The sequence below is a fragment of the Amblyomma americanum genome, chromosome 5, assembly GCF_052857255.1.
Source record: "Amblyomma americanum isolate KBUSLIRL-KWMA chromosome 5, ASM5285725v1, whole genome shotgun sequence".
Taxonomy (NCBI): domain Eukaryota; kingdom Metazoa; phylum Arthropoda; class Arachnida; order Ixodida; family Ixodidae; genus Amblyomma; species Amblyomma americanum.
In genome coordinates, this window is record NC_135501.1 from 17740199 (window position 1) to 18316914 (window position 576716).

A 576716-nucleotide genomic window follows, 5' to 3' on the forward strand; every position below is an offset into this window, starting at 1 on the left:
GACATGAGGCTGCGAAATCATGAAAGCTCCTTCGCCTACAGGTGAGACGAGGGTTGAAAAAACAAAAAAGCCAACACTAACACGGCTAAAACAGAGCTAAAAGCCTGAAGTTGAATTTAAACCAAAATGCCAACAGTGACACGACTAAAACAGGGCTAGAAACGTAAAACATGATGTGGGAGATAAAAAACAAAAAGCACAAACACGGTGCCGAACAGGACGGGCGTATAATTTGGCCGGTTCATGGGACAGGGCAAACATCATGGAGGAACGTTTTTTCTTTGGTTGAGAGTGCAATTGACGGGGTGCTTACGCAGTCCTTCCCTTTCTTGTGGATGGTTACAGCTTCGATGATTTCCCTGGCCAGCCTATCTTTTTTTCTTCCAAGGATTGAGATGTTGTCGAGGTTGGCCGTGCATGGGTGCTTAGGCTGGCGGCAATGAAGAGCCAGGAAACCTGATGTGGCAGTTGCTCTTAATGAATTTGCGTGTTCTCTAGCTCTTTCATTGATGCACCTGCCTGTCTGTCCAATATAACATTTACCGCATGCGACAGGGAAATGATAAATTACACCTTCGTCGCAATCTGCGTATCTTGTCTGGTGGTTTACTGCGCACCTCATCCTTCGCTCTTCGTTGTTAACTTGGCGGCACATCTTGTATGCTTTGTTGGGTGCAGAGCAAACCACCTTGACAGCTTGTTTTGCGGCGATCTTTTTGAGGTTGTGAGTAAAGCCGTGGACGTAGGGTACAACAACGATGTTCTTGCTGGTGCACGTTTCTTCCCCCATGGTTGCAGATTCCTTGCGAGGCAAGCGGTGAAGCAGCGCCTCGCTTACCGTGATCAGCATTTCTTGGGGGTACCCAGCTGCCCTTAATCTAGTGATCTGCTTCGAAAAGCTGGGGCCCATTTGGTGCGGGCATGATTTTTCAAGCGCTGACCTCAGTGCCCCTTTCGCAATTGCCCTCTTGACGGTCTGTTTTACGTTTCTAGCCCTGTTTTAGTCGTGTCACTGTTGGCATTTTGGTTTAAATTCAACTTCAGGCTTTTAGCTCTGTTTTAGCCGTGTTAGTGTTGGCTTTTTTGTTTTTCAACCCTCGTCTCACCTGTAGGCGAAGGAGCTTTCATGATTTCGCAGCCTCATGTCCATCCTCATGTTAAACTTCTAGCTTTGTTTTGGCGTGAATTCTTGCGGGTTTTTCATTCACATATTCTTTCAGTTGTTTCGTGTTTTGTTTTTATGACGCGGCTTTTGCTCTTTCACTGTCTTTGTTGTGGCCTATATCTTATCCTGTGACTACTCTGAGAACTGATTCTCGATCATGCTTTGGTTCTCATCACGTGCGCACAGTTTTGCAACGCGGCCTAAGATTGTGGGGGGCTCAGTGATTTCGCTTTCCCGGTAACGGCTGTTTCGTCTTTAGTTCTAAGGATTGTTGTTACATTTGCTTTTGGTCCGGCCTTCTTTCGCCATGCCCTTTGCCTTCTCTCCATCCTTCTCTCCACCTTTACCACTGTATATATTTCCGCGTGTTCCGCGCCTTTTCATTAAAGTTGTTAGTCAGCAGTGTGTTCCGTGTTCCATGTGTCTCTCTTCGTTTGTGTCCCAAAGTTCATGCTGGCCCAAATCATGGATTCATACCAACTGGCCCAGAAAAAATGCCATTTTGCAGTATCTTTCTTGTTCGCTGGGCGCCCCTCTTTTCTTTTCTCTTCTTAAAGCCCCACCTTCTACTTTGACGCTCTTGATTGCGGACATCACCTGCAGGGCAAGACTGCTATCGCGCAGCATAAAGAAGAAGCTGTGGACACAGGACGTCAGGCAGCTGTTCGGTCTCATCAACCCGTCTCTTGGCCATGGCAAAAGGGTCACGAAGATAGCAAGATCGGAAATGTGGCGGCAAGTACGCTTGCTGAATGATTTTCTGCGTGTCAAGTCCACATCCTTCAGCGCCTTTCAACACCTTTTAGCACTAGCCAAGCACTCAACGGAGCTTCTATGGACTAGAAGGTACATCCCTGTCCTAAAGCAGGGTAGACCGAAGAACACACCTCCCAACCAAGGCAAGATCCCCGTAGTAACCCTCGGGGAAGTTCAACTCACTTCCAAGTCAAGACAGGTATTGGAAAATGGCCCAAAATACGCAGTTCAGCCTCGGCTGGACAGAGTCGACAAGGTAGCAATTGTTCGGCGCATTGCGGGAAAAGCTCCGGCGGAAGATGCGCCACGGATCATCAGCGAAAGCCTGGACAGCATTTCCCGGGAAAAGGCCAACGTCATGCCTCAGGTGGGATTCCGTTCCACGGTACTAGAACTTCGCCGTAAGAACCTCAAGCTTTGTATCTCTGACAAAGAGGGAGGTTTCGTCGTTTCTGACCTCCGGACATACCAAGTGAAGACCAACGAAGCCATGGAAAAAAACTTTCGACCTGTCAACCTCAAGAAGGTCAAAGAAGCAAAAAGGAAAGCCCTCTCCATTCTAGACAGGGAAGGCCTCAGCAGTTTATGCGCGAAAATCAAAGGAACAAAGAATTCAGAGCTTGCGGTTTTTTTCACTGCAAAAACGCACAAGGACTGCGTTCCTTTTCGTGCCATAATTTCTGAGAGGGCCACATGGCAGATCAATCTATCTGATTTTCTGGCAAAGCAGCTGAAACGTCTGCGGCTCGATGATCCTTACAGGATCCCAAACTCGCTCGCCTTGACCGCCTCTCTTAAAGAAAAAAGCAGTCAGATATCGTACAGCTTTTCCATCGACATCCAAGAAATGTACTATGCCATTCCTCATCGGGAACTCATGTCGGTATTGCGATCCACCATCGAAGAAGACGGTGCTGTTTCCTTTCAAAATTCAGCCGGAATTTCAACGGACACCTTCCTTGAACTGTTGACGGTGTACCTTGATTCGACAGTTGTAGCCCACAATCAAAAACACTACGTACAGAAGAGCGGTATCTGCATTGGATCGAAAGTGGCACCATACCTTTCCGAACTCTACCTTGCATCTTGTGATAGGAAAATCGACAGCATCGTACGCGGCTATCCGGGGACCACAATCTTTCGGTACGTGGACGACTTTCTAATCTCTTGCTCAATAAGTGCTCATGAAGCCGCCGAGTGCAACTTTGTAGGACGAATGCTAACGTTATTTCAAGAAAGCATGCCCGAATTCACTTTCACCCATGAACTCCCCGAGGGGAACCAAATTAGGTTTTTGGATCTCCGGCTTCTGCTCGAAGAAGTACATGCGTGCTGGCGCTATGAACCTCGCAGCAACAAAGGTTTCCTCGCAGCAACAAAGGTTTCCTTCCCCATGAGTCAGCTCATTCTAAGACCGTCAAGAGGGCAATTGCGAAAGGGGCACTGAGGTCAGCGCTTGAAAAATCATGCCCGCACCAAATGGGCCCCAGCTTTTCGAAGCAGATCACTAGATTAAGGGCAGCTGGTTACCCCCAAGAAATGCTGATCACGGTAAGCGAGGCGCTGCTTCACCGCTTGCCTCGCAAGGAATCTGCAACCATGGGGGAAGAAACGTGCACCAGCAAGAACATCGTTGTTGTACCCTACGTCCACGGCTTTACTCACAACCTCAAAAAGATCGCCGCAAAACAAGCTGTCAAGGTGGTTTGCTCTGCACCCAACAAAGCATACAAGATGTGCCGCCAAGTTAACAACGAAGAGCGAAGGATGAGGTGCGCAGTAAACCACCAGACAAGATACGCAGATTGCGACGAAGGTGTAATTTATCATTTCCCTGTCGCATGCGGTAAATGTTATATTGGACAGACAGGCAGGTGCATCAATGAAAGAGCTAGAGAACACGCAAATTCATTAAGAGCAACTGCCACATCAGGTTTCCTGGCTCTTCATTGCCGCCAGCCTAAGCACCCATGCACGGCCAACCTCGACAACATCTCAATCCTTGGAAGAAAAAAAGATAGGCTGGCCAGGGAAATCATCGAAGCTGTAACCATCCACAAGAAAGGGAAGGACTGCGTAAGCACCCCGTCAATTGCACTCTCAACCAAAGAAAAAACGTTCCTCCATGATGTTTGCCCTGTCCCATGAACCGGCCAAATTATACGCCCGTCCTGTTCGGCACCGTGTTTGTGCTTTTTGTTTTTTATCTCCCACATCATGTTTTACGTTTCTAGCCCTGTTTTAGTCGTGTCACTGTTGGCATTTTGGTTTAAATTCAACTTCAGGCTTTTAGCTCTGTTTTAGCCGTGTTAGTGTTGGCTTTTTTGTTTTTTCAACCCTCGTCTCACCTGTAGGCGAAGGAGCTTTCATGATTTCGCAGCCTCATGTCCATCCTCATGTTAAACTTCTAGCTTTGTTTTGGCGTGAATTCTTGCGGGTTTTTCATTCATATATTCTTTCAGTTGTTTCGTGTTTTGTTTTTATGACGCGGCTTTTGCTCTTTCACTGTCTTTGTTGTGGCCTAGATCTTATCCTGTGACTACTCTGAGAACTGATTCTCGATCATGCTTTGGTTCCCATCACGTGCGCACAGTTTTGCAACGCGGCCTAAGATTGTGGGGGGCTCAGTGATTTCGCTTTCCCGGTAACGGCTGTTTCGTCTTTTGTTCTAAGGATTTGTTACATTTGCTTTTGGTGCAACCTTCTTTCGCCATGCCCTTTGCCTTCTCTCCATCCTTCTCTCCACCTTTACCACTGTATATATTTCCGCGTGTTCCGCGCCTTTTCATTAAAGTTGTTAGTCAGCAGTGTGTTCCGTGTTCCATGTGTCTCTCTTCGTTTGTGTCCCAAAGTTCATGCTGGCCCAAATCACAGAATCTCAGCAAATTACCATGAATGAAGGGGAAGCCTTCGTAACGATAACACTCATGGGAAGTGATCTGTTACGTTTACAGTAATATTCGAAGCACTGGAGGTTATATTTCTTTTCTCCTTTGCACCTTTGGGGAGGAAATCTAGCAAATGTAATAGGTCTATTTTCATGGTGTCGCTGTCAATAAACTTGCACTTGTCACACTATCTGATAGCTGGTGCGGAAGGGGTTATAACTTCCCCGCAAAAAGGCAAGGACAAGGGCTATAGTGCCAACATAAAATATTTTATTATACACTTTTTATACATTTGGAAACAAAATGTGTACAGTCAGAATCACATAGCGTCATTATCTTGTGTTCATGTTACATGTACAACCAGAACGATGTACTCCAAACGTAACGATTATGAATATAACTAAAAAAACTTCACAGCAACATGGCATACAAAAGAAGCAATACTTTGCGAAAACAATAAAGAACAAGGCAAACTTTTAATCGGTTGCCAAACAAAATGAGTCAGCAAAGAAGGACATACAAATGAACATAAATGATGGCATTGAATGTGCGTAGTACTGCTGTCGTCACTTTTCTCGGGCCAGTTTGTGCGCATTGTGCACTTGATGCCAGTATCATATGATCTACGACCGATACGCCCAATCAGTTTTCTTAAATTCGCTGCAAAATTTTTTCCTGCTGCCCCGCAGAACTTAAAGGCGTGTGTGCATGTTCATTTTCAAAGCACCCCCCCCCCCCCCCCCAAGTACTTTTTCTAGCTGTACTGATTGCGTTATAAATCGGTTATCCATGGTTCGTTTACATAAAAGAATTTTCTTACGCAAAAGACAAGCCAAAAGATCATTTTGAAAGTGACAACGGCAATACTTACAAAACGCACATATCACATTTATATTACACCAAAATATTGCTCAGAGCATATATGGCAGGTAAACAGTCACATAATAGAAATACATTATTTTTAGTACACACCGAACACTCCTTTAGGGTCAGGTTACATAAGGAATCAGGAACAGTACTCTTCATCTTCAAGCAGTGATGCACTTTCTAAACTAGAGGTACAACGCAGCACTATAAATATAGGAGGAAACACGCAAAACTAAAAGGCACATCTCACCACATAACTGTTATCTCCTCCTACGGCTACAATCATTGCTTTTCTCTTTCTTTCCTTACAAGGTTGCGAAGTTTTTCTATTGATTTGACTTTCGTCGGCATTCCCATAGCCCGAAGCTCCGTGCGCAATTCTCCTGCATCCATGTCGTCCACATTTTGTAGACAGTTTCCTTCGCTCACTGTTTCTTCTGCAGAGCGTAGCCTCTTCGCCCGTGTCTCTTGAATAAGCCCCTCAAACCAATACTCTTGGTACCGCTTTTTATATGCACGGCTTAGTCATATTCTCACTCACTTCAAGCCTTTCCGCCAGCTTGAGAGCGTCAGCGGCTGCATTCCACTTGATAGACTTCCCATGGTGTAGATGCTTTAGCACGTCGTTTTTTTTTTCTCTAACACTTGGCTTGAAAACCAACCAAGGCACTTGAACCTTTCGTGCTTTGCGGAAGCGTGGTGCGCGAGAATATGAATGTACGGCGTAACTCTATCGCCACCATAGCCTTTGCAACCTTGGGCTCCTATTTCTAAGAACGTGTGAAAGAATTCTGAGGTTTCCCTTTCTATGCTACGACCTTCAACATCATTTTCCAGGTGGTACAACATTTTCCGCATAAGCTTCCAAAGGAGCCAATATTTTTCCTCTGTTTGAGGGTGCAATTTCCCTGCCAGTTTTTCAGGCAAAGCCTTCAGCAGGCGCTCAGAATCGCCCCCGATACCGACGTGAATGTTTTTCCCTTGTTTCCTTCATTGGCTTCCCAGACGTGAAATTTATTCCCACAGTTATTTATGGCGTCAATGATGTCCTGAACGTGTATGGTCCTACAAATGTGAGTTGCGGACTTTTTCACGGTAATCTCTGTCTTCTGCTTCTGAAAGCAATCCATCTACCAGGCGGTTAACTATTCTTAACTTCATGTGCAATACATCAGGAATTATTAAATCAGAGTCAATGGCACGTTTTTCATCCCGTTCGCCTCTGCACAGCAATCAGCTTTCATGTTCTCAACAGTGCGGATCAAAGGAGGCTCATTAAAGCTCCTGTTACTTGTCAGAACTGAGCACCTTGTCTGTGGGTTTGCTCGACAAAATGGACAAGGATAGTGTGATGCAACAGACTGCAGACCCCGAACAACAAGCAAAAATTTCAAATCTGACCCTAGAAAGATGCGAATCGGAATCTCGTGGTCCCCTACAGATATGCTACCCCTTCGTGCGACAACATTAATTTCTTTTATCAAATCCCGAAAACCCTCCCTTATTTCAAAATAACCCTCCGAGATCTCCGCCACACCGAGAAGGCTATGAAGGTTATGGCTTTGTAGCTCCGCGTTTTGCAAATGATGACGAATGATAATGTTGTCCGGGTCGTGCGTCTACTCACAACGCAGCCATCACCCTCTATTTTTACAAGTAGTGCCTCGGTGGAGATCTCTGTCAAACTTATGCCTACATCTTTAGCTAGCACTTGCGCAGCTAACGCCAAGTCTTCCTCAAATGAAACCTGAGCGCCAGGTGAGGTACCTGGTGTCTTGAAGACAGTTATCCTGCTATCTAGGTGCTCTCTGTAAGAATTTATGATGCACCGAGTCGCAATGGAATGAGCCACATTTAAGAAATACGCGACTGTACTCACTTGATCCAACATTAATTCTTCGAGCGCCATCACAGCTTCGCCGTAGAGACGCCACGCTTTTATATCGACTTTGGTTGGGTGTTGCCTTTACTAAAGCCTATGCATTCCGCATAGGGATGACCGACACCCCAACCTGTGACCACTGCGGCCATGAGGAATCAATTGGCCATATAATGTGCTCCTACCCGCAGTACAGTCCACAGAGGGCATGCCTTAGCCACGAACTTGACCAACTGGACGACCAACCGCAATCCGAAAAAAGAATTCTACAACATCGAAAGGACCTACCGTCGCAGAAGAAGGCCGTGCAAGCGCTTTTGCGCTTCTTACAATCTACCGGCCTGTGTGAAAGACTAACTGGAACGCTCTTGTGTGTGTGTCTCCATGTGTGCACGTTCCTTTTTTTTGCGTTTTCCTCTGTCATCTTTCTAACCCCTATCCCCCATCCCCAGTGTAGGATAGCAAACCGAAGACTCACATCTGGTTAACCTCCCTGCGTTTCCTTTTCATTCTCTCTCTCTCTAGCCTTATGGTAGGCAGATTAAGGACGCTCGCGGAGAGGTGCTCCCAGAAATGGACGTCCAAGAGGACTGCAACTTCTCGCAAGCTTTGTTTGTTTGGAGAGGAAAGGGCATTATAGTTAACTTGACCATTGCTGCAGAAACCTCTTTTTACACCGCAATTACAAATAATTTCTCCATTTTCCTTGAATGTTTCTTTATGCAGCAGGCCTTTTAAGTCAGTTACGAGAAGCTGGCATACATCTAAGCCGTAGCTCTCCAGTACAGCGTCAAGTGCTTGCGCGATGGAATATCCAGCGGCATTAAGCTTCCTTCGGTCTGTTTGTTTTTTTGCACCCCTCACCGACCATTATTCCTTTGTTCAGTAGCATTGTATTTTTTTCGGATTTCATCTTTTCATTCTTTTGCTCTAGGTTAAGAAGCTTAGCCTTATAGGCAGAGACGGTGTCTCTGAGCTCATTTATGGCCTTTTCTGAAACTGTTCCTACTCTTTCGAGTTCTTTTTGCAGAGCAGGAATTTTGATGTTCTCTATGGGTTCTCCGGTATTCGTTTCAGGTGGGCTAGATTGAGACTGGAGGTGAATCTTTATGAACCATTTATTTTTTAAGAAAGACGCTTTCGCACGGCCTGTCAAATTCCTGTAGCGCCTATCCGCAATATTGCACAGTGACGTAAACCGGTCTTCAAAATATTTACCCACAATGGGAAGCCCTATATTCGGGGGCAAAAATGATTGCACAGTTTCAAAGTATGTCTTTCGAAGAAGGTCCTTCTCATGTCTTGTCTTTATAGCTGTCTCATTGGTCAGCGTGAATGTGACACTGCAACTGTCAAAGGTAGCAGAGAAGAGTATATGGTTATCTGGCGTGGCCATTTCATGGAGCTATAAACAACAAACTAAATAAAATCTAGAAAATTTGACGAACAAGAAATCATAGCAGTGGAATAGAGACAGTAACACTCAGTGAGCTAAACAGGTGACACTTTGTACAAAACAAGCCAAAATAACGCGAAAACAAAACAAATAGAACAAAAGTAGAACTCCATGGGAATAAACAATTATAACTGTATTACGATGCACCAGCAATGATCTTTGTCACGATAAAAACCTGCAAGGTCCCACGAGGAAATCCGCAAGGAAACCTCTTGCAGGACTTCTGAAGTGTTACCCCACCCTTAATTCTGATTGGAAACTCAATCGCCACCGTGTTCCCAAGTTTCGTTTCCCGTATCGACCATGCAGGCGAAAGTTGGAGCCTGGAGAGGTCTTGTTCCTCACAGAGTAGCCATTTTTTCTAATTGTTGGCCTTTCTCGTGAAAAGCCCATCGATAAATGTCCTGGTCAAGTTTCACCTTCAGGAGACCGCTTGATCGACGGCAGTTGGACAGCTTTTTTTGAATTTCGTACACGATCTCTTCAGAGGCAGACTGGAGACGTCGATTCGATGGTTTTCTTGGGGATGTGAACTCGCGCAGAGAGGCCTCGTTGAGATTCCTCTTAGGCTCCAGGGTACAATGCCATTTGGAGTACCCTTTCCATTGTATCAGGTATCCTTTGCGCTAAATGAAAGAGAAATGGAGACAATTTGTCAATACTTTAGGAAACGATTTCATTTATCTGAAGATAGCGGGAGAGGGGGGGGGGGGGGTGAAACCAAAAGTAGGGAAACTGAAACTGAGTCTCAGGATTTTAATTGTTGTGGTACTTATTAGGTTTATAAGATCCGCAAGCGCACGTGCACCTTATTAAGAGGAAAATTGGCATGTTATCTCTATGAAACAAAAAAAATGCTGCTGCTAATATGAAGGCGGCAGAGCGTCATCACGACAAACGCTAATAGAAATCGTCCTTGGCAATCGCGAGAAAGGCTAATACCTGTGCTACACGGGCACGTTCGAATGACGCCTGAGTCGAATGACATTCGCAACTTGGAATGGCATTCGGACTCGACGGACTTCCGCGGCGCTACACGACACTTTCCAAACGCATTTCAAATTTCATCAGCTTGTTTTCAGCGTACGATGACGACGGCGGCGGTGGTCATACTAGTGCGACAACGACACTATCAGGGTCAACAGCAGCATATATGACTGTATTGGGACAAGTTTTTGAGGCCCACGACACCGACGAATCCGACCGGCGGACTGTCAGCCTTCATGTCCTCGTGTGAGGGGAAAAGGCCCCCAGCAGGTTCGAGCGTCCTCCGAGGTGGGGCCCCGGAGGATCCAGAAAAGTCGTCCCAGACCGTGCACGTCCGTAGATGTAACAAAAATGGTTTACTTAATATAGGAGAGCAGTCACTGATGAGTATGGAGCTGTGCGGCCGAGGGTCGAGGAGTGGCTCCGGTGTGAGGTTCCGCGGCCCGTCGCCGGAAAGGCGCCGGGGCCAGGTACCTCCGCAGGGTTGTTCTTCCTGCGGCCGGAAGCCGGGCGCGGAGCACCAGCACCGGTGGCGCTGACGACGCACCAGAACGGTGACGGCCGCCCAGGTCTGGGCACCCGGGCACGGCCAGGAAGGCACCCTTTCACGGCAGGGGGTCCCAGCCACGGGACGGCAGGCACGATCCCACAGCAAGGCCGGCAGGATCTCCGGGCAGGCAGCACCGGCCTGTTCCCGGCACGGCGCCCGCACTCCGAGGCAGCGAGCGACAGGCAGGAGACACGAGACAGCAGGCTCCTGGTTAAGCAGAACTGGGTGAGGACGGCTTCCCCAGGCCTGGTCACCCGGGTTCAGGAAGCCGTTCAGCCGTGACCTCGCCTGCTCCGTTGCTCGAGCTCGTCTCCTCGTGCCGTTCGCGCGGCGCCCCGCGTCTCACTTCCTTTTCTTCACCTTGCTTCTCCCGCCTGAGCGAGCGTCAGGCCGCCGCTAGAGCTGAGGGCGCTGGTGGCGCATCACAAATATGCCCCCCCCTTTGAGAAGTTTTTTTTTTCCGAAAAAAAAAAACTTGCACCAAGCACTGGTCGCCGGACTGCACCACACCACACTGAACACTTTCCCACGCGCACCACCGTTCACTGGCTGTCATGTTGCACACACACAAAACACACAACAAAAATGTAACTACACAGGCACCACCAAAGGAAGTTCACACAAAAAGATTGGTTACCCGACCAGTCAATAGAACGTCACAGCGATAGAGTTCTCACAGGGTCATGACCGGCTTAAATAATCTGCACCAACGTTATCAGAGCCTTTAATATGTTCAACCCGGAAAGTATATTCCTGTAGCACCAGACTCCATCGTAGCACACGGCTATTTAAATGCTTCGCCTGCGTCAAGTATTGAAGGGGCTGATGGTCTGTCTGGATAGTAAAAGTGCGACCATACAAGAAAATATGAAATTTGCCGACCGCCCAGATTAGTGCTAAGCATTCTCGTTCGATGGCGGAATAGTGTGTTTCGCGCTGAAGCAGCTGCCTGCTGGCATACGCCACAGGATGAAGCGTACCGTTGTGTTCTTGCAAAAGAACTGCACCTAGACCCTTCCCAGAGGCGTCGGTACGGAGAATGAACTCCTTTGCGAGATCAGGCGCCCGCACAACTGGTCGGGAGGCAAGAGCTTGTTTCAAGGTTTCGAATGCCTTTTCGCGCTCGGGAGTTCAATGCACATGATTACTCTCTGCTTTCCGTGTAAGTTCAACCAAAGGCTGGGCCTTGGCAGCGTAGTGAGGTATTAAGCCCCGGTAGTACCCAGCCAAACCTAAAAAAGACCTAACCTGCTTCTTAGTTTCCGGCTTAGGTGCCTGTTCCAATTTGGTGACAATTGACTCTACTGGGCGAATCACTCCCTCACCCAACAAATGTCCTAAGAAGACCACGCGGCTCATACCAAGCTCGCATTTTTGAGGTTTTACTGTGAGGCCTGCCTGTCTGATATGCCTGAACAATTCTCGGAGAGTATTCAAGTGCTCCTCCCACGTCGAGGTAGCCACCAAGACGTCATCTATGTAATGGACCACATTGGGTAGACCTGCCAGAAGGCTTCTCATAAGGCGGGTAAAAATTGCGGACGCGGTCTTAATTCCAAAGGGCATGAAGGCGAACTGATAGTGGCCTGATTGGGTGGAAAATGCTGTAACTGGCCTGGACGCAGTACTGAGTGGCACTTGCCAATAACCTTTGGTGAGATCTAGTTTTGAAAAAAACGTCTTGGTGCCGACCTCGGCAAACATAACAGCAGTCCTTGGAATGGGCTCGCCAACGTCCACCAATATGCTATTAATCCGACGAAAGTCAATGCACGCACGATACGTTTTGTCAGGTTTCTTAACTAAGACAAGTGGAGAGTTGTAAGGGGAATGGGAGCGTTCTACAACCCCAAGCCTCAACATGTCTGCTACCTCCTTCTCGACAACCTCACGCAAAGCAAATGGTAATGGATACTGCGGGGTGTTGACAGGCGCACTCGTCGTTAATTCCAAGTGGCACTCAATTAAATTAGTATGGCCCGGAACCTCTGAAAAAAATGTCGCGGTGAGCCTCCAGCAATCTATCTAGTGCGGCTAACTGCGTCTCATTCAAAGTTTGAGCTCGCTTGATAGCTCCAATCCCAGGACCAGGATTCGCACTGAAGGTTGGCACTGGAGTTTCTGCATCCACTTCCTCAACGACCACGAACGATGACGCTTGGAGGGCATTCACTGGCTGGCGTTCTTCATAGCGTTTCAACATGTTTATGTGAAACAACTTTTTGCTGGGGCCCACGTCAAGCCAGTAATCGACTTCGTTCTTTTTGCCGGTGACCGCAAAAGGGCCTTTCCAATGCATGATGAGCTTGTTATGAGAAGCGGGTAGAAGGATTAGCGCTCGATCACCAACCTTCAGTTTCCTATTAGAGGCGCGCCTATCGTGGTACATCTTCTGTGACCTCTGCGCCCTCATTAAATTTTGGTGTGCGAGCTGCAGCGTGCCTTCTACACGCTCCCTCAGATCTAGCACATAACCATACGTTGTCCTGACAGTGTCAGACAGGTTTCCGGCTGTCCAGAGCTCTTTTAGAATGGTAACTGGCCCTCGGACTTGGCGACCGTAGATGAGCTCAAATGGGGAAAACCCCAGGCTAGCTTGCGGTGCTTCTCTGTAGGCGAAGAGCAGTGGAGCAAGATAACGGTCCCATGCCTTGGGGTGTTCTTGGCACAACTGCTGTAGCATGCTCTTCAAGGTCCCATTAAACCGCTCCACAAGCCCGTTGCACATAGGATGGTATGGTGTCGAACTTAAATGTTTTATAGCTAGCAAATCGTTCACTTCTCGCATAAGTGCAGATGTGAAACACGAAGCCCGATCACAAAGGACCTCCAGTGGGAACCCAATACGGGAGAACATCTCGAGAAGGCCTTCCGCCACAGTGGCTGAATCGATGGCAGGAAGGGCTACCGCATCGGGATACCTGGTGGCAAAATCCACCAACGTGAGGATGTATCGGTTCCCTCTAGATGAGGTTGGAGTCAAAGGTCCAATGATGTCCACCGCCACCCGCTCAAAAGGTGTGGAAATAATAGGCATACGTCCTAATGGAGCGTTGCCCAGCTTTCCTTTCGGCACAGTCCGCTGACAGGCGTCGCATGACTTCACAAACCTTTTGATGTCGGCTTGTACCCCTGGCCAGTAGAAGTCACCCAGTACTCTCGCCGTAGTTTTCTTTACACCCTGATGACCGGCAAGAGCACTCTCATGCGCCTGCACAAGGACCTGATGGCGCAAGCTCTTCGGAACCACCGCCTGTTCAATCGTTTTGCCAGGGCACACTTGATACGTCCGGAACAATACGCCGTCAACCAGATGGAAGGTGTGGGAGGACTCGGCTTTGCCGGGAAAGGTTGTCCCCAGTTTCTTCCGACACAGGTCTAAGCTAGTGTCCTCTTCTTGTTTCTTGCGGAACGCCAGGCGAGACACGTGGACCGCGCTCTGAGAGAGATCCAAGATAGTCTCCGAAGCTTTCGCCGCCACAGCTGTGCAAGGAGGGTTGGCCTGCGTAGCCGGTGCAGAATTGGTCCCCTGGTCCGCCGAGACTGATGAACAATTATTTGAGTTCTCCAAGAAAGGAACACGTGCACCCGGGACATTGCCAATTAACACGTCGTACAAAGGCGTCGGTAAGCACCTTGCAATAGCCTTGCCCGTAAAGTACGGTGATGTGACGATCACCTCCGCCTCAGGAGCTTCTATGGTGGAACCATCCGCCAAAAGCAATGTCGCTCTTTTCCAAGTATAAGCTGCCTCGGGCACGAGGGCCTGGCGTACGACGATGCTGTTACTTCCAGTGTCCCGTAGCACTGACACTCTTTGTCCAAACACTTCCCCGTGCACCACCGGCATGCTGGCAATCGATGGAGAGGGTCTGTGAACAGGATCTGCCGCTTGGACATCTAAACGCTCTCTTCCCGGCTGTGAATCAGGGCAAGAACCTTGGGGTGACATGAAACATGCGGATGTCTCCCGGTCACTTGAACTGCAGCGCCGGCATGATTGTAAGTCGTGTCCAGACTTGCGGCAGAATGTGCAATATGGGGCCTTCGGCTTCGAACGGCAATCGGAAGACCTGTGTCCGACCTTCTCGCAGATGAAACATCGAATTTGTGACTTGGGATTAGGAACCGTGATTGCAGGCTTCACTGAACTCTGCTCACTCCGGTCTTTGAAAGTTGCAAGGTTATTCTGTCTCTGAGCCTCCAGGAAATGGTCGGCGGCCTCAACAATCTTTTCAACCTTTTTACAATCCCTTTCTCGTAGAAACAATACTAAACGATTGTGGCAGTTGCTTATAAACTGCTCAGCAACAATCATATCGCGCACCACCTCAAAGGTGCAGCCTTCTCCCCGCATTTCTACCCAGCGGTCAAAGAAACTGAAAAGCCTCGTGGCGTACTGGGAGGCTGTCTCGTCATCGTGAGGCTTGCTCTGCCGAAATCTCTCCCTATAGCCTTCAGCGGTAAAACGAAATCTTCGTAGCAGGGCAAGTTTCGCTTTCTCATAATCCATGGAGTCCTCTGGAGATAGCCGACCAAAGACTCTAAGAGCTTCCCCGCCGAGACAGAGGCTCAAAGCCGTGGCCCACTTCTCCTTCGGCCACCCTTGCCCTGTGGCGACATGTTCAAAACGCTTCAAATACGCGTCCAAATCATCTCGTGCCTCATTAAACGTTGGTATCAGGCCATGTGGGCTAATGGGAAAAACGGTTGAAGCACTACGCTCCGCACTTTCAGCGTTTGGATTAGGAGGAGGATTTTCTCTTTCTGATAGTTTAACTCGAAGCTGTAAATTCTGCGCTTCTCGCTCTAAGTTCTGTGCTTCGAGCTCCAAACGCCGCTTTGTGGCTTCCCGATCCGCAGCTCCCTCCTCTCGTGCCTTGCTCAATTCCTCCTCTACCCACTCGCGCAACTCGCGTCCCTGCAAACCCAGGCGCTCTCCTACCGCGAGAAAACCTGCAGCACTCATTCTGTCTTATGAACTCTGTTAACTGGTAAACGCTGCTAGGCCTGGTCCTGTCGCGGACGCCAAATTTGTGAGGGGAAAAGGCCCCCAGCAGGTTCGAGCGTCCTCCGAGGTGGGGCCCCGGAGGATCCAGAAAAGTCGTCCCAGACCGTGCACGTCCGTAGATGTAACAAAAATGGTTTACTTAATATAGGAGAGCAGTCACTGATGAGTATGGAGCTGTGCGGCCGAGGGTCGAGGAGTGGCTCCGGTGTGAGGTTCCGCGGCCCGTCGCCGGAAAGGCGCCGGGGCCAGGTACCTCCGCAGGGTTGTTCTTCCTGCGGCCGGAAGCCGGGCGCGGAGCACCAGCACCGGTGGCGCTGACGACGCACCAGAAAGGTGACGGCCGCCCAGGTCTGGGCACCCGGGCACGGCCAGGAAGGCACCCTTTCACGGCAGGGGGTCCCAGCCACGGGACGGCAGGCACGATCCCACAGCAAGGCCGGCAGGATCTCCGGGCAGGCAGCACCTGCCTGTTCCCGGCACGGCGCCCGCACTCCGAGGCAGCGAGCGACAGGCAGGAGACACGAGACAGCAGGCTCCTGGTTGAGCAGAACTGGGTGAGGACGGCTTCCCCAGGCCTGGTCACCCGGGTTCAGGAAGCCGTTCAGCCGTAACCTCGCCTGCTCCGTTGCTCGAGCTCGTCCCCTCGTGCCGTTCGCGCCGCGCCCCGCGTCTCACTTCCTTTTCTTCACCTTGCTTCTCCCGCCTGAGCGAGCGTCAGGCCGCCGCTAGAGCTGAGGGCGCTGGTGGCGCATCACACCTCGGCAGGCCGGCGGCTGAGCGAAAACACGCTGATGAGGCGACAATGTGAATATATTCGCCCTTCTACCTTATCCATATTGTTAATAAGCGAAAGGAACGGGTATATTTCACATGTGCACACTCGAACACTCACCAGCTATAAGCGCTTGCCAAATTAATTTTAATCGACGGCGACTCCCTTCTCTTCCGCGACGACTAGGCCTAGCGAGTCCGCAGGGGTACGTCTTCGAATTCGGTGGTTGTGTAGAGCCAATTCACAAGTTTGAGCGAACGAATATTATCGACGAGTGTAGTTTTGACAACAGTGACCTCAAATCAACTATTGCTCACATCGCAGGGCGCGCATACGATGAACGGGAAGCGCCGGTGTGACCCAAACCGTCGAGCACTGCTTTACGACTAGCAGCAGTCGTCGCCGTTGCTATTTTCAATTACTGCGACCGGTCCCCAATCATACTTCTGAATAAAGCAGTCTAAATTAAACTACTGATCTCGTCGGACGAATTCGGGACAATTAGCGACAAGCGCCGATCGCACACGATGTCAGTAGCCCAGCTGTCAAGTGTTTCTCAGGCGAGTGAAGTATCGGCGCTTCCTCCCACAGATTGTCGCACTGCCTTAACAAGCCACGGGTACAACCAGTACAAAAAAGATGAGATTATTTAATAGAACTAAAGCGCAGAATGTGTTTTAAGTCATGCAAACGAGCGCTAGCTGTTCGTACGCAGCGATGTAAACAATAGTATATGCGCGCAGGCGTCATCATCCGCACACTGCTGGAGAAATTTCATGCTCACGCGGTAAACGTTCTTTGGTGCACTGTTATCTTCAAGCACTTACGTAGACAGAACACGAGCTATTTGCTAAGCAAAGAGCAAGAAAAAGCGAGCAGCAGGTATCAAAATGAGCAGCCACAGAGCCGAAAGCAATCGCGCGGCTTTGGGCGGGGCGAAGCGATGGCGACGGCCACGCCTATTGGTCAGTTCGGGCTGCGTTCGCGATTCGACGGCATTCCAAAATCTGGAATGTCTCCGCCGAGCTCCTTCGACTCGAATGTCATCCGAACCGAATGTCGTTGATTAACTTCATGTAGCAGCTTAAGTTCGGCAGTCGAGTCGATTGACATTAGGTTGGAAGGCATTCGAAGCGCCCTTGTAGCAGGGGTACAATACTAAATCCGGTATACTAAGGTCGATGTGACTTACTAATATCAAATACTAAATTGAACAACTATTTGCCGGCACGCAATACTACGCGAAAATGTTGTGACCCATATCAGAAGCGCCACAAACATTTTTATAACAACATTACAGAAAACGATATGTACATGAACTTGTACATTTTTGTGAATGATACGATGTTGTTTTTCTCGGGACTATTCCGGTGCAAAGTGGAGAAAGTGCATTTGAATATGGGAATGCAGTTTGCACCTCGTTCCTAAACCGGGTGAAAAGAGTCACAACTATTAGACTAAATGATGCGTGAGCGGAGTAAATATAAGTGACCCTCAATGTTGTTTTATTCCCTACCATATGCATACTGTCCTTAACAAGTCTGTGTCTTCGGTGATAGATGAATCATCCACACTTAAAGCAGATAATCTTATACAATGCGGAATTATTTTTTGTTCTTGCGTTGCCGTTATTTTAAATGGAGCGAGTTTTCCAGGGTACCTTTTTACCAATCTCTGAAAGACCATTACTTAGGTTTCAAACTTAGTGCTGCAGATGAAATAAATGCACTTTATTTTTCTGATGAAGTATATGGCTGCACATACCAAAATCAAACCACAGGTAATGACTAAATGTACCCAGCAGTGCGTTACAAATATAAAAAAGGTTTTATTGTTGCAATATTCAAACAAAAAAGTGAAAAACGTACCGTTTTTGCGATGACTCTATCGACGGAGTGGTACATCAGTTGCTTCTGGCAGAAAGGTGAGGCTGCAGTTGCTGGGTGTGGACGAATGGTGTTCAGCATCTCGATGGTACTGTATTTATAGTACGCCAGCGAACAACCTAGCATAAAAACAGCGTCAAGGATTCGGGATCACGTGCAAGTTTCACGTGCTTTCCCTTTTGTCCCAAGACGCCTCCCGGAAACTAAACATCGCGAAAGAATTCCTTTTTTTGGAATTTTGCTTTACCTTCCGACGAAACCGGATGTGTAAACCAAAGCATTGTCACTTTCTTTAGAGCGGGGAGAGACCTATCCCTGGGGTAAACAGCGTGACGTTCTAACGTAATAATTGTTTGCAGCCTGAGACTGCGAAGCAAATGTTACATTTGCGCAGGTAAGAAGCGTATTACGCTCCGCGTATTCTGTATAGCAACGTTGTGTTCATTTTCGGGAGGTTACGTTGCTGAACGTCCCAATTTTATCCACAGATTCCCTTCTGAAACTATGCTGCAAATGTACAAACTGCATGCAGTGGGAGACCGAGACAAGCAACCATAGAAGGATATAAAGTCTGAACCCGACGCATGGCGTTGCAGCGCGTCTAATATTGTCGCAACACTGAAGTCAGTGTTCTGAATAACTGTCCGGCCCGATTACGATGTACAAGAGCTGTACTACACAAAACATGGTGAGGACGGTTAGTTTTTTTCTTTTGCTTCGGGCTAGTCTGGTTTTATTTATTGGGTTTTAACGTCCCAAAGCGACTCAGGCTATGAGGGACGCCGTAGTGAAGGACTCCGGAAATTTCGACCACCTGGGGTTCTTGAACGTGCACTGACATCGCACAGTACACGGGCCTCTAGAATTTCGCCTCCATCGAAATTCGACCGCCGCGGCCGGGATCGCACCCGCGTCTTTCGGGCCAGCAGCCGAGCGCCATAACCACTTAGCCAGCGCCATTACCACTTAGCCAACGCAGCGACTCTTCGGGCTAGGATAATTTAACAAACAAGCGCAAACAATGGTACATGGATTTGTTTGATAACTACAAAACAGAACCAAGAAACAATTCTACTCATGCTCTGTGCAGCTTGTTGGGAGAGCAGTGGTGGTGGTTTCAATATACATGCGGGATTACCCTTACTGTGGTCTGTCGGCAATTGCTCCATCTGAGCCCCTTAATTTAAACAATGTGTTTCTACCACTGTCCCGCAAAGCCATTGTTGGCCGCTCAGTTCATGAACGCTGAGGGTACACGATGAGAGAGACGGTGTCCAAGAGAACGTTCAGTCTCCTCAGATTGCACAAGAGTGTTTCACTACGGTCACAAAAAAAAAACCTGGAGTGCACCGCTATTCATGGTTTCACCAGTTGATGTTAGATACGCTAAGTTCTGGACACGAAGTCCTGTATTTATTTATTTATTTGCTTATGTACCCAATACTGCAGATCTCTTGCTTGGGTGCAAGCAGGAAGGGCACAAAGATATAACATACAAGGGCAATAAGTCAGTAATAAAAGCATGCAGGACAAATAAAACTGAAGAATATCTCTATACAGTAACTAAAATACATCATCAAAGGCCTTCAGAAAGTCAACAGCGGATATCACTCTCTCAGGGAGAGCATTGCAGTCAGTAATCGTCCTCGGAAAAAAAAAGAAAGAAAATTTATAACCGTCACTTTTCGCGAAATATAGCGCTGAACTATAGTCGTGCTGATGAGAAGTTCGACGTGTTTCTGAAAACTGTACATGGCATTTCGCCGATGAAAGAGCTGCTTCACTGATCCGCCACAAAGATAGGCGACAGCAATTACACAACCAAGACGGTATCTTGCAACTAACTCCCCAAATGATTGTTGGGATTGGCCTTTTGGGCGCTTCCATTGCGTTCGCCCAAAAAATTCTTCTACAAGCATCTGACATCCCTGCATTCGGCGTCCTTGATTTTTATTATTTTTATACATATTAATTTGGCTTTTAATCACGAGCCTAAATCCAGGAGTTCACTAAGGTGGCACTTTGGGCTAGTTGTAATGCAGCGGAAAGATACGGAGCCGGTGAGACACTGTATCACTGCGTCCTGCTTCTGCTGGGATGTATCTCTTCTCTACCTTACAACTCGTCAAAAAGAACCACGCGTTTTCACTCCACACAGCGTCCCTATCGAACGGCCTCAACAAGCCCTTCAGCCATCTTGCCTTTTACGTCCCCTCTTTCTCTTCTAACTGGGTGCCTTTCTCAATATCCTGCTACTGAACATGCGTTCCTCAGGCGCAGCGAAGGCTTCACGCCGCATTGATAGTTTTTTTCGCCCACAAAGCCCTACTTGTTCCTTCCTCCTCCTAAAATGTGGAATCCGAACAATGGTTAACCGCTCAACCCAACCCCGCAGCTGTGCGCCCTCCCGTCTGCCTGCGTGCGGCTATGCGAGGCAGGAAAGGGGAAAAGAAAAGAGAAAGAAGGAGTTCAGGGTGAAGCGGCCCGTGGTGGCAGTTTGCCGAACTAAACGGCCATGTCCCTGAAAGCTGGGCTTGCCACCCAAGAAGCGAACATTGAGCGCCAGTCCACAAGCACATCAGATTTCAGATCAAGCTGTTGCTCAAGCACTGACTGTAGAAGACAGTGCAGCAGAATTTTTTGGTGACCAGTCTACTGATCGATAGTCTGCAGCAGCTCTAGAGTCCGAAGCACCTGAAATAGAGAGAGACACCGCCAGCTGTTCACCTGCTTCTGGTACAACCCCTTTATTAGGTAGTGGCGAGCCTATCAGTGAAGTGGAACGTCTCGAGGGTGTGGTTGCCACCCAGGCAAATGATATAGACCGACATAAATATGAATGTGAAGTCCTCCAGGAGCAGTTGCACCGGGCGAAGAAAGAGTTGCACTTTTCACTCCAAGAAAATCATCGCCTCACTGCACGTCTTGAAGAAAAAGAAATTAGAACAACCTTTGGCATTTACCGTTTTAAACAATAAGAGGACTTCCTTGCTTGCACAGGAATACCATCACACCAGCACTTCCTGGCATTGATGACTTCCATCAACCCCGGAAAAAATGGGAGTAATGTTTTGAGGAATGCTGGGATGAAAGCCAGTGGACGCCGACGGCGAAAGCTGACGGCAGAAAATGAACTGTTCCTCGTACTTGTAAGGCTTCGTCTCGGCCTCTTCGAGCATGACCTGGCACACAGATTTGGGATCACTCAGTCAACAGTGTCACGTATATGTGTGTCATGGATTAACTTCATGTACATAAGACTCTGCAAACTACCACTCTGGGCATCAAGAGCTGTAATAGACGCAACAATGCCTGCAGCATTCAGCACGTATCCAACAAAAAGGGTTATTTCGGATGCAACAGAGATAAAGTGTGAGGTGCCCTCCTCACTGTCTCTCCAGTTGAGCTCCTACTCTACTTACAAGACTTCAAATACCTTTAAAGGCATCATTGGTGTTTCACCAAACGGCTTAGTGAGCTTTGTGTCAGAGCTGTAGACAGGTTCAATCTCAGGGAGGCCGTACTGAAAACTGGATTTCTCAACCTCAAGTTTGACAAAAATGATTCTGTCATGGCAGACAAGGGGTTCTTGATTGAGGACCTTTTGGCAAGCAAAAATGTTAAGCTGGACATTCCACCATTTCTGCACAGGAATGCCCTCTCTGAAAAACAAGTCAGGGAAAGTAAGGAGATTGCTTCATTGAGGATTCATATAGAAAGGAGAAAAAGAAGGGTCAAATCACTTCATATATTTGATCGCCCGATCCCACTCACACTGGCTCCCATAATCAATCAATCAAATCTGAACTGTGGCTGCTTTTCTCACAAACTTTCAAAGCCCATTGAGCAAACCTTCACAACCAAGCAGGCAACAGCTGGCACCTCCAACAGAGCTAATGAATGAATAACTTAAAGGATGACCTCTATTCACTGCCTCAAACCATGCAGCAAGATAACACAGGAGCAGAAACTTCCCTCACCCCCACAATCGGAGGGCGCAAGGACTAGAGTATTACGACTGAGATTCTGTGCAATCCTGTACGAAAAACAAGTGTAATAAAGGGAAACTGGAGTGATGCACTAAACTGTGCTGTACTGATGGGTCACACTCATGAAAGCGACCATTAGGCACCTAGATGAATGTCCAAAATTTTGCTCCTTAAAAAGAGCTGGTGCCATCATGGCGGTAGGAATTTCGGTTCATTTTGTTTGGGAAGAGGCCACAAAAGGCAGGCTTGCAGACTATGCAGGCGTGCCTGTTTTAATACGTTTGCATTGTACCATAAATGTTACTGTATATATATATATATATATATATATATATATATATATATATATATATATATATATATATATATATATATATATATATATATATATTGTGGGGACCTGCTCTGCAGCTCCTTGAGTTTGCTTTCCCGCGAGCCACCGTGCAGTGGCGGTCTCACCTCGAGGCTGTTGTAGGTACGAATTGCGCACAAAAGACACGCACAGGAAAAAGCACGAGGGAGACTGAAAGAGCGCAAACTATCAACTGGTGTTTATTAGAATCAGTGCCGCTTTTATAGGCAGTGTGCACACGTGCCTACGAAGAGGGGAAGGAGAGGAAAAGAAGGCAAATCAACCCTGCGCGACAATCCATCAAAACCGCTCCAAAAAATTCTTTTCCGCGTTGTACAATGAAACGGAGGTGAAACGGCAGCTTCAGTGTTCCGCAGCGCGTAATAACAGTAAGCCTTCTAACGTCTGCAACTAAAAATGGCTATTAAAAATTTAAAGGAATGATACAACAGCGTGCCTTTGAAGAACTTTGTGCTTTGTTCCTCAGCTGAGTTTTGTCGTTAGTATTCATCGAAAAATTTTGCTGGGGTTCAACTCGGTTGAACCTGGTTCATCATCATTAGCCTGACTACGCCCACTGCCGGGCAAAGGTCTATCCCATGTCTCTAAAATTAACCCTGTCGTTTGCCAGATGCACCCACTGTATGCCCGCAAACTTATTATATTAACCTCACCCGGCCACCTAACCTTCTGCCGCTTCCTGCTACGCTTGCCTATATAAGGCCCTAGTTATGCTGAGCGAAAGCAGCGCAGTATGAGCGAGGGGACCGGCGAGTCACGTGCTTAGTCACGTGGCACAGCTGGCGAGGCAAGTGGTCGGCACGGCGGGGGCGAAGCGAGTGGCGCAGCTGTGGCGAATCACGTGGTGTGACGTCCGAGCCACTCCCCGGGAGAGCCCTCGGTTTAGATGCCAAACAGAGCTTTTGCTCTAAAAGCAGTCTTTTTCAAGTTTGTGTACTAATGGTCAAATTCTGGCTGATGTTCGACTGCGAAGTCTTTCAGTCATTTTTTTTTCTTTGGTAATGATGAATGACGACGGACGAAAGCCAAACATTGACATTCCTGTATGATGCCCGCACATTGGTAGTCCCAGTGACAGAACAAAGTGATTAACGCGGTAGGGTTAAAGGCGCCGTTACCCATGCAGTAACTCCGGCGTCGGCGTTGTGAGTGAAAAATCATCAGCATGACTCCGTCAGGTGGTGCCAAGAGAGCAACCTAATTAAGAAGGAGGTGGGCCACCAGGTCACGTGACCTTGCGCCGTCATCCTAACCTGCCCACCGGATATTGAGCAAGCTGCTCAGCGTGGCAGGTGGCAGTTAAAGTAATGATTGGTCGCTCGGGAAGATCAACCGGGGCTAAACAACACCGACCACTGAGAGCACCTCTCATCGTAGGGCAGTGGCGCATCGCTTCAGCGCTGCACTACTGCGCCAGGAGGGGTATGAGGAATCCCAGAGATATATGAATGTAAAGCATAGATTTATATTCTGCTTATAAGGAAATTAACCCATTACGCTCTCGCGTCATACATTTAACGCGGAGCTAAAGCACCCCCTCCAATTTTCTGTATGTCTTGTTACATTTAATTGCTGAAGAATAGTCCGGAAAAAAAACGGGATACTCTTATGATCGTACCTCTAGCAATGCGGGCCAGAGCAGGCGACATCCGGAAGCAATCAACGAAGCCAACATCCTCGTGACGGCTGCACGCCCGATCCCTCTTGTCTCGAGAAAAAAGGTTCACTCTCTATACCGCGCCTGCTGGCCGATTCGACGGGGCGCTGGAAGTAGCGCAAGGCTGAGTCAGCTGGAGAGCAGCGCGGTAATAAAGGCTCCAGGCCTCCCTGTACTGAGAACAGCTGTGGCAGAAAGAAGCAGCCGTCTTTCCCCACGCTATACCTGCGGTTAGAAGAGGATTACTTTATGGGATTTAAGGACTTTGCTGGAAACAGAGCTCGCGCCTCGTGTTCAGCGAATTCTACTCAAGCTGGTGGTGAATCACCGGCGCTGCAAGGCGATATGTAGGTAGGTAGTAACTTTGGCGTATTATGGGGAGGAGATGCGGGACAAGGGTTATGCTACTCTTAGTTGTTGGATCACTCTTGGCGTCCAGAGAGAGGGTAAGGGGGATGTGGGGGGTGGGAGAAGATGATGCAGTCGGCTGGTGTCTACGTCGTTGCTGCGGTCGTGGTACAGGTCAGCAGGCGCAGGTCCAGAGGCCTTGGGTAGTAGGGCCGTGGGTCCAAAGCCCGCGCGCCCAGGATCCGCAGACCTACAGGAGGGCGTCCAGGATGGCCTCCTCTAGGTAGGCTGGCAGGACAGGGTGGGCGAACAGGTGGTTTCGGGCCGGGAACAGCAGCTGGTCTTCCCTGATGGCTGGTAGTCCTAGGGCCAAGTAACCTGCAAAGCGGCGACGACGACGCATGTCAAAGGTTGAGCGCGCATAGAACTAGTGCCCCGATGTTCTCGCCGCACGATGGGCAGGTAGGAGAGGCTGCTAGGCCGACGACGAACTTCCACCTTTGCGTCCAGGAGCAGCCGATACGTAGTCGAAGCAGAAGAGCTCGTTCCCGGCAGGGGATCTTGTCAGAGATGAGGACGAAGTGCCGGTATCGAGTGATTCAGCTGTCGGAGTGGAGTGCCCTTACCACCTCTTTCGGCGGCGGACGGGCAAAACCATCGGGACTACTTTAGTATTCACTGGCGACCCGATAGTGTGGGCCACCTTCGCAAGGGCGTCGGCCTCCTAGTTGCCCTGGATGTCGGCATGGCTCGGCACCAAGTGTAGAGGCACCTGGTAGCCGGCATTCTCCAGGTCCTGAAGCTGGGCGCTAAGTACGCTGGTTAAAATCTGTCAGATGGAGGACTTGCTGAGCAGCTGCAGGACTGCTGCGGGAATCGCACAGGACAACAACGGGGCCAGGAATGACGATGGTCCCGATGAAGCGTGCTGCCAGGTGGAGACCCGCCTGTTCCACTGCTCTGGAGCTGCCTGTAGGTCAGGTTGTGTGGCCTGACAAAGTACGGCAGCAGAGGAGCAACTGTTCCGCGCTGGAGAAAGTCTGCGTTAGAGAAACTCCGCGTTGGTGGTCATTCCGTCAACGCCCAGGGTAACCTTCAGACGAGGTCGGGTTGGGAGGGGAGGCAGGCGTTGGGCTGACTGGCCGACTCCATCGATATGGGAAAGGAGGGCCTTGTAAGCAGGGATCCTGGTCAGCCGGAGATCGATGGGGAGGCTAAGGTACTTTACCTGGGGTTTCCAAGGAGGTTAGTTCCGTTGATTTCGAGAGTAGCAATTACATCCGTGGCTTGTGCACTCCTCGGAGTAGCAAAAAAGGCTTCAGACTTTGGCCAAGCGCGACAGGCCCTTAGTTGCCAGAAGCCGCTGCACCCCGTTGAAGGCACGCTGGAGGGCCTGCCTGAATGAGATTATTTCTCTCCTCGGAGCTCGGACCCAGAGCGCCAGGTCGTCCACATACACAGAGCAGAGAAGCTCGTTGCGGCGGCCCTCCTGGATGGAGCCGGGGAGGCCTGCCAAGACCAGGTTGAACAGGCGGGGGCTGAGTACCGATTCGTGAGGTACCCCGGAGGTGGTGCAGACACCAAGATAACGAAATAACCGGCAAAGCCTTAGCAGAACACTTTAACGAATACTTTGTTAACATAGTATCACAGGCCAGCACAACTCCGATTCTGCGCTCACAAATAAATAGCATCAGGGAAAGCCTATTTTTGGAGCCAACAAGTGAAACAGAAACTTATATGACCATTATGAACTTAAGTCTTAATAGCACTGTGTTAGACGTTAACAATATGCAAGTGGGGCCAGTAAAGTATGTTTTAGAATTTATTGTCTCGGTACTTGTCCACATCTATAATCTTGTGCTCGAAATCGGTGTGTATCCAGAAGGCATGAAGCAGTCTAGAGTGACAGTATTATATAAAAGTGGTGACAGGAACTTAACATCAAACTATAGGCCGATATCGATTATACCCATATTCTCCAAGGGACTAGAAAAGCTTATCTCCTGTCGCATCACGCGGTTTTTAGACAAACACAACATTTTGACTGAAGCCCAGTTTGTATTCAGGAAAAACAAATCCGGAACAGCATTATTAACAATAAAAGGGAGAGTTGTGGAAATCATTGAAAATAATAATTACACGTCAGCACTCTTTTTCACGAAGGCTTTTGATTCCTTAGATCACAAGATATTATTATCCCAACTATCGTCGTATGGTATACGCGGGAAGCCGTTAGAACTGATAAAATCATATTTAACTGGAAGAAGCCAATGTGTATGCATAGGCACTACGCGGTCATCCTTTCTGCCTGTTACATGCAGTGTCCCACAGGGCAGTGTTTTGGGACCTCATCTTTTTAATGCTTACATAAATAATATTCTTACAATTAATCAAACAGCGAAATTTGTCATTTATGCAGACGACTGCAGCATTCTAATATCTAGTTACATTGAAGATGAATTGATTAACAATACCAATGAAATACTTGAACAACTCCATATTTGGTCGCAGCCGAATAAACTAAAGGTTAACGCAAAAAAAACTAAAGCAGTTATTTTCAAGGCAAGAAACTAGCCACTCAAATCTAATCATATTGTTAAATATGCTGGACAAAAAATTGATAGTTTACATGAACATAAGATCCTAGGAGTTATTTTTCATCTCATCTTAGCTGGGATTCGCAAATCCATAGCCTCTGTTGAAAACTCTCTGCAACAACTGGAGCACTCTCTCGTTGCCGAACACTTCTCCCTACGAAAATAAAGCTGCAAATATATTACGCTCTATTGTCATCTCATTTAAATTGCTGTAGTCTTATTTGGCTTACCACAACAAAAACAAACATTCAAAAAATACTTGCACTACAAAAAAGGTCATTCGCTATATTGCCAATGTTTCGTTCCTACACACGACCCAAATGCTATTTTCCTCATAAAAAATCGTCAGAGCTAATAAAATATATGATTTTCGTATTTTGCGTTCATTTTTCTTTTCAACTACTGAGCAGAATTTTTTGGTACAAACTACAAGTCTTACACCCCAAAAAAAAAACAGTTATACCTTCTCGTAGTACTAAATTATGGCATACTCCACATTTCCGCACAATATACAAATTTCAGTCATTGCAGCACAACCTCCCACAAATAATCAACATCAATATGCCAAGATAATTTCATTTAAACAGTTTCAACAATCCTTTTCAAAACTATAAGTAGTCGCGTTTTTGCTTCACTGACCTATTATTTGTCGTACCTGTATGCTATCTTGATTTCAGTTATGATTGTACAAATCTACAGTTTTATTCAAATATGTATATATGATGTATTATTGGGTTATTTCTTATAACATTTGGAAACTAAGCTTGTTTGTGTTTTGAATACTACTCAAAGTTATTATTGTATAGTATCTGCTATACTAGATCTATCCATTGTTTCTCTTAAGTGTTGCTAATAACTATGTCGGCCCTGTCTTGTAGAGGTTTTCTGGGCTATATCAAGCTGATTCAAAGCTTTTAGCCTAGATATCCTTCCAAACTTCTGGTAAAATAAAATAAATGAATTGAGGAGTGCTCAGGGTGCCGCCTACCCGCACCTGCATTGAACGGTCAGAGAGAAGAGAGGTTATGAAGCGACGGAGGTTTCCCCGTTTCTTCCAGCTCGTCCAGTGCCAGATCGATGGTGCTGTGCAGCAGGCTCTCGAAAGCCGACTGGACTTCCAGGACAAGGAGGGCGACGTCTTCATGACCCTTCTCCTCCTCGAGGTAGGAGACCAAGTCCGCGATGGAGTCTGGTGCATTGGTGACTATAGAACCTTGTTTGGTTATCGGGGAGGAAGTTGGCCCTTGCGAAACAGATGAGTCGCTCGGCGGCCACCGACTCCATGGTCTTCCAGGCAGCCGAGGTCAGCAGAGTGGACGTAATATGGCCGAGCATGCATTCCGCTGACATCCGTTTAAACCAGCGCCGTGCGCCCGCCATCACGCAAACCAAGCCTGGACTCTCGAACATGCCGCGGCTTGCATCATGATTCATCCTGGCTCGCCCGGCTGAGTACCCTCCCCCCTCGATATCGCCGACTCGAGACTCAACCGCCGCTTCGCCGGCAGCCCTTCCCCGGCTGCAAACTTTGAATGGCCGAGCCCTCTCGTCCATTCGTCAAACTCAAACGGCGACGTGGCGTGGCCTGATTGGAGGGTACGAACGGCTGGATGCTGCAACGGTCACCGGAGGCTATAAAAACCGAGCCGAGCAAAACGGGAACAGCAGATGGGAAGCTGTCGGAGACATCGAGCGAGAGAGACGCTCTCCCGGGAGATTGCCGCACTCAGTTGTGCGAGCCCGTTGTGCTCTCGGCACCTGTGCCTGTAACGCCCTTTTTCATATTGTACACAGATATTTCGTTGACTCACCGTCGCCTTGACCATTTCGTCGCTCAGCTCTGCGCAACAGTGGTAGCAAGCTGATATGTCCCATACCCAACAGTGGTGACAGGGCTGAATGGCCAGTCCCACAGTGGTGGCAGCGGTGGGATGCCGAAACGTAATAGTCGGTAGGCCGACAGCTTCCTGGATGGCTTGCTGGGCTTGATGATGGGGACCACGATGGCTGTGGTCCTTCAAACCGCTAAGGTGCCGCTGGCACAGAAGTCGCTGAAGACGGCCAGGAGGCGAGCCTTCTCCTGAGCATTAAGGTTTCACAGCAACTGCAGCGTAAGCCCCTCTGCACCTAGACCGCTCTTTAACGCGATAGAGTTAAGGAGCTCGTGTAGCAGAAACGCCGGTGTCGGCGTTGGCGGCGTTGGCCGTGAGTGAAAAATCCTCCTCATCCTCCTCGCAATGCACGCCACTGCCCCAACAGATAGCGTGGTACCTTCGCTCACTCTAACCCCCTCTCCCCAGCGACGCGGCGCGCGGCGAGCACTTCCCCTCGTTTCCCCCCCCCCCAGCGCAGCGACCATCCCCTCAAACGAGATAGATAAATGCACTCGCTGCGTCCCCCTTTCACTCCCAACAAGTATCACAACTCGCGCGACGGCAGCGACTCCCGCTCGTCTCGTTATAGCGCAGTGGGGCCGTTTGGGCACACAAGAAAAACGCGGTGAGCGGCGAACAACGCAGCGCACATCCAAAGCGCGTTCACCACGAAGCCTGCGGCTTGCTGCCCGTTCGTTCGGCGCGGAAGCTATGCTGGCGTTCGTGACATCGGGTTTGTCGAGAACGGTGTGCCGACGAACCACGACTGCAACTTGAGTCCCGCGCGTTTCGGCAAGGGGCCTGGCAGCGCTTCTATATGGTTTGCCGCTCCGCGCGTCCGTTTCACCGTACGTAGCTGAGCGATTTGTCTAACGGGCAAGGCGTCGCGCCGGACGGGCGATGGCGTTCCGTGGACTCCCTCGTAGTGCTGCAACACGCTGTCGCGTTCCACTCTTGAAGGCGAAGCTTAAGCAATCTCCATTGTTGTTTTTTGGACCGGTTGAAAGCCCTGTGCAGCTCGTGCGAGGTGATCGGCTCGATGCACAGCTCTGTGGCCGCACCCACAGCGTCTGCGGACGCAGAAGGACAGTGTTATGGTGGCTAGGGTGGAGGAGGGTTGTAGTGGGAGGCTGGGGGCTGGATGAGCAGTCTTGGAGAGGTGCTCGGCCAGTGCCTAGTAAGACACTCCCCGGGCAATGGCAGCACCTAGGACCGGATGGTAGAGTCACTGGATAATTTTAGAGTACCCCGAAGGTCCCACCCTGTGCTTCCTAACTCTTTGAAGAGCGCGTCCAGCGCGGCTACATGCGAGCCGAATGTAGACGAAAATTTAAATGCAGCAAAGAAATTTGCATAAGCCACTGCCTTAAAGAGTTGAAATTCTACTCGCAAAACAGTCATAATTATCGTCATCGTCAGCAGCAGCAGCCTGACTATACCCACTCCAAGGCAAAGGCCTGTCCCACGCCTCTCCAATTAACCCTGTCCTTTGCCAGTTGCGCCCACCCTATTCCTGCAAACTTCTTAATCTCATCCGCCCACCTTACTTCTGCCGCCCCTCGCTATGCTTGCCTTTTCTTTGGATCAATTCCGTTCCCCTAAGGACCAGCGATTATCTTACCTTCGAATTACATGGCCTGCCCAAGCCCATTTCTTCCTCTTGATTTCGACTAGGATGTGATTAACCCGTATTTGTTCCCTCACCCACTCTGCCCGCTTCCGGTCTCTTAACGTTGCAGCTATCATTTTTTTTCATGGCTCGCTGCGTTGTTTTTAACTTAAGCTCAACCCTTTTCGTTAGTCTCCACGTTTCTGCCCCGTAGGGGAGTACCGGTAAGGTACAGCTGTTGTACACTTTTCTTAGGAGGGATATTGGTAACCTGCTATTCATGATCTGAGAGAACCTGACATATGCGCTCCACTCCAATCTTATCCTTCTAGTTATTTCCCTCTCATGATCCGGATCAGCTGTCACTACCTGCCCTAAGAGTTATAAGTATTCCTTTACCACTTCCAGCATCTCGCTGCCAATTGTGAACTGCTGTTCACAATTGGACTACCGTTGAACATTACTTTGGTTTTCTGCATATTATTTTTAGACCCACCCTTCTGCCCTGTCTAACTCATTGACTATGATTTCTAGTTAATCTTCTGAGTGACTCAGCAAGGCAACTTCATCAGCGAATCGCAAATTATTTAGGTATTCTCCATTAACCCTTATCCCCAACTGTTCCCAATTGAGGACTCGAAATACCTCCTGTAAACATGCGGTGAATTGTATTGACGAGATCGCGTCTCACTGCCTGACCTTTGTTATTGAAATTTTATTGCTCATTTTATGGAGGACTATGGTAGATGTGCAGTTCCTATATATATATATATATATATATATATATATATATATATATATATATATATATATATATATATATATATATATATATATATATATATATATATATATATATATATATATATATATATATATATATATATATATAGCAGACAAGATAAAGCAAATGAGGGGCTCGTTTGACAAACATACTAAGGAAGCCAACAGTCACCGAAACCAAGGTGCATAGGGGAATGTTTGTATTTTTTTTAATTTGTAGTGCCAATCAATCGGTTTAAAGAAAATTACTTATAAAGCAGCAGAAAAAACAACCATGCCGCCGGTGGGATCTGAACCCACCGAACTGAGCTACGGCGACGGCTGTCCAATCTGCTGCTTTCGTGGGTATTTATGTTTACTGGGTGTAAGCGAACCTTGACAGTGTTCACCAGCGCCACCCTCGTCCATAGCGGTGGACGTAGCACGTCCTGTAATACCGCGAGTGGGACGTAGAACGTCATCTCACGGTGAGGGCGGAAACTGTGCGAGAGCCCTCTTATGCTACCTATGGCATCAAGACTGCCAGAACCGAGACCCCCGTTAAGCTATTAGCAGACAAGGTAAAGGAAATGAGGGGCTCGTTTGACAAATTTATTAAGGAAGCCAACAGTTGGCTTCCTTAATATGTTTGTCAGTTTTCGTGAGGACATTTTTAGCCGTGCCAATGAGGTCTATAGATGAACCCTGCGCCCCAATATTACAACGCTATTTTAGCGGTGTTTAAGTCTCTCGGGCGTTCTTTCCTCCCTCAATTACCATAAGGACATGCATATTCAGTGATTCCCAATGGCAGCGTATCTGCTGACGAACTCGCCACACATGCCCGCGCACACACACACGCCGAAACAAACTCGCGTGCGCTTTCCTGTAACCTTCGATGAGCATATCTGCTTTCCGGTGTACCATGACGTTCAAATTGATTACAGGAAGCCAATCGTTTTGTTTTTGCTCCGTGACCTTTTTAACTTTCGAGCGAATGAGTTCCATGTTACATTACCATCGATGCAAAACTTCTAAGCTCTACCAAGGATAGTAAAGCATCCACTGTTCCCTCATTCACTGTTCTCTCATTAATTCGCTTCATTATTATGAATATTTTTATGGCAGGTTCAAGTCTAAAAAAGTGTGAAAAGGCTCAGAAAAGATCTTCGAGACAAATACTCTTCCGTGCGGGAGTGGAGACACAAGCATGCTTCAGAGTCTGGCTAAATAGTGTCCCACAATGCGAGCCTGCTTGGTGGATTAGACTTGAACTAGAAAACGAAAGCTGAAAGGTGTAATCTGATGGTCCCGCATGGCAGTTCCAGTAACGGGCAGCCATGATTAGGCTGGTTGTGAACTACACACTCAAGATTTATTTCTTGACATTCCAGCTGAAAATCCTTCATTTTGCGCGCTTAATTAAGAAACACCCCTGAAGAACATAGTATTATTGTAGCCAAACTGAGAAAAAGAGTTGTATGACGACACTGTATTCTTGCATTGTACAGAAACCGGAGACTATTTAACCATATTCGTTCCTTCACATACCAGAGCTTCAAGTTATAGTTAGGCATCGTGTGAAAAATGTTTAACCGCTGCAGCGCGCTCCGTTTGCTTCTTTCCGCACATGTAGCTGGTCTATCAGAGCCTAATTACGTGCGCTTTACGCTATGCGCAATACTTCTGCTATGAACCACTCGAACTTACCGCGCACAAGCGTGTGTTTCTTGTCGGCACGAACTCCCGGCTGATCCTGTGAAGCTAGCCAAGGAGCATTTTCTGCTGTTTTTTCCCCAATGAATGGAGAAAAAGGATGCCACCGTCTGGAAGACGTTGAAGTAACGAGCGTTAGCTTTATTGGCCATGCGTAAAACGAAAGTCTCTCCGCATCCAGCGGGGCCAGTGAAGAAAACCCTTAACGCTTCGGAAAAGTAACAGAACTTTTCCACCTATCACAGCGATCCACGCCTAGCGCCATCTATCAGAGAAATTACGATGCACGTCACCCCATTTTCGAGTTACACCCCTTAAAGACACGTCCCAAACGAATTTTGCTTCGTTTTGAAGGTGAAGGTGGGCCTAGCAATCAGCTTGCGTGAGATATGGTAACACTTCAATTAGTTATTGTATGTATACAATGTTTACCTATTTTTTATTTGTGGTTTATTTTCATACCACAGCCCAAAGGGTTTTATTTGCCTACCAAATTCGGTACACAACTTTCCCCGGATGGGTGTTCCTTGTTGTCGGAGTATATATAACGGAACGAGTGAATACACTGCTGATGGCGCTGTAGGTCTAAATAGAGAAAGTAAGTGTGAGGGACAAATCACATGGGAATCCCGTAACAGGCAAACGACCATTGACTACTGCTTAATGTCGAAGGAGATGTATAGCAAGCTAGCAATAATGGAAATAGACGAACATGGGAAGTACCGCCTCGGAAGTGATCGTAAGCGTATTAGAACACAGTTGGGAGCCCTGCTCAACAAAAAAGAAATGAAGGGAAGTCAAAAAGAGTACGCAAAATTAAATTACGACCAAATAGCGGAAATAGCTGCCGGCATAGAAAATGCATTAGAGAAACATCCCAGGGAAAAGTGCGATTGTAATCAGTTAGAACTACTCATGAGTACAAAAATAAAAGTAAAAGGAGTAAACCGCTGGAGAGTGTGAAAGAGGAAGCCACGAAGTTCGTGTAATAAGGAAATTAGAGTGGCCATCGAACAACAACGGTTGGCATCACGGGAACACAGAGAAGCAAAGAGGTCGCAGCTATCTGAAAACGAAACAGGTCAAAAACGGGAATCTTATCGACAAAAGAAATACTAAGTGCAGGTCCTCGTCCAGGCTAAAATAAAGCAGTCCTGTGATCGCTGGCTGCCTGAAGATCGCGATGCAACTAAAGGGGGACCAAGAAAATTCTGGAACCAAATAAGCTGGCTGGGCAAAGGGAATCACAGAAAGCAGGAACAGAGTCACGATGCCGAGGGAAAGTGTTAAGAGGGAGATGACGCTGTGAACTACATTTCATCAGTTATAGCTGAGTCATTTAAGAAAGACGATAGAGTAATCACCCCAAATGAGGGAGCAACACAGGATAGCACAATAGAAAACAGCTTGGAATTGACCAATCTTATCTGGAAGAAGGAGGAAGCAAATGTGCCAAATTGCACATCCGCAGGGATAGACGAAATTGCAATGAAGTTAATTATTGAACTTGGCCCAAGAGGCAAGGAAACGCTGATAAAAGCATTGGAGGAAGTCATAACATATAAGCAAATTCCGCAAAGCCGGAAGCAGAGTAAAATTAATTTGATTTATAAAGGAAAAGGCGATAACACGAACATAAAATCCTTCCGACCGATCACGATAACATCAGTTATCTACAGGCTGGCGATGCAGGCGGTGAAATTAAAAATGCAGTCATGGGTAGAAAGTAATAGAAAACTCGGAGAACTTCAGAACGGGTTCAGACGTGTTAGGCGCTTAGATGATAGCCTGTTCGTGTTTACCTAGTCCATAGAAATAGCTAAGGCAGAAAACAGACCTCTGTATTTAGCCTTCCTGGACATAAGCGGTGCATACGACAACGTGAACCGGGAACTTCTGTGGAACATATTAAAAGGATTAGATATCGGTCAAGAGGTATCTGATTTTTACAGGAAATATATCGAGAAAATAAAGTTGAAATAACATGGGAGAGAATTAGGAGTACGACAACTGCCGAGGTACACAAAAGATTAAGACAAGGTTGCCCCTATCACCGCGGCTGTTCATGCTTTACATGATAAGTATGGAAAGAAGGCTAAAAGGAAGCAATCTATAGGTTATAGCTGATAGCCAGGAAGATTTGAAAGCTTTGGTGAATTGCTGTGGAGACGAAGGAGACAGTCTAGGTTTCAGTTTTAGCGCAACTAAGTCAGGTGTGATGGTTTTCAACGGTAGAACTGATCAGGAGCTTACAATACAAGGCCATGAAATACCTCGAGTGTCCGAATACAAATATCTCGGGGTATGGGTAAACAAACGGCATATGTACACGGAAAAGCGCGAACAGTCTCTCATAGCAAAAGGGCGAAGAGATTCCGGGATAATGAAACATATGGCATTATGGGGGTACAACAGGTACGAAGGCCTAAGAGGTATTTGGAAAGGAATAATAGTGCCGGGGCTTACTTTCGGGAATGCGGTTCTATGCTTAAGGGTTCAGTCGTGATTAGAAGTAAATCAGGGAACTGTTGGAAGATTAGCACTAGGCACCCACGGGAAAACCACAAACAAGGCAGTACAGGGGGATATGGGCTGGGCAACGTTTGAAGCACGGGAAGCTCAGATTAAAGTACTATACGAAGAATGCCTGAGGAAATTGGGCAATAACTGGTGAGAAGCTAAGGTATTTAAATACCTGTACAGAAAGAGCGCTGACACACAGTGGCGGAAATGAACTAGAAAGCTGGCCAGTAAGTTTGCCAGAGACGAGGAAGGAGAAAGGAAGAGCATTAAACGACAGGTTAAAAACCTCGAAGGTAAAAATTGGACAGATGCAATGAAAAAGAAGCATAGTGTAGAACTATATCGATGCTGGAAAAGGCAGATCAGGAAGGAAACGTTTTATGATAACACAAGAGGCAGTGCCCTCCTCTTTGAAGCTAGGTCAGGGTGTCTTAGAACGCGCAGCTACAAAAATAAATTTAACGAAGAATATTACACATGTGCTGTGTGTGGTAAATCGTAGAAACAATAGAACACCTCATTCTAAAATGTGATGGTGTCCATCCCGATGTCGATGCAGGCACAGTCACTCTTCCTGAGGCCATAGGGTTTAGGATAACAATATTCATGTAAATAAATCTGCGGTGGAAATTAGCAATAACGATTGGAGGATTGGTGGCTCAAAAGCAGAGAGGTGACATAAGTTTTAAAGTGTAGGAAGGCGTATTTTAAAGAAAATGGCGAATTTTATTAACAACTTACAGTAGAGTTAAACCAAAATAAAGGGAAAAAACTGAGCATGGTGGCAACTACCACTGCCCCGTTTCAAATGGGACGCTCCTACCTTCCATCCATCCATCGGTAGCAAGCCCACGAACTCTCGTACGGCCGGGCTCGAGTAGCGGCGGCGGCGCGCGCTTTGTACGGCCTGCGCGCTGGCGGTGTTTCCGCTGCGCGATCGTGGCGCTGCGACCCTACCGCTCCTTATCCGGCGGACTGGCCGCTCACATTTGAAATGCTACGGAGCGTGTGCGCTTTCGCTCGCTGATCTCTAGATTTAACCTAGATTTAACCAAAGCATTTGATAACGTCAAACACAAAGCAATCCTAGATTCTCTTTCACCATCGAATGTAGGCGAAAGAACGCTTAACTACATCAAGGACTTTCTCTCTGATAGAATGGCTAAAATTCAAATTGGCACAATCAAATCCGACACCATCAGTTTAGGGGACAGAGGAACGCTCCAAGGATCTGTCCTGTCCCCCTTCTTATTCAATATAACCCTCACCAAAATGGCACACAAACTCGCCAAAATCCCAGACCTAGAACACTCTTTGTATGCGGACCACGAATGGGAACATCGGCACGATACAAGATACGCTACAACAAGCGCCAGATGTAGTAGTAGAGGAGGCACAAGCCGCGGGACTTACATGTTCCCTCCAAAATCTGTAGTCCTCATCCTACACCCAAAGCGTCAAAGAAAGAAGAAAACGCCTGAGATCAAAATCTACGCGGAAGGGGCAGCCATCCTAGAAGTGGAAACACTAAGAATATTGGAAATGCTGATAGAGTCAAACCATAGAAATGACAATCTAATTAAGAAACAGAAACACCGTCAACCAAATCTCCCTCTTCATCAGACGCATCGCGAATAGGCGAGGAGGAGTTAAAGAAGCCGAGACCAGGTAACTAACCGAAGCCTTAGTTCTTAGCAGAGTCATCTACTCTACACCATACGTCACCCTCACAGTCAGAGAAAAAAATGACCTGGATGCTCTAATTAGACAATCCTACAAATTGCACTCAACCTCCCCCTTCATACCCCAAATGAAAAATACTAATTTTAGGAATTCATAACACCTTAGCTGAAATGATGGAAGCACACCTCGCCGCACAATACGAAAGACTATCAGGCACTGAAACGGGACGTTTCATCCTAAATAAGGCAGGAATACAATATAAATGAATCCGTGCACACACCTTGCCAATTCCGAACACTTAATAGTCCATCCTGTGCCCAAAAACATGCATCCACACTACAATACGGACAGAAGAAAGGCTAGGGCAGAAAAACTTCACGAAAGATTTTCAGTTCAGAAAGACACGGCGCATGTGGACGTTGGCAGAACATGCGGACAGAGTCTCCTTTTCCCTGGTAGTTGTCGATCATCGAGGTTCTCCTCTCGCATCGGCGACAATCGATAAAACAAAATTTCAAGAGGAGGCCGAAGAAGCTGCCGTAGCTTTACCCGTTACCTCCACCACTGCCAGATACATCAGCGACTCAAAAACCGCAATTCCAAATTTTTCCAAGGAAAGGGCCCACTCGGCAGCCATTAAAATATTACAAAATATCTCCAACACCCGCCGGATCACATTGATATTGGTCCCCGCCCATTCGGGTCATCCTGGAAACGAGGCAGCGCACCAATTTGCTCGAGGATTCGTAGTTAACCGGAAGGTGCGCTGCCCCGAGCTCGGGTCGCCCATGGAGCGAATGACGACCTACAAAAATATTACTACCCACTTCAAGAAAGAAATACAAATCTTCCCAGAACCACATAGATATCTAAGTAAAACACAACAAGTCCGTTGGCGGCAGCTCCAAACAGACACTTCCTTTAATCCGTACATGTACTCTATATGGTTCCCAGAGCAATATAGCTCCATCTGTTCTCTCTGTGGACACCATAAGGCAGACACACCACACATCCTATACCCATGTAATCAAGACAAGCCGTTGAACAGTCGGCAGCACTCTACCCAATCGCAGTGGGAGGCCGCGCTGCTCAGCTCGGACTCGGAGAAACCCCGAGTCACGGAGCGGGCCGAAGAGGTCGCCGAACGACATCGTCGGTCGGCCACCTGGCGTCCGGCCTAGAAGAGGAGCCTACCGCGGGGAGTGGAGCCTCACCCCAACCCGCGCCTAAGACCTCTTCTTTAATAAAGTTTACCTCCTCCTCCTCATCGCTGATCGCGCTTTTGAAGCGCTGTAAACTATTTTGAATCTATTCAGGCTAGTATATACGCAATCCGCAGGCCTGCACATGCCTTGAGCATTGATGTATTCGAGCTGCGCATTGTTTATGGCTAAAGGTGATGTGAATTTGTACCGTATAGTAATATTCCGCCGCATATCTCCACTATGCTACTTTTTATGGTCGCAACAGGCCATGATCACCATTCACAAAGGCTATAGGTACACTGCCCATTCGAATACTAATTGAAGCTAGCTGGCAGAGTGAGATATGCAAACATGAACACGACTCAAGCAAGAAACAAGAGATCTGTTATGATACAGTTATTTTGGCTAACAGACTTCGAGATAAAACAAATGCGCCTTCCCAAGTGTTATAACATCGCCTGCATTTGAGCAACTTGAGTTTAAAACTAATCGTTTATTTCACTCTACTTAAACATAGCTCCTACGAATGCTCTCCTACTTAATTCCAACTTAAATTACTAATTAACGACTGCCATCTGGTTTTGGAAACATCAAAAAACCTCAATAAAATATTTGTGTTACAGAAAGCCAATAACGCACGTAGCTCGAATCAGTTTCGCAGCCAACACCCGCCCTTTCTTCCTTGATTATAAAATTATGTTAGTTGACATTACGCATGCATATGCAAGCCCGACGTTGTCGAACAAATATTTTGAATATTGAAAAAAGGTGAGGTACAAATTTATGAAAATATTGAAGGTAATGAAATATTGAAGGCGCTTTTTAACAAATTTCGAGAAAGTACGGAAATATAGACTGCTGTTGTATAGTCTCATCAGCATTTAGAAAAAAAATGTTAACAATCAGTATCGCGTTTAGGTAATCGCCGATTTAACCAAATAGGTTTAAAATGGACTGCAAACTGAACATACGAGGAGAAAGAAAATTCATGTTCGGTTAGAGCCTTTTTTATTTATTTATTTATTTTACCCTCAAGGCCTGGGGCATTACAGAGGAGAGTGGTTAAATGAGATAAATACAATACAGAAAAGATAACACGAAGCAGACAAATTAATGATCGACATATACAATGACGGCTAATGCGGTTCTAAAATGAGTAGTCTACAATGATGGCAATCAATCCGGGAAGGTGGTTCCAGTCTTTGGATGTTCGAGGAATGAAGGTGTTGCTGCATATTTTCGTCCTGAGTGGTGCAATTCCAACCTTTTGTGCGTGGTCCAGATGAGATGAGATGTGCGAAGGCGAAGGGATGAGTGCGCTACGAATATTGGGACAAATATGAAAACTTTTGGTGGTTTAGAGCTTACACTTACGTACATTTTACGTGCCAGTCTCACCTACGCCACATATGCAACTTGAACTCATTGCTTTCTACCGCATTCATTGTTAATATCTTCCGACGCCGCATACATTTTGAGAAAGTTCGTACATGTGATTCAGCTGGAGAGGAATATAGAACGTCGCCATGATGAGTGTCCACCCAACAATTATCGCGTGCATACATCAACTCCGCCATGAGCCACCATATGGAGTACCCTTTCATTGTGAATGCGCGACAAGTGATAACCCAGATGAAAATGATTTTCTTTTCCAGCTGGGTTATAAAACCTGGAAATGGATTTGCAGCTGGAAACAGAAATCGCATGCTTTCAAGCTAGAAAGCATCATTTTTAGCTGAAGGTTGATAGCTCCAAGCCAGTTTCAAGCAATGAAGCTGGAAATAACTGGTTTTCACCAACAGCTTTCATGCAGATAAAACGAGAGACACTGGCAGAAGGTTAAAAATGTATATTGCATGCTTCGACCAGGAACTTGACCGGCTTCTGCTTGATGAACGCACTCATATGTATAACACCTTTGTCAGCTTCCGCTTTGTGTCCTGGATTTTCTCACTGAGTGTCCGCATGACACTCTGTTTTACGGAAGTCACGTCAACATTATTTTCTTTGCCCCAGTGAGCCAAGCAACCTGAACGTAAAAACATCATGGTGCCGCAAATAATGCAAGTGGTTAATAATTCCATATTAAAGCAAGGGACTTTAAAACAAGCTTTCCATATACAGCATCCATCCTCTCTGGAGTCAGCTGCTTCGCTGGCTCTTTGGTGCTGCCCACCTTTATTGGCGCCTGACGTCCACTCGCACTCCTATTTGCGAGTGTGTCAAGTCCCCAAATGGCTTGCGCCACATCTCGCACCACAATGGTTGGCTTTTTGTTTTTGAAAACTTATTGCGCCTGCTCTTCAGTAATAAATCTGTTGTTTCAGAGATGGCACTACAAAGGAGAAGAAAAATGCAAGAATAGCTTTGGCAAACCACAGGTACTCGAAGCGAGATCTAAGTTTTTAAGCAAGCATTATTTGTGCAGCATTTGAACAATACATCTGACCTTTTTGCCTACAAAGGGTCTGCTAGGAAATAACAGTTCTCTTCATTCATGGTAATCATGTAGTCACACTTCCGTCAGGGCACAGCGAGAATTCTGTACTCCCACAATCATTGGTTGTGCTGGCGGCTGTAACATAAGAAACCATTAGTTACTAATATAGAGAAAATGAGGGCAATGTTGAATAGCTCCTAGACATGACATACACAGCTAATGCTCCGCGTTGCAGTGTGCCAAATTCAGCGTTGGATGTATTTAACGTACTGCACCATAAATGGCACACATAATATTCTTACATTCCCTGTTTTTCCGCAGTTCGTTCAGAACTTTCCGCCCCTATTGGTGTGCGCGACACTTCTGTGTCTGGCACATCCACATCACCACCTGCAAGCATAGCAGTTTAGACGTACTGTGTGGAGACACTGCTCACAAAGATAAAAAGACACAAACCGCTCTAATGTTTAATGAAGTGTCTGTACACAAAAACTTTAGATACAATGACAGTCCGCTGCGACCTCAATAAAAAGCTTGCATTCTTACAGCTCATGTCTGCCATTTCTTTTTGCATGCTGGGCTCATGACTCGGCATAGGCACTGCTTCCGTAGTAGTTGCTGCAGCGGTAGCCATTTGCACCACTCCTGCAAGAGTTTGAAACACACCAGCAGCAGCCTTAGCACCTGCTTAATTTTGCTCCACGTAACCGCAGGCTTTCCAGAAAGCAATAATACACTGGTAGTACAAATTCTAGGATCTGCTACAGGCTTACCTTGCTGTCCATCTGCTAACTTGTGTAGCGTATGCTGGACTGGAAAAATAGGTGTTTTTTGTATTTATATATACATACAGATTGGCACTACTCGGAGGATTGAAGGTGAATTGCTTACATGAATCCAGCTGTCTCAATTTTTTTTTTCAGGAAGTTTGAGTTGAGTTGAGTGGTTGTAAGCTACCGGTGGGATTAGCCTTGCAGTTGCTGCCGGCAATTGCTCAACCGTAGCGACACTTAAATAGAAATCACAGAAACACTGTCCGCAAAAACCCAAATAGACACTCCTGAGGTCACCATGTGGAGGCCAAATCCGTGTCCTGCAGGTAAAGTAGAAGAAGGCGAGAAGCATCCCTTCTACTCGACTGGCTCCCGCGCGGGAAAACAATGTCCTGAAGAGAACTGTGAGGAACTACTGCCTTCTTGAGGGATCCGAATAACACAGCCCGTTCCGCGTTGTACAGTGTACAGCACAAGAGGTAATGTTCTATGTCACCACACACACCACACGTTGAACACAATGGTGACAACGCTAGGCCAGTCTTATGCATCCACGCCGGCGTACGAGCAGAATCCGTGCGAACGCGGTGCAGCAAAGTGGCTTGGTACCTTTTGAGACTCTTGGTCACACATGGCTGATGAGGAGAGCTCCACAAAGAACTGAAGTGGCACAACACCACATCTCTGAACATTTGCTTGACTTCATGAGGGACTCTATTGTGATGACCGCCCATAATGTGCAGGTCCACACTGGACGGAGAGGCAAAGAGACACCGTATGGCTCAGTTTAAACAAACAGATATATTCAATAATTACACATGATTAAGATTATACATCAGAGGCTGGGGCGTCCGAGCTTACGTGCCGACGACTTCATGGGGACGATGGAGGGGCTCCGGAGTTGAGCTCGAACGGTTGCTGGCAGAAGCTGCACGCCGTCGGGCTTCGGCGCTGAAGGCCCCCTTGGCGAACGATGTCGTCCTGAGCGTCCCTCTTCGGTACTCCTTGTCGATTTTTATATCCTCTTATCCCCACACTCCCTAGGGTGAGGACGCCCACGCCAGGAGTGGGGGGGGCCTAGGGATTTCACTTGGGCGCACAAACACACCACCGCACTTATGGTCTCGCCCCCCTCACGTGTTGAGTCCGAGAAAAAGAAGGTTGTCGGCTATGGTAAGGCGCGCTCTGGCTGGTTGACGGTTCCCGCGGGTCACCGGCCTCCGTTCTCCATCAAATGACACTCGCCCCTCAAGGCCGGAACGCGAGGTCACTAAAAGGCCGGGAAAGTGGTCCCTTGTCCTGGGATGTGCTCGGGAGGGTTGATTGATGATGCCCGCCGTCTTGCCACGGGGCCAGGCCCGCCGAGACGAGGCCCCCCTGGAACGGCCACGGCAATTGGGGAAGATGACGCCCGTCTCCCCGCGGCGGCGGCGTTCGACTCGTGCCGACACTATGGAAAGAGGTCCGGTTTTGCTTAAACCCCTTCGTTCTTGTCGATCACTCTCAACGAGTATGGCTCGGTAATTGATGATGCCGCTGTCACCGGGGTCGTCTCCGTGCGGTCCACGGCGGCAGGCCCGAAAGCAATCTCACTCAAGTTGCTTGCAGCCATATACAGTAGAAGCATGAAAGGGGGTCCGGTTGTGCTTTCGCCGCCACTGGGGCTCCGTCTACGCCGCGCCGTCGAACGCGGACCCTCGTAGCACACACAAGGAACGTCACACTCGCTCACCCTCCAGAAGAATGTTCTCCGAACATTTGAGTCCATGCAGCTCCCCTTGTCTTTCTGAATCACCTCGCACAGTGCGTCCGACAAAACACTTTTCGGTGCACTCAACACCACTGCACAACACCATATGCCTCCGCTGTCATAACTGGCGTCTCCAGGGGCAGCACTGATCTTCTTTTACAGATAAACATGAAACTCAGCACCCAAGCCCCTCCTTTCTAGTCCAAACTGGACGAAATAAATTTACCAAAGTTACAAAGGAGCTCCCACTTCTAGCACGATCACGGCACAGACAAAAATGTAGATAACGAAAGGAAGTAGGGCAGGTTCTGCATGCGCTCCGCATGCTCTCCTGTGAAGGTGTTACTTAATGACAGAAAGGTTTAACTACCAACTCCGATAACTTAACACATAAGCACATAGCAATGTTATGAGCTGCGGCATTACACAATTCTAACCAGTTCACAACTCCGCTCTGTTTACGCCATTATTCCGACTTAGCTTTCCGATTTCGCAGCGGATATCGGCCTTCATGAGTCATACTAAGTAAGTCTGTGACCCTTTGTCTGCTTTGGGACTCGCGAGGGCTCGTGGCAGGAGCCTCTCCTGGCGTTATCTGCGCGGCAACCTCGCGCGCTTCTTCTTCTAGCAATGCATGAAGTAAATCCGGTGGCATTCCGGCCGTCACCTCTGGCGCCTGCCGAACAAATGCAGGAGAGGGCGTTTCTTGCGAACTATCTGCGCGCTCCGCTTCACTTCTGTCCCCATCAATATCCGCGCTTTCCCTTTCCTCATTTCGTGAATACTGAACCGGTGCCGACTTGAGGCAATTTGCGTGTATCCTTATCAAGCGCCGGTTTTACGTCTCGGACTCTGAAGTTTACCGGAGAAAGCTTTTCGACAACCTCGCACGGTCCTCTCCACTTCGTCTGGAACTTACGAGCTAGCCCAATCTGCCTTTGGCAGTTTTCAATGTACACGCTGTCCCCCACATCAAACGGCGCGTCTCTAGCACTGCGATCGTGCACCTCCTTCCTGCGCTTCGCCGCTTTCTTTAAGGCCTCCTTTGCGATGTCCCTCGCCACTTGCAAGCGCGATTCTAGCTCAACCTTATAGTCGTCCAGTGAAGCGTATGGGACACGACGGGGGCACTCTGGCACTTCACTAGGCTGGTCCGGGTCTCGGCCGTAGAGAAGAAAGAATGGCGATTCGCCCGTGCTCTCGTGTGCTGCGGAATTGTAGGCAAACATTGCATACGGGAGCCACAAGTCCCAGTCCCGCTGGTCGCGCGAAACAAAATGCGACAGGAACCCGGCCACGGTTTGGTTCAGTCGCTCCACCGCGCCGTTGCAAGCCAGATGGTACGGTGTTGTCTGCTTCTTAGCGATCTTAAGCACCTCGCAAACTCTCCTCATTAGCTGCGACACGAAGTTCGTTCCCCGATCTGTCAAGAGTTGCCTCGGGGGTCCATGTCGGAGCACGATCTGTTCTACAAATGCTCTTGCAACCGTGTCTGCCTTCTGATCTGGGAGTGCTACCGCTTCCGCGTATTTTGAAAGGTGATCGACTAATACTAAAATGTACTTGTTTCCGGAAGTGGTTGTGGGCAATGGGCCCATTATGTCCATACCTGTCCGCTCGAAGGGAGCCGAAACCTCACGGAACGGCTGAATTGGAGCTGGTCTTCGTCCCTTGGGTGTTTTTCTTTCGAGACAGGAATGACACTTCACACAGTAGTCTCTAACATCCTGTCGCATGCCACTCCAAAAGTACAAACGCTCCACACGCCTGCGTGTCTTCGCTACGCCAAAATGACCGGCGCATGGCGCATCGTGAAACGCGCGAAGAACCCTTTCTGTCCACGACCGAGGTATGACGACTCTCTCCCAAGCGGTTTTCTCTGGTCTCCCTTTCCTGGTTGGCCTCGTGCGCCGACACAGGGTGCCGTCTTTGCCAATGAAATAACCTAGCTGTTCGGGGTGAGACGGTGCGCCCTCTAAGCTTTCGATTATTCGCTTCAGGTCAGGATCTTTGCACTGCTCTGTGCGTAATTCGGCGGGGTCGACTACGGGGACAAACTCATCTATAGCTGCCACGGCAGCTGTGCGGCTGAGTGCATCAGCATTCAGATGTGTCTTTCCTGACTTGTGCTCAACTTCAAAGCAGTATTCCTGCAGGTGTAGATTCCATCTAGCGAGTCGCGAGCTAGGGTCCCTGACACTCATCACCCATTTCAGAGGATGGCAGTCTGTGACTAGCTTGAATTTGCGTCCGTAAAGGTAGCATCTGAAGTGCTTTACTGCCCAGACAACGGCGAGGCACTCCCTTTCCGTAGCTCCGTACTTTTGCTCTGTGGGGCTCAGCTGTCGGCTAGCAAAAGCAACGGGATGTTCCTTGCCCTCGATAACCTGAGATAGCACGGCACCAACTGCGAACTTTGACGCATCTGTGGCCATAACGAAGGGCAAATTAAAATCCGGGTGGCGCAACAGCGGTGCACTCATTAGCTTCCTTTTCAGGGCCCCAAAAGCATCCTCCGCGTTTTCGTCCCAGCGAAAGGCGACATTTTTGGCTGTTAAGGCGGTGAGCGGCTTAGCGAGCTTGGCGAACTCCTCTATGTGCCTTCGGTAGTAACCGATCAGGCCGAGAAACTGCCGGACCTGGCGGACGCTAGTCGGGTATGGAAAATCCGAGACACACCTTAGTTTCTCAGGGTCCGGTCGCACGCCGTCAGCTGAAACAACGTGCCCGAGGTATTTCACCTCGTTTTTGAGGAATTGGCACTTAGAGGGCTTCAGCTTGAGACCCGCTCCTCTTAGTCTCACCAAAACCTGCTCAATATCGCGCAAATGGTTCTCAAAACTGTCACTGTATATGATTATGTCATCCATATACACGAAGCACAGCCTCCCCAGAAGACCTGCCAGGATAACATCAGCGGTTCTCTGCCAGACAGCAGGGCTGTTGGCCAGACCCATCGGCATTCTTTTCCATTCATAGTGCCCTGAGGGCGTGTTGAATGCCGTTTTCTCGGCATCTGCCGGATCCATTGCTATCTGCCAGAATCCCGCCGCCATGTACACTACCGTGAAGTACCTGGCAGAGCCCAGCTGAGAAAGCGTCTCCTGTATATTGGGGATGGGGTATGGATCGATGCGAGTTGCGGCATTTAGTTTGCGGTAGTCCACTACCAATCAATACGAGCCATCATCTGGCTTTTCCACCAATAGTGCTGGTGCTCCCCAGAGTGACTTTGAGTGTTCGACAATGCCGCGATCAATCAGGTCCTGCACCTGCCGCTCCATCTCCTCACGTTGGGAGTAAGGAATCCTGTACGCACGCTGGTAAACGGGCGATGAAGTCCCGGTTTCTATCCTGTGCTTTATAACGTCACAGCAGCCCAAATCCAGGTTGGACACGGCGAATACCTCCGAGTAGTCGTTCAGCAAACCAGCCAGAGCCTCCCTCTTCCTGGATTTTACGTGAGAAAGATCGAACGACACCTTTGGAGCAGCCGAAGGACTAGCATGCTCTACAGTTGCGAGTACCATATCGGTGGGCTCACGTTTCTCTATCGCAGAGGTGAAGAAAGCCTATGTTTTGTTCTTGGGAAGGCTCAGTGGCTGCTGGCTACAGTTAACCACCCGTAGGGGCACTCTGTGGGCGTCATTAACTGTCACGAGGCACGCGGCTGCCTTCAGGCCATTGCTGAGAGAGTCTACCGGCTCAAGCACTCCCACGGCGCCGCTCTCTACATCTGAAGGCACAAACGCGTACAAAATGTGCTCCGACCAAAGAAGGACGACCGCCTCATAGACCAGCCTGACGGCAACCGGCGAATATACCTTCTGCAATGATCCCACTGTTTGACGGGTGTCAATATCGGTAATGCGAATCTCAGCCCCTCTCCTGTTCAAAAACGGAACTTTTGAGCCGCCCGCATTAACCTCTTCCTCAGAGAATGAGACTACTACCTTCCCTTTTCTCAAAAAATCCTGCCCTAATATACCTGACACTCCGTTTGGCAGAGACACCGTGTCCGGGCATACGTAGCAGGGGTGCTCCAATGCAATTCCGCCAAGAGAGAAGTGTAACCGGTAGAGTCCACTTATTCCAAGAGGATCCCCCGTTATGCCTACAAATTTGGTTGCCATACCACCAGACGCTTCCAACACCTCGCGGTCCCCCTTCCTTCGAAGCGTGTTAAAACTGCTCTCCTTAAGCAATGTCACCTTTGACCCCGTTTCTATCAACAATTCCATGCAACAACCATTTAACTTGCAACGCACAACAGGGCATGCCTCGTCGGCCACACAAACTACCACCACCTCATCATCCACTGCTCCCTGCCCACGCTCCTCAGGCTGGGAAGGACTATCTAGTTTTTTGTCTCGGTATCTGGAGCCCCGCTGTAGGCTTGCTTAGGGCGTGTCTCGCCTGCTTCTCTTTGCGGCTCCCCACTGCGCACGTTTTGGCAGAACCTGGCGATGTGTCCGCGACCCTGGCAAGCGAAGCATACGATTTCTTCAAAATCTCGCATACCGCATACCGCGCCTGTAGCTTTGTGGCGGTCTCCGGTTTCCCGCGAATGGGCGCTGTTGAGCGCGCGCTTCAACCTGGCATTCCACCTGCTGAGATAGCAGCGGTTCTAAGCGATCTAACCGCTCTGTCAAGAGAGCAACCTCAGGGTTGAGCGCAGCTCTCTCTATGACGCGTACTCTCGCTGCGGCTGTCGTTAACGCCTCATTTCGTTTCTCATCCAATGCGGCCGCCACGGCTTGGTCGAAATTGCACGGCTTGCGCGAGAGCACGAACCGGCGCAAGGGGTCTTGCAGACCAGCCACGAACAAAGCGGTCATTTCCTCTTTAAGTAGATCCTCCGCGTATTTCTTCCTTAGCTGATCCCCTTCCTCCTCCCTGCTTAACGTATCGCGTGCTAGGCGCTGAAGCCGCGACGCAGACGTTCGCACGTCCTCCCCTACCATCGGTCCGGCGTCACGGAACCTCTGTACCCGCACGTGACGTGGTTCAGTGTCGAAATGCTCAAACGCGAGCTTCTTAAATTCCGCAAATGATTTTGTGGTTTTTACTTTTTCGTCTCGCCATGCAAAATCATGAGCAGCTCCTGCCATCTTACACCTCGCCATTCCCAGCATTTGAGCATCGGACCATCCCCCCATTTTCCCAATCTCTTCTAGCATGGAAAAGAAATCGCAGATTGGAACCCCTGTCTTATCTCCCGTAAACGTCGGAATGACGCTTCCTAATGCCAGCATGCTTGCTCCGAGCGACGGCTGTGGAGTGGGAGCTCCCTCAGATGCAGACATTTTTTTTTCACTCAAGCCCTCCGATGCCTCAAGCCTCTCAAATGGGGGTAAAGTCCCACAATCAGTCCCGTGATTCCCTTTTGATTACAATTTTGAAGTCATGAATGTCGCAGCATTCAGAGGACATTTGCTTTTGAGACCCCACTTCTGACACCAGTGTGATGACCGCCCATAATGCGCAGGTCCACACGGGACGGAGAGGCAAAGAGACACCGTATGGCTCAGTTTAAACAAACAGATATATTCAATAATTACACATGATTAAGATTATACATCACAGGCTGGGGCGTCCGAGTTTACGTGCCGACGACTTCATGGGGACGATGGAGGGGCTCCGGAGTTGAGCTCGAACGGTTGCTGGCAGAAGCTGCACGCCGTCGGGCTTCGGCGCTGAAGGCCCCCTTGGCGAACGATGTCGTCCTGAGCGTCCCTCTTCGGTACTCCTTGTCGATTTTTATATCCTCTTATCCCCACACTCCCTAGGGTGAGGACGCCCACGCCAGGAGTGGGGGGGGGCCTAGGGCTTTCACTTGGGCGCACAAACACACCACCGCACTTATGGTCTCGCCCCCCTCACGTGTTGAGTCCGAGGGAAAGAAGGTTGTCGGCTGTGGTAAGGCGCGCTCTGGCTGGTTGACGGTTCCCGCGGGTCACCGGCCTCCGTTCTCCATCAAATGACACTCGCCCCTCAAGGCCGGAACGCGAGGTCACTAAAAGGCCGGGAAAGTGGTCCCTTGTCCTGGGATGTGCTCGGGAGGGTTGATTGATGATGCCCGCCGTCTTGCCACGGGGCCAGGCCCGCCGAGACGAGGCCCCCCTGGAACGGCCACGGCAATTGGGGAAGATAACGCCCGTCTCCCCGCGGCGGCGGCGGCGGCGTTCGACTCGTGCCGACACTATGGAAAGGGGGTGCGGTTGTGCTTAAACCCCTTCGTTCTGGTCGATCACTCTCAACGAGTATGGCTCGGTAATTGATGATGCCGCTGTCACCGGGGTCGTCTCCGTGCGGTCCACGGCGGCAGGCCCGAAAGCAATCTCACTCAAGTTGCTTGCAGCCATATACAGTAGAAACATGAAAGGGGGTCCGGTTGTGCTTTCGCCGCCACTGGGGGCTCCGTCTACGCCGCGCCGTCGAACGCGGACCCTCGTAGCACACACAAGAAACGTCACACTATGTACTGGAATCCCGTAGAGAGCTGTATGGGCGAGGTTGTCTGCTATCTCGTTGCCTAAGACACCTATGTGCGAGGGCACCCATTGAAAACGTATAGAGAAGCCTTTGCTATGGAGATTCTGCACCAAACGTAGGGATCTAAGACTCAAGGCATCAGTGGGGAACCCGTACTCTAACCTTTGAAGGGCAGATTTTGAATCCGTAATTATGACAGTAGGTTGAGGCGTACAACACCGTAGCTTCTTTAGAGCTGCCTCAATGGCAACGCTTTCGGCCATTGTGGAGGACACGACTTTAGTAAAACGAACAGATCAGGAAGGCTATGTGCCTGTTTGAGGAGTCAATGTGGTCGCGTTGGCTTTAACGTTTTGCCTTCCAAAACCTTGCTTCCTTTTTTCCGTCCTTCCGGACACTAGACTCCCATCGGAGTCTGAGGTGTCCACGTCCTCGTACGTCTTCTTTTTCTGCCAATAATGAAAACTTTTGTATACAGACCAAAACAAGCATTGACTCATAGCAGCTAGCTTGCATGGCTGTGGTATTTTTCACTCTAGCCTGCAAGCCATCATTTTTATTACAGTAATCAAATAGTATGCAGCAAAAACATGGAAGTGTGGGACATCTATGGCTCTTTTTCACTTCAGATGTAGTCATGCCATTTGTAAACCATTCTGGAAAGCCTTACTACGAAATACTAAAATCCTACTATAGCTATCTACCTCACATTAAAGGAGCTCTGAAACACGTTCGGACAATAGTACATAAGCTTGCTCAATCGCTGCATCCTCTCGTCATAAACACCTGAGCCGAATAATCACTTATACACATGGCCCAACAGTCGGCTAATGGTAGCAGTATTTCAAGCGTCACGCAGCTATCATGGCCGCAACCAGTGAGCAGTGCTGCTCCGGCGAGTGTGGAAGCTCTGCCCAGAGGGGAATTCCCTGCTTTTACACGACAAACCTTTACATTTACAGTACAAAACAGAGGTACGTGCACGGCACTAATGTATGCATATATATGGTAATGTGCCTCTTTTTTGTATCGGCTATAGCCAGCACAAAAAATTCAAACACCTAGGCCGTCAATTTAGAAACCATAGAAAAACAGACTAATGCTGAATTTGTCAGCATCAGCCGTTGCCTGCTGCTGCAAAATTTTACAAGATCCTCTGTATAGCCTCACCTTTGTGCCTGATTTCGAGGTACCAGCAGCAGCAGCATTATTTTTGAGTGAATGCATGGTATACTTCTGCAGTAAAGCTCTATATTGCTGCTGTTTCGTTGTGGCTTGAGCCTGCCGTTGCTTCTTTGCATCCTGCATGCAGCAAAGTGTTAACGAGTGGTTCACAGTAAAAGTTTATGCAAGGCCAAGTGCACAAAAAGGCTGCTATTCACTTTACTAAAGCAAAGGGAAGAGTTGTCATAAGAAGGAGATCACCTGTTTAGCCGTCCTCTTGAGAGCAGACAACTCATCATTTTCCTTTTCTAAGTCAGATTTATGGATGCGAGGAACATGAACTCTTTTCTGGGCGACCTCATCATCCATTTGTTTTCTTGGTTCTGCAAGGAGTTAAAAGTGTGCAAAGAGCTCGTACATCCCCAGGATTCTGGACCATGCGCCTCGAGAAACCGGTCGCGCCATCTCGCGACAGCCGGCGGCGCGGCGGCGCGTAACTCAAAGGCGACGAAAAATAAAAATTGATATTTCGTCGCGCATAACAGTTAGAAATTAGGTCTCTCGCCTAGATGTTAAATGCATCTTAAAGTTTCATTTAGTCGAGTTTCATCGATGTAGCTTACATATTGCGTTTGCCATGAGCAATGATCTATGACAGCATGGAGCCTATGGCGAGGTCCTGAAAAATACCCCACTTGACTTCAATTTATCGCTCACTACAGCCCTATTTTAAAATATATCGACAAGCTCTAGCAGGTTCACGTAGGGTAATGTCCTACCTTTAAGGAAGTATAAGGTATTTTACATTTCAATGGCGTAAAAGTCTTCCTGCGGTATTTCACTATTGTTCATGCATCATCAGCTTTTTCATGAAACGTGTGGCGCCCTCTCTCGGTGCGTTGGAAAGGCACACGTCCCTGCTCGCGGCCGGGCTCGAGTAGCGGAGGCGGCTCGATTCCGGCCTTGCCCTGCTACAGTGTCCCTGCTTTGGTAGGTTGCTTTGGGAGGTTGAGCCTGCCGTACGGATGCGCAGTTTTATCAAAAGTGCCCCCATCGGAGGGAGGCTATGGCCATGGTCTGCAACATAAAATGCTACAAGAAAGCGTGTGCCTTCTATGAGGTATATAGAGGAAATTATGAGAAAACTCTTTTGCTTGACAGGTACATTTTTCATTAAGCGCGTACAGGGACCACACCGGCATAGGTGATAGTGGAATTGCGTACGCAATAACAGTGCAAAGCAATGAAGCTTCTAGGTACTTTCGTTCAAGCAGTGAAATTTGTAATTCCCGGACGCTCATACTTAGAGCTCACTCACCGATACTTGTATATGGTTCTTGCACTGTGCATTCAAAATTGTAAAATCGTGTCTTAATGTCTACATTTCAACACTCATGTTATTAGCCTCAATAGCAGAAAGCTCTTCCAATCTTCTGTCGATATGGTGCAAGTGCAGCAAGGATGCGTTGAAGTGAATGTTGCATGTGTTGCACATAAGAGGCGGCAAACCTGATGCTGCGTTTTATGGCAGTAGGTTATTTGTCCAATGTAACAATTAGTAGTGTGGTAGTTCACATTTTTGTCTAGGTTGGTAAAGTGCTTCTCACGATTCGATCGTTCGCCGTCGAGAAGGGGTTTACCATTGCTGTAATCGATGCTAGTTTCGGCAATTCTGTCAAATATGTACGTGAAGGATGAGCCGCTAACGAAGACTTCATAGAGTGGCATGCTGGGAACTATTCTGAAGAGTGTGCCATCAGTTCGGCAAGCCAGTAACTACGCCGTTACCCAGAGCAGCAATCAAGAGTCAAACTCTAGTTAAATGTTCTTGATTATAATTTAAATCTGCTAAGAAATGAACAGAAGTTATTGTCGGATAACACCATGTTTAAAAGATTACTGGTTTTCTCCAGTACGGTGACTCGGCACTCCACCCAACCCGTCTGTGCAATGCGCCGCTAGCGCGATTCATTAGCGACAGGACGCTACATGCTCGCGGCCCTGAATATGCAGTGAATTTACCGTGTTGCGAATATGTGCAACAATACCCATAAGCACTTTCGCACGAGTGGCGCGAACATATTTTTTTTTTGCATAAGTTCCAACCTACCCTTGTTTTTTTTTTCTGCCGCTCTCCTATCTACTTTTCGCTATCCTCTCTCTTTGCTTTTAATTCCACCGGTTGCAGTTCCAGTGCTTGAGGGATTAGATAGCAATCGCTGGGCCGGCAACATTTTTAGCTTCCTTTTTGTATTCTCGTCAGTTGTTGTTGCCTCTGAAGTTGTTGGCAAACTACTACTTCTTGGATGTGTGACTCCCGGGGAGTTAGCGCGGCTTTTTAAGCGCACAAACCGCGGGAGTCAGAAGAGGGAGCCGTTTCCACGGAACGATCCAGCGACTTTTAAATGTGCCATGCATCTCCATGTTCCTGGTGCTGGCTCCCTTCCCCTGTCGAGCAGACGGAGAGAATTTCAAGCCGTGGAGAGAAGGGGTTGGGGGGAGATTAAAGAACAACTTAAACCACGAAGAAAAGTTCGGGGAACCTGAAATAGCTTCAAGCCATGAAGAAAAGAGCCACCGTGAGCCCGGCGATCCTTCCATTGTTATAAACCGGACCCCCCTTCCAACGCGTACACGAGAGCCCGCGCGCTGATGCCGACATCTAGCACGGACGCCTCACCTAGGCTTGCTGGCGTCTCCTGCAGTGCGCATGCGCAGACCGGTTTCGGCTTACGCTAAGAGCGCGGACGCTGAGCGCGTACGCCCAGGAAGGGCCATTCGAGTTGGCGCCTCTAGGCCTTTTTTGGGGTGGGATGACTGTCTTTGAAGTGGCACAGGAGGCCTCCGATAATGATGTCCGGCTTGTGTGTAGTTTGCATCCCTTCCTTTCTGAGAACACTGGCCAAGGTTTCGCAGACACCCTTTACGTACTAACTGCATACGCGTTTTTGCCACCAGCGTGTCCTTAGCATAAGCATACCGAGTTGTTTTCGTTGCACCCTTTTCAGTTTTAGATGATACATCGAGTGAAGAATCTTGGGTATCCATTGCCTAGAAATGTTTTCTTTTGCTGATGATGAGTTTTAATGGCGCACTGGCAACCTCGCACCAAGCGCAATGGGTTGAAGTGTTTTCTTCAACACGATGTTAGGTGGAAGACTATTTTCCGAGCACTTCAACTCAAAGAAACCAAGCGCCAGGCTTCGAGAAAACTTCTACCCATTGGAAATCAGTGGGTACACGGCGACACTGCGGAACGAATCACACACCGTCCTCGAGCCGCATGCTCAAAGCGATGTGTCATTGCTGTTGTCGCTGATTTTAAAACAAATATGCAAGAATTGGGAATCGTCTTAACCAAAACTTGCTTGAATTCCACCCTACCCTTAGGGCACAATTTTCAGCACTGTTCCTCCCAAAAAGGCTACGGGAACAAGACGCACAACAAGCAGCATCAAACGGATGAAGAACGTGGAGAGGCGGTAACGGAAAGGGCCAAGGATGATTTGAGCAGGTGCATAGGTACGGAGAAATTCTTTTTCAAGAGCTACACGGGCAGCCGGTAGCAGGGTGGTAAGAGGGAGGAAGAAAAGGACAGTGGGGAGGGGTCTCCTGCTGTGCCTTTGCCTGCCTTTCTTGTTTTTTCTCCTTTTACTTTTCCTCGAATCGTGGAGCGCAGTCCATGGTTGCTTTTTGGATGCGCTATGTTTCTGTTCCCTATGGTGCGAAGCACGAGCTGCACGACATAGTCGGCGCCTCTGCGAAAACGGCCCGGAAAGGTCATGGACGCACTCTTGCCTCCAGGCTGTCACAAAAAAAACTTACAACCGCTAATGTGTCAGTCCTGGCAAAGGGTTTCTCCACACGCAGACAAAAATTTCCCAAAAAAGACATCAGAATTTCTGCAGAAGATTCTTTACTGTCTTCCGTCAAACTAAGGAATTCCACCAGCCTTGTTAAAAGCACAGCGCATGGCACAGGTAGACAGTGCCACCAAAATCAATTTCGGACGAGTTAGCGTGGTTACGCCAGTTGCAACTAGGAGTGCTAGCACTTCGGTTTTCAGTGCTGTTTCAGTGTTCGGTTCCGTTGCGCATAGATGCAGCTGATGAAGACGGCGATATCCAAAGTACAGCGCAAGAGACTGGTATTTTATGACGCAGAATGTTCGGCTGCGGCGGTGTGGCAGTCGACGGCGGCAAAAAAGCGCTCCGCTGCCGCCGACGCCGGCGAATCGCCCGGAAAAACGCTCCATGCGGGCCACGCTTAACGCAGTAACCAGCAAAACGTATGCGTTCTCGCCGCCTCGGGTTCGAAACTCACTCGCGGCCGTAAAACATTTTCGATTATTTTATTTCAGGTCAAGTAAATTTCAGACATACAAAGAGGCCACGTCGAAATCCAAAATTGAAGCCTCAGTGCTGCAATGAAAAATGCGACCCCGTTAGCCCGATGTTCTACCAGCTTGTGGAGGCAACGGTTGGTACCAATGCGGCCACTCGATGGAACCGCATCACCGAGTGGCCGTGGCTCTCATCTGCTCACTCACTGAAAAAGGCAGCGCGTTGGAAATGTTTTCCTTAAGCCCCAACTCGATGGGCACATTTTTCCGGAGCCCTCCACTACGGCACCTCTTTCTTCCTTTCTTCTTTCACTTCCTCCTTTACCCCTTCCCTTAGGGCGCGGTTCAGGTGTCCGCCGATATGCGAGACAGATACTGCGCCATTTCCTTTCCCGAAACACCTCCCAACCAACTCCTTTTCAAAGACAGCTGGTTCACATGATCTTTACCTCGCATCACTGCACCCTAGGCCAACCAAACACAAAGAACTATTGACAGGGTACTCTTGACGTGCAGCATTCATTTTCTCAGAAGTGAATGGACAACTTGCAGAATTGCTGGCTTAAAGGAAGGTTTCTTCCAACAACCCACGTTAGCAAACCGCGTTTTCACTTGCTGCTCTGCTGACTAACGGGGTTAGAATGAGGAGAGATGAGTCAGTCGTCCTCCACTGTATTCTGTTTCGAAAAGGTGAGGGGTCTGCCTCCTATCCTGCGGGAACATGAAGCCCCGACGGTCGCCACCAGCTGTAAAAAAGAAGTTGTCGAAAGGTTACAATTATGTTTTCGATCGTTTCAGCGACGGTGGGGGCGCAAAGCGGGCTCTTCCTGAAGCGGCGAGCCGGTGATCACTCTGCGCGGCGCGTGCACTCGCAGTGGTTTGGAGCCTAAGATACGCGTCAAAAATGAGCATATTCTGTTATTCTACAATTTGCGAACAGTCCAAATAGCAAACATGTTGTTTCTGCCAACATGTAATGTGTTCAAAAAGCAGTGATTAAGTTCATTCTGCAGGTTGGTAACGAGTTTCAGCCTAATGACCCGTCTGTTAATCAGCAACATACTCGTTGCTGATTAACACCATGTCGTCAACACCACCACGACACCATGTCGTCAACGCATTCCTGTTCGGAATTTTGTTCATGCTGCCAACATAGCCTATTACAGCTGCATGAAAGCAGTGCAGTGCTTGAACACTTAGCTATAGTATGGTTTATATGGTAATATTTTAAGGTGGGCGTTAGCAGCAAACACATTTTTCATCGAGCTTCAGTCCATTCTGGTCTAGATTAAACACGGCTTTCTGGCCACGACGTGACTGCTAAAGAGCGACATGAATGGCAAGAACTTCACAATGTACATATATTTCTCGGATATAATGCGTAAAGTGGTTGTATAATTGTGAACGCTTCTTGGCAACCGTCGTCTGCTCACTCGATCACAGCGTTTTCCCCCGCCAGTCAAAAACACATTTTCAGCGCTAACTTCGACTGTACTATAAAGCTCGAATGACCCCCTGGCTGCCGCTTCAAACAACAGCTACGTTGCCTCTTGTTTTACCGCATATATGCGACCAACGTACGCTGCAGATGGACTATATATAGTCGGAAATTAGTCTGCAGTAAAGCTACGCGCACATTCAGGGCCACCGAACAGAATTCCTCCGCGAGAAAATGTAGACCACTTGTAAAACTTTTCTGTTTACCTAAACAAGCAGTAAATCAACGTCGAAATTGTAGGCTCAATGATTTTGATGTTTCTGGCTGTTTGATGCAGTCCAACATTAAAAAGTTGATTTTGACCACTGCTGTAATATTACGCTGCGGAATGGCCATTGTTACCAACTGCTGATTTTTTTTTTTTCAATGGTATCCTTATAAGGTCAGCACACAATAAATACACATACCGCATTTACGCGGGTAAGGGCCGCGCTCGTGTAGGCACGAAACATAGCGTTAGACTGTCTGGGTCATTAAAGTAGTTTATTTACGCTTTCGGATAAGTGCCGAAAGAAAAAGAAAGTGAACGCGCAAAATAATTACGCTTCAAAGTGTTCATCGCACTTCACCATGCTAAGTTCGCAAGTTTCAACGACGCGGTTTTTGCGCGCGCGGCACTTGCGAACTAGCGATTTCATGCGAATATCGATAAAGATTTATTTCCAGCCTGTAAAGCAGCGAAACTCAAGCATAGGATCGTATTAATGACCAAGAATCATTTACTGCTGCTTATCTAGAGTCTACGTTGTGACACCTTTGGTGTGATTTTTAAAGAAGCCGCTTTGCTTCCATAAAGACTCACGCTATGGCATCGGCGCCATCACCGCCTCGTCCGCAGTATACCGTACTACCGCCGCGCCACCTCTAAGAGCTAGAATGACCGAATTCTCTTGACGAGTACCTATCTCGACCCGCTCCTCACATCCTTTCAACGTCTACTCTCTCATACAGATAAAGGGACCTCTCCAAACTCATTTTTCGTACAAGAATGCGAGATTGCCGTCTGTAAACGAGGGTTTTTGGCTGGCAAACTGTAGAGGACGCTCGATATTCTGCAAGTGTGCTCCAAGGGCCGTTTTTGGGTGCAGGCGCCCAAAGTCGGCGCTCTTAACATACGACAGAACCGGTCTACGTATGCCCACTGCTGGAGACGCCGTCCAAATACATCGGCGCCAGCTCACGGGCGCTCGAGCACGTGTTGGAAGCAGGGTCCGGTTAACGGCAGTCGGAGTACAGCGGCGCTCTCGGGGGACTTTTCTTTATGGCTTGCAGCTCTTCCAGGTTCCCAGAACTTCTCTTCGCGGTTTAAGTTGTCCGTTCAGCGCCCCTCAACCTCTTTTCTTCACGCCTCGAAATTCTTTCCGTCCGCACAAAGAAGCACCAGAGTATAACACAGTTTTTTCTACCTCTTTCATTTCATTTCCCCATTCTGCCTGCTATCCTGCTATCCGCTGCCCCAGCTCAGGTGCTTCAGTATCGATGGCATATGCCGGGGCTAGCAAAAATATTTTCCTTCCTTTTCGTCATTATTTCAATAAAACCACCACTACATACCTCTGACGCCGTTCTGTTCTCCTCAGTACTCAATCCACATGGTCTTGGCCCGCCTTCGCGGCGTGTATTGGCTCCTGAGAAATGGCTGTTGGACAGACTAAGAGAGGAGGAAAAAAGCCAGTGACTTTTGTTCTTTCAGAGCGAGAACCTTATAGGGTGTGCGAGAATCGCATTTTTGCCTGCGAACTGAATAGTTTCGAATTATTATGAATATAGGCAAAGAAAAAATACATGTTGCTGGTAACGACTGAAATGCGCTAACAGACGGGACAGAAAAGAAGAACACATACACATGCGATGGTGTCTGTATTCACTTCCGTACCGTTGATGCTGTCCAGTCGTTTGCGTCAACATTTACCAACCAGCCCGACCTAGCCCTCTTCAGTGAACAAAATATCGACAGTCAAAAAAAGTTTTTCGCACAACAGAACAAGGAAATATGTATGAGACCATAACTTTATTTTGGTCGTTATTGTGGGGGGATTCACTCGTTTGGTTTTACGAGGTTTAACGTCCCAAAGTCCGGGAAATCAGCTTCGAAGGCGCAGCAATGGTGTCTGCATTGGTGGAAGGGGTGGGTGGACAATTTTAAATTCTCAGAAAATAAGAATGGTTTAGCCGGGGCGAACACATGTGCATGTGCATGGAAGAAACACACGCCAGAAGTGGAAACGTTTTGCATTCCATACGTGAAAGGCGTGAGCGAGACGCTGGCACGCATTCTCGGTAAAGAAGGGTGCTAACAACGCACAGTCTATTGAGTGGCTTTACGACTACCACCATCGGACGCCTTCTCCCCCCCCCCCCCCCCCAAACGGCCGTCACCCAAAAGAAAGGGCCCAAGAGGTTGTATACCAAATGTCCTGCTCGGTCTTCCCGGAATCGTACATAGGGGAAACGAAGAACTTCGCCGAAATAATGAGGCAACACAAAGCGGACGTCCGACAAATGAACCGTGACCGCAGCGCTGCGGCCGAACACTGCGAGGCATGCGACCACCGAATGGACGTTGACGGCACTAATGTACTGGAAACCGAAGCTAACCCGCACAGGAGGCTTCTACTTGAGTCGTGGCACATCCAACAGACAGGGAAGAATGTTAATCGCTCCCTGGGGACACTTCTCGCTTCTTACATCCATGGTTTGCAGCCACTGACCCGGATGTCTTCAACACGAGGGCTTAAAAAGCCGAGGTTCGAACCATCCGAGGGTTTGTCAACAGCCCGGCGCCGAGATGCGGCGATTTCCCTGTTAATCCCCGTCAGCAGGAAGCGTGCATGGCGAGGCAAGCGGGCGTAGACCGGCGAAGGCAAAGACCGAGCCAGAGGAAAGGAGCCAAGATGTTTTCCCGAAACCGCCCGCCCCCCTTCGCCCGTCTAAGGAAACCACCGCAGTGATAGCGTAGCATAGCGCTTGGTCAGCGCGGAAGCGGCAAGCAGACGCCGCGTCTAAGCCGCGACGGCGTCGAAGTCAGAGGATGGGGCATACCAACGGCTCCCGAGAAGCGGGCCTGCTTAACGAAACGCTGAAGCGTGTTCAGAGGCAGCAACGACAGGCTGGCGCCTCTTTCCAGATTTTGCGGGGACGCCTGTCAACAGTCGTCCCGAAGACGAGTAGTCTACTACTCGCAGCGGTAGCGATCGGTTGAATATCGGTAATTGGCGTAAAGCTGGGAGCCGCATGGGAATGTTTTGATGTATTTTCATATGTTTCTCTTTTTACTTTTTAAGGGAGAGAGTTTGAGTAATACTGTGGAAGAATGGGGCGTGGCACGTAAACCTGTTGGCCCAAGCATTTCGAGGGTTCATTCCCGGAATTACATTTTCTTATAGCAATTCAGATGTGCTGTGTATTTCAGGGAGAGGGTTTGAACCTTGCCGAAATTGGAGGGCGTGCCATGAAGTTTGTAAACCAATGATGGGTTAGTTTGCTGTTGATTGGGCGATGCAAGAGGTGGGCCGGGTTTCTAGGTCTTTAAAACCAGGGTCCGGAGCCATGGGAGATCGTTCTGAGCTAGATTTAGATCCCTTGCATCTTCGGCGGTGCCAATGAAGGAAGATTTTCCCTTAGCCAGTTCCATGTAACCGCCATCGCCCCCCATACACCTTGCCCTCGTCTCCCGCATAGCAGCTCATAAGGAGGAAAATCAGGCGTTGTCCTCCCCAGAGGTTTGGAAAAACCACGTGACCTAATCAGAAAAAGAAAAATTAAGCTTCGTAAATAAAATACTTTCCGAAGTGGGTTCCGCACCCACGAAGGGAACCCGCCGCATTGGCTCAGTGGATAGGGCGCGATGTCAGTGCACGCTAAACATCCCCAGGTGGTCTAAATTATTCCAGAACCCTCCACTATGGCACCTTTTTCTTCTTTTTTTTTTCACTCCCTCCATTTTCCCTTTACGGCGCGGTTCAGGTGTCAGCCTATATGAAAGACAGATACTGCGCCATTTCCTTTCTCAAAAAACCAATTTTCAATTTTTACTTTCAAGGTTAGTTTCTAAAATTGGTTTTGAGGAAAGGAAATGGCGCAGTAACTGTCTCACATATATCGGTGGACGCTCGAACCACGCCGTGAGAGGGCTGACCTCTGGCCCACTTGAAGGTCAAAACCGTAAGCACCGCGAAATCGTTACGTGGTAGCATAGTGAAGCTTTCGCATCAAAAGTGAAGGAAAATAATGTTGCCGGCCGTGGCAATTGCTATCTAATATCTTAACCACCCGAGCTGCAGCCAGCGGAGGAGAAAGGGAAATGATATCGAGGAGAAATATAAAGGGGAGCGATAGCAAGGAAGCACAGGATCGAGTATTCGGGTGTGGCTCAATCCCCGGTCCGCTTTCGAAGGGGGATGCCATTCACATACCTGGCTTAATATCTCATATGGGCCCTTGAGGCTTGGGTGTTACGCATATTTTTGAAAGTATGGCGGAGTGCTTGGCGTAACGCACTCTGGCGCAGGTCAGCCCGGTATTGCACTGCCTCCGGGATTGGCCCGTGGCCTACGGGCTATTGCGCGCGCTTTTCTTCTGTCTCTTTACTCCCATCTTTCATCTACTATCAGCACGCAGGCAGCTGGGCGTGGCTCCGCATTGAGCCAGTATGCAAACCCGTGCTTTTCCTTTCGTCCTTCTGTCGACAACTCAACTCAACTCGAAAAAAGGAAGCACAGGGGCTCGAGCTGGGTTTGGGTCTCGTCGCCTTCATCAACTTCCATTCGGGCGGCGTGAACTGATCAGCTTGGCTGGCCATTGCATTAGAGCAGCACGCCATCGCCGCAGCCGAACACCACGCTGCAAGCTTTCTTCTTCACAGCTCGTCAGTAGACTTAATTGTTGTCCGTAATTTTTTCCCCGTTGCGAAAAAACTTGACAATTATGGTGAGTCAGGTTATAACTGCAACCTCTTTCGAAAAAATAAAAACACTGACGTGTAAACAAATGCGCAACACAAGGTTCTTACTGATGCTTATACAGCCGCTAGTTCTGTTCTGTCACCAGTCATCAGATTTTTTGTACAGCAAAACACCATTTACCATGAAGACACAGACCGTCCCACGGGGAGAAGTTGGGTGCAGCGCTAAAAAAATTCTATTCCACGCATTATGCTCTGGACTCATTGAGTGATAGCTGGGCCTTGGCACAATTCTGGAACGTTTAGCCATATCTTGTGTGATGTGCATATATACCGCCAATAGTTTTTGACAAATGGCCCCTCAAAGTCGGACAAAGACGGGGCGTGTACACCGCTTCAACCCCAACCCGACTTCTTTCTTTTCTTGCACCGCAGTAAAGGAACAGACTAGGGGAGCCGCACAGTCAGCCCGTTTCGAACACGCTGGGTGGAAAAAAAAAAAACAGAAACACGAAGGGTGCCCCCTCCCGAGGAGCTTGGCTTGAGGGGAGGACACACAAAGCGGACAATGGGCGAAGCTTACTAGCGTCTCTCTCTCAAACCGGGAGGAAGAATGTAAGAGAAGGAGGAGGAGCTCAACTTCATGCGGCCCGTGGCGGCGGCGTTGTGAACTAGGAGCGGATGAACCAGAATCCTGGCCATGACAACTGCTTAAATGCACGGAATTGCTAGAAAACATGCCGCGCTCCTTTACCAATGAATTTAGCAATAAGACATGCCTAAGTATAGTACAGACATACATATTGCCCAAAATGGGCGAATACTAATTAACCCGCAGCGCATCCACATTTTAAAAAAACGAACGAAAGGAAACTGCGGTACCCAATAAGAGGCGAGAAAAGATGCGAAGGCCCTGTAGTTGTACGACAATGCAATTCCGCATAGCAGGCCTGCATGCAACAGCTGTCATTGAGTTCACAGCAGCCGAAGTGCAGACTTAGAAGGCTCAAACTGCTGCAGCCTTCGGCACCGCCTGGTTGCAAGCGAATTCTGCATGAATACATGCTGAAAGCTGCGGAAAAGATCCATGCGGCGCGGCTTGCTTAGTGCAATTAAGACAGCGTGTTTTCGCAGCGATCGCGGCAAGGACAGACGTGCTCACAATTAATTAATGCACACTTTACTGTTTGCTTACTTGCAAGTTTTAGAATCTGTACAACGTACTCCCCGCTGTACTCGTTGTCCTCGGGGTCATCCCAGTAAGCATTATATGCTTTTTTTGTTGTCGAAATCACATTCCTGTTCAGGTGTGAAGTCGATGATTGCGTCAGCTGTTATCACATGAAGACGGCTATCCGTGGTATCCTCCACAAAGCGCACCAACGCGTACATGTCGCAGATATAACTAAATAAATCTAGCTTGACCTAAATACCACAAGAACACACAAAACGACTGCAACAAGGCAGACACGGAAGAGCGGAAGCCTACTGCTTCCAATATGTGCGCTGTGGCTGCGGGCCTGCGGCTGCCACGGCAATTTCATCAAAATGAAAAGCAGAGTGCAAATTATTTTATTGATAAATTTTTAATAAATATTCGGATAAAAGTTAAAAAGAAAAAGCTACAAGGTGCTTGAGTTAATTTTAAAAAATGGTGTTCTGCGGACCTTTCATGTCATTGCGTGCGCGCATTGCAAATAGTCGCAGCAAGTACAACGCCGCTGTGAACTAGTGGGTGCGCAAATTTTCACAGATAATGGCTCCACGAAAGAGGCGCAAGATCTATCTCGATCCGGCCTCAAGCAGCAGAGTACCAACGGTAACTAAATGGCGCTTGAACAAGGGTGCTCTGCAAACATTTACTGAGCATACAAGAAAGGCTGCAGTGGCGTCGCCCTCGCAAGACCCGCCGCACGATGACGAGAGAAGCGCGCCTTCTTCATCCGAGTGTACCAGTGATGACACGTCCAGTGTGTGGAGGTCGCTTTTGCAAACCCCCGACGAGCCGTCGACTTCACAGGACCAGCTGGACAATCACCAGAGAAGTGGCCCTTCTTCGCCTGAGTTTACCAGTGATGATGACTTTCTTAGTGAGTGGTGTTCGCTTTTCCAAACACCTGACGAAGCGGGCACGTCGCCGATGCCGTCTCCAGCTCCACAGCACCAACGAGACTCACTAGTTGATCACTCAGTGCCCCCAAATGTCGGGCCGAGTCAACTTTTCGATGCCGAGGAGTTGAGCGCCCCGTTCTTTGATGGTGCAACCGTCACTCGAGGTGATGCATTCATGATGATGCTGGATGTTGCCATTAGGCATGGGCTATCGTGGACAGCTATTGAATCAGTTCAGAAATTGATAAAAAATCTCTTGGGAAAAAAAGTATTTCCTGAAAGTAAATATCTATTCAAAAAATTTTGTGGCATAGAAATGACCGACATTCTATGCCATTTTTACTGCACCTACTGCATGTCGCTGCTGGTCGAATCAGATGGTAGCGCGGAAGAACGCAGACGGCTCCAAGTTCAGTGCACCATGTGCCAGAAATCGTATATTGGGCATGACCTCATGCGCAATGGGAGTTTTTTTGTGAGCCTGCCTCTGCAGAAGCAGCTTTCTTCTGTATTATCAAGCAAGACAACAAGCCATGCTGTCATGACTACCTTAAGGCGAGCATCTGGTGACAGCAATACTATGAGTGACATTACCGATGGCCGCCAGTACCGCTCGGTGCGTAGCAAGGTTGGCATGAGCAAGTACGACCTAACATTGACTTTGAACTCTGACGGAAGTCCAGTGTTCAAATTATCGAAGTTCAGTATCTGGCCTGTGCAAGTGACATTGAATGAACTGCCGCCATTGCTTCGTTGAAGCAATGTAATGATGCCATTACTTTCGTATGGCAATGAGCACCCCAACATGACGTTGCTGATGGAGGCATACGTCTCCCATTTGGAGAAGTTCAACACCCAGGGGATCACATAGATCTATGATGGCAGGCCGGTGCTCTCAAAGGTATATAACTGTAATTATCAAATATGGGCAGCCCTTTTTGGAGTCCCATATGATTATCGTTTTGTGGTCTCCGAAGCTTTTATAAAGGGTGGCTGCTGACACCAACAACGGCATTGTCTGGTACTGGAATTGGAGGAAACACAAGTTGAGATTAAGGTCAAAGAAAAAAAATGATACTCACATTTTTGCATAATACCTCAAGCATGTTTGTTTTATGGTTAATTATTATCAGCTCAGTACCATCAATCTAAAACATTGCCATACGTACGTACGTACCCCAATATAATGAAGGGTACCTTCCATAAAGCAGCGGTTCTTGTTAACACACAAGCAGGCCTAGGTGCAACCATACTTGAGGATTACTGTGCGAGAAATCTTTTGTTAGCCTATTAAAACAATTACGGTATTTATTATTGCAGGTTTTCTGTATATGTTGCTGTGCTGATGCCCCAGCACGAGCAGCCATGCAGCATGTTATCCAGTTCAACAGATATTACGGCTGCAGCTGGTGCTACCACCCTGGGACCAATATAGATGGTGAGTATTTGCAAAGACTAAGAAGTACTTGCAACTGGGCTTGTGGTGCATATTCGTGAAAGACATAAGAGCGCAAACTGGCAACACGGACGAGGAAGGGAACAGGACGAGCGCTACACTTTCAACAGGGTTTATTCAGGGAAGAGCGTAAATATAGCCTCTGACCTTATCCATGCTCTTAATCTCAATTTGATAAACATCTACCTTTCACAGATATGCATCAAGGAACATCATTTCACTGTGCCGGATAATAACCGAGGTATCACTGATGCAATTGTCACCTCGTTTCTTGATTAAAAGGCTTCCACGAGCTCACGTTCGGTCTTATCTCGCCTTTTCAGTAGCCCTTTGCATTCAGGCAATCGGGGCTTGCAGACTATACGTTTCTCTTTCGAGCATGCTTGGCAGTGGTCTGGAAGATGGGCTCCTTTCTTATTCAATGACTTCTTGTGTTCAAGCAGGCGTTCATTAAGACACCGGCCGGTCTGTCCAACGTACACATTCCCGCATGTAAGCGGGAACTCGTACACCACTCCTTTCTCCAGAATATATTAACATTCCTTGCTTCAGCTAGAAAGAGAGTTAAGCTGGGTCGGTTACTTCCTTCTTGTGTCTGGAATTTGTTGTGTTCCAGCTGGAAAATGTCATTTCCAGCAGGAAAAGTTTCCAACTGGAATTTGATGTTTTCCAGCTGGAAAATTCTATTTACAGCTGGAATTTTTCCAGCTGGAACTTTTCCACCTGGAAAATTTTGTTTTCCAGGTGGAAAAGGCTATTTCCAGCTGGAAATGGAATTACATTTTCTTCTGGGCACCGCGTCCGAAAGAAATTTACCAAAGTGCGAATCGTGGGTTCAACCAATTTATCCCTGCAATATCTACACTGTACTCGTTTTCTTTTCTGAAACTTGACTGTGACACCACTGAATTGACATCATGAGCCTATGGAAGACGCCCGCTTTAAGAAATTATTTACGGGCCGATCTGCTGCACCATATACGTTATGTAGCAAAATTAATGTTTTCATGAGGCATGCGTCGGTAATATTTCAAGGTATCGACGCTAAAACTATTTTGGAAAGGTGATATACGTATATGATTCACTAAGAGGCCAAGATTTCTACTGATTTGATTGAACAACCATTTATATTCTTGCGTGCCTACTTCCAGAGCTTGTTTACTTTCGTTATGAAACCATGCTTTATGGTTACCCACTATTTAGTATGCGCGACAAGTGACTACCACGGGAAGAAAATTGATCACTGTATAAATCACGCATTGATCTCCGCAATACCGGCCCTAGAGTCATTTTGATTCCTGAAATGGGAGGGTGACTTGTCGCTATTTTTAACAGCCTGCGCTATTTCAACAGTCATCCACTGTAGTTCTATTTACATAACGTACATGCCTGTGTTGTTCCTCTGCTGGTGTTTTTTTTCCGAGGTGCCGATTGTCGTTAATCAGCGCTCGGAAGTGCGAAACCGGGCGCGCGCCACCAGCCGCCACAGAAGCGAGCGGCCCGGGATCGGTAGGGTCACTGCTCCCCTAGCGGCGGCGGAGAGCGCGACACGTATAGACGAGCACCCATTGTCCACGCGCTCAGTGCGGAGGCCGTACTAAAGAGCGCGCGCTCCTCTCGAGACCGGCCGTCTGGAATCGGGGGCACGACGCCGTATTGGCAATGGAGCACTTACCTTTCACACTGTTCCAGGCTGCCCTACTCCTTGGCTCATCGCTACCTTGTTTGGCATCGGACGTGGTCTTCACCTGCCCAGTTGAGAACGCGAATCAACCCGCGGATTGGACGCAACAGCCTTGCCTACAGATCCATCTGGAAGGAAACCTGTTCTTCGGCTGGCAACCGCGGTCGTTCATCACCAGCGATACCACTATCAGCGCCGGCCACACGGAATATAAGCTGCTGCCCGTGAACGCCCCTCTGGGGCACGACGCCGTATTGGCAATGGAGCACTTACCTTTCACACTGTTCCAGGCTGCCCTACTCCTTGGCTCATCGCTACCTTGTTTGGCATCGGACGTGGTCTTCACCTGCCCAGTTGAGAACGCGAATCAACCCGCGGATTGGACGCAACAGCCTTGCCTACAGATCCATCTGGAAGGAAACCTGTTCTTCGGCTGGCAACCGCGGTCGTTCATCACCAGCGATACCACTATCAGCGCCGGCCACACGGAATATAAGCTGCTGCCCGTGAACGCCCCTCTGGGGCACGACGCCGTATTGGCAATGGAGCACTTACCTTTCACACTGTTCCAGGTGAGTTACCTTGATCATTGCACTTGCCTAAGAAGCAAGAATCGCTGCTTGTTTTTGGTGTCGTGCCCCAGAGAGTGGTTATTTGCCCTTGAAGCATGCGAGGAAACTGTGCAACATTGCTTAAGTAGTTTATTTTTAATTCTTTCCGGGGATGTGGAAACAAACCCCGGACCTGATTCTAATGACATCCTGGCTACTGTGCTGAAGACTGTACAAAGGATCGAATCCGGCCAAGATGGAATTCGAAGTGATTTGAGAGAGTTGAAGCAGTGGCAAGCGTCAGTAGACATTGAACTGAAGCAGTTGTCTTCTAGACTTCGCAGTGTCGAAGTGGACGTTTCAGATCTAAAAAACAATCCCGCTGCGTCTTCGGCTGATTCTCCTGGTGCAGTTTCCAGCGTCATCTCTGACCAGCTCAGAATTATTGAATCGCGTTGTAATGACGCGGAAAACAGGATGAGACGCTGCAACTTGCTTTTTTTCGGCCTTTCCGACGACATATCTGAGACATGGTCAAGTGCTGAAACAAAAGTGATTGACCTGTGCAAGAATAAATTGGACATTACAGTAGATTCATCGCAAATAGAACGGGCACACCGCATTGGTAAATACGACCCGGAAAAGTGCAGGCCAGTGATGGTAAAATTCACATTGTTTAAGGACAAACAACAGATCATTGGGAACGGCATCAAGCTGAAAGGAACTAACTACGCTGTGCGCGAAGATTTCTCCCTTCAGACACGACTGGCTAGAAAGAAGTTGATCGAATTTGCCAAACCACAAAAAGTTCCGTACAAGCTAAATGTCGATAAGCTGAGAATAAACGATAGTGTTTACGTGTACGACGCCGCTACTGACACCGTAAAACTATCTTCCGCATAGGTAAGGTGTTGCTCGGCTACACGTGTCATCAGGAAAGAACAAACATCTTACCGCAATAACACCGCGCAATCGCAGCTCTCCTTACTTTTCACTAACATACGCAGCATTCTTCCTAAGCGCATCGAACTTTGTTCATACCTTGACAATTGTGAATGCGACATTTTAATACTAACCGAAACGTGGCTCCATAAAGATATTAGGAACGATGAAGTCTTGCCTGATATGGACAGTTTCACTATCTACAGAAACGATAGGAGCGACAGAAGGGGAGGAGGGGTGTTGATTGCTGCTAAAAAGCATATAACTTCTTTTCCCGTTGATATTCCTAGTAACTTAGAAATTTTGTGGGTTTGTATCACATCGCCATCTTCCAAGCATCTTCTTGGAGTTTGTTACAGACCACCAGATAGTCCGCAATCATTCGTCTCTGATCTACATGATAACCTAACTGAAGCAAAAGCTAAATTTCCAAAAGCAAGTATCTGTCTACTTGGTGACTTCAACTTTCCCGAAATTGACTGGCCGAGCTTAAGTTCGAGAACACGTGATGGCACTAATTTTGTTCAACTAACTCTCGATTTCTCTTTGGTTCAATTAGTCGAAAAACCTACCCGAGGAAACAATAAGCTTGACCTCGTCTTCTCGTCAGTCCCAGACAATATAAGCCCTATCTCTTATTCTGATGGCTTCAGTGATCACGAACTGCTTAATTTCACGATTTCCATGCCTTCATGCGCACGTGCACAAACACATAAACGTATTTTTGATTATAACCGCGCTGACTACAATGCCATTAATATAGGGTTACAATCCTTTTGTGACACATATCTTCCGACTTTTTCTCAGCGTTCGGCCAACGAGAACTGGGTTTTGTTCAAAAATAGTTTACTGGAATTAGTACACCGTCATATACCACTGCTCACCCTCCGCACGAACGCGTCTAAAGCATGGTTCAACAGGATGTTACATGCATTAAAAAACAAGAAAAAGCGACTATTCAAAGCTGCCAAACGCCTTGGCACACCGGCTTCATGGCAGAAACACAAAACCGCCGAAAAAACATATTGTAGTGCCATCCGCAAAGCAAAGCTTAAATATTATTCCCATGACCTTCAATCCCTTATGACACACAACCCTAAAAAATTTTGGAAAACGATATCACCTATTGACACTCCGGTTCTTGTTTCGTTGTTGGATAACACTGGTGCTCCAGTTATAGAAGAATGCCCACTTATATTTAATAATTATTTTTTCTTCAGTGTTCACACAGGAAGACCATTCCACTACTCCACCATTAGTAGATGCCGATTACCAGTACATGAGTCCCATAGAAATAAGTGTCTCCGGTATTGCAGCATTAATAAACAATCTTAAGATTTCGACTTCTGCTGGCATTGATGATATTAATACAAAAATTCTCAAAAGCACAGTGATCCATTCAAGCAATATTCTCTTCCATATATTTCGTCAGTCGCTATCAACTGGTGAAATTCCATGGGATTGGAAAATTGGTAAAATTATCCCCATCTTCAAATCAGGTGATAAAACGAACGCGCAAAATTATCGCCCCATATCATTGACATCTGTCCCATGTAAGATCCTCGAACACATCATCGTATCAGCAGTGGCGCAGCATCTAGATAGTAATAATTTCTTTTTTTCTAACCAGCACGGGTTCAGGAAAGGCTTCTCTTGTGAGACTCAACTACTGGAATTTACTAACGAGCTACTACACAACATGAACGAGAACTTCCAAACAGACTGCATATTCTTAGATTTCTCAAAAGCATTCGACCGCGTTGCGCACTCACGCTTAATAGGTAAAATTACTTCCCTCAACCTAGACTCACTAACAACCTCATGGCTAAGGAATTTCTTGTCTTTTCGTAAACAGTTCACGGTTGTTAACGGCCACTCATCTCCGTTTAGCGATGTTCTATCTGGTGTTCCTCAAGGAAGCGTCCTGGGCCCGTTGCTGTTCCTGATTTACATTAATGATCTGCCATCTAACATTACATCAACCATTCGCTTGTTCGCAGATGACTGCATAATTTACCGCAAAATCCGATCACCTGCAGACCTCATTGCACTTCAAAGGGACCTCGATCATGTAACCGCTTGGTGTTCATCATGGCAAATGTCACTTAACACTGAAAAATGCAAGTTAATGACATTCAGCCGCAAAAAATCTAACTCTTCGTTCAATTACATGCTCGATAACAGCTTAGTCTCTCAGGTGTCTTCTTACAAATACCTCGGTGTCCATTTTTCATGTAACTTGTCCTGGTCCACTCATATAGAGAAAATAACAGCTAAAGCATCCCGGACCTTAGGATACCTAAAACGGAATCTTCATGGAACTCCTGCTACTACCCGTAAGCTCGCCTATCAAACATTTGTTCGTCCGCAACTCGAGTATGCATCATCCATTTGGTCACCTCACCAGGCTTATTTAATTAACTCCCTTGAATCAGTCCAAAATCGTGCTGCGCGTTTCATCTCCAGAAACTATGACCGTCACTCAAGCGTCACAAACATTAAATTATCGCTCTCTCTTTGTACCTTGCAATCACGAAGATTAATTGCCCTAATCTGCTTATTTCACAAGATAGTCTATAGCACTAATCTTTCGACTCTCCCTCTTGCCCAACCTCACCGCACCTCGCGCCGTTTAAACAACCATCTCAGCTTCAAACGCCTTTCAGGTAAAACCGTTGCATTCAATTCATCCGCTTTGCCGCAGGCTATTGTTCACTGGAATGGTCTTCCGGAACACATCGTCAATATTCGTGATCCAGCTTCTTTTAGGACCGAAATAACAGCCATTTTTTCTAACTACTGACGCGTCAATAACTATTGTATAATGATGTTCTTACTGTTTAATGAGTACTAACAGTCAATCAGCATTATATAATCGTGTCATTCATGCTCCTGTTATTACCCCTATTTATGTAATCCCCCCCTCACACAATACTCCATGCTTGGAGCCTGTGAGGCAACGTGAATAAATAAATAAATAAATAAATAAATAAAGTAGTTGCTGCCACAGATGGCGCTGTCATCTGGTGGCTTGAGCCACCGCCCGATGTAAAGGGTTCAGCCGTATCCATTCATCCATCCATCCATCGGTAGCAGACCCTACGACATCTCGAAACGTGATGAGTAAGAGCGCGCGCTCTTAAAAGACTCCGTGTGGCTGCTGCACTCGAAAGCGCAGCAGCGTGGCACGAGGCCTCGAAACACATTTTCTTTCAAACCCGAGAGACAAGCGCGAAACGCAGGAATCTCCACACTGCCATTGTCGCGAGAGGCGTCCTCGCTGCGTCTATTTGGGAGTTTCGAGTGACTGCGGGCGGCGGCAAACCACGTGACCTACGTTGACCAATCGCTGGCGCAGCGGCACGGGGACAAGGTTCGCGGTGCTCTAAGAATATAAAGTCACTCTACCGGATGGTGGTTGGTGGCGACCTGGCGCTTTTGTGAGCGATGAGTGAATGGAAAAAATTTTACTGTCGTAGTTAGAATAAAACATGCATGCGCAAAAAAGTTTTCACAACTGTAACAGCTTTCTAGATAGAGGCCTTGATGTGAGCGGCTTCACTACGTCGTTCCTATCAGTCACTGATAACGCATAGTTCACAAAAACAGGCCGGAAACACTTTGTGCAGATGATTTTCAGAAGCTGGCCGTGGTGGTTGATCACTTCAAGCAAGCTCACATTTCAGTGCTCCATGCAAAAGGAGCGCAAGAGCATCAACTGTATTGTTGACTGCAGCTTGCAGGGGCTTTGCTAAAAATCTTCTGTTGCTGAGCAACACCTCGACGTAGTTCTTGAGGGCGTACAGAACGTACACAAACTGCATTGAAGGATAAAGGAGGCCTCTGTCCTGATGACGGATCAAACATTCCTGGGCGCAGATGAGGCTGGTCGAGTAAGAAGAGCAGTGCAGCTGCTGCAATCAATTTTTTTCTTGAACAACGCGAGCCCAATAACCTCCTAACATCGCAAGTGCGGCAGCGTCTGTCGCTGGCAGCAACGTTTTCTGTGTCCTGAGAAGGTCTTCGATGAGACTTTTTGCCTCCGGTGGAAAGTCGTCCGCGCGCTGGGTGACTGCAGGTTTGTGTGCATAATTGTTCCGGCGCCGAGCATGCTGGTTTCGTCGAAGTTGATTGTCTGTCTTGGGGAGATGTCCCATTGTGCTGTTGATGTTGTTCGGGGTTTTTTGAATGTGCCAGGATTCGAGGAAGCGCGTTTTCGCTAACTTGTTCGGGCACCGAGTATGCTGGTTTCGTCGAAGTTGTTTGTGTGTCTTAGGAATGTTCAGTTACAGGACTGCGCTTTCTTGCATAGTTGCGGACGTCTTTTTTGTGTTGCCGAACTCTTTCTTTTATATATTTTTGGTTTCGCCGATGTAGCTTGCGTCGCAGTCGGCGCAAGGAATTTTGTAGATAATGCCTTGGGCTCTTTTTCTCCGCAGCCGATTTTGTGGTAAGCAAGCGCCGCAGTGCTTGTAGACTTGGGGCAACCTGGAGACTACCCTTTTCTCAGGATTCGGGCGATGGTTTCGCTGGCACTTCGACATAAGACAGAGTGACGTATTTTTTGTGGTGGCGTTCACTGTTATGCGTTGATTTCCCGGCAGTGAGCACAATGCATGTTACCTCAGAGTCAGCCAGGGAGTGTTCTGCCATCGCGCTCCTTTCCCTGTCAATGAACAGGGCAGAACGCTGCGAGGCATATGAACAAGGTTGACTTCGAGAGAAGTATTGCAAAAATTTGAAAGAATTTAACACACAAGAAATAATTCGGTGTCGAGGCTCTCGGCGCTGCTGACTTACAATTAACTGGCGTTTATTTTCCAGATGATATAAAAGAGAGTTCCTTTTTGTTGTAGACATGAATTGATAATGGCTTAGGACGAGTTGGTCCTTTGCGAAGTAGGCGAAGCCCACGTTTATTCCGCGGCCGCCGAAGCCCCTGCAGCCAGCCGCAACTACGCGCACGCCTATCCATCCAGGGCTGGCAGCGCCGCCCCGCGGAGAAAAACGGCGGAGTCAGACGGCGCTTCAGCAGCCTTCGACCAGGCACGGAAAATATAGAGGAGGCTTTGATTCACCATATATGAACTGGCTTGTGAGTACAACACTCAACCTAAATCAGCACGGAAAGCATTGTTGCTTCATGTACTTGGCCCGCATGCTCGTCGCATCGCACGGACGTTCCCTGCAGACCCTGCCGCCGAAAACGAAGACGCAGACCCAGTGAAATACATACTTGACAAGTTTGACGACTTCTATCGCCCGTACAAGAACGTCATACAAGCAGCGGCAGTGTTCAACTCGATGGTACAAAAGCCAGGTCAGGCAACTGACGATTTTGTTATTGACCGTCGACGACTGGCGCAGAAATGCGACTTCGGGGACAAGTGCGACAGGCTCATCGGCGACCGCGTGGTGGTTGGAATTCGCAATGGAGCTCTCCGCGAACGGCTCTTTCTGGAGCGCGACCTACTTCTGGCAAAAATCATCTCTGCGTGCAAGGCAGCGGAAATATCAAAGAAACATGCGCAAGAGATCGTAACCAGTGATCAGCAGCCAGAAGTGAATGCCGTTCACACGTATAATCGGAAACCCACGAAGACCGCTAGGTCGTCCGCTAGGTATCAACAAGCCTCAGCAGCCTCATCGCTCGTCTCAGAGGTCTAATCGTAAATGTTCTCGCTGTGGAACCTCGCGCCCTCCACAACAGTGCCCATCTTTTGGCAAAAACTGTTACAACTGCGACAAACTTGGCCATTTCGCGCACCTGTGCAAGCAGCCACGTCGGCAGACAGTAGCGCATCGACCGCAAGTCGGACTACTTGTTGAGCAACTACAACAAGACTCGCAGGAGGAATTATACTTGGGCTGCTTGACTACATACAGTGTCAGTGCGGACGCAACAGACTGGAGCGAAACTGTCAGTGTTAATGGACACGAAGTAACATTCAAGTTACACACCGTTTCGGACGTCAACATAATTCCAGAACAAATGTTCAAGCAGTGGCCGTGAAGACCAGAAACCAAATCAACCACAGCTAAAGTGACTACGTACAGTGACCACCAGCTTCCAATAGACAGTGAATGTGAACTGTCCTGTGCTGTAAACAACACGGAGTGCAGCCTGAGATTTCTGCTGGTGAAGGAGCCACTCAAGCCGATACTAGAAGCCGCTGAATGCACAACCCTGGGCTTGTTTTCCCGTGTGAAGACCCTTCAAGCAAACTAAAACTTCAACTGACTCAGTGTTGCAAGTACAGTTTCAGGAGGTACTGAATGATTTCCCTGACATATTTGAAGGAATCAGCCAACTTCCGGGACATTATAGCATCCAGCTGCATGAAGGTGCAGTGCCCACAGTTTGTGCTCCTCGCAGAGTACCAAGTGCACTCGAGGATAAGGTCAAAGCAGATCTGAAGTGCACGGAGGAGAATGGTGTAATCATGCGAAAGTCAGAACATAGTGAATGGGTTCATCCTATAGTAATGATAACCAAAAAAGACAGAACTGTTCATTTCAGTCTTGATCCACGGAACCTCTATGCCGCACTAAAAAGGCAACACTACCGCATACCAGTACCAGAAGAAATCTTTGCAAGCCTCAATAGCTCAACAGTCTTCTCTGTCCTTGATGCCAAGAGTGCTTTCTGACAACTGACTTTGAATGAACCAAGTTCACGGCTTTGCACATTTGCAGCACCATGGGGCTGTTACCGTTTTCTTCGAGTGCCGTTTGGACTTGCGACAGCCCCCGAGCTGTTCCAGCCAGCCATTGACAAGGTAACTGAAGGGCAGGTCATTGTGCAGCCGTATTTTGATGACATACTGGTTGCCTCAAGAATTTCGGAAGAACACCAAGTGCATCTCAGAACTGTTCTGACCATAGCCAGATAAAACAACCTGAAGCTTAACAAATCAAAGCTGAAGTTAGGACTTTCAGCCATTAAATATCTGGGTCACCAGCTCTCCTCAGATGGGTTATCCCCAGACCCTGACAAGATCAGATCGATTGAGGCCATGTCACTTCCATCGAACAAGCCAGAACTGCAAAGAATCTTAGGAATGGTGGCATATCTCACGAAGTTCATCCCTAAATTTTCGGCAACTACCAGTCCTCTGCATGAGCTTCTCAAGGCAGATGTAGCGTGGCACTGGACAAGCCAGCACACAGAGACTTTCAAGCTCATCAAACAGAAGCTCACAACAGCACCTGTGTTGCGTTATTTTGACCCATCCAAGCCGATCACAACTTCAACAGATGCCTGCTCATACTGCCTGGGATTGGTTCTCTTGCAGGAAGGCAGACCAATCGCATATGCTTCAGCCCTTACGCCTCCCCAACAACGTTATGCACAAATAGAGAAAGAACTTTTAACGTTGGTGTTCGCCAGGGCCGGGTTAAGAAAAATGGGGGCCCTGGGCTAATGCGCATGCAGGCCCCTTTCCCTACACTGAACCCCCCCCCCCCCCTCTGTCGCCTGCTACGCTACTGGAAATATGCCATGTTTCATTTTAATCCCACCAAATTAAAAAAAAACAATGTGCTATGAGCGGGATTATTATTATTGTTAATATTATAAGGAAAACAACAAAACTTGCTTGAAACGCGCGCTGTTGTAAACACCAACACACATGTTCCCTTTGTGATTAATCTGCATTCTGTTCAGCAAAAGCTAGGCTTTAAGGAAACGTTTAGTGCACTCAAGACGAACAAGAACGTAGAAAAGACAACGCAGCTCAGATGCCGATCCTTGTGAAGCTAGGCTTTGTTTGCATGACTAAGTTTAATCCCATGAGGAGACGCATGGTTGTATTCAAAACATTCTTTATAAAATTCAAGCATCAGACTGCAGTAATCGTTATACACGTTACTCTATAAATATGCAATAGATATATACAATACTTAAGGCAATACAAACACCATAAAAACGCACTAGAATGCAGATGAAAATTACCGACTGAAATTACAGAACATTATTTGAAAATATTTTCGTTAAGGTAAGACAAGGAAGGACCACACAAAAATAAACGTGGCACTATCAAAAACAACAAAAATGCAGTTCTTTATAAGCACGCTAAATATCACAAGAAGAACAAACAAGAGATTAACAACGAAGACTTGTATACCTTGAATTACAGTGTTCAGCGTTTCATTGCCAACGGGGGGACTGGGAAGCTACACAACGAACTTATTGGAACTACTCATGTATAGCGCAAACTGTCCTCTTTTAAAATGGCATCTTTCGCGCATTCGCTTTATCGAAATAAAATATAGTCTGTTCGAAGGATAGATCGCGGAGGAGGTCACTTTCAATGGATGCATGATAGCAAGCCAGTTCACCTTGTCGTCAAGGAGGTTCGAACGAAAGCGATTTTATATCAGCGACAACTTGGAAAACGATCGTTCGGTCTCACAGTTTGCCACGGGTATGCTTAAGTACATTCGCAAAGCAATAGAATGGTTCGGAAACACATCAATAAGCTTTCTTTCGTGCAGCAACTTCATTATTCCCAGGGGACTCGTGTCCTGGCACACAGAGATGTGCATAAAGTTCGCAAACTGGACGATTTCAGCGGAAAATGCTGGCTCCATATCTTTTTTGTAGGTTTTCACCAACTTCTCAGCCTGCTTGTCCAGAGAGGCCTCGCTCCCAACTTCTGTCAGCAATTTTAAGAATCCGAACCTTTCGCAGAGTTCAGTGTAGGCAGCCTTTCGCACTCGCAAAGCAGAGCCTAGACTGTCAAGCACAACATTGTAGGTCTCTGCGATACACTTTTTTCTACCTTGTAGCGCACTATAGCTTTTTCCGTTCAGGTGCTTACTCAAAACGATGCGTTTGACCTCATCCTGACAACATTTATCGGTACTTGGCATGCGTGCTCTCTCTTCGAAGGTATCAAAGAGAGGTCGCAAAGAATTAACAAAGCCTTCCAGAGAGTTCAGCAGGTCTCCAGCAGTTGAAATGCCTAGGCCTGAATTCTGAAGTGCTAAGCTCGTCTAAACGCTCCAAGATTTCACTCCAGAACATCGCCATCAATGCAGTCTCTAGTTTTGTCATTTTCTTGAAGAGAGAGTGCGCTTCGTGTTTAGCATCACCTTTTTCTTCCTCGTTCTTTGATATAGCTTCATGGCAATACAAGACTGCGTTGAAATTTTTCACAATGGCCTTACATGGTTCAGCGCATCTTGTCCACCTGGTCTGAGAGAGACTGCTGGCCATTTCCGCCCCTGCTGTTCAAACGATACCTCTATCTCTTAGGTGAGGCAGCAAAGAACACATACAGTCTCTGAATTACAGGGAAAAATTTGATTGCCTCAAGGCAACTGTCAATGCTACACGCGCCAACTAAGTTCAGCGAATGACCAGCACACGGGACGTAGACTGCCAATTCGTTCAGGTGTTTGATATGAGTTTGCAGTCCTTTGTATTTTCCTGGCATATTACTCGCAGCATCATAAGCTTGGCCCCTACAATCATCAATTGAGATGCCATTGGTCGTCAAGAGGGACATCACGGTACCGAAAAGATACAAGCCGGTATGCGATTCGATTGGAACAAATCCAAGAAAGCGTTCGTACACTTTCTCATTTAAATAGTATCGTATAACAACTCACAGCTGATCAAAGTGAGTATGTCTGGAGTCGAATCAATGATTAAAGAGAAGTATTTTGCGCGTTTCACTTCGTCAACGAGACATTCCTTGACATTCTTTGCCATATTCTTGATAAATTCATCACAAATGGTTTTTGACAGATACGATGGGTGACCTTTTCGGTTGTTCCCGTAGCGTTTGATGTGCTCCTCTAGAAAGGGATCAAACTTGGCAATGGCCTCAAGCACTCCCATATAACTGACATTCCTCGCTGAACCAAAAATCTCCTCACTGCCCCTAAACGCTAAGTTGCGCTCAGCTAGAAGCTTAACTACACTACAACGACTACGCTCTTCAACACCTCTGTCCAGTAAGCGGTCTCAGTGACAAGATGCTTAACCAGCTCCTCAATTGTGCTGCTCGAGTTAGAGCGGACGAGCCATGCTGCCACGCAGTTCCGGTGCTCGACGCTATTTTCATGTGCGCAAACCTTTTCTTCTCCTTTCCTATCAGAAAAGCCGTGCGTGGTAAATGCACTGCGGTTGCTTGAAATCGAAAATAGTTTGCACATGAAACAGTAAACGAAACCTTTGGACTTAACCAGTGTCGCTCGTACGCCTCCCGCTTTACAGCCTTTCGCACGAAAAGATGAGGTGACATATAGCGTTTCTGACTTTGTATTGCCTTTCGAAAGACGGAAAATTTTCTGCCCGATTTTGAAAATACAATGGCCCTTTCTCAATGCGTATACTCCGAAAACTGTCAGTTATAACGTGCAGCCACTTAGCAGGGTCACTTCGGAGAATCTCGCAACGTACCACTTGTTGCGGGTGTGTCTGTACTCTGTTGCCGCAACGAGAAGCCGTCTCATTCGTCCTCTCGAGGCATACTTTGTGGTTGGGAACATGATTATTTGAAGCCAAACTAAAAGGAAACAAGTGAGTCGGTTCTTGGAGTGCTGTTTCTTGGCGCTCATCAGTAGAAGGAGGCTGATCGGAGAGATTTGGCACCTGTCGATCAGCAGTAGTAGAAATTGGGCGTGGCGGACAGGACACCTGGAGCTCTGTGGCAGGGGCCCGGCCGAGTAGCATGGACGTTGCTGAATCAGGAACAGGATAGGGCTCGGTTAGCGTCGGTTGCTCAGAAATATGGACGACCGAGGTTGGCACCGTTTTCACAGGATCCAGACAACCAAGATGAGTCAAACCTTGCTTCTTGCCAGGAAACCGTGGTGATGAAGTTGGCAAGCCCTCCACAGAAGCACAGTCGGTACTATTGGGAGTTTGACATGGACTCTGGGTAGAGCGATCATACTGCTCCGCGGAAGCTGCATTCAGTAGGTACTCTGTCATCTTTGGTAGCTTCTTTTCACGCTCTTCTCTTTCTAACTTCGCCCTTTGTTTAGACGCACCACTTTGATGCTTCCGACCGAGCATTTTCGCATTAATGGAGGCTAACTGCTCACCGCACCAGGCACTTCGTCAGTCCGATGCGACCGCAGGTGTACAACGGTGGCCGTCCCGATGACTCGCGCACGCTGCCTGGATGGTCCGTGGCTGGCCGAGAGTGGTGCGTCCCCTGGGAGCTCCTCAGCGGGCGGGTTTATGCAAGCTTAACCGGCGGCTCGAGGCTGAATCGCAGCCCGCGATCAACTTCCTTTCATAGACGCGCGCCGCGTCTGTTACTAGTACCAAAGCAGGCGTTCACATACGCATAGAGTTCCTTGTACAAATTCCCTCCTCCATACAAACTCACTCCTTCTCCCGCTCCGGTCTCGTCTTCCTATTGGCTAGGAGCAATCGTCTGTTCTGGGAGGTTCTCGATTTTTCTTTCGCCCCGTCGACACCGAGCGCGAGAATGAAGGAGAGAGGGCAACTCCTAGCGCGGTCAACGTTACGCGCCCTCCGTCGCCTCTGAGTCATCTTTTTCTACTTCTTTCTGGAAAGTTCGGCGGCCAGTCTGACCTACTTTTTCCGTCGAGCGCTCGCGAGGGTGTGCAGCCACTAGGAATGAATGGGCCCTGGAGACAGGCATTTGTGTCCAGCTCTCCAACTCCTCCTTCACCCTTCCACAACCCTAGCCCGAACAGTGAACATTCCATGCCCCACGGCACGCGGACAAAAGCATGTGTGATGTCTTCTTTCCTTTCCTGTCTAGACTCTTCTATCAGACTCATCATCATCTGCTATTAGACTCATCCTCCCCCGCCCAAATTACCATCACGGTAAAGAAAAGTCGAATGGGAGGCACTATTGGGTACAGCAGCACATCCTTTCTTTGGGGACTGCGGCGGAACTATTTGAGAGGTGGAGAGCGGCGTGTTGGTGACGAGGGGCAAGGGAGATTTAGGTCCTCATCCCACATTACATGTTTTAAGTGTTTTTCCCTTGCCCCTCCTCTCCAGACTGCTCTGGACAGACGGTCTGACAGGAAACCACGAAAACTGTTCCAAGCAAACGCACTTCGCGTCGTAAGAAGCAGGGCGCCGCCGGGGTGGCGGGGAATTCCTGTTTTTTGCAGCTCGACAAGCTCTCCCCAAATGACCAGGCTAAACGCATGCCGTTACATTAGGCCGGGCGCCCCGTCTGCTCGTTCTGGTTTCCTCGCTTCATACATGTCGCTCGAAGTTCCGTTGCCCATGGTTTCATATACTAAGCAGGTTAGAATATAGGCCCCCTTCTCCTATTGTCCGAGGTGAGGCCCTTGGCTGCAGCCCCCTTAGCCCCCCCCCCTTAATCCAACGCTGGTGTTCGCATACGAGCGGTTCCACTATTACACTTTTGGCCGCTCTGTAACAGTGTGAACAGACCGCAAACCTCTTGTTGGACTGCAGACAAAGGACCTAGCAAAAATGTAGCCAAGACTGCAAAGATTTCTGCTCCGGCTACAGTGCTACAGCACTAAACTTGTGTATGTACCGGGGAAACAGCGGACTGTGGCTGATGCATTGTCAAGATCCCCAAACCCCGAATCCAAGATGAAAACTGCAAACAGTGATCCAGGACTGCTGGTGTCAGTCTGGTTCAAGCATCGCCCACCAAACTCAAGCAGGTCCTAGAAGCAACAAGTCGGGACCCACTCTTGCATCAACTAACTATCCAAGTACATTCAACAAGGATGGCCTGATCGCCTTTGTTATGTTCATCCTATGGCTAGACCATACTTTCACATACAGAGTGAACTATATATCACAGACAGCTTCATTTGCTGTGGTCAACGGCTTGTCATTCCAGCAGTTCTCCAGGCTGATGTTCTTGAGAAACTCCATCAGGCACATCGTGGCATTGTGGCTTGTAAAGGACTAGCAAGCCGGAGTGTTTATTGGCCCACACTCAACAAGGGCATTCCCACCTTTGTCTCAAGCTGTGATACCTGCCAATACACCCAGAAGGCAAACCTTCAGCAACCATTCCTTGACAGAGATCTGCCAGTACGACCATGGCAAAAGTTGGCCGTCCGTTTCTTTCACTGTCAAGGCAATACATATATCCTTGGTTTTGACTACTTTTCAAAGTATGTTGAAGCGAAACTTATGGAAACCACTACGGAAACTTCAGTTATTTTTGTCCTGAAGGACATCTTTTCACGTTTTGGCCTCCCCAATGCGCTTATCTCTGATCAGGGACCACCGTTTGACACGCAGGCATTCAGAGCATTCCTGCAAGAATAGGATATTGTTCATGAACCATCATCACCCCACTACCCGAGGTCCAATGGGCAGGTCGAGAGAACAATACAGACTGTTAAGTCCGTGCTTATCAGGTCGCACACCGATGGCGAAGATCTGTCTTTTGTTCTCCTCAACTACCGTGCCACCCCAACCATTGGAGTATGTTCCCCAGAAGAGTTGTTATTGGGCAGGAAATTGAAAACGTTCATACCGACCTTGCCCAATAACCTGAAACCATACTACCCCACAGATGCACATCAGAAGCTCCTCAAATGCGGTGTGCACAGCATAGATATGGAGACAACCACACTCGCATACTTGCACCTCTGAAGAAATATCAACCTGTATGGGTGAGGCACAAGAATGACTGGAAAAAAGCAGTCGTCACACAGGTTGGTCCTCAACCAAGGCGCTATACAGTGCAATCCACAAGTGGAGCAATTTATGTGCGTAACCGTGTGCACCTGAGGCCACGCACTCAGGTGGTCCGTGAAGCCACTCGTACAGCAGAAAACTGTTCCCTGGATGAATCGGGGCCAACAAGTGCCAACGATGCTACGCTTCACAAGTATCCTGAAGAAGAAAGACATGCTTCGATATATGTGACACGGGCTGGAAGAGCCATACGTCCAGCGGGTAGGTTTCAGAACTGGACTTCACGAGTTGCTTTTTTGTGTTTATAGTTGTAATAAACTTCACTCAAAAAGCGGCGTGTTATGTATCATCACCTGCGCCTCCTACATATCCGACAGTTAAATAAAAGGCTAGGCCAGTAGTTAACTTCTTGCCCGTCTACTGATGGGATGGCCGGATTGGGCTAGTCGGTTGCTCCTCGCGAGCGGTGAATGGTGATGGCACGCTGGCCGGTGATCGAATATACGGCGGTCCGCTCGTCCGGCGACACGTTGCCGGTTGGGGCAGCAATTCCAATTTCTTATGACAAAACTTATTTATTAAAGACGGGACCGGAATACAAGGTAGTGATGACAAGGCAGTTTAAAGAAAAGGCAGTTTAAAAGCTGTTTAAAAAATGGCTGTTACAAAGGGCCAAGCTTGAGACTCGGCGCTCTCGTCCGAATTCATTGTTTCCAGCGGGTTTTAACCCCTTCGATAATTGGGCAGAGCTTTAGCAAACCAGCTCTCGCCCAATTTGAACCAATAGCAGAGCAACGGCATCGTATGTACAAGTGGGCGGAGCCCAGGACTCACCGGTCCGAGCCCAGTGGACCCCGCTCCTCCTGGAACGTGCAGGGCGCGTGACTCCGTGTACGCAGCTCGCTGCATGTGCACTGCATCGATTGCCACGCATCGGATTTGCCGTCTGCGCTGACAGCAAAGGAATGTTTTCAGCGGGACAAGGTCGTCGGCCCCACTGTCGGTCAGCAGGGGATGACTCGGCGCCAGAGCCGAAATGATTAGTGCCGGTAGCCGGCATCGAGGCACCCTACGCGTGGGCGTCACGCCTCTCAGTAAATTCCTCTATTTCCCTCGGGGATGGCCGCTCCCGGGAACAGATGCGGGGAGAGGGGGGACCGATCGGCGCCGTGGGCTTCTAACTTAACACCTCCCCACCAAGAATGTTGGGGGGACGCTTGCTCTACACACAACATACCGAAGCCCACAATAGCACAAAGGATGCGGCCTTCAACAAAATATGGAACGCTCAAGAGCACAAGGGTCCCGGCCCCCACTGGCCGCTGTACCAGCACAAAAAAAACAAGGGAGGGGCACTTCACATCCTACTTGTGACAATAGCGAAAAGAGTATGTTCACAAGGATATCTTGTTGCATGCATCTACACTCACGGATTTACATATTTTTCTCTTTGCGACCAAATAACTGTCGAAACACTCATCACATAAGGAGTCCACCATTAATGCACTTGAGATGGCAGTCCACAAGAAATCACACTCTCAGGTTGGGCCACCGTCCCGTACGTTCCTTGGCCCGCGATGTCTGATCCATCTACCTAGCACAGGCGGCTCCCCTTCTCTGCTCCCCTTTTTCCTCTTTTTATTTTATCTGTTTTTTTTGCGAAACGCTGGTACTCACTCGCCTTTGCATCGGTTCGTAGTTAGCACCTCTGTGGAACGTGTGGGGCAGAGTCGGAGTCGGTGTCCAACCTGGATAGCGCGTCGGCGCATTTATTGAGAGAGCCTTTTATATGAGCGAACTCAAGGTAGTACTTCTGGAGATACAGGCTCCAACGGGTCAACCGGGCGCTCGAGGAAGCTGATATTGTTAAGTAAGTCAATGGGTTATGGTGAGTGTTTACCTTAATCCTCGCGCCGAAGAGCCATGTATCCAGACGCCCCAATGCCCATATGACTGCGTAAGCTTCTCTTTCTATGGCGGACCACTTAGCCTGCTGCGGCGTCAGTTCCTTGCTCAAAAGGGCAATTGGTTTTTCTTGCCCGTTCACCTCTTGTGCTAGATATGCCCCGACCGCTCTTTCCGACGCGTCTGTTGTCGACACGAACTTTTTGTTGAGGTCAGGGACCATGAGCATAGGCAACTCAATCAAGGCGGCTTTGACGGCGTTAAACGCCCGTTCCGCTTCTTTTGTCCACGGGATTATATTCGGGACCCGCCGGTTGGTGAGATCCGTTAATAGGCGGACTATCTCCGAATACGAGGGGACGTAGTCGCGGTAATAGTTAAAAAGTCCAAGCGCGCTACGCAGCTCCTTCTTGGTAATCGGTGGTTTAAGGTGTCCCATTGCCTGAACTCGTTCCGGGTCCGGTGAATGAAGACCTGACCCGACCACGTGCCCCAAATACCGGACGCTTTGCTGTGCAAACCTGCATTTTGTAGGATTAACTGTGAGGCTAACGCTCCTGATAGTCGCCAGCACATATCCCAAATGGTCTAAGTGTTCCTGCCAAGTTTCGGAGTAGATGGCCACGTCATCGATGTATGCGCACGCGTAGCCAATGTGCTTTTGTAGGACGCCATTCATTATCTTTTGTAAGGTGGCTGCAGAATTACGCAATCCATAAGGCATCACGTGCCACGCAAACAGGCCTCTGGGCGTCGCAAATGCGGTGTATTGTTGTGAGATGTGTTCCACCGCTATTTGCCCGTAGCCCCGAGTCATGTTAAGGACAGAAATGAACTTCGCCTTAGCTACCTCGTAAATCAGCTCTGTGATGTTCTCGTTGGAAAACTATCTACTTCTGATATGGCGTTCAGTTGTCGGTAATCAATGCACAGCCTCACACTTCCGTCTTTCTTCGCAACACAGACTATGGAGTGTGCATATCTACTCTTCACGGGGTATATTAGACCCCCTTGAAGAAGTCTCCGATCTGGCGGTCTACCTCATGCCGAAGTGCGACCGGTACATGGTATGGGTAAGCTCTTGTTGGTTTTGCACCTGGTACCAGGTTTATCTTGCGTTTCCCAACCAAGCACTTCCCCGGCCGTTCGGAGAACACCGTTTCGTATCGGCCTATCACTTCACCGAGCTCCCTGATTTGTTCCTGGGTCAGATGCGTGGACTCAATTAGTGTGAATTAAAAGGTGTCAGTCCCACTATGCAATTCTGGAACACCTTTTATATCACCAAACTCTCCATCAGACTCAAAAATTACGCCTACGTTGTTAACTCTGGCGTAATACTTTCTTAGTCTATTGGCGTGAACCCACCGCTCAGAACCATCTCTGAACTTGACAACATAACTATCGGGTCGTCTATGCTCTTTAATCGTTGCTGGGCCCACCCATTTAGGTCGCATCTTGTTCTGCTGGTTCGTATCCAACACGAGGACTTCCTCACACTCACAGAACCCTTTGGCCTGTGTCGTTAGATTGTATTTCTCCGCATACGCTTTCTGCAGCTGCTTGATTTGGTGATCTACCCTCTCTGCTACTTCAGCCATTTGCTGCCGCAGCTTGATCCGATACTCTGACGTAGCCTTATTTAGGCCCGTAGGTGGTGTCTAGTTCCCTGTCCATGTCTTCTGAAGGATACTTAATGGGCCTTGCGGGACGCGCCCATACGGGGACGCTCCCGTGATCTCGTGTGGAACTTCTCGGTATGCCCACAGCATGCATGGAATAAACCGGTCCCATCCGCGCGCGTGGTCACCTATTATGTGTCTGAGCATCGCCTTGAACGTGCCGTTCCAGCGCTCAATGATGCCATTGCTTTGCGGATGATCTGGCGTTGAAAACCTCACGTTTATCCCCAAGCGCTGCATGACTTCCCGAGTCAGTGCTGAGGTGAAGTTTGTTCCCTGGTCGCAGCAAATCAGCTGAGGGACACCAAACCACGCGAAAATGTCGAGAAGCGCTTGACACGTGGCTTTAGCTGTTAGTGAGGGCAGCGGTATCACCTCTGGCCACCTGGAACATAGATCGATAACACATAAAGCGTATCGATGTCCCCGCGCTGATACGGGCTCGATAGGTCCACTGCAGTCCAAATAAATCACTTCGAAAGGTTCCCTTGGCCGATTAAGTGGTGTGATCGGTACCCTATCTGTCGTCTTTCTCCTCGAAAACGTTTGACAAGTATGGCAGGTTTGATAATGCCGTGTGACGACAGCAGCTATAGGCTAGGCCAGAAAAACACACTGCGGATACGCTGTTTAGTTTTTTTTTCAGAAAAGTGTCCTCCGCAGTGCATATCATGCACAAGAGTCAGCACTTCTTTCCGACGACTCTGCGGGAGTACGAGCTGTCGACACTGTCTGCCATCCAACACTTCCTGGTGAAAGAGTAGTCCTCCTTCTATTACCATTTTATGCGTTCCGGCCTGCGCCTAGCTGTGACCAAGAGTCTGCCAGGGAGGCATCTCCTCTTTGCTCACTGGCGAACGTAGGGTCCGTCATGCTCTCGTTTGTCTGCGGTGGTGCGAGCTGTGTACCTAATTCTGATGCCCCGTTCTCTGCGCTCTCGCTTGGTTCAAAATTCCAACTCCTGTGATCTGTTCTGATCATGTTGTGCGATCTCGGTTTCTGCTTGTATTATCCTCACCGCGAGATCAGCGGCTTCTCTTTTCTCTCTTTTGAGCGCCTCGAAAACGTCCGGGGTCAGTAGGGCATCGACCTCTCCAGTTGGCTCATCCTTAACCGCGCACAAAGTGACTAGTTGCGGGCCTGCGCCGCTATGTTCCGTGGGCAAGCCCAGTGGAACATAAAAGAGCTCGGCTGTTACGGTTTGTCGAAACGCACCCCGTAAGCGTACCGTCCCACTTCGCTGCTTCCGGACTTCCTCAGGCACCACTTTTCGTCTCAACACGGTGATGTCTGCGCCTGAATCGAGGCATGCTTTGAACAGTTGCTCCCCACATATGAGGTCCACCTATGTCAGCCGTGATACCGGTGCCAAACCTCTTGTTGCCACCTCAGCTCGCGTTACGGATTCGACCGCGGCTCTCGCTGTCATCTTTGCATCCTGCTGGTGACGACCTAGCTCATTACCAGGCACTACGTTGGGCCTATTATGTGGGCAGTTCCACTGCACGTGACCGAATTTACCACAATCATAGCATTTTGGCAGTTCCCTGTGCTGCTCTTTGGATCTATTTCCTTGGTTCCGTGGCTCGCGCGGCTTTGCCACATACTTTTGGGCCCCTCTGCAGCCCTTTGACGGCGCCCACGCCTACTGTCTTCATATTTTTCGGCAACTTGCGCAAGCTCCTTGGGTTTCAACCAGTTATCTGACTCCTGTTGGAGAACGTACTCGCGCATTTCGTCCGGCATAGTCTGCTTAGCGCGGTCTGCCACCATTAAGGCCCGAACGTCCTCTAATGTTCTCACTTTCCTACTTTGCAAGTAGTATCCAAGCGTTACGTCCAATTTGGTGACAAACTGACCCCAGTTTTCGGCATCCTTTCTACAAGTGTAGAACCTCCGCTTGTATTCTTCAGCAGTCAATCTGAGCTCCGCGAGTACTAGCACCCGAATTTCCTCGAAACTCCTTATCGTGTCGACCGACTGGTTAGCCACGAGTGCCCGAGTTTTGTCATTCAGGAAGGGCATTATAATTGGCCCCGCGATGTCATTCGGGATCTCGCAGGCCCTTATCATATTTTCGGCGCTGTTGAACCATGCAGGAATGAGGTCGTCCGACAGTGGAATTGGCGCGAGGACTGCCCTTAGATCATTTGCATGCTGACCCAATTTTTCTCTTCTGCTGCCATTCCCCGGGGTGCCCTGACCCCTCTGAATCAGCGTCTAGAGCTGAATTTTAGCCTAAGAGCTTCAATCTCGAGCTCCTGCACCCTCAAGCGCGTGCTACCCTGGCTGCTGTCACTCGCCGGGGTGTTAGCGCTCTGCCCATCCATAATCGTCACGTTCTCCGTGTCGTCTCCGTCAGAGTCCGTGTCACTGGCGTTTTGACTTCCCACGCGCAGCTTCGGTGCTCGGGTAGTGACTGACCTCGAGTTCCCGGAGAAAACGAGAAAGGGCCCACCTGTGTTCTGCAGACTTCTTGTTCGTCCTGCGCTGGGTCGGTGTCTGTCTTTCCACTGTCCACGTTCAGCTGGTGGCGGAAGGGGTGGGAGTCCCACCGGTGCTCACTGTGGTGCCCGTCACGTCCTCCAGGCCGATGAAGTCGCCAGCCACAGATGCCGCCGAAGTCGCCGCGCTTCGCTCCGTCGGTCGGCTTCTCTCGCTGTCAGCGCTGACGTGGAACCTTCACTCCGAGGCCTCGCACAAGGGTATCGCCTCACTTGGACTTTGGTCCCCGGGGCTTCTCACCAAGATGTTGCCCCGTCCATCTTCCGGAAGGTACTGCCTCCAACCGCTCTGCAGGAAGCCGCTCAGACGAGCCTGGGTTATTGCGGCACCAGTTAACTTCTTGCCCTCCTGATTGCGTGAGGGGCCCCGACGCGCCGTCTTCATGGCGGTATCCAGCGTTTCTTCCCCTGCTGCTGTCCTGAAGCAGCCCGCGGCGGTACGGCCAGGACCGCATCCCGAGATCCTGGACACGGCCGCCGGTCCTTGTGCGCCAGCCCGCTGACGCCCTGCTGTCATCACAGCCCCTGCGCGCCGCCGGCAACGGCGGTTCTCAGCGCACCCCGCCGCGCTGCCTCCCAGCAGTCTACCCGCGGTCTTCACCGGCCACCCATCGGTGGCTCTCTGCAGGCAGCCTCGGCTGCCTTGCAGCCTTCGCCTACCCCGGTCGGCTTTCCGGCTCCTCCGGGGTGACGGCTCCTTGCCTCCGGCAAGCCCCCGACGTGCGCGCGCCACTCCCAGCGCGCGCCGTTCATCTTCAGGCGGAACCGCATGGCGCGTTTTCCGCGAGCGAAAAACGCGACCGGCGGTGGACGCCCGCGTTGCCGTCAACGCGCGAGCACCCGCACGAAAAAAGGGGAGCGGCGCCTTCGCGGCGCGTTTTCCGGGTTGCCAGACAACGTAACTCCCAACGACATGAATTGTCCCTGCTACCGCATATGTAATATGCCCTTAAACTTACACAACACTGCAATAAAAATAATCTTAGTGTAATTACACGACATTTTTTTTTCGAAATATATTTATCAAGCTTAATTTCAAGCAGGAAGAGTGTGTGCGAAACTGCGACTATGTACTTTCTGCATGCCAAGAGGCCGCTGCTTGTTTACAACTCGACAGAAAATGGAGAGTCGGGCGCTTACTACAGAGCAGAAGAGGCGGTCGCGTATATCCCACAGGACGCGACGCCTCTCCATTTCGGTGATAAGGGCCTCGTTGAAGACAGCTTTCTCCATTTTCGATTAGCACGATGCGCGCACGAAACAGTAGCACGTGTTTTTCACGTGCGCGCCGATTCTGCAGAGCGAAAAAGAAATGCGCCGAAGAGGTTCCGTCGAGATAGATAGATAGATAGATAGATAGATAGATAGATAGATAGATAGATAGATAGATAGATAGATAGATAGATAGATAGATAGATAGATAGATAGATAGATAGATAGATAGATAGATAGATAGATAGATAGATAGATAGATAGATAGATAGATAGATAGATAGATAGATAGATAGATAGATAGATAGATAGATAGATAGATAGATAGATAGATAGATAGATAGATAGATAGATAGATAGATAGATAGATAGATAGATAGATAGATAGATAGATAGATAGATAGATAGATAGATAGATAGATAGATAGATAGATAGATAGATAGATAGATAGATAGATAGATAGATAGATAGATAGATAGATAGATAGATAGATAGATAGATAGATAGATAGATAGATAGATAGATAGATAGATAGATAGATAGATAGATAGATAGATAGATAGATAGATAGATAGATAGATAGATAGATAGATAGATAGATAGATAGATAGATAGATAGATAGATAGATAGATAGATAGATAGATAGATAGATAGATAGATAGATAGATAGATAGATAGATAGATAGATAGATAGATAGATAGATAGATAGATAGATAGATAGATAGATAGATAGATAGATAGATAGATAGATAGATAGATAGATAGATAGATAGATAGATAGATAGATAGATAGATAGATAGATAGATAGATAGATAGATAGATAGATAGATAGATAGATAGATAGATAGATAGATAGATAGATAGATAGATAGATAGATAGATAGATAGATAGATAGATAGATAGATAGATAGATAGATAGATAGATAGATAGATAGATAGATAGATAGATAGATAGATAGATAGATAGATAGATAGATAGATAGATAGATAGATAGATAGATAGATAGATAGATAGATAGATAGATAGATAGATAGATAGATAGATAGATAGATAGATAGATAGATAGATAGATAGATAGATAGATAGATAGATAGATAGATAGATAGATAGATAGATAGATAGATAGATAGATAGATAGATAGATAGATAGATAGATAGATAGATAGATAGATAGATAGATAGATAGATAGATAGATAGATACTTGAGGCCTTGCCCTTTGTAACGGGTGGGCACCACTAGGTTGGGCACCCGGCCAAAAAAAACAAAAAAAAACAAGATGTAACCACATTAGGAGAGAAAGAAAGATAAAACGCACAAAAAAATGGAAAAAGAAGAAAAAAATGAGAAACACGCAAAGGCTAAAGTCAGGAGGTGGGAGGGGGGGTTCGCTCATCGACCTCGTGCGGCTTCGTGCTTTTAAACACAGTGCTCCACCAGAGTTAGTCGACGCTTGGTTCGCAGCACCCCCTCGCTCTTGACCTTGGAGCTGTCTCCTTCGTCGTCCACTGCAGGACCGTGAAACCCGAGCGCCTGTGGGAATGTGGTGCCCTCTGTCGGCATTGGATGGAGTCTCTGGCACGACATCACCAGGTGCTCGATGGTTTCCTCCGCGTCGCCACACGCTCGGCATATTGCTGCCTGTGCTTCTGGTGTTGCGTCGAAGTGGTGGCGGTACACCAGTGTTCGCAGCGCTCCGGCACGGGCCTCAAACCGCAATGCGCTACCCAGGCCGTTGTCAAAAATCTTTTCAGGTCCGATGCTGTTCTTGCACTCGCGGTACACTGCCAGTGTCGGTTTTTCCGCGAGCGCCTGCAGCCATTGGCGATTCTCTTTTTCCTGGACCCGTCTCCTTGCCTCCTGTTTCCATGCCGTTGCCGATTCGGCACTTATGGGTGTCTGGAAAAGTCCATACTTGCCTTCTATCTTGTGGAGGCGCTTCACCCATGTAGTGCGTAGGCATGTCGCAGCGAGGTATTCAAAGACCCGCCTTGCCCATCGGTTGTGGCTCATGAACTGCAGTCGACCGCGGTACTCCAGCTTGCTGCATGCCTCCCTTGCCTCAAAACTAGACCATCCCAGGTCGCCTTGAATGGCTGCATTGGCCACCCGTCCATGACATCTGACTGCAGTGCGGCCGACCTCTGTTTGTCTGCGCTCTAACCAATTTCTGGTGGCTGATGGGAGGCAGACCACCGCGTTGGCGAATGTGAGTCCTGGCACGTGCGCGAGCTTCCAGAGGTCGCGGATCATGGTGTACTGGTGGCACCCCCACAGGCACCGACGTCGGAGGATGCATTGCGCTCGAAGTGCAGATTGACGGACCTTAGCCTCGTGCAGTCTGAACATGTCAGTCTCAGCACACAAATTTATGCCCAGGTATTTATACGATCTGTCGACTGTCAGGGTCTCTTCATTCAACGTCAGCGATAGCTGATCATTCGCCTCGCCTGCCAGCTGAACAACTCTGCATTTTCGCTGGTTGAACTTGAGGCCAAGGCTTCGCACCTCCGCGGCACAAATGTCTAGCATTTTTTGCACATCCTTTGTGTTTTCTCCCATGATTACCAAATCATCAGCAAAGGCAAGACCCGGCAGTCGACTGGAGTTGTCAATTCCTGTGGTGCTGTACTTAAGGCCGAATCCCAGGTTTGCCTGCAGGAGTGCCTTTTCCAGTCCGGCCACATACAGGAGGCCGAGGAGGGGAGACAATGGACATCCCTGCCGAAGCCCCCTGTGTACGTAGACCCGTTCCGAATGCACATTGCCAAAAACGGCTGTGACTACGTTTTCCCTGTACAACCTCTTTATCGTCTCGAGAAGTGGTGGTGCCATTCCCAGAGTACCAAGGCGATGGAAGAGAGTTTCGTGCGGGACGTTATCATAGGCCTTTTCGACGTCCAGAAAGCAGCAGATGAGTCTCCTGCCTTCCTTCCTGGCAATGTCTGTACAGCTGGTGAGTACGAAGAGGTTGTCTTCTAGCCGTCTGCCCGGACGAAACCCATTCTGCAGCTCCGTTAGGACGTGCGCTGATTCTGCCCATCCGCTGATCCACGCTTTCAAGACTTGCATGAAAACTCGGTACACCACGCTAGTGACCGTGAGTGCCCGGTAGTCACCGATGTGGGCCGCATTACCGCCGGGCTTCAGCAGGAGCACCACCCTGCCATTGCGCCAGTCCTCGGGTATGTCTCCGCCGTTAATAATGGTGGTAAACAACTCGGCCAGCTGTTCTCTCGAGTTTGGACAGAGTAGTTCTAGTAGGCGAGCTGGTATTCCATCGGGTCCCGTGGCTGTGCAAGCGCTGATGCGGCCCAGTGCCCGGTTCATGCCTGGCAGTGTGACCTCCCATGCGATATCTGGTTGGTCCTGGGATGGAGCTGAGGGCGATGACCCTTCAAGCTTGTCCTCAGGCATGCAGGCTGGTGGCCCATAGAGGCCTGACAAGTAGTCCGTGACGTGTTGTTGCAGGTCGGTGATGGGCTGTCCCGTGGCACTATCGACCATTTCTGTTGGCCCCACCCTTTCCCTGTCCAGGGAGCTGACATACCGCCAGAATTTCTGAGCCGCCGACTTGCCCTCTGCCCGCAGGGTTTGCATTTGCTTGAGATTTGCGGCAGCCAACTTTGCCTGCACCAGTGATTGCATTTCATGTTTGCGTTTCAGGTACATGTCCCACGCCACTGCTGCTGCGCCCTGGTCCTTATCTTTCACCGCCCTGCGATGGGCGCGGTTCGCGTCCCGGCGCGCTTGCCATGCCTCTGCCACCTGCCTGTCCCACCATGGCTTCTTGTAGGCTTGCCTATGCCCCTTGTGGACCATATGTGAGCGCATTATCGCACGCAAGGCTTCCATGTACTCGCCGTATGTAGCGGCTCCTAGCCGCTTCTGGCTCTCTTCGAATTCCTTGGCGACGACCTCCATCTGCCTTACCGGAAGGTAGAGAGCTTTCGACCATTGGGGTCTGTTTTTCCGACGATGTGTGTGGGTGAAGTCCAGACGCAGGCGATTATGGTCGCTGCCCATGCTAACCAACCCCTCTTCATCAATGTGGAGGTGCTGCATAAGGCTCAGAAGACGAGGCGATACCAGCGCATAGTCAATACATGTTGCACTGTTTCTGGCGCACCACGTATATTGACCGTTGCATCTCGAGTCTAGATTGGCGATGTTGAGCTGGAGCTGTTCCGCCAGCCAGAGGAGAAGGTCGCCGTTAGCGTCAGTGTATCCGTCAAGCTCAGAGAGGTGGCCGTTGAAGTCCCCAAGAATGATCACCTCCCTGTCCTTTGCAACCAGGTGAGCGTCTCTGCACACGCACTCCACTAAACCACGGTTAGTGTCCGGACGACTGCTGCGTACGGAAAGATATACCACGCATAGCGCTGTGGGAACCCCAAGAAGATCGCCTACCACCAATAAGTGGTCACTGGATGCCTCGTCATGACCCACACGATCACTGCACTCTTGCGCCTGCCACTCCAAATCACGGCGCCCCATCACTCCCACACCTCCACCTTTCCGACTTTCACCCAATCTTCTTTCCCGCCCAACACCAGCTCGGGTCGATGGGAGGCTCCTCGAGATCGCGGAGGTGGGTTTCGGCAACCGCGTATACGGATACTTCCTCTGTTCGAAGCGCGCTGTACAGTTCCGCCCACTTTTGTTCTCGTCGAGCGCCGTGCAGATTGAGAAAGCCAACTCTGAAGCTTCTTTGCTCCTTGCGCCGAGGTGCTGGGCGGCGACGCTGCGGCGCGCCCCTTACTGCGCTTGCCGCGGCCACTGCTGCCGTATGTGGTGTCGGACGAAGTCGCCTACCATCTGGAAAAGGTCGCCGGGCACTCCCCCCGGGTGAGCCAATTGCGAGAGGTGCGGCGTCGCCTGGAGAGGGGTTGGGCCACCGTGCGATGTCATCACATTGCTCCGCATCGTGCCCAGATGCCATGGGGCCGCCGACAGCGGCAGCTGCGTCCTGGGGGGCAGCTGTTCCCAATACATCGGTTGGTCCCAAGGTGAAGGCGCCTGTGTGAGGCCTGTCCTTGTTCCGGAGCTCGCCCGGACACCTTGGTCTGCTGGGGCTGGTCCCGCTGCCCCGACCGCATCGGCTGTGTTCGGTTTTTTCCCGGCCAGTTCCACTTGTCGACGGGGTGTGTGTTTTCCTAGGGCCGGCCGACCGCTCTTCAGGGCCGGCGCTTTCGGATGCAGTCGGTTGGGTCGTCCGCTCCGAGGCTCCCGCCTCCACTCTAAAAAAGAGCGAGCCGCGAGTGCCACTTCTTTTGCTGCTTGGCGAGCTGTGGCTGCCAGGTAGTGTACGCCATCCTGCGCCATCCGTTTGTCGCCCTCCAAGAGCTCGGAGAAGTCAACGAAAACTGTGTTCCCCGAGGCGCACATCTTCCTCAGCTGTGTGTTGAGGAGCATTGCCCTCGCCCGTGGCTCTTTTCCACGTGTTTTAACTTCGGGGACGGAACATATTGCCATCTTTGGGCATAGGGGCGAAAAGCTGTCTGATTGACTTGACGACCGCTTCCGGCTGGGCACCTTTAATAACATCCGCCACACCTGCGTGCAGGACTAGCAGCTGCAGGTTGTGCCTGGGCCCGCTGTGGTGTTGAGCGAGCCTCCGGTACACATCGGCCACAGTCGCATGGCGGTCATAGACGCATTCCACCCTCATACGCTTGCTCAGTTGCCGTCGTAGTGCCCTGGCTATTCTTGGTGCGTTGCCATCACCCACGACCCTCACTTCTCGTGAGGAGTCGGGTGGAGCCTGTCTCTCGTAAGGTGCCCGAACCGAGTCGGCGTCGTCTCTCAGTGGGGGGTGTCTCTCGCTGTTGCCCCGCTGGCCGGATTCCTGGCCGCTTTTATCCCTCTGCGCCGGTTTGCTTGCTCTCTCTGATCGATTTGAGGCGCACCCACTGCGCAGAGAGTAGGGCCATCTAGTGGCAAAACCAAAAACCAAAAATGCCACGTGACCAAATACCACGTGACTTACTTGAAATCTGATTGGCGGACGCGCCCCGGACGCGCCGCGCGAGGCGTTTTTTCTACTCCGAGCAGCAGCACGCGGCGGCGCGATTTCGTGCTGGGCACGCGTCCCAGTATCCGCGCGTCAATCGCGCCTGAATCGCGCCATGCGGTTCCGCCTTTCTCCCCTCCCCAGTTGTGGCTGCTGCTGCTGCTGCTGCGGGGACCTGCCTTCCTGGACACCACGGACAGCGCGCGTTGCAAGCGGACATCCCCCTCCCCACATCCCCTTTCCCCCATCCCCCGCTCCAAGCTGTGCCCCCGCGATATGGGTGGCAGAAATCGAGCACATTCCCCCCCACGTAGCCACAAGAAGAAGCCCTCCTGATGTGATGGCCGGATTGGGCTAGTCGGTTGCTTCTCGCGGCCGGTGATCGAATATACGGCGCTTAGCGGTACGAAGAGCACTTCGGGTCTTCGTCCGCTCGTCCGGCGACACGTTGCCAGTTGGGGCACCAATTCCAACTTCTTAAGACAAAACTTATTTATTAAAGACAGGGACCGGAATACAAGGTAGTGATGACAAGGCAGTTTAAAGAAAAGGCAGTTTAAAAGCTGTTTAAAAAATGGCTGTTAAAAAGGGCCAAGCTTGAGACTCGGCGCGCTCGTCCGAAGTCATTGTTTCCAGCGGGTTTTAACCCCTTCGATAATTGGGCGGAGCTTTAGTAAACCAGCTCTCGCCCAATAGCAAACCAATTTGAACCAATAGCAATTTGAAGCAAATTTGAACCAATAGCAAAGCAACGGCATCGTATGTACAAGTGGGCGGAGCCCAGGGCTCACCGGTCCGAGCCAAGTGGACCCCGCTCCTCCTGGAACGTGCAGGGCGCGTGACTCCGCGTACGCAGCTCACTGCATGTGCATTGCATCGATTGCCACGCATCGGATTTGCCGTCTGCGCTGACAGCAAAGGAATGTTTTCAGCGGGACAAGTTCGTCGGCCCCACTGTCGGTCAGCAGGGGATGACTCGGCGCCAGAGCCGAAAGGATTAGTGCCGGTAGCCGTCATCGAGGCACCCTACGCGTGGGCGTCACGCCTCTCAGTAAATTCCTCTATTTACCTCGGGGATGACCGCTCCCGGGAACAGGTGCGTGGGGGGGGGGGGGGGGTCGACCCATCGGCGCCGTGGGCGGAACCGCATGGCGCGATTCAGGCGCGATTGACGCGCGGATACTGGGACGCGCGCGTCGTTTTGACGCATGCCCAGCACGAAATCGCGCCGCCGCGTGCTGCTGCTCGGAGTAGAAAAAAACGCCTCGCGCGGCGCGTCCGGGGCGCGTCCGCCAATCAGATTTCAAGTATGTCACGTGGTATTTGGTCACGTGGCATTTTTGGTTTTTGGTTTTGCCACTAGATGGCCCTACTCTCTGCGCATCTCGACGGAACCTCTTCGGCGCATTTTTTTTCGCTCTGCAGAACCGGCGCGCACGTGAAAAACACGTGCTACTGTTTCGTGCGCGCATCGTGTTCATCGAAAATGGAGAAAGCAGTCTTCAACGAGGCCCTTATCACGGAAGTGGAGGGGCGTCGCGTCCTGTGGGATATACGCGACCGCCTCTTCTGCTCTGTAGTAAGCTAAACGGCTCAAAACACCCGCATCATGGGAAAAACATAAAAACGCTGATAAAGAATACTGCGCGGCCATACGGAAAGCTAGGCATAAGTTCATGGCTCACGATCTGCAATCCCTCCTTAAGCACAATCCAAAAAATTTTGGAAAACATTATCACCTTCCGAAACTTCTTCAGATTTTACGTTGATTGATGAGGCTGGAGACCCCATTGCTCAAGACGAACGCCCTCAGACTTTCAATAACTTTTTCGCCAATATGTTCACGAAGGAAGACTATTCCAATATTCCATCGCCATCAGAATATGACTATGACTACATGAGCCCAATAGACGTTACTGTTGATGGCGTTGCGACATTGATTAACAATCTGAAATTAAGTACTTCATGTGGTATTGACGGGATTAATTCGAAAATTTTGAAACATACCGTGGCTCATTCCAGCGTCATACTCACTCATATATTTCGGCAATCACTTTCAACAGGCGAGATACCATACGAGTGGAAAATTGGAAAAGTTATTCCAATTTTCAAATCCGGTGACCGAACTGACGTTGCTAACTATCGCCCAATATCTCTGACATGTATATCTTGCAAACTTCTCGAACACATCATTGCATCTAACACGGCATTACATTTAGAAGGCAACGGTTTCTTCTTTTCAAAACAACATGGGTTCAGAAAAGGGTTATCATGTGAAACACAACTACTCGAATTTACTAATGAGCTTTTTCACAGTGCCCCGCCGCGGTGGCTCAGTGGTTAGGGCGCTCGACTACTGATCCGGAGTTCCCGGGTTCGAACCCGACCGCGGCGGCTGCGTTTTTATGGAGGAAAAACGCTAAGGCGCCCGTGTGCTGTGCGATGTCAGTGCACGTTAAAGATCCCCACGTGGTCGAAATTATTCCGGAGCCCTCCACTACGGCACGTATTCTTCCTTTCTTCTTTCACTCCCTCCTATATCCCTTCCCTTACGGCGCGGTTCAGGTGTCCAAAGATATATGAGACAGATACTGCGCCATTTCCTTTCTCCAAAAAACCAATTATTATTATTATTATTATTTTTCACAGTATGGACGAAAATCTTCAAATCTACTGTATATTCTTAGACTATGCTAAAGCCTTTGACCGCGTTCCACACTGTCGTTTAATAGCGAAACTCTCATCATTGCGCCTCGATTCATTAACAATTTCTTGGATAAGAAACTTTTTATCATTTCGAAAACAATTCACTTCTATTGATAACCATTCATCCCATTTAATTGATGTAACATCAGGCGTACCGAGGTAGCGTAATAGGCCCGTTACTTTTTCTGATTTACATCAATGACCTCCCATTAGGCATTACCTCAACAATCAGAATGTTTGCAGACGATTGCGTTATTTATCGCAAAATCCGCTCCTTTAATGACCCCATCGCCCTTCAAGAAGATCTACATCGCATTAATAACTGGTGCTCTTCATGGCTAATGTCCCTTAACACTGATAAATGCCAGTTAATGACATTTAGCCGTAAACGGTCTAATTACCTTTTCACTTACTCGCTTAACAACAGTCCAGTCACTCTTGCGTCATCGTACAAGTACCTTGGCGTTCACTTTTTATCTAATCTCTCATGGAAAACCCACATAGAAAAAATTGCTGCCAAAGCTAGCCGTACATTAGGTTATTTAAAGCGTAACCTCAGAGGTGCGCCTTCTTCCACACGCCAGCTCGCATATCAGACATTCGTCCGCCCTCAAATTGAATACGCATCTTCCATTTGGTCACCTCACCAACAGTACCTAATTAATTCCCTAGAGCGCGTACAAAATCGTGCCGCTCGCTTCATTTCTCGCAACTATTGCCGACATTCCAGTATAACTAACATTAAGGCTTCGTTATCCCTTCCATCCTTAGAATCTCGCAGAACAATAGCACTTATCTGCCTCTTCCATAAAATTGTTTACAGCCATCATTCCTTCACACTACCCCTTACAAAACCGGCCCGCACATCTCACCGATTGCATAATCACCTCAGTTTTAAGCGCCTTTCGGGAAGGACCACTGCATTCAACTCATCAGCCCTGCCCCGTGCAATCATTTATTGGAATAGTCTTCCTGATAACATTGTTCACATCTCAGATCATGTTATTTTCAAAGAAAAAATAAGTAGCATTTTCTTCTGAAGTGTGTTCTGTAGTGCGTTTTTCAATTTAGTTTTTCAATTTAGTTCTATTTTCTGGTTGGTTGCTTGTTCTTTGTATAACGATGTTAAAAATAACCATGTTCTACTTGCTTCTTTTTCCCACCCCAGTTATGTAACCCCCCTCACATAATACTCCAGTCGGAGCCCGTGAGGTATTTGAATAAAAAAAAAGCGCCCGACACTCCATTTTCTACGTCGAGTTGTAAACAAGCAGCGGCCTCTTGGCATGCAGAAAGTACATAGTCGCAGTTTCGCACACACTCTTCCTGCTTGAAATTAAGCTTGATAAATATACTTCGGAAAAAAAATGTCGTTGTGTAATTACACTAAGATTATTTCAATTGCAGTGTTGTGTAAGTTTAAGGGCATATTACATATGCGGTAGCAGGGACAATTCATGTCGTTGGGAGTTACGTTGTCTGGCAACCCGGAAAACGCGCCGCGAAGGCGCCGCTCCCTTTTTTTCGTGCGGGTGCTCGCGCGTTGACGGCAACGCGGGCGTCCACCGCGCGTCGCGTTTTTCGCTCGCGGAAAACGCGCCATGCGGTTCCGCCTTAAATCATGGAGTCTGTCACTCGCGGCTTCGTGCCGCCGCATCTTTAACACAACGCAACAGACTCAAATGACATAACACTCGTTATCATGTTAACCTTTTTAGAAGACCACACTTGCTGGATTTATCACCTCAGGGATGAAAAAATGCCCTTACCTTTCAGTTCCACGCATTGAAAGCTCATAAAAAGAAACATAGCTCGTTTAGGGTTTGTCAACTGCATAGAAAAGTCATGCGAACATGCAATTGAAGACTTTTCCTGCAGTCCAACAAGTTGCAAGACGTGGGTTATCCGTTGCACATGTTTTAGTGGCGGAAGGACTTATCAAAAAGGAAAAAAGGGAAGCCAAGTCTCAGGATCGAAGAGCCAGAAATGACTAAAGCCAAATAGAAATTTGCTGTCATTCCTTATAAACATAAGCTTTCGCACAATCTTTAAAAAATTGGCAACAGGGTAAACGTTGACGTGTTTTTCTCCGCCCAAAATAAGCTGATTTGATCATCATGCCAAGCAAAGCACTTCAGAAAACCCGGGAAAAACTGGTTGCACAATCAGGCATCAAAAGCCGTTCGCGAGATGCACATAAGGTGTTGTGTACAAAGTGCCGTTAACCTGTTGTAAATACTATATAGGCCGAACGGGAAGATGCCTAAATGAGCGACTGGGTGAGCATGACTACGTTGTGAACAACAATAAAGGGGGGCACGTGAGCATTCATTGTCTCAAGTGCAAAAGCAAAAGAGAAAAGGGTTGTCGTCCTCTCTTTAAAAAGAGTTTCTGTCCTTACAAGAACAAATGCCAAATTACGCGAGATATTGTTGAGGCTTTGGAGATAGCGCGAGCTGGCAATGACTGCGTAAGTGCTCCGTCAATTCTGACGTCAAAAAAAAGAGATGGCATATCTTACATCGTTCAAGTGTGTCGCTCGATAACTGTTGTCTCTCACCACTCTGTGGTAATGCCTTCTAAGCATGGACAGGCAATATCGGGAGTATGAAATTCCGCTTCTGGCATCAAATAAAATCAGTTGGAAGTAAGCGCTCGTGTTGTCTTTTTCTGTGTCCTTGTCTTTTTGCGCTTTTACGTTCAGCACCCTAGACCTTTCCCGATGTGAGCGCCGGCCGTCCCATCTCCGTGGCCGTCCCTCTCTCCGCTGCGGCCACCTAGGGCACCGCGTTGTCCGCGGCTTGTGGGGTCAAGCTCAAACGTAGTTTGTTCGAGAGCGTTGCGCGCCGGATCCCCTGGGACGTGAGGCGGCAGTTTTTCTGTATGCCTCAGCGTACTTTATTCTTAATCTGGCAAATTATTTACGCTACTGCAATATATGCTTTATAAGCGACATGCGATCGGCATGTGTTGAATTTGAGATCAGAGCTGAAGCTGGAGAAAGAAGCAATGAAAAACAAAAGACAACCGACTGGTCTTGTAGGACCCATAGATTAGTGCATATCAGTCTGTCAGTCGCAGGGACGAATAGGTATTCGTATGTGTGTCAAATATGTGTCAGATATGTAGGGTGTACATGGATTCTGTGTTGGTCTAATACTTTTCATATACAGCCCATAGATAGACCGATACAGCCAATACCATAGCCTATAAGAAATATATGTATCATTCAATAAGGTGCATTGGTTTCTGTATTGGTTTAGTACAAATGCAGATACAACCCACAGAGAAACTATAGCACCAATACTAATTTTTATAAGACTAATAAATTTCCCTATGAGTTTTTTTCCCGATGAGCTTTATGACGCCCTAACGAAGCATGTCGTCCACGTGATGAGGGGACGGATTACGCAACTATCAATTAGGAAAATTGTCAAAAACTTGTCAAAAAGGTGTCAATAAGCCTCGCCCCTATTGGTCGGTCGTGGCCGGCGGCCGTTTTGCTTTTTTTGCGTCATGGGTGGCTGCAGATTATGTCACGGATGTGGAAGAAGTGGTGACGTTGCACACCTTGTTATGCAAGCGGAAATTGACACTTTTTTGTGACAGTCTCGAGGCGGTCAATTTTAATAATAATAATAATTGGTTTTAGGGAAAGGAAATGGTACAGTATCTGTCTCGCATATCGTTGGACACCTGAACCGCGCCGTAAGGGAGGGAATATAGGAGGGAATGAGAGAAGAAAGGAAGAGAGAGGTGCCGTAGTGGAGGGCTCCGGAACAATTTCGACTACCTGGGGATCTTTAACGTGCACTGACATCGCACAGCACACGGGCGCCTTAGCGTTTTGCCTCCATAAAAACGCAGCCGCCGCGGTCGGGTTCGAGCCCGGGAACTCCGGATCAGTAGCCGAGCGCGCTAACCACTGAGCCACCGCGGCGGGTGTATAGGACCCATACCGTTGCGTTTTTGACAGAAAGTGGCGCGGTGTACGCGGCCATACGACTGAGGCGGCTGCGCTGGCGTGAGCAACGGCGAAGGAGAGCGCACGAAGACACGTTTGACTATGTTTTACTTTCCGGACAAACTGTTTCGACGCCTTTTCCGACTGGAAAAGCAGATTGTGGAGTGGCTGTGCGACGAAGTCGCCGATGAACTGGGATGTTTGCGTGCGAGCGCGCTGTCGGTGCGGCGGCAGGTGCTGTGTGCATGCGGTTATTTGCTATACCGGCGGCTTTCAAGTTGCCGTTGGTAACGAGGCGCACGTCGGCATCGCACAACCGATGGTAAGCAAATGCGTGCGGCAGGTGTTGGAGGCAATCTGCAAAGTTAGCGCGCAGGAGGGGTGGGTTCCCGCGGTCACCTCTGAGCCACATAAATAAAACACGCTTATGCTGGCAAAGCACTCTATTTTTCCCAGCAAATCGCACCTCGTGGTCGTCTTCTGTTTCCCAAGGGAAAAGAAACAGACAGCCACGGATCAAAAGCTGCAACACCTCACCTTTTGGCATTTTTGTCATCGATCGAAAGAGCCGAAAAACACAGACTCCAACAAGTTGTCTTCGTCGATTTCGTACCATGCGCTTCTTGCAAGTTCGCTCGGTATTCACGTAGCCTTCACTGCATTCGTTGAAATTTTTCTGCGCAGTTAGGTCAACCGCACAGTAGCTTGATTTCAGACGTCGCGTAACAAACAATAACACGGCGTGGAATCTGCTGCTTTCGTGCAAAAGCGACTTGACGAATTACCGCCGTCAGCGCATCCCCGCGGCAGCAAAAGTGACCCATCAGCCAATTTATTAGCACAACTTCGAACGCTTTTTATTTTCCTTAATATTTTCCAACTTTAAAAACAATGTTTTGGTAACAAAAAATATTAGTTACTTTTATAGTTGAGTATCTCTTAACACTTCTTACAAAAATTTAGCAGACGGCCCCTCGTCCCGAAAAAAAATGCTCTCGGGGCACCGTCTTGCTGTAATTGGCTGATTCCTCGTTGCGTCAAGCGGTGACGTCTTTTCGTTTCGTCATTTTGGCGTCACTGTTAATAGCTTTTGACAGAATTTGTGAGAGTTAGTTAAAACGGCCCCAGGAATGATTCGGGGCTCAGAAGCCGACATACGACAGGGGCGCTGGCGCAGAAGGGCGTGTGTGTACCGGTGTCGATGGTGTGCGCAACGCCAGACGTGTGCCCCAAAGGTAGTCTGAGGAAGATCGAAGGAAGAACTGAAGCTCTGTAGGCGAACTAGGAACTGTACTGTAGGAACTGTAGGAAGAACTGAAGCTCTGTAGCCACAAGAGGCATGGCATGCGGGAGGGAGATACGCTAAAGCTGGTCAGAAGTCTAGTGGTCAGCAGAAAAGTGTATAGCCTCCCCTACTATAATTGCATCAAAAGTGAGCTGCAGCAAGCGGACACGATCCTAAGGAAAGCGTACAAAATAGCGCTCCACCTACCCCAAACAGCATCGACAGAAAAACTGCTCGCCCTGGGGCTACACAATTCATATACCCAGACGGCCAACAATGTCCGACGGACGTCCAATTAAGGTCCGTACGTCCGAAGCCGAATTCGGACATCCGAAGGAAGAACGAAGAATCGAAAGCAGACATCCGAATCCGAATGTCCGGTTGGCTTTCGTGGGGCTTCCTACTTAGGACCGATTTTTAAAACGAGCAGAACAGAAAAATCACTTCCCCACTCGGCAGTGAAACGGTATATTTCATGTCTGGTTGTTGCAGGAGGCGGGGAGGGCTTGAGAGCTGCCCACTAGGACTCTTATTAGAAGCTCGAATTAACTCGGCGACCTCTAGTCTTATTTCTTGTGCTTTGCAACAGTGGTGCTGCTTACAAACTTTTCCATATTGCAGGCTGTAAGAGCAGCACGTGGCATTGTGTCTGCACTCTTTAGCACAGCTGCTGAAACAGAGACGCCGCGCTAACTTCGTATTCGGCACGCCCGCGGTGGCCCGTACATGTAAGCGAGCAACCTTTCAACGGGAGAGTCGTCCTACAAAAGAATCTCTGCGGAGCTCTGCTTGTGCAATGAATCCATCGTGTGGACGTAATCTTCCTGGCGGTCTAACTCGCTGTGAGTACGTTGCACTGAGAATACGAGTGGGCGCAGTGCTGCTACATCACATGCATGTCCCTCCACTAACATGACCTTTCTGCCCCACCCAGCAAAGGACGCAGTGCTTAGCCATTTTTTGGCAGCTTGATCCGGACTTAGCACTACGCGCGACCGACTACGCAGACACAGCTACCACCCTAACAGCCAGCCCGCCAGCCAGATGAACACATGTGGACACATGCGCCTCACATCGAGCCTTAATTCTTGCCGAAAGCTTAATATGCGCAATGAAAAAAAAAAGCAAGCCTCGAACAGCGCAAACGGCTGATTTTGGTATAGTGCCCCAGTATTCTAGAGCACATTGATTTTGGTCCACTCCTAGAGGTCCGTGTACTGTGCGATGTCAGAGCACAGAACCCCACGTGGTCGAAATTTCCGGAGCCCTTCCCTACAGCGTTTCTCATAGCCTGAGTCGCTTTCGGACGTTAAAACCCATAAACCATTTTGGTCCATTGCGGTTGTTTATATTTATCGATTCTTGCTAGACTTGAATTGACTTGAATCTTGAATCCAGCATTGCTTTTAATCGAGAAGAAATGCCGCCTAGTGGTTTCGAACGTTAAACAACAATTCTAAACACTTTAAAAGCTACTTATACACTTATTTTTATCTTTATTCCTGATTGCAAAAGAAAAGTCCAGCTTAAAAGCCAAAACTCGCCAAAGCCGATCGCAAGCCGCGCTAAAGTAAACAACAAAAAGGCCGGCGTTGTTTGTTGCTGTGTGCTTTTGAGCTCGATTTGTCAAGCGCTGTTTGCGGACGGTGTGACTCTTGAGATCGACGAATAAGTATCTCGTGCATCTGTAGCTGGCATCTGTTTTCGGAAAACAACGTTCGACAGGAAGAGAAAGGAGCAATTTTCCATTAGGCGTCGTTGTATACTCTTAAGTTGGACAGTGGAATATTGCTCGTGAGTGGTTACTGAAGGGAAGCAAATGTGTGAAAATGCACCCTCGGGTGGTCAAGTAATACCGGTGATTTAAAAAAACTTCGAAGTTAGAAAAAGTTTCCCTGCGTCGCCTCGTCGTCTTACGCCCGTACAACCTAGTGTTGCATTTGGGTTGCAAGCCCCAAGGGTAGCGTTGGCCTGGCGGCCTGGGGCAAAGCTGGAAACATCCGAAGGTCCCGGCAAAGGATGAGTCGACTGGCAACAGAACAACTTGTTTATTCTGGCATCGCAAAAGAGCAGCCGGTCAGGGCGACCACGTTACTCGAAGGAAGAAATCGAAGTCTCTCTGGCGTCCGGCGCAGCTGCCCTTTTATACCCTCGGAGTCGAGGGCAAGAAGGAACGGCTTGGGATGAGTCGCACAAGACGGCGACGCACGGACATGTACAGACGTGACGGGCGCGTCCGCCGGGCCGGCGCCGGTCAGACCTCCTCGCCTCCCAGTTGGGGAGCTCCTCTCCCCGGCTGCCGCGCTTTGACAAGCGTGGGCACCAACATGTACACACACACACACACACACACACACACACACACACACACACACGACGACACGTGGCATTGAAACCTGCCTGGACGCGCTTGGCGGGAGGCGTTGCGGCAGCGATGAACGGGCCCAAAATGACCGCCACTTTGAACGAAGCCCCGGCGTCCGTTGCATCCGCGCCGGCTATACCGCGCGTTGTAGGCGAAACGTAACAGACCGCCCCGCCGGGAGAAGGAGATCCCGATGGTCAGGGGACTGCATCCGCTGTCCAGAGGGATGTCGCTCGATGATGCTCATAATCGAAACCGGTCGTCCCTCGACGTTGCTTGAGCGCAGCGCACAGAGAAGGCCTCGTTCTCAGGTTCAGGTTCACACAGGGCACTGCAAAGTGACTTCGGGAGAGTTGCCATTTTTGTGCTCGTTCCCAGCAAGCGTTAGAACTACGCCGAAACGCAACCGCTCAGTCAGCAAGCACGAGACAACCCTCACTAAGCTCTGCCAGGCTCTTTCCCCTTTTATACTACTGCCTAGTTCCTTACAGTAGTCAAGCAGCACTCAGAACGCGTCCACAAATTGGAAAATTGCACTAGAAAGCACATAATCACTTTGAAACACTAAACAAAAGCAATATGTTAAAAATCCTGCCTCAGGAAGAAAACATCAGAAACAAACAACTTTGAGGCGGATTCCCACGTTAGGGGCTTCGACTTAAGCCGTCGGCGTTACCGTTGAGACTCCTCTTTTTGTAACGCACCTCAAAGGAATATTGTTGCAAAGCGAGGCTCCAGCGCAGGAGGCGGCCATTTTTGGGAGAGATGGTCTGCAGCCATTGGAGAGGGCAGTGATCCGTCTCAATGATAAACCTCGAGCCGGCTAGGTAGCATGACAATTTCTGAACGGCCCACACGAGACACGCACACTCTTTCTCGGTGGCGCTGTACGCCTGCTCACGACAGGTCAGCTTACGACTAGCATACAGGACGGGGTGTTCCACTTCTCCATTGTCCCTTTGGCACAGTACAACGCCCATGCCTCGCTCACTAGCATCGCACTGAAGAACGAACCCTTTTGTGTAGTCTGGCGATCGTAGCACAGGCTGGCTTGTTAGGGCGCTCTTTAGGGCGCTAAAAGCTCTTTCCTTTGTCTCGCCTCAGACGACTGATTGGGGCTCTGTTTTTCTTAGAGCATCCGTCAGGGGAGCCGCGATATCGGAGTACCTGGGGATGTACCTCTGATAGTAGCCGGCGACACCTAAGAACGACCGAATATCGGTCTTCGTGCGCGGTTGCGGGAAGTCTCGCACAGCGGCCACCTTTATTTCAGAGGGGCGGCGACGACCCTGTCCAATCACGTGACCGAGGTAGACAACCTCGGCCTGTGCTAATTGGCACTTGGGAGCCTTGACTGTCAAGCCCGCTTCGCGCAGGCGGGTTAGCACTGCCCGCAAGTGTGCCATATGCTCAGACCAGGATGCGGAAAATATCACTACGTCGTCTAAATACGGTAAAGCGAATTCTTCCTGTCCCCGCAACACTTTGTCCATGAGGCTTGAAAAGCAGTATGGCGCGTTCTTCAAACCAAAACTCAAAACTTTAGGACGGAATGTTCCCATTGGTGAAATGAACGCCGCATACCTACTAGCCTCTTCTGTAAGTGGAACCTGCCAATAACCCCTGACAAGATCTAGGGTGGAAATAAACTGAGCGCTACTAACTTTCTCAAGGCGCTCCTCGATGTTAGGGATCGGGTAAATTTGATCCTTAGTGATGGAATTAAGCCTGCGGTAGTCGACGCAAGGACGAGGTTCCTTGCCCGGTACCTCAACTAAAATCAAAGGGGAGGTATAATCACTCTCACCCGCCTCAATAACACCGAGCTGTAGCATTTTCTTTACCTCAGCCTCCATAATATCGCGCTGGCGGGGTGACACCCGGTACGCCTTGGATCGTACTGGCTCTGGGGAGGTAAGTTCTATATCATGAGTAAGGACAGAAGTCCTACCAGGCCTCTCAGAGAACTGACCTTGAAACTCTTGTAAGAGTTGGTGTAGTTCGGTTTTCTGCTCAGGCGACAGCGGTGCTTTAATGATTAAGTCACTAATGACCTGATCAGTGTCTTCCCTGTTCGTCACTGAGCCTATTCCCGGAAGCTCGACCGGAAGCTCTTCTAACTTTCCCGTGTCGGGCATTTCCTCTCCAGTACCTTGTGCCTTCAACGCTACAGGCTCAATTTTATTCAGTTCGGACGTGCTCTGAATATCAGCTTGCTGCGCCTCCGACCCTTTCTCATTGTTCGACAACGTCGGCCCCGCAACTACCGCCTTTGCAGCGAGCTCCCGAACTCTCGATCTGGTTAAGGCCTGAACGCTAGCCTCACCAAACAAAAGACCCTTCTCGCGCAGGAGGTGATCGGACCGGTTCGAAAATAGGTACGGGTACTGGGGGGGGGGGGGGGGGGCAGCATAGATGACACTGCGGCCTCCGTCTCAATTGCTCCGAAAGGTCCTTCAATAACCACTTTTGCTACGGGCAGACACACGCTGTGAGCTTCCACGGCTTGCTTGATCCATGCGCACTCGCCCGTGAAAATATCGGGTTCTACGTAAGAGGGGTGAACTACATCCATTGTAGCTGCGGAATCACGAAGCACTCGGCACTCTTTCCCGTTCACGAGGAAGTCTCGCATGTAAGGCTCGAGAAGCTTCATGTTCTCGTCAGTGCTGCATAATGACAAAAACACGACTTTTTTTTTGTTTCTGGACACTGCGCCGAAAAGTGACCCGGCTTCTGGCACGTATAACACACGCGCGCTTGCCTCGCCTCGAACCGCTTTCTGCGTTCGGCTTCGGCTGCCGCCGTCTCCTTACGTGCGGTCGGACTGCTTTCACTCGCATCCGCACTACGCGTGTCCCCCCTTGCTCTCATGGGTGTGAACTTCGGCCTCTCAGACTTGGAGCCAAATTCACCCTTTTGACCGTCCTTAGCTCCGCGAGAACGACGCGTCACAAACTCCTCGGCTAGCTCGGCGGCTTTAGCCACTGTACTAACGTCTGGCCTATCCAAGACCCAGTACCGCACGTTCTCAGGTAACCGACTATAAAACTGTTCCAGCCCGAAACACTGCAGAATTTTCTCGTGGTCACCAAACGCTTTCTCTTCTTTGAGCCACTCCTGCATGTTTGACATAAGCCTGTAGGCAAACTCTGTATATGACTCATTTCTGCCTTTTTCATTTTCCCGAAACTTCCGACGGAACGCCTCCGCTGACAGCCTGTACTTTTTTAGCAGACTCGATTTCACTTGGTCGAAATCCTCTGCCTCCTCTCTCTTCAAGCGAGCGACTACGTCGGCCGCCTCGCCGGGTAACAAAGTGAGCAAGCGCTGTGGCCACGTTTCCCGAGAGAACCCCTGCTTCTCGCACGTTCGCTCAAAGTTAACCAGGAACAAACCAATGTCCTCTCCAAGCTTAAACGGCCGCATCAGGTCAGTCATTTTGAACGATACCCGTTCTCCTGCACCGTGTGCCTGACTTCCATTACGAGCGCGTTCCATCTCTACCTCGAGACGCTTCATTTCCAAAGCGTGTTGACGGTCGCGCTCTTCTTTCTCTTTTTGCTCTTTATGTTCGCGCTCCTCTTTCTCTTTTTCTTTTTGTTCTTTACGTTCGCGCTCGTCTTTCTCTTTTTGTTCCCTCTCCTCAATGGGCTCAAGGCATTCCGACAGCTCTTCATCCTCAGCCTCCAACTCAAGAATAGCCCTTAGCAGTTCTGGTTTTCTGAGTTTGTCTGAGACATCCAGACCCAACTCTCTTGCAAGCTCCAGCAATTACGGTTTGCGCAACGACTTCAAATCCATGGCTGCTCCGAATGCTGCTTTCTCTACTGCCTACTATTGTCTTGCCGCAAACTAACCCGGCAGCAAGGACAACACAATTACCAGCTCTGTTTCTGACACTAACAAAAGCCTGGCAAAACTCAGAAGAAGAAAGTCCCGCACTCACCAAACCTCGCAGCCACGAATTCAGCGCAGTCGTTCCGCTGCAGGCAACCAGTCATCACACAGGGCTCGTTGCACTGCTCCCGGATGGTCGTTGTGCTGCTCAGCATACAGTTGACCGCATATCTTCGCTGCTGGCCTCCGTTGTCGGGATCCCACCGCTGCCACCAGTTGTTGCATTTGGGTTGCAAGCCCCAAGGGTAGCGTTGGCCTGGCGGCCTGGGGCAAAGCTGGAAACATCCGAAGGTCCCGGCAAAGGATGAGTCGACTGGCAACAGAACAACTTGTTTATTCTGGCATCGCAAAAGAGCAGCCGGTCAGGGCGACCACGTTACTCGAAGGAAGAAATCGAAGTCTGGCGTAGTAGTAGTAGTAAGTGGATGAAAGGGGAAGAGGAAAGGAAAATGCACGGGCCTGTGACTGGTGTTAAAACACCACCACCACTGCCGGCGTGCAGATAGAGAGAAGGATAGGTAGGGTTTCAGAGGAAGAAGGAAGAACGCGCGCGCAGGGGTGCGCGGCGTTGCCCCGAAGTCTGGCGTCCGGCGTCCGGCGCAGCTGCCCTTTTATACCCTCGGAGTCGAGGGCAAGAAGGAACGGCTTGGGATGAGTCGCACAAGACGGCGACGCACGGACATGTACAGACGTGACGGGCGCGTCCGCCGGGCCGGCGCCGGTCAGACCTCCTCGCCTCCCAGTTGGGGAGCTCCTCTCCCCGGCTGCCGCGCTTTGACAAGCGTGGGCACCAACATGCACACACACACACACACACACACGACGACACGTGGCATTGAAACCTGCCTGGACGCGCTTGGCGGGAGGCGTTACGGCAGCGATGAACGGGCCCAAAATGACCGCCACTTTGAACGAAGCCCATTTTTCGGTGTGAATAGGCTCCTTATTCACCCTTTCTTGACCACCTTGATTTTGAGAGTCTACCAATGCCCCACCTGCACGTGCGGAAAGCTTTGATGGGATCGAGGTAGCGGGGTCGGGCAGGGTGGAGGTACGAGGATGATGGGACTCACGAAGACATTGGGGGACAACAATATATTTATTCCATTTACATGGTGAATCAAATGCACGGACTGTACAGAGATGATGAGGGAAGCGCTGCAGAGAAGAGCTCTAAAGACTCAATGAGGCAGACCGGCGCCCTGAAATAAGGCTTTGCCTCTACAAGCTTCCCTGTTCGCCGCACTGCAGTGCAACAGAGTTTTCTCTCTGATCAACCTGATGAAAACAAAGACTAGAAACAGCTTGGCGACGCAAACCCTGGAAGCTACCCTTCACGCCAAGCGGCTTCTAGGAGGAGCCAACTCTTATGACTTTGCAGTGAAGGAACGCTTAATTGGCCTTCTGAAAAAAGACATAAGGCGAAAATACGTCCCCGAATCGCTTTCTCTGCGGCGGTTAATGAACTGGGCTCTGTGGCTGCATAAATGGGCGCAGAGCCGCGTTTTCGCTCCAAAACAAGCGCACACAAGACGCTGCACCACGATTCGAACGCGTTCCGAAGGCGAAAATACATCCCCGAATCGCTTTCTCTGCAGCGCCTGCAGAAATATGCCCTAGCCGCTGAGGTTATAGAAAAGAAAGGAACGGAGCGAAGAGCGGAACGGCTGTGAAAGAGAAGAACAACTAGGCGAGGAGGCGGAGGCAAAGAGAAAATAGAAGAAAAGGAGAAAAAAGGGGGCGAGGAGGATACAGGAGGAGGAGAGGCGCCGTTGCGAGAGGGGTTATGGAACGCCAACGAGGAAAATGCCGAAAGGGGCACCCATTTGTCTGAAGCGCTCGAGCGGTGCTCTACGAAGCAAATAAAGCGAATTTCTAGAACAGATACTGAATTTCAGAAACACTCGCTCTCAAGTAAGCCTCATAGGAATGCAACCCCGTGCAGGAACAAGTACTCGATCCTTACGCTGCGTAAAATTTTCCTACATTCGCTCTGCATGCCGCTGCTCGAGAGTTCTAGACAAACATGCTGCTGATCACCGTGACTGTGTTTGCTGTGGTTTTGTAATTTGCCGTATATGTATATTGTGTGTCGTGTTTGTCGCTTCGGAAGCAGCCCTCTCGTGCAATAAATTCTTTCGTTGCACCAATTGCTAGTTATTTTTGTTCTAAATGAGAACAGTGGCCTGCAGAGGCCCTGCGGCAAAAAGCATGCAGAAACAGCTTGAATAACCAGGATATGCATGCATGCTACCCTGCGCTGGTCCGAGAAATGTCCGTACGTCCGCGTTCCGTCGTCCGGCGGAGGAACTACACATGGCCCGCGGTCTTGCATCGGATGGTCCGACTGACGTCCGGTGGTTGACTTTGGGTAAAAAATGGTGTTCTGACGGACATCCGAAAGTCCGAAGCGGGATAACCGTCGGACTTCCGTCGGGCGTCAATGGCCGTGTGGTATACCTTTGAAGAGCTGAAGGAAGCCCAACTAAACTCCCAGCTACAAAGGCTAAGGCAAACCCCAACGGGCAGAGAGCTCCTAAAGAGAGGTGGCTACGAAGACGCAATTCAGGAGATACGAAGAACTGAAGCGATACTGGACGCGTACCGCAGTACACTGAAGTAGCACCGATATCCAAGAATATGGACCCAAATCTGCACAAAGCACGCAGAGAAGTTAGGGCTAAATACGTACAACAAACATGCGCAACCAGGTACAATACGGATGCTGCCGCGCATATCAGAACCACGGGACAAACGAAAAACATGGCCGTAGAAACGGTGATCAACTGGGATCTAGAAGAAATCACCAGCGCATCGATCAAGGACTGCACGGTAGTCGAGGCCGAAGAGGCAGCCGTAGCTCTAGCGGGGGCGGACGGCTACCGAGCCAGCAGGTCCTTAAGATTACTGACTCACAAACAGCATGCCGTAACTATACATGCTAAGTTACTTGTTAATTATTGCTCATAATAAGTTAATTGTTGCTCAAAAAAAGATACTACGCTTGTGTGAGAATAACAAAGGCGATAGACGTAACCTGCGAACCGGGCCTCTTTTCATTAAATACAGTATGCTAAAAGCAAACCAGATCTATTACTTCAAACTACTGCAATGGATCTCCCGAAATAAACTGCATGTCCGTCCGATAGAACATATGAGCACATACCCGATCCGCGATCTTAAAAGGAGAGCGCCAAAGATACGAACCAATTACGGCAGGCAAACGATAACTTTTCAGTCCACTAAACTGTTGAACCGCTCTGAAATAGACGTCAATTTCAACAAATCGACATACAAAGCGCATGTCTGCGCTTTGTCTGTCGATTTGTGTGCCTCTCGTCCCGTCTTATTCACGCAGTTTATACCCTTACTGTTCATCATGAACCAACTAGCCCGCCAGAACGGCCTTCTTCAACAAATCCTTTGCTATTTTTAAAAGTGAATGTCGAAGCATCTTGGTTAACTCCGGAATTTCATACACGGGTCAATGACTTGCTTTAACGGTTGAATAACGATATTCTAGATTTTTTTCGGGGTGTGTACATGAAAATTGTATTGCCACTGTACATGTATTGCGTTTTATACCCCTGTCACATGGGCACTGCAAAGGCCTTTCAGAATCAGGTCCTTATGTCCAAAAGCGTAAGGTGTGCAGCTGCACGACACAAATGTTGCGCCTTTGCCGCTAAGGGCCTTGGAGGCAAAGGCGCTCGCCAGAGACCTTTGGAGGGGCCCAAAGGCACCGCCTTAGAGAACCTACGATTGCAGTGCCATCCAACGTCAAAAGTAAAAGCAATAAAAAAATGATACAGCCAACAATGTTTGAAAATGTTTTTTTTTTTTAATATGAAAGGTGTGTCTGGCTTAGCTTTTGGTGCGAGTGTTTATATTTTATGCACAGATTTCAAGACAGTGAAAGTGTTGCAGCAACACCGAGTGCCCCTGGTGACCAAGGCAACACACAATAACCTGCTGCTGCTGATGAGAGTAGCTCTTGCAGTATGTTTAAAGCGGCTGCGAAACACCGCTTGAACGGATGCCGGTAACACTTCAGATGGATTCTTTATGTCGCGCAGATGCTGACTCAAAAAGAATTACGAGAATCGATGCATAGGAATGGGAGTTATTCAATGAAGAAATTACAAAATACAAGCAAACAAAATGTTGCCCACAACTCTATTTTCGCGCAGCTTCCCATTCCACTCTCCCAATGACGACACACTGTGCCACCAATCAAAACAGCCTATCTTGAAAACTAAACATTTTGACAGATTTAGCTGTCTGGTTGGGTTTGGAAACTTATAATAAACTGCACATCTCCAACCAAAAATGTTAACTTTAACCCAACGTTTCGAAGCTGACTCGGCTCCTTCATCAGGGGCGACTGAGGGCAGTAGCTAGTGTATTTCTTGACGAATGTTGTGTTTTTGACGTCGAATGGTTTTTTGAATAGTCTTTTGGGTAGCCGTTCATGATGAGTTCTTTGAATATCAAGCGTTGTTCTTTTTTTCTGTCAAGTTCTGTGCTGCAATGTGTCTCAATTCTTCTGAACAGCGTCTTCACCACTGATGCTTTATGGACTGTCGGGTGGTTCGAAGAGAAGTGGAGATACCGGCTTGAATGGGTTGGTTTGCGGTATACGGAGAATTGAAGGGTATTGTCGTTTCGGGACACGAGGACATCCAAAAACGGCAGGGAGTTTTCTTGTTCCACCTCTAGCGTGAACTGAATGTCAGGTTCTACGGAGTTTAAATGACGAAGGAAATTTTGAGTCTCAGATTTTTTGATGACGGCGAAGCATTCGTCGACATACCTGAGGAAAATCTTTGGTTGTGGGTGGAATGAGTTGAGGGCTCGCTGTTCGACGTGTTCCATTGTTAAATTGGCCATGACGACCGAGATGGATGCTCCCATTGGTGTTCCTTTCACTTGTCGGTAAAATTCCCAGTTTGACGAGAAGTATGTGTTTGATAGGCACAACTCCAGGAGGCGGCACACATCATTTACACTCAGCGGGGTTCGTGCGCCGAGTGTGTCGTCGCGTTACGCAGCTGGAAAAGTGAAAGGCGCTCTACGAGCCATATTTCCACCACGAAGCATAGCAATTTGATGGTCAGCAATGGGAGAATGCTTTTAAACACGGCGCCAAAAGGCTTTGGGTTAGCAATTAGAGGAGGTTTAAACATCAGTTAAGATCTCCATAACTGATAGAACTTTGCATGTTTTGAAGAGGGCATTTGTTTCTTTAACCAATCGTAACTATTTCATATTTTTAGCAATGGAAGTCTACCCCGGGGCTTGGGCACCATACCCTGCCAATAAAAGGGAGTGCACTTGAGGACAGCTTACTCCCTTTTCACTCCCATATGGGCTCATCCATGTTTAGAGTGTAGACAACATCACCAATATCGCTTAGCAACCAGATACAAAAATCTCTACAATATAATAATTGAGGGTTTCTAGACATGACTTGCCTCACTCAAACTGTACCGCCTTATACCCTGCGCAATAGCGAAAAATGGTTTATTCCTTTTTGCCGCATCAACTATGGAAATCAAATGTTATGTTACAATATGTCACAATTATTAAACTAATTACAGTCGATGAATGTCGATATTTCAAAAAGCAGCTTGCGTGAAATTAGAGCCATCTTTAAGTAAGAAATAAGGCGCTGTTTCAGTATATATATATTTTTTTGGTGTAAAAAATATTTTGTTTGTATATCTGTGTCTGTAGTGTTGGCCGATCTTTGCAATCTCTTACATAGTACTCATATTTCCTGCTGTATGCCATGTAAAGGGGGGTCCGGGGGTCCCTCAAGTGATCTGCGCTCACTTTTTACCCGGACCTACCCACATCTATGATGTAAATAAAAAATAAACTTGAAACTTGAAACACAGCTTCACTTATTGATTCGCCTACCCTATACTCCATTTCATACATCAGATGCAACAGTGTGAAAGGTATGAAAGTAGGCTGCATAAGAAAATGAAGGCAGGTATGTTACTCCGAGCTATCGCGGTGGCTCTATGGTTGGGGCGTTTGCTACTCGGCCAGAGTTCCTGGGTTCAAACCCGGCAGTGGCGGCCACATTTTGATGGAGGTGAAATGCAAAAGGCGCCCGTGTGCTGTGCGATGTCAGTGCACAATAAAAATTGGAGGATGCTTAAGCTTCGAGTGGAACGCGACAGCGTGTTGCAGCGCTGCCAGGGTGTCCACGGAACGCCATCGTCTTGCCCGTTGGACAAATCGCTCGGAGTTTATAGGAGGCCTCTGAAAACAACACAGACGCTGTTCCACACTAGCACTCAAAGACAGCTGCAGTTCCATCACACCTGTTCAGAAACAAACGACTCTACTCCGACGCAGAAAGGTCGCCTACGTGCGCGCTATCTGCCGGGCCAGTGCTGTGCATGAAGAAGGGGGTTTCAGTGGGTGCCACACGATGGCACTACAACTGCACACCAAGCACAGAAGAAATTTTCCAGAAATGCATGGTACTCGCTCAATTCCGACATTTGTAATTTACATGCTCATAATTACTCATGGATGCCTCAGTACACATCTCGAAAATACGTTTCTAAGAAACCTGTGCATTCACTAGATGCGCCTTTATTCATGTTCAAACGTTCAGCCATCGTGGTGGAGTGGAAGCGTCCCCGTCTCGAACGCCAAAGGCCCTGGTTCGATTCCCGGCCTAGATCCCGTTTTTTTTTTATTCACTTAAGTGTGCGTGGATTTTTATGCAGCTCCTGAATATTTTAGACACGCGATGCTGAAAATTACAACTCCTATGACGCCGAGGGCTTTTCGACCCAGGTGGTCGAAATTAATACAGAGCCCTTTACAATGGCACCTCCTCCTTCCTTTCTTCTCTCACTTCCTCCTTTATCTCCTTTTTTACCTGTGGTTCAGGCGTTCACAAAGATGTGAGACAGATACTGTGTCATTTCCTTTCCTCAAGAACCAATTTTCACTTTCATGTTACTCCGCATGTGTTTTGTCACTGGGTGGTCTAAGGCATGAGAAAGCAGCAGTTTGTCATCAGCTAAAAGAGCGCATTTAATCTAGCTTATAACAAAAGTATCGTGTAATAATAACCCTGCAAGAAGATCATCTAGGTATTATTTCATAATGACTGCACAGCACGAAACACACAAGGACGATAGACAAAAACGACAAGTGTGTTTGGCGCTGCGAAAATATTTTGAACGGTCAAAACCTGCTCAAACGAGATTTCTGATCCACGATTTATTTCTCGCTCACCACAAGGAAAGCACTACTTTTTGATCGTGGATGAAGGCAGCGCAAAAGAGCACCAGCTTTGACAGCATTGCACTTCATGTATGAAATGGAGTATAGTTGAGGGACAACTGTGTAAGCATTCCATTTAAATGGTCAGTTTAAAAGGTCATTTTTGGAAGATATGAAAGGTCTCCTTAGGCTGTAACTGTATTTGGCAGATCATGTGGACCATAAAATGAACTCATAAACAAGGACTGCCCTTGCATGTAGTTTGTGAACATTTGGTGCTGCTACACTTAAACACCATCAAACCTGACATTTTTTGTCACATTTATTTTAACACAATTAACTCTTATGCCTCTCTACAGGAAACCTTGACACACTTGTGGCAAAAATACTGGCAGTGTATACTCTGTCCGTTTGTGGGTAGAACCAAATTTCATTCATGGCTGCGCCTGTGGCTGAAAGGGCAACTGTGGACATTGTTTTGAACCCTCTGGACTCCAACCACTGTAGTAATACCACACTGGTTGGAGTCCCCTCTCTGGTCATACTGAAAAAAGGGGACCGGTACAATAAATACCGAATGAAACTGTTTTAAAACGGCAGTAACAGCAAACCAGGACCTGGTAGGAGTGGTGCTCCGCTACACATAAAAATCATTACTGGAAAAACATGCATACACGCGCTGAATGGCTGAATTAATAATTGGCAATACTGAACCTGGTCACAAAGTGCCAGCAGTTGCCTAATGGAGTTGTTAAAATTTTTTTCAGCAAACAAAACCAGTTTATCAAAGTATGGGCAATGTATGTGGCATTGCGAATGCAGCGCCACTCCTGGAAATGGCCTGAACTAAGGTCTCGGAAATGGCAAACTTTGAGATCATTTTGTCCAGAATTGAAGTACCACGCGGCTTCCAAACTCGGCTGAAATGACTAGGAAAGAGAGGAAAAGCTTCAGCAACAGTTTAGAAAACTCTCAGAGTTGCCTTTTAAGCAAAACAAAATGTAGCAATGCACATTCTTCCAAACTTAATCATGTGACTCCTCAGAAGTCATCTACTTAAAAAGCTTTGGAAGAGAGCATTAGGGGTATGCAAATATCCAAAATTTGAATATTTGTGAATAATATTTGCTATTAGATTTGCACCGCACTTCCACTATTCAAAGAATATGAACTTCCTAAATATTCAAAAATATCGCAATCACTCGTTCATCTGAACTTGCGGCCAAATTTTGTGGCGTCCTAAATGTGCTCAATAGCTACAGGATCTTGTGTTTTTCACATCATTTAAATTGGTTGTTCCCTCTTTGAGCCAACTCCTGGCAATGTCAGGCTTTGCACAAGAACATGAGGTTTGCAGCCATTGAGAGCTGCTGCAGTGCTTTCGCAGTGCACTCGTGGATTGAAAAATGTGCAGTGCCATGTGACGTACCGGCGAAGAAAGAGAACAAGCGGCCACGCCACCATATGCGATTAATATAACAACACAGCTGCTGCATGCACGGAAATGGGGCTTCTGTAGCACTCACACAGCCGGCGAGCGTTTTGTCCTCAGGCGTTGCGAGGGGGCATAGAAGGGTTTTTCGCTAAGCATTGTAACCCAAGCAGCCGCTCTTTGTTTTGTGAACCATCTTGTGTAATTTCCCCAGCAAAGCGCTATGCTGCACCCCTGCAATAGCAACTTCTCATGTCGCTCCTCCAGTAATAAACCTTACAATGCTTCATAGAAATATTCAGCACACATAAAAGCTGCTTTGAATGCTCTACGACAACATTCAGCAAGCTCATTTGTCACGTAAGCATTAAATCAAGCTGCCTTATTTCTTTCTGAACACAGTTATGTTATTCCAAAATTGTACCCAAGTCATTAATCTATAAAGCAAGTTTACTACTATCACTATTGTACGACTCGTTTTCCGCTATTTGATGCCTGGTAGGCCTTTTGGACTAAAGTAGCTGTGCAGTTGCTATATATATCTTCCAGTATTTTGACATAAGGCTCTTCTACCCCCTGATTACGCAATGCCTGTATGACTGCTGAGGTTTCCACTGAGTCGAATGCTTTCTCATAATCAATGAAAGCTATATATAGAGGTCGGTTATATTCTGCGCATTTCTATATCACCTCATTGATAGTGTGAACATGATCTATTGTGGAATCAAGAGGAAGAAATGGGCTTGGGCAGGGCATGTACTGCGAAGGCAAGATAACCGCTGGTCCTTAAGGGTAACAGAGTGGATTCCAAGAGAAGGCAAGCGTAGCAGAGGGCGGGAGAAGGTTAGGCGGGCGGATGCGATTAGGAAGTTTGCAGGCATAGGGTGGGCGCAGCTGGCAAAGGACAGGGTTAATTGGAGAGATATGGGAGAGGCCTTTGCCCTGCAGTGGGTGTAGTAAGGCTGATGATGATGATGGTGATGGCCTTTTGGGTGTAGCGATTTTTTATTTGAACTATCTGTAAAGTATTCAAAGCTATTTGAAAATATTCAATTTGTGCCTAATTCCTATTATATTTGTATTCACTTCCCAATAAAAAATTTGATATTTGATTCAGCCACTACTAATAAAAATGAGAATAGATGCAGAGCTGAGTGTATATGCACACTTTTCAGTGAATTTTTGTATTTCATAAATGACAAGGAAGGCCTTGTTACAGATAAACAGGAGAGGAAAGTTAAATCCTGATATGCAACAGGAGCACTTGACCCCTAATCACATGCAAGCCAAATGGGTAGTGCTCAAATCAGTTCCATCACAGTCAGTGCCACAAAAATATGTACAATAGATACATAACCAAGGTGCCCCTGATTGACCCTTTAGGAAGTGTGCTTTAATATTAAGGGGAAATTGTTTTATGCATACTAACCGCATTCCATGCCTGCTGCAAGCTGAGGTGCTGATACATAGCAACACAAACCCCGTGCAGTACAAAAATGTCACCCATCACAAAATGTCACAGCATCTTTCTACAGTACAGTCTCAAAATTGAAACAAAAGTATAGCACTAAGATATACCTATCCAGAAGCAGTCCAACTAAGCTTGGCCATGCTGTAGATGCCTGTGCACCCTAAGTATCAAAACAAAAACACTCAGGCAACTAGTACTGCTAGCTAAGCTCGTCGGAGGCTGTACCGCCCGCAAGAACAGACAACGAAAAGAATCCTCAAAAGCGATGAAATTCAGTCGTCACACAGGAGAAAATTCACACAAACTTCTATGTTGATGTAAAGAAGGTACCTTGAGGGCTCCAGAGGGGCTTCACACTCCGACATTTCTCAGCGCCCTATCACGCAGGCACTGTGGCTATACAAATAATAGGAGTCAAAGGAACAGTATTGCACAGGTCATGACACACTGAGGCCAGTGACTATGAGCAAGAGGCTTAGGGTGACTACAGAAGAGTAAAGGCGAAGTATACAGCTCTGTCCTGACACTGAGGCTGAGGCGTGTATGCCACTAGTATGGCGACCACTCTGATGATGATATCAACAATATTCACGTGCACCCAGGGATATACAATTTGCAGTACTCTGACTGCGGGCGAATGCACTTTGCATGCTCAGTGCACACCCTCCCAACTTGAAGCATCGCATACGCACACGGGCTACTTTGATGAGCTGCATGTCCCAACAGTATACTGAGACATGTGACGACTACGCGCATAACAGCTGTGCTTGGAAAAGAGCGCACAAACATGAGCAAAAAGACTCAAAGGTGATCATGATGGAAGCACAGTCATGTCCGCAGTATGGCGGCCAGTCCGAGCGAGGCACAAGCACCACCCTTTTCACCAATGCTACAACGTACATGTGAAACAAATGCCACCATGTTCAAGAATGCTGCATCAAACATGTGAAGCAAGCACTGCCTTGTGGACAAATGCTGCAATGTCCACCAATGGTCATCAGCAGCGTGTCACTCGGCGATCCTCAGGCAGTCCTGATACACTGCTGCCAACAGACTCCTCATGGGCATGCGCCTGGCCGAGCAGCACAAGGTTGGCGGCACGCAGGCGGGCCAGCGTTGCGGCGCCACCCAGCAGCGACGGTGACGGGCTGATGCAGGGCGTCGAGCAGCGCGAGTTGGTCAGGTCACATTGCTCCAGAAGCCGCAGGAGTTCCGCATGGCTTGGGCCCCCGCCGTGCACAAACGCTGTGAAAGAGGAAGTTATTAGCTGCTTATTAGCTGCATGCCCCAACCTCGACTCCGAGCTCTTTGATCGTGCACTCTGACCGTTTCAAAACCTGCAGATCAAGCAAGAAGCTCACCACCAGTGGTGTTCTAATGCACAGTCGAGACCACTTATAGCAAACCCGAAGGTGAAGCGGATTGTGCTCGTTGCATCCGATATTTGCAGTAAGCGGGCTATCGATATTTTCACCCAGAAATACTAAGTCCACTAAAAGTGGCATTTATTCCTTAAAAAAAATCTGGGTTATGCACGTATGTTTCTTCAAAGCAAACTCTACCGCAGTGCTTTGCAGGCTCTCCAGGGCTGTCAGGTTCTCCTCGCCAAGATCCTTGATACCAACAACCTGCTTTAAGAAAGGGGTGCAACTAATAGTAGTTGAAGTATCCATAGCAGCTGGTTGCAGGCCAGCCACATTAAAGATTCTTAGCGGTAGGGGAGTTTTCATACTTTGCATACAACAGCTTCGTCAGAGCACGGCTCTATGTTGTCAACTGCACAAACGTAGTCATCCGAGGCAACATACGGCCAGTTATGCATAAAAGACGTGTTGCCACAAAAGTACACGTGCCTGATCATGTGCGTTTTTGACAGCATTATCTATCGTAGCTAGGCTCATGCAGCGGCAAAAGTAGCGGAGCATACGCGCACACTGAACGTATCAGCTGTGCTGTCTGCAATCTGGCGTTGCCTGTACATGGTATCGGCATAAAAGGGAGAGCCGACTCGGCAGGGGACATACGCCACATGCCCAGCGTGGTCAGCAAGGCATTAAAACTTGTTAAATTGCTGCTGTAAGTTGATCCACGTCCATGCGCAGTAGCTTCAGTTTCAACACTGCCGTTGTCTTGCACCCACTGTGCTACTGCTTCCACATTCTTTATGGGGCAGAATTGCAGGGGCTGCGGTATGCTCTTTGTTGTCCACAATTGCTAACTTTGGGGGCAAGCTTATGGTGCCTCCTCGTTCACTATAACCGAGTGGTGTGGCCAGAGTTAATGGTTTTATCTGAGACAAATTGCCATTGCCCTAATGCATATTTTGACAGCAGCGCCTTACTTGTTTGTACTAAACGAGCGAGCGTTCGTTATATCTGTGGCTCGACTGTGTTCCTGTGGGAGTCACATACATGGCAAGTGTAAAGTTGCTACTGGACTTTCCTTCCGGCTAGGTTCCAGAACCTGGCCACTGGATAGTCATACACTTTGATTTAGAGTTTTGGAATTGGATAGACTCGATCAGCGCTTACACATACTCCGGGGCTAGAGTATGAAAGAAGCTTAGGGGGGGAAATTATTTGCATAATTTTTCTGATAGAAGATGATTTTGCACAAAGTAGACGAGAAGGCAACCAAGCCACTTATGGGACCTGCATTCAAGCATGACTGCATGCGGCATGCGGAGATCGTGGGTCGATATCCCACTGGTGTGGTTCAACACATTCACAATGGCTCTGTTGATGATGAGAATGCGAAAACTCAATGCAATCACCCATTTTGCAAGTTATGGACACATCAAACATATCTGTTGACTCCTCCTCCATTCTAGTGAGGGCAGGTGAAAACCCTTCTGCCGTGTCTGAGCAAGGAAACAAAATGTATCGACTGTCTTTCTTAGAGAACAAACAGAAAGGAGTAAGAGGCTCCTATAGAAAATAAAAACAGGTGGCCTCACTATCCACTGCCTACTTCTCAGCTGCAATGCGATAGCTCGTCTGTTTAATTTTAGTGTTTCTGAGTTTCTGATTTTAGTTAAGAAGAGAAGGTGGCCTCAGAAAAAAAATTTTATATTAATGATCAGAATTTTGATATCTTTAGGCAACATGTATTTTGTGGGGCGATTCTAAATATGTCATTTAATTGCACGTAAAACAAACCCTTGTGCACTTATGCAATTTGTTGTGCTGCAACAAGGATAAAATCGTCATTCTGCCTGTCACAGAAGCTGAGTTACGGGGTTCTGAAGTCGCCTCTTCACAAATGGGAAGAAAAGCTTGTAGAATCTCATTGATACGATTCTCACGGGCACCGAAAATAAAAACGTATTATCCAAAACGGGCACCAAAAGATCGCGAATAATACATACTTGGCACAGAACTTGCTTTTATTAAAGCACTTTAAAATAATCCATCACTTTGCGCTGCACTTTTTGTTTTTTGATGTCCTGCAGCTAGCTTTTTTGGAACTCGTAGAAACAAGTAGCAGTTTCATCACTGAGCTCCGCAGACCCGACAAAGCCACGAAGCGCGTCCAAAGCTTCGAGTGCACCGTCAGTATTTAATGGCCGACGATTGCCGCTGCAATCTCCAGCGTCTTGGTTGTCATCGTCGCCGCTCTCCTCTTCAGCGGTAACATCTGCTATGATGTCTTGGACAGTGCGTAATTCGCATGTCACCAATCGGTCGTCTGCTGATACAAACTCTTCCGGAGACAAGTCGACGTTGAGGTCACCCCTGTCCGGGATGTTAATCTCTGCGCCGTCATCTTCATTTTCCACCGTATTGCCAGACGCACCAAAAAATAGTCACACTTCTTAAAGCAGTTTGCGATGATTTCGGGTTTGACGCGATCCCATGACATTGCCAGAAAATGGATGGCATCAAGAAGATCCACCTTCAAGCTGCCATCTTTCCAGCCAATTTTGGCCAAAAAGCATCTGACCAACAAGCTCCTGAAGTGAAATTTGACATTTCTTATAATTCCTGCATCTAGGGGCTGCAAGTGACTGGTGCAGTTGGGCGGCAGAAAGATGTTTTGCAGCCACGAAGTATCGACCGAGTGCGCGGCACAATTGTGGAGAAATAGAAGAATTTTACGGTTCTCGGCATGCATGCGGGCATCCAGAAAAGTGAGGAACACTGTGAAAAGGGCTCCGGTCATTCATGCCTTCCTATTCGCTTTGTAAACGACAGGAAGGCACGGGTAACGCGAGAAGCAGCGTGGCTTCCAGAATTTGCCAATGACAGTAGGCTTAACCTTCTCAGTCCCATCAATGTTGCAGCACAACAATACGGTGACTCTTTCTTTGCTTTTTTTTTTCCTCCTTGACATGTCGCAATTTTCATGCTGAGGCTTTTCTCGGGCTGAAGGTTGATGAACAATCCAGCTTTATCTGCACTAAACACGTCCCTTGGCTGGTACTGAGAAATCACCGCCAGCAAAGTCGAAAGCCAGTTGGAGACCTGATCTTGGTCGGCAGACTTCGCTTTGCCGGAAACGATCTTATATGGCAGGCCATGCTGTGTTTTGAAATGGTGGAGCCGCCTGCCCGAGTCTTTAAAATTGTCGATGCCCAACGAGAGTGCAATCTCATCTCCTTTTTCGCGAACAACAGTCTCATCCACGTTCACACCCACCGCCCTTACTTCTATGAACCATGACAGTAGAATCTCTTCTATCTTGTCATGCGGGCACCCCTTGTTTGTTTCACTCCAGCGCCGAAGACTTGCATGTTCTTCCGAATTCCCTCTTGCTTTCCGACGATCGTGTTCAGCGTGGAGACAAACAAACAAAGTTCGCGTGCCAGGTCCACACGTTTCTTCTGTGGATTTTCGTCGACTTTTGCGAGGATGTCGAGTTTTTCTTTCAGCCATAGCGGTTTCCACTTCCTGGACGCGGTGAAGCACACGGGTGAAACGAGGCACCAAAGCAGAAGAAACGACAAGTGCGAACAAGTGCAAGCAGAACGCTCGGAACACTAAAATGGCAACGAGAAATGGCAAGCACAAAGCCGACAAAGCCTACAGCGCATCGTCAATGCATGCGCCAATCGCTGCTTCTTGGTCACGTGATTTTAACGTGAGCACTATATCTTAGGACAGATGGTGCTGAAAACCGCCAGTGCGCTTCGATGCGTTTGGTGCGCAAGCTTACGAACATTGCACCCAAGAGGCCGCCACACTGCTGCAGGCACTTTGCTGGGGCACGGCCGGACTCGAGCCGAGCCAGGCCGAGCCTCAAGCACACAAAACGCACGTCGCCGCCTCTTCAGTCTGACCGTGCCTGGGGTTTCGCTCGATGCGATAATTTCAGCAGCTCTGCCCACCCACTGCAAAGGACTGGTTCAGATGTCATCATCATCACTGAAGCGATGTGGTTCTTATCTAGCAAAGGTCATGTCCAACATCGAAAATCGGCTTTGAGCGCTAGGAGAGTTACGACTACTGCAACTACTGTCGGATCCCGCTAGGACACTTTTGCTGCCTCCTGGCGCGAAAATCTAAACCGTGCAAGGTTTACAGACATTTCCGCGATTGTATTATCCAAACCTACATCGAAATATGATCGCATTAGCCGTATAAAAATGCATTACCTCTATAGGGCATCGACCGGAATGAAAAAAAAAAAAAATGCCGAAAAGTGTGTTTAGCGGAATCGTATCAACGAGATTTCACTTATTTCTGTTTCTGGAGTGGCAAGTTCAGAACCTCATAACACAACTTCTATGATAGGCACAATGATGATTTTACCTTTACTGTATTCCTTGATGTCAAGAAAAACCAATGGCATGCAATTTACAAGTTCTCTGGAGCAAAACGTCTTAAAAGCTCTCGGCAAAAATCTCCCCTAACAAATTACATAAGTGCACAAGGGCTTGTTTAACATGAAATTAAACGACATATTTAGAATTAGCATACAAAAGCACATGTGCCCCGGAAATTTCATAGTTGTGAGTATGATATTTAAAAATATTTTTGAAGCCCAGCTTCCTCCCCCTTAATTGAAATTGAATTGGAGCCCTTGTGAGGACTGAATTGTAAAGAGCTTTCACTGCAGCACACTGTGGTTCCCTTTCCTCTCACAGACCTTTGTCTTGCCTGTGCTGCAGCAGAAGTTCCAAGCATGCAGCAATGCAGCCAGACATCAGGGTGTGAGGAGAAGGAACTGCAAGTGGGCATGATGGAAGTGAAAGCAACGGAGTGCTCGGAATGCTTCCTCCTGTCACAACTGTTGGCACAGGTTCTGACACTGCCACCCAGTGACCAGAATAAATGTCCTAGCTATCCGAAGGTAGACTTTAAAAAACTTGACTGACACTTAAGCTCCGCCTTGAGGGTATGGCGCGATAGCAATAATGGCTCCCTTGAGTGGTCAGTGGTCCATTTTGCATATCACTTAGTAGACACGGGCACTTCGTAGCGCAAGCCGCATCTCGCAAGCCATCACTTGCCGCGGTGGTGTACTCTGCACTGCTTCTTAGTTCTGGCGGCCACCGCAAGTCAATGTCACTACACCAATCAGTTGTGCCACGTTGCCATGCCAGCCGACCAATCCAGATGTTTCGCTCACGCCACCACCGATGCTAGGTTTTCTGCTGCACGGGACCCTTATGCTATCATATAAAATGCACCCCCCCCCCCCCCCCCTTAAAAAAAACTTCCGAAAATGCAGAAATGTGCTGAAGCCTTGTGAGGAGGCAGCATTGCACAAACATTGAAAAGCAATGTGACCTGCTTCAGATTAAGTGACCAGTAATGACTACATGTGGAGCAGCGAAAAAAGTATAAAATTCAGAAGCATCACTTCACCAACCGCAGTACCTGGACTGTCAGTGGGCACGACGAAAGTGGAACAGAATGCTAGGAATGCCTCCCATCTTGTGACGTTTGGTTGAACAGGAGTGATGAAGGTGATTTGCTGTTGTAGTGGGCACACACATGCTTTGGTCACTGCTTCCCACTGTTTCTTTGCAATGAAGACGATGAGTGCCAGCAAACATTTTAGCTCACAAACAAAAAGAGCTAGACAAACAATATGGACCAAGAAAACAAACCCTTGCAGGTGCTTTGTACACAATTGCGTAAGATGTGATTTCATAGCTTTTTCTGAGCGGGCATCAAAACTTGCACTGATTTGCTTGTCTCAGCTGAATATGGCATCCTTTATGTTGAAATAAGATCCTTTTCATGCAATACAGCATAGACCGCTTATAACGCATACCGCGGGAGTCGGAAAAATGCGCATTATAAGCGGTACTGCACTGTAACCAGAATGTAGTTTTTCTATGCATCCGCGTTTTCAGAATGGCCAGCCTACCTTTCAAAGTGCACCCGGCAATGTATCAGATGCACAACACTGCAATCACTGGCAACGTAGAAGGTTATTTGATCTTTTTGTCGAAGCGTCGTGTGGTGCTGTGACTGAAATGCGTTGCTAATGACTTAATCTTCAAAAACAGTGAAGCACTTGAGAGCTTGCTCGCTGAGATTTTTCTAAACGCAGCTTCTTGCAAATGTCAAGCGGGTCTGTGCACGAAACTTCTGCTGCACTTTCACTCACTTCGTTCGGCTCATTCTGGGATAGATGCTTATCGCAACCGCGCACCGCTGCCACGATGTCTTCATCTGAGGCGGTTGTCAGCTGTTGGCAGCTGTTGTCACAACTTGTTGCTCTTCTTCCAAATGGCGGACACAGTAACGTCGGCAACACCATACTTTTTTGCCACTGTAGCCTTTTCCAAACCGCTCTCGATGTCCCTCATAATGCTCTGCTTGGTTTCGACAGCTTGCCATTTCCTGGGTTTCGGAGGAGCTGACGCCATCGGAGCTGAAGACAGCCGAAGCTGGTAGACTTGCTTACGTTGTCAACTTTTTGCTACACGCGACGACACAAATCTCGCTCATAGGCCCTGGCGTGACAAGACTCTGCCGCACGCACGCTTCGTACGAGCAGCGCATGCTGCATCATGCTGTGCACTTGCCGCTGCCGCGGCCGCCACTCCAGCATGGTTGCCTGGTCGTGCCATCACGCGCTTTCAAGTTTTGTCCAATCAGTGTGCCCAACGGAGGCGCATCGGAGAGCGAGAGGAAAAACGTCTGCTTTGTGACTTCTATTTTTTTTTCTATCCTCTCCTTCTTTCTGCCTTGCCTTGAAGCACACTGACAACGCTCCTCCGCCCCGCCTGCTGCCCTCTTCTTGAGCAATCTGGGAAGCACGCTCCTCGCGCCTGTCGGTACCCACGGGGCCGCACCGGTACGTGGGCCGCCAGGCTTCTCAGAACCCGCACTATATGCGGTCTTCGGTTATGCGCTGCCGTGTATTAAGCGGTACGCCAATACATTGAACTCCATGGGAGGCGAAGCGGTTGCCACAAAAAGCCGCATACAATGCAGTCCCGCATTATAAGCGGTTATGTTATAAATGGTCTGAGCTGTATAGGAAACACAGTAAATAGCATTCCACAGAACAGTAAGCAGGGTAGCAGGGCTGATGATGATGACCATGATGATTACTTCTATTTATTATGACACTTTGTATGGAATTTTGCACATTCCCGTAAAACTTTAACTTCTCGTATTTTGCGCTGGAAAACTAACCAGCTGTCTTTCTTGGGGACTAAATATACTAATTAGCTGAACAAAAATGTTTTTTTTTTTAAACAGAAACAAAAAATGGCAATTGAAAGAGTTAACCTAGCAAAAGAAACTCTGCCCTTACCTGGTTCCCCTCTGGATGCCAAATCCAGTGCCGTGGTGAGGTCCCACATCTGAAAGGAGAGAAGCATAGCATAGAGTGGCAGATGTGTTGGATGCCAACTAGGCTTAGTGAAAATGCTGGCTGCACATCTACAGTTCAAGATCTCCAGCAGGTGACGTTCGAAATTCAACAGATGCCTCTGCCATTCAAAAAGACAACAGGTGAGGGAATAATGAAACTTTCTATATGAATCGAATACGAATATGAAGAAAAAGTGCCACCATATACCTTTCTAGTGTGAAAAAATTATTTCAGAAAGTGATAAACAGGCAAATATTGCTGCAGAAGAATGGTGAGTTGGGCGAGTTCGATGTACCGTAAAAACCGGAATATAAGTCGAACTTTTTTTCAAAAAACCATGGTGAAAAGTCGACCCCCGTCTTATATACCGGTCATTGGCGGAAAAAATACGGAAGTCTGGCAACAATGGGTGGCTGAAGCCAACAGCCTCCATCACCATCGCCATCAGCAGCAGTGCCGCCATTTTGCATTTCAGTAGATGCAAAGCGGAAGCTAACGGCAATTTACCGTCGCCTTCAAGAAAAACACGATTGAGTACGAGGAAGCTCACGGGAACCTGGCGGCACAGCGCGAATTTGGAGTATCCGAAAGGAGCATTCAGTACTGGCGGAGGCAGAAGCTGCGTATTACAACTTGCAGCAACCAGAAGAAAACATCATTTCGTGGGCAGACCGTAGTGTATCGAGAATAGGAAGGAAACGTTGCGCTGTGAGCAAGATCGCTGCCTGTGACTGCCGAATGCATCCGCGTGAAAGCGGCAGAGATCGCGCGTGCCTCTAGACTCACGAGGGCGCAATTCAAAGGCTCGCCATCCTGGTTGCGGTGATTCATGAAGAGGAGGGCTTTGCTCTACGGCGCCGTACTTGCCTGTGCCAGAAACGAACACGCGGGCCGATTGGTGCGCGATATTGTTAAAAAATTTGCCGGGTGTACATACAAGCAGCATTTAAATGAAATTAAATACTGTCACCATTGTGCAACCTCTCGAATCGCATTTGTTTCAAAGTAAGGATGTCTTTTGGTACTTTTCCCATTGAAAAAGATCTTTTTCATTTTTAGAATTGGTTAGTTAGGGGGCCGACCTATATTCCGGTCCGGCCTATAGTCCGGTTTTTACGGTAGTTCATTTTGGCGGTAAAATTCAGCGCGGATGAAGGACACAGAAAAGGGGACAAAACAAGCGCTGTCTCGCAACTAAGATTTATTAAGAAGGAAAGTAAAAATATATACATATACAGAAAAAGGACATAGGTGCGATAGGTACGAAGTGCACAGATAGCGACGAGGGCACTATCACCTCCAACGTTCAAAAACCCGAATGCACTGCATCACAGATCAAACACAAAAAGGCGGTACATCAAGAGGCATCTAAAAAACCTATCTCACTATCATATAACGCGACCGAGGGAGTGTTGACACAGGCATCTTTTTTCTTTTCGATGAAATATGCCTCTATTATCTCTATAATGCGCTGGTCGCGATGCAGGTACAACACGGTGGTTTTTTTTAAATCAGCTTTGCACACCTCTTTATTTTTCTTGGTGCACTCTGCACAGTGTTGAGCGATGCTTGAAGGAACGGTGTCTGCAGAAAGGTTATCGTGTTCCATGAGCCGAACGTTCAAGCATCGCCCGGTCTGTCCAATATACACTTGTTTGCAAGAGAGCGGTATCTCATAGACAACACCGCAAACACATCCTAAAAATGGGGAGCGGTGATGCACTGTGCATACGAACGAGCTGACGTTACGCCGCCTATCTACTCTGCTTCTAGTCATGGCACAAAGGCGCTGCACTTTAAACGGCGCTGTGCACACGACGTCAACTCCAAACCTCCTCCCAACATTCCTAAGGTTGTGCGACATGCGATGGACATACGGAATTGCCACGGTTTTCTTCTTTTCTCTTTGTTCTTACTCCGCACCGTTCTTAGTGTTCCCGGAACGACCAGCCTTTACCGTGGAAAGGAGCTTCTCACACGCTCTTGAAATGACCGAGTCTGGAAACCCTGCGGCCGCAAGCCTTTGTACTTGAAAGAACACACCTTCAGGAACGCTATGCACACAGGACTTGTCAAGTGCGGAACGTAAACACGAGAGAGCGATGCCTATCTTAACCAACTTGGAGTGCCCTGACGAAAAGTTCAGTATCGGCTTCTTGGACCTAGGTTTGTTCACCCAACACACATGCCCCTCCTTGAACCTGAGCCTGAGGTCGAGAAACTGGAGCTCGTCGTTCACTGGCACTTCTAATGTGAACTTAAGGCCCATGGCATTCTCTTTAAAAATCTTCAAGACGTCTACAGTACGCCTCGCCTGTCCATCCTTCTCAACCAGTACAAGGAAATCGTCCACATACCTCCAAATCCGTAATGCCAGACCATTAAGGTTACGAGATATGGCCTCATCCACTTTTCCAAGGAAGATGTTGCTGAGAACCGGAGCTACACGGGACACAATGCATACACCCTGTTTCTGAAGGAAGATTTCATCTCGCCATCCCACAAACGTCGTATTCAGGTAGAAAGAAAGCAGCTCCAAAAAACTCTCAACCGAAATCCCACTTCAACTTATAAACTGCACTTCGTCGTTTTGTTGGGTGATACACTCCTTTACTGCAACCATGAGTTTGTCATGGGGAAGGGCGTAGTACAAGTTTGTAGGATGGCGAGATGAAATCTTCCTTCAGAAACAGGGCGTATGCACTGGGTCCCGTGTAGCTCCGGTTCTCAGTAACATCTTCCTTGGAAAAGTGGATGAGGCCATATCCCATAACCTTAATGGTCTGGCATTACGGATTTGGAGGTATGTGGACGATTTCCTTGTACTGGTTGAGAAGGATGGACAGGCGAGGCGTACTGTAGACGTCCTGAAGGTTTTTAAAGAGAATGCCATGGGCCTTAAGTTCACATTAGAAGTGCCAGTGAACGACGAGCTCCACTTTCTCGACCTCAGGCTCAGGTTCAAGGATGGGCATGTGTGTTGGGTGAACAAACCTAGGTCCAAGAAGCCGATACTGAACTTTTCGTCAGGGCACTCTAAGTTGGTTAAGATAGGCATCGCTCTCTCGTGTTTACGTTCCGCACTTGACAAGTCCTGTGTGCATAGCGTTCCTGAAGGTGTGTTCTTTCAAGTACAAAGGCTTGCGGCCGCAGGGTTTCCAGACTCGGTCATTTCAAGAGCGTGTGAGAAGCTCCTTTCCCCGGTAAAGGCTGGTCGTTCCGGGAACACTAAGAACGGTGCGGAGTAAGAACAAAGAGAAAAGAAGAAAACCGTGGCAATTCCGTATGTCGATCGCATGTCACACAACCTTAGGAATGTTGGGAGGAGGTTTGGAGTTGACGTCGTGTGCACAGCGCCGTTTAAAGTGCAGCGCCTTTGTGCCATGACTAGAAGCAGAGTAGATAGGCGGCGTAACGTCAGCTCGTTCGTATGCACAGTGCATCACCGCTCCCCATTTTTAGAATGTGTTTGCGGTGTTGTCTACGAGATAACGCTCTCTTGCAAACAAGTGTATATTGGACAGACCGGGCGATGCTTGAACGTTCGGCTCATGGAACATGATAACCTTTCTTCAGACACCGTTCATTCAAGCATTGCTCAACACTGTGCAGAGTGCACCAAGAAAAATAGAGGTGTGCGAAGCAGATTTAAAAAAAACCACCGTGTTGTACCCACATCGCGACCAGCGCACTAGAGAGATAATGGAGGCATATTTCATTGAAAAGAAAAAAGATGTCTGTGACAATACTCCCTCGGTTGCATCATATGATAGCGAGATAGGTTTTTTAGATGCCTCTTGATGTACCACCTTTTTTGTTTGATCTGTGACACAGTGCTTTCGGGTTTTTGAACGTTGGAGGCGACAGTGGCCCTTGTCGCTATCTGTGTACATCCTACCTATCGCACATATGTCGTTTTTCTGTATATGTATATATTTTTGCGTTCCTTCCTAATAAATCTTAGCTGCGAAACAGTGCTTGTTTTGTCCCCTTTTCTGTGTCCTTCGTCCGTTCGCGCTGAATTTTACCGCCAAAATGAAATATTGCTGCCCCCTTTTTTTTTTTCAATATGCTGTACAATCTTTGCAACTGAAATAAACAAAAATACACTGATTCAGCACCATACTAAACAACATCATGCATTAGAAATGTGTGCTACTCAATTACACAGCATAACAGTGTGAAACATGTAATGAGCTCATTAAAATGAGTACCAAAATGAGATCCATGAATTGAGGTATGACTGGCAACTAAAATAACATGATGGGCAGTAACGCCTCATTAATTGAGATTTCAAAAGACGGGAAGAAATTCGAAAATGCAGTGAAGCCCTGTGAGGAGGCGGCATTACACAAACATTGAAAAGCCGGCAGCAAGCGCGCAGTTTCGGTGAGTTGGAAGAAAACCACGCATGTAAGTAAGAGGCATGTACAGTCTTGTCAGAAGTTTGGAGCCCAGGGGCTTTGCTTCTAAGCTGTGCAGTGGGGCTTGTTTAGCATTCGTGGAAGTGCTGCCTCTTGAAAGGGACAGGACCAAAACTCTCCTGCCCTTCAATAGATTTTATTCGCTAAGGATGCATTACAAGACACACGGTGTGTGGTTCTGAAGCAGACCCCCTGGGTTCTAAACTTTTGACAAAGGGTGTACAATGGCATCATGAACTGGCGCGACTGCTTTAAATGGCAAAGAAAAGATATGACCAGTGACGTGCCAGCTGCTGTCCGAAAATGCTTTCGGGTCAGCAGTTGAGCGCCATAACCACAGAGCAACCACAGCGGCTATATATATATATATATACAAGGCAAAGGAAATGAGAAGCTCGTTTGACAAACATATGAAGGAAGCCAACGGACATCGAAACCAACGTGCATAGAAGAATGTTTCTATTTTTTTTTTAATTTCTAGTGCTGATGAATGGAAGAATAATGCTTCGATTAATCTGTCGTCTAACGAAAATTATTTATAAAGCAGCAGAAAAACAACCATGTCGCCGGTGGAATCCGAACCCACGACCTCCGAATATCGTGTCCGGTGCTCTACCTACTGAGCTATGGCGATGGCTGTCCAATCTGCTGCTCTCGTGGGTATTTAAGTTTATTCGGTGTAAGCGAACCTTGAGAGTGTTCACTAGCGCCACCCTCGACCATAGCGGCGGACGTAGCACGTCCTGTATTACTGCGAGTGTGACAAAGAACGCAATCAAACGGCGAGGGCGGAAACTGTGAGAGTCCTCTTATGCTACCTATAGCATCAAGACTGCCAGAACCGAGACCCTCGTTAAGCTATTTAGCAGACAAAGTTAAGGAAATGAGGGGTTCGTTTGACAAACATATGAAGGAAGCCAACAGTCACCGAAACCAAGTGCATTGAAGTGCATAGTGGGGAAGTTCCCACTTGTCACGATCCTGGGGAAATTGTCTGAGATGTGCACAATTTTGAAATAAACATCTAATAGGCGTCTTTTGTATTTCAAATTATCGATATATTGAACTTTTTCGTGATTCCCTTCAAGTTCGATATATCCAAGATCGACTATATTTACATCAAGAAATAAATGTAACAGCTTCACAGCTGTTTGCGGTTAATGAGGTGAACTAGCAGAGATGTGCACCTGTATGGCACCACTGCTGTGGCCTGTGAAAATATAGCGCCTTGGCCGAGAGCCCATCCGGTTGGAGCCCTCACACTCGTGCACGCAGAAGGAGGTCACCGTCGTCCCATCCACAGACTTGATCACACAGATCCTGAAACAGGAGGAAGCCCAGCAGTTGAAAGTGGGACATTGAGAAAGCATGCAGGCATGTAGGAATGCAATGGGTGTGCACTGAACGCCCTGACAGGATGGTTGCACATGACTGCTTACACTTCTGGCAGTGAATTTTTTTTTCTAGATCAAAGGCAGGAGCACAAAGAGCAAAAAAATTAACAGTGCTAGTGATGGCTCGTTTTGAGCTTAAGAAAGTGCTCTCAGTCATGCATCCTGCATCACTTTTGCAGTGAGAACAGTGAATAAACCCACTCCTCACGTTAGCCTCTGCACCCCAAAGTACGCATCTTTTTATGCACAAGACGCTCGGAAAAGGTGAGATTAAACTGCAAAGTAGGAGGAACGCCAATCCCCACCTCGTCGTCATCAGCCTGACTGCGTCACCGCAGGACGAAGGCCTCTCCCATATCCCTCCAATTAAGCTGGTCCTGTGCCAGCTGCAGCCACCTTATCCCCGCAAGCTTCCTAACCTCATCCGTCTATCTGACGCCCCCTGCTACGCTTACTTTCTCTTGGAATCCACTCCGTTACCCTTAAGGACCATTGGTTATCTTGCCTTCGCATTACATTCTCTCCCTGTGGCCATTTCTTTCTCTGGATTTCGACTAGGATGTCCTTAACCCACGTTTGTTCCCTCACCCACTCTGCCTGCTTCCGATCTCTTAACGTTACACCTATCATTTTTCTTTCCATGGCTCGCTGCGTTGTCGTTAAGTTGAACCCTGAAGAAAACCAACACAATAGAAAACCTATTTCAGCTGGAGCACGCAGTGAAAAGAATGTTCGTTAGCACAGAAACAGTAAAGTTACCACAGGCAGTTCACCGGAATTTAGTTCACACGCTGGTTGCATGGCATGGCTTTCCCTTCTTGCTTTCCAGTTACTCATTCAAATCCTCCAAATGCACACTCCCCTACTGTGAAACTGCACACCAGTGCAGTGTTCTGATGCCTTGCTCCTACAAACGTGACGAGATGTTGTTCAATGCTGCACAATGGCGCATGGTGAACAGTGCAAAAGAGACTAGGGCAGAGGATGAGTGTACACCATGAACGCTAGCGACCTCTCTCTCTCTGTGGGGGGACGAAGAAAAACGCAAGTGTCAGCGTAGCAGCAGGGCTCACCTCTTGCCCGAGGAAGCAAAGCGCACGTACAGCTGGTCCGTCTCAGGCACTACCTTCTGAATGAAGACCTGCTCGTCATCCTGCTCCCCGTATGGGCCTGCACGAAGCGGACCCACCAGTCAGGTCACTTTCATTCACTGCTCCCTTCTTTGCTCATATGGCCAAGCGCTACGAAAACAGGATGCAAGAAAGGAAAAAAAGAAACCTGCACTAACAGCCACTACCCGATCCCATCAGCGGTATGTGGTGGTCTTTCCTTCTACCACCTGCCAAATTGCAATGACTTCTACCTAAAATGATTGCGCTGTTTATTTCCCACATCCTTCCAGCCACAACAAAAAAAAGTCACATTTTCCTATGTTTCCTTTGGTCTCAATGACTGGCGGTTCCTTCCATTTGTAATTAAAAGCTCATTAATTTGAAAATTCGGACAATTTGCACTGCTGGAGCAGTCCCAGCCAAAGCCCATGTAAGCCTAAGGTGTTGTACGCTCACTAATTTCAGACACTGCTGGTCTCGCACCAGCTAATTCGAATGGGCCCCCAAACAGAAGCCATGTTCAGGTATGACCGGCGCGGCAAGCGATCGCACAAGTAGCCCTGCTGAAACCTGAAGTCGATTCTGCAGAATTGCTCATGCACTACATACGTGTGTGTAATGGCAAGCATAACGATGAATGGATATCGCAGTCTCCATGAACAGTCATATCGCATAGTTTTGGTTTCACTTTTCTGAGCTTTGCTCCAGCCCGCATCATACAGCCAATCGAGCCCAGCTGTGCGCCGTTTCAGGTGCTGATTAGCGCATCGGCAGTCTTTATTTCTATCCCCATTTTTTTTCTCCCACTTGGGTACCAATGAACGTTTCAGTCCATGTGGTTCTTCCAGTGTGCCAAAACGGCAGTTTGTGCGCTGAAGCCTCTTCACATGCAATTCTACCCATTTTGAGGTATGCAATGCAGTAGCGGTGGAGCCTCACCGCTAAAAATAGTTATTGTCACTCAGTTCTCCTTTCAAAAGCAGGCAACAATTGCACAGTCTTACCATGATGCAAACGTTTCTTGTTAGTTTCTTTAGGGTAATTTGATAATTCGAACTTTTGGACCATCTTTTCAGTCCCTTGAAGTTTGAATTAACAAGCTTTTACTATATATTGTAGCAAATCTCTCATTTGCCTACCTTTTTCCACTAAACAGCTCAAGGAAAACTCCCTGCAATTACTCTTATCAGTAAAAGTTGATTCCCTAGTTCCTTCTGGTTATGCTGATGTTTATCCAGCAGCTAAAGAGACACCTATTGGCAAGAAAATGGGATTTAAAAATCTTCCGACCAGTCGATTCAAACTCGTGGCATCCTTCATGAAAAGGACAGGTTGCCACCGTTGAAGTGAACGGCAGTGTAGTTTGTGCATGCACTTTACTAAAAAATCGCCGGTTATGACGATGCCCGTATTTTGCATTTTGTACTCATTTTCTGGCTCATAAAGGGTCCGTTTTTAGTCAGAGTGGCCTCTTTGTGATTAGAACGTGGTACGTTATCGATAAAGGCCAACTTAATTTTTCCTTATAGCCCTTTAACACTTTTAATCGCCAAATTAATATCCGCAAAACAAACAATATCGGTAGATTTTTTTTCCAAATTTTTGGCGAAAATGACTATTGTCAGGCTTAAAACACGTCCTAAGATGCAAACCATGTTTTCCATAGACAACTACCGCCTTCTAGTGTTGAAAATTGCAACAAACACAACTGTCGACCGTAACTCATATTTGGCGGTGGAAGCAGCGCAACATCAGGCCAGACGAGTACGACTCGCCACTGGTGATACTGATACAATCTCCCATGACGAGTACAGCTTGAGGTTGGTGGTTAAAGGGTTAAGGAGGGTATCGGTTCTGGTCATCCTGATGCCATAGGCAGCATAAGAGGGCTCTAGTATAGCTGGTGCCCTTGCCATTCGATCACACTCTACATGCAGCTTGTACATCTGCCGTTATAATCGGAGGTGACACTGGTGAACACTCAACAACACACGCAACAAAAATACACTACAAAAGTAAAAAGGCAGCCACTGCCGCAGCTCAGTCAGTAAAGCACTGCATACGACATGCAGAGGTCATAGGTTCAAATCCCACCGCTGGATGCTTTTGTCTGTTCTTCAACTTTCTAATAAAATACCATCTAAAAAATAATTATGTTACTGATTTGCATGGCGCAGCCTGCCATGCAGAGTCTGCATCCCCATCGACATTGACGTGTGTTAAGACAATAAGAGGCCAACACAGGTCATAGCCAGATCCACATTCATAGTCTGTTTATTTTACGACGCCGTGCTGGCCATGCTATTACACGCTTTGTTCGAACACTGTTTGGCCTTCAGAGTCAGGTGCCGTTTCTTGTATTTTGCACTGTTGGCTAGCCTTGTTCAGGCATTATGAGCGTGTCTCGGCGGCAATCATTCATGATGAAAGAGAAGCTGAAAATTATATCTACTGCTGAAAAGATTGGCAACAGAGCAGCAGCGCGAAAACATGACTGATGAGTCCTGTATTTGTGACTGGCGAAAGAAGAATCTTGAAACAGCAAACAGGAACAGGCGAGTGTTTCGTGGCCCGAAGACTGGTGCGTACCCCACCTCGAGACACAACTTGCCAAATTCATTGAGGACCGGAGGAGTTGTGGCCACGCTGTGTCGACAGAGATGGCGCAGATGGAAGCCATGAAGCTGGTCCGGGAAATGGACATTCCACTCAAATTTCGTATGAGCTGTGGATGGCTGCAGCGCTTTATGGCCAGACGTGGATTTTCGATGCGGGGGCGAACTACCATGTGCCAGCGCCTTCCTGACGCGTACAAGGACAAACTGCTGAGCTTTCAACATTACGTCATCGGACTTAGAAAAGAGCACAGTTATTTGCTGTCGCAGGTTGGAAATGCTGAACAAACTCTTGTATATTTCGAGATGCTGATGAACACAACTCTGGAAAAAAAAGGGCACAAAATCAGTTACCGTGCTTACTGGTGGAAACATCAAGCTGCGCTGCATAGTAATGCTGTATGCTTTAGCCAATGGCACAAAACTGTGCCCTATGTCGTATTCAGGCACAAGACGCTACCAAGTATGCCACTGCCCCCAGGAATTGTTGTGCGGGTGGAAGAGAGCTCTTGGATGACTAGTGATCTCATCAGTCACTGGATACAAGCAGTCTGGGAAAAAAGACCAGATGCTTTGTTGGCATGCCGGTCGATGCTGGTGCTGGACTCCATCCATCCGAGGTCACTGCACACTGACGCAGTAAAAGCTCGCCTCGCTGAGAAAGGCACAAACCTCGTGGCATAACTTCCATGCTCCAGCCACTCGACGTGTGCCTCAACAAACCATTCAAGGCCCACGTGAAGCGGCTGTATGTCCAGTGCATGGCCAACGGCCTTTATGCCCTCACACCGACGGGACGCGTGCGAAGGCCAGATATTGCCCTGCTGTGCCAGTGGATCGTAGATGCATGAAGAGCGATCCCGGCTGACATGATGTGCAAAAGTTTTAAAAAATGTTCCATAAGCAACAGCTCAGATGGATTCGAAGGCAATTACATCTTTGAGAGCAGCGATGAAGCCTTGGATGGCAGCAATGAGAGTGGCGTATATTAATAGAATCGGATGACAGCAGTGACAACATTGAGGCAGCCATTTTTAAATAAATTTGTTTTGAAACTGAAACGATCACTATTTGCGCAGTTGTATTTTTGTCAGGTAAGCGTGCAGGTTATATGTGAGGATATATTTTTTTTTTTTCGTGCAGCTCAAAGTGGGGGTGCAGGCTATATGCAAGGGCGGGTTATATGCACGAAAATACGTTATTATATATATACACCTGGGCAGACTGGCCACCACCCAGTGAGCAGGTGAGCAGCCTGCCACAAAACCGTCTCCACACAAAGAGGCAAACAGACAAACACACAAAAGCTAAATGCGGGGAATGGCCAATTCCCCTATGATCTCCTTGGTTTCAATGACTGCTGGTTTCTTTCGTTAAGCACGGTTCGCTCCCATTAACATGAACGCTGTTAAAACGAATTCTCAAATAAGGTGGACAATGTGAGGCCCTTAGTTAGGTTCTCATAAGACTCAATGTAGAAAAAAAAAAATCAGCTTAAGACTGCCGCGTGTCCTTCGGTTAAGACTAACTTTCACAGTGACCGCGAACACAGTGACCCCATGCAATGGCTCTCGCGAGGCATCCACATGGCTCTGTCAAGCAACGGAAAAATTCATAAAACGTTTGTATGCAAGAAAACGCACCCCGACAAAATAGCTTCTGTGCAACTTTGCACCGTTGTGCAGAGAATCTGTTTTGCGCTGGTGCGCTTCCTTGTGGGGAAGTTTTCTTGCAGATGTGGAAAAGGCAGGGCATCTTCCCTCCTGCTTGTGCGCGGCACAGATCATGCGTGCGTCACGTGCCATGCATTGCCACCGGCGGACTAAAAGGCGAGTAGGCGTGGATTGTGCCCGCTCGCTGACTTGGGGGCTTAGACAGCTGGGAGCCGAATTTTTAACTGACACGGGGATGCAATACGCCTTATCGCGGCGTAGAGATGGCCAGATATCAGCGCCACATGGGTACTGCCTGCGGCGGACAGAAAGGCATATGGTGCACCAACTCGCTGAGTTGAGCTACACTACTCAGGCGGGCAGCTTCAGAGCACTCCGAGCCTCAAAAATCAAATCGGGAACAAAAAAGAGATGGTGAAAAGAAGAAAACTAGACCAATGCTGTTATCAAGAAGAATAACATGACAGGATATTATGTTCTCATTCTCATATTGCGTGCAGTCATTTAGTGCGAGGAACATGCAATAAAACTAGCTCAGATAGGTTGTTTGCTTTGCAAACGAGAGCCTTGCGTTATGTTGGGTAAATATCCTCTTACTGATAACATGTTTAACAGTTACAATGTGTTACCATTTTTTCTGCGCTACAGGCATTACTTAGCACTGCTAGTGTACCAAAAAAACAAACAAACAAGACTTTGCGTCCTCCTCTCGTTCTTACCTGACTAGAGATATGCAACATAACTTGCATGTAATTTCTTTAATCAGTTTTAGGCCTCACACTAACTATGGCACAGACACTACAGATCACCAAATCACATTATATTATGCAACATATTAATTCTTGTGTCTGGGAAAGTGCAACTACGGGCCAATTCAAAAGGAAAATGGGCTGCCTTTTGAGCACTTCCACGTAACATTCCATTATGAATATCAACTACATTGTGTATTTCATACATTACTCAGCAGTTTTGTCCCTTTTTCGATCTCTGACCATTCCGTACTGTTTTCAAACTCTTCTGTGCGAATGTATCCGTTTTCCTGCTTTTTTGCCGCCTTACCAATGGCGGGGTCATATTTACGCACCACCTACTGTTGTTCATTTGCTGCATTTTCTCTGTATTTATCTCCCTAAATACAGCCTAGGCCTTGCTTACTGTATGACTGTGCTGAATTCCTTTAGCACTATGTTTGCTGTATCATTATTTTCGTCTACATGTTTGCTGCGTGCAATCTGCTTTGATGTGTAATGCGGAGGTTAAGTCTCGTGAGGATGCAACCAAGTCTCTTTTAGCCTCTCCCTGCAGACATCATGTAATGTTGTCCGAAATAAATATTAATAAATAAATTGATTTCTTGATTTATGCATTGATTGATTGACCACCTGGCCAATTGATTGATTGATTGGCTGACTGACTGATAATATGAAGGGTAGCAACAGCACCCTGGACAACCTTCAGCCCCCATGATGTACTGTGACATGAGCATAAGGTGTGCCCACACTGCGTGTGATCAATGACTGAGGCAAAGCAGAACGGTGGGTCTAAAAATTAATATTCAGGAATTAAAGTACAGTCTCGGAAGATAGCAGCAGTTCAGGATTAGTTGCAAGGCTCTGGGAGTGGTGAGGAAGTATGTTGACATCCAAGCCACAAGCACCCACCACAGTCGTTGCCCGCTGGGTAACTGGATGTGGGCTCCAGGTCTTCCAGGGAGACCACTTTGAAGGAGGCCAATGGCGTCGACCCCGGCTGGGTCGAAATCATGCCCCGGAACCGAGTCACACTCCATGTCCGCACGTGGCTGTACTCGCTGCACACTGCACGAAAAAGACGAAGGCGGCACTAGGGCACCAGACCACACAGACAGCCACTCCTCAGGACATCCTGGGGGAGGCCAGACGAGTACCAACCATCACCGAAGGAACCATCCAAAAAAATTAGTACAGCTAAGCTTACTGGCTTAGTGCATTATTCCGCGAAAGCTGGTTGGAATTAGAGGCGTTTCTGGCAGGTAAGGTCTGTCTGGCGCATGCATGCAACAAGGTCCTCGCACAAGCATATTTACAGACATTTTAATGCGTGCAACGAGCCAGCCTGGCACACAAATAGCTACTTGGCTTTGCTTTTCTGTTCCACACATTTAGTTACTTGGCTTTGGCCTGTTCGTTTCGAGCACGTTTAAGTAATTGGCTTAGCCTCTCTGGACTAGTTTGGCCACTGGTTTTCGTCACTCTATGAGCCAATACCACTGCTAGCGGTGCAGTCTTGCTCGTTCAACTCTGATGTCAACATGTCAGAATGGAAAATATCCTGTTCCGCCAGCATGGCGAATCTATGAGCATCCCAAAGCGTCCAGCTTTCATGAACATCCATCATGGTCTTCTCTTCTTTGCACCTCATCAACGCTGCACTGAACTCCACAGTTGACTCTTGACAGTCGCAAGCCTCATGTGGCTCCTGTTAATACAATACCCTGCACCCCCGTGACAAGCGATCCTCCTCTTCACCTCATTCAACCAACCACTATGCAGCCTCTCCCTCAAAGCCTCAGCATGCAGAAGCACTAGAGGCACTGTACATGCATTGCTTTCTCTCTTTCTTCTTTCACTACAACCTTCCTGCCCCCCCCCCCCCCCCCCCCCCTCCCTGGCGCAGTTCTGTGTCTTTCCTTTCCTCCCTGTTCTCCTATGACTAAACAGCTGCAACTAAACCAGCCGACCAGCCGCGGCGGCCGCGTTTCGATGGTCGCAAAACACAGAAGGCGCCCATGTGCTATGTGATGTCAGTGCAATTTAAGATCCTCAGGTGGCTGAAATGTTTCCAGAGCCCTCCACGATGACAGCTCTTTCTCTCCTTCTTTCACTCCCACCTTCCTCCATTCTCTCAAGGCGTGGCTGAAGTGTCCACTGAGAAAAGAGACAGTTACTGTGCTATTTCCCAGTTACTGCGCCATCGTCGCAGGCATCTGGCGTACGAGGGCGGTAGATTGCCGATGTTACGGTTGAGCGTCTGATCTGTTGTCTGGATAAACAAAGACTCCAGATATTGGCGTGACATCCAGTTTTTCTCATGGCCGATAATTGCCGCTTCTTCCCAAGCGATATCATGCTTCGTGTTTTCAACGTGTTCAGCCAGTGCGTTGGAACAAGCCTTCTTTTTCTTGACATCATTCTTGTGTTCATTCAGCCGTCTTTCAAAGTTTCCGCTTTCACCTATGTAGGAGTGATCGCAGTCTGAAAAGGGGATTTTATAAATTACTCCGGGAAACTTTTCCGTTTTTAGCTTGTCCTTTACGGACACCAACTCGTGACGAAGCTTGCACGCAGGCACGTGAGCTATATGCACATAGTAGGTGCGAAAAACGCGGGCCAATGACTCGCTCATGCCTGGCACATAGGGTATTGCAGCTCGGGCACGGCAAGGTAGGCGAACGGGCTGAGCTGGTCTCGTTGTCTGCTGTATTACAGCGTTCACGAAGTGCTGTGGGTAGCCACAATTGTTGAGCTCGCGTCGCACTTGGCGTATGTCAGAGGCTTTTTCTTCGGGTTTCGAGCATATTCTTTCCGCACGACGGACGAGGGTAGAAACGACGGAGCGCTTATGGCACGTAGGATGGACTGAATTAAAGTGAAGGTATTGGCCTGTGTGCGTGTCCTTTCTGTACACCTTGAATGATAGATAGGCGGTCATCACGTCGCTCCACCATGACGTCCAGAAAAGGAAGACGGCCAGAAATCTCCTCCTCGACGGTAAACTGGATGGAATCTTCCATGCTGTTCAAATGGTTCGTGAAAGCAGCCAAAGCATTCTTTTTGATTATGCAAAAGCAGTCATCAATGTACCGCAGGAAGACCTTTGGGCGCGGCTCGAACGAAGCCAAAGCGCGGCTTTCCAGTGCTTCCATTGTGAGGTTTGCGGTTGTGACCGAGATAGATGCTCCCATGGCAGTGCCATGAACCTGCTTGTAGACAGTGCCCCGAAAGATGAAGTACGTGTTCTTCAAGCAAAACTGCAGAAGCTTCAACAGGTCCGATGGATCGATGGGTGTCCTAGCACTCAGTCCGTCGTCGTCTCGAAGCGCTGAACGGCATACCTCCACCGCCAGATCCACGGGGACGCTGGTAAACAGTGATCTGACGTCAAATGACACCATTATCTCGTCGCTGTCAATCGTGATTTCGCGTATTTTTTCAGTAAAATCAAAGGAGTTGCGTACGAAAGTCGGTCTCTTGCCAACGAGTGGCGAAAAAACTTTGTGCAAGTAGCCTGAAAGCCGGTACAAGGGAGAGCGGGTAAAATCCACTATTGGTCGCATTGGGACGCCTGGCTTGTGGATCTTCGGATCTTTATTAGACTGAATGTCCTTCAGCTTATTAGACATCTCATTCTGACATTTTTCGGATGAGGCCGCCAGTTCCTTCAGCAGAGTCAAAACTTTGTCTATCTTGTCTGGGCTGGGGTTTGTCTCTACGTCACCAGCACAAATGATCAGATGCGCAACATAAAAAAGAACAGCCGAAAGCTGGCCGCTAATACAGCAAACTCTGGTAAGTGAAGCAGGACTAAGCCACATCTGAGGGCGCAACTGCTTAGCTTTCCTGTATGTAACAAAACACTCTGTACGAGCAAAGCATGCACCAAGATCAGTACCCACCCAAGTCCGATAAATGCCACACCAAAGTGACTGACCCTTTGTCTGGAAGGAAAGGGCTCCACTGTGTCACACAAACTGGGCCCAACACAGAAATACGGCACTACCCAACATGCATAATCTCACACTAGAGCAGTGGGAGGGGATCCTGCCCAGCTTTGAGCATGGGGAAAGGTGGACTGGGCGAAGACTGCAGCAGTCACTGCAGGGGCCCTGGAATGCCTCCTAGAACATTATTCATGGATTCATGGACAAATAAAAGTTTTTTGCTCACTCACTCTTCTATCTCCTTTATTGAAAACTGGTTTTTGGGGAATGGAAATGGCGCAGTATCTGTCTCACATCTTCCAGGGTGGGGGGACAGCGTAAGGGAGAGGAGGAGCTAGGAGAGGAGGAGGACTTTAATGGAACAGGAGAGGACTAAGAGAAGAAAGGGAGAAAGAGGTGCCACAGTAGAGGGCTCTGGAATAATTTCGACCACGCGTCAGCACAGCCCACAGGCTCCTTTGCGTTTTGCCTCCATCGAAACGCAGCCGCCGCGGTCGGGTTCAAACCCGGGTACTCTGGATCGGGTACTCTGGATTGGGTACTCTGGATTGGTAGCCGAGCGCACTAACCACTGAGCCACCACGGCGCGTTCCTTTATTCACCATATATGTTTTTGGTGAAAATAAAACATCCTGACTGAATGATTGATTGATTGTTTTTTTTTTCAGCTCTTGTCTGTCTTGTTATGACCTGGTCAATTTCGGCTGTGATGGAGCCATATGCCAAATGCGCAACAACGTCGCCTACTAAAGGCAGAACCAGCACAACAGCGTGGAATAAACATGGCTTAGGAAAGGAGAGAAATAGATCCAAAATAATATTTGTATACATATAGACACCGAAACAGCAAATTGCATTTAGTCTTTGATAATATTAAGGTACACTTCTGTTAATTCAAATAAAATCTCTGGTCCCTTAAAGTTTGAATTAATGAGTCTACTGTATGGCCTGCATTCCAAGTAACTTCAATTAGCACTTCAATCATCACCTGTTCCACGTCACACGCAAGAATGAACAAGTTGCCATTTTGTGCTTAGCACATGTGCATTGTTTTTCTAGATGCTGTCTGCTACTAGAGGTAACAAGCATAGAAGGCCAGCTGGGGGATAAAACCGACCATTCGACCCCCGTAGTTGCTGCCATGCCAGTGGTGCAGGGTGAAGTGTTTGGCCAATCGGCTTCAATTTTATGTGATATTGGCATCAATAGTATCATTGTACGCCAAGACATGGTCTCTGCAGCTGCACTTACAGGGAAAAACACCGCGTTATTCTTAGCTGATGTAACGAGTGTCGAAGTTCCGGAAGCGGAAGTGACGATCTCTTCACCGCACTTCTCTGGAAAGGTCATAGCGTGGTGCTTGGCTACACTGCTGTATGAAGTAATAATTGGTGATTTCCCTGGCGCAAAGGCTCCATTTTTAGCCAATTCGCCACTTTCTGCGGACCAAACGACTTCACCTTCTGCGGCAGGCTCGGCTAATATCGCCTCTACTCTGGCGACGAATGTTTCAGAGCGCAGCCTCACTCGTAACGGGCTCCACTTGTCACAACCGAAGTTTCGTCTGAACCAGGAGGAGAACCCTACATTAGAGGTCTGTCGGAGGAAGCTGGGGCAAACCTATCCTGGAAAGGGACCGATCGCCCATACCTTTCATCTAGAGAACGGCGTTCTTTTCCGATCATATCAAGTGTGTCCCAGCCAAGTGATCGAGCAAATAGTGGTACAGAAGTGCTTGCGCACTCACGTCCTCACACTGGTGCATGAGAGTGCACTGTCAGACCATCAGGGCATAAGAAAAACTACATCCAGGGTACTCAGTGATTTTTATTTTCCCGGGGTCCAGGCTGACATTAAACGATTCGTCAGGTCTTGTGATGCGTGCCAAAAGAGACGCTGGGCATCACTCCACTGGGCTGCACACCTCTCACTTCTACACCACTTGAGCGAGTGGCGGTTGACATTATCGGGCGTTCATTTCATCCCCATCCTCGTGTAAAGGGAAGCGCTAACGGACGGGAAACCGGAAGGGAAAGGGAACCGTATTTTTCTCTATGAACAAACCTTCAGGATCCAAAATGACCATCAGTCGCTCAAGTATTAGTCCCAGGCCAAACATTTAAACAGCCTTGTGTTCCGATGGAGCCTCGTGCTCCAGAAGTATTTGTTCTAAGTTGAGCACAGTAAGGGATCTGCAAATGTTGGCACGGATTATTTGAGCCAGCTGTGAACTTGGAGGTGTTACTTTAGCCACAACACCAGTGTTTGTGACATTGTGCGTAAGGTCTTGCACGCTTTTCGCCCGCCTGCTTTGTTGACTGCTTTGTTGACTGCTTTTGTATGTACACTGTGTGTCAAGCGCATGTGGGGTGAACCGTGGACCAGTGTGAGCCAGTGGGTGGTGTGTGCTGTATGTGTGTGGTAGTGTGGTGTGCTTTGTGTGATGATATGGCTCCAGCACATCAGCGATTCATCAACCGTCATGAGTGTGCTGCCGTTTTCCTCTGGAAAAAACTCTTCGCGGGGGGGGGGCTTCTGTAAGGGACTGGCGCCACACTGCAGCTGGTGACGACGCTCTAGAGGAAAAGAAGGAGAGGAGAAGTGAGATGCGGCTTAGAGCGTGTGCTGGTGGAGAACAGGAAGAACGCGGTCGGCGACGGACGTGGACGAGAGCTGCTGGCTCCCCGAGTTCCCAGGCTTAGGCCTCAGATGCAGAAGTGCGACCCATGCGCCGCTGCTTCCTGCTTTTCCCTTGGCCGGCATCCTCTGAACGCTGGCCGCCTACATCGCACTGCTGCTTCCCCGGGCTACCTGACCTGGGGGCCGCGCCTGCGTTCCACAGGTGTGGCGGATTCCTAGGACAGTGTTGAGGCCTGCAGTGGAGACTGCCATCCATCCTAGGCTTCCATCAGGGCATGGCCAACAGGAGCCCACTGCCTGTGCCGACGACACTACGCACCTCTTCCAGCTCACTGACGGCGCCCACGCCCCTCCACACCTCCTGGTCCGACGCACCATCTGTCTACCAAGCTTATACATGGAACACTGGAACCTTGAACGCTGAGTGAACCTCTCCTTTTTTTCCTCAAGTTCTCCTTTGCCTTCTGAGAGTGCTCTATTTGCTTGTTTTCCTGTTCTTGTGTTCGTGAACCCTTTCCTGTCAAGGCATAAATTAGAGTTGTTTTTTTTTTTTCACATGCCGCCTGGTCTATTTCTTCTACCGTTGAACGTGCGGTAATCTGAACTTGCAGTCTTTACCCTCATACTGCTCAACTGCAAAAAAAGGGCCATGCAGACTCGTTACTATTAAACTGCACAGAAGAGCACCATTTCTGGCATGCCATACAAGTGACGAGCACCTAGGCGGGCCTACAAATTGACAGGAACACAACCAGTGGAACAGACAGGACAAGCACAGTCCTCCGTTCCGCTGCCTGCATCCTCCTTGTCAATTTTCACCACCCCAGTCAGAGATACTGTGTACTGAAGGGCTTAAATTTGGTTTGATATATGGGGTTTAATGTCCCAAAGTGGCTCGGGCTCTAAGGGACTCTGTAATGAAGGGCTCTGGATAATTTCGACCACCTGAGGTTCTTTAATGTGCACTGACATCACGCAGTGCATGGGCATCTATAATTTCGCCTCCATCGAAATGCGACTGCCTCAGCCGGGATTTAACTCTCATCTTTTGGAGAGAGACCTAAAATTGTACGCTTCTAGACACGTAATGCAACAGAAACATCAGCTGGCGGCCTGCACAGGACTCACACCTGAGGCTCATCAGATAATACTCTCCAAAGAAAGACCACTTGTTTCCACAATCCCAACATAGCAGGAACTCGAAATGTGGAGACATTTTTAGGGAATCCCGACAATGGCCTTATTTTTTAGTGCTACGCTCAGGAAAAGCAGCATGAAGCCAGTGCCTTGTTTAAAAAAGCAGCCCTCCCAAAAGCCAAAGCACAAGCCATACCAGCTCACATGGTGCCAAAGAGGAGATTGAACACACGTTGGTAAGCCTGTTAAGCAACCACAAGCTCCTTGTTGAGAGTGTCGGTGTTGCTTGGTATTCGGTCTTCGCAAAAGCTCTCATTGCAAATACAGGCTGACAGTGTGCACATGAGGCAAGGAAGAAAGCAGTAGTTCACCTGAGATGAGGTACTTCTCGGAGAGGACCACACGGGTGACGGGGCTCCTGTGGACGGTGAATGTCTGGAAGAGCTGCGGTCCATGGCCCACCGTCTCCGGGTGCTGCACGATGACCCGAACTGTGCCCGCACTGGTGCCGTACGCTATCTCGATCCAGTTGCCACACAGGCCTGGTCAAGGGGAAAACCACACAACGAGGATTGGGAGCAAGAATTTCTAGAACTTTCTGCCAATGACACATTCAATGCGACAGCATTTAGGCTGTCATTTCACAACATATTTCCGGCCTAAATTCCCTAATTGGCCAAGAGAGGTCACATGAGCTTGTGACCTCATCATAACTTACCCACCCTGACAGATGGCACCCCGGCCACCAGATTGTGAGCAACCTGCCCACAGTGGCCATAGCTACCTCCCAAACTCCCCAAAATTCAAAAAAATTCCAAAGTATCCTAAAAATTCCAGAAGTAAGCCCACCCCAGTAATTGGATGAAGGTTTATTAGTGCGGTTTAGTAAGTGGACTAAAGTAGATTAGAGGGTCGAATTAATATGATCCAAAGTGGTACTCAAATGGATGACATTAGAACATATTAGAAGCTGATGACTCATGCATACCATATAAAGGCAATGGAACCAGTTCCAACCGGAGTTTTGTGGGGAAAATTGGAAGAACATTAGCCACTCATTGTAGACACCATAGCAGCCAACCTAAATGCAATTGCATTGCCTTGTTTAAGAATCTGGTTAAGAAGGCCGCCAAGTTTTTTAGATGATCAATATGTTTGCTTAACCTGAGCATTTTTCTGTACAGTTAAACCACCCTGACATATCATGGGCACCATTATGTAGCAGAAACAGAGGAGACAAAGGAAGTTGTTATTTGATGAAATTACAACTATTTTTAGGTGACTGATCCTTTTACTTCTCTGCTATTCATACTGATCTGCATAGTTGCAAAAACTTGGCACATTATGAACACCACTCTGAAGCAGAAGCACTGCAAAGACAAAAAGTTGATCTTTGTCTTTTCAAAGAACACATCACAACCTTCCCCATACTTCATCGATTGCCTCCGTCATGGGACACAAAGTGATGCAGCCTTTAATGCTGCACCTATGTACACTACATGTTTACTCTGCTACTTGCATAATGTACAAAGCTACCAAAGCTAGCACCCCTTCACACTGGCTACATCTACGCCCGAAAATAGTTCGTCACCCGCCCAAAGTACAAACAAGCATTTCAAAAGCAAAAAGGCAACGCCGACCAGTGGTATGGGTCCAAAGAAGTCGGACGTTTCGGCTTTCATACAGACGCCTTGTTCACTGAATGCTATGCTTAAGAAGCGAAGCTAAGTATGTTTTAATAGACACATTCGATCCAGCTGTGGTTCACTGCACCACCTGCACCAGTTCATGGTGCAATGCACCGAAGCCCTCGATTCACAGCGCCCTCTGCACTGCCGCCCGCAAGTGATTTGGGTGCAGCCGTGGTGCCGCTTTGGTGCAAGGAACCATGGCACCTGCTGTGAAGGAGGTGCAAAAAATTGTGCACGTGCAGATGGCTTTCAGCAGACGACGCACAGACAACGCTAACATGCTCATGAATATTGAAGGTGAATTAGGGGAGGTCTTTGCTGTCGTCAACAGGTTCAATGTCATTTTGCAAGAGAAATGTGCTGAAATCTATGCGACAGCAGGTAACTTTCTGTGTTTTAGCTGCCATGTTATTTGTGACAGGCTGTCCATGTACAAGACAGTTCACACAAAACATTTTTTTTTTTTTTCAGATGGCGCAACAATGATGTGTGGGCTGTTGGCAAACTACGAGCAGGGCGAATCCGAGCCTGGCCAGTCTGCTGTAGCCACGGGGACGTCGGAGCTCACGTTTAGTAGCGAGGAAGCCCTCTAATGCTGCCGAAGGACTGTTTTTTTTAATCACTGCTTATAAAGAGCTAAATGAGTGAGACGGGTTCTCGACAGTGATTTGTGGGCACCCTCCCCTAGGCGTTAGAAAATATGCAGGGTGACGAAGGTTCCTCAAAGGTCTCTCTAGCGAGTCTGAAGAGCCTCGCGAATTCCAAATTGAAGTAGCTTGCAACCAAGCTTTTACAGTAGTTCGGAATTTGACTGCGGTCAGTCCTAACAAGTGCATTGCTGCAAATGACAGCATTGAGTCAGTTCCCTCATATTCACTGTGAATATGCCTTCGCATATTCACAATGAACAATGCAAAGTTATCGTCGTCGACCACGGCCAACTCCATGGCTGGCTCAAGCCTCGTTAGGCACAAAAGCAACTGCACACAAAAACACAAAAAATACATGCAGGAACTGAACACCTATGTTATAGGTGTTCCTATGTTATAGGAATATAGGCGGAAGAAGACGAAGTGTCCCTGCTAAGGTGGCTGCACATCGCTCCAGTGAAAAATCTCGCCATCCGCGTAAATACGTTCCTTATATCAAGAGAATTGACTCCACACCATCCGAGGAACCTCCCGAAGCTCATGTGCCGTCTGAGTGGGTGGCAGTAAGCAAATGTCCTTCAGTCATCCCAGCAGCTAGACTGGGCTCCGAGGCTAGGCCTAGGGCCTCCGGTGACGCGCTGGCAGAGGTGGCTTCACCGGCGTCGGTCACGACGGTTTCAGCAACACCTCTTTTGACAACTGAGCCTGGTACCCAGCTCCTGGTTCCTGCTCTCGGTCCATCAGCGGGAGCGCACATCCCGCCTTCTCCAAATGCACCTCAGCCCATGAGCGACCTGCCCTCTGGGCGGAACTCGGCAATGGCTGCCCAGTCTCCACTGCTGGAGGGGGCTTCAACCGTGCAGCGGAGGAGGAGAGCTCTCCAATGGACCTGTCTTCAGCACCTCCATCCGTGCCACCGGATTCCCGCAGTTGTCAAAAGCGCCCATCAGGGGACACTGCACAGGATTCGTCTTCTGTCAAATGCAGCTCACAAGGCAAGCGTTTCTGCCCAGCGTACGCCAACCAGGTGGCTGTGCCGACATCGGGATTGGTATCGTATAAAGTGGCCATTAACGCTCTGGCAGCCAAAAGCCTGACAGACATTCCGAACAGGATTCTTCAGGTGAACCTGGACGAGTGTCTTGGGACCAAAGGTTTTCGTGGCTTCACGTCTAGAACGAAATCTAATACCATCGCTGTGTGGCTCCCGACTTAGGCTGTTGTCGAGCTTCTGCAAACGCTCAAGTGCATATCGATTACAAGCGAGATCTCGGTGCCGGTCCAGGTGTACCTAGTAGAAGGTTCGGACCTACAACGCTGTGTTGTTTACAACGTCGACGTTGCCGAAGACCAGACGACCCTCCAACGTGAGCTGTACTGTCGAACCCGCCGTGTCATCCAAGCGCGGTATATGGGAAAAGGGCGCTCGTGCATCGTCACACTACAGGGCCCGCCAACTCTTCCAGAACGACTTTACTACTATGGCTGTATTCTGCGGCCTCGCCCTTACAAACCGAGTGCTGTTTATTGCTACAGCTGTTTCAGAACTGGCCATATGCGCCAATCATGCCCTTTTACAATGCAAGATGAGGCTCGTGCACAAGGCACTCTGTCTTACAGGTGCAGACTTTGTAAGACTAACGACTACGAGATCACCTCTCCAACTTGCCCAACAAAACAGAAAGCAACTGAGAAGGTTCGGCATGAGATCCGTAAGCAAGCGCCTCCGAATGAAAACAGAGCCCCGATACTTACATCCAACAGGTTTGCGGGTCTCCAGTGAGATAAAGACAACTGGCCGGAGCTTTCCGAGCCCAATCCACCTGCAGCCCCTGCCCAACAGTCGTACAGCGATAAAGTGCGCAAGGATCGCCGTTGCCTTCAAGCTACACAAAAGCGCAGCATACTGGAACCTCTGCGTGAGGACATGGCAGCAGTTGACGACCAATTTGCAGGCCTTTTAGCCGAGGTCTCTAAGCTACGCCAACGCCGTGAACTCCTTGCTCGCCGTAGGCAACCAGTGGAATCCCACTCCACGCCAATCAATGCTGCAGCGCCTTCGACTACGTCCAGCCCTCATGCGTTTTTTGCAGACTCTACCAGGTCTTCTGCAGCACTGCAGGATAACTCAACAACATCCCTCCTTCGATTTATGGTAAACCAGTTATCTAACCTTACATCAGTTCTATTACAATGCTTGGAAGCCAATCGAAAATGGCGAGCACACGTTGTGGTGCGCTCCAATGGAACTGCAGAAGCCTCTTCACAAAGCTGGAAGAGCTCAAATCTCGACTTCGCATGAACAAGCTCCAGGTGTGAGCGCTGCTACTGCATGAGACCAATGCCTTGCCATCCATTCCGGGCTTTAATGGATACATGCATCCTTCAATGAACGACCGTCGTGTGCACACTGTTGCCCCTCCGGGAAAGGCAGCGGTGTACGTAGATGAGTGTTTTCCTCAAGTTCGCCTCTCTCTAGAAAACTGGTGCACCTCATATTAAGAGGTAGTCACAGTGGCGGTGAAGCTTCCCAAGGCAACTGTTGTGGTTGTGTCATACTATGTAAGACCCGCTGGTGGAGCTCCCTCCCGCATTAATCTGGGGTGGTTATTAACTCTACGACAACCGCACTCAGGGTGGCCTGTTTTAGTCGGTGGCGACTTTTACGCCCCTCATCCAGACTGGTGGTACCCCACTTCAAGCCCCCGTGGTAGGCGTGTGCGGGACGCATTCGTGGATGCGCTTTTTGTTTCACTCAACCATCCAGATTCAGCAACGCGGACTGTGCGCCATGCTCGCAGTCCAACATATGCTCCGGACCTTACGTGGTGGTCAGGATGGTCAGGACTCGGGACTCCCTCGTGGCACCCGGAGCCAGATTGCTGGGGTAGTGATCACCATCCTATCATCATTGGTCCCCATCCATCAAGGGCCCGCCGATTACACCGTAGGTGTTCTGTGGTCAATTACGACACGCTTCGCACCAGCACCACCGTCGAAGACCTCTCTCTGCAATCATCTACACTACTTGTTGACTGCATACAAACTGCACTGAATAAGGCTACTGCTGTCACCTGGACGGACGTGAATCGCTGGGCGATTCGATTCACGTCCGTCTGCTTAACCTGTGCCTGCTTAACCTGTGTGTGGGTCTGCTTAACCTGTGGGCTGCTCGCCGACAAACGGAGATGGCAGCTTCCCGAGACCCGTCTTCTGCGCAGGCACGGACAAGACTGAATTACTTTACTACCTTGAATTACCTTGCTTGGTGCTTACATGATGTCTCTGAGGTTAAGTTCTTATTGTATCCTGATGACATAACGGTGTGGAGCACTCACAACGACCTGATGACCCAAGCAGCAGGCCTACAATCAGCCATAGATATTACGTCGACTTTTGCTTCTTCAATTGGTCTGCAGCTTTCAGTGAGCAAAACCACGTTCGTGTCAGTCGCCAACCACTGGGGGCGCCGTAAACTCGCTGCAACATCTATTCGTCTCCATCTACCCGGAACTCCAATTCAAGAAAGTTCGACCGTAAAAATCTTGGGCTTGACAATACACGAGTCAGGAACAGGTACTGCTTAGCTTTCTCTGGCAAAGCAAGCAATTCAGGCGTTGGGTCTGATTAGGCGCATTGCTCCTAAAACAGGCGGAGCCCGCTATCATGTTGCACGACAGTTGGTGCGGGCACCTCGTTTACCAAGCCCAATTCCAGCATTTGACGAGGGCTCAATGGCATCGTCTAGAAGCTGTTAATCGAGAGGAAATGAAGGTCATCACTTGTCGTCCCCGCATTACTCCGATCGTGGCGCTCCAAGAACATGTGCAGCTGAATACACTAGATGAGCTGGCGCACCAACGACGCGATGCTCGCCGCCTAAAGTCAAGCCTTACACACAGCGTGTGCACTCAGGGCATATGCTTCATCGCACTCCATTCTACAGCTGGCCCCGCCAGTTCTTCCTCCCTGGCGTTTTGTGCAGCTAAGCGACAACAAACCAACTGATCTACTTCGGCCATCATTTACCCGCGCGGCATCATCTTTCGCGACCGAATTACAGAGCAAGACGCCAATCTGTCGCATGGCTCCATCGTTATGTACATGGACGCAAGCATCCAGGCCTGCGAAACAACAACGGCAGTTTACTGTCCTTGCAAGCCTGCCCTGAACAAAACGTCAAGGTTTCGCCTCTCAAAACCTCCTTCGTCCTTCTGTGTGGCGATGCTTGCGGTTCAAGAGGCACTTTGCTCTGTGGCCGCCGTTCCCATGCTACCTACGGCCCGCACTGTCATTCGCACCGACGCCCTTCACATCATACGCTTACTGCGACAAGTGAGTCACACCCCAGAAATCTGCCAAGACATCCATTGTCTAGGGGCATGCATCCCGCAGCAAATCCGTATTCAGTGGGTTCCACGTGTCCTCCTGAACGCACAATGCCGCGCAGATTCTGCGACCCACCTTTCGACCCCAACCTCGTCTTTGCCTTGAGTCCTCACTCTGGATGACACCACCTTTCTTTTAACAAGAAAGGAACACCTCCGGTGCCGCACACGTACTCTAATCCCTCCGTGTGTGGTAACCCTCCCCCATGGTCTTACCCGTGCAGAGGAGGTTGTGCTTCGGAGGATATGGGTGGACGTTGCCCTAACTCCAGCTGTGACACGCAAGTGGCTGCATTTCAAAGATTTATATCCCCGCCCAGGGTGTCCAGTCTGCAAGATCAGAGACTGTGAGGCGGATATCTACCACCTGTTGTGGGTTTGCCCGGCGCTGAAGCCGACGAGAATTCGGCACCTGGCGGCGGTGGGTCTCTCACCGGACAATCCGGATTTTTATACTGCCTGGATGCAGGGTCCATATTATTGTTCACTACTTGATTTCATTAGATCAGCCCACCTTTTTTCATTTATTTAAGCATCTTACTCATCTCTCATTTCATAACCTTTATGCCCTGAGGCAATAAACGTCGCATAAAAAAAAAACACCTACATGATGAGCAGACGAGAAGACCTGTCTGCATGTGCTCAGTTGAAAATTGCCATACCTATGAGGTGTGGTGCTGCTGACACGCTGCACCTATGCCACAGAACTGGTTCTGCACTGCGCTGGCATCAGCAGCACTTTTTTAGGATTGGTGCCGTGAAGCAGCTCTGAATCGAATGCATTTCAATAATCATCCGAGGCATCTTGCATACGCTGGCGGGTGATTGCCCTCATTGCGGTTTAGTGTTGTCTCTGTGGTTTATATCACCAGGAACTTGAGATATTGACGAGAAATCCCATGCCAGTATCTCGAGTGTCTGGAGATACAAACTACAGAAAAAAAAACAACTAAACTGCAATGACAGCAATCTCCAGCCAACGTATGCAAGATGCCTCGGATGATTATTGAAATGCATTTAACCTGCTGAAATGAACTTATAATGATGGCAATCTCCCACCAACGTATGCAAGATGTCTCGGATGATTATTGAAATCCATTTAATCTATTGAAATGAACTTACTACCCAACCAGGCGATATTTCGAGAAACCTAAGATTTCATACAGACTAGCATCTTTCGTTGTGGCAAAGCTCAAGTCGCTCTACTCACTCTCGACTCCGTTCGCATCCAAAACGTACTTCACTGTCAGTGAAGGTTATAATCAGAAGGTTTAATGAGTAAATATTTGGCTGCCTTGTCCATAATTTGCAATGCCTAGCAAGTATTTTTACACCGCTCCATGTTTCCATCAAAACCCCACTAAGGTTTTTAGATTATGAGTGATACGCAGAAAGTTGATTTGCTTTTGTGGGTGAACTACTTGCACAGCGCTTCCACAACCTTGCAAGCTAAGCATGACATGGAGCAAACAAGTGCTGTGCTGTACCAAGCAACACTACAGACCGCCTTCTCCCACTAAACAGTTTAAAATGACCGACAACTGACAAAGAAGTGTGACGAGATTACGGTGGAACTGATAAAGATCTTGCCCAATATTCTACGAATCAAGCACTGCAATATCAAAGAAATGAGGAACATTTTAGTTCAGCATTGAAAATCTCAAAAAACAAACTCCACCGCCATCCTGCGGTGACACCTTGCCGTTATAGGTGCATCCTATCACGTGACAGCAACTTTGTAAAATACTACTGATTTTTAGTTAAGTGCGAAATGTTTTCTTTCAGGAGTGTTCATCATATTTTATTACTCTTTATGCTCTCGCCAGTGTGCCCTTCAGAGCAATGCTTCATTTGCAATGCCGATAAAGTGCTTAGAGTTTCTACCACTAGACGACACTGTAGTGTTTTGTATTTCTGGGACGCTTGTTTCGGTGCTCTTCGGATTACACGTGGTGACCGGAACCTGACGGACGGACGACTGCGAGAGCGCCGTGACTACGACAAATAGATGAGTTCTTCCCTTCAATATTTTTACAGTTTAGATTTAGGCTAGTTTTAGATCTAGGCTAGTAAGGTGAAGTGCTCGCGAAAGAGCGGGTCAGTGCCCTAACGGCTGGGCCTTTTCCGGCCGGCAGCTATAGATTTGCACGGCTCATTTGTGAGTTAACTGGCTTAGACAGGTAGTTAGTATTTATTTTCTAGGTGATTGGCATTTGCAGTAGGCAGATTTTATTTGAGCACGTGGTTGCAGGAGGTTTATTTCTATTATAGCATTTTGTGGTAGTAATAATAGAGTGCTTGCTGCTAAGATGGTCAAGAACCTGAAGGATAAATGCAAGGAATGTGAGGCGTCGATGAATTTGAGAATAACGCGGTTCGAATCTGTAGAGGAGGCCGAAGGCGCGGATTTTATGTGCAAATGTTGCGTATTAAGTGCGAGCCTGGACCAGGCTGACGAAGCGATCACCAGCCTAGTGCTACGTATGGATGCCCTAGAAAGACAGCTACAGGTAGAGAGGGCAGAGAAGCGGAAACTTCAAGAACAGCTTAGTCAATTGTTGGAGGCAAAAATGGCTGACACTGCCAAGCGAAGCCACATTGGCAAACATTCCACGTGGATGGGGCCTGCGCTGGCATGGACAGCGATAAGGAATTAGGTCAGGTAGGTTCAGACAGGAACAGCTACGCACACGTGGCAGCTAGGAAGTCTGGAGGCGATGGAGAGGGAAACAAGTTAACCACATGCAACGAGGTCATAGTCACTGATAAGAGGCAGCATAATCTGCAAGTTAGGAGGGAATAAGGGAATACCCTAGTGCTTATCGGTGGTGACTCAAGTATGAGTAGGTGCAAAAGAACCATAATTGAGCGTGTAAACGGTGATAAGCGGGTAGGAGTCGGGGTATTCCCAGGCAGGAAAATGAACGCAGTACTGAGAGAGACAAAAAGCGAACTTTCTGAAAACGTTGCAGAGCGCAATTTGGTAGTGGTAGCGGCGGGGCTAAATGATGTCTTGATTGGGGAAGCTGCAAAAGTAGAGGAAAGATTAGCGGAGGGAGTTGATTTAAGGGCGACAGCACAGCAAGTCCAGATCGTGGTGGTGTGCACAGTGCCGGAGGTGCAAGGACGGAGCGGAGAAATTGCCAAGGACGTTGTGGCCGTTAATCGGGAGACAAGGAATTTAAGCCAGGAGAAAGGCTTTGAAGTGGCAGACATAAACAGGGAAGTGCATAGAGCAGGCTTTGGCGGAGGCTTTACACGAGATGGCATCCACTTTAATGGAAGGCTAGGAGCTGAGATCGGGTGGCGCCTGGCAGGCCAGGCAGTAGCTTTTTTAGGGGGTCCACTGCGGCTCAGGGCGTAGGGGTAGGTAGAAGCAAAGTAGAAAGTGTAACAATGGATGCCGATGCCAATAAAATGGCCACTGGGAGGTCCAGGAAGAAAACTACAAAAAAGACATTCAACACCAGGATCACGTACATAAACATGCAAGGCGGTAGAAAGAGAGCGAAGTGGTTAGAGATAGAACAGCAGTTGAAGGACGAAGAAGTAGGTGTATACGCGCTATGCAAGACACATCTCAGGGATCTAGAAGACCCGCCATTTATTGATGGCTACGTCTGGGAAGGGAGCAACAGAACAACTACGGAGAGGAAGGGAGCAGGCGTAGACATGCTGATACATCAAGGGGCAAATTGGCAAAGAATAAAGTCAACTTGCAAAGAACATGTCTGGGTATTGGGTACAATTTCCAGTAAAAGGACATCGGTAGGAGTAGTTTATTTAGGGAGAGGGGACAAATGCAGGCAAGAGAACACGGATCTAGTTAAGTGTCTCAATGAAGATATACAGTAGTTTGGAGAAGGTGCCGATATTATTCTGCTGGGTGACATGAATGGCCACATCGAGGATCTGGATGGATACACAGATTGTAACAGGAAGTTGATGCTAGACTTCTGTGAGCGATACGACCTAGTTATTGTAAATAAAGAAACTAAGTGTGAGGGACAAATCACATGGGAATCCCGTAACAGGCAAACGACCATTGACTACTGCTTAATATCGCAGGGGATGTATAGCAAGCTCGCAATAATGGAAACAGACGAAGAGGGGAAGTACAGCCTCGGTAGTGATCGTAAGCGTATTAGAACACAGTTAGGAGCCCCGCTCGACAAAAAAGAAATGAAGGGAAGTCAAAAAGAGTACGCAAAATTAAATGATGAACAAATAGCGGAATTAGCTGCCGGCATAGAAAAAGCATTAGAGAAACATCCCATGGAAAAGTGCGATTGTAATCAGTTAGAACTACTCATGAGTACAAAAATAAAAGAAGTAAAAGGAGTAAACCGCTGGAGAGGAAAGAGGAAGCCACAAAGCTGGTGCAATAAAGAAATTGGAGAAGGCCATCGAACGACGACGGCTGGCTTCAAGGGAACACAGAGAACCAAAGAGGGCGCAGTTATCTGAAGAGCAAATAGGCCAAAAATGGGACTCTTATCGACAAAATAAGCAGCAAGTGCAGGTCCTCCTCCAGGCTAAAATAAAGCAGTCCTCTGATCGCTGGTTGGCTGAAGTTCCCGATGCAACTAAAGGGGGCCAAGAAAATTCTGGAACCATATAAGCTGGCTGGGCAAAGCAAACCACAGAAAGCAGGAACAGATTCATGATGCCGAGGGAAAATATTTAGAGGGAACTGACGCTGTGAACTAGTTTGCACCAGTTTGCATGATTGCACTGAGTCATTTAGGAAAGACAATAGAGTAATCACCTCAAATGAGGGAGCAACACAGGACAGCACAATAGAAAACAGCGTAGAACTGACCAATCTTAACTGGAAAAAGGCGGAAGCAAATATTCCGAGATGTATGTCGCAGGGATAGACAAAATTCCAATCAAGCTAATTAATGAACATGAGGATCCATAGCGCACACAATTGAGGGGACACAACAAGAGCGCTAAACTTCCACTGAATGAACTTTATTTGGCGCTGGCAGCCTTATAAAGATCACGTAAGGTACAGGTATCACCTACTAACAATGATTATCTTGTCAAAGCCATGATGTGTCAAGGGAAAAAAGAACAATAAAAACCACCAATCAGTGAGCAAGTTTCACATTATCGCCCACTCCTTGAACCTAAGAAAGCTATGCCTTTCCTTGATAATAACACCGAAGGATCACTGATACAATTTTCCAATCCCTCTTTTTCCATTGCTACAGCTTCAATTATTTCCCTTGTTTTCTGATCGCTATTTTTTCTTAATACTGAACACTCCTCGAAGTAAGGCGTGCACTAGTGACTACGGCAGTGACGAGCCAAATTACCTGGCCCCTGATCTCTAACATTTCTGTGGTGCTCGCTGAGTCAGGCACCGGCCTGTCTGCCCTATATACAACTTGCCACATGAAAGCGGAACCTGTATATAACGTTATCGGTGCAAGTTACAAAGGGGTTTTGATGACGTACACAGGAGGCCTTCCTATCCTGCTTGTGTGGACATGTGTTCTTACACATGCGGGATAATTTTTCTGGGGCTGACATGCAAATTTTAACACCAATTTTCTCAGCAATCTTTTTGAGGTCGTGGGAAATCCTGTGAATATAAGGCATTACTTCAATTTTGCTGGGACCTTCTTCTTTATCTGTCGACCTTGTGTGTTTTATTTGTCTGCGCATGCTTTCTGTTACTGATACTACAAGGTACCTCGGGTAACCCGCTTCCTGAAGGCGATCAACCTGATTACTGTCCTTAGGCAGGTGCACGACTTATTGACTGCATTAGCCAGGCATGTTTTTACTACTCCTCTCTTAACCAACTTGGTATGTGCCGAGGTAAACGGTAAGAGAGCCTTATTGCCCCTAGGCTCATACATCCAACAAACACGACTTGAAGAAACTAGGTAATTTTAAATTAAGAAACCGGACCATGCCCTCAACAGGAAGCTCGTGAGTAATTGACAGTGGCTCAAGACACTTCGCAAAGGTAGATATTGTGCTTTCTGCTACCTGAAGAAGGCTTCCATTGCTCTTTTCACTCTAAACCAGACTATTTTTTCATCAATTATGTTTGCCACGGTGCAAAACAGTGTCAGGATGTTTTTTTTTTTGTAGCCATTCGACTTTTCGACTCTCGGATAATTCAGACCTTTTTTTTTCGTCCCTTGAGGTTTTTGCTCTATTGCAAAACCAGTGCATTACTGATAACTTTTCTCGACCACACCCGAGTAAACCAACTTACCACTACCTTTCACCCAAATTTTATGTTGCGCTATATGGCATAGAGAAATAGATCCAAAATAATATTTTTATACATATAGATATCGAAACAGCAAATTGTATTCAGTCTGATAACATTAAGGTGCAGTCCTGTTAATTCAAACAAAATCTCTGGTCCCTTGAAGTTTGAATTAACGAGAGTCTACTGTATGGCCTGCATTGCAAGTAACTCCAGTTAGCACATCAATCATCGCCTGTTCTATGTCACATGCAAGAATGAACAAGTTGCCTATTCGTGCTTGGCACATGTGTATTGTTTTTCTAGATGCTGTCTGGTCAACTGCAAAAAGTGGGCCCTGCGAGCCCCATTTCTGGCATGCCATACAAGTGACGAGTGCCTAGGCGGGCCTACAAATTGACAGGGACACAACCAGTGGAACAGACAGGACCAGCACAGTCCTCCGCATATGAATTTCTTCTGCATATGAAATTTGTTCGTGCGGATGATACAAATTTTTTCGCGACCCCGTGAGATTTGTATCACCACGATTTTACTGTACTTTTATAACTTTTCGACATTATGAGATTGAGACCAAAACGTCTTTAGAGAAACCCAAAATAGAAATGCAGAAACACGAAAAGTATATCTGCCATACCATTTGTGATGATGCCCTGCCATGAAAATTATATAAGATGAAACTTTGTTGCAGCGCATAGGTAAAACACTGTAAATAGGTTTGAGATAGCCAAAACTTATGTTACTATAAATTTTTCCAAAAGCTCATGCTGCAGAAGCAAACATTTAATCAGCGAAAGAACAGCAACTGGGAGAGACTTTTTCCGAAGTTTTAGCACTATTTCGAAACTGCTCGCAGCGATTGCAGGAGCCGCAAAATATTGAGTGGCAAGCATCAGCTCCCCACAAAGTACTGCAGCGCTAAATGGTGGCAGGTCAAATGCCAGACAGGGTGGATTTCTCGCATCAAAGTGATGTTGCATAGAAAATTATGATGCCTGGAGGAAAGCCATTGCCGCTGTCACCGCCTCCGCTCTGTCCGCTCTGCGACAGTCGATGTGAGAAGAGAATTCCTGCTGGAAATTTACACCCGACCATGCCACTGGTTCCAAGGCACTATCTATGGATGTGAGAGGCGCGAACGGGTGCTGACCACCAGGCTACCAGCAGTTCTCGCCGCGTGGCGCTGTTGGCAAAAGAGACAAAGCATCAACCCTATCACTAACGCTTGCCGCACTACAATTATGGTGAATTCCAATCGCAGGCCCGGAGCGGTCTGCACGCTCTGTGACAGAGCGCCTGAATCCAGCACAGAGCGTGCGACCTGAATTTGCGATTGGAGTACACTTGCTCTGGCCAGAGCATGTAGGGCGCCGCTATCGCCGCTGAATAAGAACGTCATGCAAACTTCCGGTCGGATCCGCCGATTTCGGCGGAGCAGTCCCGACTGCTCCACGGAGCAATCTCGGCTCGGCAACCGCTCCCTGTCTATGATTGGAAGACTCTATCCGTGCCTCAGATCTGCGTTTCGAATACAGTTGCTCCGAAAAGAGCAGGAAACTTTGCTCCAGAAGTGCTCCAACTCTGCGATTGGAAGTCACCGTGTAGTGAGGCAAAGCCTGCCGTCTGCCGTCCGAGTGGGCACAGTTTGGCACTCGGCAGTTCAATACATCCGTTTAATGGGAAACCACGTTCGATATATTAAGAAAGAAATAGATGTGTTTGTCAAAAACATTTAGGAACAGTTTGATATAGTCAATAATTTGCAATACCTGTTGTGTGCGAAGTGCGTAATGTTGTGCTGTTCCTGTGTTATGTAGTAGATGGCCTGTTGGGGAAGCTTAGATGTGTGTAGACTGCACTTGTTTGAAAGCTGGGAAGCGTCTTACACGTACCACTGAGATTATTTTGAGGTGGGAAGAAGGTGATATTGTGCTGTTCCAGTGTTGAGCAGTAGATAACGCTATGTGCACTTGTGGCGTCAAAAGCGTGAATATTTTTATACCCGGGTGCAGGCATAGGGTGGGCACAGCTGGCAAAAGACAGGGTTAATTGGAGAGACATGGGAGAGGCTTTTGCCCTGAAGTGATTGTAGTCGGCTGATGATGATGATAACGATGCAGAAGTGAACATAGAACGTGCAAAGCCAAGGCCTCCCTTTTCAGACCGCCTAAAGAGCAGCTTGACACGAACTGTGGTCGCGAAATATCAACCGTGCTGACAAGGAGCTCACAACAGACTGTGTTCTTTGCGAATGCCACTCCGAATAGAAGTACATCGAGAGGACCTTTCGGTATGTGAAAAATGGGGAAGAAGTCGAAATTCCACGCAATCGGCCGCAGCTAACTGTCGACGAGATTCCTACTGTCTTTGCTAATGCCCCCAAATACTTCACAAAGAAAGTGCCTCTAAAACGGAAGGAGAGGAATTTGTACCACTAAAACACATAGCCTTCAAAACGGAAAAGAATAAGCACGGCCAACGAAGCGCAGTCGGCACAGCCACCGGACCTACACGATGTAGCCGACTTCCCATCGGACCAGTCACCAGGAGGCAGATATAGAGCAAATTTAATCTTCAGCTGCCTGATAATTCCTGGAGCAAACTGAGATTTGCAGCAGAACTGCACGTTATTTTCTTCGGCGTTTGCGAGCGAGACAGAGATGAGATCTGTCATATGCGGCTGCCAAAAGCAGTGACATTCCAAGAAGACAACCAGCTGGGGTCAGTGCTACACTGTGTATATGTGCGGGGTGCAAAGCACTGCTATGCGTTCAAATGTAAAATGAGATCTTCCTTTTTTAAATCGCATGGCTGACCTTCTGCTACACATTGCGATCATGTAGCAAATAACACATCTTCTCATTTTCTGCTCTCCACAGAAGCTTCACTCTCCTTATTAATGCATCTCTGAGCAGCAGACATTTCGTGACGGCTGCACCGCGCATCACAATAAAAATTCAAACACGACGCAAAATTCACATAGCGCGCATACTAGCTGCCCTGCGCTACCCCCTGCATCAGCCGCGACAGCTGCACACCAGCCGCAAGTAGCGCCATCTAAAACTTTCATCGCTCCTCTGTGCGCCCCCCGCCCGTCACACTGCCCCCTTCTAGCCACCAGAGTAGTGGTAGCATGTTAGTTCACCATAGTTGAGGCTTTCGCGTACTGCCGCCGAGTGTTGCGGTTTTAACAGGATGAGTAAGCACCTGTCGAACATGGCAAGCATGCGGCGAGGAAGAAATTCGACGCGGCCGAGAAGTGCGTCCGACGATGGTGCAACCAAAAGGATGCATTGAGGGACACAACCTGCAAAAAGCGTGCTTTCCGAGGCAAGCCGTGCAAGTTTCCCGAACTGGAAGAAGAGCTGCTCTGCTATGTGATGGAAGCATGGAACAACGGCTATGTGTTGACAGTGGACATGCTGCATGGCTTCTTGTGGGATGAGCATGCACCAGAGCACAGCACCAGCTCGGAGTCTGAATACTCTGCGAGTGACGACTGAACGTAGGATAAATGCCACTCATTCCCTGATTGGTGTGTTTTTAATTTAAAAAAAATTGTTTTTCGCTCGTCGCGTATATGGGCTGCACGCCAAAATTTGCCTCTCAAGCCTGGAAAAAAAAGTGCGGCCCTTACACGCATTTATACGGTATTTCAGAAGATGTTCGAAAAGATTTAGGATCAGTCTCTACGAGGCTGGCCTAGATTCGAGTAAATACTGCCGCGAAGCTTGCTTTTTGTCTGATCTTCTTATCGCAGCAGGCACGCCGCATTATCAATTTTCTGGGACGCGAGACGCGACCAGAGTTATCTCGATTTTTTCCTAGCCTCGCGCAAGTGTGCCTACTATGTTCTGGAACTTTCCTTGCCGCCTTTAAAATCGAGCACGGCTAAGAGCGGCGGGCATTCTGTTTGACGACCGCCGAGCACGCTTGTCGCTTCGCCGCCGCCGAGTGATTCAGTCCATTTTGGGTGCAAGCCAGCCCAATAAACATTTCTTTTAGAAGACCCTTTCGTCCGTCTTCATCGCTGCTTCGACTGCCGTCACCACTACGTGACAATACGGTAAACCGGCTCCATGAGTGATAAAAACAGAAAACAAGCGGAAAACGAAGCCTATGGATGGACAAGCGCCCATATTTTGTGATGAGGTTCCGTAGTTTCTTCATCAGAATCAAATTTAATGATGCAATATCATCGTCACAGCTGCTCGAAGAACAATAAAAATCTGCTCCATATGCAGCAGAATCTCGCAATGCAGGATTTTGCTCAGAGTGTGCCATCTCTGCGGCTGACACCGTCCCATGAGCGCATTACGCTGGAACCTCTACTTCAAGGGCGTTTCAAAAATTGAGTCTTGCGGCAAAAATACAAACTACACAAAAAATGAAAGTACAGTGTCTAAGCTACAAACTGGATAGCGCAACAAAGCCTCGGCAGCCCCAGTAGCACTGAAATCTTGCTTCGAATCCGGCGATCACCCGTGATTGATGCATAGCAGTATGGCATTAAATGTCCAGCCAGGCCTATTTCCATTTCTTCCTCTTGAATTTGACATGGATGTTTGTTCGCGTTTGTTCATTGACCCACTCTGCTCTCTTCCTGTCTCTCAAGCTTATGTACACCTATCATTTTCCTTTCCATGGCTTGCTGCATTGACCTCAATTTAGGCTCAACCCTTTTTATTACCGCCCACCTCATAGGTGAGTACCAGTAAGATACAGATGTTAACCAAAACTCATATACTGTTGTCAGAAAATATTTATTTCATTCTTGGGAAGGAGCACGCCACAACAACAGGCACAAGAACACATGCGAGTTCTACTCATGCCTGATTATTCAATGGAAGAGAGAGCGCATGTTTTGCGTGTGTTGTAACGCGTGCATTACAAGGGTGCAGGAAAGATATGGTGGAGGACAAGGTGTACACACTAACCACGCTGAATGTGTGCTCACACACACAACAAGATCACACGTCCAGCTATCAATGTGTCAAGTGACAGAAATGCCAGCATGCAAACATCAGAATGACACCACCATTTTGTCCCTCACTGAACGCCAGCTTTTGGGTTCTGTCAGTGCTGCTGGGACGAGCACCAAACCTGCAAATTTCACTTTGCTCATTTTTTGGCTCACAGCTTTGCTTTAGCTACCTGAAACAAAGCATTTTTCATGCTACGTTACGTTCAGTCACGTGCTCCTATTCAACTGGCACAACTCTGCCCCAGGGCACCGACTGCTAGGGAGAGAGATAAGAAAGGCACTGACTGGTCTTGGGGGTCAGGTAGACGCTGATGGCCGTGATGGGGTCAGCTGACGGGTCCCTGTACAGCTCCGTCACCAGGAGGTCGTTGTCCTTCATGCGCAGCGGGAACTTCTGCATATCTGCACAGGCACAAGCAGCAAGTGGCCTCAGCACCCCCTTTCCTCAACTCCACGGAAGAACAGTAGGAGTGCCAAATGCTAGGCACATTCCTGAAGCCTCATGGTGGAAAACAGCGCAAGAAAGAAAAGGTGGGCAAAGTAAAAAAATCCTGAGAACGCATGGGTAACCCCAATGAGAAGTGAATGCGAAAGCAAGCCGTAGAGATACTCTAGATGACGGTGATAATGATTTGTGGCTGCTCCCCTTGTATCGAGTGGACATGTCCTATGCAACCTAGCTGGTTTGATGCGAGGAATCTCGTGCACCATCTCTTGGTGCAGTGGTTTACTCCGCCAAGTTATTAGACCCGGCTGCCACTGCATGCACTATGACAAGTAAAGTGGATTTTAGTCGTTCGTACGCATAAGCTTTCTTAATTGCCTTGGTTTTATTGGGGTTTAACATCCCAAAGCAACTCAGGCTATGAGGGATGCGGTAGTGAAGGGCTCCGGAAATTTCGGTTACCTGGGGTTCTTTAACGTGAACTAACATTGCACAGTACACGAGCCGCTAGAATTAGCCTCCATCGAAATGCGACCACCGCAGCCAGGATCGAACCCGCATCTTTCGGGTCAGCAGCCAAGTGCCATAACAACTTAGCCACAGCGGCGGCTCTGTTTGTTAATTGGCGACAAGAATTGGTGACACTAATTGGGCACCTTAATTAAATACATGTTGTTGTCTGCTCTGTAGCGCACTCTGTGGTGTGAGGCACTCACACAAGTCCTCCTTTTACCGCCCTTAACCCAAGCTCCTTAGTGGTCTCAGGTCTCGACCCAGGTCTCAACCCAAGGGGCAGGAGCTCGAGTCCCGGCTCGACCATTTTTCTTTTCAGCGCAAGTGCTTTTCTCACGCTACCCAGGTGAAAATTTGTTAATGGGAATCTGCTGTTCTGTTTGATCTGGCCCCAGGAGGAAGCCTTCTGGTGTTCTTTTGGTGCATATGGCCCAGAAGGGCACCCACTGGTTTTGTGTTGGGCTCTTCACTAGTCCCTGCTGGCAGCTTGTGATTCTGAAGTGGGATCTGCTGCTTCCTACAGAGAACATTTTTGTTGTTGAACTGACAGCTTTTGTTCGTTGTTTGTGTGGTAATGGTGTTCCTCAATTTCAAAGATTTTGCAGCTAAATCTCTTGGATTTTTTCTGCATAAATAGTGCTGAAATTTAATGGAAATACTTTGTTCATTAACAGTTGCCTACTAACACCTGTGGGAAGCCCTAAATGAGAGAGTATGTAAGCTGAGCTCATAGCAACCGTTTGAATATGAGCGTACAAGTTTCTCACATAAGTTGTGTGTATTGCAGCGCTCTGTTGTTGCTCTTGTTGACGCATACTACATTTAAAGCTGTGTGGCTCTGCAGGGTGGCACATTTTAGTATAGGTGCTACTGTTTCCCTTAATTTTTGCAGTGTGCTTATCATTAAGCAACTCTTACTTCAAAAATTTTTTGCAACTTTTCAGAAAGGTTAGAAAACTAAGAACATAACACGGATGGTTTATCCTAAAGAAATTGTATGTGCTCATGAGTCTATTCTCTGGTTTTCACTGTTTTAAGACAAGACGTGGCTTTGGAATCCCCAAGAAATGGCTGCAATATTGATTTTTTTTTTAAAAAGCGTTGAATCCACTTGTACGCCTCGTTTTTTAAAGTTGCCCCAAAGTATCACTGCCAAAATCAATAGGAAAGTACTCTTAAATTAAAATTGTTTTGAGAATCGCAGCGGCTCTGCATTGCAGGGAAACACTCGAAAAACAGCCTTTTTCTTCGTTACTGTTTTCTGCCAAGATACTAACCTTGCGGAGTAGATTTCTTCCCGACTGTTGGATCTGTTTTGACCCCAATTGTTTTGTTGCACTCCTAGGACCATACTGCAGGTCAAGACATTCTTTGTTTTTCAAACCTGTGAATTCAATATTTCTTGTAAAAAATTTCTTTAATGTGAGTGGTGCTGTGAGCCAATTTTAAGTTCTTGTTCTATTCTGTCGACACTTCCTTTCAATACCAGTACGTTGAGGAATAAACCTTCAGCTGTGAGTTAGCGCTCGTCTTTATGGTGCCTTGTCCTTCATCTTTTCTTGTGCTATTACCTACAATGTATCAATTACCAATCACCATCTAGGTTACACAGCACGACATACTACGCCGCTACATACTCATACACACCATTTGTGTCAGTCCAATGAAGCACCATCATCATCATCATCAGCCTGACTACGCCCAATGCAGGGCAAAGGCCTCTCTCATGTCTCTTCAATTAATTCTGTACTTTGCTAGCTGCGGCCACCATATCCCCGCAAGCTTCGTAATCTCCTCCACCCACCTAACCTTCTGCCGCCCCCTGGTACGCTTGCCTTCTCTTGGAATTCACTCCGTTACCCTGAAGGGCCAACAGTTATCTTGCCTTCGCATTACATGCCCTGCCCAAGCCCATTTCTTCCTCTTGATTTCGACTAAGCACCATAATACCGCATTTTCATTTCATGCAATTCTGATGCCAAATTAGCATATTTGTATTCGGCTTTTTTTGGTAAATTACTAAAGTATCAGTACACATCCCAAACACACGTTACTAAGTCGTACAAACCTCAATGCATTTTCTATGTGCCTCTCTAACACGCTTCAACCAATGACCTTTCGTGGCCCATGCAGAGGGCCTGGGTTCAAACTCCAAAGTCCGGCTAATTTCTTTTTTTAAAGCAAGTGCTCTACTCCTCAGGCTACAACTTTCAATTTTGATGTGGATGGGAGAATGACCTTCAATACCTCACAAGGTCAAACCAAACAACTACGAGGTGGTATGGCTCAAGCTATGGTAGTATGACCACATGATCATGACCACTGGGTACCTGACCTTGACCTTTGAAATTTACATTTGATTTGAGACAGTGGAGGTTATGCTTAACCGAGCTTTTGCTTATATAATTAGGTTCAAGCCATGTTGAACCCCAGCCAATCTTTTTTCATTTGAAACTTGTGGGATTTTCCCTCACTGATGCAGGATGACAACTGACGTCGGGTTTTTAGCAGAACAAGTTCCTTATGCTATTTCGTAAATGTAAAATGCCTTGACATCAAAAAAACCGCAAAGTTAAGTTGATTCTGCAGAAGTTCTCACCAATGTAGTAAATGGAGCCATTGCTGCATCCCAGCAGCAAGATGCAGGAGCCCGCTGTGTCAAAGCTGGTGATGGGCACGACGTCCTGGATCTGTCGAGGGGGGGGTAAAAGTGCCATTCTGGACAGGATTTCTCAACAATATCACTCTTGGTCACATTACTTGCCTGTTCTATGGGTGACAAACATACGTCGGTACCATGAGAGCTAGCTCACTCACTATCAAATCCACTCGCTCACTCACACTCACAACCACCCACTTGCACTTCTATTCGTGTCCACTCACACTCACGTCCACTCACACTCACGTCCACTCATTGACACTCAAAGATGTGAGTGTAAGTGATGTGATATGAGTGCACTCATGAGTGTGCTGACCTAGCAATGCATCACCTGCAAGGTGAAACAGTATGAGAGGTGACAGAACATTCAGCCTAGGATATGGAGTGCGCGTATCACACCAGGTGTGCATGTTTTGGCCACTTGCTGACAGATGGCATGTACGTAGGCATGTGCGAATAATAGTTTTTTGGAGCGAAGCAAATTCGCATGGAATTTTTTTTCAAATAATTTCGAATCGTATAATTTGAATAGATCTAGCACACAAAAAGGGTGAACGGCACATTAGGCATTAAAAAAAATAATTTATTTTTCAAACACACAAGGCCATTAGAGGAAAAAGAGAGAATGCATTGAACTTTATCACACTCACTGAAGCTGTGTCGACATCCTGCGAAAGTAGCCGTCGGAAAGCGGGGAGTTGGCATACATCGTCCTGAGGACGTCACAAGGGCGCCAGGCGCCGACCAGCTGTTGGCACGTACATCTGCCCTGTCGGGACTACACAGCGCGTGCACACTAGTGGTGCGTGCAAGTGGATCGCGCTATGCTAAATATCTCCACTGATGCATGCTGCTCTACCAATTATGGCGCGTGCACACCGCAGGCAGCGTGGCCGCAGAGACCTGGCAGGTACAGATCTGGGCGCCATGCTTTCACCTGCATGCGTCTGCCGCGAGCATGCCCAGACCAGGCAGGCACGCTCTGAGGAGTCGGCCCTGCGGTTGCGCGCGTGCCGTGTTGCGATCCCAGAGTACGAAGCAAGGGTTCCAGAAACGTTACTCGCTCAGGGTGAATACTCGCACAGCCCTACAGGTCCTGCGTCCGTTTCGCTGGTTCCACCATTCCGCATTATGAACCAATTAGCCCAGCAATTTACTCTATTGGCCTGCAGGTAAGTAGCAAGGGTCTAGGACAAAGCGGGTTTTTGAGCTTTTCTCGCAGAAGTTTTTTTCACAGCTGTGTCCATAACACTTTTAAAGGGCTATAGACACCAAACTTTTGTTTGCATGTTTTCTTTCAAATGATGTGTTAGACATTCGTATACATGCAGCACCCTGTGGTATTCGTGTATGACCACTAAATAAATTATAATTGATTTTCTTCTTGACACAATTTTGGTTTTGGTTTCATCTACCGAACGACGACTGTGACGTCAAGTTGATGTTTTGGTCACGTGATCCACTTGAAAACTGTAATACAATCGCTAACAGGTCATTTTTTGTAATTCCAGGTCTTGGAGGAGGCTGGATTAAATGTTGCAGTGAATTAAAACTACATATCAGCAATTATATTGCCACATGCATTGTGCGAACAGTGTCGGTGGCATCGGCGTTGCTCCCTCGTTGGAAGTTGAGGACGACGAAGTAGGTGTGTGTGTGTGCCCTGATTACTGCCGAGCTGGCTGGTTGTACTCTCATATTTCAACCGTGACAAATTGGTGCGAGTGCCGAGTAGATCCATGCACTTTGCCCCGGACGAAATAGAGCAACGCAATGAGGATATTGAGGACACAACCGAGCCTACAGCCTCTAGGGCCAGAGTTCAATCCACAATTGAGATGCGCTGGCAGAATGCCCGTCACAGAGGCCACCCAAACTTGTAACCTTCCGGAAGCTGCTTCTGCCCCGTTCGTCGTTCACTCGCCGCGCACACCAAGACCTTTCCACGGCGACCCCTTCGAGGATGTCGAAGATTGGCTGGATCACTATGACCGCGTCGCCGCCTACAATGAGCAGAACGACCACCGTAAGTTGCGGGACGTGTACTTTGCTTCTGAGGACTCCGCAAAAACCTGGTTTGAGAACCATGAGTCGACCCTCCCGACTTGGCAGGAATTTCGTTGTCAGCTGCTGTGTGACTATGGTAGCCCCGAACGAAAAGAGAAAGCCGAGCAGGTCCTTCAATGTCGGATCCGGAGGCCCAACGAGAGCGCGAAGATGTTCGTTGAAGACATGACCAGACTTTTTCGGTGCGCTGATCCGACCGTGGCCGGACCAAAAAGGTGCATTACCTGATGTACTGAGTTAAGGAACAGCTGTTTGCGGGTCTCGCTTACAGTCCGCCCACAACAGTAGATGAATTTGTCCGCGAAGCTACCACAATGGAACAGGCGCTACAGCAACAGGCCATCCAGTATGACTGCACGCTGCAACTCTCAGCCGTCGATTGTCCTGACCTGCCCCATGGGAACAGCGATGATTGTCTCTGGGAGCTTGTGCACCGTATTGTGTGGGAAGAATTACAACAACTTCATACTATGCGCCTCCAGGCACCTCCCGCCCCCATCTCCAACATTATCCGTGATGAGATACGGCAGGTGATGCAGGCGCTACTACCACGTCCAGACACTCCTGTCCTTATGCTGAAGCACAGTGCTCTCCTGTGCCTCCCACCAGCCGCTTTTCTCCAGAGCTCGAAGCACTGAAGCAGCACTTCTAGACCGCACCCTCTGCACCCCGCGACCAGTCCTGGCAGCACACTCGGAACGCAGCTATCTGGCGGACCTCTGACAACCGTCACCCTCTCTGTTATCATTGCGGAGAGCCGGGACATCTGTATCGCAACCGTTCCTACCGTCGGATGGGCCTGCTGGGATTCACGCCTGACGCACCTCGTCCTCGTTATGATGAACGACTGCCGCAGATTTAGGAATATCTCACCTGCCGTTTCCCTTCTTCCAGTTCGCCACCACGCCAGTCCCGGTCATCATCTCCTCGACATTTTTCGCCTAACCACACCATATCATCAGAGGCAGCCAGGTCACCAGTCCGTGTCGGGGAAACTAAGACCAGCAACCTCCGGGGGTGGGGCCGCTGCTGATAACATTTTCGAGCATCCTCCACTGTCGCCCCGTGCTACACCTGCCACACCGCCAACTTTCTTCGATGACACCGAATTTGTTTCCGCCGACCTGCCCGTGTATGTTGATGGCCATTCGGTGCATGCCCTTGTGGACACAGGCGTCGATTACTCAGTTATAAGTAGGGGTCTGGCCACTGAACTGAGAAAAGTGATGACGCCTTGGCACGGACCACAGGTTCATACGGCCTGTGGTCAGTCAGTCATGATGACTGGGAGATGTACTGTCTGAGTTGGAATCTGCGACACTATTTTCCGGCGTGCTTCGTTGTTTTGGGTGAGTGCTCTTGAAAACTAATCCTCGGGATTGACTTCCTTTGCAAATATGGAGCAGTTATTAACCTCCGGGAGCTTCTCTTTACCCTTTCTACTGCTCGAGCGCTCCCGGAACGATCAATATGAACGAGCCGTCATGGCTTCACGTACGTGCAATGCTGATGTCCACTTACCTCTTCGTGCCAGCAAGTTAGTAAGAGTTATTTGTGACGACGGCCGTACCGCTCAGGGCATCACTGAAGGGAATGTATCCTTGCTGCTTGGGCAACAGATCTGTGTAGCCTGAGGCATTGCTGCGCTTCGTCAAGAGATTACACATCTTCTCGTTACCAATTTCAGTTCGGAACCAGATAGACTGGCCCAGCGCAGTATGATTGCTCATTTCAAAGAGATTGGTGCTCCTAAGGGGAGCCCCACCGTCTCTGGCCTGTCCGCCGACATCACAAATCCGGTGCCTCCTCTTCCTAGCAAGCTCAACGTTAAAGAAAAGTTGTGGACGTCAGAGAAGTCGCGCCTTCTGGCCCTCCTACATTCGTTCGGCGACTGTTTTATTGTATCGTCCAAAATCGGTCAGAGGACAGCCACCAAGCATCGCATTATCACCACAGACACAGAGCAACCTGTGCGACAGCACCCCTACCGAGTGTCCTCAACAGAGAGAGATGCGATTCGGAACCAGGTCGAGCAGATGGTTACGCATGGAATCATACAGCCCTCAACAAGTCCCTGGCGTTTCCTGCTGTACTCGTCAAGAAAAAAGATGGACTTTGCGTTACTGTGTCGACTACAGAAAGCTAAAGAACGTGACAAAAAAAGACGTTCATCCTCTCCCCTGCACTGATGACTCTTTGAATCGTCTTCGCCACGCACGGTACTTTTCGTCTATAGATTTGCGAAGCGGTTACTGGCAAATTGGAGCTGAAGAAGAACTTTCTGGCGGGCTAGTTGGTACATTTCAATTGAATAGCGTGCGCTAACAGGACGAACACAGGAAACTTGGAGAAGACGAAAGAAGCGCTTTTTTTTGTTGTTAGATGGGACAGGACTTCTTAACTCGCTTACTGGAAACCATAAGGCATAGTTTTGCCAGCTTGCAGGGAGCTGAAAAAACCAGCTGCACCCCGTGTCTGGAAGCAACTTTTTTCAGATGGTGCGAAAAACCGTGCAGGTAGGGTATGACCTGCGCTTCTTTCGTCTTCTCCAAGTTTCCTGTGTTCATCCTGTTAGCGCACGCTATTCAATTGAAGCTGATGGACGCGACCGTGAAAAGACTGCCTTTATAACTCCAGATGCTTTATATGAATTCAAGGTGCTCCCATTCAGCCTCTGTTCTGCACCTGCCACCTTCCAAAGAATGAGGATGGATGGTGCTCTCCGGCCTGAAGTAGCAGTCTTGCTTTGCCTATTTAAATGATGTAGTTGCTTTTTCTCAGACATTTCCAGAGCATCTCAACCGCCTTCATGCAGTCCTTCAAGCCATCCATTTTGCTGGCTTGTCCCTTAAGCCAGAGAAATGCCACTTTGCTTTTGATGAGCTGAAATTTCTAGGTCACCTTGTCAGTTCCCATGGTGCATGCCCTAACCATGTGAAGACTACTGCTGTTGTGCAGCTTCAAACACCTACAGACAAGCGCTCCCTGTGCCGATTTTTGGGCCTTTGTGCTTACTACTGGCACTTTGTAGCTAATTTTTAAAAGCTCACTGAGCCCTTTACTCGTCTCACCAAGGAAGATGTGCCATTTGTCTGGGGACTGGAACAACAAGATGCGTTCGCGGAGCTTCAAAGAATACTGCAATCATCGCCTATATTAGGTCACTTTTACGACGGCGCCCCCACCGAAGTTCACACCGATGCGAGCAACGTCGGACTTGGCGCGGTACTAGTCCAATGGCAGGTCGGCACTGAGCGCGTCATTGTCTATGCAAGCCGCACCCTGAAAAGAACTATTCCACCATGGAAAAGGAATGCCTCGCAGTGGTGTGGGCGCTGGCCAAATTTCGACTGTACCTTTACGGCCGACCATTCAGGGTGGTGAGTGACCATCATTCTTTTTGTTGGTTGGTAAACCTCAAGGACCCTACTGGCCACCTTGTCTGGTGGAGCTTGTGGGGTTGAACTTGGGGAGATAAGTAGGTTCTCCCCACTCAATCGCGGCTGACACGGTTCAAAGCCTCCCGAACCCCACCCCGTGATCGCGTACGCTACCGAGCGCTCGCCGACCACGGCGGGCCTTGCTCTGGGGGAACAAAGGAACGACACATTGGCTGACACAAACAGGCATTTATTGCTACAGCAACAATAACGCCAGCTAGCAACAAGGAACGCTAATGAATCGAGGACGTCCGACTCACCAGCAAGGTTCCGAGCGAATGTTCGCCCGCGCTAGGGCAAGGGATATATACTCCGAAGGCCGGACGGGACGAGTACGGGAGCCTGTCTCCCCGTCGCTTCCTCGCCCCGCCGGCGAAGAGCGGAGCCGCGAGCGATACGTCCGCCCGCGCCAGACGATCCCAGCCGAAGCCCCCACTCCCGCGCGCGGGCTTTGGCAGTCTTCGCGCAGCGATGCTGGCGCCCTCTCTTGCCAGTTAATGTAACTCACAAGGGAATCCGCTCAACCTTGAGGTGAGACTGCCGCTGCACGGTGCCTCGCGGGAAAGCAAACTCAGGGGGCTGCAGGGCAGGTCCCCACAAGCTTGGGGCTCCAAGAGTTCAACGTCACTGTAATCTACAGATCTGGCCAAAAACACACCGACGCCGATTGTCTTTCGCATGCTCCAGTACCATCCGGACTGTCTGACTCTGACCTTGACGACGACGCATTCCTTGGTGCTGTAACAGTGTCAACTCTTACTCAACTGCAGCGAGATGACCAGAAGCTTTGCCCACTCATCGACTACCTTGAAGGCTGCACGTCACGCACACCTCGCCGCTTCTCACGTGCGCTGACCTCGTTTTCATTCCGCAACGGTGCCTTGTACAAAGAGACCCTCGCCGCCTCTCAGCCCATGCATCTTCTCGTCATACCTGTCGCTCTTCGCGCCAACTTCCGGAGCGCCTGTCACGATGAACCATCTTCTGGGCATCTTGGCTTCGCTCGCACATTGGCCCGAAGTCACCAGAAATACTGCTGGCAAAAGCTTGCGGCCGCAGTGCGGTAGTATGTGAGATCTTGTTGTGACTGCCAGTGCTGAAGAAAGACCCTCCCTTAAAACCTGCCAGCTTCCTTCAACCTGTCGATCCGCCTAAAGCTCCATTTCAGCACGTAGGGATGGACCTTTTAGGGCTGTTTCCTATGTCATCAATGGGGCACAAGTGGACTGTGGTCGCCACTGATTATTGATCACGTTATTGCGAAACACAGACCCTCCGGGGAGGCACTGCTGCTGAAATAGCTCAGTTTTTTGTCAACAACATCGTCCTTCGCCATGGCGCTCCAGCTGCTGTTATCATGGACCGCAAAACGACATTTAATGCGCATTTAGTGCAGGAAGTAATACGGCTCAGTTGTGCCACTCACCGCAGTACGACTGCCCATCATCCCCAGAAGAATAGACTCACAGAGCGCTTAAACAAAACACTGACTGATATGCTCTCCACGCACGTAGACGTCGTCCACAAGAGCTGGCATGCTGTCCTGCCCTACGTCATGTTTGTGTATAATACTGCCGTGCAGGAAACTACTGGCCACATGCCTTTCCGCCTTGTTCACGGCTGTGAAGTGACGATCATGTTAGATGCGATGCTGCTACCGCATGGACCACACGCTTCCGTCTCGGATGCCAAAGAATTTGTGCAGCTTGCTGAAGAAGCTCGCCGGCTGGCCAGGTTTTGCATTCATCACCAACAAAATTGAGACGCCCTGAGTTACAGCCTCCATCACAGGGATATCGAATATCAAACAGGAGACCAGGTCTGGGTGTGGAGCCCCATCCGTCAGCGTGGCCGCTCAGGAAAACTACTGCCTCCCTATTTCAGCTCCTACAGGGTGCTCCGCTGAGTGAGTGAAGTGGATTACAAAGTCCTCCCTGAAGGTACTGTCCACTCTTTGCGCCATGCTGCTCAGTCTGAAATTGCGCATGTCAGCAGACTCAAACCGTACTATTCACGTTAAGTGCAGTGTTTATGTGTTCGGCCCTTTCCTGCCTTTGTTACCGTTCTTCTCTGTGTTCTTACTTCACGTTTTAATTTATGTTGCGTCAGTTTAAAATCGAGATGATTATTTTCTTGAGGAGGGGAATAATGCCACATGCACTGTGCAAACAGTGTCGGTGACATCAGCGTTGCTCCGTTGTTGGAAGTTGAGGAGGACGAGGTGTGTGTGTGAGTGTGTGTGTGCCCTGATTACTGCCAAGCTGGCTGGTTGTGCTCTCATACTGCACCCATGACAATATTACAGTTTTTCTAGTGGATCACGTGACCAAAACATCAACTTGACGTCACAGTCGTCGTTCGGTCGATTAAACCGAAACCGAAACAGCATGAGAGGAGAAATTCAATTATAAAATATTTAGCGGTTGTAGGCAGATACCACACGATAATCCATACATTCTAATGTCTAACGCATTGTTTGACAGAAAAAAACGCGCAATAAAATTAGGTCTCTATAGTCCTTTAAAAGAGAAGGAAGTGCTCTGAGCTCCGCTGCACAACGGGATACAGCTTTTCTCACATGGAGCCTTTACTCTTGTTAGCTCGACAGAAAAACAGCAAGTGAATTCCCCAGAGAGCTAGGTCAAGGAACAGCACAAATAATGTATTTGTCCTGTTGAGTAGAGGTAGAGATTAATTTGTTTTTTCGAGGTCCAAAGAGGGCCAAGCTGGATCCAGGCATATCGCCTGTCACTGAAATGGTTGAATAGATGCAAGAAAAAACATCACAGGTATGATTATTGTTAGAGAAGTCTGCTGAAGACATGCTCTTGACGATTTTTTGTAGCACAGCTGTTAAAGACACTATGCAAACAATTCAAAGTCGCTTGTAAATGTTTTCTATGTTTAGAAATGGTGCTAATGAGCCTTCACACCAAGAATAAGTCTTCGGAACTGAGCCGGCAATTTATTATAAATTAAAAAAAAAACGTGTTTTTTAAAATTCGCGGGTCGATTGGTGTGCTCGTAGTGACCGATTTTGGAACTAAAATCGTGGAAGACGTCACACTACCCATGACGTCGCCGGGCCACCACACACTGTCATTCGCAGGAGCCACGGCAGCCACGACGTCACGGGCACACGACGGCACGGGCCCGTAGCAGTAAAAATCGTCTGCTCATGCCGCCGCGTGACCCTCTCGGGCAAGCGCGAGTCAGGGCATTGTTTTCGCGCATATGGTTTACAACTTTCCTCTGCCGCCTCCTTCTGTTGGGAGTTCCGGAGCCACTCGCACGGCTCTTCGTGGGCACGCATAGGGCTCGATGCCCATCGCGGCCGTAAAAGCGAGCAGTCGCACCTCGAGGTCCGGGTTTATTACTGCTAACTACAACAGACGACGAGCAAAGGAACCCGACGCGCGCCGCGATCCAGGAAGGCTAAGAGACCGGAGAGATGACGCCATGCTGCCGACACTGCTGCTGGGGTGCTAGGAGCGACAACCGGAGGTTGCAAAGCGAACGTCATCTGATGACGTATTCAAAGGCGGGGCCCAGTCCCAGACCTGTTTTCTTTATTTTTATCTGGTGCCGCGCGTGTACGAGTTGAGGGGGGAGAGGAGGAGCATAATTTTTAATCGTCTATATCTTCGTTGTTATTGATGCTAGCTTAAAAATTCTTGCGTTGGGGTGACGAGTGATGAAATGCCTATCTCTCGTCTGCTTTACGTAATCTCAATTAATTTACTGCATAGTCCCTTTAAGGTACCTTCTGAAAGATTGCAAATCCAAATGTTGTTTAAAGTACAACAACTTTAATCAAGTTTGTGCGTTTTTTTTTTTTTTCATTCAATAAACAGGCTAGAACTGAAGATCCCCACTTGTTTGTGGATAGTAATGTCTGTAACTCCACATAATCCTACGTGTTTACAATTTAATCAAGCCTGCCAAATAAGATAATTCTAGAATTGGGCCTGGAAATGTTGCACTTGTTCCGATGTGGACTTGAAACTTGGTTGTGATGAAAACCCCAGCTTCACAAAAAATTAGATGGTGGGCAGAGAACTGGAAAGCGTACGTGTCTGACCTCGGGCCTGCAGAGCACTGTAGACTGTGCATATATTTTTTGGACACCTATGCTGCAAGCTAGACCACAGCGTTCCAAAAGTGCCTTATTAAACACCTATTAGAAGAAGGTGCGCATCATCACCAATCTTGTTCTCTGCAAAAATGGGGTGGTCTCGTGCAGCCGAATTTCAACATCCTTCATGCCACCAAGGGAAAAAAGTGAAAGGGATCTACCATTTCACACGCTTGTAAGCAGACCAATTTAATAAAATTTGAAAATCTTAAATTGGGGGTCGACTTACAATCGAAATCAAAGCATTGCACCATCAATAAACACGAGACAAATGATAGCAGGGACACTATGGCGTAGTTTCAATTTTAGGTTTGCTCTATGGCTTTACCTAGAAGGGTCATTTCATGCCAAACGTCCCAGGCGTTGCGCTCGACCATCTCCAATTTGTCCAAAACAAGTCATGGAAACTTATCGTAATGTGCGTAATGAAAGCCTGAAATATTTTTGCCGAAAAAAATTTATTCGTGAAGTGAAGGCAGTTTGAATATTTAGAAAAGGCAAGAAACCAGGCACTGCTCAATAATTATTAACAAGTTCAAATTTATAGAAAACACTTCAAAAATGTTTTCATTGACATTTGCATAGATTCTGCCTTTCGATATAATTCAGAGCATGCGGCTTACATGGCATAAATATCTTTAAAACATCGAAAATACTATGAAGCAGTGTCATTTTTGTCGTTTCTTGTATTAATTCCCTAGAGCGCGTACAAAATCGTGCCGCTCGCTTCATTTCTCGCAACTATTGCCGACATTCCAGTATAACTAACATTAAGGCTTCGTTATCCCTTCCATCCTTAGAATCTCGCAGAACAATAGCACTTATCTGCCTCTTCCATAAAATTGTTTACAGCCATCATTCCTTCACACTACCCCTTACAACACCGGCCCGCACATCTCACCGATTGCATAATCACCTCAGTTTTAAGCGCCTTTCGGGAAGGACCACTGCATTCAACTCATCAGCCCTGCCCCGTGCAATCATTTATTGGAATAGTCTTCCTGATAACATTGTTCACATCTCAGATCATGTTATTTTCAAAGAAAAAATAAGTAGCATTTTCTTCTGAAGTGTGTTCTGTAGTGCGTTTTTCAATTTAGTTTTTCAATTTAGTTCTATTTTCTGGTTGGTTGCTTGTTCTTTGTATAACGATGTTAAAAATAACCATGTTCTACTTGCTTCTTTTTCCCACCCCAGTTATGTAACCCCCCTCACATAATACTCCAGTCGGAGCCCGTGAGGTATTTGAATAAATAAATAAATAAATAAATAAATAAATATCAGCTTGCTCTCGGAAATTCGAAAATAGCCATTTTGTTCCTCTAGATGTCTAGTACCTATAATAAATGTTACAGGTGATGAAACTGTGCACACAGAAATAAAAAAACTACTAAAGTTGCAAAAAGTGCATTTTGAGCCAAAAACACTTGTTAATTTCACACTGAGGTGGCCCAAGTAAAAATACAAACAATAGCGGGTTACGTAGAATGGTTCATCACTTTTCATTTCTGAAATTTTTATCGAGGCAATGTTTAAAGAGAGAAAAGAATTTCTGAAGAGCTCTCAGGCCGCAAGTTGCTTCGTCTCTTAACGCCTCTTCACCTCAGAGCACGATACTGCCGACACTGTAACCACGCGAAATCTACAGTTCTTGTTCTTAAGTGAGGTTTGCACTGCAGGCAAGCATGGGAACGTTGAGTAGTCGAGCAAGTATTCGTGGGGAAAGATTTTCTTAACGTTACTAGGGCGGCACATGCCCAAGTGAGCTAGTGGTTGAGTGTGGTTCTGTCGCAGTAAGTCATTCTTGTCGGTGCCATGACAGACATAATCAGCAGCATAAGAGCTTGTGAGACGCCGATCTGGAAATGACCAGAACGATCCGGTGTTGAAACAATCCGCGACATAGCAGCACCACGTGGTACCTGACCCTTGTGGCCGTCAGAGGCTCATGCCCGGTTGTTTCCGATAAGATGTGTTTGTTCTATTTGATTTAATCAGTGCAAAATCTGCATTAATACTCCAGCGACAGCTGTAGATGACCCACTATGCTGGCGAAGCACCTTCCTGCGAGCGACGCACCTATGTGCGAGCGGGCTGCGTTCACCGCCAATGCGTCTCGAGTTCCTCGCCGCAGCGGTGTGCACTTCGCACCTTCATGTGTGCTCCGAGGCGCGCGCTCTCCGCGATCTTATTGGGATATAAATACAGCACTTGTGATACGTTTGCCATGCCGGCTTTTCATCCTTCCTCGTGGTCCATACGAGACAGCACGCTGAATACTCTTGTTTTTCTTCTCTTCGTGGCCCCTCACCAAAGCGGGTCTGTTCGAACTTCGAAAGCGAAAACAATCTCGCTTATTGGATACCATCCGCCGAATGTCGCGCGATATCTTGTTTAGCTCCAGCCCTAAAAATGCACGACAGCAAACGACAGCAAACGAAGTTATCTGTCCATAAGTGTCGTGCCATGCCAGGTGCCGTGTTCTACAGTGAAGAGGCGTTAAGAGACGACGTAACTTGTGGCCAGAGAGCTCAACTTCAAAAATTCTTTTCTCTCTTTAAACAAAAATTGCCTCGATAAAAATGTCAGAAATGAAAGGAGATGAACCGTTCTACATAACCCCCTATGGTTTGTATTTTTACTTGGGTCACCTCAGGGTGAAATTAACACTTTCCTGCCTGCGCCTATTCCCATCGATAGCCCGCTATCGATGGTTTCAAATTCGTATTTTTCCGCTTTGAAAGCGTTCTTGGACAGCTAGCGCCATCCAGTGGGTAAAAAAAGAACCTTTCTTACAGTTTTGCTTTGCGTTTTGTTTTTTCTGTCACGCAACTGTTTTTAAAGCCCCTTCGGAGTCACGTGACTGGCGCTCATTGTTTACATCATGGCGGCGACGCCACGCGCCGCAGGTGCACGGAAACTGCGTGTTTCTATGGAAATTAATACATCTGAGAGCTCGTTTTTGCCACAGGAACAGCAGCAGTGATGACTGCTGGTTCATAAGACTTTGGTTCATAAGACTTTAGCACGGACAATGAAATTCCGTCAAACCGACCCGGAACGTCAACAGCCATGCCCGGTAAGTTCCGCTTTTGCTGCGCGCTGGTCGGAAGAGATCAGGTTGTTCTGAAGGTCACAACTCTTATCTGCAGGGTGTCAATGTCTTTCGGGCGGGATTGCTCTTCGCCGGCAGCGCAGAGAGTCGTGTTTTCGGCTAGAAGGCAGCCAGGCGTCGACCTCGGCGTTGCGCACCGGAGTGCTGCACGGCGCTTCTTCAGAGCCGTCGATTTCTTCCTCCTATTTTTCACCACAAAATCATCAGTGAGATATACAGGAACACGAACAAGTATGCGTGGATGCATATCTTGAAGAAATCGTCCTACGGCGAAAAAGATGGATCTTGGCGAGAGGTCACTCCAGAAGAGATGACAAACCTCAAGTGCTGCAGCACAAGCCCCCAAAATGAAAAAATACTGAAACCACAAATTGTGCTATGAAGAAATAAAGCTCGAACAAAAGAAAAATGTTCTTTGCGAGACATGTGCAGAAAACCTCTTTTTCACGGCAACGAGGAACTGTTTCGCGCGGTGGAACGATAGTCGGTAGGCTACTGTGTCCTTGCCTACCTCAGCGAATACTGTACATGGAAAGCTGAAATTTGCTGCAGTGTTGCATCAGTGCCTGTTGTAAAAAAACTTATATCCAGAAATTTTTTTTATGTCTTGTTTCTGTGAAGAAACTTTGATGTTTTTGTGCGTTTTCTCTTTGTGAATACAAATTTTTTCGTGATAATTTTTTTTCATCACGTACTTAATAAACCGGTTGATTGAAACTTATACCATTGCGAAGAGAATTTCCTCCTCTACAATTTGATACTATGCACTCCCCTCCTGTATCAAGCAAGTTTTGTTAAAGAAAAAAATATATTAATGACACCACCCAAGCAGCACCACTTTTCCCGCGGGCAGGAAAGTGTTAGCGAGTGTTTTTGGCTCAAATGCACTTTTTGCAACTTAAGTAGTTTTTTTACTTCTGTGTACACAGTTTCAACACCTGTAACATTTATTATAGGTACTAGACATCTAGAGGAACAAAATGGCTATTTTCGAATTTCCAAGAGCAAGTTGATATTTAAAACAAAAAACGACAAAAATGACACTGCTTCATAGTATTTTCGATGTTTTAAAAATATTTATGCTGTATAGAGCTGCATGCTCCGAATTATATCGAAAGCCAGAATCTGTGCAAATGTCAACGAAAACATTTTTGAAGTGCTTTCTAAAAATTTGAACTTGTTATTAATTATTGAGCAGTGCCTGGTTTCTCGCCTTTTCTAAATAATCAAACTGGCCTCACCTCACAAATAAATTTTTTTTCGACGAAAATATTTCAGGCTTTCATAACACACAATATGATAAGTTTCCATGAACTTTTTTGAACAAATTGGAGATGGTCAAGTGCAGCGTCTGGTACGTTTGGCATGGAATGACCCAGTAGTATTCAGATTTCTGCGTGTTTGCTCAGGAAATTTTTTTTTTTTTACTTTTACGGTGCACTCGGTGCTCATGGGAGTCTCGATAGTTGATGGAAGGGCCATTGTTCCATTCGCGGCAGTATCGCCACTTGGAACATCAGTGCTTCCGGGAAGTGTCGGTAGCTGATGGAAGAGCCGACACCACTCATGCACAGTTTCTCTCCAACTCTGATGCATCTGACTTGACCGCCAGCCATGTTTTATGAGTTTTTACTGTTGTGCTTAGTCATAATTGCTCCAGGTCTGGTAAGCGTTCGGCACCAGTTCCTGGCTACATTCAAGAGGGCTGTCAATCTTTACATTAAAGAAATGAACAATACTGCGCCGTGCCACAAGCCCGAAGTTTCGGAATGGGTGATTGAGGTGTGGCAGCTACAGAGAGGCAAAATTTTCAGCTGTTCCAAGCGATGTTGTGGTGTGGTTGTTTGCAAAGCACGGGATTTTGCTGAACTACTTGCTGCAAGACTGCAGCAGCGATGACACAGATGTAGATCAATAATCCAGTGAATAATACATTTTAATTGTGGAATGTGCCCATGGGCACGCCCTTATTTTCTTTCAGTGCAAAAGCACTTCTAGCTGCACTCCCAGGATACTTGTGGGTCTGTGTAGCCTCTTAGTAGCAAGCTTAACTGGCTCACTGGGTCATTGGATGGGGGTGCCCACCTACAAATTGAGGAAGTTATGCACCTTTCCTTTCCTCTAAACTAGAAAGGCCTCCCCGAGTCAGTGGACACCTTAATCGCCCTTTGAGGTATGTGGGGATGGTGTCCACCTGCAAAAAAACAGTGCTTTCTCACAATGGTGCTTAGCAATGTTAAGCCATCAGCCATTTTTTTTTTCTTGACATGCAATATGGGGGGAGGGGGGAGTAGACTTACAATCGTGTAGATACGGCAACTCGCTGAAATACTTATGAGTGCATATGAGATATGCATGCTTGACACACAACAGATCAAATCCCTGTGCTGCAAGTGCAGCATAGTTACTGCTTCACAGTTATACAGCTCTGAGGATGAGGCGCCTCTAACAGGAAACGAAAGCTACGACGTCAAATAAGGCAGCAGCTGCGGAGGTTGTTAAGTGCTGCCATCTCTAATCATTCAGTTAAAAATGTCTTTCTGTCCTGTCTAACAGGCCCCCCACCCCCCCCCCTTTTTTTTTTCAGGATCATGGCTAGCTCTTGTAAAATATACCTCACTACATGTTTCACGCTACTTTTGTTCTCAAAAAGTTAGACAGCACTCTAGTGGTTAACTCTGCAACAGTTTAAGGTGTACAAAAAAGTTTTGTCTGAAGTTCAATCTTTCAAATATGATGATGCTAGGTTTTTATGGTGCAAGGGCATCTAAGGCCAAGGAGAACTAAACACGAGGCAATCTTTGAAATATGTTGGCTTTCGGAGACCACACTGCAGCAAATTTATTTTGTGCCACAAAATCCTTTCCTACATGCTGACACAACGTTCCGCTACACTAAAACAAAATTTAGTGCTGATTCTTATGATCGCGCACTTTCAAAGAGCCTGCACTGGACATTTGGCTCGATCCCACAAGCTATGAAGCGGTCCGTATCATGCCACAGAACAAGAGGAATCAGTTGATATGAAAACGCAGCCTCTCAATTTATACTGACGTGCACCAGCATAGAAGGACGGGAGCAGAAAAATGCTCCCAGGGCATACATAATCCCACAACACACAAACTTATTAGTGCGTGCAAGCTTGAAGTCCCACCTAACATAGCAGTTTTAATGAGAGGAGCAACCAAATTCATGTACTCTAGTGCCACTGTTCAAACCATTTGGAGCACGCACGCTTGAAAAGGAGGCTACCCAAGGGCCCCCATTTCAGTAGCACCATTTATCGAGAGTGGCGAATCTTTGTGAACAAGTGAAAAAGGGAGCCGTAGTGCTCCTGAAACGTCTTTTTATCTTTTGACTTTGGCCAGTGACCAGCAATCCTCATCACCATGATTTCTGACCAGACGGTATGAAGTCAAACCCTCGACTACATCAATCTGTGACATCAGTTTGGAGAACCGGCCATCACCGGAATTCTTTGTTAGTGAACAAGGGAGCCGTAGTGCTCCCGAAACGTCTTTTCATCTTTTGACTTTGGCCAGTGACCAGCAATCCTCATCACCATGATTTCTGACCAGACGGTATGAAGTCAAACCCAAGACTACATCAATCTGCGACATCAGTTTGGACAACCGGCCATCACCGGAATTCTTCGTTAGTGAACAAGGGAGCCGTAGTGCTCCCGAAACGTCTTTTCATCTTTTGACTTTGGCCAGCGACCAGCAATCCTCATCACCATGATTTCTGACCAGACGGTATGAAGTCAAACCCAAGACTACATCAATCTGCGACATCAGTTTGGACAACCGGCCATCACCGGAATTCTTCGTTAGTGAACAAGGGAGCCGTAGTGCTCCCGAAACGTCTTTTCATCTTTTGACTTTGGCCAGTGACTAGCAATCCTCATCACCATGATTTCTGACCAGACGGTATGAAGTCAAACCCAAGACTACATCAATCTGCGACATCAGTTTGGACAACCGGCCATCACAGGAATTCGTCGTTAGTGGACAAGGGAGCCGTAGTGCTCCCGAAACGTCTTTTCATCTTTTGACTTTGGCCAGTGATCAGCAATCCTCATCACCATGCTTCCTGACCAGACGGTATGCCGTCAAACCCTCGACTACATCAATCTGCGCCATCAGTTTGGACAACCGGCCATCACCGGAATTCGTCGTAAGATAGTGAATAAAGGAGCTGTAGTGCTCCCGAAACGTCTTTTCATCTTTTGACTTTGGCCAGTGATCAGCAAACCTCATCACCATGCTTCCTGACCAGACGGTATGCCGTCAAACCCTCGACTACATCAATCTGCGCCATCAGTTTGGACAACCGGCCATCACCGGAATTCGTCGTAAGATAGTGAATAAAGGAGCTGTAGTGCTCCCGAAACGTCTTTTCATCTTTTGACTTTGGCCAGTGATCAGCAATCCTCATCACCATGCTTCCTGACCAGACGGTATGCCGTCAAACCCTCGACTACATCAATCTGCGCCATCAGTTTGGACAACCGGCCATCACCGGAATTCGTCGTAAGATAGTGAATAAAGGAGCTGTAGTGCTCCCGAAACGTCTTTTCATCTTTTGACTTTCGTCAGTGACCAGCAATCCTCATCACTATGATTCCTGACCAGACGGTATGCCGTCAAACCCTCGACTACATCCATCTGCGCCACCAGTTTGGACAACCGGCCATCACTGGATTTTGTCGTTAGTGAACAAGGGAGCCATAGTGCTCCCGAAACGTCTTTTCATCTTTTGACTTTGGCCAGTGACCAGCCATCCTCATCACCATGATTCCTGACCAGACGGTATGCCATCAAACCATCGACTACATCAATCTGCGCCATCAGTTTGGACAACCGGCCATCACCAGAATTCATCGTAAGATAGTGAATAAAGGAGCTGTAGTGCTCCCGAAACGTCTTGTCATCTTTTGACTTTCGTCAGTGACCAGCAATCCTCATCACCATGATTCCTGACCAGATGGTATGCCGTCAAACCCTCGACTACATCAATCTGCGCCATCAGTTTGGACAACCGGCCATCACCTGAATTCGTCGTAAGATAGTGAATAAAGGAGCTGTAGTGCTCCCGAAACATCTTTTCATCTTTTGACTTTGGCCAGTGACCAGCCATCCTCATCACCATGATTCCTGACCAGACGGTATGCCGTCAAACCCTCGACTACATCAATCTGCGCCATCAGTTTGGACAACCGGCCTTCACCAGAATTCGTCGTAAGATAGTGAATAAAGGAGCTGTAGCGCTCCCGAAACGTCTTTTCATCTTTTGACTTTCGTCAGTGACCAGCAATCCTCATCACCATGATTCCTGACCAGATGGTATGCCGTCAAACCCTCGACTACATCAATCTGCGCCATCAGTTTGGACAACCGGCCATCACCTGAATTCGTCGTAAGATAGTGAATAAAGGAGCTGTAGTGCTCCCGAAACATCTTTTCATCTTTTGACTTTGGCCAGTGACCAGCCATCCTCATCACCATGATTCCTGACCAGACGGTATGCCGTCAAACCCTCGACTACATCAATCTGCGCCATCAGTTTGGACAACCGGCCTTCACCAGAATTCGTCGTAAGATAGTGAATAAAGGAGCTGTAGCGCTCCCGAAACGTCTTTTCATCTTTTGACTTTCGTCAGTGACCAGCAATCCTCATCACCATGATTCCTGACCAGATGGTATGCCGTCAAACCCTCGACTACATCAATTTGCGCCATCAGTTTGGACAACCGGCCATCACCTGAATTCGTCGTAAGATAGTGAATAAAGGAGCTGTAGTGCTCCCGAAACATCTTTTCATCTTTTGACTTTGGCCAGTGACCAGCCATCCTCATCACCATGATTCCTGACCAGACGGTATGCCATCAAACCCTCGACTACATCAATCTGCGCCATCAGTTTGGACAACCGGCCATCACCAGAATTCGTCGTAAGATAGTGAATAAAGGAGCTGTAGTGCTCCCGAAACGTCTTTTCATCTTTTGACTTTCGTCAGTGACCAGCAATCCTCATCACCATGATTCCTGACCAGATGGTATGCCGTCAAAACCTCGACTACATCAATCTGCGCCATCAGTTTGGACAACCGGCCATCACCAGAATTCGTCGTAAGATAGTGAATAAAGGAGCTGTAGTGCTCCCGAAACATCTTTTCATCTTTTCACTTTGGCCAGTGACCAGCCATCCTCATCACCATGATTCCTGACCAGACGGTATGCCGTCAAACCCTCGACTACATCAATCTGCGCCATCAGTTTGGACAACCGGCCAACACCAGAATTCGTCGTAAGATAGTGAATAAAGGAGCTGTAGCGCTCCCGAAACGTCTTTTCATCTTTTGACTTTCGTCAGTGACCAGCAATCCTCATCACCATGATTCCTGACCAGACGGTATGCTGTCAAACCCACGACAACATCAATCTGCGCCATCAGTTTGGACAATCGGCCATCACCGGAATTCGTCGTTAGTGAACAAGGGAGCCGTAGTGCTCCTGAAACGTCTTTTTATCTTTTGACTTTGGCCAGTGACCAGCAATCCTCATCACCATGATTTCTGACCAGACGGTATGAAGTCAAACCCTCGACTACATCAATCTGTGACATCAGTTTGGAGAACCGGCCATCACCGGAATTCTTCGTTAATCAACAAGGGAGCCGTAGTGCTCCCGAAACGCCTTTTCATCTTTTGACTTTGGCCAGTGACCAGCAATCCTCACCACCATGATTTCTGAACAGACGGTATGAAGTCAAACCCAAGACTACATCAATCTGCGACATCAGTTTGGACAACCGGCCATCACAGGAATTCGTCGTTAGTGAACAAGGGAGCCGTAGTGCTCCCGAAACGTCTTTTCATCTTTTGACTTTGGCCAGTGATCAGCAATCCTCATCACCATGCTTCCTGACCAGACGGAATGCCGTCAAACCCTCGACTACATCAATCTGCGCCATCAGTTTGGACAACCGGCCATCACCGGAATTCGTCGTAAGATAGTGAATAAAGGAGCTGTAGTGCTCCCGAAACGTCTTTTCATCTTTTGACTTTCGTCAGTGACCAGCAATCCTCATCACTATGATTCCTGACCAGACGGTATGCCGTCAAACCCTCGACTACATCCATCTGCGCCACCAGTTTGGACAACCGGCCATCACCGGAATTCGTCGTAAGATAGTGAATAAAGGAGCTGTAGTGCTCCCGAAACGTCTTTTCATCGTTTGAGTTTCGTCAGTGACCAGCAATCCTCATCACTATGATTCCTGACCAGACGGTATGCCGTCAAACCCTCGACTACATCCATCTGCGCCACCAGTTTGGACAACCGGCCATCACCGGAATTCGTCGTAAGATAGTGAACAAAGGAGCTGTAGTGCTCCCGAAACGTCTTTTCATCTTTTGACTTTCGCCAGTGACCAGCCATCCTCATCACCATGATTCCTGACCAGACGGTATGCCATCAAACCCTCGACTACATCAATCTGCGCCATCAGTTTGGACAACCGGCCATCACCAGAATTCGTCGTAAGATAGTGAATAAAGGAGCTGTAGTCCTCCCGAAACGTCTTTTCATCTTTTGACTTTCGTCAGTGACCAGCAATCCTCATCACCATGATTCCTGACCAGATGGTATGCCGTCAAACCCTCGACTACATCAATCTGCGCCATCAGTTTGGACAACCGGCCATCACCTGAATTCGTCGTAAGATAGTGAATAAAGGAGCTGTAGTGCTCCCGAAACGTCTTTTCATCTTTTGACTTTGGCCAGTGATCAGCAATCCTCATCACCATGCTTCCTGACCAGACGGTATGCCGTCCAACCCTCGACTACATCAATCTGCGCCATCAGTTTGGACAACCGGCCAACACCAGAATTCGTCGTAAGATAGTGAATAAAGGAGCTGTAGCGCTCCCGAAACGTCTTTTCATCTTTTGACTTTCGTCAGTGACCAGCAATCCTCGACACCGACACCGCGTCAGCCATGCACAACTTACCGGTCCTGATTGTGCAGGGTGCTTTCATCTGTGGCGTCGCTTACTGGCCGGCAATCTACCGCGAGGCTGGTCTTAGAGCATCGCTGCCGCCCGTTCTTGGTTCACTGCCGCCTTCGCTGTTTTTGGATGCCACCGACATTTTCATCTGGCAACATCCATCGTCGACAACGGACCACGTCACAGCCAGCCCGGGTGCTTTCATCTGTGGCGTCGCTTGCTGGCCGGCCATCTACCGCGAGGCTGGTCTTAGAGCATCGCTGCCGCCCGTTCTTGGTTCACTGCCGCCTTCGCTGTTTTTGGATGCCACCGACACTTTCATCTGGCAACATCCATCGTCGACAACGGACCACGTCACAGCCAGCCCGGGTGCTTTCATCTGTGGCGTCGCTTGCTGGCCGGCCATCTACCGCGAGGCTGGTCTTAGAGCATCGCTGCCGCCCGTTCTTGGTTCACTGCCGCCTTCGCTGTTTTTGGATGCCACCGACACTTTCATCTGGCAACATCCATCGTCGACAACGGACCACGTCACAGCCAGCCCGGTATATAACGGCGACAGAGCTGCGCGCGGAATTGGGCTCGACACCGCGTCAGCCATGCACAACTTACCGGTCCTGATTGTGCAGGTTAGTTACCTCAACGGTGCTACTTGTGCCAAGAGTGATGATTACTGTCTGCTAGCGGTGTCGTGCCCAACAGAGTTCCGCGCCAAAGTGAAGCGTTTTCTACTGCCAGTGTCGCGATGTTGGTCATTTGCCCTGTCCTTGTTGATCTTACTTGCCGGTGACGTTGAATCAAACCCAGGTCCTTCTCCTGAGGACCTGCTTTCCTCGATTTTGGAAACTATGCAGAGGCTCGAGTCTGGTCAAACGGAAATATTGAACGAGCTTAAGGGTGTTAAAGAAAAACAGGATGCTACAGATGTGATGATTAAACAGCTTTCTGACAGAGTTACAGCACTGGAGGCCAAAGCTGTACCACTTAGCCAACCTGACGCCAGCACTCTCGATCCCGGTCTGCATAACATTAGTGAAAAACTGGCCCAAGTTACAGAGAGGTGTATTGATGCTGAAAACAGGCTTCGGCGGTCCAATTTGTTGTTCTTTGGGCTCACAGACGATGAGAATGAAAGCTGGGACGATTCGGAACAGAAAATAATTTCCTTCTGCCACGAGAAACTGGGAGTTACTGTCACAAACTCCCAGTTTGAGCGTGTACATCGGTTGGGAAGGTTCGCTGTCGACAAGCATAGGCCCATTATCACGAAACTAACTTTTTTTAAGGACAAACAGCGGATTCTTTCGTCAGCGTATAAGCTAAAAGGCTCGAATCATTCAATTCGAGAGGATTTTTCTTTGCCAACCAGGCAGGCACGGCAAAAGCTACTTGAGTTCGCCAAGCTCCAGGATAAGAAGGGCAAACTGGTCGTTGATAAGCTGCACATTGGCAAAAATACCTACGTATATGATAGCGCGACCAATTCTGTCATTCTATCAACCAGATAGCTCAGCAACAGCCATCCCACTAAGGCTCTGCCTAGGTCTTGTGGCTCCAGTCCACAGTTATCTTCATCATTTACTAACATCCGAAGCCTACTGCCTAAGCGTGAAGAAGTGTGTTCTCTTCTGGATGATTCTGACGATGATATTGTGGCACTAATAGAAACTTGGTTGCACCCTGACGTAGCGGATAGCGAAATTTTTCCCGGTAAAGATAACTACAACGTATATCGCTGTGATCGCTCCGGTAGAAAAGGTGGTGGTGTCCTTATCGCCATCAAAAAAGGATTAAATTCATTCCTCATTAACACCGGGTCTTCACTTGAAATAGTCTGGGCTGCTTGTATTTTGGCATCGGTGAGGGTACTGGTTGGTGTTTGCTACCGTCCGCCTGATTCAGATCACTCATTCGTTTCTAAACTCCATAGCAGTATTACTTCAGCTATGCAAATATGCCCAACTGAACTCATTTACCTGGTTGGTGACTTCAATTTTCCACAGATTGATTGGTCACATTTGTCGTCATCTTGCCGCGCCTCAACAGAACTTATCAACATTATGTTAGATTTTAATTTCTTTCAGGTGATTAACCAACCTACTCGCGGTTCAAACATTTTAGATTTAGCTTTCTGCAATGCGCCCGAAACGATTAACGAAGTCTTGCTCCTTGACGGTTTTAGTGACCATAAGCTCATTCATCTACAACTTAATGTCCCATTAGCATTTCAAGGTCTTACATCCACGAAAATTCGCGATTACAATAGAGCTAATTATAGAGATATGAATATTGCACTTAACGATTTTTTTATTCAAACGTTCTTGCCCTCATTTGCGGACAGGTCCGTCGATCAGAACTGGGTACTTTATAAGATCATGATGTCCAATCTAGTTTACAAATATGTTCCCTTGGTTTCAATTTCAAACGACAAATCTAATCCATGGTTCACTAGATCTCTCCGTCGTCATCGAAACAAAAAAAAGCGTTTGTACAGAAAGGCTCGGTTGGTATCTACATCGGGTGCTTGGCAAAAATACAACGATTGTCTGAAATCTTACTGCTCGGCCCTCCGGGCATCAAAGAAAAAATATTTTTCCCATGACCTACCCGCCCTCCTAAAATCTAATCCCAAAAAGTTCTGGCGCGTGATATCTCCTGACAGTACTAACAACCAATTTCCATTATGCAACGACGATCACGTGCAGCTTTCGGAGAGTGAATGTCCCCAAGCATTTAACAGATACTTTGTGTCAGTGTTCACTCGGGAAGATCATTCCAACATACCCATTGTTCCTGATCATGATTACCAATTTATGGCCCCTATTACCATTTCCGCTGAAGGTATCGCTCGTCTCATTTCTAATCTTAAGGTTTCCTCATCAGCAGGTGTTGACAACATAAATTCTAAAATACTGAAAAACACCGTATCGATCTCCAGTGAAATACTATGCCTCATCTATCAGCAATCATTATCATCCGGTTTACTTCCTACAGATTGGAAAATTGCTAAGATCGTTCCGGTGTTCAAAAGTGGAAACAGAAATTCACCGGAAAACTACCGCCCCATTTCGCTAACCTGCATTTGCTGTAAATTACTCGAGCATGTTATCGCTTCTCACATTTACTGCCATCTGGAACTTAACTCTTTCTTTTTTCCTAATCAGCACGGCTTCCGAAAAGGTTTTTCTTGTGACACCCAACTGCTAGAATTTACGACTGACTTGCATTTCAACATGGATGCTAACCTTCAAACTGACTGTATCTTTTTAGATTTTGCTAAAGCCTTCGACCGTGTTGCACATTCCCGCTTGTTCTCAAAATTGTCTGCTCTGTGCCTAGATTCTTTAACACTGTCATGGCTACGTAACTTTCTTTCATTTCGCCAGCAGTTCACTACAGTTAACAATTTCACCTCCCCACTCAGTGATGTAGAGTCTGGCGTACCCCAAGGTAGTGTTCTTGGCCCCTTATTGTTTCTAATATACATTAACGACTTGCCAACAGACATATCTTCTTCTATACGCCTCTTTGCTGACGACTGCATCATTTACCGGCCCATTAATTCTATGCATGATCACCTTGCCCTCCAAACTGACCTGAACTTAATTTCAAATTGGTGCAGTAAATGGCAAATGATGCTCAACTCATCTAAATGCAAGGTCATCTCTTTCACCCGCAAGCGTACTAATTCTAATTTCTCGTACTCCATTGAAGGTACCCCAGTGTCTCGGGCATCATCTTATAAGTATTTAGGTATTCACCTCACAGATAATCTTTCATGGGCCACACACATTCAATCCATCTGTGCCAAAGCTTCAAGATCACTTGGGTACCTGCGCCGGAACTTGCGAAACGCCCCTAATAACGTGAGAAAAGTCGCTTACTTAACAATCGTGCGTCCTCAACTAGAATTTGCTTCACCTATGTGGTCCCCTTATCAAAATTACCTGATCAACATGCTTGAATCCGTACAAAATAGAGCCGCTCGTTTCATCACACAAAAGTACCACCCCCAGTCCAGTATCACTAAGATTAAACTTGATATCTCCCTCGAACCATTACATATTCGTCGCTCCATCGCTCTTTTATGCTTACTTCATAAATATCGTCATAGCACCAGGCCATCTCCCTTGCCCCTCGAAGAGCCTTCACGCATTTCACGCCGCCTACATAATCAGTATAGCATTACACGCATTTACGGAAGAACCTTAGCATTCAATTCATCTGCACTTCCACGTGCCATTATTCTTTGGAATGATCTTCCCAACTGTATCGCATCTATCGGCAACCACCAATCATTTCAAGACCAACTGCACAAACATTTTCTTTAACGACATTGTGTCTTGTTTCAGGTTGTTCTGTGTCCTTGGTCCCCTTTTCTTCTCGTTGGTATTTTACAAAGTTTTGGTTTCTTGTGCAATTTCAGCCATCTGTATGTTTTTTATGACTACTGCTTTTTCCTTTTGATGCCTATTGGGCACTTGCGATGCATTCTTGCTACTAATTTAATTTTTGTTGCTCGCGGTGATGTATGTCTTTTAGTTACGTTTTGCCCTGTATATTTATAATTGTGTTCAATTTTTGCCTTGTATCACGCGTTGTTTTTAATTTATTCTTCCTATTTGCTTAATCTATTGTTTTGCCCCCCTTACTCAATGCCCTTCTGGGCCCTGTAAGGTATTTTGAATAAATAAATAAATAAATCACCATGATTCCTGACCAGACGGTATGCTGTCAAACCCTCGACAACATCAATCTGCGCCATCAGTTTGGACAATCGGCCATCACCGGAATTCGTCGTTAGTGAACAAGGGAGCCGTAGTGCTCCTGAAACGTCTTTTTATCTTTTGACTTTGGCCAGTGACCAGCAATCCTCATCACCATGATTTCTGACCAGACGGTATGAAGTCAAACCCTCGACTACATCAATCTGTGACATCAGTTTGGAGAACCGGCCATCACCGGAATTCTTCGTTAGTGAACAAGGGAGCCGTAGTGCTGCCGAAACGTCTTTTCATCTTTTGACTTTGGCCAGTGACCAGCCATCCTCATCACCATGATTCCTGACCAGACGGTATGCCATCAAACCCTCGACTACATCAATCTGCGCCATCAGTTTGGACAACCGGCCATCACCAGAATTCGTCGTAAGATAGTGAATAAAGGAGCTGTAGTCCTCCCGAAACGTCTTTTCATCTTTTGACTTTCGTCAGTGACCAGCAATCCTCATCACCATGATTCCTGACCAGATGGTATGCCGTCAAACCCTCGACTACATCAATCTGCGCCATCAGTTTGGACAACCGGCCATCACCTGAATTCGTCGTAAGATAGTGAATAAAGGAGCTGTAGTGCTCCCGAAACCTCTTTTCATCTTTTGACTTTGGCCAGTGACCAGCCATCCTCATCACCATGATTCCTGACCAGACGGTATGCCGTCAAACCCTCGACTACATCAATCTGCGCCATCAGTTTGGACAACCGGCCTTCACCAGAATTCGTCGTAAGATAGTGAATAAAGAAGCTGTAGCGCTCCCGAAACGTCTTTTCATCTTTTGACTTTTGTCAGTGACCAGCAATCCTCATCACCATGATTCCTGACCAGACGGTATGCTGTCAAACCCTCGACAACATCAATCTGCGCCATCAGTTTGGACAATCGGCCATCACCGGAATTCGTCGTTAGTGAACAAGGGAGCCGTAGTGCTCCCGAAACGTCTTTTTATCTTTCGACTTTCGCCAGTGACAGACAGACAGACAGAAAAACTTTATTGAGCAAGTGAGTTTTAGACCCAGCTGGGTCAATGGGCCACTGCGCGGTCCCGCACTGCATCAAGTAGGTCATGCCAGGACATGACGTCGGCAGCCCGAGTCACCGCAGCAAGCTGCGATGTCGGGTCTGCAGACATAAGCAGGACCTCCCAGTCCTCCCAGCCCGAGATGGCGTGCTGGCCCCGCAGGGGAGGGTCCGCAGAGCAGCCGAAAAGGATATGGGAGAGTGTGGCTTGGGGGTTACCGCATAGGGAGCATGCAGGGGATGTACCGCAATAGTGGGATAAAAGCTGAGGGGATGACAGAGAGCGGGTCTGGAGGCGTCTGAAGAGGATCTGTTGGGAGTGCGTAAGAGAGGGGCGGGGAGGAGGGTAAGTCTGACGGTGACCAGCAATCCTCATCACCATGATTCCTGACCAGACGGTATGCCGTCAAACCCTCGGCTACATCAATCTGCGCCGTCAGTTTGGACAACCGGCCATCACCGGAATTCGTCGTAAGATAGTGAATAAAGGAGCTGTAGTGCTCCTGAAACGTCTTTTCATCTTTTGACTTTCGCCAGTGACCAGCAACCCTCATCACCATGATTCCTGACCAGACGGTATGCCGTCAAACCCTCGACTACATCCATCTGCGCCACCAGTTTGGACAACCGGCCATCACTGGATTTTGTCGTTAGTGAACAAGGGAGCTATAGTGCTCCCGAAACGTCTTTTCATCTTTTGACTTTGGCCAGTGACCAGCAATCCTCATCACCATGATTTTTGACCAGACGGTATGAAGTCAAACCCAAGACTACATCAATCTGCGACATCAGTTTGGACAACCGGCCATCACAGGAATTCGTCGTTAGTGAACAAGGGAGCCGTAGTGCTCCCGAAACGTCTTTTCATCTTTTGACTTTGGCCAGTGATCAGCAATCCTCATCACCATGCTTCCTGACAAGACGGTATGCCGTCAAACCCTCGACTACATCAATCTGCGCCATCAGTTTGGACAACCGGCCATCACCGGAATTCGTCGTAAGATAGTGAATAAAGGAGCTGTAATGCTCCCGAAACGTATTTTCATCTTTTGACTTTCGCCAGTGACCAGCAATCCTCATCACCATGATTCCTGACCAGACGGTATGCCGTCAAACCCTCGACTACATCCATCTGCGCCACCAGTTTGGACAACCGGCCATCACTGGATTTTGTCGTTAGTGAACAAGGGAGCCATAGTGCTCCCGAAACGTCTTTTCATCTTTTGACTTTGGCCAGTGACCAGCCATCCTCATCACCATGATTCCTGACCAGACGGTATGCCATCAAACCCTCGACTACATCAATCTGCGCCATCAGTTTGGACAACCGGCCATCACAAGAATTCGTCGTAAGATAGTGAATAAAGGAGCTGTAGTGCTCCCGAAACGTCTTTTCATCTTTTGACTTTCGTCAGTGACCAGCAATCCTCATCACCATGATTCCTGACCAGATGGTATGCCGTCAAAACCTCGACTACATCAATCTGCGCCATCAGTTTGGACAACCGGCCATCACCAGAATTCGTCGTAAGATAGTGAATAAAGGAGCTGTAGTGCTCCCGAAACATCTTTTCATCTTTTGACTTTGGCCAGTGACCAGCCATCCTCATCACCATGATTCCTGACCAGACGGTATGCTGTCAAACCCTCGACAACATCAATCTGCGCCATCAGTTTGGACAATCGGCCATCACCGGAATTCGTCGTTAGTGAACAAGGGAGCCGTAGTGCTCCCGAAACGTCTTTTTATCTTTCGACTTTCGCCAGTGACAGACAGACAGACAGAAAAACTTTATTGAGCAAGTGAGTTTTAGACCCAGCTGGGTCAATGGGCCACTGCGCGGTCCCGCACTGCATCAAGTAGGTCATGCCAAGACATGACGTCGGCAGCCCGAGTCACCGCAGCAAGCTGCGATGTCGGGTCTGCAGACATAAGCAGGACCTCCCAGTCCTCCCAGCCCGAGATGGCGTGCTGGCCCCGCAGGGGAGGGTCAGCAGAGCAGCCGAAAAGGATATGGGAGAGTGTTGCTTGGGGGTTACCGCATAGTGAGCATGCAGGGGATGTACCGCAATAGTGGGATAAAAGCTGAGGGGATGACAGAGAGCGGGTCTGGAGGCGTCTGAAGAGGATCTGTTGGGAGTGCGTAAGAGAGGGGTGGGGAGGAGGGTAAGTCTGACGGTGACCAGCAATCCTCACCACCATGATTCCTGACCAGACGGTATGCCGTCAAACCCTCGACTACATCAATCTGCGCCATCAGTTTGGACAACCGGCCATCACCGGAATTCGTCGTAAGATAGTGAATAAAGGAGCTGTAGTGCTCCTGAAACGTCTTTTCATCTTTTGACTTTCACCAGTGACCAGCAATCCTCATCACCATGATTCCTGACCAGACGGTATGAAGTCAAACGCTCAACTATATCAATCTGCGCCATCAGTTTGGACAACCGGCCATCACCGGAATACGTCGTTAGTGAACAAGGGAGCCATAGTGCTCTCGAAACGTCTTTTCATCTTTTGACTTTGGCCAGTGACCAGCAATCCTCATCACCATGATTCCCGACTAGACAGTATGCCGTCAAACCCTCGACTAAACCTTCGTCCAGTCACCTATTATATTCTTTCATCGCGGTCACCTGCAAAGTACACATGCCTTTGAGTACCAGATGACTCACAGAAAAGAAAGCCAAACAGTGCCACTCGGAATGGCAGGGCAGCCATTCTGATAGTGGCCCATTGTCTCATAGCGGCTCACATCTTCCGCTGCTAATGAAATTACTACACAACTAGGGCATTTTTCAACCTCCCCTAAACAGTCGCACCAAGTAAAGCCCCCAAACAAGAGACCAGCAATCAAAATATAAGTCAAAATTAACTACGAGCCCCTCAATATGAAGTGCACATGAGTTGGTGGCTTAGGCAGGAGAATCAGTCTCCTGCAGCCACGCAAAGAAAGCAACCCACCTGCCAATGCTGGGTCATGGCGTGCCAGACGCCCACCTTGCCCAGGTGGCTTAGGGCCACCAGCTGGCTGCCGATGAAGAACAGGCTGTCCACGGGCACACTCAGGTGGAACACGCCTGCACACCAATAGACACATTACGGCTCAAATTTGGGATCCGACATGTTCGAGCACATACCGCATTTTCCTGAATGGAATGCGACCAAAACTGTAACGTGAGGGTAGACTTTGCGGGCCCATAAAGAAAATACTTAAAGAACAGGAATGTGACATGAGGAACTATGCTGCATAGGTGTGCGCTAATAGAGATTTTTTTTATTTTAAAGCAATTTGAAGCAAATTCGAGCAAATATTTCGAATACTTCTGGCATACGAAAAGAGTTGACCGACATAATAAGCGTTTTCAAAATCATATATTTTTCTAGCACACAAGGCCATAACATGTTAAGACAAAAAAACAATGCATTAAAGTTTTGTCAAATTCACTCAGCCTGTGTTGATTTCGTGAAAAAATTACCATCGAAAATCGTGAGAATTGACCTATATATACAGTTAAACCTGATTATAATGAAATTGGTAAAAGTCAGAGGTTTTGTAATATGCAGCTTTCGTGAGAAAAGTCAAAAGGACACTGCAGAACGGAAACCAAAATAAAAAATACATGTAGTGCACCAATCACCTCGAAAATGTTTGCAGAAAACGACGTTACTTGAAGTCATAAACGTGGAGAAGAGGTTCACGATTGCACTGATAGCGAGACTGTGGCGGCAGAAGCCACCACCTCCACTGCGGCTCGCACAACGCAGCTAGGAGTGGGGTTGGGAGGGAGGCGGCAGAGGGGGCACCGCAACCGAGCTAGAGGAGAATGTGTGAAGCCGCGCCGCTGGCGCAGACCAACTACGGAGAGGCACATGCTTCTTCTCGCACGTTCCCTCTCTGTCTTCCCCTCATTGTTGCCCCAGGAAACGGACTCCTCACATTGCTGTGCCAGCGCTCTCTGCAGTGACGATGGCTGCACACTGCTGGTGTTGTTTCTTTTTTTTTTTTGCTATGCCTTACTATTTTTTGCTGCTTTTGAGCATGAACTGGTGTAATGCCACGTGGTATGACGTTCCAAAAGAAAGAGAAAGCACCAGAGATGCATCGCCGGAGCACGGTGCGTTGTGTCAACTGCCGTCGGTCATTGAGATCGCCGTTCCTCTCGTGTCAGTTCGTGCGTTATTGCCATGAAACTTCAGCGCACTTTTGCCGAATTTCAGGTAACTCAGCACTCAGAACGGGGCACCCATCTCCATGTGTCTTGTGCTGGTTCCTTCTTGTGCTCACACTGTCGCACTTGATTAGCGAATTTCATGCGGAGAAGAACGGCTGCGGCAGCTGCAGTTAGCTCAGACTCGTCCCACAGAAGTCAAAGGAGCCGCATGTCCTCCAATCAATGCATGCCACCAAGCCAGTTCCGGCGCATGCGCAGGCATTTGACAGGTGCAGATCTGGCCACCCCACTGGTGTCTGCTTGTGCCTGCCTACCTTGGCTTTCACTGCGCGTGCGCCACGGCTCCATCCTAGAAGAGGTACTCTGAACCAAAACCACACAAAACGTGCTCCAGAAACGTTAATCACTCAAGACAAATGACACATTTACTCATCTAATTTGCACCAATGCGTAACTTGCGCACCGCACCATCAACTTTTTAACCGGATTTGAAAAAAACAACTTTTACTTGCATGGTACAGCTCAGACCATTTATAACGTAACCGCTCAAATCCGGGACCGCACTGTATGCAGCTTTTTGTGACGACCACTTTGCTTCCCATAGAGTTCAATGTATTGGCGTACCACTTAATACACAGCCGCACGTACCGTATTTACTCGAACGTAACGCGAGTTTTTTTACCGAAAGTAGAAAGCAAATGTCACCCCAAGCGTTACAATTGAATACTAGGTTTAAAAACGCTATGAAGAGCACCAAACACACACTAATAAAATCATTTCATATGTCAAACGTGTGCGTTGATCGTACCGGTCATTCAATATCACGCACTCCAACTCGCCGGTCAACCAGTACGCGAACCACAGGTCACAACTACTAGGACAAAGCGCAAACCTAATCGCAAACGCAAAAAAAAAAAAACGACGCCAGTGAGAACAAGCCAACAAGAGTTGACGCCAGCTAATAATAATAATTGGTTTTTTGGGGAAAGGAAATGGCGCAGTATCTGTCTCATATATTGTTGGACACCTGAACCCTGCCATAAGGGAAGGGATGAAGGAGGGAGTAAAAGGAGAAAGGAAGAGGTGCCGTAGTGGAGGGCTCCGGAATAATTTCGACCACCTGGGGATCTTTAACGTGCACTGACATCACACAGCACACAGAACCCGGGAACTCCAGATCAAGCGCCCAAACCACTGAGCCACTGCGGCGGGGCTAGAGTGGATGGATTAATGGAGGGAGGGTAGGAGCATCCCCTTTGAAACAGGGCAGTGGTTGCAGCCACTATGCTCAGTTTGTTTTCCTTTATTTTTGTTTACTCTGTTGTAAGTTGTTAATACAATTCGTCATTTCCTTTAAAAAAAAAAAACATCTTCCTACACTTTAAAACTTATGTCACCTCTCTGCTTTTGTGCCACCAATCCTCCAATCGCTTTTTGCTAATTTCCACCTCAGATTTATTTACATGACTATTGTTATCTCTAAACCCCAAGGCCTCAGGTAGAGTGACTGTGCCTGCATCGACATCGGGATGGATACCATCACATTTTAGGATGAGGTGTTCTAGTGTTTCTACAGATTTAAAACACACAGCACATGTGTCATCTTCTTCGTTAAATTTTTTTCAGTAGCTGCGCGTTCTAAGACACCCTGACCTAGCTTCAAAAAGGAGGGCACTGCCTCTTGAGTTATAAAATGTTTCTTTCCCGATCTGCCTTTTCCAGCATCGATATAGTTCTCCACTATGCTTCTTTTCCATTGAATCTATCAAATTTTTACCTTCGACGTTTTTAACCTGTCGTTTATTGCTCTTTCTTTCTCCTTCCTCGTCTCTGGCAAACTTACTGGCCAGCTTTCTAGTTCGTTTCCGCCACTGTGTGTCAACGCTCTTTCTGTACAGGTATTTAAATACCTTAGCTGCCCACCTGTTATCATCCAATTTCTTCAGGCGTTCTTCGTATAGTACTTTACTCTGAGCTTCCCGTGCTCCGAACGTTGCCCAGCCCATATCCTCTTGTACTGCCTCGTTTGTGGTTTTCCCGTGGGCACCTAGTGCTAATCTTCTGACAGTTCTCTGATTTACTTCTAATCGCGACTGAACTTCAGCCCTTAAAAAAAAAGAGTGGCGCGATGAGAGGGCACCACCTCGTGACGAATGCTCACAACCTGTAGCGAGGTTGTGTGGCCTCCGTGACCGCAAAATGAAACAGCCATCACGGAGGCACTGAGCGCTCGCAATCACCGCCAAGACGCCAGCAAAGGAGCGAGCGATCCCACCGCCATCTGTCTGTTAACCCTTGCAACTGATGCAAAAGCGTGGTCACGTGACTAACAGGCAGCAGGGCATGGAGCAGCGCGCTTTGTTCGCTCTTTCAAGTGTTTGGTGCTAGTGCGTGTAGTTGTGTGTTCCGTGCTTCGAGTCTTAGGCCTATCCCCATCAAACAGTCGAGTTGTCTTCAAGCGGAATGGCGTGCTCACGCGCTCAGTATACAGCTGGCTTCAAGCGTAATGCTATTCTGCTTGCTGAAAAAGTGGGAAATTCAGTGGCTGCAAGACGTCTGGACGTCAACGAATCGACGATCAGGGGATGGAGGAAACATCGCGAGGAATTGTTTAACTGCAACAGCCTGCGAAAAGGCTTTCGGGGGCCCAAGAAAGGCCGCTTCCCGGAGTTGGAGCGTCGCCTTGCAGAGTTAATTAGCGAGCAACATTCCCGACTACTTGGAGTAAGCATTGAAATGCTTCAGTGCAAAGCACAGGAGCTTGCGCGGGACACGGGTTTGACCCAAAACCAGTTTAAGGCATCACGAGGCTGGGTGCAGAAGTTTATGCGAAGGGCCGGGTCCTCCCTTCGACGCACGACATCTGTTTGCCAGAAGCTGCCCGGGGACTTCGAATCAAAACTTCGAGAGTTCCAGCGCTACGTCATCGATCTTCGTCGCTCTACCAATATGTCACTTGGACATATCGGCAAGGCCGACCAGACCCCCGTGTATCTGGACATGCCTATGTCCAGAACAGTAACTGACAAGGGTGGAATGTTGGGCGAGTCGGTATTCATCCATGAGAAAAGGAGTGCGAAAACAAAACGACGGACGAAGACAGAACACACAGCACGAGCGCTAACTTCCGACTAAAGGAAAAACACAAAACAGTGTCGACCAGGACTTGAGCCTAACGACCAAGCGCATGCGCCAAGGCTGGGAAGCGGAAAACATTTAAGGAAAAAAATATAAGGAAAAAATTCAAAGGAAAAACGGCATAAGAAGATAAAGGTTATATACTCTCTGCCCCATGATAACCTACTCAGCATTGTTGAAGAATCCATCCTTCATCACGGTGCGTTTGCTTTTCAAAATGAATCTGGCCTGTCTGTTGAGAAATTTTTGGAATTGCTTTCGTTCTATCTCCACTCCACCATAATTAATTGGCAGGGCACTCCTCATATTCAAAAACAGAGAGTGTGTATTGGGTCCTGCTTGGCCACTGTACTCAGCGACCTATACCTTGCACACTTGGATGGGATTCTTCAAGATCGACTTGCCACTTCATGTGTGGTAAAAGTTTTTAGATATGTTGACGATTTTTTATTCCTTATTGACTGTACTCCTTCGCTCCTTGAGCAAGTCTCAGCAGACCTTTTTGCCATTGTACAAGGGTGCTTTCTCCCGCTAACGTTGACTAGTGAAATTCCCACTGACTCAGAGATCCAGTTTCTTGACATCCGCCTTAAGTTCATGGACAATCACGTTTGTTGGTGCTATTCACCCCGAGCTAACAAACCCCTTCTGCCTTACAAGTCAGCTCATTCAAAACTCGTAAAACGAGGCATCATTAACCTATGCATGCAGAATGCTCTCGAAAAGTCATGCCCTCATCTTAGCAGCTACAGCTTCCGAGTACAACTTAGAAGATTCCTCGAAGCAGGGTATCCTAATGATATCTGCATTTCAGTGGCTGAATGCTTGCTTAAGAAGAAACTTCAGAAAGAGGGAAGAGTGACATATAAAACGCAAGGCATGACAGTTGTCAACCCCTATATCCATGGTCTGTCGCATAACCTAAAGAAAATAGGAAAGAAGGCAAATGTTCAGGTGGTTTTTACAGCCCCAGATAAACTAAGTGCCATTTGCAAAAGGACCCTGCCCGCCGAACAACATCCCCATTATCCAAAGTGTAACATTCGACACCGAAAAAGATTTGTTAAGTGCACTGAGTGCATCGTTTACAGCATCCCGCGGTCCTGTGGGAAGCAGTACGTGGGACAGTCCAGTAGGTGCCTCAATGAAAGGCTTCGTGAACACAATAACAACATGAAGTCGTTAACGGACAGCAACACGGTCGTGCACTGCAAGGAGTGCGGGTGCGTGCCATTTCTGGATAAATGCTCTGTTGTTGCCAGAAGCAGAGATAAATTGACTAGAGAAATCTTTGAAGCTACACAGATAGCTACTTTACGTGATCTGTGTGTGAGCGAGCCTTTTATATTCTTATCGAAATGCGAATTGAGATTTCTAGGTTTGCAATAACCTTTATCTTCTTATGCCGTTTTTCCTTTGAATTTTTTCCTTAGATTTTTTCCGCATCCCAGCCTTGGCGCATGCGCTTAGTCGTTAGGCTCAAGTCCTGGTCGACATGGTTTAGTGTTTTTCCTTTAGTCGGAAGTTAGCGCTCGTGCTGTGTGTTCTGTCTTCGTCCGTCGTTTTGTTTCCGCGCTCCTTTTCTCATCCAGAACAGTGCACAAGTCTGGTGAGCATGAAGATCGCCTTAGAAGCACAGGCAATGAAAAAAATCGGATTACCGTTATGCTGGCATGTTTGGCTGACGACCGCAATCTCTCTCCATTCATCATTTTTCGCTGGAAGACGATACCGAAGGAAACTTTCCCGAAAGACGTTATCGTGCGCTGTCACGAAAAAGGTTGGATGGACTCGAGTCTTGTCATAGATTAGATTCAAAGCGTGTGGGACCGAAGGCCAGGCGCATTGCTGCATCCGGAAGCAATATTGGTTCTGGACTCTTTCCGAGGTAACCTGACACCCGGCGTCAAACAAAAGCTACAGCGTGACCAAATGCATCTCGTTATACCGGTTGGCATGACCTCCATTCTCCAGCCTTTGGACGTTTGCATGAATCGCAAGGATCGCTTGCGACAATTATACTGGGAGTGGATTGAAAGCGGATCAACAACAACACCTGCAGGTAGGCTGAAATGCCCAAGCGTGTCTACCGTTGCCCACTGGGCTTCAACAGCCTGGTACGGGCTGCCTCATGATTTGGGCTACCGCGCATTTAAGAAATGCTCAATTTCAAATGCTCTAGACGGAAGCGAGGACGACCTGCTGTGGGAGGCAGCTAGTGACAAAGAAGAGTCAAGCTGTGATGATGACAGTGACGGCAACAACTGCCGTGAGGATGAGGGTGTATAGGAATGCCTGTTTGGCTTGTATTTCAATAATGTTGTCTTTGACCCTCAGAACTGTGCGATGTCAGTTCCTCGCGTCACATACGGGTTCTTTCGGTTTTTCTGTCGCCCATGCCTGAAGTCTACCCTCGCGTTACAATCGTAGTTTTTTTTTCCCCTTTTCACACCCGAAAAGTCGACCCTCACGTTACAATTGTGGTCGCGTTACATTTGAGTAAATATGGTAACCGGAGACCGCATATGGTGTGGTTTCTGGAAAGCCTGAGGGCCCGTGTACCAACACAGGCGCGTGTGTACCGGACAAGTGTGCTTCTGAGATTGCGCAAGGAGAGGGCAACAGGCAGCGAGAGGGAGCGTTGTCAGCGTGGTACAAGGCAAGGCTGAAGGTGGGAGGAGAGAAAAACAAAAGTCGCAAAGCAGGCGTTTTTCCTCTCGCTCTCCGATGTGCCTCCGTTGGGCACACTGGACAAAGCTCGAAAGCATGTGATGGCACGGCCAGACGAGCATGCTAGAGCAGTTACTGCGCACACATGCAGTAGTAATCTTTTTGACAATGAGAGCGATTCTACCAGCCTCGGCTGTCATCAATTCCAATGGCGTCTTCTCCTGCAAAAGCCAGGAAATGGCAAGCGTTGTCCCTGGAAACCAAGCAGAGCATTGTGAAGGACGCTGAGAGCAGTTTGAAAAAGGCCACGGTGGCAAAAAAGTATGGTGTCGCCGACACTACTGTGTCCGTCATTTGGAAGAATAAAGACAAGTTGTGACAACAGCTGCAGGAAGACTCCGCTTCAATTGCGAAGAAGCGGATTCCTGTGTCAAAGTACGAAGATGTTGACACCGCTTTGTTTAAATGGTTCTGCGAGGTCCGAGCCCAGGGTGTTCCTGTGAGTGGCCGATATTGCAAGCCAAGGCCAGGTGCTTTGCAAACCTTTTGGGGCATGATGGTTTCAACCCACTGAATGGTTGGGTTTAGTGTTTCAAGGACCGGCACAGGATAAGCCTGGCTCAGCATTAATGCTGAGAGCATGCTTTTAAAGTGCACTGACCATGACGTCTACAATGCTGACGAAGGTGGCGTTTTTATATAACCTGCATCCGAATCGCACTCTCGCTCTGCGAGATGAGCGCTGCTCCGGTTGCAAGCTATCCAAGGAGTGAGTGACAGTCTTAATTTGTGTCAACATGGATGGCACAAAGAAGCGGCACCTGTTCATCGTGAGAAGATTGGCATGGCCACGGTGCTTCAAGAGGAGGAATTGTCTACCTACTTTATACATAGCCAACAAAAAGGCTTGGACGCCTAAGGAGCTCTTTGCTATTTGGCTGCAGAAATTGGCGAGGACATGGTTGCTGAGAAACAGCAAGTCGTCTTAAATTTAAACAACTGCTCTGCTCATAACGCGGCACGAAAGCTGACTGCAGCGAGGTTGAAATTCTTGCCAGCCAACACGACAGCCAAGAGCCAGCCACTAGACCAGGGTGTGATCACAAAAGGAAAAAGCACTCTAGTCAAACCCGCATATATCGAACTCGTAAAAGAACGGGAATTAGTTCGATATGTCGTGTAATTTGAAATAACGCTTTAACGAATTTGACAATGTACAAACCGCACCTCATTAAAAAGCATTCTTTATTTGTTAAAGACATGTATGGCGAAACTATTAGTGCGAGAAATAGTCGCTGATCTGCTTTTTGACTTTGAAAACATTATTGAGCATACAGTTTTCAACGTTGTCAAGTGACTGAGAACAGCTGAGCCCACAGCCTTCTATAGATGCACAGTAGCAGCGAACAATGCTCAGCGCGTTAAAAGCATTGGAACACAATCGTGGGTTGGAACTCGTTGGATCCTCCCAGTTACTGTCGCCGGCGACACCCCTGGTCAGATCGGTAATGATGTCTTCGTCAGTGAGCCCTCCGGTAGTCGGAACATCGTCGTCGTCTGCGTCGACGACGAGTCCCATCACAAACGGCACCCGGGAATTTGGAAAGCTGACTGAACAAATCCTAAGTTCCACAAGTGGTTCACCGCTAATGAGGGGTTCATTGCAATTGTTAGAAGAGTGTGATGACCGCCCATAATGCGCAGGTCCACACGGGACGGAGAGGCAAAGAGACACCGTATGGCTCAGTTTAAACAAACAGATATATTCAATAATTACACATGATTAAGATTATACATCAGAGGCTGGGGCGTCCGAGCTTACGTGCCGACGACTTCATGGGGACGATGGAGGGGCTCCGGAGTTGAGCTCGCACGGTTGCTGGCAGAAGCTGCACGCCGTCGGGCTTCGGCGCTGAAGGCCCCCTTGGCGAACGATGTCGTCCTGAGCGTGCCTTCTTCGGTACTCCTTGTCGATTTTTATATCCTCTTATCCCCACACTCCCTAGGGTGAGGACGCCCACGCTGGAGTGGGGGGGGGGCTAGGGCTTTCACTTGGGCGCACAAACACCCCACCGCACTTATGGTCTCGCCCCCCTCACGTGTTGAGTCCGAGGGAAAGAAGGTTGTCTTCGAGGTAGCGCATAGCGTCCGCTGTGGTAAGGTGCGCTCTGGCCCGCTGTCGGTTCCCGCGGGTCACCGGCCTCCGTTCTCCATCAAATGACACTCGCCCCTCAAGGCCGGAACGCGAGGTCACTAAAAGGCCGGGAAAGTGGTCCCTTGTCCTGGGGTGTGCTCGGGAGGGTTGATTGATGAGGCCCGCCGTCTTGCCACGGGGCCAGGCCCGCCGAAACGAGGCCGCCCTGGAACGGCCACGGCAATTGGGAAAGATAACGCCCGTCTCCCAGCGGCGGCGGCGGCGTTCGACTCGTGCCGACACTATGGAAAGGGGGTCCGGTTGGGCTTAAACACCTTCGTTCTGGTCGTCACTCTCAACGAATATGGCTCGGTAATTGATGATGCCGCTGTCATCTGGGTCGTCTCCGTGCGGTCCACGGCGGCAGGCCCAAAAGCAATCTCACTCAAGTTGCTTGCAGCCATATACAATAGAAACATGAAAGGGGGTCCGGTTGTGCTTTCGCCGCCACTGGGGGCTCCGTCTACGCCGCGCCGTCGAACGCGGAACCTCGTAGCACACACAAGGAACGTCACACTCGCTCACCCTCCAGAAGAATGTTCTCCGAACATTTGAGTCCATGCAGCTCCCCTTGTCTTTCTCAATCGCCTCGCACAGTGCGTCCGACAAAACACATTTCGCTGCACTCAACACCACTGCACAACACCATATGCCTCCGCTGTCATAACTGGCGTCTCCAGGGGCAGCGCTGATGTTCTTTTACAAATAAACATGAAACTCAGCACCCAAGCCTCTCCTTTCTAGTCCAAACTGGACGAAATAAATTTACCACAGCTACAAAGGAGCTCCCACTTCTAGCACGATCACGGCACAGACAAAAATATAGATAACGAAAGGAAGTAGGGCAGGTTCTGCATGCGCTCCGCATGCTCTCCTGTGAAGGTGTTACTTAATGACAGAAAGGTTTAGCTACCAACTCCGATAACTTAACATATAAGCACATAGCAATGTTATGAGCTGCGGCATTACACAATTCTAACCAGTTCACAACTCCGCTCTGTTTACGCCATTAGTCCGACTTAGCTTTCCGATTTCGCAGCGGATATCGGCCTTCATGAGTCATACTAAGTAAGTCTGTCACCCTTTGTCTGCTTTGGGACTCGCGAGGGCTCGTGGCAGGAGCCTCTCCTGGCGTTATCTGCGCGGCAACCTCGCGCGCTTCTTCTTCTAGCAATGCATGAAGTAAATCCGGTGGCATTCCGGCCGTCACCTCTGGCGCCTGCCGAACAAATGCAGGAGAGGGAGTTTCTTGCGAACTATCTGCGCGCTCCGCTTCACTTCTGTCCCCATCAAAATCCGCGCTTTCCCTTTCCTCATTTCGTGAATACTGAACCGGTGCCGACTTGAGGCGATTTGCGTGTATCCTTATCAAGCGCCGGTTCACGTCTCGGACTCTGAAGTTTACCGGAGAAAGCTTCTCGACAACCTCGCACGGTCCTCTCCACTTCGTCTGGAACTTACGAGCTAGCCCAATCTGCCTTTGGCAGTTTTCAATGTACACGCTGTCCCCCACATCAAACGGCGCGTCTCTAGCACTGCGATCGTGCACCTCCTTCCTGCGCTTCGCCGCTTTCTTTAAGGCCTCCTTTGCGATGTCCCTCGCCACTTGCAAGCGCGATTCTAGCTCAACCTTATAGTCGTCCAGTGAAGCGTATGGGACACGACGGGGGCCCTCTGGCACTTCACTAGGCTGGTCCGGGTCTCGGCCGTAGAGAAGAAAGAATGGCGATTCGCCCGTGCTCTCGTGTGCTGCGGAATTGTAGGCAAACATTGCATACGGGAGTCACAAGTCCCAGTCCCGCTGGTCGCGCGAAACAAAATGCGACAGGAACCCGGCCACGGTTTGGTTCAGTCGCTCCACCGCGCCGTTGCAAGCCGGATGGTATGGTGTTGTCTGCTTCTTAGCGATCTTAAGCAGCTCGCAAACTCTCCTCATTAGCTGCGACACGAAGTTCGTTCCCCGATCTGTCAAGAGTTGCCTCGGGGGTCCATGTCGGAGCACGATCTGTTCGACAAATGCTCTTGCAACAGTGTCTGCCTTCTGATCTGGGAGTGCTACCGCTTCCGCGTATTTTGAAAGGTGATCGACAAATACTAAAATGTACTTGTTTCCGGAAGTGGTCGTGGGCAATGGGCCCATTATGTCCATACCTGTCCGCTCGAAGGGAGCCGAAACCTCAGGGAACGGCTGAATTGGAGCTGGTCTTCGTCCCTTGGTTGTTTTTCTTTCGAGACAGGAATGACACTTCGCACAGTAGTCTCTAACATCCTGTCGCATGCCACTCCAAAAGTACAAACGCTCCACACGCCTGCGTGTCTTCGCTACGCCAAAATGACCGGCGCATGGCGCATCGTGAAACGCGCGAAAAACCCTTTCTGTCCACGACCGAGGTACGACGACTCTCTCCCAAGCGGTTTTCTCTGGTCTCCCTTTCCTGGTTGGCCTCGTGCGCCGACACAGGGTGCCGTCTTTGCCAATGAAATAACCTAGCTGTTCGGGGTGAGACGGTGCGCCCTCTAAGCTTTCGATTATTCGCTTCAGGTCAGGATCTTTGCACTGCTCTGTGCGTACTTCGGCGGGGTCGACTACGGGGACAAACTCATCTATAGCTGCCACGGCAGCTGTGCGGCTGAGTGCATCAGCATTCAGATGCGTCTTTCCTGACTTGTGCTCCACTTCAAAGCAGTATTCCTGCAGGTGTAGATTCCATCTAGCGAGTCGCGAGCTAGGGTGCCTGACACTCATCACCCATTTCAGAGGATGGCAGTCTGTGACTAGCTTGAATTTGCGGCCGTAAAGGTAGCATCTGAAGTGCTTTACTGCCCAGACAACGGCGAGGCACTCCCTCTCCGTAGCTCCGTACTTTTGCTCTGTGGGGCTCAGCTGTCGGCTAGCAAAAGCAACGGGATGTTCTTTGCCCTCGATAACCTGAGATAGCACGGCACCAACTGCGAACTTTGACGCATCTGTGGCCATAAGGAAGGGCAAATTAAAATCCGGGTGGCGCAACAGCGGTGCACTCATTAGCTTCCTTTTCAGGGCCCCAAAAGCATCCTCCGCGTTTTCGTCCCAGCGAAAGGCGACATTTTTGGCTGTTAAGGCGGTGAGCGGCTTAGCGAGCTTGGCGAACTCCTCTATGTGCCTTCGGTAGTAACCGATCAGGCCGAGAAACTGCCGGACCTGGCGGACGCTAGTCGGGGACGGAAAATCCGAGACACACCTTAGTTTCTCAGGGTCCGGTCGCACGCCGTCAGCTGAAACAACGTGCCCGAGGTATTTCACCTCGTTTTTGAGGAATTGGCACTTAGAGGGCTTCAGCTTGAGACCCGCTCCTCTTAGTCGCACCAAAACCTGCTCAATATCGCGCAAATCGTTCTCAAAACTGTCACTGTATATGATTATGTCATCCATATACACGAAGCACAGCCTCCCCAGAAGACCTGCCAGAATAACATCAGCGGTTCTCTGCCAGACAGCAGGGCTGTTGGCCAGACCCATCGGCATTCATTTCCATTCATAGTGCCCTGAGGGCGTGTTGAATGCCGTTTTCTCGGCATCTGCCGGATCCATTGCTATCTGCCAGAATCCCGCCGCCATGTCCACTACCGTGAAGTACCTGGCAGAGCCCAGCTGAGAAAGCGTCTCCTGTATATTGGGGATGGGGTATGGATCGATGCGAGTTACGACATTTAGTTTGCGGTAGTCCACTACCAATCGATACGAGCCATCTGGCTTTTCCACCAATAGTGCTGGTGCTCCCCAGGGTGACTTTGAGTGTTCGACAATGCCGCGATCAATCAGGTCCTGCACCTGCCGCTCCATCTTCTCACGTTGGGAGTAAGGAATCCTGTACGCACGCTGGTAAACGGGCGATGAAGTGCCGGTTTCTATCCTGTGCTTTATAACGCCACAGCAGCCCAAATCCAGGTTGGACGCGGCGAATACCTCCGAGCAGTCGTTCAGCAAACAAGCCAGAGCCTCCCTCTCCCTGGATTTTACGTGAGAAAGATCGAACGACACCTTTGGAGCAGCCGAAGGACTAGCATGCTCTACAGTTGCGAGTACCGTATCGGTGGGCTCACGTTTCTCTATCGCAGAGGTGAAGAAAGCCAATGTTTTGTTCTTGGGAAGGCTCAGTGGCTGCTGGCTACAGTTAACCACCCGTAGGGGCACTCTGTGGGCGTCATTAACTGTCACGAGGCACGCGGCTGCCTTCAGGCCATTGCTGAGAGAGTCGACCGGCTCAAGCACTCCCACGGCGCCGCTCTCTACATCTGAAGGCACAAACGCGTACAAAATGTGCTCCGACCAAGGAAGGCCGACCGCCTCATCGACCAGCCTGACGGCAACCCGCGAATATACCTTCTCCAATGATCCCACTGTTTGACGGGTGTCAATATCGGTAATGCAAATCTCAGCCCCTCTCCTGTTCAAAAACGGAACTTTTGAGCCGCCTGCATTAACCTCTTCCTCAGAGAATGAGACTACTACCTTCCCTTTTCTCAAAAAATCCTGCCCTAATATACCTGACACTCCGTTTGGCAGAGACACAGTGTCCGGGCATACGTAGCAGGGGTGCTCCAATGCAATTCCGCCGAGAGAGAAGTGTAACCGGTAGAGTCCACTTATGCCAAGAGGATCCCCCGTTATGCCTACAAATTTGGTTGCCATACCACCAGACGCTTCCAACACCTCGCGGTTCCCCTTCCTTCGAAGCGTGTTAAAACTGCTCTCCTTAAGCAATGTCACCTTTGACCCCGTATCTATCAACAATTCCATGCAACAACCATTTAACTTGCAACGCACAACAGGGCATGCCTCGTCGGCCACACAAACTACCACCACCTCATCATCCACTGCTCCCTCCCCACGCTCCTCAGGCTGGGGAGGACTATCTAGTTTTTTGTCTCGGTATCTGGAGCCCCGCTGTAGGCTTGCTTAGGGCGTGTCTCGCCTGCTTCTCTTTGTGGCTCCCCACGGCGCACGTTTTGGCAGAACCTGGCGATGTGTCCGCGACCCTGGCAAGCGAAGCATACGGTTTCTTCAAAATCTCGCATACCGCGCCTGTAGCTTTGTGGCGGTCTCCGGTTTCCAGCGAATGGGCGCTGTTGAGCGCGCGCTTCAACCTGGCGTTCCACCTGCTGAGATAGCAGCTGTTCTAAGCGATCTAACCGCTCTGTCAAGAGAGCAACCTCAGGGTTGAGCACCGCTCTCTCTATGACGCGTACTCTCGCTGCGGCTGTCGTTAACGCCTCATTTCGTTCTTCATCCAATGCGGCCTCCACGGCTTGGTTGAGCTCCGCTCTCTCTATGACGCGTACTCTTGCTGCGGCTGTCGTTAACGCCTCATTTCGTTCTTCATCCAATGCGGCCTCCACGGCTTGGTCGAAATTGCTCGGCTTGCGCGAGAGCACGAACCGGCGCACGGGGTCTTGCAGACCAGCCACGAACAAAGCGGTCATTTCCTCTTTAAGTATATCCTCCGCGTATTTCTTCATTAGCTGGTCTCCTTCCTCCTCCCTGCTTAACGTATCGCGCGCTAAGCGCTGAAGCCGCGACGCAAACGTTCGCACGTCCTCCCCTACCATCTGTCCGGCGTCACGGAACCTCTGTACCCGCACGTGACGTGGTTCAGTGTCGAAATGCTCAAACGCGAGCTTCTTAAATTCTGCAAATGATTTTGTGGATTTTACTTTTTCGTCTCGCCATGCAAAATCATGAGCAGCTCCTGCCATCTTACACCTCGCCATTCAAAGCATTTGAGCATCGGACCATCCCCCCATTTTCCCAATCTCTTCTAGCATGGAAAAGAAATCGCAGATTGGAACCCCTGTCTTATCTCCTGTAAACGTCGGAATGACGCTTCCTAATGCCAGCATGCTTGCTCCGAGCGACGGCTGTGGAGTTGGAGCTCCCTCAGATATAGACATTTTTTTTTTTTTTTTCACTCAAGCCCTCCGGTGCCTCAAGCCTCTCAAATAGGGGTAAGAGTCCCACAATCAGTCCCGTGATTCCCTTTTGATTACAATTTTGAAGTCATGAATGTCGCAGCATTCAGAGGACATTTGCTTTTGAGACCCCACTTCTGACACCAGTGTGATGACCGCCCATAATGCGCATGTCCACACGGGACGGAGAGGCAAAGAGACACCGTATGGCTCAGTTTAAACAAACAGATATATTCAATAATTACACATGATTAAGATTATACATCAGAGGCTGGGGCGTCCGAGCTTACGTGCCGACGACTTCATGGGGACGATGGAGGGGCTCCGGAGTTGAGCTCGCACGGTTGCTGGCAGAAGCTGCATGCCGTCGGGCTTCGGCGCTGAAGGCCCCCTTGGCGAACGATGTCGTCCTGAGCGTGCCTTCTTCGGTACTCCTTGTCGATTTTTATATCCTCTTATCCCCACACTCCCTAGGGTGAGGACGCCCACGCCGGAGTGGGGGGGGGCTAGGGCTTTCACTTGGGCGCACAAACACCCCACCGCACTTATGGTCGCGCCCCCCTCACGTGTTGAGTCCGAGGGAAAGAAGGTTGTCTTCGAGGTAGCGCATAGCGTCCGCTGTGGTAAGGCGCGCTCTGGCCCGCTGTCGGTTCCCGCGGGTCACCGGCCTCCGTTCTCCATCAAATGACACTCGCCCCTCAAGGCCGGAACGCGAGGTCACTAAAAGGCCGGGAAAGTGGTCCCTTGTCCTGGGATGTGCTCGGGAGGGTTGATTGATGAGGCCCGCCGTTTTGCCACGGGGCCAGGCCCGCCGAAACGAGGCCGCCCTGGAACGGCCACGGCAATTGGGGAAGATAACGCCCGTCTCCCAGCGGCGGCGGCGGCGTTCGACTCGTGCCGACACTATGGAAAGGGGGTCTGGTTGGGCTTAAACCCCTTCGTTCTGGTCGTCACTCTCAACGAGTATGGCTCGGTAATTGATGATGCCGCTGTCATCTGGGTCGTCTCCGTGCGGTCGACGGCGGCAGGCCCAAAAGCAATCTCACTCAAGTTGCTTGCAGCCATATACAGTAGAAACATGAAAGGGGGTCCGGTTGTGCTTTCGCCGCCACTGGGGGCTCCGTCTACGCCGCGCTGTCGAACGCGGAACCTCGTAGCACACACAAGGAACGTCACAAAGAGCTTTCAAGATACTGGCAGGTTCTGTCACTTCACAGCAGCCATCTTTTACACAGCAGACGAGCTCCGCACTCCCACATCGTAACGAAGCACACCAAGCACACCGAATGAAGCAGCTGAGTGAGTGAGAGATAACCGCATGCAGGCGCATGTGACTATGAGTGAGAGAGAGTGCGCGGTCGAACCACTTTTGCTAGGTGTGGCCTGGTGGCTGTCTGAGGGAGCGAGAGCAGTGCCGTGCGAGCGCTGTTGGGCTAAACCACTCTGTTGAAGGAGGAGGGTGTCGACGCAGCTTGCCTGGCCACCGCACGGGAAAGCCAACTTCTGGGGCGGTATTGCGCAGCTTGAAGTTCGATATATCGAGCCCGGCTGCTATTTTTGTTTGATATACTCGTATCTTTTACTATCTATTCTCAATATTCTCATTTTAACAATACAATGTTCATAAATTGTTCAATATATGGGGTAATTTGACGTAAATGGGTTCGATATAGTTGAGTTTGACTGTACAAAAAACACATTTGCAAATGTTTAGTACTGAACGTGCAGCGAAAGGAACCATTAAAGGTAGATTTAAGGACTGCCACCGATATGATCACAGCATCGTGGTGGCAGATAAAGGCAACAACGGCCTGAAAGTGTTCCAAGAAAACTGGTTTCGTGAGGAATTCCAGAGCCTCGGACAGTGCCGCTTCCAGTGATGATGTCAACGAAGTCAGCGCGGATGACGTGTGGTCCGATCTGATCAAAAATAATTGTGTGGATGAGAAGGATACATTTGTAGACTTCGTCACTGAGAACGACGGCGACGGCCCTGTGTTTGAAGTAGCCGCCACAGATGATGACATCGCGGCAGCGGTGCGTGGTCACAATGAGCCACTATCTGAGGATGAGCCTGATGAAGTGAGTGAAAGTGCAGCAGAAGTTTCGTACAAAGACGCGCTCGATTGTTGCAACAAACTGCACCTCTACTGTGCTTAGAAAAACCTCAGCGAGCAAGTGCTCAAGTGCCTCACTGGTTTTGAAGATGAAGTCAGTAGCAATGCAGTTAAATCGCAGCGCCAGACGAAAATAACATCGTTCTTTCATTCACTACGACGCTTCCACAAAAAGATCAAATAACTTCTTTGTTGTAATGTTGTGCATCTGATGTGTTTTTAGGTGCATTTTTAAAAGTAGGCTGGCCATACTGACTACACGAATGCATGGAAAAGCTACGTTTTGGTTACAGTGCAGTACCGTTATAAAGCGGATATTCTCGACTCCCACAAGTATGCGCTATAAGCGGTCTATGCTGTATTTTGGTTCTCTGCCGCACCAGACCAACAGCATGTACGCGGGTGCGTGCAAGGCAAGTTTGGGAAGATCGGTGCAGCCGCGTTGCCATGTGCGGTTGCGAAAGGTGCAAGTGGCGAGGGCATAAATTGTGTGCTGTTTAGCCGGCTCACTCGTGCTGGCAGTCGCTGTCCTGGACGAACAGTTGTGCGCATTACCGAATCAGAAATACCGAACAGTTTGCTGTTCAGTTTGCTGCTAGTAAGCCGGGCCACTTGTGAGGGCGCCGTTTTACCACCCGTTATCTCCTTTGCCTCCCACTGCTGGTATCAAGATTGTATCTATGCGCGCTTATTGCTTTGAGCTGCGCACGTGCTGTTGTGCCATCCCACGGGGAACTACATAATGTGGGGTATGCGACTTACATTTGGAGTCAGCTTTACTTTTTTTTGCCAATGAGAGGAGCGAGATTGGGTCTTTGCTTTGATAACAATATACATTATATATATATATTGTGCATTATGACGTTTGTAGCGTTTTTTAAGTGTTCAGAAAATTTCCGCATTATTTGTCACCCCCTTTTTGAAGCCTTAATTAATTTAAAGAAAAAAAGTGTGCAAATTATGCGAGCAAATATGGTGCTTTGAAATTTCGAACAGCCAAACACTCAAAATTATTGAATATTTACAAACCCTTCAACAAAACTCATGTGGTAAAGAAGAAGAAAGCATGACTTCCTCAGTGGCAATACCTGTTGGCTTCTGTCTTGATGTCCACAGAAATGGACACACAAAAATTTCAAGAGCTTGCTCACGATGACAGAAGTATGTAATAATGCTGACTTGTGCTCTCTGTCATATTCTGTGCATCTAGTCTCGTTACTTTGTTTGTCTTAAAATGCTTTTTGTTTCCTTGGCTTCTATGTGCTGTTTTTGATGTTTAATGCGTTCGATATACTGTTAATCAGCATGTATCATCACCCCTCATGTGGTACCTCCCCTCCGAGAGCCTTTACAGGTAACGTGAACAAATAAATAAAAAAAAGAAAAGTGGACATTCTTGCCCAAATGCTCAGCACTGCCAACGTCTACTCTGTGTGTGTGGATAAAGTAAAGTGAGTACACCTCAAGCACCCCCCCACCCCCCTTCCCCCCAGCAATTAACCCCCGATTTACTTTGTTAAACCAATCTTGCTGTAGTAAACTATGATATAGTGAAGTGCAACTGCACTCCCATTCCGTCTTCCATAAACGACTGTACATTTCTTTTGGGTTAGAGTTAAGATTTGTTTGCAAGAAATAGGTAGACTAAAGAGCCTCCAGCCATGGCGACGTGCTTCCTGCAGAATTCTGACATCGCAGCATGGTCTAAATCTAGGATCGCGAAGCCAACAATCGGAGTCAAATGGATACCACACAATAAGACAGCACTCTTTGAGATGGCTTATTCACTACGCTCACGAGCTATGAGGAGAAGCCAAATTTTTGGAAGCCTTGGGGGCATCGGGCAAAGCGCATGCTGCTAAAAATAGAAGTAAAGCTCTCTATGAAAGTAGAAAGAAGACACTGTGAGCCACCAAGAAAGAGCAGACAGTAAAAGTGCAGTGACAAGTAGGGATGAGAGAAAGAATGCAACCGTCTGCTGCAATTTGCCACCTGTCAAACGTGGCTGGTGGAGGGTTCATTAGGACACATAACTGCTCTTCTGCTAGTGGCCCACCTAGTGCTAGCACCCCCCCCCCCCTGCCAACCATGGCAGGTGGCAGTTGGCCGGTGAAGGCTTCATCCGCAAGCAGGATGGCTCTTTTGCTAGCAAGGCATCTAGTGCTAACGAACTAAAAGAAAAGTGGAGATTCTTACCCAAGTGCCCATGACTGCCAATGCTATGCGAGCAGAACAAGCATCACAGAGTAAAGCAGTTCACTGCAAAAAAAAACTGAATGGCAATCACCTGGGCAACACGATAGAAATGCATGAGTGATCGTCATTACAAACTACACTCATTGACCACACACTGATTTCTTTTTCATTACTTTTATTTTTCGTTCTTGATGATGAATTTTTATGGCGCAAGGGCATCAGGTCAAACAGCACTACGGGACAAGGTGTTTTCGTCTACTCAAGGTGGGCTCAACGACTCACTTCCATTGCGATTCGCCCTAAAGAAACTGAGCATCAGACCAGGGGAAAGCTTGTACAGTAGAGCCCCTTTATAGTAAGCTCGGTTATTATCATGTCTGGTAGTTATTGTTAATGCACCGAAAGACACACAGTACTTTGACACTGTTTATTTACTACTAAAGAGGGCGCGACCAGCGTTGACCGAGGCGGAAGCCGAACTGGCCACCCGAAGGACAGAGGGGACGGTGGGGCGTCCACAGGAGGGAATGGCTTCCCAGAACAAGAGGAGGGCGCGGGGGTCTGCCGTGGGGGGGGGGGCATCTCGCGACGGCGTGCGAAGAGGGGCAAGTGGAAAAGAACACTGGTGACACAGAACAGAACAAAAGAAGGGGACGCAGCACAGGGAACACAACAGTTAAACTAAAACTCGGATATAGTAAAGTGAAGTTGCGCTCCCATTTCTTCTCACATAGGCAACTGTACATTTTTTGCGGCTATAGTAGATTTTTTCGAAGAAACGGCTACAGCAAAAAGCATCTAGCAGTGGCAATGTACTTTGCTAAAATGATGACATTGTGGCCAGCGTCAAGTCTAGGATCGCGAGACAGATACCGAATGCGTTCTTTGAGGTGGCTTCACCACCAAGCTCGGGGGTCGCGAGGCGAAGCCAACTTTTTAAAAACCTTGAGGGCACAGAAGTAGTAAAGCTGGCTATGAACGTAGAAAGAAGGCGGCGCGGATCACTAAAAAAGGAAAGGTAGTAAAATTGCAGTGAGGAGCAGAAAAGGGAAAAAAAGAGCGTACGTTCGCAGTACGTCCGCGCGAAGCACGGGGAAGCAGCGGCAAGAAGCAGAAGTGCGGCGGAACTGCATAGGCAGTTTAGCCGCACTTGACTTAGTCACGCGCATTTTTGAACTACTGCCTACTAAATGACGCTGAAGCCACAGAAGACGATGCCGTGATCATGAAAAGCTTTAGTTTGCACACGGCATCAAAATCACCTTATTTTTGTAGCCATGTTGTATTTGTGTAAATGTGGTGCTTCCACAAGACACAAACGATTTTGAAAATGTGATAATATGCGATAACTGATAATAAATAATTATCGCATGAAGGGAGAATAAGAGCAGGATGTAAGGTACTTCTGAGCGTTTGCTTTGTAAACCAACACTTCGCACTTAAGAAGCAGTCAGAGAGCACAGTAAGAGCCATGCCATCAACAACAACTGACATAGTATAGATTTCTGCTGGTCTGACCTACTTCACTGCAGAGGGGTTCTATTGTGCCCATTGTATCATGAGTGGATAGCCTGCAGGACTGGGGATCGAACCCCACACCTCCAGCACGTGAGGTGGATGCTCAAACCACTGGGCCACCACTGCGGCATTTTTCATTTTGGTATCTTCGCTCTCATGTTCTTTTAACACCACAACATCGGTCCTTTTCTTCTTTACATTCACAGATCCCTGGGAGTCCTCATACCCCTCCCAACGCCACTGCCCTGCAACAGCAGGTGCTGTGCGACCCACGTTGCTCTTCCTAGGCAACCTCTCGCAACCAATCATTAATCTAACTGCCATCTGCCATGGTGGGAAGTTAGCTCACAATCCGGCGGGCAGGGCTTCACTCTGTTTACTCATCTGCCACATGTTCCCTTAAAACATGAAAATCAAGCAGCACCCACCAATCTCAGCCCGGCCGTTGCCCTCCTGGGCGATGCTCCAGAGGCGCACCTGGGAACCATAGGCCACAGCCAGCATCTTGGCCCCGCTCTCGGGGGCCTGTGCCGAGGCCGTCGTCACCACCTTGGCGTTGAGGGCGATGCGTTCGATTATGGGCTCCAGGTATGGGCTGGTGAACGCCAGCTGCCATCCGGTTGAGTCCTTCAGCCTGCGACGCACCGAGATTGATGCATGTCATGGTTCTCAAGCAACAACGAACGCTGGAATCAACTTATGCCACAGCGTAAACACCTCTTAAAGGGACATGTTCCAGAACAAAGATTTTTGTTAATTTTTGTGCCAGGCAACTAAAAAGTGCACAGTTGAGAGATCTTTGTCAGTTCTCTTTAACTCCGTTGTCAATTTTCACCCATCTTGGTTGGTTCAATTTTTGCCAGCCATGCATTTGAAATACAGGGAAGTTTTTGTGTGGCTCCTTGTAGCCAGTATATATACACGACAGTTCTGAGAAATATCTCATTTTGTTCATATGATTCCTTTTATGCAATGAGAAAGAGTTTGCCATATATATAATTTCTGAATTTAAAAAAAATTAATACTCCTTAGAAAGTCTCTCAATGATGGGAGTGCAATGGTTGTAACAAATCTGACTCCCATTCCCTACCATCAATTGCAATAAAGAAAGCATAGCTCCACTCTGCATACAGTAAAGTACCATATATACTCATGCAAGGGCCAGCCCCTTGTAAAGGCCGCACCCCCAACTTGGCAGCTGGTAATTTGAAAAAAAAAAAAAAATCATTCAAAAGAATTGCTTCATGTGTGCATAATTTTTCCCACTCTGGGGGCTGGCAGATGAGCATGCATGCATTGTCCCGCGCATCAAAAACGCGGCACCTCAGCGCTTCTAATTACTCTTGTGTGCTCGACGTATATGCCAGAAAGGGCAAAGCATTACACTGCGCAAAAAACTATAATGGGGAGTACCCCTGTTAGCGGCGTGTTTCCTTGCAGCCACACGCTGCTCATCAGGTCTGGGCGATACAGGCTGTAGTAGCAAGTCTTTGCCCAGTATTGCTAGGCCTAGTGAGCTTAGCATTGAAGTGCTTTAAATCCATTTGCAGTTTATTGTGAATGCTCTAACCTTAATATCAGTTAATATCTTAATAATTTTGATATGAAAATTGGTTTTTGAGGAAAGGAAACAGCGCAGCAACTGTGTCACACTCTCTGGACATTTCAAACGCACCTTACAGGAAGGGCCCAAGAGTCTGGGAAAGCATACAATTGAAGGTGCATATGCCATCTGTTCCAATCCCTGTTGCGAGCTAGCCTGCAACTTGACTAGCCCATGTAAGCTACATGCATTATACAAAGCAAAATCGTGTGGCACCACCCGGAATGCTGTACGACAAACGGTTGTTGACAAGTTTGGTACGAATGTAGGCTAGAATACTGGCACCACACTGCGGTCAGCCAGTGGGAGGGAGGTATATACAGACAAACGACATGGGTATGTTTGTCTAAAGTGGCGGTGCTCGGCTAGCTGTGTGAGTCCCACGGCCGCTTGATGATGTCAACCTATTTTTCATCGCTGGGATTTTCTACACCATCTGCGAGTAAAGACAGTAACACACACTGCCTGCTTTTCTTGTAATGAAACTAGTCATGCTTTCGCATTAATGAAGACTGTCAGCATACAAGACACATGTGTTGGGGTTGCATGTTGAGTCGCCACCAAAACATGACAGTACTAAAAAGCAGGATCCAGGCCACGCGGGCACCATGAGATGGTCCTGATGCAAGAGGAGCCCCTACCTGTAACAAGTGACAAAGTGAGCATATGCCACAGCAATCCAGTTCTGATGGCCCTTGACCATGGAGACACGGAGGTTGTCAGGCCACGCTGAGACGCCTGTTGGAGAAACAGAGACAGCCACAGCTAAACATGGTGGTTGGTGACACAAAAGCCCCTCGAGGTAAAAGAGAACCACAGATATGCGGTAAGGTATGGGGCAAGTGACAAATGAATGTACACATGAGAGTAGAGGTGTGCAAAGACGAAATTTTGAGTATGCTTCGAATATATACTTTATAAGAGATTAGGATGTATTGGTGCATTTGCGACTTGAAATACAGTTAAACCTCGATTTAACGTAGTCTATAAAATCTGCAGTTTACATCGTAACAGTGAAATTCTGCTGTATCAAAGTTCAACTTCTAACATGATAAGAATCTGCCATGGACGCTATGCAGATCAATCGCAGGAAAAACTTTTATTTGTGATGAAAGTGGTCCTTTACTTCTGCTCTTACTTTGCCATTAACAATGGTGTTACGCGAGTCTTACTCATGTTGCGAGCTCGCAGGCCGCCTCATTATGTCTATCGTGCCAAGCGCCTCACAGTTGAGCAAGGTGGCGTACCCCGAGTTTTGGTGTTGCTGTCATCGTCATCCTCTTGTTAGTGCCCTGAGCACAACTCCGACACGCCGAAGAATTTCGCTATAGCTATAGCTGCAACCTCGTGGGAACGAGATAGGGAAACGGGAGGAAGGAAGGCTGCCATCGGATGCAGCAGCCATCCTCACGGCAGGCCATGCCGTCTTCCACTCCCCCCCCCCCCCCCTCGCTCCCCCCCCCCCCCCCCCATCCTTTCTTTTTCCATGTTGGCGAGAGTGAGGAGTGCCCGCCAGTCACCAACCAATGAAATGAAATTAGGCCCACCCCTCTCTTCACGTTTTCCTCTGTAAGAACGAGTGTGTGTCTTGCGCATCGTGGGAAGCGAGGCTGTCAGGTGTGAAGCACGTGACAGGCTTCACAGCTGATGGGTGTGCCAACCAACATTAATAGTTGGGGTGGTAAATATTTGAAATTTCGAATATGAATCAAATATGTTTGTTATTTGGTTCATATTCGTATTCGCGAAATTGATGTTCCGAGAATTTTCGAATATTCAAAATTTTCAGATTACTTGAACATTTTTGAAAATTCAGCAGCGATCGAATACTGCGGCGACTTTCATATATCCAATCATGGCTAGACCAGAATATCTGGGCAAATTATCCGAAGATCGAGTTCAAATTGAGAGGGGAACAGTACAAAGCTGTCCTCTTCGCTTTCTATTGCATCATTCCTCGCGTGAATCTTACACACCCGGACACTGATCGGCTTGGACAAGTGAAATTCTACAAGTTGGCTTTCCCACAAGCGATGGGAACAAGATGGACAACCACCTGCTTCGAATAACCGCAGTGCACGCATTTTTTTTGTTGTTGTTGTTGTTTGATCCTTCCATTATGTGTTAAACATACAACGGCCATATTCATGGCACTTGTTCAGTCGCCTTTACAACTCTTCTAGCGTAAGCTCTGCAACCACGTTTTGGTCAATTATGGTATGTGGGAAAACTCTGCGAAGGGGAGCTGGGTCGAGTTGTCACTGGCAGGGCGTCTCCTGTTGCATGGTGCATTGTAACCCGAACACCTCTTACATGTGCATAGCTGCAGGTGTGAGGATGATAGCAGGGCCCCGTTGTTAGATAAAAAAATAGCCTGACCACGTAGTTTTGATTTCTCAGCCTCGCCACCAGCCCGTGGCAATGGCGGGTATTGGCAGCGCATTGAACAGCCATCCAAACTGACCTGTGCACCATTTGCAGACATAGGTTAGTGCGTCACAGGTCATTTCTTCTTTTCAGACGCAGTCACGCTGCTCCGAATGCCAATGGGCATTACCTTCGCTTACGTCCGCACTGTTCACTCTTCTGGCATGCTGACACTGTGCACTCATCACAGGCTTTTTGCTGTTAGTGCTATGAGTCCTCCTTCAGTGCATTTTTGAATTTTTTTTCTGGAGGGTGAACATGAGGAGGAGGGGGGCAAATAACTCAACCTTCGGATAACATTAGTTGTGTTATTCATAGATTTTATTTTGTTACTCATTTTCCATAGTACAATTTGCATACTGCTATGCTGTCTAATAAACTAGTATACATTTCTGTGCATGTCATGTTTTCTTTTTGTATGGTGCAAAGTCAGGCTAGGTTTGTTCATTGCAGTTTTGGAGGCTATAAACTATTTAAAAAAAAAGTAAGGACAACATTCGCCCATTTATGATTTTGTGGAATTTTTTTCCATACTGAATTCAATATTCACTTAGACATTCGATAGTCACTCCGGTATACGAAAGCATTTTTTCTCCATATTCTTATCCAAATCGTATTCGAAAATTGCAATATTTGCACACTCCTAGTTAATAGTACTTCTACCAAGCTTTGGGAATCTGTAAACGCGATAAACGCAGCAAGCTGCCGTTGAGCACAGGCAGCATGTAGCATTTGGTGCTGATTTCAGGAGAGATAGCAGAGCTGCGGGCTGGCTTGGCAGGCTGCCAATGCTGCACAGACGCTCATGCCAGCCAGCAGTCATGCCAACAGTCTGCTCGCCGCTATCATCATCACATTTGAGTCTGCCAATGCGCTCTATACATATGAAAGCTGGGCAGCGCCCACTACTACGTATGCGCTCTGCTCAACCGCTCACGCCAGTGGTAAAGTTTTTGGCGGTTTGTCCTCAGGTTCGTTTCGAGCAAGCAATGAAATTTCGTTTCATTGAAAGTGTGGTGAGGTTTCAACCATTATGCCTAAATGATCTTATCATATTTTGTGTCCAGTGCTTTCAGGATGGTAGACCGAAATTCGGAATTCATAGATTCGGATCCCACTGGTGGCATGTGGTTGTTTTTTTCTATTTTATATCAATTAACTTTAGAGAACTACAGACACCTAATTTTATTGCGCATTTTCTTCTGTAAAACAATTATATTAGTTTTCCTAGTGGATCACCAAACATCAACTTGACGTCACAGTCGTCATTCGATCGATAAAACCGAAACCGTGCCAAGAAGATTCAATTATAAATTATTTAGCGGTCATAGACGAATACCGCAAGGTGCTCCATGCATACGAATGTCTTAACGCATTGTTGGAAAAAAGAAAACACACAAGCAAAAATTTGGTGTCCATAGTCATTTAAGCGATAAAATAATTACAGTATTAATTTCCCACTAATTGCCATCAAAAATTTAAAAAAAAGAAGAGGAAAACTCCCCTAAGCTCCTTGGTTTCTGTTGGCTTCCTTCATATGCATGGGTTAACTGCCACTGCTGTAAGCAATCTTATTTATTTATTTATATATTTTTATAAGTACTGCCGACCTTATGCAAGGTCTTGGGCAGGAGTGGGTGGCCATGATCATACAGAATATATACATATGACAAGAAAGTGCACTTCAAGATAACAGATGGTCTCCAGCGTCAAAATTCGGATGGTTCTTTATACAGAGTTCGATTGTGACCGGGAAAAAATGGGTCAAGGGTGTAATACGGGGACACAAGAACAGGCTCAGAGCAGATTACAATGCATTTTGTTTTTTACTCAGGAGTGTGTCTGTGATGCATCAAGAGTGGAGCATTCAACAGTTTGGGCATTCAGTGCGTTCCAGTCACGTGTCGTCCTGGGAAAAAGGAGTTCTTGAGCATGTTGGTTTTACATGTGAAGTCCTTAACCTTTTTGCTGTGGAATCAACGGGTCGTACGCGCATTTGCAGGTTGAATGTATATGTTTTTGTCTATTCGTGTTTTGTCGTTGTACTGCTGTCAAATGAAGCCTGTTAATAAAGTTAGCAATCGTCCTGTGCTCTCAATTCGCCCACGTCTTTGGTTTCTGCACCACAACTACGAACCAACCACCCCAGCCAAAAGTAAAACTCACCCTGGGGCAGCCCAATGCTTGCCCAGCCACTGTCGTCGCGGATGCGCCGGCCGAAGTCGGCAGACGAGTTGCGCGAGTGCTGCTGCCGCAGGTCAAGGGAGGAAGCCCGTGAGTGGCCACGAACACCCCCTGCACGTAGGTCGGACGAGCTGCGTGAAAGCTGGGGTGCGGTGGGCACACCCCCTGCAGCCTGGCGGGCATCCACTGATGGGTTGCGTGAGTGGCTGCACGATGACGGGGGTGGCCGGGAACCGGCTGCCGCCGCTGCTTCAGGCATCACACGAAACACAGAGCCCGGGCGCGCATCTGCATCAGGGAAGTCGAGCATAGCTAAATTGGATCTCCAAGCATGGTTTACGATGCAGGGCTGCAATGACAAACAAGCAGTGTGCCTGTCAGTATGAACAGGACCGTCGTTACACTCATGAGATGACAAAAAATTGCAAAAAGTCAATTTTTAGAAAAACAGTTTTTCATACTAAATGGGCTCCAAACTAAATCTCTGCAAATATCCACACTCAAAACGAACCCAAAGTACAAAAAAGAATGAATATTTTTACAGTTAGGCTAACGAAAAGAGTTCAGCTTAAGTTAAGGACAACGCAGCGAGCCATGGAAAGAAAAATGATAGGTGTAACGTTAAGAGATCGGAAGCAGGCAGAGTGGGTGAGGGAACAAACACGGGTTAATGACATCCTAGTCGAAATCCAGAGAAAGAAATGGGCTTGGGCAGGGCATGTAATGCGAAGGCAAGATAACCGCTGGTCCTTAAGAGTAACGGAGTGGATTCCAAGAGAAAGTAAGCGTAGCAGGGGGCGGCAGAAGGTTAGGTGGGCGGATGAGATTAAGAAGTTTGCAGGCAAAGGGTGGATGCAGCTGGCAAAGGATAGGGTTAATTGGAGAGACATGGGAGAGGCCTTTGCCCTGCAGTGGGTTTAGTAAGGCTGATGATGATGATGATGATGATGATGATGATGATGATGATCAAGAAATTAAGCAACAGTTTCGAAATGACGCTCCACTTCATCTGATTACAATTCTGAAATCGCTCTTCAACCACCACCATTTTGCTTCCATTTTAAAGCTTGTTTCGCACTCTCGTTTGACAGCTTCCAAGATGGCATTAGGGCAATGCAGCCAATGCTACAGCCATTTTCCCATGACAAGACTTCAAGCGACTGAATAAGTGCACACAGACAGACAGTTTTTTCTCTGGTTTGCATAGGAAAACTGAAATAAACTTGGTCTCAATTTATTCGGGAGCAGTAAAACTATGCACACATGCTATTGTTACTGCATTTTACAATATGCTTAAAATTTAATTAGCTTTTTTCTTAAATTACCAGCCAACCTATTTTGCACAATCCATTCAGAGTTTTTGCCAATCTACTCCCACTGAGGCAAGTGTTACACTAGCATCACTAAAGAAAGTGCATCTTGGGTGATGCTCATAACTGAAACAGCGCAAAGGACAGGACACAAGGAAGGAGACACCATGTCACGTCCTTTGCACCGTTTCAAATATGAATGTTAACCAACAAGCCCAATCCGCAACACTTGAGCGATCAGAGAGCAGCAATGGCGCAGAGGTAGAGCATCCACTTCGCATGCAAGAAGACCAGGGTTAGAATCCCGGGGCAATTCTCCATGTGTCGATGGAATTGCATACCCAGGCCTGGGGTGCGGCCTAACCTCGGTAACCACAAGCAAACTGCACTCCCTCACCAGAACAGGATTGGGCCACCCTGGTGTATTACTTGGCCACAACCTTCCACGAACAAACCAATTAACCCTCGGCCCTCAGTCCCCAGCGGCTGCGAAGCAACTGACCAGCAGAGGGTGCTAAGAATTTCTGGCTCTGGACACGCTGCCATTGGAATCTGAACCTGGCAACGTTTAATGCTAGAACCTTATTATTGAACCTTATAGATGAATGCTAGAACCTTATAGATAGATGAAAACTAGGTGTGGGATTCCTCATCAATCATATATAGCTGGCAACATAGAGGAGTTCTATAGTATCTGTATGTGCACATCAGTCACCAACTTGGTATCAATCCACAATTGTTCATTCATCCCGGTGTGAGTCGTCAAACTCTGCACTCCCACCATCGCAACCTGGAACCAATCTTTGCATGTACTAAGAGATTTAAGAATTCTTTTTTTCCATGCACTGTTACCCAGTGAAATGCCCTTTGAAGAGATGTTTTTTTCCGCTGATAATGTAACAGTTTTTGAAGCAAGTATACAAAAAACTCTGGGTTGATTTTTTGTTTTACTGATTGCCGATTACCTACTTTTTCCACCTTTCTACTGTACATCATGTATTTGCACTGCACATTGTTCGTTTTATATTTTGTGATTGCTTGCTGATGGCGGCGCTGAAATGCATTTTTTCTTGTAACCTGTATTGCCCTCCCAGTTTGGTCTTCAATGACTGCAGTATGTTTTAAATAAAAAAATGAAAATATTAACGAGAGGGTGGCAGCTATCATAATTAGGCTCAATAGGCAGTAGGAACCAAAGGTGGTACAGGCCTATGCGCCTACTCTCACCATGACGACCAGATCGTTGAAAGCTTCTATAAAGAAGTGGAATGGGCAATAAACAAAGAAAAATCCCAGTACACTGTACTGATGGCTTACTTCAATGCGAAGGTCGGCAAGAAGCAGGCTGACGACCACACGGTAGGCGACTATGGAATAGGTTCTAGGAATAGCGGGGAGAGTTATTAGTAGAGTTCGCAGATAGAAATAATTTACGCATCATGAATACCTTCTTCCGCAAACGAGAAAACAGGAAGTGGACCTGGAAGAGCCCCAATGGTGAGACTAAAAATGAAATCGACTTCATACTATGCGCTAAACCTGGTATATCATTCAGGATGTGGCCGTACTCAGAAAGGTGCATTGTAGCGACCACAGAATGTTAAGGTCTAGAATTAGCTTAGAATTGAAGAGGGAACGGAAGAAGCTAGTGAAGAGGAAGACCATTAACGAGTTAGCCGTAAGAAGGAAAGCACAGGAGTTTAGGATAGCGCTGCAAAACAGATATTCGGCTTTAACTGAGGAAGACAATCTTGATGTTCATACAATGAACGATAATCTGACATCAATAATTACGGAGTGTGCAGCAGAAGAAGGCGGCAGGATGGTTGGACACGATACCGGCAAGCTATCTCAGGAGACGAAAGATCTGATTAAGAAACGTCAAAGCATGAGGGCGTCTAACCCTGCCGACAGAATATAACTAACAAAGCTATCAAAGTTAATAAATAAGCGCAATGTAGCTGACATAAGGAAGTTTAATACGGAGAGAATCGAGCATGCTCTAAAGAACGGAGGTAGCCTAAAAGCAGTGAAGAGGAAATATAGGCATAGGTAAAAACCAGATGTATGCATTAAGAGAAAAGCAGGGCAATGTCATTAGCAATACGAATAAGATAGTTAATGTAGCTGAAGACTTCTACACAAATCTATACAGTAGCCAATGTAATGAGAACGTTAATGAGAGAGGCAGTAACGCACAGCAATGCATCACCCAGACAGTAACGAAAGAGGAAGTGAAGAAAGCCTTAGGAGCAATGCAAAGGGGAAAAGCAGCTGGTGAGGATCAGGTAACAGCAGATCTGCTCAAGGACGGAGGGGAGATTGTGCTAGTAAACTAGCCACCCTGAATACGCAGTGCCTTATGACCTCGACCGTACTAGAAGCTTGGAAGAACATTACCGTATTTACTCGCACAATGATCGCACTCGCGTAATGATCGCACCTCTGAATTTTGTCCTCAAAATTCTGTTCTTTTTACTCCCCGCATAATGATCGCACTCCTAACTTGGCGCTCTACATTCGGCTTGCTCTGTCAGCCGTATTTTTCTTTTGATGTCCCGCACTGCTACAGCGGCAGCCGCCTGTTGGTTGACCTGCAGTCATACCACAGCAAACACGTTCCCATAATTCTCGTCAAAAATAATATAAAAACTTGCATGGAAATGCAGTTTCTTTCGTTCCTCCATCCCGCCCCGGTGGCTCAGTGGTTAGGGCGCTCGACTACTGATCCTGAGTTCCCGGGTTCAAACCCGACCACGGCGGCTGCGTTTTCATGGAGGCAAAACGCTAAGGCGCCCGTGTGCTGTGGGATGTCAGTGCACGTTAAAGCTCCCCAGGTGGTCAAAATTACTCCGGAGCCCTCCACTATGGCACCTCTTTCTACCTTTCTTCTTTCATTCCCTCTTTATCCCTTCCCTTACAGTGCCCTTCAGGTGTCCAACGATATACGAGACAGATACTGCGCCATTTGCTTTCCCGAAGAAACCAATTACGTATTATTATTATTTCCTTTCTCCATGCTCTATGAAAGCTCGTGTACGCGATTTTGAAAGTCTGCGGAGTGCTTTGGTGATCGTATGTGTGTGTTTCGGTGCCATTTCACCATGGGGCGGTGTGCAAGTTTCACGGCTGCGTTCAAGCTCAAGGCTATTGATTATGTGCTGGAGCACTCCAATCGTGCTGCCGCCAGACATTTAGGCGTCGACGAAATTCAAATACTGTCTTGAAAAATGCAGCGTGAGAAGCTGATGGCTATGAACAAAACTCGCCGGGCTTTCCACAGACCCAAAACAGGCAAGTTTCCTCACGTTGAAGAAGCGGGCGAATATGATTTGACGCCGAGCGGCAAAATCAAAAGACCGTCCGTGGAGGTGCTTTGCTCGTGGATTGTCAAAGCGTGGAGCGGTATCCTCGACCAGGTAGTGGCCAAGAGTTTTAAGAAAACTGGCATATCCAACGCTCTGGATGGAACGGAAGACGACCTTCTTTGGGACCGCGAAGTTGCCCCCAGAGATGATGCTGCCGTTTCCAACACCGAATCATGCAGCAACGACAGTGAGAATTCTGACTCGGAATAAATTTTTGAAATAAGGAAGTAACTACTTATTGACATCCACCCAAGCACAGCCATACGGCTACAAAGGAAAGCTATACAGCTTTCTTAGAAACTTCGTAGTTAAAGAAAAATTCGTCCTGGTCCGGCGTTCGAACCCGGGACCACCGCTTCACCGAACCAGTCGCGGTATTGATAAATTTCGATAACCTTAATGATAAACTTTGATAAACTTAAATTATTGATAAATTTCGAGTTCATGATAAATTTGCTCTCGCCCTACCATAAGTGTGCCGTCCCAGTTAGATCAGTTGGTAGAGCGACTGCTCCGGTGAAGCGGTGGTCCTGGGTTCGAACCCCGGACCAGGACGAATTTTTCTTTAACTACGAAGTTTGAGAAAGCTGTATAGCTTTCCTTTGTAGCCCTATGGCTGCGCTTGGGTGGATGTCAATAAGTAATTACTTATTACAAATCTACTCCACCGCGGGGGATTCCCCTAAACATTTTACCAATAAATTTTTGAATAAGAAAAAATAAAAGGGCAATGTGTAGTTCATGTGATGCCTGTGCAATGTGTGCGTTTATTACAAAGGTAAGCCTTACTCAACTTCTATTTTTGGTTATGATCGCGATAGCTATTGTAAGAAGTCTGACCTGCAACTTGTTTGCATTTTTGATGCTCAAAAATTTTTTGTGGAAAATTTACTCCGCGTAATGATCACACCCCTAAATTTGTGTAAATTTTTTTTAGAAAAAAAGTGTGATCATTCCGTGAGTAAATACAGTAGCTTAATTCATAAGAAAGGAGACGCCAAGGACTTGAAAAATTACAGACCGATCAGCTTACTGTCCTTTGCCTACAAGATATTCACTGAGGTAATCACTAATAGAGTCAGGGCAACCTTAGATTTTAATCAATGGTCAGGCAGGCTTTCGTAAAAGATATTCCACAACAGATCATATTCACACTATCAATCAGGTGATAGAGAAATGCGCAGAATACAACCAACCCCTATATATAGCATTCATTGATTACCAGAAAGCAATTGACTCAGTGCAAACCTGAGCTGTAATACAGGCATTGCGTAATCAGGGCATAGAAGAGCCTGATGTCAAAATACAGGAAGATATATATAGCAACTGCACTGCTACTATAGTCCTCCATAAAGTCAGCAATAAAATTTAAATAAGGAAGGGCATCAGGCAAGGAGACACGATCTCGCCAATGCTATTCACTGCCTGTTTACAGGAGGTATTCCGAGGCCTGAATTAGGAACAGTTGAGGATAAGAGTTAATGGAGAATACCTAAATAATCTGCGATTCGCTGATGACATTGCCTTGCTGAGTCACTCAGGAGGTGAACTGCAAATCATGATCGATGAGTTAGACAGGCAGAGCAGAGCGCTGGGCCTAAAAATTAACATGCAGAAAACCAAGGTAATGTTCAACATTCTAGCAAGGGAACAGCAGTTCACAATTGGTGGCGAGACGTTGGAAGAGGTAAAGGAATACGTCTACTTAGGGCAGGTAGTGACAGCTGATCCGGATCATGAGAGGGAGATAACTAGAAGGATAAGAATGCGGTGCAGCACATATGACAGGTTCTCTCACATCATGAATGGCAGTTTACTGATATTCCTCAAGAGAAGGGTGTACAAGAACTGTATGTTACGGGTACTCACCTACGGGGCAGAAACGTGCAGGCTAACAAAAAGGGTTCAACTTAAGGACAACACAGCGAGCCATGGGAAGAAAAATTATTGGTGTAACGTTAAGAGACCGGAAGCGGGCAAAGTGGGTGAGCGAACAAGTGCGGGTTAATGACATCCTAGTCTAAATCAAGAGGAAGAAATGGGCTTTGGCAGGGCATGCAATACGAAGGCAAGATAACCGCTGGTGCTTAAGGGTAACGGAGTGGATTCCAAGAGAAAGTAAGCGTAGCAGGGGGCGGTACAAAACTAGGGGGCAGACGAGAATAAGAAGTTTGCAGGCATAGGGTGGGCGCAGCTGGCAAAAGACAGGGTTAATTTGAGAGACATGGGAGAGGCCTTTGCCCTGCAGTGGGTGCAGTCAGGCTGATATGATGTATTTCCACTTACTAATGATGTGTGAGACATTAGTAAACATGAATCGCCACACAAAACTTGCCTACGCTCAGTGCTAACTTATAACAGAGTTTATTATTCCATGCAGTTTTGCTTAAAGCACTCGGAAGACGGCTGCAATGTCACAAGTGGGCATCGGATCATACAAACCATACAAGAACTGCAATGTTATAGATCTTTGTTCACTTGATGCCATTCTGGCTTTTGGAGCAATTTAGCATAAGGGTTTGAATGAATTAGATCGGCAAAGCAGTGGTTATGTAGTTTCTGTATGCCTCATTTTTGAAGTCGCAAACATCGTATGGCAACTGAAACGGAAACTGAAACTGCACAGGAAAAAAAATAACGCCCCGCCCATATAGCAGGCTTGATCATAGAGTCACTGTATTGTTTTGAGTCTGTTTTGGCTCCCACTGAGATATTAATTTTCCATGCATGGCTGGAGCACACATTTCAAACTCTTCGTGACAAGCCAGACAGAATGACCCCAAGCAACACGTGATATGAATGCAACAAACTGCCTTGAGATGGATGCCTCCACTTCTGACGCAAGCACCAGAGTGGTTGCAGAGAGGCTCTGCTTTCACGTTAGCTTGTTTTGCAGGCATCCGTGCCTAAAGAAAGCTGAATTGTTTAGAAAACAAGTGTAACTGGGATGTTGAAAGCAGTGTACGGCCACAACATTGACATATGAGGACACAGAAGAATTTGCGTAAAAAATCACCACGGAGAGCGGAATGCCAGCTACCTTCCGGTTTCCCACTCCTCTGTTCTTGCCATGGGAGGCGGCGTTCCATTCTTCTACTACCTGCCAACATGCCACCGCCGCCGACAGTAACAATGCGGAACGCAGGAATGGGCGCCTCATCTGGAGGCTCGTCTGCGGTGAAATCGTGCAAAGCTTCCGTACTGAGCTAACATTTGCTTCGTATTAGGTTTGACGACAATACTTACAAGGGTTGGCCGCGCATGATGCGAAATCAGAATTGTGTGCGGCGAGATCGAGCGAGCAAAAGCTGCTAATGCAGCGTTTCCACAGAAGGGCAGTAGTGGTGCTATCTGTCGTTGCTAGAGGAAAGCGCCACGACTCGAAAAAGGCGAGGTGAGGTGAACGCCACCCTTTGCGGAAGCCTGGCATTGGTGCTTACAGTCCCTTGATCTGGGTGCAGACGATTAAGCGTCTGCATAAGGCACGGCCAAATCAGGTAAATACCGTTGTGAAACATAATACGAGACAAAGTTTCTACAATAACCAAGCTGTGTGCACAGTTTCGCCACAAGTGAGCCTCTAGTTGAGGCAGAAGAATTTTTCAAAGTTGCTATGATAAAGCTGCAGAACACTGTGCAATCTGAACACGTTCCTAAAGTCTAAAAATTTGAAAAATCTTCCTCCCATGTGACAGTAACTCGTGACTGAAGGAGGTACAGCAGAAAGCAGTGCCCACGCTGCGGTAAGGAAGCCAGGCCCTACCAGACTCATTGAGAGGGGTCTGGTGTGCCCTCTGTGTTCTCACCAACTACGCCGGCCATCCCAGGATGACACGAAGGGTCAACCACAAATGGGGGCCTCGATGGACCGAGCTCCGGGCGCCTATCCGATCCCCCGGCAGGTGTCGGCAGGAGCCCCGAAGACGGCAGGCTCCGGGCACCGTTGGAAACCTCGTATGGTGGCACCGCTGCAGTCACATACAAAGGGAGAATGAATAAGAAATTCAACCCTTACAACATTTTCTTTTTATTTTATTGTGATAGCATTTAGGTTGCCATCTCAGAAAAAATTCCCGGCTCCTCTGTCACGAAATTCTATGATCGGTTGAGAGAGGTCACATGACCCAGTGACATCATCACAACCTGCCCCCCGTGGCACGTGGCAACCTCCTGCCCACCGGATTGTGAGCCCACTGCCCCTGTGGCAGGTAGCAGTTAACAATTGGTCAAGAGAGGTAACATGACCTTGTGACATTATCACAACCCGGCAATCAGGGCATGCGTCACCATGGCCACCAGGTTATTAGCTACCTACCATCCGTGGCATGTGGCAATGAAATTAACTCGAATAAATTCAATGCAATTGCCACCTGTCAACTGTGGCGCTGCGCATGAGCCTTACGGGAGCTCATGATGAGCAACCTGAGTCGCACATGCCCCTCCGGTGGCTGTGTTTGAAACAGCCACCTTCCAAGACAGTGCCACATCACTGAACTGCTGCACCGCTGCGCCAAGAGTGGTATGAGGACTCCTCGCCATCTATGAATGCGATTCAGACGGTCATGACGCCATCAACAGCATATGGCCACCAGTGGATCAATCATAGGGCACCTAAAATCTGAAAATCTGAGGACTCCCAAAATTTGAAAGTTAGCCCACTCCCGAAAAATATCAAAGGACCCCAAAATTTTTGAAGTACGCCCACCCCAGAAAATGGATTATGCTGGATTAGTGGGTCAGGTTAGCATAGCCTCATATCCTAATCCAAATGAAGGTACTGGAAGATTCTAGAAGGTGATGACTCATGCATATCATAAGCACAATTTTAGTTTTAATAGGTGGGTTCCGCCATGTTTGTTTTATCCGAGTGCCACCTAGCACCAACATTATTATGAGCCGATAATCTGCAGCCCCAGCTGCAGACAGAGCATTGTGTGATCTCTAGAAGTGCAATCTGCTCGTTTTATTTCTTCCAAGCCTAAAAACTGTGCATGGAGGTTCGCCCCGCATTCGTCCTCGTGTGTGCTCTACGTCATTTGTGCCTGCAACAACCAACCGGGAGCAGGCGACCATGCTTTGACAAAGCGAACGATCAGCGTTGGTGAGTGCCATGCTTTCAGTTCATGTGTGTTGTTTTTTTCACCGGTTGCGTGTAAGGTAAATGTGGCACGGTGTTGCATGTTGGAAAAACAAAAGCAAAACATGTTGAAATGTGCTGAAACAGGGAGAGCGATTCAATATCTACGGTTTCGAGGAGCACAGTTTCTCATGAATGCTCTCGCTCCCTGCTTGGCTATGGCGTGTGTGACAATTTTGACTGTAGAGCTTACGACAGTCACTCTGTTTGGAAACTGAACATCCGGGAGACAACAGCGAGCTATGTGACGAAAACGAATCCACGTCGGATCACTGCAAAGTTTGTTTGCGGTGATAGCACAATGAAATTGAAATCCGATCCTTCTGCTGCTCGCATATGGCTGTTATACTATGAGTGATACAAGCCAGTTCACTGAAAGCAAATATGCATTCTTGCCTACTCCACTCCCACCAGTACTCACTGATCCACAAATACCGAAAAATATCTAATTACAAGGACTGATAGGTTGATACATTAATGCAATGCTATTACCACCTACTGGGAGGCCGAATTGCCGTGCCTGTGTTGAGAATTCCAATTTCAGTTGAGTAGGGGCAGTGCTGAAGTCGTAATGTTTGTTGCATGTCTGGCATGATCATGCATTGTTTAATCGAGTGGACCTATTTACCATGTGTTCGATGTGCTTTCAGTCAAATGCTTTATTACAATGCATGTCAGAGTTTGTCCTGCGTACACCATGTGTTTTTTCTTCTTTGGCTGCCATCGCTACATCTTTGCTCACTTTGCACTTAGGTAGAAAGTTTGCGTCGCCACTTCCATTCATGCTGCTGCTGATGATGATGATTCTATTTATGCAATGCTGTGCAAATGCGATTAATATTTTCATACGAATGGCATGTTTTCTTTTTTTTAAGGTGATGACACCTACATGCTACCAATGTTTGTGAACATATGGGGTGGCAAAACAAGGCTGTAGCTAAATTTGTGAAGTCCCTACATCGTGTGCTACTAATTCAAACAGCTTTTCCCGAACCATCCAAAAGTCCAGATACTAAAATTATGTACGCAGTAATTGGTAGGTCAGGTGCTGTGCTTTGCTCCGCACCAGAGACTAAGCATGCACAGACAGTGGGTTTCTTTCTATCTGCATTTCATTCACAAAGTGCGCTGAACATATGCATAAGCATGTAGTTAGCCCAACTGCTTTCTGTTCACCAAAGATGTCCTGTGTCGATGTATGTCGGGGCTGGCAGGAAAGTGGTGAAGAAATACAGTGTAATCCACTTATAACAATACCAGATATAATGATGTATTCTTTATAACGATCAAATTTTTTTGATTTATCAATTCTCTCAATTACCCTGCTTAAAAATAAACCATACATAATGGTACAATTATCAGCAAAATAACAGATACAACGATACGATTCTGGCCACCCGGAAGGTGTTTACGAGCATAATTTGTCTGTAAGTTTAATAAGAAATAAAATATTTTGAACCGAATAATGTAAGAACTCCGAAAATGGGCTGGTGTGGGCTAAATCCGTCAGGGAGTGTTGCTTACAATGTTGGAAATCAAGAGCTATCGTCACAATTGCTAAAGAGAGGAGCTTGCTTGGCCGTCGCCGCGCAATGCTGTCTCGCACAAATGTAGTTTCTGCCAGTTTACATTTTCCTGAACTGGGTAAAAAGCGACACCGGCTAAGCGCAAGGTGATATCTCTGAACCCCCACTCCTCACTTTTGTCGGTGAGATGGTTGAGAATTTACCTTTTTTTTTAAGTGTTAGCTTTTCTTGGGGCTTTCCCCCATTTTGTGCTGTCCTCAGTTAGACCTTGGTAGCGCACCAAGATGCTGTGGGCCCACAACATCACTGTGAGTTTATCTTTCGATGGGTGCTCAAGGGGCGGTGGTGGCTCAATTGGCAAACTTTGCAGAGCACCAAGATGCTGTGGGCCCATAACATCACTGTGTGTTTATCTTTTGGTGGGTGCTCCAGGGGTGGTGTTGGCTTACTTGGCAAACTTTGCAGAGCACCAAGATGCTGTGGGCCCATAACATCACTGTGTATTTATCTTTTGGTGGGTGCTCCAGGGGCGGTGGTGGCTCACTTGGCAAACTTTGCAGAGCACCAAGATGCTGTGGGCCCATAACATCACTGTGTGTTTATATTTTGAAGGGCACTCCAGGGGCGGTGGTGGCTCACTTGGAAAACTTTGCAGAGCACCAAGATGTTGTGGGCCCATAACATCACTGTGTGTTTATCTTTTGGTGGGTGCTCCAGGGGCGGTGGTGGCTCACTTGGAAAACTTTGCAGAGCACCAAGATGCTGTGGGCCCATAACATCACTGTGTGCTTATCTTTTGATGGGTGCTCCAGGGGCGGTGGTGGCTCATTTGGAAAACTTTGCAGAGCACCAAGATGCTGTGGGCCCATAACATCACTGTGTGTTTATCTTTCGATGGGTGCTCAAGGGGCGGTGGTGGCTCACTTGGCAAACTTTGCAGAGCACCAAGATGCTGTGGGCCCATAACATCACTGTGTGTTTATCTTTTGGTGGGTGCTCCAGGGGCGGTGGTGGCTCACTTGGCAAACTTTGCAGAGCACCAAGATGCTGTGGGCCCATTACATCACTGTGTGTTTATCTTTTGATGGGTGCTCCAGGGGCGGTGGTGGCTCACTTGGCAAACTTTGCAGAGCACCAAGATGCTGTGGGCACATAACATCACTGTGTGTTCATCTTTTGGTGGGTGCTCCAGGGGCGGTGGTGGCTCACTTGGCAAACTTTGCAGAGCACCAAGATGCTTTTGTTATACAGACACAAGCGCGCATCTGACCGGTGGCTAAGCAGCTGGACGTTGCTCAGCATGTCGGATTAACAGCCCAGGGGAGGATGGCAACAGTGGGGCGTCATATAGCACACGTGTTTGAGAGTATTTCTCCCTCTCCTGCCTGCTCCTCACAAAATTTCATTTCATTTGATGCGATAAGGGCAATGGAACCAGTGGCAACCAGTTTTAATGGGAAAATCTCAAGAAGAACATTAGACACTCATAGTAGACATCACGGCAAGCAACTTAAAAGGAGATGCGTGTCAAAAAAGCGAGTTTTTCGCAGAATTTTTCAGTTTTGGGTTTTTGACTCTAAAATTGTCGTTGGGCATTCAGCTACAATTCCCCAAAAAATCAAGGCGAAATTCAAATGCGAAGTTAGTAAAAGATCTATTTTATTGAGCCACGGTGGCATGAGAAACTGCAACATTCCACGCACATCATCAACTTTCGAGCGTCTGCCTCCCAAGAATGTGGCACCGCCCGCCATTGCCGTTTGCTAGGAGAGGTAGAGTAAGCCTTCTTCTCGCAGACAGCACCTTCTGGAGCTTCGTAGTTTGGCTATAAATAATAAAAAAACATGTTCTTTTTGGCGCCTATTGCGAGCGTTTCTACTGGGCCTTTAACTCTTTCGGGACCGCCCAAAAGAAGGCAATTTTGATACGTGCTTGAAAAATATTTTTTATTCAATATAATTTTTGCACTATCTTGTTGAAACGCATCAAAACGAAGCTAAGTGATTGGTCTTTTATTGTAAAAAAAGTAAAATGACTGAACAGTATACATAAAAAAAAAAAATCTCAAAATACAAATTTTCTCTTCAATAAACAAAAAAAAGTTGGAAATTTTTCAATATGAAAGTAAAATGCAGCACTAAAAAAATTCCAGAATATACAAAATGTGGTACAATACCTCTATGATAACTTTGAGGTAAAAGAACTTTGCAAGCTTATGTACATTTTTTGTGTGCGTGATTTCTCACACCACTGTCTCACAACTCACTTCTGTGCACGCTCTCTGTGCCACTCGAGGAAGCAGTTCCGCGAAGCATTGAAGCACAAATGTGCGTTGCAGTCACTGCAGAAAACAGTAGTTTTCACTTCATCTTTTGTTTTCTGATAGCACAGCTTGCAATTTTTACGTCTCTCCACTTTTACGGGCTTGTGAAGTGGGGGCTTTGCGGGTGGTGGTGGAGGAGCACGAGCTTGCTTGGCTCCTTCAAGTTGAAGAAGCTGTTGCAACAGTTCCTCCCTAAAAGCTAAATGGTCAAAGGAAGCATTTCTGGCCAGCTCAGGGACTTCTGGATGTAATTTGCGGTATTCTTGGAATAGTATGAAACTATTCACGCATGCAATGTCTATACAGTGGAAGAAGAGAGTCTTCCACCAGCAGACGCTACGCATCAGTACATTGTAATAGCCAATCATCTGATCTGATTTATCCACTCCAAGCATTCCAGAATTGTAATCATGAATTAGCAAAGGTTTTGGGATCGAAATTTGGGTCCAGGTACTTCCACTTCTTTGTCTTCTTTTTGCGGTGACTGTCTCGTTGGCTGTGTGCATCGTGCTCATCATGTTCACTACACGTCGGTCTTTCCATTGCAGATAGAGAATTTCTTGGTCGCGCAGCCATCTAATTTCACCTCGTTGAGCTTTCTTTTCCCAGCGTGCATCTTTCAGTTCAGCAGGGAATCCCCGGCGGTCTTTTCGTGTTGTTCCGCAAGCGAATGTTTTCCGGTCGAGGAGGTGACTGAACAGGTGTGTGGAAGTGTAAAAGTTATCCATAAAAATTTTGTAGCCCTGATCAAAGTATTCTTCACACAGCTGGCAAACTACATCAAAAGCCAACCCGTGGGGCCCTGGCTGGTTGCGCTTGCCTGTGTATACAGCCAGCTGCACTGTATACCCAGTTTCCGGGTCTGCAAGAAACCACAGCTTGTAGCCCCATTTCGTTGCTTCATCTTTCATATACTGCCGTATCCCTGACCTCCCTTTAGATTTCACCATGCGCTCATCCACAGAGAGGTCTCGATGAGGCTGAAAGAGCTTTGCCGACACTTTGTTTATGTGTTGCAGAAGCCACCACACGAAGCGAAGCTTTCCTTTTGACATCTCGGTGACATTGTCCAAGTCAGCGACATGTAGCATCGCAAGAAGTGCGATAAAGCGACGCCGCGGCATAATTCGTGGTGGCAGCAGACCACTGTAGATGCTTCCTACGTTCCAGTACAGCTTGATGCGTGGTGCTTTCAAGATACCCATATAGATTATGAGGCCAATGAACTTTATCATTTCACTCGTAGTGACATCTTCCCAGGACCCATCGGGACGGGCATGAGTGGGTTTCTCCAAGATCTTCATCCAAGCATATTTGTTGGTGTTATCACAAATAGTTTGGATTACTTCCGCCGAGAAAAAAAAGGAAAAAGAAGTCGAGGGCGGTCAGGAATCTCTTTGTGGTGCTCCGGAGTGCCACACCCACATCCTCGGTCAGATGCACACCAGGTTCCCGTCTGGGAGAAAACTGAATACGCTTCTGTCGCGGGGGCAGGACGTCGTTCCCATAGCTTGTGGAAACCCTACCAGACACAGAAAAATAACGAGAACATATAGAAATCCTGCGTAAATACTCAAGAGCGAGCGGAAAGTGAAACTACAGACTCACCTACGGACACTAGCTGACGATCCAGGTGATCGCGATGCTGGATCACTCTCTGAACTGAAATCAGAGCTTGAGAAATCATCTTGTGACTCCTCGCTACTCGTTGAATCAGTCGAAGCAGCTGAATCATGTGACAGAGGCTTCTTTCCTCACGCGGCCTGACGCGACGTCGACGCCATGCTTGTCAATCTCGGCCGCCGTCGCGCCCAAGATTAAAATCTCTCCTACGTCGCCGCCTGCCGCGAGAGAGGCGAACTACGTAAAAACGAAAACTACAGATGTGCAACGTCCCCACTAGATGGCGATACGTGTTCCAGCGCGAGAATTTCACGCTTGAGTGTGCGGGAAATTTGATCGTGCATTTTTGCACGATATCCGGACTGCGGTCCTGAAAGAGTTAAATAACATGGTGCTTTAGTATAGCTACCATTGGCCGAGACCGATGCAAAACTGTGGCGAAGCCCACCTTCTGCTACCACCTGCTTTCGCATTGTACATCGTCTACATCGATCTCTCCGGCATTTGTTTTTTGAATCAGTTCGAAATGAACGATGACACGAAGAAGTGCGCTTTCCAAGCTCGGAAATGTCACACAAAGAAAGAGTACCGAGGACGCCGTCGCAAGCCTTGACAGAAAACGACCGCGGAAGGTAACCACTCGATGCCAGCTAGCCCTAACCAGGGCGATGGAACTTCGTGAGCGCATCAGAGGTGAAGATTGGACTGTTTGACAGTGACACAGCTGTGAGCAGTCGTCATTCCACAAGTGCCGCAATGTGTGACATCAGCGCGCTTATGTTACTGGTAAGCGGGGCTGCTTGCCCAACATGCCACACTTATAACCTTGCGGTATGCGAACCGGCCGAAAAACATAAGAGCCTTTCGCCGTTTCTCGAACTCCACTGCGGAAATAGCGAGTGCCCTGCATCGATACTTTCTTATACATACACCTCGAGCCGTACTGTGCCTGGTGGACTCGCGGAAGGCGCCAGCGGAAGCCGGAGCTTTCAGAGCGGGAGCTCCCGCAACAGCTTCGCCGTGAACATCAAGGTGGCTGTGGCTGCACGCACGATGGTATAATATGGGACACAGTAACTTTCAACAAGTTCTCGAGGAGCTTTGTGTGCTGCCACCGGAAGAGCTTGTTGCGCTAGGAACCTCCCATGACCAGAGAAGAATGAAGATGATGTCGGTCCGCCAAACAGCCGAAGCCCGAGCACATCGCCGTAACATGGCACAGAGAGCTCGTCTGACAGACTCGATTCGCGAAGATCGTGAGGGCCCAATGTATGGGGCAGAATTCTAATAAACATAGCTGCATTTGAGACTCATTTTTGTATTTTGTCAAGAAATTTCATGTGCTTGCGTCATGTTTTTCAAGAATACAGATGTCTGAAACTTTCAAATGCGTTTTTCTCCAGTTGAAATTTCCAGCATTTTTTACGTTTTGTGCAACAAACTTCAACTACTTGCAGTAGTTAAATTTGCATTAAATTTTCATACAGCCTCTTCAAAGCCTGTAGAATTTTGTTATCTATCTCATTATAAAACATCTCTTCAACTTTTTTGAAAAAAATTCAGAATGTTGGCACATGGTGCCCAAAATATACACTTTGGTGTTCCTAAATTTTTTTTTACAATTATAGGATAAAATGAATAAATTTGAAGTAGATTTCAACACACTACATTACCAAAGCAATACTATGAGCTATTGCAAGCTTCTCTACACATACATTTCATTATCAAAAAAGTGTGCACAAAAGGTCGTATATTGCGCTTTTGTGGACCCTTTTACACAAAAACTATGCAAGCGACATAAAAACTAAGACCATATTTGGAATCTGCATTAACCCAAGTTTCATAATCAGAGGAGCATCTCACCTTAAATGCTATCGCATTTTCTCCTTTAAAAATGTGGTTAAGAAGTCCCCCAAATTTTTCTTCTTTTTTTTTCTCACATTTAGGAATATATACGCAGAAATGCTATTCTCTCTAGTTTTGTGTTTCTACAGACAACATTGTTGTTTTTAGGCCTTCATTTTATCCACGTGTTGTTCCAATGTGCTTCTCCTTTTCGTCGTATCTATTTTACCCCATTGTTTATCTGTCAGTTTTTCTGCAACATGGGCCAATCCCTTCAACACTGCCCCTCAGCAATGAGGGTACTTGAATTAACCCATATATGCTTAGCGTCCAATATGCAGGACGCGACTTTTTTGCGCAATAAATATAAACGTTTATTGTGTAAAAGCATGCAACCACGCATGCAGGTTCAAAACTGTGTAAACTATTCCTGTGCAAAAATTATGCAGTGTGCATTTAGTTTTGTGCGTTGAGTGTGTGCAGAAAAATTAGTCAGACTTCTCTGAATGCTATTTTTGAATTCATCAAGAAAAACAAATAATTTTTGCATGTTGTCATGAGGAAACCCCGTGCGTGATGAGAAATATGGTTTTAAAGTAGATGTCAAATTGCATTGTAGGGGTGAGTTGAAGGGTCAAGTCAGCGAGCGGAGGATGTTATTTGAAATGTGGAGCGACGATGGCACTACTCCCAGATATTCCCGTCCTGGACTAGAATAGAGGACTAAGAAGACTAGAGTCCTCTAGCGTAGACTAGAGGACAGCCGGTCGCCTGGGGAAGACACCAACGAGGTGATATTGATCTGGACTGGCATCATGGCGAGGACGCAGGGTGGACGTTGGCGGTTGGTCAGGTAATGGCCAATGTCACGGGGTCGTTCACCATAGCGTGGCCAGAGTGCGTCTGGTGAAAACCCTGAATCCAACGATACGGGCAGTGGCGCAGCATGCGGCCGGCTTCACCATAATGGTAGCACTAGGCCAGGTTGTTTGACGTACGCCACACATGTGGGTGGTCATGGGTTAGGGAAAGCAGGTGAAGTCTGAAATTGTTGACACAGTGTCGGAGGAGTCAGGCAGAAAAACACTGGTGGTGCTTTTGCAGAGTTGCATAGCAATTCAATGCACATCATGGCATACGGCTCAGGCGGCAGCTGGGAAGAGGGCAGCACCGCTTGACGTCCCTTGTGACGAATGACATCCGAAATGACTCCGACACTCAGCTGTTGCTCGATAGGGTGAAGCTTCTGCAGCTATTCGTGAATGATGCTCCGGATAAGCTCACTGAGAGCCTCACTTTTGGTGCCGTGCACTAGAATGCGGATATAAACAACAGTTATATGCGCCAGACGGCCATAATGTGCGAACCCTGCTGGAGGACATGCTCCATGCTTGTCGCTTCCCGAGCAAAATCGACTACAGTGCTGGTAGGATCGTGCATAGGTCCGACGAACAACTGTTCTTTGACCCCTTGCATAAGGTGACGCGACTCCTTCGCTTCAGACATGGTACGATCTGTGCGGTTGAAGAGCCGCATCATGTCTTCTATGAACACGGCAATGGTGATGGTGTGGCAAGCACTCGAACCATGATTCATGCTTCATCTCGCACATGCCATTAGCACCATGAAAGATATACCAAGTGTTTCCGGGAAGACCAAGTAATTTTTAAAAATGGACGTTTTGAGGTATCAAGGTGGCTCCTCCAGTACAATAACACTTGCGTTTGCGGACATCAGAAAACAAGTGAATAATGCTAACTAGTTAGCTGCTTAACTAATTTATGATAATTAACCTTTTCTAAAGCATACGATCATGCAGCATATTGCTGACTAAATATCTAAGCTTTCTGTGCTCAAATTAGATTAACTCTGTGATGGGTCCGTAACTTTCTTTCTGCTCACTAGCAGTTCACCGTTGTTAATAATTACCGCATATGCATGATTGTAAGTCGACTCGAATGTAAGTCGACCCCCCCATCACATTTCCGGAAAAAAAAAATTCCAGGTTGTCTAAGCTTAGCCTTTAATAGTTGAATGCGATAGCATTATCCAGCGGCCGCTGCTTATCGACAGCCGCTATTGGCTGCCGCACGCGGGTGTCCCATGGGCACATTCCAAAATGAAAATGTATCACTGGACTACTCGTCCACACTTTCACCATCGTCCATACTAGCACTGCCATCGTGATCGCTGCTGCGGTGCCACAGCACGTCGTTCTAACGTCGTCCTGCAGCGAAATCCCACACTTCACAAACAGCCACATCACTCCATCGCGTGGAACAGAAAATTTTGCCTCGCAGCAGCTGCCACACCTGTATCACCCGTTGCGAACGTCGAACTTGCGGCCCGGCGCGCAGTTATTCGTTTTTTCGGGGGTAAAAAAATGACAGCCACCTTGAATGTAGCCGTGAACGCGCGTTGGTCGCCTACCGGACCTGGAGCACAAATGACGACTGACGAAGCACTACATTAAAAACTTGTGAAGCGCAGCCGGCAGCAGTCAACTGCGTCAGAGCCAAAGAGGTACTACGCGTGAGCGGCGTCAGCTCTTCCGTCGGCTACCGACACTTTCCGGTGCCACTGCCATTCCGAGAGGCAGTGCCGCCGCAATTGGAACAGCGACCCTTCCAACAACTGTCGATGCTCCTTTCAGCACCCAGTGCGCAGTGGAAAGTAAAAAAAAAATCAAGGAGGATGCCTATTAACAGTAGAACTCGAATGCGTTATCGGGCTGCCGCCACTTATTAGCAGCCATAATCTGCAGCCACCTGTGCGGTGGGGAGCCGCCTGTACAGTGGGGGAGGAGGAGGGGGTATGTGCAGGTTTGCTGCTTATCAACAGCCGCCATTGGCCGCCACGCGTGGGGAGGAGATGCGGTTCTGCGCGTTGATATAGCAGCTGCTCAAGGCCAGCACCAAAAGCGATACGATGGAGCCGCGCAGCAAAAATGAAGCCATGGTGCAGCATCCTTGATATCTATTTTGTCTCGCCTTTATTTATGTGTCATTCTTTGGCTTCAATTGCAAGTCGACCGTCCCCCGTTTCAGATTTTCAAATTTTGAAAAATAGGTCGACTTACATATGTGCAAATATGGTATTCGTCTCCTCTCTCCGACATCATATTAGGCGTGCCTCAAGGAAGTGTTCTCAGTCTATTACTCTTCTTAATTTACATTAATGACCTGCCAATAAACATCTCATCTTGTTTACATAAATTTGTTAGTGACCGCATTACTTACTGATCAATAAAAAGTAATGATATCACCTTTCACTCCAACGGGACCTCAATCGCATTAACAAGTGGTGTAAAGCGTGGCTAATGACTCTGAACCGTTCTAAATGTAACAATTTCTTTCACCCTAAAATCAAGTAATTTGCACTTTCCCTCCCACATTAATAAAGATACAATGGCTCAAACTACACAGTACAAGTGTCTAGGCATCCACTACGCACCAATTGTTTCATGGGTTGAGCATATTGTCACGGACTAGAAGACGACAAAGAGGACAAGAATGCTCGTGCCAGGCCGTCCGCCATTAAATCATGCCATAGCCATCTATCAAGCCGAACTGTAATTATCGGCTTGCCATCACGTAACATTTGGTGTGAGATGCAAGGTATCATTGCCATCTTGGTCCCGGAACTTCGCTGTCCTGAGTCTGTCGTGGTCATCGGCCGTGTGTACCCGGTCCGTGCTGCCCAGCTGTGCCCCAGCCCGCCAGACCAGAACCGACCTCAACGCTCACCCCAGCCCTGTCCCCCACCTCAACCAGAAGAGGCAATGAATTGACGACACTTTTGCAACTGAACCCTACAGACCTGAGAAGACAAGTAAGAACACCGTCCGCATGGGCCTCAGTCGTGGGCTCCACATGACCTGTGGCCCGGAAGCTTTGTGGGCCAGGGCTCATCCGATCATCCTCTCATCCAACATGGCGGCAAGCTCTTCCTCTTCTCTTCTCTGTTCATCCCTTCTGCCACGCCCATCGTCACACCCTGCGTTTCATCGTCACTGCCAATCTTCTAGTTCGTGCGATCGAGGTGATCATTGTGGCCAATCTTCTAGTTCGTGCGATCGAGGTGATCATTGTGGCCAATCTTCTAGTTCATGTGATCGAGGTGATCATTGTGGCCCCGGGTCATGTCACGGTCTGGATGACAACGAAGTGAGCAGTGGCGCGGGCGGGAGCGCTCGTGCTAGGCCATCCGTTATTAAATCATGTTGTAGCCATATGTTGTCATGTTGTACTGTATTCATTGGCTTGCCGTCACTTAACAATATAACCACCATTTCTGCTAATGCTTCCAGGTAAGTAGGATTCCTTTGCCACAACCTGCAAAGCACTACCCCTCACAAGCGTAAACAAGCCTACATAACATTTGTCAGACCGCAGCTAGAGTACACTTCATCCATCTGGTCACCTCATCAGAAATACGTAATTGACAAGTTTGAAGCTATCCAGAACAGGACTTGTCATTTCATTTCACAAAATTATAGTTACCTGTCCAGCATAACACAAGTAAAGATGGAACTTTCACTTCATCTGTTGAAAATTCATTGAAACATTGCCTTATTATCTCTCTTTCATAAATACGCCCGCTGCTGATTCACCACTTGCACAACTACAATGTCCCTCTTACTACAGCTACACCCGCATTTATGGCAGTACACATGCTTTTAACTTCTCATCACTCCCACCGCCATCCGCCTTTGGAACAATTTCCAGGATTGCATCGCCTAGTTTTATTCCACGATGCATAGTTGTCCTGTACTTCACATAACTTCTTATAAATAACGGTGTCCTGTTAGCTGAGCTGACTTGTTTTTGGTCCGTTTTGCTGCCCTTTTCATATGCTTTTGATTTTAAACATTTCTTTACATAAAATTTTTTATTTCACCCCCATAACACAATGCCTCTTTTGAGGCCTTTAAGGTATCTGTAAGTAAATAAACTATTACAGTTAGGCACCTGGTTGCAATTAGAGATTTGTAGCCGGTTGCTAGTAATAGCCATTTTAGTTTTTAGATTTGCAAAAGCACAATTACCTTCGGCGCTGTGGCCCAACAAATTTTGGCTAACATCATGCCAAGATACATGTGCCTTCGAAAAGCATGCAGGCAATGCAACCCCTCCAGTGGATATAACTAGCTGGAATAGCAAATTTTGTCAAGCCATAGTGCCAAGGGTAATCAAGGTTTCAAAATTCTAAAAACTGTAACGCTGTCATTAACGACCGGCTACAAATCTCCAAATGCAACCAAGAGCCTAAATCTATAGCTAAAAAGTTAGTTATTAGAAACTAGTTAACCAGCCCACTAATTAAGACGATTTATTAGTTTTCTGGTGTCCGCCAGCACTGGTAATACCATAAAAATTGACAGAACTACTATTATGTCATTTTACCGTACAAACTGAACCGTCGCTGACAGTGGTGTCATCAGTATCCCTGGCTGCCTCCAGCGTCAGCCTTTTTTTTTTTTTTTTTCAAACGATGTTTATTGCCTCAGGGCATAAAGGTCAGCCTTGTTTGCAAATGTGGTGTAGGTCTATAGCACTATTTTTCTATCCACTGCACAGTGCTGAACCATTTTTAGCTCTTGCCTTCATGTGTATGTATATGTTGTATGTGCATCCCATTGAGCAATACCATCCCTAACCACGTGTCAAGAGAAGAGGCAAGACAACAGACTCACTGGCCATGGGCAGGTAGCCATGGAAGAGGACGTCGCCACACGACGACTGGTGCAGGTCCTCACACAGGATGAGCCGCTTCACTGCAAGTCAAGATAGTCGGGGGCATCAGGAGCCTGCCACGGAGGTTCAAAAAGAGTGGCGCAAAAGCAAAAAAAAAAAAAAAGAATCTTCATATCTTCACTCCATGCACAACATGACACATACACACTTTTATTGCGTTTTTACTTGTCTTTGTGGTTTAATTTTTTTTCCTAGCTTGAACTTGTATTCTTAGTTTGTACTTTGCAACTGTAAAGCAAAACCTCATTGATACATTCCCGGTTCATATGATTTCCAGGTTCACACACTGAAAATCATGGATATTAAAAATATCCCATAGAGTTATACTATTTGGATGGGTTAATGCCCACATATGTAGATGCGGCCACCCTCGACTTAACATTTACAGACTGCTGAGAGTCCTACCACAAGGCCTACTTAGGGCAGGTAGTGACAGCTGATCCTGATCATGAGAGGGAGATAACTAGAAGGATAAGAATGGGGTGGAGCGCATATGGCAAATTCTCGCAGATCATGAGTGGCAGTTTACCAATTTCCCTCAAGAGGAAAGTGTACAACAGCATGATCTTACCGGTACTCACCTACGGGGCAGAAACGTGGAGGCTAACGAAAAGAGTTCAGCTTAAGTTAAGGACAACGCAGCGAGCCATGGAAAGAAAAATGATAGGTGTAACGTTAAGAGATCGGAAGCGGGCAGAGTGGGTGAGGGAACAAACATGGGTTAATGACATCCTAGTCGAAATCAAGAGAAAGAAATGGGCTTGGGCAGGGCATGTAATGCGAAGGCAGGATAACCGCTGGTCTTTAAGGGTAACGGAGTGGGTTCCAAGAGAAAGTAAGCGTAGCAGGGGGCGGCAGAACGTTAGGTGGGCGGATGAGATTAAGAAGTTTGCAGGCAAAGGGTGGATGCAGCTGGCAAAGGATAGGGTTAATTGGAGAGACATGGGAGAGGCCTTTGCCCTGCAGTGGGTGTAGTAAGGCTGATGATGATGAGAGTCCTCATACCACTGCTGGTGCAGTAGTGCAGCAGTTAAGCGATGCCTCAGCAGGTGGCTGTTTCAAGCACAGCCACCAGTGGGGCTTGCAAGACTCAGGTTACTCTTGCCGAGCAATCTCTTGCGACCAATCGTTAATTGAACTGCCATCTGCCATGGTGGGCAGCTTGCTCACAATCTAGTGGGTAGGTTGTGATGACGTCACAAGGCTACGTGACCTAGGTGGCCTACCTGCCACCAAGGTGGGCCTTGCTTCTGTGGGGATTTTTTGGGGGATTTTTCACTGCCAACCTTTCTCTGACACGGGACCCTTAACCCAGTCACATTAAAAACAAAGACAAGAGTGGCTTCAAGTAGCCTTTTTCATGCGGCATGGCTTATGCTGCCCATACCAGGTGATGCATATGCATACCGCTCCAACAGAATAAGCACGCACTTTCAGAAACAACGTATTCTCACTAGGTCACTCATGCCAAATCATGCAGGTGCCGGGTATTCTTTGGAAGCGCAAAAGTTCTGTGGCACCACAGGGATAAGGCTCCTAAAGAGTTTAAAGGGAACACTTTTTATATCAGAAAAAAACCCATATGTGCAAGCCAACCTTCGATTTCTCTTTGTGATAAGTAGGATTCTCAGCCCATTTCTTGCAAGTTAGCACCTGCACAATGCTCCTATGTGTAATCTGCATCTGCGGTTGTGCCACCCTATTAAGGGTGAATGCGGCTTTCAGCAAAATTTTTTACTTCTGATATATTCCCGTGCAATTTTTTTTAGCATATTAGTATTTTATGACCACGCCATGAAATTACACTTTTATAACTCCAGAAAATTGTTTTGTACCATATATTTTTCCTCTAAATTTTTTTAAAGGAATGGAGAATTAAGAACACATTGCAGAAGGCTCATTTAACATTCAGTGCATTCAGGGCCAAAATAATGCAAAGAACGCTCTGGCATTTGAACTTTTGTTACATGCTCTGCAGAGAAAAAATGAAAGTTTACCAGGATTACACGCGAACACAACAGTGGCATTTTGCTAGCATACATATTAAATACCTCCTAATTTCCACTAGGTAAGAAGTGAAAGGGGTTTCATCACTGATGTGCGTTCCATATGATTATGACCGCAGCTTTATATCTTTGTTAAAGGTACTTGAAGATGCAAAATCACCTGCAAGTGGTCACGAACCCTCACAAACAATTTGGCAGTGTCTATCAAACAGGCACATCACCCTTTGACACGCCATGCACACATCTGTGTGCAAAGTGAAGTCTCAGCTTTTTTTTAGAGTAGGCTACACCCAGCAGCGACCTCTACGTTTGAGGTGAACTTCGCATTCTTCATCGTGCCAATAAGCTTTTTTTTACGCAATACAGCAAACGCAGAAAACCGTATTTTATGAAACAGTGAGCAGAGTAGCACGTCGTCCACCATTTTGTGCAGACAGACAACCTTTGTCCGTTAAGTTCCGAGGCCGAGTCTATTAAAAAAAATGCGTTAAACATTGAAATCATTTGTGTAGCACCCCTTCGAAATAGTCTCCCTTGCAGTCAATACCCAGCTTCCAATGCTGATTGAGGTCTTGGAAACCGTTGGAAAACGCTTCTTCTGGCAGGGCTGTCAGCTCCTTTGTCCTGGTGTCTTGAATGGCCTCCACGCTCCCCATCCAACGACTTCTTAGGGCTCTCTTCACACGACGAAACAGGAAAAAATCGCATGGGGAGAGGTCAGGCGAGTATGGCGAATGGGGAAGTAGAGTAATGCTGTGCTTGGCGAGAAATTTTGTCAAGCTGAGAGCAGTGTGCGACCCTGCGTTATCATGGAGAAGGCTCCATTCATTGTCCAGATGCCTATAAGTCCGAGCGACGGCGTCGAAGTGCATCACGCATGTGTTGGAGCACGCGGATATAAAACTCCTGATTCACCGTCTGCCCTTGTGGGACGAACTCGTGGTGTGGAAAAAAGCTATCAGCATCGTCTTTGTTTTGGTCTTCTGTAACCACACCTTTCCTGACGCCGGAGTGCTTGTGGACCGCCATTCGGCGCTCTGCCTCTTTGTTTGAGGATCACATTGAAAACACAGTGTTTCGTCTTCAGCAATGACGCTGTTGACGAATGCAACATCCTTCTCTGCCTTGGAGAGTAAATCGGCGCTCACTGATGCCCGCGTGTCCTTCTGGTCCTGTGTGAGGGAGCACGGCACAAGTCTGGTTTTCAGCTTTCGTTTCCCCAAGTTCTCACGCAAAATTTGGTGGCATGTTGTCTTACGACTGTCGAGAGCATCTGATAGCATGCGGACTGTAATAGTGTGGTCTTGCTGTACGATCTCCCTGATCCGAGCCACGTTGTTTTCATTCCGTGAGGTTGAAGGGCGCCCCTGCCTTGTGTCGTCTTCCACAGACGTTCTCTCCGAAACGAACCTCTTGTGCCACTCGAAAACTCGCGCCCGCGATAATGTCTCGTTGCCATAAGCGTCACGAAGGAGCTCATACGTCTGTGTGGCTGTCTTGCCAATCTTTACACAGAATTTTATGTTTACACGCTGTTCGAGGTGGACGACAATCTCTCCACATTCACTCACAGTAGAATGTGCAGACGACTAGTGACGTATTTTTCTACATGTAGTGCCATCTAGCAGCAGCCACAGCAATTAACATAAATAGCTCAGGTTAACCCGAAAAGATGGCGCTACACATATGCACCAACATTTGTGTTGGGGAATCATTTTTAGAGAAAAAAACAAATCAATCTCGAAGCTTTACGGGCAAAGGTTGTATTTTGCCCCCAGGAGTAACATCCATTTTTCTTTTTGCAATTTAAAGCATAATGTGCATTTTCGAAATTGAAATTATTTTCATGATCCTTCAAACATTTACTGTATAAGTTGTGGAATTTTGACATTTCCATTTTCATGAATTATGACACTTTGTATGAAATTTTGCAAATCCTTATAAAAACACACTGCTTGAATTTTGCTGCCAAAAACTAACAAACTGGCTTTCCAGTCATCTGCCGGGTATTGCCCGATAACGGAAAAGTGTGTGTCCAGTCAGTTGTAAGGCACGGCCCGACGCAACGTTTTGCCCGCCATTTCTGTACGAAAAAAGGAGCACAATCTGGTTGGAATTTTTGCAGCCTGCAGACCGGCTCTTTGGCTGATGCAAAAATATTTTTTGATGACGTGGTTTTGAGGGCCTCAATTGGCACCAAAAAATCGCAGCATGACTTTCAAGCCAACAGAAAGTTGGCCAATGACTCTGTAGAAACTGGAGATAACTTTAGTGACGAAGACAACTATGTGTCTCCTTCGACAAGGATTGCACTGTCTGCAGTGACAGAACGACAAAAGGAGGCAGAAGTGAGACTTTTTTTTTCAAGACATGTGAGAGGAAGCCTGACCTCCACCCAGGAGACTGCTTCAAGAGGTACCACACTCTAAAAAATTTCTGCTCAAGCCCTAGCGAAGCTAAAAAAAAAATGCTTTAAATAAGTGTTTATAACCAAATCATGACGTGGGACTCCCTTGCTTGTGCGAGGCGCTAGAACGCCCAAAAGAATGCTGACCAGTGTAGTAGTCACTGGGAAAAGTACACCTGACTGGAAAGGGTTAAGGCTGTTTAGACAAAACAAATTTCATTTCAAAGGAAACAAAAAATGAAACATCAAAGGGATAACTTGCCTTACGTAACAAACCAGACAATAATAAGGTCACAGAGCAGGCAGCAATAGGCGAAGCACACTCTTTGCAAAGTAACACAACAAAACTTGTGGCGCTAATTGTCGTCCCAAAAGGCACTTACCGAGCGGAGTGATACCGTAAAACTCGGCTTCATGACGCAGAATGCTCATGTCCAGGTCCCTGCAAGGCATAGCCAGCTAGAATGCCGGTGCAACAACACAGCTGCCTGCCAACATCAATAGCATTGGCAGCACATCCGCTAGGCAGAAAAGGTATGCAAATACTGAACTTTTATAATAGGACTATGGTGAAAAAATGTCTTTGAGTATCAAATCGAATACCTGTTAAGTATGACAAAAAATGTACCAGAAAAAGACAAACAGGCCGCTTTATTTTTCCAAAAAAGTGACTGGTCTTTGCAGTTGCAGTAAACAAGACCGACTCAGCACCATAAAAAAAAAACTAGCAAACAGATTAGCATGGCTAACCATAGAGTATTGTGCAGTAGCAATAATTACAGTGGCCACTTAAGTTCCTTACATGCTAAAGGCATTTGACCTAAACGGATCATTGGCCTAAGGACTTATGATCTAAAACCCTTTACTACAAAGGTCTTTTGTCCTAAATGCCTTTACCCTGAAGGCATTTACCTTGAAGGACTTCACACAGGTGCACCCTTCACCCAGAAGGCCCGTCAGGTGCATACCTCCGGGTGTACACACTTGGCAGGTTGCTCACAACACGGTGGACAGGTGAACAGGCTTCAGAGATGTATATATGTATGCCCGAAATCAGAAAATGGGCCTAGTAATGCTACTGTACTAAAACAGTGTGCATAGATATGTATACGACTTGAACTGAGGGGATGACAGGATACAAGTTGTAATTTGGTCATTCAAAAAGAGTAACAAAATTAAATCTATGAAATGAGTGACACTTGACTGCCCACTAAAAATGACATAAGGAAAGTAAAAGGTCATTAATTCAGATTTATTTCAAGGAACCAGAAGAAATGCCTGGATTACTCGAAGACAGATTTATAAAATTTCTAAAATTTATAAAATTGCCAGCGTTACAATGGACCCCGTTCCCAAACACGACGACGAACTTCTCGCAAAAGCTCCGGCTTGCATTTCAGTGACCTCAGCCCCACAGAGCATGCGATGCTTTTGAGAGAGTACGGTTAGGTTAGGCACCGGTGGGTCATTTCCCTCTTCCGCCGTGAGCAGCCGTTGCAAATTAAATATCATAACCCCAGTGTGGGGAGTCGCGAGGGGCCAGGACAAGGTCGGCGCGTCATGCCCATCAGAGGCTGGCCGGGGCTTTGGGGCGAACGGACTGTGATTCCTTGAACGGCGGGCCGCGGTTGCACGGTGCAGCAGGCGGCATCGAGGTCTCCCACAGTTGCAAGGGCCAGGTTATTTATTTATTTTTTGCCACAAAAAACAAATGGGTGCTCAAGGGCGCTCGCGTTTAAAGTTGGCGGCTTGAAAGTAAAGCCAACGCACGACGCTTCAACGGCTTTCGCGCGTTTCCGGAGGTACAGGGTCCACTAGATCGGGCTCTCTCGCCAACTTGCATGTACCTTCAGATGTGTACTGTGAATGGATTAATTTAGCTGAGAGCCCGAAAGGAACAGCTCCGCCCAACTGCCGAAGCTATTGAATGACGTAACAACGCGCGCCTCGCCGCGGAGCCGAATCGGCCTAGCCAGGCCGGCGGCGGCTGGCGCACTCGGCGCGAAATAGAGACATGCTCCAAGTCTCCGCCAGTGCGGTCAGAACGCGCCGAAGCCGCCGAACGCGTCGGCGATCAAGCACAGTTCGAGAATAGAGGGTCTCGCTTTGGCCGACGTGACGTTGCCGTGCAGCCTGCGCGCGCGTTACGCCGGAGTATAAACGCGCCTTAACAGAGCCTGTGCTTAACAGTTAACTAACGTATTCGTGGCGGCATCTATAGGAGCCACTGAAACCCCCCCGTCTACTCATTGAATAAAAAAAAAAAAACCTGTGCCGAGGCTCGGAATCGAACCAGGGCCTTTGGCGTTTGAGGCGGAGGCGCTACGGAGGCTCAAAATTTAATCAAGAATAAAGACGCATTTAGTGAATGCACTCTTCCAATACAGAAGTCTCCGTGCTTTCACTACGTATATCTTGGCCTAACAGAGCTAGGCCATCAGCAATTTTTCTTAACTCCCTTGTGCCTTGTCTCCCGTCCCTAATAAACGATTTCCATTAAGTATTTTGAAGTTGACTGGCAGAGCCGGGAATGTTTCACTGGGTGAGCGTGCGAAGACACAAGTGCTCTTTATACTGCGAACTGCCTTGTACGATCACCGACCATCGTGCCATCATAGGTTTTCATCGACCGTGGCGATCATGACTAGCCTTAACAGGCTCCTTCAAAGGTTAACTAGCGCTTGAAGTGGCACTTGGAGTTCCTCTGCTGTTCGGTGCTTGCAAATCGAGGCGCGCCAAAAACAAAACCGCGGGCCACACAAAGCCCACAGACGCGAAGCGCCATAACAAATCGAAACTCTCCTAGCCGCCTGTGGCACCGCCAAGCATCGGTTTTCTTTGCTTCCAACATTCAGACTGTCCTTTGTCTGTCTTCCTTGTGTGATAAAAGTGCACTACCAGTTTTAAAACAAAACTTACTTCAATATTGAACCGCGCAACCTTCCTTTGTCAGCCTCAGAGATTCGCGGCATCCATGTAGGACGGAAAATTCCCAGCACTTTCTCTACAAACCCACTGCGGGGGGGGGCCAAAGAGGACCCCCTGCACGCACCCCTTTAATTCGTACCAATTTTTTTTTTACACATGGCAAGGATTTTTCGTCATATTTGTCATGAGCGCTGAAGTCATAAACGTTGCTAGCCCTCAGATACATATCAACAACACAAATAAAAACTAAACAGACAGTTTAGCATGGCTAAGCACGTAATATTGTGTACTAGCACTAGTTACAGAGGGCACTTAAAGTCCTTGTGCTAAAGGCATTTCACTGAAAACCATTTGACCTAAAGGCTTTTACCAGAAATGCCTTTGACCTAAAGACCTTTACCCTGACGTAATGTACCTCCAAGGCCTTCACCCTGGTGTACCCTTCACCCAGGTGAGGGCTGCCAGGTGTACACACCTGGCAGGTTGCCCACAACCAGGTGGGCAGGTGCACTGCCTGCCACAAAGCAGGCTTCAGGGAGGTAGGTAGTACGAGCAAAATCGGAAAATTTGTTTGTGCCCCACGCATAAAGCTTACGTATTGAGGTAAATTTTCGAAGTTTCACAAAGATATTGCCGTGGTCTGGCCACGCATGATGCAAAACCAGAATCGATGGCGAGGAGATCAAAGGAGCGTAAGCCGCTTTTTGGTTCGTGGCACTTTCCTCTAGTGACGACAGATGGTTCAACCACTGCCCTTTGGCAAAAACTCTGCGTTGGTGGCTTTCACTCCCTCTATCTCATACAGGGCGATTCTGGTTTCGTACAATGTGCAGCCGATTGATGTAGGTATCATTGTCAAATTTGGTACGAGAGAAAAGTTACCTCAATATGCAAGCTTTCTGCACGGTTGCACTGCAATAAGCCTGTGGTTGAGGTGGGAGAATCTTCCAAAGCTGCTACAATGAAGTTGCAGAACACTGTATTTGGCCAAAAGAAGTAATCATCTTGCAAATTTTCGGCCACCAGTTGCAACACAGCGCACTTTGTATTTGCTGCCCAGCGCATCCTTGTCATCAAACAGTTTGGACAGCCTCCTGGAGCACACACCTCAGGTCAATGTCCTTGGTCCGCATGAAGTTGAGGATCACTGAGAACAGCTTGGGATCCCGGTCTATGAAGATCTGAAGGAGAAGCAGGCACTTGTTTTTACTTTTAAATCTGCACATAAGGACGCACATACAAAATGGCTTCTTTTTTTTGTGCATACTGGTTACACCACGCTATGAATTATCAGTGCAAATTAGGGGTTAATAAGGAATCTTCAGGTGGTTTCATAGTGCTTATAAACGCCCATTTTATTTCATCCCTTAAAGCCCATTTACCATAAACGAACATGTCCAAGGTGAAGGCTGTCGTAATGAAACTTGAGAGATCCCTGGCCCTGTTTACGCATTTGTGGCCTGGTGTCACATACTACATAGAAGTATAAAATACAGGTGGCAGATTGCACTGAAATGAATATATAACATTTTTTTCATCATCACAGTTCACTAAAGGAAATGCCACTTTGCCACGATGATTACGTGATGGTCTGTGTAACTGAGACAAGTTCCTATGGTGGCAATGTTTGCACATCCATACCGGCTTAGAGTTCTCAAACAAGGAAGGCGCCATTGTAGTTGAGTATATTTTGTTGAAAATTCACTGCATTAATCAATGAGTTATTTCTGATGTTAGAATGTACTAATGCCCATTTTTGTCTACCGTGTCTAAAAGAATGATAATTTAGCTCTTGATTAATTTTTGAAGGGACTTTGAAGGTCAAATACCTACAAGACTTTCTATGATTACCAGTTATTCATAAAAAAAAAGGCCTGTGCTAAAATTGGCCTATCTCAAAGAATAAAACAAAATGCTTTTTGTGCCAATTTAATGGTAGGAGCCAGTTCTTTTGTGAAATTGACTCAATTGGCACATATTTATTCCAGTCCTTCTGCGGAAATAATGTGAACAATGGACTTTCTTCTTTAGTCAAAGGAATGTCCCAGGTAAAAAATTAAGGCTTTTTGTGCCAATTTATTTCAGTCCAAAGTAAAAAATAAAGGCTTTTGCGCCAATTTATTTCATCTTTACAAAAAGACTATTTTTTACCTTGGACATTTCTTTGACTAAAGAAGTAAGTCTACCGTTCACATAATTTCCACAGAAGGACTGGAATAAATATGTGCCAACTGAGTTAATTCCACAAAAGAACTACCTCAAGCCCTGTGCAAAGGAACCTTACTCCTTCAAGCTTTGAACTCAGTGTGTCAAATTCGTGAGATTCCAATTGCACTCTATGTACTCATTCCTACATGAATTTCAATGTCAACATATTCCCAGAGCCCAGTTCTTTCTGACCACTGAGAGGAAGTAAGGGGGGAGGGGGACAAATGTGTGACTTCCAGCCAGCGTTCAACGACTCCTTGCCTCTCCTTTTGTGAGGAATAAAGCAAAAAGAACAGCAAGAAATTTTTTGGAAAAAACTGCTTACTTACTTCCCCTGGGCAGTTGAAGATTGCCTCTATCAAACCCAGAGGCTTTAAATGCTTTTTTCTGGTGAACAGTTTGTCGATTTCTGGCGCTGAACACTTTTGAACACTCCCAGCTTACACTCATTTCCAGCACAATGTCTGCTGCATCAAGTTTTCAGAGTCCAATATGTTTTGTTGAAATAAAATTACTCAGAGCCTGGCAAGCACACAAACATCGAGGGAACTGGATTCAACTGCCTTCACTCACACAAACTCTCACCTACAAATGGTAGTCGAGTGTCAGACTGTGTGGCTAGCCACAAATCAATTTCAACCATGCTGGAAGCACACCAAAAATCACTCACTGCGCCAGTCTCATCCCGATGGCTTGATATCCGCCCACTCAGCATGCTGAAACAAAAAAAAAATTGAGAGAACTTAAGGTCTGCCTTCAAAGGTATGACACGACAGCGTGAATGGTTCCCGTCAGTGGTTCCTCTTGCCCATGCAGCAGACACGGATACTGTTTCCATATTGCGTGAAAGGCCACAAGACATACAACCAAGCCATATGAACAACCCTGCGTGGCCTAGGGCTGGTGCGCCTGACCCATAATGTAAGGGTTCGGGGTTCAACTTCAGACTAATTGCCCGAGGCTTCTTTTCAGCGTAGATACTTATATGTCCTAGTGAGGTTGGGTCATGTGGTGACCTTCTAGTTTTAATCCCTTTTTACTACACAGCTCCATGCACAATGTCACGACCTTCTCGACCAGTCCGGTTTTTCTGCACACACTGGCGACAACGCCAACTAGGCCGGCTTCTCCACTGAATGGAACCCATACCACTGTCGTGTTAAAAAAGAAGATTTAGCAAATGGCCAGCCCACACATCATCCAATGATGTAGTTCTGCTGCTACAAGTGCTTGACTTGGCCATAGTTAGTGACATAAAGAAGGTGGGGAGATGCACCAAATAAGAATTTTTATTTCTGAACTGCTACTTTTTTTCCCTGCAGCCTAGCAGCATTCATTTCTTTATAACGATCCATTCAGTGCATAAATATCTCAGACAGATTTAACTCCTCTGAAAAAGAGATAAAAAATAAAAATGTAAGGAAAGTACCAAATTCATTCCCGTATGATGATTACCAGTGCAAAATCCCACCTAAAATTTGAAGGTAACCGTGAACTACTGGCTGATGAGTGCTTGTCACATGGCCTGAAAATCCACAACGGGCCCATGGTGGAGTGAGCCCTTGCATGTTCCGATGACTATCATTAAATTTAAGATGGCGGCCAAAAGGTTTGGAGGGGGGGCCTTGTACCATGCTTATGGTTTATGGATGTTTAACGTCCCAAAGCGACTCAGGCTATGAGGGATGCCATAGTGAAACACACAACCATGGCCAAAATTCTTGAGCTCCGATCGAAGCGTAACCTTCTCGACAATTACCTTGCGAACTTCTTCCACCCTATAGCACACTGAGCTTGGGGGGAGGGGACCACTTCCACAACTTGAAATACAGCACCCATAGCCATTATGTTTCTGCCTCCTATCTTTAACACTGTAATGCCTAGCATATCAAATGCGATACAGCGTAAAAATTGAATAATTTTTAGTCTTTAGCACATTTGATATGCTGAGCATTACAACAGAACAGGCCAGAATTAGTGGTCGTAATGCTACACTGATAGGGAATGAAGAAGTTTTGATTTTGCTACCAATTTACTGTATGCACCTGGGTATTATCGACCTTCGGAATTTAACATAATTACCTAAATTAATTAAGCTCTAATCACTTTTTTCTTGATAAACCTTCCACTGTAATGAAGGGATGTCACAGTGGTAAAATCCTGGAAATTCGTTAACTTTTACTCAATGCTGCAATGACACGTTTGCGATGACGTACATACCGACTCTCACTGCTTAAAAAAAAACCCAAGCTTGGATTCGTCTGACAAGGTCCCTCTTTTCCATTGCTCACCTGTCTACCTCATGTGTTCCTTTGCCCACTTCATCCTGGCATCTGATTCTTCCAATTCATATGTGGCGTTCAGGCTGACCTCTCGCATTTAGCCCAGCAGAACTCAGATGAGCTCGCAGTTCATGGAGCCACTATGGAAGCAGATACCTGGCCCAATTCCTTAAAATTTTCAGTGGCAGACAGTCATAGTGGCTTTGTTTTTTTCATTCAAGCCCCAATTCATAGAAAAAGCCATTTGTCATTCAGGTCCTCTGGTTAGCACGTGTTTGCCACCTGACTGTGATGACATCACAAGGCCAAGTGACCTAGGTAGCATGTGGGCTGCCTGCTTTTCTGCTCACAATGCTGCTTTTGCCACCAGATTTTCTGCAGAGCAGGAGCCATGACTGATATGCATGCACAGAACAACTGTTACAAACATTGTGTCATGCATCTACTATTCTTCATCCATACCATGTAAACACACACAACACACAGAATACACTTGATATAGATATACCACTTTAACCACATAGCAATATCACGAAAAACAAAGCATAACCGCAATGCTAAACAATGGCCACAGAGTGCTAGTGCACCTAATTCACATTTGGCCTAACAATGCAAATTCACCGTCATTTCTTGCACGTGTCAACAATGGCAACAGTGAGTCCATCAACAAAACTGTTGACAACTTATTTGGTCAATCTGGTGCGTCCAGATGAAGACAGAATAACCATGCCTGAGGCCGAATCCACGAGATGGTTTGCTTTGGAACTGATTCGCTTCCCCGCTGATTGCCGTGCCGCCATGCGCAATTGGTCGCATGTCGTCACCGCCGGCGTGACGACATCTCGTGGAGGCGGGACCGGGGTTTTCATACACCTCACACGAGCTGTCAATCAAGTGAAAGCGAACCAGCGCGCCGGCCATCCGTGGAACCGAGACACTGGTGTTCGCTTCAATGTAAATGTGGTTCCTCCGTTTGCCTCCTTGATGTGTGCACTGTTGAGTGATCGTTACCGGCGGCCGAACATATATGTGAGGACCCTCCGACATGCCTGATGATAGTTTTAGGCGGCATATCATGCTTTCGAAGGAATTAGCATGCCAGCGATCCGCTGAACTAGAGGACCAACTCAGGCCGTGATGATGAGAAAGAAATATCATCCGTGCGCTTCGGTTTTTTGTGACCCCAGTCTACCGAGTGGACGCTAGCAGGAGGACATTGGGCACAGAGCTGGCTTATACCTGTGATACATGCAGAAATTGACAGAAGGTGCTGTTGAGGATCTGCTTGCGCCTCTCTTAGTATCACCACGCGTGCTTGCTGAGTGAGGAACGGCTAAGAGAGCGCTGTCATTCAGCTCTGCATCATCATGAACGGTTTGTCGTGGCACGCATTATAGGTTTTCTTCAAGAACTTTCGCTGTTCCACTGCGGTGATAGCAAGAGTGCACATCGTTCTACTTATCAGTGGTCTCTTGCCAGAGCCGCGCCTTCTTGGTCAGTTGGTTGAGTCAAAATGAAGCCTTTATTATGCAACGCTGCTGCTTTTCTCTGAGCCATACTCCCTTTCTTTGCCAAGTTAAACATGAGACAAGGTAGGCACCCTGCGTTTGCGTGGTTGTAAATGAGCTCCCGTTTTCTTGGAGTAAACTTTACCTGGATCAGTTGTGTTAACATTAGTCTCAGAAGTACGTAAAAAAAGGAATGCCGCACGCTTGCAGCCAAAACTAGCATTTTTTATTACCATGAGGATAAGTTTCACTCGCTAGCTGATAGAGGTATATATTGTCACCGAGAAACGATTGACGTACGCAGGGCTCGTTTACTTACATGTGCAAGACGCTGTTGGAATGTGCAAGGCAGCATGGCTCAAGGCTTGCCAACTGCCAGGTAACACAGTTTAGCCGCGATATGGCGTCACTATAGGGGTCAGTAGTGTGGCATTACTCCCCCTCTTCGAAAGACACTGACTCAGTGCGGCAGTAATGGGAGGCAGGACAACAACGGTAGTCGCATGTGTCTGGCGTACGGTGAAGACACGCGCGAGGGTCTAGCTGGCGTGGTACGGCTTCATCCGGGCGACGTGGGCAACTTCGGAGGTCGACCGTCTAGAAGAGCGAACGGTTCCCTGGGGAAGAACTTTGTAGGTGATTTCACTGAGCTGGTGGAGCACCTCGTAGGGGCCAAAGCATCTGCGTAGAAGCTTCTCAGAGCGTCCCCGCATGCGGATTGGGCTCCACACCCAGACTTGTTCGCCGGGAAGGTAACGTACATTTCGGTGGCGGAGGTTGTATCGCTGAGCGTCGTGAACTTGCTGGTGGTGGATGTGCTGTCGAGCGAGTTGGCGGGCGGCCTCAGCGCAACGAACAAATTGGGCAGCACCCATAACAGAGGGGGGTAGCGCTAGCTGAAAGCAGCACTGCATCCAGCATGGTTGTGGCTTCGCGACCATGCACTAAACGAAATGGAGTGAAGCGTGTCGTTTCCTGGACTGCAGTATTATAGGAAAATGTGACATAAGGGAGTATGGCGTCCCAGTTCCAGTGGTCCACATCGACATACATGGAAATCATGTCGGCGATCGTCTTGAGCCGTTCGGTGAGGCCGTTGGTTTGAGAGTGGTAAGCGGTTGTCTTGCAGTGACTGGTGCCGCTCAGGCACATAACCTCCTGCGTAAGGGCTGAGGTGAACGCTGTTCCCCTGCCAGTTAAAACAATGGTGGGTGCACCGTGACGAAGCACAATGTTTTGGCTAAAAAAGTTCGCAATTTCGTCAGCGGTACCACGGGGAAGGGGTTTAGTTTCACAGTATCGGCTGAGGTAGCTGGTGGCGACCACAATGTAGCGGTTACCCAGTGAGGACTCCGGAAATGGGCCGAGTAAGTCCACGCCGACTTGATGGAAGGGGACCTGAGGCGGATCAATAGGATGCAGTAGGCCGGCTGGCTTAGTCGGCGGCGTCTTGCGACACTGCCACTCGCGGCAAGTGCTTACGTAATGCTTCACAACTGCAGCAACACTGGGCCAGTAGTACTTTTGCCTTATTCGTGCCGAAGTTCGACAAAAACCCAGGTGACCAGAAGATGGGTCATCATGGCACGCCTGCAGGACTTCGTGAAGAGCCATAGGCATGATGAGCAGATAAACAGCATCGCGTAAACAGAATGACGACAGTCCGCGTGAGAACATTCGTGGGGGAGCCTGAGTGCTTCCTTCCAGATACTCAATGAGGGCCGTAGCTCACTGTCGTCTCTTTGGTGTTGAATCAGAACAAACGTAGAGATGGCGCCAAGAAGAACTGAATCGTCGTCGGGGTCAGCTCGGGGGTCCTCAATAAGAGCACGAGACAAACAGTCGGCATCACTGTGCTTCCTACCAGACTTGTAGACGATGGTGACATCGAATTCCTGAAGTCGAAGGCTCCAGCGCGCAAGCCGTCCCGAGGGATCTTTGAGGTTCACCAGCCAACACAGCGAGTGGTGGTCACTGAGGACCCTGAAAGGGCGGCCATATAAGTACGGGCGAAATTTGGTCACTGCCCACACAATGGCCAGGCATTCTTTTTCGGTGGTGGAATAGTTTGCCTCAGATCGTGACAAGGTGTGGCTCGCGTATGCGATTACGCGTTCGAGACCATCCTGCCACTACACAAGGACCGCACCGAGGCCGATGTTGCTGGCATCTGTGTGAAGTTCAGTGGCTGCTGACTCGTCGAAGTGTCCAAAGATGGGCGTACTTTGGAGACGAGTTCGGAGGTCTTCCAAGGCCTTCTGTTGCTCCAGACCCCAGAAGAACGGTTCTGAATCTTTCGTGAGGCGGGTGAGGAGCTTAGCGATCTGGGTAAAGTCCTGCACAAAATGCCGATAATAGACGCAGAGACCCAGAAAGCGGCGCACGCTTCGCTTATCGGTGGGCACAGGAAAAGCAGCCACGGCGGCTGTCTTATCGGGGTCGGGGCTAACCCCTTTAGCACTCACGATGTGGCCCAGAAACTTCAACTCTTCGAAAGCGAAGTGACACTTTTCGGGTTTCAGGGAAAGACCGGCCGACCGAATTGCTTCGAACGCAGCGCGCAGGAGTCTCAGGTGCTCTTCGAACGTATCAGAGAAGATGAGAACGTCATCCAAGTACATGAGACAGGACTGCCATTTCAGATCGGCAAGAACGGTATCAATCATCCGCTGGAAGGTTGCAGGAGCCGAGCACAGGCCGAAAAGGAGCACCCGGAATTCGTACAGACCATCCGGTGTAATAAAGGCGGTCTTTTCCCGGTCACGTTTGTCCACCTCGATTTGCCATTAGCCGCTGCGTAAATCTAGCGATGAGAAGTACTTGGCATGGCGCAGCCAATCCAGGGAGTTATCAATGCGCGGCAGAGGATAAACATCCTTTTTTTGTGACTTTCTTTAAACGTTGGTAATCAACGCAGAACCGTAGGGTTCCATCTTTCTTTACCACCAGAACAACAGGCGACGCCCATGGACTTGTCGATCCTGGAGCATTTCTTGAACTTGGCGATGAATGGCATCACGCTCCTTCGAAGAGATCCGGTAAGGAGGCTGCCATAACGGCCGCTGGTTGGCGTCGACTATAATTAGTTGCTTTGTGAGCGGTGTCTGCCTAACCTTAGAGGTTGAGGCGAAGCAGTCACAGAAAGACTGGATAACGTTTCGAGGCAGCGCTTCTGATTAGACGGGAGGTTCGGGTTCACGTCAGTTTTTATGGAAGCGGTCGGTGCCTCCACAGATACCGAGGCTTCAGAAAAAGCGTGCTGTTCCGCAAAATTCGCTGAGTTCTTCGAAATACGCAATAATTGTTCTCCCAGGCAAACACTGAGGTTCACAGCCAAAATTGGTTACCAAGAGCTCGGTTCGGCCATTGTTCAGCTCAACAATTCCGCGAGCAACACAGACTTGCCGACCAAGGAGAAGCGACATGTTGGTTTCAGCGATGCCACGAGTTCCAGTGATGTTGTCGCAACCTACGGTAACAAACATGCTAGCTCTTACGGGATTAAAACATGGTCGTCAAAGACGCGTAACTTAGTCCCCTGTGGCTTGGGATCGCCGTCAACAGGGGGTTGAGCGGAAAATGACACGACCAGCTCCTGAAGGTTGATGACAGCACCGTACTCCCGAAGGAAATCCAAACCAAGTATCAGGTCTTTGGAGCACTCAGGCAGCACAGCAAAGCAACCAGAGAAAGTAGCACCGTGGATCTGGATTCGTGATATGCAGATGCCAATTGGCGTAACCACATGGCCGCCGGCGGTGTGGATATGTGGTCCAGACCAAGGGGTCAGAACATTTCTGAGGGCCGTGGCTAACCGACTGCTCATTACTGAAAAATCAGCGCCGGTATCCACAAGTGCGGTCCCATCGCGATTATCAGCGATTACTGAGATTTCGGCAGACACCAGTCGGTCACAGCACGTCGTTGTCATTGAGGTCGTCGGGTGAGGTTGTCGTCGGTCGGATTGTAGCCGTGAATCGTCGGGTGGAGGCTCTTGACTTGATCCAACAAAGGCGGCCCTACCCCCTGGAGACGCCGTCTTCAGTTTTCCCGATGTGGGGACGCGCCTCTGAGCTGGCTAGAAAAAGACGGCCGGCTTGGCGAAGAAAACCACCTTGGGGATGGCGACCGGGACTGGCGTCGCCACAAGGCCGTTGGCTGCACGTTATCGGACAGATACTGATCGATGTCCCGTGGCCGTTCTCCGTAGCGTGGTCGAGGTGCGTCAGGTGAAAACCCCTTAAGGCCATTCTGCGCTGGGGCAGTGGCAGAGGATGTGGCCGGGCTCCCCAGAGTGGTAGCAGAGCGGCCCAATGTTTGGCGTACGCCAAACGCACGCTTTGCTCATGGTGGACTGGGGCTCCTGCGGTACGACGGGTACAGCTGCAGTTGGGTGCCGCAGTGAAGGCACAGGAGTGACGGGAAAAAAGGCTTGTCTCACTAGCTCAGGACAACTTTGTAGTGCTTGACTGTATGTCATCACATAAGGCGCCAGCTGTGGAGCTGGAGCTGGTGGTGACTGAACAGCTCGCCGGACTTCATCTCTGACCACGTCCGGTATGGCAGCGACGCTGGCCTGTGGAGCTTCGAAGAGAAGTTTCTCGAGTTCTTCGCGCACCTGGCTTCTCACAAGCTCTTGAAGCTCCTCAGTGGGTAGCGACGTGGGCGTGCAGTGGTGAGCGACTGCTACACTAGCCTAACGGCCGTAGTGCACGCCCCGTTCTTGCGGAGAACGCTTCATGCTTGTTGCCTCCTTGGCAACGTCGGCCACCATTCTTGGCGGGTCACGTGCCAGTCTGGCAAACCATTGCTCTTTGACGCCGCGCATTAAGTGGTGTACCTTCTTGTCCTTGGGCATAATAGGGTCGGCGTGACTGAAGAGTCGCGTCATGTCCTCGATGAACATGGCAACGCTCTCGTTCGGCTGCTGAAACCACGATTGCAAGGCGATTTCAGCCTTCTCCTTTCGTTTGCTGGTGTTGAACGTGGCTAAAAGCTTTCGGCGAAAGATCTCCCAGTTAGTGAAGGAAGATTCGTAGTTCTCATATTACGTCTTGGCCGAGTCCTGTAATGTGAAGTACACGTTCCGCAATTTGCGCTCGCCGTCCCACTCGTTGAAGCCCGCCACACAGTCAAAGCTGGCCGACCAGTCTTCGACGTCCTCAAACCTCTCTCCGTGGAATGATGGGGGTGACCGAGGTGTGTGAAGGACGAACGGCGGGGCATTCCCAGAAAGCTGACTTGTCTGGCTAGCCGTAGTGGACAACAAGGCCCTTGCTAATCTTGTGAGTTGGCCGAACTCGGGTTGTAGGACTCGCAGGCGGTGGCTCGCCTTGCCGACTGGTGTTGTAGCCACGCGTTGAGAGCTGACGTCAAAGGTGTCCTCGAGGTCAGCGTACATGGATTGTTACCCAGCACTTCCACTAAATATGTCACCGAGAAACGGTTGACGTACGCAGGGCTCGTTTATTTGTACGTGCAACGCGCAAGGCAGCAGGCAGCTCGAGAGATGAAGACAAGGAGGTATCAAGCCCCGAGATGGCTCAAGGCTTGCCAACTGCCAGGTAATACAGTTTAGCCGCAATACGGCGCCATTATAGGAGTCAGTAGTATGGCAATATCATCAGTTAAACGTCCCAAAGCTACTCAGGCTATGAGGGACATTGTAGTGGAGGGCTCTGGATAATTTTGACCACCTGTGGTTCTTTAGCGTGCAGTGACATTACAAAGTATGCGGGTATCTGTCATTCCACTTCCATTGAAACGTGACTGCCGCGGTCGGATCGAACCCATGCATTTCGGGTCGGCAGCCGAGCACCATAACCACTGTGCCATCATGGCGGCTAAGTAGCGAAGTTGGCAGCCAGTCATCTGTAGTGGACAGCAAGACGCAATTCGTGGATGCTACATGAACTGCAATGGCGCATTACTTTGGGTTGGGTGCTGTCTCCTGCTAGTCTGTATTATCTTTCATTAGGTCCAGTGTAAATATTCTGTGATATTCCTAGTAATACTTAGTCCATGCGTGTCTTCCTCCCGCTTCTGTTTACGAGGACTGTTTTTTCTGCATGCATGTTCACCAACTAGTCCAACTTTCAATTCAATTCAATTCAATTTATTCAACATCTTGAGGATGTTGGGTGCGTCGACAAAAAGCCAGAGAGAAGGCTTGACAGGGGTCGACGCACCCTACAATGACTTGACAGCAGCATCAGGATGGTATACAGGGTGTCATATATGTTAATCACAGGATCATAACATGAATATGAAAATAAAATAAAACGGCAAGTAAGCATACAGGAAAGAAAATACAAATAATAAGTAAAACTCTCAGTTGGTAATAAGTACAACTCTCACGGTACCTAAGTGCACACAAATTTAGATGCCTTATTTAATGAGGACGGAAGTGCCATTCTCTCGCGAACACACCAAAAAAGGTCGCGTGATCGCCGCTTGGCCTGCGGTTTCCCCTTGGTACCCAACAAGGCTCGTCCCACCCATGTCTACGTCAAAAATACGTAGCGGCAAAGTGAACTGGTTCCAAAGCGAACTGTTTCGTGGATTCGGCCCCTGGTCTGAGTCAATATCAGTTCAAAACTTCCAAAACCACCAACAGGACTCTACTGTGAGCTACATGAAGCTGTTGCTACTTCATCCCACAGAGGTGGCCGCAAAAAAGTCACATTTGAGCGGTCTCTTAACTTATGTGCTCCTCGCACTGTGCCCATTGCTCATAAAAATATGCAGTGACACATATAATTGCACAATGTGTCAATGGGAAATGACAGGCAGTTAATAATATTTCAGAAAAGATGAAAACTAATGGCAGTGGAAAATGGCTATGAAAGAAAGAAGGTGAAAACTAATTGAAACAAAACAGTTACACCCCCAGAAATAACACAATGTTTGTTACAGTCGTCGTGTGCATGCACATCAGTCACGACTTCTGTTCTGCAGAAGATCCGACGGCATAAGCACTGCTGTGAGCAGAAAAGCAGGTGGCCCACCTGTTACCTAGGTCACATGACCTTGTGATGTCATCACAGCCTGCCCACAGCGGGAAACACCTGTTAACTGCGTAGTAACCATGTAACCGGATGCAAGCTAAACGGGGCGACCTATATTTGTACATACACCTGGGCAGGTTGCCCGTAACCTGAAAGGCAGGTTGCTACCTGTCAACCGCAGAAGGTAGGCCACCTGCCAGAAGGTTTCCGGAGGCTTAAGCGTTAGCGCACTAAAACACCGCCCACAAAGCATGAGAACAGAAAGTAAACAACAGGATTCCGGCAGCAGTCAAGAGATGCAGAGGATTTGGCTTCACTGCAATGCATGGATGCCAAGTGATTGCGAGTGGTCTATGTAAAACAAACCCATAACCCTGCCAATGTGTAGGGAGCCCATACAGCAACTCAAGTTTTGATATCCAACACTGCCCATTCTGAGCCAGCAAAGTAAGAGTCGGAGAGACCACCAAACTGAGCACACATAATTAAATCATGTATGTGTGAGGCTCCTGCACTGTCAAGCAACAAAGATTCCCAACAACACCGCAAAATATAGCTAAGCAACAGTAAATTAAAGTGACCGGAACAGCCTTCCCCCGAGAAACTAGTCATCGTACACCTATCATCAATTCTCAATCACATTACAATTCTTCGTTCACAATGACAATTTTTTACTACAACTGCAACAGCCAGCAGAAGAATGTCCTATCTCAACATTGCAAATAACATAACACCTCATGTACCTTTTTTTTCCTTCAGAACAATTGCACCAAGATAGGCACTGCACTCTCCCATCCTGATTTTGCAATCATGTTTAAGCCCTGGTGGCACTCCAAGTACCGCTTGATCTGCAAGAACAGGGCTGGAGAGGACACTGTGAACAGGCATGAATTCTTGAAGGGTTCTGGGATTTTCGACAGTTGGTAAGTAATGGGGTGAGTTGTCTCTCAACTTAAAAGACACCCCCATACCTTGGCAACAATTTTTACTCCCCATCAAACTGACGCAGCAGTTGCTGCAGAAGAACCGGGTTGCCATGTGCAAAGTGTTCTACAACAGGCAGTCGCTTCCTGCATAGGTCACAGCCTAAAATTGCCGCTCTTTCCGGATTGCAAAGCCTGGCCCTAACATGGATGTTGAACAGCCTTGCTGGAGACCTGCCTTCTTGCGGCAGAAGGATCAAATAACGTTGACTACACAGGGAAGAACAGCTGTACATCCATATGTGAAGCAACAAAATGCTTCTGGACTCCTCTTACGAGGAGGTACTGAGTGTGAAGTCTGTCCGTGAGGTGCTGGAATGCAACAGGAGCACTGTGCAAGTTTAACAGCAAGCGGTCAAACTGAAATGAACTGTTCAGCACAGGCAAAGGCAGTTTGTTCAGCCCAGCACGGCTTAGTGACACCTGCCAATAACCAGACCTCAAGAGCAACGTGGTAAAAAATTGAGCCTTGCAGCAAGTCAAAGGATCTGTACAGCAGTGGTAAAGGCAGAACATGGCATTTTATGACAGTGTTTCACTTAATATAATAATAAAAAAAACAAATAGTGCCTTGTCTCTTTGCCACCAGTAGCACACGTTAGCCAAGGAAATAATGATGCCCTACTGTAGCGTGTCGTTTAACTTTTGCTTGCATTTTCCACCTCTCTGAGGAGTTGTGAATGGTGGGACGATCACCTGTGCTGATCTGATGATGAACAAAATGTGTTGCTTCAAAGCCTCAGGCATGGACAGGACACAAGAGCGATATCGGCAGAGGAGCCCTTCAAGCAGTGCCAGTGTTTCGGGAACAAAGGTGGGGCTACGCTTCAATTGTGACCAGCCCAGATTTTTGCCTTGGCCCTTGACAGTCATTCTCTTGTAGGTGCAATGGAACATCCTGTGACAGGGCCAATGGATTGCCCACGCAATGTCCAAAGTTCAAGCACAGTTTCTGCCGTGGCCAGATTAACAAGCAAGGATATGTTTTTGTCGTGCCTCACACAAAAGGAGGCTGTGTGGACATAAAGGGCTTTGTGGCAAGAAGACAGAGGTTTTAGACACACAGCCTTGGTGGCCTGAGGCATGAAGCAGGCACACACCAGCAGCGAGATGGTTGCGAGCTCAGCAGTGCACACAAAAGCAAGAGGCCAAGTGCCTGAGACAAGGCCCAAGAGTTTGCACTGCATCACAAAAACCAGCACTTTACGAACTGCACATGGAGGGCATGAGGTAAAGTCAGCTTGCAAAAATCGACGTGCAAAAACCACGCAGGATAATGGCCTCTCTCAAGGAGCTCCAGCTACTCCCCCTTGTGACAACCATGGCTGCACTGTTCCAGTGAACTGCCCAAGCAGCTCACTCCACCAGACCCTAAGTAGCACTCGATTAGATCCATTCTGCACACCTTTTCAAAATGACACATTTTTTTACCACTGCCACCTCCTCACAAAACAGGTTTTAATCAAGGGCTTTGGACACCAAATTGGACACCTTCTTTCAAATGATGCGTTAGACATTCCGTCGATAAACTGGCATATGAAACCTACGTATGATCCAAGCTATAATCATCATCATGATCATCAGCCTTACTACACCCACTGCAGGGCAAAGGCCTCTCCCATGTCTCTCCAATTAACCCTATCCTTTGCCAGCTGCATCCACCCTTTGCCTGCAAACTTCTTAATCTCATCCGCCCACCTAACCTTCTGCCGCCCACTGCTACGCTTACTTTCTCTTGGAATCCACTCCGTTACCCTTAAGGACCAGCGGTTATCTTGCCTTCGCATTGCATGCCCTGCCCAAGCCCATTTCTTTCTCTTGATTTCGACTAGGATGTCATTAGCCCGTGTTTGTTCCCTCACCCACTCTGCCCGCTTCCGATCTCTTAACATTACACCTATAATTTTTCTTTCCATGGCTCGCTCCGTTGTCCTTAACTAAAGCTGAACTCTTTTCGTTAGCCTCCACGTTTCTGCCCCGTAGGTGAGTACCGGTAAGATTATGCTGTTGCACACTTTCCTCTTGAGGGAAATTGGTAAACTGCCACTCATGATCTGCGAGAATATGCCATATGTGCTCCACCCCATTCTTATCCTTCTAGTTATCTCACTCTCATGATCCGGATCAGCTGTCACTACCTGCCCTAAGTAGACGTATTCCGCCACAATTTCTAGGCTCTCGCTGCCAATTGTGAACTGTTGTTCCCTTGCTAGGCTGTTGAACATTACCTTGGTATTCTGCATGTTAATTTTTAGACCCATCGATCTGCTCTGCCTGTCTAACTCATTGATCATGATTTGCAGTTCACCTCCTGAGTGACTCAGCAAGGCAATGTCATCAGCAAATCGCAGATTATTTAGGTATTCTCCATTTATTCTTATTCCCAACTGTTCCCAATTCAGGCCTCGAAATACCTCCTGTAAACATGCGGTGAACAGCATTGGCGAGATCGTGTCTCCTTGCCTGACGCCCTTCCTTATTGGAATTTTATAGCTGACTTTATATTGCTGACTTCATGAATACCTTCCTCCGCAAACGAGAAAACAGAAAGTGGACCTGGAAGAGCCCCAATGGTGAGATTAAAAATGAAATCGACTTCATACTATGCGCTAAACCTGGCATCATTCAGGATGTGGCCGCCCTCGGAAAGGTGCGTTGTAGCGACCACAGAATGGTAAGGTCTAGAATTAGCTTAGACTTGAAGAGGGAACGGAAGAAGCTAGGGAAGAAGACCATTAACGAGTTAGCCGTAAGAGGGAAAGCACAGGAGTTTAGGATAGCACTGCAAAACAGATATTCGGCTTTAACTGAGGAAGATGATCTTGATGTTCATTCAATGCACGATAATCTGACATCAATAATTACGGACTGCGCAGTAGAAGTAGGCGGTAGGACAGTTCGAAAGGATACCGGGAAGCTCTCTCAGGTGACGAAAGATCTGATTAAGAAGCGCCAAAACATGAGGGCATCTAACCCTACCGATAGAATAGAACTAACGGAGCTATCAAAGTTAATAAATAAGCGCAAGGTAGCCGACATAAGTAAGTTTAATATGGAGAGAATTGAGCATGCTATAAAGAACGGAGGTAGCCTAAAAACAGTGAAGAGGAAACTAGGCATAGGTAAAAACCAGATGTATGCATTAAGAGACAAGCAGGGCAATGTCATTAGCAATATGGATAAGATAGTTAACGTAGCCGAAGAGTTCTACACAGACCTGTACAGTAGCCAATGTAATCAGAGCGTTAATGAGAAAGACAGCAGTGCACAGCAATGTGTCATCCCGCCAGTAACGAAAGATGAAGTAAAGAAAGCCTTAGAAGCAATCAAAAGGGGAAAAGCAGCTGGGGAGGATCAGGTAACAGCAGATCTGTTGAAGGATGGAGGGGACATCGTGCTAGAAAAACTAGCCACCCTGTATACGCAATGCCTTATGACCTCGACTGTACCAGAAGCTTGGAAGAATGCGAACATTATCTTAATTCATAAGAAGGGAGACGCCAAGGACTTGAAAAATTACAGGCCGATCAGCTTACTATCCGTTGCCTACAAAGTATTTACTAAGGTAATCGCTAATAGAGTCAGGGCAACGTTAGACTTATGATCAGGCAGGCTTTCGTAAAGGATATTCCACAATAGATCATATTCACACTATCAATCAGGTGATAGAGAAATGCGCAGAATATAACCAACCTCTATATATAGCTTTCATTGATTACAAGAAAGCATTCAACTCGGTGGAAACCTCAGCAGTCATACAGGCATTGCATAATCAGGGGGTAGAAGAGCCTTATGTCAAAATACTGGAAGATATATATAGCAACTACACAGCTACTATAGTCCTCCATAAAGTCAGCAACCAAGCTATAATACGCATGCACAATTAGGTGTCCACATCAGACTTACCTCATAAATTCTTTAGAATCTGTTCAGAACTGCGCTGCTCGCTTTATATCTTCAAAAGTGCGACTACAAAATCAGTACCAGTAGTATAAAATCATCACTCGATCTTCCCTTATTGGGAAGATTGGGAACTCTCAACGGGAACTGACAATGACATTATCTGAATATGCTAGACAAATCTGACACTTCAGGCCTGCCAGCACTGTATCCATTACTCACTAAAACATCGCTGGTGCGGAACAGAGACCAAATGGCATCACCTTGAACTCGAAGAACCCATCCGGAGTGATGAATGCGGTCTTCTCGCGATCTCTTTCATAGACCTTAATTTGCCAGTAACCGCTCTTGAGGTCTATCGATGAGAAATACTTGGCGTTGCAGAGCCGGTCCAGTGTCTCGTTGATGCAGCAGAGGGGGTAAACATCCTTCTTTGTTATGTTGTTCAAGCGGCGGTAATCAAAACAGAATCGAAGTGTGCCATCTTTCTTTCTCACTAGAACAACCAGTGCCGGCCATGGACTGCTTAAAGGCTGGATGACGTTGTCGCAAAGCATTTCTTCCACTTGGTCCTGGATGGCTTGTTCGCGCGGCGACACGTGGTAGGGGCCTTGAAGGAGAGGTCGGGCGTGCTGGTCAGTTATAATAGAGAGTTATAGCATATCGTTACCGTGCTTACGTTACCGTTTACCGTGTTACCGGACGCCGGATTTTCCGGTTACCGCGGCGCACGCCAGAAGACGTTTTAGCGAACCGTCTCTCCCGTAACAAGTTACCGTAGGGCTAAAACGAGTGATGATGATGGCAGATGCCCAGCTTTTAATGATAAAAAAATACGGATGCATTGCAATCATTTCTATGAAGTGAAATGCTACACTTTAAAAATCTTTTTCTCTGCATATAAAGACGTACCGACTACACTTCAGCTAACAGCCGGCCCAGCGGCTTTTCAAATGTGCCCGTGAAGCTAGACACCTTTGCCTACCCTGGCCAGTAGACAATTTCACTATGTAGACCTCAGTAAGCTTGCATACACAGCGCACGTTGCGTTGCGAGCGCTGTAAAAAAAAGCACAACTACGACACCTGTTCGCCGTGCCGCAACGTTGCTTCTTTATGTGTTTGGATGTGAACACTGTGGCGCCATCTAGTGGCAGTAAGTTAAAGCGCGGCAACACTGCGCCGGAGAAACTTTTTTATATTCTGAAATTGCTGATGAATATACAAAGAGAATTACCAGTATTTTTTTTTCGAGGAAAAAAATCATGAAAATATAGAAAAATGTTAAATCGAGCACAAAACTGAAGAGCTGCAGTGTAGTCGTTATTTGGCTATGTACACGACATATAGTCAGGCTTAACTGCTCAAAAATCAGCAAATAATCTCAAAAACATGGCCTAGTTGTTACTCAAACCTCAACATATGAGTGAGAGTTTGCAAATTAAAAGTGAATGCCTTCATGTATGGCGAGAAATGGCGCCGAACGCGGCGGCGGTGCTGTGTTTGGTCCGAACAGGCCGTGCAGGGCGCCGCCATGCTTGTTTACAAGCGAACACTAACTCTCCCCAACACTAAAAGGGATTCCGTAAAGTGTTTGCAGACCGATAAGTGACGGCGCATGCGCAGACGTCGCTTGCCGGGCCCGGTAAACGGTAACGTAAACACGGTAACGATATGCTATAACTCTCTAATGCGATGCTTGGCAATTGACGCTTGCCAGACCTTCGGCGATGACGGAAAACACTCGCTGTAGCTTCGAAGCAGATTGCGGATCTTGTCTTGTCTGCTCCGGGGCAGGGCTGGGTAGATGCCGAAAGTGGGTGAGTTCTCTTGGTCAGGCGGATCTATTGCAGATGGGTCAGAGAGGGTGAAGGAGTCTCGTGTGTCCGATATTTCATGGAAGAAAGCAATAGTCATTCCTCTGTGAATGTGCCTGTATTCTTTGCTGAAGTTCATCAGCAGTACTTCGGCCTGGCCATTGCGGAAATGTGCGATGACTCTTGCGATGCTGATTCCTCGGTCTAAAAGCAACTGCATGTTCCCCTCGATGATGGCTTCAGCGCTAATGGCTTTCGTGGCGCCTACGTTTACGATGACGCTTGAACGGGATGGGACGCTCACTTCTTTCTCCAGGACACTCAGGGTAACGTGATTTTCCAGAGTTCTCATTGAAAGGATGGCCTCGTCCGTCAAAAGCATGATCAGCTTTAGCAACACTTGCTGTTGGGCTAGTTGGTTATCCATGAAGTCCGAAGGACAGAGTACAAGACAGAGTACAACGGACAGAGTACAAGAAGGACGACGTAGACAGAAGCGCTGATTCATAGACAGCACTTCTGTCTACGTCGTCCTTCTTCTACTCTGTCCGTTGTTTTTGTGCGCTGGTCCTTCGGTGATCAGCTTGGATCGCAGGTCGATGATCACCTGGCATGGATAAAGGAATTCCATGCCCAAGATCACTTCGCGGGAACATTGCCGTAGCACAACCAAGGTGGCAGGATAGGTGTGTCCTTTGACAGTCACTCACGCTGTGTATCGTCCTGATGGCGTAATGAGGTGGCCACCTGCGGTGCGAATTTGTGGGCCATACCAAGCGGTCATAAGTTTCCTCAGCTGCGCAGCGAATGTTCCATTCATCACCGAGTAATCGGCTCCTGTGTCGACTAGATCGATAACTTTCCGGCCGTCGATAACTACTTCCAAGTCGGACGTCCTAGCTCTTGCGTTGCAAGTCGTCCTGGGTGTCGGGTCGCGGCTTTGTCGGGTATGGGAATCGTGGGTAGAACGTGTCGTCGAAGCTTTTCTCGGTAGCGGCGTCGTTTTGAAGGCGGCTCACGTCGTGGTCGAGGTTGTCATTGTATGCGGCGTCAGTGCGTCGGGGGCGGCGTCTTCGTGCGGCATGGTCGTTGGACTATCTTCGGTGTTTCGCTCGGGAGCAACCTCACCTCCAGAGGTTGCTGTCTTTAGTTTCCCCTATGTGGGCTGGGAGACCTTCCTCGTACCACAGCTGCGTAGCTGCGGCATGGCGACGCAAACACGAGGCTGATGCAAAGCGCGAGGCTGACGACGACGGTGAGCGCGAAAGGCGGTTCAGCGAGTTTTCCTCTCGACACAGGTACTCATCGATCTCTTGCAGACATTGGCCAAAGCATGGTCGTGGTGCGTCAACGGCAAATCCATGAAGACCGATACGTCAGTACGGGCAGTGATGAAGAATATGGCCGGCCTCACCACAATGGAAGCACAACAATTGGTTGCAGGAAGTCCTCCATTCGTCGCATTCCCTGGGGCTTGAGCATCGTTCGTAGGCTGGGAGGGCGGGGGCAGGGAGGCGGCGTTCTGGAACAAGTGGCTCATCTTGGAGAGGACGTAGGGGGTGTCGTTGGGGATGTGGAGTGCATACTGCAGCGGCATAGGTCACGGCCTGGGGTTCTGTGGCTGCAGGGGTGCCAAGTGCCTATTGCACTTCTTCCCGCACCACATCCATGAGAGTCCCTGCTTGAGGCTGTGCAGAGGGTGGCAGTAATTGGCGTAGCTCCTCGCGGACGATTTCACGGATAACTTCATGCAAGTTGTCGCTGGTGGTGGTTGTGTCCGGACGGATTGCACAGACAGAAGAAGGGCGGAGGTACTGCCGAGCCCAGACGTTGAGGGTCTTCTCAATCGTGCAGGCTTCATGCATGAATTCCTCAACTGTTTCTAAAGCCTGGTGGACGAGGCTGGCAAAGAGTTGTTCTTTTACGCCGCGCATTAAGAACTGAACTTTCTTTTCCTTGGTCATCTCAGGGTCGGCACGGCGAAAGAGGCGGTTCATCTCTATGATGTAACCGCGGACGAGTTCGTTCGGAAGCTGGATCCGGGACTCAAAGAGTCGTTCGGCTCTTTCTTTCCTCAAGACACTGGTGAATACCTTCAAAAGTTCCTTCTTGAATGGCTCCCATATCGTTAGGGACGACACGTGGTTTTCGTACCACGTACGTGCTGAGCTCTCCAGTGAGAAAAATACGTGGCGAATTTTTGCTGCATCATCCCACTTGTTGAATGATGCCACGCGCTCAAATTGATCCAACCATTCTTCGGGGTCTTTGCCTAGGGACCCACTGAAAGTTGGCGGCACCCGTGGCTGTTGCAGCATGATCGGTGTCGACATCTTTGGAGAGGTTGCGGTGATCGTAGCAGTGTCTTTTTGTTGTCAGGTGCGGTCCGGCAGGGTCCCGAACTCAGGCTTCACTCTCTGAAGATGTCTGCTGGCTCGTCCTCCAGTGCGAAGTGCAGAGGGCTGGTGTCAAGACTGGAAGGTGGCACCCGGAACATGGAAGGCTACCCAGCACCTCCACCAGATGCCACGGAGTGGTGACTGCAGTCCGGAGAGCAGAAAAGCTGTGAAAATGGTGTCTAGACAAAACTCATTATTTGGGCTGACTTGCGACTACAGTGGACTGAATCACTCAGCGGCAGAGTAGCAACAAGCGTGCTCGGCGGTCGTCGAACAGAACGGTCGCCGTGCTCAATTTGAAGCTGATAGCAAACTTTCGAGATAAAGCGTTCAAAGTTGCTAAGATATTCTGGAACAATGTCGAATCAGCTCTGCCTTGCATCGCAAACAAAGCAAAAAAGCAGCATGACGGCAGCTTTGAAGAATGAAAAAACAAACACTGCAAGGATTCACGGCGATATCTTCAAAGTACAACTACAAAATCGGTATCAGCAGTATAAAATCATCACTCGATCTTCCCTCATTGGTTTTTCGCCGCAAGATATCACAACTATGCTTCTTCCACAAGATATTCAATCATTTCATGCATCTGCGCCAATCTCTTCTTCGCCCACCAGCACGTTCATCTTGACATTAATTCAATAGCTAAAGTGTACAGCGCCTGCATGGATCAATATCTGCTTTTAATAAATCATTTTTACCAACAGCAATACAGGAATGGGATGATTTGCCAGATCCTACTGTCATGGAAAGTGACCCTGTCAAATTTAAAGAGCTGTTACTGCCTGGCTTGGAACGTTACATTTGTCTAAATTTCTTTTCTCACCCTTAGTTTGATGTACTTGAGCAACTCATTCGTAATTCTCTTGCTCTAATCGACTGCGTTTTCTGTAACTGTCTTAACTGGGTTCTCATTTGATTTTTCTGATTGTATTTGTTGTCCTCATTGCTCTCATTGTATGTTTATATGTATCTGTTTTACTAGATTCCTTTTTTTGTTGTTTCAACCTCTTTGGGTTTGTTCAGGTATTGTTCTATGTACGTCACCCTCCCTCCTCTCTTATGTAATAATACCATGTAAAGGGTCCTTAAGGGTTCAATAAATGATGATGGTGATGATGATACATATATGGACGAAAATGTCATATTTGCCTACAACCGCCAAAACAATCTAATGATTAATTACTTCTCTCACGCCGTTTTGATTTCCAGTTCATTGACCGAACAATCGCGCTGACGTGTAATTGGTCTTTAGGTCATGTGCAGCACAAAAAAAAAAAGCCGATAACTGCTAATACGTCATTTGTCAATGAGTTAGATAGGCAGAGCAGAACGGTGGGTCTAAAAATTAACATGCAGGAAACCAAAGTAATGTTCAACAGTCTCGCAAGGAAACAGCAGTGCACAATTGGTAGCAAGGTGCTGAAAGCGGTAAAGCATCTACTTAGGGCAGGTAGTGGCTGCTGATCCGGATCATGAGAGGGAATTAACTAGAAGAACAAGAATGGGGTGGAGCGCATTTGGCAGGCTCTCTCAGATCATGAATAGCAGTTTGCCAATATACCACAAGAGAAAAGTACACAACAGCTGTATCTCACCGGTAGTCACCTACGTGGCAGAAATGTGGAGGCTAACAAAAAGGGTTCAGCTTAAGTTAAGGACAACATAGAGAGCCATGGAAAGAAAAATGATAGGTGTAACATCAAGAGACCAAAAGCGGGCAGAGTGAGTGAGGGAACAAACGCGGGTTAATGACATCCTAGTCGAAATAAAGACGAAGAAATGGACCTGGGCAGGGCATGTAATGTGAAGGCAAGATAACTACTGGCGCCAGTTTTTTTCTGTTGTTCTACTCTTTAGCCGCTGGTCCTTAAGGGTAACGGAATGGATTTCAAGAGACAGCAAGCATAGCAGGGGGTGGCAAGTTACGTGGGCGGATGAGATTAAGAAGTCTGTAGGGATATGGTGGCCGCAGTGGCAAAGCAAAAGGTTAATTGGAGAGACATGGGAGGGGCCATTGTCCTGCAGTAGGCGTAGTCGATGATTATGATGATGTCGTTTGCTGTCATCCCAGCTCTTGAAGTTGGCTGATTTAAGTATTGTACTGAATTAAAACTATCAGCATTTACACTGCAGGTTTTTTCATGGCTCATGTGACCTAAAGGCCAATTACATATCACCGCTATCATTTGGTTGATGAAACCGAAACCAAAACGATGTGACAGAAGAAATTCGATTATAAACTATTTAGAGGTCAGAGGCTAATATTGCCGCGAATATTTGCAGTGTGTTCGTTTTTCAAATCTGCCGCCACATCACTTTATCACTTTGTTTGCTACGCAAGACGCGACTAGATTTATCTCGATTGATCGCAGCCAGGCAGAGCTGATTCTACGTTGTTCCGGAATATTCTAGTAACTTTGCGCTCTTTATCTCGAAAGTTCGCAATCAGCTTTAAATTGAGCACGGCCGACAGCGGCCGGTATTCTGTTCGACGACCGCTGAGCACGCTTGTCGCTTCGCCGCCGCTGAGTGATTAAGTCCATTTTGGGTGCAAGTCAGCCCAATAAACAGTTCTTTTAGAAGACCCTTTCGTCCGTCTTCATCGCTGCTTCGACTGCCGTCACCACTACATGACATCTGGTGGAGGTGCTGGGTGGCCTGAAGTGGCAAATTTGTCTGGTATATTTAGATGACGTCGTTGTCTTCGCCTCGAACTTTGAAGAGCACCTCAAAAGACTTCGAACAGTACTAGACGCAATCAAGTCGTCTGGCCTAACCTTGAAAGCAGAGAAATGCCACTTTGCTTACGAAGAGCTGCTGTTTCTAGGCCACATCATTAGCAAGGAAGGAGTACGCCCAGACCAGCAGAAAACAGCTGCTATTGAACAGTTTCAACCGCCGGCCCATAAGAAAGCAGTGCGCAGATTTCTCGGACTATGCACATATTACTGACGATTTGTGAAAAACTTTTAGCGCATCGCCGAGCCCCTGACCCAACTAACGAAGGCAGACGTGCCGTTTAAATGGGAAGCGCCGCAAGCAGAAGCCTTCAAGGAACTTCAGCGTCGTTTACAGTCCCCACCGATCCTTGCGCATTTTGATGAAAACGCCGATACTGAAGTTCACACCGACGCAAGCAGCGTGGGACTAGGCGCCGTCCTCGTGCAAAAAAGCGACAGGCTGGAGAAAGTCATCGCATACGCTAGCTGTTCCCTTTCCAAGGCCGAGGCTAACTATTCGACAACTGAGAAGGAGTGCCTTGCCATCATCTGGGCTACGTCAAAATTCCGCCCCTACCTTTACGGACGACGGTTCAAGGTGGTCAGCGACCACCACGCGCTCTGCTGGCTTGCCAATTTGAAGGACACCTCTGGCCGACTCGCTCGGTAGAGTCTGCGTCTCCAGGAGTTTGACGTCACCGTCGTTTACAAGTCCGGACGCAAGCACTCTGACGCCGATTGCCTCTCACGAGCCCCTGTAGATGCACCGCCGCCGGACGACGATGAGGACGCCTTCCTGGGACCCATCAGCCCCAGCTCTTCTGCTCAGCAGCAACGCTCGGACCCCGACCTCAAAGGCCTCATCAAGTACCTGGAAGGCAAGGTATCTTCACCCCCCGCTTCATTCAAGCGAGGACTGTCTTCCTTCTGTGTGCAGAATGAGGTCCTTGTGAAGAAGAACTTTACAGCAAGCAAAACAGCCTACCTCCTTGTTGTATCATGAATTAAAAGACTAGCGCATATAACAAAGACACAGACATAGAAGTAGACAGGACGAGCGCTACTTCTGTCTACTTCTATGTCTGTGTCTTTGTTATATGCGCTAGTCTTTTAATTCATGATGAAACACCAACTAGCCCAGCTTTCCGCCTTGACTCCTTGTTGTACCTACTTGTCTCTGCGAAGAAGTTCTACAGGCTTCAAACGACGAGCCGACAGCTGGACATCTCGGGTTTACTCGCACCCTCCGCCGCATTCAAGACAAGTATTACTGGCCCCGACTGTCTGCCGATGTCGCACACTATGTGAAAACCTGCCGAGATTGTCAGCGACGAAAGACTCCTCCCACATGGCCAGCAGGATTTCTGAGCCCCATTGAACCTCCCTCCAGGCCCTTTCAGCAGATTGGCATGGACTTGCTTGGCCCTTTTCCAACGTCAACATCTGGAAATAAGTGGATCATAATAGCGACCGACTACCTGACCCGCTACGCCGAGGCGAAAGCCCTACCAAACGGAACAGCAGCAGAAGTCGCCAAATTTTTCGTGGAGTGCATTCTTCTTTGACACGGCGCCCCCGATGTGCTCATCACGGACAGAGGAACAGCATTCACGGCGGAACTAACGCAAGCCGTCCTGCGCTACAGCCAAACCAGCCACCGCAGGACAACTGCATACCATCCGCAGACCAACGGACTGACCGAGCGCCTGAACAAAACCATCGCCGATATGCTCGCTATGTATGTCGATGCCGAACACAAAACCTGGGATGTCATCCTGCCTTACGTCGTCTTCGCCTACAACACCTCAGTGCAGGAGACCACCCAGATGACGCCTTTTAGGCTCGTCCATGGCAGGGAGGCCACGACCACGCTAGACGCCATGCTGCCCAACGTTACAGAAGAAGAGAACGTCAACGTTGCCGCCTACCTTCAATGCGCAGAAGAAGCTCGAAGGCTTGCCCGATTACGGATCAAAGATCAGCAGCGGTCTGACGCCAGACGCTACAACCTACGAAGACGCAATGCGGAATACAAGCCAGAAGACCAAGTCTGGGTGTGGACGCCCATTCGCCGCCGTGAATTGAGTGAAAAGCTTTTGCGCCGCTATTTCGGCCCGTACAAGGTTCTTCGTCGGCTGGGTGAACTGGATTATGAAGTCATCTCTGACGCAATGACTGCATCCCAGCGACGCCGCGTACGACCAGAAGTTGTCCATGTAGTTCGTCTGAAGCCGTATTATGCGCGCTAAAGGCCGCTGCACTTCCATGCTCTATTTTTGCAAAATCCGTTTTTTTCCATACTAGTCGCATTATTTGTTTTAATGCATCGGGTCGATGCTTCTTTGAGAGGGGAGTAATGCCGCGAATATTTGCAGTGTGTTCGTTTTTCAAATCTGCCGCCACATCACTTTATCGCTTTGTTTGCTACGCAAGACGCGACTAGATTTATCTCGATTGATCGCAGCCAGGCAGAACTGATTCTACGTTGTTCCGGAATGTTCTAGTAACTTTGCGCTCTTTATCTCGAAAGTTCGCTATCAGCTTTAAATTGAGCACGACCGACAGCGGCCGGCATTCTGTTCGACGACCGCCGAGCACGCTTGTCGCTTCGCTGCCGCCGAGTGATTAAGTCCATTTTGGGTGCAAGTCAGCCCAATAAACAGTTCTTTTAGAAGACCCTTTCGTCCGTCTTCATCGCTGCTTCGACTGCCGTCACCACTACGTGACAATATCATGGGGTGATCCACATATTCTAACGTGTCACGGATCATTTGAAGGAAGAGAACAAGCAAGAAAAATGAAGTGTCTATAGCACTTTCAGAATTGAAAATGACTGCTGCCAATGGGTGTTAACTGGCAGAGAAAGCATGCCAAGCAAATCTGGTGAGTCACACAGCAATGGTGGCGTTAATTGGACTATGTGCACCTGAAGAGACTTCGAAGTGTAGTCATTGGGTGTAGTAGCATCATGACCGCCAGTGCCTTACAAATAACATGAGGAGGGGAAAAGCTTTTAAAGCACAAAACAAACATTTATATTGCTAAAAACTAATTCAATACAAATAGCCTTCGGGAAATCCTTGCAGTAGCAGAGACCCTTCATACTCAACAGATTTTTTTCAGCCTTGAGAGTAAGTGCTTATAAGGTAATCCAAAAAAAATATGGGCAGGGTCATTCCCACAAACAAGCAATACTTCGGAAATAGACTCACCTTGTGAAAAAGGAATCGGGCACCCATGTCAGCGTCTGCCTGGATGTGGCAAACCTAGAGAGAAGAAGTGAATGCACAGAACGTCAAGGGCAGCTGGCTAGAAGCAAGTATGGGAGTGGGGGGGACTGCAAAGCACCAGTCACAGGCGTGTGCATGGTTCTCCATTAGGGGGAGCAAAATTTCACCGCAGTACCCCCCCCCCCCCCCCCCTTCCACCCTAGTTTTACCACTGAAGATCCTGAGGTAGAAACATAGCGTAAGGATGAACTTTTATAAAACATTTATTTGAATGTGATAGAATTGCAAAATATACAAAATAATATTGAGCAGTAGTTTTTACTTTCATATGTAACATAGAGGAAGGCAGTCCCTGGGTTGCAGAGTCATCAATGTAAACAGTGCAACAACGAGCTCCCAAAAGAATTTCCATGATCTCTAAAGCACAGAAAATATATGGCGCATTTGTCTTTCGTTAACTGCAATAAAGAACTTGAAAAGGTTGCCTCAAATAGGCCCGGCAAGTAAATAGATCTTGGAAAGCAACATCACCGGTCCTCGCCTGCCAGTGTCGTCAGAAAACTGGCATGGCCATAACCCTGCACAGGTCTGAGAGAGGAAGGCATTGGGCAGACCTCGCACCCCCCTTGAATGATAAGGGTGGGCGGCCGCACTCCCTGCCCCCCTGTGCGCACACCTATGGCCCCATTGCACTAGCAGTGAAAGGCATCTCTAGAGTTTCTCAATAAAGTTCATTTTCTGCCTCTCTCAACAGCTTCACTGTTACTAAACTGCGATTGGTTGAGAGAGGTCCCATGACGTCACGAAATCATCACAACCTATGGGCCACCCTGGTTGGTCGAGAGAGGTCATGTGAAACTATGACGTCATCACAACCTGCACACCGTGGCAACCTGGCCACTGGTTTGTGAGCATCCTGCCCACCATGGCAGGTGGCCATGGAGTGAATCTGACATGGTGGCCACCCACGGCAGATTTTGAAAGTAGGCCTACCCAAAAAATGGTTTAAGGTTGATTAACAAGTTTGATTAGTATAATCCCATATGATAATCCAATGGAAGGTACTCAAACATTCTAGGCGGTGATGACTCATGCATATAATATGAAGGTAGTGGCAAGAACTCCCTGCTGGACCACGATGAAGCTTTGCTAAGTAGGGGCCAGGTAAAGAGGCCCCAAATTGGTGCTTCAAGGCTGTTTTTCCTCTCAAACTACAGCATGCCGTTTTGTTGCACCATCACAATGCTGATGGTCATGGAAGTGTCTTGAAGACATTACAGAAGCTTTGTTGGTTCACTGGTGGTCAGCAATAATGGCTGGCAAATGCAGATATGTACGAACATGCGACATATGACAAGAGAGGAAGCCTAGAGGTCGACAGTCACTTGGTCCTCTCAAGCCAAATGTAAGCACAAGAATTAGAGGGGACACTTAAGCCCCCCTTAAGGGTATGACTTTCATCATCAGCATCATCATTAGCCTGGCTACGCTCACTATACGGGAAAGGCCTCTGCCGTGTCATAAATCCCTAGAAGTCCTAATACCACTCCTGGTGCAGTCTTGCAGCAGTTAGGTGATACGCCACTGCCCTGCGATGGCAGGTGCTGCCACCGATGGGGTTTGTGCGACCCAAGTTCTTGCTCTTCCCGAGCAACTTCTCGTGGCCAATCATTAGCTGAACTGCCACCTGCTACAGTGGACTGTTTGTACGGTAGGCAGTATATTATATAAATAAATGTACAGATATCTACACGCACCTCGCCCACAAACTGGTGGACAGGTGGGCAGCCTGCCAAAATGCCGGCCTCAAACAGACAGGCAAACAGACACATAACAGCTAAATGCGGGGAATAGCCACTATAATTTAGTAGTCGTAGGCAAGTACCACGTAGTAATTCACGTATACTAATGCCTTACACCTCATTGCAAAGAAAACATGCACCCAAAAATTAGGTATCTATAGTCCTTTAACCGCTGCACCACTGCACCGGTACTGGTATGAGGACTCCCCACGATCTATACATGTGATCGAGAGGGTCATTACTAGGCATGTGTAATATTCAATAATTTATTATCATTAAAAATAATAATTATGTGGTTCTGTTCACACATCTTCACCGAATATTCAAATATTCGGTAGAATAGTTAAGTATTAAATAATAGCAGAACGTTCTTGTGGGCTAGTTTGCTTCATTTTAATAAAAGGTAGGACAGTGCAAGTACGACAAGACAGGAGAAGTAGAAAACAAAACGACACCATGGGCGCAGGCTTCCAACTGCTTATTCATGACTGAAAGTACATGCTAGTGTACTGCAGTGCACGAATCACAAGAAAAAGTTCACGAAGTGCAATTCAGGTCTTGTGTACAAAATTTCCCTCACATGTGGCAGGTGTTATGTTGGCCAGACTGGCAGATTTTTCATTAAACGGGCACGAGAACATAGACTGGCAATAAAGAACAACTCATGAGGTGACTTAGCACACCACTGTAAGAACTGTGAAGGCAAGGATGAAGGTAATAAATAAGTGCCTTGCACTTATTTTTTGTTTTCTTCAGATCAAAAAACGAAAAGAAAAGGGAGGTCATTGAAGCTTTTCACATTATAAAAACCGGTGAAAAATGTGTCAGCACTCCATCTACTTCACTTCGACAGCAGGAAATTTTTTTTTTACAAGGCAAATTATAATTTTCTCATGCATTTCATGTCTCATGCTTTGCTGTGAACGGTTTTTCAGGCCTGGAAATATATCCTTTTATCTGGTTTTAATATTCGCCTATGCACTTCTTCCTTGTTGTTTACAACCTCTCGTGCTTGTTTTTACTTACTTCATACCATGCATTTATCCTGTGACTATCACCTTTATTTCCGTTGATGGTTGATTTCCATTCTGCCTCAACAATGTCACCTCGCGTTTTATTTTCCCCCACCTTTAATTAGTTTGTTACTTTTGATTATTGTTTTCATTTGCTTTGGCATGAAACTTCTAGCACCATGGTGTCTGATTGCCCACTTGTTTATTATGGCCTCCCGCATTGATGTGATTTTGTTTATTGTGTTTTGTTTACCCAAGAAAACAAAAATGATCACTATGTGCTATCTTCTCTCATCGCCAAGGAAACAGCCTTTGATGACAATGCCTTGTGTCATTGGTGATTAGTCCACAAAGAAAACACTTCATCGCAACAGAGGTAATCTCCCGCCAAAGTACGCAAGATGCCTTGGATTATTATTGAAACGTATTGAAATGGTGCTTCTCAGGCTTAGGCCGCAGTGAAAAAAGTTTCCGTATGGAAGCCTAAACGTCATCATCTATTGACCCAAACCTTTGGTAGGCATTTACTTTTCTTGGTATAAAATGAACTTATTTCCCGACCAGACGAGATTCCATCATACCGTAAGATCTCATAGTTCGATCAGCTTCCACACGTCGTCAGTGTGCACACACTGATTGGTCCCAACGGTGCAGGTGTGCAAAAAACCGGCCGGCGCCTGGTGCCTTGAGGTTCCCCGCAGAAGTGGATCGCGCTATGCTAAATCTCTCTAATCAGAATACATCCAGCTCCCTTCAATTCTGTGGAACGAGCCTGCCACAGCTGCTCCTCTACATGTGAAATTCGCCAAGCAAGTATGACGGCACGGGCACGAAGGGGAGCTATAGCAGGACACAACTTAAAAAAACAGCAGTTGGTAACACTTGGCCACGGTCTGCAACGACCTGTATCACTCAGCTAGCCATTTACAACAGTAAACGAAGTCAGCTTTTTAATGTTTGATTTTATTAAACAAGCCAGGTATGAAAATTGTAGTGCTTATGATTTTTTTTTTTCTTGATATTAGCTTCTTGTTTGATAACAAGAACAGTTCTAAAAACAGGCTGCTCTTTTTCCGTGGAAGAACTGTGTGCGACGGTCCTGAATATGAGCGAAGCTTCACTGCGGACTTAAGCTGTACTTGACTCTAGCAAGAGACACATGAAGATATACCCTTTTGCAACGCCGAACTCGTGGTGGTGCAGGGCGCATGGTGCACATATGTAGTTTACAGAGAGCAGTTCGCTCTGAATGCAAAAGATGGCACCACTAGAACGGCTGCAGCTTACGTTTCAATGTCAAATGACTTTTAAAACGCTCCGGCTGTGGTATGGATGTCATGTGTATTGCTGAATTAAAGAGGTCATAATAACAGGGCATGACTAATTACATGACAGTGTCACATTAGGAACTGGAAGATTAGAATTGTGGCCACCTGCACAAAAAATTAGGGCAACCGAATTAAGCACAGCAAGAAGGCAAAGGCACAATTCTACAGAGTTCACCTGTAGAAAAAACTCACAGGACGGCTGCCACTGCGTAACGCAAGATTCAGCGACATCTTTTTATGGCGTTGAGTGTAATATTGCTCATTCATTACTATTTTGTGTTCTTCACTTACAGCAGAGTGCACATGATGTCACTATGTTGGAACACTCAGGGTGGCACAATGCAGTGACGTCACGCGTGACATCACTACATGCTGACAAATCAGCATGGTAAACTTTTACATCGGCGCTACAGAAATGGGATCAGCATGGTAAACTTTTACATCGGCGCTACAGAAATGGGAAACAGGCCCTTAACAGCTGTCAGTGTAGAACACCTGTACCATCCTTAGCAGGCACTGCACAGCCAGATGAAGGGCAAAAAGCAAGAGCTGCCCCATTATTCTGGTTTCCGATATGTAGGTCACATGCCACCTGACCGCCCAAGTTATTGTGCTTTCTATCTCTACTACTCACAACAAAATGCAGATTACAATTTGTCAACACGAACCAACCTGCTACAACAAGTAGGGTTCATCACGATTAAGTACACTATATCTAGGGGTTGGAGTTTTGGTATATATTTTTTTGAAAATTCAGCAGACATTAATTAGTGTTTATTTCAAAACACAGTTCTCCTTTTTTTTCTTTTTCACAAATATTATTTCCTACGGGTGAAGTATCGTTTTTATGGTGATATAATGCGGTATTCCCATCCAGTCAAATGTTACTTATCTTGTTTGTTTTAGTGAGCCTCAACGTTCAATGTACCAGTTAATTACTGATAACATATTTATAGCTGTGCTTATAGAAGGAAATGATATCACCAGTTAAAAGAAACAGAAGTTAAATGGTAGAACCACCAGACAAAAATACAAGTGGAAGTTGGTTTCTTAAAGGAGCACTGCGATGTTGTCTCTTGGTTGTGCTAAACTGAGCAAGAGGGCAGGATACTGCACCACGGTAGCCAAAACACAATGATTATCATGACGCCTGTGCATGGTTTAGAGAGTCCTTACATGTAGTTCTAAAACCATGCTTAACCGAGTAAGTGGCCACAGCGCTAACTTGCAGAAAAATTTGACGCGGCAAAGTGGAGCTTCTTATCTTAGAGGGAAATGTAAGGTAGCGGTGTAATACCTCAAAACGCACAGCTGCACCACTTAATCCAATAGTCTCACCACACTCCTGGCTCTTTAGAATTTGAGTGAATGTAATTCCTACCCAACAACCAGTTAGCAGTGGCCTGCATGTCAAGGATACTAACCTTTTTTGGTTAAAACCAAACTAGAATCATTGAATTCGGAGTGCTTTTATGAGTTTTTTTTTCCAGTTTAAACAGAAAAGTCTAACCATATCCCACCAGGAGCAGTGATGTTTGAAAGCCTAGTGTCATCAAATGTCCAGAGAAAGACACCTGATGACCACTTGAAATTGGGCTACTGAATGGGAGACTTCGTTACAGTGCATAGACGTCACAATGACTAAACACATGCACTACAATACATTAAGCCCTATGCCTGTCAAAAAAGACCAATTGGCTGTTGAATACTGAAATGAAACCTAGTAGAATCACACTGGTTCCAAATGAGTTCCTGGCAGTACTTACTGGTCCTTTTTGACTGGAAGGGCACACGTCATGGCGTAATATTTAATTCAACAAGGACTGCCTTCAAAACAAGCGTCCAAGGAACTCTGATCAAGCAATAGGCCGCAGATGGCTTCCTCGAGATGTGCACGTCATTGGCCAGATGACCCCGTAAAAGCACACTATATGAGTGTGCACATCTTGCTTCATCTCGCGATTCTCACTAGACCTCTATCCTCAACTTCACTGGCAACCTGTTTCAGCCTTCAGTCCCAAAACTGTTTGACTGTTGTCAGTAGACAACAGACAAACTACGGGGAAAAAGAAAATATATTCCTCTGGGACATCATTTTAGACAATGCGATAAATATATACGGCAGCTCGATCACAATGCAATGGGCATAAACGAAATCTCATCTCTCGCTGCAAGGTAAGACCAGATAACACAAGTTCCAACACCGGGGCTGGAGACGCGCAAAACGCTCTAGAGCTTGGAATATAAAGCGTATGCCCTAAAACTGTCAGGCTGTAGGAAGCCATAAGAGTAGAGAGATGAGACAAATGGCGAGCGTTAAAAGCTGGACAGTAGGAATTAACAGAAACGAACACGTTATACCGCCTTCTTTAGACAAGTGCGTGGAAGACAACGTGGCAATATGCCAAGCGTCAACTTTGCATGCATTTTTGCGGAGCTGTTAAAAGCCTAACTGTATTTGCTGGAATGCGTTTTCTTCTGATTCGCTGTGGTTTCACAGGTTCGCTAGAATTAACAACGGCGTCTCAACTCCCTGCCCTGCATTCACGAACTTGCGAGGATCCTGGGACCCCGTGTGATCAGAACCAGCTAAACGACAAGTGGTTCAAAACAAGCTCCAGAGATGACAAAGTCGCCCCGGAAGTCTCCCAGGAAATAGGTTGCAGCTTGGAGGAGTCTCCACAACGGGTGATCGATAGGCGCGTAAAACTCCATGAATGAACCTCGACGGAACGGGCCAAGCCAGTGAAAGTTTGAGTGGCCAACGAAGCACGACAATGCGCCCAGAGCCTACGCTATCGTACTGACAAGACCCCGCGCACTTTCCACGTCTACCACCGAGACACACCCGCCGATGCTCACCTCGTTCCCCCGACGTTCAGGTTAATGATGTCGCCGGACAGTTGGTGGCTCATCGCGGCACGCACGAAGAGCGTCCGTTCACGAGAGGTCAACGGATGCGAAGCGCCGTCAGCTGCACATCACAGACTTCCCATCGCTGCGCAGCAGTCGACACCGCTCCTACGCGGCCTGTCAGCCATGCCGCCAATACAGCTCACCAAGGGGCGCAGGATCGAGTGGGTGCAGTCACAAAACTATCAGAAACGGTAAAACGGCGAAGCTACACGCTAGAACCAAGGCGGATTATTGCTAGAACCCCCGACAAGCGACAAGCGAAACAGATGACATCCAAAAAGGTGGAGAGAGGGAGGGAAGAGGACTTGCTTCTCCAGGCTGAGGGTCACGTAATGCTGGTAGCGCGGTAGTCAATAGCGGTAATGGTGGTAGCACCATCGATGAGCTGTGAAGTTTTAGGAAATACTTCCAGCTCTATTCAATTACCACCCAATATAAAATTTTGAAAACTCTTTTATAGCACGGCTTTATGTTTCTAGAAGTATTCTTGTTTGTTGTGAACGTTTTTTTTCTCTTGTGCGCTTGTGTTATGAAACAGTTGCCAGAGGGTGCATAAGTAGTAAGCGGAAAAGAACTTCGCTACCTACACTACACTGCGCGCAATGTTCATGGTTCGCGTTGTCTCGTGGCCTGCGAGAGCGAGTTGGCTCCGAGTGTTTAGGCTTTTGGCCGTTGAGAGTCGGACTCTGTGCGTTTTCGTTTCCAGCTTTCGGCGCTATTGCTTTTGATGTGCTTTGCTGAGCCGGTGTCGGGGGCCCGCGTGGTCACCAGCTGTACCGGAGCCCTGGGAAGCGCTGGAGCCAGCGACTGCGCGCTACTCATGTCACGTCGTCTGAAGGCACCCGGAGCGCACTGAGGTGGAGAGGTAACGGCATCGGATGGACTTTCGTCCTTTCGTGAGCGAACTCGCTGTTTAAATCGTGTGTTGACGCTTTCGACCCCGCTGCTAGCGATCGGCCGGGCGTGCGTCGCTCTTGGACCGAACGCGGTGGCATTTTTCTCGTTACAGTTGCAAGCGTGCGCTCTCCTAGTCGATTCGAGAATCGATGCGTTCGGTGCCGTTACGTAAACAGTGAGCTGTCACATGCGCGAAAGCGACTCGGGCAAGCTTGCATAAAAAAAAAAAAAACGCATGCCTGCTTCTTGTACGAGTAGGGTATTGTTCTTGGCTCCGGTGGATCGTCTTGCTCGATCACTCCGTGGGGTCCGTCCAGAGGTGCTTCAAGCTTTCTAGCTCCTGATACCCGGCTGTCAATTCTTCGCTGTCGACGATGTGGTACCCCCCACTCCACCACCCAAGGTGACGGTCGTGCGCGCCGTGCAGCGCGTCGCTGACCTCGTTCAATCAAAGCCGCGCGCCGGTCGGACCCCGCGTAGAAAGAACGAACCAGCGCTAACCCAGATTCAGCGATTTTACGCAATAACGCGCGCACGACTGCTTTTGTCGGCTGCCGCCCAAGTTAAGTAGCTGCAGCGTAGCATGTGTGTGACACGAAAACATGCGTGAGGCAGAGCAGCATCCGATGCTCCGGACAGGGAGGAGTGCAAACTGTTGGGCTAGTTGGTTCATATTGCATAGAAAAGGAACCAGCGAAAATAGACGCAAGACAAGAACAAAGGAGGCACACACCACAACGCTGGACTTACAACTGATTTATTGCGATGAAGAATCGCTCATTTTAAAAGAATTTCCTGCCTGCGCACCCACCCTACAGACAATACACTTCGCGCACCACATGATGACATGCCTACTATAACAATAAAAACTTGTACTCCTTTTCAGTGATAATCACAGACGGCTCACTGACGCATTTCTGCTTATTCTTTCTGATCATGAATGCCTCCAATAGCTCACGCTCACGTTTAGATTTCCCCCGCCCGATAATGCTGGCAATGTGAAAACTAGAACATTTGCAGTCCTTTACATGTAAGGCTAGATTGCTGCCTGTGCCTGTGCCCAGAGTTGTGCGATGTTGCCTCAGGCACTCATTCAAGCATGCTCCAGTTTGGCCTATGTAGATTTTCCCGCATGACAATGAGATTGAATACACCACGCCCACTGCGCATGTGGTGAACATAGTCTGGTGTTTCGTGTTGCAAACACCAGTTCTGCGCATGTCTGCAAAGGTTTGGGCGCACAAACCGGACAGTTTGCAAGGAGCAGAAAATGCCATAGTGACACCAAACTTCTGAGCCACTTTTTTCAGACCATGTGAAGTCTTGTGGAAGTAAGGCATGACTTCCAACTTTCTTGTTGGCACTTCTACTGGCCTGGCATCCTTTGAAGATAACTTCAGTTTTTTCCCCAAGGATTCCGCCACCGCCAGCAAAACCGAAGGAGGAAACCCAGAACATTGTAGCCGTTCAACCTGCTCCGCCAGACTTTGCTGCATCACATGAGGGCAACTCTTCTTTAAGGCATTCAAAAAACATAAATTTGCAATGCTGCGCTTCACTAACTTAGAATGGGCCAAATCATATGGCAACAGTGCCTTCTTAGACCTGGGCGCATATTTCCAGCACACGTGTTGATTGGGTAAAAAAGTCAATTCTAAATCCAGGAACCTAATGGTCTTGTCAGAAGGAATCTCATGCATAAAAACCAAGTTCTTAGAACAAGTGCTAAAAATATTTAAAATCTGGTCTGCCACAAGGGTAAACTGGTCAGTTTCGGTTAAGTTCAAAATTACTAAAAAATCGTCAACATATCTAAAAACCCTTACAACACGTGTGTCGTTTAGAGATCTTTGTAGCATCGAGTCAAATTTTGCTAAAAAAATGTTGCACAGCACCGGCGCAACACAGGAGCCGATACAGATTCCATGTTTTTGCACAACATACTCATCTTTATGCTGTGCTATCGTAGAATTCAAGTACACTTTTAAAAGTTCGAGGAAGGATTCTAAAGTGATGCCACACTTATTCTGGAAGGAAATTGTCCCAGATCTTTCAATGAATTCGCGCACAGCAATAAAAAGTTCGTCATGGGGCACAGAATAAAACAAGTCCACAATGTCCACCGAGAAGGCTGCATTAGCGTCGGGGAAACCGCGATTGAGGCACTCCACCAGGCTCATTGAACCCTGCACAACAAAAGGATCCGCAGGCACCAGGCCCTCGAAGGAACACTGTAGGTAGTTTGAAAGCACTTTTTGCCATGAACCTTCTTCCGTGACGATCGCCCTGAAAGGGTTGTCAGGCTTATGTGTCTTTGCTGTGAAGAACACACGCAGGGAGTCTTGCTGGCATTTACGAACTTGCTTCTCAATGCTGCCCAAATTCAACCTATTGAGAAGCCTTAAGGCCAACGCCTTGGCCTTGCACGGTTTTACTTCTGCCTTTTTGAAGTTCTTTTCTATAGCTTCGGCCGCTTTCGTCTTAAAAAGGGAAGAGGGAAGCACCGCGAACTCACCTTCCTTGTCAGCTTGAAGGAGACTGAGGCCTTCTTGTTGGAAGTGGGCGACCAAAGGGCGCAGATCCCTGCTTGGTTGACGTCGGCCCGTCCAGGTTCTCATGAGACAGTCAACACCCTCTGAGACGCAACGAGCTTTCTCCTCAAAAGGGGCCTTGTCAGCCACTCTGTGAACCACTGCCAGAAGCTCGTGCTTGCGGGACCTTGGTTCAAGGGAGAACTTAGGTCCGCGCTTCAGGATGTCGTCGAAAACCGAGGGAAGAGAGGCTTCGCCCTGGTACGTGACAGCTGTACCAGTTGCTTTTTGTATCCTTTTCCTGGGCAGAAATCGCCGAAAGTCATTCCAGTAGGCTTCAGTGAGTAGTGAAGCGAGACGAAGATGCTCCCGAAGCCTACCTGCAGCCGCCCAAGGTTGTCCGGCTTGAAGGCACATAAGTCGCATCCATTCCCTCAAGTGTCGGACCTGCCGGTAGAGCTCCGATTTCAAGATTTTGCATACATGCTTCCAGTGTCCTGTAGAAGGTTGCAGAGGTCCGAAAAGCTGGCAGACTTCTAATGGTGGTATTCCACACTTCAGTCCATGTGACAGGGAATATCGCAGTCCGGACAGGGAATATCGCTGGTTCTTTGCATTAAGGGTAACATTTTCGAGATGATACAGTGATCCCACTGCGAGATGATACAGTGATCCCAAGTACACATGCACACCCAGGTTTTTGTGATCATTTGGGCACTTTTGTTGTGTGAACTTGAAATGCATGCATGCCTGGAATTTTTTTTCGTTTTTTTTTTGCCCGATGGATGGCGGTAGAAGTTGTCAGGTGGATTGCACAGATGACTAGACATCTAATACTGCTTACCCGAGCGAAGTGCATGCGTTAATAGAACAAATCAAAATCGGTTGTTTTTCTGTTCAGCATGCAGTGTCTCTGCTACACAATTACTTGAATGGGCATTCATCGACATACTGTTACATCAGAGCCATTAGATGTTACAATTATGATCAGTCTTTAACACAGGCTTTAACTATTGTGGTGAAAAAAAAGTTAGGATGGGAGGCAGTTTAGTGGTCCCAGTCTGAGCTGTGTCTTGAAACTAAAGAATAGAAGTACTGGTTTTTGCAGTGAATAGGTACACTTACTTCCAACCAGCAATCAACGCAGGCAGAGATGTAATTAAGACCAATTAGGAGAGTTTGCCAATCATCTATTTGTTAAATCATTGTCATCAGCCTGTCTACAGCCAGGGCAAAGGCCTCTCCCATGTCTCTCCAATAAACTGGCATATGAAACCTACGTATGATCCAAGCTATAATCATCATCATCATCAGCCTTACTACACCCACTGCAGGGCAAAGGCCTCTCCCATGTCTCTCCAATTAACCCTATCCTTTGCCAGCTGCATCCACCCTTTGCCTGCAAACTTCTTAATCTCATCTGCCCACCTAACCTTCTGCCGCCCCCTGCTACGCTTACTTTCTCTTGGAATCCACTCCGTTACCCTTAAGGACCAGCGGTTATCTTGCCTTCGCATTGCATGCCCTGCCCAAGCCCATTTCTTTCTCTTGATTTCGACTAGGATGTCATTAACCCGTGTTTGTTCCCTCACCCACTCTGCCCGCTTCCGATCTCTTAACGTTACACCTATCATTTTTCTTTCCATGGCTCGCTGCGTTGTCCTTAGCTTAAGCTGAACTCTTTTCGTTAGCCTCCACGTTTCTGCCCCGTAGGTGAGTACCGGTAAGATTATGCTGTTGTACACTTTCCTCTTGAGGGAAATTGGTAAACTGCCACTCATGATCTGCGAGAATTTGCCATATGTGCTCCACCCCATTCTTATCCTTCTAGTTATCTCACTCACATGATCCGGATCAGCTGTCACTACCTGCCCTAAGTAGACGTATTCCGCCACAATTTCTAGGCTCTCGCTGCCAATTGTGAACTGTTGTTCCCTTGCTAGGCTGTTGAACATTACCTTGGTTTTCTGCATGTTAATTTTTAGACCCATCGATCTGCTCTGCCTGTCTAACTCATTGATCATGATTTGCAGTTCACCTCCTGAGTGACTCAGCAAGGCAATGTCATCAGCAAATCGCAGATTATTTAGGTATTCTCCATTTATTCTTATTCCCAACTGTTCCCAATTCAGACCTCGAAATACCTCCTGTAAACATGCGGTGAACAGCATTGGCGAGATCGTGTCTCCTTGCCTGACGCCCTTCCTTATTGAAGTTTTATTACTGACTTTATGGAGGACTATTGTAGCTGTGCAGTTGCTATATATATATCTTCCACTATTTTGACATCAGGCTCTACACCCTGATTCCGCAATGCCTGTATGACTCCTGAGGTTTCCACTGAGTCAATTGCTTTCTTGTAATCAATAATGGCTATACATAGGGGTTGGTTCTATTCTGCGCATTTCTCTATCACCTGATTGATCATCATTTATTATCCCTTAAAGGCCCCTATGTGGGTATTACATAAAACAGGGTAGGATCGATAACATGTATCAATGGTCAGTAATAGAAAAACGAGAACAGGCACTATCATACAATAACAGTACAAGGATACCATAAGTTTTAACAAAGCAAAATTCAAGAACTCCTGAAACAAACTATAAGCAGTATAAGTGCAATATTATCAAAAACATAACAGTGACCACAGTCACATAAACTTAAAAGAATAAAAATTACCCAAAAAGGAAATCATTGTAGTTTTTTGTTGTTTGTTGAGATGGGCAGCTAGTTTAGTCCTAAATTTAAGTGCGTTGCGCTCGGAGGCTATTGATTCGGGTAATTCATTCCATGCTGCAATTGTGCTGGGAAAAAAGGACCTGTTGAAAACTGAATCAGTGTGACCATGCAGACGCTGAACACTCATTGAATTAAAATGGTGGCGAGAAGTTCGTAATGCCGGCTATAATAGAGTGTTTGGTCGACAAGGAAAATGATAGTATAGCTTATGAAACAGACAAAGTTTTGCAATTTTTCGTCTGATTTCCAGTGGCTGAAGGTCAAGGGAGGCTTTGATATAGGTATGCTGAGTCGAGTGTCGTACTCAGATAAGATGTAACGGGCCACACGATTCTGAATGGATTCCAAAATATTAATTAGATATGCATGATGGGGGCTCCATATTGCCGATGCGTATTCAAGTTCGTACGGATGAAAGTTTTATAGGCAAGTGTGAATATAATGAATTGTGGAATATTCTTTACGAAAGCCTGTCTGATCATTTGGTTGATTGAAGTCTAAGGTTGCCCTGACTCTATTAGCAATTACCGTGACCGATTAGTCATTAATTATGTCTGTGGAAAGGGGAAAGCCGAAAAACGTAGCATCACTTAGATGGTCCCGGACGATCCAGACTTTTCTGTGAGTGGGACAGTAGGTTATCGTGAAGGGTTAGAATTGTTAGTTAGTTTGCCTTAGCAGTTTTGTGTTAGTATATTACTACGGTCCAGTGCTCTTATCCAGAGAAGCATAATTGTTAGTTTTTTTGATGCTATCTTCACGCCACGGCACAAGCGCAGGGTAAAGGAGTGTGTACAGCTATGATAGTCATGCAGTTTTCATTCTCAAAGTGTCACCCGCTGCGGTGACTCGGGGTTTGGCATTCGGCTGCAGATCCCAAGGTCGCGGTTTCGATACCAGCCGCAGCGGCTATATTTTTGTTGAGGTGAAATCCAAAAACGCCAGTGTGCTGTGTTAGTGCACATTAAAGAACCCCAAATGATATAAATTAGTCTGGAGCCTGCCACTTCGGTGTCCCTTATAGCCCAAGTCACTTCGGGATGTTAAAACCCCACATTTCATAATCCAGTCTTTTCTCGTATGTGTTTGTCTTCCAATAACAGCAGGGCAAAGGACTCTCCCATGTCTCTCCAATTAACCCTGTCCTTTGCCAGCTGTGCCCACCGTGTGCCCGTAAACTTCTTAATCTCATCCTCCCATTTGCCCACCTAACTTTCTGCCACCCCCTGCTACGCTTGCCTTCTCTTGGAATCCACTCCGTTACCCTTAAGGACTAACGGTTATCTTGCATTCGCATTACATGCCCTGCCCAAGCCCATTTCTTCCTCTTGATTTCAACTAGGATGTCATTAATCCACGTTTGTTCTCTCACCCACTCTGCTCGCTTGTGGTCTCTTAAATTTACACCTATCATTTTTCTTTGTCTCGTTGCATTGTCCTTAACTTGAGCTGAACCCTTTTCATTAGCCTCCACGTTTCTGCCCCGTAGGTGAGTACTGGTAAGATTCAGCTGTTGTACACTTTTCTCTTTAGGGATATTGGTAAACTGTCATTCATGATCTGAGAGAACCTGCCATATGCGATCCACCCCATTCTTATCCTTCTAGTTATTTCCCTCTCATGATCTGGATCAGCTGTCGCTACCTGCCCTAAGTCCTTTACCACTTCCAGCCCTTCGCTGCCAGTTGTGAACTGCTGTTACCTTGCTAGACTGTTGAACATTACTTTGGTTTTCTGCATGTTAATTTTTAGACCCAGTTTTCTGCTCTATCTGTCTAACTCATTGATCATGATTTGCAGTTCACCTCCTGAGTGGCTCAGGAAGGCAATGTCATCACCAAATCGCAGAATATTTGGAACATAATCCAGAGTTTGACGGAATATTGTCTGGCGAGGGGCGAACATTCTAGAAATAAACATACACTCACCAAAAGTTTCGACGAAGAAAGGAAACACGACGTTTCGTGGCCGGTATGGGTCCCTTGATCACATAGAGCACCGCATGGAAGGACGGTGGCTTAAGTACGGTTAAAATTGCGTAATGTCCGATTGTAGATCTCTGGAACATTTCCACGTGTCCTGTTAAGAGCATGCTTCGTTTTATGTGTATGAAAAGATTCTAAAAGAAGGCACGATGATAAGCTTTTCTCTGTGGCAATGACTGATGCTTCGTCCCAATCGATGGTGTTTCCGGTTGATACGCTGTGTTCCGCCAACGCATTAGATGTGGAGCGGCCGTTCGTGACGTCATTCTGATGCTCTCTTAGCCTGCGTCTGAAGTTTCTGGTTTCGCCAATGTAAGCGGCATCACAGACTTCTATACCACGTATACCATGTGTATGCCACATACCACGTAGGTATCTTGTATACCACGTCCGGGTACCTTGAGAGATCTAGACGATTTTTTACCCGGACCAGCTGTTGTTTTAACTTGCTGGTAGGCACATGAGAAATGTGCACGTCATAGCCTTTGAAAATGTGTGAAAGTGCTTCGCTTACCCCTGAAGCATAAAGAATGCTGACTCGCTTGGCTTCTGGGTTTTTCTGCTCTTGGCCAGGACGGGAGGTGTGAGCGGAGTGCTCTTGGCTTTTCATTACCTGTTGAGGATATCCATTGTTTTTTAAGTCTCGCTTCACTTTGTCGATTTCGCAGTGGAGTTTTTTTGGCTCGAGCATAAGGTGAAAGCGCGATTAAAAAGTGAGTTGGCGACTGACCGCTTGTGACCAATTGGATGTGCGGACTGAAGTTGAGGTACTTCCCAGTGTGCATCGGTTTTCGATATACTGAGGTTTCAAGCACGGTTGTTTTTCGCTGCACGAGGACATCAAGAAAAGGGATTTTTCCATTGGCTTCTTTTTCCACAGTAAATTGTACTGATGGCTGAATTGAATTTAGGTGAAGTAGAAAAGGCGGCACATCTTCGTGATGCATAATGCTGAAACAGTCGGCCACATAGCATAGGAACAACTTTGGCGCCAGTTGGAACGTGGAAATGGCTGTTCTCTCAATGGCTTCTAATGCGAGGTTGGCGTAGACAACGGAGATAGAGGCTCCCATTGCTGTGCCGAAGCGCTGCCTGTAGAAAGTTACGTTGAAAACAAAATATGTGTTGTCGAGACAAAATCGCAAGAGACAACATAGGTCGTCCACGTCGAACGGAGTCCTTGAAGGCAATGAGCTATCTACGGAAAGCGTTTCCTTGCAGCACTGTACTGCGAAGTCCACAGGGACGCACGTGAACATAGATTTCACGTCAAATGAAACCATGACTTCCTCGTCTTCAGTTGATGTCTGCCTTAGTTTTCTCACAAAGTGGCGAGAGTCCTTAACGTAGGTCGTCGTTTTTCCCACTAGTGGGCGAAGGACTTCGTGCAGATGACGGGACAGTTTGTACAGTGGTGAGCGCCTGTAGTCCACAATTGGTCTCAGTGGCACACCTGGCTTATGCACTTTTGGAACTCCGTAGATCGCGGGAGCCGAGCTGTTGTGGCAAAGAAGCTTGTTGTACAAGTGTTTCTTTTCAGGAGGTATGTACTTGAAAACTGAGAATATTTGGAATATTCTTCATTAGCTCTTATCTCCATCTGTTCCCAATTGAGACCTCGGAATACCTCCTGTAAACAAGCGGTGAATAGCATTGGCGAGATCTTGTCTTCTTGCCTGACACCCTTCCTCATTGGAATTTTATTGCTGACTTTATGAAGGGCTATGTTAGCTGTGCAGTTGCTATAGACATCTTCCAGTATTTTCGCATAAGGCTCTTCTACACCCTGATTCTGAAATGCGTGCATAGCTGCTGAGTTCTCCACTGAGTCATATGCTTTCTTGTAATCAGTAAAGGCTATATAGTATATTGGTTGGTTATATTCTGCGCATTTCTCTATCACCTGATTGATAGGGTGAATATGATCCATTGCTGTATATCTTTATGAAAGCCTGCCTGATCATTCGGTTGATTAATGTCTAAGGTTGCCCTGACTCGATTACCTTAGTGAATACTTTGTAGGCAGCGGACATTAAGCTGATTGGTCTTTAGTTCTCCAAGGCCTTAGCATCTCCTTTCTTATGAATTAAGATAATGTTTGCATTCTTCCAAGCTTCTGGTACGGTCGAGTTCATAAAGCATTGCGTATACAGGGTGGCTAGTTTTTCTAGCACAATCTCCCCTCCGTTTTTCAACAGACCTGTTGTTACCTGATCCTCACCAGCTGCTTTTCCCCTTTGCATTGCTCGTAAGGCTTCCTTTACTTCCTCTATCCTTACTGACGGGATGTCCCATTGCTGTGCCCTACTGTCTCTCATATTAACGTTCTCATTACATTGGCTGCTGTATGGACTTTTGCAGAGCTCTTCGGCTTACTGGAGATAAATTGTTGTAGCACCACAGGGCTCCCTTTATGTCTTGTCCTCTTCCTCACCTTCTCAGTGGTTTGCATGCCTTGTGGAAGCTTCACTTGCATTTGTGAGCACGAAAAATATATCCATTCTTTTTGTTTTACCTTTGCTTGCTACTTTGTCCAGCGTGATGGCTTCATCAAAATTGGTTTGTTTTGTTGTGATCTCACAAAAAATTTTTGGCTTCTCAGTCACGAAATTACATTTGGTCAATGCAGATCACGCTACCATATTGTCATCACAAACTGCCCACCATTGCCAAATTCAATGCAGTTGCCACCTGTTCACTGTGGTGCTGCGCATGAGCCTTACAAGAGCTCGGGGAAGAGCAACCTGTATCTCGCCAGCCCCACTGGTGGCTGTTTGAAGCAGTTGCCTGTCGGGCAGTGGTACGTCACTGCGCCAGTAGTGGTATGACCCCATGATCCATCAATGCGATTGAGAGTGTCAGGGCATCATCAACACCACGTGACAACTAGTGGACCAATGCACATCAAATCTGAATATATGAGGACCCTCAAAATTTGTGAGTTGGCCCACCCTCCAAATTCCAAAGGACCCTCAAAATTTTTGAAGTAGGTCCATTCCAGAAAATGGACTAAGGTGGATTAGTGTGATTTAGTATAATATCATGATAATTAAATGAAAGGTACTCGGACATTCAAGAAGGTGGTGACTCATGCATTGCATATAATAGCAATGGAACTAGTTTCAGCTGGAGTTTTGAAAGGAAAATCATAAGAACATTATACACTCTTTGTAAACACTATAGCAGGCATCCTAAATGCTATCACATTTTGCTTCTTTAAGAATGTGATAAAGAAGGCTCCCAAGATTTGAACTCTCACCTTGTCCACTCGACAGAATAATTTTCAGAGGTCCGTAGCACATGCTTCATGTGATCTACTCATAATTTCGTCTCAGCATGCCCAGATGGCCTAGCTTTCAACCACTGCTTGACCTTTCTTAGTGACATCTAGCAGTAAGGGTATGCATTGGCAGTCACCACTCAGATGGGCTGAAACAGCAGTGCTCACCATATTAGCATAAGTTGCATTGCTGAGAGCTTACACTGTGTGGCAGCCCGAGCTACAATGAGAAAATCATAAAATACTAGGGGGTGGAACTGTGGGCGTGGGGAAACTTTTGTTCACCCTTTTGCCATATCAGACAAGGAACTAGCGGAAAGCACTCAACGCCAGGTTGAAGAGGTGAGAGAAGCCCATGTTGTGTGCTCTCGTTTAGCCTTTTATTGCATGCCTGCTGCTTGAGTTTTGTGTCTTGTTGGGACAAACATTACCTGAATTCGAGTTTCCCTTTCACTTTCGTGCCATCTGCCTTTGCTGATGTTGTGTTGTACTGTACCTGAAGTGAAGTGTGTTTAATTTTTATTGATTTTACCACCACTGCCAGACTTTAAGTAAGGCCTAAGGCAGTGGTGGGCAGTATATTGAAGGAAACAAATTGGTGAAAGAAAAAAAAATGTTCCAACGGGAAGCTTATTGGATAAAGTTTGTCAAACAGCTTATTTATACACCAGAATGTGACTGCATGTTGTCACACGTGTGAACACGATCAGTATCTTGCAAATGCAAGCTTTTTATCACACAGGAATATGGATGGAGTGATAATACATTTGCATCCTTATGTATTTTTTCAGCTTATGTTATTTCTCTTGTTATCCCATCTTCACTTCTTCCTATTACAGCACACTTCTTTAGGAAAAGCTTACAAAGCCACGACTCAAATGAAATAAAACAGGTTACTTAGAATCGGGGCTGAATACGACCTGATGCATATCCCTTCCTTCTGAAGATAGGGTTTCCCATTCCGGTTAATGAAGGTTGACTGCAAATAAGAGCTCTGAAATGCTGCTCACTGACACACCCATCAAGCTCTGGAAAAGTAACATACCCGAACTCGTAAGTGCTTTTCCCTACACAGCACTGTACTTTGTCATGCAGCAAAAAAAATAGAGGTCTTTGAAGAAGCATTCTTGCAGGCTAGTTGGTACGTATTTGGCCGAATTTCTAGTGTTATGTCCTGTCCACTTTGTTTATTTGTTTATTTTTGTCCATTAGAAATTAGTTCTTGAAAGAGTATAAACACCTAATTTTTCGTTGTGTGTTTTCTTCTTTGTTATGATGCATAAAACATAACAGTACATGTATCATCATGTGGCATTCGCCTATGACCACAAAATAATTTATAATCGAATTTCTTCTGTCACCTGTCAGTTTCAACAGCCAAGCGATGGCTCTGACATGAAAGGTGCGTATAGGTCATGTGAAGCATGATAAGAACTGCACTATAGTCACTGCTTCTTTACTTATTGGGTTCAGGCTCCTGATGCAGGCTGGCTTTAGCATTTTAGTGAATTAAAACAATGAAGCGGCGAAGTTTTTTTCACGCTTTATGTGACCTATATGGACCTTCGACATCATAGCCATCGCTCGTCTGTTTAGACCGAAACCAAAAGTGGTGAGAGAAGAAATTTGATTGTACATTTTTTGCAGTCGTAGGCAAATACCATGTGGTGATCTATGTATAGTAATGCCTTATTTACATTACAAAGAAAAAAACATGCCACTGAAATTTGGTGTCTGTACTTCTTTAACCACAAGTGACAAGTCACGCTCATCTGGTCTGATGCTGCATTGGTTACATTTTACAACACACACTAGATGGTGGCAGTTGTCCATGGGAAGCATTTCATGCCTTTAGCACATGTTTTAAGCCTTACAACAGTCATTCTCACCAAATGTCACCTAAAAACTTGGTGGTATTGGCACATTTTTACTGAATTAGAGGAGTATAGACACCTAACTTTTGGGTGCATGTTTTCTTCTTTATAAAGATGTGCAAGCATTATTATACATTAATTACCACATAGTATTCTCCTACTACCACGAAATAACTTTAATCGAATTTTTTTCTTGTGCAGTTTCGGTTTCAACGACCAAACGATGACTATGATGTCAAAGTGAGCTTGTAGTTCACACAAGACATGAAAAAAAAAAAGTGAATGCACGTGGCTTCAGATCATTCCAACTGGGACATAGTGCTACCATTCGTCACCTGCGCCTACAATACCACTACGCAGAACACTACTGGTTTCTCGCCATTTTTCCTTTTGTACGGCCGCGGACCATCCTCCCCACTTGACACCATTCTTCCTTACCATCCTGATTCGTAGGAGTCCTCAACCTCTCTGAGGCCTCCAATATGCTGAAGAGTGCCGTCAGTTCGCCCGTCACTCATGTCTGACAACCAGGGGCACCAGAAATACCGCTCCGACAACTCTCGTGGCATAGACAGTTTTCCTATGCAATCTCTTGTTTCGCTTCATGTGCCTTCTGCCTCTCTGCCAAGTTGTTTGCAAAGTGCCACGGACCCTACCACGTCCTTGAACGCACTTCTCCCATTAATTGCATCGGCGAGTTCGTTACACCCTCGCCCGGTCTCCGATGATGTGGGCGCGAGACTGTCCACATGTCTCGTTTGAAGCCGCACTACGACCCCTGCGTGCTGTCGTCCCCCTAAATCACCAGGATGGTTCTTTTTCCCCCGGGGCCAGTTGTAAAGAAGATGATGATCGGCAGCTGAAGCAAAGAAGCTGACACACGCCGTCAGACTAGAGCACCAGCTTTTGGGCCCGGACCTCGTCCTTGCCTGCTGTACCTGGCCTTCACAACAGATCTTCACTTATGCATAAAGCCCGTTTCACATGATATAATAGCTGCTTTGTCGTTTTAATTCACTAAAATTAGCTAAAGCCGGCCTGCCTCAAGAACCGGAATGACAATAAACATAGAAGCAGCTATTATATTGCAGTTATTGTGTGCCTTTACATGACACTTTGACATCACAGGCATTGTTCAGCTGTTGAAACCAAAACAGTATGACAGAAAAATTTGATTATAGATTATTTAGTGCCCATAGGTAAATACGACTTGATTCATGCATAGCAGTGTTTTCCGCATCGTAGAGAAGAAGACAGGCCACCAAAGTTAGGTACCTCTGCTCGTTTAATTTGGTGGTCAAAGGGTGAATATCCACTCAAAATTTATTGCCAAATGACATACTCACTGGTTGCGGAGCTGTTGTTTAGTTTGTGGGATTGAATGTGTTGTGTTGCAGTTGCCCGATGGATCGGGCGTTGATCCAAGGCATTAAGCGTCTGCGAGTGCTGACCCCGTATGACTATGACAACATGGACGAGCTTGTCCAGGACCTGACCAGTGCTCTCGAGGAGTCCTCATCCTCCGCCCAGCACCGCCAGCGACACGCACCACATCGCAAGTGGTGGTCCAAGAAGACCCCTGAGGGGGACGCGGCCCACCCACCAGTGGCCTCCTCTGCCCCCCGCCCGACCACCCGGTCCGTGAGTGCTGTCTCTGGAGATGACTCGGAGTCCAGCCTTGATGGACGGGCCATCCCCCGCATGGTGAGCATTTCCATATCAACAGCTGGGGTTGCAATTTCAAAGGAGGGGTCGTATAAACTGCTGGGCTTATGCAAAGGACGGCACACATGGAAAGAAGAGAATTGATAGCTGTAATGTTTAGGGACAGGAAAAGGGCAGAGTGGGTCAGAGCGGGTTAATGACATCCTAGTCGAGATTGAGAGGAAGAAATGGGCTTGGGCAGGGAATGTAATGCGAAGGCAAGATAATCGATGTCCCTTAAGGTTAATGGAGTGGATTCTAAGAGAGGGCAAGTGTAGCAGAGGTGCCAGAAAGTTAGGTGGGCGGATGAGATTAAGAAGTTTGCGGGGATAGGGTGGCCGCAGCTGGCACAGGACGAGGTTAACTGGAGAGATATAGGAGAGGATTATGCCCTGCAGTGGGTGTAGTCAGGCTGATGATGATGAACTATGTCTGCGGTGTATATATGCAACATGCGCAACGCGAAATAAATACCGTGGCTGCAACTATATCTAGGGGATGAGACTGATTGCATCGAACATGATGCCTGGTTCATGCTTGTTGATTATTGTGATCATCTGGGACAGAAATGGGCTTGGGCAGGGCATGTATTGCAAAGGCAAGATAACCGCTGGTCCTTAAAGGTAATGCAGTGGATTCCAAGACAACGCAAGCGTAACAGGGAGTGGCAGAAAGTTAGGTGGATGGAGGAAGGTAAAACGTTGCGGGGATACAGTGGCCATAGCTGGCACAGGACAGGGTTGATTGGAGGGAAATTATAGAGACCTTTGTCTTGAAGTGAGCATAGTTAGGTTGATGATGATGATGATGATGACAATTAAAAAAAACAAACAATTTAACATGGACATGACATATTACAGATACTTGTTCCACGGTGTTTACTAAGCTGTGACATTTTAATGAAAATGATAGCGCAAAAAGCAAAAGAGGTTAGCAGACAAAGACGAAAGAAAGGCGAGTGACGCACTTTCTTCAGCAGAAACTGGAAGATTGTCACTCTCCTGATTAATATGGCGAATTGAACGTGTTGGTACATAATTACAGGCACAGCACAAAAGATGGGGATGGAGTAGACAGACAAGGACGAGTGTTGAACTTACAACAATTCTTTATTGCAAACATTTCCACACTTTATGCATGCCGATCGAGCCGTGGCCATCGTGTACGCGTTCGTAAATAGGTGTTTTTTTTTTTTTTGAAAGAGCAATTGAGGCGCAGCTAATGCAGGCCTCCCCCAGACTACATATCAGTTCTGATTCTATGATTTCACGTGTGATGCAATCTTTCTTTCTCTTGGTAACAGCAGTGCACTCAAGCCCAGGGGAACAATCCTTGTGAGTCAGACAATGGTGTGTGATGCCCACGCATAGTGTAGGCAGAAGGTAGCTGCTATATCTTATATTCATACACTGTCGCACAACGTGAAAAAGGTGTCCCAGCACTACGACGTGAAAATCGTGTTTACTGCCCCTAACAAACTGTCAGAGCTCTGGACAATGACTGATCCGGAGGCAACCCAGCAACGTGACTGCGGCAAGAAGCACAGGTGGCCTTTCGTTGAATGGGCAGAAGGTGTAGTTTATCAAATTCTCTTGAGTTGAGGAAAAATGTATGTTGGTCAGACTGGGAGCTGCTTGAACGACAGGTTACGAGAGCACGCCATCAACGTAAAAAATGCCTGTGAGGGAAAAGATTTTGAAGGTCTTCTGGCAAGTCATTGTCTGACTTACAAGAGTTGTTCCCCTGGGCTTGAGTGCACTGCTGTTACCAAGAGAAGCAAAGATTGCATCACACGGGAAATCATAGAATCAGAACTGATATGTAGTCTGGGGGAGGCCTGCATAAGCTGCGCATTAATTGCCCTCTCCGAAAAAGAACTCACCTCTTTATGAACGCGTATACAATGACCACGGCTCGATCAGCATGTATATAAGCGTGGAAATGTTTGCAATGAAGGAAGTTCAGCGCTCGTCCTTGTCTGTCTACTCTGTCCCCATCTTTTGTGCGCTACTGTGTCTCATTCTCTTATTGCAGGATGCAACTTAAAGAAACAACAGTTGGTAATAGTGGGCTATGGTCCGCAGCGTCCTATGTTACTCCTTTGGCCAGTTACAGCAGTGAAGAAAATCAGCTTTTTATTGTCTGACTACATCAAACAAACAAGTTGCATCAAAATTCTTGAGATTATAGTTTGATCTCATGGTTAGCTACCTGAATGTAATTAGCTTTAAAGGGGCTGTAAAGGGGGGTCTCAACAAAGATTTCATGTACCTAGAATGCTAAAGGACGCCGCTTCGCAAATATCCTCCAGTAAGAATTTTTTAGATGCGTTTTGTGGAGCTGAGTTATCTGTAGTCGAAATTTCAATTTGCATGTCTTCGCGCCTTTCCCTCTCCTGTCGTCACTTTTTGCATGCTGAAATGTCGGTACTCCTTCTCTGGCCCCTTGCACTCGCCCCCTCCGCCAGCTGCTGACGCACGCGAACCAATGCTAGCTGTCCGCTGCTGACGTAACGAGCGCGGATTCGGGCGAAAGCCCAGTACCACAAGTCGCCGCTAGGCGCGGAAGCGGGAGCTTTAAAAATTGTATTGTAAATTATCGGCTTGCTTTTTAGGTCTTGTACGCGGCATGAACGCCCGTTGGCCTGTACTCTACATAATGCGAGGACTGTACACTCAACCTCAAACACCCTTTTCAGGGACCCTTTAAGAGCAATCTATTTGTCACGAAGGTATTCCGTTAGGTGCTCCTGAATGCAGGCAGAGCTTCACTACAGACTTGAGTTGTATCCAAGTGTAGTAAAATTAAACTTGTGACATACGAGACGTTTATTATAACCAAGTTGCAGTATGCTTTGATTTTATGGGGATCCTTGCATAAAGAAAAAAGTTATTTGTGAGCTTTGGCTGGTGCAAAAAATATCGATTAAGTTTGTTTACAATAAATAAAAGAGGTTAGATTGACCTGTGACATTAGTGCGTGACAGCCATATCGCACTGCTTGAAGTGTGCAGAAAGATGGCTGTTGCTGGTGCTAGAAGGTACGCTCCATTTCGTGCATTGTAGTGAATGCTGCCAAAGCTAGTGCACCTGTTCACTCAGGCATATTCCTCACCCACAAAGTTGTTCGCCGTATAACCAAAGTGAGCACAGGCATACAGTAGACTTCTTATTTCAAACTTCAAGGGACCAGAGGTTTTTGTTTGAATTGTCAGAAGTGCACCTTAATATGGTCCAAGACTGAATGTGATTTGCTTTATGGACATCTATGCATACAAATATTAATTTATAACTGTTGCCTTGCAAGTGTATCTAAATGTTTAGCATAATATAAAATGTGGGTGAAAGGCTCTGATGTCTTTACTGAACCAGCTTCGACTAGTTGTTTGTAGTAGAGTAAAACCACATTAATTGGGTCCTCAAGGGACTGAAACAAAAGGTCTGAATAGGCCGATTTAAAAAAAGGCACTGCTCATGCGCACGCTTACCGGAAGCGACCAAGCCGCTTCTATATCTGCAGTAGTTCGCCGCGCCAGCTGCGTGGCAGCCCGCTTTCCTTCGCGCTTTGAAGCGTGTTAAGTTCTCTTGCAGTAGCTTTCCGTTGCGGTATATAACACATTTCGCTAAAGGAACCCAATTCAGGTGCACATCTAAGAGGGTAGCAGCTGTTGCAACTCGGGGAGGAGGTGCCCGCAGTGGGGTCTCGCTGCACTTGTCGGCTTGAAATGGTGCAGCTAGCGATCAAAACGCACTTGTCCCACATTCACGTGATTGAGCAGAAAAACATTCCTCCGCATGCTGGTACAAGCATTTTAACCTGTTCAGACAATGTTCGTGTTTCTGGCCACTTGATTTCCGGGTAATTTCCGAAGTGTCAATCCAACGGCCACGTCACCAAATGTTTTGTTTTTTACTTTTTCGTTTGTGCTCCTTTATTTAACAAAATAAATGGAAGGCACTTGGTTTCTGGTTTCTATTTTAAAGACAACCATGTTATACCGAATAAGCAGAGTTTTTACGCCATGTTTTACTGAATTCTCTGTCATATCGTACAGAACGAGCCCACACTGAAACAGAACGGGTATAATTATGAGTGATTAGTCAGTTGTACTTTTCGTGACTCTAAATGAGAGTGGACAACATTTATGCTTTACATTTGCTTTTCTCTGCATTAGTCACGCAATAGTGCAATTGTATCGGTCAGGGTTGTTTTGAGACAAGAGTCTCAACAGTGCATTACCGCATGCATTTTAGCTGCATTTGGTTATGAGGTATGAAAAATTCATGTTCCGTTTTTTAGGCTTCTTAAAACTTTCCACCCATCTGTTCATTTTAGGCGAGCTTTTATAATACACGTATCGTACAGGAATTAAAATATTAAAAATATCGAGGAGTCATCTTCTATATTTTATAGCCTAACAGCAATAAACCTCTGCAGTACGAGCAAGTTATGCCGTTTTCTTTAAATAAATCTGTGAGAAGCTTGTGTGGCCTGCGTTTAATCATAATCTCATTTGAGACAAGATTTTGAGTGTGCTGCATTTCCACTGAAAAGTGATTAGTAATCTTTCTTTTAGATTCGTTTTATGAAGCTTCATGAAGTAGCGCGAGGGTGAAACCGGCTGCGACCTTTCCTGCAATTTAAGCTCCTTGAGCAGAACTTGACGGCAACTAAAAAACGCTTCTGCACGTAGACCACACTTAGTCTATGAAAATTCACGTGATGCCAACTTACATTGATCTACAGGACAAGAAGCTAAACACCGGCTTCCTCTCTGACTGACTTCTACACGCTCCTTGTGTGGAGCAGTCTTCTTTTCCTGGTTACGCGAAGTGCAGTGCCATCTATTCGATGCACCTGTCATAGCATATGCGGTAATGAGAGGAAGCCCATCCGTCCTATAAAGCCTGAATAACGTGCAGCGAAGAGCAATGTGGCACTCCTAGCCGCGCATAGTCAGCGCGCGGCGTCGGGGCACTTGCCGGCCGGAGTACCATAACTCGCAGGGTGCATCGCGGCGATGGTGGCATAGCACAGCTGGTTGTGAAATCGGTCTATAATCATCCAAAGTTCTGGTAGTTGAATGTCTACAAAAAAAAAACTTTCAGTAACAGTTTTGTAATGCAGCAAATTTAACTGATGAAAAGGTCAGCAATAGTCCTCTGCTTTTTATTGAAAACTGCGCAGCGATTCCGTCATGGTGTACAGCTTCCCCTCTGTAAGGACAACCAGAGCAGAACTGCTCCAAAATAGCAAGGGCTCCTTCACAGGTGCGATGCAGTAGCAGCAGAGCCACCACTTGCAGCTCGTAATGAGCGCACCTTTTTGGGCACACATGATCACACTCAGGAAGGGAAGGCATGCCTAAAAGGAAAAAAAAGACCAACAACACGCCAATCAGCGTCCAATCCGATGCGCAGCTGGCTTTGGCTCCCTGATGGGGGGCTGATATTGCCCGGGGCTGGTAGCGAAGCTCAGAAAATGGAACTGTGCGGCGACCCCCGGCCGACATGCACCCCCGTGTCTGAGCTAACTAGTTGGAGGAGCCTAATTTTCAGCTCGCTCAGCACTTCAAACCTAATATTTCCGACCTTGGCCACCACTTTTTCACGCGCAGGGGCATTGAAACAAGTAAAAAGTTTTGAATTAAGCAAATTTAAGAAAATCCACGGTTCAAATTAAGTGGGTTTAACCTAAAATGCTTAATATAGCCAAAAAAGACGAACTGCGCAACAAGAACACGGACGAAAGGGAGGCAGACACACACTAACGCAGACTTACAACTTTACTAAAGGAAGGAATACAAGGCAAATATATATAGCGATCCCCCAACGCACTTCAAATCTGATCAATATGGCACGTGACATTCTGCCCAGGCGATAAACAGACCACACAAGAACCAACCGCTTACAAAGTAATCTTATACCGGGCCGGCCCTTTCTATGAAAACATAAAGCAAAGGAACGCTTAGCGACAGTGCACACTTGAGAATTACGCGTTCTGCAAAGTAAGGAAATTCATAACAAAAACCACACCACTGTAGCCATCTGATACCACTGAAGCTCGAACCGCTTACAAGCGCAGGTGCTGACACCAAAACCAAGAGACGAAGCACTCCCCCTTTTGGAAGCAAACAAAACGGAACAAAAACAACCACATCGGTCATCGTCAAAAACAAAAAAACAGTGAAAAAAGGCACCAGGTCAAAAAGGTAAAAAACCATGAATCAGCTCAAGAAGCTACGTCACAGAAACAGTGAAAATAGGCACCGAGTCATTAAAAAAACAAAAAGATGAAAGACGGGACAACAGTTTAAGACAACAACGGTTTTAAAAAAGGGGGGTGAATGAAATCCAAAGCGTAGGAAAACATCTCAAACCATGACAGAACCGAAACAAAACTGAGATCGCTAATCAAATGAACAACGAAAGCATCAAACGCAATCAGGAGGCACTGCTCAATCACCAGGGCTCAAACAGGCCACTAGGCTACACATGCCCCCGCAAAAACGAAAATTCTTTGGATGATAAGGAAATGGAAGCCTTGCTAACACAGTTGTCCGTAGTGCCGATGTAAAATGTTTCGACGACGAGACGCTCCCATTTGTCATTCAATCTGGCCAGAAATTCCATCTTTTCGAACCATGGTACACAGTCCCGTTGCTTCATTTTTGTGCAGTCCGCACAATGCTTAGCCAAAAACCCTCCATCGTTGTTTGCCACGCTCAACCGGTGCTCCCTTGCTCTTTCATTAAAGCATCTACCGGTTTGGCCTATGTAGACTTTTCCGCAACTAAGGGGAATGCGGTAAACAACGCCGGAAACGCAATCTTTGAACTTCCTTAGATGTTTGAATTTGCAAGGGGTCTTCTTAGTGTTCTTCATCATCACGCACACCTTGGACAGTCTGCATGGAGCCGAGAAGACAACGTTGACGCCTCCTTTGCTCGCCACTTTCTTGATGTTGTGCGAGAATTTGTGGATGTATGGAATCACATGGGCCTTCTTTTGCTCGGCGTCTTCTTTGTCTTTGCGTTCTCTCTTAATTTTTTGAAGTACATTTTCACACACACTCGAAATGACGTGCGGAGGGTATCCAGCTGCTTGCAAACGCTGAAGCTGGTACTGGAAGCTCTCTTGGACTTTGTGGTCACAAGTCTTTTTCAGGGCCGACTCAACACATAAGGAAATGATGCCTCGCTTGACCAACTTCGAATGGGCACTAGTGTCGAAACATTTTACATCGGCACTACGGACAACTGTGTTAGCAAGGCTTCCATTTCCTTATCATCCAAAGAATTTTCGTTTTTGCGGGGGCATGTGTAGCCTAGTGGCCTGTTTGAGCCCTGGTGATTGAGCAGTGCCTCCTGATTGCGTTTGATGCTTTCGTTGTTCATTTGATTAGCGATCTCAGTTTTGTTTCGGTTCTGTCATGGTTTGAGATGTTTTCCTACGCTTTGGATTTCATTCACCCCCCTTTTTTAAAACCGTTGTTGTCTTAAACTGTTGTCCCGTCTTTCATCTTTTTGTTTTTTTAATGACTCGGTGCCTATTTTCACTGTTTCTGTGACGTAGCTTCTTGAGCTGATTCATGGTTTTTTACCTTTTTGACCTGGTGCCTTTTTTCACTGTTTTTTTGTTTTTGACGATGACCGATGTGGTTGTTTTTGTTCCGTTTTGTTTGCTTCCAAAAGGGGGAGTGCTTCGTCTCTTGGTTTTGGTGTCAGCACCTGCGCTTGTAAGCGGTTCGAGCTTCAGTGGTATCAGATGGCTACAGTGGTGTGGTTTTTGTTATGAATTTCCTTACTTTGCAGAACGCGTAATTCTCAAGTGTGCACTGTCGCTAAGCGTTCCTTTGCTTTATGTTTTCATAGAAAGGGCCGGCCCGGTATAAGATTACTTTGTAAGCGGTTGGTTCTTGTGTGGTCTGTTTATCGCCTGGGCAGAATGTCACGTGCCATATTGATCAGATTTGAAGTGCGTTGGGGGATCGCTATATATATTTGCCTTGTATTCCTTCCTTTAGTAAAGTTGTAAGTCTGCGTTAGTGTGTGTCTGCCTCCCTTTCGTCCGTGTTCTTGTTGCGCAGTTCGTCTTTTTTGCATTATGATCAACCAACTAGCCCGACAAGTCCTGTTAATATAGCCAACCAGCCAAAATTTTGAAATTCGTTTGAATGGACTGAAAGTTCAAATTATTAGAGTTGGAATTATCGCGAGTCTGCTGTATTCGTTGTGTTAAATCTCAAGTGCCATGGCTGGCAATCTCCTGGACTTCATTCCACCTCTTGCCATGAGGACTGAGAAGTAATGGTGACATGTGGCGATATGATACACAGCTGGTAGGGTGATCGCTCCGGCTCCATTCGCACCTAAAAAGTAGTTCACACTCTGTGAAAATTATAGCCAGAGGGCCCAGACACTGAGAGCCTTATAGCGTCGACAATGATTTCCAATGCTTGCACTTCGTTTTTTACCCCACTTTATTCTCGTTCAAACACTCACATGCTTCTCGTAATATGTAGCGTAATGATTTCGTTTTGCAAGTGCACTATTTCTGCAGCCTCTGCAGCGTTGAGTGCTGTGTATGAAATGGAGTGCAGTTAAATGTGCTTTGCCATGTTTTGAAATGCTCTTAAATCCTGTCTACATTTTTTGAGTGTCACCACATAAAGTGCCCATACTGGCTCCCACCTCTTCAAGAGAACACCTTGCGACTTCACCGCAAGGTCGACCACAGGTTCTAAAAATAGCCAAATAAAGGAAATGCGATAGCGCTTGGAAATTGGCGCACCACCCCCTGAAATTCCAAAAGGACCCCCAAAAATTTGGGAGCTGACCCACTCCAGAAAATGGAGTAAGGTGCATTAGTGGGGATTTCTGATTGGATTAAGGTGGATTAGTGGGTGGCATTAGTATAATCACATATGATAATCCTGTGAAAGGTACTTGGAACATCCAAGTACTCAGATTTTCAAATTTGGCAGTGCTGATGATGTTGTGACCCTCTCGACCAGTGAGGGAATTTCTCGACACAGAAACCAGAGGTTTTTTGGGTGACTACCACCTAAATGCTGTCTCATTAAAAGGGCTATCTGTGGGACCAACCCTTGTTCCATAGCTGTCGCACCTGCTGTTTTCTGCTGCTGAGTCTTGGGAGGGTATTGGCATTTCAGCTTCCTGCGTGGATGCCTCTGTGCAGCCTGTTGACAATGATGCCTTGCAGCCTGTAGTGTCATGTTTTGGCCTTAATCTCTCCAGGACAGTTTCCAGTGGGGTCCCTTACATAAGGGCCGAAGGCACTGTAGATTAGGACGGTTCCACTGCATCTCCTTTCAAAAGCTTGGTATTAACGGAGACCGGTATTAGTTCCTACCTCATTTTTCATTCAAGCGATTTAATTATAAATCTGTCAGTTTGAATGTCGGGCAGGGACAGTCAAACGAAATCATAATGAACCCGGGCAATGTGAAATATTTATGGTTTACATCATACACCTGAAGCTGTTTCATCAATATTCATGTGAAATATATTTTTTACAATGAACTGCACATTGGATATATCGAAATCTTGAGCGGGTGCCACCGATCCTCACCCAAGAGCAACGGCAGCTGTGCCTGGTCATGCTGCCCCTGAGAGCATTAGAAAGGGTGCACTCTTTGAACTCCGTGCCTTCTCCCCACCTTGCATTGCAGCCTTCCTATTTGGCAGCTGCGCCCCACGTGACCAACTACGCATTTCGGGCCTATCGCACTTCAGGAAAGGGGACGAACTGTGTAGAACCAGAACTGCCGTCGCGCCATGTCGGACGACAGGAGAGAAGGGAAAAGTTACTTACAAAAGCAGTGCAGCGTCTCCCCAGCAGCATGCGCTCCTCTGTTTTTAAAGCGTTTCTCTTGGCATATTCCTCTAAGCAGTGGTGGGCGTGCCAGCAAGAAAGACGTGGCACCACCAACAGTCTTGGTTGGTAGCTAGCCAAGTAGGTGCTGCAGCAGTTTTGGCAGTTCTGCCCGTTCTGCCAAGTGCACCAGCTGCGATGGCTCGCTCAGGAACTAAAGTTTGAGTTTGGGCTAGTTGGTTCGTATTTGAAACATTAGAGAGCAGCGCAAAAGAACGACATAGAACACAGCAGAAACGAAGAAACACAGGACAGGTACTGTCTTGGCAGTGCGCCAAGATGCTGCAGGGTCAGTAGCTGCACGGCGTGTTACTGAAAAGTTCTTTTCTTTCACACCACTGTTGGCTTTATTTTTAATACGCCATGCTTTCTTCATGTTTCATGCTCTAGCCTTAGAGGGGGTCCTATGATTCCAGCCGTTTACGTTGGGGCCGATTCTGTACCCCCTGTTTTTCGCACTCACCCAGCGACTGTTTCATGTCGTCAAGATTATCACGAAGCTGCGGCAAGCCCTGCCACTTCCCGACAAAGTGATAATTATTTGGCGCTTCAAGAGCGGTACGAAGAAATCCAATGTTGCAGCATACTTCAAATTGCCAGGGGCAAGCTCAGTAGTTTTAACATTTAAAAACAAGTCGTCCATTGAGAGAAAACACGAGTGCGACCGATTGTTGATGGCTGTCGTGTCCGCAAGCCGGAGGTTTCGCTCTGATGTTCACAATCTGGTATGTAATGAACTTAGTAATGAAATTCATTATAAGTGGGTTTGGTTATACTGAACTACTTTATATATCTAATAGATTCCAATGAATCGTGCTGTTCGTTATAACTGGGTTCGCCTGTAGATGTGCTTCTTTTTTTGCTCACTGTAAGTGTTTGGAAAAGATTGTCCACTAGCATTGTTGAATGCTCCACTGAGGATCGGTTCCAGACCTTCACACCTAATGTATGACATGGTGTTCAGTTGCCCTCTTCCATATGTTTTGTAGCGATAGCTACATTACGGTAGCATTTCGAGCCTTCAGCGTGGCCACCACACTGTCACGTGGTTGATCACGTGACCAAGTTCCACTTGGCCAGCTGTAGCTATCACGTCACTCCAGGTTTAACCAAAGCTAAACCACCGCCATTTTTTTTTCATTTCAATTTCATCATTGTATTTTTCCTTTTAACAAAGTTTGAGATGCTTTCTTCATTGCCCTCTGCAGTAATGCCTTTGTGTGCTGCAGGAATGTGTTGGAGGCGCTTAAGAGGGTTCGCCAGTGACAGTGCCCATAGGAAATACATGGGAACTTTCAGAAGCTGTAGAATGTCTAAAAATGGCTTGATTTTCATGAGGTCTGTGGCAGCGTTTTCTTCCTTAATGAATAGAGGAAATGTTGCAGACAGATATTGTTTTTGAAGTTTCATTTTTTTACAAAGCAGAGGTAAATATCCAGAAAAATTGCACGTTTAGATGTGTCGGTCTTTCATGTCATCTCATAAAAAACTAAGCCAAATATCAGAATTACATCCACAACATTTCCTCTCTTTTTCTTTCTTGATTGTCAAGCCGCAGTTTTCGTCCATATCGAGCTTAGTGTTTGCGTTTTAGAGGCTCTGAAAGTTGTGTACGGTATGTATCTTCTGCCGGGATTTGAAATTCGTGCCAAATTTAACTGGTGCAACGTGGCTCCACCTGGCGCCAGAATATTTTGTCGCTGCTACACTCTACCACCAACTTCTTGGTTGTCTGTGTTCGTGTGCTCAGGTTTTTACTCAGAACTTGGAGGGACTTGAACTCTTTCTTTCCTTTTTTCTTGCTTGGTCTGTATTCGGAAAGGATTTCTACTTTTCTTTTTTGCTGGAGCTTGTGGTGGGGAAAGGAAGTGGGATGCAAGGCCACACCCAAAAGCCCCCCCCCTTTCCCCTCCCAGCAGCCACACAATAACGCATTATTAGTGCCAAAACACAGGAAGGGGGCTCCTTATTCAGGAGAGTGTGGGTGAACAGCAATGTTCCTTGCCCAGCAGGGGCACAGTGACCCAGGTGGCGATACAAGTCAAGAATGCAGCTGCAAATATTCCTCATAGGAGGCCCTCAAGCCAATAGTGGCACTTGCATGAACCCAACACGGCCTGGTTGTTGAGTTATCAACCGGTACTGGGATCATGTAAACGCGCGCCGAGTCAGGACTCGACGGGTCAGGTCTAGTCAACTCTAGGGTCGGGTCCAGTCAAGGGGTAGGTTGACTCAACTCGACCCTGACCCGATGTGCTTGTAAACGCTGTCGAATAGAAAAGCAGGGTTAGTCGGAGTGGAGAGGATAAATGCGAACTTGCTTTTCATGTGCACCGTCGCACCTCCGATACAGGGATGGCGTGCCTCAGTCTCAGAGGCTGCTACAGTAAAACCTCGTTAATTCGAACTCGAGGGGGACCGGAAAATTGTTCGAATTAAGCGGAGTTTGAATTAACGAGCGGGCGCTAAAAAAAGCGGCCATCACGCCCGGTAGCACGGGCCGAAGCTAAAACAGGCATATCTGAGATCGTTATCTCTTACTACGCGCTACTACACATTTGCGGCGGGCGATTGCGCAAAATAAATCATAGAGCCCGAATGTCGAAGGAAATAAAGTTAATTTGTTTATGCGGTTGGAGCTAACATCAAAATGCATTCGCGTAAGCAGCAAGCTTAATGATTAAATGTGAGGCAGCGATCCGGCTGGCGTAACTTAAATGGCGGCCAGGCTGCGGTACCAATGTTGCCAGACTGCACGCTAGACGTCTACAGACGAGTTCGACGGACACAGTGTTGCCACTTTCTCTCCATCCTCCTCCTCATACACCCCCCCCCCCCCCCCCCGCCCTCTCCATCCCCTTTCAGATACCGTATTTCACGCTACGTAAGGCGCGCGCTGTAGCGTGTTCGCCGCTGGGCTTTCAGATGCCATGGATAATTCTAGCACCCTTCGCGAAGGGTGCGGTCGCTATAGCCGGCACGCTTCCAACGGTCTCTGGGCAGGCGTTGCATAATTCCTGCACGCTTCCGACGGTCTCGGGAACTCCCAATTTAAGCTGCACTGCTCTGGCGCGACCGAAACTTTCGCTCTGCGCGGCCGCTATAGCCGGCATGCACACGAATCCGGCAGGCGTTGCATAATTCCTGCACGCTTCCGACGGTCTCGGGAACTCCCAATTTAAGCTCGACTGCTCTGGCGCGACCGAAACTTTCGCTCTGCGTGGCCGCTATAGCCGGCATGCACATGAATCCGGCAGGCGTTGCATAATTCCTGCACGCTTCCGACAGTCTCGGGAACTCCCAATTTAAGCCTGAGCCGGTGAGCCGGCCGCTAGGCGGTGTACGCATACTGGTGTGGCTTACTTCAAAAAAACTGATATTTGAGCTAGTTGGTGCACACTTCTGGGAATAACAGCGCTGAGACGAGGGACAAAGAAGGAAGACAACAGGACCAGCGCTCAGAAGCTCAATTCCCAGAACCTCAATTACTACAGCATTTTAACCACTTTTTAAAATGCAGGAAATTTTTTATGTGCTAGCTTCTTTCGTGGATGGTTATGAAAGATTGCATACATAGGCGAATTGGTGATCTTATAATGTTTTTGTCCGTGCATACCCACTGCGCTCTAACGAGCCTGCAAGGCACTGAGAGTAAAATGATTGTGTTTTACTCGCCTCTGATGTGAGATTGCATAATTGAGACCGGCAAGAAATTGCCACTGTGGCATGAGAGAGAATTCGGGCGGAGCGGGCAGCAGCGCCTCTGCCTAGGCAGCTCTTGGTGGCTCCGAGAGGAGCCGGTAAAAAAAATAGCGACAGCGGGTGCTGTCGCTGAAGTCGGCGTTGCAGAGTCGACTTCAATGGGGAGTGCAGATCGGTGACAGCGCCTGCGTGGCGATGGTTTAGAGCGGGTAGCGCCGTGCAATCGCCTCCATCAGCCGCAGAAACGGGTCCTGGCACTTGGTGCGACCGTTGATGGATTGCCACCACTGCCAGGATAGGTGCGACTGCAGCACGGCCCGGGAGGTCTTCTGCCCGTTCCGCACAAGCTTACGCTTCACCTTCTGCCACGCACTCTCAATCCTGTGAGTGTTGGCCCCTGTGAGCGGGTCGACGAAATTGGTGGTGTGGTTGACTGTGTGCCAGTCTAAGTTTAGGGGAGCTCCGTTCCCGTCTTGCAGGCTGGGGATGCAGTTGTAGGCGGCCCATTCGTCGCTGTAGACAGTGGAACAGCAGATTGGCAAAGCATATCAAAGAGAAAAATAATCGGTGATGCGCATTTGTTTTCGTTTTCTTTGCCGTGACTCGACAAGCATCGTCTGCAACTTGCCCAACAGCTCCAACGCAGCGTCCGAATTATCACCGGCGGAGAAGTAGCGCGCAGCCAGATCGAGTGCTGACGCTGTTTCACATGCACTCGGGGGTGGCAATGGATCGTCGCCTCCGTCGGACTCGTCGTCGCTGTCAGCTGTGCTCGCCGCGCCCGAGTTGTGCGGCATCTGGTCACCGCAGGCCGCTTCAATAATCTCGGCATCGCTTAACGGCCCCGATGTCTCCACGCCGCTGTCAACGTCTACGAAGCTCTGGAAGTCAACACCCTCCGATAAAGCAGCGTAGGCAGGGTCCAGCGCGACGGAGTCATCACATTGAGCATCCAGCTCTGCTGTGCTGCAGGCTTCTGGGCCTTCAATGAAGCCGCACTTTCGGTAACAGTTCGCGACTGTGTCCGCCTTGACAGCATTCCACGATGTTGCCAGCATGTGGCAGGCTCCGAGGAGATTGACGTCGTACGATTTGCCGCTGTCCATACACTCAAGAATCCGCTCTAGGAGGTGGCGCCTGTACAGTGTTTTGAGGTTTTTAATAACCCCAAGGTCCATAGGCTGCAGCACAGCCGTAGTGTTTTTCGGCAGAAATGCCAGACGGATCGCCTTCAGTCCGCTGATGTCGCAATGGGCTGAACAGTTGTCGACGAACAACAGAACATTCCTGTTCTGTGTCGCGAACTTCCTGTCGAGTGTGCGCAGCCAATCCGTGAAAATTGCTCGCGTCATCCACGACTTTCTGTTGAAAGTATAATCAACAGGGAGAGTTATTAGCCCTTTAAAGCAGCAAGGCTTCGCTGCTTTGCCTATAACTAGCAAGCGCCACCGTTCCGTGCCAGTTGCGTTTGCGTGCACCAACACCGTCACTCTTTCCTTGCTTCTCTTCCCGCCTGAACACGTGTCGCCTTTGTAACTGACAGTCTTGTTCGGCAGCAACTTAATATAAAGCGCGGTTTCATCTGCATTGAACACATCGCTGAGCGAGTAATCGGCAAGGTAGTCCTTTAGTTGACCTGAGATCCAATTTTGACACGTTTCTTCATCGACTGCGGCTGCCTCTCCACAAACGCTTTTAAACGTAAGTCCGTGACGGGCCTTGAAACGCGACAACCAGCCTTCCGACGCGCTGAAGTCACTTATGCCCATCTGGTTGGCGAAGTCCACTGCCTTTGCGGCAATTATTGGTCCACTTAGTGGAATGTTCCTGCTGCGAACGTCCTTAATCCATGTCATTACAGCATCCTCCATCTCTGGATGAGCCGATGTTCTTAGTCGTTTCCGCGAGGGCTCCATCTCTTTTTGATACGCATTGAAGATCGAGTCCTTGTTCTTGAGGTATGTGGACAGCGTGCTTTTCTTGACTGCAAACTTCTCTGCGATCGCTGTCTTTGTTAGGAGACCACGTTCGACCTCCTGTAATATCTCCACCTTCGTCTTCAAATCCTTTGCGGAGTACTTTCCTCGGTTTGCTATGATTGCCACAGTCGATGAGACGTCACCAGCGAGATACCAAACAAACGAGGAATATCACGCAACACAAACTTCGCTAGACACCGCGCAGCAACAAAGACTAGGCGCAAGAGGGGCCGGGTGCTGCGTGGAGGATGAAGGAAAGGAAAGAGTCTTCGCTTCCCGAGCTGCACAATAAAAGGGTACCGGAAGTCACGCGTTCTCGCAAGGGCTACTGGGAGAGTTTAGCCGACGGCGCAGCCAATAGAACGCTGGGCGCAGCGGCGTCGTCTGCTGCATGGGCAGGCGCGCTGGGACGGCGCCCAAGTAGAGGGAAGCGGGGGAACGGGGAGGGGAGGCCCGCTTGATTGAAACGTTTATTTCCATCAGAAAAAAAGCGCGGCTTCAAAAAAATGTGACGTAACCGCCTCTCCCGAGTACTTCCTTCCTCCATGGTCGCGTGCGTCTCCAATGGTCACGACCGCCTCGGCGCAGCGGAAACCTGCAACGGCTTGCGCCGGAGCCGTGGCCGGCGCATAGGCGGCGCCCGCGGTAGGGTGGCTACCCGCATGACCGCGCGTCAGCCAAAAATAGACAAGCCAATGCTTCGACGCTCCGGCAGCGAAAACCTGCTACGGCATGCACCGGAGGGTTGGTTCGGGCAACGAAATTCAAGTCTCACCTCGTGCGTGCTGGCTTATTTTTTTTTCTCATCATTCTGCATTTTTTAAAAATTTTCAGCGCATTGTATTTGGTGACATTGTACGAGGTGACTTCTATATGCGAGGAGCAATGCCAGCCATCGGTGCCTAGTTCGAATTAACCGATGTGGATACCGGCATATTCGAATTATCGGGAGTTTTGACCCATTGAAATACACAGGGCTTTGCCGGGACCCGGCCGTCAGTTCGAATTAACCGGAAGTTCGAATTAAGCAATTTCGAATTAACGAGGTTTTACTGTACTACTTGCTCGAAGCTTGGTGTCGCTACAGTTGAACCAGTCTCAAAATCGCTAAAATCGAGTTCATGTAAACTCGCACTGGTCGAGTTGCATTGACCATGCTCAGCCCGACCCCCGAATCGACCCGACGCTATCGGGTTCATGTAAACAGGGCTAATGGCGTAGACTGATTGTCATGACGTAGCGATTAACCTTTTTCAACTGAAACACTTGCCAATAACCTGCGATTTCACGCTATACTCGTGGACAACTTTCTGTGACAGTGCAACAGCCCACATCAAGGGGAGAAAGGACCGTCTCCTTCCTTTTCCTGCTCAGCCTCTGCTGCACTGCAACTGCAACGTCATGAGAACCGGTCGAAGCCAACGTTCGCCTCTGGCTCCAAGCTGGTGAACCTAGAATTTGTTGGATCGGCATCGAAACATCGGTTCTCTAATGGATCTTTGGTCAAGTGTCGCTTTTTTCTCTCTAATTCTCCTCCCGACCAGGCATATCTCTGCCAAAATGTTCACGTTATCAGTGCAGGTGCTGTCCACTTACTCGGGTAATTGTGGGTGCACCCTGTCTGCAGAAAGGAGCTTGTGGATTTCCGAGCCCCCTACTCCAGAATAGACATCTCTGTGGTGTAAACAACGTGATGTCAAAGGTTCATGGCCTGGCTGGCAAAATCATCCAGTTTTGCTTCTGACCCGGTTTCGTATGTGTCAAGCGTTCCTCAACCTTCTTTCTTCTCCCAATTAGAGCCGCCTCGGTATGCGCCACACCTATTCGCACCTCCTGCACTACGCTGCCAAAAGTCGCATACTTCAATCAGAAAAATGCTCAGAAGAGGCGCTACATAAATACATATATAAAATATATAATATATAGAAATCTATAATATATAAGTATATAAAAAACTTTAAAAAGCAGGGCGCATAATGAGACTTTCCCGGAAACCATAGTAGGTATGGAATTTTCACTTTCAAACCCGTTACGTCATGACAATTCAAGTGTGCTGCCGTTTTTATGTACAGAAAGAGCACACGCGGTTGGCGTGGTCAGCGCCCATTCTTCTATTAACTGCAATTTTTATTATTTTTTAAAAATGAACCACTAATAGCAACTTTGTCCGGAACAGTTGATGTCACTTGTGCAATGACGAAATTTGCGTTCAAATTGAAATCCAGGGTTCGACGGAAACCTGTCTGGTCGGGTATGTTCATGGCGGAAAATCTTCAAGTGCCGACCAATTTTTCATTGTGAACAAGGCCGTAAGCCGGGGCCGAAACGTCATCTTTTTAACGATTGGTCGGCGCTTGAAGATTTTCCGCCATGCGTTCAAATTCACCACGAATAGCAACAGGACGATCTCAGTGCTTTTGCAAACCACACAGGTGATATACCCACGCGCCAAAGGTTTTGAACTCGAACTAACAAGCAGTACAAAAGAATCGCGGCATTACTTCTCTCTCGAAATCATCGGCTGTATGTATAAATGAAAAGTAAGGTCAACAACAGCAAAGACAATGCAAAATAAACACTGGCAGCACGAACAATGAGAGCGCAGCGCAAAAAGCTTTTCACTGAGGCCACGTCATCAAATCGGTATCCACACTCATAAACGGTCACCAGGCTTGTATTGCGTGTGGCGATGGAGGAATATACGGAATAGCCGGCCAAAGTGCCGAAGGGGAGGTGTGCCCAAGGTGTGTCAAAAGATGATTCACACTTATCTGTTCTGGCTAGGCGAAACCAATGCTGCTTCAAACTACAGGCTGTATACCCCACCCTACCATTGTAAATGAATTTTCGCAGAAAAGATGCCAGGGAGCTTAGGAGACCCAAACTGGAAAACGTGCTTTTCCTTATTGCAGATGAGTGGTGGGTTACTGGAAAAATGTCCATTCTCTGACCACCACCCCTTGAGAGGGGCAGCATATACACAGAAAGTTCTTGGCCCTACTTTTTGTTCGCAGAATAACATACTTTCCTGTTGTGGTTAAGGAGATGTCGCGGTAGAATTTACACATCTGGAGAGGAAATAGAAGTTACCTTCTTTTAGTGGTACTTAAGTGCTGCCATCTATCAACAGAAAAATTTCAAATCTGAGTTTCCGCGTAGCTGGTGAGCCCTCTTAAGGAATTTATGGCCGAGTAATGTTAAAGCATTCCAGTTCTGCTGCAATTTTATTTTAATTCTATTCCAATTTCATTCAGTTCTATTTCTGTAATATTGTCGCCGACAAGCGTAGCGCTACCCAAAAAGGGGCTGTTAATCGAACGGCCAAGCAGACCAGCACAGCACGCACACGAGCGGGAGCGTCGTCTTCCTCGCTCTGTCACGAGCCAAATCATGCCGCTCGGCCACATGGAAGTGCCGGCATAACGTGAGCAGTGAGAGGGGGGGAACCAGAATTTGAACTAGACAGAAAATGGGATACCTTCATAAAGTGTAGAAGGGAAGCATCCTATTTGATTAATGAGAAAATTAGAAGAAAGGGTGCCCAATGGATGTCAAAAGTAAATAAAAAGGATCGGAAAGCAGCTCAAAAATTCTGGAAACTTCTAAATGCAATGAGTAAAAAGACTAGGCTAGAACAAAGGTTTGTTGTTACAGATGAGGGTTTTCTACTTGAAGGGGATGAAGCAATAAAACACATAGGAACAAGGATGATAGAAAATTTTACAGAAATGTTGCACATAATTTATCGAATGAGGTTACACCTGTTACTGCAACTGCTTCACTTGAGCAAAGAGAGAAGGAAAGGGCAGAGAAGAAGGTTCCAAGTGGCACGTCAACAGGACCAGATGGTTTTCCGATTATGTTGATAAAGAAGCTAGGACCAAAATCCAAGCAAACATTAATACAGGTAGTGAACAAAATGATAGTGGATGGGAAAGTCCCCGATGAATGGCGATTAAGTAGAATGAACATGATATATAAGGGAAAGGGGGACAAAGCTGATGTAACTACCGTCCCATAACAGTGACATATGTGGTTTACAGGGTGGTGATGCAAACTATAAAGGACAGACTGCAGGCTTGGGTGGAGAACGAAGGGGTGCTAGGGGAGTTACGAAATGAGTTCCGGAAACAAAAGAGGTTGGAGGACAATCTATTTTCATTGACGCAGTGTATAGAGATTGCTGAAAAGGAACACAGGCCCCTATGGCTAGCATTTCTGGATATTAAGGGAGCCTACGACAACGTTATTTAGCAGTATCTGTGGGACATACTGGGCACATTGGATGTGGAAGATGGAGTAATGAATCTTTTAAAAGGTATATATAAAGGTAACAGAGTGCTCATAAAATGGGAAAAAAATGTATCAGGGCCTGTAGAGATGCAGCGGGGGCTTAGGCAAGGTTGTCCTCTGTCCCCTTTGTTGTTCTTGTTGCACCTGCAAGGGTTGGAGACCAAGCTAGAGGGGAGTGAACTAGGCTTCAACCTTTCTTTTTTCAAGCAAGGGGAATAGTTTAAACATTCATTACCGGGACTAATATACACGGATGATATTGTGCTAATGGCTGACAACAAGGAAGACTTGCAGAAGTTGATAGACATATGTGGTACAGAGGGAGATAGATTAGGCTTCAAGTATAGTAAGAAAAAATCTGCAGTCATGATATTTAATGAAGAGGACGGCGTGCATAGAATACAGGAGTTCATGCTAAAAGTAGTGGATGAGTACAAGTATCTTGGGGTGTGGATAATTAACAGTGCTGAGTATCTGACAGAGCATGAAAAATATGTAATGAATGAAATTAGTAGGAATGCAGCTGTCATGAAAAATAGGGCACTGTGGAATTACAATAGGTATGAAGTGGTAAGAGGGATCTGGAAAGGGGTGATGGTTCCTAGCCTGACTTTCGGCAATGCGGTCCTGTGCATGAGACCAGATGTTCAAGCAAGGTTAGAAATTAAACAACGTGGTGTAGGGAGGCTAGCTTTGGGAGCACGTGGCAATACACCAAATCAGGGGGTACAAGGTGATATGGGATGGGCGTCGTTCGAGAGCAGAGAAGCTAGCAGTAAGATAGTATTTGAGGAGCGATTAAGAAAAATAGGGGAAAAGCAGTGGGCTAGGAAAGTTTTCAGATCCCTGTATATAAGGAATGTTGACACGAAATGGGAAAGCGAACTAGAATATTGACAAGCAAATATCTGGACAGCAGTAGGGGGCATATCAGCAAGTATTGGTTAAGAAAAAGGTTGAAGAAACAGAGAGGGCTCTGTGGAAAACAGGGATGCTGACGAAATCGGCACTGGGAACATACCGGACCTTTAAGCAGGAAATTGCCAAAGAAAATATCTATGATAATTGTAGGGGAAGCTTTTTGTTGTTTGAGGCCAGGACTGGAGTTTTGCGGACTTGACATATAGAGTCAGGTACCACGAGATAGACACGTTGTGCATTGCGTGCAGAGAGGAGGAGGAAACGGCTGAACACTTCATACTTTTCTGTAAAGGGCTTCACCCTACAGTGGAAAGCAGCGGGGCTGACTTACCCAAGGCATTGGGGTTTAGGGATAGTGAAGGGAAAGTGGATTTTAAGAGGTTAGAAGTAACCAAGCGAAGGTTATCTGATTGGTGGCTGAAATGAAGACAGGAGTAAAATTTCACAAGTCATGGCTAGGTGGCTTGAGCCACCGCCCGATTTAAAGGGTTCAGCCGTATTCATCCATCCATCCATCCATCCATTCAGTGTGGCATTGCCCCCCTCCTTTCAAGAGGCATCGCCTCGATGCCACGGTCAAGGGGGAAACAGTATAGCGGCACCGAAAGTGCAAAGGCGCGTGTGACATCGGGATTGAATGTAAACTCCCAAGGGCCTAACGGTCGTAATGCGATTTCATGCGTCACACGTGGAAGACTTCAGACATGGGTGGTCGAAAAGAGTGTACAGTTCCTTGTGGGGAACACTTCATAGTTCACCTCGCTGAGTTGACGGAACACCTCGTAGGGGCCGAAGTAGCGGCGCAGAAGCTTTTCAGAGCTCCTGCGCAAACGTATTGGGCTATATACCCAGACGGGCTCGCCGAGCTTGTAAATCACCTCCCTGTGTTGGAGGTTGTAGTGCCATGCGTCGGTTTCCTTCTGGTGTCGAATTCGATGTCTAGCCAGACGGCTAGCGGCTTCTGCGTCACGAACGAATTGGTCAGCGCCTGCAACAGACGAGGGAGCGCAACCAGGGAGCAGCATGGCGTCCCGCATGGTCAGGGCGTCACGGCCATACACCAAACAGAACAGAGTGAAACGCGTCGTTTTTTGGAGGACGGTGTTATATGCAAGCGTGATGTAAGGGAGTATTTCGTCCCAGTTGTGATGGGCAGCGTCGACATACATAGACATCATATCTGCAATGGTCTTGTTCAGCCTCTCAGTCAGTCCGTTCGTTTGAGGATGGCAAGCAGTCGTTTTTCTATGACTGCTGCCACATAGACGCAGGACCTCTTGTGTAAGAGCCGACGTAAGCGCAGTTCCCCGGTCAGTTAATACGGCCGTGGGGGCGCCATGGCGAAGCACAATGTGGTAACAAAGAACTATGAAATTTCAGCCGTGGTGCCACAGGGAAGAGCCTTGGTCTCGCAGTAGCTGCTGAGGTAGTCAGTGGCAACAACAGTGTACCGGTTACCCATGGAGGACACGGAATGGGCCCAGTAAGTCCATGCCGACTTGCTGAAATGGGATTCGCGGTGGATCAATTGGCTTCAGAAGGCCGGCCGGTTTTGTCGGTGGTATTTTCCGGCGTTGACACTCACGACAGGTTCTAATGTGGCGTTGGACAACCTCAGCAAACCGAGGCCAGTAGTACTTGTGGCGGAGGCGTCCCAGTGTTCTGGAGAAACCGAGATGACCAGAAGTAAGGTCGTCGTGGCATGTAGTGAGAACTTCCTGCCAAAGCGCGGATGGACTACAAGGAGATACGCAGTTTCGGTCAGGCCGTAGTTTTTCTTGCAGAGGACTCCGTCTCATAAGCAAAACGGAGAGAGTCCATGCGAGAAGAGTTGTTGCAGAGACGGAGCAGTTCCTTCGAGGTACTCGATGAGAGGCAGCAGTTTGCAGTCGGCCCTCTGGTGTTGGGCAAAGGTGGATGTGGTGACAGCGCCGAGGTAAGCAGAATCGTCTTCGGACTCATTCGGTGGGCACGGAAGAGCATCTCGGTAGAGACAGTCAGCATTGCTATGTTCCTGACCTGACTTATACACGATTGTGACGTCGAACTCTTGCAGCCGAAGGCTCCACCGTGCAAGCCAACAGAAGGAGTAATGATTGCTTATGACTCGAAATGGGCGGCCGTACAGGTACAGACGAAATTTCGTGACTGCCCGAACAATAACCAGACACTCCTTTTCCGTGGTGGAATAATTCACTTCGAAACGGGACAAAGTGCGACTTATGTATGCGACCACAGGTTCTACACCGTCTTGCTATTGCACAGTCACTGCACCGAGGCCAACGTTGCTGGCATTTGTGTGCAGTTCCATATTGGCATCGTCGTCGAAGTGGCCAAGGATAGGCATAGATTGGAGGTGGGCCTTAAGATCTTTGAAGGCTTTTTCCTGATCCAGGCCTCGGAAGAAGGGTTCGGCGCCTTTCGTCAGGCGAGTTAGCGGCTCTGCGAGCTTGGAGAAGTTTTGAACAAATCTCTGATAATAGGGACAGAGCGCCAGAAAACAACGCAAGCTTCATTTATCTGTTGGCTGGGGGAATGTAGAAACGGCGGCCATCTTTTTGGGGTCTGGGCTAGTGCCCTGAGCACTCACGATGTGGCCAAGAAACTTGAGTTCGCTAAATGCGAAGTGGCACTTTTCAGGCTTGAGAGACAGACCCGCGGAACGAATTGCCTCGAAAACAGTGCGCAAACGCTTCAGGTGCTCCTCGAACATGTCGGAGAAAATCACGATGTCGTCGAGATGCACAAGGCAGGACTGCCACTTCAGGTCAGTTAGCACGGTGTCCATCATACGTTGGAACGTTGCAGGGGCTGAACACGAGCCGAAAGGAAGCACCTTAAATTCACACATTCTGTCAGGAGCAATGAAGGCGGTATTTTCTCGGGCACGTTCGTCGACCTCGATTTGCCGGTAACCGCTGCGCAAGTCGAGTGACGAGTTCAGACTCAAGACTCGCACGCTCTAACCAGCGTCAGGTTCAACACTATGGTCCTTCGTCAGAAGCGATTCAGCAGAGTGAGGTGGCATGTCAGAGGTGGTATAACGAGTCATCAATGCGCGGCAGTGGATAGACATTATTTTTGGTAACTTTGTTGAGACGTCTGATCTATGCAGAACCGTAGGCTGCCGTCTTTCTTTGCGACGAGAACAACAGGTGATGCCCAGTGGCTCGTCGATGGTTGTATGACTTCATCGTGGAGTGTTTCGGCAACTTGGCGATGGATAGCATCACGTTCCTTCGACGAAACACAATAAGGAGGCTGACAGAGCGGTCTTTGGTCACTATCGACGATAATGCAGTGCTTAGTTATTGGCGCCTGACGAACCTTGGAGGTTGATGCACAGCAGTCGCAGAAAGAGTCAATAAGGCTTTCCGCACTGCGTTTCTAATTCAGAAGGTCCGGGTTCATGTCGGTCTTAATGGCTGTTGCCATGCCCTGTTCCGCTGTTCCGGGGTCCGTTTATTGGCTGGCATGCTCGCAAAGTTCTTCAAAATGGGCAGTCACTGTTTTTTTCGTCAAATGTTGGGGTTCTCAATTAAAGTTGGTTACTAAGAGCTCGGTACGCCTGTGAACAATGTCGACAAGGGCGCAAGCAACTCAAACTTGCGGAGAGAGTAGTAGCGACAAGTCCGCTTCGGCAATACCCTGAGTACCGAAGCTGGTATCACACTGCAACGTGACAAACTTGCTTGCTCTCGGCGGTATTGTTATGTAGTTGTCAGAGGTGCATAGTGCTGCTCTATGCGGCTCGGCTTCGGTATCAGCGGCGCACTGTGTCAAAAACGATACCAGTTACTCTTGCACGTTGGTGACCGCTCCATGCTCTTTAAGGAAGTCCATGCCGAGAATCAGTTCATTGGAGCACTCTCGTAGCACGGCGAAGGAGCCAATGAAAGTGGCACCGCGGATCTGTATGCGGCAGGTGCAGATGCCATTCGGCGTTAACACATGGCAACCAGCTGTGCATATCTGCGGCCTAGGCCAAGGTGTTAGAACTGTTTTGAGGGTCGTGGCGAGTTGGCTGCCCATGTCAGAAAAGTCAGCTCCAGTATCCACGAGTACTGTCATGTCATGGCTGTTGGCGGCAACTAGAATTTTGACGTACAACTCGTCCGTGAGGTCTTTGGTGGCTTCATCGCTGAGGTCGTCGGTGAGGTCGTCGATGTGGTCGTTGCTGAGGTCGTCGCCTTATGGGTCGTCACATCAAATCGTCGGATGGAGCCTTTTCACTCTCTGCGGCAGCAGCGGTCCTACCCCGGAGGACGCTGTCTTCAGTTTTCTCAGCGGGGGGACGTACCTCTAAATTGGCCAGAGGATGGTGCGTGACTGGGCGAAGGAATCCGTCTTGGAGGCTGCGACCTAGACCGACGTTGTGGAGGCGTTGAGGGCAGCACGTGATCGGCTAGGCACTGTTCAATCTCCCGTGGTCTCTCACCATAGCGCAGTCGAGGTGCGCCCAGTGGAAATCCTCTCAAGCCCATCCTCCGGTATGGGCAGTTGCGGAGAACATGACCTGGCTCCCCGCAGTGGTAGCATAGCGCCGCCATGCGGCCGAGCGGCAATGTTCTATTCCATTGTAGTTGGTGCAGTTGTGAGTACTAGTACTAACTATTACTGGTCAACATTTCCTATTTTCCCACCATCAATGACATCACACCGTTTCGACCAACTGTAAGTTTTCTAAAGCTGCCACTTATTGAGCGACACTGGGTTTTCGTGGCCGTCTAATGCTTTCGCATTAATAAATAAAATCAGTAATTAATCATTCTTGGCAAGGGTGTGATTTGTGTCAGTGCTGTCCACCTGCACCAGAGGAAGGTGTGTGGTCAGACCTTGGGCTGCTGTGCTGGCCCTTTCTGTGTGCAGCTGGACGCCCCACAGAGCGATTCGGACGACCTGCTGCAGCGCCTGTGTGCCTGGCGACACCGGCAAGCCAATGCGGCAGAGTCGGACTCGCTGAACGAAAACTGCCTGCCACCTGCCTCGTCACGGCCCCAGCGGCGCAAGCGCAAGCTGAAGCGCATGGCAGTCGACCCTGAGCCACCTTCTGCTGACTCATCCCAGGGGCTGCCAGACCTCGACAAAGTGAGCGCCTCCTTCAGTCATATGCAGTGCTCCTCACCTGTACCTTCGCATAGGATACCGGCGCTTCCTGCTAATTGTATCTACTTTCTCTTATGTCACCAAAATTTAATTTTAGATCGCTTTGGCTAAAAATACGTTCGGACATTACTTGTATTGATGAAAACAACCAGATTTGTTGTCCACAGTCGACGGCGATGGCTGCTGCCGGCTGCCTTCTGCACGTGCTATGCAGACCGGATCACATATCGGCACTTCCCTCTTATTGTACTCGCGTCCTGTGATGTAGGCAGTCGTCACTTTGAGGGCACTGTAGCCAAAACTACGCTCGCTGCCATACGGATGTCTTGGAAAAACCGTATGGCAGCGAGCATCTACCTGTTCTTATCAACCTAACATCTTCTCCGCAAATCATTCCTACAAAGCCACGACATTGGAAGCTGCATTTGGCCGACTGGGCGCTGTTTGAAGAAAAGGCCAGCCTAGAAAAAAATAGATCCACATAACTTAAGCATAGATGAACTTAATGAAATTGTCACAAACTACATTATCTCCACTGCGTGCCTGGCTATACCTCAATCTTCAGGAGTGGTGAAACAAAACGACAAAACCTGGTATACAAAAGAATGTAAAGTAGCAAGAAAGAAACAAAACAAAGCATGAGGAAACTTTTGGAAGTACCTCATGCAGAAAAATCTCAAACTTTTAAAAGGCAAGAGCAGAAGCCCGATATATCCGCCGTAGTACCGAAAAGACTTTGTGGCAAAGTTACATAACACCCATAAATATCTCAACCTCATCAAAAGAAATGTGGGAGAAGGTACGAAAGCTAGATGGTAAATACTCCCCATTCACACTTCCCCTTCTAACAGCCCCTGGTATACAGACAAACATCAAAGAACAGGCAGACATTTTAGGTGAATATTTTTCGGCAGTTTCCAGCTCATCACACTACACAGAATCATTTCTAAAGCACAAAAACACATCCAAGAAACAAAGTCTGTCTACAAGTGGTTATACAAATGAACCATATAATAAATTATTACAGTTCAAGAAATCAACACAGTCTTGTCCGCTGGTAAACAGACTGTGCCCGGCCCTGATGGAATATACTATCAAATGCTGTCCCGCAGCCGAGAAACAAAGACTGTCTACAAGTGGTTATACAATGAAGCATATAATAAATTTTTACAGTTCAAGAAATCAACACAGTCTTATCCGCTGGTAAACAGACTGCGCCCAGCCCTGATGGAATATACTATCAGACGCTGTGCCACCTCTCTGAACTTGCCGTAGAGGCACTTTTAAGTTTTTTTAATAAGCTTCGGGTATCGGGTACACTACCCGAAGCCTGGAAGAAGGCCATCATTGCTCCAATTCTTAAACCCGAAAAACCACCAACCTCTCCCAGTAGTTATAGGCTCATAGCCCTCACCAGCTGCCTTGTAAACTCCTTTGAAAGTATTGTGAATATTAGATCAACCTTCATGCTAGAAGCCCGTGAGCTTCTCGATGTCCATCAGTGCAGTTTCAAAAAGGCATGCTCCAGAACTGACCACCTAGTTTGTCTTGAAAATACTGTCCGTGAAGCTTTTGTACACAAACAACACTGTGTTGCTGTTTTTTTTCAATTTAGAGAAAGCATATGACACAACCTGGAGGTACGGAATTCTTCACGACTTGGCTGAACTTGGCATTCGTGGCAGGATGTTGTACTGCCTAAAAGGCTTCCTGTCAAACTGTTCATTCCATGTATGCCTCGGCTCAACCCTCTCGAGAATTTTCATTCCGGAAAATGGAGTGCCTCAAGGGAGTATTTTAGCACGACCCTCTTTATTTGTTAAAACTAATTCTATTAGTAAAATAATTCCAAGGTCCATTATGTATTCAGTCTATGTTGACGATCTTCAGATAGCTTGCACATCCTCAAACATATCAACATGTGAAAGACAAGTGCAGTTAACAATAAGTAAACTTTCAACATGGGCTGACCGAAACTGTTTCCGGTTCTTCCCACAGAAAACATTGGCCATTCTTTTCTCACTCAAACGTGGCCTACAGACAGATCCTAGACTACACCTGAACGAAACCGAATTACCGTTAAATAGTGACCACAAATTTCTCGGCCTAATATTCGACAGAAAGCTCACTTTCCTGCCTCACATAAACACTTTGAAAAAGAAAGCTTCTCGATCCCTGAACATACTCAAAAGTGCAGTCGCGAAAACACTGGGTTGCCGACAGGGCGTGTCTCGTTTACCGCTCCGTATGCTCTACCCTGGATTATGAATGTATAGTGTATGGGTCAGCGAGGCCGTTGTACCTTAAGCGACTGGACCTAGTACATAATTTAGGTTTGCGTCTTTTCACTGGTGCATACAGGGCATTGCCCATATACAGTTTATATGTAGAATGTAACGAACCACTCCTTGCATATAGAAGAGCCATGCTCACATGTGCATATATCCTAAAAACCCGTTCACTACCAAAACATCTCTGCTACTCCATAGTTACGAAGTGCCCGTCTAAAACAAACCAAATGCAACGAGACCTTTATCCTCCATTTTGAAGAAATTTGCCAGGAATTGGGTATTCTGGACATACTACCTGATGTTACCCAGAGACCCAAACCACTGCCACCTTGGCTCACCTTTCCTGTTGTAGGTGACTGCACACTGACACAATTTCATAAAAAGCAAACTCCACGTGAACACATATTACAAGAATTTTTCGTGCTAGACAAAAAGTACAAAGAATACACAGCATTTTATACAGAGGGGTCTAAAACAGCACTTTAAGTCGGAAGTGCTGTAGTGCAAGATAAATGGGAAAGGGTAGTCAGGTTGCCTTAGTGCACGTCAATTTTCTCAGCCGAATGTTATGCTATTTCGGTGGCTGTAACAAAAATAGTAAAAAAAAACATTCAAAACAGCATTATCTACACAGACTCGCTGAATGCAATCAGAGCACTCAATGCCAGAAATGTAAGAGAACCTTTAATAGGAGATATAATACATTACATAATAATTGCTGAAACACAAGGATGTGAAATTAAGCTCTGTTGGATACCAGGCCATCTTGGAATTAGTGGCAACGAGGGAGCTGACGCGCGCGTTGCTCGAGCTCGCCATAAGGAAGTCGGAACTGTAAATATGCCCTATGCAGATTGCATACAGTTAGTAAAAAATAAACTTAAAGAAAAATGGCAGTCTACATGGAATAGTGAAGAAAATTACAAACTACATTCAGTAAAACCTTTTCTGGGAGAATGGAGATTATGCAGGTATCAGGAACGTTTTATAGAGGAAATTTCGTGCCGCCTACGCATCAGACACACACACATAACTTTCTACTGACAAAACAAGACTAACCCTTATGTGAGAAATGTGGAGATGAGCTCACAGTAAATCTCATCTTATTCTCGTGCACACAACTCGAACGGCTAAGGAAAAAATATTTTACTGTATTTTACAGTGAACACATTCCCTTCCACCCCAATTTACTTTTAGGAGATAATCCACTCGTAGGTTCTTCATCTGTTTTTAGTTTTCGGAAAGAAGTGGCGATCTTGAACAAAATATAATATCACAGAACCATTAATTCGAAGAACCATCCCGGTTTATTGCCACATACAGTCATATATATCCTGTAATCCAAAGATGTACCAACTTGCCCAGCAAGACGTTCTTTTAATATATATGCACATAGCGACACTGGCGCCTCTGGCGGCAGGTGATCCCCAAACCGAAACCGAAACCACATATACAACATATTCCCTTCTTTATAAAAAAAAAAGACAGCTACATGGGTTAGTGATTTAGTAGTGGTAGTACGTTAGTGCTCTTTTACAGAATTATATTTACAGTAACAACAATGTGCTTGTCTTATGCACTTAATACAAAAATATAAAACAAAAAGAGTAAAACAAGATACAACTCCATTTATGTCCATATTTCACAACGTCAGCAAACTCAACACTCGTGCAGATTGTGACACGTTCATGTTCACTGCAAAACGTCTCTTTCTGTACTTAGTGTCCATAGCGGTCTGGAGGTCGTCTATTCCTTGATGGCTGTACCCTACGCTGAGGTCCCGATGCTTCTGAGAAACCACTGGCGGCAGGCGAAGTCTCTTCCGCCTCAGAGCCGGTCACTGGTGACATAGGCGGCTGCTTCGCAGCAGCCACAGCTGAAGTTCCCGTTGGCGCTTCTGAGAACTGCTACTGAGAAAACGTCGGAAGATAGCAAGGGCAGAGGCGACACAAGGCCTGAAGTATCGTCGCACGATATCGCAGTCGCCGCTCTGCATGCTCATTTTTCGGCAACAAGCAATGTTGTTGCCGAACGGCATCATTTCAGTAGGCAAGTTCAGCAAGCTGGTGAATCAGTGAATGAGTACATCACTGCATTGCGGGAGCTTTCTGCTACATGCTCTTTTCCTGCCGAAGAAGATTCGCTGCGTGACCAGTTCGTTGCTGGTATTTTGTCTCGGAGCTTGCGCGAGCGTCTTCTGCTTGAAGGATCGTCTCTCTCGTTCACTAGAGCAGTACTACTGGCAAGGCAGTTTGAGCAGGCGTACAATGATCTGCAAGAATTTCCTTCTGTAGATGTTGGACGCATAAATACTCGTGGAAATACGCCTACGCGTACACCAGAATCCGACGAGAGCTCGAAGTGGTCGCACAATCGCCAGTCTCGTTGTTATCGCTGCGGTTCATCCCGGCACAATGCAGCATCAGTTCGCTGTCCAGCCAAAAGCAAGCGTTGTCACCATTGCGGTGTCATGGGTCACTTCCGCTCTGTTTGCCAGAAACGAGGCTCCGCTCCGGTGCGTGAGGTAGACAGCCAAGACTCTCCTAGCGAGGAAGTTTTGAGCATTCTGGCTGTGACGACGGCCGCTCGCTCCGCTGTTTACGTCACAGTTTCGATTGACCGTGTGGACATAACTTTCCTTGTAGATTCTGGGTCGTCAGTTTCCATTGTTGCACACGATCTTTTTAAGCAGTATTTTGAAGGCCAAGTACTTTTGGCCCCGACTGTTCGGTTACTGGACTATTCAAAACAGCCAATTCCGGTTCGTGGCTGTTTCTTCGCTGACGTTACGTACAAAGCTAGCACAACAAGCCTTCTTTTCTACGTCGTAGAACAAGGCACCTCACTCTTGGGTATCGATGCCATCAAGGCCCTCGGTCTACAGATTGATGGGTCATCTCTGCAATGCCTTGAAACGACGCTAACTTCTAATTCTCGAAGGGAACAGTGCCCTGACCCGACGAAAGCCGTGCAGGATATTAACCTCCCAAAGGAATTAGTTGGCGAGTTTGGATCTCTTTTCGATCCAGGCCTTGGCCTAGCGAAAGGTTTTGTGCATCACGTCAAAACGCGATCCACGGTGCAGCCAGTGCAATCTAAACTTCGGCGCCTTCCGCTCTCGCTACGACCATTGGTCTCGGAAGAGCTCCATCGGTTGGAAAATCTGGACGTGATAGAGAGGGTGGAGGCATCTGAATGGGTGTCACCCATTGTGGTCGTTAAGAAGAAAGAGGGAGGTATTCGCCTCTGTGTAGACCTTCGACAAGCAAACAAAGCTGTCGTAATAGACAGCTTTCCCCTTCCTCATACAGAAGAGCTATTGCATAGTTTAGTGGGGGCTACAAATTTTTCTAAGCTAGACCTCGCATCAGCTTACCACCAGGTCATGCTTAACCCTGCGAGTCGCGATTTGACCGCATTTATAACTCACGAAGGCCTCTTTCGTTTTAAACGAGTGTGCTTCGGACTGGCTTCCGCGCCTTCTGCATTTCAGAGTATGATGTCCAAAGTCCTGCAAGGATGTAAGGGCGTGCTCTTCTATATAGATGACATTATAGTCTTCGGGCGGGGCCGGCAGGAGCACATAGATAACCTTGCAGCAGTACTTCAACGCATTAAAGAGGCAGGACTCAAACTGGACAGCAAATGTATCTTCGATACGCAGGAACTTTCATTTTTGGGTCACAGGATCACAGCAAGTGGTATTGTTCCGCTGGAGGAAAAGGTTGCTTCCATCAAGGATACACTGGCACCCACCAATACAGCCAGCCTTCGATCGTTCCTGGGACTGGTCGAATACTAATCTAGGTTCGTTCCCAACTTTGCCGATATGGGCAACCATTTGTTTGGTCTGGCGAGGTAGACTCCAGTTTTCGAAAGACCAAAGAGGCACTTGCGTCCAACATAGTCCTGCGGATGTTCGATGCATCTCTTCCAGTTGTTGTTTCCACTGACGCTTCAGACTGTGGGCTTGGAGCGGTTCTCCAACAGGTGGAGGGAGAGAAACTACACACTGTCGCCTTCGCTTCTCGAGCGCTTTCATCTGCAGAGAGGAGCTTTTCAGTAGGAGAACGCGAAGCGCTTGCGTGTGTTTGGGCGTGCGAGAAGTGGCATGTTTACTTGTGGGGACGCCATTTCACGTTGCTTACTGACCATCAAGCCTTGGTCGCATTGCTGTCTACTCAAGGGCCAGGAAGGCGTCCTTTGCGGATAGCACGGTGGACGGAGCGCCTACTGCAGTACAGCTATACAGTAAAGTACTGGAAGGGTTCGCAAAATCGAGTAGCAGATGCGCTCTCTCGCCTCCCTGCGTCACCTCCTCAGGAAGAAGAGACTTTACCAGATGAAACTGTATCAGTAGCCCTTATATCTTCTTGCATTACCAGGGAAGAGTTTGAACAGGCCCAGTCGGAAGACAGCACACTGCAACGAATCAAGGCCTACATTGAATCGTCCTGGCCTGCGCAAAAATCTCTGCCGGGTGAGCTTCAACCTTTCCTCAAACTTCGCGATGAACTGTCAGTGGTGGACAATTTGATTTTGCGTGGCGAACGCCTTGTGGTTCCCGCATCGCTTACAGCGCGGATAATTACCGCTGCTCATGAGGCTCACCCTGGAATTGTACGAACGAAAGCACGTCTGCGAGAAAAATTTTGGTGGCCAGCCATGGACAGGCAAGTCGAGCTAGCTATTCAAACATGTAGTATATGCCAGGCAGCGGACAAGAGCACGAAGGTTATGGCTGCACCATTGAACCCGGTCCCCTTACCAAAGGAACTGTGGCTAAAGCTTGGCATGGACATTGTTGGCCCATTTGAGAGAGCACCACACGATTGTCGATATGCGATCACGCTTGTCGACTACTTTTCTAAGTGGCCCGAAGTATACTTTTGCAACCAAGCCACAACACGCACACTAACAGGCTTCTTGGTGTCAGTGTTCGCACGTGAAGGTTACCCAGAGGAAATTGTTTGCGATAACGGGCCACAGTTTTCATCTCGAGAGTTCCAAACTTTTCTGCAGGATCGCGGCATCCGCTTGCGGCATTCGTCCGTATACTGTTCGCAAGCAAACGGACAGGTAGAACGGTTCAACAGAGTTTTTAAAAGCTTTGTTCAAGTGGCTACACTCGAGCAGCGTCCCTTACGCCAAACAGTAACAGAATACTTGGGCATTTACCGTTGTACGCCGCATGCCACAACTGCAGTTGCTCCAGCACTTCTCCTGCATGGACGTCTACCAAGGACTCGGCTCGATGTCGTTGGGTATCCGTCAGCAATATTTGCAAACGACCCTACTTCAGAGCTTCACCGCCTACGCGAGCGGGTGAAGCAAAAGCAGCAATCCAGTAAACTATACACAGACGCTCGCAGGGCCGCAAGGGAAACCAAAGTGAATGTTGGTGACCTTGTACGAGTACGCAGACAAACTGCTTTTAAAGGTGACCTGGCTTTTAGCCGCCCAAGAAAAGTGATAAGAAAACAGGGGCAATCGTCCTTTCAACTTGATGATGGAAAAACGTGGAACGCTTCAAAGTTGTCAAGGATGCCACGAGCTTCTGCATCTATCTGTGGGTGGGGGGAAAGGAGTGATACAAATGACACCGCTAGGGAAAGCAGCTCACCGCCTACCTTGGAGAGACCCGTTTCAGAAGCGCCAACGGGAACTTCAGCTGTGGCTGCTGCGAAGCAGCCGCCTATGTCACCAGTGACCGGCTCTGAGCCGGAAGAGACTTCGCCTGCCGCCAGTGGTTTCTCAGAAGCATCGGGACCTCAGCATAGGGTACAGCCATCAAGGAATAGACGACCTCCAGACCGCTATGGACACTAAGTACAGAAAGACACGTTTTGCAGTGAACATGAACGTGTCACAATCTGCACGAGTGTTGAGTTTGCTGACGTTGTGAAATATGGACATAAATGGAGTTGTATCTTGTTTTACTCTTTTTGTTTTATATTTTTGTATTAAGTGCATAAGACAAGCACATTGTTGTTACTGTAAATATAATTCTGTAAAAGAGCACTAACGTACTACCACTACTAAATCACTAACCCATGTAGCTGTCTTTTTTTTTTTATAAGGAAGGGAATATGTTGTATATGTGGTTTCGGTTTCGGTTTGGGGATCACCTGCCGCCAGAGGCGCCAGTGTCGCTATGTGTATATATATGACTGTATGTGGCAATAAACCGGGATGGTTTTGGTTGCTAGCAGTTCGTGTACTTGAGCGGCACCCGCCGCTACAACACTTTGACACATTTTGGGATGCACCTCATCCATTTTCTCAGGCCTGAGAAGAAGGCTGAGGTCTTTATCTGATTTGTTGGGCTCCTGGGAGTCCTTGTCCAAAGAAGGACTTTTGCTGAGGACACCCAATTTTTGAAATAAATTGTACCATGTGTTTGGCGCATGATAGCCTGAGTTGCTTATGTGCCATAAAACCCTATACAATACAACGCTCAAGGTGCGTCGGGAGTGACCTGGTACATTTCTTCCTGAAGTATGTGAAGTCCGGCCATTGGATTCTCACTCGGTGGTCTGCTCGGTTTGTTCTCATTGCGATGCATTGGATTACCATCCACGGGAGTAGGCGTAACTTTGGTTCAAGAGTATTTGCTCATTGCCCGGAATAGACCGATTGGCGTTCGGTGCATACATGTACATCAAGAGCGGCATGCAGTCAAAAGCTTACATGTTCTCCTACACGTATTACAAACACCATTTGCCGAATGTCATTTGGTTGCATCATGCGAACTGCAAAATTACTCCTATATGGGACTCGTGCTTTTCCGTCATGTGCTGAAGCCTGGCTCGCGAACTTGAGGCTTTTTTCGTTGCGGCGAGCTGCTGTCCTCCAGTCGAAGTTGAGTGCACGCCGCATCCGTGCTCAAGCTGTGGCGATGGCTGGGCGGAGGGGTTTCGGCTCACGAATCAGGAGGCATTTAAACTCCATGTGCGCAAACTTCCGTGCAAAAGACCAAGCTACGAGCAACTCACTTTCCACGCCTTCCCCTCATAAAATGTAATGTTTGCCTGGAAGTGACTCGTACATGCATGCTTCCGGCTTTGCGGTTGCTCCTCCCCGGTGTCCCCGTGTATTGTGGTGCAATACGTCCTCAACTCGGCAGGCACGTTTGCGTGGTCATCGCCATTAGTCACCGTAGCCCTAAAATAAATTCGACTTACCATTGCTTTTGTGATGGCTACAAGGTGGAATCTAAAAATTGTAATGATTTTGCTGGTAAAAAAGCAAGAATGGCATTTATTGTGCATTATGGTCTAGTGCTGTACAGGTTGAGATGCCTGTTGTGCTGAGCATGGGCACTCGATCATACCGCTGCTCTTCACTGGTCGGTGCACAACTGCTGCGAAGACAAGTGCTGGCGATGACTTGCTTCAATTATAAACAGAATGAGGTGACAGATTACAAGACTGTGTCCTAAGCCATATGAAGGCACCAAGCGAATGCATATCTTCTTGCATACGTTGCGTCGCTTGCATATGCAACCTGGTGTGAGTGACGATGATGCTCGACGCTCGCAACTGGGTCTGAAGACACCTGTTTGTGCAACCTTTGGGAGTGCCGGGAGTGTTTCACTGCATCTAAACATAATCACGCGCATTTATGATTGCAGATCCTTCGTGCATGTCAGATGGTTTTAGTTGAGATGGGCAGACGAGCTAGATACAATTTGTCGTTGCTGCATTGATTGAGCAACAGCCGAAGATATAAGAATTCGTAGACTTTGCAGCTCCTCGAAAGTAGGATATGCAGTGTGCACCTTGTAATGCAAATGCTTTGCAGAGAGCATCGCTTAGCAAGCAGCACTACAGTCAAACCCACTTATAACAATATCGCTTTTAACAATGTATCGGATATAGCAATGGACAGTCGCAGCACCGTCACCTTTGCAATGTGTTCTATGGTAAAATGAACTGCTTATAACAATGCTATCATAATAGATTGTCGGTTATAACAATTAAATGTAGTCATTTGGAGCCAACCCTCAAAGAAAAAAACTCACAAACGCAGCTACCACGCCAGCCAAACGCAGCTACCACGCCAGCCAAACTATGCTTACGGCACAAAAAACGCGCGCGTGTATGCGGAGACGCCCGCACAGCGGCCACAGCTGCTGCGAAAAGATCACGTGACGGCGCATACGAGGCAAGGCGCATGGGGTGAGCCGGAGAAGCTTCTACGTATGACTCGGAGGAGGAGAAAAGACGGGCACTTTCCTCTGGGCAGAGGTGGAGAGGGTAGGGAGGCGCTTCCTTTTGTTGTTTTTGTATTCATGCGGGGAGCAGTCCATTCTGAGGGTGCGCCGCCTGTTGAAAACGCGTCACGGCATTTCAGCGTGGGCTGCCCCATCTTTCCCACTTTCTTTGGCTCCTGCTTCACGAGCTGCACATGAATTGCTTCCGAAAAGCGGGCTTCGCCAGGGATATCAGTGACGCGGAGTTTCGCGAAGCGAAGCTCCTGCCGATGGAGCGATTACAGAACTTTGGTCTACGATGCGCGGTGATGACGGCGACGCGGAAGGGCTTGAAGAATTCTTGCACGCCGACGATGCAGTCACCACAAACGAAGAATTGACTGACGAGGCGATCGTTGCAGCAGTCACCAGTGCGGAAGACGATGACAGCAGTGATGACGAAGATGAACCGGAGGCTGTACAAGTTGTTTCTCATCAGGAGGCCTCAACAATGATCGAGTCCCTGCGGGACCTTATTTTTGCAAAAAACCTTTCACTCGGACATGTCCAACATTTGGATGCCCTCCAGAACGATGTTAGCAAGATTGCCGCGAAGCAGTCGAAACTCACCGATTACGTGTTTGTTTCAGCAAAGAAGTGAGAAGTGCAAGCTATTTTGCCCTATTTAAATGCTTTCAAGTTTTCATGTTTTCCTTGTTTTTTTCGGGCACTAAGGGATTTTTCAAGCTGAGAGGCAGCCGCAGCAACCTTCTCGTATTTTTTACGATGCCCCTTTTGGTGCCACCAAAATGATGCCTCGGCGGAGCTTGCATGTCACTTGCCATCCGTGACCCCTCTTTGCAGTTGTTATGCTTTTTTTCGTGCAACCCGTTTACAACAAATATCGGTTATAACAATGGAATTTTCGTGGCACTTGAACATTGTTATAAGTGGACTCGACTGTAGCACACTGGTAGCGTGACACATAAGATCTCTTCGATTTGGCTGCACTTTCTGCACCAGTTCAAGGAGTGCAGCACTTTTGCACTCATTTTGCAAAAGTGCCAGCCTAGCGCAGCATGAGTTCCTGGCTGGCTTGCACTCGCCGAATTGGAAGCATAGCTCTAGTGCAGCAATATGGCGGCGCCCATATGTAGGTTGGAGAAGCAGAGAATATATGACCGCTGTCTGTTAATGAAGTGCTGACAGTTCATTCTTGAAAGGGGAATGTGAGTGTCATAATCGTAAACCCAAGCGGTCAAGTCGAGCCCCATGGGCAGCTTTTCAGCGCACATTCGTAAATCATCTGTGTTTACATGTGACAACTTCTTTTTTCGGTGAAACGACAATCCTCTTTTTCGCAAGGCTGCTCTGCGCATGAGCGCCTCGCTTCCTCCAGCTCCACTGGTTGAAAATAAAACTGCCAGCTCCTGCTGTACATGCGCAGTTCATGTTGGTGGCAGCGCATGCTACAGGTGCCGGCAGCTGTCAAGCACAAATCTGCCACTTCGCATACGCAGCTGGCTCCTCGTGGAACCAGATCATGCCTTCGTCTCCCACATGGGTTTGTTTTCAACCCGTAGCTGATGAATTTTCAGATTTTCTAAGGCTGGTTCATGGCAACGCTTCAGGGCAATTTGGTGCTTGAAAATTATTCACGTGGTTCGGGATTTGGGTGGCTGTGTTGGGCAGTGGCACGCAGTTGGCTGTAATTTGGTGGTAACTACAAGGCTAGCAGATGACCGAGCCTGTACTCGACCATTCGTTTTGGATGCAGCCGGTGCCAAGCTGCACTTAAACTGCCTGAACTGACACTGCACGCTGGCAGCATCGCCGTAGAACTTCATGGAACTAGTGCAGTGAGTGCAGCCAAATTGAAAAGACCTACATACATTGGATGTGACTTTAACCATGGACCTGCTGTGATGTCCGCCGCACCTTTTTTGACAATGAACGGGGTCTGTTGGAGGTATCTTTAGATACTTCGTTATACTAATCTGTCTTGCTAATCCACCATTAAGGAGCCGTGAAACACATTTTCAGTGCATTGTTTTGCCCGTTGGTTGCATAGAGTAAGTTATGGTGATGCTATTAGTATCGGTAGTAGCACGTATATTCTGGTCTTTAATATTTTAATTACCTCGCAAAAACAAATTCATGGCGCTGTTGGTGTCACCACACAGTTGCAGTTTTCAGCATTGGATATGACACCATTGGGTGGGAGCTTGATGATTGGACAAACAGTAAATGTAGCACAAATTGTGTTAATAAATTAAAATACATTTTGTCACGTTTTTTAGTTTTATATTCGATCAAGAAAACCAACATGTTAGGCTTTTGCAAATCCACTGCAAAGCAAGCAAAACAAAAACACCACCGGAGGCTCTAGCTTTTTTTTTTGCACTGGACTTTGCACCTCTCTGTACTCATCTATGACCTAGCACACAGCGCTTATGACTAATCTCTATTTATCTGAGAACGGCTTGGCGGAATCAATCTGATCGAGCCATTGCATTCTATAAGCGTTCGTCTCGGTCCCAAGGAAGGACGCAAAGAAAAAAAACAATTTTTTTTCACATTTACCAGTGCACATCGTCAGCTTGTGGAGGATCACCGGACGTCGTCTCCAGATGGCGCCACATCCCATCAACAGCACCCAGGGGTAGGGCACGGTACGCCGTAGCGGTGGAGCTATGCGCTATGTTAAGGACTATCTCGTGCTTGAGCTCGGAAAAGTCAGGGAAGACCATTTATCAATGTTCCTTCTGCGCCGTCGACGTGACAATGCAGCATCGCTGGGCCAGCTAAGCATCCACATGGTTGTGTCCTCCCCTTCTTTTGTGCCGTCGTTGCGCTGTCAATATGGAAATATGGAAGATGGATCCACATGGTTGCTGTAACCGTGGAAACGATGCTGCCAGCCTTGGAAAGAATGAGTTACAGCGAACAGGCAACCATGGTGCGCATACTTCTGCAACGTGCTCATATAGGCTGTTTTGATTGGTCCCACCCAATGCCGTCATTGGGAAGATTAAATGGGAATGGGAAGCACCGCGAAAATGGAGTTGAGGGCAGCTTTTTGTTTGCTTGTATTTTGAAATTTCTCCACGTTCCTGTGCGCCTTTTCTTGTGATCCTTTTTGAGTCAGCATCTGTGTGAGTGAAGAATTCACCTGAAGCACAGCCATCATCCGTTCAAGCAGTTTCACAGCCCCTTTAACCGATTTTCTGGGGCGGGCCTGCTTCCAAAATTTTGGGGGTCTTCAGATTTTAAAATCTCGCGGTGCCCTATGATTGGTCCATTGGTGGTCATGTGTGCTGTTGATGACGTCACGACCCTCTTCACAAATCAAGGAAATTTGTGACAGAAAAGCTGGAAATTTTTTGTGAGACGGCAACCTAAATGGTTAGGCATTAAAAGCAGAGCAGAAAGTTGGGCTAGTTGGTTGATATGCATACTGAAGAAGTTGGCGCGGAACAACGATGACAAGCGAGACAAAGACGAGCGCTACTCACAACTGAAGGCTTATTCCAGACAATGCTCTAATAAATAGTGAAACCAACAAGAACAAAAACAAACAAACATCATGAACACCACAAGTTACCCCGTGAATCCCAATGATTTGGTTAGGATAACCTCCCTAAACATTGCCACACGTGCAGTACAAACGACAAGGAAAAGAAAATCCAGTGCAAACCGCTTTTTGAAAAAACGACCATCCTATTCAGGCGCTGGCAGCAACTCACGCGTGAGCTCATGGAAGCCTTTCACATGCGCATCCATGGCGATAAGTGCATTAGTCAGACTTCCGTCCGCTTCTCTGATAGGGAGTATCGGTTCCTAACCAAATCATTGGGATTCACGGGGTAACTTGTGGTGTTCATGATGTTTGTGTGTTTTTGTTCTTGTTGGTTTCACTATTTATTCGAGCATTGTCTGGAATAAACCTTCAGTTGTGAGTAGCACTCGTCTTTGTCTCGCTTGTCCTCATTGTTCCCCACCAACTTCTTCAATTGGCATTAAAAGGGTTGCTTGTGTTTCTCACACCTGTTCTGCCAGACAAGCAGCCGTTCTGTGTGAAGAAGCTGCTGGTTCGTACACTGCAAAAGGGTGATGCTTATGCCGTTCAGTTATGGTCTGTGTTATTGATTGATTACAGTGTAGAACTGGTGGACATGAAAACAGGAGGAACAAGCACGATTACCTGTCTCACCCTGGTTGTTCCTCCTTTTCCCTCACTGTGGTCGTTCGATGATGGTGTATATAACCACAGATTTAAAAAAAATGGAAACTTTAGTCCACTCATTCGCATTTTTTTTTTTATTGTGACAGTGTGCCTGCTGGCATAAAGTATTATTTACAAATATAGGGTGAGTACTATGAATTCCTTCTCAAGCTCAAGCAATTAAACGATTTGAGCAACACAAGCTAAGACTGGCATTTCAAGTATCAAGCCAACTAGCCCAACAACAACTTTTGCTGATGTTTATTTCATTTCCAGTGTTCCCAGCACCCATCTGCTGGAACAAGGCAGTTTACCATTTTTGTCTGATAAGTTGCAAAGAGGCAAGGAAAAGTGTGTCCTGCTATTCTTTAGACCAATGACTACTTGCTGCTCGGGTGAAAATGAGGGGAAATACGCTTTCCCCACTGCTTGCAGCTGACAGACCAAACTGCCAACCGCTCCCCGTGATCACGCACACAACCAAATGCACGCCGTGCACAGTGGGCCATGCTCTGTGGGAGCAAAGGAATACGATGCTACTGACACCAAGAAGGCATTTATTGCTGCCACAGCAATAATGCCGGCTAGCAACAAAATACGCTGAGGAATCGAGGTCATCTGACTCACCAGCAGGGTCACGAGTGAGTGTTCACCCTACTGCAAGGCCAGGTGGGAGGAGCTCGCGTACATCGAGTTCCTAAGCCCGAAGAGGGAGACAGCTGTCTCCCCCGTGCCTGCAACAATCACGCCATCTCTGACACCAGCATTGCTACAAGTTAAGGCAACAAAACTAAGGGGACAGAGCAGGGCAAGCTCCCGCATTGCATCCACGAACTGAGGTGTGTTACTTTTAGCAGGCTTCTGCGACACTTCAAGGGCTTGCTGGTTTCTTTGGGAAAGGAGGGGGCAATGTCTCCCGAGGGCCAGTGAGTGCAAGGTGAAAGGACGTTGCACAGAAAACCATTTTCTGTCTCATCCCTGAAGGGACATCAGTGCAATGAGAAGCAAAATGCTGTAGCAAATTTGGGGCCCCATCCTTTGGGGCTCTTCCTTTTTACAGTTCAAGTTGAGGGTCGCACTCTCACACCCCGCACTTTCCGTTGCAGTCAGTCATTTTTCAGACTAATGTAGAACAGTTTTTTTAACCCTTTAATGGCCAAGCATTGAATGTCGTGTAGAAGTTGTGAATTTCCAGGATTTTATCACTCTAAGGTCCTTTTATTGCAGAAGTATAAAGAACTGGCAGATTTATTAATAGAAATGGGATTATATCATAATTAATTTTAGGTAATTTTGATAATTTCTGAATTCAGCAGGTCGATAAAACAGTGCGCATGTACCCAGGCGCATACAGTAAATTGGGTGCAAAAATTCAAAACTTCTCCATCCCCTGCCAATGCAGCGACCACAAGCTTCGGGCTGTCCTGTCTTTAGGTTAGCTTTTGCACAAATTCATGTTTCAGCAGACATCCTGTATCTCTGTCAGCTTACACATTAGCCCTGCATAAATATGTTGGAGAAGACTGTGAAAGAGAAGAAGAGAAATGATGTGAAAATACCCGCAACTCTGTAGGATGAAAGGTTGCTCAGAATGTTGGTGCGAATGTAGATGGCAGTACTGGCACCACATTCAGGTCAGCCAGTGATGTCATCGCTGGGATTTCAATGTCCGGACCCTGTAGAGTATCTGTTACGGGTCCAATTGGACTTATTTTTGGAAATATGGCGGAGAGTTTGAAGGTTGCTTCACTTCCGCCACCGGTTGGCCCGGTATTGCACTGCCTCCGGGATCGGCCTTGTCCTTAGCGCGTCATTACTGTCCTGTTTTTCTATCCCATCTTTCAACTCTCCTACTATCTGCACGTGGTAGCGATTGTGGCTCGGCTTGAGCCAGTGAGCAGGCCTGTGCATTTTCCTTTTCTCTCTTCCTGGCAACAACAACATACCTATGCTAGCAGTTCACACACTGATATGAGTAGAAATGAAAATAATTCACCCGTTTACACTTTGTGTCATGTTTGATGATATGCTGAGCGTTACGGGGTTAAGAGGCAGCACGAAATTGAAAACCAACCATTTGAGAAAGCAGGCGCATGTGTGTTGCTGCTGCTTCTTGTCCAAGCAGGCAGTGCTGTCTTCCCGCCCCAAGGCTGGCAGCTCCAAGTGCGGTGTGGTGTCTGGGGGAGCTCAGCAGCAGCTGCAGCAGCCGTGCTGTGGTCCCCCAGCTGTGGCGGCAGCAGCAGCCAGGGTGGGCCCAGCTGCAGGGGGCAGCCTGTGTGGCAAGCGCAAGCGGAGCGTACGCGAGCGCAGCCTCGAGTCCATCTGCCACCGCCGCTCCTCCGAGTGCTGCGATGAAATGGACCTGGAGGAGGCCAAGCCTCCCCATGGGTGAGTGCCGTCTGGGCATTGCCACACACACACACACACCCAGCATGCGTGGCAGACTGTGTACCGCATTTGCAGGAACATAATACCATATTTTTTTTTTAGTTCACTAGCAGTCTAGCCCTTATTCATGGGAAAAGCCGTTTGTCCTTCTGGTCTTTCTGGCAGGTTGCCGCCTGCCCACCAGGCTGTGGGCAGCTTGCATAGGTGTCCACGAAATGTGTGGAAATCGCCTGAAATCAGAAAATATGTTTTTCAATGTTTCATGTGTGTCTAGCTATTTTACTGATTACAAGAGAGACTTTGTAACCATAACCACTTCTGATACGCATGCATAGACGACTGTAATAAACATTAGGTCATGTATCTACTGTGCTTCATTGATTCCATGCAAACACACAGAATACACTTGATAAACCACTTTAATTGTACAGCAGTATCATGCATAACAAAGTCTACCCATGATAATCAGTCCAAAATTAAGACAAACAATGCAAAGCAATGGCCATGCAGTGGTAGCACGCCTAATTTGCATTTGGCCTAACTACGCAAACCAGTCGTTTTTTTTCCTCCTCAAATTATCCACTTCAAAATGCACTTTGCAATATTTCCGGAACCAGGGTGTGAATATGGAGCCTTCTTTTTTGTTAGTTCGCAGAGCTCTGCTGCCAAGCTCATGCGCTTGCGTGCAAGAAGCCAACTTCTTGGCGCCCTTCTGTCGTCAAGAGAAAGCGCAGCTTGCGTGAGTGAAAGGTAGAGGGTTATGCTAACAGTATGAAGGTGGCGTACAAAGGAGCTTCGCCACACGTGATCTTGTCTTGGACGTTTCTGAAGATTTCCAAAACGTGCCATATTCACACATAGATCCCCAGCTTTACTGTTTAGAGTTTGGACTCGCATTATAATTGTTAACAATATTTGTTTCATTTCCTCAAACCCTCGGACACCCCCCTCTCCCCTCAGCCTATACGGCAAAACCTTTTAATTTCAGCTGCCAGCGCGGTCCCGGTCAACACCCATCTAAGTCGCTTGCTCGCTAATTTGGACGCTATGGGTCTCACACCAGTGGTGCACTAGTAGGCCCGGGACTTGATCTGCTTTTGCTGGAAGGGGATATATATATAGCTTCTACAGAATTCGGATCGAGACTAGGGACGTTGAGAACACTGGGAAGTTTATTAATGTTCATTAGCGAATCGTCTCCAAGTGTTTCTTGAATGCCATGAAATTCCAATTTCAGGCGTCTGCTGCTCAATTCCAATTCATTTATGGCCTCTTGTACCTGGGAAAGCCTCTCAGGGATTGCCTCTTTTTCAATTTTGTCAACACGTTTTTCAAGTGGCTTTATTTCTCTGTCTTGGTCATCCAGGCGTTGCAGAATTACGCCATTCCTCAGAGACATGTCCTTTACCAAGCACTCCATGTCTAGCACTGTATCCTTCAAAGGCATAAGCTGCTCGAGCTTCTGAATTACGATTGCAAACTGCTGTGCAATATCGGTATTACTGGCACCATGGCTGGCTACTGCAGTTATAGTGCCACCCTGCTTACCTGGGCGGCAAGATTGACATTTCCAGTTTGTACAATATGGTGTGCTTTTTGATCTCAGTGCTTGATCAGTAGCATCGCACCTTGATCCAAAATGATAGGTGCTTTGACAAACACTGCAGGTAATGGCTGAGTCATCGCTTTCGCAAGGTTCCTAGCACACAGGACACTCTGGACTACACATGGCATGTACAACAAACTGAGGCAGTAGCAGCAGACATGCGCATAACAAATAGTCGGTTTACGGTTTGAAAAATCACACCAACGTGCAAAAGTATTACGGTGAATTACTTGCAGTCTGCACACTGCCGCCGCTGCTAATGATGGGGCTTGTTGAGTGCGCTGGTGTTTTGTCAGGAATCTGGACCACTGCACGTCGCGGTGAACAGCACGGTGTTGGACAGGGCAGGTAATCCCGGTGTTAACTAAACAGAAGCAATCTCGGGCTTGGCTGTTACTTGAAAGGGTCAATAGATAGCTCCTGCAAAAGTATTATGGTGAATTACTTGATGCAGTCTGCACACCGCCGCTGCTGCCAATGCTGGGCTTGTTGAGTGCGCTGGTGTGTTGTAAGCAATCTGGACCGCTGCGCGTCGCGGTGAACAGCACGGTGTTGGACAGGGCAGGTAATCCTGGTGTTGACGAAACAGAAGCAATCTCGGGCTTGGCTGTTACTTGAAAGGGTGGATAGCTCCTGCAAAAGTATTATGGTGAATTACTTGATGCAGTCTGCACACCGCCGCCGCTGCCAATGCTGGGCTTGTTGAGTGCGCTGGTGTTTTGTAGGGAATCTGGACCGCTGCGCATCGCGGTGAACAGCACGGTGTTGGACAGGGCAGGTAATCCTGGTGTTGACGAAACAGAAGCAATCTCTGGCTTGGCTGTTACTTGAAAGGGTGGATAGCTCCTGCAAAAGTATTACGGTGAATTACTTGATGCAGTCTGCACACCGCCGCCGCTGTCAATGCTGAGCTTGTTGAGTGCGCTGGTGTTTTGCAGGGAATCTGGACCGCTGCGCGTCGTGGTGAACAGCACGGTGTTGGACAGGGCAGGTAATCCCGGTGCTAACTAAACACAAGCAATCTCTGGCTTGGCTGTTACTTGAAAGGGTGGATAGCTCCTGCAAAAGTATTACGGTGATTTACTTGATGCAGTCTGCACACCGCCGCCGCTGTCAATGCTGGGCTTGTTGAGTGCGCTGGTGTTTTGCAGGGAATCTGGACCGCTGCGCGTCGTGGTGAACAGCACGGTGTTGGACAGGGCAGGTAATCCCGGTGTTGACGAAACAGAAGCAATCTCGGGCTTGGCTGTTACTTGAAAGGGTGGATAGCTCCTGCAAAAGTATTACGGTGAATTACTTGATGCAGTCTGCACACCGCCGCCGCTGCCAATGCTGGGCTTGTTGAGTGCGCTGGTGTTTTGTAGGGAATCTGGACCGCTGCGCGTCGCGGTGAACAGCACGGTGTTGGACAGGGCAGATAATCCTGGTGTTGACGAAACAGAAGCAATCTCGGGCTTGGCTGTTACTTGAAAGGGTGGATAGCTCCTGCAAAAGTATTACGGTGAATTACTTGATGCAGTCTGCACACCGCCGCCGCTGCCAATGCTGGGCTTGTTGAGTGCGCTGGTGTTTTGTAGGGAATCTGGACCGCTGCGCGTCGCGGTGAACAGCACGGTGTTGGACAGGGCAGGTAATCCCGGTGTTGACGAAACAGAAGCAATCTCTGGCTTGGCTGTTACTTGAAAGGGTGGATAGCTCCTGCAAAAGTATTACGGTGAATTACTTGATGCAGTCTGCACACCGCCGCCGCTGCCAATGCTGGGCTTGTTGAGTGCGCTGGTGTTTTGTAGGGAATCTGGACCGCTGCGCGTCGTGGTGAACAGCACGGTGTTGGACAGGGCAGGTAATCCCGGTGTTGACGAAACAGAAGCAATCTCTGGCTTGGCTGTTACTTGAAAGGGTGGATAGCTCCTGCAAAAGTATTACGGTGAATTACTTGATGCAGTCTGCACACCGCCGCCGCTGCCAATGCTGGGCTTGTTGAGTGCGCTGGTGTTTTGTAGGGAATCTGGACCGCTGCGCGTCGTGGTGAACAGCACGGTGTTGGACAGGGCAGGTAATCCCGGTGTTGACGAAACAGAAGCAATCTCTGGCTTGGCTGTTACTTGAAAGGGTGGATAGCTCCTGCAAAAGTATTACGGTGAATTACTTGATGCAGTCTGCACACCGCCGCCGCTGCCAATGCTGGGCTTGTTGAGTGCGCTGGTGTTTTGTAGGGAATCTGGACCGCTGCGCGTCGCGGTGAACAGCACGGTGTTGGACAGGGCAGGTAATCCTGGTGTTGACGAAACAGAAGCAATCTCGGGCTTGGCTGTTACTTGAAAGGGTGGATAGCTCCTGCAAAAGTATTATGGTGAATTACTTGATGCAGTCTGCACACCGCCGCCGCTGTCAATGCTGGGCTTGTTGAGTGCGCTGGTGTTTTGCAGGGAATCTGGACCGCTGCGCGTCGTGGTGAACAGCACGGTGTTGGACAGGGCAGGTAATCCCGGTGTTGATGAAACAGAAGCAATCTCTGGCTTGGCTGTTACTTGAAAGGGTGGATAGCTCCTGCAAAAGTATTACGGTGAATTACTTGATGCAGTCTGCACACCGCCGCTGCTGCCAATGCTGGGCTTGTTGAGTGCGCTGGTGTTTTGTAGGGAATCTGGACCGCTGCACGTCGCGGTGAACAGCACGGTGTTGGACAGGACAGGCCAGGCAGTAGAGAAACCAGTCATTGGAAAGACAAATATTAGAGAATGTTTACAATATTTTTTTATCTTTTGCTTATTTATTGATGCTGCCATCCCTAGTGTTTGGATAGTTGGGTGGGAAAACAGTACAGTTGCACCAAACAGGGAAGTGTATAAAACAAGGCAACAGTACAAGCGGAAGCTTTGCTGCAAGCACCAGGAATGCAGTAATTTGAACATGATGTCAAGGTAGTGCATGGCTGTAAAATTTTTTGGTTAGGGAGGTTATTCCTCTAGGAAATAGTTCTTCAGAGAAAATGGGCATTTAAAACAGTTATTGGATACATGGAATGCAGTTAAAGCTAACAGGTGCTTTTGTCTCGTTGCTCATCCAGACAGTGCAACACACACTGCTGGAGTGTTGTGTGGACATCGTTTCAAAGCCATGTTGGGTCACCGTGCCAAAGCTTTTTATACTTTTTATTCTTTCCTTTTATCTTTTGTCTCTTGTTTGCGCCACCAACCGTGGGGCCCACTGTTTGTGTTCCATGTGACAAGGGAATGGATGAGAAGAGGTGGAGTATGTATATATATATATGGTTTATGGTGGTTTAACGTCCCAAAGCGACGCAGGCTATGAGAGACGCCGTAGTGAATGGCTCCGGAAATTTCGACCACCTGGGGTTCTTTAACGTGCACTGACATCGCAATATCCTCCCTCAAGAATTTTTAACGTGTTTTGTAGAAGCTGTGTTATCTGTAGTTAGAATCTTAATTTCAGCATCTTCTCAGCTTTCCCTCTCTTCTCATCACTTTTTGGGGGCTCAAAGGTCGGTGCTCCTCGCGCGGCCTGAATGTAGTGATGGAGTGAGTTTGCGTACTCTCCTCGGAAGGTGTTTTCAGCCCCTCTAAGCACGAGGGTCTTAAAAACATATCTTACTGAAACTTAGCATGCAGTTATATCACGGACTGCTGATTTCAAATATGCATTCAGATTTGAAATATTTCACCTGGAAGGAAATGTATGGAAAAATAACATCATAATGAGGTCATTTCTTTCGGGCCTTTGTAGTAATTTCTCAGTTAAAACAGTTTTTTTTTTTTAAATATGTTGACGATTTCAAAGGTCCACCGCAAATCCTAAATCTTTCCTTTTTCTTTTAAACATGATAGATTAGCAATTGAATCAAGTGTGAGCTGATTGGTAATTACTGCCTCATGGTTTTTTCTTTCTGACTTATCGTATAAACGCATGTAAGGGCCGCCCTTTTTTTTCCAGATTTGAGGGTCAATTTTCGGGGTACACATGATGTACGAAAAAAATTTCTTTTTAAGTAAAAACGCACCAATCTGGGAATGAGCGGCATTTTCTCCACTCGCGGTGATTCCGACTCTGAGCTGGTGCTGTGCTCTTGTGCATGCTCATCCCACAAAAAGTCGTGCAACATGTCTGCTGTCAACGCGTAGCCGTTGTTCCGCACTACGATCACATAGCAGAGCAGCTCATCTTTCAGTTCGGGGAACTTTCAAACCATGCTTTTTGCAGCTTGTGTTCCTCAATGCATCCTTTTGGTTGTACCATCGTTGGGCGCACTTCTCGGTCACGCCGAATTTCCTGCCCGCTTCATGCTTGCCTGCCCTGTTTGAGGGCAAACTCCCAGCCGTGTAGCTACTATTAAGGTGCTTCCCCATCGTGCTACAATTGCAACGCTCGGGGAGCAGCACACGAAAGCCACAACTTCGGTGAACTAACATGCTAGCACGACTCCCGTACCTTTGACAGCCACAAAAAGCTGGAGTTGATGATACTGATGCCGATATGGATAGCAGGAGCTCGCGGCAGAGGAAAAAGTTGATGATGATGATGACCTGTGGCTTCAGACGCCATCAGTAGCGTCTTAGCTTCTTTGAATTGAGCAATTTTTATAAATGCCTCACTGGAGAAAGAAGTGCAAAATCTGTTGTAGAATGATGCACAAAACCATGTGTATTTTGTTCTATATTTCCTTCCAGTTGAGGTATTTGAAGTCTAAGAGCATATTTGAAATCAGCATTCTATGATATGGTATGGTGCAAGATATGGTGACAAATAAAAAACGTCTTTAAGTCTCTTGTCCCCCGCTTAGCAGCTTAAGTTTTACAAGGAAAACAGCGCAAGATGTGTCTGGTGGTTTTGAGGGAAGGTGTCAAAGTCCCACCGTGGTTTATACTTTGTGGTCACGAGGAGTGTCGGTCTTTTCCCTTGCAGTGAGGGCAGCAGCAGCAGCCTGAGTAGCAGCGAGAGCGATGCCGGCATCCTGACCAACGATGAAGGCCGCGAAGGTGGCGTCCCTCTTTTCTCCTTTCGCTTCCTGCATGAGGTGCTGCTGTGCCACTGTTCTGTGCCTTTTGCATTTCCTTGTGCGGAGTGCGTTGCAGCGGCCATCTGAGCCCCACCATCCGGAATGATTTTATTTATTTATTTATTTATTTATTTGAACGTACTGTTAATTCCACTTGGGATTGTTACAGGAGTGGGTTTCATATACAAGAATATACATTTGTACATCCAAATCAGCTTTAGCGGGGGAAATTCTAGAGGACTGTGTACAATGCGATGTTGGTATGGATTAAGGAACCCCAGGTTGTCCCAAGTCAAGTTTAGTGAAATATACTTACAGTGAAGAAACAATTGTAATATCCGGTATACAATCATACAAATCGCAAAACCTTTGTATTGATGCATACATTAATAAAAGAGTACAGTGACCATCTAATAGTCAAACTTTTGAGCAATTACTATCACAGTGTCCTCGAGCACTAGGCAAACAGTAGTTGTGGTGCCAGTAAAAATGGGATTGCTGAAGCATGCAATGGGGCCATCAATGCTGGTCTTCACGCATTCGCACAACTTTACTGGAATAATCACCCGAAGCTTGTCCCAGACCTCAGTTCTTGGGCTTCTTTAGTGTTTCTTAGTGCGCTAGCACTTATGCCTTGCTAGTGAAAAAGTCGCCCTGTCTGCAGTTTAAGCCTGAGGATAGCAGGCTGCCCAAAACCCTGTGGGCAAGAGGAAAGGAGAAAAACCGGTTTTGTTGCAGCGGCAGCCAAGTGGAAAGGAGGATACTTGTTTCGCAATAGCTGCAACCAAGTGTTGTATCTATGAGGAAAGGAGAAAATCATGTCACACTAGTTGCCCCCAAGAAACAAACAGGTCACACAGTAGGTACAGCTCAGTTAAAAGGGGGAAACGTGTATCACACTATGAGGAAAAGAGGACGTGTGCATCATGGCAGTTTAATCCTGCATCACACCAAGAAAAAAGGAAAATATTTGCGTCAGGCCAGTTCTAGTCATGTGTTCAGATTGCAGCAGACAGTGGGAGAACACATTATGCACAGAATGTATCGTATTTACAGGGCTGTAAGTCCACCTTTTTTTTTTTTTCAAAATTTAAAAATCTGGAGTGGGGGGGGTGTCGACTTGCATAATGGCATGGCACCATAAATAAGGCAAGACAAACGTGATATCAGGGATGCCACAGTGTGGTTGCAATTTTATTTATCTATTTATTCAGCATACCCCTAAAGGCCCTCCTTCGAGGGCTCTACCCAGTAGCATTCGGCTATTCTGCGCGCTTTTTCGAAAAGAAGTTTCCTTTTTTTGTTTTACTTTCAACTGCACATTCTGTGCACAAGGGAGTGTGGATAGGTGATGGAAGAGCCACTGTTTCAGTCTTGGCGGCACTGTCACTCAGAACAGCACCGCTTCTGGGGAGTGTCTGCAGCTGATGGAAGAACTGACGCTGCTCATGCGTAGTTTCTCTTTGGCTCTGTTTGACGCATTTGACGGCTGCCGGCCACGTTTTACCAGATTTTACTGTAGTGCTTCATCAAACATATTACACTGAAGAAACGAACAACTGCACGCTGGGCTGCAGTTCGACATCTGGGAATGGGTGATACACTTGTGGCGGCTGCAGCAAGGCAAAATTTTCAGCTGTTCCACTTGATGGCTTGGTGCGAAGTGTGGGATTTTGCGGTAGGACGACATGCCATGTTTGTTTGCAAAGTGGGGGATTTCACTTGACGACGACGTTAGAACGACGTGCTGTGGGACCGCAGCAATGACGACAACAGCACCGCTAGCAAGGACTAGTAGTCCTGCCACTAATACATTTTTTTTTTTAATCTTCCCAGAGGCACGCCTTCCTTTTAATGCGATAGCATTAAGGAGCTCGTGAGGCTGAAAAGCCGGCGTTGTTGTTGGCGTCGCCACAGTCTGCCACAGCTTCTCATTGCCCTTCGTGCTCCGTCAATGCGCAGGACTGGCACACCCCTACCCCGCCCCTCCCCGCGTCCAGTGGCTGAAGGTGGCTGCTGATAAGCGTTGGCGGCCGATAGCACTATCACGTTCTACACTTAAAGGCGAAGCTTAAGCGTCCTCCTAGTTTTTTTCTTTTTCCCTGATATGCGATATGAGGGGGGTCAACGTACAGTCTTTGCCAAAAGTAACCGGGCACAGGTAGTTTGTTTCTTAGCCGCGTAGCTAAGCACTTATGGCAGCCCTTAATTTCTGAATCTCTGCAAAGTAAGGGAAGCCTCGTGTCCTCATGTTTTGACACCTTTCAGTTACTAGGGATGCCGTAACGGCTCCGGTATACGGTTGAGAAGCAAAAACCTGCTGCTCGGTTACTTTTGGCAAAGGGGGTACAATAGTGTAAATACGATAACCTGTGTAGTGCACCAAAGAAGGTGTAATTGTGCACTGCGATTCCACCTGCGTTGCATTAGCTTAACCTGGTAAATCGTTCATCATTTTTTTTATGCTCAAGGGAACTACTGCATTATGGAGAGGATTGCAAATGAAGTGCCCCCTCCCCCATCTTATGCTTTTTACCCTACCATGCTCTCTGGGAATTGGAGAAAACAAAACAGCTTGGTCCAGCATTGAGGCAGCCCTTTATTGCAATATTTAACAGCAGATGGTGCCATTGTGCTGCTTACCATGAAGCTTTGTTTACCAGCCTCCACAGGCCATTGTCATGGCAGCTTCACTGTTTGGAAAGTGTGCAAATGATCCCGAGAGTTAGAGTGCTTGGCTTGCAGTTCTGAGGGGTCGTAGCTTGGGAAGTAGGCTACTTTCTGCGCTCTTGTGTGTGAACATTACTCTCTCCTATATCAATGACAAGAAGAAGGACGTTCTGGCGGGCTAGTTGGTTCATGATGAACAGAAAGGGTATAAACTGCACGAACAAGACGGAACGAGAGGCACACAAATCGACTGACAAAGCGCAGACTTCCAACTGAATTTTATTTGTGAAAAACACATTGTTAATAAGGCCAGAGAACATAAGAAAAAATAAGAAAAACACGTCACCATAGGGTTCAACGATAGAAACATCATCAGAAATTTACAGGTTAATCAGATCCGATGTGAACACGGACGTGCCCTTCTAAAAACTCTAGCTCTGGTGTCGATTGCGACAGCGAGGGCGAGCTAACGCAGTCGTCACCTTTTTTGGCTATCAGGAAAGCTTCGATAACCTCCCTTTCAGTTTTGCTGCGTGCATAGGAGAGGAAAGCAGTTTTGTCTACGAAGGGAACGCAGTTGCGGCTGTCACAGTTTTTGCAGTGTAATGGCAGATTGCTGCCTGTGTTGGTGTGCATCGATCGTCTATGTTCCAGGGCTCGCTCATTGAAGCACCGGCCAGTTTGGCCGATGTAAACCCGTCCGCAAGATAGAGGTATCTGGTCGATAACCTCGGAGGCACACCTGGTGAACTTGGTCTGATGATTCTTCTTGCATGACCTGCGTTCCGATCTTGTTTCTTTTTTCTCTTCTGAGAGCATGGGACAAACTTTTTTCAACTTACAAGGCGCTGAAAACACTACTTTTATTCCATATTTGCCTGCCACCTTCTTGATGCTGTGGGAAAGGCAGTGAAAATATGGCATGACGAAGGGAGGGGTCCTGTCTGCACTTGGATCTTTCCTTATTGCTTTTTTCATCCTCTGAAGAAGGCACTCACATGAGCTGCGAATTACTTCCTGAGGGTAGCCCGCGGATTCAAGTCGCTTGACTTGATTATGGAAACTAGATGAAAGAGAGTGAACACATGACTTATGAAGGGCAGACAAACAACACGACATGATAATGCTACGCTTCACTAACTTCGAATGAGCACTTTTATAAGGTAGGAGGCTTTTGTTGAACCTGGGACTGTAAGCCCAGCAGACATGAACATCAGAAAAATGCAATTTTAAATCTAGATACTGAATGCGGTTGTCCCTTGTTACTTCATGAGTAAAACGGAGTCCTTGCCCCTCAGAGGAGAAGGTGGCGAGAATGCTAGCAACCATGTTGTCAAGGTGAAGATTAGTACTGTAATCTAATATCACAAGATAGTCGTCGACATAGCGAAACACATGGAACACCGGATGCTTTGAAAGCTCTGGTTTCAGGCGCCTGTCAAAGGAAGCCAAAAATATGTCGCACAACTGTCGCAGACTTTTGAACATAAAATTGCCCGTCATGAAAGCTAGCGGTAGAGTTAAGATAAAACTGCAAAAGTTCTAGGAACTGCTCTGCACTAATGCCAGCAGTATTCTGGAAGTCAACTTCATGTTCGTCAATACTGTCTCTGATTGCTTTGAATAAACCATCATGAGGCACGGAGTAAAACAAATCTTCTACGTCGATGGAAAAGGCCGTAGAAGATAACGGAATTCCGTCTTCCAGGACTTTTACCAGGTCCTTCGAGCTGCGGATGTGGTAAGGATCACTGCCTGCAAGTTTGTCCAGGTGTGGTTTTAGAAGGGATCCCACAATGTGTTGCCAGCTGCCTCTCTCCGAAATAATAGCGCGAAGTGGGCAATCCATCTTGTGTGTTTTGCCGGTGAAAAACATCTCCAGAGTCCCTCTCGGCTTTTGAGACCGAAAGCGCGACAGAACTAAGGTTCATTTTCTTAGGGAGCCTGGTAGCTTGCTTTCGCTGTATTTCCCTTTGGAATTCAATCGGATGAAAGTTCTTCAAGACAGCTTCAAGACAGCAAAAGGGACCGAAGTTTTGCTTCGAACCTTCAGCAGGACGTTCTGAACTACTAGCCATGGTGTGCCTCTGAGGTTATCTACCAGATACCTCTATCTTGCGGGCGGGTTTACATCGGCCAAACTGGCCGGTGCTTCATTGAGCGAGCCCTGGAACATAGGCGATCAATGCACACCGGCACAGGCAGCAATCTGCCATTACACTGCAAAAACTGTGACAGCCGCAACTGCGTTCCCTTCGTAGACAAAACTGCTTTCCTCTCCTATGCACGCAGCAAAACTGAAAGGGAGGTTATCGAAGCTTTCCTGATAGCCAAAAGGGGTGACGACTGCGTCAGCTCGCCCTCCCTGTCGCTATCGACACCAGAGCTAGAGTTTTTAGAAGGGCACGTTCGTGTTCACATCGGATCTGATTAACCTGTAAATTTCTGATGATGTTTCTATCGTTGAACCCTATGGTGATAGTGTTTTTCTTATTTTTTTCTTATGTTCTCTGGCCTTATTAACAATGTGTTTTTCACAAATAAAATTCAGTTGGAAGTCTGCGCTTTGTCTGTCGATTTGTGTGCCTCTCGTCCCGTCTTGTTCGCGCAGTTTATACCCTTTCTGTTTGTCAATGACAAGTCCTATCAGAATAGCGTTATGTGCGAAAGCTGTGAGCCAGCAGTGGCTGGCGCAAAATTCACTTGACCAGTAACATTTATCAGAGGTCTCGAGGGGCATAGCTACAGCCTGTGACTTATACATAATTCACTAGTTTGTCTGAGCTTTGTTCTTAGCAAAAAACTTCGGGGCCTTCTTAACGGCATTCTTAGAGAAGAAAATGCAGAATCATTTAGGTTGCCTACTATGGTGTCTGCAATGAGTGTGTAATGTTCTAGAGATATTCGGGTCCAAACTCCAGTTGGAACCGGTTTAATTGCCCTTGTATGATATGCATCAGTCATCACCTTCTAGGATGTTAGAGTACCTTCATTTGGATTATCGTGTCAGATTATACTGATCTGACTAAATAATCCACATTAATCCACCCACTAATCCTCACCAATCCACCTTAATCTCTTTTCACTGCAAGCCAACTTCCAGATTTTGGGGGTCCAGATTTTCAATTTGGCAGTGCCCTGTGATTGGTCCACTGGTGGCCGTATGCTATTGATGACGTTGCAACCCTCTCGACCAGTCGGGGAATTTTATGGCAGTGAAGATGGAAATTTTTTGTGAGACGACAATTTGAGTGCTATCTCATTAAGATGACGTTGCAGGAGACGACGAGCAGAGTGACTTTTTCCATGAGGGCGGTCCCAGCTGCTGGTGGGAGGAGGACCTCTTTGGGGAGCTGGATGCTCGCTTCCAGGCCATCCTGGCTGGCAGCTTGCGCCACCTGTCGCCAGCTGCCCGCCGGGCCTTCCACAGTGCTAAGGTAAGGGACTGGTGCCACTATATATGCAGATTGTCGCCTCAAACGATGGATGGGATGTCAGTCTGTGTGCTGAGCACTGTATAATCTCGTTATAGCAGACCTCAATAGTGCTCAAAATTTTGGTCTGTTGTATAGGACGGGACGTCTCCAGAATCCAAATACTGTTACAACAGACTGATGTTTAACCACACTTGGGCTACATTGAACATCTACTTCTGAGAGAAGATAGTCAGCTTTGACTGAACTGAGCAACTAACAGCTTTTGACACTATTTCTGCCTCCATTAGCACAAGGCAACCGAATTCTTCGGGTATCTTTCCCAGTCTCAACTCGTAGAAAGGTCCACTTTTGTCAGCGTTAAAAATGTCGTGTGGTTCATAGCCTGCAAGGAGGCTGTGAAGTAAATGGCCGTTCCGCTTCACAGTCGGAAATGCGGTGAAGATAATTCCGTAGTGCAATATGAAGCTGTTGAGCCAGCCTTCGCTGTACTGGAAATCCTTGTGGTCTAAAATGACGGCAAGCTGCTCCGCTCAATTCTGCAATAGAGAATTATTCACAAAGTTGTTTTGTGAATGGCGTCGCGAATTATATCAGAAGGGATTCTTCGACATCTTTATACAAAGCCTCGCGAAGTCTGAACTCCTTCAGTGGCAGGTTGCGGCTCACGGGATTTGTTAGGATTGTCTCCTTGCTCTTGATGATCGTATTGATGGTGTGCTTCCGTATACCAAAGGCCTTTGCCATGTCTGTCGGCTTTTTGCGCTTGTCCACTTGATCTATAATTCATAGTATTTTCATTTAGGAATACTGTCGAACCCTGTTACCGTAAAAGCCCGCATATAATACAAACCCAAATATAATACGAGGTGAAGTTTTAGAGACACGAAATGGAAAAATCGCGTTTTACGGGAAGCTCAAGCGTCCAACACGTTTTCTTTTGTAGTGATAGCTACATTACGGTAGCATTTCGAGCCTTCAGCTCACGTGGTTCGTCACATGGTTGGTCACGTGACCAAGTTCCACTCAGCCAGCTGTAGCTATCGCATCACTCCAGGTTTAACCAGAGCTAAACCACTGCCAATTTCTTACTTCAAATGCGTGCTCGGCGCTCGAGGGAGCGTTGATAGTTGATGGAAGGGCCGCTGTTCCAATCGGGGCGGCGCCGGAGAGTGTTGGTAGCCGACGGAAGAGCCGACGCTGCTTACGCGCAGTTTCTCTTTGCCTCTGACGTATTTGACTACTGCCGGCCTGATAACGCAATTGCGTTCTACGGGAAGCTAAAGCATCCAACACGTTTTCTTTTTACTTTCAAATGCGCGCTCGGTGCTCAAGGGAGTGTTGATAGTTGATGGAAGGGCCGCTGTTCCAATTGAGACGGCACCCTCCACTCTGAACAGCAGCGATGCTGGGGAGTGTTGGTAGCCAACGGAAGAGCCGACGCAGCGGAGCGCCATAACATTCAGTGACTTTATGACACGCACAGTTAAGCACATCCAGGTTCCCACAAAGGGAAGATGTCGCAGGAGAAAGCGGCTTTTCAAGAACGCGCACTGCAGTCACAGAGTTGAAGAAGGAAACCAGCGCAAAAGACGAAGACACAGGAACAAGGAACACAGGACATCCTGTGTCTTCGTCTTTTGCGCTGGTTTCCTTCTTCAATCATGTACCGACTCGCCCAGCTCTCCACTCTACTAAGTCACAGAGTTCAAGAGTGTCCAGGGTCCCACAAAGGGAAAATGTCGCCAAAGATAGTGGCCTTCCGAGAATGTGCGACACACTGTCACAGAGCCGTCCAGTAGCAGTCACTTCAGGCTCTCTTAAACCTATCCATTCCATATAGCAGCACTTGATGTGGTCTTTAAAGGGCTTATTAATGTGTAAGTCAAGCAGCTGCAGCTTGGTTGTCATCCCTCCCGGGATTACGACAAGGTCAATACCAGATTTGTGCAGCAGTTGCTTCACAGAGTCCGCCAGGTCACAGCGAAAAGCATCCAGCACTAGTAGTGATGGGAGCCCTAACAGTGTTCTGGACCGCCGACACCACACAGACTTGATCCAATCTAGCACCAATGCCTTATTTATCCAGCCTATTGGTTTGGCTCCGGAACATCACCTCTTGGGAAACTTATCCCCTTTCGGCGGAGTCTTGCATTTGAAAACTATGTAAGAAGGAAGCTTGCGACCATCTTCCGTGCAGGACAATGTTGCTGTGACCCGCGCCTTCTCGTGCACCGTTAGCGCAGAGGGCATGTCCAGGTAAACTTCTCCACAGGCCGCTGCACACAAAAGAGGCTTCCTTTTGTTTTCTCCAACTGCGAACACTGCGCTTATTTACGACGAAAAATTACAAGGACAGAGAAAAAGTGGACACAGGACTCGCACATTGTGCTTTTAAGTTTGCACCTGCAAACTTCGTCATCAACAGCCTCCAACTAGCCCAGCTTTCTAGCCTGTTGCCCTTCTTTGCGGCACAATTACTGATGGTTTCGGCAGCTGCAATCACTTTTCTTTTAAAAGCTGCCAAGTACTGCTTTCACGGTGCGGCCATCTTGCAAGATACAACTTCCGTGACAATGCTTCGAAAGTGTGATCGTCACGACGTTGACGTGGTTAAATGGCGCTGAAACAGGCAACCGACGCCAGTGCTAGGTAGTGTTACCTCTCGCTAGAGAAGCTGCTGATGGTAGCCGCTAGTGGAATGAAACTGGAATTGCGAATTTGGGCTGAAAATTGTTGGGACTTGCATATAACACGAGGCGCAAATTTGGCATGGTGCGATCTGGAAATAACCTCGTGGGTTTTTACGGTATGTGCCGAGGACCACACAGCAAACATCTTTTCTTGACTAGCTGGGGCTGCAAATGGAGGGAGGGTGGTTGAGTGATGTTTGAATTCTACCTCTGTTTCTTCTTCGATGAGCCATGGCTGCGAGCTAAGCACTTGCATTCGGAGTTTATTCGTATGCTATGGCTATGTACGTTGATAACAAACTTGCATTCGCCATTGTTGCTGCCTCGGTTGCCATGCATTGCAAGCATGCACCTAGGATCATTTGAAAGTAAGCCCTTTTTTTCTCTCAAAAAGTCCATTGTAACGAAGCGCGAACCTCCAAATTATCATCAAAATTTAGTCTCTTGTATCTGAATGTCCACTGTGGCCGTATCCATAGTAAGTGAAGGTTAGTCAGTGAAGAGATATTTAAACCAACCAAACATCGCAGATCGGTATTTTATAACGAAACATCCGTTGAAACCAGCCCCTATTGTAAGGAGGTTATACTGTACCAGTAATGCCCACTCAGATATGATTCAGTCAAGCTCATTTATTTCAGCCAGCATTCCTTTGCAATTTCCTCAAATGTGCAGCAAATTATAGTGAGAGCTTGACTCGCCTGAAAGGAGCTGACCTGTTCATTCAGCCTCGCCCAGCCCATGCTCAGCAGGGTGAAGTGAGACAGATCAGCTGGAGAGCACTCTTCGAGGTGCAGGGGGCCTTTTGATACAGCCCAGTCGTTTTTCAGCCATTCCTCATGGTCATATTTGGTGTTGTATGCAAGCAAAATAGCTGACTTCAAAGCTCCGCGTTGCATGGGAAAGCCAAGCGGCTTTTTTGTGGTGTCTGCATTGTGTGTCCTATTTAAATAGAATGATTACTGAGCTACTTTCCTTCTCTGAACTACAGCCCTGAGAGAAATCGTACTGATATTCCTCTTAGAGACTGTTGGCTTCTTTTGTTTGCATCTGAAGCATGCCGGTCGTCTCCCCTATTCCTGCCACTAGTGTTAGTCCTGGGTGGACCCCTTCAATTTACCAAGCTTGGGCGGCCCGCTGCCTGTGAGCAGATTCACTTCCGACAGGATGTCGCACAGTGGTCACATGGGCCGACGGCCACCGGAACCAGCCCGCTGGCTGAGTTGCTGTCACAGTGGATGGTGAAACCGGGTGTTTCACCTAAGATACTCTGCAATTTTAAAAATATATGCAGTGAACAAAACCACGTGCTCAGCTCTATCAATTTGCTGCCAACAAAACCTCACATCCAGAAAGTGCTCCTCACCATCAGCAAGCACAGCGGTAGGATCACTAACACGTACATGGGTTTTTTTGCTTTACAATATATGCCTAGAACAACCCTTGTGTACAAGAGTCCCTATGCCTGTATAAAATCGTAGTCTTGTCTAAAAGTGGAAGGCACAGCTTCTTCGTCTTTTTTTCACAGGTCCGCAATGTTTTGCAATGTGGCAATACTCATCGGAAGATAGATTGTTGAAATGTTCCTTTAAATGGATATTAACACCAAACACCATCCTGTTTGTCCAACAACATGCATCTGCTAGAGAAAGGATCTTTCATCCAATAAAATTCAGTTGTAAGTCTGTTCTGCTTCTGTTGTCCATGTTTTCTGGAGCAGTAACTGCATTTTCAAAATGATCAATGCACTTACTCTGCAACATGTGCCCTTCAGCTTGCCTACTGAGCACTTTCCACGCTGCCAGCTCTCTGGCATACAAACAAGGTGGCTGCGCTGCTGCTGTTCCAGTAGAGTGCATCGTGTTGTGTGTGCTTTTCACTGCTTCCTTGTTTCCTGGAGTCTGCACCTAGGTGTGATGTCATGTGACCAGCATCGTTTGACTCGTCATCGCAGTCTGTTGTCCTGGTTGTTTCTTCCTCTGGGGAAAAGCAGTGATTTATCGCGTGATTGCAATGAATAGCTGAACAACAAATGTGATGAGACACCGCAGTTCGCTGCTTTGAGGCGATGCTAATTTTTGGGACAGCAGATGGCTGTTTGTCGTGAGATGGCACCACCGAGCGCATGAAATATGCCTTGTCTTCTTTTCCCAGGGCGGCAGAGCCATCCGGTCTGGCAGGCGGAGGCTTGGCAAGTCGGTGAGTGCAGTGCAGCGTTTCCCTGTGCCTGACACAAGAAGCCCAATGTGCATGCGTCTGGATCACAAGAGGTGTACTCTGTCATCAGCATGCATTTTTCACTCAATAGCATTTAGGTTGATTTTTCACAAAAAAGTTTCCAGCTTTTAGGTGCCGAAATTCTCCGATTGGTTAAAAGGGGTCGTGTGACGTGACATCACGACCACTTGCGTACCATGGCTGGTGGCAACCTGGCGGAAAATCTGAAGACTCCCAAAATTTGAAAGTTGGCCCAACCCAGCAAACGTATTAGTGCATGGATTAGAGGGTTGGATTAGTATAATCTCATATATAATCCAATGGAAGGCAATCGAACATGCCTGCCATACAAAGGCAATGGAACCAGTTCCAAATCACATGAAGATTAGACACTCACTGTAGACACCGTAGCAAGCAACCTAAATGCTCCTGCATTTTCTTCTTTAAGAATGCGGTTAAGAAAGCCCCCAAGATTTTTTAACCAGCTTGTCATTGCATGCTGGTTTCTGGTCTGGGCACCACAGAGCACTTGGCACTATCTGCTGCAACGCCTGTGTTGAGTTTGTTAACATGCAGTTTCTGGGGACAGGAGAGCAGTTTGGTGAGTGGCAGAGACACCCAGCCACACATGTCTTGCTTCACATACATGGGCCAACTATGGCTTTGCCAGAATGCTCCTCTGCCTTGTGCTTCCCTGTTAACCTGAGCCTTGAAAAGTGTCCTGTTGCTGGTAGCTAAACATTACTGGTACACATCTTTGAGCAATGTTTTTGTGTGGTGCCACTTTCCAGGAGTACTTCTGCTATAGTGAAGTAAGTCTTGCCTGTATGATGTTGAGATATTATAGAAGCCACAAATATCATTCATACCTTCAGTGCGGTGCGTGAACCGGCTCCAGGAACAAATAAACAGACAAGAAGCGCAAAACTATAAGCTCACAGGCAGACAACTACAGGCATTTCGTGCTGAGGTTGCACACAGTTTCATCACCGGAATCAAAATGCAGCGGTGCAGCATCATTGTCAGACTCACTGCTGCTTGATATATCGAAAAAATCTGCTGCAGATGCAGCAGAATAACGTGATGCGGGATTTTGCGAGTGCACGCTGTCCTCGCAGCTGGCGCCATGCTGCGAGCACACTGCGCCGGAACCTCAACTTCGTGGGCTTTTAAAAAATTCCCACCGTGTAGGAGGAACAGACTACACAAGAAACGAAAGTAGAGTGTCTGAACAACCCACTAGATGGCATAGCTAGTCCTTGGCAGTACTGGTAGCACTGAGATTGCATTTCAAACCTGTCGATCACCAGTGTTGGACGCATGGTGGCAAAAGAGATAAGTGGGAACCATGCGCCCAGCAGTGGCACTGCATCTGGCTCGAAATTTTCTGCATGCTTGCGTTTCACACCACTGTCATTCAACACATGCCCACAGGAAGCAGAGTTAGGGATTCTCATGGGAGGCGAAACAAGCGTCATGACCCATTGCTATATGCCGTTAACCAGCCTAACGATTGAATGCACAGAGATAAAACAAGCAGTGGTGTTTTCATTGCCTTTTGTTCCGTGTCTAACTTGCCCAGAAAGGTGTTTAGGGCATTGACTTCCTGGTCTGCATGGGTATTCGAAGCGTGTTGCACTCAGCAGAATCTGCAATCGGAATTTCCAGGAATGTCCCTCTGTACACTTCCCTCATGAACCCTGCAGATGGTGTCCATACCGCTGCCCGCTACCTCATCACAGCGGTCAGTGGAGTTCCTGTCAAAAGCTGAGTAAGTTCTTACCCTCTCTTAAGCCTTTAACCACCAAACCACTAGCTGTACTCGTCATTGAAGATTGTACCAGTGTCACCAATGACAAGTCGCACTTGTCCGATTTGATGTTGTGCTGCACCCACCGCCCAAGCCAAGTTACGGTCCGCAGTTGCATTGATTGCAGTTTTGATGCGAAAGCATTTCTTGCTTCATGAGTGGTGTGGACTGGATGTGTCACGCTTTCACCGATTCATAGCCATCCAACAAGCCAATTCACAATCCAACAAGCCAAACCATAATCCAGAAAGGCATGAACTGTCAATGAAGAAAAATAAGAAAAGAAAATTGGGGAATAGGCAGGAATTGAACCCGGGCCTGTGGTGTGCGAGACGGGCGATTCCACTGCGCCACGACGGTTCGATGTTTGTAGCTGAATAAAGGCGCTTCTGGTGAATGCAGAGTTGTCTTAAGAACGTATGTTTGAGATATTTTCTCAGGTGTACATGAGTAATTATGAGCATATGAGACCAAACAGTCATCATCATCATCATCATAGTCTGACTACGCCCACTGCAGGGCAAAGACCTCTCCCATGTCTCTCCAATTACTGTATTTACACGATTGTAAGTCGACTCGAATGTCAATCGCACCCCCCAACATTCCATTGGCTACCGACACTCCCTGCCGCCGCTGCGATTCTTAGTGGTGGTGCCGCCGTGATTGGAACAGCAGCCCTTCCATCAACTATCGATGCTCCCTTGAGCGCTGAGTGCGTGGTTGAAAGTAAACAAAAAAAACTTGGACGACGCCTATTAAGAGTAGAACGCGAATGTGTTATCGGGCCGCTGCCGCTTATCAGTGGACGCAATCTGCCGCCACGTGTAGGGAGTGGGCTGGTGCCAGTTTGCTGCTTATCGGCAGCCACCATCGGCCGCCTTGCGCTGGGTGGGGATGCCGGTTCTGCACATTTACATAGCAGCTGCTCAAGGCCAGCACAAAGAGCGATACGACGGAGCCGCATAGGAAAAATGCAACCACGCTGTAGCATGCCTGATATCTCGTTTGTCTCGCCTTTATTTATGGTGCGATGCTTTGGTTTCGATTTTAAGTTGACCCCCCACTTCGGATTTTTGAATTTTGAAAAATAGGTAGACTTACAATCGTGTAAATGCAGTAACCCTGTCCTTTGCCAGCTTCACCCACCCTATGCCTCCAAACTTCCTAATCTCATCTGCCCACATAACCTTTTGCAGTCTCCTGCTGCACTTGCCTTCTCTTGGAATCCACTCCATTACCCTTAAGGGGGACGTGAGGATAAGATCGCGAAAATCGCTAGAAAAATTGATTTTTGGAAACCACACGTTTCGGTATCTGCAACGCCTAATCTGCGTTGTATCAAAATGGTTTCGCTGAAAACGCACTAAAAGTGCCCGCAAAAATTTAATTTGTCAGTGCGCAGGGCGATCTTGGTATCGTTTGAAAGCTCAAAGTTCCGCCGTTTTGTTTCTGAATTCTTCAGTCGTCGCCATCTTGTAACAGTCGCACAAACACAAAAGAAGCGCGGGTATGCCAGGGGTGGTCACACAGGTCTCCGATGAAAGCGGCCTCCGATTGGCTGCCGGTCTGAAAGGCACCTCCCCATTGGCTGCTGCTGCGGCAGCGGGCAAGCTGGCAACCACGGTGGACCGCTGTTTTCTCCTTCGCAAACCACGCCGGAGTCTTCATTTGACGCCCATTATTCGGATTTCTGAAAGCCCCCAAGTTAGTAATGGATCATTGCTCATTTGAAAAGAAATTTACGACAAAGCACGCCTTCGGAAAACGGAAGCGCAAGAAAAAAACGGCAGCCAGTGGGAGAAGTGGTGCACCCGACTGAACATACGGAAACGTGCCGTGCTATCTTGCACCGCATTACTCCAGCAGCGAAGCCGACAGTCGCCCTGTGCCATCGACGCCGATAACCCAATCGACGGAAGACGTGTAGCAGCAGCAGCGGCCTTACGCAGCAGGAGCAGCACCAGCCATCGAAGATGATGACGCCGAAGTGCAGTGGAATTGAGCTCGCTCCTTGTGCCGGCGTCATGCGCCGTTCGGCTCCTGGGCGACAAGGCTGCCACCTTTGACTAAGCCATCCTGCGTGAGTTTTTCCTTCAGCGCTTGCCATCGTCGGTCCGCCTGGTGCTTGTGCACGCCCAGGGGTTGTATTTGGAGAAGCTCGCTGAGCTGGCGGACTCCGTCATGGACGTTTCCTACTCCACAATTTCCCCTGGCGCAGTATCCCAGCCTGCCGCGTGGGCCTTCAGAGCCTCCGTGACGACTTCCATGCCCATGCCCAGATCACACGTCTCTCCCACCAAATCGCCGCACTGTCAACCTCCCGCTCTCTTTCGCCTTCCCGTCGCCAGACGTCACCTTGCCGACATAGTGCCACCTCACCTCTTCAAACCAGCGAATGCTGGTATCACCGCACCTTTGGTGAAGCAGCGCGTCGATGTACCCCTCCCTGTCGCTTCCAAGGAAACTTCCCATGACACCACTAGAAGCGGCAAATGGTGTTACTCCGGACAACAGCCTATTCTTCACTCGCGACCACATCTTGGGCCTCCGTTTTCTCGTCAACACCGGAGCAGAGGTGAGCGTCCTCCCCTGCAGCATTACATCCTCACCTTCTCGCCGCACTGGCCCATCGCTACATGCGGCGAACATGCTCTCACACACAATTTGGTCCTCAGACGTGTATTCTGATGGGCTTTCCTCGTCGCGGACATACGTTACCCAATCCTCGGAGCTGATTTCCTGTGCCACTAAAATCTGCTGGTCAACGTGCACAGCAAGTGTCTCGTGGACGGCACGACGAACCTCTATGTTCAGGGCATCCATCTTCGACAGCCGCTTGTCAGCATACCCAGCCCACACGAGTCGGCCTACGAGATCCTCCTGGATGAATGCCCTTCTCTGCTCCGTCCTTCCAATTTCTTACTGCCCGTCAAACACCAGGTCACGCATCACATTGTGACCACTGGCCCGCCCACACACACTTGAGCCCGTCGCCTTGCTCCAGACTGTTTACAGATCGTCCGCAACGAGTTCGAACACATGCTGGAGCTCGGCATTATCCGACCTTCATCTAGCCCATGGGCCTCTACACATGGTACCGAAAAAATCCCCAGGGGACTGGCACCTGTGTGGTGAATACCGCGCCCTCAACAACGCTACCGTTCTGGACCGTTATCCCCTACCTCACATCGCGGCTTTTACCGCCGTGCTGCATGGCGCTACAATTTTCTCTAGAATCGATCTCGTCAAGGCTTACCACCAAATCCCTGTAGAACCATCCAATCTACCCAAAACTGCAATCATCACACCATTCGGCCTTTTCGAATACCTCCGCATTCCATTTGGCCTCCACAACTCTGGCCAGACATTTCAACGCTTCGTGGGCACAGTTACAAGGGGTCTATCTTTCTGCATGCCCTACATCCATGACCTCCTCGTATTCAGCCGCGATGCGGAGCAGCACTTGCAACACCTCTGGCAGCTTTTTCAACATCTCTGATTACGGCCTGATCATCAACAGAGCAAAATGTGAATTCGGCAAGTCGGAGCTCGACTTCCTTGGCCACCGTATCAACAGCTCCAGCATCCGGCCTCTCCCATCAAAAGTCCAGGCCATTCAAGACTTTCCGCAGCCTGCCTCAACCCGCAAGCTCCATGAATTTCTCGGCCTTATCAATTTTTATCGCCGCTTCATCTCTCACTGTGCTGCACTCCTCAAACCACTGATGGACATGCTTCATGGCAAGAAAACAAACTCCGCACAACTGACATGGTCTTCAGCTGTTCTGTATTCTTTCCAGGCCGCCAAAGCAAAACTATCCAACCTCGCTCTCCTTGCCCATCCGCGCCCTGATGCACCCCTACACCTCATGACTGACGCCTCTGACTCCGTCGTTGGAGCCGTGCTCCACCAGCTCGTGGAAGGTTCTTGGAGCCCTCTATCTTTTTTCTCCTGCAGTTTTCCATTGCCGAAAGCCGCTACAATACTTTCGGCTGTGAACTCCTTGCCATGTACATGTCTGTGCGGCATTTCAAGCACCTCCTAGAAGGTCGGCAATTCCACATCGTGACCGACCACATACCACTTATTTTTGCCATCAAATCGGGGAGCGGTAAATTCTCGCCCCATGAAATTTGTCACCTTTCGTACGTGGCAGAATTCACGACCGACATCAGACATGTGCAAGGTCTTGACCATGCCCCGGCGGATGCTCTGTCGCGTGTTACTGCTTCTCTTGCCTGGACTGCCTCCCTACCACTGGTTCTGCTCAGCCTCCGTGCTACACTGAAACAAGATCTTCGTTGCACTCCGGCAGAACTTGTCTTCGGCTCACCCCTGCGTCTTCCAGGAGAATTTTTCGAATATTCGTCTACAAGTCCCGACCCTACCGATTACGTAATGTAGCTCCGCTATTTTTGCCGCCATCTCAGAGCGCCACATCTCCGACGCCAGTCTCGACCATCTTCACATGTTCCATCCAAACTAGCGACTTGCACGCACGTCTTTGTTCGCTGAGACTCTGTCCGCAAGCCGTTTCAGCGCCCCTATGACGGCCCGTTCCGTGTACTCGAAAGAACATCGAAGTTCTTCGTTGTCGACATTCATGGGCGCACTGACACCATTTCAATCGACCGCTTGAAGCTCACCTTCACAGAGACGCGCCCCGCCCACTAGACCTTCATGTGTGCTTTCTCCGCCCCAACGGGCCGGTTGCCTTCCTCCGCCATCTTTCCCTGCCACTCCTCAGAAGCGGAAAGTATCGTTCCGGCTCCCAGCTTCACTGGACTCCTTCACTAGCGGGCGAAGCCTACTTACTGTAGCAGCAGCAGCGGCCTTACGCAGCAGTAGCAGCACCAGCCGTTGAAGATGACGCCGAAGTGCGGTGGAATTGAGCTCCCTCCTCGTGCCGCCATCACACGCCGCTCGGCTCCACGCCATCAGACGTTCTAGCACTTCATCCAATAAATCAGTCATATCCTTCTTCGTGCCGGCCTCATACTGATTGGTGCGACAGACGCACCAACGGAGTCTCTTGCACCTTTGTGTATGGCCGCGCAAATCGGTAGCTGAGATCGCAGCGTTGGAGGTGACGCCGGCAGAGGTGGTGTGCTCTGTTTCTGGCGTATCGTGCGGCACAGACACGCAGCCTGCGAGTGAGCCCCAACCGTCGACGAGCTACAGTGTGACAGCTGAAGATTCACCGGACGAATCGTCGCCCGAACATAGCGCCATTCAGGCGCGCCTCGAGCCGCGTTTCGTGTCATCAGCAGTGACGGCAGAAGCCCAGAGTTGCAGCGTTCGCGACTCCCTTCGCGCAGCGTCCGCAACTGAACAGAAGTTTCGTCAGCGCTGTCAAAGGACGAGCATGCCTCACTTTTTGCGATAGAGGCGGCAGTAAATGAGGAAGTCGTGAAGTACAGTTCAGGGAGTCAAGGAAACTACTCGGCAGTGTGTGCCACCTTGGGGGTGCGTCATGGTGCCCTTGCCGTCCAGAGGGCTCAAGAAAAGGACCAAGAACACCTGAAGAAGGCGTCCAAAGCCCACCAAACAAAGAGGCAAATGTACAAGAAGATGCCTGACAGTAATGATGCAAAATATTACAGCTCTGGTGCTTTCTAGTAAATCTGCAGTGCTTGCAAAACTTTAGAGCCAGTTTTCTCAGAAGTGAGTTTTGAGCCGACTGTCCTGCTTGCAGAAAGCATAGAACAAATATGCCTTGTGGGGTTTGCATGGGGTTTGTTGCACTGTATTTCTTAGTAAATTCTCTATGCAGCAACATTCCTATATTTTTAATAATTATCTCATTTTTTTTACTGGTCAGTTAAATTGGCATGTTGATAACGACCGCATTTTTCAAACATGGATATAATGTCCTGTGTAAAAAAAGAAAAATAAGGGTGATAAAAATATTTGGAAAATGTCACTGCATGAACTATTCATTTGGGTAAAATATAAAAGCAACTATGGGCCTCTACGACATTTTTTGTCACGCCAGGCTTTCTGCAAGTTGGGTGCAAATAAAAATTTGTAATGTCAAAACTACTCAAGATATATGAAACTATTTAGTCATTCAGCACACTTCCCAATAAGCGTACCCAATTTCATTGCTCTACTACAAACAATAAGGAATTTCACTCCGATCCCCACCTCCTACCTTAAGGACCAGTGGTTATCTTGCCTTCGCATTACATGCCCTACCCAAGCCCATTTTTTCCACTTGATTTTGACTAGGATGTCATTAACCCGCGTTTGTTCCCTCACCCACTCTGCCCGCTTCCGGTCTCTTAATGTTACACCTATCATTTTTCTTTCCATTGTTCGCTGCGTTGTCCTTAACTTGAGCTGAACCCTTTTCGTTAGCCTCCACGTTTCTACCCCGTAGATGAGTACCGGTAAGATACAGCTGTTGCACACTTTTTTCTTGAGGGATATTGGTAACCTGCCACTCATGATCTGAGAGAACCTGCCATATGCGCTCCACCCCATTCTTATACTTCTAGTTATTTCCCTCTTATGATCCGGATCAGCTGTCACTACCTGGCCTAAGTAGATGCTTTACCGCTTCCAGCACCTCGCTGCCAATTGTGAACTGCTTTTCCCATGCTAGACTGTTGAACATTACTTCGGTTTTCTGCATGTTAATTTTAGACCTAGCATTCTGCTCTGCCTGTCTAAATCATTGATCATGCTTTGCAATGCATCTTCCGAGTGACTCAGCAAGGCAATGTCATCAGCGAATCGCAGATTATTTAGGTATTCTTCATTAACTCTTATCCTCAACTGTTCCCAATTCAGGCCTCGGAATACCTCCTGTAAACAGGCGGTGGATAGCATTGGTGAGATTGTGTCTCCTTGCCTGATGCCCTTCCTTATTGGAATTTTATTGCTGACTTTATGGAGGTCTGTGGTATCTATACAGTTGCTATATATATCTTCCAGTGCTTTGACATAAGGCTCTTCCACACCCTGATTCTGCAATGCCTGCATGGCTGCTGAGGTTTCCACCGAGTCAAATGCTTTCTCGTAATCAATGAAGGCTGTATATAGGGGTTGGTTATATTCAGCGCGTTTCTCTATCACCTGATTGATCGTGTGAGTATGATCTATTGTGGAATATCCTTTGCGAAAGCCTGCCTGATCATTTGGCTGATTAAAGTAAGGTTGCCCTGACTCTATTAGCGATTACCTTAGTAAATACCTTGTAGGAAATGGACAATAGGCTGATCGGTCTGTAATTTTTCAAGTCCCTGGCGTCTCCTTTCTTATGAATTAAGATAATTTTTCCGTTCTTCCAAGCTTCTGGTACGGTCGAGGTCATAAGGCATTGCGTATACAGGGTGGCTAGTTTTTCTAGCACAATCTCCCCTCTGTCCTTCAGCAGATCTGCTGTTAGCTGATCCTCACCAGCTGCTTTTGCATGCTTTGCATTGCTCCTAAAACTTTCTTTACTTCCTCTTTCGGTACTGGTGGGATGACGCATTGCTGTGCGCTACTGTCTCTCTCATTAACGTTCTGATTGCATTGGCTACTGTATAGACTTGTGTAGACATCTTTAGGTACTTTAACTATCTTATCCATATTGCTAATGATATTGCCCTCCTTGTCTCTTAACGCATACATCTGTTTTTTACCTATGCCTAGTTTCTTCACTGCTTTTAGCCTACCTCCATTGTTTAGAGCATGTTCGATTCTCTCCATATTAAACTGCCTTATGTCGGCTACCTTGCGCTAACTCGTTAATGGACTTCCTCTTCACTAGCTTCTTCCATTCCCTCTTCAAGTCTAAGCTAATTCTAGACCTTACCTCTCTGTGGTCGCTACAGCGCACCTTTCCGAGGACGGCCACATCCTGAACGATGCCAGGTTGAGCACATAGTATGAAGTCGATTTCGTTTTTAGTCTCACCATTGGGACTCTTCCAGGTCCACTTCCTGTTCTCTCGTTTGAAGAAGAAAGTATTCATGATCCGTAAATTATTTCTATCTGCGAATCCTACTAATAACTCTCCCTGCTATTTCTAGATCCTATCCCATAGTCACCTACCGCGTGGTCGTCAGTCTTCTTCTTGCCCACCTTCGCAATAAAGTCGCCCATCAGTACAGTGTACTGGGATTTTGTTCATTGCTGATTCCACGTCTTCGTAGAAGCTTTCAACAGTCTGGTCATCATTACTGGATGTAGGCGCGTAGGCTTGTACCACTTTCAGCTTGTACCTCTTACTATGCCTAATTACGATAGCTGCTACCCTCTCGTTAATACTATAGAGCTCCTCTACGTAGCCAGCTATATCCTGATTAATGAGGAATCCCACACCTAGTTCTCATCTATCAGCTAATCCGCGATAGCACAGTATGTGCCCTTCCTTTATTACTGCATACACCTCACCTGTCCACCTAACCTCACTAAGCCCTTTGACATCCCATTTAATTCCCGCTTGTTCCTCGAACAGCACTGTTAGGCTAGCCTCACTAGGTGAGGTTCTAGCGTTCAACGTTGCCAGGTTCTGATTCCAATGGCGGCCTGTCCGGAGCCAGTGGTTCTTAGCACCCTCCGCTGCGTCACAAGTCTGACCGCTACCTTGGTCAGTTTCACCGCAGGGACTGAGGGCCGAGGGTTAATTGGTTTGTTCATAGAAGGTTGTGGCCAAGTACTACACCAGGGTGGCCAACTCCTGTTCCGGTGAGGGAGTGCGTTGTCGGTTCTGCACAAATACTTAAGCATGACCACACGTAAATGGTCTTAGTGCCTCTTTGAATTTTGAACACTTGAGTGCAGTAGTTGTCCATGAAAATGCGTTTCACGCCTTTAGCAAAAGGACAATAGTATAATTTTCACCAAATGTTGCGAAAACATTTTGTCTGTACAGGTGCACTTTTCGGGAAATAATTTGGCGGTTAAAGGGCACCAATGACAACTCTGTCCAATTTCAATTCTCCGGAAAAATTGTTCCTGTAGCTCTCTCTGGTTGTGTTCATATTTGTTTGAAAGCAAAGGACCTACTTATTGTTGAGAAAATTGGGTTTGAAAATTTTCTCCTTGCTTGATTCAGATTCGTGAGTTTTGAAGGCCGGAAAAGTCTCTCTGTTTGAATATGGATGGCATTGTAGCCTAGCCTCTGGTGATGAAAACGGCGGCGACTCTGTTATTTAATTTTTCGGCCTTTGTAGCCTATGAGATCTCCATTGTTAGTGAAATAAAACATTTTCAACAAATACATAATTATTTTTTTTTTGCTGGTGCTTTTCAGTTATACTGTTTTGTAGCTGCTTTTCCTAGTGAATAACTTCCTTGAAGCGTAAGCTGCTGTTTTATGCCAATGCATTGTTTTTTATCCCTACAGTCAAACCTCATGCAGGAAGCATTTGCACCATGATTCACGCTTGATTTCGCATTTGTCAACGGAGACACAAAAGATATAGCAGCGAGAACAGCTGACAGCGAGGGAGTTTGCACCTCTGACACCCGTCAATAGTGTCCCGGAACCAGCAACATGGTCGGTTGTTGTAGCTTTTCATTAGCCTCTGCTCACGTCAACTGTCACGGAGTGGAGGTGGTGAAAACAGCGATAGCTTTTGTCCTGTTTTTTACCTGGCACCACTGTAATGCGAGGAAGCCACCCTGGCTAATGTCTGACCTGCCGCCGCCTGCTGCGGTGCTGTGCAGGGAAGCCAACCTAACTGACATCTGCTGCTTGGTTTTTTGTGGCCTCCACAATAGCTACGAGTGGCTTCAGAACCGCTAAAACTGCGGAAAAAGTCTCTCTCAGTTGCCGTTTTCTCGATAACTGAATTTCGCTTCTCCTGTTCATGTTTTTGGCAAAATTTTATATCACAAAAAACAATTTTATGACTTTTTGCCTATTCGCTATAACGAGGTTTCACTATAGAAGCTTTCTGCTAAATGGTTGTCGGCTGGTTACGTGCGAGTCCCTGGCTTTCTCAAGCAGTCTGCAACTGCTCTGAAGCTGGGGTGCCCCACACCTGGAGTTGATTGAGTGATTGATTGATTCATTCAATGAAATTGGACTATTTGTTGTTAGAGAGTGTGGTGGCATATCAATACACACCAACTTCAATTTACCCTTAGCCCCCCCCCCCCCACCCCCTACTCTTCCCATTCATTCAGGGGCTGGCCCGGGTCTGTCCTGGGTGAGCGGACGTCACGCACCTGCCTAGCAGAAGTCAAACGAAGACGTCGAACGCCACCTGCGGGACCCATCATCCAGGGTAGGGGGAATTCTGCTTCATCTCTCCGGTTCATGGCGTGGCTGTAGCCATAATAAGGTAGAACTTTGGGCTTGTTGGTGCACCATTTTTGAAAACGACAGCGCAAGGAGACAGAACAGTGCAGAGACAACACAGGACGAGCACTAACTGACTACTGCAGGTTTAATTGAAATCCACACTCGAGGAAACCAGTGCGCATGTTCAGCCACACAGCAACAAACGGAAAGATTAGGACGCCGATGCAGTTATCATGAAAACATAACATGTACAAAAATTCAGAGCCCCAGACAAAATGTAACAGCAAACACCCCCTTTGAGCTTTAACTTTCAGCACGAAGAAAAATTTTACTTTGAATTGAGGAAACAAAATTCTTTATGCAAGAGAGCAAGGGAAGGTTCACTAACACACTTGTCCCTTCCAGTCCTTTGGACGTTAGACGCCTCAAGAATTTCTCTGGCAAGCTGGTCTTTGGCACGGCCAACAACCTTAGATTTGTACAAAAGAGGACAGCACCCGCAGTCCCTACAATGCATGGGCAAGTGGCTACCGCTTACACCCTCGAGTGAATTGGAGTGCTCGCGTAAGCGATCATTCAAGCATCGGCCAGTTTGGTCTATGTAGACGCTGCCACAGCTTAGAGGGATTTCGTACACAACGCAAACAGTGCACTCAACAAATTTAGTTGCATGCTTGATGTTGCAAGCTGGTTTCTTGGCAATATTCCTGCTAGAAAGAGCGCAAAGACTTGAAAGCTTTCGGGGGGCTGTGAAAACCATATCTACTCCGAATTTTCCAGCTACTCTTTTCAAATTATGTGAAATGCTGTGGATGTAAGGCAGTACTTCAAATTTCTTTTTCTGACTTTCTTTCTGGGAACCGGACTGCGTTTCTTCTCAACGTAATTTCTTCATCAAGGTTTCTGCCACTGCCGTGAGAACTGACAGGAAAACCAGCTTGCTTGAGTCGCTCAACTTGGAGGTCAAAACTTACTCTGTGCGAACAAGACTTTAAAAGCGCGGCTCTAAAAGACAACGAAGCTATTGCTCTTTTCACGAGTTTAGAATGCGAAGACTCAAACGGCAATACAGCCTTAGTCGCACGTGGCACATAGGCCCAACAAATGTGGCTAGTGTGGTTAAAAAACAATCTCAAATCTAAAAACTGCAGTGAATGATGTTGTGGGAGCTCAAAGGTGAATTTTAGGCCCATAGAAACAGATGAAAAAGCGTGAAGAACTTTGTCAGTGATAAAAGCGATATTATCTTCCGTTGGTTGCAAAAGGACCAGAAAGTTGTCAACGTACCTAAAAACTTTAGCAACGGGTTCAGTGTTGAATTTTTGGTTTAGAGCGCAGTCAAACTTTGCAAAAAGGTAGGGGTGTGCGAATATCAAAATTTTCGAATACAAATCGAATGCGAATATGAAGAAAAAATGGCTTCGAATATCGAATCGAATATCAAATATCTAGTCAGCACAAAAAATAAATTCAGAAAAGATAAACAAGCAAAAATTGTTGCTTATATTTTTTTCAAAATAATATATGGCCTTTGCAACTGAAATAAACAAAACTAGACTGCCTGAGCACCGTATAAAAAAAAACATGATGAGCGCAAAAATGAATACTACTTTATTGAACTGCATAACAGTATCCAACCTTTAATGTGGTCAGGCAAAATGCAATCCATAACATGACAAGACTGGAAACAAAAATAACATGATGGCTAGTAAAACCTCATTAATTCGGAGTTCAAAGAACCGACAGAAATGCCCAGGTTAGTTGAAGGTCGATTTATAAAATGCCCTGCGGCCCCGAGAAAAAAATAGCGAAAATGCGGTACTCTTATGAGGCGGCTCTATCGTGCAAACACCTGTAATCTCATGACGAGCACAGAGTTTCGGCATGCTCGGAGACATCGGGAGATAAGCTAGATGGGAACGCGCATTGACGTCGGAATGGCGAGACTGTTCCTAAAAAAGTAAAAAGAAATGACGAGCGACATGTCAGTCAGCGTCTGAAAGCGGCACGGTGCTGAGATTGGACTACTGGCGAATGCGCGGGCCGACAGTTGCCATTGCAACGGGCGAGTGGCCTAGCTCAGAAACCAAAACCAAAAGCGGCCAGGTTATTTTTTTGACCTAGTGACAGGGGCCCTCCGAACATTGTCACGCCTGCTGTTAGGCCCACTTAAGATGTGCATGGGTTACAGTGCACCATGCAATACGCGGGATTTTTACAGGATCGCTTGCCCTGTTGTGACACCTCGACTCGCCCCTTCGGGAGCCTTACACGAAATTCCGCAAGTAGGCTTTTCCGCATAGCGTAGTTGACCAAAACAAGATGGCGGTGGTCACGCTCAGAGAGTTAAGGTGATAGAACGAATCCCATGGGTGTGGGCATTAATTAGATAACATGTTACGGAAGGATAAAAAAATAAACGCGCTTTCGCGTTGCAATTGTTAGAAGTGGGTTTCCCATGTTGTTCGCAGCATGCGTGATATGTGGGAAAGCCCACTTGTGGAATTGCGCACAAGGTCAAGCCTAGCGGCATCGGAATGCGATCGGTCCACGCGATAAACGATGGAGAAGAAAGAGGACAGGGCCGTTATATTGTTTTCCTGGAACTTTAAACTCTATATTCAGATAATGTGCCCAGATATTGCACTTTTGCAACAATCAGATTTACGAAAGTCTGCGCGGTATACGATCGCTGCCGAGTATTCGAGAATTTTCGAATATTCGGAAATCCACGAATATCATTTCTCAAATACGAATATGAACCAAATATGAAACATATTCGATTCGTATTCGAAATTTCGAATATTCGCACACCCCTACGAAAAAGATTTCACACAATACAGGCGCCACGCAAGAACCAATACATATTCCACTTTTTTTAATGTAGAATTTCTCATTAAAATTGATGACGGTGCTGTTAGGGTAAAATGTTAGTAGCTCTAAGAAGGCTTCAACAGAAAGGCCACTGGTGTTTTGAAAGGCCACGCTTCCAGCAATATCAATGCTCTCGCGAACAGCTACCAAATGTTCATCGTGCGGAACTGAATAAAATAATTCTTCAATATCCGCCGAGATGCCGCAGTTAGCCCCGTGCCGTTCTTCACGAAGCACCTGAGCAATTTGTTCCGAGTTGCGCACCTTGAAAGGGTCTTCAATCTGTAGCTTGCTGAGTTGAAGCTGTAGAAACCTACTGATCTCAGCTTGCCACGTTTCACGCTTGGTGACAATGGCTCTGGAAGGGACCTGCTCTTTGTGTGTCTTAGCACTGAAGGCCTTCAAATAGTGACCTAAATTTGGAAAAGCTGGCCAAAAGTGGGAAAAGCAAAGATGTATAAGATGTATTTGGTGCATATTGCGCGTTATGACGTGTAATTTCTTTTTTAGGACGTATTCGCGAAATATCCTCGCAATTTGCACACCTCATTTTTAAAGCCCTAATTTAAAGAAGAAAAATACGCAAATTACACGAGTAAATGCGATAATTCATGTGAAAGACCAGAGCTTGTTGGGAGACGGGGTAGCATCCATATGGGAGGAAGTCACCTCCTCTGATTCATCCAGGAACAGATGAGGGATGAATTTATTAAGAAGAAAAAAAACAAGGTTAGCTTGAGGCCTAATGGGGGTAAGGAAGGTAGGGCGGAGCTAGGTGCAACTTGCCATGGAATTCTCGCAAGCGAAGTTGCAAAGAGAGCTAAGTGTATGTTCCCACCACAGACTGCAACCAAATTCAGTTCTACTAAGACGTCACTGTTCCGCATTGTCTGAAGCCCCTTGCACTCCCGCACGAGGCGCTGCAAATTTGGGTCACTTCACAGCCACACGCATAGTGCTTCACTGGTGGCGGTGACAGCAGGCTGGCAGGGTCATCGCTTTGCTGTTTCCATCTCCATAACACGACTGTGTCATCTGTCATGGTCAAGCCAGCAGTTGTCTTTTTGATGAAAATCTGAGCTCCTAGGGACAGCCCTCTAAGCAAAGGGTCTGCATCATGAAGGGTCGAAGATCTGAGGTCTTTTCGGCAGCATTGCTTCAGGTACCGTTGCTCCTCTTCAGAGCTAAGCTGTAGAAAGCTCAGAACGGAACCCATGGGTTGGGAGTGGTGTTTAAGTTGTGCCTCACTCACCAGCCTGCTTGTTGCCTGGATTACCGGCATGACCTGGCACCTGCTTGATGGTCGTCCGAATGCGGTCACTCGCAGTGTCCGCGACGGCAAAAGAAAGGATGTAGGCATCGCTGCCTGCTCTGTGCTTCCGGCCATTGTTATCAGCCACTTGATTTCAAAGCTCCATGGCTTGTGCAGTACGCATATTTTGTGCTCTGCAGTTGTTCATTATCTAGCATTTACAATCACACATAAGTATCTGACGGAATTGCAATACGTTCCTTGTTTTATTCTTTTTCTCTTTTTTTGTTTTTCTTGTGTGTACATGCATGCTGCTTTTGCTGTACATATTCTTAATAATATTGCAAGCAGTCACATTCTGTGTTTGGAAATGATAATAACATTGCTCACAATGTGCAAGTCTGATGCATCTTTCAAGCCCTGTCTGCCGATAAGTAGCCTGAAGTTGAGGGCTGGTGAGGCTCCTTGTGGCATTTTCCCTCAACTCCTTTTCACAATTGATGCTGGGAACAAAGAAATTTTGTATTGTTTTACCATTTTTTAACCTCTGTTGTCACGGACTTGGCCACCGTGCAGGGCTGGTGGGCAGCAAAGCACCCCCTGTGGGGGAGTCCAACGCGGGCCACCAACTCCTCCGGCGTCTGGGCTGGGAGCCTGGCCGGGGCCTGGGACCTGCCGGCGCGGGCGCCCTGCTGCCAGCACCAGCGCACGTGCGCCCGCGGGGCCGCCTAGGACTCGGGTTTGCACCGCCACCACCACCTCCCCCTTCACCACAGCCGGCACCACCACCAGCCATGCAGCTAGTCGAGGGGACTGCCCTGTCTAGCTGATGGGCGTCCTCTCGCTGCCCAGTTGCTGTGCCTGTGTGCAGCCCTCCCCGCCACAGCCACTTGAAGAACCAGGGTCAGTACAAACTGGCAACAATGGCTGGCATGTTGTGTGACAGATGGACGCCTAGTTGGATAGAACATTTTTAATGCAATAGCATTTAGATGGAGATATCGTGCTTAGCTGATACAAATGACACGGAACACGCTCAGAATGGCAGACAGACGAAGTGCATATTTTCAATTGGTTTTACTACATAGGATACGGTGCTTTTATACAAAATCAGAATTGACAGGGAAGAGTGGAAAATTACAGAACAAAATAATTTTGCACCCCCAAGTAGCACCTTCCATCCTTCTACATGTAACCTGGACAGTGACACCAACCATCCCATTTTGCTATCTTTGAGGGCTACTGACAGTATGGTGGTGCAATTTTCTGTTTCGGCGGTCTGGTCTTAAATGCTTCGATAATTCCTCGCGTGGTTTTTTGTTTTTACATGACGTGATAGTGGTGTCGTCACTGTCATTGATCGGCTGAGTGGCACTATGTGACTTCCCAATGCCCTCCTTCATCACCAACTTGGCTACTTCAAGCTGATTGACAACACCTTTCTCTAGTGCAGTTATAGCCCTCTCGCATTCCCTCCTCTCTTCGCCATGAAGTTTTGCAAGCATTTCACGACGGCCCCATGATTGGCCACTTAGGCTTCCAGAAAACCTTTAACTATATCAAACGCCATTTCTTTTGGCCTGGCCTCTCAACCTATGTTGGAAAATACTGTATTTACTTGCGTACAGCCCACACCAAAATTTGAAAAAACGCGTTTAAGAAGTGGGGCTGCACGTTATTTGCGAATTAGTTCTTTGGGGGGGGGGCCGGCTTCATGGCAATGCGCGGCGGCCTTCCCCGTGTGGTTCGCCATCCCCATCGTCATCGACACTTGTCAAGCCAATTAAGGGCCAATGAAAGGCATAGCCAAATCCACATTCATAGTCTGTTTATTCTTCCCCACGCCATTGGCCACGTTTTCTTCAGCCAGCGTTGTTGAGCCTAGTTTCAGGCGCTGTTTCCTGTTTGCACTGTTTGCCTGCTTTGTTTTGGCGTCATGAGTGCAACTCGGTGGTAGTGTTTCATAGCGAAAGAGAAGCTAAAGATTATAGCCAGTGCCGAAGAAATCGGCAACAGAGCTGCTGCTTGTACTGGATGCTCAATGCTTGTACTAGATTCCTTCCGAGGCCACCACCGACCTCGTTAAAATACCTGGCGGCATGACGTCCATGCTACAGCCACTTGGCGTATGCCTGAACAAGCCATTCAAGGCACACATGAAGCGGCTCTATGCCCAGTGGATGGCTGACTGCCTCTACACCCTCACACCGACGGGACACGTGCGCAAGCCTGATATTCCATTGCTGTGCCAGTGGATCATGGATGCATGGAAAGTGATACCGGCCGACTTGGTGCTTAAAAGCTTTAAAAAATGTGCCATCAGTAACAGCTTGGATGGTTCTGAGGATGACTACGTCTTTAAGAGTGGCGATGAAGCCTCTGATGGCAGCAGTGAGAGCAGCGGTGATTGATAATTGGATAACCAGTGACGTGGTGGTGGTCGTTTGAATAAATGTTCTGAAAATGAAATGATCACTGAGTGTACAGTTGTATCTTTCTAGCACTCAGTTTTTTTTTCCGGTAAATGTGCGGGTTATATGCAAGGTTTTTGTTTTTCGTTGAGTTCAAAGTTAGGGGTGCGGGTTATACGAGAGTAAGTACTGTATATTGGAACCTTGCATTCCTCGCCAATGCCTCAAAAGCTTCACGTATCCTCCTGCAGGTCTTCTGTGACCTGTACCCTTCGAAGTCATTGGAATTGACCTCTACGGTCCCTTAGTGTTAACTCCATCGAGCAGCTGTTTGATCATCAACGCCTTCGACCACTTAACCAGATACGCTGGAACGGCTCTGTTCCTTCCGGCTCTGCTTCAGAGATCACCCATTTCTTGCTCAAAGCCATACTTCTTGGCCATGGAGCCCCTCGTGCCCTTATTATTGACCACAGCAGTCCTTCTTCTCATAAGTCCTTGCCAAAGTTCTTTATGCTTCCTGAACCATCCACGAAACCGCTTCAGCCTATCACCCCGAGACCATTGGGCTCACCAAATGCTTTCATCGCACCCTGTCAGATATGCTGTCCACATATATCCAACCCGACCACACCAACTAGAACACTGTGCTCCGCTTCCACTTGTTACACTGCAGTGCAAAGAATAGTTAGCCTCTCCCTGTTATGCTCGAAGATGCTCGAAGCATCTTTCTTCCTTGCCCCCACAACCTCTTCCGGTCTTTCCTATGACGAATTTACTTCCTGCCTTGCCTACTGCAGTACCATTGCCTGCCTGAATACTTACATCTGCCAAGCCTCCCGGAAATGTACCGTTCGTTTCAACCAGTGTGCAGTGACCTTCTTCCCTGGTGATGAAGTGTTGCTGTGGTCTCCAGTGCATATCACTGGCTTGTGCGAAAAATACTTCCGCCACTCGGAACATTGTACTCGAGCAAACGTCCCCTCTGAACTACAGTTGAATCCCGCTACAACGAAATCCTTGGTGCACGAAAAAAGTTCGTTTTCACAGAACTTCGTTGTCACAAAAAGTTGATGTGAAACGCAGAAAGAATTTCCCAAGCAGCAGCAAAGACTTCTAATGCCAAAAATCGGTAAACTAAAAGAAAACATTTGACAGAAATCTGTCTGGCTCGGAAATTTAATTTTTAGGAGAAAGAATTTGTAGGAGCAACGTCTACTAAGTGCGCGAATACACGAGTGCCATTCTGTTCTCTGCAAAAAAGAGCTGGACCGGTCCTTCACCCGCCACCAACTAGAACACAGGATGCCTTAGCTCTCCCTGTGTGCGGACGCCTTTGCCGGAGAAGCTGCCGCCACTGTGGCCAACAAGCATCGCACATCTCAAGAAAAAAAGCTGTTTGGCCTACAAAAGCGGCAATAGAAACAACCTGACCCCCAAAACTCCGGCTTTATAAAGAACCTCTCCTCCCGTCAACTAACCTCGCATGAATCCTTGGTCCTCGCAAAAGGACACGGGTTCAACATGCCATCTGTTCCCACTCTTCCAAAACTTGTTGTTGCTATCAAAAACGCTATCCAGCATTTGGAACCGAACGCTAGAGAAGAAGTCCACCTGAAAGCTATTGGTGTCATCGCCAAGGTACGTCGCAAACTTCCCACTAACCTGTCTCCACTGGAATGAAAAGCCCTACGCGGTCTCCAAGACGACACCACCATTTTTGTGCTCCCAGCAGAAGAGGGCAACTCAACGGTGGTGATGGATCACCGCGACTACGAGGATAAGGCTTTGGCCTTGCTGAGCAGTGGGGCATGTGAGAAGATCTCCAAGGATCCGACTTCAACCACTCAAATAACCCTCAACAGAATTCTAGCGGAGATATTCAAACGGCACCCTGCTTTCGAAAGGCTTTACCTCCAGAAATGGCTCAGCTCCAAACTGCTACTGGCGACCTAAAATTCACAAACCTGACATCCCCCTGCGGCCAGATGTAAACTTCACTTTGTCTCCTCTCCGACATCTTTTGGACTACCTTCACAAAGTACTAGTGCTGCTGTCCGGCAGACCACTAACACTCGTACAGCATTCGGGACACTTCGTGCAACTTGTCTAGGACCTGACTATTGAGGAAGACGAAAGCCTGGTCTCGTTTGACGTGGCGTCGTTATTCACCAGCGTTCCAGTGCCCCTGGCTGTGTCCATTGCTCACCGCTCACTGCAAAACGACCAAACCTTGCACGAGAGAACACCACTCAGTGTTGATGAGGTATGCCGCCTTCTTGACTTGTGTCTTCGCAGTACCTATGTCACCTATAGAGGAGAATTTTTCAAGCAAACAACCGGAACTGCTATGGGGGCGTTGATCTCAGTCGCAGTGGCTAATTTAACCATGGAAGACGTCGAAAGCCGGGGGCTTACCACCTTCAATCTCAAGCCAAAGTTGTTCCTTCGTTATGTAGACGACTGCTTTTGTGTGGTGAAAACATCAGAAATAGAAAACCTGCTAACCCATCTAAATTCAACTGAGCCGGCCATACAATTTACAGTTGAATGTGAGCAGCGGGGCAGTCTGCCTTTTCTCGACGTTCTATTCACAAGGCACGACAACGGCTTGCGGTTCTCGGTATACAGGAAACCAACCCACACAAGACGGTACCTTCATTTCAACTCTAACCATCCCAATCCCCTCAAGGCATCCGTCATTACATCTTTATTAAACCATTAGGGACTTTTTTGTTCTCTTGCTATCTTGAAATAAACCTTATATATTAACTTACCTTTGTACCAATAATTCACATGCAAAAAATTATTACTGTTGTCTGATTAGTTTTTGAAATATAGTCCGTGACAATATTGTCACACTGGGCCCTTAGGCTACAGTAAAAAACAAGAAGTGAAAAACATTTATTTCAAGCCATGAAACATCACAAAAAATATACATAGCGGATAGTCGAGCACACTCATGTAGTGTGATATGGTTTAAAGCCCGGAATATACATGCCAACGTCACACCTTGTGCATTGTGTGCACGCCACACTGTTGCAATTATCTCCAGCAAACCTCCGCCTCTTGCCACTAGGTACAGTCGAACCTCGTTATAACGAACACTGATATAGCGAATTATCGGTTATAGCGAACTAATTACGAATTTTGGTTGGTCATGCTTCATTTCAGTGACATTTATTCTTTTATAACAAAACCGAAAACGCGAGATCCGCCGCGATATCGGCTGTAACGAAGAAATATTTGGTTTACACGAGGCTCAGAACTTGAAAGTAGCATATAAAAAAAAACAAAAACCAAAATGAAAATCGAAGGCCGATACACAGCTGAATTTCTTTTTTATTGTTTGAAAAAGTTTTGCCGTCTGGCACAAAAATCGCGTTTGGATGGTCGCGCCACCTGTGAACAGAGCGCGAAAACTCTGAAAGCTCATGACATGACAGAGGGCCGAAAGGCGGCGCCACTTGTCCAGCGGTAAAGAAAGGCAAGTGCAGCAACATTGGTAACTTTGAGGCCAGCGTTCTGACATCAGCACAGCGGCCAGTCTTGTTGTTGCAGCGCTCGAAATGGCATCGAAGAGGAAAGCGATCTCGCTCCAGACAAAGCTGCAGATACTGAGAGCTGTGGACAGTGGCCGCAAGAAAAAGGATATTGCTTCGGAATTCGGCGTTCCTCCAAGTACGTTATCCACCATTTTGGCCACTAGAAAGAAGATTGAGGGCAACACCGAGGACGCCATAAAAGCCGACCGTAAACGAGTTAGGCCTTGCCATCACCCGGACGTGGAAGCGGCTTTGCTTTCTTGGTTTAAAGATGTGAGGGCGCGAAATTTGCCGGTGTCGGGAGCACTTCTTCAACGGAAGGCCCACAGCCTGGCCTGCGTACTGGGGCATGACGATTTCTGTGCAAGCAGCGGTTGGCTGCAACGTTTCAAAGATAGGCACGAGATCGCGTGCCACACTTTGTCTGGCGAAGGGTCCGCTGTCGACATGGAGACATGTCAAACGTGGCTGGAGAATTTTCGTCCTCTGCTCCAGGAGTACGACGAGTGCGACGTATACAACGTCGACGAAACCGGCGTGTTTTTCAAGTTGTTGCCAGAGCGGTCACTGGCGATGAAGAACGAGACCTGCCATGGGGGCAAGAAAAACAAAGACCGGGTGACTGTCGTCGTTGCCGTGAACATGGACGGCTCCGACAAAAGACGGCTCACCGTCATCGGCAAGTCGGCACATCCGAGGTGCCTGAAAGGCGTCCGGAATTTGCAGGTTCAATACACGTCGAACAAAAAAGCGTGGATGACGACCAAGCTTTTCGAGGACTGGCTGAGAGCGTTCGACCAGGACATGGAGAGGCAGCACAGGAAGGTCCTGTTGCTTTTGGACAACTGTTCGGCGCATAAAGTTTCGATCGTGCTCAAGGCAGTTCGCTTGCAGTTTTTGCCACCGAACGCAACTTCTGCTTTGCAGCCTTTGGACAAAGGCATTATTCGTTCGCTTAAGTGCAGTTATAGGAAGCGTTTGGTGACGCAACTGGTGTTTGACATCGATCGACATAGATCGACAACAATAAACATCAAGACGACACTCGAAATGTTGTACGGGTCGTGGAATGAGGTGAGGCAGTCGACAATAAGGAACTGTTTCGCGGATGCCGGTTTTGTTCTGCCTGCCGACGAAGAAGAAGTGCAGCCCGAAGACCAGGCAGAGCTGGACAGAACTTGGGATCGGCTGGCAGTCCCAGGCGTCGAATTCGACGATTTCGTTTCAGCCGATGAGAACTTGGCCGTGGCGCCCGAGCTGACGGATCAAGAAATTGTGGATCGCGTTTTGTTGCCCGAGGATGACAGCAGCAGCGACAGCGGTGAGAGTGAACGGGATGAACCAACGATGAGCAGTGCGGATGCCGCGGACATGGCCAGGAGGCTGAAAGGATATTTGGAAAAACTCCCGACGACGAAAACTGCTGACGTAGAAAAGGCCCTCTTGAGCATGGACAATGTAGAAAACTTCATTCTGCCCAGCGCTGTGAAAAGCCACCAGACGAAGATAACATCTTTCTTCAAATGAACGAATGCAAACCTGTTTGGCTGATCCCGGGCTGGCGTTGCATATGTCTCCTCGCCCAACGCCGCCTCTCCTCCTTCTCTTCTCGCCCAACGCCCCCTCTCCTCCTCCTCCTCTTCTCTCAAAGCTGCTTTGGCAGCTTTTTTTTTTCAACGGTCCCTCTCGGGGCCACCAATCGCGCTTCGGCAGAGCACGCAGGCGCGATGGTTCCCGCTGTGTCTCACTCGAGTTCCTCTCTCTACACCAAGTCGCCTATGCGCAGACACATGGTGCAGTCGTTTCGCGCCACGCACTTTCACGTGCGCGGCGACGTAAGAACAGTCGTGTCAACCTTCCCATATTCCGGCCTATTTTGATTGAATGCCACAAGGAGACAGGTAAGGATTACCACGTTTGTAGTGGGTTCAAAGCCAAGTATATAATGCATTTTAGTGTCTAGAATATTTGCGCGAGCCAAATTACGAATTTGTCACAGCCGATATTTATGTCTACTGTTACAACGAATATCGGATATAACGAACTGATTTACGGTCCCGATGCTACTTCGTTATAACGAGGTTCGACTGTATTGGTGCAACAAAGTGGGCCACTTGGTCATACCATGTACCAATCAATACATCACCAGTCTTTGGGATTCTGCGTTGACCAGGTCCTCTAGGCTTATTGTCCCATCGCACGGTAGCTTTGTGCAATCTTCCTGCGCAATTCCAGCTGCGTGACGTTGGATCCAGTGCTACGAATTAGCGCCCAAGCGTTGCTGATAGATACATCACAAAGCCAAGTGAAAATCGGCCACCACCACTTTTTGCCACGGATTCTAGTCTTGTAGGTGCCTACCTTTGCATCCATCTGGTCCGTTCCTCTCATAAAACTGTTGTACTGAGCAACAGTGTTTGGACGGGCCACCTTGACCCTTCTGGTCGAGCGATAGGGCACTCTTTGGGAACACGGTTCTGCCTCACTGTGCCCGTACCTTCGTAGCCCTGTGCCTTGAGATGCCTGAGTAGCTGCATGCTGGTGAATAAATTGTCAAAGTAGAAAAAGAAAGGAAGGTCGTGAGTCTCTGCTGGGAGTTTATCCACCGTTTGAAGAAGTGGCGCCGCTGCTTTTCCGAAGTCGTTTTCAAGTTTTTCAGATGTTCCGGGATCCCTCTACTTGCCTTGATACACTTCAAAGTTTACAAGGTATCCGTTCTTGACATTTAAGCACCAAACTTTATACCCGAAGTGGATAGGCTTTCCGCATATAAACTGCTTAAGCCATGACTAATACTCAATCATACTTTCGTCATAACTAAGGTGATGCAAAGGTTGAAAGTGCTCCAGGAACCTTGCTTTCAATAGCGCCATCAGTGGGCGCAACTTTGTTAACTTGTCACTAAGTGTTAGGCTTGCATTGTCCGCACAGTGCAGGAATCGCATTATCTTTACGAAGCGCTTTCTTCGCATAGCATTGTAGGCCATCGTGTTGCGCACATCTGTGCCACTGTCCCAATAGCACTTCTTTCCTTGAAAACAGTTATAGCCGGACAAAACGAGCACTCCAAGAAAACATCTTAATTCTTCTTTGCTAACCTCCGGATCGGGCATATTCAAAAATAACGCATACTTGTTTGATCAACGAGCTGTTCCACGAAGGCTTCGTCAAAAAAGAGTTCAAACAACTCAACAGGTGAGAAGTCTGTGTAAGCAGCAAAGTTTGGAAAGGGAATTATGCCGGAGCTTTTCTGGAGGCCACCCTTTGTCCACTTGGAAGTAGTGGATAATTTCGCAGGAACGCCCACGTCAACTACAGCAGAGGAAACCTCAGATGTTCCGTCACCTTGGCCGCCGGGTTCGTCATCGTCTGAGTCGTATCCACCAATGCGGCGTCTGTCACAGAAAACAGTTTCAGCGCCGGCTCGTAGCTGCCTCCCGCTTAGATTGTCAATGAGCCCGCCTGAATCTTCATCTGAATAGGTGCTATCCACTGGTAGCTCGATATTAATCGCTGACATGTCGTCATCTTCCTCTTCGGGTATCTTCGCTATTTCTTCCAAAGTCGACCTATTCAGACAATAAAATAAGAAATAAGTACTGCAGGAACGCACCAGTTGCCGTGCGAGAGATGAAAATGCAGTTTAAAAAAAATAAAAAGTTAGGTAGCCTAAAGGCCCAGCGTGACCGTATGGCAACGCAAAAGGTAACACGATCGTTCATGGACAAGTCAAACATTAATCTCTCACAAATGCTCATCGAAGGTCACAAATTCAAAGAGCAATACGGATGTAAGGATATCCGGCTATTGGTTAAACAAATAGTGCAAAAAAAACGCACTTACCCCTTGGAGCGATGCATGGCGACGCACCTCGCAGAGCAACACTTTTTCCTGTCATTGCGAAGAGCTCCCATAAAACAACTGACAGCTGCTGCCACCTGGTATTCATAAAGTGAACTCTAGTCTGTCAAATGGCATGTCGATGGCGATTTTGGCACCGTTTTGTTAATCTGAATGAATTGAAATCCACTGTGCAGACTAACGTGACCATATGGTCAAGCTGGTCTTTAATGGGTTAAAGAGAGCCGACACCATGTGTTCATCACGTGAAGAAAAAAGAACCGAGTCATCTCCGATCTCCAAAAAAAATGGGTACCCCAGTTCATTCAATTGACGCATTAGCCGAAAACAAAAAAGACAAAGCAAAAGCAGCTCTATTCTTTCCCCAAGCAAGCGCCAGAAGCAAAAACGTGTTTGCATCCCATATGTGAAAGGCGGGAGCGAGACGCTGGCTCGCATTCTCGGTAAAGAAGGGATGCTAACAGCGCACAAACCGACTACTCCCCTACCCGAAGGACCGTCGCCCTAAATAAAAGACCCAGGGCGTACTATACAAAATCCCCTGCTCGGTCTGCCCTGCCTCGTACGTAGGGGAAACTGAACTTCACGGAAAGAATGAGTCAACACAAAGCGGACGTCTAACAGATGAACCGTCAACACAGCTCTGTGGCCGAACACTGCGAGGCATGCAACCACCGAATTGACTTTGACGGTACTGTTGTACTGGAAACTGAAGCTAGCCCGCGCAGGAGGCTTCTACTGGAGTCATGACACATCCAACAGACACGGAAGAATGTTAATCGCTCCCTGGGGACACTTCCCTGTTCTTACAGCCATAGCTTGCGGCCACTGACACGGAGGTCTTCCACACGAGGACTTAACAAGCCAAGCTGCGTCTCGCCCGTAGTCACACCATGAAAAAGGGACCGAGCCGGTCCCGAAACATCGTGTTTTTCTGCAAAACTAACTTGGTTGGTGTCAGTTGTCTTTCTCCTAAAAAAAAAATCTGTAAGCTTGGCTTGTTTGCACTCCACAGCGAGCAACGCAGTCATGCGATTTTCATGTTCAGTCAGCAAACCCATTGCGATGTCATCATGGACAGCAACAAAATTCCTAATTGTATCGAAAGCGTCCATCAATTGTGAGGCAGTTGCCGCAGCAGGCACATCCTGTACCTTGTCATCTCCGTCATCAGAAGAATCCTCATCATTCTGGGTGGCTTTGATGATCTGCTCATCACTCACATCTTCGTGAACTACAACACGAGCGTCAGCGCCAATGTATTCGTCAAGCTCGAGATTAGGCAGCACTTTTCACATTTTTTCCAGCGTTTTCCAGGCGGCCGTCATCCCCGGAGCCGGTGATGCCTCTTTGTCGTCGCCTGTAATGTCTGGTGTTGCGCCAGCCGAATTTACTGGTCGATCTTCGGCAAATCCAGTGTGCCTGAAGCAGTTCTCAATTATTGAGCAACCCATTGTGCTCTAGGCAGCAGACATAATTTGCAGTGCCACGTACATGTCCACCATCATGTCTCGGCCGGTTCCACTGTTGAAGAGGAGCCGCTGAGTTAACCTCCCGTGGTAGAGGCTGTAGGACAGATGTTCAATTCGGAGGGAAAAGACCTCAGCTCCATGTTAGTGAGCTTGACTTCATTGGAGTGATGAGCTGAACAATTGTCCAGGCGCAAACAAACTTTACGGCCTTTCCACTTGATGTTGCGATCGAATGCCACCATTCACTTGGTGAAAATAGCACGGGTCATCCACGACTTGTTGTTTGCCTTGTACTGCACAGTTAGCGGGTTCTCTTGAAACAGCGCAGCTTGGCAGTTTTTCCTATGACTAATGGCGGACGCTTGTCCAAGCCGTCCATGTTTTTGCAAAGAGGCACTGTGATACTTTTTTGCTATGTTTTCTGCCATGACAGCGCTGCCCCTTGAAGTCCAGCGTCCTGGCCGGCAACATTTCAGAACATAACCCGGTCTCATCGGCGTTGTGGATGTCTGTTGACGCGAAGTTGCTTAAATGCCAGCCACATTGCTCGCCTATTCGCTCCACCAACGTCTGCGGACATCTATTAGCCGCGCAATACTTTCTGGCAATGTTATGGGAGGCAGGTTGAGCCAGCCAATGATGGCTTTAATACCTTCAGTGCCAAGTAGGCACGCATAGTTCAAGGCTTTTTGCTGGACGATGCTTCTGGTGAGGGGCCGTGTCACCTTTTTGTGCTTGGAGGATGTGCCTGAAGCATGTGCCTTTTTTTACGCTGTCCTTATTTCCTAGACTCGAAGACAGCGAACTTGCCGGAATTCTGAAGTCTTCAGCGATTGCTGTTTTCTTCTTTCTGCTGTTCGCCTGGGCGGTGATTTGAGCTTTCTGCTCGAGGGAAAGGGTGCGTAGGCATTGACATGTCCTACGCACGGATGAAAGCTCGTCGTCTTCAATGAGGCGCATTGTGAGTGACGCGACCACGAAACAAAGCCGAAATGGCGAATCTTCAATCACGTGATTTCATGCTTACTATGGCTTTGGATTTGACTTTGGATTCTCTTTCACCAGTGACACTTGCTTTGGTTTTGATTTTGCCCGCGAAAATTTTGTTGAAGCGGAAATGCTCTGCAAAAATGGTTCATTGTGCAGAGAAATTTGGAGCATTAATTACTATGGAATACTGATGGGGAATAAAAAAATTATTTGTTGTCACGAAAATTTTGCAGTGGCGGTATTCATTGTGGCGGGATTCAACTCTATCGCATTGCCCCTGCCCATACTGTAAATGACCAACATTGCCGCGCCCGTCGTCCTACTTCGCTATAACCTGCACCTGTGACGGTCGCTTTTGTCCGTGGGGGGAGAAAGTATAAGCACAGCGCGCAACCTCATCTATACATATTTATCATCGTCGCTTATCTTCATCTTCGGAGAAGTGGCCGCCATACTTGCGAGTGGCGGTCAAGCTCGCTGCATCCTTAGTCTCACTAGGTACTATCGCGCTCAGTATCAGCTACACCGCGCGAGCGCATGGCCGAGCGCTCGGCACGGCTGTACAGTGGCGTTGATCGCGCCGTTTTTTCGAACTATCTGGAGAGGGTGTAGCTGTTCCAGCAAGCACGCTGTAACCCCTTGGCCCCGTTTATCTGAAGGGCACATCATTTTTTTCTTGTTCACTTTGTTTTCATTGGGGAAGAAACTGCAAGTTTATGCAGCGCCTTTTCCATCGACGAGGCACTGCGTGCTGAAGTTGGTTATCACAGACTGAGTGCTTCCATCATCCGCGAATGGCTGTGCGTTTAGACATGATATCAGCACTGACAGAGCACGTTAGCGTCCAGCGTAAGGGCGGAAGCAGCTGCGACGTGGGCAATGCAGTGTTTTCAACAGAGCGTTTGCATGGTCCGGGTACTAATGCGACAAAGCGTTGCCATTGCTACCACCGCCATTCTCTGTTGCAGCAACATTTCGCATTTGGCCATAGCAGCCTACTTTGTTCACTTGCGGCAACTCCTGGGACTACGCGTCGGGTCGCCTTCACAAACTTCCCTCATGTGTAATTGCTCCAGAACACACCGCTCCTTCTTAAGGTGTGTTGAATGGTATCGAAATTTTACAGTGCTCTATAACTAAGGCCCCAAACCCCGATTTTGCCGATCATTACACACATTACGAGAATACATTAGTCCACAGTCAGGTCATGCTAAAGTAGCACCTGGAAAGACGTTTCCAAGAAACGTGATCGCAAGATCTTGTGCATGGAATTTTTTACTATGGTACTTAATTGGCGTTCCGAAGGGTCGTGTGTTCACTGAGAGATATATTCAGTCTGAATGAAAAAGTTTTCGATGGCACTAGGACAGCTTGCTTGCCGTGAATACGAAAGCCTGAGATGAATTAAGAAGTCGATTATTGTGGAATAGGAGGTGTATCAGGAGGTTAAATTGGATCAGTAGTAATCACGTGTATATACTGCCTTGTATACCTTATGACCAATAACCGTTGATATCACGGCAATTTTCGGGGAGCAGTTTTCCTGGACAACCCCACCGATGCTGACAGCTTCGGTTGACAATTAGGGAAATAAAGCTTTCTCATTAAAATAGATTTTTGGTATTTGAGTGAACTCCGAAGCTGCGTCACTTTTTGTTTCTTTTATTTTTGTGCGACTAAGAATTTAAGCTACAGTCAGAGATGAGGTAGTTAAAGAAGTTATCAAATAACATTGACAACTGTAATATTTCTTCATTGAAATAAAAAGCAAACTACCATAAAATAAAAATTCTCCCTAAAGTAAATGTGTTATACAATACGAATACTGCCTACCATTCCTTTAATATCACAATAGAATTAGGAAGAAACGCACGAGTTGTGCACCAAAATAAAAGCTAACAAATTGTAAATAAATATTTGATTAGAAGGAAGTAGACGAGAACTGCAACGCACACGTAAAGGGATGTAGCAAATTCAATACAGCTAGCTGTTGGCGCCGAGAGCTGCACTTTGAAAATGAAATCAGAAACTACAAAACCACGAACACCCAGAAAGGAAAAAAAAAAGTGGTCGTCACTATTTAGTATCGTGTCATCGCCCCTTGAACGGCGACCACTTCCTGCATCCTCGACGGAAGCTACGCGTACAGATTCTCCATAAAATCTGCTTCATTTTTGATGCGCATCCATTCCTCTCCTACCGCGTTTCATAGCTCATCAGCATATGATCGGTTCAGTCCTCTTTTGCAGAGCCCGACTTTCATCCTTCCCCATACATTTTCAATGATGTTGAGGTCGGCTGCTTTGGGCGCCCACTGTAGACATCGCACTCCTCGCTCGTTAAGGAGTTCCTCGACAATTTTTGCGGTGTGCACAGGTGAGAGATCATGCTGGAAGAGGAAATCTCCTTCAGGAAAAGGGCCATCCAACGCGTAGGGAATCATGACATAATCAAGTATGTCACAATAGCTTGCCGATGTCAGGTGTCCGTCAATGCAATATAGGACACCAAGTCCATCTCGGGACACAGCTCCTCACACATTGACCGTAGTGCGGCCACTTGATGCCACTTCCTGGACGTAACGGGGTTCGTGGCGGGTATAGACAGGGCGCCAAACTCTTTATTTTTGGTCCCAGCATGTTGTGAATGTTGATTCGTCGGAAAATATTACCGTTTTCCAGTCGTCGGTGGTCCAGTCGACGTGTTCACTTGCGAATTTAAGTCGCGCCGTCTTGTTCGCATCTGTCAGGAGCGGCTTCTGAGCCGCCGGATGGCTCCTCAGACCTCCTTCCGCCAGCCTGCGTTTGACTGTAGACACGCTCGCCGACACACCAGCAGCAGCACCTATCTCCTTGGCGGTGCTGAAGGGGCTCGCCCGCGCGGCCTCGAGAATGCTCTTGTCCTGAGCTGCAGTCGTTTGCTCGAGGGTGCCGTTTATGTGGAGCGTTGCCGATGCGGCCTTCATCCCTATAAGCCTGGATGATGCGGTTCACAGTCTTATTTGACCTTCCAGTAATATCCACTGTTTGATGTTGGGTATACTGCTTTAAGGACAGTTCAACTATCCGCAATCGCTCACTGTTGGGCACCCGGGACATCTTGCGAGCTGACAAACGTATTGCTGTTTATTCTCGGCTCTACAAACAGCCACTTTCCAGCGCATTAGTCTGCGGCTCTTCCGTCCACATTTCCTTGTTCAGTAAAATGATGAAACGAAAAGCGGCCAACCAGATAAGAGCGATAGGGCGGACCGAGAGGGCCCCGATCACGAAGTTTGGGCGTCGATGGACGGCTACAGTTATCATTTTCGAAACTGATGTCAAAACAAGAATAAACGAGGGGGAAGGGGGAAGTGAGCAAGTGGAGGTGATGCGAAACGGCTGGAACAGCCATTTCGCAACACCCTCTCCAGATAGTTCGAAAAAACTGCGCGATCGACGCCACTGTACAACCGTGCCGAGCGCTCGGCCATGCGCTCGCGCGGTGTAGCTCATACTGAGCGCGATAGTACACACAGACACACACGCACCTACATCTGTGTCCACAACCCAGTTGGTACGTGGGCAGCCTACCACAAAGCAGGATTCAGACAAACAAACAAAGAACAGCTGAATGCAAGGAATGGCTACTGTAAGTGCTAGCGCTCTAAAAAACCACCTGATTGAGACTCCTGTCCTTGGAAAGATAATGCCCGGGAACCGCTGCCAGCTCATCATCAGAAGGCTGCACTTCATTGACAGCAGGGCGATCCAGAACTTGGAAGAACAACCTCAGTCTCTGCTCTGAAAAAATTGGTCAATGTATGGGAGCTTCTGAACAAGTACCGTACGTGCCTGAGTGCGACATGTCAACAAGAACTTGTTTCTATTCAAAGATCGACTTAGTTGGAAGCAGTACATGCCTCTAAAGAGAGCAAGGTTTGGCATCCAGCCATTCCAGCAGTATGAGCCAAATTTGGGACTCAGTAGTGCATACAGGGAAAGGCACTGACCTGGAGACCTTGTCAGTAGCATCAGAAAGCTTCAGCATGGCTACAAAATTTGTAGTGAAGATTGGGGAGCCTCTCCTCAACAAAGGCTACTGCATCATTACAGACAACTTTTACACATTCCAAGAACTTGTTTACTTCTTGCTAAAGAGGTGTCCCAATATCTGTGGCACAACACGAGGGTTATGCAAAGATCTTCCTCTTGGCTTCACCACGACCAAGCTCAAGAAAAATGAGATGCTTGCTATTCAAAGGGGGAAGTGTTTGGCGATATAGAAGGACAAAAAGCTGGTAACGGTTTTATTCTCTGTACGCAGTGCTGAAATGGTGCGATCCATTGACAGGGTGGGCAACGAGACCATGACGCCTGAATCTACCGTAGATCACTACAATGAGAGGAGCCAACAGGGCAGACCAGATGCTGTCGAGCTACTCAGTGCCACAGAAGCGAAAGACGATCTCATACAAGATCTTCCAGTACTTGTTGAATGAGGCGACATATAATTCGTTCATCCTCTATCAGGAAGGAAGAAGCTCAGAATCTCATCTGGTATACCAGCTGCAACTTGTTGACGAGATCATCGGCAAGTATTCGGGGAATAGTACCAAGAAGAAAGGGCGGCCGGGATGTCCCTTGAACATGAAGCAGCTTACTGCATGAGCACCACTTCCTATCGTGCATCCCACTAACGGGGAAGCAAGAACCAACACGCTGCTCTGTTGTCTGCTATGGGGGTACATCGCATGTGTTTCGTGTAAAACAAGTACATTTCCACTAATGCAGTACGTCATGGAGAGAGCTTTTAAGAAATTTTTCTGCAGAGTACTTGCTTAAAGCATGGCATTAGTGTTTCATCACATCAAGGATTGCAATAAGAGCCAAGTTATCATCCTGCCTATCATAGAAGTTCAGTTATGGTGTTTTTTAAGTTGCGACTCCACAAACAGGCATACAAACTTTTATTCCCGCCTTGGAAGAGGCGACTTCAACACCCCCATAATGCCCATAAGAAAAAATCTGTGGCATTCTGTTCTGAAGTGTTCTCATTCCATTTTCTTGTTGGCTGATTTATTTACTATTGTATGAAGATGTTTGGTTTGCTTCTGTTGTTACCCCAGTTTCTAACGTAAATACCCTCACATTATGCTGCACTTGAGGCCTGTGAGGTATCTGAATGTTTTTTTTAAATGCATTTTTTTTTGCAACGGCAGTTATCCCTTGCTTAGCAAAATCATGGTGATGACGTCGTGTGTGCTTTCCCCTTCCTTGTTTTTCTCTGCGAAGGAATTCAGGAATGCAGCGAGGGAATTCAGGTGAGGGGGAGAGCGACCACATCTCACACTACCCTCAGCTACTTGCTCACTCGGCAGCATGCATTCATCAGAGCATACCTGTGGCAGTAATGCGAGCATAACGGTGTAAAGGCAACTGACATGCTCACCACTATCCAGAGTTACGAAACACTTCGACTGGCATCAGCACTTTACCCCGACTGCTACTGAAAAAACTTGGGGGCATTCTGAACCGCATTCTTAAAGAAAATGTGGTAGCATTTAGATTGCCTGTATGGTGTCTACAATAACTATATAATGTTCTTTTTGCGATTTTCCCGCAAAAACTCCGGTTGAAACCAGTTTCACAGCCCTTACATGGTATACTTAAGTCACCTTCTAGAATGTGGGAATGCCTTTCGTTAGATTATCGTATCGGGTTAAACTAATCTGACCGTATAATCTACCCTAATCCACCATAAGGTGGAACACTGCTTCTGGAGAAAAATTTATTTCCCCATTGGACTTAAGAAACTGCATACCCTTCACCAGCTCCTCGTGCTTTCAAAAATGTGATTACATTTATAATAGGTTAATTAGTTCTCAAGATATAATAATCAGCCACCAATGTCAACCAGAACACTAGAGAGAAAAGTAAAACATAAAAGCTCCAAAATGGCACATTGTTAGACTCCAGAAAGAAATTGGAATGCAATGTTGGAGACAGTATTCTAATTTTACCATCATTAGTGATTTCACAGCATAGTGAAATTCGTGCAACAAACTGTGACTAACATGCAATTAAGAACCAGATCATCAAAAAATTTCTGAGCCTTAAGTGGAAAATCCGCTCCCAAAATTGCATGCTCAGGTCACCTAGCTACATGCTGAGATATGCCACTTAGAAATTTGCATTCTCAGGAAAATGAGAAAAACAGAGGGCTGTTTATTGAAGTAAAATTGAAAGTTATCCACCCAGTGTCCTTGGGAAATTGCTTATAGCCTTCCAGAATGTAGTCGGCTTGCTTACTGGCATTGAAATGGCGCCTTTTCAGCATGCGCTGCACATTTTCTGCGGACTTGTACAGATTTCAAAGTAACAATCTTGAAGGTCGCGTCGCCGAGCGGTCCTGCAGCGATAGTCGCGGCGCCTTCGGTTCCATCCAAGAATGCTGCCTTGCGCTCCATTGCGGGAGTCGATGCCATCTGCTGCAGTTTTCCATGCCCATTCCTTGTAATAGCTTTGACCTCGGAAGGTTGCAGCATCGGGGTATGTCACTAAACGCGACCGCTGTCCCAGGTTTTCGTATCCGCGGCCACCGTTGCGCTTAGGCCTAACCTGGTCCCCCATCGCAGTGCGGTTCGCATGGTGGCATACCCGCAATGCTTGCGGTTTTCGCGGAGTTCATCTTCTTATAGTTGTCAACAAGTAACGTTTTCCTTTTCTTTCCGAACTTATTTCCGACCTCTTCTTTCCAAAGGCACACCAACGATGATACACAGACAAGATGGTTCTGGCTTGCGGCCGTCCACAGACGCGTCAAGCAGACGACGGGAAGTGTGTCAGCCAATTGGATGACATGTTTCAGTCACGTGCACCAACTAGCAAATAGCAGCGCATGTTGCGACGTTTGGCGCCTTTTTTTTTTTCTCCAACCAATAAGCATTTTTAAAAGCGCAGCAATAGCGCGAAATTCAACACGAAAAGCTGGTCTTTCCAATGAGACCAAGATGGCGGCAATCAATGCTGGAGGATGATGGCTGCGTGTCGCAGAAATAGCACGGTTTTAATGTCAAAATCTGCCCAGAGGGTGCGCAGATCTACATTTTGAATTGTATTACAGTCAAGCTGACTCTGCAGTTCTGGAAATTCACAAAATTCCTGAAAAAAATCGATTTTTTTCACAATTTTTTTGCCCTTCCCCACGAAGCAGTCTTCCCCCTTTAATCCATCATGTTGTGTTGATGAAATCGTGACCCTCTCGACTAATCGGAATGACAGAGAAACCGGAAATCTTTTGTGAGATGACAACCTAAATGCTGCCACATTAATTTGCATTACCACAAGGGTAAAACATCGGTGAACTTCTCTTGCATAGTGTGACTAATAAAGGCTTCGTGATTAACATACGATTATTCGCTGTCATTCCAACAGGTTTGGTGGTGACGCCTTTCCTGCAGTCTGGTGGCTGCGATCGATCCCGAGCGTTTTTAGAAGTGCCCACCTGGTAATGGCCTCACACACTGCATGACCAGCCGGCGGTGGACGTCGTCGTCATCACTGCCCGATGGGACCATATTGGTGCTCGTATAGACTTGTGTGATTGCGAATGGGCCATGTGTTGCATTGGTGACTCGGCAGTGGCACAAGTGAAAATAGGTCGAGTGTCATAATAGTGGCAGGACATCAGGAAGCACACATCAGGTGATTGGCTTGAAACTGCTCTACGCTGCTGCAGACTAGGGCTTTGGTCCCATGTGCAAGGCAGGTATGCGCTCCTTTCATTGGCTTTGACACCCTCAGTCCCTAGCTGCATGCGGCTGTTTCCATGCATTTACTGGCATCTTTATTCCTTGGCCTTTCTGCAGGTGCAACTCATGCATTGTTTTTTTTTTCTGTAATTGCACAAGAAATCGACGTTTTGTTCAGGATCTTGTATTTTTCGTGGTCTCGGTGCTTGTTTCTAGTATATTTTTCATTGCATATTTCACCCTGTAAATTATGAGCTGACGACCACGGGACACCTGGCAGATCATTGATGTTTTAGTACCAGTGAACTTAATGTTGTGTGCAAGGTTGCACTCTGGAAAAATGCAGCCAGGTCAGGTTTTAGGCATAAAAACAGTAAAAAAAAACGAGGGACAAGAGGAAGAAAACACACAGCTACGACTGGACTAGCAACTGTGCTTTATTGAACAAGGCACTTTCCCAGTACAGTTCACAGGACATGCACAGCAAAACTAAATCCACCGGTTAGTGACATCAAATAGATAAGCAGCACTACTATTGCCCGCGCACCAAAAAGCAAGTTCTTTTTCAAGCAGGCGTACCGAAGTAGTGCTAATGCAATTTTCACCATGCAACCATGTAGTAGGCTTCTAAAATTTCGCATTCTTCTTTCCCGCTGCCTCTGCCAAAATGCTTACTGTATTTACACCATTGTAAGTCAACCCATTTTTCAAAATTTGAAAATCCGAAGTGGAAGGGTAGACTTAAAATCGAAACCAAAGCATCGCAGCATAAATAAAGGCGAGACAAACAAGATATCATGCATGCTGCAGCGTGGTTGCATTTTTGCTGCGTGGCTCCGTCGCATCACTCTTGGTGCTGGCCTTGAGCAGCTGCTATGTCAACGCGCAGAACCGGCATCCCCACCCCGCGCATGGCTGCCGATGGGGGCTGTCGATAAGCAGCAAACCGGCACCAGCCCACTCCCCACACGTGGCCGCAGATTGCGGCTGCTGATAAGCAGCGGCGACCCAGTAACGCAATCGCATTCTACTCTTAATAGGCGTCATCCAAGTTCTTTTTTTTTACTTTTAACCGCACACTTGGCGCTCAAGGGAGCGTCGATAGTGGATGGAAGAGCCGCTGTTCCAATCGCGGCGGCACCACCACTCAGAACCGCAGTGGCGCAAGGGAGTGTTAGTAGCCAACGGAACAGCCAACGCCACTACGCCTCTCATGCATAGTTTCTTTTTAGGTCTGACGCATTTTACTACTGCGGGTCGAGTTTAACAAGTTTTTAATGTAGTGCTTCATACTCCAGTCCAGTAAACGAACGGCGCTCATTCATGGCTACGTTCAAGATGGCTGTCATTCTTTACGTCGAAGAAATGAACTGCACTCCGGGCCGCAAGTTCGACGTTTGCAACGGGCGATACAGGTGTGGCAGCTACAGCGAGGCAAAATTTTCAGCTGTTCCACATGATGTCGTGATGTGGCTATTTGCGAAGTGCGGGATTTCGCTGCTCAGAAATGTGATGGGGGGGGGGGGGGGGGGGGGGGGGGGGGGGGGGGGGGGGGGAGTCGACTTACATCTGAGTCGACTTAAAATCGTGTAAACACGGTTTGTTGCCAAACAGCGGGTAGCAGCCACATTCGCAACAATGGGGAGGCAGGTTCTGTCCGTCAGTGTAAACCTTTTCGCATGTGAGGGTAAACTTATGCACTAGGCCTGTGGAACATTTCGTGAAAACATTTTCATGCTTCGTCGTAAGAATGGGAATTCTCGAATTGCCTCGTGATATACGCGGGCACAGTCCCGACAGCTTCCAGGGAGCAGAGAATATAACGTTAACGCCTATAACATTAAGGTTTTTAGCAGCAGCATTGAAATCTGTGAATGGTCAAACACAAGGAATGTCCTCTCAGGATAGCACTACCTCTATGGGCTCACTGTGGTCAAGAAATTGCACAACCCGCAAGCCACTGATTATGTTGTCATTATCTCTGAAGAGACTGCCAAGGCGTGTAGGTGCTTTTTTAGGCTCTGAATTTCTGCATCGTTAATGGCATGTTTTTTCATGGGAATGTAATTAAAAAACATAAAAAGCCATTTCCCAGGCCTTCTCTTTGTTGTCACCTGCTGGGTGGCCACATACATTTGGTTGTTTGCACTAGTTGCTTAGCAGGTGTGCAAATGACAAAGCCTGTGCAGTTTTGCATTTGGGTTGTTTCTTTGAGTTCCATACAAGCTTTTTGTCATTCGATGTATATAAAAAAGTACTCAGCACTGTTTCATTTTGGTTTGGATTAAGCCTGGAATTTCTTTTTTTTTAGTTGGACTGTTACGGAGAAATGCTTTGCTGCCTTGATACTTGAACTCTATACTGTTGGCATGTTCCCTTATAAAAATTGTCTATAGACTTCTTATTGACTCTATTGTCTTCCTATATATATTTCCTGTTGTCTATTCATAGTCTGCAGACAAAAGTTCACTAAAAGTGTATGGCCATATATGTACATGATGATTTGTGAACCTTTACAAAATTTTATTTTTTTTTAACTGTGATGTGTCGGGGTGGTCTGTTGAACTATATTTTGTACAGCAAGGCAGACATTATATACAGTCTTTGTCAAAAACATAAGACCCAAGGGGTCTGCTTCCAAGCCGTGGATCGTGGCTCTTAAGCACATCTGACAGTCCTAAGGTTGGGAGGGTTAATGAGGAAGTTTCTCCCTCCTTCGTGAGATTAGGGTCCCTGGGTATGCAAGAGGAGTCGCGCTGCAAGGCTCAGAAGCAGATCCCTTTGTTCTTTATACTTTTGACAAAGACTGCACCTGATGTGGATCATTAATCGAACAGTTAACTTGAATTAACTAATAAACATTTTTGATTTTACAGGGCAAGGTTATATTGCAAACTGAACGGCCATCAACATACTGCAATCCTTGTTTTTAAATTTTCTTAATCTGCAGTGTGGTTGGGAATAACAAGCATCAAAAATATGCAGTTGAAAGCTTGTTGAGTTGGCTTCCAAAGGAAAGGAAAGGGCGGGATCCAAAGGGAAGTTATTCATTGATCCATAAGAGGTACATAATAGAGCACTGCACGGGCCTGATTTTTCGGCCCGGGCCCGCTTTATGAAGCCCAGCCCAGGCCCGTGATACTAAGCCCGGTCCTGGGCGTACATGACCGAGCCCGGGCCCAAGGTTCCAAGCCCGGCCCTGGCGTTCGTTACTAAACTTAGCCAGGGCGCGTGTTCATGACCAGGTCCGGCCCGGGCCCGCTAGATGATATTTGTTGTTGATGATGATTATTATTGATGCCTTGTGCTTTGTAGCTGGCGATCAGATAGAAAAGCCGGTGTGTACATGCATTGAAATGTTGCTTTACCCTCTGTGGTAGCTCAGCGGTTAAGCTGTTGTGCTGTAAAGCCCTAGGACGCGGGTACGATTCCCGCGGCCACCCGTGTACTTATATTTAGGTGCACGTTAAAGAACTCCAGGTGGTCGAAATTAATTCGGTCCCCACTATGACGTGCCTCGTAATCATATTGTGGTTTTGGCATGTAATACCAAGGAATGTAAATGAAATGTGATACATGTACCTACATGTGTTACCTGAAAAGTCTTTACAATTAATGTATGGTGACAATAAAAAATAAAACTTGGCAACAAAATTTATTTAAAAGGAGTGTACAACTAGAAAGGAAAAGCGGATAGAAGCAAACCCGGGACATTTTCTTTGATGCTCTTTTCTACACTCGTGTTGGAAACATTGTTTACACATTATTTAAAAAGAGGCTCTTGAATAATAATTTATTGCAGCAAGATAACAAAGCTTTTTCATATATTATATTTTTTATATTTCATCAGCAAAAGCAGAAGAAATATAAATCGTTCATATTCTAACGTTGACACGGAAACGTAAGCGCCACGTACAATATAATTACATAATCAACCTGTCCCGCACCATACTTGATGCTACTCTAGATCAAAGGTTTCTCTCTTTCTGATGAAATAAAGATAGAAAATAAGCTTAAAATAACACCCAGTAACGCAAAAAGACTGCACCTGAAAACGATGCCACAGGAATAGGTGTCTGAAAATGCCAGCAAAAGGCAAAAATTTACATATTCTTGTGCAAAAACAGCAGGTTGTCCAGGCTCTCCGGCTTTAAGCAGGTCCTCCTCTCTTGGAGTACGTACCCAGCTGCACTAAAATTGCGTTCGCTACTGACGCTCGTGGGTGGGATGCAAAGTACTTTTTTTGCAAGAAATGAAAGCCCTCAGTATTTCCTGCAGTGGGCTTCCCACCATTCAAGCAGTTTCTCAATGTCCTCACACGAGTCACTGTTCCAAAGGTACCTGTCAAGCTCACTGTCGGCTGGCTGAGTTTCCGCAGCATCGTGCCACTCCTTAAATTCGTCAAGGAATGTACGCTTCACTGGGGGTCCATTTCTGGTGCTCGTTTCTCCTTGTGGAAATGGGAGATGCACATCAAACAATTCGCGTACTCTGTCGTGAACAGTTTTCCTCTCCTGCTCATCAAGAACACGGAGATGGCGTAAAGGCGGCCACAAGAACGTTGCGATTTTTTGAAGTTCTCCTATGGGCATTTTTATTGGAAGAAATTCTAGCATCCTCGACTTGAGCTGGCACACTTCTGGTGAGTCTGTTGAAGCAGCAGTAAGGTGCTTCTTCAGTTTTGTGTAGTACATCAATACAAGGGGCAGCGTTACAACTTTGTCCTGCTCAAGCTTTTCGCTGGCCTCCTTGAAGGGCTCCAAGAATTCGACGACCACCGTCAACAAGGCCTTGTTGACGTCTTCCAAGAGTAGATTGTCCCGTGAATCCAGGAGGTTCTCTATCGCATCGTACTGAGTTAGCACGGACTTGATCATGGCGAGCTTCGAATTCCACTGCGTGCTTATCTCCTGGCACACACCGTGTGGTAGCTGGCTCATCAGTCCGCTTTGTTTTAAAAAAGTTACGACAGCCTTCACCTTTTGCTGTTGTTCCAAAAGGTCGTGCAGTTCCTGAGCGAGGTACCCGTCGTCAGACGCGTTCCGAAGAACGGTGTTCAAGACGGGAGCAGAGCAGTTCATTCTGGTATACGGACGTTGCGCGCTAATTATGTTGGCACCCTGGTCTGTCACGAATACCACATTGCTTAAAATGCCTTCATCAATGCACTCCTTCGTACAACCTCTTTACGGATGTTCTCTCTCGTTTTTCTCTCAGGGGGGAAAGTCGTTAGTGAACAAAACAAGGCTCCTCATTCCCTATTTCACACTCACGTAATGCGCCATTGCAGTCATATAGGCTACTTTCTTGTAGTCATCGGTCCACGTGTCAAGGGTCATCGAGCAGCGACCTTCCTTCATCGCTGACTGAATCTCGGGCATCACCGCTTCTCGGAGTTCGTTTGCAACTTCGGACATCCTGCGAGACACCGTCGTAGCATGCGGAATCATGGACTTCGCGGATATGCTCCCGTACTTGGCACCGATAGCAATCAGTTCACTGACAACTTTTAGGAATCCGTCGTCGCAAACAACATCAAATGGCCGCATATCTTTTGCGCACCATTTGGTGCAAGCAGTCGTCAGATTCCCCTTTACGATATATGAAACATGGGGTTGCTTCTCGGTGAAGAACGAAGTAATGGCAGTGGTGTCATCTGCAGCCTTGCACTTGTGGCGGTTCAGGTGCGGCGTTCCTGTCTTCCCGCCATCATATGCGAAGAAAGCTTTGCAGCTTTTGCACTGCACATGCCGTACTGGTGATAGGGTGTGCACGTCAACAACTTCCAGGAAATGTCTCCAAACCTGGCTTTTCCTAACTTGCTTGGAGACAAGCTTTAGCTCCCCAGCAGTGGGCTTATCTCTTAATACAGCTGCATTCATGGGGCCGAGGCAAATCATGAACCATATAACGTCGATTACCAACGCATTAAAGGGACAGTGAGAACTCTATCAAATTTTTTTTGTTAGCAAAATCTGATAGTTCGGCATTTCATGGCTTTGTTGCTGCTTGTCTGGGAGCGAAAGATGCATTTATTTCAAAGAAATTTGGATTCGAAGTTGAAAAAGTTTTTCCCGCCGCTCCGATTCAAACTCGGGAACTCTTATGACATCATGGCGCACTCTTATGACGTCATAAGACGGAGTGACGTGAAACGTGATGTAAATGCAGACTCCATGATTTCTGGCGGCTAGCGGTGCTGTCTAGCAGCAGCCAAAATGAAAGCTAACGCCGCCGCACATTGAAGGCATCTATTGGGATTTGCTACCGTTGCTTCGTTTACGTTCGCACCGGCATCTTGCCAGCGTTATGATGGATCCCGTTCCCGAACCCGACGACGAGGTTCTCGCAAAAACTCCGGCCTGCATTTCAGCGACCTGATCCCCACTGAGTGTGCGATGCTTTTTAGGGAGCACGGTTAGGTTAGGCGCCGGCGGGTCGTTTCCCACTTCCGCCGTGAGCAGCCATTGCAAATTAAATATCATAACCCCAGTGCGAGGAGTCGCGAGGGATCAGGACAGCGCGTCGCACTCATCGGAGACTGGCCGGGGCTTTGGGGCCAATGGATTGTGATTCCTTGAATGGTGCGGTTGCACGGTGCAGCAGGCGGCGTCGAGGTCTCCCACAGTTACAAGGGCCAGGTTATTTATTTATTTTTTGCCACAAAAAACGGATGGGTGCTGAAGGGCGCTCGCGTTTAAAGTTGGCGGCTTGAAAGTAAAGCCGACGCACGACACTTCAATGGCTTTCGCGCGTTTCCAAAGGATAGGGTCCACTGGATCGGGCTTTCTCGCCCACTTGCATGTACCTTCTGATGTGTACTGTGAATGGATTAAATTAGCCGAGACCTCGAAAAGAACAGCTCTGCCCAACTGCCGAAGCTATTGAATGACGTCACAACGCGCACCTCGCCGCAGAGCCGAATCGGTCTGGCCGGGCCGGCGGCGGCTGGCGCACTCGGCGCGAAATAGAGACATCCTCCAAGTCTCCGCCAGTGCGGTCAGAGCGCGCCGAAGCCGCCGAACGCGTCGCCGGTCAAGCACAGTTGGAATATAGAGGGTCTCGCTTTAACCGACGTGACGCCGTGCAGCGCGCGCGTGTTACGCCGGGGTATAAACGCGCCTCAACATAGCCTGCACTTAACTGCTGACCAACGTATTCGGTGGCAGCATCTATGGGAGCCACTGAAACCCCCTGTCCACTCATTTAATAAAAAAAAAAAACCTATGCCTTTGGCGTTTGAGGCGGAGACGCTACCACTCCGCCACGACAGCTCAAGATTTAACCATGAATAAAGGCGCATCTAGTGAATGCACTCTTCCAATGCAGAAGTCTCCGCGCTTTCGCTATGTATATCCTGGCCTAACAGAGCTAGGCCATCAGCAATTTTTCATAACTGCCTTGTACCTTGTCTCCCGTCCCTAATAAACGATTTCCATTAAAGTAGTTTGAAGTTGACTGGCACAGCCGGGAATGTTTCGGCGGGCGAGCGTGCGAACACACAAGTGCTCTTTATACTGCGAACTGCCTTGTACGATCACCGACCATCGTGCCATCATAGTTTTTCATCGACCGTGGCGATCATCTGACCAGTCTTAACAGGCTCCTTCAAAGGTTAACTAGCACTTGAAGCGGCACTTGGAGTTCTTCTGCTGTTCAGCGCTTGTGAATCAAGGCGCGTCAAAAACAAAACCACGGGGCATGCAACACTCATAGACGTGAAGCGCCATAAAAAAAATCGAAACTATCCTGGCTGCCTGTGGCGCCGCCAAGCATCGGTTTTCTTTGCTTCCAACATTCAGGTTGTCTTTTGTCTTCTTGCTTGTGTGATAAAAGTCTTCTTGCTTGTGTGATAAAAGTGCACTATCAGTTTTAAAACAAAACTTACTTCAATATTGAACCGCGCAACCTTCCTTTGTCAGCCTCGGAGATTCGCGGCATCCATGTAGGACGGAAAATTCCTCCAACGTGGCGTCTCTTGTCCTATGACGTCATTACGCTTGTACTTGCAAGATTGACCTGTGGCAGCGATACCTGTATTTTGGTTCTTGCTATTTTTTACCTTACAAGAGCTTTGTTTTCAGTAAGAGTGGCGTTTTTGTTATCAGGAGCTGGTATTCTATCGATGGAAGCCAACTCCAATTTCTCCGCAGTGTCCTTTAAAAGCATCAGCACGCTCTGACGAGCTATAACAGAACAGCCAAAGCCTTTTTATTTCCTCTTTTTTTCAGTAGATGGCGACGTCGGTCCCACGTTACGCACGAAGCAGTTCCTCACAGGAGGTTCCTTATGGGTGGGCCGCGCTCTGCGGCCTACGCATGCTCCACCTAGCCGGCTGTCGCCTAGTAAGTTTTGTCGGTCCCACGTTACGCACGAAGCAGTTCCTCACAGGAGGTTCCTTATGGGTGGGCCGCGCTCTGCGGCCTACGCATGCTCCACCTAGCCGGCTGTCGCCTAGCAACGGAGGCCGTCTCTGATGCTTCTTCCTTTGCGCGCCTCTTATTTCTGTTCACGTTCGTTTTGGAGGAAAAGAAAAAAATTACAACTTCATCTGTTTTTAGCTTTTCTTTACTGAGGTATACTATGAGCCCAGCTCTTTGCACGTGTCACTTCAGATTGGCACAAAATATCTTAGGCCATGCAATGCATAATGTTTGCATGTGCTCGAAGGCCCGACTTATGCCTTTTAATGAGCGGGCCCAAGTCCGGCCTGGGCCCACGGCCTCAAGTCCGAGCCCATCCCAGGCCCGCACTTTCAAGCCCGGGCCCAGCCCGGCCCCCGCCGGAAAACGCTTCAGACAGCCCGGCCCGCGGGCTCTGCCGGGCCCGAGCTTTCGTGTCGACCCAGGCCCGTGCAGTGCTCTAGTACATAATGTCTGCCTTGCTGTACAGTCTAGCTCAACAGACCGCACTGATGCATATTTTTAAAATAAAAATCTGTGAAGGTTAAAAGAAAGTCGCTCTGTATAGATTCTCTGTAGATTGCTTATAGGTTTTCTGTGTAGAAAGTTTCTATAAACGTTTATGGACAGTGTACACTTCTGAAGAAATTTTTGTAAGGGTTGAGTGCTAGCCATTGTTACCAGTACTAGTTACCAAAACAACCTGCCTTCATAGAAATGCATACTTGGTAAAAGCCAGGGCCCCGCTGTGGTTCTTTGTAGTAGGTATTGTGGGGGAATCATCAATTAAATAAAAAGTGAATGATGTATTCAAGCACTCATAAGCTTTGTTTATGCAGAGAACCAATCATTAGAGGCAGCGTTGCAGCCAACCATTGTCCCCCTGCTGCATTAGGAATGCTGGTATGATGATTGAAAATTCCCGGTAGCGCTTTCAGTATTTTCACCGTCAGGTTGCAGCCTTCTTTCAGAGTTCTCTTCTCGTGTCCATTGTTCAAGTTTAAAAATCGTTTCTTGGCTTCATGCAGCTTCCACAAAGGCTGCTAACCTTCCTTGAGCACAGAGAGAAGTAATTTCTGGAAGATGAAAGGAATCGCAGTGGTTATTGTAAGAGGGGTGGATTCCTTTCAGGGTGCATGGTGCGATCCCCAGCTGTGCTTGGCTTCAATTGAAACATTGGCGCTGTTCTGTTGTGCAGCCACTGCCATGCAAGCAAAAGCAAAGTCTGAATAGGCAGTGCTCATCTGTGCACTCGTTTTGCCGAACCCATTTGTAACATGCGTCACCGTCATTAAATGTCTCAAGACCGCCCTGCCTCATACTTGACTGAAGTGTGTACCTTTCCCACCCTCCCAGCATTTCTGCCCGGTCTATAGTTTGTGCTGTCTGTACATTTCTGCCGCATCTTTAAATTCAGAAGTCTTTGTGTTGAATCGGTGAAAATCTCATTAGCAATGCCTATAAAAGGCCCTAACATGTGGGGTGCGTGCAAATGTTTAAATGGTTTGCTGTACAGTTAAACAGTCTACAATGAATAACTGCAGTGTGACTAGTAGTGCCAAAATATAATGGGGCAAAAAAAAGTTGGTAAGGCATGACATTTAGGGGTGCGATGAACCCCAAAAAGCACCATTCAGAACCCTTGGTTAAGGAAAAAAAAAAACTTCGGAGCCTTCTTAACTACATTCTTAAACAAGAAAATGAGATAGCATTTACGTTCGCTTCTATGATGTCTGCATTGAGCATCTAATGTTCTTGAGATTTTCCCAGAAAAACGCTCGTTGCGTCGTATGCATAAGTCATTATCTTCTAAAATGTTCCAGTACCTTCCATTGGATATAATGAGATTGTACTAATGTGACCCACCAATCCACTTTAATCCATTTTCTTAGGCGGGCCAACTTTCAAATTTTGGGGTCCTCAGATTTTCCAATTTGCCGCTGCTCTATGATTGATCCACTGGTGGTCACAATGTGTTCATGATGTCTCGACCAAACAGAATTTTTTGTGAGACAACACAAATGCTAAATGCATAAAAAAATGCATAAATGTATAAAAAAATGCACAACCAAAAGTTTGGTGTCAGTTGTCTTATATCCCTCATATGTGCCTTGCCTGCAATTCCAAACATATTACGAAATTTACAGAACTTGAGGTGTTTTTCAAACACTAGGGTGTCTCATCTGCCAGAACGAATATGTTGCATGCCCTAGTACAACCATGGATAAGTTCTTTTTTCCCTTTCGCACGCTGCTCGGATGCTTTCGCATTTGCTCTTGTGATCACCGTTATTTATATGAAATAAAGGAGTTGGGTCCTTTCTGGCTTCTCTCTTTTGTGCCGATACTGCCTTCAAAAGGGCAACAATCAAGTGCGTACCTTGTGCAAGCTAATTGTTTAAATGCACCTCTTAAAAGCACACATTTATTGCTGCAGAAATTGGGCATGAAAAGCAAACATTTTTTTTCCCATTGCCCCATTTAAAAAGCATCTCCAGTGATTTTGTGTATTGCAAGTTCCTCACAAAGTCAAGATTGTATAAGTGCCAAACAGCACTGCTGAAAGCAGTTTAGTTTTCTCGGACGTTGCCCTATCTCCCGAATCGTGCTGTCAAGCAGGCACTGTCAAGCAGGCAATTTTTGTGGCCAACCCTGTGCATGACGACATCAACATTCGCACGGCCTGACCATAAGGAAAGGGATTGTTAAAGTGCCAGCACTCAAATAGGGCCTGAAGGCCCTATTTGAGTGCTGGCACGCAATGTCATTAGCAACATGGATAAGATAGTTAAAGTAGCCGAAGTGTTCTGCTCAAACCTATAGAGTAGCCGAAGTAATCAGAACGTTACTGAGAGAGACAGTAGCACACAGCAATGCGTCATCCCACCAGTAGTTCCCCGCCAGTAGAGGAAGTAAAGAAAGTTTTAGGAGCAATGCAAAGCATGCAAAAGCAGCTGGTGAGGATCAGCTAACAGCAGATCTGCTGAAGGACAGAGGGGAGATTGTGCTAGAAAAACTAGCCACCCTGTATACGCAATGCCTTATGACCTCGACCGTACCAGAAGCTTGGAAGAACGGAAAAATTATCTTAATTCATAAGAAAGGAGACGCCAGGGGCTTGAAAAATTACAGACCGATCAGCTTATTGTCCTTTGCCTACAAGATATTCACTGAGGTAATCACTAATAGAGTCAGGGCAACCTTAGACTTTAATCAACCAAATGATCAGGCAGGCTTTCATAAAGGATATTCCACAATAGATCATGCTCACACTATCAATCAGATGATAATTGCACAGAATATAACCAACCCCTATATATAGCATTTATTGATTATGAGAAAGCATTTGGCTCAGTGGAAACCTCAGCAGGCATTGCAGAATCGGGGTGTAGAAGAGCCTTATGTCAAAATACTGGAAGATATATATAGCAAAAAGTTGAATGGCACAAGGGAACGGACACAGGAAGACACGGAGACAGAAAGAGCGCCTACTACTAACTGAGTTTATTGTGGAAAACACCACCTTTATACGCCAGTACATTATCACCATCAGTGCGTTATCATAGCCAGGACAAGCTAACAAGAAAAAAATATATGTACAGAAAAAGATTCCATTTATGGATAAAAGCCAGAGAATTGCTACTCACAGAACAAGGCATGAAAAATTTACGAGCATGGTAGCAAGATTAAATGACAAGGTCTACACATCACCATCTAAAAATTCCAGTTCCTGCCCGCTGAGTTTGACCAACGAAGTGCTTATGCACGTGGGCCCACCTTTCTGTATGTGAAATGCTTCAATAACTTCCCTTTGAACTCGCTGTCTGCCTCTGCTGATAAACGTTGCCTCTTCCAGCACCGATCCGCAGGCAAAGTTATCAAGAGGCAAAGTTTATCGGCAGAAGCAGAGAGCGAGTTGAAAGGGAAGTTATCGAAGCATTTCACATACAGAAAGGTGGGCCCACGTGCATAAGCACTTCGTTGGTCAAACTCAGCGGGTAGGAACTGGATTTTTTGGATGGTCATGTGTAGATATTGTCATTTAATCTTGCTATCATGTTCGTAAATTTTTCATGCCTTGTTCTGTGAGTAGCAGTTCTCTGGCTTTTATGCATAAATATAATCTTTTTCTGTACACATATTTTTTCTTGTTAGCTTGTCTTGGCTATGATAACGCACTGATGGTGATAATGTACTGGCATATAAAGGTGGTGTTTTCCGTAATAAACTCAGTTGGGAGTAGGTGCTCTTTCTGTCTCTGTGTATCCCTGTGTTCGTTCCCTTGCGTCATTCAACTTTATGATGAACCAACTAGCCCAACAGCAAGTACTTCTGCATATATAGCAACTGCGCAACTACCATAGTCCTCCATAAAGTCAGCAATAAAATTCCAATAAGGAAGTGTGTCAGGCACGGTCTCGCCAATGCTATTCATCGCCTGTTTATAGGAGGTGTTCCAAGGCCTGAATTGGGAACAGTTGGGGATAAGAGTTAATGGAGAATACCTAAACAATCTGCGATTCGCTGATGACATTGCATTGCTGAGTCACTCGGGAGGTGAACTGCAAATCATGATCAATGAGTTAGACTGACAGACAGCAGTACTGTGCGTCTAAAAATTAATATTCGGAAAACCAAGTAATGTTCAACAGTCTCAGAAGGGAACAGCAGTTTAAAATTGGTAGAAAAGTGCTGGAAATGGTAAGGGAATATGTCTACTTAAAGCACATAGTGACCGCTTACCCGGATCATGAGAGGGAAATTACTAGAATAAGAATGGGGCGGAACGCATATGGCAGATTCTTTCAGATCATGAATGGCAGTTTACCAGTATCCCTCAAGAGAAAAGTGTGCAACAGCTGTGTCTTACCGGTACTCACCTATGGGGCAGGAACGTGGAGGCTAACTGAAAAGCGTTCACCTTAAGTTAAGGACAATGAAGCGAGCTACAAAAAGAAAAATGGTAGGTGCAACGTTACGAGACTGCAAGGGGACAGAGTGAATGAGCGAACAAACGCGGGTCAATGACATCCTAGTCGAAATCAAGAAGAAATGGGCTTGGGCAGGGCATGTAGTCAAGATAGCCGCTGCTCCTTAAGTGTAGCAGAGTGGATTCCAAGAGAAGGCAAGCGTAGCAGGGGGTGGCAGAAAGTTAGGGGGACGTATGAGATTAAGAAGTTAGTGGGGATACGGTAGGCACAGCTGGCGAAGGAGAGGTTTAATTGGAGATGCATAGGAGAGGCCTTTGCCTTGCAGTCGGCGTAGTCAGGCTGATGATGATGATTTTGCATATGAAGAATTGTGTCTTTTCAGAGTCCTTTATTTTTGCAATACGTTATCCCAGTCAATTGCAGCTGTCAAGTTTTGGGAAATAGCAATATTGATACCTGCCTCTGTAGAAGAAGTAGAAGTGCCTGCATTCGTTGAAAAAGATGGTTCTCCCTCACTCGCGCGCTCGAACCACTTAGGAACCGCCGCAGTTTTACGTGCTTCTCCAGAGGTTCTCCTTCGAATTGCTCGTAACATTTGGTGGAGCAGTACTGAGTACGCTTCCTCCCGATGCACTCCGCACAGCATCACTACGGACCTCACATCTGTCCACAAGCGACCCAGCTGCCGTATCCGCGGAAAGTCGCCTGAATTTGGGCCCCTTCCCCCACCCACCGGAACGACACAGCCTTTGCCACCTAGCTATTCCAACCGACATGGCCACTGACACCAGGTCCCCAGCGCCGACCCAGCCTAACCCGTTGAGTCCAACTGCCATGGCCACTGACACCCAGCCCCTGGCGTCGATCCTTTGCCACCCACCGCGAACACCGCCATCTTTTCACGGTGACGTGCTCAAAGCCGCTGAGGATCGGCTGGACAACTTCGAGCGGGTCGCCCCCTACAACGGCTGGAGCGACGAGCGCAAGCTCCACACTGTATATTTTAGCTGTGGAGGAGTCTGCCCGGACATGGTTTGAAAACCACGAGACTACCCTTCCCACCTCGGAGACGTTTTGCCAGGATCTCCTGGCTATATTCCCCAATGCCGACCGCCGGGAGAAGGCTGAAGCTGCTCTGCACTCCCGAAACCAGCGCACGAATGAAAGTGTGCGCATGTGCATCGAGGACATGGCCCGTCTATTCAAGTGTGCCAACCCCAACATGACGGAGGAGAAGAAGCTTCGCCATCTCATGCGAGGGGTTAAGCAGGAGCTCTTCGCAGGCCTCGTACGCAGCCCACCCCGCACTGTAGCAGAATTTCTCACCGAGGCGACCACCATGGAGACGACACTCCAACAACGGGCCCACCAGTACAATCGGGATATCAATCAACAGCATTGTGCCCGAAACCTTTTTGTCGTGCCTCAGCGGGAGTGCAGACACCTTGCGCGAACTGATTCGGTCAGTTGTCCTGGAGGAACTCCAACGGTTCCATCTGCCCCAGGTTGCGCCTGCACCTCTGGCAGCGCTGACAGAAGTCGTCAGGGACAAAGTGCGGCAGGTTGCGCAGGCACCTCCTGTTCCCAAAGTGCCGTCCCAGTTCGAAGCCAGACCCACATACGCATCCGTTGTACGTCGCACGGCTGACTACGGTCCCGCTACTCCGACGCACTGTAGCGGAATTTCTCACCGAGGCGACCACCATGGAGACGACGCTCCAACAACGGGCCCACCAGTACAAACGGGATATCAATCAACAGCATTGTGCCCGAAACCTTTTTGTCGTGCCTCAGCGGGAGTGCAGACACCTTGCGCGAACTGATTCGGTCAGTTGTCCTGGAGGAACTCCAACGGTTCCATCTGCCCAGGTTACGCCTGCACCTCTGGCAGCGCTGACAGAAGTCGTCAGAGACAAGGTGCGGCAGGTTGCGCAGGCACCTTCTGTTCCCAAAGTGCCGTCCCAGTTCGAAGCCAGACCCACATACGCATCCGTTGTACGTCGCACGGCTGACTACGGTCCCGCTACTCCGACGCACTGTAGCGGAATTTCTCACCGAGGCGACCACCATGGAGACGACGCTCCAACAACGGGCCCACCAGTACAATTGGGATATCAATCAACAGCATTGTGCCCGAAACCTTTTTGTCGTGCCTCAGCGGGAGAGCAGACACCTTGCTCGAACTGATTCGGTCAGTTGTCCTGGAGGAACTCCAACGGTTCCATCTGCCCCAGGTTGCGCCTGCACCTCTGGCAGCGCTGACAGAAGTCGTCAGGGACAAAGTGCGGCAGGTTGCGCAGGCACCTTCTGTTCCCAAAGTGCCGTCCCAGTTCGAAGCCAGACCCAGATACGCATCCGTTGTACGTCGCACGGCTGACTACGGTCCCGCTACTCCGACGCACTGTAGCGGAATTTCTCACCGAGGCGACCACCATGGAGACGACGCTCCAACAACGGGCCCACCAGTACAAACGGGATATCAATCAACAGCATTGTGCCCGAAACCTTTTTGTCGTGCCTCAGCGGGAGTGCAGACACCTTGCGCGAACTGATTCGGTCAGTTGTCCTGGAGGAACTCCAACGGTTCCATCTGCCCAGGTTGCACCTGCACCTCTGGCAGCGCTGACAGAAGTCGTCAGGGACAAAGTGCGGCAGGTTGCGCAGGCACCTCCTGTTCCCAAAGTGCCGTCCCAGTTCGAAGCCAGACCCACATACGCATCCGTTGTACGTCGCACGGCTGACTACGGTCCCGCTACTTCGACGCACTGTAGCGGAATTTCTCACCGAGGCGACCACCATGGAGACGACGCTCCAACAACGGGCCCACCAGTACAAACGGGATATCAATCAACAGCATTGTGCCCGAAACCTTTTTGTCGTGCCTCAGCGGGACTGCAGACACCTTGCGCGAACTGATTCGGTCAGTTGTCCTGGAGGAACTCCAACGGTTCCATCTGCCCAGGTTGCACCTGCACCTCTGGCAGCGCTGACAGAAGTCGTCAGGGACAAAGTGCGGCAGGTTGCGCAGGCACCTTCTGTTCCCAAAGTGCCGTCCCAGTTCGAAGCCAGACCCACATACGCATCCGTTGTACGTCGCACGGCTGACTACGGTCCCGCTACTCCGACGCACTGTAGCGGAATTTCTCACCGAGGCGACCACCATGGAGACGACGCTCCAACAACGGGCCCACCAGTACAAACGGGATATCAATCAACAGCATTGTGCCCGAAACCTTTTTGTCGTGCCTCAGCGGGAGTGCAGACACCTTGCGCGAACTGATTCGGTCAGTTGTCCTGGAGGAACTCCAACGGTTCCATCTGCCCAGGTTACGCCTGCACATCTGGCAGCGCTGACAGAAGTCGTCAGAGACAAGGTGCGGCAGGTTGCGCAGGCACCTTCTGTTCCCAAAGTGCCGTCCCAGTTCGAAGCCAGACCCACATACGCATCCGTTGTACGTCGCACGGCTGACTACGGTCCCGCTACTCCGACGCACTGTAGCGGAATTTCTCACCGAGGCGACCACCATGGAGACGACGCTCCAACAACGGGCCCACCAGTACAATTGGGATATCAATCAACAGCATTGTGCCCGAAACCTTTTTGTCGTGCCTCAGCGGGAGAGCAGACACCTTGCGCGAACTGATTCGGTCAGTTGTCCTGGAGGAACTCCAACGGTTCCATCTGCCCCAGGTTGCGCCTGCACCTCTGGCAGCGCTGACAGAAGTCGTCAGGGACAAAGTGCGGCAGGTTGCGCAGGCACCTTCTGTTCCCAAAGTGCCGTCCCAGTTCGAAGCCAGACCCAGGTACGCATCCGTTGTACGTCGCACGGCTGACTACGGTCCCGCTACTCCGACGCACTGTAGCGGAATTTCTCACCGAGGCGACCACCATGGAGACGACGCTCCAACAACGGGCCCACCAGTACAAACGGGATATCAATCAACAGCATTGTGCCCGAAACCTTTTTGTCGTGCCTCAGCGGGAGTGCAGACACCTTGCGCGAACTGATTTCGTCAGTTGTCCTGGAGGAACTCCAACGGTTCCATCTGCCCAGGTTGCGCCTGCACCTCTGGCAGCGCTGACAGAAGTCGTCAGGGACAAAGTGCGGCAGGTTGCGCAGGCACCTCCTGTTCCCAAAGTGCCGTCCCAGTTCGAAGCCAGACCCACATACGCATCCGTTGTACGTCGCACGGCTGGCTACGGTCCCGCTACTCCGACGCCTGCCATGAGCAACATCGGCACATGTCACGCAACCGCATCAGGCTACGGTATCACCCAGATGTCTCCCGTCAGTAGCACCACCCTATAATATGCAACTGCACCTGCTACAGCTGGACCACATCCTCGGAAGTCGGATTTGTGGCGTACATCGGACCGTAGGCCTCTGTGCTACCACTGCGGGGATCCCGGTCATCTCTACCGAGCCTGTCCGTACCGCCAAGTGGGTCTTCGCGGTTTCCGTCCCAACACACCTTGTCGTCAGAACGGGGAACGACCGCAAGAGATTGCGGAGCATCTCTTGGCGCGCCAGAACCGTGTTTACTCTGGAAGGCGCGAGTCTCATTCGCCTTCGCCCCTCCGCTATCGTGCTTCCAGCCCCGGCCGTCAGATCTAGAGTAGCTCTGCTGGCCGTCGCTCGCCCAGTCCGCGTCGGAAAAACGTAACACCAGCGACCTCTGCAGGCAAGGCCGCTGACATCAAGACGTGTCAAGATCCTGCATCGCGAAACCATCGAGCCAACGATACCTGGACAGAGAGCGGCAGCGACAGTACCCGATACGCTTGATCCAATTTGCGGGTGACAATTGATGGCACTGAGATTACCGCGCTGCTCGATACCGGTGCTGATTATTTTGTTATGAGCTGTGCCTTTGCTGGAGACCTTAAAAATGTTCTGACACTGTGGACGGGGACCCACATGCACACCGTGATATATATCATGGTTTTGAGTGCGAAGAAAATAAAAATAGGTAGGTGGTCACTTATACAGGATACTAAAACACCAGCTTGTATGTGTTTAACATCATAGTTCGTAAAACACAAATATATCAAAGACTCGCAACTGTTTGTTATTCTGGTCGGCACATGTATCACATTGTCGCAGCCAAATGGCTGAAAGAGGTCAAAGTTGTGTTGCTTGGGAAAGCTTACTGACATTGCATCATTACAATAGCCAAACGGGCGAGTTGGTGGTACATATTGGTGGCAAACAGCGCAACGACGCGGACAAAGTGGAAGAAAAATACAGGACAAGTGCTGACTCACAACTGAAATTTATTTAAGGAAAGCAGTACATTTTATAGACAAAGTGGCCAACTTATCAGCTAGTACATAGACAAAACCCAAGTTTCTACGTGGCATCGAGGTATGCAACCTCACTGTCATATAATGAAATAGATGGCTTACTGACACATAACCTTGTTTTTTTCACGTGATATGCTTCCATAATCTCACGTGTTAATCGGGACGGGTGTTTGTAGAGGATATCACAGTAAGGCAATGAAGGAAAACAAAATTGGCAGTCTCGAACATGGTCAACTAGATGATTAGATTTGTTAGCTTCCAGATTATTTGCATGCTCTTTCAAACGTGTATTGATGCAACGCCCCGTCTGCCCGATATATATTTGTCCGCATGACATAGGGATTTTGTACACAACCTCTTCTGCGCATGGCACATACATTGTTTCGTGCTTAACCCCACAAGTTGTTTCAGATTCTTTTCGTTGTTCAGCCTTTCTTTCCAAAACAGCTTGGGTGCTGAAAAAACAACCCCTACACCATACCTTTTTGCCACATTTTTAAGATTATGTGACATACGGTGTACGTATGGGAAAATGGCAAACTTTTTCCTTTCCTTCTCTTTTCCCGGACTAGGGACCAAAGATGGATTCCTAAGCTTTCTGGCTACCTTGTTACAGCCCAATAACATAACACCATCCGGGTATCCAGCTTCCTTCAACCTTTTAATTTGTTCGTTGAAGCTGTTGGTTGCGCTATGGATACAAGATTTTGATAATGAGGACAAAAGAGATGAGACCACAATTCCTGTTTTTACTGTTTTGGAATGATGCGATTTATAATTTAACAGCGGTTTTCCCATCCGTGGACGATATTCCCAACAGACGTGCCCCGTCGCAACCTTCAAACTCAGATCTAAAAATTGTAGCTTACTACCGACCGTGACCTCAGTGTTGAACTCTTTGTCTATAAAATGTACTGCTTTCCTTAAATAAATTTCAGTTGTGAGTCAGCGCTTGTCCTGTATTTTTCTTCCACTTTGTCCGCGTCGTTGCGCTGTTTGCCACCAATTGCATCATTGTTGTAATCACCGCAAATGATGACAGGTATATGAAGTTGTGCACAGTATTCCAATAGCTTTTTCAGAAATTCAAGAATGATACCAACTGAACCAGAGGGAGGCCTGTAAACAACTGCAATTAAGGTGCTGATACACTTAATCATGAGGCATTTGAAGTTGCCCTTAATGAGGCAGTATTCTGAGATGAGGTTATAACTAATATTGGTTTTATATGTAAATAACAACACCTCCTTTCATATTTCTTCGCCATGGAGATATGCACTTATGTCCGGTGAAATGTACAGCATCAGTCATTCGAAAACCAGGTCCCGGTAAAGGTTAGGATATCAAAAGTATGACCTAGTGTAATTACAAACAGATTGATAGTGTCCTTTTTTGCATCTTAGATTTTGTGCATTCAGGTTAAACAAGGAACTTTTTGCTGCAAAAATGAGTTTTAAAGCGCTTGAACGAAACCGGGTCGTATTAACTGCTAGGTGGGTTGGCAATGTTAGACGGTGCACAAAGTTTTCAAAGCGAGTGGCTGGCATATCTTATTTTTTACAAGTCGTCTATCGAACAAATTCTGATAGTGCACCTTCGATTTCTGTGACGCGCGAGAATTTTCTTGTTCTTAACCCAAGCGAACTTGTACAGCCGTCGGCACGCTTAACACGAATGCTTGAGCGCGTGTCTTCCACTGACATTAGCGGCGCTGTGCGTCGGTTGCTTAATCTGAGACAGTATTAATGTATAAGCAGGGCACAAGCTGTACCCAGGCGCTGCAAACACACCGTGCAGCATGGTCTCGGGCTCAGCACTCAGCACTCCGGGGCTGTAATATCAGTGCAGGATGCGCAATCGAGCATACATGTTAAGCGTGCTGACTTTGATACTTTGATACTCTTTTTCAGAAGCTTTGGTTTTCATCATCCAGAAAAGCTTTTTGTTTTGTGCTGTCAAGTTTTCATTTCTGAAATATTTTTTGTGCTTGTTTTGAGCTCTCCTTTTCCTTCGTGAAACGAATAAGCACGGGGGCAACCTTTTCATTTTCTTTTTCATTGTTATCATTTGAAAACCTTAGAGGGTTTGGTACACAGCTTCCGCGCCCATTTCTGTAAGCTGTGTGAGCTTGAGGTCAGCCGCCAAGCCGTTAAGCTTATACAATAGATATTCATTTTCATGGTGTGGAAGGCTATGTATCTCTAGGTGTGTACTCCACCTACTATACTGATATAGGTCATTGACCTGTTGTCTGAGTAATTTCTTGTTCCTCAACCTTGACTTCCAGCATTTCCACGCGCTTCTCGAGGCTGGATATGTCAGCTTCCTGACGTTTCATTTCACTTAATCATCGTCATCATCAGCCTGATTATGCCCACTACAAGGCAAAGGCCTCTCCCCTGTCTCCTATTAACCCCATCCTTTGCCAGCTGCGGCCACCGTATCCCTGCAAACTTCTTAATCTATTAGAATCCTCCACTGCATCACAGCTAGGTCTGATCGCCGCTAGGTCAGTTGCTCCACAGCCACTGGGGACTGAGGGCCGAGGGTTAATTGGTTTGTTCATAGGAGGTTCTTAATCTCGCCACCCCCTGCTACATTTGCCTTCTCTTGAAATCCACTCTGTTAACCTTAAAGACCAGCAGTTATCTTGCCTTCACATTACATGCCCTGCCCAAGTCCATTTGTTCACTCATCCACTCTGCCCGCTTCCGGTCTCTTAACGATACACCTAACATTTTTCTTTCCATAACTCGCTGTGTTGTCCTTGACTTAAGCTTAACCCTGTGCGACATATACTGTGCGGGTCCACACGGGACGGAGAGACAAAGAGACACCACTAGGCGGAATTAAAACAAAACAAATATATTCAAAAATTGCACATTAAGAAATACATGATGCAAAGGCTGGGGTGCCCAAACTTGCATGTCTCTGCTTTGGCGTCGAAGTCAGAAGAAACGGAGGGGCTGCGGAGTAGACCTTGTTCGTTCGCGCAGGCTTCTCTTCTGTCCGAAGGATTGGGCGCTTCCGTCCGGAGAACCGACTCCCAGCGATGTCGTCTCCGGCTTTGCTCGTCAGCAACTGCCTGGCTTTTTCTCGTTTTTCTTCCTTTTAATTCGGGCAATCCTTTTTTGCAAGGAAGCAGTGTCTCCTTCGCCCTCCTCTCAGCGCCAGCGACTGCAGCATTCCCGGGCTTCCCTCCCTGCCCCCTCCCGCGCTTCTTCCGAGAACGCGCAGTGCAGTCAGTGACTGTGTGACTCACACAGTTCAAGCACATCCGGGTTCCCACAAATACCAGCCATGTTGTATAGGATGTATGCGTGTACTATTTTTAACGCAGCTTCGGCTTTTTTGTACCAGCTCTCTATTGTACTGCTGTAGGCTGCACCTTTTATTACAGGGGCAGAGACCTCGTCAGGCGACCATACCTTTAGTCTCTGCCACTCGCAAGGTGATGTGATTTTCCTGCAAATAAAAACTGATTGACTGACTGAAGACGTCGCAGGAGTGGCCTTGCAAGAACGCGCACTAGTCACACAGTTCAACGTCACTCTCCGGATGGCAGTCTGCAACAGTGCCATGGGAATAATTTGGTGTTTATTTGTTCTCTGTCATGCATTGTTAATTCTTGTGAAACCTCTATTTGTAATAGCCTCTTTCGTTGCATACTTTGCATTGCTTTTGAGAACCTTCTGTATTAGTTTGAAATTCTCTGTCTCGTCTCTTGCTGTATAAAGATTGTTTTGCTTGTTAACTCTGACTCCGACCCTTTCTCTGGCTTGTACCGGCGAAAGCAGCCAACCAAACGGCCACCCCTTCTGTCACTACGGTAACTGGGTTCCGGCTGAGCTTGTCACGCAAATCGAGGGCATCTCTTCTAAGACCGAAACAGCTGCACTCACTCTAAGCATGTCCTGGAGTGTGGGCAACGAGTGGCACATCCTATTAACAAATATAATTAACTGCTGACATCGCGTAATAATACCACAGAACTGAAACTTCGGCCAACTGTACTATGCCATTTATCAGCCAAGGTCAACCTGTCCGACTGCTTGACCTTCAAAAAGGTGGTGGGACCTTGACCTGATTAAGTGTAGGTCTCCACCATTCCATGGTGTTCACTAAAAACTATACTGCGTCTTCCTTTCCCCAAAAACTGACTTAAATAAAAAAATATTAAAAAGTCACCATGGACCTGATTAAAGTGTAAGTGTCCACGCAAAAGTATACGGGGGGTGGGGGGGGGGGGGCCTTCCTTTCCCCAAAAGTGTTGGTACAGGGGCTACGCGGCTACACACAATTTTATACATATCCCCAAAGCATTTTCTCTACGTGCTTTTGTTTCACGATTTATGTGTTTTTTTGCACCCGTTCCCATTCAGTTACGCACGCTGTCGCCATCACTAGCCGGTAGGTGGCGCAAGTAGCACAGAGCATGAAAAATATGTAATGAATAAAGCTAGTAGGAATGCAGCTGTCGTGAAAAATAGGGCACTGTGGAATTACAGTAGGTATGAAGTGGTAAGAGGGATCTGGAAAGGGGTGATGGTTTCTAGCCTAACTTTCGGTAATGCGGTCCTGTGCATGAGACCAGATGTTCAAGCAAGGTTATAAATCAAACAACGCGGCGTAGGGAGGCTGCCTTTGGGATCACATGGATATACACCAAGTCGGGGTACAGGGTGATATGGGATGGGCGTCGTTCGAGAGCAGAGAAGCTAGCACTAAGATAGCATTTGAGGAGCGATTGAGAAAAATGGGGGAAAAGCAGTGGGCTAGGAAAGTTTTCAGATACCTGTACATAAGGAATGTTGACACGAAATGGAGAAAGTGAACTAGAAAATTGACAAGCAAATATCTGGACAGCAGAAGAGGGGCAAATCAGCAATTATCGGTTAAGAAAAAGGTTAAAGGAACAGATAGCTCTGTGGAAAACAGGGATGCTGACGAAATTGGAACTGGGAACATACAGCTAGGACTTTTAAGCAGGAAATTTCCAAAGAAAATATCTATGATAATTGTAGGGGAAGCTCTTTGTTGTTTGAGGCCAGGATGGCAGTTTTGCGGACTAAGACATATAGAGTCAGGTACTACGAGATAGAGAAGTTGTACGGAGAGGAGGAGGAAACGGCTGAACACTTGATACTTTTCTGCAAAGGGCTGCGCACCCTACAGTGGAAAGCAGCGGGGCTGATTTATCCAAGGCATTGGGGCTTAATTACAGTGAAGCGAAAGATTTCAAGGGGGTAGAAGTAACCAAGCGAAGGTTATCTGATTGGTGGCTAAAATCAAGACAAGAGTAAAATTTCATAAGTCATGGCTAGGTGGCTTGAGCCACCGCCCGATTGAAAGAGTTCCCAACAAACACAAAACCTCCTCAAAATCCCCCAGAAATAGCCCATCACGACATTTGGAATCTCCCCAGGAGGTGCTCATTTTTCCCGAAGAAATCCAAAAAACATCCCTACAACTCGCCGTATCCAAAAAGTGCGTCCCAGGGAAAGCCCCCAAGGTAAATGGTCGATTTCTTGGCTCTGGCTCAATAAAATTATTTCTTCTTTTTCATGCAGACTTCAGGCATCTAAGCGCACATATGTGCCAAATTTCAGGCACATGCTTATGTTACAGGTGGTGCAATACATCTGTCCACTCGCGTGAATGCTTGCAGGCTAGGCCATTCGGACTTACCTGTTTACATGAAATGTGCTTTAACAAGGTGAAAATTTGGACTGGTTGGTGCATGATCTTGTGACAGGAGCAGTGCAGCACGAGACAAAGAGAGAGGCGGGACACGACACTAAATAACAACCAGATTTTTACTGCACGTTCGTCGAATATATACATCTCGCTCGTATAAGAAGGAAAAGAAAGAAGCATAAAAAACACATAAGATGTACACATGGTAAAATATTAAGACATCGCTCACAGGTGATCAATTTCTCTGTCACGAAGCGCTATTGAAGGTATGCAGACGCATACGTACGTCGCTCTTTTGTCGATGTTGAAGGCTTCTTAAATCTCCCTGGTCCGTTGATCAAAATATGACAAGATGACCATTAATATTGATAAGCTTTGGAGCACATTCATGCTCTCTGCAATGTCTTGCTAATTCACTGCTGATGGCGCCCTTTAGGGATCTTTAGTGCTCTCGAAGCCGTTTATTCAAACAGCGCCATTAAATACTTCTGTCATGTGGACGCGCCTATATTGGTCAAACAGGGCGCTGTTTGAATGGACGGCTTCGAAAGCACAAAAGATCCCTGAAGGGCACAATCAGCAGTGAATAAGCAAAACATTGCAGAGAGCATGAATATGTGACCTGCAGCTTAGCGACACTATGGTCATCACGTCATGTTTTTATCAGCGGACCAGGGATGTTGACGTACGAAGCCTTCAACATCCAAAAAAAGAGCTATGTATGCGTCGGCATACTTTCGATAGCGTTTCGTGACAGCGAAATTGATTATCTGCGTGCGTTGCCCTAATAATTTACCACATGTACATATTATGCGTTTGTCATGCTTCTGTCCTTTCCTTATTGCACGAGCGAGATGTACATATTCGACGAACGTGCATTAAAAATCTGGTTGTTATTCAGCGTCGATTCCCGCCTCTCTCTCTTTGTTTCGTGCTGCGCTGCTCCCGCTACAAGAACATGAAATGTGCTAGAATTTTACACACAAAGGAAATATGAATTCAAAAAGTCGCCTGATCCTGCCCATATAAAAGGAAATATCAGCGTAATAGAGATGTAATTTCAGTTTATTAGATGTGCTTTTTTGCATTTGAATGAATACAAATAGGAGATGCATATGTATGCACCATTTAACACATAATGTACGTAGCACTACGGCACCAGCATATAATAATGGCCAAAATTTTCTCTAGCTCTGAGAAATCTGAAAAAACGAAGCAATAGAAACATAATACAAGCTGAAAGTTGATGCACCTTAAGCAAACATTCCAAAGGGTACAAAAGAATACATGCACACGCAAAAGCAAACGCATGTAAAGCGCAACCTGGGTGCCAAAAGAAAAGACGAGATGGGCGTACGATACATGCAGATACGCGGTTTCAGGTCACGGATTTTCTGCAGGTTGAAATCTCCCTCTCGTTTTGCTCTCGCATGAGCCTCGGAGTAAGCTTGAGCGTGTTATCAAAACAGGAAGAAAATTAATTCTACTAGGCGAAAATAAAAAACGAGCATAAACCAACATACCTTGACGACGTTGCCAACGGAAACCCGGGGATGAAATAAAATGCTGCAACCATATATAAATTCAACGCAGCCTTGATTCTGTCCTGCGCCTTCTCACGGCACAACGAACGCTCAAACATACGCATTACATCGTCGTTACACCCCCGGTTTATTTTCTTGTGACTAAGTGTGGAGAGAAGACTGCTTGGAGCCAGATGGAAAGGGGGGACGTCTTGAGGTAGGAGCCCTGGCGCGCCGCACCCATGGTACAGCAGACCGCGCGTGCGCCACAATACGGCGTGGGAAGCGAGAGCAACGCGATCAAGGCTGTTACGTTTGGAGACGCCAACATGCCACGAATATTCAAGCCACTGTGAGTAATCAATCGACAGAAGCTTCAAAGAGACGTCGACGGGGTTGCGGCGCCACGAATGCAGGTGATGGCGTCGACAAGGACCTTGTTCCCCCCCCCCCCCCCCCCCCCTGCTGTTTACCGGGTGAAACGGCTCTCTGCTGCCTGAGAACGGCTTTGGTGAACCTGTCCTTTGTTGTCAACGCCGGACCCACCCGGGACATAACGAAATCTTTCTCCCGGAGGGGACGGCGGGGAAACCGGCGAGCGGCGCCGGGCTGCAAATGAGCCGTGGCAAATGCAGCCGTGTTTGACTAGCCAACGACGCCGGAATCCTCGTGCTTCGAAAACAACCTCGTCGTAGACTAAGTGCTTTTCCCTATGGGCTCCGTGCGCTGGTATGGTGGCGCCAGCAGCGACCACATCGCCAGCGCCGCCTCGTGGCACTCGCCGCGTTAACCGGACGCTCAGTCACGGCGGGTCTCTCGGAAGGGAGAGCGCGCGCGCCCTCGAGACTGGCCGTGGTGGCCCTGCGCCTTCCTCCATGCCCGATGCGTTCGCGCCAGCCCGGCCGCATAGCAGACGCATTGAAAGCCTTGACGCCACTACTGCTGCATTTCGTTTTTGGGCTGATCACCGATTCCGAGCAACCATGATTGTGTTGCAGTCCCGACGGCACTGCAATATCTGGCAGCACAGTTGAGCTCATTGAGATTAATGAAGTACCTTTACAGTTTGAGAGAGGGCCCCGCCGCGGTGGCTCAGTGGTTAGGGCGCTCGACTACTGATCCGGAGTTCCCGGGTTCGAACCCGACCGCGGCGGCTGCGTCTTTATGGAGGAAAAACGCTAAGGCGCCCGTGTGCTGTGCGATGTCAGTGCACGTTAAAGATCCCCAGGTGGTCGAAATTATTCCGGAGCCCTCCACTACGGCACCTCTTCTTCCTTTCTTCTTTGACTCCCTCCTTTACCCTTCCCTTACGGCGCGGTTCAGGTGTCCAACGATATATGAGACAGATACTGCGCCATTTCCTTTCCCCCAAAACCAATTATTTTACAGTTTGAGAAACAAGGCTCTGACCCAAATAATGAAATCAGCTATGTAGTTTACATCCACTGTGACATCGACTATGTGAATGGTCGGCTAGAAATGCGAAAAACGCATACTTACTACACATATATATCAGATGATAGTGCTATACATCCTGCAGGATCGACACTTCTTTACTTTGTGTATAACTCTCAGAGAATCATAGCTCTAAGCATACAAAAAGACGATGTGTTTCTTGCTAAGTATCTTCCACAGGACTTTAATTTCAGGAATTTCATGAAGACACCAATTACATGAATTATTTTGGTCGTATTTCTGTTTTGGTAAATACTTAACTATAGAAAGGCCGCCGCGGTGGCTCAGTGGTTATGGAGCTCAGCTGCTGACCCAAATGACTCGTGTTCGATCCTGGTTGCGGCGGTCGCATTTCGGTGAAGGCAAAATTATAGAGGCCCGCGTACTGCGTGATGTCAGTGCCCGTTAAAGAACTCCAAGTGGTTGCAATTATCTGGAACCTCCTACTATGGCGCCCCTTATAGTCTTCGTTGCATTGGGACTATAAACATAATTAAAATCAAAAGATTAATTCCCGAAATTAAGGGTTTAGTGATGTTGTGAAATCCAAAAAATATATAGAGAGAGAAATTTGAACCACTCTCTCTATTTTTTTTTATTCGTCTAGAAGAGGATTTGAGATCTCATAAATGCAACATATAAAGATACAAAATTTTAAACCACTGAAGGAAATAAAATGATGCAAATCAATACACAAAAGCTTAGGTGAAACAATGTGAAAAACGACATAAGCACTCTCAGAAGTACGACGTCGCTCCCACTGCATACACACACGCACGAATAAAAAAACTAGAAACAAAATTGACACGCTGAACCACAGATGAGCATAACAAACGAAGACTTAAACTTCAGATGCTAGCTCCAAGAACTTCACCGTAGACCATTTCCTGTAACTGACTGAACGCATTCCTTCGCTCTACATAAAGACATAAAGCAGCTCCTGCCAATGATGTCACGTTCGAAACACCCCAGTCAATGTAAACCCTTTCCCAGTTCACTCTCATGAATTTAATTCCACAGTGCACTCATTTCCAGCATACCCTCTGTGCATGAGCTAGCATGCACGATGTCCAAGAAAAGCGTTTAAATATATTCGGTACCTTGACTGCAGTGTTTTTATAGCTGTTATGACATTGGGTAAACACAGCAGTAGGTAGAGCACCCGTTATTATCCAAGTTTGTTTTCGGCTTCGGACGAAACACCTCACCGCTCGCCTCGCTCACTGCAAACTGAACCAGAGAGCTACGTTGGCTGCGTCCGCCTTTCGCCACCGCTGTTAACCAGGTGGTGCCACTCGCGCGCGCCAAACTGCAGCGCACGGAGCCCATACGTGGAGCCTTCTGCAAACTGCAGGGGCAACCTTTACTTCCCACGCTACCGCTGTGAAGTGCAGGTGGCTGACCTTCGACGCTGCTTGGGACCCGCTTGGGGCTATTCATCACTGCTGCCTGGACAGCGCGGACCATAACTTGCCAGAAGTGGCAAGAGTGTGTTGTAGGGGGCGTCCTGAAAGGCGGACCCTAAAGACTAGACACGTGATCTACATCACAGTGATTCGACGCATTTTTAATGAACTAAATTGCCCAACTAGGGACCTGGGGACAGCGGACCCTATTTAAGCAGCGATCTGGCGTGTGATCAGCCAGCTCCCGATTCACTCTTTCGAACTATGTAAAAATGTTAATAAACCCTTTCAGTCTCTTCTCCACCTCGAAGACCCTCTCATCTCTTCGTCACCCCACAACAGCAGTCTCCGATCCGGAACCCGGGGACACCGACCTGAGCGAGAGACGGCACAGGCGAACCAGGGGCCCGCACTTAACTGGTGGCAGCGGTGGGATCGAAGCGCAATCCCGCAACTCCGGTGTCCTGCTGAGGGGTTGGAGCCCCACTCCTAACAACTGGTTGGCAGCGGTTGGATCGACCATGCGGCGTGGTGTTGCTTCTGTGGGTGAGTGCTTGAACTTTGCTTGAGATTCGCCAGGCTTCAATTGTTTGGGTTAATACATTGAACTGCTGGGAATCGAGGGAAGTTGATCAGTGCATGTAGCTCACGTCAACAATTGTTCAGCAAAGTCAAGGCTTAGAGCAGCAAACATGGACCTAATGAAGTTGCTAAGGTCAGATTTGCTGTCATTGTGTGAAGAGTTGGGTGTAGATCAGGTACGGGAGAAGATGAAAAAGTCAAACATTTGCACATTGCTCTTGGAATGCGCTGAGGAAGAAACAGTTTGCAATACGTGGGAACTCATCGAAGCGGAACGAAAGCAACGGCTAGCGGCCGAGCAAGAGGAACGGGAGCTCAGAAGGTTGCCGCTTGCGCATGAGATAAAGAAACTGGAAGATGATATCTCGAGAGCCAAGACTCCAGAGAGAGCGAGTCAGGCCGGATCGTTCCAGTTGGACTGACGTGACGACGTAAAGCAGTATTGTGAAACAGCGCACAACCGTCATGAAGACTGCGGAGCTGTAATGTTGAAACGCAGTATCGAAAGCCACGCGGAGACAGAGGACGAAAGCTCCATTGCAGACGAGCAGGGTGTTTCAGAGGTAAGCGCTCAGGCCGATAAGCGGGCGGTGGAGGACTGCCTTCAGGAAAGCGAACTGCCCAACTCGGGGGCAGCAGAAGGTCCCTGTGTCAGCAGTGTGGAGCTGACACTGACCTGCGAAGACAAAGCGGCCAGTTTGCATTTGGATGAGGGTCTCCGAGGTGCCTCTGAAAAGCTAGATCAATCTAGTTGTGATCAGGAGACGCAAACGGAAGTGTCTAGGCGTAAAAACAGGAAGAGGGCACGGACCAAGCAAAAAAAACGGTTGAAATGTCAAGCCCTAAACTTAGCTGCGCAGACAGGTGCCAATGTTAGCACTCATGGAAGTGCGGCAGAAGGGAAAGAAAACCCTTCCCGCATTGAACCTTGTTATCTTGCAGCTACAGTTACTCGTCAGGCGGCACGCGCAGGTGCTTCTAAAGGTGACCGCAGTAATAGAAAGAAGAAACCGCATCTTTCAAGCAGGGCAGGATCGAGTTTTTGCAAAGGACATTGGCTTATGGGACGACGCAGACCACCCCGACCTGACAGAAAGGCGGTAAGGAAGAAAGGAAATCTACCCGAAAGATCAGAAGGCGCTAGTTTGCGAGACACCCGGCGCATGCGAGCTCAGGGGTCGAGCAACAGAGACCACGCATGCAGGTGTGTTCGGCGCGCACACTTGAGAAGGATGGGTCCTGCACTTTCCGCACTGTATTCGAGGAAGCGCGCAGGGCGAACGGGTAGCCGGGCTTGCTTGAGGCGAGAACAGAGAGCAGCTTCTCGCTCCGGTTGCTGTTCGTCCCCTGGAATCAATTATCGGCACTGCATGGGCTACCAGGGCCTTTTGAGCGCGTCGAGGGGCCATGGAGATGACAGTAGCGATCAGGAATGTCTTTTTTCAGTTGCCCTTTGTCACGAGTTGACAGCAGTACAATCAGTCAGAGCGCGACCCCGGCGGGCGCGGCTGAGAGACTAATCCTTAATAATAATAATAATTGGTTTTGGGGGAAAGGAAATGGCGCAGTATCTGTCTCATATAACGTTGGACACCTGAACCGCGCCGTAAGGGAGGGATAAGGGAGGGAGTGAAAGACGAAAGGAAGAAAGGGGTACCGCAGTGGAGGGCTCCGGAATAATTTGGACCACCTGGGGATCTTTAACGTGCACTGACATCGCACAGCACATGGGCGCCTTAGCGTTTTTCCTCCATAAAAACGCAGCCGCCGCGGTCGGGTTCGAACCCGGGAACTCCGGATCAGTAGTCGAGCGCCCTAACCACTGAGCCACCGCGGCGGGTACTAATCCTTTCGACGCGGGGGTAATTGCGAAGGTAATTGTGCGATTGGGTTAGAAAGGACGTGTGTCAATTTGAGATGCTGACAAGTGATAAAGGCACTCACAGGAGTGCAGCGAACACAGTTCCTGAACAGACGATGAGCTCTTTGCGTAGGTAGAACCGCTGAGAGCTAGCTAGTTTTTTTCTGTGTTTGAAAGTTTCGCAGAGGTTTGCTTTTATATATTTATTACAATCAGACATGTAAGACTTGGTCGAGATACCAAGTGCTTTTCCCTGCATAACGGCAGTGTTGCTAATGTCAGGCGAAGGCAAAGAAAGTACGTGTATTTGTGCCCATTTGAGTACTTGTGTTTAGCGGCGCTAGGTTGGCTAGCCGATTTTGGTATTCAAAGAATAAGCGAACGAAGTGGGGCTACATAATTCTGCGGAGAACAGCTGTAGCAGCTTTCTGTACAAGTGATGGTGACGAGGCGCATGACTGACTCACTGAGTTTAGGAGAAGACTCTCGCCAGTACGGGAAGGAGTAAGGATTGCGATGCGCAGTCGCATCTTTACGAGTTCAACTCGAACAGTTGATTATTAGACTCGAGCGTCAAGCTTCTTTGAAAAGAGCCAGTAGATTAATTTGATCGCGGGTCACATTTTCAGCAATCTATCGGTATTCCGGTGGTATAAGGGGATCAGAGCTTTAATTGATAAGGAATAGAGTTTCTAATCAAGAATTTGTAGGCTTTGACACACCACCGCGCATTGTACAACTTGGCAGTCTGTCTTTGGCGACATGAGATGAGACGCGGACGCTCTCTTGACCCTAATTTCGAACAAAATTGAGGTGCTCGTTTGTTTGTTTATTCTAGTTTTGTTTCCAAATTTTCCACCCCTCAAGTCGTCTACGGCGAATCGGGCCTTGGCAGCAAATTTGGCAGACATGGAAGCTGATATTAGTAGCCGAGGCTATTGCTGTCAGCTACAAAATTTTGTGCTTACGTTAATGTCGACAATGCAGTCGTTTTGCATAACAGCCTGGCGGCTCTCGGGTGAATTTTGGGCACTGCCTGCGGAGTGGCGCTATGTTGAGTGGTTGGGTTCACTAATGCCTCTGTTGTACGAGGTTTACGACTCGGTTCTGTGCTCACAGAAAAGATCAAGAAGGGCCACCCACGCTACAACTCCCATCTCTCCTCGACCAGTGATTGTGACCACTGGCCGGTCGAGATTGTCCTGGCCGCGGAGGAGCTGTTACGTTTGGAGACGCCAACATGCCACGAATATTCAAGCCACTCGGAGTCATCAATCGACAGAAGCTTCAAAGAGCCGTCGACGGGGTTGCGGCGCCACGAATGCAGGTGATGGCGTCTACAAGGGACCTTGTTCCCCCCCTGCTGTTTACGGGGTGAAATGGCTCTCTGTTGCCTCAGAACGGCTTTGGTGAACCTGTCCTTTGTTCTCAACGCCGGACCCACCCGGAACATAACGACGCCTTTCTCCCGGAGGGGACGGCAGGGGAACCGGGGAGCGGAGCCGGGCTGCAAATGAGACGTGGCAAATGCAGCCGTGTTTGACTAAGCCAACGACGCCGGAATCCTCGCGCTTCGAAAACAACCTCGTCGTAGACTAAGTGCTTTTCCTTATACGTGGAACCTTCTGCAAACTGCAGGGGCAACCTTTATTTCCCACGCTACCGCTGTGAAGTGCAGGTGGCTGACCTTCGATGCTGTTTAGGACCCGCTTGGGGCTATTCATCACTGCTGCCTGGACAGCGCGGACCATAACTTGCCAGAAGTGGCAAGAGTGTGCTGTAGCGGGCGTCCTGGAAGGCGGACCCTAAAGACTGGACACGTGATCTACATCACAGTGATTCGACGCATTTTTAATGAACTAAATTGCCCAACTAGGGACCTGGGGACAGCGGACCCTATTTAAGCAGCGATCTGGCGTGTGATCAGCCAGCTATTCACTCTTTCGAACTATGTAAAAATGTTAATAAACCCTTTCAGTCTCTTCTCCACCTCGAAGACCCTCTCATCTCTTCGTCACCCCACAACAGCAGTCTCCGATCCGGAACCCGGGGACACCGACCTGAGCGAGAGACGGCACAGGCAAACCAGGGGCCCGCACTTAACAACTGTTGGCAGCGGTGGGATCGAAGTGCAATCCCCCAACAGCGGTGACCTGCTACGGGACAGGAGCCTCACATCTAACAAGGCACGAGTATTCCGGTGGTGGTGGGTTGGGAGTCAGCGACGCGAACACAACACAAACTATACCGCCGCGACACGACTGCAATGTAGGTAGAGCAGGTTAATTCATGGGCACTCGCACCAAGAGTCTGGTGGGCCTCCGAAGATCTCTCCCGCCTATGACCGCAGTGGACGGCCACGCTGCCACCAACAACACGCCACAGTCATCGGAGGCGCTGAGGAATGCAGAGTGCGTGTTAGGAGTTGCCCATTGCCTTGAAATCCGCTGCCGCGAACGACGCCTGGAAGAGCGCCATTGTGGTGTAGGGCCGTGAAGCTGCGCAAAAGTCTTGCGATGCGCCGCGCGCCGCTGCATCAATTGCAAAAGGAATTATGTGAATTATGTGGGCACGCCGAGGTGCGCGGGAAAGCTGCCATGAATCCGTAGCTACGAAGTTCACAACAGCCCAGTGATGAGAGCAAGAGCTGCCGCGCGCTGGTGCTTGCGCGCGAGCGGCCAGCGGCTGCGCGAATACGTGTGCGCAAGATGGCTTCCGTCCAGCGAGGAAGGCGGGGTAGATTCCTGCAGGGACCGCCGCACCGTGTTGAAGTTGGAAACACTATAGAAGACGGGCACGTTGGTGACCGCCGCTACCGGCGGTGCAATGAAAAGGCAAACCGCCGTCGCCTGCCTGCAGCATGGAGCCGACGGCCCACGAGAGAGATGCGGGGTTCACTGCGCTTCCTTCGGCTGTTCGAACGAAACTGTTTAGTCTCTCAAAACGGCGAGTGCAAGAGCAAAACCTCTCCCCGTAGCTTTTGGCGCGAGGGAGAGAGAAAAGGGAGCGAGGAGTCAATTTGTATTATTTGTTGAAAAGCATTGGTCCCAAAAACGTTCTCCCCAGTTATTTTTCTGGGACCAAATTTTTTTTTTGTTTCTGCTTAACACCCTCAAAAAAACGTTTCTAGAACATTAGTGGGCGCACTGCCCTTTTGCTTGTGTTTCTGTGTCCCGCCTCTACGGCCTGGGAATGTTTGATGAATGTTGTACTGGGACATTCCATCCTTTCTGGGCGCACATGGGGAGGTACGTTGTTTACTGGGTTCAGCCTTATCCATCCAACCATCGCTTCCCCCATGAGGGAGACTTTCGTCCTCGCCAGCCGGTGCTGCCCTGAGGGGGAAACAGGTTCTCCACATCCCTCCCTCCTTAAATGTTAGCCTATGGTTGAACTCATCCGTGGATGCCAACGACGAAGTGTCCACGAGCGCTGCGGTGACGACTGCAAGCCAGATACAGGTAGGGTGCCGCGGTCATCCGATGAGCAGCAAGGTCACCGGGCACCCGTCCTTGTCCCGCGGCAGGCATCCAAAATTAGCTGGCCGCGAGGGTGTTGTTCGCGCTGACGTGCCTTTCTTGGAGTATTCCAGTTCACGATAGTTGGAAGGCGGCGGGGGGGGGGGGGGGGGGGGGGAGGGGGGGGGGTGGTGCTGCCTCCGGGCCTGCTCTCGTAGCCACTGCAAACTGCAGCTCGATGACTCACGGCCGCAAGGCAGCAGGCAGGGACCCATACAATGGACAGCAGGGCGGGGCAGGTTCTCTCGAACTGTGCATATCGCTCCTATGATCTCTAACAGTTTGAATCAAAGGCAATGGAGACCGCGCAAACTGACCATTTGGTAAAATTCGGAGCGATGCGAGTGCCCGACAATTCTATCCGGCACCGCCCAAGCGCTCGGTTCATTTGAACGTAGCTGGCTCTCTTCGGTCGAAGCACATTCGCGGATCGCTTTCCGGCATGGTGGTGTTAAGCTCACTTGAACTGCATTAGCGTCTCTGGTTCCGCGAAATCAAAAATTCGTTTCGCAGCCGTAAAAAAAATACGAAGTTCGTTTGAACAAACTAAGCTTTCTATAGTTGAGCGAGACTTCTCGGCTCTAGCGATGTTCATACAAAACAAGCAAACCCGTTTGCGCGTGCTTGTGCCACGGTACGACTATGTCCTCCCAAAAGCGACAGGCAGCTCCCGAAGAGCCTTACGCCTACTCGCTCTGACACTTGCCGGTGCCAACAAAGGGCCAAAGACAATAGCTAGAACACAACGCCACGAGGAGACACGTTTCTGCCAAGGTGACCCTACTCGCTCGCTGCTGTACCAGCAACTTCACAGCGAACACGATGCCCACCGCTTCCCGCAGTGTCGGAACGCGCCGTTGCCTTTCCTTCAATCACGGCTGCAGTGCAAATCAGCTGATTACGGCACCCGGAGCCATAGGGACAAAACAGAGTATATTTACAACTACGTACAAGAAAAATCGGGCCACCCTTCGGGCTTCGCATTCACTCCCTTCTGTCTTGCTGTTCTCCGTGGACGGCTCGGTCTCGCTCTCCATGTGCGGATCGACCTTGTAGGTTCTTTACAAGGGTGTACCGATAAGGGCTCACCACAAGCGTAGCATGCACGGCAATTCCCTCATGCTGCTATTTCGCTCATCTCGCTGCCAAGAAAGCATCTTAGCCTTGCTAATCACTCCGAATTTGGGTCAAGTTTAAGGCTGTTCCAAATCCGGGCGGGCATTCCACGGACCGAACTGACTATCGTCCCTCGTCCCAAGAGCTTGCCCCACGTTGGGCACCATTGTGGAAATATGGGGGGACAGCCTTCCGCCCCCCCCCCCCCCCCCCCTGCTCTCCCACTGCGCGGATGCAGCGTTTCCACTCGCTAACCGCAAGGGGGGGTTAGTGCTCGAGGGAACAAAGGTTTTCGCTCGTGACGCCGTTGGAGGAGAACGCTTTTTTTTCTTCGGAGCTCCAGCGGCTACGTCCGAAGCTAAGTGCGTTTTTGGTATTTGCGCTTGTGCATGCTGTCGGGCGGTAGTTTTAAACCGAGTTAAGGGTAGGAAGGCTAGCGGAAGTGTGTGTGCCGAAGGTTTTTGTGTAGGAATTTTGGCGGGCTTTTGCGTTGCGTAGTGCCGATGGTTTTTGTGTAGAAAATTTAGCCGGCTGTTACGTTGCGTAGTGCCGAAGGTTTTTTCTGTAGGAATTTTGGCGGGCTTTTACGTTGCGTAGTGCCGAAGGCTTTTGTGTAGGAATTTTGGCGGGCTTTTACGTTGCGTAGTCGGCCAGATGATGGGTCGGCAAGCTACGAAAGTCAGGTGGACGGGGACGGGGAGTTAGTGCAGTGCCAGGAGTGCGACCGTTGGTGCTATTTAGACGAGACACATTTCAGGAGCTGACCCGAGGCAGATGGGGCTAGCTTCGCGTACAAGATCTGTAAACGTTTTGAGGAGGCCGTTCAGACGTTGAAAGGGGAATGGGCAGCTAGGATTAAGGAACTCAAAGGGGACCTGAAGGTGGAACGAGATGAATGGATTGAGCTAAAAACTCAGGTCGCCGAGTCGCTTAAGAGGGAGGAGGCTAATGCCGACCTGTTGGAGCGAATTGTGGGCGAGCTGAAGGAGGAGCGGGCCCAGCTAGAAGAGCAGGTAGAAGGGCTCAGGTTGCTGCCGGCAGGGCACCCCGGTTCGGAGCAGTGTCCGGGTAGGGGACGAGGCTCATCGATCCTACAGTGCTGTAGCGCAGCAGGCTTTGAGCGGGGAAGACAGAGAGGCAAAAACGGGCACGGAGACTCGCGACAGTAGTGTACGGCGGCGGGAGATACGGCCAGTGCGATCCGGAGGGCAACAGTCGCAGTTAGGAAGCGAATGGTTAGTGCGCAGGAGGGTTCTGGTAGTCGGTGACTCGAACGTAGCGAGGGTTGAGGGAGACGTTTTGACGACAGTGAAGGCGGACAGGCGGGTGCAGGCGGAGGCCTAGTCAGGGAAAGTGCATGGTAGATGCAATGGCCAAAGCCCAGGAGGTGGTAGGGGACAACATGGATGGCGAACACCTTGTCGTTATCCATGCTGGTCTCAACGATGTGCTGAAGGGGAGGAGCCAGAATCTCGAGAAGCAGTTAGAAGTGTGGATGCGTAGGCTTAGAGAGGCCTCTGGGAGTGTGGATATTAAGGATATTCTGGATATTAAGGGAGCCTACGACAACGTTATTCAAGAGTATCTGTGGGACATACTGGGCATATTGGATGTGGAAGATGGAGTAATGAATCTTTTAAAAGATATATGGAAAGGTAACAGAGTGCTTATAAAATGGGAAAAAAATGTATCAGAGCCTGTAGAGATACAGCGGGGGCGAAGGCAAGGATGTCATCTGTCTCCTTTGTTGTTCATGGTTTACCTGCAAGGGTTGGAGACCAAGCTACAGAGGAGCGGACTAGGCTTCAACCTTTTTTTTCAAGCAAGGAGAATGTATTAAACAGTCATTACCGGGACTAATATGCGCTGATGATATAGTGGCAATGGCTGACAAGGAAGATTTACAGAAGTTGATAGACATATGTAGTACAGACGGAGATAGATTAGGTTTCATGTTTAGTGAGGAAAAATCTGTAGTGATGATATTTAATGATGTGGGCGGCGAGCATAGAATACAGGAGTTCACGCTAGAAGTAGTGGATGAGTACAAGTATCTTGAGGTGTGGATAAATAACGGTGCTGAGTATCTGACAGAGCATGAACAATATTTAATGAATTAAGCCATTAGGAATGCAGCTGTCATGAAAAATAGGGCGCTGTGGAATTACAATAGGTATGAAGTGCTAAGAGGTATCCGGAAATCGGTGATGGTTCCTAGCCTGACTTTCGGTGATGCGGTCCTGTGCATGAGACCAGATGTTCAAGCAAGGTTAGAAATCAAACAACGCGGCGTAGGGAGGCTAGCTTTGGGAGCACGTGGCAATACACCAAGTCAGGGGGTACAGGGTGATATGGGATGAGCGTCGTTCGAGAGCAGACAAGCTAGCAGTAAGATAGCATTTGAGGAGCGATTGAGAAAAATAGGGGAAACGCAGTGGGCTAGGAAAGTTTTCAGGCACCTGGATATAAGGAATGTTGACACGAAATCGAGAAAGCGAACTAGAAAATTGACAAGCAAATATCTGGACAGCAGTTGGGGGTCAAATCGGCAATTATCAGTTAAGAAAAAGGTTAAAGAAACAGAGAGAGCTCTGTGGGAAACAGAGATGCTGACGAAATAAGCACTGGGAACATACAGGATTTTTAAGCAGGAAATTGCCAAAGAAAATATCTATGATAATTGTAGGGGAAGCTCTTTGTTGTTTGAGGCCAGGACGGGAGTTTTGCGGACTAAGACATATAGAGTCAGGTGCCACGAGGCGGAGGCGTTGGAACCATGCGGTTAACAAATCCGTTCCTGTTTTTTGTCCAGGCCGTGTTTTTCGTGAACGTGGAACCCACATCACAGGGGGCGTACTACGACAGCCCTGGAAATTGGACCGACCATCGTGTTTCCGGCGTGATTTCTTCATCGGAATGCATCGCGAAGACCAAAGTGATAGGACTGCGCAACTGGACACCACTACTGCCTGCGCATCGCACGCCACCATCGACTACGTCACCAGTCACAGCGCATAAAAGAGAAGCTTCTGCCCGGTTCGCGACCAGTGGGCACGGCGGAGGCGTTGGAACCATGCGGTTAACAAATCCGTTCCTGTTTTTTGTCCAGGCCGTGTTTTTCGTGAACGTGGAACCCACATCATAGGGGGCGTACTACGACAGCCCTGGAAATTGGACCGACCATCGTGTTTCCGGCGTGATTTCTTCATCGGAATGCATCGCGAAGACCAAAGTGATAGGACTGCGCAACTGGACACCACTACTGCCTGCGCATCGCACGCCACCATCGACTACGTCACCAGTCACAGCGCATAAAAGAGAAGCTTCTGCCCGGTTCGCGACCAGTGGGCACGGCGGAGGCGTTGGAACCATGCGGTTAACAAATCCGTTCCTGTTTTTTGTCCAGGCCGTGTTTTTCGTGAACGTGGAACCCACATCACAGGGGGCGTACTACGACAGCCCTGGAAATTGGACCGACCATCGTGTTTCCGGCGTGATTTCTTCATCGGAATGCATCGCGAAGACCAAAGTGATAGGACTGCGCAACTGGACACCACTACTGCCTGCGCATCGCACGCCACCATCGACTACGTCACCAGTCACAGCGCATAAAAGAGAAGCTTCTGCCCGGTTCGCGACCAGTGGGCACGGCGGAGGCGTTGGAACCATGCGGTTAACAAATCCGTTCCTGTTTTTTGTCCAGGCCGTGTTTTTCGTGAACGTGGAACCCACATCACAGGGGGCGTACTACGACAGCCCTGGAAATTGGACCGACCATCGTGTTTCCGGCGTGATTTCTTCATCGGAATGCATCGCGAAGACCAAAGTGATAGGACTGCGCAACTGGACACCACTACTGCCTGCGCATCGCACGCCACCATCGACTACGTCACCAGTCACAGCGCATAAAAGAGAAGCTTCTGCCCGGTTCGCGACCAGTGGGCACGGCGGAGGCGTTGGAACCATGCGGTTAACAAATCCGTTCCTGTTTTTTGTCCAGGCCGTGTTTTTCGTGAACGTGGAACCCACATCACAGGGGGCGTACTACGACAGCCCTGGAAATTGGACCGACCATCGTGTTTCCGGCGTGATTTCTTCATCGGAATGCATCGCGAAGACCAAAGTGATAGGACTGCGCAACTGGACACCACTACTGCCTGCGCATCGCACGCCACCATCGACTACGTCACCAGTCACAGCGCATAAAAGAGAAGCTTCTGCCCGGTTCGCGACCAGTGGGCACGGCGGAGGCGTTGGAACCATGCGGTTAACAAATCCGTTCCTGTTTTTTGTCCAGGCCGTGTTTTTCGTGAATGTGGAACCCACATCACAGGGGGCGTACTACGACAGCCCTGGAAATTGGACCGACCATCGTGTTTCCGGCGTGATTTCTTCATCGGAATGCATCGCGAAGACCGAAGTGATAGGACTGCGCAACTGGACACCACTACTGCCTGCGCATCGCACGCCACCATCGACTACGTCACCAGTCACAGCGCATAAAAGAGAAGCTTCTGCCCGGTTCGCGACCAGTGGGCACGGCGGAGGCATTGGAACCATGCGGTTAACAAATCCGTTCCTGTTTTTTGTCCAGGCCGTGTTTTTCGTGAACGTGGAACCCACATCACAGGGGGCGTACTACGACAGCCCTGGAAATTGGACCGACCATCGTGTTTCCGGCGTGATTTCTTCATCGGAATGCATCGAGAAGACCAAAGTGATAGGACTGCGCAACTGGACACCACTACTGCCTGCGCATCGCACGCCACCATCGACTACGTCACCAGTCACAGCGCATAAAAGAGAAGCTTCTGCCCGGTTCGCGACCAGTGGGCACGGCGGAGGCGTTGGAACCATGCGGTTAACAAATCCGTTCCTGTTTTTTGTCCAGGCCGTGTTTTTCGTGAACGTGGAACCCACATCACAGGGGGCGTACTACGACAGCCCTGGAAATTGGACCGATCATCGTGTTTCCGGCGTGATTTCTTCATCGGAATGCATCGCGAAGACCAAAGTGATAGGACTGCGCAACTGGACACCACTACTGCCTGCGCATTGCACGCCACCATCGACTACGTCACCAGTCACAGCGCATAAAAGAGAAGCTTCTGCCCGGTTCGCGACCAGTGGGCACGGCGGAGGCGTTGGAACCATGCGGTTAACAAATCCGTTCCTGTTTTTTGTCCAGGCCGTGTTTTTCGTGAACGTGGAACCCACATCACAGGGGGCGTACTACGACAGCCCTGGAAATTGGACCGACCATCGTGTTTCCGGCGTGATTTCTTCATCGGAATGCATCGCGAAGACCAAAGTGATAGGACTGCGCAACTGGACACCACTACTGCCTGCGCATCGCACGCCACCATCGACTACGTCACCAGTCACAGCGCATAAAAGAGAAGCTTCTGCCCGGTTCGCGACCAGTGGGCACGGCGGAGGCGTTGGAACCATGCGGTTAACAAATCCGTTCCTGTTTTTTGTCCAGGCCGTGTTTTTCGTGAACGTGGAACCCACATCACAGGGGGCGTACTACGACAGCCCTGGAAATTGGACCGACCATCGTGTTTCCGGCGTGATTTCTTCATCGGAATGCATCGCGAAGACCAAAGTGATAGGACTGCGCAACTGGACACCACTACTGCCTGCGCATCGCACGCCACCATCGACTACGTCACCAGTCACAGCGCATAAAAGAGAAGCTTCTGCCCGGTTCGCGACCAGTGGGCACGGCGGAGGCGTTGGAACCATGCGGTTAACAAATCCGTTCCTGTTTTTTGTCCAGGCCGTGTTTTTCGTGAACGTGGAACCCACATCACAGGGGGCGTACTACGACAGCCCTGGAAATTGGACCGACCATCGTGTTTCCGGCGTGATTTCTTCATCGGAATGCATCGCGAAGACCAAAGTGATAGGACTGCGCAACTGGACACCACTACTGCCTGCGCATCGCACGCCACCATCGACTACGTCACCAGTCACAGCGCATAAAAGAGAAGCTTCTGCCCGGTTCGCGACCAGTGGGCACGGCGGAGGCGTTGGAACCATGCGGTTAACAAATCCGTTCCTGTTTTTTGTCCAGGCCGTGTTTTTCGTGAACGTGGAACCCACATCACAGGGGGCGTACTACGACAGCCCTGGAAATTGGACCGACCATCGTGTTTCCGGCGTGATTTCTTCATCGGAATGCATCGCGAAGACCAAAGTGATAGGACTGCGCAACTGGACACCACTACTGCCTGCGCATCGCACGCCACCATCGACTACGTCACCAGTCACAGCGCATAAAAGAGAAGCTTCTGCCCGGTTCGCGACCAGTGGGCACGGCGGAGGCGTTGGAACCATGCGGTTAACAAATCCGTTCCTGTTTTTTGTCCAGGCCGTGTTTTTCGTGAACGTGGAACCCACATCACAGGGGGCGTACTACGACAGCCCTGGAAATTGGACCGACCATCGTGTTTCCGGCGTGATTTCTTCATCGGAATGCATCGCGAAGACCAAAGTGATAGGACTGCGCAACTGGACACCACTACTGCCTGCGCATCGCACGCCACCATCGACTACGTCACCAGTCACAGCGCATAAAAGAGAAGCTTCTGCCCGGTTCGCGACCAGTGGGCACGGCGGAGGCGTTGGAACCATGCGGTTAACAAATCCGTTCCTGTTTTTTGTCCAGGTAAGAGACAAACAGCCTGTTTACTCTTACCGCAGTGGCAATGTGTGCCTACTGCTTTTGCCGTGCCCACGGTCGTTAGTTACGCTCTTTACAGCAATGTATCATTGTTTTGTTGACGTGCTTGCTATGTGTGGTGACGTAGAACCAAACCCAGGTCCTTCTACACAGGAAATGCTGCAAGCAATAATGGAAGATCTTAAACAGCTGAAACAAAATACAAGCTCTACTAACCCCATACTGTCTGCTATCGAAAAGAAGCTAGACGATATTTCCGCAACGGTTACTCACTACACCTCTAAAGTAGAATCAGTGGAAAAAACTGTCGACAGTCTACTTATGAAAGTAGACGACCTAGAAAATAGAAGCAGGCGGAACAACCTAATTGTGTTTGGCGTTAAGGAAACCGAGGACGAAACGCCCCAAGACCTTGAGAACACGGTCTGCAAGGATGTTCTTCTGAACCGGTTGAAAATTTCGGATGTGGCTATTGAACCTATCCACAGAATAGGAAAGCCGGCTGAGGACAAATGCAGACCGGTTATCTTTAAGCTAGTTGACGGGAGGGTCAAGGAGAGAATTCTCAAAAGCTGTAAAAATCTGAAAAACACAGGCTATAGTATATCCGAGGACTTCTCCCCTCGCGTTCAATCAATACGAAAGAAGCTTTGGGAAATTGCGAAAAAGCAAAGGTTGAAAGAAGAGAAGGTCATGCTCAAGTTTGACAAAATTAAAATAAATGGCAAACTGTATCGATGGGACGACGCCTGCAATGAAAGAGGTCCCTGCGCTTCAAAGTGATGGTCTGTTTCCAAACCCGTGTCCGCACAGAGTAACACACAGAGCTCAGGAGCACTAAGAGCACAGCCATCTTTGAATTCCTTTTCAATGCTTAATATTAATACTAGAAGCATAGTAAATAAATTCGACGAACTTGAAAGCCTGCTCTTCACACACGATCCTGACGCCGCTGTTCTAACAGAAACATGGCTTCATGATGCAATTCCGAATGATGCAGTTATCACATCCGAGCAATACGAAATCGTTCGTTGCGACCGCACTTCAAGAGGGGGCGGTGTCGCTATTCTGATAAAGAAAGGCATCGACTATACGCTGGTACCGCATCACACCAACACTGAAATGGTCTGGGTTGTTCTCCGTCTTTTTCAGCTTAGTCTTTTAATAGGTGTTATTTATCGACCACCGAATGCTGATACTTCTGTACTGGACAACTTGCACGACTTTTTAAATGAACATACAAAGCGCTATAGCCATGTTATCGTATGCGGCGATTTTAACTTGCCAAACATCAACTGGGATTCTCTGTGCGCTCAAACTTTGTGTGCTAACTCGGATGCTTTGCTCAGCATAGCTTTTAATTATAACTTAAACCAGGTTGTTCAGAAACCTACGCGCATTACAGCAAATACGAGTTCTCTTCTTGACCTGGTATTTATATCAGACCCTGTTAGTCAATTGGGCTTTTCGACAGATGTCTTTCCCGGAATATCAGACCATGAAGCGGTGCTCTTTAAAAGCGAATTGATGCGACCAGTAATTGTTCATCAGGAAGGAAAAGCGTTTCGCGACTTTAACAATGCTCAGGATAAAAGCGTTCTAGATCAGCTTGAACTGACGTATGAATCCTTTGCTAAAAAATACACTGATGGGCGTACAAGTGTGAACGACTTGTGGTTAGAATTCAAAAGTACGGTTCATCAATGTATCAACAAGTACGTGCCGCTTAAACATAAGAAGCTGAAAATGGCTGTCCCTGGATAACACGCGAGATCATACAGTTAAAACGTCGCGTGAAGCGCTTATCAAGGTCAAGCAATAAAGTTGGTGGTGCTTTGCCGGCTCTTCGGGCTGAACTGCGTTCAAAAATAAAATCTTCACGGTACCACTTTTTTAATGTCAAGATGCACAATTTTCTAAAAACTGACCCCCAAAAGTTCTGGAGGCATCTGTCACAGAAAAAATACCCGGTTAACAAACTTCTCCTTAACAGCACAGTTGTTACCGACTCCCTCTGCTTAGCGACTGCCTTCAATGAGCACTTTTCTTCTGTATTCCTGAGTAACAGCAACTCAGTCTCCGAATCTCGAACTAGCCATTTCAATCTGCCAGACCTAATTATTAACGAGGAGGGTATTGTTTCGGCTCTATTGCAGTTGAACACAAAAAAATCCTCTGGACCAGACGATATTCCTAACGCTTTTTTGTACAGATATGTAGAGTGGTGCGCTAAATACCTTTTCATTATTTTTACTGAAAGTCTCAGGACAGGAGAAATTCCAAACGATTGGAAAACAGCAAAGGTGATACCCATTCACAAATCAGGAGACAAGCTTTGCGTGAAGAATTACAGGCCAATTTCTTTGTTATGTACGTCCAGTAAGGTGTTAGAACATTTTATTTTCAAGCACATAAGTTCATTCCTAGAGGGAAGCGGTTTTTTTATTGAAAGCCAGCACGGGTGTCAGCAAGGCTTGTCGACAGTGACGCAGCTTATTCATATCACAAATGAAATTATGATGTCACTAGATAATAATGGACAGGTAGATTTAATTTTCATTGACTTCGAAAAAGCGTTTGACCGGGTATCGCATGGCAATCTTTTGTTAAAAATAAGGTGGTGGTTAAATAATCGGCAAGTAGTACAATGGTTAGATTCCTACCTTACACAGCGGCATCAGTTTGTTCAGATATCTGAATCTCACTCCACAAAAGCGCCGGTACTTTCAGGAGTTCCCCAGGGCTCAGTCCTTGGGCCGCTTCTCTTCCTTATTTATTTGAACGACCTGTCCTTCAACTCACACATATGCTGTCGGTTCTTCGCCGACGACTGTGTTATATACCATAGTATCACATCAGTCGAAGACCAGACACTCCTAGCCGAATACTTAACAGCAGTTTCCAGCTGGTGTTGTACTTGGCAAATGGGTATAAACAGTTCAAAATGCGGAAAAATGACAGTAACACGAAAGAAACAACCGCTCCAATGCACATACAAAATCAATGGCCTTCCGATCAACTCAGTGACTCAGGTGAAATATCTTGGGGTAACCATGACATCCAACCTGAACTGGAGCGTACACATCCAGTCCATTGTCTCAGCAGCGTCCAAAAAACTTCGATTATTAAAGCACCGCCTAAAGCATTGCACGAGCAAAACTAAACTGACAGCATACACATCACTTGTGCGTCCAGTGCTCGAATACGCCGACGCTGTATGGGATCCGCACACAAAAACGGATATAAAAAATCTTGAAGGCGTCCAGAGGAAAGCACTCCGGTTTATTTACCACGCTTATGGTCGGCAGGTCTCGGTGTCTGATTTGCTCAACAGATCTGGGCTTCCCACTCTTGAATCCCGTCGCAAGCAGCACCGACTAAAAATGTTGTTCAATATCATACATAATAAAACAAAACTGAATTTTCAGAGTTGCATGCAATACAGCACAACACGCCCCACCCGTAACAAACACGAAAGGACTATCTTGATGCCACGATGCCGAACAAAAGCATATTCTTGTTCCTTCTTTCCACGCACCATTTCCGAATGGAACCGACTGCCAAGCGATATCACCAACCTGGTATCTTCAGAATCCTTCTTGTCTGCTGTTTCGGCTCATGTATCGCAGTAGCGTGTCTAGTACAAAGTGTATTTCGGTTTCCTTGTTTTTATTCTGTTCACTTAGTCTGTTTGACGTCGGATGATTTGCCTGTACTTTTTTTTTGCTTCCCGTTGGTCTTATTGAATTTTGTCCTCGTACTGTAATCGCCCTTTGTCGCTGTTATTTTTGTTGTTACCACTTTGTAATTTTTTTCCTTTGTGCACTCCTGCCTTGACCGCCAAAGGGCAGTCGGCAGTATTTATGAAATGAAATAAATAAATAAATATACACGTTGTGCGTTGAGTGCGGAGAGGAGGAGGAAATGGCTGAACACTTGATACTTTTCTGTAAAGGGCTTCACCCTACAGTGGAAAGCAGCGGGGCTGATTTATCTCAAGGCATTGGGGTTTAAGGACAGTGAAGGGAAAGTAGATTTTAAGCGGGTAGAAGTAACCAAGGGAAGGTTATCTGATTGGTGGCTAAAATCAAGACAAGAGTAAAATTTCATAAGTCATGGCTAGGTGGCTTGAGCCACCGCCCGATTTAAAGGGTTCAGCCGTACAAATTGAAGGGACGACAAAGCGTGAACACTCATATGCTATTTATTACACTTGCAGTTAAAACACAGAGCGGGTCAGCTAGCTACAAAACATCAATGAGGCATTCCTCGGAAATAAAAGGCTACGTAAGAAGGATTTCCGACTTACCGGCTGGGGCCGGGGCGCGACTTCGGAAGTATCGGCGGCGAACATTTGTGTGCACCGACAATGGCGGCCAGGTTTTCCCATGCGCGCCGCATTCTTGGTGCAAGGCCATCCCTGAGCATTTGCTGGGGAATTAAGGTGACGAGAGCGCGCGTTTGCTGCGCTCGCTTTGCTGCCTGGAACCAGAAGTCCAGCGGCAAGGCATGAAGGATCTCCGTGGGCCTGCCGCGGAAGGTGACGAGAGCGTGCGGCTGCAACCGCTCGTGACGTTGGCCGGATCCCGAACTCGAAGAGACCCTCTCCGGTTCCGCGGAATTTCGCGTAACTTTCGAGGTGGCGCTCCCGTCGCTGTTTTCGCTTCCCCCATGGAGACTTTCCTCCTCGCCCAGCCGGTGCTGTCCTGACGCACAATGGTGAAGATGGGTCGCGTCGAAATGGAGAGGGAAACAGGTTCTCTACAGGGGGTTTTAATGCCCTGGAAAGCTGGGCCTGTCGGAATTTCTGAGAATCGACAAACGACTGCTGCATATTTATTTATTTATTTTATTTGTACATACTGCAGCCCTATTGGGCTATTGAACGGGTGGGTGTAAACACAACAATGTAGAGAAACAAGGAGCACAACAATGGCGAACAGCAGAGACAATGTGAGTAGAAAAAAAACATATGCAAGAAAAAGCAATACTATTCAATAGCCTCTAAAAACAGTTTAAAGGGAAGATATCGCGTGCAACCAGGTAAAGAATTCCAGCATTCGATTTCACGCGGTAACTGTACTTAAAAGTGTTCGTACGGCCAAAATAAGGAGTGATATTTAGGCTGTGGTGAATTCTAGTTTTAGATGGTATAGCTGGGATCATCATTTGAAGAGGTCCAGCAAGAAAAGTTAACAGTACAATGCAGAAATTTTGAAGACTCAGCCCTTCGTCGAGCTGAGAGCAGTTGCAGGCCCAGTGATGAAAGTGCTGTGGAAGGCGAGAAATCCCTATCAAACCTGTGGTATATAAAACGAATGGCTTTTTTCTGGACGGCCTCGATTTGGTTAATTTCGCGTTGTTTATGCGGGTTCCAGACAGGAGAGGCGTATTCAAGTAGCGGACGGATTAGCGATTTGTAAATTAGTAGTTTAGTATCTCTAGGAGCAGTTTTTATTGCGCGACATAGGTATCCTAACTTTTTAAGTGCCTGTGAGGTTATTAAATCTACATGTTTAGACCATGACATGTTCGGTGTAAAACCAAGGTATTTGTATTGATTCACGCTCTGTACAGGAGTATTGTTTGTTTTGTAAGTAAATACGGAAGGTGCTGTTCTGTTAGTGAAAGTCATAACAACGGTTTTGCGGATGTTAATCGTCATTTGCCATGTGTCGCACCAAGAGCTAAATTCTGAGAATGATTTCTGAAGGTGTAAGTGGTCGCAGTCATCAGCATACAGACGTAGGTTACAGGTGGTGTCGCAAGGTAAGTCGTTAATAAAAATCAAGAAAAGCAAGGGACCCAATACAGAACTCTTTGGAACACCTGAGGGCACGTCTGCTATTCTAGAATTACTTCCGTTGGAAGACACAAATTGAGAACGATTAGAAAGAAAAATTGAAATCAAGTTGAAAAGGCGGGGGTTGTTCAGGATGGCGTTAAGTTTATACATTAGTTTCGAGTGGATCACTGTATTGAGCGCCTTCGAAAAATCAACGAATATTGCGTCTATTTGATTGCCCGCATCCAGGTTATTGCAAATATCATGAGTGAATTCATTAAGTTGTGGCGCTCCAAGCTGATAGCTGGTCATCGGACCACCTGCCGAGCTGCCTCGTGGCTACAGCCTGATCGCCTTCCATCGCGCAGGCGATCTGCGCCCCTACCCAGGCAGAAGCGGCTGACATCGCACGCAGCGCCCTCCACTCAGTCGCCTACAAAAGGGATCGTCCACAAGCACCGAACGGGATTTGCAGCCGACTGTTCGCAGCTCACGCATTGTTGTTTCATGTTCATAGGTGAGTGGGTTGTGACAACAGCTTCTTCAACTTCGGTACTGTTTAGGCTGCAAATCCCGAGTGTCGTTTGATTCACCATGGGCATTGATCTGTGTGCTTACCGTGCGCGGATAGGCCGCTTTGTAGCGCATGGCCATTTTGGCAGTGGTTGTTCGCCAATATGGCTTAGGCCTGCCTTGGCTACTAGTTGCTGGCGCATGGGTGGACGCTGTTCCTTGGTTTTGTTTTGTATTGCTCATTTGATACTCTGCGCTAGCGATGTAGAGACCAACCCAGGCCCGGATAAGGTGGACCAAGTTCTCGCGCTTCTTAAAGAGTTAACGTTGTCAAATGAAAAATTTCAGAAAGACGCTTCAAACAAACTAAGGGATATTCAAACGAGCGTCACTGACATCAAAAGGCGACTCAGTGGTGTCGAAGAGCGACTAAAAGCAGTTGATAACCTGTGTCATGACGTCACCACCGTTAACTCAGTCGTTCAGGAATCGCAAGAGCAGCTGAAGACCATAGAAACTAAACAGTTGGAGCAGGCCAATCTGGTTGTTGATGACCTAAATAACCGTATGCGCAGAAATAACCTAATATTTAAGGGAATCCCGGAAGAACCAAAAGAAACATGGGTTGACACTGAACGCATCATCAACCAGTTCGTGTTAACTAAGCTAGGCTTCAATGCAGGCGAAATAGAGCGAGCCCACAGAATAGGTCGACCTAAAGCAGGTCACATCCGACCAATTGTCGTGAAATTTCTGAATTTTAAAGACAAGAGCATCATTTTAAGAAATGCTTCCAAACTGAAGGACCTGCAGAAGCCACGCGTGTGGATTGAAGAAGATTTCTCGGCCCGTATGCAGCTCATCAGGAAAAAACTCAGAGATTTCGCTCGCGAAGCACGTAAGCCTAGCGAAAAATATACTGTGGTCTACGATAAGCTCCTTCTTGGAAGCAAATGTTACACCCTTGATTCATCACAAAACAAAGTAACCTGTCTTTCAACGCGCAATGAAGCCGAAGTATGTCGCCTGAGTGCGCAACCTACTGTTGGCGCACGAGGGGACGAAACAAACCAGAATGATTGACACAGTCATGCTAATCAAGGTGATTCCTTGTCACTCCTGTTGTGCAACTTTCGAAGCATGTTTCACAAACAAGACCAGCTATGTGCATTTATTGAGGCTTGTTCTGTAGATATTGTCCTTGGGACAGAAACTTGGCTTACACCTGATATTGGGGACAACGAGCTGTCGCTCTCTAGAAATTTTACTATATTTAGAAATGATAGGGTGGGCGCACGGGGAGGCGGTGTTGTAGTTGCCGTGCAATCTAACCTGTGTGCTCGCGTTGTTGACACACAGTCAAATATTGAAATTTTGTGGATTTCACTTCAAGTCGTTCCCTCTGTGACTTGCGCAGTCGGAGTCTGTTACCGTCCGCCTGATGCTACTTCTGAATTCATCGAGAGTCTTAATCATTCCCTAACATTAATCCAAGACAAGTATCCAACTTCACCTATAATACTTGCTGGCGATTTTAACTACCCCACAATAAATTGGCAGAGGTGTACGCCCCTAGGTTGCGCAAGGAAGAGCGAATGCAAGGAATTTCTCGATGCTCTTTGTTCATTTGATCTGCATCAAATAGTTTGCAAACCAACACGTGGAAAAGCTATTCTAGATCTAGTCCTCACAACCAAACCGGAAAATATGCTTGTTCACGTCCTTGAATGTATTAGCGACCACAACGTAGTACACTGTGAATACCAATTACAAAGTAGTAAACCAGAAAAGGCAACGAAATCAATTTACGATTACTCCCGTGCAAATATCGACGCGATTCTTACAGAGCTGTCATATTTTTCTGTGTGGTTCTTGGAAACCATGGCTTATCGCAATACAAATGATAACTGGCTCGCTATCCGAAGGAAGCTTATTGAACTGAAACAAAAGCACGTTCCCAAAATTAGAATAACGTCATCAACACAGAGCACATGGTTCACGTCCCAAGTGAAGAGAGCAATAAATAAAAAGAAACGCCTTTACTCTAAAGCTAAGTTGTCCCACTCGGATGGTGATTGGCAGCGATACCAAGAACAATCAAATAAATGTAAAGCTGAAATTGAAGCATCTAAAGGCAAGTTTTTTAACGGTGACATCGTCAGCATGATAATGAACAATCCGAAAAAGTTTTGGAAAGTAATTAACCCTAAACACTCGTCTCAATTCACTATACCAATCGTTAATAACGGTGTGCTACTCTCACCATCTGAAGCTGCGACTGAATTAAACTCGTTTTTCAGCTCTGTATTCACAAACGAAAATCCAATTCCACCTGACCTTACGTTTCCTTCAATTAACTCATCTATGAATGATCTCATAATTACACCAGAGGGAATAGAATCGGCCATCGATCGACTTTCTAATAACTCAGCGCCAGGTCCAGACGGCATCTGCACAAAGATGCTTAAAATGACTAAACTTATATTATCTCCCGTATTAGCCACCCTTTTTCAGCAATCAATAGATACAGGAATCGTACCAGATGACTGGAAGGTCGGTCGTATCACTCCCATTTACAAATCAGGTGACCAATCAGTGCCCTCAAACTATAGACCTATATCCCTAACTAGTATTCCATGTAAATTACTTGAGCATATCATTTCTTCCGCAGTTATGAAATATTTATCTGAACATAACTTCTTTTCTAACAATCAACATGGATTTCAGAAAGGACGCTCTTGTGAAACACAGCTTTTTGAACTTATAACTGATCTTCATCAAGCTGTTCACGATTCCATAATAATCGATGCCATATTTATTGACTTCAAGAAAGCATTCGATAAAGTTCCCCATTCTCGCTTAATGACGAAACTTAGCCGGCTTAACATACATGAAAAAATTGTTAATTGGATCTCAAGTTTTTTAACCGATCGCTACCAATTTGTTTCCGTAAATGATCACTTTTCCGCTTTAGCACAAGTTAAATCTGGCGTTCCCCAGGGATCCGTACTTGGCCCAATCTTATTCTTAATTTACATTAATGACATCAGTAACAACCTGACCTCAACAGTTCGATTGTTTGCAGATGACTGCGTGCTTTACAGACAAATTATCACCTCTGAAGACGCTAATATTTTACAGGCCGACCTAAACGAAATTTCACTTTGGTGCGAGCAATGGCAAATGGAAATTAATGTTTCTAAAACAAAAACTATGACATTTACCAGAGCCAGTAACGTTCACTTAAGTTCATATTTTATGAACAGCATATGCATAGAGAATGTGTATACATTAAAATATTTGGGAGTCCATTTAACTTCTAACCTTACATGGAATGATCACATTGATGAAATAATTTCGAAAGCAAATAAAACACTTGGTTTCATTAGGCGAAATTTATATTTAGCAAATCAGTCAACTAAATTATTAGCTTACACAGCTCTAGTTCGCTCAAAGATTGAATACGCTTCCATAATATGGAATCCAAATCAGACTTACCTAATAAACAAGCTGGAATCTTTACAAAATAAAGCAGCACGCTTCATCACTAAAACATACTCTAGAACATCCAGCATCGCGGCTATCAAAAAGTCCCTCCAATTACCGTCTCTAGAAACACGACGACTGTTAGCACTACTTTCCCACTTCCACAGATTGTATCATGCCCCGTCATCCTTTACAGCATCCCATATCAAACCCCCACAAAAAATTTTCCCCCGCCTCGACCATCCCTTCAAAGTGCGTCCCATGTTTGCGCGTACGAATCTCCTGCGACAATCACCGCTCTTTCTAGCTATTCATCACTGGAATAAGCTGCCAAAAGAAATTGCTTCTATACGTGATCATGACTCATTTGTAAGTAATTTGAAACGCAATTTTACGCATGTTGGGTAAAAGCAGAATTTTATGCCTTTGACGCATTGTAAGTGTATCTACATGCTTTGTACGGAGTGTTGTTTTTTTTTTTTCATCATGTATGCAATTCTCTCTCCTTTTTTTTATACTTTCTTGTTGTATTCGGTGGTCCGTACCGCGATGTTCTATATTGCCTTGCCCCCCCCCCCCCCCCCTAATTGTGTTTGAAATATCCTGTTGTTACCCCCCCCCCCCCCTATGTAATGCCCATAAGGGCCTTTAGGGTATCTGAATAAAAAAAAGTTGTGTTAAAGTGCTGAAACCGCGTCTGAAGCCATGCTGAGAGTTCGTTAATAAATGATGTGATTCCAAGTATTCCATAGTGTGTTTGTAGATGATGTGCTCTAAAATTTTACATGCATGATAGGTTAGAGAGATTGGTTGGATATTGTTTGCTTGTCACAGCTCTTAAATAAAGAGACAACTTGAGCCATTTTCCAGCATGAAGGAACTGTACAGGAAACTAGAGACACGCGAAATATGACAGCAAGATATCGACAGGTACATAATGAGTAGCGTACCAAAAACAAGTTCGGGATGCCATCAGATCCAGCAGACTTCTTCGTGTCAAGTTTCAATATTAGGTTCCAAAACACCTTCTTCACTAATATTAATATCGTCGATTGGCACGGCACTACGAGCAGTGATGACTGGCTGGATGACGTTATTATCACAAGAAAATACGGAGTGGAAGTACTCATTAAATGCATTGGATATATCAAAAGGATCGTTTGTTGATTCATTGTTAATCCTCATTGCAGTAGCTGTCGTATCACGTGGAAAAACAGATGACCAAAATTTACGCGGGTTAGTCTTTAGTAGATCCTGCAGCTGCACACAGAAGAAAAAATCCTTAGCGGAGTTAAGTTTCAATCGAAGCTCTTATTTCGCTTTGATGAAACGTGCAATGGCTGCCTGATTACCTGAGCGCTTCGTACGCCTAGGTCTGTGTACACGCCGTGTGAGATGTAATATATCTCGTGTCATCCAGAGAATTTTCATATTTTTCTTCTTGGTTTTGAGAGGAATAAAACAGTGAATACATTTTTTAACTAAGGATTCGAAATAGCTCACTAATCTGTTAACATCACAAGTAGAGCTCAGTGCAACAGATTCATCATGTCCATCAGCTAGGGTGTCAGTTATTGAAGTGTCGTCAGCTTGATTGAAATCGGGAAATGTGGAAAAACGAAATTGTGTTTAGTAATCGAAAAGTTTAAGTAGACAAGAACGTCCTTATGGTCGGAGATTCCTTCAATGACGTCATATTTGTAGCCCTTTCCAACAATGTTAGAGCTAACGAAAACCAAATTGAGCAGAGCATCACATCTTGTAGGGTTGTTGGTAACCCGGATAAGGTCAAATGAAAGCGAAAAGGAGAGTTGTTCTCTATTTATGGAGGTTTCTTTCACAAGTGTTAAATTAGGCCAGTGGATGCCGAGGGCATTAAAGTCACCAATGCAAATAAGGTTGCCCGCATTGAGTTGCTGGTCGTTAATATACTGACTAAGAGATTGAACTTCATTTACAAAGGAACTTGGAGGACGGTCGAAGACGCCGATTACGACATGACGTTTGTCCATATAAAGTTTGCAGCAGACTGATTCTATGTCATCTGGCGGTAACATTATTGAAATCTTGAGATCAGAACGAAAAACCAACGCAACACCGCCACCTTTAGTGTGGCGTCTGTCTGTGCAAACCGCAACGTAGCCAGGAGGCGTGAATTTTGAGTCTAATATGTCGTCGTGCAGCCAAGTTTCTTGATGCCAACTACACGAGGTGAGTGCGCAGTGATTAAAGATAGCAAGTCTGCGAATTTGTTAGTTATGTTTCTGGCATTTAGGTTCAAAATGGAAAGGTTACAGTCGGAAATATTCGGCAGTCAACAGGGGGAAGCGGAACGTGGTGACTCAGAAAATTTATCTTGAGGGGAAGAATCGCGAGATGGTGATCGGTAAGTGCGAGTAATCGAAAACTTCGGGTCTCTGATAAGAGCGTTCGAAACGTCGTCCCAAATGTAGCGAACCTTGTCGATAAAAACGTGATCATAGCGCAACTTTACCACAGAACCCTGGCTTCGTAAAAGTGCTGAAGCATCCCAAATTTTTTTCTAATAGCGCGGACGTTGGCTGAAAAATCTTCACTAACGTAGTAATCAGACACTAAGTTTCGAGACGTCTTTCATCACCAACAACGTTTCCTGGAAATCCAGCAAATTAAGAATGACTGGGTGTGGATGCCCTTTTTGCTTTCGACCGATTCTGTGGCCACGCTCAATATGGGGGCGGGGGGGGGGGTGTAATTTGCATTTTATCGGAAAATGTCGATGTAACCCTATCTAGCAGAGTCCTCTCGTTTTCATCTTGGTTTTCGTCCAAGCCGTGTATGATAGTGTTGTTGCGACGAGAGCGGTTATCAAGGTCATCATGCTTTGCAACTAACCGAGCTAGACTAAGGTACATGGACGTAAGGAGGAACATTGAAAAGGGCCTTTTGTACGAGAAATGAAATATGCCCTAGTTCCTCTCATCGCCACGGCCACCTGCAACTCCAGAGCGCTCGGATTCTACATCCGCCACAAGATTTTACCACCCGAACTCCGCCGCCTGTTTGGCGGCTACCCACCATCGCAAGGGCATGACATCAGGATCTGCAAAATCATGAGATCCGAGTGGCAGGAGCTGGGCCGTCTTCATCGGGACGCTTTGCTCTTTCAGCTGCAAGCTACATGTGGCCCCGCCAGAAGCAAGCAGGTCTTCAGAGAACATCTCACCGTAGCTGACAGATGCACCGACTTCATCTGGCAGCAGGCTTTGCCTCACTTGCGAGCCTTACTACCGAAGAAAACAGGGATGACAGCGAGCGCCATCTACTGTACAGGTGGAGTTTCCCTTCCGCATGATGTGCGCCGTGTGTCGAACTGGGACCTAAGTTCGCTGTCAGCGCTCATGTTGTCGTTTCTTTTCTTCGTCCCTGTATTGTGTGCGCTGTTTTTCAGTATGGGCGTTTTTATACCCTTGACTGGTGACGTCGCGGTGCTGCCGATGTCAACGGTGCGCGCATAGGTATCAAAGATCCATGGAACACGCAGGAGCCAGGCCGTTGATCCCCTTGGCAAGCCACAGCTATCGCACACATGGGCGATAGGGCAGTCGGGCGATGCACGGGCGAAGGTCCACGCGTACTGCTCGTAGATCGGTGACTCGTCCGGGAAGCGCACGTAGATGCCGTCACTATGCACACAGTCCCACGAAACATCCAAGGACGACGCATCCAAGGATCTGCACAATGAGGAGACAGCGCTTTAGCATCGTGCCGCCGCTGCTGTTGCCTTGCCCACTCAATTCCGTGAATGAATGACGTCACTTCTGCTCTGCTCACTGAAAGGTATGTCAATGCTGTCGCTGGGAGCGAACTATTTGTTCGATGTCCGTAGAGACCGCGGCACTTGACACAAATAAGCGATCGGTGTTTTTTTTTTTCTCTCGGTTTTGGCGCTCATTTCCTTGGTCGCCTTACCTTCCTGGTGTTGCATTTTCAGGGAGCCGTGAAAAGCAGTGCACAATTGACAGATATCTCGTCAAGGAGGACAAGCCTCCCAAAAAGAGTGGCGAAAGGACACACAGTGCACTCGGCGCGGGACCTTCAACGAGCTCCTCTCAACATATCGAGGTTTGCCTTAGCGGCCCAGGCTCGACATCTGCCACTCTAACCACTGCCTCCGCACACATGCAAATTATTCATGAGGATGCAGCCGCTACTGCTAACGCTCAACAGGGGCGACGTTACCAACCAACGTGGGAAAAGGCGTACGAATGGCTTGCCTATGAGGCGTCAGTGAACAAAGTATTCTGTGAGACTTGTCGCGCGACTTGTGCTATGATTATCTTTCTGCCAAATACTTCCAGCGATAAGGGCTCTCAACTGACGTTTGTGATGAATAGTTTTTCTAACTGAAAGAAAGCTTTTACAAGATTTAAGAGTCATGAGGCCTCGAATCTGCATCGTGCGGCCATGAGCGGAACCGCAGCTATCAAAGCGAGGGTGAGTGTTGCATCTGCTTGTGTAATTGGGAAGGAAATGAAAGACGCAAGGAAAGCATTGATAGCAACGTTATCTTCATTGCAAATCAAATCAAATCAAATCAATTTATTCAAACATCCTGAGATGCTTAGGGGCACGGACAAAAAGCCAAAGGTGGCTTGACGAGGTCCGTGCCCCTTACAAGGCATACAGTGGAATACGCGGAATGTTTAAAATACAGGCAGTGAAATCAGCAGAAAACGGATAAAACGCAGAAAACGCAGCTGCCCACAAGACAGAAAGGCGTACAAAATAAAAAAAAAACGAAAAATGCAGATAACGAAAGGCAGACAGAAACTTGAGGTGTACGGATCATGAGCGTGCCAAGGACTGGCAGTGCGTGGACATGATGATGCAGAAAGTAATCTAAAACAGCTTCTGGAACTTCGCTCCAATGACATTCCAGAACTTCAATCAAATACAGGTGGATTTCCTATGACTGTTGGAAAAGTTGGAAATAATGGCTCATGATGTCCTCCGGCCACTCACCAATGAAGTTCGTGAAGCAGGACACTATGTCGTGATCGTACATGACAAAACAGCGGACGTATCTGCCAAGGAGTAAGTGTCGATATGCTTTCGTATTGTTCAAAAGAACTTCGAAACACATGAGCTGTTCTGTGGATTTTATAACACTGCTGACACCAGAGCGACGTCCTTTTGCTGTCCATAAGGACGTCCTCTATCGTTTTAATCAAAATTGGCATTGTCGTGGGCAATGCTATGATGGCGCTGCAAATATGAGAGGGCAGCACGGTAGGCTTCAAAGCCTAATACAGCAGGAGGAGCCGCGAGCACTGTACGTACATTGCCTTGCGCACATACTGAACCTTGTGCTGCAGGACATGTCTTAGAAAATGGAAATATGTCCTAATTTTCCGAACATGATATTATAACTGATAGACTTTGTTACGTGCTCCCCAAAACGTCTAAATTTATTCGAGGCATTTCAGAAAGATGAAAATGTAAACTTCCGAAAGTTTGTCCCACGAGGTGGACGCTGAGGGCGACTTCACTGAGGTCGGTTGTTCAGAATTATTGCCACCTCATCTCGTTTCTTCATGGCCTAGCATCACAAGAACGGAATGACGCCGCAGCCAAAGCCAGCGGATTTCTGAAAGCGCTGTCAAAATTCGACACATATATTCCATGCTCAAGCTTCTGACAATCGTGTTTTCGCGATTATAAACAGTCAGCATGGCGTTGCAGAAGGCAGCATTGAGATTTGATCAAGCGAAAAAATAGGTCAAGGTTATCAGGGAGAGTCTCAGTGAACTTAGGAAGCAAGGATGTTGCCGATTTTGGAACGAGACGACAACAGAGGCGCGTGAATTGGAACTGCAGGTTAAAGTATGTCACCACCTTAAAAAAAACGCATTTTTAGAAAAAATGTCTTTTCTTTGCATTTAGAATTTCCAATCTTCCTGTGCATTCAACAATATTGTTGCGTGGGTCCAAACGAGCACGAGTGAGCCCGGTGAATAGTATGCTGGGCGATGCCAGCGGTCGTAAACACATTTCTGGTAGGTCTAGGCGGCGGAGGGCCGGTCGCGGGCAATTTGGCGGGCCATAGTTGCTTGGGAGATTGCGTCACGTGCCTACACCGTGGTTGAGTGAGCAGAAGCCGGTAGCAATGTATCCAAGGGCAGGACAGGATGCCGACCAAACACAAGGAAGAAAGGCGAATATCCGGTGATGTCAGGCCGCGACGAATTATAGGGAAAGGTGACGTAGGGCAACGCAACGTCCCAATCGCAGTGGTCATGCATAGATAGCATGTCAGCCAGGGTCCTGGTGAGGCGCTCGGTAAGCCCGTTCGTCTGTGGATGGCAGGCTGTAGCAGCTTATGCTGCGCGGCACAAGACCGGAGGATGTCGTTAACTACTCGGCACAAAAAGTAGCGGCCGCGGTCCGTTAGCAGTTCCTGTGGAGCGCCGTGGTGACGGATTACATTTTGCAACAGGAAATCTGCGACATCGGTTGCGCAAATTGTTGGCAATGCACGCGTGATAGCGTATCGGGTCGCATAGTCGGTCGCGACTGCAATACAACGGTTGCCGGAATGGGACGTTGGGAAAGGTGCCAGAAGGTCTACTCCAGCACGATAGACGGGTTCTAGGGGTACATCAATAGGTCGTAGAAGGCCAGCAACGTGGACGGTCTCTTCCTGCGTTGACAGAGGTCACAAGGAGCAACGTAACGCCGGACACAGCGGTACAGACCGGGCCAGAAGAAGCGACGTTGGACGCGATCGTACGTGCGGGAGACACCCAGATGGCCCGCGGCCGGTAGGTCCTGTAGTTCCGCTAGGACAGATGAACGGAGTCACTGAGGAGCGACTAGCAGGAGCGGAGGGCAGTCAGGATGAAGGCTGCGCCGGTATACGATGCCATCCTGGATTACGAAGAGTTGCAGTGAAGGTTCTGGGCTGGCGCAGTTGAGGCGATCAATGATGGACCGCAAGGAAGAGTCTTGCTCGTCCGCGGTGTTAAGTAGATGGGAATGGTGAAGAGGCACGGGCCGAGTTCGGCGTCTCCAGGATCAGGTGGCTCCACAGGGTGCCGAGACAGGCAGTCGGCGTCTTGATAGAGGTGCCCTGACTTTTAATGAATGGTTTAAGAATACTCCTGGAGGCGCAACGCCCAACGCGGAGCCGGCCTGTGGGATCCCTCAGTGAAGAAAGCCAACAAAGGGCGTGGTGATCGGTCACAACTGCGAATGGACGGCCAAACAGGTAGCGTCGGAACTTAGCTACGGCCCAAACAAGGGAGAGACACTCGCGCTTTGTAATTGTGTAATTTCGCTCAGCGGTCGAAAGGAGGCGGCTGGCATATGCAATAATGCGTTCTTGGCTCCGGTGACTTTGGGCGAGCACGGCGCCGATCTCATATCCGCGGGCGTCTGTGCGAACTTCAGTCGGAGCCGATGGATCAAAGCGTGCCAAAAGAGGTGGGGAGGTGAGCAAGTTCGACTAGCGAAGAAAAGGCGTCCTCGTGGGCAGGGCCCCATTTAAAAGGGCTGTCTTTCTTTAGGAGGAGACAAGTGCAGACACGGCGCTGACTTGTGCACTTGTCTCGTCCTTTGTTCCTTGCGCTGCTGACAATGTCATGCCAACCTGCCCAAGCTTCTACAGTTTCTTTAAGAGGTCGCTGAGGGGACGAGAGGTGCGAAAAAATGTTTGATGAAACGGTGAAAGTAAGAGCAGAGGCCGACGAAGTTGAGCAGATCCGTAGTCAATTGGGGAATGGGGAAGTCATTGACGGGTTGAACTTGAACAGAATCCGGGCGGATACCAGAAGGGTCACCCAGATGTTCGAGAATGGTGAGTTCGCGGCGACCGAATTGGCATTTCGACGAGCTCAGCTAAAGCCCGGCTCTACGGAAGACAGAAAGAATGCTCGCCAGTGCATGGGAAACGTGGGCGAAAAAACCACCACATCGCCCGGGTAACATATGTGGACCATTTAAAGCCGCGAATCAAGAAGTTCATCCTTCTTTCAAAGGTAGCTGGCGCATTTGCACAGACCGAATGGCATGACTTTGAACTGATAAAAGCCGTCGGGTGTGATGAATGCAGTCTTTTTACGATCGTTGTCATCAACAGCAATTTGCCAATACCCGAACCGAAGATCGATGGAAGAGATGTATAAATTCGACCAACTGGGGATCTTTAACGTGCACTGATACCCCACAGCACACGGGCGCCTTAGCGTTTTTCCTCCACAAAAACGCAACCGCCGCGGACGGGTTCGAGCCCGGGAACTCCGGATCATGCAGTTCGAACCCGACCGCGGCGGATACGTTTTTATGGAGGAAAAACACTAAGGCGCCTGTGTGCTGTGCGGTGTCAGTGCACGTTAAATATCCCCAGGTGGTCGAAATTATTCCGGAGCCCTCCACTACAGCATCTCCCTCTTCCTCTCCTCTTTCACTCCCTCCTTTATCCCTTTCCTTACGGCGCAGATCAGGTGTCCGCCGATGTATGAGACAGATACTGCGCCATTTCCTTTCCCCAAAACCAATTACTATTATTATTATTATTATTATTATTATTATTATTATTGCTCCGTGGAGGCAGTCCAAACCATAATCTACTCTAGGGAGCTAGGATAGTCGTCTTTTTTCGTGATGCTGTTCAGGTGTCGGCAATCAACGCAAAAGTGCGAGCTGCCGTCCTTTTCAACGAGCGCAACAGGTGAGGCCTAAGCGCTCGACGAGGGCTCTATTATGTCTCGACTGAGCATCGTGTCCACCTCCTTCTGTATGATGGTGCGTTCTATACTGGACACTCGATACGATTGTCAGTGTATAGGAGCAGCGTCACCGGTGTTAATGCGATGCATAACCTCAGATGTTCGAGCCAGAGGGTGGTCATCGAATTAAAAAATGTCGTGAAAAAACAATAGAAGAACGCGAAAGTCGTCAGCTTGGCCTGCTAAGAGGTCAGTGGCAATAATTTTTGCGCATTCATCAAATGGTGGCCCGTCAGAGTCGCGGCTGTGTGACGAGGGAGGCACGCAGCTTGTCACCACCTATACGACGCATTCGGAAGCAGGGAACAGCGTGGCGAGCGACATATCTTGCGGGAGTGGCTGAACGTACGATGAAAAGTTGAGGACCGTAAAGGACGCTTGATTTGCAGACATGGTAACAACTTTATGTGCAATTAAGACCAACATGTCCTTGAGGGGCACATCAGAGACTAGAGTAATAATGTAGTCGCCATCGGGAACTGGACTGACAGACCAGAAACGGATGTAAGTGGCGGTGTCGGGGTTCAGGCGGACAAAGTGGGCGGTGCACACTCGGTGCACAGTTGGAACCGGAGGCTCCACTGGGAGAGGTAGGGCTATTTGACGACACTTGTGGCGCAATCGATGAGGGCGGAATGGTCAGCAACCACCCGCACCGGACAGTACTCGGGGATTGCCTCTAGTTCCTGGCGCACAAATCGTGTCAGGCTCTCAGATGTTGGCGGTGGCACTGTGCAGTCGAGTCTACGCAGGACGCCGGAGCAGTCGTATTCGGTAACCGCGTGAACTGCGGAGAAATTCGGCGGCTCTTCGCTTGTTCGAACCGGAGGAATTCTTTGATGATTGCGTCAACTGTTCCGCAGTCCTTGTACACAAGCAGGTTGATGGCGTCATCTGCGATGCCTTTGAGCACGTGACCAACCCTGTCGGTCTCTGGCATAGTAGCGTCGACTTTCATGCAGAGAGCTAGTATGTCCTAAATGTATTACATATAGGACTGTATGGCTTTTTGTACACGACACGCAAGCTCTTTCTTCGCATCCAGCTGACGCCCAACTGTCTTACCAAACAAGTCGCAAAGCTCGCGCTTGCAGAGGTCCCAACTGGTGAGGTCGTCCTCGTGGGTTTCGAACCAGACCCTGGCAGTGCCCGTGAGGTAGAAGATGACGTTAGCCAAATTCAGGTCGGATGTCCTACCTGTTGTGTGTGCTCACGGGCTCGTAGATTGCGAGCCAGTCCTCCAAATTGACGCCGTCTGTTCCGCTGAAAGTCCCCGGGTCTCTGGGATGGGCAATGATGACCGCTGGGCTGGCGGACGCCGTCAGAGCTACCCCTTCTAAGGCCATGGGTAAAAAGCTGGCGAGCTGACGTCCGCTGCGAATTTCCGTGCTTGCTGTGGCTGCACCCCGCACCTCCACCAATAATGTACCGTTAAGGCGTCTAACACACAGGGAAATCACGCAGCGCGGCACAGCCGAACAACCAGTGAAGCTGTTGTTGTTGTTTCCCTCATACAATGGCACATGCCCACATAGGGGGATTGGCCAAGAATTGGGGGGGGGGGGGGCACAGGGAGTTTTTCAGATCAATATTTTCTGGACGAAAATAAAATTAATGCTGAGGAAGGCAGAAGTAAACAAAAAGGAACTGCAAAAAGGATACAGTGAAGCTGGGCTGAGCACCATCAACGCACTTCGTTATCTTCGCCTCACTTCGTTCTCTTCGCGTTGCACGCACGAGCGCAGCATGTGGTTCGCGTCCAGGGCCGTAACAATATTTATCAAGCTGTTATCCTAAGCCGTTCAAAAGTTATGGCACTTTTTGCAGCCCCTCCTGCACGCATCCGAAACTGAAACTGAAAGTTTTTGATTCCACAGCATATGCCATCACATTATAAAGATCGCTTCATATACATATTACGGAATGAAAATTTGTTGAATTATGTTATAAAAGCTTTTAGCAACATTTTGTGATACCTAACGTTCTCAGTTTAGTTAAAACTTTCCACTAGAGTGCGGCAGGGCGCTCCGTCAGAGCGCCGTCTTGGAGGCAGAGGAAAACTGACATATGTCCCCATTGATCGGCTGCAAAATTACTATGGAATTGCTTTCAGGGCTAATGTCGGGAATCTCGCATCAATGAAGCAAGCCACTCTCGCAAGCCTATTTTATTGTAGCTCCACGGAAAACTGCCCCAGGCATGGTCTCTGCCCTCAAGGAGTTGAGAGTTGGTGCGGCTTCAACCGAGCAAAAGCACTCAAGAAGGACGGTCACAAGCACAAGGGAGGTGTCAAAAAGTTCGTGCCTGCCCTGTCAATCTTTTATTTTCGCGGCATTGGTAGCCAAGGGGCCTCTGTTTTTTTAGAAACATGTCGCGGCATGGCGGCGACTATTTTGCCCCCCTCCAGCGTGGGGACGGTTGACGCACCGCGACGTTGAGGGCCACTCAAGGCCACTCCGCCCCCTCCTAGCATTGTCGCCGTATAGGTAGAGAGCGCTTGCCCTTTGGGGAAACAGGCAGGAGCTGGTTGATGCCCCAGCACCCTTCGCGACGGCCTCCGACTCCCCTCGTTAGGATCAGGGCTTTCTGCCGTGTCCCTTCACCATTTCTTGGTGTTTCTTTTCCATTTCAAAAGCTGCGTCTCGTCTCTACGCGGCGCCAGAAGGAGTTTTTGCGTTTGTTTCCCATGGGAACGTGGGGGCGGTAAAACTGCGAGCAGTGTAGTGGGTCTGGAGATTCCGGTGCGTGCGGTCGTGAGTGAGGTCAGCCAGGGAAACGAGAACAGAAAACTGGGCGAGTTGGAATGGATTCATCTTTAAGCAGCGTGAAACACAAGACGTAGAGGAAGAAACAGAGACGACACGAGCGCTATCTGACAAGTGACAACTGAACTTTTATTTCTAGAAGGCTTAGTTATATAGGCACCAAAAGCAATAACCGAAAAAACAAAAAATCCCAAGTCATAAAATCGCGATAGTCCGTAAAACCGTACATGCACGCAGCGAGAGGTTAATCGCCTCATTTTAACAAAGCACACCAGCAATCTTAACACATGACATGCACCTGCTATCAACCTGTCGCCACGCATTCCCCGATAGCGTGAATCTCTTTTTCCACGAGATTGACAGAAAGCGAAGCGACACATGTTTCAGACTCCTGCGTTATCGGAAACGCCTCAACTAACTCCCTGCAGGTCCGATCTGGGTGACTAAACAAGATATTTGTCCTGTCCAGCCAGGGAAGTGGTCGGCAAGCGCGCCTAGGCGGTGGTCTGACGCGTAGAGCGCGGCGACGGCGGCCCCGAAGACACGAGGCCCAAGTTCACCCGTATCCGCAACACCCATTAGCCCAGCGACGAGCAACCGCAGCCTCGCGTTTCCTGCGACCAGACTCTGCCACTCTGCAGCTAAGCCATCGATCGTTTCTCCCCACTCACTTGAACTCTTATTTTTGTCTTGTTGCTTGCTGTGCCGAGTCCTGATCTTTTTGTATTGTATTTCATTCTCGCAGCATTGCTGTATACTAATCTCCCTGTTGTTTTCTTCCTTGTGTTAATTGTAGCGTTCGCGTACTCGTTTTGTGTTTGTGATTTGCATCGTGCCTGTGTACGGACGCTACTTTGTTGGCTTTGGTTGTGTAGCATTTTGTTGTTACTATTTGCCCAAGTAAAGAGGTTTATTACGCAACTAGTATACGCCTCATGCCTCCGGTCAATGGCTAATCAGGCGTGGCCCCTATCGCCGATCAGCAGTCGAATCTCATATTTCGCACGCGGGGTGGAGAAGTTTGTCGCACCTCCCCCTCCGAACTTACGGAGAGTGCAGCGGTGGGCAGGTTGGCCCGATTGGTTATAACTCCGGCGCCAAGCAACCATCAAGCCGCCCGCAATATCCTTATAGGAGGACTTCCCAAGGAAATCTTCAATAAGGTGAAAGCTATATACAGCGACCTTTCTTCTGATGAACTTTTAAAGAAGCGCCTGCATGTCAGAACCCAAAATGCTAATGAGTGTTTTAATAGGATGGTTTGGCAGGGGGCTCGGAAATATGCATATGTAAGCCTACCCAGTCTTTTGTTTGGGTTGTGCGATGCTCAGTCATGGAAAAAGGGCCATATTGGACATTTTGAAGCAGGCAGACATCGAACATGGTGTCACCCTTTTCGCGCACTTTTGCGTGCGCTCCCAGGCACATAGATCGTGTGGGGGTAGCGGTCTCAGTCACAAAGGAGACGCCCTCGACTCAGCGTGGCAAGCTCAGCCAGAGACCAGCCACCAAGTGACAAGGGGGGTGGTCGTTTGGTGCTTTGGTGCCCAGCTTTCGCCTATCGCAAGCCAGAGAATAGGTCGGAGCCCAAGGCCCACATACAAAACAAAGTTTATATAGCAAAGAGACGATAAAGAGGATTTCACATTCACTCGTAGGAGCACATACAAAGCAATTTACAATACAACTCCTGCAAAGTAACACTCGAGACAGATTGCAATTCAACAGTAGTTATGCACCTAAAGTGCACTAACAGAAGAGAGACAAGCGAACAAAACACAATTTGTTCACCGGCCACTGCGACAGTCCGACGACCTGAGGAACACAACGGAGCCGTCCCGCAGGTTGGCGCACGAATTGCCTCGCTGTCACGCCGCCGCGCGTCGGCGTAGAACGCCGACGCCGTTAGGCCAAACTGCGTCGCACGGGTTGTGGGGTGTAATTCGGCCGTAAAATTAGTAAACTTGGGCTCACCTAGCGAAATTTGGTGTCCACGTAATCCAGATTGCTTGCTGCGTCGAAAGGCGTCGGTCTTGTAGGGTCGAAGATTTAGCCGTGGCTCCAGCCGAAAAACGACGGAGCCGACACGCCACACGTCTCAGTCCGGCGCGCGCTCTCTGAACTCTCCAGGAAGTAGGCGGCCAGCGAACGCGGGCAAAGTTGACGAACGATTACAAGCGATGAGCAGTGAAGCTCGAAGAGGAGGTGAAAGAAGATTGACTAAATGAATTGGAGGTGAAACCACTCGGCAAAAGCACGAAACGACGGTAAAGCAAGAATGAAAGGGTGTGGACGAAGAGTAAAAGGAACGAACGGAGGTATTGGAAAAGATAAAGTAAAACGTTTTGATTGGTTTTACGGTGTTCAACCTGGGGTTTAACCTCGTAACCTGAGTAGTTATTTGGAGAAGTGACTGGTTACGAAGGACGCTGTAGCCACTCTGGATAATTCGAACACCTGGGTTACGTTCTTTAATCTGCACTGATATCGCACAGTGCACGCGTGCTTTCGCCTCCATCTAAATGCGACCACTGGGGCCGAGATAATAAAATTAATAATTGGTTTTTGGGAAAGGCACTAGCGCAGTACCTGTCTCATATATCGTTGGATACCTGAACCACGCCGTAAGAGAAGGGATAAAGCAGGGAGTGAAAGAAAGTAAGAAAGAGGTACCGTAGTGGAGGGCTCCAGAATAATTTCGACCACCTGGGGATCTTTAGCGTGCACTGACATCGCACAGCACACGGGCGCCCTAGCGTTTTTCCTCCATAAAAACGCAGCCCGCAAAATAGGTCTCAGTGACATCGCGGACGACATTATTCAGAGGTCTTCTGTGCGAAGAAACACATTCTGGATTGTGCGGTGGCCTCTGTATAATGTGGACAGTGAAGTTCGTCATAGTAAAATACGCCAGCTTTCTTCGAGCTGCCACTGCCCACGAACTCAAACTAGTTCCTCCCATAAAATCGGCCCTCAATTCCCTGTGTTGCTGCTCCGCCATTACAACTTCTGCTCTTTGACTTCTGTTTGTGTATTCCAGAAGTACTTGCTGTTGGGCTAGTTGGTTCATCATAAAGTTGAATGGCGCAAGGGAACGAACACAGGAAGACACAGAGACAGAAAGAGCGCCCACTACTAACCGAGTTTATTGCGGAAAACACCACCTTTAAACGCCAGTACATTATCACCATCAGTGCGTTATTATAGCCAGGACAAGCTAACAAGAAAAATATATGTACAGAAAAAGATTACAATTATGCATAAAAGCCAGAGAACTGCTACTCACAGAACAAGGCATGCAAAATTTACGAACATGATAGCAAGATTAATTGACAAGATCCACACATGACCATCTAAAAAATCCAGTTCCTGCCCGCTGAGTTTGCCTCTTCCAGCACCGGTCCGCAATCTTGACAATCTCCGCAGTGATCAGGGAGGTTTCCCCTTTCATTGTTTTTATTGTCCGTTTGTGCTCAATCGCTCCCTCATTGAAACAACGGCCGGTCTGCCCAATGTAGACCCGCCCACACTTGAGCGGTATCTCACAGATGACTTTAGACCTGCAATCCCTATAACGCTGCCAATGCTTGATAGCGCACCTCGGGGGTCGTTTGTCCATCATGGAGCATATCTTGCCAATCTTAAATGCTGCTGAAAACACCACATTCATACCATAACGACCCCTATTTTCTTGATGTTGCGCGCTATTTTGTGCAAATATGGAATCACCGCCACAAGCCTCTTATCTCGCTGCTTGCTTGATAGAGCACCGCTCGAAGAGAGTTTAGTCTTCTGCAGGTGTTTTTAGAAGGCTGGATTTGTCACTCTTCGGGCGAGACCATGGCTCGCGGACCCGGTCTTTAGAAGGCGGGGCCTTTAGTATATAGCCTCTCCGCCTGTCTATGCTCGTTAAACCTAGTGAAACGGGCTGGGGCACTTTATTTTTCAATCTTTTTTCCTGCCCCACCATAATTTTTGTCTATGCATCTTGTACTAACATCATCTGAAGATATCATGTCAAACGCAACGCATATGCCCGGCCTGAGCGATCACGATATCATGCATTCGGCGTTCGATTTATGACATGCACCATAGACAGAACGCTCCAAGACTATAACAAGCGACTATAACAAAGCTCATATTGTATCCTTAATAACTGCGGGCTCTTTTTTAGATATTTTCTTACCGGGTTATCTCGAGCGCTCAGTAGAAACAAACTGGTGCATGTACCGAAGTAAAGTGTCCTAAATGATTCATCGTCTTATCCCTCTTAGGCGTGTGTACTCCAACAGCCATGCTCCTTGTTATAACAGGTATTTAAGACCATTTTTTTTAACGAAAAGAAAAGACTTTTTCGAACTGCTTAACACCTGCCCATTGAACAGCATGCATGACAGCTGCTTCAGCATATTAACGAGCACTGATGTCTACTAAATCTAACTTCTTTAAAGTAACCCTCCAGAACACCCTGAAGGCTAATTCAAAACGCTTCTGGACCATAGCAAAACCTGGAAACACCAATAACTACTGATCCGGAGTTCCCGGGTTCGAACCCGACCGCGGCGGCTGCGTTTTTATGGAGGAAAAACGCTAAGGCGCCCGTGTGCTGTGCGATGTCAGTGCACGTTAAAGATCCCCAGGCGGTCGAATTTATTCCGGAGCCCTCCACTACGGCACCTCCTTCTTATTTTCTTCTTTCACACCCTCCCTTATCCCTTCCCTTACGGCGCGGTTCAGGTGTCCAACGATATATGAGACATATACTGCGCCATTTCCTTTCCCCAAAAACCAATTATTATTATTATAATAATGTGTCGTTATTGCACCCATCAGTGAACCTGCTCCCGACCACCTCTGTGGTATAGTGTACGAAATGATACTTTCCTTACGTCGTTTCCTCCTTGATCCTATGCTATCCAATGACCCGATCTCCAACTGTGCAATCATTTCTCGATGGATCTCACCATGTTCGACTTGCAAGACATTATACCGGTTACCTATTTAAAACTAACATATTCTAGCGGAATATGAATGTCATGATGATAAATGCATATTATCACAATCGTATCATCATGGTGTACTACTGAAGACTGGAAGACTGCCGTGGTCACACCAGTACATAATACCGGAGATAAACAGAATCCATCTAACCATTGACCCAAATCTTTGAGACCAATAGCATGTAAAATAATGGTACATATATTCACACATCTGTTAGTTTTCTGGAGGATAACAGTTTCTTCTAACAAAGCATGGCTTCCGAAAGTTTTTTCTTGTGACGTTAAACTACTTTCCTTCACTTACAGCTTGCACATCTACTTGGACATCGCTTTTTCATCTGGCTGCATATTTCTTGACTTTGGTAAAGCACTCGATAAACTTAATAACTCACTGCCATTACATAAACTAAGTGTGCTGAACATTGACCCTGCAGTTATTAACTCGATCCGTGGATGTCCTTCTTCTCATGTTGAATTTGTCAGCATTAATGACGCTGATTCCTCTACTTTACCACTTGGTTTGTGGTTCCTGAAGGATCAGCACGTGGCTTCTTACATTTTCTTTACCTTTTATATTGCTGTGAATTGTCGTTCTTCTGTGATGTACTCTGTATCCTGAGAGTAAAATAAATATCTCTTGCCAAGGAGCATGCCCGGAGGAGGGGGCCCGGAAGATTGAAAACTCGGCGCTGACGCCAGCTTCAAACGCACGCCTACCCAAATCTTACAGCGCTCTGCCATATCAACCCCACCCACCACTCTCCCAACTGCAGATTCTGCAGTGGGCCCACATCATGTGGGCGTGCCCTATTACCCTTCCGCTTAATCACTACCGAGCTGGAGTAGAAGTCCGCGCTGCGCAGCTTAGAGCCGGTCCTTTAGGCTCGGCTCGTCCAGCGGGCTGATTGGGTCGCCGATGCGCATAAGCTCTTGGCTATCCGGCGCGGTTGACGTGCTACGTTTGAGGGGCTCCGCCCTTCCTACTATGATATAATTTATTGTCTGCTCTGAAACCTCTATGGCATCCACAGTAGTCCTGATGTCAAGTGCATCCACTTTGGATTCCATTTCAAGAAGCAGTCGTCCACATTCTTGTTTTGAGCACTCCAACTGCGAGCCCTCTTCTGCATTTATGATAATCGCCGCTGCCTGGCGGACCTGATACAGCCTTTAAATCCATGAGTAGTTAAATATATTCCAGAGAAGTGTGCATGCACAATATGGTAAGGTTTCAAGCCATAGGACACTCGTAATTCACGAAAGTTGTCTCTGCGGTGTGTCGTTCTAGCTCTCTAAACAGGTATGTGGAAGACTGTACGCAGAATTATCGTCGTGGCAGTGGTGAGCATCCGACCTAGCGCTACATCCAGCGGAGTGTACCTAATAGTGGGCTTCGAATAATGATATTGTTCCCGTCCTAAAGAGATACAAGGCTGAAGACTGTCACATATATTAAGGAGCCTAAATTACATTTTAAAGGAAAAAGGTGTGAGGACGACGACGCTAATTAACCGAAGAATAAAGAGGAAGAAGAAGCATTCGTTGAGGTGGAGAGAGATGATTGGCGGATAAGCATTCGGTGAGGTGGAGAGAGATGATTGGTGGAAAAGAGAAGAAGACGACGACAAGGCTTACGTGGACTAACACCGAGGCTATAAAAGGGCGTGTGAGAGCGAGGCACAGGGGGAACAGCAGAGAAGCGGAGGCTCCGGCAGGTCAGGGACACATCGGCTGGAAGAGAGCGACGCCGGCTACTGCTCCGGTGAGCTCGCGTTCTACGACATCGCATCGTGGACTTCCTGCCGTGCCTGAGCCCGTTCCGGGGAGTCAACGGAGGACGCTACCACCTGCTACGGCCAGGGGTGTCTCCAGCGCTGTTGCCACCCATCCGGGTGGTGCCCCCAATGCCAACAACACCGGCATCACCTCCACGGGCGCTTGGACCAGGAGCTTGTACGACGCAGCCAGCGACGCCAGCCCAAGCACGTTGAACGCCGCCAGCGACGCCAGCCCAAGCACGGCGAACGACGCCGCCTACTGGATTCATACAACGCCGCAGCCACACCGAACCAACCGTGAGCACGAACGCCGACCGCTTATAGTAGAACAGTAGTAGTAGACGCTAGTAGCAGTGTGCCCGGGTCGTGTATATTTATAGTCTGAGTTTTGTGTTAGTTTTGTTAGTTTTGTGTTCTAGTGTGCCACGTAGGGTGTATTAAATGTGCGTATGTGTGGGTACACCCGTCGCCTAGTCCATTCTTTCGGTCCGCACATTTAACGCACATTTAATACACCCTACGTGGCACACACACTAGAACACAAAACTAACAAAACTACCACAAAACACAAATACTATAAATACACACGACCCGGGCACACTGCTACTAGCCTCTACAACTAGTGTTCTACTATTAGCGGTCGGCGTTCGTGCTCACGTTTGGTTCGGTGTGGCTGCGGCGTTTTATGGATCCAGTAGGCAGCGTCGAGGCGGCGTTCGCCGTGCTTGGGTTGGCGTCGCTGGCTGCGTCGTACAAGCTCCCGGTTCAAGCGCCCGTGGAGGTGATGCCGGTGTTGTTGGCGTTGGGGGCACCACCCGGACGGGTGGCAACAGCGCTGGACACACTCCTGGCCGTAGCAGGTGGTAGCGTCCTCCGTTGACTCCCCGGAACGTGCTCAGCACGACAGGAAGTCCACGATGCGATGTCGTAGAACGCGAGCTCACCGGAGCAGTAGCCGGCGTCGCTCTCTTCCAGCCGATGTGTCGCTGACCTGCCGGAGCCTCCGCTTCTGTGCTGTTCCCCCTGTGCCTCGCTCTCACACGCCCTTTTATAGCCTCGGTGTTAGTCCACGTAAGCCTTGTCGTCGTCTTCTTCTATTCTCTACCAATCATCTCTCTCCACCTCAACGAATGCTTCTTCCTCTTTATTCTTCGGTTAATTCGCGTCTTCTTCACACCTTTTTCCTTTAAAATTTAATTTAGGCTCCTTAATATGTGTGACAAAGACGCAAGCAAACGGGTACAAGGGGAGTGCGGCGTTTCTCCTCTTTACTAGCCATTCGAGAACGGCGACAAAGCGCTTCGCTGTGCTAAACCAGTCGCGGCGCCTTCTTGCGCCCGTAGAAGGCCCCCAGGGGCAGCCTCTGGTAGAGGTGGAAGGCCCAGGCGAGCAGGAAGAAGACGCTGCCGACTCCCAGCACGGCCAGCACGGGCTCCAGGCGCCCCTCCGCGTCGGCGGCCGCCGCCGTTGGCCCCCTGCCCTGCTCGCGCAGGCCGTCGTCGGCCCCGCCGCGGTCCACGCTGGCGCCGACCGTCTTGCTATCGAGCACGGGGCACGCCATGGGGCAGTGGTGGCAGCCGGCCGCCACCGTGAGGCAGTAGCCACGCTCCGGCTTCAGGCCGTGCATGTGGAACACGCTGTTCCGCAACACCTGGGACCGCGCATCTCACGACATGAACTCGCCAGAAAGCGTCCGTATGCGGGGAACAAGAACCACGAACAAAGACATATGCTCAGGATTGCAAGACAGGCGAACGCGCACTGCGGTGTGCATTTATTCTCTTGTTTGTGTTCTGTCTATTTTCCGCTGTTCCCAGGCTTGAAAAAGGTTGATAAAGTTGCAAACTGTATGCAAGGACCTTGTGCAGCTCAGTTTTCACTCGTATAAGGCAGCTCATATTCTTCGCATTTTCACAGTGAAGCATTGGAGGGCCCTTTATCAAAAGCGCATGGGGTTATCACAGTAGCAATGGCGTGATCCGGTGAGTGATTCAGGTAGGAGAACACATTGCACATCTGAGATGCGGAGGAAGCAGGGGGACTACAAGAGCGGGGCCACAGGCGTCTTGTCGAACATCGCTTTTTCCACACTTAGTAACAGCATGCAGCGGTACCGGCTACGCGGGATAAGTGTAGCATGAAAAGGGAGATCTGTTAAAAGAGAGGTTGGTTGCCATGAACGTCCGCTCCCGTACCTGGTAGCGGGTGACGAGCGGCGGTCCCTTTCTCAGGTCCTGACAGCCCCCTTCGTAGAGGCTCGCCATGAACAGCTGGCACGGCAGCTCCGAGCTGTTCACGCTCATGGAGGCGCTCAGTGTGCCGTCCTGCGCCATGCTCCAGAGCAGGCGCTGTCCTGGCGCATGCTCGCAGCACCGGTCCCTGGGACCTTGGCCTTCGCAATGTGAACGGCCGTGTAGTAGATAAGTTCGGGAGCATGTTCCCCTTTTACGCGCGCCACACCGAAACGATAAAGCGAGACAGAAGCAATGAAGTTACTGTGCGCTACAAAACGGCACCTGGAGAGAGCCGTCGTAGCCTCGTCATGCTCCACGCGTACCATCGCAACGCTTCTTTTGTCACGTTGTCTTGGAAATTTTGTGCGCGTGGACGGCGTTTGTCCGGCTTGATAGCTACAAAACAGATTTGTAAGCAATTTCTACCACTGCGACTCCTCGAATAAGGGATTTCAAAAAGCGTACTCGCCGAACAGTGCAGTGCAGGTAGCAGGCACGCACCTGGTTCTTAATGCTAGTGAATGAAGGGAGCGTCTCCTTTGAAACTTCACGTCCGGGCTAACTACGCTGTAGAATATTGCAGGGTGACTCGGCTGGCTGACGAAAACAACAAGGTGTCGCGAATTGGTAGCACGTCCCCGACTTTTCGAAGGGGAACGCTATCGCGTAGGTTATTTATAATTATGAGGAAACGGACACGAAAACAAGAACACATACTCAAAACGCGTACAACACTGGAGAAACGGGGATGCTTTGCCGACAGGGCGGACGCGGGTGGTTGTAGCGTGACGCGTCGCTGGCGCTGCGTCGAAGGAAGCGGCGGAAGGGAGTCAGGATTGTCTCTCGTCAAGAGCCCGAAGAGCTTGGCAGCAGCAGAAAGAACGTAGCCAGGTCTCATCGACGGCGTCACGAAATGCCAGAGGTTTAAAGCAGGCTATCCAAGGGTGCTTTTAAGCAGCATGGGCCCTCAGTCCATCGGCTGCCACCTTCACACTTGCAAAGAACGCAGGAGGCTTACGTCGGTGATCCAAGGGAAGCCACGATAGCACGAACCCAACGTCTGACGTCTGCCACCTCCATGCTTGAATCACCCGATCTCCGCTCCTCTGTCTTCCTTTATACCTCGGTTTTCTGACACGTCATCTCTCCGCTCCTCGTGCTCGCCATGCTCTCTGTCGCCGTCACCTCGCACACACCCTTCGCACGCGCACACGCGCTACGCTGGGCTGGCACGCGCAGCGCTTCGCTGTCCGAATCACCACTGTGGACGCACCGCGTTTAAAAATCCTCCGAGGATCTTTTGTGCACCTCACATATGCCCCCCCCCCCCCCGCCCCTCGAGAAAGTTTTTCACATAGAAAAAACTGCCGTTGGTGCAACACAACACTTCTGTTCATGTGCGAAGTAGACAAACGCCGTTGATGCACGAACACTAATGTTCACGTGATAAACGGCAAGTTAGGAGTAGTCACAGAAGGCACTTTACACACTGGCACATGGAGGCACATGGAAACGCGCACAGAGGAAACATGCGGTCAAACATAATACATCTAGTAAAAGGAAAAATGAAAACGGTACAAAATATCACCCCGCCGCGGTGGCTCAGTGGTTAGGGCGCTCGACTACTGATCCGGAGTTCCCGGGTTCGAACCCGACCGCGGCGGCTGCTTTTTTATGGAGGAAAAACGCTAAGGCGCCCGTGTGCTGTGCGATGTCAGTGCATGTTAAAGATCCCCAGGTGGTCGAAATTATTCCGGAGCCCTCCACTACGGCACCTCTTCTTCCTTTCTTCTTTCACTCCCTCCTTTATCCCTTCCCTTATGGCGCGGTTCAGGTGTCCAACGATATATGAGACAGATACTGCGCCATTTCCTTTCCTCAAAAACCAATTATTATTATTATTACAAAATATCAGACACAAACTTCAAGCACGTTTGTACCGTAAAAGTGAACATGTACACACTGAGCAACACATGACAGAAATAAAGAACTCGTAAACACCCCTAGACTACATTTGCACAGGTAACCGTTGCAAACACACCGGATATTAGCAATGTACATTGCGCATTACCTTCCGGCAATTTGTAAACAACATATGCAACCAGCGCCTACGTTCTCCGAGTCTGAGCCACCTTGTTGGATTACGAAGACAGAAGACGCCTGCACGGCCTCTTGGGACGCACGCTCTTCGTATGTTTTCAGAATATAGCTTCTTCATCATCATCATCATCAGCCTTACTACACCCACTTCAGGGCAAAGGCCTCTCCCATGTCTCTCCAATTAACCCTGTCCTTTGCCAGCTGCATCCACCCTTTGCCTGCAAACGTCTTAATCTCATCCGCCCACCTAACCTTCTGCCGCCCCCTGCTACGCTTACTTTCTTTTGGAATCCACTCCGTTACCCTTAAGGACCAGCGGTTATCTTGCCTTCGCATTACATGCCCTGCCCAAGCCCATTTCTTTCTCTTGATTTCGACTAGGATGTCATTAACCCGTGTTTGTTCCCTCACCCACTCTGCCCGCTTCCGGTCTCTTAACGTTACACCTATCATTTTTCTTTCCATGGCACGCTGCGTTGTCCTTAACTTAAGCTGAAGTCTTTTCGTTAACCTCCACGTTTCTGCCCCGTAGGTGAGTACCGGTAAGATAAAGCTGTTGTACTTTTCTCTTGAGGGAAATTGGTAAACTGCCACTCATGATCTGCGAGAACTTGCCATATGCGCTCCACCCCATTCATATCCTTCTAGTTATCTCCCTCTCATGATCCGGATCAGCTGTCACTACCTGCCCTAAGTAGACGTATTCCGGCACAACTTCCAGGCTCTCGCTGCCAATTGTGAACTGTTGTTTCCTTGCTAGGCTGTTGAACATTGCCTTGGTTTTCTGCATGTTTATTTATAGACCCATCGTATTGCTCTGCCTGTCTAACTCATTGATCATGCTTTACAGTTCACCTCCTGAGTGAGTCAGCAAGACAATGTCATCAGCGAATCGCAGATTATGTAGGTATTCTCCATTTATTCTTATTCCCAACTGTTCCCAATTCAGGCCTCGGAACTCCTCCTGTAAACATGCGGTGACCAGCATTGGCGAGATCGTGTCTCCTTGCCTGACGCCCTTTCTTATTGGAACTTTATTGCTGACTTTATGGAGGACTATAGTAGCTGTGCAGTTGCCATATATATCTTCCAATACTTTGACAATTTTGAATTTGAATTTCAACATTTATTTATTCCACACAAAAAGTGAAAAGGCAGGGTGGAGAAAAAGCTGTTTTAACACAGCTTGACAGCGCTCCATCCCCCAAAGGCAAATGCAACATTAACAGCTTGCATATATATATCCCGTCACAAGATTGCAGAAAAAAAAGAATAAATACTGCATACAAGACTACAGGTTTCAAAGCCTAGAAGTTTACAAAGGCACCAGGCAAAGGACAATCATTTTTTTCCTTTTTTATTACAGGAAAAAAAGAAATATAAAAAATAAAAGATTCGGACAAATATACATGGAAGAGAGACATACATACGCAACATATCTGTCTAATGCGAAAACACTAATAATTTCAATGAAATGAAAAACTTATCCACATTGATTATTTTTCTTGACATCACAAATGTTCACTATGAGATGATAATATCAGTGAAATGCGGTTGTTTTTAAGCCTTTCCACATCCACGCCTTCCGAGTGGAAGCGGTTCAGAGAAAGTCACCCCAAGTGTTTTTACACTTTTATCGCACGATATTCTAAATGGTCCTAATCTGATAGTATTTGTCATCTTGACGCAAGTCCCTCGAGCCCTGTAAAGGACGCATTTTGTTTTTGCCTCGTTGATTAGCAGGTTGTTTCTTTGCGACCATTCTTGAAGCATATTGCAAACGGAGCTTGCTTTGCGAAGCATACATGATAAATCTCGGCCTGCAACATTCACAGTACAGTCATCGGCGTAGATCACAAATTGACATCTGGGGATTGTTCGAACAACATCATTTGCGTAGTACAAAAACAATATGGGACCTAGGATACTGCCTTATGGAACGCAGTTTTTATTTGTCGAGGGTTTGATTTATGTTCGTTAATTTCTACAAATTGGGTTCTTGAGTTGAGATTTCAGAAGCTGGAGCGATTGTCCTCGGATGCCATATCTTTCTAATTTTGTGAGCAATAAGTCGTGGTTAACGCGGTCAAAAGCTTTACTGAAGTCTAGGTAAATACCAAGCGTCATTAATTTTTTTCAAAGTTATCTAGTATTATGTCTTTCTGAATTAGTAAGGCGGTTTCTCTGGAGCGATTTTGTTTGAAACCATGCTGAATATCTGTTATTAAATTATATTTGCGAGAGAAACTATCCACTCGGACCTTAATTGCCTTTTCAAGGCCTTTAGAAAAAATTGGCAGTATAGAGACTGGACGATAATTACTCATATTGTTCCTATCTCCTCTTTTGTGTATAATTGTCACTTTCGCGACCTTCATGCTCTGGGGAAAAACGCCTGTTGACAATGCAGTGTTGAAAATATGAGCTAATACAGGTGCAATAAGATCCACTACATGTTTAACTGGTCTGATTTCGATGCCATCTACATCTTTACTGCGGCTGTTTTTGAGGCTCTGGATAAGCGTTTTTACTTCTTAGGTACAAGTGGGTTGCAAGAATAATGTATTTAAATTCATTTGGATAATTTTGGGGGCATCATAATCGTTACTGCCGACTCCTATATCAATAAAAAAGCTATTAAAGTGGTCTGCGAGCTCTTTCTGTTTGAGAAGCGTACCGTTTATAGTCAGGCTTTCAATGCGGCTGCACTCATCTTTCCTGTTTAACACACTGTTTATCCTTTTCCACGAGATATCGCCTTTGTAGACAGGTTTCATCAAATACACGATAGTAATTGTCATTTTTTGATTGTTTCTTTTCTTTATTTACTTTATTTCGAAAAGCTTTATTTTCTATCCATTTACTGATGTTTCTAGATTCGATAAAGCATTGATAAAGTTTATTTTTCTTTTTAATTTGCTTAAGAAGGTATTTTGTGTAAGAAGGTATTTTGTATAAGGTATTTTATATAAGGCTCTTCTACCCCCGGATTACGCAATGCCTGTATGACTGGTGAGGTTTCCACTTAGTCGAATGCTTTATCGTAATCAATGAAAGCTATATATAGAGGTTGGTTATATTCTGCTAATTTCTCTATCACCTGATTGATAGTGTGAATATGATCTATTGTGGAATATCCTTTACGAAAGCCTGCCTTATCATTTGGTTGAGTAAAGTCTAACGTTTCCCTGACTCTATTAGCGATTGCCTTAGTAAATACTTGGTAGGCAAAGGATAGTAAGCTGATCGGCCTGTAATTTTTCAAGTCCTTGGCGTCTCCCTTCTTATGAATTAAGATAATGTTTGCATTCTTCCAAGCTTCTGGTACAGTCGAGGTCATAAGGCATTGCGTATGGCTAGTTTTTCTAGCACGATGTCCCCTCCATCCTTCAACAGATCTGCTGTTACCTGATCCTCCCCAGATGCTTTTCCCTTTTTCATTGCTTCTAAGGCTTTCTATACTTTATCTTTCGTTACTGGCGGGATGACGCATTGCTGTGCTCAGCTGTCTTTCTCATTAGTGCTCTGATTACATTGGCTACTGTACAGGTCTGTGTAGAACTCTTCGGCTACGTTAACTATCTTATCCATATTGCTAATGACATTGCCCTGCTTGTCTCTTAATGCATACATTTGGTTTTTACCTATGTCTATATTTCTTCTTCACTGCTTTTAGGCTACCTCCGTTCTTTAGAGCATGCTCGATTCTCTCCATATTAAACTTCCTTATGTCGGCTACCTTGCGCTTATTTATTAACTTTGATAGCTCTGTTCTATTCTGTCGGTAGGGTTAGACGCCCTCATGCTTTGGCGCTTCTTAATCAGATCTTTCGTCACCTGAGATAGCTTTCCGGTATCCTGTCGAAGTGTCCTACCGCCTACTTCTACTGCGCACTCCGTAATTATTGATGTCAGATTATCGTGCATTGTATGAGCATCAAGATCGTCTTCCTCAGTTAATGCCCAATATCTGTTTTGCAGCGCTATCCTAAACTCCTGTGCTTTCCGTCTTACGGCTAACTCGTTAATGGTCTTCCTCTTGACTAGCTTCTTCCGTTCCCTCTTCAAGTTTAAGCTAATTCGAGACCTTACCATTCTGTGGTCGCTACAACGCACATTACCGAGGACGGCCACATCCTGAATGATGTCAGGTTTAGCGCATAGTACGTAGTCGATTTCATTTTTAGTTTCACCATTGGGGCTCTTCCAGGTCCACTTCCTGTTTTCTCGTTTGTGGAAGAAGGTATTCATGATCCGTAAATTATTTCTATGCGCGAATTCGACTAATAACTCTCCCCTGCTATTTCTAGAGCCTATCCCATAGTCACCTACCGCGTGGTCATCATCCTGCTTCTTGCCCACCTTCGCATTGAGGTCGCCCATCAGTATAGTGCATTCTGATTTTACTTTATTCATTGCCGATTCTACGTCCTCATAGAAACTTTCAACGGTCTGGTCATCATGGCTGGATGTGGGTGCGTAGGCCTGCACCACTTTCAGCTTGTACCTCCTATTCAGCTTAATTGCTATAGCTGCTACCCTCTCGTTAATACTATAGAGCTCCTCTACGTTGTCAGCTATATCCTTATTAATGAGGAATCCCACACCTAGTTCTCGTCTATCCTCTAATCCGCGATAGTACTGTATGTGTCCGTCCTTTAGTGCTGTATACGCCTCACCTGTCCTCCTAACTTCGCTAAGCCCTATCACATCCCATTTAATTCCCGCTAGTTCCTCTAACAGCACTGCTAGGCTAGCCGCACCAGATAAAGTTCTAGCGTTAAACGTTGCCAGGTTCAGATTCCAATGGCAGCCTGTCGGGAGCCAGAGATTCTTAGCACCCTTCGCTGCGTCACAGGTCTGACCGCCGCCGTGGTCAGTTGCCCCGCAGCCGCTAGGGACTGAGGGCCGAGGGTTAATTGATTTGATAATAGAAGGTTGTGGCCAAGTACTACACCAGAGTGGCCAAATCCTGCTCTGGTGAGAGAGTGCGTTGTCGGTTCTGGTCACCGAGATCAGGCCGCACTCCAAGCCTGGTTATGCAATTCTATCGACGCGCGATTTTTTTTTTTAATCCTGGTGGAGAATTACGCGGCACCAGGATTCGAACCCCGGTCCTCTTGCACGCGAGGCGGATGCTCTACCTCTACGCCATCGCTGCATCCTTAGTCTGGCCCTTAGTCTGGCATCGCTGCACTCTTAGTCTGGCCCAAATCGCTCCAATAATCCACGTCGTTCTTTTTTCCACAAACCACAAATGGACCTTTGCACTGCATTGCCAGTTTATTGTGGCTGCTCGGCAAAAGAATGAGGGCACAATCTCCAGCCCTTAAATACCGCTCTTTGCTGTTCCTGTCATGGTATTTCTTGTGAGACTTTTGGGCACGCAACAAATTTAGATGTGCCGCTCTCACAGTTTGCTCGAGACGTTCTCTTAGATCGAGAACGTAACCATAGGTCGTCTTCATGTCTTCTCCCATCTCTTCCCTGGTCCAGAGCTCTCTGAGAACTGCGAGCGGTACTCGCACGTGACGTCCAAATATCAACTCAAATGAAGAAAACCCCAGACTCGCCTGCGGCACCTCTCTGTATGCGAACAGAAGCGGAGCGATATAATGATCCCATGTTTCGGGCTGCACCTGACTGAGCTTCCGCAGCATATGCTTGAGTGTGCCGTTAAATTTCTCCACCATCCCATTGCACATTGGGTGGTAAGGGGTCGTGCTGAGATGTTTCACCGCCAAGAGATCATTGAGCTCTCTCATCATTTCAGAAGTGAAAGAGGAGCCCTGGTCACAAAGGATCTCTCTCGGATCAAATGGAGTGTGATAAGAGGCATGCGTCCCAACGGAGCTTTCCCTACTTCGCCTTTCGGGCACGTCCTTTGACAGCAGTCGCACGACCTGACATACCTCTTAATCTCCTCCTGCACCCCCGGCCAGTAGAATTCTTCCAGAACTCGATCTGTAGTCTTCTTAATTCACTGATGCCCCGCCAACGGGTTATCGTTGACAAGGCTTAGCACCTGTGATCAACACCACATTGGAAGGACTACCTGTCGAACCTCTCTGCCGAAAGCGAGATGATAGAGGCGGTACAGCTAACCCTTTTCACAGAATACGAGTGCGAAGTTCCGTGCTTGCCATGGAACACCTTCCCTACTTTCACCCAGCACGCCTTCAATGACTCATCGTCTCTTTGCTCTGCTTCTAACATTTCCTTGTTGAACCTCATGGGACCAACGCTTATAGCAGTACTTTCCCTCCTTCGTCCGGAAACTTCCTTTCCAGCCAACACCACTTTTGGGCCTCCGCCCTCACCATTTTCACTGGCGACCTCGTCATTGACTATGTCTGGACATAATTTAGCAACGCCCTCCGATTTCTTTCAATCAATATCTGGACTTGACGGCTCACAGGCCTCTGGTATATTTCCAATTATGACATCGTACAATGGTGTCTCCATGCACTTTAACAGGGCCATTCCAGTGAAATAAGGGAAAGCGATATAAACTTCTGCTTCGGGAACTTCCAGACTACTGCCATCAACAATGAACACCGTAGGTTTCGAGCCAGTGAGAGCTGAATCAGGAACTAGTGCTCTCCGCAGCACCACTGTATTGCTCCCCGTGTCCCGTAAAACACGTACGGATAGGCCTCGGAGTTCTCCCTCTAGTACAGGCATGTGTTGGGCGTCTGCAGGCTTTTTCCGGACAAGTCCGACCACCACCTTATCCTCAGCTGGTTCCAGCCTATCAGCTGTTGTGGACACTGTTTCAGGCGCAACGCACTCCGGCTGAGCACAACATAACGATTGCTTCTGGCTTTCATGCTTTCTTGAGCAGGAACTTACATCATGCCCTGTTTTTCGACAATAAACGCAATAAAGCTGTTTTGGCTTAGAGCGACAGTCGGCAGCCTTATATCCAGGTCGGTTACAAATGAGACACCTTCCTGACTGTCTACTTAATGGCACATCCTTCTCTCTCTGAATGCCCGCCTCGAACGATTCTTTGAACGAAGACAAATTCCTTTGCCGCTTGGCCTCTAGAAAGTTGTCTGGTGCCTCAGCCATTTTGTCCAGCGCCTTGCTCTCTATTTCTCGAAGGAAAACTTCCAGATGACTATGACAGTTCCTCATGAACTGTTCGGCCACCACCAAGTCACGTAAATCATCGTACGTTGTGGCCGTGCCCGACATCTCGACCCATCGATCAAAAAGACTGAGCAAACGTGCTGCGTATTGCTTACCTGTTTCTTTATCAAGCAGCTTACTCTCACGAAACCTTTCGCGATAACCTCCTGTCGTAAACCGAAAATGTAGAAGTTAGGCTAATTTTGCCTTATCATAGTCCAAGCGGGCAGGACCCAAGTCAAGCCGCTGTCGCGGTTTTTAGTTGTCTCCTGCTATCAAGAAGGAAAAATAAAGAATTGAATTGAATCTGCTGGAGACAGGTGACCGAACACACAGAGAGCTTCCCCAATCAGACATACTAAGCGCTGTAGCCCATTTTTCCTTGGGTCAGCTGCGCCCTTCTGCGATACACTCAAAACGTTTGAGGTATGCTTCCAAGTCATCCCTGCAATTGTCAAAAGGCGTGATCAACTTGTGTGGGCTTACCGCTGCTGATGAGGGCCCCGGTGCGGGTTCTCGATTACCCCCACCAGCTTCTGCGAGCCTTAGAAGGGTCAGGGTTCGGGCTAGTGGGTAATCAGCATGAGGATTCATAGCGCACAGAATATTCTGTGTATTCTGTGCGCTATGAATCCTCATTCTGCGAGCCTTAATTGCAGCTGCAATCTACGCTGTTCAGCCTCTGCTAGCGACTTTGCATGCTCGCGTTCGGCTTCTGCTAACGCCTTTTCATGCTCGCATTGAACCTCGCATTCGGCTGCACGTGCTGCACGTTCCTTCTCTTGCTTGGCGCCCGCCCACGTGCGCAGCTCGACGTCTTTAAACCCCATGCGTTCACCAAACTCCACCAGATCCCGTGGTGTTGCCATCGTTTCTTTTTACGGACCCACGAAAGGAAAAAAAACGTGGCTTCGTCCCGTCGCGCGGATGCCACTTGTCGCGAATTGGTAGCGCGTCCCCGACTTTTCGAAGGGGAACGCTATCGCGTGCAGGTTCGAACGAGAGAACAAGGGGTAAAGAGATCAAACGAAACAAAACGAAGCCGTATTTATAATTTAGAGGAAAAGGGACCAATAAAAAACGAACACGAAAACAAGAAAACACACACTAAACACGCGTACGACACCACAGAAATAAAGGAAAGAGTTCGCCAGGTACTGAGCGTCCCAGGTGAAGCAGGGATGCCTCGCAGACAGAGCGGACGCGGGTGGTTGTAGCGCGACACGTCGCTGGCGCTGCGTCGAAGGAAGCGGCGGAAGAGAGCCAGGTGGTGGTAGGAGCGGAGAGGAACAAAGGGAGACACCGATGGTCTCTCGTCAAGAGCCCGAAGAGCTTGGCAGCAGCAGGAAGAACCTAGCCAGATCTTGTCGACGGCGTTACGAAACGCCAGAGGCTTTAATCAGGCTATCCAAGGGTGCCTTTAGGCAGCACAGACCCTCAGTCCATCGGCTGCTACCTCCACACTTGCATGGTACGCAGGAGGCTTGTGTCAGTGATTCAAGAGAGGTCACGGCAGCACGGACCCAACGCCCGACGGCTGCCACCTCCACGCTTGAATGACACAATCTCCGCTGCTCTGTCTTCCTTTACACCTCGGTTTTCTGACACGTCATCTCTCCGCTCCTCGTGCTCGCCACGCTCTTTGCCGTCGCCTCGCACACCCTTCGCACGCGCACACGCGCAACGCTGGGCTGGCATGCGCAGCGCTCCGCTATTCGACGCACCACTGTCAACGCACCACGTTCACAAATCCTCCGAGTATCTTTTGTGCACCTCACACAAAGCAAAACGCGAAGTGATGTCACTATTCTCGCAGTTTTTTTTTAATGTCTGCTCCCATGTTATGCCGAAATAAGAGAGCATACAAAAAGAGCTAGAGAATACGAAGAAAATGATACGTCTCCTTGTTAGCGAGCAGCCTGAGTATCCGATGTATTCACGCGACGTCACGGGCGCCATTTAGTGGTTCGGAGCATGACTTTAGCACTGCAAGCCTGAGCAGGTAGAGATAAGCTGATTAAAGGTATGCCTGCCGCCTTTCGCTGTGCTACATGCACCACTGAAAGGCGTCCACTGTGACCTCGGTGCATACTCCCTATAACGACGCATTTTAGTAGGCAGAAATCGTTGGACAGGACTCGCACGAGCCTTTACGCGTGTCTTCGTCCACTTTGCGCCTACTGTATAAGCAGGTCCTGCGCCTGGAGGACTGCGTTGAACTACATGAGGCTAATAATCATTATCATCAGCCTGGCTACGCCCACTACAGGGCAAAGACTTCTGCCAAGTCTCCCCATTTAACCCTGTCCTTTGCCAGCTGCGGTCACCGTGTCCGCTTTAGAGGGCTAGCGGGTTCATTACTACTCCGAATTCAAACTACGCGCATCCGCCGCGGTGGTTCAGTGGTTAAGGCGCTCGTCTGCTGAGCCGGAGTACCCGGGTTCGTACCCAGCCGCGTTTCGATGGAGGCGAAACGCAAAATGCGCCCGTGTGCTGTGCGATGTCGGTGCACGTCAAAGATCACAAGGTAGTCGAAATTGTTCCGGAGACATACACACGCAAGAAAACGAGGACAAGGACAGTCAAAAGATGGGACAGGCGCCAACTACCAACCGATTTTATTATCTCGAAAGAACAGCTTATATCCACAAGAGGCACAATAATATACAAAACACAGAAGGCGCGGGAAAAAAACAGATAAAAAAACTCGCATAGAACCAAGCAGAAAAGCAACCTCTTCATCTGCTAAGGATACAATAATAGAGGCATACCTGATTAAGCAGCAGGGCCCCGTGTGGTTGAGTAAGCCGTCTGTGACCTTAACAGATGCATGAAGAGATTGCCTTTCTGCGCGGTTCCATGCCATTTTTTTTATGTTCACCCTTCCCATGCCTTCTGTGTTGGGTGTATTTTTGTGCCTCTCTTGCGGTTATAACCGATTCTTTCAAGATAACAAAATAAGTTTGTAGTTGACGCCTGCAACGTCTTTTCCGTGTTCTTGTCCTCGTTTTCTTGCGCGGCTATATTCCACCACGGCACCTCTTTCTTCCTTTCTTCTTTCACTCCCTCCTTCGTTCCTTCCCTTACGGCGCTGTTCGGGTCTCCAACAATATACGTGAGACAGTTACTGCGCCATTTCCTTTCCTCGAAACCAATTTTCAATTTTTTCAAAAAAAAAAGCGCGCATGACATAAAGGCACACGTAATCTCCTCCATTCGCTTCTTTAGTATGTGGCCGCGCTCTTTTTTTTCGGGCAGTTTGCACTCAATGCCTCTAAGACCGGTCTCGCCTGCGCAGATAACGCTGTGAGAGGCATAAAGGCGACCTGCAATGAACTTTTTATGGGGCAATTGCAGCCGCCTATTACAAAGCCTAGCGAGACAATCAAGCACTTTCAGGCACACCAGTAGTGCTTTCGCCACGCAATCTGAGGTTCGGCGCTCGTCCGGGCCAAGTCGAAAGCAAAATGCATTTTTCAAGTTAAAGGTTCTTTGAGGAGAGGAAATGGCGCAGTAACTGTTTTGGTGGGCACCTATACCACGTTTTGAGGAAAGGGTGCAAGGTGGGAGTGAAAGGAAGAAAGAGGTGCCGCAGTGGAGGGCTCCGCAATAATATTGACCACATGGGGATCTTTAACGTGCACTGACATCGCACAGGACACGGACGCCTTTTGCGTTTTGCCTCCATCAAAACACGGCCGCCGCGGTCAGGTTCGAACCCGGGTACTCCGGATCAGTAGCCGAGCGCTCTAACCACTGAGCCACCGCGGCGGGAACGCTATCTGCGAGGTGCTCCCGTAATGGTTTAGTATGTGGCCTCATGTTCGTCACTTAGCGAGCTACTGACAGCAGCATTTTTAGGAGTGCACTGGAACAACTGCTCTAGGCATCGGTACCATACCTGTGAGCACCGCGACCGACGATCGGACAGTGCCCTCTCCTCTCGCCGCCACGGAGAAGCAGTAGAAGCCCTGTGGCAGGCGCCAGAAGCGCACGGGGGCATCGTGTCGTAGCGGCGCCAGGCTTTGGTTGGCCACGGCCACCCGACGACCGACGGCGCACGAGCGCGAGTAGCGGTGAAGACGCCACAGGACCAGCTCCAGCTGGTGGCCCGCCGGAAATCTTGTGTCCGCCTGCAGAAGCTCCACATGTCCCGACCAGCTCTCCACCTGAACCAGGACGACCAGGACGGCCGCGGCCAGTGCGCCCATTCTCAACAGCGGAGTGCAAGGACCGCCTTGCTTTTCGACTCACGGCACAGAAGCAGAACACGTATTCGTCTTCATCGTCCTTCCAGACCGCAAGAGCACGCTTCTATTTCTTCTTCCTCTTAAAACATGGCAGACACCGACGTTAAGGGGTTGGTAAGGTGTCGTGGCAGTAACAAGGAAATTTTCGTGACCGAATACGACAAAAAAAATTCACGGGGGCACTTTGTTGACCTGATATGCAGTGAGGCGAAAGCGTTTAGCGCGGTGTTGCTGCTTGTGTCGCTGTCGTTCATTAGCGCACGCGCATTTGATTTGCTGGAGACACTAGAGAGCGTTTAGGCGGCATCCTTCCAGATGGGTGTTCAGGAGATGTCTTGCAAGGCTGCCTGGTGAGAGCTCCTCTCGAAAGATGGTGGCGTTACTCAGCGACGTCACACGCATGCGCAGTAGGCTGAAGCGCAAGTGCATTGTCTGCTGACGCCTTGCGCATGCGCACAAGTGTGACGAACTGGACTTGTTGGTTAAGGTTCCTATTTAAAAACAACGCGAAAGAGGGGACAAAAGAGGCAACACAAGCGCTGGTACATATCAAGCGCATGCGCAGTGCATTATCGTATGCTCAGTTCCCAGTTACGGCATACTACACTAACCACTACTATTATTAATCAAGTAATTACTCATTTACAATTAACCAATTACCAATCAACTACTTACTAATGGGCTAATTAGTGATTACTAATTAACGCATTGCAATCGCTGTGCTACTAATTACTTATGAACTAAGTGGAGTTAGGGCACTCTATACAGGTTTGCATTCAGGCTGTGCTTTACATTTGGCACTTTAATTCTCTTTTTGGCTTTACTGTGCGTTGATATGCGGGGTTGTGTGCTAAATGGGGAGAGGGGGGGGGGGCTGACGATTCTGAGGCATGTGTATGGATTTTTACACCTCCCTGGGGAACTGTTCTCAGAATAAGTATTTAATTTGATACAGCAAGGCCGATGACAAAAGCGGAACTCCAACATTCAGTGCCGTGATGGCCTATAGCGTTTATGCCTTGCACGGCACACAGTGTCACGGCCGCACAACCGAGAGATATATAACCAGCGACGGCGTTTGCGGTCTCTCACGGTTTTCAGCATGAAGCGCGCGCAGATATCACCAAGCATCTACAGCTGATGAGAAGTGTTGACAGCCACTGCTAGCATGATGACATACCGAGTGCTCAGCGTTTTAGCCGTGAAACTGACAGCAGCCTGGTTTAACCCTCCCTCCTCCCCCGGGCCTAGCGTTACCCTTTTCCTTTCCGAAAAATGGCTACCAGACCACCCGGCTAACTGCTTCGGGCAGGGGGCTGCGGTTTCGGCCCTCTCTCTGTGGGTTCATCCTCTTTCTCACGCGAGGAACAGAGGGAACCTTGGAAGACGGCCGGGACGGGTTGGGGGATCAGTTTGTTTGCTTCGGAAAAACTGTACTGCTCTTTTTACTCCGCGTATTAAATAGCTTGTTATGTATGCTTAAACACCATTAAGATCGAAACGTACAACATTACTGTAGAGTTTCCTAGAGGACCTCCCGCCTCGCGTCTGTTGGGCAGCGTACAGCCTTTTGCGCAATTAAACGCACGCCATATAATGTTTCTGTGAGCTAGACTGGTTAATTGCTAGCACTCAAATTTCGCACAGAAATGGCATTTTATCGGTAGAGCTGTTTTAGGCTACATTTGTTTGGGTTACTTCCATGGATCGATAAAAAAAGTCGCTGCCATCACCGATGTCGAATGTTTCAAGAAACCTACTGCTGATTTTGTATGCCCCTACTCTATGTAATGCCTCCGGGTTTTGAGACTACTGAGAACAAAATAATAAAATGAAGAATAAAATCAACTTGAAAAGAACATGTCTGAGTATCAGGTAAAATTGCCAGTAAAAGGACATGGCTAGGGGTATTTTATTTAGGGACAGGGGACAAATGCAGACAAGAAAACAAGGATCTACTTAAGTGCCTCAGTGACGATACAAAGCAGTTTGGAGAAGGTGTTGATATTATTCTGCTGGGTGACATGAATCGCCACGTCGAGGATCTGGATGGATGCACAGTTTGTAACCGGAAGTTGATGCTATACTTCTGTGAGCGACACCACTCAGTTATTGTAAATAGAGAAACTAACTGTGAGGGAAACGTGGGAAATTTGTAAGAGGCAGACGACCATTGTCTAATGGTGCAGAGTATCTCTAGTAAGTTCGCAATAGCAGAAATAGACGAAGAGGGAAAGTACAGCCTGGGAAGTGATCATAGGCGTAGTAGACTACAGTTGGGAGCCCTGATCAAAACAAAAATGCAGAGAAGTCATAATGAGACCGCAAAATTTAAAAAAATGAACAAATAGCGCTTTTAGCAGCCGGAATAGAGGAAGCAATAGAGAAGCGTCCCATGGAAAAGAGGGAATACAAGCACTTAGAACTACTCATCAGTACAAAAATGAAACAAGTAAAAGAAGTAAACTGCTGGAGAGGAAAGAAGCCAAGAAGAAGGTGGAATAAGGAAATTAGGGAGGCCATCGAACAACGACGGGTTGCTTCAAGGGAATTCAGAGAAGCAAACAGGGCGCAGTAATCTGAAGAGGAAATAGGCCAAAAATGGGAATCTTATCGACAAAGGAAACAGCCCGTGCAGGTCCTCAACTAGGCTAAAATAAAGCAATCCCTGATCGCTGGCTGAAGTTCGCGGAGCAACTAAAGGGGGGCCAAGAAAATTCTGGAACCATATAAGCTGGCAAGGTAATACGAATTGGAACAGATTCACGATGCTGAGGGTAAATGTTTAGAGGGAGACGACGCTGTGATCTTGGTAACGGTGGCTGAGTTACGCAATGCTGAGCACTTTCCTGCTTCTTCACTGCAGATATCCTGTGTGGAAAGCTGCAAGCCGGACCTACCACCGGTACAGCGGTTCGCACGTGCTCGCAAGCAACTGGACCTACTGCGATATCAGCAGTCATCAGGGGGCACGGCCGCCAGCAATTCCTACAAACTGCATTGCAGGCGGAAACATCCCAGCTTCGCACCTACAAAAGGAGTCATCCATGGTCCTATCGTTTAACTTGGCAGCGACGAGGGCAGGTGGCTTAGTTACACAACGCTGAGAACTTTCCTGCTTCTTCACTGCAGATAGCCCGTGTGGAAAGCTGCAAGCCGGACCCACCACCGGTAAAGCTGTTCGCACGTGCTCGCAAGCAACTGGACATGGTGCGATATAAGCAGTCATCAGGGGGCGCGGCCGTCAGCCATTCCTACCGTCTGCGTTGTAGGCGGAAACGTCACAGCTACGAAAGAAGACATCCATGGTCCTATCGTTTAACTTGGCAGCGGCGAGGGCAGGTGGCTTTTTACGGAACGCTGAGAACTTTCCTGCTTCTTCACTGCAGGTAGCCCGTGTGGAAAGCTGCAAGCCGGACCCACCACCGGTAAAGCTGTTCACACGTGCTCGCAAGACTGGACATGGTGCGATATCAGCAGTCATCACGGGGCGCGGCTGTCAGCGATTCCTACCAACTGAGTGGTAGGCGGAAACGCCACAGCTTCATAGCTACGAAAGAAGACATCCATGGTCCTATCGTTAAATATGGCAGCGGCGAGGGCAGGAGGCTTTTTACGCAACGCTGAGAACTTTTTTGCTTCTTCACTGCAGGTAGCCCGTGTGGAAAGCTGCAAGCCGGACCCACCACCGGTAAAGCTGTTCGCACGTGCTCGCAAACTGTACCTGGTGCGATATCAGCAGTCATTAGGGTGCGCGGCCGTCAGCGATTCCTACCAATTGCGTTGTAGGCGGAAACGTCACAGCTACAGAAGAAGACATCCATAATCCTATCCTATAACTTGGCAGCGGCGACGGCAGTGGTGGCTGAGTTGCGCAACGCTGAAGCACTTTCGTGCTTCTTTAGTGCAGGTAGCATGTGGGGAAAGCTGCAAGCCGGACCCACCACCGGTACAGCTTTTCGCACGTGCTCAAAAGCAACTGGACCTAGTGCGATATCAGCAGTCATCAGGGTGCCCGGCCGTCAGCGATTCCTACCAACTGCATTGTAGGCGGAAACGTCACAGCTTCACAGCTACGAAAGAAGACATCCATGGTCCTATCGCTAAACTTGGCAGTGGCGAGGGCAGGTTGCTTTTTACGCAACGCTGAGAACTTTCCTGCTTCTTCACTGCAGATAGCTCGTGTAGAAAGCTGCAAGCCAGACACAACACCGGTAAAGCTGTTCGCACGTGCTCGCAAGCAACTGGACGTGATGAGATATCATCAGTCATCAGAGGGCGCGGCCGACAGCGATTCCTACCAACTGCATTGTAGGCGGAAACGTCACAGCTTCGAAGCTACACAAAAAGTCATTCATGGTCCTATCGTTTAACTTGGCAGCGGCGAGGGTAGGTGGCTTCTTACGCAACGCTCAGAACGATTCTGCTTCTTCACTACAGATAGCCTGTCTGGAAAGCAACAAGCCGGACCCACCACCAGTGAAGCTGTTCAGACGTGACTGCTGATGAGATATCAGCAGTCATCAGAAGGCGCGGTCGTCAACGATTTCTACCAACTGCATTGTAGGCGGAAACGTCACAGCTACAGAAAAAGACATCCATGGTCCTATCGTTTAACTTGGCAGCGGCGACGGCATTGGCGGCTTAATTACGCAACGCTGAGAACTTTCCTGCTTCTTCACTGCAGGTAGCCCGTGTGGAAAGCTGCAAGCCGGACCCACCACCGGTAAAGCTGGTCGCACGTGCTCGCAAGCAACTGGACCTGATGAGATATCACCAGATATCAGAGGGTGCGGCCGTCAGCGATTCCTACCAACTGCATTGTAGGCGAAAATGTCACAGCTACAGAAAGACTTCCATGGTCCAATCGCTTAACTTGGCAGCGGCGAGGGCAGGTGGCTTTGTTACGCAACGCTGAGAACTTTCCTGCTTATTCACTGCAGATAGCCTGCTTGGAAAGCTGCAAGCCGGACCCATCACCGGTGAAGCTGTTCATACGTGCTCGCAAGCAACTGGGCCTGGTGAGATATCAGCAGTCAGCGATTCCTACCAACTGCATTATAGGCGCAAATGTCACAGCTACGAAAGAAGACATCCATGGTCCTATCGTTTAACCTGGCTGCGGCGAGAGCAGGTGGCTTAGTTACGCAACGCTGAGAACGTTCCGGTTTTTTTACTGCAGATAGCTTGTGGAGAAAGCTGCAAGCCGGACCCACCACCGGTGAAGCTGTTAATACGTGCTCGCAAGCAACTGGGCCTGGTGAGATATCAGCAGTCAGCGATTCCTACCAACTGCATTGTAGGCGCAAACGTCACAGCTACGAAAGAAGACATTCATGGTCCTATCGTTTAACCTGGCTGCGGCGAGAGCAGGTGGCTTAGTTACGCAACGCTGAGAACGTTCCGGTTTTTTTACTGCAGATAGCTTGTGGAGAAAGCTGCAAGCCGGACCCACCACCGGTATAGCTGTACGCCCGTGCTCGCAAGCAACTGGACCTAGTGCGATATAAGCAGTCATCAGGGGGCGCGGCCGTCAGCGATTCCTACCAAGTGCATTGTAGGCAGAAACGTCACATTTTCACAGCTACGAAACAAGACATCCATGGTACTATCGTTTAACTGTGCAGCGGCGATGGCAGTGGTGGCTTAGATACGCAACGCTCAGAACGTTCCTTCTTCTTCACTGTAGATATCCTGTGTGTAAAGGTGAATGTCGGACCCACCACCGGTAAAGCTGTTCGCACGTGTTCGCAAACTGTACCTGGTGCGATATCAGCAGCCATTAGGGTGCGCGGCCGTCAGCGATTCCTACCAACTGCATTGTAGGCGGAAACGTCACAGCTTCACAGCTACGAAAGAAGACATCCATGGTCCTATCGCTAAACTTGGCAGCGGCGACGGCAGTGGTGGCTGAGTTGCGAAAAGCTGAAGCACTTTCGTGCTTCTTTACTGCAGATAGCATGTGGGGAAAGCTGCAAGCCGGACCCACCACCGGTACAGCTTTTCGCACGTGCTCGAAAGCAACTGGACCTAGTGCGATATCAGCAGTCATCAGGGTGCGCGGCCGTCAGCGATTCCTACCAACTGCATTGTAGGCGGAAACGTCACAGCTTCACAGCTACGAAAGAAGACATCCATGGTCCTATCGTTTAACTTGGCAGCGGCGAGGTCAGGTTGCTTTTTACGCTACGCTGAGAACTTTCCTGCTTCTTCACTGCAGATAGCTCGTGTAGAAAGCTGCAAGCCAGACACACCACCGGTAAAGCTGTTCGCACGTGCTCGCAAGCAACTGGACGTCATGAGATATCATCAGTCATCAGAGGGCGCGGCCGACAGCGATTCCTACCAACTGCATTGTAGGCGGAAACGTCACAGCTTCGCAACTACACAAAAAGTCATTCATGGTCCTATCGTTTAACTTGGCAGCGGCGAGGGAAGGTGGCTTAGTTACGCAACGCTGGGAACTTTCCTGCTTCTTCACTGCAGATAGCTCGTGTAGAAAGCTGCAAGCCGGACCCACCACCGGTAAAGCTGTTCGCACGTGCTCGCAAGCAACTGGACCTGATGAGATATCAGCAGTCATCAGAGGGTGCGGCCGTCAGCGATTCCTACCAACTGCATTGTAGGCGCAAATGTCACAGCTACGAAAGAAGACATCCATGGTCCTATCGTTTAACTTGGCTGCGGCGAGGGCAGGTGGCTTAGTTACGCAACGCTGAGAACGTTCCGGCTTTTTTACTGCAGATATCTTGTCGAGAAAGCTGCAAGCCGGACCCACCACCGGTACAGCTGTTCGCCCGTGCTCGCAAGCAACTGGACCTAGTGCGATATAAGCAGTCATCAGGGGGCGCGGCCGTCAGCGATTCCTGCCAAGTGCATTGTAGGCAGAAACGTCACCTTTTCACAGCTACGAAACAAGACATCCATGGTACTATCGTTTAACTTGGCAGCGGCCATGGCAGTGGTGGCTTAGTTACGCAACGCTGAGAACGTTCCTGCTTCTTCACTGTAGATAGCATGTGGGGAAAGCTGCAAGCCGGACCCACCACCGGTACAGCTTTTCGCACGTGCTCGAAAGCAACTGGACCTAGTGCGATATCAGCAGTCATCAGGGTGCGCGGATGTCAGCGATTCCTACCAACTGCATTGTAGGCGGAAACGTCACAGCTTCACAGCTACGAAAGAAGACATCCATGGTCCTATCGTTAAACTTGGCAGCGGAGAGGGCAGGTTGCTTTTTACGCAACGCTGAGAACTTTCCTGCTTCTTCACTGCAGATAGCTCGTGTAGAAAGCTGCAAGCCAGACACACCACCGGTAAAGCTGTTCGCACGTGCTCGCAAGCAACAGTACGTGAGTAGATATCATCAGTCACCAGAGGGCGCGGCCGACAGCGATTCCTACCAACTGCATTGTAGGCGGAAACGTCACAGCTTCGCAGCTACACAAAAAGTCATTCATGGTCCTATCGTTTAACTTGGCAGCGGCGAGGGTAGGTGGCTTCTTACGAAACGCTCAGAACGTTCCTGCTTCTTCACTGCAGATATCCCGTTTGGAAAACTGCAAGCCGGACCCTCCATCGGTAAAGCTGTTCGCACGTGCTCGCAAACAACTGGACCTGGTGCGATATCAGCACTCATCAGGGGGCGCGGCCGTCAGCGATTCCTACCAACTGCATTATATTTGGAAACGTCACAGCTACGAAAGAAGTTATCCATGGTCCTATCGTTTAACTTCGCAGCGACGAGGGCAGGTGGTTTAGTCACGCAACGCTGAGAACTTTCCTGCTTCTTCACTGCAGATATCCTGACTGGAAAGCTGCATGCCGAACCCACCACCGGTGATGCTGTTCGCACGTGCTCGCAAGCAACTGGACCTAATGCTACATCAGCAGTCATCAGGGGGCGCGGCCGCCAGCGATGCCTACCAACTGCATTGTAGGCGGAAACATCGCAGTTTCGCAGTTACAAAAGAAGTCATCCATGGTCCTATCGTTTAACTTGGCAGCGACGAGGGCAGGAGGCTTAGTTACACAACGCTGAGAACTTTCCTGCTTCTTCACTGCAGATAGCCTCTGTGGAAAGCTGCAAGCCTGACACACCACCGTTAAAGCTCTTCGCACGTGCTCGCAAGACACTGGACCTGGTGCGATATCAGCAGTCATCACGGGGCGCGGCCGTCAGCGATTCCTACCAACTGCATTGTAGGCGGACACGTCACAGCTTCACAGCTACGAAAGAAGACATCCGTGGTCCTATCGCTAAACTTGGCAGCGGCGAGGGCAGGTGGCTTTTTACGTAACGCAGATAACTTTCCTGCTTCTTCACTGCAGGTAGCCCGTGTGGAAAGCTGAAAGCCGGACCCACCACCGGTAAAGCTGTTCGCACGTGCTCGCAAGCAACTGGACCTGATGAGCTATCAGCAGTCATCAGAAGTTGCGGTCGTCAGCGGTTCCTACCAACTGCATTGTAGGCGGAAGCGTCACAGCTTCAAAGCTACGAAAGAAGACATCCATTGTCCTATCGTTAAACTTGGCTGCGGCGAGGTCAGGTTGCTTTTTACGCTACGCTGAGAACTTTCCTGCTTCTTCACTGCAGATAGCTCGTGTAGAAAGCTGCAAGCCAGACACACCACCGGTAAAGCTGTTCGCACGTGCTCGCAAGCAACTGGACGTCATGAGATATCATCAGTCATCAGAGGGCGCGGCCGACAGCGATTCCTACCTACTGCATTGTAGGCGGAAACGTCACAGCTTCGCAGCTACACAAAAAGTCATTCATGGTCCTATCGTTTAACTTGGCAGCGGCGAGGTCAGGTTGCTTTTTACGCTACGCTGAGAACTTTCCTGTTTCTTCACTGCAGATAGCTCGTGTAGAAAGCTGCAAGCCGGACCCACCACCGGTAAAGCTGTTCGCACGTGCTCGCAAGCAACTGGACCTGATGAGATATCAGCAGTCATCAGAGGGTGCGGCCGTCAGCGATTCCTACCAACTGCATTGTAGGCGAAAATGTCACAGCTACAGAAAGACTTCCATGGTCCAATCGCTTAACTTGGCAGCGGCGAGGGCAGGTGGCTTTGTTACGCAACGCTGAGAACTTTCCTGCTTATTCACTGCAGATAGCCTGCCTTGAAAGCTGCAAGCCGGACCCACCACCGGTGAAGCTGTTCATACGTGCTCGCAAGCAACTGGGCCTGGTGAGATATCAGCAGTCAGCGATTCCTACCAACTGCATTGTAGGCGCAAATGTCACAGCTACGAAAGAAGACATCCATGGTCCTATCGTTTAACTTGGCTGCGGCGAGGGCAGGTGGCTTAGTTACGCAACGCTGAGAACGTTCCGGCTTTTTTACTGCAGATATCTTGTCGAGAAAGCTGCAAGCCGGACCCACCACCGGTACAGCTGGTCGCCCGTGCTCGCAAGCAACTGGACCTAGTGCGATATAAGCAGTCATCAGGGGGCGCGGCCGTCAGCGATTCCTGCCAAGTGCATTGTAGGCAGAAACGTCACCTTTTCACAGCTACGAAACAAGACATCCATGGTACTATCGTTTAACTTGGCAGCGGCGATGGCAGTGGTGGCTTAGTTACGCAACGCTGAGAACTTTCCTGCTTCTTCTCTGCAGATATCCTGACTGGAAAGCTGCATGCCGAACCCACCACCGGTGATGCTGTTCGCACGTGCTCGCAAGCAACTGGACCTAATGCTACATCAGCAGTCATCAGGGGGCGCGGCCGCCAGCGATGCCTACCAACTGCATTGTAGGCGGAAACATCGCAGTTTCGCAGTTACAAAAGAAGTCATCCATGGTCCTATCGTTTAACTTGGCAGCGACGAGGGCAGGAGGCTTAGTTACACAACGCTGAGAACTTTCCTGCTTCTTCACTGCAGATAGCCTCTGTGGAAAGCTGCAAGCCTGACACACCACCGTTAAAGCTCTTCGCACGTGCTCGCAAGACACTGGACCTGATGAGATATCAGCAGTCATTAGGGGGCGCGGCCGTCAGCGATTCCTACCAACTGCATTGTAGGCGGACACGTCACAGCTTCACAGCTACGAAAGAAGACATCCGTGGTCCTATCGCTAAACTTGGCAGCGGCGAGGGCAGGTGGCTTTTTACGTAACGCAGATAACTTTCCTGCTTCTTCACTGCAGGTAGCCCGTGTGGAAAGCTGAAAGCCGGACCCACCACCGGTAAAGCTGTTCGCACGCGCTCGCAAGCAACTGGACCTGATGAGATATCAGCAGTCATCAGAAGTCGCGGTCGTCAGCGGTTCCTACCAACTGCATTGTAGGCGGAAGCGTCACAGCTTCAAAGCTACGAAAGAAGACATCCATGGTCCTATCTTTAAACTTGGCAGCGGAGAGGGCAGGTGGCTTTTTACGCAACGCTGAGAACTTTCCTGCTTCTTAACTGCAGATAGCCTTTGTGGAAAGTTGCAAGCCGGACCCACCACCGGTAAAACTGTTCGCACGTGCTCGCAAGCAACTGGACCTGGTCAGATATCAGCAGTCATGAGGGGGCGCGGCCGTCAGTGATTCCTACCAACTGCATTGTAGGCGGAAAAGTCTCAGCTTCACAGCTACGAAAGAAGACATCCATGGTCCTATCGTTTAACTTGTCAGCGGCGAGGGCAGGTGGCTTTTTTACGTAAAGCTGACAACTTTCCTGTTTCTTCAATGCAGATAGCCTGTGTGGAAAGCTGCAAGCCGGACCCACCACAGGTAAAGCTGTTCGCACGTGCTCGCAAGCAACTGGACCTCGTGCGATATCAGCAGTCATAGGGGGCGCGGCCGTCAGCGATTCCTACCGTCTGCATTGTAGGCTGAAACATCACAGCTTCACAGCTACGAAAGAAGGCATCTATGGTCCTATCGTTTAACTTGTCAGCGGCGAGAGCAGGTGGCTTTGTTACGCAACGCTGAGAACGTTCCTGTTTCTTCAATGCAGATAGCCTGTGTGGAAAGCTGCAAGCCGGACCCACCACAGGTAAAGCTGTTCGCACGTGCTCGCAAGCAACTGGACGTCATGAGATATCATCAGTCATCAGAGGGCGCGGCCGACAGCGATTTCTACCAACTGCATTGTAGGCGGAAACGTCACAGCTACAGAAAAAGACTTCCATGGTCCTAAAGTTTATTTTTGGATTACAGGCGCGACAACAGACAGACCACAAGGTAGATAAACGGGACGGAGCGCCACTCACAACTCCGTCCGTCCCGCGCTCCGTCCCGTTTATCTACCTTGTGGTCTGTCTGTTGTCGCGCCTGTAATCCAAAGATGTACCAACTTGCCCAGCAAGACGTTCTTTTAAGTCCTAAAGTTTAATTTGGCTGCGGCGAGGGCAGGTGGCTTAGTTACACAACGCTGAGAACTTTCTTGCTTCTTCACTGCAGATATTCTGACTGGAAAGCTGCATGCCGAACCCACCACCGGTGATGCTGTTCGCACGTGCTCGCAAGCAACTGGACCTAATGCTACATCAGCAGTCATCAGGGGGCGCGGCCGCCGGCGATGCCTACCAACTGCATTGTAGGCGGAAACATCGCAGTTTCGCAGTTACAAAAGAAGTCATCCATGGTCCTATCGTTTAACTTGGCAGCGACGAGGGCAGGAGGCTTAGTTACACAACGCTGAGAACTTTCCTGCTTCTTCACTGCAGATAGCCTGTGTGGAAAGCTGCAAGCCGGACACACCACCGTTAAAGCTCTTCGCACGTGCTCGCAAGACACTGGACCTGGTGCGATATCAGCAGTCATCACGGGGCGCGGCCGTCAGCGATTCCTACCAACTGCATTGTAGGCGGAAACGTCACAGCTTCACAGCTACGAAAGAAGACATCCGTGGTCCTATCGCTAAACTTGGCAGCGGCGAGGGCAGGTGGCTTTTTACGTAACGCAGATAACTTTCCTGCTTCTTCACTGCAGGTAGCCCGTGTGGAAAGCTGAAAGCCGGACCCACCACCGGTAAAGCTGTTCGCACGCGCTCGCAAGCAACTGGACCTGATGAGATATCAGCAGTCATCAGAAGTCGCGGTCGTCAGCGGTTCCTACCAACTGCATTGTAGGCGGAAGCGTCACAGCTTCAAAGCTACGAAAGAAGACATCTATGGTCCTATCTTTAAACTTGGCAGCGGAGAGGGCAGGTGGCTTTTTACGCAACGCTGAGAACTTTCCTGCTTCTTAACTGCAGATAGCCTTTGTGGAAAGTTGCAAGCCGGACCCACCACCGGGAAAACTGTTCGCACGTGCTCGCAAGCAACTGGACCTGGTCAGATATCAGCAGTCATCAGGGGGCGCGGCCGTCAGTGATTCCTACCAACTGCATTGTAGGCGGAAAAGTCTCAGCTTCACAGCTACGAAAGAAGACATCCATGGTCCTATCGTTTAACTTGTCAGCGGCGAGGGCAGGTGGCTTTTTTACGCAAAGCTGACAACTTTCCTGTTTCTTCAATGCAGATAGCCTGTGTGGAAAGCTGCAAGCCGGACCCACCACAGGTAAAGCTGTTCGCACGTGCTCGCAAGCAACTGGACCTCGTGCGATATCAGCAGTCATAGGGGGCGCGGCCGTCAGCGATTCCTACCGTCTGCATTGTAGGCTGAAACATCACAGCTTCACAGCTACGAAAGAAGACATCCATGGTCCTATCGTTTAACTTGGCAGCGGCGAGGGAAGGTGGCTTAGTTACGCAACGCTGAGAACGTTCCGGCTTCTTTACTGCAGATAGCTTGTGGAGAAAGCTGCAAGCCGGACCCACCACCGGTACAGCTGTTCGCCCGTGCTCGCAAGCGACTGGATCTAGGGCGATATAAGCAGTCATCAGGGGGCGCGGCCGTCAGCGATTCCTACCAAGTGCATTGTAGGCAGAAACGTCACATTTTCACAGCCACGAAACAAGACATCCATGTCCTATCGTTTACCTTGGCAGCGGCGATGGCAGTGGTGGCTTAGTTACGCAACGCTGAGAACGTTCCTTCTTCTTCACTGTAGATAGCCTGTGTGGAAAGCTGAAAGCCGGACCCACCACCGGTAAAGCTGTTCGCACGTGCTCGCAAGCAACTGGACCTGGTGTGATATCAACAGTCAACAGGGGGCGCGGCCGTCAGCGATTCCTACCGTATGCATTGTAGGCTGAAACATCACAGCTTCACAGCTACGAAAGAAGAAATCCATGGTTCTATCGTTTAACTTGGCAGCGGCGAGGGAAGGTGGCTTTTTACGCCACGCTGAGAACGTTCCTGCTTCTTCACTACAGATAGCCTGTGTGGAAAGCTGCAAGCCGAACCCACCACCAGTAAAGCTTCTCGCACGTGCTCGCAAGAAACTGGACCTGCTGCGATATCAGCAGTCACCAGGGGGTGCTGCCGTCAACGATTCCTTCCGACTGCTTTGTAGGCGGAAAGGTCACAGCTTCACAGCTACGAAAGAAGACATCCATGGTCCTATCATTTAACTTGGAAGCGGCGACGTCAGTGTTGGCTTAGTTACGCAACGCTGAAAACTTTCATCCTTCACTGCAGATAGCCCGTGTGGAAATCCGCAAGCCGGACCCACCACTGGTAAAGCTGTGCGCACGGGTTCGCAAGCAACTGGACCTGGTGCGATATCAGCAGACATCAGGAGGCGCGGCCGTCAGCGATTCCTACCATCTGCATTGTAGGCGGAAATGTCACAGCTTCACAGCTACGAAAGAAGACATCCATGGTCCTATCGTTTAACTTGTCAGCGGCGAGAGCAGGTGGCTTTGTTACGCAACGCTGAGAACGTTCCTGTTTCTTCAATGCAGATAGCCTGTGTGGAAAGCTGCAAGCCGGACCCACCACAGGTAAAGCTGTTCGCACGTGCTCGAAATCAACTGGACCTGATGAGATATCAGCAGTCATCAGAAAGCGCGGTCGTCAGCGATTTCTACTAACTGCATTGTAGGCGGAAACGTCACAGCTACAGAAAAAGTCTTCCATGGTCCTAAAGTTTAATTTGGCTGCGGGGAGGGCAGGTGGCTTAGTTACGCAACGCTGAGAACTTTCCTGCTTCTTCACTGCAGATAGCCTGTGTGGAAAGCTGCAAGCCTGACCCACCACCGGTGAAGCTCTTCGCACGTACCCGCAAGCAACTGCACCTGGTACGATATTAGCAGTCATCAGGGGGCGCGGCCGTCAGCGATTCCTGCCAACTGCATTGTAGGCGGAAACGTCAGAGCTTCACAGCTACGAAAGAAGACATCCATGGTCCTATCGTTTAACTTCGCAGCGGCGACGGCATTGGCGGCTTAGTTACGCATCGCTGAGAACATTCCTGCTTCTTCACTGCAGATAGCAAGTGTGGAAAGCTGCAAGCCGGACCCACCACCGGCTAATCTGCTCGCACGTGCTCGCAAGAAACTGGACCTGCTGCGATATCAGCAGTCATCACGGGGCGCGGCCGTCAGCGATTCCTACCAACTGCATTGTAGGCGGAAACGTCACAGCTTCACAGCTACGAAAGAAGACATCCGTGGTCCTATCGTTTAACTTCGAAGCGGCGACGGCAGTGTTGGCTTAGTTACGCAACGCTGAAAACTTTCCTCCTTCACTGCAGATAGCCCGTGTGGAAATTCGCAAGCCGGACCCACCACTGGTAAAGCTGTTCGCACGTGCTCGCAAGCAACTGGACCTGGTGCGATATCAGCAGTCATCAGGGGGCGCGGCCTTCAGCAATTCCTACCGTCTGCGTTGTAGGCGGAAACATCGGAGCTTCACTGCAACGAAAGAAGACATCCATGGTCCTATCATTAAACTTTTTCAGCAGCGAGGGCAGTTGGCTTTTTACGCAACGCTGAGAACTTTCCTGCTTCTTCACTGCAGATAGCCTGACTGGAAAGCTGCAAGCCGGACCCACCACCGGTGAAGCTGTTCATACGTGCTCGCAAGCAACTGGGCCTGCTGAGATATCAGCAGTCAGCGATTCCAACCAACTGCATTGTAGGCGCAAACGTCACAGCTACGAAAGAAGACATCCATGGTCCTATCGTTTAACTTGGCAGCGGCGAGGGCAGGTGGCTTAGTTACGCAACGCTGAGAACGTTCCGGCTTCTTTACTGCAGATAGCTTGTGGAGAAAGCTGCAAGCCGGACCCACCACCGGTACAGCTGTTCGCCCGTGCTCGCAAGCGACTGGATCTAGGGCGATATAAGCAGTCATCAGGGGGCGCGGCCGTCAGCGATTCCTACCAAGTGCATTGTAGGCAGAAACGTCACATTTTCACAGCCACGAAACAAGACATCCATGTCCTATCGTTTACCTTGGCAGCGGCGATGGCAGTGGTGGCTTAGTTACGCAACGCTGAGAACGTTCCTTCTTCTTCACTGTAGATAGCCTGTGTGGAAAGCTGAAAGCCGGACCCACCACCGGTAAAGCTGTTCGCACGTGCTCGCAAGCAACTGGACCTGGTGTGATATCAGCAGTCAACAGGGGGCGCGGCCGTCAGCGATTCCTACCGTATGCATTGTAGGCTGAAACATCACAGCTTCACAGCTACGAAAGAAGAAATCCATGGTTCTATCGTTTAACTTGGCAGCGGCGAGGGAAGGTGGCTTTTTACGCCACGCTGAGAACGTTCCTGCTTCTTCACTACAGATAGCCTGTGTGGAAAGCTGCAAGCCGAACCCACCACCAGTAAAGCTGCTCGCACGTGCTCGCAAGAAACTGGACCTGCTGCGATATCAGCAGTCACCACTGGGTGCTGCTGTCAACGATTCCTTCCGACTGCTTTGTAGGCGGAAAGGTCACAGCTTCACAGCTACGAAAGAAGACATCCATGGTCCTATCATTTACCTTGGAAGCGGCGACGGCAGTGTTGGCTTAGTTACGCAACGCTGAAAACTTTCCTCCTTCACTGCAGATAGCCCGTGTGGAAATCCGCAAGCCGAACCCACCACTGGTAAAGCTGTGCGCACGGGTTCGCAAGCAACTGGACCTGGTGCGATATCAGCAGACATCAGGAGGCGCGGCCGTCAGCGATTCCTACCATCTGCATTGTAGGCTGAAACATCACAGCTTCACAGCTACGAAAGAAGACATCAATGGTCCTATCGTTTAACTTGGCAGCGGCGAGGGAGGTGGCTTTTTACGCAACGCTGAGCACGTTCCTACTTCTTCACTAGAGATAGCCTGTGTGGAAAGCTGCAAGCCGGACCCACCACCGGTGAAGCTCTTAGCACATGCTCGAAAGCAACTGGACCTGGTGAGATATCAGCAGTCATCAGGGGGCGCGGCCGTCAGCGATTCCTACAATCTGCATTGTAGGCGGAGACGTCAGAGCTTCACAACTACGAAAGAAAACATCTATGGTCTTATCGTTTAACTTGGCAGCGCCGAGGGCAGGCGGCTTTTTACGCAACGCTGAGAACGTTCCTGCTTCTTCACTACAGATAGCCTGTGTGGAAAGCTGCAAGCCGAACCCACCACCAGTAAAGCTGCTCGCACGGGCTCGCAAGAAACTGGACCTGCTGCGATATCAGCAGTCACCAGGGGGTGCTGCCGTCAACGATTCCTTCCGACTGCTTTGTAGGCGGAAAGGTCACAGCTTCACAGCTACGAAAGGAGACATCCATGGTCCTATCATTTACGTTGGAAGCGGAGACGGCAGTGTTGGCTTAGTTACGCAACGCTGAAAACTTTCCTCCTTCACTGTAGATAGCCTGTGTGGAAAGCTGAAAGCCGGACCCACCACCGGTAAAGCTGTTCGCACGTGCTCGCAAGCAACTGGACCTGGTGTGATATCAGCAGTCAACAGGGGGCGCGGCCGTCAGCGATTCCTACCGTATGCATTGTAGGCTGAAACATCACAGCTTCACAGCTACGAAAGAAGAAATCCATGGTTCTATCGTTTAACTTGGCAGCGGCGAGGGAAGGTGGCTTTTTACGCCACGCTGAGAACGTTCCTGCTTCTTCACTACAGATAGCCTGTGTGGAAAGCTGCAAGCCGAACCCACCACCAGTAAAGCTGCTCGCACGTGCTCGCAAGAAACTGGACCTGCTGCGATATCAGCAGTCACCACTGGGTGCTGCTGTCAACGATTCCTTCCGACTGCTTTGTAGGCGGAAAGGTCACAGCTTCACAGCTACGAAAGAAGACATCCATGGTCCTATCATTTACCTTGGAAGCGGCGACGGCAGTGTTGGCTTAGTTACGCAACGCTGAAAACTTTCCTCCTTCACTGCAGATAGCCCGTGTGGAAATCCGCAAGCCGAACCCACCACTGGTAAAGCTGTGCGCACGGGTTCGCAAGCAACTGGACCTGGTGCGATATCAGCAGACATCAGGAGGCGCGGCCGTCAGCGATTCCTACCGTCTGCATTGTAGGCTGAAACATCACAGCTTCACAGCTACGAAAGAAGACATCAATGGTCCTATCGTTTAACTTGGCAGCGGCGAGGGAGGTGGCTTTTTACGCAACGCTGAGCACGTTCCTACTTCTTCACTTGAGATAGCCTGTGTGGAAAGCTGCAAGCCGGACCCACCACCGGTGAAGCTCTTAGCACATGCTCGAAAGCAACTGGACCTGGTGAGATATCAGCAGTCATCAGGGGGCGCGGCCGTCAGCGATTCCTACAATCTGCATTGTAGGCGGAGACGTCAGAGCTTCACAACTACGAAAGAAAACATCTATGGTCTTATCGTTTAACTTGGCAGCGCCGAGGGCAGGCGGCTTTTTACGCAACGCTGAGAACGTTCCTGCTTCTTCACTACAGATAGCCTGTGTGGAAAGCTGCAAGCCGAACCCACCACCAGTAAAGCTGCTCGCACGTGCTCGCAAGAAACTGGACCTGCTGCGATATCAGCAGTCACCAGGGGGTGCTGCCGTCAACGATTCCTTCCGACTGCTTTGTAGGCGGAAAGGTCACAGCTTCACAGCTACGAAAGGAGACATCCATGGTCCTATCATTTACGTTGGAAGCGGCGACGGCAGTGTTGGCTTAGTTACGCAACGCTGAAAACTTTCCTCCTTCACTGTAGATAGCCTGTGTGGAAAGCTGAAAGCCGGACCCACCACCGGTAAAGCTGTTCGCACGTGCTCGCAAGCAACTGGACCTGGTGTGATATCAGCAGTCAACAGGGGGCGCGGCCGTCAGCGATTCCTACCGTATGCATTGTAGGCTGAAACATCACAGCTTCACAGCTACGAAATAAGAAATCCATGGTTCTATCGTTTAACTTGGCAGCGGCGAGGGAAGGTGGCTTTTTACGCCACGCTGAGAACGTTCCTGCTTCTTCACTACAGATAGCCTGTGTGGAAAGCTGCAAGCCGAACCCACCACCAGGAAAGCTGCTCGCACGTGCTCGCAAGAAACTGGACCTGCTGCGATATCAGCAGTCACCAGGGGGTGCTGCCGTCAACGATTCCTTCCGACTGCTTTGTAGGCGGAAAGGTCACAGCTTCACAGCTACGAAAGAAGACATCCATGGTCCTATCATTTAACTTGGAAGCGGCGACGTCAGTGTTGGCTTAGTTACGCAACGCTGAAAACTTTCCTCCTTCACTGCAGATAGCCCGTGTGGAAATCCGCAAGCCGGACCCACCACTGGTAAAGCTGTGCGCGCGGGTTCGCAAGCAACTGGACCTGGTGCGATATCAGCAGACACCAGGAGGCGCGGCCGTCAGCGATTCCTACCGTCTGCATTGTAGGCTGAAACATCACAGCTTCACAGCTACGAAAGAAGACATCAATGGTCCTATCGTTTAACTTGGCAGCGGCGAGGGAGGTGGCTTTTTACGCAACGCTGAGCACGTTCCTACTTCTTCACTAGAGATAGCCTGTGTGGAAAGCTGCAAGCCGGACCCACCACCGGTGAAGCTCTTAGCACATGCTCGAAAGCAACTGGACCTGGTGAGATATCAGCAGTCATCAGGGGGCGCGGCCGTCAGCGATTCCTACAATCTGCATTGTAGGCGGAGACGTCAGAGCTTCACAACTACGAAAGAAAACATCTATGGTCTTATCGTTTAACTTGGCAGCGCCGAGGGCAGGCGGCTTTTTACGCAACGCTGAGAACGTTCCTGCTTCTTCACTACAGATAGCCTGTGTGGAAAGCTGCAAGCCGAACCCACCACCAGTAAAGCTGCTCGCACGTGCTCGCAAGAAACTGGACCTGCTGCGATATCAGCAGTCACCAGGGGGTGCTGCCGTCAACGATTCCTTCCGACTGCTTTGTAGGCGGAAAGGTCACAGCTTCACAGCTACGAAAGGAGACATCCATGGTCCTATCATTTACGTTGGAAGCGGCGACGGCAGTGTTGGCTTAGTTACGCAACGCTGAAAACTTTCCTCCTTCACTGTAGATAGCCTGTGTGGAAAGCTGAAAGCCGGACCCACCACCGGTAAAGCTGTTCGCACGTGCTCGCAAGCAACTGGACCTGGTGTGATATCAGCAGTCAACAGGGGGCGCGGCCGTCAGCGATTCCTACCGTATGCATTGTAGGCTGAAACATCACAGCTTCACAGCTACGAAATAAGAAATCCATGGTTCTATCGTTTAACTTGGCAGCGGCGAGGGAAGGTGGCTTTTTACGCCACGCTGAGAACGTTCCTGCTTCTTCACTACAGATAGCCTGTGTGGAAAGCTGCAAGCCGAACCCACCACCAGTAAAGCTGCTCGCACGTGCTCGCAAGAAACTGGACCTGCTGCGATATCAGCAGTCACCAGGGGGTGCTGCCGTCAACGATTCCTTCCGACTGCTTTGTAGGCGGAAAGGTCACAGCTTCACAGCTACGAAAGAAGACATCCATGGTCCTATCATTTAACTTGGAAGCGGCGACGTCAGTGTTGGCTTAGTTACGCAACGCTGAAAACTTTCCTCCTTCACTGCAGATAGCCCGTGTGGAAATCCGCAAGCCGGACCCACCACTGGTAAAGCTGTGCGCACGGGTTCGCAAGCAACTGGACCTGGTGCGATATCAGCAGACATCTGGAGGCGCGGCCGTCAGCGATTCCTACCATCTGCATTGTAGACGGAAACGTCACAGCTTCACAGCTACGAAAGAAGACATCCATGGTCCTATCGTTTAACTTGTCAGCGGCGAGAGCAGGTGGCTTTGTTACGCAACGCTGAGAACGTTCCTGCTTCTTCAATGCAGATAGCCTGTGTGGAAAGCTGCAAGCCGGACCCACCACAGGTAAAGCTGTTCGCACGTGCTCGCAATCAACTGGACCTGATGAGATATCAGCAGTCATCAGAAGGCGCGGTCGTCAGCGATTTCTACCAACTGCATTGTAGGCGGAAACGTCACAGCTACAGAAAAAGTCTTCCATGGTCCTAAAGTTTAATTTGGCTGCGGGGAGGGCAGGTGGCTTAGTTACGCAACGCTGAGAACTTTCCTGCTTCTTCACTGCAGATAGCCTGTGTGGAAAGCTGCAAGCCTGACCCACCACCGGTGAAGCTCTTCGCACGTACCCGCAAGCAACTGGACCTGGTACGATATTAGCAGTCATCAGGGGGCGCGGCCGTCAGCGATTCCTGCCAACTGCATTGTAGGCGGAAACGTCAGAGCTTCACAGCTACGAAAGAAGACATCCATGGTCCTATCGTTTAACTTCGCAGCGGCGACGGCATTGGCGGCTTAGTTACGCATCGCTGAGAACATTCCTGCTTCTTCACTGCAGATAGCCCGTGTGGAAAGCTGCAAGCCGGACCCACCACCGGCTAATCTGCTCGCACGTGCTCGCAAGAAACTGGACCTGCTGCGATATCAGCAGTCACCAGGGGGTGCTGCCGTCAGCGATTCCTAACGACTGCATTGTAGGCGGAAAGATCACAGGTTCACAGCTACGAAAGAAGACATCCATGGTCCTATCGTTTAACTTCGAAGCGGCGACGGCAGTGTTGGCTTAGTTACGCAACGCTGAAAACTTTCCTCCTTCACTGCAGATAGCCCGTGTGGAAATCCGCAAGCCGGACCCACCACTGGTAAAGCTGTTCGAACGTGCTCGCAAGCAACTGGACCTGGTGCGATATCAGCAGTCATCAGGGGGCGCGGCCATCAGCGATTCCTACCGTCTGCGTTGTAGGCGGAAACACCGGAGCTTCACAGCAACGAAAGAAGACATCCATGGTCCTATCGTTAAACTTGGCAGCAGCGAGGGCAGTTGGCTTTTTACGCAACGCTGAGAACTTTCCTGCTTCTTCACTGCAGATAGCCTGACTGGAAAGCTGCAAGCCGGACCCACCACCGGTGAAGCTGTTCATACGTGCTCGCAAGCAACTGGGCCTGCTGAGATATCAGCAGTCAGCGATTCCTACCAACTGCATTGTAGGCGCAAACGTCACAGCTACGAAAGAAGACATCCATGGTCCTATCGTTTAACTTGGCCGCGGCGAGGGCAGGTGGCTTAGTTACGCAACGCTGAGAACGTTTCGGCTTCTTTACTGCAGATAGCTTGTGGAGAAAGCTGCAAGCCGGACCCACCACCGGTACAGCTGTTCGCCCGTGCTCGCAAGAAACTGGACCTGCTGCGATATCAGCAGTCACCAGGGGGTGCTTGCGTCAACGATTCCTTCCGACTGCTTTGTAGGCGGAAAGGTCACATCTTCACAGCTACGAAATAAGACATCCATGGTCCTATCATTTAACTTGGAAGCGGCGACGGCAGTGTTGGCTTAGTTACGCAACGCTGAAAACTTTCCTCCTTCACTGCAGATAGCCCGTGTGGAAATCCGCAAGCCGGACCCACCACTGGTAAAGCTGTGCGCACGGGTTCGCAAGCAACTGGACCTGGTGCGATATCAGCAGACATCAGGGGGCGCGGCCGTCAGCGATTCCTACCGTCTGCATTGTAGGCTGAAACATCACAGCTTCACAGCTACGAAAGAAGACATCCATGGTCCTATCGTTTAACTTGGCAGCGGCGAGGGAGGTGGCTTTTTACGCAACGCTGAGCACGTTCCTGTTTCTTCACTGCAGATAGCCTGTATGGAAAGCTGCAAGCCGGACCCACCACCGGTGAAGCTCTTCGCACATGCTCGAAAGCAACTGGACCTTGTGCGATATAAGCAGTCATCAGGGGGCGCGGCCATGAGCGATTCCTACCAACTGCATTGTAGGCAGAAACGTCATAGCTTCACAGCTACGAAAGAAGACATCCCTGGTCCTATCGTTTAACTTGGAAGCGGCGACGGCAATGTTGGCTTAGTTACGCAACGCTGAAAACTTTCCTCCTTCACTGGAGATAGCCCGTGTGGAAATCCGCAAGCCGGACCCACCTCTGGTAAAGCTGTTCGCACGTGCTCGCAAGGAACTGGACCTGGTGTGATATCAGCAGTCATCAGGGGGCGCGGCCGTCAGCGATTCCTACCGTCTGCATTGTAGGCTGAAACGTCACAGCTTCACAGCTACGAAAGAAGACATCCATGGTCCTATCGTTTTAACTTGTCAGCGGCGAGAGCAGGTGGCTTTGTTACGCAACGCTGAGAACGTTCCTGTTTCTTCAATGCAGATAGCCTGTGTGGAAAGCTGCAAGCCGGACCCACCACAGGTAAAGCTGTTCGCACGTGCTCGCAATCAACTGGACCTGATGAGATATCAGCAGTCATCAGAAGGCGCGGTCGTCAGCGATTTCTACCAACTGCATTGTAGGCGGAAACGTCACAGCTACAGAAAAAGTCTTCCATGGTCCTAAAGTTTAATTTGGCTGCGGGGAGGGCAGGTGGCTTAGTTACGCAACGCTGAGAACTTTCCTGCTTCTTCATTGCAGATAGCCTGTGTGGAAAGCTGCAAGCCTGACCCACCACCGGTGAAGCTCTTCGCACGTACCCGCAAGCAACTGGACCTGGTACGATATTAGCAGTCATCAAGGGGCGCGGCCGTCAGCGATTCCTGCATTGTAGGCGGAAACGTCAGAGCTTCACAGCTACGAAAGAAGACATCCATGGTCCTATCGTTTAACTTCGCAGCGGCGACGGCATTGGCGGCTTAGTTACGCATCGCTGAGAACATTCCTGCTTCTTCACTGCAGATAGCCCGTGTGGAAAGCTGCAAGCCGGACCCACCACCGGCTAATCTGCTCGCACGAGCTCGCAAGAAACTGGACCTGCTGCGATATCAGCAGTCACCAGGGGGTGCTGCCGTCAGCGATTCCTAACGACTGCATTGTAGGCGGAAAGATCACAGGTTCACAGCTACGAAAGAAGACATCCATGGTCCTATCGTTTAACTTCGAAGCGGCGACGGAAGTGTTGGCTTAGTTACGCAACGCTGAAAACTTTCCTCCTTCACTGCAGATAGCCCGTGTGGAAATCCGCAAGCCGGACCCACCACTGGTAAAGCTGTTCGAACGTGCTCGCAAGCAACTGGACCTGGTGCGATATCAGCAGTCATCAGGGGGCGCGGCCATCAGCGATTCCTACCGTCTGCGTTGTAGGCGGAAACACCGGAGCTTCACAGCAACGAAAGAAGACATCCATGGTCCTATCGTTAAACTTGGCAGCAGCGAGGGCAGTTGGCTTTTTACGCAACGCTGAGAACTTTCCTGCTTCTTCACTGCAGATAGCCTGACTGGAAAGCTGCAAGCCGGACCCACCACCGGTGAAGCTGTTCATACGTGCTCGCAAGCAACTGGGCCTGCTGAGATATCAGCAGTCAGCGATTCCTACCAACTGCATTGTAGGCGCAAACGTCACAGCTACGAAAGAAGACATCCATGGTCCTATCGTTTAACTTGGCCGCGGCGAGGGCAGGTGGCTTAGTTACGCAACGCTGAGAACGTTTCGGCTTCTTTACTGCAGATAGCTTGTGGAGAAAGCTGCAAGCCGGACCCACCACCGGTACAGCTGTTCGCCCGTGCTCGCAAGAAACTGGACCTGCTGCGATATCAGCAGTCACCAGGGGGTGCTGCCGTCAACGATTCCTTCCGACTGCTTTGTAGGCGGAAAGGTCACATCTTCACAGCTACGAAAGAAGACATCCATGGTCCTATCATTTAACTTTGAAGCGGCGACGGCAGTGTTGGCTTAGTTACGCAACGCTGAAAACTTTCCTCCTTCACTGCAGATAGCCCGTGTGGAAATCCGCAAGCCGGACCCACCACCGGTAAAGCTGTTCGCACGTGCTCGCAAGCAACTGGACCTGGTGCGATATCAGCAGACATCAGGGGGCGCGGCCGTCAGCGATTCCTACCGTCTGCATTGTAGGCTGAAACATCACAGCTTCACAGCTACGAAAGAAGACATCCATGGTCCTATCGTTTAACTTGGCAGCGGCGAGGGAGGTGGCTTTTTACGCAACGCTGAGCACGTTCCTACTTCTTCACTAGAGATAGCCTGTGTGGAAAGCTGCAAGCCGGACCCACCACCGGTGAAGCTCTTCGCACATGCTCGAAAGCAACTGGACCTTGTGCGATATAAGCAGTCATCAGGGTGCGCGGCCATGAGCGATTCCTACCAACTGCATTGTAGGCAGAAACGTCATAGCTTCACAGCTACGAAAGAAGACATCCCTGGTCCTATCGTTTAACTTGGAAGCGGCGACGGCAATGTTGGCTTAGTTACGCAACGCTGAAAACTTTCCTCCTTCACTGGAGATAGCCCGTGTGGAAATCCGCAAGCCGGACCCACCTCTGGTAAAGCTGTTCGCACGTGCTCGCAAGCAACTGGACCTGGTGTGATATCAGCAGTCATCAGGGGGCGCGGCCGTCAGCGATTCCTACCGTCTGCATTGTAGGCTGAAACATCACAGCTTCACAGTTACAAAAGAAGAAGTCCATGGTTCTATCGTTTAACTTGGCAGCGGCGAGGGAGGTGGCTTTTTACGCTACGCTGAGAGCGTTCCTGCTTCCTCACTACAGATATCCTGTGTGGAAAGCTGCAAGCCGAACCCATTACCGGTGAAGCTCTTCGCACGTGCTCGCAAGCAACTGGACCTGGTGCGATATCAGCAGTCATAAGGGGCGCGGCCGTCAGCGATTCCTACCGTCTGCATTGTAGGCTGAAACATCACAGCTTCACAGCTACGAAAGAAGGCATCCATGGTCCTGTCGTTTAACTTGTCATGGCGAGGGCAGGTGGCTTTGTTACGCAACGCTGAGAACGTTCCTGTTTCTTCAATGCAGATAGCCTGTGTGGAAATTTGCAAGCCGGACTCATCACCGGTAAAGCTGTTCGCACGTGCTCGCAAGCAACTGGACCTGATGAGAGATCAGCACTCATCAGAAGGCGCGGCCGTCAGCGATTCCTACCAACTGCATTGTAGGCGGAAATGTCACAGCTACAGAAAATGACTTCCATGGTCCTATCGTTTAACTTGGCTGCGGCGAGGGCAGGTGGCTTAGTTACACAACGCTGAGAACTTTCCTGCTTCTTTACTGCGGATAGCCTGTAGGGAAAGCTGCAAGCCGGACCCACCACCGGTACAGCTGTTCGCACGTGCTCGCAAGCAACTGGACCTTGTGCGATATAAGCAGTCGTCAGGGGGCGCGGCCATGAGCGATTCCTACCAACTGCATTGTAGGCAGAAACGTCATAGCTTCACAGCGACGAAAGAAGACATCGATGGTCCTATCGTTTAACTTGGCAGCGGCGACGGCAGTGGTGGCTTAGTTATGCAATGCTGAGAACTATGCTGCTTCTTCACTGCAGATAGCCCGTGTGGAAAGCTGCAAGCCGGACCCACAACCGGTAAAGCTGTTCGCACGTGCTCGCAAGTACCTTGGCCTGATGAGTCATCAGCAGTCATCTGTGGGCGCCGCCGTCAGCAATTCCTACCAACGGCATTGTAGGCGGAAGCGTCACAGCTTCGCCGCTACAAAAGAAGTCGTCCATGGACCTATCGTTTAACATAGCAGCGGCGAGGGCAGGTGGCTTAGTAACACAACGCCGAGAATTTTCCTGCTTCTTCACTGCAGAAAGCCCGTGTGGAAAGCTGCAAGCCGGACCCACCACCGATAAAGCGGTTCGCACGTGCTCGCATGCAACTGGACCTGGTGCGATTTAAGCAGTCATCAGGGCGCGCGGCGGTCAGCGATTCCTACCGTCTGAGTTGTAGGCGGAAACGTCACAGCTACAGAAGACATCCATGGTCCTATCGTATAAGTTGGCAGCGGCGACGGGAGTGGTGGCTGAGTTACGCAACGTTGAGCAGTTTCGTGCTTCTTTACTGCAGATAGCCAGTGGTGAAAGCGTCAAGACGGACCCACCACCGGTACAGCTGTTCGCACGTGCTCGCAAGGAACTGGACCTAGTGCGATATAAGCAGTCATCATATCAGGGTGCGCGGCCGTCAGCGATTTCTACCAACTGCATTGTAGGCGGAAGCATCACAGCTTCGCCGCTACAAAAGAAGTCTTCCATGGACCTATCGTTTAACATAGCAGCGGCGAGGGCAGGTGGCTTAGCTACACAACGCCGAGAACTTTCCTGCTTCTTCACTGCAGAAAGCCCGTGTGGAAAGCTGCAAGCCGGGCCCACCACCGGTAAAACTGTTCGCACGTGCTCGCAAGCAACTGGACCTGGTCAGATATCAGCAGTAATCAGGGGGCACGGCCGTCAGTGATTCCTACCAACTGCATTGTAGGCGGAAAAGTCTCAGCTTCACAGCTACGAAAGAAGACATCCATGGTCCTATCGTTTAACTTGTCAGCGTTGAGGGCAGGTGGCTTTTTTACGCAAAGCTGAGAACTTTCCTGTTTCTTCAATGCAGATAGCCTGTGTGGAAAGCTGCAAGCCGGACCCACCACAGGTAAAGCTGTTCGCACGTGCTCGCAAGCAACTGGACCTCGTGCGATATCAGCAGTCATAGGGGGCGCGGCCGTCAGCGATTCCTACCGTCTGCATTGTAGGCTGAAACATCACAGCTTCACAGCTACGAAAGAAGGCATCTATGGTCCTATCGTTTAACTTGTCAGCGGCGAGAGCAGGTGGCTTTGTTACGCAACGCTGAGAACGTTCCTGTTTCTTCAATGCAGATAGCCTGTGTGGAAAGCTGCAAGCCGGACCCACCACAGGTAAAGCTGTCGCACGTGCTCGCAATCAACTGGACCTGATGAGATATCAGCAGTCATCAGAAGGCGCGGTCGTCAGCGATTTATACCAACTGCATTGTAGGCGGAAACGTCACAGCTACAGAAAAAGACTTCCATGGTCCTAAAGTTTAATTTGGCTGCGGCGAGGGCAGGTGGCTTAGTTACACAACGCTCAGAACTTTCCTGCTTCTTCACTGCAGATAGCCTGTGTGGAAAGCTGCAAGCCTGACCCACCACCGGTGAAGCTCTTCACACGTACCCGCAAGCAACTGGACCTGGTACGATATTAGCAGTCATCAGGGGGCGCGGCCGTCAGCGATTCCTGCCAACTGCATTGTAGGCGGAAACGTCAGAGCTTCATAGCTACGAAAGAAGACATCCATGGTCCTATCGTTTAACTTCGCAGCGGCGACGGCATTGGCGGCTTAGTTACGCATCGCTGAGAACTTTCCTGCTTCTTCACTGCAGATAGCCCGTGTGGAAAGCTGCAAGCCGGACCCACCACCGGCTAATCTGTTCGCACGTGCTCGCAAGCAACTGGACCTGGTGCGATATCAGCAGTCATCAGGGGGCGCGGCCGTCAGTGATCCCTACCAACTGCATTGTAGGCGGAAACGTCACAGCTTCACAGATACGAAAGAAGACATCCATGGTCCTATCGTTTAACTTGGCAGCGCCGAGGGAAGGCGGCTTTTTAAGCAACGCTGAGACCGTTCCTGCTTCTTCAATGCAGATAGCCTTTGAGGAAAGCTGCAAGCCGAACCCACCACCAGTAAAGCTGCTCGCACGTGCTCGCAAGAAACTGGACCTGCTGCGATATCAGCAGTCACCAGGGGGAGCTGCCGTCAGCGATTCCTAACGACTGCATTGTAGGCGGAAAGATCACAGGTTCACAGCTACGAAAGAAGACATCCATGGTCCTATCGTTTAACTTCGAAGCGGCGACGGCAGTGTTGGCTTAGTTACGCAACGCTGAAAACTTTCCTCCTTCACTGCAGATAGCCCGTGTGGAAATCCGCAAGCCGGACCCACCACTGGTAAAGCTGTTCGCACGTGCTCGCAAGCAACTGGACCTGGTGCGATATCAGCAGTCATCAGGGGGCGCGGCCTTCAGCATTTCCTACCGTCTGCGTTGTAGGCGGAAACATCGGAGCTTCACTGCAACGAAAGAAGACATCCATGGTCCTATCATTAAACTTTATCAGCAGCGAGGGCAGTTGGCTTTTTACGCAACGCTGAGAACTTTCCTGCTTCTTCACTGCAGATAGCCTGACTGGAAAGCTGCAAGCCGGACCCACCACCGGTGAAGCTGTTCATACGTGCTCGCAAGCAACTGGGCCTGCTGAGATATCAGCAGTCAGCGATTCCAACCAACTGCATTGTAGGCGCAAACGTCACAGCTACGAAAGAAGACATCCATGGTCCTATCGTTTAACTTGGCAGCGGCGAGGGCAGGTGGCTTAGTTACGCAACGCTGAGAACGTTCCGGCTTCTTTACTGCAGATAGCTTGTGGAGAAAGCTGCAAGCCGGACCCACCACCGGTACAGCTGTTCGCCCGTGCTCGCAAGCGACTGGATCTAGGGCGATATAAGCAGTCATCAGGGGGCGCGGCCGTCAGCGATTCCTACCAAGTGCATTGTAGGCAGAAACGTCACATTTTCACAGCCACGAAACAAGACATCCATGTCCTATCGTTTACCTTGGCAGCGGCGATGGCAGTGGTGGCTTAGTTACGCAACGCTGAGAACGTTCCTTCTTCTTCACTGTAGATAGCCTGTGTGGAAAGCTGAAAGCCGGACCCACCACCGGTAAAGCTGTTCGCACGTGCTCGCAAGCAACTGGACCTGGTGTGATATCAGCAGTCAACAGGGGGCGCGGCCGTCAGCGATTCCTACCGTATGCATTGTAGGCTGAAACATCACAGCTTCACAGCTACGAAAGAAGAAATCCATGGTTCTATCGTTTAACTTGGCAGCGGCGAGGGAAGGTGGCTTTTTACGCCACGCTGAGAACGTTCCTGCTTCTTCACTACAGATAGCCTGTGTGGAAGGCTGCAAGCCGAACCCACCACCAGTAAAGCTGCTCGCACGTGCTCGCAAGAAACTGGACCTGCTGCGATATCAGCAGTCACCAGGGGGTGCTGCCGTCAACGATTCCTTCCGACTGCTTTGTAGGCGGAAAGGTCACAGCTTCACAGCTACGAAAGAAGACATCCATGGTCCTATCATTTAACTTGGAAGCGGCGACGGCAGTGTTGGCTTAGTTACGCAACGCTGAAAACTTTCCTCCTTCACTGCAGATAGCCCGTGTGGAAATCCGCAAGCCGGACCCACCACTGGTAAAGCTGTGCGCACGGGTTCGCAAGCAACTGGACCTGGTGCGATATCAGCAGACATCAGGAGGCGCGGCCGTCAGCGATTCCTACGATCTGCATTGTAGGCGGAAACGTCACAGCTTCACAGCTACGAAAGAAGACATCCATGGTCCTATCGTTTAACTTGTCAGCGGCGAGAGCAGGTGGCTTTGTTACGCAACGCTGAGAACGTTCCTGTTTCTTCAATGCAGATAGCCTGTGTGGAAAGCTGCAAGCCGGACCCACCACAGGTAAAGCTGTTCGCACGTGCTCGCAATCAACTGGACCTGATGAGATATCAGCAGTCATCAGAAGGCGCGGTCGTCAGCGATTTCTACCAACTGCATTGTAGGCGGAAACGTCACAGCTACAGAAAAAGTCTTCCATGGTCCTAAAGTTTAATTTGGCTGCGGGGAGGGCAGGTGGCTTAGTTACGCAACGCTGAGAACTTTCCTGCTTCTTCACTGCAGATAGCCTGTGTGGAAAGCTGCAAGCCTGACCCACCACCGGTGAAGCTCTTCGCACGTACCCGCAAGCAACTGGACCTGGTACGATATTAGCAGTCATCAGGGGGCGCGGCCGTCAGCGATTCCTGCCAACTGCATTGTAGGCGGAAACGTCAGAGCTTCACAGCTACGAAAGAAGACATCCATGGTCCTATCGTTTAACTTCGCAGCGGCGACGGCATTGGCGGCTTAGTTACGCATCGCTGAGAACATTCCTGCTTCTTCACTGCAGATAGCCCGTGTGGAAAGCTGCAAGCCGGACCCACCACCGGCTAATCTGCTCGCACGTGCTCGCAAGAAACTGGACCTGCTGCGATATCAGCAGTCACCAGGGGGTGCTGCTGTCAGCGATTCCTAACGACTGCATTGTAGGCGGAAAGATCACAGGTTCACAGCTACGAAAGAAGACATCCATGGTCCTATCGTTTAACTTCGAAGCGGCGACGGCAGTGTTGGCTTAGTTACGCAACGCTGAAAACTTTCCTCCTTCACTGCAGATAGCCCGTGTGGAAATCCGCAAGCCGGACCCACCACTGGTAAAGCTGTTCGAACGTGCTCGCAAGCAACTGGACCTGGTGCGATATCAGCAGTCATCAGGGGGCGCGGCCATCAGCGATTCCTACCGTCTGCGTTGTAGGCGGAAACACCGGAGCTTCACAGCAACGAAAGAAGACATCAATGGTCCTATCGTTAAACTTGGCAGCAGCGAGGGCAGTTGGCTTTTTACGCAACGCTGAGAACTTTCCTGCTTCTTCACTGCAGATAGCGTGACTGGAAAGCTGCAAGCCGGACCCACCACCGGTGAAGCTGTTCATACGTGCTCGCAAGCAACTGGGCCTGCTGAGATATCAGCAGTCAGCGATTCCTACCAACTGCATTGTAGGCGCAAACGTCACAGCTACGAAAGAAGACATCCATGGTCCTATCGTTTAACTTGGCCGCGGCGAGGGCAGGTGGCTTAGTTACGCAACGCTGAGAACGTTTCGGCTTCTTTACTGCAGATAGCTTGTGGAGAAAGCTGCAAGCCGGACCCACCACCGGTACAGCTGTTCGCCCGTGCTCGCAAGAAACTGGACCTGCTGCGATATCAGCAGTCACAAGGGGGTGCTGCCGTCAACGATTCCTTCCGACTGCTTTGTAGGCGGAAAGGTCACATCTTCACAGCTACGAAAGAAGACATCCATGGTCCTATCATTTAACTTGGAAGCGGCGACGGCAGTGTTGGCTTAGTTACGCAACGCTGAAAACTTTCCTCCTTCACTGCAGATAGCCCGTGTGGAAATCCGCAAGCCGGACCCACCACTGGTAAAGCTGTGCGCACGGGTTCGCAAGCAACTGGACCTGGTGCGATATCAGCAGACATCAGGGGGCGCGGCAGTCAGCGATTCCTACCGTCTGCATTGTAGGCTGAAACATCACAGCTTCACAGCTACGAAAGAAGACATCCATGGTCCTATCGTTTAACTTGGCAGCGGCGAGGGAGGTGGCTTTTTACGCAACGCTGAGCACGTTCCTACTTCTTCACTAGAGATAGCCTGTGTGGAAAGCTGCAAGCCGGACCCACCACCGGTGAAGCTCTTCGCACATGCTCGAAAGCAACTGGACCTTGTGCGATATAAGCAGTCATCAGGGGGCGCGGCCATGTGCGATTCCTACCAACTGCATTGTAGGCAGAAACGTCATAGCTTCACAGCTACGAAAGAAGACATCCCTGGTCCTATCGTTTAACTTGGAAGCGGCGACGGCAATGTTGGCTTAGTTACGCAACGCTGAAAACTTTCCTCCTTCACTGGAGATAGCCCGTGTGGAAATCCGCAAGCCGGACCCACCTCTGGTAAAGCTGTTCGCACGTGCTCGCAAGCAACTGGACCTGGTGTGATATCAGCAGTCATCAGGGGGCGCGGCCGTCAGCGATTCCTACCGTCTGCATTGTAGGCTGAAACATCACAGCTTCACAGCTACAAAAGAAGAAGTCCATGGTTCTATCGTTTAACTTGGCAGCGGCGAGGGAGGTGGCTTTTTACGCTACGCTGAGAGCGTTCCTGCTTCCTCACTACAGATATCCTGTGTGGAAAGCTGCAAGCCGAACCCATTACCGGTGAAGCTCTTCGCACGTGCTCGCAAGCAACTGGACCTGGTACGATATCAGCAGTCATAGGGGGCGCGGCCGTCAGCGATTCCTACCGTCTGCATTGTAGGCTGAAACATCACAGCTTCACAGCTACGAAAGAAGGCATGCATGGTCCTGTCGTTTAACTTGTCATGGCGAGGGCAGGTGGCTTTGTTACGCAACGCTGAGAACGTTCCTGTTTCTTCAATGCAGATAGCCTGTGTGGAAATTTGCAAGCCGGACCCACCACCGGTAAAGCTGTTCGCACGTGCTCGCAAGCAACTGGACCTGATGAGATATCAGCACTCATCAGAAGGCGCGGCCGTCAGCGATTCCTACCAACTGCATTGTAGGCGGAAATGTCACAGCTACAGAAAATGACTTCCATGGTCCTATCGTTTAACTTGGCTGCGGCGAGGGCAGGTGGCTTAGTTACACAACGCTGAGAACTTTCCTGCTTCTTTACTGCGGATAGCCTGTAGGGAAAGCTGCAAGCCGGACCCACCACCGGTACAGCTGTTCGCACGTGCTCGCAAGCAACTGGACCTTGTGCGATATAAGCAGTCGTCAGGGGGCGCGGCCTTGAGCGATTCCTACCAACTGCATTGTAGGCAGAAACGTCATAGCTTCACAGCGACGAAAGAAGACATCGATGGTCCTATCGTTCAACTTGGCAGCGGCGACGGCAGTGGTGGCTTAGTTATGCAATGCTGAGAACTATCCTGCTTCTTCACTGCAGATAGCCCGTGTGGAAAGCTGCAAGCCGGACCCACAACCGGTAAAGCTGTTCGCACGTGCTCGCAAGTACCTTGGCCTGATGAGTCATCAGCAGTCATCTGTGGGCGCCGCCGTCAGCAATTCCTACCAACGGCATTGTAGGCGGAAGCGTCACAGCTTCGCCGCTACAAAAGAAGTCGTCCATGGACCTATCGTTTAACATAGCAGCGGCGAGGGCAGGTGGCTTAGTAACACAACGCCGAGAATTTTCCTGCTTCTTCACTGCAGAAAGCCCGTGTGGAAAGCTGCAAGCCGGACCCACCACCGATAAAGCGGTTCGCACGTGCTCGCATGCAACTGGACCTGGTGCGATTTAAGCAGTCATCAGGGCGCGCGGCGGTCAGCGATTCCTACCGTCTGAGTTGTAGGCGGAAACGTCACAGCTACAGAAGACATCCATGGTCCTATCGTATAAGTTGGCAGCGGCGACGGGAGTGGTGGCTGAGTTACGCAACGTTGAGCAGTTTCGTGCTTCTTTACTGCAGATAGCCAGTGGTGAAAGCGTCAAGACGGACCCACCACCGGTACAGCTGTTCGCACGTGCTCGCAAGGAACTGGACCTAGTGCGATATAAGCAGTCATCATATCAGGGTGCGCGGCCGTCAGCGATTTCTACCAACTGCATTGTAGGCGGAAGCATCACAGCTTCGCCGCTACAAAAGAAGTCTTCCATGGACCTATCGTTTAACATAGCAGCGGCGAGGGCAGGTGGCTTAGCTACACAACGCCGAGAACTTTCCTGCTTCTTCACTGCAGAAAGCCCGTGTGGAAAGCTGCAAGCCGGGCCCACCACCGGTAAAACTGTTCGCACGTGCTCGCAAGCAACTGGACCTGGTCAGATATCAGCAGTAATCAGGGGGCACGGCCGTCAGTGATTCCTACCAACTGCATTGTAGGCGGAAAAGTCTCAGCTTCACAGCTACGAAAGAAGACATCCATGGTCCTATCGTTTAACTTGTCAGCGTTGAGGGCAGGTGGCTTTTTTACGCAAAGCTGAGAACTTTCCTGTTTCTTCAATGCAGATAGCCTGTGTGGAAAGCTGCAAGCCGGACCCACCACAGGTAAAGCTGTTCGCACGTGCTCGCAAGCAACTGGACCTCGTGCGATATCAGCAGTCATAGGGGGCGCGGCCGTCAGCGATTCCTACCGTCTGCATTGTAGGCTGAAACATCACAGCTTCACAGCTACGAAAGAAGGCATCTATGGTCCTATCGTTTAACTTGTCAGCGGCGAGAGCAGGTGGCTTTGTTACGCAACGCTGAGAACGTTCCTGTTTCTTCAATGCAGATAGCCTGTGTGGAAAGCTGCAAGCCGGACCCACCACAGGTAAAGCTGTCGCACGTGCTCGCAATCAACTGGACCTGATGAGATATCAGCAGTCATCAGAAGGCGCGGTCGTCAGCGATTTATACCAACTGCATTGTAGGCGGAAACGTCACAGCTACAGAAAAAGACTTCCATGGTCCTAAAGTTTAATTTGGCTGCGGCGAGGGCAGGTGGCTTAGTTACACAACGCTCAGAACTTTCCTGCTTCTTCACTGCAGATAGCCTGTGTGGAAAGCTGCAAGCCTGACCCACCACCGGTGAAGCTCTTCACACGTACCCGCAAGCAACTGGACCTGGTACGATATTAGCAGTCATCAGGGGGCGCGGCCGTCAGCGATTCCTGCCAACTGCATTGTAGGCGGAAACGTCAGAGCTTCATAGCTACGAAAGAAGACATCCATGGTCCTATCGTTTAACTTCGCAGCGGCGACGGCATTGGCGGCTTAGTTACGCATCGCTGAGAACTTTCCTGCTTCTTCACTGCAGATAGCCCGTGTGGAAAGCTGCAAGCCGGACCCACCACCGGCTAATCTGTTCGCACGTGCTCGCAAGCAACTGGACCTGGTGCGATATCAGCAGTCATCAGGGGGCGCGGCCGTCAGTGATCCCTACCAACTGCATTGTAGGCGGAAACGTCACAGCTTCACAGATACGAAAGAAGACATCCATGGTCCTATCGTTTAACTTGGCAGCGCCGAGGGAAGGCGGCTTTTTAAGCAACGCTGAGACCGTTCCTGCTTCTTCAATGCAGATAGCCTTTGAGGAAAGCTGCAAGCCGAACCCACCACCAGTAAAGCTGCTCGCACGTGCTCGCAAGAAACTGGACCTGCTGCGATATCAGCAGTCACCAGGGGGAGCTGCCGTCAGCGATTCCTAACGACTGCATTGTAGGCGGAAAGATCACAGGTTCACAGCTACGAAAGAAGACATCCATGGTCCTATCGTTTAACTTCGAAGCGGCGACGGCAGTGTTGGCTTAGTTACGCAACGCTGAAAACTTTCCTCCTTCACTGCAGATAGCCCGTGTGGAAATCCGCAAGCCGGACCCACCACTGGTAAAGCTGTTCGCACGTGCTCGCAAGCAACTGGACCTGGTGCGATATCAGCAGTCATCAGGGGGCGCGGCCTTCAGCATTTCCTACCGTCTGCGTTGTAGGCGGAAACATCGGAGCTTCACTGCAACGAAAGAAGACATCCATGGTCCTATCATTAAACTTTATCAGCAGCGAGGGCAGTTGGCTTTTTACGCAACGCTGAGAACTTTCCTGCTTCTTCACTGCAGATAGCCTGACTGGAAAGCTGCAAGCCGGACCCACCACCGGTGAAGCTGTTCATACGTGCTCGCAAGCAACTGGGCCTGCTGAGATATCAGCAGTCAGCGATTCCAACCAACTGCATTGTAGGCGCAAACGTCACAGCTACGAAAGAAGACATCCATGGTCCTATCGTTTAACTTGGCAGCGGCGAGGGCAGGTGGCTTAGTTACGCAACGCTGAGAACGTTCCGGCTTCTTTACTGCAGATAGCTTGTGGAGAAAGCTGCAAGCCGGACCCACCACCGGTACAGCTGTTCGCCCGTGCTCGCAAGCGACTGGATCTAGGGCGATATAAGCAGTCATCAGGGGGCGCGGCCGTCAGCGATTCCTACCAAGTGCATTGTAGGCAGAAACGTCACATTTTCACAGCCACGAAACAAGACATCCATGTCCTATCGTTTACCTTGGCAGCGGCGATGGCAGTGGTGGCTTAGTTACGCAACGCTGAGAACGTTCCTTCTTCTTCACTGTAGATAGCCTGTGTGGAAAGCTGAAAGCCGGACCCACCACCGGTAAAGCTGTTCGCACGTGCTCGCAAGCAACTGGACCTGGTGTGATATCAGCAGTCAACAGGGGGCGCGGCCGTCAGCGATTCCTACCGTATGCATTGTAGGCTGAAACATCACAGCTTCACAGCTACGAAAGAAGAAATCCATGGTTCTATCGTTTAACTTGGCAGCGGCGAGGGAAGGTGGCTTTTTACGCCACGCTGAGAACGTTCCTGCTTCTTCACTACAGATAGCCTGTGTGGAAGGCTGCAAGCCGAACCCACCACCAGTAAAGCTGCTCGCACGTGCTCGCAAGAAACTGGACCTGCTGCGATATCAGCAGTCACCAGGGGGTGCTGCCGTCAACGATTCCTTCCGACTGCTTTGTAGGCGGAAAGGTCACAGCTTCACAGCTACGAAAGAAGACATCCATGGTCCTATCATTTAACTTGGAAGCGGCGACGGCAGTGTTGGCTTAGTTACGCAACGCTGAAAACTTTCCTCCTTCACTGCAGATAGCCCGTGTGGAAATCCGCAAGCCGGACCCACCACTGGTAAAGCTGTGCGCACGGGTTCGCAAGCAACTGGACCTGGTGCGATATCAGCAGACATCAGGAGGCGCGGCCGTCAGCGATTCCTACGATCTGCATTGTAGGCGGAAACGTCACAGCTTCACAGCTACGAAAGAAGACATCCATGGTCCTATCGTTTAACTTGTCAGCGGCGAGAGCAGGTGGCTTTGTTACGCAACGCTGAGAACGTTCCTGTTTCTTCAATGCAGATAGCCTGTGTGGAAAGCTGCAAGCCGGACCCACCACAGGTAAAGCTGTTCGCACGTGCTCGCAATCAACTGGACCTGATGAGATATCAGCAGTCATCAGAAGGCGCGGTCGTCAGCGATTTCTACCAACTGCATTGTAGGCGGAAACGTCACAGCTACAGAAAAAGTCTTCCATGGTCCTAAAGTTTAATTTGGCTGCGGGGAGGGCAGGTGGCTTAGTTACGCAACGCTGAGAACTTTCCTGCTTCTTCACTGCAGATAGCCTGTGTGGAAAGCTGCAAGCCTGACCCACCACCGGTGAAGCTCTTCGCACGTACCCGCAAGCAACTGGACCTGGTACGATATTAGCAGTCATCAGGGGGCGCGGCCGTCAGCGATTCCTGCCAACTGCATTGTAGGCGGAAACGTCAGAGCTTCACAGCTACGAAAGAAGACATCCATGGTCCTATCGTTTAACTTCGCAGCGGCGACGGCATTGGCGGCTTAGTTACGCATCGCTGAGAACATTCCTGCTTCTTCACTGCAGATAGCCCGTGTGGAAAGCTGCAAGCCGGACCCACCACCGGCTAATCTGCTCGCACGTGCTCGCAAGAAACTGGACCTGCTGCGATATCAGCAGTCACCAGGGGGTGCTGCTGTCAGCGATTCCTAACGACTGCATTGTAGGCGGAAAGATCACAGGTTCACAGCTACGAAAGAAGACATCCATGGTCCTATCGTTTAACTTCGAAGCGGCGACGGCAGTGTTGGCTTAGTTACGCAACGCTGAAAACTTTCCTCCTTCACTGCAGATAGCCCGTGTGGAAATCCGCAAGCCGGACCCACCACTGGTAAAGCTGTTCGAACGTGCTCGCAAGCAACTGGACCTGGTGCGATATCAGCAGTCATCAGGGGGCGCGGCCATCAGCGATTCCTACCGTCTGCGTTGTAGGCGGATACACCGGAGCTTCACAGCAACGAAAGAAGACATCAATGGTCCTATCGTTAAACTTGGCAGCAGCGAGGGCAGTTGGCTTTTTACGCAACGCTGAGAACTTTCCTGCTTCTTCACTGCAGATAGCCTGACTGGAAAGCTGCAAGCCGGACCCACCACCGGTGAAGCTGTTCATACGTGCTCGCAAGCAACTGGGCCTGCTGAGATATCAGCAGTCAGCGATTCCTACCAACTGCATTGTAGGCGCAAACGTCACAGCTACGAAAGAAGACATCCATGGTCCTATCGTTTAACTTGGCCGCGGCGAGGGCAGGTGGCTTAGTTACGCAACGCTGAGAACGTTTCGGCTTCTTTACTGCAGATAGCTTGTGGAGAAAGCTGCAAGCCGGACCCACCACCGGTACAGCTGTTCGCCCGTGCTCGCAAGAAACTGGACCTGCTGCGATATCAGCAGTCACAAGGGGGTGCTGCCGTCAACGATTCCTTCCGACTGCTTTGTAGGCGGAAAGGTCACATCTTCACAGCTACGAAAGAAGACATCCATGGTCCTATCATTTAACTTGGAAGCGGCGACGGCAGTGTTGGCTTAGTTACGCAACGCTGAAAACTTTCCTCCTTCACTGCAGATAGCCCGTGTGGAAATCCGCAAGCCGGACCCACCACTGGTAAAGCTGTGCGCACGGGTTCGCAAGCAACTGGACCTGGTGCGATATCAGCAGACATCAGGGGGCGCGGCAGTCAGCGATTCCTACCGTCTGCATTGTAGGCTGAAACATCACAGCTTCACAGCTACGAAAGAAGACATCCATGGTCCTATCGTTTAACTTGGCAGCGGCGAGGGAGGTGGCTTTTTACGCAACGCTGAGCACGTTCCTACTTCTTCACTAGAGATAGCCTGTGTGGAAAGCTGCAAGCCGGACCCACCACCGGTGAAGCTCTTCGCACATGCTCGAAAGCAACTGGACCTTGTGCGATATAAGCAGTCATCAGGGGGCGCGGCCATGTGCGATTCCTACCAACTGCATTGTAGGCAGAAACGTCATAGCTTCACAGCTACGAAAGAAGACATCCCTGGTCCTATCGTTTAACTTGGAAGCGGCGACGGCAATGTTGGCTTAGTTACGCAACGCTGAAAACTTTCCTCCTTCACTGGAGATAGCCCGTGTGGAAATCCGCAAGCCGGACCCACCTCTGGTAAAGCTGTTCGCACGTGCTCGCAAGCAACTGGACCTGGTGTGATATCAGCAGTCATCAGGGGGCGCGGCCGTCAGCGATTCCTACCGTCTGCATTGTAGGCTGAAACATCACAGCTTCACAGCTACAAAAGAAGAAGTCCATGGTTCTATCGTTTAACTTGGCAGCGGCGAGGGAGGTGGCTTTTTACGCTACGCTGAGAGCGTTCCTGCTTCCTCACTACAGATATCCTGTGTGGAAAGCTGCAAGCCGAACCCATTACCGGTGAAGCTCTTCGCACGTGCTCGCAAGCAACTGGACCTGGTACGATATCAGCAGTCATAGGGGGCGCGGCCGTCAGCGATTCCTACCGTCTGCATTGTAGGCTGAAACATCACAGCTTCACAGCTACGAAAGAAGGCATGCATGGTCCTGTCGTTTAACTTGTCATGGCGAGGGCAGGTGGCTTTGTTACGCAACGCTGAGAACGTTCCTGTTTCTTCAATGCAGATAGCCTGTGTGGAAATTTGCAAGCCGGACCCACCACCGGTAAAGCTGTTCGCACGTGCTCGCAAGCAACTGGACCTGATGAGATATCAGCACTCATCAGAAGGCGCGGCCGTCAGCGATTCCTACCAACTGCATTGTAGGCGGAAATGTCACAGCTACAGAAAATGACTTCCATGGTCCTATCGTTTAACTTGGCTGCGGCGAGGGCAGGTGGCTTAGTTACACAACGCTGAGAACTTTCCTGCTTCTTTACTGCGGATAGCCTGTAGGGAAAGCTGCAAGCCGGACCCACCACCGGTACAGCTGTTCGCACGTGCTCGCAAGCAACTGGACCTTGTGCGATATAAGCAGTCGTCAGGGGGCGCGGCCTTGAGCGATTCCTACCAACTGCATTGTAGGCAGAAACGTCATAGCTTCACAGCGACGAAAGAAGACATCGATGGTCCTATCGTTCAACTTGGCAGCGGCGACGGCAGTGGTGGCTTAGTTATGCAATGCTGAGAACTATCCTGCTTCTTCACTGCAGATAGCCCGTGTGGAAAGCTGCAAGCCGGACCCATAACCGGTAAAGCTGTTCGCACGTGCTCGCAAGTAACTTGGCCTGATGAGTCATCAGCAGTCATCTGTGGGCGCCGCCGTCAGCAATTCCTACCAACTGCATTGTAGGCGGAAGCGTCACAGCTTCGCCGCTACAAAAGAAGTCGTCCATGGACCTATCGTTTAACATAGCAGCGGCGAGGGCAGGTGGCTTAGTAACACAACGCCGAGAATTTTCCTGCTTCTTCACTGCAGAAAGCCCGTGTGGAAAGCTGCAAGCCGGACCCACCACCGATAAAGCGGTTCGCACGTGCTCGCATGCAACTGGACCTGGTGCGATATAAGCAGTCATCAGGGCGCGCGGCGGTCAGCGATTCCTACCGACTGACTTGTAGGCGGAAACGTCACAGCTACAGAAGACATCCATGGTCCTATCGTATAACTTGGCAGCGGCGACGGGAGTGGTGGCTGAGTTACGCAACGTTGAGCACTTTCGTGCTTCTTTACTGCAGATAGCCAGTGGTGAAAGCGTCAAGACGGACCCACCACCGGTACAGCTGTTCGCACGTGCTCGCAAGGAACTGGACCTAGTGCGATATAAGCAGTCATCATATCAGGGTGCGCGGCCGTCAGCGATTTCTACCAACTGCATTGTAGGCGGAAGCATCACAGCTTCGCCGCTACAAAAGAAGTCGTCCATAGACCTATCGTTTAACATAGCAGCGGCGAGGGCAGGTGGCTTAGCTACACAACGCCGAGAACTTTCCTGCTTCTTCACTGCAGAAAGCCCGTGTGGAAAGCTGCAAGCCGGGCCCACCACCGGTAAAACTGTTCGCACGTGCTCGCAAGCAACTGGACCTGGTCAGATGTCAGCAGTCATCAGGGGGCGCGGCCGTCAGTGATTCCTACCAACTGCATTGTAGGCGGAAAAGTCTCAGCTTCACAGCTACGAAAGAAGACATCCATGGTCCTATCGTTTAACTTGTCAGCGGCGAGGGCAGGTGGCTTTTTTACGCAAAGCTGAGAACTTTCCTGTTTCTTCAATGCAGATAGCCTGTGTGGAAAGCTGCAAGCCGGACCCACCACAGGTAAAGCTGACGCACGTGCTCGCAATCAACTGGACCTGATGAGATATCAGCAGTCATCAGAAGGCGCGGTCGTCAGCGATTTATACCAACTGCATTGTAGGCGGAAACGTCACAGCTACAGAAAAAGACTTCCATGGTCCTAAAGTTTAATTTGGCTGCGGCGAGGGCAGGTGGCTTAGTTACACAACGCTCAGAACTTTCCTGCTTCTTCACTGCAGATAGCCTGTGTGGAAAGCTGCAAGCCTGACCCACCACCGGTGAAGCTCTTCACACGTACCCGCAAGCAACTGGACCTGGTGCGATATCAGCAGTCATCAGGGGGCGCGGCCGTCAGTGATCCCTACCAACTGCATTGTTGGCGGAAACGTCACAGCTTCACAGATACGAAAGAAGACATCCATGGTCCTATCGTTTAACTTGGCAGCGCCGAGGGAAGGCGGCTTTTTAAGCAACGCTGAGACCGTTCCTGCTTCTTCAATGCAGATAGCCTTTGAGGAAAGCTGCAAGCCGAACCCACCACCAGTAAAGCTGCTCGCACGTGCTCGCAAGAAACTGGACCTGCTGCGATATCAGCAGTCACCAGGGGGAGCTGCCGTCAGCGATTCCTAACGACTGCATTGTAGGCGGAAAGATCACAGGTTCACAGCTACGGAAGAAGACATCCATGGTCCTATCGTTTAACTTCGAAGCGGCGACGGCAGTGTTGGCTTAGTTACGCAACGCTGAAAACTTTCCTCCTTCACTGCAGATAGCCCGTGTGGAAATCCGCAAGCCGGAACCACCACTGGTAAAGCTGTTCGCACGTGCTCGCAAGAAACTGGACCTCGTGCGATATCAGCAGTCATAGGGGGCGCGGCCGTCAGCGATTCCTACCGTCTGCATTGTAGGCTGAAACATCACAGCTTCACAGCTACGAAAGAAGGCATCTATGGTCCAATCGTTTAACTTGTCAGCGGCGAGAGCAGGTGGCTTTGTTACGCAACGCTGAGAACGTTCCTGTTTCTTCAATGCAGATAGCCTGTGTGGAAAGCTGCAAGCCGGACCCGCCACAGGTAAAGCTGTCGCACGTGCTCGCAATCAACTGGACCTGATGAGATATCAGCAGTCATCAGAAGGCGCGGTCGTCAGCGATTTATACCAACTGCATTGTAGGCGGAAACGTCACAGCTACAGAAAAAGACTTCCATGGTCCTAAAGTTTAATTTGGCTGCGGCGAGGGCAGGTGGCTTAGTTACACAACGCTCAGAACTTTCCTGCTTCTTCACTGCAGATAGCATGTGTGGAAAGCTGCAAGCCTGACCCACCACCGGTGAAGCTCTTCACACGTACCCGCAAGCAACTGGACCTGGTACGATATTACCAGTCATCAGGGGGTGCGGCCGTCAGCGATTCCTGCCAACTGCATTGTAGGCGGAAACGTCAGAGCTTCATAGCTACGAAAGAAGACATCCATGGTCCTATCGTTTAACTTCGCAGCGGCGACGGCATTGGCGGCTTAGTTACGCATCGCTGAGAACTTTCCTGCTTCTTCACTGCAGATAGCCCGTGTGGAAAGCTGCAAGCCGGACCCACCACCGGCTAATCTGTTCGCGCGTGCTCGCAAGCAACTGGACCTGGTGCGATATCAGCAGTCATCAGGGGGCGCGGCCGTCAGTGATCCCTACCAACTGCATTGTTGGCGGAAACGTCACAGCTTCACAGATACGAAAGAAGACATCCATGGTCCTATCGTTTAACTTGGCAGCGCCGAGGGAAGGCGGCTTTTTGAGCAACGCTGAGACCGTTCCTGCTTCTTCAATGCAGATAGCCTTTGAGGAAAGCTGCAAGCCGAACCCACCACCAGTAAAGCTGCTCGCACGTGCTCGCAAGAAACTGGACCTGCTGCGATATCAGCAGTCACCAGGGGGAGCTGCCGTCAGCGATTCCTAGCAACTGCATTGTAGGCGGAAAGATCACAGGTTCACAGCTACGAAAGAAGACATCCATGGTCCTATCGTTTAAATTCGAAGCGGCGACGGCAGTGTTGGCTTAGTTACGCAACGCTGAAAACTTTCCTCCTTCACTGCAGATAGCCCGTGTGGAAATCCGCAAGCCGGACCCACCACTGGTAAAGCTGTTCGCACGTGCTCGCAAGCAACTGGACCTGGTGCGATATCAGCAGTCATCAGGGGGCGCGGCCTTCAGCAATTCCTACCGTCTGCGTTGTAGGCGGAAACATCGGAGCTTCACTGCAACGAAAGAAGACATCCATGGTCCTATCATTAAACTTTATCAGCAGCGAGGGCAGTTGGCTTTTTACGCAACGCTGAGAACTTTCCTGCTTCTTCACTGCAGATAGCCTGACTGGAAAGCTGCAAGCCGGACCCACCACCGGTGAAGCTGTTCATACGTGCTCGCAAGCAACTGGGCCTGCTGAGATATCAGCAGTCAGCGATTCCAACCAACTGCATTGTAGGCGCAAACGTCACAGCTACGAAAGAAGACATCCATGGTCCTATCGTTTAACTTGGCAGCGGCGAGGGCAGGTGGCTTAGTTACGCAACGCTGAGAACGTTCCGGCTTCTTTACTGCAGATAGCTTGTGGAGAAAGCTGCAAGCCGGACCCATCACCGGTACAGCTGTTCGCCCGTGCTCGCACGCGACTGGATCTAGGGCGATATAAGCAGTCATCAGGGGGCGCGGCCGTCAGCGATTCCTACCAAGTGCATTGTAGGCAGAAACGTCACATTTTCACAGCCACGAAACAAGACATCCATGTCCTATCGTTTACCTTGGCAGCGGCGATGGCAGTGGTGGCTTAGTTACGCAACGCTGAGAACGTTCCTTCTTCTTCAGTGTAGATAGCCTGTGTGGAAAGCTGAAAGCCGGACCCACCACCGGTAAAGCTGTTCGCACGTGCTCGCAAGCAACTGGACCTGGTGTGATATCAGCAGTCAACAGGGGGCGCAGCCGTCAGCGATTCCTACCGTATGCATTGTAGGCTGAAACATCACAGCTTCGCAGCTACGAAAGAAGAAATCCATGGTTCTATCGTTTAACTTGGCAGCGGCGAGGGAAGGTGGCTTTTTACGCCACGCTGAGAACGTTCCTGCTTCTTCACTACAGATAGCCTGTGTGGAAAGCTGCAAGCCGAACCCACCACCAGTAAAGCTGCTCGCACGTGCTCGCAAGAAACTGGACCTGCTGCGATATCAGCAGTCACCAGGGGGTGCTGCTGTCAACGATTCCTTCCGACTGCTTTGTAGGCGGAAAGGTCACATCTTCACAGCTACGAAAGAAGACATCCATGGTCCTATCATTTAACTTGGAAGCGGCGACGGCAGTGTTGGCTTAGTTACGCAACGCTGAAAACTTTCCTCCTTCACTGCAGATAGCCCGTGTGGAAATCCGCAAGCCTGACCCACCACTGGTAAAGCTGTGCGCACGGGTTCGCAAGCAACTGGACCTGGTGCGATATCAGCAGACATCAGGGGGCGCGGCCGTCAGCGATTCCTACCGTCTGCATTGTAGGCTGAAACATCACAGCTTCACAGCTACGAAAGAAGACATCCATGGTCCTATCGTTTAACTTGGCAGCGGCGAGGGAGGTGGCTTTTTACGCAACGCTGAGCACGTTCCTACTTCTTCACTAGAGATAGCCTGTGTGGAAAGCTGCAAGCCGGACCCACCACCGGTGAAGCTCTTCGCACATGCTCGAAAGCAACTGGACCTTGTGCGATATAAGCTGTCATCAGGGGGCGCGGCCATGAGCGATTCCTACCAACTGCATTGTAGGCAGAAACGTCATAGCTTCACAGCTACGAAAGAAGACATCTCTGGTCCTATCGTTTAACTTGGAAGCGGCGACGGCAATGTTGGCTTAGTTACGCAACGCTGAAAACTTTCCTCCTTCACTGGAGATAGCCTGTGTGGAAATCCGCAAGCCGGACCCACCTCTGGTAAAGCTGTTCGCACGTGCTCGCAAGCAACTGGACCTGGTGTGATATCAGCAGTCATCAGAGGGCGCGGCCGTCAGCGATTCCTACCGTCTGCATTGTAGGCTGAAACATCACAGCTTCACAGTTACAAAAGAAGAAGTCCATGGTTCTATCGTTTAACTTGGCAGCGGCAAGGGAGGTGGCTTTTTACGCTACGCTGAGAGCGTTCCTGCTTCCTCACTACAGATAGCCTGTGTGGAAAGCTGCAAGCCGGACCCACCACCGGTACAGCTGTTCGCACGTGCTCGCAAGCAACTGGACCTTGTGCGATATAAGCAGTCGTCAGGGGGCGCGGCCATGAGCGATTCCTACCAACTGCATTGTAGGCAGAAACGTCATAGCTTCACAGCGACGAAAGAAGACATCGATGGTCCTATCGTTTAACTTGGCAGCGGCGACGGCAGTGGTGGCTTAGTTATGCAATGCTGAGAACTATCCTGCTTCTTCACTGATTATAGCCCGTGTGGAAAGCTGCAAGCCGGACCCACAACCGGTAAAGCTGTTCGCACGTGCTCGCAAGTAACTTGGCCTGATGAGTCATCAGCAGTCATCTGTGGGCGCCGCCGTCAGCAATTCCTACCAACTGCATTGTAGGCGGAAGCGTCACAGCTTCACCGCTACAAAAGAAGTCGTCCATGGACCTATCGTTTAACATAGCAGCGGCGAGGGCAGGTGGCTTAGTAACACAACGCCGAGAATTTTCCTGCTTCTTCACTGCAGAAAGCCCGTGTGGAAAGCTGCAAGCCGGACCCACCACCGATAAAGCGGTTCGCACGTGCTCGCATGCAACTGGACCTGGTGCGATATAAGCAGTCATCAGGGCGCGCGGCGGTCAGCGATTCCTACCGACTGAGTTGTAGGCGGAAACGTCACAGCTACAGAAGACATCCATGGTCCTATCGTATAACTTGGCAGCGGCGACGGGAGTGGTGGCGGAGTTACGCAACGTTGAGCACTTTCGTGCTTCTTTACTGCAGATAGCCAGTGGTGAAAGCGTCAAGACCGACCCACCACCGGTACAGCTGTTCGCACGTGCTCGCAAGGAACTGGACCTAGTGCGATATAAGCAGTCATCATATCAGGGTGCGCGGCCGTCAGCGATTTCTACCAACTGCATTGTAGGCGGAAGCATCACAGCTTCGCCGCTACAAAAGAAGTCGTCCATGGACCTATCGTTTAACATAGCAGCGGCGAGGGCAGGTGGCTTAGCTACACAACGCCGAGAACTTTCCTGCTTCTTCACTGCAGAAAGCCCGTGTGGAAAGCTGCAAGCCGGGCCCACCACCGGTAAAACTGTTCGCACGTGCTCGCAAGCAACTGGACCTGGTCAGATATCAGCAGTCATCAGGGGGCGCGGCCGTCAGTGATTCCTACCAACTGCATTGTAGGCGGAAAAGTCTCAGCTTCACAGCTACGAAAGAAGACATCCATGGTCCTATCGTTTAACTTGTCAGCGGCGAGGGCAGGTGGCTTTTTTACGCAAAGCTGAGAACTTTCCTGTTTCTTCAATGCAGATAGCCTGTGTGGAAAGCTGCAAGCCGGACCCACCACAGGTAAAGCTGTTCGCACGTGCTCGCAAGCAACTGGACCTCGTGCGATATCAGCAGTCATAGGGGGCGCGGCCGTCAGCGATTCCTACCGTCTGCATTGTAGGCTGAAACATCACAGCTTCACAGCTACGAAAGAAGGCATCTATGGTCCTATCGTTTAACTTGTCAGCGGCGAGGGCAGGTGCTTAGCTAAACAACGCCGAGAACATTCCTTCTTCTTCACTGCTGAAAGCCCGTGTGGAAAGCTGCAAGCCGGACCCACCACCCGTAAAACTTTTCGCACGTGCTCGCAAGCAACTGGACCTGATGAGATATCAGCAGTCATCAGAAGGCGCGGCCGTCAGCGATTCCTACCACCTGCATTGTAGGCGGAAGCATCACAGCTTCGCAGCTATAAAAGAAGTCGTCCATGGGCCTATCATTTAACATAGCAGCGGCGCGGGCAGGTGGCTTAGCTAAACAACGCCGAGAAGATTCCTTCTTCTTCACTGCAGAAAGCCCGTGTGGAAAGCTGCAAGCCGGACCCACCACCGGTAAAACTGTTCGCACGTGTCGCAAGCAACTGGACCTAATGAGATATCAGCAGTCATCAGAAGGCGCGGCCGTCAGCGATTCCTACCACCTGCATTGTAGGCGGAAGCATCACAGCTTCGCAGCTATAAAAGAAGTCGTCCATGGACCTTTCGTTTAACATAGCAGCGGCGAGGGCAGGTGGCTTAGCTACACAACGCCGAGAATTTTCCTTCTTCTTCACTGCAGAAAGCCCGTGTGGAAAGCTGCAAGCCGGACCCACCACCGGTAAAACTGTTCGCACGTGCTCGCAAGCAACTGGACCTAATGAGATATCAGCAGTCATCAGAAGGCGCGGCCGTCAGCGATTCCTACCACCTGCATTGTAGGCGGAAGCATCACAGCTTCGCAGCTATAAAAGAAGTCGTCCATGGACCTATCATTTAACATAGCAGCGGCGAGGGCAGGTGGCTTAGCTAAACAACGCCGAGAACATTCCTTCTTCTTCACTGCAGAAAGCCCGTGTGGAAAGCTGCAAGCCGGACCCACCACCGGTAAAGCAGTTCGCACGTGCTCGCAAGCAACTGTACCTGATGAGATATCAGCAGTCATCAGAAGGCGCGGCCGTCAGCGATTCCTACCAACTGCATTGTAGGCGGAAGCGTCACAGCTTCGCCGCTACAAAAGAAGTCGTCCATGGACCTATCGTTTAACATAGCAGCGGCGAGGGCAGGTGGCTTAGTAACACAACGCCGAGAATTTTCCTGCTTCTTCACTGCAGAAAGCCCGTGTGGAAAGCTGCAAGCCGGACCCACCACCGGTAAAGCGGTTCGCACGTGCTCGCATGCAACTGGACCTGGTGCGATATAAGCAGTGATCAGGGCGCGCGGCGGTCAGCGATTCCTACCGACTGAATTGTAGGCGGAAACGTCACAGCTACAGAAGACATCCATGGTCCTATCGTATAACTTGGCAGCGGCGACGGGAGTGGTGGCTGAGTTACGCAACGTTGAGCACTTTCGTGCTTCTTTACTGCAGATAGCCAGTGGTGAAAGCGTCAAGACGGACCCACCACCGGTACATCTGTTCGCACGTGCTCGCAAGGAACTGGACCTAGTGCGATATAAGCAGTCATCATATCAGGGTGCGCGGCCGTCAGCGATTTCTACCAACTGCATTGTAGGCGGAAGCATCACAGCTTCGCCGCTACAAAAGAAGTCTTCCATGGACCTATCGTTTAACATAGCAGCGGCGAGGGCAGGTGGCTTAGCTACACAACGCCGAGAATTTTCCTGCTTCTTCACTGCAGAAAGCCCGAGTGGAAAGCTGCAAGGCGGACCCACCACCGGTAAAGCTGTTCGCACGTGCTCGCAAGCAACTGGACCTGATGAGATATCAGCAGTCATCAGAAGGCGCGGCCGTCAGCGATTCCTACCAACTGCATTGTAGGCGGAAGCGTCACACCTGCGCCGCTACAAAAGAAGTCGTCCATGGACCTATCGTTTAACATAGCAGCGGCGAGGGCAGGTGGCTTAGCTACACAACGCCGAGAATTTTCCTTCTTCTTCACTGCAGAAAGCCCGTGTGGAAAGCTGCAAGCCGGACCCACCACCGGTAAAACTGTTCGCACGTGCTCGCAAGCAACTGGACCTAATGAGATATCAGCAGTCATCAGAAGGCGCGGCCGTCAGCGATTCCTACCACCTGCATTGTAGGCGGAAGCATCACAGCTTCGCAGCTATAAAAGAAGTCGTCCATGGACCTATCATTTAACATAGCAGCGGCGAGGGCAGGTGGCTTAGCTAAACAACGCCGAGAACATTCCTTCTTCTTCACTGCAGAAAGCCCGTGTGGAAAGCTGCAAGCCGGACCCACCACCGGTAAAGCAGTTCGCACGTGCTCGCAAGCAACTGTACCTGATGAGATATCAGCAGTCATCAGAAGGCGCGGCCGTCAGCGATTCCTACCAACTGCATTGTAGGCGGAAGCGTCACAGCTTCGCCGCTACAAAAGAAGTCGTCCATGGACCTATCGTTTAACATAGCAGCGGCGAGGGCAGGTGGCTTAGTAACACAACGCCGAGAATTTTCCTGCTTCTTCACTGCAGAAAGCCCGTGTGGAAAGCTGCAAGCCGGACCCACCACCGGTAAAGCGGTTCGCACGTGCTCGCATGCAACTGGACCTGGTGCGATATAAGCAGTGATCAGGGCGCGCGGCGGTCAGCGATTCCTACCGACTGAATTGTAGGCGGAAACGTCACAGCTACAGAAGACATCCATGGTCCTATCGTATAACTTGGCAGCGGCGACGGGAGTGGTGGCTGAGTTACGCAACGTTGAGCACTTTCGTGCTTCTTTACTGCAGATAGCCAGTGGTGAAAGCGTCAAGACGGACCCACCACCGGTACATCTGTTCGCACGTGCTCGCAAGGAACTGGACCTAGTGCGATATAAGCAGTCATCATATCAGGGTGCGCGGCCGTCAGCGATTTCTACCAACTGCATTGTAGGCGGAAGCATCACAGCTTCGCCGCTACAAAAGAAGTCTTCCATGGACCTATCGTTTAACATAGCAGCGGCGAGGGCAGGTGGCTTAGCTACACAACGCCGAGAATTTTCCTGCTTCTTCACTGCAGAAAGCCCGAGTGGAAAGCTGCAAGGCGGACCCACCACCGGTAAAGCTGTTCGCACGTGCTCGCAAGCAACTGGACCTGATGAGATATCAGCAGTCATCAGAAGGCGCGGCCGTCAGCGATTCCTACCAACTGCATTGTAGGCGGAAGCGTCACACCTGCGCCGCTACAAAAGAAGTCGTCCATGGACCTATCGTTTAACATAGCAGCGGCGCGGGCAGGTGGCTTAGCTAAACAACGCCGAGAAGATTCCTTCTTCTTCACTGCAGAAAGCCCGTGTGGAAAGCTGCAAGCCGGACCCACCACCGGTAAAACTGTTCGCACGTGTCGCAAGCAACTGGACCTAATGAGATATCAGCAGTCATCAGAAGGCGCGGCCGTCAGCGATTCCTACCACCTGCATTGTAGGCGGAAGCATCACAGCTTCGCAGCTATAAAAGAAGTCGTCCATGGACCTTTCGTTTAACATAGCAGCGGCGAGGGCAGGTGGCTTAGCTACACAACGCCGAGAATTTTCCTTCTTCTTCACTGCAGAAAGCCCGTGTGGAAAGCTGCAAGCCGGACCCACCACCGGTAAAACTGTTCGCACGTGCTCGCAAGCAACTGGACCTAATGAGATATCAGCAGTCATCAGAAGGCGCGGCCGTCAGCGATTCCTACCACCTGCATTGTAGGCGGAAGCATCACAGCTTCGCAGCTATAAAAGAAGTCGTCCATGGACCTATCATTTAACATAGCAGCGGCGAGGGCAGGTGGCTTAGCTAAACAACGCCGAGAACATTCCTTCTTCTTCACTGCAGAAAGCCCGTGTGGAAAGCTGCAAGCCGGACCCACCACCGGTAAAGCAGTTCGCACGTGCTCGCAAGCAACTGTACCTGATGAGATATCAGCAGTCATCAGAAGGCGCGGCCGTCAGCGATTCCTACCAACTGCATTGTAGGCGGAAGCGTCACAGCTTCGCCGCTACAAAAGAAGTCGTCCATGGACCTATCGTTTAACATAGCAGCGGCGAGGGCAGGTGGCTTAGTAACACAACGCCGAGAATTTTCCTGCTTCTTCACTGCAGAAAGCCCGTGTGGAAAGCTGCAAGCCGGACCCACCACCGGTAAAGCGGTTCGCACGTGCTCGCATGCAACTGGACCTGGTGCGATATAAGCAGTGATCAGGGCGCGCGGCGGTCAGCGATTCCTACCGACTGAATTGTAGGCGGAAACGTCACAGCTACAGAAGACATCCATGGTCCTATCGTATAACTTGGCAGCGGCGACGGGAGTGGTGGCTGAGTTACGCAACGTTGAGCACTTTCGTGCTTCTTTACTGCAGATAGCCAGTGGTGAAAGCGTCAAGACGGACCCACCACCGGTACATCTGTTCGCACGTGCTCGCAAGGAACTGGACCTAGTGCGATATAAGCAGTCATCATATCAGGGTGCGCGGCCGTCAGCGATTTCTACCAACTGCATTGTAGGCGGAAGCATCACAGCTTCGCCGCTACAAAAGAAGTCTTCCATGGACCTATCGTTTAACATAGCAGCGGCGAGGGCAGGTGGCTTAGCTACACAACGCCGAGAATTTTCCTGCTTCTTCACTGCAGAAAGCCCGAGTGGAAAGCTGCAAGGCGGACCCACCACCGGTAAAGCTGTTCGCACGTGCTCGCAAGCAACTGGACCTGATGAGATATCAGCAGTCATCAGAAGGCGCGGCCGTCAGCGATTCCTACCAACTGCATTGTAGGCGGAAGCGTCACACCTGCGCCGCTACAAAAGAAGTCGTCCATGGACCTATCGTTTAACATAGCAGCGGCGAGGGCAGGTGGCTTAGCTACACAACGCCGAGAATTTTCCTTCTTCTTCACTGCAGAAAGCCCGTGTGGAAAGCTGCAAGCCGGACCCACCACCGGTAAAACTGTTCGCACGTGCTCGCAAGCAACTGGACCTAATGAGATATCAGCAGTCATCAGAAGGCGCGGCCGTCAGCGATTCCTACCACCTGCATTGTAGGCGGAAGCATCACAGCTTCGCAGCTATAAAAGAAGTCGTCCATGGACCTATCATTTAACATAGCAGCGGCGAGGGCAGGTGGCTTAGCTAAACAACGCCGAGAACATTCCTTCTTCTTCACTGCAGAAAGCCCGTGTGGAAAGCTGCAAGCCGGACCCACCACCGGTAAAGCAGTTCGCACGTGCTCGCAAGCAACTGTACCTGATGAGATATCAGCAGTCATCAGAAGGCGCGGCCGTCAGCGATTCCTACCAACTGCATTGTAGGCGGAAGCGTCACAGCTTCGCCGCTACAAAAGAAGTCGTCCATGGACCTATCGTTTAACATAGCAGCGGCGAGGGCAGGTGGCTTAGTAACACAACGCCGAGAATTTTCCTGCTTCTTCACTGCAGAAAGCCCGTGTGGAAAGCTGCAAGCCGGACCCACCACCGGTAAAGCGGTTCGCACGTGCTCGCATGCAACTGGACCTGGTGCGATATAAGCAGTGATCAGGGCGCGCGGCGGTCAGCGATTCCTACCGACTGAATTGTAGGCGGAAACGTCACAGCTACAGAAGACATCCATGGTCCTATCGTATAACTTGGCAGCGGCGACGGGAGTGGTGGCTGAGTTACGCAACGTTGAGCACTTTCGTGCTTCTTTACTGCAGATAGCCAGTGGTGAAAGCGTCAAGACGGACCCACCACCGGTACATCTGTTCGCACGTGCTCGCAAGGAACTGGACCTAGTGCGATATAAGCAGTCATCATATCAGGGTGCGCGGCCGTCAGCGATTTCTACCAACTGCATTGTAGGCGGAAGCATCACAGCTTCGCCGCTACAAAAGAAGTCTTCCATGGACCTATCGTTTAACATAGCAGCGGCGAGGGCAGGTGGCTTAGCTACACAACGCCGAGAATTTTCCTGCTTCTTCACTGCAGAAAGCCCGAGTGGAAAGCTGCAAGGCGGACCCACCACCGGTAAAGCTGTTCGCACGTGCTCGCAAGCAACTGGACCTGATGAGATATCAGCAGTCATCAGAAGGCGCGGCCGTCAGCGATTCCTACCAACTGCATTGTAGGCGGAAGCGTCACACCTGCGCCGCTACAAAAGAAGTCGTCCATGGACCTATCGTTTAACATAGCAGCGGCGAGGGCAGGTGGCTTAGCTACACAACGCCGAGAACAATCCTTCTTCTTCACTGCAGAAAGCCCGTGTGGAAAGCTGCAAGCCGGACCCACCACCGGTAAAGCAGTTCGCATGTGCTCGCAAGCAACTGTACCTGATGAGATATCAGCAGTCATCAGAAGGCGCGGCCGTCAGCGATTCCTACCAACTGCATTGTAGGCGGAAGCGTCACAGCTTCGCCGCTACAAAAGAAGTCGTCCATGGACCTATCGTTTAACATAGCAGCGGCGAGGGCAGGTGGCTTAGTAACACAACGCCGAGAATTTTCCTGCTTCTTCACTGCAGAAAGCCCGTGTGGAAAGCTGCAAGCCGGACCCACCACCGGTAAAGCGGTTCGCACGTGCTCGCATGCAACTGGACCTGGTGCGATATAAGCAGTGATCAGGGCGCGCGGCGGTCAGCGATTCCTACCGACTGAGTGTTAGGCGGAAACGTCACAGCTACAGAAGACATCCATGGTCCTATCGTATAACTTGGCATCGGCGACGGGAGTGGTGGCTGAGTTACGCAACGTTGAGCACTTTCGTGCTTTTTTACTGCAGATAGCCAGTGGTGAAAGCGTCAAGACGGACCCACCACCGGTACAGCGGTTCGCACGTGCTCGCAAGGAACTGGACCTAGTGCGATATAAGCCGTCATCATATCAGGGTGCGCGGCCGTCAGCGATTCCTACGAACTGCATTGTAGGCGGAAGCGTCACAGCTTCGCCGCTACAAAAGAAGTCGTCCATGGACCTATCGTTTAACATAGCAGCGGCGATGGCAGGTGGCTTAGCTACACAACGCCGAGAACTTTCCTGCTTATACACTGCAGAAAGCCCGTGTGGAAAGCTGCAAGCCGGACCCACCACCGGTAAAGCAGTTCGCACGTGCTCGCAAGCAACTGTACCTGATGAGATATCAGCAGTCATCAGAAGGCGCGGCCGTCAGCGATTCCTACCAACTGCATTGTAGGCGGGAGCGTCACAGCTTCGCCGCTACAAAAGGAGTCGTCCATGGGCCTTTCGTTTAACATAGCAGCGGCGAGGGCAGGTGGCTTAGCTACACAACGCTGAGAACATTCCTGTTTCTTCACTGCAGATAGCCTGTGTGGAAAGCTGAAAGCCGGACCCACCACCGGCAAAGCTGTTCGCACGTGCTCGCAAGCAACTGGACCTGGTCAGATATCAGCAGTCATCAGGGGGCGCGGCCGTCAGTGATTCCTACCAACTGCATTGTAGGCGGAAAAGTCTCAGCTTCACAGCTACGAAAGAAGACATCCATGGTCCTATCGTTTAACTTGTCAGCGGCGAGGGCAGGTGGCTTTTTTACGCAAAGCTGAGAACTTTCCTGTTTCTTCAATGCAGATAGCCTGTGTGGAAAGCTGCAAGCCGGACCCACCACAGGTAAAGCTGTTCGCACGTGCTCGCAAGCAACTGGACCTCGTGCGATATCAGCAGTCATAGGGGGCGCGGCCGTCAGCGATTCCTACCGTCTGCATTGTAGGCTGAAACATCACAGCTTCACAGCTACGAAAGAAGGCATCTATGGTCCTATCGTTTAACTTGTCAGCGGCGAGGGCAGGTGCTTAGCTAAACAACGCCGAGAACATTCCTTCTTCTTCACTGCTGAAAGCCCGTGTGGAAAGCTGCAAGCCGGACCCACCACCCGTAAAACTTTTCGCACGTGCTCGCAAGCAACTGGACCTGATGAGATATCAGCAGTCATCAGAAGGCGCGGCCGTCAGCGATTCCTACCACCTGCATTGTAGGCGGAAGCATCACAGCTTCGCAGCTATAAAAGAAGTCGTCCAAGGGCCTATCATTTAACATAGCAGCGGCGCGGGCAGGTGGCTTAGCTAAACAACGCCGAGAAGATTCCTTCTTCTTCACTGCAGAAAGCCCGTGTGGAAAGCTGCAAGCCGGACCCACCACCGGTAAAACTGTTCGCACGTGTCGCAAGCAACTGGACCTAATGAGATATCAGCAGTCATCAGAAGGCGCGGCCGTCAGCGATTCCTACCACCTGCATTGTAGGCGGAAGCATCACAGCTTCGCAGCTATAAAAGAAGTCGTCCATGGACCTTTCGTTTAACATAGCAGCGGCGAGGGCAGGTGGCTTAGCTACACAACGCCGAGAATTTTCCTTCTTCTTCACTGCAGAAAGCCCGTGTGGAAAGCTGCAAGCCGGACCCACCACCGGTAAAACTGTTCGCACGTGCTCGCAAGCAACTGGACCTAATGAGATATCAGCAGTCATCAGAAGGCGCGGCCGTCAGCGATTCCTACCACCTGCATTGTAGGCGGAAGCATCACAGCTTCGCAGCTATAAAAGAAGTCGTCCATGGACCTATCATTTAACATAGCAGCGGCGAGGGCAGGTGGCTTAGCTAAACAACGCCGAGAACATTCCTTCTTCTTCACTGCAGAAAGCCCGTGTGGAAAGCTGCAAGCCGGACCCACCACCGGTAAAGCAGTTCGCACGTGCTCGCAAGCAACTGTACCTGATGAGATATCAGCAGTCATCAGAAGGCGCGGCCGTCAGCGAATCCTACCAACTGCATTGTAGGCGGAAGCGTCACAGCTTCGCCGCTACAAAAGAATTCGTCCATGGACCTATCGTTTAACATAGCAGCGGCGAGGGCAGGTGGCTTAGTAACACAACGCCGAGAATTTTCCTGCTTCTTCACTGCAGAAAGCCCGTGTGGAAAGCTGCAAGCCGGACCCACCACCGGTAAAGCGGTTCGCACGTGCTCGCATGCAACTGGACCTGGTGCGATATAAGCAGTGATCAGGGCGCGCGGCGGTCAGCGATTCCTACCGACTGAATTGTAGGCGGAAACGTCACAGCTACAGAAGACATCCATGGTCCTATCGTATAACTTGGCAGCGGCGACGGGAGTGGTGGCTGAGTTACGCAACGTTGAGCACTTTCGTGCTTCTTTACTGCAGATAGCCAGTGGTGAAAGCGTCAAGACGGACCCACCACCGGTACATCTGTTCGCACGTGCTCGCAAGGAACTGGACCTAGTGCGATATAAGCAGTCATCATATCAGGGTGCGCGGCCGTCAGCGATTTCTACCAACTGCATTGTAGGCGGAAGCATCACAGCTTCGCCGCTACAAAAGAAGTCTTCCATGGACCTATCGTTTAACATAGCAGCGGCGAGGGCAGGTGGCTTAGCTACACAACGCCGAGAATTTTCCTGCTTCTTCACTGCAGAAAGCCCGAGTGGAAAGCTGCAAGGCGGACCCACCACCGGTAAAGCTGTTCGCACGTGCTCGCAAGCAACTGGACCTGATGAGATATCAGCAGTCATCAGAAGGCGCGGCCGTCAGCGATTCCTACCAACTGCATTGTAGGCGGAAGCGTCACACCTGCGCCGCTACAAAAGAAGTCGTCCATGGACCTATCGTTTAACATAGCAGCGGCGAGGGCAGGTGGCTTAGCTACACAACGCCGAGAACAATCCTTCTTCTTCACTGCAGAAAGCCCGTGTGGAAAGCTGCAAGCCGGACCCACCACCGGTAAAGCAGTTCGCATGTGCTCGCAAGCAACTGTACCTGATGAGATATCAGCAGTCATCAGAAGGCGCGGCCGTCAGCGATTCCTACCAACTGCATTGTAGGCGGAAGCGTCACAGCTTCGCCGCTACAAAAGAAGTCGTCCATGGACCTATCGTTTAACATAGCAGCGGCGAGGGCAGGTGGCTTAGTAACACAACGCCGAGAATTTTCCTGCTTCTTCACTGCAGAAAGCCCGTGTGGAAAGCTGCAAGCCGGACCCACCACCGGTAAAGCGGTTCGCACGTGCTCGCATGCAACTGGACCTGGTGCGATATAAGCAGTGATCAGGGCGCGCGGCGGTCAGCGATTCCTACCGACTGAGTGTTAGGCGGAAACGTCACAGCTACAGAAGACATCCATGGTCCTATCGTATAACTTGGCATCGGCGACGGGAGTGGTGGCTGAGTTACGCAACGTTGAGCACTTTCGTGCTTTTTTACTGCAGATAGCCAGTGGTGAAAGCGTCAAGACGGACCCACCACCGGTACAGCGGTTCGCACGTGCTCGCAAGGAACTGGACCTAGTGCGATATAAGCCGTCATCATATCAGGGTGCGCGGCCGTCAGCGATTCCTACGAACTGCATTGTAGGCGGAAGCGTCACAGCTTCGCCGCTACAAAAGAAGTCGTCCATGGACCTATCGTTTAACATAGCAGCGGCGATGGCAGGTGGCTTAGCTACACAACGCCGAGAACTTTCCTGCTTATACACTGCAGAAAGCCCGTGTGGAAAGCTGCAAGCCGGACCCACCACCGGTAAAGCAGTTCGCACGTGCTCGCAAGCAACTGTACCTGATGAGATATCAGCAGTCATCAGAAGGCGCGGCCGTCAGCGATTCCTACCAACTGCATTGTAGGCGGGAGCGTCACAGCTTCGCCGCTACAAAAGGAGTCGTCCATGGGCCTTTCGTTTAACATAGCAGCGGCGAGGGCAGGTGGCTTAGCTACACAACGCTGAGAACATTCCTGTTTCTTCACTGCAGATAGCCTGTGTGGAAAGCTGAAAGCCGGACCCACCACCGGCAAAGCTGTTCGCACGTGCTCGCAAGCAACTGGACCTGGTCAGATATCAGCAGTCATCAGGGGGCGCGGCCGTCAGTGATTCCTACCAACTGCATTGTAGGCGGAAAAGTCTCAGCTTCACAGCTACGAAAGAAGACATCCATGGTCCTATCGTTTAACTTGTCAGCGGCGAGGGCAGGTGGCTTTTTTACGCAAAGCTGAGAACTTTCCTGTTTCTTCAATGCAGATAGCCTGTGTGGAAAGCTGCAAGCCGGACCCACCACAGGTAAAGCTGTTCGCACGTGCTCGCAAGCAACTGGACCTCGTGCGATATCAGCAGTCATAGGGGGCGCGGCCGTCAGCGATTCCTACCGTCTGCATTGTAGGCTGAAACATCACAGCTTCACAGCTACGAAAGAAGGCATCTATGGTCCTATCGTTTAACTTGTCAGCGGCGAGGGCAGGTGCTTAGCTAAACAACGCCGAGAACATTCCTTCTTCTTCACTGCTGAAAGCCCGTGTGGAAAGCTGCAAGCCGGACCCACCACCCGTAAAACTTTTCGCACGTGCTCGCAAGCAACTGGACCTGATGAGATATCAGCAGTCATCAGAAGGCGCGGCCGTCAGCGATTCCTACCACCTGCATTGTAGGCGGAAGCATCACAGCTTCGCAGCTATAAAAGAAGTCGTCCAAGGGCCTATCATTTAACATAGCAGCGGCGCGGGCAGGTGGCTTAGCTAAACAACGCCGAGAAGATTCCTTCTTCTTCACTGCAGAAAGCCCGTGTGGAAAGCTGCAAGCCGGACCCACCACCGGTAAAACTGTTCGCACGTGTCGCAAGCAACTGGACCTAATGAGATATCAGCAGTCATCAGAAGGCGCGGCCGTCAGCGATTCCTACCACCTGCATTGTAGGCGGAAGCATCACAGCTTCGTAGCTATAAAAGAAGTCGTCCATGGACCTTTCGTTTAACATAGCAGCGGCGAGGGCAGGTGGCTTAGCTACACAACGCCGAGAATTTTCCTTCTTCTTCACTGCAGAAAGCCCGTGTGGAAAGCTGCAAGCCGGACCCACCACCGGTAAAACTGTTCGCACGTGCTCGCAAGCAACTGGACCTAATGAGATATCAGCAGTCATCAGAAGGCGCGGCCGTCAGCGATTCCTACCACCTGCATTGTAGGCGGAAGCATCACAGCTTCGCAGCTATAAAAGAAGTCGTCCATGGACCTATCATTTAACATAGCAGCGGCGAGGGCAGGTGGCTTAGCTAAACAACGCCGAGAACATTCCTTCTTCTTCACTGCAGAAAGCCCGTGTGGAAAGCTGCAAGCCGGACCCACCACCGGTAAAGCAGTTCGCACGTGCTCGCAAGCAACTGTACCTGATGAGATATCAGCAGTCATCAGAAGGCGCGGCCGTCAGCGATTCCTACCAACTGCATTGTAGGCGGAAGCGTCACAGCTTCGCCGCTACAAAAGAAGTCGTCCATGGACCTATCGTTTAACATAGCAGCGGCGAGGGCAGGTGGCTTAGTAACACAACGCCGAGAATTTTCCTGCTTCTTCACTGCAGAAAGCCCGTGTGGAAAGCTGCAAGCCGGACCCACCACCGGTAAAGCGGTTCGCACGTGCTCGCATGCAACTGGACCTGGTGCAATATAAGCAGTGATCAGGGCGCGCGGCGGTCAGCGATTCCTACCGACTGAATTGTAGGCGGAAACGTCACAGCTACAGAAGACATCCATGGTCCTATCGTATAACTTGGCAGCGGCGACGGGAGTGGTGGCTGAGTTACGCAACGTTGAGCACTTTCGTGCTTCTTTACTGCAGATAGCCAGTGGTGAAAGCGTCAAGACGGACCCACCACCGGTACATCTGTTCGCACGTGCTCGCAAGGAACTGGACCTAGTGCGATATAAGCAGTCATCATATCAGGGTGCGCGGCCGTCAGCGATTTCTACCAACTGCATTGTAGGCGGAAGCATCACAGCTTCGCCGCTACAAAAGAAGTCTTCCATGGACCTATCGTTTAACATAGCAGCGGCGAGGGCAGGTGGCTTAGCTACACAACGCCGAGAATTTTCCTGCTTCTTCACTGCAGAAAGCCCGAGTGGAAAGCTGCAAGGCGGACCCACCACCGGTAAAGCTGTTCGCACGTGCTCGCAAGCAACTGGACCTGATGAGATATCAGCAGTCATCAGAAGGCGCGGCCGTCAGCGATTCCTACCAACTGCATTGTAGGCGGAAGCGTCACACCTGCGCCGCTACAAAAGAAGTCGTCCATGGACCTATCGTTTAACATAGCAGCGGCGAGGGCAGGTGGCTTAGCTACACAACGCCGAGAACAATCCTTCTTCTTCACTGCAGAAAGCCCGTGTGGAAAGCTGCAAGCCGGACCCACCACCGGTAAAGCAGTTCGCATGTGCTCGCAAGCAACTGTACCTGATGAGATATCAGCAGTCATCAGAAGGCGCGGCCGTCAGCGATTCCTACCAACTGCATTGTAGGCGGAAGCGTCACAGCTTCGCCGCTACAAAAGAAGTCGTCCATGGACCTATCGTTTAACATAGCAGCGGCGAGGGCAGGTGGCTTAGTAACACAACGCCGAGAATTTTCCTGCTTCTTCACTGCAGAAAGCCCGTGTGGAAAGCTGCAAGCCGGACCCACCACCGGTAAAGCGGTTCGCACGTGCTCGCATGCAACTGGACCTGGTGCGATATAAGCAGTGATCAGGGCGCGCGGCGGTCAGCGATTCCTACCGACTGAGTGTTAGGCGGAAACGTCACAGCTACAGAAGACATCCATGGTCCTATCGTATAACTTGGCAGCGGCGACGGGAGTGGTGGCTGAGTTACGCAACGTTGAGCACTTTCGTGCTTCTTTACGGCAGATAGCCAGTGGTGAAAGCGTCAAGACGGACCCACCACCGGTACATCTGTTCGCACGTGCTCGCAAGGAACTGGACCTAGTGCGATATAAGCAGTCATCATATCAGGGTGCGCGGCCGTCAGCGATTTCTACCAACTGCATTGTAGGCGGAAGCATCACAGCTTCGCCGCTACAAAAGAAGTCGTCCATGGACCTATCGTTTAACATAGCAGCGGCGAGGGCAGGTGGCTTAGCTACACAACGCCGAGAATTTTCCTGCTTCTTCACTGCAGAAAGCCCGAGTGGAAAGCTGCAAGGCGGACCCACCACCGGTAAAGCTGTTCGCACGTGCTCGCAAGCAACTGGACCTGATGAGATATCAGCAGTCATCAGAAGGCGCGGCCGTCAGCGATTCCTACCAACTGCATTGTAGGCGGAAGCGTCACACCTGCGCCGCTACAAAAGAAGTCGTCCATGGACCTATCGTTTAACATAGCAGCGGCGTGGGCAGGTGGCTTAGCTACACAACGCCGAGAACAATCCTTCTTCTTCACTGCAGAAAGCCCGTGTGGAAAGCTGCAAGCCGGACCCACCACCGGTAAAGCAGTTCGCACGTGCTCGCAAGCAACTGTACCTGATGAGATATCAGCAGTCATCAGAAGGCGCGGCCGTCAGCGATTCCTACCAACTGCATTGTAGGCGGAAGCGTCACAGCTTCGCCGCTACAAAAGAAGTCGTCCATGGACCTATCGTTTAACATAGCAGCGGCGAGGGCGGGTGGCTTAGTAACACAACGCCGAAAATTTTCCTGCTTCTTCACTGCAGAAAGCCCGTGTGGAAAGCTGCAAGCCGGACCCACCACCGGTAAAGCGGTTCTAACGTGCTCGCATGCAACTCGACCTGGTGCGATATAAGCAGTCATCAGGGGGCGCGGCCGTCAGCAATTCCTGCCGACTGAGTTGTAGGCGGAAACGTCACAGCTACAGAAGACATCCATGGTCCTATCGTATAACTTGGCATCGGCGACGGGAGTGGTGGCTGAGTTACGCAACGTTGAGCACTTTCGTGCTTTTTTACTGCAGATAGCCAGTGGTGAAAGCGTCAAGACGGACCCACCACCGGTACAGCGGTTCGCACGTGCTCGCAAGGAACTGGACCTAGTGCGATATAAGCCGTCATCATATCAGGGTGCGCGGCCGTCAGCGATTCCTACGAACTGCATTGTAGGCGGAAGCGTCACAGCTTCGCCGCTACAAAAGAAGTCGTCCATGGACCTATCGTTTAACATAGCAGCGGCGATGGCAGGTGGCTTAGCTACACAACGCCGAGAACTTTCCTGCTTATACACTGCAGAAAGCCCGTGTGGAAAGCTGCAAGCCGGACCCACCACCGGTAAAGCAGTTCGCACGTGCTCGCAAGCAACTGTACCTGATGAGATATCAGCAGTCATCAGAAGGCGCGGCCGTCAGCGATTCCTACCAACTGCATTGTAGGCGGGAGCGTCACAGCTTCGCCGCTACAAAAGGAGTCGTCCATGGGCCTTTAGTTTAACATAGCAGCGGCGAGGGCAGGTGGCTTAGCTACACAACGCTGAGAACATTCCTGTTTCTTCACTGCAGATAGCCTGTGTGGAAAGCTGAAAGCCGGACCCACCACCGGCAAAGCTGTTCGCACGTGCTCGCAAGCAACTGGACCTGATGAGATATCAGCAGTCATCAGAAGGCGCGGCCGTCAGCGATTCCTACCAAGTCGATTGTAGGCGGAAACGTCTCAGCTTCGCAGCTACAAAAGAAGTCATCCATGGTCCTATCGTTAAACTTGGCAGCGGCGAGGGCAGGTGGCTTTTTACGCAACACTGAGAACTTTCCTGCTACTTCACTGCAGATAGCTCGTGTAGAAAGCTGCAAGCCAGACACATACCGGTAAAACTGTTCGCACGTGTTCGCAAGCAACTGGACGTGATGAGATATCAACAGTCATCAGAGGGCGCGGCCGTCAGGGATTCCTACCAACTGCATTGTAGGCGGAAGCGTCACAGCTTCGCAGCTATAAAAGAAGTCGTCCATGGACCTATGATTTAAGATAGCAGCGGCGACGGCAGTGGTGGCTTAGTTACGCAACGCTGAGAACATTCCTGTTCACTGCAGGTAGCCTGAGTGGAAAGCTGAAAGCAGGACCCACCACCGGTAAAGCTGTTTGCACGTACTCGCTACCAACTGGACCTGGTGCGATATCAGCAGTCATCAGGGTGCGCGGCCGTCAGCGATTCCTACCAAGTGCATTGTAGGCAGAAACGTCATATTTTCACACCTACGAAACAGGACATCCATGGTCCTATCGTTTACCTTGGCAGCGGCGAGGGAAGGTGGCTTAGATACGCAACGCTGAGAACATTCCTGTTTCTTCATTGCAGATAGCCTGTGTGGAAAGCTGAAAGCCGGACCCACCAACGGTAAAGCTGTTCGCACGTGCTCGCAAGCAACTGGACCTGATGAGATATCAGCAGTCATCAGAAGGCGCGGCCGTCAGCGATTCCTACCAAGTGCATTGTAGGCGGAAATGTCACAGCATCAAAGGTACGGAAGAAGACAACTATGGTCCTATCGTTAAACTTGGCAGCGGCGAGGGCAGGTGGCTTTTTAGGCAACGCAGAGAAGTTTGCTGCTTCTTCACTGCAGATAGCCTGCCTGGAAAGCTGCAAGCCGAACCCACTACCGGTGAAGCTGTTCATACGGGCTCGCAAGCAACTGGGCGTGGTGCGATATAAGCTGTCATCAGGGGGCGCGGCCGTCAGCGATTCCTACCAAGTGCATTTTAGGCAGAAACGTCATATTTTCACACCTACGAAACAGGACATCCATGGTCCTATCGTTTAACTTGGCAGCGGCGATGGCAGTCGTGGCTTAGTTACGCAACGCTGAAAACCTTCATGCTTCTTCACTGTAGATAGCCTGTGTGGAAAGCTGAAAGCTGGACCCAACACCGGTAAAGCTGTTCGCACATGCTCGTAAACTGTACCTGGCGTGATATCAGCAGTCATAAGGGTGCGCGGCCGTCAATGATTCCTACCAATTGCGTTGTGGGCGGAAACGTCACAGCTACAGAAGAAGACATCCATGATCCTATCCTATAACTTCGCAGCGGCGACGGCAGTGGTGGCTGAGTTACGCAACGCTGCAGCACTTTCGTGCTTCTTTACTGCAGGTACCATGTGGGGAAAGCTGCAAGCCGGACCCACCACCGGTACAGCTTTTCGCACGTGCTCGAAAGCAACTGGACCTAGTGCGATATCAGCAGTCATCAGGGTGCGCGGCAGTCAGCGATTACTACCAACTGCATTGGAGGCGGAAACGTCGCAGCTTCACAGCTACGAAAGAAGCACCAGAGCGACGTCCGAAACCGGAAAGCAGCATCTAACGCCATCGCCGAGCATGTGCAAGAATCCGGCCACGAGATTAACTGGGATCAAGTAAAGATATTGACTACAGAAAAGAACACATCAGCACGGCAGAATCTTGAGTCCCTTATCAGACAGACATCGTCTAACACAGTAAATAGGAACGACGGAACTCTACATCCTATCTATGCTAAATCATTAAAAACGCTACTGGGTGCTACAAAAGGACGAATCCGTGCGCCGATTGCTTCATAGTGAACAAGGGAGCCGTAGTGCTCCCGAAACGTCTTTTCATCTTTTGACTTTGGCCAGTGCCCAGCAATCTGCATCAACATGATTCCTGACCAGACGGTATGCCGTCAAACCCTCGACGACATCGAAAGAAGACATCCATGGTCCTATCGTTAAACTTGGCAGCGGCGAGGGCAGGTGGCTTTTTACGCAACGCTGAGAACTTTCCTGCTTCTTCACAGCAGATAGCTCGTGTAGAAAGCTGCAAGCCAGACACACCACCGGTAAAGCTGTTCGCATGTGCTCGCAAGCAACTGGACGTGATGAGATATAAACAGTCATCAGAGGGCGTGGCCGACAGCGATTCCTACAAACTGCATTGTAGGCGGAAACGTCACAGCTTCGCAGCTACACAAAAAGTAATTCATGGTCCTATCGTTTAACAAGAATAAAAGCGCAACAACACGACACAAAGAAGGAGGAAACCGACAGGGCAGGCGCTAACTTGCAACACTTTACTGTCTTCATAAACCGCCGCGTATATATAAACCACAGGGGGGGGGGTAAAGACAGATAGGGCGAACACAGTTGGAAGCACGTGCGTAGAAAACTCGAATATGGCACAACAAGAACAGGTGATTCCGCAGATACTATGCCATATCTAAAAACTGACATTCTTTTTTATACATCACGATCGACGGGGTGCTAACACATGCACTCCCACTCTTACATATTCTTTGCGCTTCTATCAATTCGCGTGCGACCGTGTCTTTACTTTTGCAGATTACACTTGTTTCCAGAAGTTTTGCTCCACATGCCTTCTTTCTTCCTTCTTCTTTCCAGCAATCCTTGCAGTGAATCGGTAGATTTGACCCGGTCCCATTCTTTAATGACAGACTGTGTTCTCTCAAACGGTCATTAATACATCGCCCCGTTTGGCCGATGTAAGTTTTACCACACGTCAGTGGGATGCTATACACAACTCCAACCGCACAATCTACAAAAGGATTAGCAAGTTTCGTTTGGCAAACTTTATTCTGGTCCTTATCCGGGTTAGTCATTCGGCACAATGCGGCGAGTTTCCTGGGAGCAGAAAAAAACCACTGGCACCTTGTACTTGGAAGCAACATGCTTAAGATGATGTGCAACTTAAGCGAATACGGGATCACAACTGGTCTAATTTTCTTTTCTGAGGTTCAACTTTCGTCTCTTCTTTCTTGTCGTACTTTCTTCACCTTTATTAGTAAAGCTTCGCTGACTGAGCTCCAACTGTGCTTCCCCCTATCTGTCTTTACCCCCCCCCCCCCCGTGGTTGATATATACGCGGCGGTTTATGAAGACGGTAAAGTGTTGCAAGTTAGCGCCTGTCCTGTCGGTTTCCTCCTTCTTTGTGTCGTGTTGTTGCGCTTTTATTCTTGTTAGCTATGAACCAACATGCCCAGGAGAGTGTTTTACTGAAGTACCTATCGTTTAACTTGGCAGCGGAGAGGGTAGGTGGCTTCTTACGCAACGCTCAGAACGTTCCTGCTTCTTCACTGCAGAAAGCCCGTGTGGAAAGCTGCAAGCCGGACGCACCACCGGTAAAACTGTTCGCACGTGCTCGCAAGCAACTGGACCTGATGAGATATCAGCAGTCATCAGAAGGCGCGGCCGTCAGCGATTCCTACCAACTGCATTGTAGGCGGAAGCGTCCCAGCTTCGCCGCTACAAAAGAAGTCGTCCATGGACCTATCGTTTAACATAGCAGCAGCGAGGGCAGGTGGCTTAGCTACACAACGCTGAGAACATTCCTGTTTCTTCACTGCAGATAGCCCGTGTGGAAAGCTGAAAGCCGGACCCACCACCGGTAAAGCTGTTCGCACGTGCTCGCAAGCAACTGGACCTGGTGCGATATCAGCAGTCATCAGGGGGCGCGGCCGTCAGCGATTCCTACCAACTGTATTGTAGGCGGAAACGTCCCAGCATCAAAGCTACGGAAGAAGACAACTATGGTCCTATCGTTAAACATGGCAGCGGCGAGGGCAGGTGGCTTTTTAGGCAACGCAGGGAACTTTGCTGCTTCTTCACTGCACATAGCCTGCCTGGAAAGCTGCAAGCCGAACCCACTACCGGTGAAGCTGTTCATACGGGCTCGCAAGCAACTGGGCCTGGTGCGATATAAGCTGTCATCAGGGGGCGCAGCCGTCAGCGATTCCTACCAAGTGCATTGTAGGCAGAAACGTCATATTTTCACACCTACGAAACAAGACATCCATGGTCCTATCGTTTAACTTAGCAGCGGCGATGGCAGTGGTGGCATAGTTACGCAACGCTGAGAACGTTCCTGCTTCACTGTAGATAGCCTGTGTGGAAAGCTGAAAGCTGGACCCAACACCGGTAAAGCTGTTCGCACATGCTCGTAAACTGTACCTGGCGTGATATTAGCAGTCATTAGGGTGCGCGGCCGTCAGTGATTCCTACCAATTGCGTTGTGGGCGGAAACGTCACAGCTACAGAAGAAGACATCCATGATCCTATCCGATAACTTGGCAGCGGCGACGGCAGTGCTGGCTGAGTTACGCAACGCTGCAGCACTTTCGTGCTTCTTTACTGCAGGTACCATGTGGGGAAAGCTGCAAGCCGGACCCACCACCGGTACAGCTTTTCGCACGTGCTCGAAAGCAACTGGACCTAGTGCGATATCAGCAGTCATCAGGGTGCGCGGCAGTCAGCGATTCCTACCAACTGCATTGGAGGCGGAGACGTCACAGCTTCACAGCTACGAAAGAAGACATCTATGGTCCTATCGTTAAACTTGGCAGCGGCGATTGCAGGTGGCTTTTTACGCAACGCTGAGAACTTTCCTGCTACTTCACTGCAGATAGTTCGTGTAGAAAGCTGCAAGCCAGACACACCACCGGTAAAGCTGTTCGCACGTGCTCGCAAGCAACTGGACGTGATGAGATATAAACAGTCATCAGTGGGCGTGGCCGACAGCGATTCCTACAAACTGCATTGTAGGCGGAAACGTCACAGCTTCGCAGCTACACAAAAAGTACTTCATGGTCCTATCGTTTAACAAGAATAAAAGCGCAACAACACGACACAAAGAAGGAGGAAACCGGCAGGACAGGCGCTAACTTCCAACACTTTACTGTCTTCATAAACCGCCACGTATATATAAACCACAGGGGGGGGGGGGGGTAAAGACAGATAGGGGGAACACAGCTGGAAGCACGTGCGTAGAAAACTCGAATATGGCACAACAAGAACAGGTGATTCCGCAGATATTATGCCATATCTAAAAACTGACATTATTTTTTATACATCACGATCGACGGGGTGCTAACACATGCACTCCCACCCTTACATATTCTTTGCGCTTCTATCAATTCGCGTGCGATCGTGTCTACTTTTGCAGATTACACTTGTTTCCAGAAGTTTTGCTCCACATGCCTTCTTTGTTCCTCCTCCTTTCCAGCAATCCTTACAGTGAATCGGTAGATTTGACCCGGTCCCATTCTTTAATGACAGACTGTGTTCTCTCAAGCGGTCATTAATACATCGCCCCGTTTGGCCGATGTAAGTTTTACCACACGTCAGTGGGATGCTATACACAACTGCAACCGCACAATCTACAAAAGGATTAGCACGTTTAGTTTGGCAAACTTTATTCTTGTCCTTATCCGGGTTAGTCATTCGGCACAATGCGGCGAGTTTCCTGGGAGCAGAAAAAACCACTGGCACCTTGTACTTGGAAGCAACATGCTTAAGATTATGTGCAACTTTAGGCGAATACGGGATCACAACTGGTCTAATTTTCTTTTCTGAGGTTCCACTTTCGTCGCTTTTTCTTGTCGTACTTTCTTCACCTTTTTTAGTAAAGCTTCGCTGACTGAGTTCCAACTGTGTTCCCCCCTATCTATCTTTACCCCCCCCCCCCCCGTGGTTGATATATACGCGGCGGTTTATGAAGACGGTAAAGTGTTGCAAGTTAGCGCCTGTCCTGTCGGTTTCCTCCTTCTTTGTTTCGTGTTGTTGCGCTTTTATTCTTGTTAGCTATGAACCAACATGCCCAGGAGAGTGTTTTACTGAAGTACCTATCGTTTAACTTGGCAGCGGAGAGGGTAGGTGGCTTCTTACGCAACGCTCAGAACGTTCCTGCTTCTTCACTGCAGATATCCCGTGTGGAAAACTGCAAGCCGGACCCACCACCGGCAAAGCTGTTCGCACGTGCTCGCAAACAACTGGACCTGGTGCGATATCAGCTGTCATCAGGGGGCGCGGCCGTCAGCGATCCCTACCAACTGAGTGGTAGGCGGAAACGTCACAGCTTCAAAGCTACGAAAAAAGACATCGATGGTCCTATCGTTAAATATGGCAGCGGCGAGGGCAGGTGGCTTTTCACGCAACGCTGAGAACTTTCCTGCTTCTTCACTGCAGGTAGCCCGTGTGGAAAGCTGCAAGCCGGACCCATCACCGGTAATGCTGTTCGCACGTGCTCGCAAGCAACTGGACCTGATGAGATATCAGCAGTCATCAGAGGTTGCGGCCGTCAGCGATTCCTACGAACTGCATTGTAGGCGGAAATGTCACAGCTACAGAAAAAGACTTCCATGGTCCTATCGTTCACCTTGTCATTGGCGAGGGCAGGTTGCTTAGTTACGCAACGCTGAGAACTTTCCTGCTTCTTCACTGCAGATAGCCTGTGTGGAAAGCTGCAAGCCGGCCCCACCACCGGTGAAGCTCTTCGCACGTGCTCGCAAGCAACTGGACCAGGTGCGATATAAGCAGTCATCAGGGGGCGCGGCCATCAGCCATTCCTACCGACTGCGTTGTAGGCGGAAACGTCACAGCTACAGAAGACATCCATGGTCCTATCGTATAACGTGGCAGCGGCGACGGGAGTGGTGGCTGAGTTACGCAGCGTTGAGCACTTTCGTACTTCTTTACTGCAGATAGCCAGTGGGAAAAGCGGCAAGCCGGACCCACCACCGGTGCAGCTGTTCGCACGTGCTCGCAAGCAACTGGACCTAGTGCGATATCAGCCGTCATCAGGGTGCGCGGCCGTCTGCGATTCCTACCAACTGCATTGTAGGCGGAAATGTCACAGCTATCGAAAAAGACTTCCATGATCCTATCGATAAACTCGGCAGCGGCGACGGCAGTGGTGGCTTAGTTACACAACGCCGAGAACTTTCCTGCTTCTTCACTGCAGAAAGCCCGTGTGGAAAGCTGCAAGCCGGTCCCACCACCGGTAAAGCTGTTCGCACGTGCTTGCAATGATCTGGACCTGGTGCGATATCAGCAGTCATCAGGGGGCGCGGCCATCAGGGCCTGTAGAGATACAGCGGGGGCTTAGACAAGGATGTCCTCTGTCCCCTTTGTTGTTCATGTTGTACCTGCAAGGTTTGGAGGCCAAGCTAGAGGGGAGCGGACTAGGTTTCAACCTATCTTTTTTCAAGCAAGGGGAATTGATTAAACAGACATTACCGGGACTAATATATGCGGACGATATAGTGATAATGGCTGACAACAAGGAAGACCTGCAGAAGTTGTTAGACATATGCAGTACAGAGGGAGATAGATTACGCTTCAAGTATAGTAAGGAAAAATCTGCAGTCATGACATTTAATGAAGAGGGCGGCGAGCATAGAATACAGGAGTTCGTGCTAAAGGTAGTGAATGAGTACAAGTATCTTGGGGTGTGGATAAATAACAGTGTTGAGTATCTGACAGAGCATGAAAAATATGTAATGAATAAAGCTAGTAGGAATGCAGCTGTCATGAAAAATAGGGCACTGTGGAATTACAATAGGTATGAGGTGGTAAGAGGGATCTGGAAAGGGGTGATGGTCCCTAGCCTGACCTTCGGGAATGCGGTCCTGTGTATGAGGCCAGATGTTCAAGCAAGGCTGGAAATTAGGCAACGGGGAGTAGGGAGGTTAGCTTTGGGAGCACATGGCAATACACCAAATCAGGGGGTACAGGGTGATATGGGATGGGCGTCTTTCGAGAGCAGAGAGGCTAGCAGTAAGATAGCATTTGAGGAACGATTGAGAAGGATGGAGGAAAAGCGGTGGGCTAGGAAAGTTTTCAGATACCTGTATATAAAGAATGTTGACACGAAATTGAGAAAGCGAACTAGAAAATTGACAAGCAAATATCTGGACAGCAGTAAGGGGGCAAATCAGCAATTATCGGTTAAGAAAAAGGTTAAAGGAACAGAGAGAGCTTTGTGGAAAACAGGGATGCTGACGAAATCGGCACTAGAAACACACCGGACCTTTAAACAGGAAATTGTCAAAGAAAATATCTATGATAATTGTAGGGGAAGTTCTTTGTTGTTTGAGGCCAGGACTGGAGTTTTGTGGACTAAGAACTATAGAGTCAGGTACCAGGAGATAGACACTTTGTGCATTGCGTGCGGAGAGGAGGAGGAAACGGCTGAACACTTGATACTTTTCTGTAAAGGGCTTCACCCTACAGTGGAAGGCAGCGGGGCTGACTTACCCAAGGCATTGGGGTTTAGGGATAGTGAAGGGAAAGTGGATTTTAAGAGGTTAGAAGTAACCAAGCGAAGGTTATCTGATTGGTGGCTAAAAGCAAGACAGGAGTAAAATTTCACAAGACATGGCTAGGTGGCTTGAGCCACCGCCCGATGTAAAGGGTTCAGCCGTATCCATCCATCCATCCATCCATCCATCCATCCATCCATCCATCCATCCATCCATCCATCCATCCATCCATCCATCCATCCATCCATCCATCCACCCATCCATCCATCCATCCATCCATCCATCCATCCATCCATCCATCCATCCATCCATCCATCCATCCATCCATCCATCCATCCATCCATCCATCCATCCATCCATCCATCCATCCATCCATCCATCCATCCATCCATCCATCCATCCATCCATCCATCCATCCATCCATCCATCCATCCATCCATCCATCCATCCATCCATCCATTCATCCATCCATCCATCCATCCATCCATCCATCCATCCATCCATCCATCCATCCATCCATCCATCCATCCATCCATCCATCCATCCATCCATCCATCCATCCATCCATCCATCCATCCATCCATCCATCCATCCATCCATCCATCCATCCTAACAACTGTTTTGTAGGCGGAAACGTCCCAGCATCAAAGCTACGAAAGAAGACAGCTATGGTCCTATCGTTAAACTTGGCAGCGGCGAGGGCAGGTGGCTTTTTAGGCAACGCAGACAACTTTCCTGCTTCTTCACTGCAGATAGCCTGCCTGGAAAGCTGCAAGCCGGACCCACCACCGGTGAAGCTGTTCATACGTGCTCGGAAGCAACTGGGCCTGGTGAGATATCAGCAGTCAGCGATTTATACCAACTGCATAATAGGCGCAAACGTCACAGCTACGAAAGAAGACATCCATGGTCCTATCGTTTAACTTGGCAGCGGCGAGGGCAGGTGGCTTTGTTACGCAACGCTGAGAACGTTCCGGGTTCTTTACTGCAGATAGCTTGTGGAGAAAGCTGCAAGCCGGACCCACCACCGACCGCTACAGCTGTTCGCCCGTGCTCGCAAGCAACTGGACCTAGTGCGATATAAGCAGTCATCAGTGGGCGCGGCCGTCAGCGATTCCTACCAAGTGCATTGTAGGCAGAAACTTGATATTTTCACACCTATGAAACAAGAATTCCATGGTCCTATCGTTTAACTTGGCAGCGGCGATGGCAGTGGTGGCTTAGTTACGCAACGCTGAGAACGTTCCTGCTTCTTCACTGTAGATAGCCTGTGTGGAAAGCTGAAAGCTGGACCCAACGCCGGTTAAGCTGTTCGCACATGCTCGCAAACTTTACCTGGCGCGATATCAGCAGTCATTAGGGTGCGCGGCCGTCAGTGATTCCTACCAATGGCGTTGTGAGCGGAAACGTCACAGCTACAGAAGCGACAGCCACCGGCACGCACGACGAGTGAAATCTGCTCTGTATATTTATAGTTTCCTGGCCGCCGAGATCACCTCCGGCTGCGCTGGTGCAGCTGAAAACCGCTGGTCGCTCGAAGTTTTTCTTTCGCTGCGGAAGCGAGACTGTTCTGGGGAAGGCAAATTGACACCTGCATCACCGACGCCAGCGACAACTGACGATCAAGCAAGGGCCGAGGGGGCGTATCCTCGCATTTGGCAGCAGCGCCAGCCACCGGCACGCACGACGAGTGAAATCTGCTCTGTATATTTACAGGTTGGTCGTCTTTACTTATAGGGATTAGATTTCTGTTTTGTTTCCGACCCTGCCGCTGCTTCCACGAGTACATTGTTTAGCTTGAAGTGTATTTTGACTTTGCACCGCTCGACATGTCGAGATGTTGCACTTGCCGCTCGCTTGTGCCTGAAAATGTGCCCTCTGTCAGCTGCTGTGAATGTAAGTTTAATTTTCATTTTGGCGACTGTTCTGGTATAACCGAAGAAGCGTGGCAAACAAAACGTGTAAAAAAAACTGGAAGTGCAATACATGCAAACATGGCCACATTATGGAAGATGGAAGTGAGAAGCTTAGTGCAGAAAAGGAAGTGTTAACACGTTTGCTCAAAATTGAAGCTAAACTTGACGGTCTCCTAACTTTGCCCAAAATAATTGATGATCTAGAAGCCTCTGTGCAGCTAATCTCAGACAAGTTTGACGAATTTCAAAACCGGCTGACTGATCAAGAAAAAAACAGCAAAGAACTTTGCCAGCGTGTAGACAAACTTGAGAGGGTGGACTCGGCAAATGAAATTGCTCACCTAAAGCGTGAAGTCGAAAGCTTAGAGTGGCGAAGCCGCCGCTTAAATCTTGAAATACATGGTGTCTCTGAGTCCGATGATGAGGACCTACTAGAAAAGATAAACGAAGTGGCTACCAAACTGAATGTACCGCATGTAACGAGGAAGGATATAGCTGCCGTGCATAGGCTACCTGCGAAGGCCGACAAAACGCCAGCTATTATCACACGCTTTTTGAAGCAAGAGGACCGTGACTCATGGCTGGCAAACAGACATTTGCTACAAAAAGAGAAAAGCTTGTTTATCTGCGCAAATATCACGCGACTCACCCGCACACTGCTAACCTCGACAAAAGAATGGGCAAAAAGAATGGTTACGCATACGTTTGGCATGCTAACGGAAAAGTTCTGCTGCGGAAGCAGACCGGCGACCCCGCTCTCGTCATTCGCAGTGAGCAAGATCTTATCAACTTGCAGTAACGTGCTCTTGTAACACCCCACAATGTGGGCGTTTCTTTGTGTTATTTAGTGCAAAATGATGCACTCAAGTTTTGTCCTTCCTTGTGAACTTGCTTTCTCAAAAAAGACACACTTTCTTTGTTTCATCTCAACGCTAGAAGCTTGAAAAGTAAACTTCATGAGGTAGATTTATTCCTAAATGACCTTAACCATACTTTTGACATTCTTTGCTTCACTGAAACGTGGTTTTCCTCTGATGATGAGTGTGCTTTTCTTGATGGTTACGACTGCATATCCGTATGTCGCGCTTTCAAACGTGGTGGTGGTACTGCGATGTATTTTCGCTCAGATTTCAAGTACAATGCACTCACAGAGTATAATATTGTAAATGAAAACATTGAATGTGTCGTTGTACAACTTCATGACATCCTGCTAGGAGTGTTTTATCGCCCGCCATCTGGATCCTTGAACCATTTCTTGAACTCTATGGAAGAACTGTTTGAACTAAGTCTTGAGTTAAAACTACAGTGTGCTTTTGTTGGCGATTTTAATCTAAATGTTTCATCAGATACCTCCGGCTATTCGCGCCTGCAAGAGCTGTTTGTGTCATACGCGTGCTGTAACATAATAGAAATGCCAACTAGGATTACTCCTACCTCTCAAAGTACTTTAGACCTTTGTATTACAAGCTTTCCCCCTGACGTCGTCAAATCGGGTGTATTGATGTGCGATTTAAGTGACCATTTGCCAATCTACTGCATTTTACCTCACAAAAGGCCTAATTCAAATAAGCAACCAGTTTTTATCCGCCATTACTCTGAAAAAAATATCAGCAATTTCAAATATATTCTCTCAAATCAAAGGTGGGACACCATTTTAAAGGAAACAGATGCAAACAAAGCGTACGAGGCTTTTCTTTCCTGCTTTATGGCTGCATACGAGAAGTGTTTTCCCCTCGAGCCATGGGTAAAACGAAAAAAGATAAGGAAGCCTTGTGTCACTCATGAACTGCATATGAGAATCAAACAAAAAAACAGGCTGTTTGAAAAATTCCTGAGTACCTAGCATGAAAACGACTTCACACTGTTTAAAAAAGTTCGAAACAAATTAAATACAGATATTAGAAATTCAAGATTTGAATACTACATAGCTAAGTTTGCAGACATTACGGGTAACTCACGGCTAATGTGGCAAACCGTGAGGGAGGTACTCTCGAAAACCATCCAGCAGAAAAAGGTTCCGTATCAAAACGATGCTATGACTGACAGTGAAGTCGCAAATTTATTTAATGACCATTTCATTGCAGTCGGATCATGCGATGAGAAATCAGCTAATTTACCGTGTGAGCAGTTCATTGTATCAAACGCCGCAAACACATTGTTTTTAGCACCCACCGACGAACGGGAAGTGCTGGATATTATTCTGGCACTAAAAAATAGCTGTGCTCCAGGAGCAGACGAAATTAAACCGAAACCTCTAAAGGCTGTAGGTGAAATAATCAGTTGTCCACTCTCTCACATTTGCAACATTATTTTATCTACGAGCGTTTTTCCGCAGAAAATGAAACTGGCCAAAGTGACTGTTGTGCACAAGGGTGGCCCCGCGAACGAACTAACAAATTATAGGCCCATATCAGTATTACCAGTATTTGCAAAGGTAGCCGAACAGGTTATAAACAAAAGATTCGTCCCATTTCTCACCGCGCAAAATATTATAGCCGATGAGCAATTTGGCTTTAGGAAAGATAGATCAGCCGAAACCGCACTCCTTGGGATAAAAGAAAAAATTCTAAACAACATTGAAGAAAAGGCACACACCCTGGGAATTTTCCTCGACTTCAGAAAGGCATTTGACTGCGTTCAGCACGATGTTCTAATAAGATAAGCTTCCATTTTACGGATTCCGCGGCGTGTCGTTGACCTTAATTGAGAACTATTTAACGTCAAGAGAGCAATTTACTGTCATAAATTCTGCAGCCTCACATGCAAAAACAATAAAATATGGTGTGCCTCAGGGATGTATTTTCGGACCTGTACTCTTTATTTTATACCTGAATGATGTTGTGAATATACCAGGCAGCGAAAACCTAGTGTTGTACGCTGATGACACAAATGTCTTTTTCTCAGGTGTTGACCCCTACGCGCTCGAAAGAAAGGCTAACTATTGGTTGACTGGTTTGAATACATGGTTAAAACTAAACAGGATGCAATTAAATGCTAGTAAGACCAAATACATTCTCTTCAGGGAAAAAGGTGTAAAAGCTCCTGACACACATACAAACTATGTCTCAAAATATTACGCCAGTACAAACTAGACAAAATAACCTTCGAAACCACCTATCACACTAAACTTAGCACATACGAACTTTGAAAACGATGTATGGAAACACCTCGTGTACGCACAAATTATGGTTTTCAGAGGTTAGGATGGCAAATTCCTGACTTAATTAACCAATACCTCATTATTCTGGATACTGCATGCAATACCCCCTCTATACGTAAATACAAAATGTTAAAGCAATGCTCATAAATGAACCTTAAAGATAAAAACTTAACGTATACCTATCACTAGTGTATGTTTTGTAAATATTGCTCTGGTCGAATTCTGGTTAATGTTTGCTGTGTGTGTTTTGTAAAGCCAGTGTTTTGTAAAGATGCCTTAATATATTGTGTAAAAATACTGAAAGTGTGTTCTATTATGTGATGCTCTTCTTGATTTTGTGTAGCCAGTGGTGCCGCCTGTCATCCGGGTGGCGTGGCCTCGTCAGGCAATGTATGCCTTTTGCCACGTCACCCTGGACAACCTCTTCGCTGTATGAAATAAATTCTGAATGAATGAATGAATGAATGAAAATGACATCCATGATCCTATCCTATAACTTCGCCGCGGCGACGGCAGTGGTGGCTGAGTTACGCAACGCTGCAGCACTTTCGTGCTTCTTTACTGCAGGTACCATGTGGGGAAAGCTGCAAGCCGGACCCACCACCGGTACAGCTTTTCGCACGTGCTCGAAAGCAACTGGACCTAGTGCGATATCAGCAGTCATAAGGATGCGCGGCCGTCAGCGATTCCTACCAACTGCATTGGAGGCGGAAACGTGGCAGCTTCACAGCTACGAAAGAAGACATCCATGGTCCTATCGTTAAACTTGGCAGCTGCGAGGGCAGGTGGCTTTTTCCGCAACGCTGAGAACTTTCCTGCTACATCACTGCAGATAGCTCGTGTAGAAAGCTGCAAGCCAGACACACCACCGGTAAAGCTGTTCGCACGTGCTCGCAAGCAACTGGACGTGATGAGATATCAACAGTCATCAGAGGGCGTGGCCGACAGCGATTCCTACAAACTGCATTGTAGGCGGAAACGTCACAGCTTCGCAGCTACACAAAAAGTAATTCATGGTCCTATCGTTTAAAATGGCAGCGGAGAGGGTAGGTGGCTTCTTACGCAACGCTCAGAACGTTCCTGCTTCTTCACTGAAGATATCCCGTGTGGAAAACTGCAAGCCGGACCCACCACCGGCAAAGCTGTTCGCAAGTGCTCGCAAACAACTGGACCTGGTGCGATATCAGCTGTCATCAGGGGGCGCAGCCGTCAGCGATTCCTACCAACTGCATTGTATTCAGAAACGTCACAGCTACGAAAGAAGTTATCCATGGTCCTATCGTTTACTTTCGCAGCGGGGAGGGCAGGTGGTTTAGTTACGCAACGCTGAGAACTTTCCTGCTTCTTCACTGCAGATATCCTTAGTGGAAAGCTGCATGCCGATCCCACCACCGGTGAAGCTGTTCGCACGTGCTCGCAAGCAACTGGACCTAATGCTATATCAGCAGTCATCAGGGGGCGCGGCTGCCAGCGATGCGTACCAACTGCATTGTAGGCGGAAACATCACAGCTTCGCAGCTACAAAAGAAGTCATCCATGGTCCTATCGTTTAATTTGGCAGCGGCGAGGGCAGGAGGCTTTTTACGCAACGCTGAGAACGTTCCTGTTTCTTCAATGCAGATAGCCTGTGTGGAAAGCTGCATGCCGGACCCACCACCGGTAAAGCTGTTCGCACGTGCTCGCAAGCAACTGGACCTGATGTGGTATCAGCAGTCATCAGAAGGCGCGGCCGTCAGCAATTCCTACCAACTGCATTGTAGGCGCAAATGTCACAGCTACAGAAAAAGACTTCCATGGTCCTATCGTTTAGTTTGTCATTGGCGAGGGCAGGTTGCTTAGTTACACAACGCTGAGAACTTTCCGGATTCTTCACTGCAGATAGCCTGTGTAGAAAGCTGCAAGCCGGACCCACCACCGGTGAAGCTCTTCGCACGTACACGCAAGCAACTGGACCTGGTGCGATATCCGCAGATATCAGGGGGCGCGGCCGTCAGCGATTCCTACCGTCTGCATTGAAGGCGGAAACTTCACATGTTCACTATACGAAAGAAGACATCCATGGTCCTATCGTTTAACTTGGCAGCGCCGAGGGCAGGCGGCTTTTTACGCAACGCTGAGAACTTTACTGCTTCTTCACTGCAGGTAGCCCGTGTGGAAAGCTGCAAGCCGGACCTACTGCCGGTAAAGCTGTTCGCACGTGCTCGCAAGACTGGTCATGGTGCGATATCAGCAGTCATCAGGGGGCGCGGCCGTCAGCGATTCCTACCGACTGCATTGTAGGCGGAAAGGTCACAGCTTCACAGCTAAAAAAGAAGACATCACTGGTCCTATCGTTTAATTTGGAAGCGGCGACGTCACTGTTGGCTTAGTTACGCAACGCTGAAATCTTTCCTCCTTCACTGCAGATAGCCCTTGTGGATATCCGCACGCCGGACCCACCACTGGTAAAGCTGTTCGCACGTGCTCACAAGCAACTGGACCCGGTGCGATATCAGCAGTCATCAGGGGGCGCGGCCGTCAGCGATTCCTACCGTCTGCATTAGAGGCTGAAAGATCACAGCTTCACAGCTACGAAAGAAGAAATCCATGGTCCTATCGTTAAACTTGGCAGCGGCGAGGGCAAGTGGCTTTTTACGCAGCGCTGAGAACATTCCTGCTTCTTCACTGCAGGTAGACCGTGTGCAAAGCTGCAAGCCGGACCCACTACCGGTAACGCTGTTCGCACGACCTCGCAAGACTGGACATGGTGCGATATATGCAGTCATCAGGGGGCGCGGCCGTCAGCGATTCCTACCTACTGAGTGGTAGGCGGAAACGTCACAGCTTCAAAGCTACGAAAAAAGACATCGATGGTCCTATCGTTAAATATGGCAGCGGCGAGAGCAGGTGGCTTTTTACGCAACGCTGAGAAATTTCCTGCTTCCGCACTGCAGGTTGCCCGTGTGGAAAGCTGCAAGCCGGACCCACCACCGATAAAGCTGTTCGCACGTGCTCGCAAGCAACTGGACCTGATGAGATATCAGCAGTCATCAGAGGTTGCGGCCGTCAGCGATTCCTACCAACTGCATTCTAGGCGAAAATGTTACAGCTTCACAGCTACGAAAGAAGACATCGATGGTCCTATCCTTTAACTTGGCAGCGGCTAGGGAGGTGGCTTTTTACGCAACGCTGAGAACGTTCCTGCTTCTTCGCTACAGATAGCCTGTGTGGAAAGCTGCAAGCCGCACTTACCAGCGGTAAAGCTGTTCGCACGTGCTCGCAAGCAACTGGACCTGGTGCGATATCAGCAGTCATCAGGGGGCGCGGCCGCCAGCGATTCCGACGAACTGCATTGTAGGCGGAAATGTCACAGCTACAGAAAAAGACTTCCATGCTCCTATCGTTTACCTTGACATTGGCGAGGGCAGGTGGCTTAGTTACGCAACGCTGAGAACTTTCCTGCTTCTTCACTGCAGATAGCCTGTGTGGAAAGCTGCAAGCCGGATCCACCACCGGTGCAGCTGTTCGCACGTGCTCGCAAGCAACTGGACGTGATGAGATATCAGCAGTCACCAGAGGGTGCGGCCGTCAGCGATTCCTACCAACTGCATTGTAGGCGAAAATGTCACAGCTACAGAAAGACTTCCATGGTCCAATCGCTTAACTTGGCAGCGGCGAGGGCAGGTGGCTTTGTTACGCAACGCTGAGAACTTTCCTGCTTATTCACTGTAGATAGCCTGCCTGGAAAGCTGCAAGCCGGACCCACCACCGGTGAAGCTGTTCATAGGTGCTCGCAAGCAACTGGACGTGGTGAGATATCAACAGTCATCAGAGGGCGCGGCCGTCAGGGATTCCTACCAACTGCATTGTAGGCCGAAACGTCACAGCTTCGCAGCTACACAAAAAGTCATTCATGGTCCTATCGTTTAACTTGGCAGCGGCGAGGGTAGGTGGCTTCTTACGAAACGCTCAGAACGTTCCTGCTTCTTCACTGCAGATATCCCGTGTGGAAAACTGCAAGCCGGACCCACCACCGGTAAAGCTGTTCGCACATGCTCGCAAACAACTGGACCTAGTGCGATATCAGCTGTCATCAGGGGGCGCGGCCGTCAGCGATTCCTTCCAACTGCATTGTATTCGGAAACGTCACAGCTACGAAATAAGTTGGTCCTATCGTTTAACTTCGCAACGGCGAAGGCAGGTGGCTTAGTTACGCAACGCTGAGAACTTTCCTGCTTCTTTACTGCAGATATCCTGAGTGCAAAGCTGCATGCAGAACCCACCACCGCTGAAGCTGTTCGCACGTGCTCGCAAGCAACTGGACCTAATGCTATATCAGCTGTCATCAGGGGGCGCGGCCGTCAGCGATTCCTACAATCGGCATTGTAGGCGGAAACGTTACAGCTTCCCTGTACGAAAGAAGACATCCATGGTCCTATCGTTTAACTTGGCAGCGCCGAGGGCAGGCGGCTTTTTACGCAACGCTGAGAACTTTCCTGCTTCTTCACTGCAGGTAGCCCGTGTGGAAAGCTGCAAGCCGGACCCACTACCGGTAAAGCTGTTCGCACGTGCTCGCAAGACTGGACATGGTGCGATATCAGCACTCATCAGGGGGCGCGGCCGTCAGAGATTCCTACCAACTGAGTGGCAGGCGGAAACGTCACAGCTTCAAAGCTACGAAAAAAGACATCGATGGTCCTATCGTTAAATATGGCAGCGGCGAGAGCAGGTGGCTTTTTACGCAACGCTGAGAACTTTGCTGCTTCTTCACTGCAGGTAGCCTGTGTGGAAAGCTGCAAGCCGGACCCACCACCGGTAAAACTGTTCGCACGTGCTCGCAAGCAACTGGACATGGTGGGATTGAGCAGTCATTAGGGGGCGCTGCCGTCAGCGATTCCTACCAACTGTGTTGTAGGCGGAAACGTCACAGCTACAGAAGACACCCATGGTCCTATCGTATAACTTGGCAGCGGCAATATCAGTGGTGGCTGAGTCACGGAACGACACTATGGTGAGCACTTTCCAGCTTCTTTACTGCGAATAGCCTGTGGGGAAAGCTGCAAGCCGGACCCACCACCTGTACAGCTGTTCGCACGTGCTCGCAAGCAACTCGACCTTGTGCGATATAAGCAGTCATCAGGGGGCGCGGCCATGAGCAATTCCTACCAACTGCATTGTAGGCGGAAGCGTCACAGCTTCGCCGCTACAAAAGAAGTCGTCCATGGACCTATCGTTTAACATAGCAGCGGCGAGGGCAGGTGGCTTAGTTACACAACGGCGTGAACTTTCCTGCTTCTTGACTGCAGAAAGCCCGTGTGGAAAGCTGCAAGCAAGACCCACCACCGGTAAAGCGGTTCGCACGTGCTCGCAAGCAACTGGACCTGGTGCGATATAAGCAGTCATCAGGGGGTGCTGCCGTCAGCGATTCCTACCGACTGCATTGTAGGCGGAAAGGTCACATCTTCACAGCTAAAAAAGAACACATCCCTGGTCCTATCGTTTAACTTGGAAGCGGTGACGGCGCTGTTGGCTTAGTTACGCAACCCTGAAAACTTTCCTCCTTCATTGCAGATAGCCCGTGTGGAAATCCGCACGCCAGACCCACCACTGGTAAAGCTGTTCGCACGTGCTCACAAGCAACTGGACCTGGTGCGATATCAGCAGTCATCAGGGGGCGCGGCCGTCAGCGATTCCTACCGTCTGCATTGTAGGCTGAAAGATCACAGCTTCACAGCTACGAAAGAAGAAATCCATTGTCCTATTGTTAAACTTGGCAGCGGCGATGGCAGGTGGCTTTTTACGCAACGCTGAGAACTTTCGTGCTTCTTCACTGCAGGTAGCCCGTGTGGAACGCTGCAAGCCGGACCCACTACCGGTAAAGCTGTTCGCACGTGGTCGCAAGACTGGACATGGTGCGATATCAGCAGTCATCAGGGGGCGCGGCCGCCAGCGATGCCTACCAACTGGATTGTAGGGGGAAACATCACAGCTTCGCAGCTACAAAAGAAGTCATCCATGGTCCTATCGTTTAATTTGGCAGCGGCGAGGGCAGGAGGCTTAGTTACACAACGCTGAGAACTTTCCTGCTTCTTCACTGCAGATGGCCTGTGTGGAAAGCTGCAAGCCGGACGCACCACCGGTAAAGCTGTTCGCACGTGCTCGCAAGCAACTGGACCTGATGAGACATCAGCAGTCATCAGAAGGCGCGGCCGTCAGCGATTCCTACCGACTGCATTGTAGGCGAAAACGTCACAGCTACAGAAAAAGACTTCCATGGTGCTATCGTTTAGTTTGTGATTGGCGAGGGCAGGTTGCTTAGTTACGCAACGCTGAGAACTTTCCTGATTCTTCACTGCAGATAGCCTGTGTAGAAAGCTGCAAGCCGGACCCACCACCGGTGAAGCTCTTCGCACGTACACGCAAGCAACTGGACCTGGTGCGATATCAGCAGTCATCAGGGGGCGCGGCCGTCAGCGATTCCTACCAACTGCATTGTAGGTGGAAGCGTCACAGCTTCACAGCTACGAAAGAAGACATCCATGGTCCTATCGTTTAACTTGGCAGCGGCGACGGCAGTGGTTGCTTAGTTACGCAACGCTGAGAACTTTCCTGCTTATTCACTGCAGATAGCCCGTGTGGAAAGCTGCTAGCCGGACCCACCACCAGTAAAGCTGCTCGCACGTGCTCGCAAGAAACTGGACCTGATGAGATATCAGCAGTCATCAGAGGTTGCGGCCGTCAGCGATTCCTACCAACTGCATTCTAGGCGAAAATGTCACAGCTTCACAGCTACGAAAGAAGACATCGATGGTCCTATCCTTTAATTTGGCAGTGGTGAGGGAGGTGGCTTTTTACGCAACGCTGAGAACGTTCCTGCTTCTTCACTACAGATAACCTGTGTGGAAAGCTGCAAGCCGCACTTACCCGCGGTAAAGCTGTTCTCACGTGCTCGCAAGCAACTGGACCTGGTGCGATATCAGCAGTCATCAGGGGGCGCGGCCGTCAGCGATTCCTACGAACTGCATTTTAGGCGGAAATGTCACAGCTACAGAAAAAGACTTCCATGGTCCTATCGTTTACCTTGTCATTTGCGAGGGCAGGTTGCTTAGTTACGCAACGCTGAGAACTTTCCTGCTTCTTCACTGGAGATAGCCTGTGTGGAAAGCTGCAAGCCGGACCCAATACCGGTGAAGCTCTTCGCACGTGCTCGCAAGCAACTGGACCTGGTGAGATATCAGCAGTCATCAGAGGGCGCGGCCGTCAGCGATTCCTACAATCTGCATTGTAGGCGGAAACGTCACAGCTTCACTGCTACGAAAGAAGACATCAATGGTCCTATCGTTTAGCTAGGCAGCGCCGAGGGCAGGCGGCTTTTTACTCAACGCTGAGAACTTTCCTGCGTCTTCACTGTAGAAAGCCCGTGTGGAAAGCTGAAAGCCAGACCCACCACCGGTAAAGCGGTTCGCACGTGCTCGCAAGCAACTGGACCTAGTGCGATATAAGCAGTCATCATGGGGCGCGGCCATCAGTGATTCCTACCGACTGCATTGTGGGCGGAAATGTCACAGCTATAGGAAAAGACTTCCATGGTCCTATCGATTAACTCGGGAGCGGCGACGGCAGTGGTGGCTTAGTTACACAACGCCGAGAACTTTCCTGCTTCTTCACTGCAGAAAGCCCGTGTGGAAAGCTGCAAGCCGGACCCTCCACCGGTAAAGCTGTTCGCACGTGCTCGCAAGCAACTGGACCTGATGAGATATCAGCAGTCATCAGAAGGCGCGGCCGTCAGCGATTGCTACCAACTGCATTGTGGGCGGAAATGTCACAGCTATAGAAAAAGACTTCCATGGTCCTATCGATTAACTCGGCAGCGGCGACGGCAGTGGGGCTTAGTTACACAGCGCCGAGAACTTTCCTGCTTCTTCACTGCAGAAAGCCCGTGTGGAAAGCTGCAAGCCGGACCCTCCACCGGTAAAGCTGTTCGCACGTGCTCGCAAGGAATTGGACCTGTCGAGATATCAGCAGTCATCAGAAGGCGCGGCCGTCAGCGATTCCTACCAACAGCATTGTAGGCAGAAGCGTCACAGCTTCGCAGCTACAAAAGAAGTCATCCATGGTCCTATCGTTTAACTTGGCAGCGGCGAGAAAAGGTGGCTTAGTTACACAACGCTGAGCACTTTCCTGCTTCTTCACTGCAGGTAGCCCGTGTGGAAAGCTGCAAGCCGGACCCACCACCGGTGAAGCTCTTCGCACGTGCTCGCAAGCAACTGGACCTGGTGAGATATCAGCAGTCATCAGAGGGCGCGGCCGTCAGCGATTTCTACAATCTGCATTGTAGTCGGAAACGTCACAGCTTCACTGCTACGAAAGAAGACATCCATGGTCCTATCGTTAAACTTGGCAGCGGTGAGGGCAGGTGGCTTTTGACGCAACGCCGAGAACTTTCCTGCTTCTTCACTGCAGACAGCTCGTGTATAAAGCTGCAAGCCAGACACACCACCGGTAAAGCTGTTCGCACGTGCTCGGAAGCAACTGGACGTGATGAGATATCAGAAGTCATCAGAGGGCGCAACCGACAGCGATTCCTACCAACTGCATTGTAGGCCGAAACGCCACAGCTTCGCAGCTACACAAAAAGACATTCATGGTCCTATCGTTTAACTTGGCAGCGGCGAGGGTAGGCGGCTTCTTACGCAACGCTGACAACTTTCCTGCTTCTTTACTGCAGATATCCTGAGTGCAAAGCTGCATGCAGAACGCACCACCGGTGAAGCTGTTCACACGTGCTCGCAAGTAACTTGACCTAATGCTATATAAGCAGTCATCAGGGGGCGCGGCCGCCAGCGATTCCTACCGTCTGCATTGTAGGCTGAAACATCACAGATTCACAGCTACGAAAGAAGAAATCCATGGTCCTATCGTTAAACGTGGCAGCGGTGAGGGCAGGTGGCTTTTTACGCAACGCTGAGAACTTTCCTGCTTCTTCACTGCAGATAGCCCGTGTGGAAAGCTGCAAGCCGGACCCACCACCGGTAAAGCGGTTCGCACGTGCTCGCAAGCAACTGGGCCTGGTGCGATATAAGCAGTCATCAGGGGGCGCGGCCATCAGCGATTCCTACCGACTGCGTTGTAGGCGGAAACGTCACAGCTATAGAAAAAGACTTCCATGGTCCTATCGATTAACTCGGCAGCGGCGACGGCAGTGGTGGCTTAGTTACACAACGCCGAGAACTTTCCTGCTTCTTCACTGCAGAAAGCCCGTGTGGAAAGCTGCAAGCCGGACCCACCACCGGAAAAGCTGTTCGCACGTGCTCGCAACCAACTGGACCTGATGAGATATCAGCAGTCATCAGAAGGCGCGGCCGTCAGCGATTCCTACCAACTGCATTGTAGGCGGAAACGTCACAGCTACAGAAGACATCCATGATCCTATCCTATAACTTGGCAGCCGCGACGGCAGTGGTGGCTGAGTTACGCAACGCTGCAGCACTTTCGTGCTTTTTTACTGCAGATAGCATGTGGGAAAAGCTGCAAGCTGGACCCTCCACCGGTACAGCTTTTCGCACGTGCTCGCAGGCGACTGTACCTGATGAGATATCAGCAGTCATCAGAAGGCGCGTCCTTCAGCGATTCCTACCAACTGCATTGTAGGCGGAAACGTCACAGCTACAGAAAGACTTCCATGGTCCTATCGTTTAGCTTGTCATTGGCGAGGGCAGGTTGCTTAGTTACGCAACGCTGAGAACTGTCCTGCTTCTTCACTGCAGATAGCCTGTGTGGAAAGCTGCAAGCCGGACCCACCACCGGTGAAGCTTTTCGCACGTGCTCGCAAGCAACTGGACCTTGTGCGTTATAAGCAGTCATCAGGGGGCGCGGCCATGAGCAATTCCTACCAACTGCATTGTAGGCAGAAGCGTCATAGCTTCACAGCTACGAAAGAAGACATCAATGGTCCTATCGTTTAACTTGGCAGCGGCGACGGCAGTGGTGGCTTAGTTACGCAACGCTGAGAACTATCCTGCTTCTTCACTGCAGATAGCCCGTGTGGAAAGCTGCAAGCCGGACCCACAACCGGTAAAGCTGTTCGCACGTGCTCGCAAGTAACTTGGCCTGATGAGACATCAGCAGTCATCTGTGATCGCCGCCGTCAGCAATTCCTACCAACTGCATTGTAGGCGGAAGCGTCACAGCTTCGCCGCTACAAAAGAAGTCGTCCATGGACCTATCGTTTAACATAGCAGCGGCGAGGGCAGGTGGCTTAGTCACACAAAGACGTGAACTTACCTGCTTCTTCACTGCAGAAAGCCCGTGTGGAAAGCTGCAAGCCAGACCCACCACCGGTAATGCGGTTCGCACGTGCTCGCAAGCAACTGGGCCTGGTGCGATATAAGCATTCATCAGGGGGCGCGGCCATCAGCGATTCCTACCGACTGCGTTGTAGGCGGAAACGTCACAGCTATGGAAAAAGACTTCCATGGTCCTATCGATTAACTCGGCAGCGGCGACGGCAGTGGTGGCTTAGTTACACAACGCCGAGAACTTTCCTGCTTCTTCATTGCAGAAAGCCCGTGTGGAAAGCTGCAAGCCGGACCCACCACCGGAAAAGCTGTTCGCACGTGCTCGCAACCAACTGGACCTGATGAGATATCAGCAGTCATCAGAAGGCGCGGCCGTCAGCGATTCCTACCAACTGCATTGTAGGCGGAAGCGTCACAGCTTCGCAGCTACAAAAGAAGTCATCCATTGACCTATCATTTAACTTGGCAGCGTCGAGGGAAGGTGGCTTAGTTTCACAACGCTGAGCACTTTCCTGTTTCTTCACTGCACATAGACCGTGTGGAAAGCTGCAAGCCGGACCCACCACCGGTAAAGCTGTTCGCACGTGCTTGCAATGAACTGGACCTGGTGCGATATAAGCAGTCATCAGGGGGCGCGGCCGTCAGCGATTCCTACCGAGTGCACTGTAGGCAGAAACGTCACATTTTCACAGCTACGAAACAAGACATCCATGGTCCTATCGTTTAACTTGGCAGCGGCGATGGCAGTGGTGGCTTAGTTACGCAACGCTGAGAACCTTCCTACTTCTTCACTGTAGATAGCGTGAGTGGAAGTCTGAAAGCCGCACCCACCACCGATAAAGCTGTTCGCACGT

General features: G+C 48.5%; 4 protein-coding genes and 1 pseudogene across 9 annotated transcripts; 3 read left to right on the forward strand and 2 right to left on the reverse strand.

The window, feature by feature from the left end:
• Window positions 1–2270: 2270 nt before the first annotated feature.
• LOC144133723 (uncharacterized) lies at window positions 2271–4265 on the forward strand. The gene is made up of 2 exons (XM_077666857.1): window positions 2271–3191; window positions 3509–4265. The coding sequence occupies exons 1-2, from the start codon at window positions 2280–2282 to the stop codon at window positions 4067–4069; spliced, it is 1473 nt and encodes a 490-aa protein (XP_077522983.1). The 5' UTR covers window positions 2271–2279; the 3' UTR covers window positions 4070–4265.
• Window positions 4266–117081: 112816 nt separating this feature from the next.
• Window positions 117082–292429, reverse strand: LOC144132309 (BTB/POZ domain-containing protein KCTD3). 4 transcript variants are annotated; one of them, XM_077664623.1, is made up of 19 exons: window positions 292061–292420; window positions 285038–285091; window positions 259878–259923; window positions 258107–258180; window positions 254455–254513; window positions 249598–249678; window positions 235255–235416; window positions 226753–227058; window positions 222801–222897; window positions 220985–221190; window positions 199564–199679; window positions 169978–170068; window positions 166706–166822; window positions 148844–149014; window positions 141658–141813; window positions 135670–135766; window positions 134390–134522; window positions 128719–128767; window positions 117082–121245 (listed from the first exon to the last, which is right to left on the reverse strand). In XM_077664623.1, the coding sequence occupies exons 1-19, from the start codon at window positions 292111–292113 to the stop codon at window positions 120998–121000; spliced, it is 2316 nt and encodes a 771-aa protein (XP_077520749.1). In that variant the 5' UTR covers window positions 292114–292420; the 3' UTR covers window positions 117082–120997. The 4 variants fall into 4 exon arrangements, with proteins under 4 accessions (XP_077520749.1, XP_077520753.1, XP_077520752.1 ...); XM_077664627.1 differs by lacking the exon at window positions 254455–254513 and having other exon boundaries at window positions 292061–292429; XM_077664626.1 differs by lacking the exons at window positions 285038–285091; window positions 292061–292420 and adding an exon at window positions 282403–282518 and having other exon boundaries at window positions 117405–121245.
• Window positions 292430–292716: 287 nt separating this feature from the next.
• On the forward strand, window positions 292717–408071 carry LOC144132310 (uncharacterized). 3 transcript variants are annotated; one of them, XM_077664629.1, is made up of 11 exons: window positions 292717–292979; window positions 306818–307124; window positions 332785–333003; window positions 349857–350119; window positions 356649–356722; window positions 362692–362849; window positions 367694–367738; window positions 369463–369527; window positions 379693–379793; window positions 384513–384839; window positions 403631–408071. In XM_077664629.1, the coding sequence occupies exons 2-10, from the start codon at window positions 306825–306827 to the stop codon at window positions 384764–384766; spliced, it is 1479 nt and encodes a 492-aa protein (XP_077520755.1). In that variant the 5' UTR covers window positions 292717–292979; window positions 306818–306824; the 3' UTR covers window positions 384767–384839; window positions 403631–408071. The 3 variants fall into 3 exon arrangements, with proteins under 3 accessions (XP_077520755.1, XP_077520756.1, XP_077520754.1); XM_077664630.1 differs by having other exon boundaries at window positions 292933–293010; window positions 403631–407597; XM_077664628.1 differs by lacking the exon at window positions 292717–292979 and adding an exon at window positions 293366–293414 and having other exon boundaries at window positions 403631–407597.
• On the forward strand, window positions 349393–349535 carry LOC144135610 (U2 spliceosomal RNA; annotated as a pseudogene).
• Window positions 408072–475785: 67714 nt separating the features above from the next.
• On the reverse strand, window positions 475786–490309 carry LOC144134587 (uncharacterized). Its single transcript, XM_077667476.1, has 3 exons — window positions 489895–490309; window positions 476721–476917; window positions 475786–476176 (listed from the first exon to the last, which is right to left on the reverse strand). Exons 1-3 carry the CDS (start codon window positions 490202–490204, stop codon window positions 475835–475837), a joined length of 849 nt encoding a protein of 282 aa, XP_077523602.1. The 5' UTR covers window positions 490205–490309; the 3' UTR covers window positions 475786–475834.
• Window positions 490310–576716: the final 86407 nt, after the last annotated feature.

What these genes read in the sequence shown, in the direction of transcription:
- LOC144133723 (XM_077666857.1), top strand. Translation starts at nt 2,280, where the DNA reads ATGCCTCAGGTGGGATTCCGTTCCACGGTACTAGAACTTCGCCGTAAG. An exon ending in TCACTTTCACCCATGAACTC is followed by an intron (nt 3,192 to 3,508) that starts CCCGAGGGGAAC and finishes TTGCCTCGCAAG; the next exon opens with GAATCTGCAACCATGGGGGA.
- LOC144132309 (XM_077664623.1), bottom strand. Translation starts at nt 292,113, where the DNA reads ATGAGCCACCAACTGTCCGGCGACATCATTAACCTGAACGTCGGGGGA. An exon ending in CTGAACGTCGGGGGAACGAG is followed by an intron (nt 285,092 to 292,060) that starts GTGAGCATCGGC and finishes TCTTCTCTCTAG; the next exon opens with GTTTGCCACATCCAGGCAGA. An exon ending in ATCGGGATGAGACTGGCGCA is followed by an intron (nt 258,181 to 259,877) that starts GTGAGTGATTTT and finishes CTTCTCCTTCAG; the next exon opens with ATCTTCATAGACCGGGATCC.
- LOC144132310 (XM_077664628.1), top strand. Translation starts at nt 293,386, where the DNA reads ATGTGGTACCCCCCACTCCACCACCCAAG. An exon ending in GACGGGCCATCCCCCGCATG is followed by an intron (nt 307,125 to 332,784) that starts GTGAGCATTTCC and finishes TTCTGTGTGCAG; the next exon opens with CTGGACGCCCCACAGAGCGA. An exon ending in GGCTGCCAGACCTCGACAAA is followed by an intron (nt 333,004 to 349,856) that starts GTGAGCGCCTCC and finishes TTGTCCAAGCAG; the next exon opens with GCAGTGCTGTCTTCCCGCCC.
- LOC144134587 (XM_077667476.1), bottom strand. Translation starts at nt 490,204, where the DNA reads ATGGGCGCACTGGCCGCGGCCGTCCTGGTCGTCCTGGTTCAGGTGGAG. An exon ending in GTCGGTCGCGGTGCTCACAG is followed by an intron (nt 476,918 to 489,894) that starts GTATGGTACCGA and finishes CACATTGCGAAG; the next exon opens with GCCAAGGTCCCAGGGACCGG. An exon ending in CGCTCGTCACCCGCTACCAG is followed by an intron (nt 476,177 to 476,720) that starts GTACGGGAGCGG and finishes GCGCGGTCCCAG; the next exon opens with GTGTTGCGGAACAGCGTGTT.